Below are 576,716 nucleotides of genomic sequence, written 5' to 3' on the forward strand. Positions count from 1 at the left end.
CATAATAAATATGATATGACAACCTAATAAGAACTTATAGCTTTAAAGAACGTTATCTAATATTTATTTTAAGTTTACATTTTTACAATTAGGCCAATTATTTATTAGCATCATTTTAATATTTTAATCATTTTGAATGGTCATATTTGAATTATTTTGAAAAGTGCGCTGAGAGTTGTTTGGTGGACAACATTAACTGACATAAATGTATTAGAGTACAACGGGGCTAAAGGCACCCCTTAAGGAAATGTAGCTTTTTTTTATAGTCACAAAATTTATCAAGGTAAAACAATTAAAAAATAAATATATATAAATATATTATTATTATATTATTATTATTATTGAATATTAGAGCGACATACTTTGTGTGAAAAGAAATAATAACGTTTCGATTCAAATTCAGTTATTAAAAAAAGGTGGTGAGGGAGCCTTTTTACCCCAGGTGTGGGGTAAAAAGGCTCCCTCACTTGGGATAAAAGTATAGATTGTGTGGATACCGGGGCAATAGTTAGAGGGCACAATTTGTCAACTAATGCAGAAAATTTTGAGATGGCAAGATGCTTTTTTGAGTAACAAATTAAGATGATGCTTAATCAAAATAACTACTTCAGAAAAAGTCAACCATTTCTTTTAATTTCAATCACATCGATACACATCTCAAGTATTCTGTAAACTAATCTTTATTGTGTTTGGATGAGTCAATGTGAGCCCACTTTGAACATTCTTCATTACAAATCTGTTCCCCCCACTTAATAAAACAATGTGCTTTTATAGGGGCCTTTTTTATGTACCCCAAATACTATCCTTACACTTGATTTAGTTACCTTAAACAAAACTGAAAATGATTTATTTCAGAGATTTTAATAACCTACATAAATTCACAACATTTTAAATATATTAAATCAACATCAATATTAATTAGACATCACACGCAATGATCTCATGGAACAGGAATATTTTGCAGTGCATAGTGACAAACAGGTGTTTAGGAAAGCGCTGTTGTAGATTTGTTAGTGTTTTGGGAGAAAATCAAATCAATGGAGCCTTTTACCCCGTTGTACTCTAGAGTATTTTTTGGAATGTAACTGTTAAAACCAGGATTAAGTGTAGTTTGAAAAGCATAATTCTACAGGGAAATGGATGTCCAGCTCCTTGTTACAAAAATGTAATCTTCAACAAACCAAGACAATGAAAATTAAAGTTGAGGTGCATTGCAAACTTTGAAAAACAAAGCCACATCCATCCATCCATCCATCGTCAACCGCTTATCCTGTGTACAGGGTCGCGGGGAAACAAAGCCACATGTGTTGGATAAAAACAAATATTCAATCAACTGATAAGACTTCAACAAATTTGTTTAAAAGCGCAGAAGCTCAATATTAAAGCTGATGTATGTTATTTTTGCGACACTACTGCCAACAAATGTGATTGTGGAATAATGTTTTCAAACAGCTTTCTGAGTACTCTCTTCATCTGTTGTTGGTCGAACTAACAATGGTAAATAATCAGATTGTCCTACCTACTGATCTATATATATATATATATATATATATATATATATATATATATATATATATATATATATATATATATATATATAATGATATATAGATGTAGATCAGTGGTCCTACCCCCAAATCATGTGCAAAATAGTGCACAATAAATTCTAGAGACTTTAGTGCATGAAAATTCAAGGAGATCAGCAGTTACAGAAATACTCAAACCAGCCCGTCTGGCACAAACAATCATGCCACTGTCCAAACCACTGAGATCACATTTTTCCCCATTCTGATGGTTGACGTGAACATTAACTGAAGTTCCTGACCCATATCTGCATGATCTTATGCACTGCCCTGCTGCCACATGATTGGCTGATTAGATTGTTGGTGACAGATGGGCTGGTTTGAGTATTTCTGTAACTGCTGATCTCCTGAGATTTGCATGTACAACAGTCTCTAGAATTTACTAATGGTGCCAAAAACAAAAAACATCCAGTGAGCGGCAGTTCTGCAGATGGAAACGCCTTGAGAGGACAACAGAGAATGTCCAGACTGGTTTGAACTGACAAAGTGTACAGTTACTCAGATAACCGCTCTGTACAATTGTGATAAGAAGAATAGCATCTCAGAATGCTGTTATGAGATGTGGGTTAGTGTTGTTTTGGTGGCACGAGGGGGACATACACAATATTAGGCAGGTGGTTTTAATGCTGTGGCTGATCGGTGTATATATATATATATACACAGGGTTGGGAGGGTTACTTTAGAAATGTATTGCACTACAGATTACAGAATACATGCTGTAAAATGTAATTTGTAATGTATTCTGTTAGATTGCTAAAGGTCAGTAATGTAATTCTCTGTCTGTTGGTATGAATGTAACACATCATAAGAAAGTGTTTCACCGCTGTTCAAATGCACTTTGATCACATTTTTTATATGTATAAATGTTTTCCATCTGAAAGGACTAAATATTAAATAAACAAATGACAATAAAATGCAAAGTAATCTCTTCAGTAATCAAAATACTTTTTAAATTATACCAATTTTGCAACAGTAGTAGAATACAGTTACTTATATTTTGTATTTTAAATACGTAATCCCATTACATGTATTTAGATACAACCCAACCTTGTATATATATATATATATATATATATATATATATATATATATATATATATATATATATATATATATATATATATATATATATAGAGTGTATATCAAATATAGGGTATATCAAATTAAATCATATTTAAAGGGGTATATTCTTTTAAGGAAGAAGATCTGCGCACATCTACGGAAACGCGTCAGCTGATGTGTCACATGATCGATCGCGGTCATGTGATTGGCATACAGGCGAATAAGAACGACATGTCTTGTTCTGATGATTAACTGTAATCATCAGTGAGAGAGAAAACTCAGGACATCTGGACTGTCCGATGCCCGCGATCACTCAGTCTCACACTCACCATGGCTTGGACAAAATATCAGCTTTTTCTCGCTGGTCTGATGCTCACCACAGGCTCGCTTAACACATTATCAGCGAAGTAAGTACAAGACTCGGTGATTGTTTACATTTGCGTTCTGCTTTGTTTGTCTGTTTTGTTGACCCAAACTTTGCCGCTATAGCCTACACATGGCAGACAAATGTATTTCAATCTGTTATCATCTCGTCCTTTAGACAATTCTACACTGTTGCATTATTTTGCTAAGACGGACCTGATATCTTTGCCTAAATCTGAATGGGTCAGTTCGAGCGAGAGCGAGAGAGAGAGAGAGAGAGAGAGAGAGAGAGAGAGAGATACACTAATTATATACTAATAATTATATTATATACTGTCCAAGTTATTGGACCAAATGTATTTTGCTTTTATTCTATATGATGCTTTGGCAACATTGTTTTTTGAAACTTTCGTGCCAATAAAGCCCATTGAAAGAGAGAGAGAGAGAGAGAGAGAGAGATCAAAGAAATTAGATCACAAGGTTTTGTTTCTTTCAGTAATTTGGATGCATTTCATCAACACTGATTAAGTTACGAGGTGTAAAGAAATCACACATTTTGGGACAAGATAAGATGACTCACGTGCAGCTGTGATCACCCGACGTGTCGTGACATGCTGATCGTGCACTATCAGCAATTCTGCCACCCAAACTCTTGTGATCATTAGTCAGTCCCTTTACTATCGCATCATACGTTTTTTTCATTAAATTGGGTATTCGTACGTGTTGGGTTATCCCTATGTCCATTGAGTCAAGAATACTACTGCTACAAATACGATGTAATTTAATGTCTAACTTAATTCTCTTCATGTCTAAAAGCGAAGCTTTATGTTTCATTGAAGCAGATATTGGATACTTCACGCTCTATCTGCTTAAACATCTGACACTGATGCATCCGCGTTGTTACACTTTTTGATTCTTTTTGTGCTCATATAACACAATTACATTAACCCTTTTGCATCAATAAAAAAGTTACTTAGTGGTACTTGGAGGTCAAAAATGTCCACGTCAAAAAACTGCCATAAAAATATTATATATATTAAGATTATTTTTTCACTTTCAATTAGCTTATTTTTTTTTAACCAACATCAGTCCTCATCATAACTACCAAAGATTCATTAATTTCCCAGATTTTAACCCTTTAAATGCCAGTTTGTTTACATACTGTCTCTGTTGTTTTTCACACACACACACACATTTCTCAATATGCGCATACAAAACACATTCTGATATCCATACCAACACACCCACACAATTGTAGCTGCATCATTTATTTAACTGGCCTGCAGGGCTCTATAATATAACAAACAGAAAATATGAAAAGAGCATGTATTTGCTCCATAGGATTAACATGATAAAAAATGATGCCATCTGGTGGAAAATATAAAACATTTACATTTTGAAGCCAGTGCTGCGGAATGAAAGCATAATACCTTAGAATTCATGATTTTATGCTTTAATGGCACTGAGATCAAATATTGAAAATATTTCAATGGGGACATTTTGTCCTGATGGTCCTGAGTGTAACTATTTTGTGTACACAGTACTTTAAAGACGTATTATAGGAACTGAGGATGAAAAATAAAAATTCCCCCCAAAAATACACACCTTTGGCAAAATTTATGCCATTGGTATTAACCCAGCCAAAATTATCAAAAGGCAAAAAGTTCAGAAGGACGCACAAGTGTTAAATTGATAATAATCCTTAAATGGGATAATCCTAAAACTCCAGAGGGGAATGTCAAAGTCTTTTTGGCATCATGCATTATGTCAGTCATAACTTTTTACATTACATGGTTGTAAACATTTAATTATTATGTATAGTTACTTATTAAACTTGGTGTGATTACCAGCTGGAAAAGATACTCAATACAGTATAGTTATTTAGTGTGTACACCGTTTTTACAGACTGTGATGTCTCATTTGCACCTTTAACATCGTCCAGCAAAAAAACATTTTATATGCAAATTTTTATTATTTTGAATAAATGACGTACTACTTTGCATTGTATTACCCTGGAATAATTTTGAAAAACGAGTTACCACAGATGCAGTGTGGTTTCTAAAACAGCTGCTGAGTGAGTGACCGTAAATTTGCTGTCTTATCTCATCTGATGGTTGTAATCCACCACTCTTTTTTTTCTTTCTTTTTTTTTCTTCATTTGGAAAGTTGTGGAAATGTAATAGTAGTGTTTTTTTTTATGTTGGAGCAAAAGAGTAAGCAAAAATTATATTTGCCATGGTCTCCCATTCACCGCTATCAAAGTTTTCCCTGCAATCCTTTACTTCATCTTCCAAAATCCAGAACTGTAAAAAGGGGCCATTGCAAATTAATGACCGTTTGCTAAAAGGTTTTCCAAAAACACTCTCGTCCCCATTGTTTCGATCCAAACTCACACAATTGGTCGCTCCAATGTTGCTGTGGCGGCTTGTCGGGATGCTCAAACAAACAAATCAGTGTTTTGATAGCACCGTAGTGTTTTGACTTATCTCTGCTAAATGATCTATGTGTATTAATCTGGGAAAGGAGAAAGTAGTTTAAAATAAAAAGCATCACATCACCTAATGACAGTTATCTGAATCTCTTCACCTTCTAGATGGGCTGATTTGTTCTCTGCACCCGGATGTCATGGCACCCCAAAGCACAACTTCTCCCACCCCTTTGTACAGGTAACTATCTTCATATGTTCTTACCAAGACAACAATACACCATTCAAACTTCCTTCTCAGCATATTTTTGTCAGCCGTTCTAAGAAACAGAGAACTGAGAGTATGTCGATTTCTATGTTTTAGCAAAGTGAGAACTGGTTTTGACTTACCCTAGTTCACTTTTTCCCCTTTGTTACTTTTTTTTTTTTTTTTTTTTTACATTCGCTTACATATCATCTTTGTTTACTGTCCTTCACTGTTTTTTTTTTTTCGTGCTCTCTTTTTCACTACCCCTCTCTCCCATCCAGGCAGTGGGAATGTTTTTGGGTGAGCTGTCCTGCCTGGTGGTGTTCTACATCCTCCTTTGTCATGATCGACGCAAACCTGAGCCCACCATGGATCCAGGCCAGAGTTTCAGCCCCTTTCTTTTCCTCCCCCCTGCGCTTTGTGACATGATCGGAACATCCATCATGTATGTTGGTAAGTAAGTGCCCCCTTCACAGAGTAAGGTCATATTTACATATTATATTTTCTTGATAGTCTTTAGTTCCTTAACCTCTTTGCTTAAAATGGCCATTGTAGTGTTACATTTATCTAACCTTATCATAGAAAATGTATAAAAAAAAAAAAAGTAGTCTTAAAATAACTAAAAACATAAAGTCTTCTTATTGATAGATTGACTTTTATAGAAGTAGAACAGCTTTTAGTAATGTCCTTCCTCTTCATGTCTCCTAGCTCTGAACATGACCAGCGCCTCCAGTTTCCAGATGCTGCGAGGAGCTGTAATCATCTTCACCGGACTGCTGTCTGTAGCTTTCTTAGGACGACGACTGAAGCCCAGCCAGTGGGTTGGGATCCTAGTCACTATCCTTGGGCTGGTAGTAGTTGGCCTGGCTGATCTTCTGAGCCGCCGTGGAGATGATGCTCATAAACTCAGTGAGGTTATCACAGGTAATGTTCTACAGAATTATATTTAATCATCAAGAGTGACTGATTGTTCCAAGGTAGGCTTTGGGGAGATAACTGAGATAAGACAGACATGATATTTGTGATATACAAATCAGAAAATCCCATCATCGCAGATGTGAACTGTTTATCAGGTTATTGTTTATCCTTTTTTCTTGATTGTTTGTAACCGCATTATCTCAAAAGACTGTTGTTTTGATTTGTTTTTGATCTTTCTCTCATAGGAGACCTTTTGATCATCATGGCACAGATTATTGTTGCAGTCCAGATGGTCCTGGAGGAGAAGTTTGTTTACAAACACAATGTGCATCCTCTAAAAGCTGTTGGGACTGAGGGTAAATGTTTTTGACCATGTTTGAACTAAGTATATTGATGTTACATAACAATATTGTCATATTGTTTACAGACTTTGTGTATTGTTTTTCAGTCTCAGTGCCTGCTTTTGCATGCACAAGCTTACACCGATTTTGCTTAATAACCTGAGAATGTGTGAGATCATGCAAATAACGGCTGAAGAAGCCAAGTGCAAACTACACAACTTCCTGTTGGCACACTGTGCACAAAATTACTTGCAGTCTTTTGTTTTCAGTTGTGTTGTTGCATTACTTATCCACTGTGCGCATTTCTGTTTATGTTTTGATGTCAAAACCAGAGAATAACCTAATGGTTATTTATTTTTTAAGGAATAAGCAGATTTCTGATAGTTATGAACTCATTAAAAGTGCATCAAGAGAAAAGTAAACAAGGCAACATAAGATTATGAAAAAATTAGGTGAAAATGCTGTTAAATTAATGAAATCTGTTACAAGATCAAATTATCTGCCGATAATTGGCCATTTTGGCCGATAACTATGCCTGATTGACCAATTAACAGTTGTCATTTTGCAGTGTTGGTTCCAAAATATACTGCGCCCCTAAGAGGACAGAGTTTGCATTCCCTCGGAATAAGATTTGCATGTCCCCGCAATAGTTTTGCATTCCCTATTTTTGCTACAGTAACCATGTTTTACAATTTATATTTTCTAAGCTTAGTAAAACATATTTCATGAAACCTTAGAAATATTTCAGGAAAACAAAAACTATGGTAATACAATTAATAATTTTGTGGTAATGGTTTTACTATAAAAATAACATGGTTTAACTATTGTCACTGTAGTAAAACCAAGGCTTTACTATAGTAGATATTATGACAGTTCCATGTTTTTGGCAGAAACCATGGTTTTAGTACAGTTTAATGGATACATATAGTAACCATGGTTTTAGTACAGTTTAATGGATACATATAGTAACCATGGTTTTAGTACAGTTTAATGGATACATATAGTAACCATGGTTTTACTATAGACTAACCATGGCTAATCTTGTGGTTACTTTGATTTTACTACAAATACAGGGGTGTAACTAGAGGGGAGGGGAGAGGCGAGGGGGGGGGTATGGTGGGCAGCCACTCTAGGGCCCGGGGAAAGAGGGTCCCACAATAGTTGACCAAAAGAAACCATAATAATTACTGCGGGCCAGAGGGGTGATGAAAAACGGCCAAGGCCACCCAAAGAGGGGCCCCAACAGTTTCTTTGCACTAGGGCCTGCAAGATCTGAGTTATGCCACTATACAAATACGATGGTTAAACTAGGTTTTTTTTAGTAAATCCATAATAGATTTTTATTATCATATTTTTAGATTTTAGCATTGTCCATTAAAAAATCCATACTAGTCAAACACTAGTACTTTGAGTCTGTTTCCAGCAGCTTAGTTGTCTTTTCTCTCTCTTAGGTCTTTTTGGATTTGTCATCCTATCAATCCTCCTTATCCCGATGTTCTACATCAATGTGGGCAGTTTTGCAGATAACCCACGACATGTCCTTGAGGACGCACTGGATGCCTTCTGTCAAATCGGCCACAAGCCTCTCATCTTCCTGGCACTGCTGGGCAACACGGTTAGCATCGCCTTCTTTAACTTTGCGGGCATCAGCGTCACCAAGGAGATAAGTGCCACCACTCGCATGGTGCTTGACAGTCTGCGGACACTAGTCATCTGGGTTGTGAGTTTGGCACTGGGTTGGGAGGTATTCCATGGCCTACAGATCCTGGGCTTCATAATCCTACTCATGGGAACAGCGCTGTACAATGGACTCCACAAGCCTTTGATAGCCAAACTGCCCTGCTTTTCTGGAGATCAGACAGCAGAAGAGGGAGATGTTCCCGAAAGAGAGAGACTGCTTGGCGAGGGAAAAGCAGCACAGGAGAGCTAAATTTAGACTTTGAACAAAATGTTGCAAGCGATGCCGTGCTCTGGTGTGTGTGGAGTGTTCAGGCATTTGCTTTGTTTTAACAGTTATTTCCATTTTATGCACATAACTGAAATGAATGAATAGATGAGTACTTGTATGAAAATAAGGATTGATTTGTATTCGTAATCTCCGTCAAAATCAGATAAGAGATGGAGATTACGGCAAGGGAGAATCACATTTTAGTTTTGTTTTAAGAGTTTGAAACAACACTGTCCTGGGAGCCACACCCCTCACCTCATCACTAATTTGTTTTATGTTTTTGTTTTTTTTGCAAACCATTTTTTTCTCTCACAACTGTAAATAGTACCGTAATGCTTGGATTTTAAAATGGTTTTTATATACAAAGCATTACTTTTATGAAGGGATGGAAAGATTTTGTTCAATAATTGTAATGTATTGAAACTCAATTTTAACATTTGTTTTTTAATGCTGTGTTTTATAGGTTTCGGATTCAAAGCAATTAGCTTTTTGCCAATGTAATGTCCTGTTGGAGCACAAGTCCTCTTATTTTACCAATCATTTTAATTGAGAAATATTTTTAATCATATGTGAATTGGGTGTTATGCAGTGATAAGTTCTGTTAAATTTGGGAAAGCTGTAAATGTACATTTTTAGCTTTTGAGAATGTGAAAGTTATCATTTTGTGTCAAATATATTTTCTTTGCTACAAAGAATCTTAATCACAAAAAACAGCATAAGATTTGAATATGTTTTGGCCATTGATGTCCTCTGAATTTCAATTGAGGAATAATTTGTCAAATCTTTCCCTCTTTATAAGTGCATACCACATTCTCTTTAGAAACAGTTGTACATGTGGATAATGGATGTTAAATGTAATTGAATCGATTTCACTGAGTGTTGATATTAAGACTTGTTATTGATGTTAGTGATTTGTGGGGATTAATTACATGTAATGCCTGTGTCACACATCTTATACATGTGTAAGAAACACTTTGCTGGGTCTGGCTATATACTTTAAAAAATTACATTTTTTCCCCCCTCTCTTTAACTCTGAATTATTGACCTGTGTAATGCTACAACGAAGATGTGTGATAAATATTGATACTGTTGTTTTTTTTTTAAAATACTTTTAGCTTGGCTTTACATTTACATGTATTTACAGTTCAGCACTACAGAACAATACATGTAAAACACCAAAGATATGAATTTACACTCTGTATAGGCAGAACATCCCAATGCAAAGTCTGAAACAGAATCCGCAGCAATACGACTAATTAAAAAATATTTTGAGCATTTTTTTATTTTTTTACTTTTGTATTTTTTATTACATTTTATTATTATAGATGTTGTTGTTAAAATCGATGTTTGGAATCAAAACCATTCGGGCGCTTGTGACGTCACAGATCGGGATGCTCGCTCAGTCGCCGCCGCTATTACTGTTGAGAGAAAAGTGAGACAGGGTGTACTTTAGTCACTATTTTGTGTCTTAAACGGTATGGGATTATTATGTCCATCGTTTTGTATCAGCATGGCCTGCAGAACTGAAAATGATGTTTTAAAATCTTTGAAAACTGAACGGACTCCCTATGCAGAGAGAGGTAATGTCCACCGGTCACCTGAATCGAGCTAGTCCGCAGTATGAACGGGATTACAGCTGTAAAAACACTGCGTTACCACTGTTTAATAGTTACCTGGCGACCGTATGTTTCAGAAAATGTCTGCTGCGGCGCTGATATGCAGATTGGCTAATTAGCTGACGCGTAATCGTTGTTTTGTTGAGTAATCCGGTCTGTCTGATGCTTTAGCTTAAGCTAGTTTGTGTCCTATGTTTCCCTCTGTATATCGCGATGCGGGAAGGACAGAAACCCACAATCAAGATGTACAAGACAGTTGTGGATTGCAACATAGTTTGTGGATGTTAGCGTAAGCTAATATGAACATCAGTAATATAGGCAGTTAATAAAGTCATACGATAGGCCAGCTGCTGCCATCTCCATTTAAACATGAACAGTGTTGCATGAAGCTGTTCTGGTAATTGGTTTTAGACAAACATGCACTTTATGATCAGTTCTGCCAGCCAGACCGGTGGAAAAACCCGATAATAGTATTATTTTAGTACAGATTTTAGGATTAGAGCAGTAGATGATAGCCTTTTAAATTAATTGAATCTGTGCAGCATTATTACTGAGCCAAAGACGAATTATAAATGATTAATTTAGTTATTTTTTAAACTCTATAATAAAAAAAAAAAGTATTTAGCATTTCTATGCGTTCCTAAACATTTTTTAGGAGTGTGTCAAAAATGTCAGCAATTGCAATCATTCACTTTTGACAATTTCCATATTTTTGCATTTGCGCTGCAGTGTTTTTCAGTGCAATTGCTCATTATGGCCTAAATTATTTTATATGTTCCTCGAGCAGAGGTTTTCTAACATACAATTAAACATACATATCAAATGATCTCAGTCTAGGATTAGTTTTGTGTGTGTGTTGTAGATTTAGATATTATATTGAAGTCACTGTCTTGGAGATATGGTGAATTTGTTCTTTTTCAGGCATACAGTAAGTCAGTTCCTCAAGGATTTGACTGTATTTAGCTCCATCAGTTTTGCTGTGCACCGTAGACGTGACAGTCAAAAAGAACCAGGACAGGCTTTTTTACAGATCTTGTTTATTCTGTTCAGAGGGCATCCTCAGTACAGGTCAGATTCATGTAGTTTTGGCTGCCTTTACAGATGAGCCACTTCCATTTATGGATGCAGCCAGTACATTGTACTTGTCATTAAAGCATAAAAGCATGATCAGTAAGTTCTGCTTGCAGCCATTATTGGTGAGGCAATCTCCCTGATATCTACAAACCTATCTAGAATCTCTCATGTCTGTTTTAACCAAATGCTCAGTTTTTTAAACAGATCTGTTTTGCTGATCTTATTCTGATTTTCAGTGAGGGACCAAGCAAACTGATGTGAGGTGTAGAGCATCTTTGAGTGTGCTCAGTCCACTCTTGAGCATCAGGATGAGTGGAACAGGGGAGCAGTCCGATATCCTAGCCGTCGGGAGCATGGTCCGGGAGCGATGGAGAGTGGTGAGCTCCTTATGTTTAAGAATCCTTTCCAATTAAGCTACCTGAGAAGATGCACTCTTAGGATTGAAAGATCAGGACGTGGATGACACTGTATTAAAATAATCATGGTTAGATTCATGGAAATGTACTGATGGTTGTTAGCCTAATTTATGTAAATGTTCACTTAGACAAGGAGATTTGTTTTTAGCTCAAATTATATACTTTTAACTGATACACTGCAGATGTGTCAAGTAATGCTGACACCATCAAGAAAAAGTATACAGCATGCTGACATATAGTCACAAAGTAGTACACAGCAATTGCATAAATTATGTTGTGATATTAATGATTTAAATCTAAATGTATGAATAAAAAAATATGAAGATTTACTTAATTATGAAATGTAAAGATGCCTTAGAAGAACAAAGTAATTTAAAGTTTTCTTTGCTGTGCAGTTGAAAAAGATTGGTGGTGGTGGTTTTGGTGAGATCTATGAAGTCCTGGACCAGGTCAACCAGATGAATGTGGCTCTCAAAGTAGAGTCTGCCCAACAACCCAAACAGGTCCTGAAGATGGAGGTAGCGGTTCTGAAAAGGCTTCAGGGTAAGGATGAACAAACCATTAAGATACAGATCTTAAAGGGATAGTTCACCCAAAAATGAAAATTCGCTCATCATTTACTCACCCTCATGATATCTCAGGTGTGTATGACTTTCTTTCTTCTGCTGAACGCATTTGAAGAAAATTAGAAAAATATAATAGCTCAGTAGGTCCTTAAAATGCAAGTCAATGGTGATCCGATTTTTGAAGCTCCAAAAATCACAGACAGTCAGCATAAACGTCATCCATACGACTCCAGCTGTTAAATTGATGTCTTCTAAAGTGGCATGATCACTTTTGGTGTGTACTTTTTTAAACTCTAAATCATGCTTCTATTCTGCAGCGAAACACGTTAGAACTGCATAGGGGGCCTGGGTAGCTCAGTGGTTAAGATGCTGGCTACCAACCCTGGAGTTCGTTGGTTCAAATCCAGGGCATACTGATTGACTCCAGCCGGGTCTTCTAAGTAACCAAATTGGCCCGGTTGCTAGGGAGGGTAGAGTCACACGGGGTAACCTCCTCTTGATCGCTATAATGTGATTCGCTCTCAGCATGGATGCCGCGGTGGATGGCATGAAGCCTCCACATGCACGAGGTCTCCGCGGTAATGCACTCAACAAGCCACGTAATAAGATGCACGGGTTGACGGTCTCAGACGCAGAGGCAGCTGAGATTCGTCCTCCACCACCCGGATTGAGTTGTCACTATGCCACCACGAGGACTTAGAGCTCATTGGGAATTGGTCATTCCAAATTGGGAGAAAAAGGGGAATAAAATATACAAGAAAAAAAAATGCACAATACTTATTAGATATTTCTAACGATTCTATATTATTCATAATCTTACCAGCAGCATTTTGTACAATGCACTACTCTAGTAAGGATATTATTGGAAAGATTTTATTAGATTTGTGTGAAGGGATTAATGGAAAGGAGGCGAGAACCGGCTTGAGAATATAAATGGTATTTTAATACGAAACTTAAACAAAAAGACAAACACACACAGGTGTCGGACAGCTGTCTGTAAATCTCTCTCTCTTTCCCTCTGCAGTCTCCAGTCGGTCTTTATTCCTCTCTGAGGCTTGATTGGCCTGATTAGGGGCCGGGTGTGTGGAATCACGACCCGGACCGCCCTCCGACCTGCCACAATTTGTTTACCATTTACCAATTTCTGTTGTGGATGTTGACTCATTTTGTAGGTAAAGACCATGTTTGTCGCTTTGTTGGCTGTGGACGCAATGACCGCTTCAACTATGTGGTCATGGAGCTTCAGGTGAGTCATTCAATTCTTTATTTTATATTCTGAATTTATGGAGAATGACCACTCACAAGTCATAAAAACACAACAACCCTGACCTCAGTCACCTGATGTTATTTGTTCTATGACACTGAATTGCAGGGAAGAAACTTGGCAGACCTTCGGCGCACCATGGCCCACGGCACATTCAGCTTCTCCACCACACTCAGGCTGGGCCGACAAATCTTAGAAGCCATCGAGAGCATCCACTCAGTGGGCTTCTTGCATAGAGACATCAAACCAGTAAGAGTGCTTTGTTGATGAGAGACAGAATTCTACTCTTGAACAAATAGCTCCTGGCCTAAAAGCACTTTTAACATGGGCTGTTATTCATTTGTTAACAGAGCATCTATTAGATTATAGATTATCTTAGTAAAGGATAACCTTTAAATCAAACTACAGCTGTCAAAACATTTTAAATTAAGTTACATTTTCTTAATCGCGATTAATGCATTTATTGATTCCGACATCTCCGTGTGAGTTCTGAATACTGGTTGGAATAGGGCAGAACCTTTGCGGTGTGTCCGGATTCAATTTAATTGACGTACACACCAAAATAATTTAAAAATAATACACGCAACATTGATTTCTGTGTGATTCATGTGCATTCCGTTCCAAGTGGATAGACACAGCTGCTGGTAGATTAATATTGTAGAGGATGGGTTTTTAAATGGATAGTTCACCCCAAAATTAAAATACTCTTATCATTTCCTCACCCTCATGACATCCACTTGCATAGTTTGGATTTGCAGAGATGAAATATTCTTCTAAAAGTCTTTTGTGATCTTCTGAAGAAAGAAAGTCATACACCTCTGGGATGGCGTGAGGGTGAGGAAATGATGCGAGAATTTTCATTTTTGGTTGAAATATACCGTTAAGAGATTTAATACGCATTGCATTTACAAAAATGCAACCTATGGAGACTAGTTCTTTCAATTAGTCAATCTCTAAATCGACTTTTAGTGCATTTCTGTTTTTATACTGTGAACACTATTGTTACATTTTGTTTTGTAAAATCAAATTTGAGCACTTTCACATTCTTTGATTAATTGCAATTTACTTTGAAAATCACATGTTAATCGCGATTAGATATTTTAATTGACTGACAGCACTAAATCAAACCTTTTCTATTTCAAACAGTCCAACTTTGCAATGGGCCGTCTAGCAAGTACATGCCGAACCTGTTATATGCTTGATTTTGGTTTGGCACGCCAGTTTACAAACTCATGTCAAGAAGTCCGTCCAGTGAGTAATCCGATATATTTTATTTCTATGTTTATGAAATATCACTTTAGCTCTTTAAGTGTGCAGTCATCATATAATAGTGTTGCTTAATCTGTTTCTTTCTATGTACTTATCTCTGCCTGTTCTCTTTACTGTCCAAAGCCACGTCCAGTGGCGGGATTCAGAGGAACCGTCCGTTATGCTTCTATTAATGCCCATAAGAATAAGGTACCTTGTAATCTTTCTTTTCACACACTCAATTCTCAAACCAATTAAGCATGTTGGTCAGGTGTCTGTATCACACTTGATCAGAGTCATTCATATTCCACTAAAATGCACATCTTCTCCATTTCATTCCCTCTTCTATAAAGGAAATCAGTCGACATGATGACCTTTGGTCTTTATTTTATATGCTTGTGGAGTTCATGGTGGGTCAGCTACCCTGGAGAAAGGTCAAGGACAAAGTAAGCACTGCTCCTGCTGTAACCTGCCTTGGACAAAAGGTTTGCTGAAGGTAGTGTGTCTGTTTAATGAACTAACCTTTTAGTGGTCATTGCTCTTAATACAGGAACAGGTAGGAAATATGAAGGAGACGTACGACCATCACCTCATGCTCAAGCACCTCCCGGCTGAGTTTAGCATTTTTCTGGACCATATCTCCAATCTGGATTACTACACTAAACCAGATTATCAGGTAATGAACACTGAGACTTGACAGTGATTTTTAGTGTAGACACCATCTCTTCATTGGCTTGCTCACTTTTCATTTCAGCTTCTGATGTCAGTCTTTGACAACAGTATGAAGAGCTATAATGTGGTGGAAAATGACCCTTATGACTGGGAGAGGACTGATTCAGAGGACACACTTAATGTTGGAACCCTGGCAACCACAGCTCAGCAGCTGACCCGTCTCACACCCGCATACCTGGGGTAGGTGTTCAACGTCTATGAAGCAACAAGCATTAATCAACTTTGAATATATGATACATTGATTCTCTGAAGAAACTGTTTGTTTGAGGTCTTAATTAATTGAGAGACGTTTGATTCCACCCAGCATGGCCAATGCCTCTGTGATCCCAGGCGATCTGCAACGTGAAAACACAGAGGATGTTCTTCAGGGTGAGCGCCTCAGTGAGGCTGATAATTGCGCCCACATCCCAACCCAGCCTGTACAGGGAGCAGATGTGTGGGAAGATATGGAGCACAGCCGTGACCGAAACCTCAATCACATCCAGCCACTAATCAGAAAGGTGCAGAGAATGAGTGCAAAAAAAAAAAATATACATTTTACTGCTAATATATTTTTTTTATGTTTCAGGTCACACACACTCTCAAAATTTCAAAAATAAGTTACGACCAAAATCATGTCTCCTTGTGACATGGGTTTGGCTCAACTATGCTCAGATTTAGTGAAAAAGTGTTAAAGTCGCAGTAACAAAAAAGTCCACATTAAAACAAAAAGAATAATGGGGCATGTTTTGCTACTGTGTATGTAGTATGTAATGTCAGTTGTATTTAGCTGTTCTTTGTCATGAGCTTTTATGTGTTTCTTTATTTAGGTGGCTAGTGAGGAGGAGCAAAGCAAAGAGGGCAACCAGAGCCCCAACAGTGGCTCTATCCAAGGATCTCCCAGGCGTGTGCGCTCAGAGACCCTGCTCATTGACCGTGTGGCTCCTCTACTGAGAAGGATGCGCCACAGCCAGAGCATGGGTCTGGACAAGAGACTGACCCCTGAGCCTAAACCCACCATTGAACGCTTTCTGGAGGCCTAGTCAGTATTAAACAATCTTAATCATTCTTGCTAATAATGAATGCTTTCTGGAGGGCTAGTCAATATTAAGCAATCTTAATCATTCTTGCTAATAATGAATGCTTTCTGGAGGGCTAGTCAATATTAAGCAATCTTAATCATTCCTGCTAATAATGAATGCTTTCTGGAGGGCTAGTCAATATTAAACAATCTTAATCATTCTTGCTATTAAATGTTCAGTTATCTTCCCACGGTCATGGAAAACCTGGGAATGAATATTAGAATAGTAGTTTCCAGGCCTGGAATTTAGGACAATTTAAAAGTGTCTTTTAAAATATGTAGCGAATACATTTGTTTTTTTTCCAGTTCTTTCAATGGGTAAATATTGCTCTTTGCGAGTACTTGTGTAGAGCAAATTTTGCCATTTAGCCATAGTGATTATATCGTTTGGTCACTTGAGGGCCTGATTGGAGACATTTTTACACTCACAAGAATACTCGTTTAAATCTATTAATTTCAACGATTGGTACCTGACATATAAATTTAATTAACCCTTATCAATAATCATGAAAGAATGAAAAGGTCATACAGCAGTCTTAGAAATTCAATGGTCAAAATAGATATGAATCCTGGAAAAAGTGCCATAGTTTGTGTTGATGCATTAGTGACATTATAATAATTTCTTCTGCTTTTTAGTTTAGGGAAGCAGCGGCCATGCCTGCCCCAGGACAGGTCTGTCTGCCGGGTTGAGCAGGGCTCCTTGGAGGATGAGGAGGGTGCAGCCAGCAGTGGTTACGTTGCAGTCAACCTCAGCCCAGTCCCCCAAGAGGGTGACTCACAGGAGTGGGTCCTAGTGGAGCTTGAGGGAGGGAGCGGATCAGCCGGCTGTAAACCTGATGAGGAGGAACGCTCAGGGATCTCACCACGCTCCTCCAGCCCCCTCGCCCTCCCTCGCACCTGGTCTGACCCCCTCCCTCAGCGCACTAGCAGCCTGAGTGGCTTAGGAGAATTCCAAGCAAGCGTCTACCACACTGGACCTCCTTTTACCCGCTTGCCGGGTTTGTCTGGCGTAACAGGCTTGTCTGGGCTATCTGGACTGAGGAGACTGCCCACAATCCAGCCTGCAACAATGGTCCATCTCAGCAGGAACCATCTTGAGCAGGTGGGTGTCTCATGCAACCTTCTAAAGTACATTTTGCAATACCACAAGTATGTCTGCTAAGGAATATACATTTAATTATTTTAAATATAAGTGCAACACTGTGTCTTAACCAGACAAGATGTAATCTGTCTGTCCACACTAAAAGCAAAAATGCTGAACGACTCTGCACAGAAAGAGCAGATCAGAACTTATTTGATGAATAATATAAACTGTAGTTTGACTGAGTTGGATTTGGGCCAATGAGATATCAGATTTTACTATCATTGATGCTACCCACGCTGCAAAAACAGAAATCGAGCGATAAACAACATGTCATGGCTGGTTAGGACACAGTGTAAATGTGGTACCCTACAAGTTTGAGTCTGTCGTGTCTCCAAATGTAGCAATAAGCAACTATTTTAAATGGGTGCATTGCAGTGGTTTTACTGCTGTAGCACTATGTTGTAGATTTTGGCCAGCGACTAAAATTGTCCCATTAATCCATAACAAAGACAGCACTGCATTTTAAGGTGTTTGATAGAACACAGAGTGAAACGGAATAGAGTAAATTTCACCAGAGCCCATATTTTTGCCAGACAGAGGATGGTGCACTATGAAAAACAGATTGGCCAAAGCAACAGTTTATTCCTGCAGAGGTCCATCAATAATGTCCTGTCTTCTTGTCACTATTCCCTTCTTAGTCATCCAATGCTGTGCAGCAGTGTTTCCAGCTGCAGCATAAGACTGGAGATGATTCTAAGAATGACAATCCATCAGGCGCTGCAGGGCACAATCATGTGCCAAATTATTCACCCCCTAAAAGCCCCAATAAGTGCTCTTTTCCTGTAGATGGAAACATTATCTCTGTCAAAGCCTCTGAAAAAGATGTTGAGAGTGACTCTGGCTGTCCTGATGGTGGACCTTGTATAACACCCAACCAGGGTGTTGATAGAGTTCCGGCATCACCTCGTGAGCTCTCCCCCAGAGCCAGTCGCATCCCTGTCCGTGACCCGGACTCTCCAACCTGCAGGGGTTTTCCAGCCCCGCTGTCTCCATCTCTTTCGATATCCTGTGAGCACTTCCCCTCTGCACAGCTCCGTGACAAGTTCACCTTCCCTACTGGCTCTCGAGGGTCTGACTGGCAGGGAGAGGAGCCTCTCTCTCTGTCCTCCTCCTCAGGCCCTCTCTCAATAAAGAGTAAAATACCGAGACCCATAAGCCCCACTCTAGTGCCGGATCAACTGTCTGCTCAGACGCCAATGCTTATTCCTCGGCCGCCACCAGGCAAACCACCCCTTCGTACAGGCGGCGACAACAGGTTAGAGAAGAAAATAAATTTTTGTTGTCTTTGTTTGTTAGTTGATTGATGTGTTTTTATTATTATGTGTTAGCATAAATTGAAAAAACTAACATAGCCTTAACTCTAGGTTTGGGAATCAAGAACCAATTGTTATTCATAACTGGTTCAGTATTGTAAAATACCAGGACTAATTCATTTTAATGGTTCATTAATGTCTGCATTCCAATGCCGATGCATATGGAACATTGAACTAAAATACTCTGACTTATGAATGAATGACTCATGAGCCAGTTCTTGTCAATGAATCAGTCAAAATAACTCGCAAACGCTTAATTGCTCACTAAATCAGTCAGAGCAGTTACAAGACTATCAAAATGATTTTTTAACAAATCAGTATCCAGAAACACAAATGCCTATAAAGGTCATGGAAAAGATTTTCATTGGTCAAAAGGGTATGAAGTATAGTATTTTTATTTTTTTTGGTTTAGAATATATATTTACAAAATATAGTAAATGTTATAATATAATTAGGATCAGTTATTTGGTGCCTCCTCAAAAGCACAAAGAGTCATTAATGTAATTGTTAAGCAACCAAATCCTTAGGGAGAATCAGCAATTCCCATCCCTATTAACCTCTGGCTTTTACAGTGCACGAGTGAATAATTGATGTGATGTTGGATATTATTCTCTATACCAGACGCAGACGCTATGGCATTCGTGCTAGCAGCACTGGTGACACAGATCTCCTGGACAACCTTACTCAGATCATGCAGGAGCGAGGCGGCCTGGCTGTCAGCTCCTCCTCCTGTTACCAACGCACCTCCACCTCTTCCCTGCAGCGCTCGCTAAGCTCCTCCCCTTCCCGATTTGAGGGTGCTTACAGCCAGCCACCAATTGGCTGTTCTGCCTCCCCGCCTCCTCGAATCAGTGACTTGCGGGTGAATCATGGCTCAGGCCTCTGCAGCAGAGTCAGAGCAGGAAGTCTTGAGAGCAAACCACAACCAAAATGAGCAAATAAAGAGAAAAACATGCATATATGTTACTGATGGTGTGAGTTGTCAGTAATTTGACAGCTGGTTTAAAATATTATAAGTAGCTTTTAACCCGGTATCAAGTTTGAAGCCTGATGAACTGTAGCCTTTATACAAGTGGTATTTTGATAAATAAGTAGCGGGATAAAAGCTGAAACCAGAATTATTGGTTGTGATTACTTGAAAGCATCATGTCTTTTTTAAAACATTAAATATGATTTATGGGGTCATATCAAACGTTTTCAAAACAGTATAACCAACCAACCTAAACACCCATTTGTGTTTGCGCCTTGAGTAACACCCCCTACACATGAAATGAGCAACAGCGCAGCGTTCCAGTCCTTATACACCTGATGTGGGTTTGCTGTCGTGTTCAGTAAAGTTTTTATCTCCCAAATTTTCAGCCACTCTTTTCTAACATTGGGATCCTTCAAATGGAAATGTAGAGGAGCATGTGCTTAACACAGCCAGAAAGAACAGCAGAGCTAGTTGTTTTTTGTCATAGGGTCGAGGTTTGGCTGTTAGATTCAGCTCTCTTGTTATAAAGTGTTATAAATCACTGATTTATGAATATTTACTGATTGGCATAAAAATATGTTTTCAGAACTGATTGCCCTTGAACCACTGATGGCAGCATGCTGTTGAGAATGGGAATGCTCTAAGTACTGTATATTAGACCTCCTTGTTTTTATCTGCTTCAATAAGTTCCAAAAAATGCTCTTTTTGGACTGGGGAGGAAGTTTGAGTTCTGAAAGATAGTATGTTTTCATATACAGTGCTGTGCAAAGGTTTTAGACATTTGTGAAAAATGTTGCATAATGCGGATGTCTTCAAAAATAATTAAATAAATAGTTTTCATTTATCATTTAACATCATACAAAGTCCAGTAAACTTAAAAAAGCTAAATCAATATTCAGTGTGACCACCTTTGCACCAATTCTCCTAGGTACACCTGGACAGTTTTTCTTGGATGTTGGCAGATAGGATGTTTCAAGCTTCTTGGAGAATTTGCCACAGTTCTTCTATCTGTTTAGGCTGTCTCAATTGCTTCTGTCTCTTCTTGTAATCCCAGACTGACACGATCTTCAGTGGGGGACTTTGTGGGGGCAGTGGCGGAGCTAATGGGTGGCCATGGCCACCATGGACCAAAGCCTGGCCACCCCACTCACAATTGCTGTTTAGTCATTTTCTTTGGTAATTTTTTGGCACAATTTAGTTGTTTAGAGGTCAAATTATCTCTGTACAAATGTACAAACTTAACATGTGCACACACCCAAGGTCACCGCACCTCTCCGTCCTGGGTGTCATTGTATCCACTCAACCCCTCCCCCCACACACCGACGATATAAAAATGCTGCCCGAACATTTCTGTGCCACCACAGACTGATCGCTTGCCCCTGCCTGGCCACCCCTTTGAAAAACTCCTGGTTACGCCCCTGTGTGGGGGCCATGACATCTGTTGCAGGGCTCCCTGTTCTTCTATTCTAATCTTACTATTTGCGAAAGTAATATTTGGGAGTCTAACATTTATATTTCCTATTGTCACACTAAAGCTGATGATATTAATGACCATCTTAAGTGATACTTTTGCACAGTACTGTACATCAAGCTCTTATCTCAAAATGTCAAGGAACATTGGATTTCTCATGATATGACCCCTTTAACATGCTGAACAGTTTATTTTCTCTTGAAAAATGGTCATTGGGATAATTTGTATTTATTTATTTTGAAGACCTCATATAGTTTGTGCCAAATATTCATTTTTATTTTTTATATTTCTTTTTTAATTTTTGTGTTTAATTTATCGGTTTTTGTCTCCTTGTCTATTTTTCAGTTTCTGGTTTACGCATAGGTCTCTAATAGTGAGAATGTTTGAAATGTGAAATTAATGTGGCTGGACTTAGTAACTCATTGTATTCTGTCCAACAGATGCATGTTTCGAGTTTTGTGAAAGCAGATAGAAGACTTACATTTTTAAATTTTATTATGTTATTATTTTATTTACGATTCATGTGTCCGAGAATTTAAGCTATTCTTAAGCACTAATTTCAATCGGAGGGTATCTATACAGTGTAATATCATTTATGTATTGATACCTATGGTCCAAGCATGCATGTGTATATATGTATTTCAGGGAATGTACTGTATGTACTGTAAACTGTATCATCTATAGAATGTATTTATTGGATGTGGTAACCATACCTGACAATGTAGCTTTATTACTTGTGACTGAGTGGAATTGCCATCACATTAAGGGTCAGCAACCTTGCAATTGCCAAGTGTAACCTCTTGCATGCCTGCAATGTAATACTAACACAGTCCTTGTAAATAGTCATAACTTACTGATATACTGCAGTGGAACACTATGGACCCTTAAACTGAATTATACAAGGTACTCTTGATTCAAAACACAGAACGCTACAGCCCCAATTCTACATTACTTAAATAGATCAGCGTGAAGTCTGTTTGACAAATGGACTATGCCAAGGCAGTTTTGGGGATTGAACCTTCCATTGTGACATTGAAAATTGGCTGAAGCATACAAGACCCATGCAGATGTACAGGAAAGCAATTACTGCACCACTAGTACAATATTTCACAATATACTGAGCCATTCGCACTACTATGACTTCATTGTGTGCTGTGCATATAGAATAGTTGTTTTGTTCTGGACTGTCCATTTTGTCCTCTGGAAGTACATTGACTTTAAATGCATCAGTAGACCCACCACTGTAATATGACTGATGGTTTCACTCTATTAAGAATTGTACATAATCTAAACTGTATATAGATATAAATATATTAAAAAGAAAACACCACATTATGCTTCTTGTACTGTATTTTGCTAACATGTTTCAATCATGCAAAAAAAATGTCACCATTTTGGAATGTTTATGTATTCATATTAATGGAATAAATAAGTACTCTTAAGTACCTGATGCCTTTGTATGATGTTGTGACAAAATTGTAGTTTTTTTCATTTAGTATGGTTTCAGATTAATATATACACTCGCCTAAAGGATTATTAGGAACACCTGTTCAATTTCTCATTAATGCAATTATCTAATCAACCAATCACATGGCAGTTGCTTCAATGCATTTAGGGGTGTGGTCCTGGTCAAGACAATCTCCTGAACTCCAAACTGAATGTCAGAATGGGAAAGAAAGGTGATTTAAGCAATTTTGAGCGTGGCATGGTTGTTGGTGCCAGACGGGCCGGTCTGAGTATTTCACAATCTGCTCAGTTACTGGGATTTTCACGCACAACCATTTCTAGGGTTTACAAAGAATGGTGTGAAAAGGGAAAAACATCCAGTATGCAGCAGTCCTGTGGGCTGAAAATGCCTTGTTGATGCTAGAGGTCAGAGGAGAATGGGCCGACTGATTCAAGCTGATAGAAGAGCAACTTTGCCTGAAATAACCACTCGTTACAACCGAGGTATGCAGCAAAGCATTTGTGAAGCCACAACACGCACAACCTTGAGGCGGATGGGCTACAACAGCAGAAGACCCCACCGGGTACCACTCATCTCCACTACAAATAGGAAAAAGAGGCTACAATTTGCAAGAGCTCACCAAAATTGGACAGTTGAAGACTGGAAAAATGTTGCCTGGTCTGATGAGTCTCGATTTCTGTTGAGACATTCAGATGGTAGAGTCAGAATTTGGCGTAAACAGAATGAGAACATGGATCCATCATGCCTTGTTACCACTGTGCAGGCTGGTGGTGGTGGTGTAATGGTGTGGGGGATGTTTTCTTGGCACACTTTAGGCCCCTTAGTGCCAATTGGGCATCGTTTAAATGCCACGGCCTACCTGAGCATTGTTTCTGACCATGTCCATCCCTTTATGGCCACCATGTACCTATCCTGTGATGGCTACTTCCAGCAGGATAATGCACCATGTCACAAAGCGCGAATCATTTCAAATTGGTTTCTTGAACATGACAATGAGTTCACTGTACTAAAATGGGCCCCACAGTCACCAGATCTCAACCCAATAGAGCATCTTTGGGATGTGGTGGAACGGGAGCTTCGTGCCCTGGATGTGCATCCCACAAATCTCCATCAACTGCAAGATGCTATCCTATCAATATGGGCCAACATTTCTAAAGAATGCTTTCAGCACCTTGTTGAATCAATGCCACGTAGAATTAAGGCAGTTCTGAAGGCGAAAGGGGGTCAAACACAGTATTAGTATGGTGTTCCTAATAATCCTTTAGGTGAGTGTATATATATATATATACATACATACACACACACAATGGAGCATTGTTTTCTAGTTTATTTAGACAAAGCATACCAAAAAACAAACAAATCTTGGGTGTACCATCTTTGCGGGTATTCCATCTGCCTAATTTAAATGTGTTCTTTATACTTTTTTTGAAGTGAAAGCCAGTATAAGCCTACCTGTGTTACAAACTGCTAATCTATTCAAACCAATTTTGGTAGAACGTTTCCACCAACCAAGATTAAAACATCAAAGGATGATCAAGGGGTCTTGACAACCTTGAGGAGCACTTGTTCATATTATGACTCATGTATCTTTATGAGTCAGAGCAGTACGGTGTAAAAGAAACTGTTAAAAATGGTAGAAACAAAGAACACAATGGATCCTGCGATATATTCACCTAGAGTATATGTATGCCGTTCTCCAGTGCTAACCTATGCAAAACTCTGCATGCGTCATGGCTCCCTCAAAACATTCATAACCATGCTAAGAGAATGTCCCATCTCTGGCTCAGTGTAAATACTCTAGAAGAGAGGTGCTGTTTGCCTGGGATCATCTGGCAAAACACTGATGGAATCCTCTGCCTTTCCACACAACATACACAACATTGTGTATTCCTGAAAAATCAAAACAAAATTAAATGTGACTGTTAAGTCAAAACATATTCATTTAACTCACCCTTTAGTTTTTATTTTCTATAACAATATTCCCCCCCTAAGGCCCTATTTTCTATCCTTATTTTCCATTCATCGGTTTCCATTAAAGGTGCACTCAGTAACGTTTTGCTTATGTCATCTTGGACTTACAGTGACACCTAGTGGTGTGAATGCAGCATCATTCAAAATCAGAAGTTTTCAGTTATAGATGCTATTGTAGAAATTCACTTTTCACAATCAGCCATGATTCGTTTAATCCAAGAGTGGAAGTGTCCCATAACAAGATGGTTACTGAGATTAAGCGAGTTGTATTCAGCTGGTCATGAGATTCAAAAATGGCAGCCCCCATGAGGGCACCCCTGCCCCATGTCATATAGCTTTTTAAGGTTACTGATATGATTAGAGTCCTCATCTCATGTGAGTGGTCATGATCTTATATATATATATATATATATATTTATTTTATTTTTTTTCAAAATTACAATTCATTTCTTTAGGAGTTAATATTTTTTAATAGGGAAAAATGAGTGCACCTTCAAGTAAAACTTTTTATTTGATAGATTTGATCTACTTTATGAATTCTATTCACCACAGCTACACTCTCCACCACCTACATAATAACATACCCTACTTGTGTAATGTAAATGGCATAATTGTATTGTACTGTAAGTTGTGTATATTTTTTTTGTATGAGTGTTTTTAGGGCAATTTTATGTTCCAGTGTTTGATTTTTATTAAAACAAACAGATTTTAGCTTTTCTTTTTGTTAAATAATGTTTACATTAAAACTGACATAGAAACTCTTTGTCAAGCCTTAAACATTTATTTTTTGTCATTTTCAAAAGCCTTTTGTGTATTGATTTTATTGTTTAAGCCTTGTCCCAATACCAGGCTTTCAATATTAAACAATGAAAATCCATTATAAAAAATACAAATGCTAAAAAAAAACATGACAATCTAAATAATGAGAGAAATAAATATAATGCATTCAAAGATTTATTGTGCGAAAATGGCTACATTGAAATGTTTTTATTTTATTTTTTATTACGACTGAGTTGTGGCTTCATTTCCTCCACACAATTTAGTCTCTAATGAGGTTTTTCTAAAGTTAGTGTACTTCACAACAAAAGTGTCAGTTAAGAGCAAGCTTGAGATTAAATATGAGACAAGTGATGTTTAAAGAAAACAAAGAAATTTCAAGGTAAATATAAATTGTGAGCAGAACTTGTTTTGGCTGTAATTTTGCCAAATTATGCAAAACAATTAAAATAGTATCTGTGTGTATTTAGTAGGATATACAAATATAAAACTATGAAAATAGCCTTCGTAAGACAAAGGCATTGGCCATTTTACTTCAAAAACTTTAAGAATGCCATTTCCATCATGTCATTTAGACTACTGATTTCAATTAAACAGAATACCGAATTTGAGATTTAGTGGAAATGACACTGGTAGGAATTTTCCTGAAATAAATGCATTTCATCTCATGTGGTGCCTGTACATACACTGTTGGATATTGTTAGTTGACAAAAAACAAAAACAACAGTGAGTGTGATTTAATAATGAGCACTTGATATGGCATGTTTACTGTGCCCTTAGAGCAACCATCAAGTCAAATTCCTACATGCAACTTACTTTTCCAATAAAAGGAAATTCTGATTCTGCATTGTAGAATAAAGGACGATGCTCACCTGATAGTCATCCACCACAGTGAATGTGTACTCATGTCTGGCTATAACATGATCACAGTTCTTGCACATATCTAGGGAAAAAATAAAGGTTACTCATGAAGTTGCTTAGAGATGTTTGGCATTCATTGAACATTCTATGTGCAGCAGATGTGACTCACGAAGGTAAGTGACAATCTCCTCCTCATCCTCATTCACCAGAGTCCTGTCACTGATCAGTACAAAGTCCCGCTGGTGACAGTTGGCACAGCCAAGAAAATTAATCAGATAAGAACCATTCTCAAGACAGGTATTACCCTATGCACACAGCAAATTAAATGTACTTTTAATATAGATTTACAGGCAAAAATATGATTAAACATGTTCATTTACATAATTTATTTTCACCAAGGGTGAAATATTCTTAGTAGCATTTACAGGAAAAATGTGTACCAAGCATTAGCAACCCAACAAAGCTCAACCTAAAGAAGCTGTGTGGCTGGTAAATGAGGACATTTAACACGACGAGGCTGGGGGAATAGATCGAAATGCAGTAGTGTGAAATGTGCTATCAAATGCTGTCTCACTCTCAACAAGCATAAATGTGAGTAGGTAAATGCCTATTGAGATAAGCTTAAAAAAAAAAAAAAACAGCCTTGAACAAGGAGCCAATTGAAATATAGCCTTGAAGGATTTGTTAAAGGGATAGCTCACACAAAAATGATTGATGATCTCTCATCATTTACTCACCTTCGTGCCATCCCAAATGTGAATGACTTTCTCTCTTCTGCAGAACACAACTGAAGATTTTTTAGAAAGAATATTTCAGCCCTGAAGGTCCATACAATACAAGTGAATGTTGACCAAAACTTTGATGCTCCAAAAGCACATAGGCAGCAAAAAAATAACCCATATGACTTCAGTGGCTTAATCCATATCTTCATAATTGATATTGTAGGGGTGTGTGTGTGAGAAACAGATCACTATTTCATAATTTCTTATTGTACATCTCCACTTTCACTTCCACATTATTCTTCTTTTGTTTTTGGGTGATCCGTATTCTTCATTCATATCACCACCTATTGGTCAGGCCGGTCAAAGGTGGAGATTTACAGTAAAAAGGACTCAAATTATGGGTTTGTTCCAAGACTTAGTGAGCTGCATCACTGTCTCATGCCTACAAAAGACAGCTCTCTAATATTGCAGTATCCTAACTGAAATGATGCCTCATAAGAGACCGATTTGGATTGGAAGGCTATACATAGGTGGCAGCTCTGCACATCATTCAAGTAGTGCTCCGCACTCACAGCGCACAGGACAGGAGACTTGACTTGCAACTGATTTCAATACAGGTGATACCAGCGGAAAAGAATTGAGCATAAATATGCATAGCTCACACACATTTTGGGTAAAATAGTCCAGAATTTTTTACAATACCTTTCAGTATGAATGGTATGTTTATAATCTAAATGTATCTCACCTCATCCACCATCTTGGATTTATTTTGCTGCTGAGCTCATCACTGTGCATTCTGGGATCGCATACCCATACATACCTTAGAATTGGGACAAAACGAGGTATTTTAGAAGGCAGCATAATTAAGATACCTACTTTTTAGAATAGCCTTTTCGTCTGGAGCTTGCCTATGTTGTCTCAAAATGCTGCCTCTCTGGAGGATGTCACTATATTTGAGAACAGACCCATTGATCTGTTTCTCACCCACACCTATCACATCGCTTCTGAGGACATGGATTTAACCATTGGAGTTGTATGGATTACTTTTATGCTGCCTTTAGGAGCTTCAAAGTTCTGGCCACCATTCACTTGTCATTGTATGGACCTACAGAGCTGAGATATTCTTCTAAAAATCGTAATTCTTGCTCTGCAAAAGAAGGAAAGCCATAAACATCTGGGATGACATGAGAGAATATGATATTATAACTATAACTGTTAGACTAGTTATGCAGTTCCAAAGCTGACAAGAGACTAAACTGTCAACAACCAAGTGTGGCGATCAAAAATTATAATGAACTCACCCTGTCAGGATATTCTTTCTGCACACAACCAGTGCACATTTTTGGTCAAACATAAATAAAACACACAGCACAGATGAGCACTGAAGTGTGGGATACTTCCGTTTTCGTCTTACTCTCTGAAATATGTTTACACAATCGGTCAGTGGTGGCGCCCCCAATCGGTAAAATATATTACAATCTAATCTAACGAGGGTGGCAATTTCTGTTGATGCAATTTCTCGAAATAGCGTATGTCTCGATGTTGCGAGACTTTTTCTTTTTCAATCCAAAATATGTGGAACGAAAAAAGTAAATAATCATCCTCGTGAGACGTCAGTTACGTCAAAGCATTTGTTGACGTCAGAGAAGGCCGCGCCAATGGCGTTAGAGCATTGTCATTTCCGCTGCAGTCAGCGACTTATTATTTAGCCAACACGCGGAGAGCGATCTTATGACTGTCCGAAAACTCCCGAATCATGTTGCTATGGAAAGGTTGTGTTTGTCGCCAACATTTCTGAAGATCAAAATGCGATGGGGTTAATACTCTCTCACACGATATGATTCTTTCAGCTTGAGCAATTCGTCGGAAAGTCCGCACAATTAAAAAAGATACCTAAGCTCTGTTTCATAAAATTGCCTTATAATATTTGTACATATATTGAGTGTTTGTGGACGAGAAGTTGCACTGCTGTGGTTTGCGCTTTGTTTTTATTTGATCAAGAACAGTCATGAAAAACAAAAAGAAGACGACGGACGTTTATAAGAAGACATGTTTTCTCTGCTGTCAAGAATACGGACAACAGGTTGGGCTGTTTAGTTGAACAATTCTTCAATTCTGTTTAACAAAATACTGTTTTCATGCTAGAGTGACAGGACAGTACTACCTTCCCTTTAAGAATCGACAGTATAATGGTTCCAGGTTGAGAAATAACGTTATATTTCAGGGGCATTAAAGGTAAACAAAGACATGAAAACGACGTTGTTTTCTGATGTGATGTAGATTTGTGCTGTGTATTTTGTTATGCATTACTTTGATTTGTTCTTTTTTTTCAGTTGTACTCTTTAAGAGAGAGTTCACCAAAAAAATTAAATTCTCTCATTTACTCATCCTCATGTCATCACAGATGTGTATGGCTTTCTTTAGCAGAACACAAATTAAGATTTTTAGAAGAATATCTCAGCTCTGTTGGTCCTTACAATGCAAGTGAATGGTGACCATAACTTTGGTGCTCCAAAAGCAAAGTCAGGCACAATAAAAGTAATCCATAAGACTTCTGTGGTTAAATTAATGTCTTCAGAAGTGATATAATAGATGTGGGTGAGAAACAGACCTTTACTGTTATTACACACTTTCATATTCAGCCAACAATGTAACAGAATGAAGAGCAAACTACAGATTAGGCATGTAACTGTGCACTATTTACCTTTTTTGTCATTTATTAGGTGATGCCACATAAAATCGTGGGAAATGTCATTTTTTTATTGCTCACATCATTGTCTCTTAAACCAGCTAAATTAGTAACATTTTTGTCAAGGTTTATTGCTATTCTTTTTTAACAGTGGAAAAATTGTACAAAAGTTTAGTTTGTACAGACTAAACTGTACAAAATCATATTTCACAAATAAAACTGAACTATTACCAATATACATTTTTTCCCACCATGTTCCTTTAATCCACAACAGTATGTTGTTCAAAACTGAACCTTTTGTGTTGCATGGAAGTAAAGTCATACGGGTCTGGCACGAAATGTGGGGAATTAAATCATTGCAAAATTTCTGTAGTCGGGTTGGGTGCACTATTTCTTTAAAATGTCAATGTTTTTATGTGTATGGCTATGTTGTAGACCTTTTCCTTTTTTAATTTATTTTCCACAGGATGTTGACGAACATATGCATAGTTATGCTCACCATCTGGCAATTGAGGAACTCAAGGGCAGGTATGGTACTATAAAGCATTGATTATAACATCAATTTTGGTATAAAAAGTAAATAATGTAACTCTTTCTTTCTGACAGTGAACAAGTGCATAAGTGTTGGGCCTGTGATATATCCATGATGGGACTAGAGCAGTACAATAAGCATATTGCCACTAATGAGCACAAAAGCAATCTGCTTAAATTCCCACAGAAAAGATGTACACAAAGTCTTCTAGTGAATTACATTGTTGAACTTAATGATGATGAGCGTAAAGCCCTTTATGCCAAAAGAGAGCTACACAGGTAAGCACAATGTCATCTCACACATTCTAGACATCTGTCTACATGATTAAACATTTTTTTTTAATGTACAATGTTTGAGTGGATAAATTACTTTTCTTTTTATATTTTTTATAATGATTTTGATCAACTAAGATCAAAATAGGCAAGTTTTCATTATATACAGTTGAAGTCAGAAGTTTACATACACCAGTTGAAGTCATTAAAACTAATTTTTTAACCACTCCACAGATTTCATATGGGCAAACTATTGTTTTGGCAAGTCATTTAGGACATCTACTTTGTGCATGACATGAGTATATTTTCCAACATTTGTTTACAGACAGATTGTTTTACTTTTAAAGATCTTGTTTGGAGAAATGTCCTCTTGTCTGATGAATCAAAATTTATCTGTTTGGCCATAATGACCATCGTTATGTTTGGAGGAAAATGGTGAGGCTTGCAAGCCGAAGAACACCATCCCAACCATGAAGCATGGGTGTTGCAGCATCATGTTGTGGGGGTGCTTTGCTGCAGGAGGGATTGGTGCACTTCACAAAATAGATGGCATCATGAGGAAGGAAAATTATGTGGATATATTGAAACAACATCTCAAGACATCAGCCAGGAAGTTAAAGCTTTTTCGCAAATGGGTCTTCCAAATGGACAATGTCCGCAAGCATACCTCCAAAGTTGTGGCAAAATGGGTTAAGGACAACAAAGTCAAGGTATTGGAGTGTTCATCACAAATAGATTGTGGGCAGAACTGAAAAAGCGTGTGTGAAGGCAAGGAGGCCTTCAAACCTGACTCAGTTACACCAGTTCTGTCTGGAGAGAATCATGTGGAAGGCTACCCAAAACGTTTTACCCAAGTTCAACCAATGCAACCAAATACTAACAAAGTGTATGTAAACTTCTGACCCACTGAGAATGTGATGAAAGAAATAAAAGCTGAAATAAATAATTCTCTCTACTATTATTATGACATTTCACATTCTTAAAATAAAGTAGTGATCCTAACTGACCTAAGACAGGGAATGTCTTCTACGATTAAATGTATGGAGTTTAAATGTATATGTAAACTTCTGTCTTCAACTATATATCCTTTTAGGGACAAACAAAAAGGTCTGAAGAGGTGTTTTGTCTGCCGTGATTGTTTTCCTGAACAGGTTAGTAATTTGGTAAAACGTTGGTTTTTAAATGCTAAAGTGCTAAAGAAACAGGAGAGTAAATCTTATGCATAGTGTAATATAATACACTTTCAGTAAATTCAAGCACCCAAACAATAAGAAATACACATTTATGATGTGATTACAGGGCTGCAGGTTTCATCTAATCATTCACTACATACATTTTTTTGCATTCCCAAATTGAACATATTATGGAACACTGAGGCTGAGCGCATGGCTATGGACTGGCCCAATATCTGTTCTTTCAAATGTACCTTCCTCTTTCACAGGAAATGGACACCCATATGCACAATATGATGCACCATCAGGCAATTGAGCAACTCATGGGCAGGTATAGAAAAAAATACAAATTGATTGTCATGTCCTGTATTAAAAGGAAATTGTGTAAAATGAACACTTTTCTTCTTAGTGAACAAGTACATAAGTGTTGGGCCTGTGATGTATCTATGACTGGACTATGGCTGTACAAGAAGCATATTGTGACTTGTGACCACAAACAAATGCTTTTAAATCTTCAAAAGAGAAGAAATGATGGACAAAATGAAGTGGACTACAGTGTTGAAATTGATGATGAGCTTAAAGCCCTCTGCAACAAAAGAGACAAAAAAAAGTAAGCTTGTCCGCTCATACTCAAGACATGTTGTTTTATGTTTTACTGCAAGTGTTTTGTGTGAATGATGGTTGATTGACTAAACTGGGTTGATCATGATTGAATGGGCTTTTTAAATGCATTTGTCAAAAATGTTATGAATGGCAATAGATGGTTGTTGTAAGACAGAAGACTTGTTTTCTTTCTTGTAAGAAATTTGAAAATGCAAGCCAAATTTCTCAAGTGGATGGATGCAAGGGCAAAATTTAAGAATGCCAAGATTAAAACAAGTGTGGAGTTCACAAGTAACAATGTGCCATCATCTTCCAATCTCAACTCCTCTTGGGGAAAGTTAGAACCGAACGTTGCAGCCTCCATGCAGCTGATCCACAAAATTCCAAAAAGGAGAATAGAGGGCACACCTGATATGGATAGTTTAAGTGGTACCCTTGTGAAAAGACCTTGTCTTGAGGTTCCATCAGAGAATTTATCACAAGAAATGTCTACTTGTGGCACATGTCCCAGCCCTGATGGAAAAGTGTCCAATGTGTGTACAACTGAAAATGAACTTGGTGTCTCTGCTGAGCCTATGTGTGCCCCTGAAATGGTCAGAGGAGATGAGTGTCATATTTCTACAATGCTTGGGACTATTCCTAAATCATTGGACAATCAGGGTCATAAAGACAAGCATGTCAAGAAAAAAGGAAGGCCTGTCAAAGGATGGATATCCAAACAATCTATTAACCACCTTGACCGTGAGAAGAATATAGAGGAGTCCTGTTCAAGTGATGTGATCTCCGCATTGAGAAGCCATAAACAAGGAGAGATTAAGTCAAATTCATTGTTACAAGCTGTGGATATAAGCACATTAGCAGAGAATAGAAATGAGATGGTTCCTTCTGAAAATAAACAAGCTGCTGCGCTGAGCTGCTCCTCAAGCCAGACGGAGCTCAACAAGCCCAGCTGGCGAGCAGCCGGAGGGGTTTCTTCACTACTGAGGGGCAAGTGTCTTCAAACATCCAAGAGCAAACTGCAACAGGAACTGGACAATTCAAGGTGAATAAATAATTACTTTCTGACACCTTATGCATCCTGACCTGTTCCACATAAGCTGATTTGAGTGCTATATGCTTAGGAGGTTTGAATTTGGTCCCTCATGAAAATTCTTTATCTGATACTAATTTTTTATAGTCTGTTGCGTTTTAACATAAAACTTAAAGGAAAGAGATCAAGAGCTTGTTATTATCTGACACCAAAAGGTTAGTCATTGAAGTAGAAGAAGAATTGGCCTTAGATGAAGGCCAGCTCCTTAATATCTCTTTCATAAATTCCCTTTAGAGAAAGCCTTCATGGACAAAAGCCATACGTTTTCCCTGTTTCATCTGAAACTTCACTGGCAAAGAGGTTTGAGAGTCCGACTTCAGGAACCTACAATACAGATGATTGCCAAATAAAAGAGAACTGTGAAGAAGTTCAGCCTCATTATACAGTGTGTGTTAAAGGCACAGAACTGAAGGATCTCAACTGCTTTGAAACTGCCTCTTGGCAAACCAAGAGGAAAAAAACGGTACTGTATGAGAGCTTTAGATAAAAGTTGTAAAATGTAACTCATTTACAAATTTATTGAAGATTTATTTGTTAATTTTTGTTACAGAATATTTCAAATACTATTCAACTGAATCCTAAAACAAACACATCATCTAAAAAAAGTGAGTGTACACTTACAGCTTTAGTTCATGTTTTTAATCAAAGTGTAATTATCTCCTCTAGTAATGGAAGGAAATGAAAACATAAATACAAGGTGAATGGGTACATTGTAAAATGTTGGCCATTACACACAACTTTATAGTAATGATTAATTTGCTTGATTTTAAAATTATTGAGTGCTTATTTGATCTTTCAAGTCTCAAGATATTGATCATTGTGTGTATATGATTTTTAGAGCATCTGAATGAATTAATGACACAGTCTTTGAGAGAAGAGGAGCTGAATAGCTCTTTGGAGAATGTAGGTGACCAGCTGCTCAAAGCATATTCCACCCTGCAGTACGCTTACACAGAAGTTCAGCATCTTCTAGCAGTTAAACAACAGGTGTATATGCTGCATTAATCATTGGAAGCCCATTTTATCTTAAAACGTTTTATAACCTGTAGTTTAAAAAAAAATATATATATATAGTGGTTCTGACTAGCTTTGCTAAATCTCTTTTCCCCAACATCTTTTTCTAAGCTGCAATCTGTTTTTGGTTTCCCCCACAATGTTTTGTTTAGCCATCGAGTATAAACAAATTAACCTAACAATAGTAATTCTCTGGTTGTCAGGTGTCCTCAGAAATGGGATTTCTCAGGACAAAGCGCATAAAGATCCTGAAGGACCTGAAGAGTAAGAACCCTTTTAGTATATTGACTACATTTTGTTTAGTTATGAGCTCATGAAGTGGGCACAACAGTATTCCCATTGAAGCAATTCAGTTCTTTGCTGTTTAAGATACCAGATTATCATCACATGATATTTATAATTCTGCTTATTTATTATTTTGAATCTTTGCTGACGCTTCAATCAGATACCAGCGATTCCGACACTTCAGTTGGAGAGTGTTCCACATACTCAGACCAGCAGGAGACCCTAAACGCCTCCTAACAACTTGGTGAACATCAGAAGAAAGATTTCTCTTACACACCTAGTGAGCCTTGCTGAGCAGCTGTGCCACAGGGCCCAATTCCAGCAATTACCAGTATCTTGACTGTGCCCGTCTTTAAATTGCAGCACAAAATTGACCTCTCCAAGCATGCATCTCATCTGAGAGCACTGGCTACATTGTAAAGACAATGATAAACCAAGATTAGTGCAGTGATCTACCTTAGAAGAGTAAGCAACCCATGCCAAGAAATATACAAACGCTTTTCATAAAAAGTGTCAGTTGTTATGTATTACCTTTTGATGTTGTGCACCTATTGAGGAAATAATTTTAAACAACTTGATCAAATTCTGAAAAAGTATTATTCAATTCACTTTGTGCTATACTTCTGCCAATAGTCTTGTGTGTAAAAAAATGCAGACTTTAACCAAAATGTTCAATAAAATTGTGCAAATTAAGTTCTTCATTTGTTGGATATCTTCCATACCTAAATTGTATTTTATTAAAATGTATTTGATGCATCACATCTTATTTTGATTTTCGACATTGCTATTCAGCAGTTTGATACAAGTAGGAGGCCTATAGCTAAGGGTGAATCTCACAAAGCCTGTCAATGACATGCTGAGGGAAAAAATACTCATTTTGAAACCGGAACATGTAGCTTCACATCTCATCACATACCAATTTGATCATTTATTGTACTATTTTGTGCTGTTTGTTAATGCTCAGAATATTATGGATATGTTAAGCAGTGGAATGGAAAAATAGGCCTATTGTGTATGAGGTCAAAGAAATCAATCAATAATCAGACCCTTTTACAAAAAAAATAACTCATGTGTCACTTACAACTGTCTTTTGAAAGGTGGAAATGGGAAACAAACACTGAATGCTATGTAGAGTGTGGCTGGAACAGCAAGTGGCCATTCTCTGGACTTTCCAAATTAGCTCATTTTGCCCATAAAAGCTGTGGGTAATCTATTTATGTATGTGTGTATATATATATATATATATATATATATATATATATATATATATATATATATATATATAAATTGACAATAGTTTTACTAAGAGTAAGATCATTGACATTCTCTAAAAAAATATTAATTTTCTCAGATTTATATAGATTTGTAATAAGTCTTTCACGTGAACATTAAAGGTTCACTAAGTACCTTTTTCCTCATTAAAAACTACTGAAGACGGAAATTGTAATTTTGCAATATATGTAGGAAATCATGTGCACTCACATTAAATTGAAGACTCCAGTCATATCAGTAACCTTATAAAAGCTGTTTTTTTCTACATGTAGAGGGTCTGGACACTTTCACTCACTGATTAAAATAATCATGGCTGACTGAATAATAACACAATTATGGCATCTGACACTGAAAACTATTAATGTTTAATGATGCTGCATCCAAGCCTCTAATTGTCAGTGTAAGTCCAAGAAGACACACAGCCAAAAAGCACTGAGTGCACCTTTAAACAATGTAACACCAATGACATTAAATGACAAAAAACACAGTTAAAATGTAAATTAATAAATTTCAACACGGTGGGAAAATCACTGAGATGAAATAAAGGGACATTTGTTAGGCTACACTAAGGCTTGACCTGAGAACGCAAAATGAGTAAAAAATAAACATATATAACTGTGTCAAAGAAGCGAGATTAATTTCTTTCTTCGGGCAGTGTACATTCAAATATATAAAAAAAATAAAATAAAAAAAATCATATTATTTAATAATATGATTAATTATTATTTATTTTTTTATTTTTTTACCATTTAAAATAATTTTCATGCCTCAAGAGTCAAGGGACATGTTTGTCACCATATTTTGAAAATGACCCAGGTCGTGTTGAGAGGGGAGGCCAAGCAAGCACTATTACTCGAACATTCATTACACCACTGATTGATCACAACCATTTAAGGTCTTTCAGAGAGTCGCGGTATTGTTGGGATGTCAGAGGCATCAAAGATTACCATTCAGTTTTTAACGGTCTGATTAAACTCTTCGAAAAAATTATGTTTTTGGAAAGTCTATCTGTAGATCAAGATACAATAGTGACATAATCTCTGTGTTTGGGATCACACTGCCATGCACGACACAATTTTAATCTTTCAGCTGGAGTAATTGCTCAGAATATTTAGCGGGTGATTGATATATCTCAAAGTATTTGCAAATATTATACCGGTAGAGAGTGTGGAAGAGGAGTATTTTTATGCGTGTTTCTTGGCTCTACGTTTTGTTATAGGCCTACGAAAGAAGCCATGAACTTCAGAAGACAAAAAGGAGCTAGAAACCTCAATGGCACCAAACACAAACTGTTGAACACGTGCTTAATCTGCGGTCAATGCGAAGGACAGGTTAGCCATTTTTGATCAAACATTTTTCAAGGTAACCTTTTTCAGAAATACAATCTTGAAAGACTGCTGTATGGTAATTGTACTTCGATGTAAGTTGTGATTTTGTATTTATTTTTTATTGATAGTCTTTGCACACCTTTACATTTTATGGTCATCTAGATGTTTTTGGCAGGTTATGAATCTTTGTTCTCATAGAATTTGGACAAACATGTGCATTCCTATGGCCACCATAAGGCAATTGAGCAACTGGGGCAGGTATGGAAATAAAAAGCATTTCATTGTCATGCCTGCTCAAGTTACGTGTTTAATTTTTTTTCCATTTTCCTCCCTACAGTGGAAAAGTGCATAAGTGTTGGGCTTGTGATCTTTTTGTGATGGAACTAGAGCTATATAAGAACCACAGTGCCACCCGTGAGCACAAAAGCAATCTGCAGAGACTCCAGGAGAGAAGACGTAAAGGAGAAAGTCAAGTGGATTACTTTGTTGAACTTAATGATGATCAATGTAATGTCCTTATCCAAAGAGTCAAACAAAAGTAAGATTTTCAGCTCATAGTTCTACATCTTAGACTAGATCATTCAGCTGTGGTATTTGAATCACAATTGTTTGGCCCTTTTCCAAATGAGTTTTGCATTGTTAGGTTCAAAATAATCTTTAGTTTGTCTTCTGGATCCAATGAACCAAGTTCTTTTCATATCACTTTAGGCAAAAACAGAAAGGAATTGAGAGATGTTTTGTCTGCTGTCATGATTTCCATGTACAGGTAAGCGATTATTGAAACATTGTTTTTTAAATGCATGTAAAAAGTGACGGGAGAGCACTTCCATCCCTTTGAGAGTTACAATCTCATGGCTTGGGCCTAAAAACGAACAACTTTTTCATTTGCCAGTGGGTTAAAAGCCCAGAAATAAAAAGAAGTATGGCTGCGCAAAGCAAAGATTAATGGTCAACACTGAGGTACAACTTTGTGACCACCCTAGGTTGGGTTTGAACACACAACCTTTGTGGTACAAGGCCAGAGCAGTATCCACTGCACCTTGTCACAGCACGTGCAGCTATAACTGTTGGCAATACAGTATATATCAACTTCAGAGACAGACAGAAAAGCATTGCTGAGAAAATATTTCAGCTGCTACACGGTTACATGCACATGGTCTTAAAAATTTTGGAGTAGCAAGAAAATGGTTCTTAATAACACAATGCAAGTGAATGTTTATCAGACATTTGAAGCTCTAAAAATCACATAAAGGTAACATAGAGGTAATCCATAAGACTCCAGTGTTTAAATCCATATTTTCAAAAGCAATATAATAGGTGTAGGTGAGAAACAGAACAATATTTAAATCCTTTTTTACTCTAAATCTCTACTTTATCTTTCACTTTCAGATGTCGAAGTAAAACAAGCTGCACATGTGACTTTCAGATGTGAAAGTGGAGATTTAGAGTAAAAAAGGATTTAAATATTGATCTGTTTCTCACCTGCACCTTTTATATCACTTCTGACATGGTTTTAAACACTGGAGTCTTATGGATTAACTCCGTTCCTTTGTGTGATTTTTGGAGCTCCAAAATAGTTCCAAATGGTTCACTTGCGTTGTATGGACCTACAGAGCTGAGATATTCTTCTAAAAATCTTAATTTGTGTTCTGCTGAAGAAAGTCATACACATCTCGGATGGCATGAGGATGAGTAAATTATGAGAGAATTAAAAAAAATTTTAAAGAACACAAATGTGTACTTTAATGATTTTTGACCAATAGGTGGCACTGTCTCTAAACGTAAAGGAATGTTCTGGATTCAATACAAGTATAGCTCAATCAACAGCATTATTGGCATAATGTTGATTTCCACAAAAATGTATTTCGACTTGTCCCTCCTTTAAAAAAAAATAAAGCAAAAATTGAGGTTTCAGTGAGGCACTTGGAATGGAAGTGAATGTGCCCAATTACTGGCATATTTCTATGAAATGGGACGCAGTACGCTTGGAAAATGTGGTCCTCGTAAAGATTTTACACTTTATTAAATTAGAGAATGTAAGTATTATTTATTATTTTCATATTCTGACACACAAATCATGGCTAATAGTGATTGTATCAGAAGGCACTTCACCTTTACTGGTCGATTTTGAAAATAAAATTTTTTTGAAGCACTAACAAATTAAACCAAAAATAGTTCTAAATTCTAATTACTCTTATATATACAAATAAATATAATCAAAATAACAAATTGGCCAAAACAATTATACCAAATGTAAACATTTTACGCTTTCAAACTTCTTCCACTGGCTTCTTTTGCAGTGATTTAAAAAAGGTTTAAAAAAAAAAAAAAAAGTACAAATCAGATCATAAATACAAAATAATTAAACAAAAATAATTGAAAGTAACCCATAAACTACAGATAGTTTAACTCAAATCTCATAAGATTGTTTCATAAATCTGTGATTTATGTTACACTAAATTTTCAGAGTTTGGACATTAACTTAATTACCACCTGCTGGTGGAATCTCCAAACTGCAAATGTAAGAACTGAATTCAGACTTGGCTATGAAAACAGACGTGTTCTGAAACGTTTTGGTGCAATTACATATTTACTCAAGAAAATGCAAATTGCACTGCACCACTTCATTAACATACAGTACACCCACAGTTTGCGTGCATTCACTCACAGATAGCGCAAACACTCCCACCCACTTCCACACTTGCATGGGCATGAAAATTGGATAAGATGTAGCACTGGACAACAATTTGCATTTTTAAAAAATATTCAGCCTTATCTTCAAGCATGATCAGCCAATCTCTGATTACAGGATAAGAACAATTTCGGCCATGATTGGTGGATTGATTATTGATCGATAAGTGCATTCCAACTGTTAAAACAGCGGTTTTCAATGGAATTCAAAATGTCAGCCACAAACAAGTAATATGGCATATCCAAAAAAAAAAAAACATAAATGGCAAAACTAAAAATATCCGTAGTTTTTATTTTTTTTTTATTTTTTTATTCGTAATTAATTTACAACATATATGTGGTGCTGTCCCTAAATTGATCAGGATCCCAGGTGCAATGGCACCATTGACACTTACCAGGTGTTGTTACATTACACCAAAGTATAGGTAAAGCAGTTTACTGGAAATAGTGGACAAACAACTTGTCCAAAATTGCAAAATTTTGGGATTGGTGTTGTTGAATTGAGATAGTTGGACTCCAGGGGTATATATATAAGGATATACATGCGGCGTGCACACAAACAGTGCATCGAAAGTGTATATGTATTTCCCATGCACGCATCAGGATTTTTTTATATATATATATATATATATATATATATAACTAACTGTTAGGAATATATCTTAGATCTAGTCACGATCTCCAATTCCCTGGTCCCGTCTGTCTATGTTCGTGCCCAGTGAGGTGCAGTCGGTGAGTCTGAGTCTCTGAAGACTCATGAAGGAAGCAGAAGGAACGACAACACAGTGTCTGTATTCAGTCTACTCAACGTATATTACAGCAAGCATGTTATTTATATTCTTCATGAGACAAAGAACTGTCAATAATAAAGTGACGACAAGGCTCTTATGACAGAGTTGGTGAAACTGGGTACACCGGAGTGATAGAGGAACATGACCATATACAGATGTCCCAGATGGTTTACAACTTATAGAGCTGACCCATTCAACTCACGAAAATAAGCATGCTCCTCTAAATGAGGAACATCAAAAAGAGGAATTAAGAGAAGGGGAACAGACCTCAATAATTAATGGCCATGCACACCCTGAGACATGTGGCAAGCCTCTGGGGTCAACTGCACACACATGCATATAGAGCAAAAACACAAAGCGGAACATCATGTATAATTTCATATTTTCTCATATATATTTTATAAATGTTTTCATCTTTGTTTTCATAGAAATTGGACAGACATGTTCATACTTTCGGCCACCAACTGGCAATTGAGAAACTAAAGGGCAGGTACAGAATGGAACTAAAAAGATAATTATCATGGCTTGCTCATGTATAAGAAGTACAAATTGGACACATTTCTTCTTACAGTGAACAAGTGCATAAATGTTGGGCTTGTGATATATCTGTGATGGGACTAGAGCTGTACAAGAAGCATATTGCTACTTATGAGCACAAAATCAATCTGCTTGAACTCCAGAAGAGACGATGTGAAGGAACAAATACAATGAACTACAAAGTGCCAAAAGACCTTAAAGCCCTTTGTGCCCAAAGAGACAAGCAAAGGTAAGCTTATCTCACATACAAGACAAGCCATTATATGCTTTTAATAAATGGTGGTTGAGTCATTAAAATACCTCGATCATATTTTATTGTCCTCTTAATCCATTCCTTTTATTAATTTTCACTACCAGTCAAAAGTTTGGACACACGACTTATATTGTTTCTAGTGAATATTTTGATCTAATAGCTTAAGTCCTTGAAATTACTTTATATTTTATATATATATATATATATATATATATATATATATATGGGCTGTCGATCGATTCAAATTTTTAATCGAATTAATTACATGGTGTCCCAATTAATTAATCACGATTAATCGCATATACAAATATTTGCTGAGAAAGTCCCTTATATAACAATAACTCAATATATATAGATTATACATATTTATATCAATATATAATTAAACATAGTTATCTTTAAATATATAAAAAAAAATTATATATATAAATATTTAGATAATTAAAATGCAATACATTCTTGTAGCAGAAGAGTTCATCATTGATAAGGCCATAGAAAAAGTGGTTTTAGAATACAATGTGTTGTTTACTACCATATTATTGAACATAAGTCAATCATTGGCACACAGTTCACAGCAATCCATTTCACAAGTGAATTTGTCAGTAAGTTGGAGATTTATTATGAGGGCTTGTTTAAGGACCCGTCAATGAACAGCTGCATCAGACATGCTTGTGTAGCGTCTCGGGTGCGTTGCATCATTAACATAAAATGTTTAGTTCACTGTTTCAAGTTAAATATAGTTTAATACTCAATCTTTAAACACATCTTGAGATGTTTGTGTTGCGAGTTGTTTTCTTCACTGTATAAACTGTGTGTTGCTCATACAGCTGAAATTTCACTTACTGCCCTCTGGAGTAAACGGGTGGTATTACAACTTGCATTTCTCAGGAATGTGCCTTATTATGGTGCGATTAATTGCGTTTAAGTCTTTTTTTGCGTTTAACTTAAATTTTTAACTCTTTATTTTTTTGTCAAATTAATCGCACTGAATTAACGTGTTAAATCGACAGCCCTAAAAAAAAATACAAAATGTGTGTGTGTGTGTGTGTATATATATATATGTATATATATATATATGTATATATATATATATATATATATATATATATATATATATATATATATATATATATATATATATACACTCACCTAAAGGATTATTAGGAACACCATACTAATACTGTGTTTGACCCCTTTCGCCTTCAGAACTGCCTTAATTCTACGTGGCATTGATTCAACAAGGTGCTGAAAGCATTCTTTAGAAATGTTGGCCCATATTGATAAGATAGCATCTTGCAGTTGATGGAGATTTGTGGGATGCACATCCAGGGCACGAAGCTCCCGTTCCACCACATCCCAAAGATGCTCTATTGGGTTGAGATCTGGTGACTGTGGGGGCCCTTTTAGTACAGTGAACTCATTGTCATGTTCAAGAAACCAATTTGAAATGATTCGAGCTTTGTGACATGGTGCATTATCCTGCTGGAAGTAGCCATCAGAGGATGGGTACATGGTGGCCATAAAGGGATGGACATGGTCAGAAACAATGCTCAGGTAGGCTGTGGCATTTAAACGATGCCCAATTGGCACTAAGGGGCCTAAAGTGTGCCAAGAAAACATCCCCCACACCATTACACCACCACCACCAGCCTGCTCAGTGGTAACAAGGCATGATGGATCCATGTTCTCATTCTGTTTACGCCAAATTCTGACTCTACCATCTGAATGTCTCAACAGAAATCGAGACACATCAGACCAGGCAACATTTTTCCAGTCTTCCGCTGTCCAATTTTGGTGAGCTTTTGCAAATTGTAGCCTCTTTTTCCTATTTGTAGTGGAGATGAGTGGTACCCGGTGGTTGTTGTAGCCCATCCGCCTCAAGGTGGTGCGTGTTGTGGCTTCACAAATGCTTTGCTGCATACCTCGGTTGTAACGAGTGGTTATTCAGCTTGAATCAGTCGGCCCATTCTCCCCTGACCTCTAGCATCAACAAGGCATTTTCGCCCACAGGACTGCCGCATACTGGATGTTTTTCCCTTTTCACACCATTCTTTGTAAACCCTAGAAATGGTTGTGCGTGAAAATCCCAGTAACTGAGCAGATTGTGAAATACACAGACCGGCCCGTCTGGCACCAGCAACCATGCCACGCTCAAAATTGCTTAAATCACCTTTCTTTCCCATTCTGACATTCAGTTTGGAGTTCAGGAGATTGTCTTGACCAGGACCACACCCCTAAATGCATTGAAGCAACTGCCATGTGATTGGTTGATTAGATAATTGCATTAATGAGAAATTGAACAGGTGTTCCTAATAATCCTTTAGGTGAGTGTGTGTGTGTGTGTGTGTATATATATATATATATATATATATATTAATTAGTGCTTTAGTATGAACATTATTATGAAAAGTGACATTTTTAAATGAACAAGTGAAATAGAGCAGCCAAGCCTACAAGTGGTAAATACCTTATGAAGTTTATTTAAAATAATTTAAATCTTGTGCTGAGCTGTAATCTGAGCAAAAGGTGGCTACTTTTAATTATCTAAAATAGAAGATCGTTTTGATTTTAGCATTTATAAAAAAATAATATTGCAGATAATTTTATTTTCTTACAATTATTAATGTTAATTAATTAACTTTTGACCGGTAGTGTGAATATTTATTTGGAAGGATTTCTGTAACTTAGTGCTACTTGTCTATTCTACAGAAATGTGAAAAGACCGAAAGCAAAAGGAAGAAGAAAGCAAAAAAAGAGATCGTAATTCAGAATTGCCAGATGGAGAACAAGAATCGGAGTAATTTTACAATACCTGTCACATTGCATAAGGCATTCACAAGTCAGCAGTTGCCACCAACATGCAATCTCTTCTTCACTTTGGAAAAGTTACAACAGAGCCATTCAGCATCCAGACAGCTTAACCAGAAACTGCCTAAAAGGAGAAATGAAGTAATATTTGATAGGGACGTTTCAAACTTCCCCCTTGTGAAAAGGCTTTGTCTTGATATTACATCAGAGAATCCAACTCGAATGCCTACTTGTGCCAGATGTCTCACCCCTGATGGAAAAGGTGCAGAAGTGGCAAGACAGGGCATTCCTGGGTGAGTAAAGCAATGCGCTGTGGTTTGCAGTCATTATGTTTATATGCACAGTTCTAATCGAGCTACGGTGGGTTTTTGCATAGGTTAGCTACAATCTTAGTATGTCTGACCAAGTATACATGACAGGTTAATACATGTTGCTTGTCATCTCTATCTTTCACCTCTGCCTGCCCTCTTCTTCATCTGTGTTGTTTTCATAAGCTTTTTCCCATTAATTCTTTTCCATAGGGATTTCATTAAATCTTTAATAAAAGTAGTTTTAAGTCATGAACTGACCACTTTATTAGGTACACCTACTTATTCATGTGATTATCTAATCAGCCAATCGTGTGGCAGCAGTGCATAAAATAATGCAGATTATCAGGAGATTCAGTTAATGTTCACATCAACCATCAGAATGCGTAAAAATGTGTTCTCAGTGATTTGGACAGTGGCATGATTGTTTGTGCCAGACGGGCTGGTATTGTTTCTGTAACTGCTGATCTCATGGGATTTTCATGCACAACAGTCTCTAGAGTTTACTCCGAATGGTGGCTAAAGCCAAAAATATCCAGTAAGCGACAAATCTGCGGACAGAAATTGATTGGCTGATAAGATGATTGCATAAGTAGGTTTATAGGTGTACTTGATAAACTTGGTCGGAGAGGGTTTGATACTGTTGAATTAAAGATGTTACTTATAAGTATAATAACAATATTTTAGATTTTATTGAAAAATATTCTGATTTTATTCAGTATTTTGAGAGTGAAGGGTGTAAGGAAAAAAAATACACAAAGGACAGAATGGACATCTTGGTCTTTGGTTGAAGATGCTAAAGTCTTTATTGCACTGTAGCAGTGACAAAGTGCACAAAGCACTTTGGATTCAGCGGAGTCAGACTGAAGTATGAACATTGTACACTCAAACCTTTATGTAGTGTGAAAAAACAGTTTGTTGCGAATAATGTAAATGAGTATATGCTCCTAATGTAAATTAGATTTGGCTAAATTTGTGGTGCCCGGTCATCTGGGATGGTTCTCGATGGCCCATAGCCATTCCCATGCAGTAATTGTTTGATGTCTCTGAGAAAGTGAAGACCCATGTGTTGTGACAAAGGTGTGGATGATGTTGGCTTGTCTCTATGATAATTAAGCCATCTGGGTTGAAGCTGTGTATGCACAAATTGGGTTGAGTGAAATTCACATAGAGGTAGACTGTGATTTCTTACAAGAGAGTCTGACTCATTTGCCTCAGAGTGCATCATTGGAGGAGTGGGTGGTCGCTGCATAGCTGTTTTTGTTTGCTTTGCTGTAATTCTGTGTTTGGTTGACCGTTTACCTTAGAGATAATGGTTAGGGTATACTTCCAGAAATTCAGCTAATAAACAAATGTAAAATAAAATATGAAGATGTAATAACAAGGACTAATGACTTAAACGCATACTATCGATTAACAACCATGAATCTCACAGTTGGTCTGTCTTCATATGTTTGAAAGTTGGCATTAATAATCAATTCCCCAATGGAAAACATTAATGTGATTTTTACTTCCGGAACCACACTTTAGTGCTGTATTGTCCGATTAACGTACAAACCTGTATACATGCTGGCCGAAGCCAAGTGACAATCGAATTATCTTGGTATTTTAGGTCAAATTCACAAAAATCGGACTGTCAGGAAAATGTGGAAAATTTGTCAGACTGAAGCGTTTACATGATATTTTAAGGCAAATTGTTTGTTTTTTTATATAGTTTATAAATATAGTTTTAATGAACAAAAATGAAATGGTTAACAATAAAAAAAAATAAAAAAATGATTTGATTAAAAGCCATAGACTATTGGATCTAAAATTGTCTCCATCAATAAATACTTTACCTGATTTAAAGTTATGAAAAAACATGGTGAGTTTGTTAACGTGTCACCAAAATAAGCTAAGCCAAGAAAAGAAAATGTATGTTAGATGAAGTTCTTTTGTATGACATTTAGACCACCTTAACATCTTTCACAATTTTCCTCTAGAGAAAGCATTAATGCACAAGATCCAAGAGCCTCTTTTCCATCTGTAACTTCAATGGTTAAGGTGTTTGAGAGCGGGACTTCAGGAACCTACAATACAAACGATTGTCAAAGTTTAGAGATCTGTAAAGAAGCTCAGTCTCATTGTACTGTATGGGTTAAGAAAGATAAATCAAATGAGCATGACACACCGGAGGATCACAACAGCTTTGAAACATTCTCCAAGAGGAAAAAAACGGTATGAGAATTTTAGAGAGAAGTTGTAACAAGTAACTGAAATCCAATGTATAAAATGTTTTGCTCATAAATTTCCAGGATATTTTAAATACGACTCATCTGAATCCAGAGACTCATGACACAACATCTAAAACACGTAAGTGTGCACTTTTCTTTTAGCTCTTATTAGCTTTTTTTTTAAATTGTGTTGTAAATGTATCTGTGTATTAAAGGGAGGAAGTGCAAACTTAATTACATGGTAGATGGATTTGCTGTCATTGTCCTCATTATCACACAAAACTTAATATGTTAACAAAGTTATGTGCCAATTGATCTTCAGTCAACTTTTATTGATAATTCAACAAACTGACAGCTATTCCCATAAAACAAATTGACCAGTACTACCTTAAAACATGATTAAGTCCATATGATTGAAGTCTTTCAGAGGACTAACTATCATTTGTTTATGTTTTTTGGAGCACGTGAATGAATTAATGACACTGTCTTTGAGAGAAGATGAGCTCAATAGCTCTTTGGAGAATGTAGGTGACCAGCTGCTTAAAGCATATTCCACCCTGCAGAACGTAAACGCAGAAGTTCAGCAGCATCTAGCAGTTAAACAACAGGTATACAGTAACATGTATAGCTGCTCCAGTAATCATCATCACAAGCAGAGGCGTCATGCCCATTCTAACTGAGGGGGAAAATTCAAGTATAGCTATGATCAAGTTGTGTTCACTAGGTGCCGTCTGGGTCATTCAAGACTCATGCTCTGGTTTTTGCTGATGGGTGAAAATCCTTAATTATGCCTTTCCTGTTAAAGCTTTGACTATCAAACACATCCTACTGAACTGTAATGCCTTGGATTCTAAATATGAATCGTTGTCTGATAGTAAGGTATCACCTGAACTTATTTAAAAATTTGTATCATGTTTTAATCTCATTTAGCTTGTAAATTGTATATATTGTTTACCCTGTGCTTGCCATGTGAATAGCCTTGTTGCTGGCATGGCATTAAAAGTTAATAAACAAACCAGCAAAATAAACTGAGGGGGCACATGGCCCCTTAGATTTTTGAACCTAGAGAATTTTAAATGGGTTATTGAAACTTTCAAAAAATTATTTGTACCTTCAATAATTCAATTAAATTATTATTGCATGTGAAAAAGAATGTCTGTGGCAGGAATCTCAGTCCAAATTCAATTGAGTCACACGTGTTCTGCTATACGTGATGTCCAGTGGCTTCTTCGGAGAATGCGCTTACGGGTAGGTTGAGCACCAACCTGTGTGGTGTTATGGTAATAAAAGCAAGTATTAATAATCAACTTAATATTATTTTTCATATATTTATTTTTTACATATAATCAACTTCAGCGCCATTAACATTTTCCAACTATGTCTGAGCACTGTGGAACAGTCAATCAGTGTTTTATATAATGCGTATCTGCTGCTGCGTGTCATTGACCATCTCAAAGAAATAACTTTATTCTGCTGGCATTTAGCTTTTATTAATTCAGTTCAGTTCACCCAAAAATTACAATTCTCATGATTTACTCAACCTCATGCCATCCCAGACGTGTAGGACTTTCTTCAGCTGAACAAAGATTTTTAGAAGAATATCTCTGCTCTGTTAGTCCATACAAAGCAAGCAAGTGAATGGTGATCAGACCTTTGTAGCTACACAAATCACATAACTATCTTTCAGATATAAAAGTGAAATTAAACCGGCACCACATATGACTTTCAGATGTGAAAGTGGAGATTTAGAGTAAAAAAAAACAACTTAAATATTGATCTGTTTCTCACCCACACCTGTTGTATTAGTTCTGAACAAGGTTATAATTGATTAATTAATTAATGATTAATTTCTATTTTGTTTTACATTTTTTGCTTCAGTTTTTGTTTTGTTTGTTAGTTCTTTTTAGTTTAAAATATATAATATAAAAAAACTAAAGCTAGTTTTTCATTACTTTTTAGTTTTATATCAAGTGATACATATAGAATATTAATTCACCAAAGTGGCATTCATTTTAACACAAAGTATAGTCAGGACATTTCTGATGTACAAAACAGCACATCACTATTTGGGAAAAAGTCATTTTTGATCAAATCTAGACAGGCCCCATTACCTTATCCTTGAGTAATCATGATAAATTGGTACTAGAAAATCACTTGCCATTATATCAAACACTGCAGAAAGCTATTTGGTTCGTTAAATGAAGCTTAACACTGTCTTTGTTTTTGAGTTGCCACAGTATGCAATAAACGGGCATGTCTTAAAGTCAATATTAGGTTAAAAATGGCAAAATAGAAACAGATTTATCTAGAAGTTAGTCAGTCAATCGTTGTCAGTTATTGTTTTAAGATTTCATAGAAATGTGTACACTACAGTCTTCAAAGACGAAGGACAACTGGCTTTAACAAGGACAGAAAGAGATGTTGGAGGCCAGATGTACAACTAAACAAGAGGATAAGTACTTCAGAGTCTCTAGTTTGAGAAATAGACGCTTCACATGTCCTCAGCTGACAGCTTCATTGAATTCTACCCGCTCAACACCAGTTTCATGTACAACAGTAAAGAGAAGACTCAGGGGTGCAGGCCTTATGGGAAGAATTGCAAAGAAAAAGCCATTTTTGAAACAGAAAAACAAAAAGAAAAGGTTAGAGTGGGCAAAGAAACATAGATTTGAGTATATCTGTAACTGTTGATCTCCTGGGATTTTCACAAACAACAGTCTCTAGAATTTACTCCGAATGGTCCCTAAAACAAAAAACATCCAGTGAGCAGCAGTTCTGTGGACAAAAACACCTTGTTAATGAGAGAGGTCAACAGAATGGCCAGACTGGTTCGAACTGACAAAGTCTACAGTAACTTGCGCTGTAAAATTGTGGTGAGAACCTGTGCTGAGATGCAGGTTGGCGCTGTTTTGGCGGCACGAGGGGGACCTACACAATATTAGGCAGGTGGTTTTAATGTTGCGGCTGATCTGTGTACGTATATGTTTATAAACTCAGCAAAAAAAGAAACGTCCCTTTTTCAGGACACTATTTTAAAGAGAATTTTGTAAAAATCCAAATAACTTTACAGATCTTTATTGTAAAGGGTGTAAACTATGTTTTCCATGCTTGTTCAATGAACCATAAACAATTAATGAACATGCACCTGTGGAACGGTCGTCAAGACACTAACAGCTTACAGACAGTAGGCAATTATAAAAACTTAGGAAACTAAAGAGACCTTTCTACTGACTCCAAAAGAAAGATACCCAGGGTCCCTGCTCTTCTGCGTGAACTTGCTTTAGGCATGCTGTATGGAGGGATGAGGACTGCAGATGTAGCCAGGGCAATAAATTGCAATGTCCGTTCTGTGAGACGGCTAAGACACCGGTCTGGGCCGGTGTGTCATAGCATCATCGGACTGAGCTTGTTGTCATTGCTGGCAATATCCTCCCTCATGTGGTACCCTTCCTGCAGGCTCATCCTGACCTGACCCTCCAGCGTGACAATGCCACCAGCCATACTGCTCGTTCTTTGCGTGATTTCCTGCAAGACAAGAATGTCAGTGTTCTGCCATGGCCAGCGATGAGCCCGGATCTCAATCCCATCAAGCACGTCTGGGACCTGTTGGATCGGAGGGTGAGGGCTAGGGCCATTCCCCCAGAAATGTCTGGGAATGTGCAAGTGCCTTGGTAGAAGAGTGGGGGTAACATTTCACAGCAAGAACTGACAAATCTGGTGCAGTATATGAGATGCACTGCAGTACTTAATGCAGCTGGTGGCCACACCAGATACTGACTGTTACTTTTGATAAAATTTCGATACCAATATCTTGACTTCGATACCGGTTCCTAAACAGTAATATTTTTCGATACCAATTTTATGAAATCCATTTTAACAAGATTACAAACATTACCTCCTAAAAACTTTTGGTTTTATTTTTTCAGTTTGTGTAGTTTTTTCCCCAAACTCAATGACTCCTCTCCTTCTGGTCTCCTCATGCCAGGGTTAGCAGGGGCAGAGGCTATAAAATTTATGTGAAGAGGAAAAAAAACCCCAAGAAAGCTAAACTGTTAATTCAGCCAACCCTAAGTATAAGTACGGTTTATCAAGATAACTAGTTTAATGTGAGTTAAACTTGATCGGTTACTGTCAACATTAAAGCATTTTTAGCATCGATTTAGCTTGCTATCTATAACCATACATCCAAACAATATCTAACGTTGCATAGGTCCTAGTTTATAGGACTTTCACCGCGCACAGAAAGGTTAATTTAACAAGTACACAAGCATGTACCACTACAAGTTAGCCAATTTTGTTTGTTGGTTTGTTTGCTAAACATTAACTTTACCTGTCAGTCCCAGTCATAGTGCCGCTGCATTCATTTACATTTACATTTATGCATTTGGCCGATGCTTTTATCCAAAGCGACTTACAGTGCACTTATTACAGGGACAATCCCCACGGAGCAACCTGGAGTTAAGTGCCTTGCTCAAGGACACAATGGTGGTGGCTGTGGGGATCAAACCTGCGACCTCCTGATTAACAGTCATGTGCTTTAGCCCACTATGCCATCACTACTTTGGAGGACCAGGACTTTGAGAGGATGACCACACTGGCTTGGTCTTCTTGCAGTCGAAGATGGAGCAACTTTATGCTCTTATGTTTATTCTGTGCACTATCAAGTGCTTCATCAGATTTGTCATGTTGCCGGTCTTTGCAGCAATTATCTTGTCGCAAATATTACATTGTGCACTGTTGGTGAAATGTAGCCACACTTTTGATCTTTTCCACATCTTTTACATCTATAGGGGTTGGGACGCCTACACACTACAGCCTCACGAGTGAGCTGCGTAACTGGCGTAAACTAGTGTTTTTCCTTGATGCCTAAACGCAGCCAATCACCGGCACTTTTAGATTTGGGCACATCTAGCATGCTACATGCTTATCACTGACGTTGACAAGATTAACCCCTTAGGCATCGAAATTTGGTACCGAACGACAAGACATTTTTTGATACTCGATTGTTTAGAGGCAATTCAGTCGGTGCCTAAAATGTATTGAACTCGATACCCAACCCTATCAGGGACACATTATTCCATTTCTGTTAGTCACATATTTGTGAAACTTGTTCAGTGTGTCTTAACGCGGGTGCACACTGTACAATTTTGGCCACGATTCTGCCGTCTGAGACAAATTTCGGGAATCCTAAAGGATTTCTCTCATCACAGGGCAAAATAGGCAATCTCACAACGTTCAGTGTGACATGTTCACAGACGGGCGATTAACAGCCTTTGCGATGATCTTCGGCCTCAAGTTCTGGCAGTGTCAGAAATGTAGAATCGTAGCCGTATATTGTGACTGCTATTATGACGGGATAAGGTATTCCGCTCCTCTCTCGCACCCCAATTCACTTGGAAAGAAACCTTCTTCATGTTTGCCCCATCATAATAAAATCAGTTGACAAAATCCATCTTTCTTGTAAATGTTAGCCTATGGTCGTTGTGTGGTATTGGAGCAATGGAAATGTTGATGTCCAGACTTTCAGAGCGAGAGAAAAAAATATGCTCCTCCATGGTGGGCAAATTTCTCCGTTTCGCTTCTATTCCGCAACACTACCGTAACATGATTTTCGTTCATGATCGGGACGATTGGGACCACAGTCGGCTACGATGTATATCGTGCAGTATAACAATGTTGCACAGTGTACCATGGCGATATCAATGCATTCAGATTGTTCAGTCTAACAAGAAACAATCGTAAAGTCCTATTATAAATCGTACAGTGTGCACCCGGCTTTAGTTGTTGAATCTTTTTAGGTTCATACAAATATTTACACGTTAAGTTTGCTGAAAATAAAAGCAGTTGAAAGTGAGAGGATGTTTCTTTTTGCTGAGATAAATATATATATATATATAATATATATTTATTTATTTATATATTTGAAATATATATATATATATTTATTTATTTGAAATTCATTCACAGCCACATACAGAAGAAATGCCAGCAACAACAGGAATTTTGAGCAAGTCTTCATCCCTCATATAGTTACAAGCTTCTATTTCAATAAATAAAATGTCAATAACTTTCCTAAATGTTTCACTAAGATTTCACACCAGTATATTGTATTGTTAATGCTGTGAAATAAAATGTCCTACAAATTTCAGAAGTGGATCCAAGGGCTTTACAAGAAACATATTTTGGCAGCATATCAATTTTAAATCCTGTGGGAAAATACATGACTTAAAGACAGATATTAAGATAGGCTGTGTACTCAGAATAACTGGAAGCCAAAGCAATAACATCATACAGAACTGGTATGTTAAAAAATTTTTATTTCTCCCTGTTTTATCCTAACTGTAATACACACAACAGCAAGGCTTAAAGCCTCTGACACCTTGTCATTTTGCACTCTTTTATCTAATGTACCTGTAGATGGTGTTTCAGGTTGTGGCACTAGACCTGCTGGTGTTGTGCTGAAGGTCTGAAATAAAAAATTGTAATGTCAAAATTAAAAAAAAAGTAAAGGGCATAGCATTAATGTAGATCCCCTAATATGATAATGTTTTAAACACTGCCATATTTTATTAAAAAGATATTAACCTATTCATAGAATGCACAATTTATTGGCAGCTGCCCCAAACCGAGGCAGGTCAGTGGCTGGCAGTCATCACAATAAGGCTCAAACCATGGGCAGAATATTAACTGATGTCCAGAAGCAAAAGTACAGCAGGCCAAGCTTTTATGGCTGTACATTTGTACTTTTTGTTTGACTTTTTCCCCAAGAAAATGTGAGTATCAGAGATACTTCCTGCATTCTGGTGAATTTTGAATGCATTTGAATCATAATGTAACCTATGAACAGCCAATCAAATTCTAGGACAAATATTCTTGGGAAAAAAAGTAGCTCTCCTCGAATTGGTTGTGGTAATGAAAATGTTTGTAATTTTTTTATACCTGCATGTAGGAACCTCATCCTGTAAATAATAGCAATAAAAACTTCTTATAAAATAATATTAAGTATGTCAATAGAAAAAGGCCTTTTTAATATGATCATATTGAATTATAGGTATAGTACAATCAAAATACTACTGTTAGGCCTAGTATTATCATCATAATTGCTTGATAGTCCATTACAGTTCTTAAAATTAATGTATCACATATTCGGCCCCAAAGTACGTCGGCCAGCCACTGGATCACGAGTCCAGCCCTGACTGATGTTATTCTCTCATCACTGGGAATACTCTGTATTCATATACAGTGGCATATGCAGTGTAAATTCAGTGACATAATTATTAATTAGCAGCAGATGCCTCGTAAATTCACTGGCATCATCCATATACAGAGGCATCTTCCATTTTAAATTCAGTGGCACCAGCCACAAACAGCGACACATGCTGTAAAGTCAGCGGCATCTGAGCATGACACCAGAAGTGCCGCTGCTAGATGCCGCTGCTGCGATTTGAGCATGCTGTCTCTCTTGTGAGGACCAACAGAGCAGAGATATTTTTCTAAAAATCTTCGTTTGTGTTCTGCTGAAGAAAGGAAGTCATACACATCTGGGATGGCATGAAGGTGAGTAAATCATTAGAGAATTTTCACTTTTGGGTGAACTATACTTTTAAGAACAGGCTGATCTAATCGATTGCTCCCTATGTCCTAAAATAGTGCATTGTGTGGCAATCATTGTAGTGTGTAGAGAATAGTGAACGAGTGAGAAATTTCACATTTAGTTCTATTAGTGGTTAAATTGTCTTATAGAGAAATGACCCACTCTTGGAGAAATGCGCTTGTTGCTTTGCTGTTTATGGAATATGCCGGCACAAATGAGGTGGCACTCCACCACATAAAATGTAACCAAATACAACCGTTACTGATACTCTTTTATTGACAAACAGTTGTACATTTAATTGTTGACAATGTATGTGACAATATGTCCTGGGATTTATACAGGGTGTTGCAGTGGCTGACCTTTGAACCACCTCAAAAAACAAAATGGGTGCATGATCCCCTGATCACAAGCCATTTTCATCATTAAATGTGTAAGAAGCCTGGAAGTTTTCCATGGCCCACACAACATGCTTTTCCTAAATTAATATATATTTTTTTCTAAATTCCTCATTTGTTCTGATTGACTAGCAGTTTTGTTCACAGTAAGTCAAAAAACATAAACGCATGTTTTCCCCCTCAATATGTTTTTATGTATAGCCGCAGTCCGTTTTCTGACAATGTTTTGTGTAGCCATCAAGTGTAAGAAAATTATATTAAAACAAGGATCTATAATGTATTAAAATATGAATTTTTCTGTTGTCAGGTGTCCTCAGAGATGGCCTCTCTTAGAGCAAAGCGCATAAAGATCCTGCAGGACATGAAGAGTAAGAACTCTTTTAGAATCTTAATGGTTTTTGAAGTTTTTAAGCTCATGGACTGAAAAGTATTTCCACTTTAGAAATGCAGTTCCTCTCTTGTTTCAGATATCTGATTAATGTCACATGATATTTATAATTATGCTTATTCATAATTGTGCATAATTTTGGCTTATGCTTGAATAGTTTGTCAGATTCTGACACATTCATTGTAGTGTTCCACTCTCTCAGGGGTGCGTTTAACATACAACGGCTTAGCTCACTGCTTCATCATCATAGATCGATCGTTGGAGAAATTAACTAGCCAGTTTCCCAAAACCATAGTAATTATGTTGCAAATCAGCACATCTGTCCTTCAAACCATGTTTGTTCAACATTGTTTTTAATGATGTTGCAATGATCTAATGCAGTGTCTTGACTATAATGGAATGAAAGATGCAGAATATGCTGTATTGGAAGGTACAATGGGGCTAAAGGCGCCAATTAAGGAAAAGGTGCCCTTTTCTGGTCCCAAAATCTGGAACGATTGAATTATTTTTTACAAATAATTTAAATACAAAGGCTATGAGGATGATTTAATTTGATGTACTTGTTTGTTTGTTTTTCTTAAGTGCATCATCTAGTTAAGTTTATCTGTCATATAAGTCGTGACTAAAAATGAAGCCGGAAACCACAATTTTAAGACAACTTTAATTGCTGATGGAGGAGGAAGAAAATTATAAGCAACAGCTATTCTCAAAATTTTTACAAATGCTGACAAGAAAAGCTCTGGGCAGATATCACTCCAAAAACACCAACACCTGAAAACTAACAAGAAACTATGCTTTTAACCTCAGGTGGAGAGCTGTTTGCACAATGTCCTTAAAGTCCTTGACTATAACTTTTAGAAATGTTAGTACTGGAATACCTGGAAAATGGGCTTGTTTTGTTGAAAAGTGCTTGAAATTAAAACAAACCATTTCTAAGCAGTTAGCATTTCTGAGAAACAAGTGTGAATTTTTCACACATCTTCGATATTCGCAATATCCCATGCTCCCAGTGCATGGACGCTGACAACCACAACTCATTTTGTTGTTTAGTTGATCTGAAAGTAAAAAGAAACATTAATTCTAATCAGACATAGCATGGAGGCAGTAAAGAATCTGTGCGGAGACTGTCCCTTTTATGTGCACCAGAGACAGTTTAGCATGGGCAGAACACTGCTATTAAAATGAATGGGAGAAATTGGAACAAATGTAGAAAAGGAAGTCCCGCCTTTCAAGTAAAAGAGCCAATCACCTTTTTGATACACTAAACTCGTAATACAAGTTAAAAACTCTGAATTATTTGCTTAGTGATTTCTCACTTTTATGAAGTCTTTGTGAAAAATTGTCCAAATGAAAAATTGGTGCTGAAATAAGTACTCGAAAGTCCAGTATTTTCCTTCAGTAATGTCTCTATAAACCCTTCCAAATCATTGAACTATGTTGGTAATGATGGAACTTGCAGCCATATTTGGCTATCAATATATTTTTGGAAACACCCCATATAAGCAGGTGGCACTTAATGCCTCATAACAACTTTGTGAATCTCCAGTGTTTAATTCCTTTTAGACAGTGAATCTCACGGAGCAGCTGCACCACATGACCTATCCCAGTTGAACCCAACATCTTCACAGTGAGCCAAACAGAGCAGCTGCACCACAAGACCCATCTTAGCTGTAACCAACATCTTCACTGGGCCTCTCAATACACAAAATGTACCTCTGTGAGCATGCTTCTCATGCTTCTGCAAAAACCGTAATACATCTCAGCTCAGTGCTCCACCCTAGAAAAAAAGACTTATAAGGACTTCTTTTTTTTTATCTGTAATTTTGCTACAAATATACTATTTTAAAGGCTTAATATGTCTAATTTTTCATAAGGACACAACTACCTCTTCTGTCACATGCAACACAAATCATCCTTTGGATACCCTTCCCTTGCTCCATGCATTAATTTTATTGCAGATAGAATCTGAAGAAAATTTATTATTTGGTTATTTTTTATTTAATTTTGCCTATGTTGAAATGGGATGTTTTGCCCTAAGAACTTTTTTTTTTTTTTTTTTTAATGAAGCTTTATTAGTGATTGCCTGTGTTACTGTACAAGAGCATGTGAGGAGATGCCATAGACTAAAGCAGAGGTTCTGTCCATCTAATGGATCAGGTCTATTAAAATATTTGCATAATACCAAAAGACACTTTTGTGTCTTCAATGTTCAATAGTTTAGATTATCTGTTAAGAGAGTAAGATGTTCATATGTAACTGTAAAAGGAAATGTTTAATTAGTTAAATCTCTCTCTATAGAAAAATGTAATTGATAGCATTTTTTTTTTTTTTTATTGAACTTTATCATTTCAATTCCATGTGCCACATCACAACATATTTAGATGTATGGCATTGCAAAACACAATTTCTGTTTGTTACAAGTAGTATAAATATACCATATGTATCTGAAAAGTGTGTGTGTACCAGAGTATCAGGTGTAACTGTGTTCTTGTTACTCTGAAAAATATATGTAAAAATAATTTTGAAAGGCTTTGTATTAACTCAAGGTTATTCAATTACACATTGTTTATTGACTGCTTGTAGTCATAAATACAATAAACTTTTGTTCTGTTTTGTGCTGTTTATGTTCTGTATATATTGGTTATGGAATAGAAAAGTTTTAGTTGATTTTAGTAGCACACATTTGACAACGGATGGCCTCAGTCACCATTAACATACATTGTATGAGAAAATCTTTATCTATCTTTGAGGCTATCTTTTTGCCAAACATCTTGTGTTCGATGGAAGAGAAGTTAATAAAGGTTTGGAAAAACATGAGGGTGAGTAGATGATAAAAGAAAATTGTGTGAGATATCCTGGTAATACACTTAATAAAACCATATTGTGTTGAATGACAAAATATCACATTGAAATGATAGCCAAAATCAATGTTTCACTTGATCAAAACACAAAGATGGGACACAGAGCGGCATGGAAAAGGCAACAAAATCTCATGAGAATTCATCAATAGAATGAGGTGGCAAATTCATACAAAATCGTACAAGTTATAGAGCTACCAATGAGAAACGCTTTCCTCATGTCATTGTAGTTCTCAATTTGGCGATTGTTCCATGTAAATCCAAAACCCATCTCTGAACCTAACCATTGAGTGTAATACCTTACCCTACCCAGAGCGAAAACATAAGCATATAAATTATGTTAAAAGCCCCGATGTATAATATAGAAGAATGCACTTCAAAGTTCCAAAGCGCGTGTTTGTGAAGTGTATGAGATTGGTTTATGTGTAAGTTGCACAAATTGTATTGTGAGGCTAAAAATGTCAGGGAAAGGTTTGTTGAGTCAGACCAAAAAGTTTAATGGGCTGATGGTCCATCCTATTGCTCCTCATCAACCCAGATTCCTCTGAAGATTTCCCAGACCATAATCCTCTGAAGATTTGGAACTTTTCATTGCACTATAAAGTGTGCATTCTCTGACAGGAAGGCCACAGCGGTGAGCTGTAATTGATTAAAATCTTCTTTTTCTTTCTGTAATGCTCCATGTAATGGAGACTGAAAATTGGAAAGGTCCACTGATTTTCCTTAGGCATACATGGTCAGTTGAAGCCACTGTGCAAATAATATAGAAAACAGGAGCTTGTAAGAGAGATCAATAGCCTGCAGTGATAAGAACACATATGATCTTTATTTAAATGCATGCAGTTTACCTCAGAAACATTCAGCTTGATAAGGCCATCTCCATCCTTGTCAAAAGCCCTAAATGCCCCTGCAAGAGATTCCCCTTTACTACAAGTATCTTACAGCTGTTGAAATGGAAAGTCTGCCCATTCTCAGCATCTCAAAATATTGGTCATATTGCAACTTCAAGATACATTACAAAACAAATGTCACTTCAAACACAAATGTACACTTACTGAACATTCCCTCGAGTCGCACTAAGCAGCTAATGTAGCTGTCGAAATCCAGCTCCAGGTGTTCATTGGCATATCGCATGGCAATGATGTCATAGAGCTGATTGTTGAGTTGAAAACCTGAGGGACAGAAACCTACTCAGGTTTCTGGGTACTAAAATTCAGGTTCCCAGAGCACATAGAACCACACAATATCAAACTGTATAGCAGCAAATGACAAGTAACTACGAGGTGTGTGGCTGCTTCACCTGCTTCAGTTAGAGCGTTCCTCATCTCAAAACTGCTGATTGTACTGGATTTGTCTGTGTCGTAACGTGTGAACACCAACTACAAGTAGTGGTCAGAGAAACATTATATGGTATTTACATATGCACAGTGTAATACAACAAGAACATGCAATCTTTGTTAAAGTTCCTCTTTCACATGCTTTAGAATGTGAGAATATTGGCATACCTTCCATATTTTAATCTTGTTCCATAAGTGATTAAACTCTTGAAGATTTAGATGGCCTGTTCCATCAGTCTAAGGTTTAATGGTTAAGATAAATATGTCAATAAAAAATATGTCCAGTACTGTATATTTACATATCAGTGTTTGTTATGTCATCCAGGGCACCAGGGGGCGCCATCCACTCAAGAAAGCAATTGTTGGACATAATTGTGGTGATAGGGGTGTGGTCGTGTGTCTGTCTGCAGGAGAGAGGGAGTGGTGTGACTCGCACATTTGAATTAAATATTTGATAAACAGATGAGGCTGTTTATATTTTAAATGTTAAGAAAATAAATGCCTTCAAAGAGGACAACATTTTCCCTGAAATCCAAGGGGCAAATTGTTTGTCCCTTAACATAAAAGTTAATTTCTAACATTGTTCTGAAGTATTACACACCATATGTATATTATTTACCCGTAATACACAGCACATCTAGCAAAGGATACATCCATGAGTGCAATCATACTTCTGCAGCTTTCCAGACTGAACCCCTCTGTTTTTAGCTCTTTATCTGAGGAGATAAAGAGCAGTAATTTTGAAAAACAATATATAGATAGATATATACAGTATCATTTAAAGCAGTAGCACAACAGGAGATTCCACTAACGTTTGGCAACCACCCTGTTAAGGACAGTCCTGAGTTCATTGGCATTGATATGCATGTCCTACAAAGAGCAACAGAGTCAAAGTAATGGTGTCAACATTGGAGTGTTGTTTAGAAAGGATGTTATGAAGTTCATAGATGAAGTTTGATCCTTGCACTCACATCTCCAGCAATCTGCTGAAATATAGCCCTGAATTGTTTTTCCTCTTCAGTCTCCTCCTCAAGAGTTTTGAATGGCTAAAAATGAGAAATAAGTAGAGTTATGTTATTTTTTTTTAACAATGTATTAAACATATTGAATGTTCAGTCATGATATCGATTTTAAGGCCAAAACGAAAAGCTGATTCACCATTCAGTTCCCCAAGGAGTTACTTTTTTTATTCCCTTTTCTCCCCAATTTGGAATGCCCAATTCCCACTACTTAGTAGGTCCTCATGGTGGCGCGGTTACTCACCTCAATCTGGGTGGCGGAGGACAAGTCTCAGTTGCCTCCACTTCTGAGACCGTCAATCTGTGCATCTTATCACGTGACTCGCTGTGCATGACACCACGGAGACTCACAGCATGTGGAGGCTCATGCTATTCTCTGCGATCCACACACAACTTACCACGCGCTCCATTGAGAGTGAGAACCACTAATCGCAACCACAAGGAGGTTACCCCACGTAATTTGTTCCTAAGAGGCAGTTTTGCAATTTTCATTTCGAATTTTTGTATGCCTCACGATTCTAAGAGTCATTATGAATTACATTCATAATGTAATTCATAATGACTTACATTATGTGACATTGTGAGTTTATGCACATGCTAATTTACTTTACTGAAGCAGTATTAACATTTCCAGAAAAAAATAAAAATTTAAACAGCTGTACAGACAATTTGTAGAGCATCATGAGATTAATAGAGCATCCTGCTGGAGAAAAATTTTCTTCCTTGTTCTTTTATGATCTACATTAAAAGGAAGGATCCACTTATTTTCATCTTATTTCAATTTTTTTACTTTACCTTGATTTTCTTCTTGAGAGTATCCGTCTGCTGGTCCAAGAGAGTGAAACATGTTATGACATTTTTTTTAAAAACCTTTTATTTTCTTTGGTGAGATCAGAAAAACATAGGACATGCTGTTAAAATACCAAGCTTCAGTCCAGTTAGAATTTGATCTAAATATTTAGGCATTTGTTCCAAAAATACTGTAAATATGGGTAATCAGGCTCTTATACTGGCTGCAGCGTATTACAAAATTCTTATGGTCACAAAATAGAGTGCGTGACATATTGTGGACTGCCACAGAAGCAGGCAAACAGATAGATAGACAGACACAGGTGTTGACTCACCACAGGCTCCGTCTCAATCTCTGCATCTATAACCCTGGGAGAAAACATGCAGCTGTCAGCTAAATGCACAGGAGCACATACAGATCAAGAGGTCATTTAAAAACATGCCTGACTGAAACATTTGAAACAAGAGCTTGCATGGAAAACTATAATAACTTTTAGTAAAAAGTCATTAACACATAAGTACTTTGGCTTTTAAGCCATACTTAAAAATGCATGAATGTCTTTTCATTATGTGACAAAATAACAAACGGCATTTATTTGAAAGAAAGACTTGTGCCATTTGCACAAAATTCAATCAAACCATTTCACAAAGAAAATTGGTTTGTTTGATTTAATAAAACATTTGTTTTAACTTAAGACATTTAGACACTTTCTGTTTGCCAGACTTTAGTGACGCATGACCATTGTTAATGTATTGAACTTCACCAGCGGTTACTCTGCTTGGACACCTGTGTGAACTTGAGAGGATCTAAATGTACACAGCCACTAAAAAATCACCATGACACTAGCAGGTAAATGTAATTGCTAAGATGTCTAAGAAAGGTGAAGTTAGTTGTCTAGCATCATTTGTTTACAGCTGGTTTGAATAAAATAGTTTGATATTTTGTTTAAAATGCAATGACATTCAGATATTTTAAGATATTTTAAGTGTGACTTATGTGTCCAAAAGTGCCCAAGTACTTTTTTGGGCCACTGTACATTTAAATATGAGCATGTGTAAAAACAAACAAACATCTGAATTCAAGAAGTGTCATGACGTATACATCTATTTGAATGCACATGAACTAAAGATTTATTAAGCAATATATATTATGATAGTTCATGATTTTAATGTTGAAATCACAAAATGCTAAGCTTACAATCATATAGAATTAAAGGGTTAACACTCACTCTGATGTGCTCCTGTTCTCAGAGAAGACTCTGAGAAGAAACTCGCTCTCCTTGTGAGGATCGAAGGTGGACGGGACGATGACATACTCACCAGGGGTCAGGCAGAAACGCTCCGACACCTCACGCATGTTGACGTAAGACTTGCTGCGAGCCTTGGAGGCATTGTAAAGGAAGAAATCTTTTGGTAGCTGTTGCTGGTTGCCCTTCATCTAAGATGTGGATTGTAGAAAGAGAAAATTTTAAGGACAAGGGAAATATGTAATGTACCACATTTATTAAATTGTGCAGGACATGCTACTGTATATGTGTAGTGAATTAATAGGGTGAAGTCTGTTGAAGTAATTTTTCAAAAATAAAATCAAATACAAATACGAATTGAAGTATAGATAGTTCATTTAATTAAACTTGGCAGATGCTAATTATTAAAATGTTTATGAATGAAGGGCTTAAAGTGAACAAAGTGTTGGCAAACATTAATCAAATAAAATAAAATAAAAAAATGTATATGCAAGCAAACAGATATTTCGTGGCATCTGCTTGGTCTCTTCATGCCATGGTGTATTTATACCTCCTTTGGAACCTGGGGAAGACAGTGGATTATTGAAATGTCTCAGTGACAATGGTTATTCATTCAAAAACATATCATGTATCATCTATATAAACATCACAGTTAGCCTTAAAATGTATACTGAGAAAAAAAAAAATGTTAACCCAACAAATGCGGTTTGAGTTGTAACATAACTTACTGGTAATATACAAGTCAGAAATATTATTTAACATCACTGAATCAACCTTAATACATAGGTTACACCAACAAAACTCATTTTAATGGTTAGATCAGGTGGAAATTGCTCCTTGGCATAATAATTGGTGAAACATATATATATGATTTCAGATTAAGTTGGCTTAATTAAAGGGGTCATGACATGAGGAATCAAATTTTCCTTGATCCTTTGACATATAAAAGGTCATTGTACTATAAAAACATATTGTTCAGAACTGAAAACTCCCCTCTTAATAGTATAGGAGTTTTGTAGTCAAATAGTATATCAAAGAATATGTCATGACCCCTTTACAGTAAGTTGAAGTATTGCACGGTAAAAAGGTTTCTTTTTTGCAGGTAACCAAAAAATGTGCTGCATGTAGTAAAATCTAACTTAACTGGTTTTATTAAAGTTTACAATGTCTAAGATGTGTTTGCTTCAGCCAACCTCATAGATGGCGAACCCAATGTTGTTTAGGGTGCCACCTGAGCAGCGGTCGTTTCGCCTGCCCTTCTGCATTAGTGCTACCACCACTGTGCAGGTCTTCTCTTTATTGTCCACCTCCAAAAGAGACAGACGGTACTGAGGGTTTGTCCAATATGTTTCTGTGACAAAATGGATAGAAAGCAGTTTGAATATTGATGTGGAATTGTGATTTTGGATTCAAAGATTCTTTGAAGTTAATCTCTGATAAACTTTTGATTATAGTCTCTAGGAGTCTGTCTGTCTGTCTGTCTATCTATCTATCTATCTGTCTGTCTATCTATCTATCTGTCTGTCTGTCTGTCTGTCTGTCTATCTGTCTGTCTGTCTGTCTGTCTGTCTATCTATCTATCTATCTGTCTGTCTGTCTGTCTGTCTGTCTATCTATCTGTCTGTCTGTCTGTCTGTCTATCTGTCTGTCTGTCTGTCTGTCTGTCTGTCTGTCTGTCTATCTATCTGTCTATCTATCTATCTATCTATCTTTGCCTATTTATTGCGTTTCATTAACAGGGACATTGGAGAGATGACAGGATATGATGGGGTGAAGAGGAGGAAGGAAACAGGACCAGTAAATGTCACAAGCTGTATTCAAACTCACACTGACACATCAGAGGCCAAACGCTAGGCCAGGTTTCCATCAACAACATCTAAATGAGGGCAAATGAGTCTATCACCAATGTTCCAATGTTCACAACATTATACCGGATACCTGGAAAGTTTCTGCAGCCACCAGCGGAGCAGCCTTTCACCCATCGGCCCTCGTGCACTGACACATTCCACTTGAGCATCTGGTCATCCTGCAGAGTATCTGGGGTCAGATTACAGATCTCCAGTTTGGTGAAGTTCTTCTGAAATACCTCAAAGCACATCCTTGAGTGAAGAGGAAGATGAATGGGGTATCATTGGGTATCATTTATGACTATCAATTGCATTAATATTTCCAATATCATTTCACAGGTCAAATGAGAAGCAATATTTCAAACAGAGAGAGGAAATCACAGTGTGTCAATTGATTACCAAACTGTTTGAAACTATAATTTTGCCCTAGTACTGTAAGAGAATTTACCAGAACTCTCCTTGCTCTGTAGGCTGGAGCCTCTCCTTGTCTTGCTGAGTGGTGGCTAGTGCAGCCCAGTCATTAGATTTACAGGTGGGAGGGGGGGCAACTCCCCATGGGTCCCGCACACGAACCAGACGGATCAATAGGTCCTTACTGTCCTTCCGTTTACCCTGAGGTTTTTGGTATTACATTGAAAAATGGTTAGATTAAAATCTTCGGAATGCGTATATATTTAAAATTCCAGACTATCTAAATTGTGACATATTCACAAGTAACAGCCCCACCTGCTCAACTCCAGTGACTGAGTATGCATGGCCTCTCACAAGTCCAGATACAGTTTTAGTCATTTGAGCAGTTGGAACCAAAGTCTGTGGGGATGGAATGTCAAAATAAAGGAAAACATGTCATCCTTTTTAAATTCATGTCCAAGTAATGTTGTTTCTGTTATTGCTGTAATTGTTTATTTAGGCACTTTTATTTGCTGTGTTTCATACCCCCTAATACATTAATTATTAGTTGTAATTAACAAGATGTAATTAATAATGTAAGTCTTTATAAATAAGATGATGCTATGTGCCTCTGTCAGATGAAAAAAAAATGAAGTTTGGAAAAAATTTAATATTTGCATTGTAAAATCTGAACATGTGCAGTTGTTATTTCATCTCTACCTTAATAGACCCTTAAAAATTACTTTTATTGGTGTACCCAATGTAGTTGCGTTTATTTAGTAAAACAAATAGTGATCATTTATTATAAAATAACAATAATTTTTTTTATTTAAAAAATCAGTTCATTTAGTTACCTCATGAGGTGCATTTAGGTGAACTGACAAAACAGCAAAATATCAAACATATTTATTTGCAAGTTTATAACACTAAACAGCATTCAATATATTAAAAGAGAAGGGATACCTACATCTATGGAGCAACCCATGAGGGAGCCTCTCTTCAAAGCCTTCCTCATGATGTTGTACAACTCCTTCGGAGCCTCTGTAATCTCATAGAACTCTGTTACTCCTCCAGTAAAGTCCTCCATGGCCTCCAGTGTGTTTCCTCCCTTCAAAGCCTCATAAGAGCTATGTAACCTGGGTCAGACAAATACAACAAATCGTGGATTGATTTTTGGTGCTAACAAAGGATCTTTACAATAACACCAATGCTTTCATAAAATATTATTTGATAAAGACATAAACAATGAAGCTGTTAAACTTACTTTGCATATGCTTTCTCCAGAAGAGCACTCCAAAATTCATTCTTCTGTCCAGACCTGGTGAACACCAGCTTGTTTTTGTATGTGGGAAGTCGATCGTCCACAACCACATCCACCCACTCACCATAGCGCCAGAACTACAAGAATAAAGAAAAGTAGGTTCATCTTGATCTGAAGCAAAATGTGGGTACACAGTTAGAAAATAATTAACAGTGAGTTTGTGCATCATTTATTTCTTTTTTCTCTTTTTTTTTTGTTTTATATTAAGTTTTGTTTTAAATAAAGGTAGGTCCAGTTTTGCTGTCCATACCTGGAAATGAAAAATGCCAGCATAGTTTTCAGTGAAGCTCTGGTCATGGGGAACCACCCTTTGCAGGAGAATATCATTCAGGGTCAGGCAAGTAATGGCAGCCAGCAGCCAGCAGTCCCCTACAAGGGTTAATGGACAACAAATATTTTTATTTGACAACATATGACGTACCAGTTAAAAATAATCTGTTTTATTCTGATGCTTTAATATTCGTAAAATGTAAATACCATGCATAACATGTCTTTTTATGTTTGCATCTATTTCATTTGCTATGAAATTACAAAGGCCTCTCATATGTAGTACTTGTTTGCATTTGCGCAAAGCATGCATTATAGACATTTAACAAAATTGAGTTCTGGCAAAGTCCCTTTAAAGTCAGTCCACTAGACGGCCATCTTGGAAACACTCCCATGCAGCTTTTTTCTATGGATACAAGCAGCATGCAAGTACAACCCCTATCTACTTGAATGAGGAAATATCTCAATCTCCAATATAGTACGTTGTTTTTACAATCAATGAACATATTTCAAATCAGAAGTAAAATTAGACATCAATGGTATTGTGATGGATTTTTTTGGGATGAAAAGCATGAGAGTCTGAGTAACGATCATGAGAGAGAGTCATGAGACAGTAAAGAAATGTTTTTAGAGATGCCTGTGGGAGAAAGGATGTCTGGAACATTATGTTTTTCTGGGAATATAAAAACAAAACAAAAAACAGGAACTGTCTACTTACTCGTCTGTGTTAAACATGCACACATATTATTTTACCCTTGAAATGGGTTTTTAACCAATCAGTATGAAGTAAACAAGTATTATAGGAGTTACATATGCAATAATGTGTAAAAGTTTCTGAATTATTTTGTTCCAGAGAGTCTCTACCGAAAAGAGATGTCTCCGGCCGTATACTAATAAGCAAGACAAAAAGAAACTGGAGTCCTGCTGAGTTATTATCCTTCAGCATGAGTCTAGATATGAGATAAATTATGGTAAAATTTCTAGCATTGAATAGCAGGATACAAGATACTCTGGAGTGACAACTGCCGGGCAGGACTCTGCCAACTTTTCAGTGGACTCCGAGTCATAACAGCTGGGCAACTGTGAAACCAGAGTTAATTTAGGGAATTAAACTCTACTTGGGTCTGTATTTTGGATTTTCATCCAGTATCATAAATTGTTGTTCTTTAGTTCAGATCAAGAAAAAAAAAAAACAAGTTGGGCTGGCCCAGCTAATGCACATGCACAATTGTTCTCGAGTTCACTGAATTATTGATCAAATATTCACTTAGTTATCCAATCTCTAACAATGTCTAACCCATTAACCAGTTTAAAATATGCCTGTCTTCATTTGATCAGCAGCTGACCCCAAATAAATCTGTCATGAGTGTCTTGAGTTTGGTCTGAGCAGTGGTGGACGGAATAAGTGTAAATAGCCTGTGCCAACAAGACAGGCTACTTGCGGGGCCTGGGTAGCTATGCAAGTAAAGACACTGACTTCCACACCTGGAGTCGCAAGTTCGAATCCAGGGCGTGCTGAGTGACTCCATTCAGGCTTCCTAAGCAACCAATTGGCCCGGTTGCTAGGGAGGGTAGAGTCAAGTTGGGGTAACCTCCGCATGGTCGCTATAATGTGGTTCTCGCTCTAGGTGGGGTGCGTGGTGAGTTGTGCACGGAAGCCGTGGAGAACAGCATGAGACTTCACATGCACGAGGTCTCCGCGGTAATGCGCTCAACAAGCCATGTGATAAGATGCACGGATTGATGTCTCAGATGCGGAGGCAACTGAGATTTGTCCTCCGCCACCCGGATTGAGGCGAGTCACTACGCCTTTTTTCACATGGCATTTGAATTTAAACAAGAAGACTCTAAATTTCAGGGTGCACAAAACTGTCCATGTGCAGACATGGCTGAGGCCTTGGCCTTTACTCCACCTCATGCATTCATTGGATGCCTCTGTTGTATATCCCACCAAACCAAATATACTACAGCAAACACTATATTAATTTCTACAAACCCTTGGTGTCACGCAACCAATCTATTTTTTCAACATGGGTGTTTCGATATGGTGAGAGGAAAGGAAATGGATGGGCTCCCTGTATGCAGGTCACAAGCACAGGCTATCTTTGGTGAAACTGGCATGCTTTGAACAGGAAACATTTAACTTAATGTCTTATGTGGATTAGGATCCAAATACCCCACTCAGCACCACCACTTCAGCTGTGCACATCCTTCAACTTGTCTCACTCTCAATCAGAAGTGGACAATGTACAAGACTCCATTACTTTAGTGAAAGTACAAATACTTCTAGTAATTTTTAATTAAGTAAAAGAACAGAAGTTCTTTGTTTTAAAAGTACTTAAGTATCAAATGTAAATTTTCTTTTTTATGTCAACGCATTGTTTTATTATTGTTGCATTGTGTTTGTAATACTTACAATATCTTATGCCTCTGAAGCAACCTAATGACTACATTGACTAGCTTGTATTATTTGTGGATTAAAGAGCTTTTAAAGGCTCTAGTGGAAGAGCGGGTTGTCCACCAAATGCAAGGTTGGTGGTTTGATTCCCAGCCCACATGACTCCACATGCCGAAGTGTTCTTGGGCAAGACACTGAACCCCAAGTTGCTCCCATTGGTAGGTTAGCGCCTTGCATGGCAGCTCTGCCATCATTGGTGTGTTAATGGGTGTATGAGATGCAGTGTAAAGCGCTTTGAATACGGCTAAGGTTAAAAAGGCTCTATATAAGTGCAGACCATTTCAGCTTCTTTTTTTATATAACACTCCTACCCACCCCCACAAAAGCAGCATGGTAGTCTTCTCACACAGCTCTGGCAGTGTGCACACATCTAGGTGTAAACATTCATCCACATTTGAATCATGCAGACAGTGAAATTGCTGTAAATACAGACATGACCACGCACTTTGGCTGTAAGTCCAGGACTAGAAAAGACTGTTTATGAAGCTGTTTCATATCTATATATGATAACTGCTCTCTCTGGCCCAGCGGCAGCACTAACTCAGATTTGAATGTTTCGGTATGATTTTTGTCGAAGGTTTAATAGGCAAATCATTATCATTTAGGAAAGAGATTGTGTGGCTGTTTGAATCGAGATTGTGATCTTTTTATGATTGAATCGTGCAACTCTATACATAACTAAAGTAATTATGCAAGGTAACAGCAACAAAAAAAGATATTAACTTATTTTACTCTTAAGCTCATTTACATTTAAATTCATGCTTTTGCATGCTAACTAACATCATTGTCGAACCTTACCTATGCGTTAGCGGTGTCTCCACAAGGCTATATCAACTTGGGCAAATCCATAAAAAACTATTTGACCAACCATACTTCATACTGAAACATTAGCTCTAAAGCACAGATCATTTCAAACTTTCACAAGAAATTTAAATGTTAAATACCTCAGCTTCCGGAGGTTGGACGGCAGATATGGTTTGTTTTAAGCAAACAAAGCAAACATTTAAAACTAAACTAATCTTTAACATTTTCAGAAAACTGGAACATATTTTCTAAATATGGCCATGGGTGCGCAACACTGCACCGAGCAACTAACGTCTTCCACTTTGGCAACTGATCAGTGTTCAAAAAATGCTGGAAAATCATTAAACTTCACGACACATGAGCCTACAAGAGTGATTATTGATAGGCTGTCTGTCACCTGCAAAAAAACAATCAAGTTTTAGAGAAGGAAAAATCATCCACTGATTTTCAAAGCTGCTACATCGTAACGACATTCTACTCGAGGACCTTTATAGAAATGTAGTGGAGTGAAAAGTACAATATTTGTTTTTCAAATGTAGTGAAGTTAAAGTCACAAGTTTCCAGAAAAAATAATACTCAAGTAAGTACAGATACTCAACAAGTGTACTATAGTACAGTACTCAAGTAAATGTATTTCGTTACTGTCCTCCTCTGCTCTCAATACATGTAGCATGGTTGTTCTGTGTATCTCAGGAGGTGATTAAGTACACTTCAAACCCAGTGACTCTTGACCATAATTGCCAGGTCAAGAGAACAGCTTGAGGTAAAACACAAATAAGCACAGATCATTTATTTTGCCGTATTAAGAATAGCATAAATTTGCACTTTATTACCCAGGTCTCCTTGGCAGATGTCTGTCCTGTTGGCTCCTCCAACAATGAACTGTGGATTGCTGCAAATATCCTGTATAGGAAAAGGAGACACATTTACAGTTAATAACATTATTATTGTTACACTGATACAAATCGTAACCAAAAATGTGCATCATGTGGTAACATCAAATTAACTGTTTTTATTCATGTCATAGAAACACTAAATCAACCTGAACACATTTTAAGGATTACCTTTTAAGAGTAAGAAAGCTCTTTATGGTAACATTGCAAGTTAACAGTTTAGAAAATTAATTTTGCATATGGTTGTATTGTTACTTCTGCTTGTCTCACAAAAATAATTTGCATATATATGTGAGGACCTCACCAAGACCACAACGATTCAACAGCTGTCCTGGGTCATAAAATTCAGCTGCACTCTGAAATGGATGTCAAGGCAACATAATGTACACTATGCATCTCCACTGAGACCATCCTCCCTCTGATTATTTTTAAAGTGTCAGTAATCACATTACACGTGAAATTGCTTGACTATTTATTTGAAGCTAAGAGAGAACCAATTTGCAGCCATATGATAAATCTTGTCATAAATAGTTAGTTCCAAAGGGTGAGAAGGAAATACAGTCACATTTCAACCCAAGTTCATAATCAGGGTTTTGATACAGAAGAACTTTGCCCTGTCCAGCATTGACACACAGCATGAACTCAATTGATAAGTCAGCAGCCTAAGACTTTAGAATGTGCTAAATTGCGGCCATACCCTCAACACACACATTGAAGGATCACTTATAGCATGCCTGTAAGAAATATCTGAACTGATGCTGCAGCATTGCTGCTTACTCAGATAGAAAGTGAAAACATAACCTCCTTTATTGAACAAAAACATATTCAGGACACTTTATCTCACTTAATTTACTGATTTAATATCAAAGATGGCCTTTATCATCACGTTCTACTGTAAAACAAAGTGATAAAGAAATACTGCAATTAATAGTAAATAAATAGTCAAAGCTGTAGTGTGTAACATTGGTGTTGAAATGCTGTCTGCGGTCCCAACTTGGAATAACCAAAAACATAAATTCTCTAATCATTTGCTCACACTCATGGCACCCCAGATCTGTATGACTTTCTTTCTTCTGCTAAACACAAACAAAGAGTTTTAGAAGAACATCTCAGCTCTGTAGGTCCATACAATGCAATTCAACAGGGTCCAAAACTTTAAAGCTACAAAAAGCACATAAAGGACGCATAAAAGTAATCCATACAACTCCAGTGGTTAAATCCATGATTTGATAGGTGTGGTGTGGGTGAGAAACAGACCAATATTTAATTCCTTTTTTTACTATAAATTCTCCTCCCAGCCCAGTAGGTGGCGATATGCAAAAAGAATGTGAATCACCAAAAACAAAAGAAGAAGAACTCTGAGGAGAGAAGAGCACTTAAAAGGACTGTTTAAAATTGGAGATTTTTTGAAGAAAAAAAAAAAAAAAAACTTAACTGTTTCTCACCCACACTTATCATATCACTTCTGAAGACATGAATTCAACTATTAAAGTTGTATGGATTACTTTTATGCTGCCTTTTTGTTTGTTTTTTGAGCTTCAAAATTTTGGACCCTCTTGACTTGCATTTTATGGACCTACAGAGCTGAAATATTCTTCTAAAAATTGTTGTGTTCAGCAGATGATAGAATTTCATACACATCTTGGATGGCATGGGGGTGAGTAAATCATGAGATCATTTTCATTTTTGAATGAACTATCCCTGTAACTATAAGAAAGTCATTCATAATTTAATTTCCTCAAAAACTGTTAACACCGTGTCTCTCTGGTGTTATAAAAAATCCTTTTGAGTGGCCTGTCCAGCCGCACTAGTGGCACACAAATGACACTTTTAAGCTTTTAAGCAGCTGTGAATATATTATTATAATTATGTATTATGTATATGTAATTATGTATATAATTAAGTATTTTGGGCACACAAAAAAATCATGTTAAGAAATCATGGGAAACTGAGGTTTTCTAAATAATTTATGCACAATAAAAAACACCAAGTTTCTCACCACCTAAGGTATGTCACTCACCGATGGGCGCTTCCATTCTAACTTTAGAGGGAACTTTTCATTTTCAAAAAGAGAGGAGTCTTGAGCAGGAAAGAGGGGGTCTTCAAACAGAACCTTCTTGCGCACATATTTGTCTCTGAGCTCCTGAAAGTCCTTGAGCCGTCGAGCATCTTTTACAGCCTCATTACGGCTTAAAATTGCTGAATAGATGTTACTAGGGGCAGCAAAGCTTGCTACATTGCTGCCCAAGGTCTGTGGAGCAGCTTCAGTTGTTTGGACAGATGTTTCTGACAACTTCTCTTCTATTCCCATATTGCTCTTTATGGTTGATGGTGCTAGATGACAGTTGACTGAATTTGAAGCTCAGAATCAGTCCAAAAAGGCTTAGGTAGATCAATTTTCTTTGCTGATCAGCTCGCTCCTTCGTCCAATCCACAGTTCCTTTATATTCTGGTGGAGGCACACCCCTAGCTAGCCATGTGCACAAATAAACTTTCTAATGCTTAAGACCAGTTCACACGTGCACACATATGCTTGCATACACTTACAGTGCACCCAGCCCAACTTTTACCCTTTCATCTTAGACACAAACTCTATTTATGTACCTCCTAAAGGGTCGTGAGGGTTTCTCTCTTTCTGCCTGTCAAATGGGGGGCATGCTTTCCACTGTGGGTGATGGGAATAACTGAGGTCCAATTTAAGATTTGAAATACACAGATAGCCCATACACAATTGAAAAACCTGTCTACTTCAGTTTTTAACAAATTCTTCTTGACTCGTTATTTGATCAGACTGACAAAGTGTAAGAAATTGTTACACAAAAAATTACTATATTTATTTCCAAAATGATACCGACCACTCACTGACATAAATATTCAATGTAATGAGGTCATTATTATTTAAAGAATTTATATTTGCATACTCTTTCAAGTACTATTATTTTTCACATGCCATATACGCACGTTATTGTGGGGATTCAAAAATGTTATGCAATGAATTGTTTGGATGTGTTCTTATTTGGTTGAAAATGAATAAATTATGTGTTTATTCTCTATTTTCACTTGTCTCCCTTTCATAAGTTTTTGCTCATGTCGTTTTGAACTTACACTGACACTTTGGGGCCTGAATGCTTCATCATTCAAACCCAATAGTATTTAGTTAAAGATGCCATAGACCTTTTCACAGACTGTGATGGTGCATTTACGCCTTATTTATCAACGTAAATCTCACATTTTTTTAATATTATAATTTATTTTAAACATTGAGTGTAAATATATAACATTATGCTTTGAAATGGTGGTGCTGTAGTGGGCTAAAGCACTAAACTGTTAAGCAGAAGGTTGTCTGTTTGATCCCCACAGCCACCACCATTGTGTCCTTGAGCAAGTTAATTAACTCCAGGTTGCTCTGGGGGGATTGTTCCTGTAATAAGGGCTCTGTAAGTCACTTTGGATAAAAGTGTCTGCCAAATGCATAAATGTAATGCTTTGTGTTATATTACCCTGGAATTACTTTAAAATAAATGAATAACCACAGCTGCAAGGTTTTTTTTTTATTTTATTACAGCTGCTGAGAGAGTGACAGTAAATCTGGCATCTTCAACCATCTAACTGTCTTAATCCACCACTCTCTATTTTACTCCTCTTCTGGAAAGTCATTCAATTGTAAGAGTGGATTTTTTTCAAGTCAAGTCAAGTGGCTTTTATTGTCATTTCAATAATATACAGCTAGTACAGTACACAGTGAAATGAAACAACGTTCCTCCAGGACCATGGTGCTACATAAAAACAACATGAAAACATAAAACAAACACATAACAACATGAGACTACACAGAACTAAAAGACCTACACATTTCTAAATAAAGTGCATGTACAAACAGTACAAGATGGTACAATAATTGCTGAAACATTTTTCTTATGGTCTTGGAGCAAATGGGTAAGTGTAAATAATATTTGCTGTGATCTCCCATTTACTCTCATTCACCACTGTCAAAGTTTACCCTGCAAACATCTATTGTAGAAAATCACTATCCAAATTTAATCCATGAGGGAAAAGTATCCATTGACAGGGTAGTTACTGAAATTAAGAGAGACTATTTGGCTGGTCATGTGATCCTAAAAATGGCAGCCCCCATGATGGGACACTCTCCACGTAGATTAAAACAGCTTTTATAAGGTTACCAATATGAACAGAGTCTTCATCTCATGCGAGTCATCATGATATACATATGTTTCACAATTGCAGTTAATTTCTTTAGCCTGCCAGGAACAACGCTTGTCACCTTTCCCCTATCACGAAAGCGCCTTTAAATCGTGGCAGAATAATTTAATCCAGTAGGGGGCGCTGTGTACACTTGCGCTGATCTTCACTCGCTAGACACAAGGGATTCATACAGGACACAGCATTCAGAGTTGTCGCAGTTTATATGTATCCAGCCATGTCGATGTATAATTAATTTATTGCCACTTCGAACCTGTTCGCATTTGTATATTTAAGTCTCCTGAACGGATACAAATTACTTCAGGACTTGTGAAGAAAGCGAATATCTGGGAGTGTAGCATCTGCCGCTTTCCGACAAACCGCCTCAAATCTGTCAGCCTGTCTTTATTGTACTCCTGTTTTAGGCCATTTTCCGGCACAACGTGGCCGTAGAGCTTTGTTTGTTTTATTGATTTCTTTAACATTAACCGTATCATCCAAAGAAAGCTGTTTTTCTCGTATATTTTCGCGAAGGCTCTCGAGGCCGCGGAGCTACACTGTTAGCCTCTCGCCCGCAAGTCGGCTAAAGGAAAACTGAACGGTTATTTTCATATCTTGGGAATTTTGTGGACTTCTAACTCAACCCCCGAGAGCTGGACTCCTAAACCGACCCACATCGCTTGAGGATTATCGTGTTCCTCTGAGGATTCTCCATCTCTGTATTGATATATCGAGGAAGCGACGGTTAGCTGCTTCCGGCGAGCTGGCGAACACCGCTCATTTCAGGATAAACTAATGTAAGATTATAAACATTAAACGTTTATTTGGTGGGTCACCGTATGGCTTATTTTTTCTGGGGGTTTATCTTGTCAATCAGGTTGGATATTCGCCGGATAGTTTGTTTTTCATGCTTGAATATTCTCTGTGGCTTGAGTTGAATTGAGGTCATGACTCTGAGAAACCCCGCAGCGAAAGATAATGTAAACATCACTACACCACATATGTGATTGTGCTCCAGCTGATCTAGTTTAAGTAAATCTGATCTGATCAAGTAAAAGAAGGTTAGTGTTAATCAGATTGCAACTGATCCTGACACAGTGGCACCCAGTTTACACTTCAAAGCTTTTCACTTTATTTCCTGCTTCTGTTCAGATTGATCCTTCATTTGGTAAAGTTTAAGAGCGTGAGTGTCTTTTACTGCTTCCTTTATCATTGAAGCATATTCAAATATCATGATTATTTTCAAACGTTCTTGATAAGTTAATCGTGCATTTTTACTTAACAGTTTGTTTTTTGCAATTACAGTGCACATTTTTACTACAACAATTAATTGGAACAGTGTAAAATTATGTGTTATTTTTGAATTTCAAAAATCAACATCAATATATTTATTATGTTGTCTTGACAGAGATTTTCCTCCTAGAGCTCTAAAGCCAAATCCACCAATCTTGGCATAGCTTTCAGACTTTTCTGACATGGTGTGCTATGTCTTTTCTTACTGATCAGACTTGCTGTTTTTCCACATCAGGCAATCAAAAAAAAATCCAATAGATTTACAGTAGCTGGGTTTCTATCCACGTAATTTTATGCACATTTTGGCGTATTGCATAGAAACTGCTGGATGGAAACTCCAAGATGCGAATAAAATCTCCAAATTGCACATGATAAACTTAATTCAATTAAATGTTTGTGAATTCAAGATTTTTTTTATTAGATAAGATATTTGCATAAACTATGATGGAAATAGAATTACAGAATAAACTTGTATTGAATTTGTTAGGAATACAAGATGGCTAACCATCTAATGAGCTTGTGTAGCAAGCTGCTTCTGGGTTCTTGTACTTGCATAGAGTATGTTTGGCCTTTAAGCTCTGTATATCTATCTATCTATCTGAAAGTCTGTCTGACCATGTGTCTATCTAGCTAGCTGGTTGTTTTACTGCAATGTCTGTAAAACCATTAAACTTCAAACCTTTAAATTTAGCTTAAACTTTCGGACAAGGCTTTGTCAAGCCAACATCAAAGTTTGTCTTGACAAACTTAACTTATCAAATTGTTTTTAGTAGGCTAATTATTAAAAGATACACGAAAAGGAAGAAAAAGTTATTTCTAAGTTAAACAATTGCATATTGAAACTTATGAAAGATCCTATGGATATTTAAGATGACATTTATACTGTTGTGCTCCTGATTGTTTGCAGCTCTCTGCCTCCTGCCCTCGAGGTGTGAGTAAGCCAGACTTCTTGTTTTGTGGTAGTTCAGGACAGGGCTGTCAGTTATCAGTCAGCGATGTCGGAAGAAGTAAAACAGACTGCCACACCCACCCCTGCATCCACAATGGATGCAAAGTCTGAGTCTGCAGCCTCACCACCTACCGGCCAGGGGGTCTCCTCAGTGTCTCCCCCAGTTTCCACTGTAACACAGCCTGCTCCATCGGCAACTGAGGATGAGGAGGAGGAAAGTGAAGATGAATCTGAGATTCTGGAGGAAAGCCCCTGTGGACGCTGGCAGAAAAGGAGAGAAGAGGTACCACATTTTTTTTTTTATTTTCTTGGTCAGTGGTTGTTCCACTAACTATTTAGCCCTTTTTAGTGAATCACACCTGCAAAATGCTACAACTTTGTTTCAGGTTTAATTTACATTTTGAATAGATTTTGGAACCCTACGATGTGGGTATATGTTTTTTCTTATGTAATTTTGAGTGTGACCATAGTTTAAGGGGGGTGTACCTGTATGCTGGTTTGGAAATATCAAGCATCCTGTGGTGGTGTTGTTCTGAAAGTAAAAGAAACAAATGAAACCCTGAATGTATGCCGTCATCCGCACAGCCCGACCACAGCAAAGCAGCCGTGTTTACCCACGCAATTAACTGAAAGTTAAGCGCTGTCGGCTCTTGATGCTCAAATAGCTGGCACGCGTTGAACGAGTCTGTTGGGTATACTGCAGTCTCGTCACATTTGTAACTTTTTGTTTAGGCTCCCATTCAGCTCATGAAAACATGCTGCGTTATCATGAGGAAGGATCACATCAATATGTAGATTAGAATGTAGGTGATTTATTTAAATAAAGTAGCCTACTTCTCTCACCATTGCTGGCGTGCCAGTGATTATCCTTCCATGTACTGATGCTGGCAAGCATGCCATAGGTTGCAACCCTTGTTCTATTAGATGGATTGTGCTTTTTAAATTACATAATAAACTTTTTGCTAATTTTGTAAGGAGTAACAAGCTCTTTTCTCACCACAGGTTAACCAGCGCAATGTACCAGGTATCGACAATGCTTACCTCGCCATGGACACAGAGGAGGGTGTGGAGGTTGTGTGGAATGAGGTCATGTTTTCTGAGCGGAAGAACTTCAAACTACAGGAGGTAGAGCTACTAACGCTGTGCTTGCTTTGTTGTTTTTATGAGAAAGATTTGTACTGCCAGTTGGTGGTAGAGTCTACAGATTGATATCTGGAATAGTTATTGTTTCTCCACTCAATTAAATTACCTATAACATAAACCTTGCAAGTTTAATGTTTGTTGTGATCAGTTTTGCCACATGAAGGCATTCAAACACAAGTTGCCCAGGGGTTCACCAGCATGCCAGTTATTAACACCAATGCAGATATGATTTTTGTTCCACACTTTTCTTCCTAGTTTTTGCCTGTATTACTGAATTGGTGGTAAGCTGTTAGTTTAAACAAAACATACAGTATGAATGAATTACATGTATTCCACATGAATTCCAATAAAAGTCCAGCTGAACTTTTGCAAACACCGTATGTAAGGCCAAAGCAGGATATGTGAGAACACCCATCATGAAAGTTCACCTTTGATAGTTATCTCCATACTTGGCTGAAGTTACTACCGTATTGCTTCATGTATTCTTGATTTCTAATAAGAAAAGATATGAATTCCTATTAACAATTATTATTTTACTATTATGTTTCTTAGGACAGCTTGATTGCCTCAAAGTATAAGTGTGCTTGCTTGCTGTATTTGGGTGTAAGCTCCTTACAAAGTGGTCTGATCTGTTATCTGCCAAGCCTTTATGGAAATCACATTCTTACTCTGAGCCTTCAGCTACTACTGAAGAGAATTGTGATAAAACTATTCTCTGTGGTTATGGAACTATCTCTTGTGTTGGAAGTGTTTTCTTTCTTTCTTCACACTGTCATTGCCTATAAGCACCTTTGATCAAACTCTATTCTTTAATGTCTGGCATAAATGTGTGGACCACCATCTGCTCGGCAAGTCCACATTAGGGCTGGGTGATATATACAAAATATTTGAGCAATAATTTGTTTAAAAAAATATTGCGATGGCTGATTACATCGTCAATTTTGTTTTAAAAAAAATTATGTAATTAATGCAAAGGTAAAGTAAATAAGCCTTATCTTGTTCTTATAATAATGGTGCATAATGTGTGTTCTCATAGAATTTGTGTTTGTATTGCATTTTGTTAGTACAGTTAATGCTGCCAAAAGAAAAGACAAAACTCAATTTTAGGTTCAAGGTGAACATAACTCAATTTTAGGTTCAAGGTGAACATATCTTGTTTTACTTTATGATTTAATCACTCTCATTTTTGTTTATTTAATAGAAAGATATTTATATTACTGAACCTGGAGTTGCGTTTACAATGCATGCCAACCGTGTGGAAATAAAGTGAACTAAACTCACAGCACGAGTTGATCGGAGATAATCTGTAGCGTTCTCACAGATGAGACTGTTCTTGCAAACAGTTTTCAGTTTAATGAAATTAGTGAACTCCTTTACATGCTCTTGTTCCATGAGACCTGTTCCAGCTCATTAGTACATTAGACAAGGGCAGTGAGTAGTCATTAAAATTGATTTTCTCCCAAACCTTTTTTAGCAAGTTGATATTATTGTATATTAAAATAGTATGGGGTTTAGCGTTTTATTTTAATAACCTGTTCCTTTAAAAATCAAGACATCGAGCATTACATAGCCTACCTATGTGTCTAATAGTTCCCTTAAAGGGATAGTTCGCCCAAAAACGAAAATTCTCTCACCCTCATACCACCCCAGATGTGTATAACTTTTTCTTCTGCAGAAGACAAATTATGATTTTTAGAAGAATATTTCAGCTCTGTAGGTCCGTACAATGCAAGTGAATGGGTGCCAAAAAGTTTATGCCCCAAAATGCATATAAAGGCAGCATAAAAATAATGTTTTAATCCATATGTTCAAATGTGATATGAATGGTGTGGTTGAGAAACTGATCACTAAGTAATTTTTTGCTAGAAATTCTTCTCCCTGCTCAGTAGGGGGTGATATGAAAAATGTAATTACCAAAAACACAAGTAGAAGAATGTGAAAGTGATCTGTTTCTCACCCACACATATCATATCATGTCCGAACACATGGATTTAACCACTTGAGTATTACGGATTACTTTAATGCTAATTTATGTAATTTTTGGTGCTTAAAAATTTGGCACCCATTTTCTTGCATTGTATGGACCCACAGAGCTGAGATATTCTTCTAAAAATCTTAATTTGTGTGAAAAGAAGTGATACACATCTGGGATAGCATGAGGGTAAGTAAACTATGAGAGAATTAGCATTTTTGGCTGAACTATTACTTTAAAGTTTTCCATTAAAATTGTTTACACTACTTTTTTGCTTTCCAGGAAAAAGTTAAAGCAGTGTTTGATAACCTAATCCAGCTGGAGCATGTGAATATAGTGAAGTTTCACAAGTATTGGGCAGATGTGAAGGAGAACCGAGCCAGGGTAAGAAATGCATCAAAGCCTCCATTAATATAATGCTAGTATTCAGAATCATGCAGAAGCATTATTTATAAATGTGCCATTTTGATTTTATGTTGAAATGAGACTTTTATTTTTTGTCACCCCCTTCAGGTTATTTTCATCACAGAGTACATGTCTTCTGGGAGCCTAAAGCAGTTTCTAAAAAAGACAAAGAAAAATCACAAGACTATGAATGAAAAGGTATGAATGTGGTTTTGAAACATTGCACTGCAGACTAAAATACTTCTTGTGCTTTAATTGAATTGCTTCAAAATTTGTCATTGTTGACTGTGCTTTAACGGTATTCACCAGCCCAAAGTTTGAGTTCCGATCAGAATTGTTTATAAAATCTGAACGATGTAAGCAAGAATGCACCAATACTTTATTTTCGGGTTTATCAAATTATTTGCTAAAAGCTTCTGTTACATCACGTGTTTGTGTATCTGTTTCCAATTTCGGTGCATTCCTAGGTCTTTTTTTTTAATTTTGTATTTTTTTTCACTCGGTAGTTTTTTTTTTGTTTTTTTTTTTAACTGTACTAATATAATATCAGACACATACTTGTGTGCTCAGATGTCATTGTTAACTCTTTGTTGTTCTTTTCTAGGCATGGAAACGATGGTGTACTCAGATATTATCTGCCTTAAGGTGAGTTAGTGAAATAAATAGTAGTACATTCTTCTGACAGACTTAATTTGATGAATTTTCTTTGAATCATGAAAGTTGATGTTTTCCCATAGCTCACTATAGAGCCAATCTTAGGAATGGGTTACAAAATCTCCTATGATCAGAACTGTTGTCTGTAAATCTCATTGCTGTTTATTTCTTCATGTTTTGAAGTTCCACTTTAAGTTGCTTTCTGTCCACGTTCTCCTCAGCTATCTGCATTCATGTGAACCTCCCATCATCCATGGAAACCTGACCTGTGACACGATCTTTATACAGCACAATGGGCTCATCAAAATTGGCTCAGGTGGGCTAAAACCCTCTTGAGGATGGATAAATATTATAGGTTTTTATATTGTTGCTGAGGTTTTTCTGTGTCTTTGTAGTGGCCCCAGACACCATTAATAACCACGTCAAAACATGTCGGGAGGAACAAAAGAGTTTGCACTTCTTTGCTCCAGAGTATGGAGGTAAAAATGTGTGCTTTACTAAAAATAATTGTGAGATAGCAGTTAATGTTAGAAACTACAGACTTCTGTCAGTACTCTTGTTGTGTGAAGGTGACGTAATACAAATTGTCCTCTTCCCTCATAAAGCTGTTGCCAGTGTCACTACAGCCGTGGACATTTATTCTTTTGGAATGTGCGCCTTAGAGGTGAGTGCTCTTTTGTTGTAAACTGCACATCTTAATCAGAGCATCAGGCTGATCAGGCCAGTGATTTGGGTTTTTCTCCTTGGGTTTGTAGATGGCTGTTCTGGAAATTCAAAGTAATGGAGAGTCATCATATGTGTCACAAGAAGCCATTAACAGTGCCATCCAGTCTCTGGAGGACCCACTTCAGAGAGTGAGTATAGGAGTCAAGCAACATTTTAACACAGTAGTAATAATAATACAATCTTTGAATGTATATAGTTTTCAGTATGATGTTTGTTTCTGTGTTAGTTACAATGTTTTGTGTATGTTTTAGGAGTTCATTCAGAAGTGTCTGGAGGTCGACCCCAGTAAAAGGCCCACTGCCAGAGAGCTGCTTTTCCACCAAGCTCTGTTTGAAGTGCCTCTTTTGAAACTCCTGGCTGCACACTGTATCGTCAGTCACCAGCGTGAGTCACCGAGCTAATCTAATCATTCAGCCATTTAATTTTATGTAACCTTCATGTATGGGATTCAGTGATGGTTAACCGATTAAAATACATTTCCCTTTGGTTCTGGGTTCTAGACATGATTCCTGAAAATGCATTAGAGGAAATGACGAAGAACATGGACCCTAACCAGGTGATCGTGGAAAGGAAAGAGGTCCAGCTAAGGTGAGTATCCTCCTGTGATGCATTTGCGTAGTTATTTGTGATGAGGATAAACATAAGTATCAAAAAAGCGAAGCGTGAAAGGAATAGTTCACCCAAAAATGAAAATTCTGTATTTTGTTTCAAACCCATGTGACTGTCTACTTTGGAACACAATGAGAGATGTTCCATCTCCATTCTCTTTCATTGTAAGGGAAAAAGTATCCACTGAATGTGAACTGTGACTGACGCTGTCAGTCCCTAACATTTGGGTTCAATGTATGATATGAGCTTCACTATTCTATATAATCTTGATTTGATATAAAAACACTTATATTACAGAATTTTATATTTTCTGAAAAACATGTTTGAGCAAAATACACATGATAATTCTCATCAAAATAAAGTTATTTAATACACAATATAAATGCTCAAATTGTAAGAGTTGCTCGTATAACTTTCCCTATAAGAAAATATCACAATATTGATATTATATATTGTTCTTATTATTTATAGCACTATAATCATTAATACCATCTCTATTATTACCACTATGATCGTTAAAATTATTTAATTACCATCAATATTATTATAACTATAGTCTGCATTATCAGTGTCATTGTATAAAGGTATTTCCATAATTGTGTCAATAATTTTGTTGATTTAATACACATTTTTTAATTGCCATGACTGTATTATCATATCATAATTGTATATAACCTATTAATATATAACAATAATGTTTATTACTATTACAAACACATATCTATAAAACTACAGACTTGCACCCCCCCTTTTTTTAATTATTATTTATATTTATTTATTGATATATTTTTAAATAAACCTTTTTCTTTTCATCAGTACATACTGAATAGAGATGTACCCACAACACAACCTCACACCTACACTTCACATAATATCATGCAATATCTGTTTTGTTTGTTTTTGATTTATTGGTTTGTTTATCTCGTATTTATGTTGATGTATTTCCATATTTTGCTCTAATAAAGGGACAAGGAAAAATAAAATATCACAAACCAATTAAGCTTTCAAAAATAGTGGGGTACATTCAGGCTGATCAGGTGCAGAACAAGTGATAGAACCTGAAAAAAGTATGTGAATAGTTTATAATAATAATAACAAATAAATTATACAAATTTATCAAATTTTTAACTTTGTAAAATTTAAATAATTTTACATTCTATTAATTATCACTATTATATCGTGTGTGTGTGTGTAGATAGCTTTCAATGTTTGAAATAATGTGTACACTTTACAAGTAAAAACATTTGAGTTTGCATTGATGTGTATAAGAAACGCTAAAAAGGTTACGGTCACTTTAAGAGTTTCAACATGCATTTCACAAGTGTTCTAGTTCAGCGAACATCAACAAGTTTTTTTTAGCCCATCCATGCTGCGTGAGATTTAAAATTAATATTTCTTTTTACTTTTGTATCTTGACTGTAAAGAACAGAAAGGATGTAAAGACACATTATTCAATGAAAGTAAAGTCGCTTTATCTTCAGTGGACACACATTACATTGAGGAAACGATCCGTTTTATTCTCAAGCACTTTTTATCAAAACTGATTTTCGAGGTGTAAAAGCTAAATTTAAGCATGTCAAGGACCTTGTGTGAACTCTGTAAACAGTGTAGAAAAAAAGCAATGTGGTGGTAAAATCAAGTGATATGATGTTTGCTGAGTTATTTAACTTGTGATCACACGAACCGAACAAATCTAGTTATGCCAAGATGTTGTTTTTTTTTTTTTTTTTTTATTTATCCAAATTCAATATCGTCGCATCCCTACCTAACATTCTAACGATCAACTTTGTGTTCCACAGAAGAAAGTCATACAGGTTTGGAACAAAATGATGTGTAAATGACAATTTTGAGTCAATTATCCCTTTACTGTCAGAGTAATGTACAAATGCATCATGCAACGTAAATGGCTGTTATAAACCTGTCTTTGTACCCACCAGACTTTCACAGTTTCCTGCCTTGGAGCTTGACAAGTTCCTTGAAGATGTGAGGTGAGCAAATTGAAAAGTTTAACATCTCATTTACCAGATCCAAACACAACAAGCACTACTGAGTAAAGGTGCTTGAATTAACCAGCTTTCATTCTTCTTAAACTAAAGTTCTGTTCTTGCCACCCTGACTGACTTCAAGAAAGCGGTCACAAATTTTGTAATTAAGACGTGTGCTTTTGTTTCTTGTGATGTAGGAATGGAATCTATCCGCTGACAGCCTTTGGCATGCCCTGCCCACAGCAGCCACAGCAAGAAGCTGTAAAGTCCCCCATTGTGCCACCCTCTGTCAAGACGCCCACGCCTGAGCCTGCAGAACTGGAGACCAGGAAGGTGAGAAATTAATTAAAGAGATGGTAAATGGGGAGGGGTTTTAGCGTTTAAGAATAAATTACAGTTTTCTCACCTCCCAGCGCTGTCAGTCAGACTCCATGTGTGGGATTGTATATAGTGATCAAGTTCCCTTTCTGCCAAATTTAAATAGATGGTTACAGTCATTTAAATGGATAACCTGTCATTTAGTATTGAATGTTGGTGTTAAAGATTGTTTGTCTCTCTCTCTCTCTCTCTCTCTCTCTCTCTCTCTCTCTCTCCTTCCATTTAAGGTTGTACAAATGCAGTGCAATATCGAGCCTGTCGAAGAAGGAGCAAAGCATCATGTAAGGCTTACTTAAGGTGTTCATTGATGTTGATGTAAGCTTGACGTGTTACTCTGCATTCATTTCTCTTCACTGCTCTTTTTATAGCTGACCTTATTGCTAAAACTGGAAGATAAGCTGAACCGACACTTGAGTTGTGATTTGGCACCAAGTAAGTATTTTATCAGTCTAAGGCCTGAAACAACATAATCTCCACAAGCACGTGAACACACATGCATCTATCTGCATCTGTGCTGTTGCATTCCGAAATGTGCCAGAATAAATTTCTTAACGTAGTGCAAGTATGCATTCTCAACATTGCCACATGGGAGGTCATCTTTGACTTTAATGGCACAGACATTTCAAGGTAATGCTGTCGCCCCCCCGGGTACTGTGTGCTACCAGCACAGTAATACAAGAACAAGTAATGTACAGAACAGAATGTAAAGGCCGTGCTATTGCAATGCGTTGGCCAAGTATACGCGTTTGCATCACTGCATAGAGGATGCTTATGGCGTGATGCTATTTCGTTTTTTTTTTCTCATGGACCTTCATTTTCCCTCTTTACACACGCTCATTTGTGCATTATGAAATTATAAATATAAACATTGTGTTCAGCTATGCTGAAATATATTAAAACAATGAACTGCATCCTAAGGAGTGATCAGAAGTGCAACTTTAGAAAAGGGAACATTATTAACATACAACACTTTTCACTGCAAGCATTTCACTTGTTACTGCAGCACAGTGTTGGAGAAATTAAGAACTGTGCCCTCTTTCTTTAGATGAGAATGTACAGGAGTTGGCTGTGGAACTGGTCCAGCTTGGCTTCATTAGTGAGGTAAGATATTTTAGGTTTAACTTTATATACAGTATAGTGTACTTTGTTAATATTTGTGATGAAGGATTCATCTGTATTTCATTTAGATTAAGTCCTTTTCTTGTGTTGATATTGTTTAGGCAACATGTTATCGGTGTAATTTTATATACTGAGGTATAATCTGTATTTCTTTGCCATATAAGATGACTTTGTACTTTGTCAGCATTTTGAATTTTAAAACAAATAGCTCAAACGTCAGTGATGTTACATGGTGCATCTGGTGCTTTAAAAGTTGTCACCAGGTAAAAATTTACTGAGCTGACTTTTCAAAACATTAGTGCCAACATTTTCAAAAGTGTTTGCAGCAATGAATCAATTTGCTTGAGGATATTTTTGGAGCAAGCAGTGGCTGATTTCTAGAAGAGTGAGAAAGCAATGGGGCAAAGACACAAACACTTTGAGCTAATAAGAACTGCAAAAAAACAAACACAAAGGATGAACTGTCCCATACTTTCTCGCCTCTCTTAATGCACGGGCCAGATCTCTCACAGAGAATGCTACAACAGGGTTTGGCATTGCAGCACTAGTTCAAATTAGCATTCATGAGCTTTACCGTGTGCACCACATGGCTTTATTTTAGAATGACTTTCGAAAGAGTAGTACCCTCAACTATCTGCTCTTCTTTGTCAGTTTTCTTTGTGTCATGAAATGCTCTGAACAATGGTTTTCACTCTAATGGTTTGTTCCTCTGTGGTACTAATAAGCAGACACTTGTTCTTTCTTGAGGATAAGGATGGAGCAATCTCAGTTAATTGCTTCAGCATTGTCATCTGTCAGACTTGGCTCTTTTGTGAGGGATGAGGCAGTACCATCTGTGTTACTCTGACTCCAACGTTTCTTTCTCTTATATCCCTCACTGCACAGTAGCTTCTCTTGTAATAAACATTTCTGAGTTTACCTTTTTTATACTAGGGATGTGCAAATCTTTTACATGCACACCAATGTGCTGGAAAAATCAGCTTGTTCAAAAATCTGATGAATGAATGAAAAAGAAAATGCGCTTGCATAAGATTTGAAATAATCAGCTTATTCTGTGCTATTGACATTGAAACAGGCATGCACTCTACACTTTTGCACATTAGATACGCCGGTGAGATCATTGGTCAAGGTTTCAGATGTACAACTATTCGAGGATAAGTACATCAGAGTCTCTAGTTTGAGAAATAGATGCCGCACATGACCTCAACTGACCGCTTCATTGAATTCTACCTGCTCAACACCAGTTTCATGTGCAACAGTAAAGAAGACCCACAGGGCACAGGCCTTCTGGGAAGAATTGCAAAGAAAAAGCCTTTTTTTTTAACTGAAAAACAAAAAGAAAAGGTTAAAGTGGGCAAAGAAACACAGACATTGGACAGCAGATAATTGGAAAAGAGTGTTCTGGATCTTAAACCCATTGAGCTTATGAGGGATCAGCTAGACTGTAACGTGCATGAGAAGTGCCCGACAAGACAGCCACATCTATGGCAAACGCTACAGGAAGTGTGGGGTGAAATGTCACATGAGTATCTGGACAAACTGACAGCTAGAATGCCAAAGATCTGCAAATCTGTCATTGCTGCACGTTGAGGATTTTTTGATGAGGACCCTTTCATATTTGATACCCACGTGTTCCTTTTGTTTACATTTAGTTTATCTTTGGGATTATCTTGTATACCTTTTCCATGTTGCTTTTCTGTACCATTTATCACATTTGTACATGGTTATCTTGCTAATTATTTCTCTTTTTCCTGTCTCTACTCTTTCAAACTTGTTCTTTCTGTCTGGCTTAAGGGGGATCAACCACGTCTTACGACTGTGCTGGAGGAGGCCTTCTCAAAATTCTACAGTCGTAATGGCACTCTGAATCCAGTCACCGTTTCTTCGTAGCAAAGGGTGGAATCTGCCTGCTCCTCTCCACCGTCTTTTATCTTCATGCATGGGACAGGACTCTAGTGCAAGCTTGGTGGGGAGGGATCAAAAGGCCTTGAACTGAGCCTCAAGAATACGACCCCCTGCACTCTGTTCTTGACGCCACTTTAGGTGGTGGAAAGTGTTTGCTCATGGTTCCCATGTACATTTATTCTGTCAGTGTAGCAGTCTGCTTCTCTGTTTTAAAAGAAGAAAAAAAAAAATGACTCTTATTATTTAAGTCAGTATTACAAGCTGTATTTTTGAAAATGTTTGCTTTCTGCATGTGTGGGATCGGTTACTTGTGGTTTGCACTTCAGCAAATCCTTTTGTTGTCTCTCGACGCATCAAGTGCATTTGGCATATATCTGTTTTCATTTGGTTTCTGATTGTCCCTTAACCATTCTTTCTTGTCAGAGGAATGATTTATAATTTGAAAGGGTTATTTTGAAATTACCAAATAGCATAGGCTTTACTGTTCATTTGTGGTTAACTTTAATCTACGATACAAAATCCACGAAGACTGTGAAAAGAAAGGGGTTCTTAGAACACTGAAAAAGCAAGCAGATTATTTATCTATGTGTATGGTCCCTTTAAGCCTTTTTCACTTTCCACTCTGGTGGCTTTTTTTTTTTTCTTCCTGTGAATGTATGCTGTAATTTTTCATTTGAATGGTTTCTAAGACAAGAGCACTTGATTTGTCTTTTTCCCTGTATGTGACACAATCATGAGTTTCAGTATAAAGATATTATAGATCTACAATGCACCAAACGTGTTAGTATGTGCCTTCAACAAAGACGCAATCTATGTTCAAAGGACCCATAGACATTATTTTTTTTTTAATCCAGCTCTCAACTGGTCTGCATGCTAGTATACTAAAATAATTGTATGGCACGTTTGCAGTTTCTGGTGGTGTTTTTTGGATTGCATAATTTAAACATATTGGCAAGCGATTTCTATTTGCACTGGGTTAGATTAGACAGCTTGGCTGTGTGTTTGTTACCTCATTTTATGTTGGTGGCAATACATTTTATATTCGCCTCAATGGTACATCAACATCTGTTACAAACAGCAAATTTGAAAGTGATGCAAGCAATGTAGCCTTGTTATTATCTATAAGAACAGAAAAAGTGTAGTTTTCCTTGTTACAGTAAATTGTGAAGTTATTCCTTTTCAATTGTTCTGTCCAAGATGCTGATTTTAACTTGAAAACATTGGACAGTGGAACCGAAATGATTTTAATACACAATCACACCACATCAAGTTTTTTTGTTTTTTTTGACTGGCGTAGACAAATTATAACGATGAGTTTAAAATGGACTAGTGTGACTCATTTTGTGTAAAAAAAAAAAAAAGTTTGAGAAACTCAAGTTTGAGTGTCTAGTTTGTCTCCTGCAGAACATTGAAGAATTCATAACTGCTTTTACAAATGTTTTTCCAAATTGCACCATTTCTAAGATGATATATGTAGTCCTTCCATTCTGTGTCATATTTCATGTCATCCGAAAATTATGGGATTTTATTTTAGCTCCTATCCTGAGTACAAAATTAAAGGGATAGTTTACTTGACCTTAAATTTCTGTCATTTACTCACTCTCATGCTGTTCCAATACAGGTTTACAATAGTTAGACTCCTGTCATAAAATCATTGTGAAAAAGAATAGAGGGTTATCTTTGAAAATGACTTTAATACAGCTCCAAAAATCATTGGAAGAAAACAGCCCTTGCACAAATGCACAATTAGACATCAAAACCTTTTTTTTTTTTTTCCTCTTTCAAAACAATAATTTTACATAAATTGGCATGCAGACCAACACCTCTTTTATAGTAGAGTTATAAAAGTAAACCATTATTTCATTTTGGTTTAGAGAAAAAAAAATGTAGTCAAGCCAGAAAAATAAATTTCTTATAAAAAAAAACATCCCATTGATACATAAAAAGGCAACAATTTCAGAAACATGAAAACCTACAAACGTTTTAGGCGTTGGTCACTTCCTTTATAACGTGTGTAATGTAAAAAGAATGCAAAACAGTACAAAGCACTTAAATATTCACATATTCACTTACATTGATATTGGCTTGTTATATAAATTGAATTCACGTTAATAAAGAGGCGCAGAATGACTGAGCATAGGCTTGTCGTCACGGCCTCTTCATTTTACACTCATAACAAAATATCTTGTCATTATGAACTGTGGTCCTCAAGGTTTATTACTTGTTTCACATAAAATGACCATCAAGTTCACACTTCTTCAAAGTGATAGCTTGCTGTTTACGTAGCTTATGGCATTGTGCTCGGTATTTGATGGTCATCCGCTGGGCAACTACGTGCATTGACAGTCAGCTTTGATTTTCATCTTGAACCATTGGCTCAAAGCAAGGTCGCCTAGGACCGTCCTCAGTGTCTCTGCTGACATCAGGAACACGGCCATAGACTCACCAGGGGCTGTTGACATTGTCAGAATGCAGTTTTTAGGCAAACCTTGTAGCAATTAAGTTGCCCCATGATTGGAATGTCGAAGAGGAGTAAAAAACAATCCTTCAAAAGCCATCCGATTTGTCCTTGCCAGTTCTATTTCTTAAGACACTGGTACATGAGTGCTCTGGGATTCAGCATGTAGCGCTCGGAGTTGAAGAACTTGAGGTACTGAGGCATAGATGACCTTGGGGCCATGTATGACATGCCTGGAGCAACAGCTATCACTTCAGCCAGTTTCTGTTTCATATCTTTTACCTCCAGGTCCTGTTTCACAATTTTAACTGTAAAGAAAGAAGTTTTATATTAGCAGTGTTGTGTATAGAACCTTCAAATACACACGTTCATGCAATGTTCAAAAAATACTGAAATCTGTTTCTGTGCAACATTCTCTATAAGCTGAAACCATTTGATTTAAAATATTTACTTTATTTAATTCCACTAAGATTTCATGTAATACTATATAGCCTTTTCAAAAATAGAATACATTTCTCAATTTTTTTGCAAATCTTTGTCATTTTTCTTATAACAACATCTATAAAAAAAAAAAAACAAATACAGTAAATTTTATGTTAAAACAAATATAACAATTTAATGAACTTCTTTTATGTGTATTCATTTAAAATGATTTTATTTAAAACATTTTTTTATATATTTATTTTTCTTTATTTAACAATGTAAAAATGTACATTTCATTTAACACTGGCATTTCTATCACTATTTAACAACCAACCCGTCCTTCCCTCACACTTCTGCAGGGCTATTCAAATCTGGTCCTGGGGGGCCACAATCCTGCAGATTTGAGTTTTTTCAAATCCAATTAAACACACCGTAATCAGCTAATCAAGGTCTTCAGGATTACTTTATCCTAATGTTGTGTCCTGGTCATTTTTACCAGTTGGAATAAAATTCCTTGACTTTGTTCACATTTGGTTTCAGAAATCATACAAAAACATTGGACCATATTCTTTATATATTATTGGTTTTATTTCACTTTGTTACACTTGTATTCCCAGTAAAAAATGACCAGCCATTGGAAATTAATGAATGGATTAGACCACAAAATACAAAAAATACAGGAGCATCCCTTCCTTTAGATGAGCACACATGAGGACATGTGCACACACGCACACAAATACATACACATCGTGTGTTGAGTGCATTCTTGTGCATCGTCTTTCCATGTACACTCTGAGGAATATTTTAAGATCTGCTTATATTATGTTGTGCTTGGGCTCATTTGAATCAGGATAGTCTGCTGTAAGTTGCGATACGTCATGTTATATGTACAGTATGTTTCAGGAAGTAATAAGGAAAAACGTGACAAAAAGACACTCCTGTTTATTATATTTATGTGTCTGTGGGAATTCCAAACACTAAAGTACAGTTTGGCCTCCTGAGTGGCTTTTTACCAACATTTACCAACTGAATATAATTGTTGTGATAATTATTATTTTTTTGCATATGATGAGAACGAAACTCTTATTTGTCAGCAAAATAAAAAGCATTATTTAAGAATTGGTAGGATCATCTATATGCATTATAAATCCAGATTCTAAGCTTTAAAAAAATCTCTATTTTGTTCAGATCATGCAAGTGATCATTCATTTATTACATTATTATTATTATTATTCTTTGTTTTCTGCAGGGCGGGCTTAATAAATATATTAATAAAATATATATGTTCACAAAGGAGTACAAAACAGGTCATAATTACTAAAAAAGGAAGTTGATAAAAAGATCTGATGCAATATCTTATGATAATATACGCAGTATGAGAGATTTATAAACAATCTTAGAGGGCCGGTCATTTTTGACCGAGGACACAAAATGAACAAAACACAAGGGTTAAAAGTTACAGGCAGGTGTGTCAGAGCGGGGTTGGAACTAAACTCTGCAGGATGGTAATTAGTAGATAAGTAGTTCAGTAAAACAACTTTCAAGTTGATATGAATACGACTGCAGAGTAAATCATTTTTAATGAGAGGAAGAACCTTGAGCTATCTCCAGCTGCCTGCGTGCATCACCGAGTGCAGAGAAGAGGTCCAGTTTGAGGCGGGTTTCTGCACTCAGGTTGTACTCTAGATGTTGTGCCTTGTCCTGCAAGGAGGAGAGAGCTGAGAGCAAGGCGTCTGCTTCCTGCTCTGTGCATCTGTTCCTCTGGAGGGTCTAAGGAGGACAGGAGAATATTGCAGATATTAGACGGGAACACAACAGAACAGAAAAACATAGAAGAGTACAAAACAATTGGCATATAAAGATTTTGTATTGAATGATTTTGGGAGCACACTGGCATCTTATTTGTCTACTTGAAGTTCCTGTCTGTAGATCATATATTTTAAATGGCCAGCCATCCAAATACAGGAATTCTAGTAATTCTACTAACAAAAGTCTTCTAATACTACATTTAAAACTACAAATAACAAATACAGTGTGTCCTAAAGCAATTATAACTGCCTTATATGTAACGTTAATTTAGTGTGATCTTGATAAATATCAGTTCAAGTGTTTAATTCTCTTTAGAGGTCAGATTTGGTCATTTCCTCAAGAGTATGGAAATGCTTTACAATGACACCAACAGCTGACTTATGTTAAATTCATCATAACACAGCTTCTCAGGTTTCACAGTTGTTTCTGAAAGACCTGCAGTCTTGAACAGTGTTGGGAAAGTTACTCAAAAAGTAATCAAATACAAATAAATATTACTTACGACTAAAAACAAAACAAAAACTAGTTACATTAAATGAACTGAAAAATTTCACAGAAGTTTTTTTGCTAAATGAATTCAAAATAATGTCTATATTTCTGTATTGTACATTGTCACACACAAGTCATACTAATAGCACCACACGTTTCTCTCTTACAATGGCTCAGCTTTTACAGAAACACAAATTAAAATAATTCATATTTTACACGTATTCAGTTACTTCAGAAAAGTGTAACCCAAGTAATGTACTTAGAAGTTATTCAATTGAAAATCAGTAACTGTAATCTGATTACAAGAATTTAAAATGTAATTTGTTACACTAGCACTTGTAGTACTAAAAAGTAATTAGATTATACCCAACACCGGTCTTGGCATGCTTGGCACCAGAAGCACTGACAACTTAAACATGACAAAGAACAAAAAATAATGACAACAAGAAAATACAAAAGAAAAACAAATACAAAGCATGAGCATTCTGCACTGAAACTTTCATCCACACAAACAGGTGTAACATGACACCAAACACAGCAAGCTAATCCGGTCTACAAAAGTTATAACATGAACAACACGACAATGTAAGCCACAAACAGAACATCACAACCATCCAACACAGTATGTAAACCTTTACCTCCACTTCATTCTCTAGAGCTACCATTCGATTTTCTTTCTCCTGATATTCCAGCTGTAGTTGTTTGTACTCTGAGTCTAGATCTTTAGCTTTTTTCCTCAACATTTGAGTTTCACTGTGTTCTTGCCTAAAATGGATGGAAAAAATTCATAGCCTGGTTTATTCAGCATTGATTTAATATTTCCATTGCCAGTTAATTACCCAGCCCCCCCTCTCCTTTTTAAACTTAAACAAACTTTAAAACAAATATCACTAGTTTAAAAGCAATATGTGATCAATAAAATAGTGTCCTTCTGGACACTTAAGTCACACTTAAAAAATTTATTTTTTATGAAAATTAAATGTTTTGCTTAAAAAAAATGCTTGTGCTATTTTTCAAATAAATGCCACTTGGTTCAATATTTTTTACTGTATCTAATAAAACACATTGATACTTTTTTCTTTGTGACTTAATTGTCCAAATACGTTTTGGGACTGCTGTATTTGTACAGTATATGAATGCCACCATTGCTTTAATATTAAAATTACCTGTGTGATGCACTCCGATGTAAAAGAATTGCTTCATCAAATTTTTGGGCTCTGACTTCTGCAAGTTGTTTTTCTACAGCAACCCGAGCCTCTGTTTCCATCCTGATTTTCTTCTCGAGCACAGAACTGTTTTGTTTGTCTTTCTGTCGGGATTTTGTTAGACACTGAATCCTGCACAGCAGCACACCAGAGAGTTTAGGAACAGTATTAGCTTTTATCATCAAGGTAAACTTTTCCAATAAGAACAAAATTCACATATGTTCCCGGAGCACCTCATTCATATGAAATTAGAAAGTTATGTTCCATTTTTCCCATTCAAATCATAAAAAGATAGATCAGTTTGTGAAGTGTGTTGTATATGGTTAAAGGAATAGTTCACCCAGAAATGAAAATTCTCTCATCCCAGATGTGTATGACTTTATTTCATCTGCTGGACACAAACTACAATTTTTAGATAAAACATCTTAGCTTTGTTGGTCCATAAAAAGGAAGTCAACAGGGTACAAAACTTTGAAGCTCAAAAAACATATAAAGCAGCATAGAAGTAATCCAAAAAATTATTTGATAGGTGTGTGTGAGAAACAGATCAATATTCAAGGCATTTTTTATGTTCATGTTTTTGGCAATTCACATTCTTTGTGCATATCGCCACCTACTGGGCAGGGATAATAATTTTTAGTAAAAAGGGACTTAAATATTTATCAATTTCTTACTTACACCTATTATATCGCTTAAGAAAACATGGATATAACAACTGGAGTCCGATATGCACGAAGTATGTGAATCGCCAAAAAATAAAAATATCCATTATATGCATAAAACATAAAAAATACCTTAAATATTTATCTGTTTCTCACACACACCTATCACATAGCTACCTGGGTAACTTTTATGCTGCCTTTATGAGCTTTTTGAGCTTCAGAGTTTTTTACCCAGTTGACTTGCATTGTGAGAACATACAGAGCTGAGATTTTTTTTTTTTAAATCTTAATTTGTGTCCAGCAGAAGAAAGAAAGTCATACACATCTGGGATGGCATTTTCACTTTTGGGTGAACTATTCCTTTAATATACAAATACAAACAGCAGTCAAACTTTAAGCAGCATGACCGAACATAAACCCAGTGTACTAATGCCAAGAGCAACAGAAAGGCAACAGAAAGAGATCAGAGAACTCACTTGTTCTGCAGAAGTTCATTTGCATGCCTGAGCAAAGAGACTTCAGGGCGCAGACTGTGTTCACTGTTAGTAACATTACAAATGTGACTGCGCAGTTCTTGCTCACACTGTCTGCTCGCTTGCAGCTCTCCCTTTAGTTTCCTCATTTCTAGTTCCAGCCTGGAGAACAGAAGGAGATCACTGTGTAAATGTGCTAACAGTTAATTAAATGTAGTTACAAAAATTTTACATTGTTAATTGTACCTGTGCAAACACTATATGTATTTTATGAGTAGGTGACACATACAATTTTTTGGGGGTAAATATCAATATTTTCTAGTTAAAATGCATCTTAATGTATAAAATAAAAAGTGTATATTTTAGGTGCAGTAACGAGTCATGATTTATTATTAAAAAAATATTGCATTCACTGGTTCATTTTAAATGGTCACTCTATATGACAAATTAAAAGTACATATATTTTATGTAGTGACTCAAATAAAGAAATACTTCACCAATTAATAGAACATTTCTCTCATCATTTAGTCACCCTCATGCCATCTCAGATATGTATGTCTTTCTTCTGCTGAATACAAAGTTTTTTAGAAGAATATCTCAGCTCTGAAGGTCCATAAAATGCAAGTGAATGGTGACTAGAACTCAGAAGGTCTGAAAAGTACATAAAGGCAGCATAAAATAATCCATAAGACTCCAGTGTTTAAATCCATGTCTTCAGAAGTGATATGATAGGTGTGGGTGAGAAAAAGAAAATATTTAAGTCCATTTTTTCTTCTATAAATCTCCACTTTCACATTCTTCTTAATGTGTTTTTGGCATTTTGCAATCTTCATGCATATCGCCACCTACTGGGCAGGGAGGGTAATGTTTTGTAAAAAGGACTTATATAAAGATCTGTTTCTCATCCACAGTTATCATATTGCTTCTGAATACATGGATTTAACAACTGGAGTTGTATTGATTACATTTATGCTGCCTTTATATAATTTTTGGAGTTTAAAGATTTTGCTGCCCACATTTACTTGCATTGAGAGGGCCTACAGAGATGAGATATTCTTCTAAAAAATCTTTGTTTGTGTTCAGCAAGAACAAAGAAAGTTCTACACATCTTGAATGGCATGAGGGTGAGTATGTGATGAGAGAATTTTCATTTTGGGGTGAACTATTCCTTTTATATCAGGTTGTTTAAAAGCAGTTTAAAACAGTTTTAAGAGTAAAGCGAGTCAAACAGGATATGCATATTAAAACACAGACTGTATAGTAATAGGAAAATAAACATACTTTAATATCTTGTCAGCATGTGGGTTTGGAGGAGTTGAGATGTTTGGTGAGCACCTTTCGGAAGATTCCCCTGTAGAGTTGATGGCTTTGGGGGCTTTCTGCCTCTTCTCCCCTTTGCTGTTAGGGGTATTAACTGAACCTCTTTGCACTTTGGGCAGGGAGCTCTTGGAAGGTCTTTGAGCTTTGCTGCTCTGATCCTCCTGAGGTAGGCTTTCAGTAATTTCTAGCATGGATGTAGAGTCCAAAGGAAGTTCCCCTCCACGAGGCTTGAGCCCTGGAGTTTGTAGGTGTATATCTCTTTCAGGTCTCCCAGGAAGTCTGTGGATTTGAAGGCAGTCTTCCATGCTTTGTTTGTCCTCTGATATGACGGCATCATTTGGACACTGGTATTGTGTTGGCCTAGATTTGGCCATCTTCCATTTGGGATCTGAACACACAAGGTGCAGGTTACAGTATATGTGCATTTGTCAGAATGTACAAGTGTATTATGTACTTCAATTACTTGACTGAAATGCATTATATAATCTCACATCATATAAATGTGTATGCATTTATGGAGCAATACTAAACTGAACATTTTAGAAAGACTTTCCAAACATGCAATTATTACATAAAGAAAGAATCAATTGCTATTGAAAAAGCTTCATGTACACTACCAGTCAAAAGCATGAGTAGTAGGTATGTCCAAAATGTTATTTAGTGTTCTGGTAGTGTATAAGGCATAGTGAAATAAATTATCTGTACCTTCCATCCACAATTTTGGGTACAGGTGCATGTAAGGAGGTAGGGATTGTTGCAAGAAATCCATGTGGAGTTCATTTTCACTCTGAACAGTCTTCTGAGTGCGCAGCTTAAAAATACTCGAGAAGTAGCAGGTTGCATCAAATCCCATATACACCAGTGGATAACCAATGCTGGGAGAAATAATGCATTTCATTGAGTTATCATTGCATGTCTTTGAATTCAGTATAAAACACAATTGTTCAAATGTAGTGCACATGCATTGCACAGTCCCAACCGATATACAGCTCTAAAATAATTTGACAGTCTTAACCTACCAGTGTGCAGCAAATAGATGGGACAGGTTTGCATGAGGGCTTTTCAGGTCCCTCAGCTGTAGAGAGCCCTCCATATACACTAAGAGTATCCATAATGTCACAGTTGACATACAAATTCCCTTTTCTGCAAAAAATGTAGCCAATCCATAATACATTCAGCATACATATACTCTACTGTATTTGTTAATGAAATGGTAACTTAATTTGAAGACTTACCTGTATGCCACATATAATTGAGTAAGACATATGTACTGGCTGCAAAAAACAGCCAGTGTAGAGGTACAAAAACTAAACAGAATATGTCCAGGGTAAATGCTGCACACACAAAAACCACACAGATGGCCTGTAAAAGAAAAGGAGTGGTCAGATTCTTAAATCTCTATTAAGTACAAAATATATTCTATATGTATATAACAATCTGGTCTTCTAAATTACACCTAAATGCAGCAAAACAGCATAAAATGAGAATATAATCTGCATGGGATATTAAAAGAACAGAGAAGCATGAAAAATAAATGTTATCAGTTATTAGCCTAGTAGTAAATTAGAAAAAGATATTGTATAGGCCATAGCAGAAACCTGCCTACCAGCCCATGACAGTGGAATGTGGTGTAGACGGTCCCTAGAAAGAGCCAACAAGGCCACAGGTATTCCAGTCTGAACTCCAGAATGAAGTCAGCTAATAGCACCAGCATCCAGACAATCATGAACTTTAGAACGGAGTAAGCACTGAAAATTAGAAATTGAAAGTGACTTAAATGGAATCTTATAAACAATCTTTTCAATTCATCATCAGCTTTGATTATGTGAATATGAAGTTTTATGTCTCATGTGAAGGGTGTTACTTGTGGGTTGTTATATAATAGAGAACATATTTTAAATGCATTGCTTTATTAAATAATTTATATCTTACATGTCATAAATAACATACTACACATTTTACTTTATTTCTGATTTCTTTCATATGTCATAAACCACTACTGGCTCATATTTTTTTCTTATATTTTTCTAAGAAACTGTAAATAATTTCGATTTCGAACATGAATTCTCCATATTATCTATACATTTATTGATTTACACAGATTACTACGAAATTATAATGTGTAGTTATCTGTGTTCAGGCTTTTTGAACTCATTGTTTACTATGAGACAAGAAAGAACTGTTCAGTATTTCAAAGGACAAATTATCCACAATATATGTGAAATATATGGGCACAGAAAGTGTCAGATTTTTTAAAGATGTTACAGTTAATTTGTTGGTCACACAATCTATTGTGCTCCATTCCTTTGTTCGGGCTTTCTACTCTCCACATCCCTTTGTGTTTGGTAACCATGGCAACATTTCATCTTCTGTATCAGCACCAAAACGACGAATCTACAGTGTTGCCATGGCTATTTAAAGAACAAGAACTCGTTTGGGAGAAATCTGTGCAGAATAATATCAGTGAGAAGGTTTCTTTGAAACGGGGTAACCCAAAACTAGACCGTTAACGTGCCTAGGAACAATAGCCTGGAGTCGGACAATAAAATAATAATAATAATAATACAAATACACCCAACAAATTAAGAACACTGCTCTGAATGCAGAACAGTATGATTGCTTTGAATAAAATTAGATACAACTCATAAAACAAAAGTAGTCATAATCCCTGAGAGAAATTCGCGAAGTATCCTATTGCATAAATTCCTTTGCGCCTTCTTCTTGTATTGCCTCGTCGGAGGCCGTTAGCGGTTTGTCTGTGTTTTCAGACAGCCTGATTTTCAGACATCGTAATGTCATCGAGATAATAAGACTACATGTTAGAAGACACCGCAGCAAACAACACCATAAATAGCCATTTATAAGTATACCATCAACCATATAAAATATGCAATGGTGATAAGTTTACAGGGACGATAAAAATATGTTGTTCAAATAGGCTATTCAGTGTTGTTAATAACGTGGCCCGCTCGTGTTTATCTGCAGTATTTTTTAGACAACATGTTATCGACTTGGCCTTTTGTACAGTCACTATTACATCGCAATTAAAATCCGTTTTCCTGTTTATTGTGTGCATCAATCCATTTCAGGTTTATAACGGATAACAGCAAAAACAAAACAACAAAGCGGTGTCGTGTCATACCTTTCGGAAATCTTCTCTGTGAGTTTGATCTTTTTCATTTTCCGTAGCCTGCCTATGTCCATGTAGCGTTTCCTCATATTATGGCTTCTGGAGCTCCTGGCAATTTAGTCCATTAAATGGGTAATATAAGTAAGACTGGAGGTGTCATTTACAGTAAACCTGAGCAGAAGCGCTTTGTGCGTTAGTGGATGTGCGCACGCTCGACGAGAACTTTACAGACAATCAAACGCCCCGACGAGTACATCTGCGCTGTCGGGAGAAGAACAGGCTCTACAAAATGCGGTGCAAATTCAAGATTATTATTATTATTTTTTTTTTTTACATTTTATTATTATTTAAGAATAAACTGCTAAGCCACGTGGCTTGAAAATAAACTGACGTACAAATGTTCAAAGTAAAGCATTACAAAAAACTAACTGTCTATCTATGTCTGTACATCTATCTATCTGGCTTAATACATATCTCTATATGTATATTTATCTGTATATCTGTCTATCAATCATCTGTCTGTATATATATATATATATATATCTCTGTGTACAGTGCATCCGGAATGTATTCACAGCACATTTTGTTATGTTACAGCCTTATTCCAACATGGATTAAATCCATTATTTCCCTCAAAATTCTAAAAAATTAAATACCCCATAACAATGTGAAAGAAGTTTGTTTGAAATCTTTGCAAAATGTATTAAAAATAAAAAACAGGAAAAAAAAAAAGAATCACATGTACATAAGTATTCACAGCCTTTGCCCCGACACTCAAAATTGAGCTCAGGTGCATCCTGTTTCCACTGATCATCCTTGAGATGTTTCTACAACTTGATTGGAGTTGATGTGGTAAATTCAGTTGATTGGACATGATTTGGAAAGGCACACACTGTCTATATAAGGTCCCACAGTTAACAGTGCATGTCTGAGCACAAACCAAGCCATGAAGTCCAAGGAATTGTCTGTAGACCTCAGAGACAGGATTGTATCGAGGCACAGATACGTTTCTGCAGCATTGAAGGTCCCAGTGAGCACAGTGGCCTCCATCATCCGTAAATGGAAGAAGTTTGGAATCACCAAGACTCTAGCTGGCCGCCCAGCCAAACTGAGCAATCGGGAGAGAAGGGCCATAGTCAGGGATGTGTGAACAAGAACCCAATGGTCACTCTGACGGAGCTCCATTTCTCTGTGGAGAGAGGAGAACCTTCCATAAGAATAACCATAACTGCAGCACTCCACCAATCAGGCCTGTATGGTAGAGTGGCCAGATGGAAGCCACTCCTCAGTAAAAGGCACATGACAGCCGTCTGGAGTTTGCCAACAGGCACCTGAAGGACTCTCAGACCATGAGAAACAAAATTCTCTGGTCTGATGAAACAAAGATTGATCTCTTTGGCCTGAATGGCAAGTGTCATGTCTGGAGGAAACCAGGCACTGTTCATCACCTGTCCAATACCATCCCTACAGTGAAGCATGGTGGTGGCAGCATCATGCTGTGGGGATGTTTTTCAGTGGCAGGAACTGGGAGACTAGTCAGGATCGAGGGAAAGATGAATTCAGCAATGTACAGAGACATCCTTGATGAAAACCTGCTCCAGAGCGCTCTGGACCTCTGACTGGGGCAAAGGTTCATCTTCCAACAGGACAACAACCCTAAGAACACAGCCAAGAAAACAAAGGAGTGGCTACGGGACAACTCTGTGAATGTCCTTGAGTGAACCAGCCAGAGCCCACACTTGAACATCTCTGGAGAGATCTGAAAATGGCTGTGCACTGATGTTCCCCATCCAACTTGATAGGGCTTGAGAGGTCCTGCAATGAAGAATGGGAAAAACTGCCCAAAAATGGGTGTGCCAAGCTTGTAGCATCACACAATCCTGTCTCTGAGGTCTACAGACAATTCCTTGGACTTCATGGCTTGGTTTGTGCTCTGACATGCATTGTTAACCGTGGGAGATTATATAGACAGGTGTGTGCCTTTCCAAATCATGTCCAATAAACTGAATTTACCACATCAACTCCAATCAAGTTGTAGAAACAGGATGCACCTTAGCTCAATTTTGTGTGTCATGGCAAAGGCTGTGAATACTTATGTACATGTGATTTTTTTAATTTTTATAAATTTGCAAAGATTTCAAACTAACTTCTTTCACGTTGTCATTATGGGGTATTGTTTGTAGCATTTTGAGGAAAATAATGAATTGAATCCATTTTGGGAAATGTGGAAAAAGTGAAGCGCTGTGAATACTTTCCGGATGCACTGCATTTATATCTGTCTGTATATCTATAAATCTGTATGTTTATCTGACTGTCTGTCCATCCATCGATAGACAGAAATACTGACAGATATATATAGGATACAATTGTTAGGCTATATGTTATGTTCAGCAATGAATTTATAGTGCAATACATTACAAGAGTGTAATGACTCAGTTGTGTACACATTTACATGAAATGCATCTGGGTGCATTTAACAAGAAAGAAAAAAATCTACATGTGCAACAGCAGTCAGTTTTGTTGTACTTTCACTTGACCCTAAAAAGGGCAAGCATATAAACTTACCTATAAAAAATCATTCCTATTTTCCAACACATTAGGACACAAAATACATCTCCATGCTTTTTTTCTCAGTCTAAAATAATGCTCATGAAAATAACATTGATAAGATTGGAATTTTTGCCCTGAGGTCATCTGACTTTATAATTTTAGATAAAGATTGTGAGTTGACACCAGACTTTATATTAAGTTGCATGTCCTCGGTATATGCATTGACCCCCTTTTTTATATTTTTCACAAGCAATTTGGCAGACTCACTCATTGATCCTCTCCCCAACCTCTTAAATGTTTATATCCCCCAAGGTACAAAAAACCGTTTTAGGGTTAATAAAATCAGCTGGGCTTAAGGGTTCTCTGATATGCAACAAATTCATGATGCAGCCTTTTCTCCCCATGCCACAAGTCTTTCACCAGCTTTTTGTTTACACTTCAAGTTCTCCACTGTCAGAACAGCCTTTAGTCAGTTTTCTGCAGGTTGCTTAAGACTGTGTGTCACTAAACATCCATAGGGTAAAGGAAAAGTATGTCCCAGCGTTAATTTACACCTGAAACCTGCTGAGAAGTTAGCTTGCCACTTTGCAAATCAATCCAAGAAACCTATCAAGACATTGAGAACATTTGTATACATATATATATTTATTTATTTGACTAACAAAACCTGCATCCCTTTCATTTGTACATTATCCAAATATATTATGGATATACATGATAAATTATTTTTTATTTTGCAATGTTGAAAAACTAAACGTAATTAGTATTTTTAGTGAATGCCACTTCCCTCGCAAAACACAGTTTTAACCATACATTTCTAAAAGTATCAGAACATAGAAATGAAACTCTTTGAAACATTCTTAATCTTAAAGAATTTACAAAACTTCAAATTTGGATGCCACAGCCATCTAAACCATTAGTAGGCAACATCTTGGTAGACTATCATATATATCTTGCAGGTGCATCTTTGTTGATGCGTTGTTGTGGAATTGGCTCAAATAATCTCTACTTTCACCTGCTACCACAGACCGTAGGAAGGTACAAATTTATTTCTGAGTGACGGGGAATGAATTCTGATCCATTAGTTCTCCAACTCGCTCCTGGAGGATCTGCACAACTTCAGCCAGGATGAAAACGTGTGTGTCGTCCAAATCTTGGATTATAAACTTTTTCCCCAGTGCTGACGTCTCGTCCAGATACAGAAGAAATTGCTTCATAGCTGGATCGCTGTTGAGTATGAAAAAAAGGGAATCATAACTGAAGGTGCACTATAGCATAGCATTTTTGAGAAGTTATGCTATAGGTAAATCATACCATTCAACGAGAACTCCTTTCAAAACATTAACCATTTTGGACTGGATGAGTTAACACTGTTCGTCCTTCAGTTAAAACCTCTGTATCTATTTAAGGAAGAAGGCATAAAAAAAAAACATTTTCCAGTCCAACATCAATGTTTGTACACTTATTCAGACCCTTTCACATGCTACACCAGTACCTCCGTACGCCACGTATTCAATTTCTAATAATTTATAGACCAACATTTTTAAATCACAGGAAAATTACACTTACATTATTATTATTATTTAGTGTTTCAAACGCCACCTCGACTAGTATCAACGCTAGTAACAATAATCTCGCTCTACTACTTTTATTCGATAAGATGAAGGCAGCTCTACTGCCACCTGCTGCACTGGAGCCCATGACGTTTTGACCGGCACTTGTGTTTTATACGTGTTTAAAGGGACAGTACACCCAAAAATGAGAATTCTCGCATCATTTACTTACCCTCATACAATCCCAGATGTGTATTACTTTCTTTCTTCTGCTGAACACAAACGAAGATTTTTAGAAGAATATCTCAGCCCGTAGGTCCTCACAATGCAAGTGAATGGTGACCAGAACTCAGAAGATCCAAACAGCACATAAAGGCAGCATAAAAGTAATCCATAACACTCCAGTGGTTAAATCCATATCTTCTGAAGTGATATGATAGGTGTGGTTGAGAAACAGATTAATATTTAAGTATTTTTCTTTTACTCTAATTTTAAACTTTCACTTCCACTTCCATATTGTGATGTGGAAGTGGCCTAAATATTGATCTTTTTCTCACCTACATCTATCATAGTGCTTCAGGAGATATGGATTTAACCACTGGAGTCATACAGATTATGCTGCCTTTATGTGCGGTTTGAACCTTCTGAGTTCTGGTCACAATTCACTTGCATTGAATAGATCTACAGAGCTGAGATATTCTTCTAAAAAGAATGTCATACACATCTGGGATGGCATGAGGGTGACTAATTGATGAGAGAATTTTCATTTTTGGGTGAACTAACCCTTTTTTAACAATAACACTGAGAAAATTGGCCATAAAGATTTATATAATCCATTTACACCATAGTTATGATAAAATGATGATATGATTATGTGGAATGTGAAGTTAGGATGCACAGCTTTATTTAATGTACTGACAATTTGGCAATATTTCTGTCTTGCAAACACTCAACACCAGAATCAATGGCAAAGAAGTATGGTTCAACGCAAGTACAACAGTTAATACATTAGTACAAAAATATCCACAAATTACAGCCAACAACAGTACCAAATTTTGCATTTGAGGTAAGGATCCAAAGAAGGCTGGCGAGTTAAGAAAACAAGGCAATGTTATAACAATGTTGTTCTAAGAAAAATAAATAATATAAACAAATTGACTCTTGAACTGTGCCTTGAGTTAACATAATAAACTTCTTACGAATTTATTTTTGTGTTACAGCATGTATAGTCCAGTTAAAATGAAATGACAAAAAGTGCTGACATAGAATGACTGAAATACTGCATACAGTACATTATCTTACTTTAGATTCCACATTAATATATTAAAAGTTAATCCAAGGGATTCAAACAAAGCACCTTCTTTATGGCAAGAATTAAAAAACAAATGTATTTTTTTAAATAAAAGTGAGAATACAGGGGAGTTTCCATTTTACAGATCTATGAGTCTTAGATTTTACAAAACTAGTACAAATAAAACATTTACTCCTTTTCCAGTTATGCAGTTTTGAAAATTCCTTTTGGTCATAGGTAACACTATCTTATAAAATGTAAGTGGTAAAATTCTTCAGAGGTTAAGAATAATTATCGCAATCGATCACTTTAAGATTGTAAATCATTGACTTAAAAGTTCACTGAATTCTTGGCCCCCCAAGAGCATCCTGAATAAATTGGAAACTACGTTTATAAAGAAAGGAGTCCTTTTTTTCTGGTTTGCAGATGTTGAGGTGATCTACATTCACCTGGATGAGGTCCCCAACTCCCAGCTCTGAAGGGGAAAAAGGAGAATGAAACTTTAATAATAAGTTGGAGCATTTACTTTCTGAATAAATTTTAAACCTGAATACATAGGCCTAGTTTAGAATCAGAATCAGAATGAGCTTTATTGCCAAGTATGCACACACATACAAGAATTTGTCTTGGTGACACAAGTGCACAAACAATACTGTTAAAAAATTGAAAAAATATATATTGTGTGTGTATATATATATATATATATATATATATATATATATATATATATATATATATATATAAAAATGTACAGATTTTGCTCTTCTGGATTGAAATTGGTACTTCTATTCACCAAAGTGGCATTCAACTGATCACAATGTATACTATTACAATTGTTTTTTTTTTTCAGAACTTCTTAAACTACTTCAAAGTGTTCTCATCAAAAAATCCTCAATGTGCAGCAATGACAGATTTGCAAATCTTTGGCATTCTAGCTGTCAGTTTGTCCAGATACTCAGGTGACATTTAATTTCACCCCACACTTCCTGTTGCACTTGCCATAGATGTGTCTGTCTTGTCGGGCACTTCTCACACACATTACAGTCTAGTTGATCCCACAATAGCGCAATGGGGTTAAGATCCATAACACTCTTTTCCAATTATCTGTTGTCCAATGTCTGTGTTTCTTTGCCCACTCTATCCTTTTCTTTTTCTGTTTCAAAAGTGTCTTTTTCATTGCAATTCTTCCCATAAGGCCTGCCCCACTGAGTCTGTTGTACATGAAACTGGTGTTGAGCAGGTAGAATTCAATGAAGCTGTCAGCTGAGGACATGAGAGGCGTATATTTCTCAAACTAGAGACTCTGATGTACACATATCCTCTTGTTTAGTTGTACATCTCGGCCTTCCACATCTCTTTCTATCCTTGTTAGAGCCAGTTGTCCTTCATCTTTGAAGACTTTAATGTACATCTTTGTATGAAATCTTTAAAAAAAAATGGACAACACGGAGTTCTTTTTTGACATTTTGACCTAATATTGACCGTAAGACATGCCAGTCTATTGCATACTGTGGCAACTCAAAAACAAACACAAAGATAATGTTACGCTTCATTTAACGAAACAAACGGCTTTCAACTGTGTTTGATATAATGGCAAGTGATTTTCTTGTACCAAATTAGCAATTTAGCATGCTTACTCAAGGATAAGGTGTTGGAGTGATGGCTGCTGGAAATGGGGCTTGTCTAGATTGGATCAAAAATAACCTTCTCAAACAGTGATGGTGCTGGGTTATTTTACATCAGTAATGTCCTGATTAATGTACTGAATGCCACTTTGGTGAATTAAAGTACCAATTTCCTTCTGAAACAGCAAAAAAATGTACATTATTCCAAACTTTTGGCCACCAGTGTGTATACACACTAAACACTTGACTGAAATGTTTCTCATGATCGTAAAAATCTTTTGATCTGAAGGCGTGTGCTTAAATGTTTGAAATTTGTTTTGTAGACAAAAATGTAATTGTGTCAACATATTAATTTCATTATAAAATTTAAATGTAATAATACATTTTTTTTTTTTTTAAATTGATGACTTGGACCAAATAATAAAGAAAAGCAGCCAATATGTGCCCAACATAGATGGGAACTCCTTCAATAGTGTTTAAAAAGCATCCCAGGGTGATACCTCAAGAAGTTGTTTGAGAAAATGTCAAGAGTACATGTCTCAAAATCAAGGCAAAGTGTGGCCACTTTTAAGATGCTAAAATATAACAGTTTTTATTTATTTTGGATTTGGTTTCATCACAACATAATTCCCATAGTTCCATGTTTGTTATTCCATAATTTTGATGACTTTACTATTATTCTAAAATGTGAAGAAAAAATTATAATAAAGAATGAGTGTTTCAAAACTTTTGACCGGTAGTGTATGTACAGTATGTACAAATATAAATCTGTTATATACAGATGCAAGGGAATGTAATGGCAGAAGAGGTAGGGTATGTTGGATAAATATAAATAGACTAAGCTGTGTATTGCACATAATTACTGATCACTGGGGCAGTTTTAACTGTTAATTTTGTTTTATGAATGTTTCAGACTACCAAAACATTAACATAAAATTCAACATTGTTATAATATATATAAAACAAATAACGAATTATATAACGATGGCTTAATGTAGATCTTAATTTGTTTGACCTACCAGCCGATTCAGATGGAACAACCAATATATTAAGCATTGCACCAATGGAAGTAGGCAGTGTTTCTGCAAAGCTAAGGACTTTGAACTCTCGTTCTTTTGCAATGTTGAGAAAATTTTCATGTAAGTCTCGCAACGCTGGTGAGTCTGTGCAGAAATAAGCCAACAGAAAAATGATGTGTATAAATGAGATTTGGGACATGAAGAATTAATATTCAGAGTAAAAATAATATATACCTCTACATAGTTCCCTCACTTCTATGGAAGGAAACAGAAGGTATCGGACATTTACAGAATACTCTGCCATGAATGTGCCATGATGGGGAACACTGTAGAACAGAATTCCCTTTGTGTTCTTAATCAGTGCACTGAGGTCAGGATCTTTTGAGGCATCTAAAAGCATCTTTTTAACAAGTAAACCTACAGCACAAGAAATAATAAGAGTTACTGTAATAGTCTCCATAATAGTAACAACTTTTATAACTTTTTCTAAAAGTTAAGCTAAAGTCAGACTGTACCAGCTGCTATTCTGCTGTATTCTATTCACGGTTTCTACACATTTTGAACAATTAATTACAATTACTTTTCCATGACTTCTCCAGTAGATTTTAAGGATTTTAAATCTGAATATTTTTATTTTTTATTTTATTTTTTCAGATTGCACTCATGAAGTTCAATTTCTAGCCAATTAAATATTTCAGAGCAAAGCATTAATAGAAATCATTATATTTACTATGGAATTTTCCATGACTTAAGGTTTTATTAAAAGGTGCACTCAGTAATTGTTTACCCCCATCAAAAAGTTTTACTCAAATAAATTAATTGTAATTTTGAAACATATGCATAAAATCATGGCCACTAATGTGAGAGGAGGACTCCAGTCATAACAAAAAAAATTATAAAAGCGGTTTTATCCTACATGCGGCAGGGGTGCCCTCATGGGGGCTGCCATTCTTTAATCACATGACCAGCTGAATACAACTCGCTTAATCTCAGTAATCATTTTGTTATTGGACACATTTATTCATGTATTAAATGAATCATGGCTGATTGTGAATGTTATCTGTAACTGAAAACTGTTGATTTTTAATTGATGCTGCTTCCACACCACCAGGTGTCACTGTAAGTCCAAGATGACTAACAGAAAGTTACTGAATGCACCTTTAATTTCCATTACTTTTCCAGACCTGAAAAATCACAATTGCAGAAACAAATTCCCTGATATTTACAGGTGTTTCATGATCCTGCAAACCATGTCTATTCCAAAAACCTTTACAGACAGAAGCATTGACCATAAAGATGGCATCAGAACAGATAGATTATGGTGGTTTCACTGATAGTTGGGTGCTGGTTATTCTAAGACCCACCATAGACTAACCTCCCATACTATGGGCTACCCAGACCACAGGCCTGTCACCTACACCCGCATCCTTCAATTTCCTCAGCAGTTCTTGACTCCTGTATGCTAATACAGCAACTCACATCCTCTGTGTGTGGCAGTGGAGGAGGAGGGAGAAAGAAGCGCAGGTCCACATTAGGGATGCGGGCGAGACCCACAGATGTGCGCTGATCTACCACCTGTGCTGCTGTCTGGTACTGATAATCTGTGACAGACAGGCCAAAACACCAATAAGTGCCCATAGTGTCTTAAAGATATACACAAATTTACATTTACATTTATGCATTTAGCAGACGCTTTTATCCAAAGCGACTTACAGTGCACTTATTACAGGGACAATCCCCACGGAGAAACCTGGAGTTAAGTGTCTTACTCAAGGACACAATGGTGGTGACTGTGGGGATCGAACCAGCAACCTTCTGATTACCAGTTATGTGCTTTAGCCCACTACGCCACCACCACTCAAATGGAACAGGTGTTCTAATACAGTTATTAGTGTAAGCATTTATTCAACTTCAGTTCTCTAATGTTCCTTTATAAAACCCATGAAATGAATATTTCATGAGTTTTGTGCCTTTTAGTCAATGTCTATTAGCTTTGAAGCCACCTGTGTGCTAGTGTACTCCTAAACTATGACAAAACTTAGCAGATTAACATATATAAAGAAACTAAATTAAACTGTAATTTAATAAACTGTAATATCTATAAAGTTTAGAGTCATCATTGAGGATTTTGATTAAATATGATTGTAAATAGTGTATAAAAATATGTAAATAATAATTGTATTTATAACCCCAGTGAGCAAGCAAGGCGACTGTGGCAAGGAACACAAAACTCAATAATTTTTTGGTTAATGGAGAATAACCTTGGGCGAAACCAGGCTCACAGTGGGGTTCAGTTCCCCTCTGCCTAAACAGCATGAATATAATGCCAATATTAGTTATTACAATTATTAGTTATATAATATATATGCTACTGGCTTTGTGAAAAAAGGGACAAGCCCTTCGATATGTCACACGTAAACTTCCTGATGTATCCTTCAATAGGAAACAATTCAACACAGGAAAGAAAACTGCATTCAAGTGATTTGGGGTCAAAGATGGGGTCTTTAAATTAATCAAGTCTAACCAGTGAAACATCTAATTAATATCAGTGAATCTTATTTGTAAATTTGACAAGTGTGCTGCGGTTTCTCACCCTGCCAGTGGTGATTCTGGGCCAGGTCCTGCACCGCCTGCTGTCTCACGAACTGGTCGGCAGAAAAGGTTTTCTTCAACAGGACCCATAGTGCACATTCATGAGAATCTGCGTCCAGATGACTGAGATGCTCTGATAGAGATAGTGAGAACACAAAAACACACATTAGTACATGATCAAACTGCAAACACTCCCTTGCCTAAAAGTAAATGTGATAAACATGGAAAAACTTCAATAAAGCACAAGAGTAAAATATTTAGCAAATATATACCACGAAAAGATGCCTTTGGCATGTCAGTTAACAATGGGTAGTACAACAATCTACAGTCTATTAGCCTACTGCTACAGCTCACTCTTGTTTTGAACTGCTTTTCAGCCTCAAACCTGATGCCTTCAAGTGTGCTGCGATAAAAAAGACAAATTCAAGGCAGATTTTGCAGAAGGGGTTCATCTCAATTCAGGATAAAAACATGAGAAAGATTGCCCCATTTACAACAGAACAACATTCCATACCAGTTCCAAAACTGTCAACTTTATCATTCAACAAAACGCTTGCTGCAGATGTTTCCTGATGTTGCCCTAAAAACCCTGAAATTAGCAGACTGTCCACATTCTAAGCATGTCCTTTGATATGCTTGTGGGTCCCTGGATAACACTAACTTTCAGTATGGTAACATTAAAGGGATAGTTCACCAAAAAATTTAAATTCTCTCATCATTTTCTCACCCTCATGCCATCCCAGATGTACAGTGCATCTGGAAAGTATTCACAGCGCTTCACTTTCTCCACATTTTCTTATGTTACAGCCTTATTCCAAAATTGATTAAATTCATTATTTTCCTCAAAAATTCTACAAACAATACCCCATATTGACAACGTGAAAGAAGTTTGTTTGAAATCTTTGCACATTTATAAAAATAAAAAAAATCACATGTACATAAGAATTCACAGCCTTTGCCATGACACACAAAAATTTGTGTTCAGAGCGCTCTGGACCTCTGACTGGGGTGAAGGTTCATCTTCCAACAGGACAACGTCCCTAAGAACACAGCCAAGAAAACAAAGGAGTGGCTACGGGACGACTCTGTGAATGTCCTTGAGTGGCCCAGCCAGAGCCCAGACTTGAACATCTCTGGAGAGATCTAAAAATGGCTGTGCACCGACGCTCCCCATCCAACCTGATGGAGCTTGAGAGGTCCTGCAAAGAAGAATGGGAGAAACTGCCCAAAAATAGGTGTGCCAAGCTTGTAGCATCATACACAAAAAGTTCTGAGGCTGTAATTGGTGCCAAAGGTGCTTCAACAAAGTATTGAGCAAAGGCTGTGAATACTTATGTACATGTGATTTATTTCGTTTTTTATTTTTAATAAATTTGCAAAGATTTCAAACAAACTTCTTTCACGTTGTCATTATGGGGTATTGTTTGAGCAAAATAATGAATTTAATCAATTTTGGAATAAGGCTGTAACATAACAAAATGTGGAAAGTTGAAGCACTGTAAATACATCTGGATGCACTGTATATTACTTTCTTTGTTCTGCTGAACACAAACAAAGATTTTTACAAGAACATTTCAGCTCTGTAGGTCCATACAATGCAAGTGAATGGTGATAGCACAAATGTAATCCATATGACTCCAGTGTTTAAATTAATGTCTTCAGAAGACATATGATTGGTGTGGGTGAGAAACAGATCAATATTTAAGTCCTTTTTACAATAAATCTTGTTTTTGGCGATTCATGTTCTTTATGCGAATCACCACCTACTGGATAGGGAGAAACATTTATACTAAAAAAGGACTTAAATAGTAATGTGTTTCTCACCCACACCTATCAAATCACTTCAGAAGATATGGATTTAACAACTGGAGTTGTATGGATTACTTTTATGGTGCGTTTGTGTACTTTTTTGGACCTTCAAAGTTCTGACCACCATACACTTGCATCGAATGGACCCACAGAGCTGAAATATTCATCTAAAAATCTGCATTTATGTTCTACAGAAGAGTCATACACATGACCTTGGATGGCAAGAGGGTGAGTAAATGATTACAGAACTTAAATTTTTGTGTGAACTGTTTCTTTAACAAAAAAAATTTCAACATTGAAAAACCACTAACAGGTATCATGACTGTAACAGCAAATACAGAGGAACCACTCACCGTCCAGTGGGCGAAGCAGAACCCTTGAGGTAATTGCAAGAAACTTTCTAGCTGCTTTATGAAGCTCCTTCCTGGTTTAGGTTGTGAGGCCTGGAAAAGGTATAAGGTCTGTTAAGAGTAATTAATACATTTCTCAATCAGTTGTAACAACTAAATGATGAAAACAACTATAATATTAAGCAATAACCTATAATTTAACTAAAATGTAATTATGATATCCCTGCAAGCATTTATTGACAATGTATGCACTGTTTTAGCTTGTTCTTTTCTCTAACAAATCTTAGATTGTTGCTTTTAAACAAATAAACTCAGTGTTACTCATGTTCAAAACAAGCAATTTATCAGTAAATGGTTTAATGTCTGTTGTAAAAACTGACAGAATGTACCAGAAGCAAGACTCTCTTGTTCTCTATCAGTGGCATGAGTCAGGTAGATGTAAGACTTGTGTTTCTCTTTTAGAATGGCACTGGTGTCGATAGTGATGACCTGGTTCAGAGTAACCACTTCATACTTGATGAAAACACAGCCTCTGTGATACCAAACTTGATGTCAGAATGTATGTTGGGGATTCAGGAAAGGTGAATAAACCTGGCTGAACTAAAATAGTTTTCACTACTCAGAAGATCCACTTAAAGGGATACTTCACAAAAAACTGAAAATCCTCTCATCATTTAATCACACTCCAAGATGTGAAAGACTTTCTTCTGTTGAACACAAACAACGATTTGTAGATGAATATTTCAGCTCTGTAGGTCCTTTTAATACAAGTGAATGGTTCCAAAACTTTGAAGCTCAAAAAGCACAATGCATGTATAGGCAGCATAAAAGTAATCCATACGACTCCAGTGGTTAAATCCATATTTTCAGAACAATATGACAAGTGTGGGTGAGAAAAAGATCAATATTTCAGCCCTTTAATTAATATACAGTAAAGCTTCACTATCAAATAGCCCTCCTAGGCCCTCCAATAATTCTTCTACTTCGGTTTTTGGCAATTCACATTCTTAGTGCATATCGCCACCTACTGGGAAAAGAGGAGATTTTATAGTAAAAAAAGAGACTTAAATTGTTCTGTTTCTCACCCACACCTATCATATCACTTCTGAAGACAAAGATGTAAATCATAAGGATTACTTTTTTTATGCATTTATGTGCTTTTTGGAGCTTCAAGGATCTGGTCACCATTCACCTACATCAGGCGTTCTCAACAGGGGGGTTCAAAGGATGCCAGGGGATTCTGAGAGCAAATTAGTTGAGAGGGGTGTGTAAGGTTACAAATGGGGGCCATTTATCGGTCATAATAATCAAATCTATCATCAAGTTCCTCTTTGCAATAAAACATTTATCTAGACTTGGACTATATTAGTTGGTTCTCAATTATATGGGTTGGGTCATCTTATTTTGAAGTCTAGCGACGCATTTGAAGTATCTGGTTTAGCAGCGTCAAATACAAAGTAGGGGGGCGTTCATCAAAAAAAGGTTGAGAACCACTGACCTACATAATATGAACCTACAGAGCTGAAATGTTCCTCTAAAAATTATTGTTTGTGTTCAGCAGAATTAAGTCATACACATCTGGGATGGCAAGTGGGTGAGTAAAGCATGAGAGAATTTTCATTTTGGGGTGAAAAAAATAGGATTAGTATAGGATAATAGGATTAGGCATAAATTACTTTTAACTTGCTTTCTCCGACTTTCTCTGTCACAGTATAACATATTATTTTAAAGCTTTGCAAATATCTGCGAATACATACAATAATAATAATAATAATAATAATAATAATAATAATAATAAAACAAAAACACCCTGCAAACTTACCCCAATACTATTGCTCCTGTTACTTTTGCTATTTTCCCTAAAGACAAGAAAGAGACCAACTATAAGGACTTTCAGGAATGTAGCAGGACAATATGATGGGATGGGACTAAATTAACAAAGTGTCGCTTCTAATCTGGGCATATATGCACCACAGATGTCCAAAAATGCGGTCTAGGCAGGCAGTTCACTAGGTTTGGTGTCTTACTGAGGTCTTTCCATGGCAATGCTCTCTTCACAGCAGGTCCAGAGGTGCTCAGCCTCCGGCAGCGGATCATTCGCAGGGCAGACAAAGACATTTGCGGCTTCACTCGCAGATATCCAGGCCAAAAGGCCGGTGAGACATATATTAAAGCTGTTTATGATTACTTGCTAACTGAAGTGACCTTCTCACGTCGATCGATCACACCCTATATACAGGAGGTGGAGGACTCATGACATGCCAGCAGAGAGGTCACTGTCAGCTGATCTCTACTCGAACGAAGTGAACAATGTTTGGGATTTAGAGAAGATGTGATTCTCATTAAAGGCTAAATGTTCCTAGACGTCTTATTACTACTTCGATGGTAATTCGTCATTTGATAAGCTGTCGGCTTGTACATACAATGTCGAGGTAGTTAGCTGGATAGCACTCTGGTGAAATTCTGAGATTGAGAGTTAAATAACACGTACGTTAAATGTGCAGAAGTTCCCTTAAAATATACGCGGTTTGAGCGAAATTAGTTTTGACAGAATATATAAACTTGAAATGTACTTTTTGTGTGAACGAACCTCAACGTGAAGCGACATTATTACCGTAACGGAAAAGTCAAACATCGAAAGGTGCCTACCGTAATAATCTACATTGTGCGCATAAAAATTGTTCAGCATAAGCAGGCCTACATAGTTTTCCAGGAAATTAAGTTTACAACTGAAGTATGCCATATATATATATATATATATATATATATATATATATATATATATATATATATATATATATATACTGTTAAAATACTTTCTCCTTTATCAACTTAATATACATAAACTACTCTTATCTTGATTTCCCTGAAAACTGTAAACTAATGCAACAAAATGCACACTTCCGGACTAGAGTTGCCACCCGTCTCCTTGAGGGATAGTCGAGACGAGATTTGTCCTGTATTTGAGCTGGTTAGATGGCATTTCGCCAATTTAACACTGTTATATGTTGGAAAATTTGCCTAGGTGGGTAAGGGACCGTCTAAAAAGGTCCATACAGTGCGCTAAAACGTGCTAATATTGTGGAGGGTGTGGTAAGGGACTGCCTGAAAAGACGTTTACCACAAATGGTGGTAAAACTGTGGAGTTTTTTCTATATACATTTTCAATAGGGTTAGAATGCAATCATAAAGACAAGTACAGGTGAAGGAAAAAATAAACAAATACAAATTATAAAAACAATAGATAAGATAAAGAAGACAAATTTAAAATTAAAATATATATTTTTTAAATATATTTTTAACATATAAATTATGTCTTTTTTTATAAGTCATGGGCCAGGAAATTCTCATTTTAGCACATACGAAAGGATAAGTAATTTTTATTTTAGGATGTGGTTAGGGGCCGTGATTCCACCATTTAAGTATCCCTTATTTTAAAACTTCAAAAGTGGCAATCCTATTTCTGACTCTGTGACTCTATCAGAACATTGATCTATCTGTCTGTCTGTCATCTGTCTTTTTGTCCCATCTACCCACCTATACAGTATGTATATCCATCCATCCACAGGTGACGTGTCTGTCTTTTGCAGCTGGCACAGCAATGTCTAAGTGTTGATTTCTTAGCATACATTTTATCATGGTGAGAGAATTCCTTCCTCTTGTAAAGGGAAATCCACTCATGGGTGTAATGGATGCCAGGTCACTTCCAGGATATGTATGCTATTAAACCTCTTTAAAACACCTCAGACACATCATGCTTTTGTCCTTGGTTTGTTCATTCCTTTGTAACAGTTGTCATGGATGAAACATAGGCACATTTTAAGTCTCTAAAATGACAAATTAATGGTGTGTATAATGCTGATTTTCTATGAAGATGAAGACATACCACAAGATCAGCAGATCATAAAAGAGGATGTCAGTTTATTCCTATGAGTATAATTGTGCTGAGAAATGCAACAATGATTCCAAAAGACTAGAGTTCCATAAACACAAACCAATAAATACAGAATCTAATGAGTTTGGTGTACAATTATTTTAAATTAGTGTTTGCAATACCGTACATTTAAGAATTTGTATGAACAGACATTTTGTGCTCTAATATCCATATAATGGTCTCAATGTTTGTGCTATCACCCTGACCTTCAAAGTCTCTTTCTTACTTTCTCCCTCTCTTTCTCTCAAACACTCTGAAATATGCATTCCAGATAAAGCTTGCACACTTATGCACAAACAGAAATATGCACACATATGTGCGCGCATGCACACACACACACAAACTTGTTTTTTGCATCTTTACATTTTCAAAAAAAAAACATAATTTAGGATGTTTAAGAAGCCATTTCCCTTGTGGGGACCGCTGGCTGGGTCCCACAAGATAGGTGATCTAAGGTTTTACTATCCTTGTGAGGACATTTGGTCCCAATAATGTAGTATAAACATGTACACACACACAACAAATATAAGATAAAAGGCTTTTGAGAACTGGCCATGTCTGATTAGAGTTTAAGACATCCATATCTCAACTGAGAACATTTTAGTTGTCCAATTTTGTAGTCTAAGTTTGTACGTGTATATTTCATTTTTCCCAATGCTTTAGTGTTCATGTGGTTGTCTCCTGATAGGCTCGGATGATGCTCCCATAGGCAGGTGGTGGGGTCTGGCCAGCATGGAAGCCTTTTAGATTGCTGTTGCCCCAGAATGAATCCGGTCTTGTTCTGGCCCTGGGTGGAGTAACCATGGAACTGACTGTGCTGTTGGAACCAGCTGCCCCAGGGCTTGTAGTGAGAGTGGGGGTTCGTGGCAGGCTACCCTGGGCACCCTCCTCTGCCTCACGAGCAATCTGGCTACACTGGAGAAGAGGATGAAAGGTAGAGGCCCGGAAGCTAGATTTGCGGCCCATTGAGTCACCATAGTCTGTTGGTGAGGAAGAGGTTTGCCGATGGAAGGAGAAGGCAGCGCTAGCCAGACTGTTGTTGCTGCGGCGGTCATAGCCACTGCTATGTCGACTGAATCCAGGCCGAGAGCGAGGTGAGGATGAGCGGGTAGAGGAACGGGACTGGTGGACAGGCAGCCGGGTGATAGTGGCTGAAGCTCGACGATGGGACATCCAGGTCAAGGTCACGTAGACCAGAGCACCCAACAGCAGACCAACAACCATAGAAAGACAGAAGGCTAGGATCACATCCCCTACAGGTAGAAGAGGAGAGGGAAAAAATGTCAGTAGTTTAAACAGAAAAGTACTGCAAAAATGCTACAGTAAAAAACTGTTAATTGGTTGACCTTACCAGGTACAGTGAAGAATTATATTTTATTAAACACTCTAATTAGACATGCAAAGACATCCCTGTATGATCCATCACAATAAATAATACTTTATTAAAATATTTACTGTATGTACCCTCTACATACAGTTTGCATACATCTTTAATGGAAATCTGATCAAATGTCTAGTTGCCTATCATTCCTGACCAAAACTTTTCTTATTCTTTTCAGATAGTTAAATTACTTGTTTACTGCAAGTAAACATGACATGAATACTTAGTGCTTTAGGATCATTAAGGAGAAAATGTAGGAAATGGTTGAAGGCCAGTTAGGAACACCTGTCCAGAGCTTCAAAATTACATACAGCGGGCAGGGTCAAATTCTACAATAGAAACCACACCCAGTGTTTTCTTATCCTTAATTTAATTCATTTTAGGAAGTTTCCTGTCATGGGATAACATTGTCTGGAGCAATACCAATCATATTTCTACACAGGCTTTTGATATGGTGTAGCTCATTAAAGGATCTTCAAAGTCTCAGTGATTCCCCAAAAACATTTATCTTGAAATTTCAATTCTTAAAGGGATAGTTCTCCCAAAAATGAAAATTCTGACATCATTTACTCACTCTCACGTGAGGAGAAATCTTGAAAAATGTTGACATTGCTCTTTCCCATAAAATGCAAGTGAATGGTGACTGAGGTTGTAAAAATAATGTACAAAAATAAAATAATTGTAATCATAATTACTACTACTACTACTACTAATAATAATAGCAATAGAAAACAAAATAAATATAACAAATAATTTTATAATGATACTAACTTTAATGATAATAGTCATTTTAATATAATTTAGAGATCTGTGCAGAAGTATGCTCTTTCAGTACCTTTGAGTAATTCTTTGTACTTTAAACTGACACAAACAGTTATATTAGATTGAATCAGACCAATTGTAGCCATTTTAACTACATTACATAACTGTTCAACATATTATAAAAGGAATATGACAACTAAAACTTATACAGACTTGTATGTCAATATTGATATGCAGTTTTCTCCCTGGGTGAATGGAATCACAGTCCAGAGTGAATGATCATCTGGAAATGACATTTGGAAAGCTCACAGTGGTTGTGTTGTTTTTACAGGCAACTCTTGCCAATATCTTGTGTTGCTGCTGACTGCATTTCTGTTGATAAATTAGTTATCTTAAAAGTTCTCAACATAGCAATTTTTTCAACTCTTGAGCTTTCCACCGAAGTTCAGAGTGGACAATGTAACATTGTAAGTAAACTTGTCTGTATGTGTATGTGTGTGAGAGAGAATGCTTTATAAAGGAGTAAAAAGATGGTAAATTATCTTACTCAATCCAAAGGACTCCAGTATCTCCAAAATAGGATGAGTGCTGTTTTCTGCCATAGCTCCCTCCAGAGATACAGGGGAGAACAGACGACACAGTCTCTCTCTCCCCTCCAACTTTTTCGTCCACTCACACTTCCTTTTAATTTTTCCTTTTCTCTGTGTCTACATCTGTGCCTATGCAACTTCTCAATTAAAGGGACCCTCCTCTTTCACTCTATGTGTCTGTCTGTCTGTCTGTCTCTCTATTTTGTCCCAGACTACTCTGGTCTGTGGCACAGAGGATACTCTCCAAGGCCGGGCTTGCTACTCTGTTGTTTGTGAAGTCTTCGCTTCACATTTCCTGCCTTTACTGCATAAAATTAGCAGCAGGCTGTACTTATCTGCACAGAGCAGGGTTCCTGTGGGATGGAGGGGAAAGGGAGGAGGGTACAGAGAGGGGGAGAGTCAAGGTGTTTGTGAAATAATTTGCTTTCCCTGGCCAATATTCATCATATTTGACTTTTCCCTCTTTCTCTTCCAGACACTTGGCATGAGCAATGTAGGCTGTTCCACTCTGTCACCACAAATGGCATTATGCCAGTCTGTAGTTTAGATGACAGCGATACACTTCATTTTATACTCTGCAATTTATATGACAATTAAAGTAGGCGTATATTTCATATAGGGTGATTAAAGTGGGACGACTGGTGAAGTAAGACACAAAGGGATAGTTCACCCAAAAATAAAAATTCTCTCATGATTTACTCACCCTCATGCCATCCCAGATGTGTATGACTTTCTTTCTTCTGCTGAAAACAAACAAAAATTTTTAGAAGAATATTTCAGATCTGACCTTGGTGTTTCTCAGTCCGGTCCTGGAGGCCCCCAGGGCCCCAACACTACACATTTTGAATGTCTCCTTAATCAAACACACATGATTCAACTCATCAGCTCGTTAGTGGAGACTCCAAGACTTAAATTGGGTGTATCAAAAAAGAATGACATGTTGGGGGGCCTACAGGACCGGATTGAGAACCACTCCAAACAGTACAAGTGAATGGTGACCAGAACATTGAAGGTCCAATAAAGACATAAAGACTCCAGTGGTTAAATTCATGTCTTCTGAAATTATATGATAGGTGTGGGTGAGCAACAGATCAATATTTTAGTCCATTTTACTGTAAATCTTCCCTTTCAATTTCAGATTCAGACCTATTGGTTGCGGCTGGTCAAAGGTGGAGATTTATAGTAATAAAAAAAAGGCTTACATTTTGATCTGTTTCTCACCCACACCTACCATATCACTTCTGAAGACATGGATTTAAACACTGGAGTTATATGATTACTTTTATGCTGCCTTTATGTTCTTTTTGGACCTTCAAAGTTTTGGAACCATACACTTGTATTAAAAGGACCTACAGAGCTGAAATATTCTTCTAAAAATCGTTGTTTGTGTTCAACAGAAGAAAGTCTTTCACATCTTGGAGTGTGATTAAATGATGAGAGAATTTTCATTTTTTTGTGAAGTATCCCTTTAAGTGGATCTTCTGAGTAGTGAAAACTATTTTAGTTCAGCCAGGTTTATTCACCTTTCCTGAATCCCCAACAAACATTCTGACATCAAGTTTGGTATCACAGAGGCTGTGTTTTCATCACGTATGAAGTGGTTACTCTGAACCAGGTCATCACTATCGACACCAGTGCCATTCTAAAAGAGAAACACAAGTCTTACATCTACCTGACTCATGCCACTGATAGAGAACAAGAGAGTCTTGCTTCTGGTACATTCTGTCAGTTTTTACAACAGACATTAAACCATTTACTGATAAATTGCTTGTATTGAACATGAGTAACACTGAGTTTATTTGTTTAAAAGCAACAATCTAAGATTTTGAGAGAGAAAAAAACAAGCCAGAACATTGCATAAGTTGTCAACCAGTGCTTGCCACAAAATTTAAATTATGTTACTATTTACTCGAATCCATGAGTATGACTTTCTTTCTTCCCTGGAACACAAAAGGATTTGTTAGACAGAATGACAGCCTCAATGACCATTCACTTTCATTGTACAGAAAATAAGGACAAATGAAAGTGAATGGTGACTGAGGCTTTCAGTTCCTAATATTCTGCCTAGTGCCTAACATCTTTTGTGTTCCACAGAAGACAAAGTTGTTTGGAACAACATGAAGGTGAGTAAATGATAATAGACTTTTCATTTTTTGGGGGTGAATTAAGTTTTTATAGTTCTTCCTTTTCCCTCTGTATTGCATAGTGGTGATTTTATAAGCAGTAATCCCATTAGCATAATTTTAAAACAATGGCAATTGCAAATGATCAGAAAGTGTCTTACTTCACCTGTATTCCCCCTGCTATTCATATTATAGGCTATAAAGATGATAATATAACCATTTAATTTAAATAACATCTTTAATATAATATAGTAAAACATTTTACAATATAAAAAAAATAACCTGAAAAAATAATATAAGCCATAATATTGCAGTTTTAAATATAAAATATAAGAATATGGATATGGATTTACAATCTATTTTTCAACAAATAAGCTGACAACATCACATAAAAAGCATACAGAATGCTCTAATGATTCCAGCACAGGATAAACCCAAGACCAAATGAATAAAATCAATTGAATTTAATACAAGATTTCATAACACAATTTCCAAGATTTCTGAACTTTTTCATAATATCCACTTTCTTGCAGGTCAACACAACACTAGATTTTCCATGTTGAGTGCCAGCTCTATCTTGGCTAGGCCGGTTTTGCTCAGAGAGCGATCCAGCACAAACAATGTCCTGATAAGTTCCTGAAGAAAAAGCAGGGGTTTGTCCCAAACAAGAAAGCAGGGGTTTGTCCCAAACAAGACCATTCTCACCTCAGTCTGACGTATGCACTTTCCCTGCAGTGTGTTTTTAAAGGGTTAGTGATTAAGAACAGTAGAGAGCATAGCAAATGTTTTCTAGACAAAACTGTTCTGACTGGGAGAGGGGGGACAGGCCCTGCACTAACATTTCCTCTCATTGTTGCTTTGCGCTGTGAAGAAGAATCAGCCGTTGCTTTACAGTTTGGAAGTAGACCCATACATGGCATTTTACTTTCAGCCACTCGCTTGTGCTATTGCTTAAAAAAAAAAAAAAAAAAAAACATTTGAATGTTTGTTGCCCCTTGGTCAGTCATTTCTGAGATTTGATAGTTTCTGAGTTTGGCAGTTTTGGCTTTATATAATTGGATTTGATTAAAAACAATGACAATATAACCAAAAGTTTCCTTTAAATAATTCTCTCCTCTGATACAGTATTGATTACACGAGACTACTTTATACTAAATTAAGTGAATTAAGCATGTAACAAAATAAATAATTAGTGAAGAGCAACCACAGAGCTGATGTTATCCCATGAGTGCTGGCTACAGCACCAGGGACGGATTACTGACAGGGCCAATGGGGCCATTGCCCAGGGGCCCTTGACAACCTAGGGGCCCTTGACTGCCAGGGGGCCCTTGACTGACCAGGGGTGCCCTGGGATTTAAGGCTGCGTGATCTGTAATATGAGTCCTGTAATACAAGAGCATACTTCTGTCTGGACCTCCGCTGTATCTGCAGTAAGTGCATCTCAGTACAACAAACTCTTCAGTTTCTAGGTTTCTGTAATTTTTAATGCTGCGTTACAACATAACATCGATTATTTACGCTTAACCGGAAGTTCTGCCCACATCACCTCTAAAGCATCATGGGAATATTGCGGATAGAGTGCAACAGTCTGATTCTGGAAGTAAAAATTCCATTCATTTATCCCAGACGCATTGATTTTAAACTATAACTTATAAACCTTTAAAGACAGACATACCTTGAGCTACGAGGTTGTTCATTGATGGTATATGCTTCCGTTGAAGCCATCCGTCTACGTTATTTCAACTTAATTGTTTAAAAATCGTTTTTTAATATAGGAATTGTAAACAACTACATTACCCATGGTACAGCAGAGAAAGATCCACCAATCAGAGAACTGACTCGGAGCGACTGCGCGTCCCATGACGCCCTGTGAATGACGTATGTCGCCCTTCATCCATATATATATTTGTACATATCAGGAAAATAATTTAGCAATAAACGTAAAATATATTGTTTCTATGCTTATTATCAACAAATAAAAATCAATAGTTTTATATATTTCCATTCTTTTTATTTAATGACATCATTCGCAATGCTTCATGGGACTGTAGTTCGTGCCTTCATGAACGTCTGTAAGTACACAACGTTATACTTTTGTCTTTATATCAGATTTTCAAGTACCTTTTGCCTCAAAACAAAGTTGTTGATGTTTAGATTAATCTAGGAGCTGGTTGGTTTGGTTCATGGCTCATAAATACTTTATGAAGGATTTTATTAAACGTCTATGGAAGAAATTCATGGGGAAAACGCTTCCGGAACCCAGACGGCTGAAAAAATGGGCGGCCACTGTTGCGCACTATTGTTTTCATAGAGTCACGTGATCGTTGACAAACGAAGCCTCACTTTCTGTCCAATCACGTGCGCGCTTCGAACACAGACCTTGCTTTATGAGTGGCTCAGTCTGGTATAAGTTGGATAAGTAATACGTTACATTTTAATTATCACTAATGTCGTTTTTATTTATTTGTTTGTATTTTGTTTTTTGTTTGTTTTGGTGGATTTTTGCACTTTTGGTTTGGTAATTTGGTGTTGGTGTTTTGATGAGGGAGTGATCACTTTCACAATAGCTTAACATTCACTATTTACTTATATAACAATTGCATCACAAAAGAAAAAAAGACAACTTCCAACAAATGCATGGTATGTATGTATGTTCATGGGTAAAATAGTTTTAGATATCACAATTTTTGCCACGTTTTATGCTATTACACATACTAATTCGTTTTATTAATATATTTAATATCTTAATTTCATAAAACTTTATGTAAGTTGATATGCTTGTTGTGTGACAAGGAGCATGTGTATGGAAATAACACATCATCCATGCTAAGACATTTCAGAGCTCTTTTATGAGAAAGCGCAGCCCGAGAGGAATCCTGAATGGCAAGGTAGTAGGATTTTTTCTTCCTTACTGAGTTTGTTGATAATTTGGGGTGTATTATCATAATTTCAGTGAATATATGTTATTAAAATATACAGACATTGTTTTTCCCTATAGCTTCTCACAAGCAGAGGGTTGATGATGCATCGGTCAATATGGTTATCAAAGACATTTACAATGGTTGAGGATGAAGGTTTCAGGGGGATCATCCATGCTCTGGACCTGGTTGGACTAGTGTTGCCACCTGTCCCGTTTTTACCGGGATTGTCCTTCTTTTTAATAACCAGTCCCGGGAAATTTATCCACTCTCCCGGGACACTAAATGTCCCGGTTTTCGAAAGGCTACGTGAATATGTATATTCAACTATCTATTTTCTCTCCACTTGAAATAGCCTATGCGTTGTGCACAGAGTGGTCCGTGTCTCTTGTGTGTAGAATCCGCTATCATTGGCTCTGGGACGTGTGACGTGACGTGACGTAGGCTACGTCATCTAGCGCGTCTGTCTTCTTGGCAGCTATCCAGTTACTACAGGCGGCAATTTGAGAAGCAGTGTGAAGAAGATTGTACGTCAACGTCGTTCGTTAGCGTTAACATGGGTGGCGAGACGGAAGACGAAGATGACAGTGTGTTCACAAAGACGGACAGGCCAGTAAAAAGAAAATGAAACGTTCGACATATTTTAATAATGACTGGTTGAAAAATTACAATTACTCCACGTGGCTAAAGCCAACACCAGGCGACCCACTTTATGCTACCTGCTCCGTATGCTCAGTTAAAATTCTGGTTAAACATGAAGGCAAAACTGCTTTGGATGACCATGCTAAAACAAATAATTTTTTTAGCAAGGCAACTGAATCCACTGAGCTGTTGAAAGTAGTTGCTTTTGTTTTTCCATACCAGTCAGTAATGCCTATGCAGAGTGTTCAGTCATATGGAGGATGTTTGGTCCGATAAAAGAAACAGACTGTTAGTTGCAATGGTGAAGTCTGAGCTTCAGGTCAGATTGAATTTCAAATTGTCATGCACTGAATTCAAGACATTCATTGAAGAACAGAAACCACTGATAGCTGCAGGAAAGGGAAACGCCAAGTATAGATGGAAGACTAGGTAAGCTAAGGCCCATTTATGTATGATTTTGTTATTCCAATGTCTGATTGAGACATACTAAATAAAAGTGGCTATAGATGTGGCTAAGGTATGGTAAATGCAAATCTAATGTCATCCCTCTACTTATTTCTTTAGCAAAGCAAAAGCAAGCACAAGCACCAGTATCTAAGCAACCAGGTAAGCTATAAGTTAAGATAAGTGAGAATACTTGAGATGTTTAAAATATTCACGACTATGCACAATCTTACTGCACAACGACCAATTGTGTCTTCTGAGTCTAATGTCTAATGGACATTTTCACTTGTGAGCAAAGCGGTGGCCGGGTCATTGATTTGTCCAGGTTTTTTATCAGACATAGGTGGCAACCCTAGGTTTGACCATTCTGCCAACCAGGCAGGTGAGAAAGAATACAGCAGAGGCCAGTTTAGATTTTGAGGTATACCCTTTATTTTACCATTAATTTATTGTTGTGTTCTTTAGGCTTTTAAAAAAAAGGTGGCTTCAAATTATGAGGAATCAAAGAGAAAGACCAAGGCTCATTTCGAAAATGTTAATGCTGTATCTCTCACATCAGATATGACTCAGATATCAATCAACATGGATGCATACCTAGACATAACCTGTCATTATACTGATGACAGTGAAAAGCTGACCACTGTTAGATACACAGCTGAAAATATGGCCATGGTGAAAAATAATGTGATGGAGGTGTGAGCGATCAAGGACAAAGTGAAGTGCCTTGTCACAGATGCTGCAGCAAACATGATTGCTTGTGCAAGAATTCTGCAAGTGAGACACTCAATCTGCATTGCACATGCCCTTAACACAATGGTTAAACAATCTTTTGATCAGGTTCCTGTGACATACAGAAGAATGTGAAGAAAGTATTCACCTATTTTAGAAGCAGCACCACTGTCAGAGAAATGTTGACACAGATGCAGCAGAAGATGCACAGACTAGTTCTTAAACTGGTCAATGAGGTGGAAACTTGTTGGAACAGCACTTTTCACAAGCTCCAACGCCTGCATGATAAAAGACGGACTGTAGGGGCATCCCTTGCCTCGCTTGAAACTGACATCACTCCGCTTCATTCGCAGGTGTATAAAGCCATAGAGCAAATTGCGTTAGTGTGTTCTCTCCCCATTCCAAAAGGCCACTGTAGAGCTGTCTGAGGAAAAAGGAGTGTCTGGCTCCAAAGTCATTCCATTACTGAAAATGATTCACCATTCTTTACAGGGGGAACAAATCAGGTATATATTTGTATTTATTTAGCATATTCATTAACAATAGTAATCAATGTTCTGGGACTGACTTAGACTGTTGTTTTATATTAGACTGTTATATATAAATTATATTATATTGTATTATTATTATTATATTATATTGTTTATATATATTGTGTGTTTTTATTGCAGCTTTGTGTAACCCATTTTTTTATTTCATAAGTTAATCATGGACATCTCAAAAGAATTAACTGAAAACCCCATCAGGTGTCTGAGTCACTGAGCATAATGACCATGGCAACTTTGGGTTTCCTCATTCAGAATAAAATGATCAAGGCTGTCAAACGGCTAAAAGCAGAATTTGCTAATATCATCAGGACTGAAGACAAAAGACCATCGACAAGCACTCTGTCAACTGAACCACCATCCTCAACTCAACAGCCTACAACAAGCTGAAGTATTTATTTATTAATGTCTTTAAAAAAAAAACTTTGTTGTTGACTGTTGGTGTATGATGTATTCAGTCAATGTCCACTGAATTTCTGTTCTTTGTACAACGGCCTCCTCCGTACCCCATGTTCTCTAAGGCACAGATTCTCAGCTGTTGTTTTTCAATAAAAATAATTACAATTTCTCCATTCCCCTTCTGCTATTCCAACAGTTACACAAGCACTATAACTTCCAAGTCTCATAGGCACATTTAATAACCAGATGATCCAATCACATAATATGTTCTTAGTCCTGCCCTTAAAATGAATGGATCATTTTGTCCATTTCAAACTTATTTGACTTTCATTTAAAATTATTCAATTACATTATTAAATACTCTGTCATACAAGCAGTAGGCTATAGAGAATACCATAATAACAGCCGAAATACCTGCCATAAGCAACTCTGTAATTCATATTTATGTACATTATTCTATTTCATCATGTTGAATTATGTTTGTTAAAATTGGCATTTATTGTCACACATTAATGGGTAAATGATTTTATCAGAGGCAGAAAATCAACACACATACGTGTTTAGGCTTTTATTTGTGCACGTGTGTGTAGTTGGTGCTTCATCTGACGGAGCTTCAACCTCAGGTTGTTTTGCTGGTTTGGTTTGTACTAACCACCAGATGACACTGTTTTGACACTATTGAAGCTTTGAATCTTTTCCCAGAGCCTCACGCCCGTTTATTATTTGACACACAAGTCACAATTATTGAACACATATTAAGGAAAATATGAGCTCTGAATTATCACAAAATGACAACTAACTGCAAGTTACAACAAATACAATAACCGCAGTACGTAGTCATTTGCATAATTTATTCATACTGCATGGACCTGAAGTGCGGCTTGCTGAATAATGTTCATGTCTTATAAAAATGCAGAAAAGAAGTTATGGAAAATATTACTTTGTGGCTATTTAAGTCTTTTGAGGCTTACTTTGTTTAAATGATAGCAGAAACAGTGCTTGTCAAAGCATTGGGCTTTTCACATTTCCTCAAGAATAATCTGGGGAAGGAATTAAATCACTGCGGATATAAAGATGCTCATATAGAGTGAAAATAAGAGCAGTTAATCTGCAAAATATCTGCAAAGATCTACACTTTAGTAATTCATTTTTTTTTATTAACTCTTACAATAATATAGAAAAGAAAAAACATATATGTATATACAATCAACATTTAAAAATGATTTAAATGATCCACCTGATCTGGTTTGATCTCCTTGGTCCTCCCTCCTTCCAGTCCCGCTTCAGTCTCAAGCCTCCTGGTCTTTGCTGTGTTCCTCTGGTCTCTGTGCCCCCTTGAACTGCCTGTTTGCCCCTTGTGCCCCCCTGAACCACCTGTTTTCCCCTACACCCCATGGACAATTTGCCTTTTTTTGTGGAATGTCTGGAATCCGCTTCTTAAAGGGGGGGCTCTGTTATATTCCCTGTTGTTTTTGGTCTTGTCTTTTATGTTGTTATTCTTGTTTAGTTCCTGTTTCCTTGGAACTAAACATTCCTTGCCTTGGTTCCCCTGGTTAGTTTGTTAGTCTTTGCATGTATTGTTTGATGCTCTGTGCCTGGTTCCCTGTGTTTTTGTTTCTAATATATTCTGAGTTAGTTAAAAGCTGCATTGAGATCCTCATTCCTTGCCTGCCTTGTCACAGAAAGACTGACCCAAGATGGATCTAGCGGCTGTCAGAATTCTCCTCCTTAATCAAGGGGACCGTCCAGTTGAGGATCACGTCCGTGAGTTTTTAGAGCTGGCGAATTTAGTGCACTATTCAGACAGCCTTTTGGTGGTTTTCTTCAGGTCGGGTCTCAGTAGTGCACTAAAGGAACTAATACACCCAGCGGATCCTCACTGGACCCTCCTCGAGTTCGTGGGTGTGGAGGAAGAGGGCTTTAAAACTCCTCCCACAGTGGTTGCCTCCCAGCCTTCCACGGCTCGTCCCTCTAAGCCTCCCATGGCCAATGAGCCAACGCCCACGCCTGCCACGGCCAACGAGCCAACGTCCACACCTATTACAGCCAACGAGCCAATGGCCAACGAGCTGGAAGCCTTGTCCATCCCAGAGCCAGCGTTGCCAGCCTCGTCCATCCCAGAGCCAGCATTTCCAACTTTGGACATCCAGAGGAGGAGGAATAGAAGAAAGGCTTCTGTTCCCCAGATTGTACCTGTACTCTCTTCCTCGGCTCCGCCTTCCACGGCTCCGCCCACAGTGTCTTCCACAGCTCTGCCCACAGAGTCTTTCACTGCTCCGCACCCCCTGGATCTTCCATGACTCCGCCTTCCATGGCTCCGCCCACAGGATCTTCCTCGGCTCCACCCCCAGAGTCTTCCACGGCTCCACTTCCCCAGAGACAATTCCTCCAAACTGTTGGACCCCGTTCCCTTCCTAGAGCTGCCTCCCAGGCCTCCTGACTCAGTTCCTGCTCTGTCGCCGCCTCCTGATCCTGTCCCTGCTCTTTGGCTGCCTCCCAGGCCTCCTGTCCCTGCTCTATGGCCACCTCTCAGGCCTCCTGACACTGTCCCTACTCTGTGGCCGCCTCCCAGGGCTCCTGACATTGTCCATGCTCTGTGGCAACCTTCCAGGCCTTCTGACCCTGTCTCTGCTCTTTGGCCACCTCCCAGGCCTCCTGACCCTGCTCTGTGGCCGCCTCCCAGGCCTTCTGACTCTGTCCCTGCTCTGTGGCCGTCTCCCAAGCCTCCTGACCCTGTCTCGGCCCTGCGGCCACCTCCCAGGCCTCCTGACCCTGTCTCGGCATTGCGGCCACCTCCCAGGCCTCCAGTCCCTGCTCTTTGGCCACCTCCCAGGCCTCCCGACCCTGTCCCTGCTCTGTGGCCGCCTCCCAGGCCTTCTGACCCTGTCCCTGCTCTGTGGCTGACTCCCAGCCCTCATGACCCTGTCTCGGCCCTGCAGCCTCCTCCCAGACCTCCTGACCTGGTCCCCTCATTGAGGTCATCCCCTTGGTCTCCTGGCCGCCTGCCTGATCTACTTTGGTTTCCTTGGTCTCCTGGCTGTTCGCCTGATCTGCTCTGGTCTCCTTGGTCTACTGGCCATCCCCCGGATCTGCTCTGGTCCCCCTGGTCTTTTGGCCATCCGCCTGATCTTTTCTGGTCCCCATGGTCTCCCGGCTGTCTGCCGGATCTGCTCTGGGGTCCTAGTCCTCTGCCTGATCTGCTCTGATCCTTTTGGTCTCCTGGCTGTCCCCCGGATTTGCTCTGCTCTCCTTGCTCTTCTGGCCATCCACCAGATCTGCTCTTGTCCCCTTGGTCTCTCAGCCATCCGACAGATCTGCCCTGGTCCCTCTGGTCTCCTGGCCCTAGACCTGATCTGGTCTGATCTCCTTGGTCCTCACTCCCTCCAGCCCTGCTTCGGTCTCAAACCTCCTGGTCTTCGCTGTGTTCCTCTGCTCTCTGTGCCCCCTTGAACTGCCTGTTTGCCCCTTGTGCCCCCCTGAACCACCTGTTTTCCCCTAAACCCCATGGACAATTTGCCCTGTAGATTCATTTTATGATTGGTTTTCCCTTGGTTGTTTTCCCAGGTGTTTCTCATTCCCTGATTGTTTCCCCAGGTGTTTCTTGTTTTCCCTTGTGTATTTCAGCCCTTGTTTCCCCTGGTTAGTTTGTCAGTCTTTGCATGTATTGTTGGATGCTCTGTGCCTGGTTCCCTGTGTTTTTGTTTCCATTATATTCTGAGTTAGTTTGTTTATTCTTTGTTAATAAAAGTTGCATTTAGTTCCTCATTCCTTGCCTGCCTCGTCACACCGGCACAGTTCAGGTCTTTATCCGATGATCTCAGAAATTTGACCAGAATTGATAAGGGCCTGTTTCCCTCAGCTGATCTCCGAGCAGGGACTCTGTGAGCTTGCTCGATTTCCAGCTTATGGCCTGTTATGTCAAGCAGACTTGAGAAGTGCTCGTCTAGGAATTTAACCATATCTCGGCCTTCCTCATGCTCAGGAATTCTATCAATTTGGATGTTGTTTCATTGATTTCGATTCTCCAAATCCTCCCGTTTTGCCAAACACGTTGCAAATCCACTTTGGTTGCTAGCGGATTAGCAGCTAATTCCCTCTTCAGATAATTGATCCATTTCTCAATGTCCCCCATTCTTGTAACCAACTCCATGTCCATAATCAATTGACATATTACAGCAAAATCTTCCGATTCTGCTACAACCTACGTCAGCATCACCGACATGCAGGATCTGTGTGACACCAACGTCTGTATGTTAGGAAAATTTTTTTCGTACATGTTATTTGTCTGAGCTATGAAGTGCTTATTTTAGTGCTTTCACAAAAAAATCCACTCATCACATTTACAGTGGTTTTATGTGTTTCAAAGTTATGATCATTTTTGCACTGTGGGGCCCATTGTCATGACTACATGCTTTTTTTTTTTTTCAAACACAAAAATTTGAAATTGAGCCGGAAAATGAAATCAATAAGTAGGTGTATTGCAGGCCGGGTTTGGTGGGCCACTCTCCAGAAAGTCCAGGGCCTCTTTTTAGTCCTAGACTGCCCCTGGTTTAATGCATGTTTACTGGCATGAAAGATGTTCACAATGTGCTTTTGTTTACATATATGTATATTGATGTAATGACTGTGTTTATGTGAATGTGCTTTAATGTTTTAATGTATATTTAGAGAGTTAGCATTACACTGTTAATGGTTAAGACCAATTTGTATGGCAGGAAGATTATCTTCAAATTGGGTACTGTAACAAGCTTTTACGAGTTTGGGTCTGAGTTTGAGATCGTTGAATCCAAAAGAACAACCGAGGGGTGAGAGAAACACCAAGGCCATTGTCTAGTGTAAGGTTTTTGCTGCTTCTAGCATTTTATTTAGGTATTGCTTCTCTAAGCAATATTTACCTGTGTCTGTCGAGACAAAGTAAAGGTGCTGCATAGTATTGTCATTTATTTATTTTGCTTTTTACTTTGAATGTGTATATAGCACTTCCATCTGTCACGGATTGTAAATAAAGATAATTTTTCTACCAAAAATCCATCATGTCATACCGGTTGACCTTCTCACTAACCTCTCAAGGTCCCTACGTGACATAAATAAACAATGGAATTTTAAGAATGCTGAAATGAGTAAAAACATCTAATAAATAAGAAAAATCAAGTGTTCTCCTCATGACCAGCAGACAGCTCTGTTACTTTGTTCAGAGAACATGCTGCTAGCTGCAGCTAGTCATTTTGTCATGATAAAACTAATGTCTATCTCATTGCATCGATACCATATTATTACCTGGACATTCATATTTTTGATCTTGTTAATGTATTTGCTTGGTTGTTTATTTTGTCATTGTGAAACACTCCATTTGTTCTATGCTGATATGTGGTGGTTCGTCACAGAAAGTGATCTTTAGAATCACTGATTGAGGATAAAGATATCATGGTGTGAAGAAGGTGAATGTCAGACTAACTTTTGCCTCTCTCTCACTCTCTCTTGCTCTCTTTCTTTCTCTCTCTCTCTCTCTCTCTCTCTCTCTCTCTCTCTCTCTCTCTCTCGCTCTCTCTCTCTCTCTCTCTCTCTCTCTCTCCATCTATCTGCAGTGACCTGGTAAAGGGCATTGCTGCTTGAAAACTGGCATACTCTGCAGAATGGTCTCTGAATCATGAACTTACAGCTCCAGTCAGGTTTTTCTCACTTTGCTTTTTTATCCTATAATATGTATCTATACGCATCCTCTCAAATTTCTCTAAATGGTGTCCCATACTTGAGCTATTCCATATTTCAGCATTTTTTCCATTTTGCATGGGAGGTAAAGGAGGTTTAGACATGTAAAAAACATAGCACAACATAACACAGTGTAATCAAATCACTCAGTATAATGTTGTGTGGCATTATTACCAAAGTAACACACACACACACTCACACACACACAAACTACATTAGCGAGGACCTCTTATAGATGGAATGGAACTGTTTTCATACTAAGACTATGATGTTTACTGTACCCTAAACGTAACCATGGTTTTAATAGGAAATAAGTTATTAAGACATTATTTATTATGTTTATTCCCCCCAATGTAGGTGATATCAGGTTTTAATAAAAGCCTGACCCAAGCACGCAACCATAGCTGTGACAGACATGATCCAGGCCTCACTATTGGTCAAGAGGGTAAATCAAGATCTGCACTCTGATTGGACACCAGGTGGCAGTGAAAAATAATGCTGATGCCCACTGAATGGCAGAGGCAGAGAGAGAGAGAGAGAGAGAGAGAGAGAGAGAGAGAGAGAGAGAGGAGTGAGTGTGAGAGGATGAGGCTGCTTCCTGCAGAAGGCACAGAACTTCAAGGGGAGGAAAGAAACACATATTTAAATGGCATGCAATGATTTAAAGCTTTCACCCTACATTATGTAGACATCAGCTGATCCCAGATCATCTGAGGTGGAGCTGAATCCACTGACCAGCATCAGCAACAACTGACTTGAAATCAGTGAAATGGCATCTGCTCGGCACTATGGCCGTTCAGACAGGGAGATTGCCAATGAGATGCAGAGGCTGCAGGGTAGGTGCTTACGCATGCTTTCTCTTAAAGGTGACCTCGCAGCTGTGTAGGATGACACAGCATATACGTACTGAAGATGTCACAAGTTATTTTAAGGCTGAAATTATTTATGTCAATGGGTTAAATGGGTTCTAGCTTGAAAGATATTGGATTGTGCTGAGGTTTGTTTGAAGACTGCACCTATGAATCAATAGTCCCTGCTGCTGATATTTAGCTGCACAATTTGATTGCATCTCTCTGCAGTTGATCAGAATGTTGTGAGATGTGTTATGACTCATGCAAATTGAGTGTCACATCTGCAGGCATGAAAAGTTTAAGGTTTGCTTGCAGTTGATGCTTGGCCATTCTTATGACGTCTGCTGCTGCAAAATTGTCGTTGAGGAGTCTTTCTTTCCTGGCAGTTTAGGAGTGTTTATATATGACACACACACACACACACACACACACACACACACACACACACACGTTTGTTTCACTATATAAGTGGGGACATCGTATAGACTTCCATTGACTTCATAGCAGGCTAATGATATTTTCTATCCCCTAACCATAAACATGTGCACATCAGTACATTTACAGCTAAACATGATTTTTCCAATTTATGGGACTTTTTTATTTTTTTACTAGTGAGGACCATCTAAAATGTCCTCACTAGTAGGTTTTCAACAAGTTTCTCTATATTAGTAAAGATGTTTTCAAAATTTGGCACTCACATATATAGTGAAACCTGTACACACACTCCTTTCAGTTTTTCATCACAACAGCAGTGTTAGGAATTCCTTGTCTTGTTTCACTGTTGCCCTCTGTCTGCCATTTTTGTCACCTTTGCATTCCATAGTTTTCACTTTTGTCCCTTGTTTAGCTCCACTGTCTCACTTGTCATTGTTTAGAACTACACTTCCCAGAATCCACCTGCCATCTTCACTGCCATTTTGTTCATTGTTTTCACCTGTATCTCATTCAGTCATCACTCACTGTGTATTTAAGCCCTGCTTTTTGTTCACTCGTTGTCGTTCGTTGAATGTTGTTAGCCTGGTGTGTGTGTTCCCTGCCCGTGTTTTCTATGTAATGTTTATTTCCCCATTGAGGGTTTTCCTTTGTGTTTTGCCTGTTTGTTTATGTAATAAAGTTGAACTGCAACTGGATCTGCATCTCCTCGTCTGCCTTCGCTGCTCGTTCATAACAGAACAAACGACCACACTATGGATCCAGCGGTTCAACGAGCAAACTTCCACCTGCTCTGCTTGAAGCAAGAGGACCGCCCTATAGAGGACCACATCCGCGACTTCCTTAAGCTGGCGGGTATCTTGGATTTCCCGGACTCCTCTCTGGTGGTCTTCTTCAAGCGCAATCTGCACCCCGCACTTAAGGAGCGGTTGCCACAGGCAACGCGCGGCTGGACGTTCCACGCATTCGTGGAGGAGACTCTGCTGGCCTGCGGTTCGCCGTTAACTGTGGGCGCCATCGAGGAGAACTCTGCCACTCCTCCCACAGTAATAACCCTACACTCGCCCGTGGTTCGTACCTTCACGCCTGCCTTGGTCAGTGAGCCTGCACGGTCCACTTTTTCTGCCCGGCGGAGGAGGAGAAGAGGAAAGGCTTCTGCTCCCCAGTCTCCGCCTGCCACGGCCAGCGAGCCAGAGCCCACGCCTGCCACGGCCAGCGAGCCAGAGCCCACGCCTACCACGGCCAGCGAGCCAGAGCCCTCGCTTGCCCCGGTCAGCGAGCCAGAGCCCTCGCTTGCCCCGGTCAGCGAGCCAGAGCCCTCGCTTGCCCCGGTCTGTGAGCCAGAGCCCTCGCTTGCCCCGGTCAGCGAACCCAAGCCAGCGCATACCACAGTCAGTGAGCCAGCGCCTGTCGCCTCAGAGGTCAGTGAGCCAGCGCCTGTAGCCTCGACCGTCCCTGAGCCAGCGCCTGTAGCCTCGACCGTCCCTGAGCCAGCGCCTGTAGCCTCGACCGTTCCCGGGCCAACGCCAATAGCCAGGACTGACCAAAAGCCAGCACCAATGGTCATGCCCGTCCTAGAGCCTGCGCCCCTCGAGCCTCCCGAGCTTCCCAGAGCTCCGCCTCCCGAGCTTCCCAGAGCTCCGCCTCCCGAGCTTCCCAGAGCTCAGCCTCCCGAGCTTCCTGAGCTTTCCAGAGCTCCGCCTCCCGAGCTTTCCAGAGCTCCGCCTCCCGAGCTTTCCAGAGCTCCGCCTCCCGAGCTTCATGAGCTTTCCAGAGCTCTGCCTCCCGAGCTTTCCAGAGCTCCGCCTCCCGAGCTTTCCAGAGCTCCGCCTCCCGAGCTTTCCAGAGCTCCGCCTCCCGAGCTTTCCAGAGCTCCGCCTCCCGAGCTTTCCAGAGCTCCGCCTCCCGAGCTTTCCAGAGCTCCGCCTCGAGCTTCAGAGCTTTCCAGAGCTCCGCCTCCCGAGCTTTCCAGAGCTCCGCCTCCCGAGCTTCCTAGAGCTCCGCCTTCCGAGCCTCCCGAGCTTTCCAGAGCTCCGCCTTCCGAGCCTCCCGAGCTTTCCAGGGCTCCGCCTCCCGAGCTTTCCAGGGCTCCGCCTCCCGAGCTTTCCAGGGCTCCGCCTCCCGAGCTTTCCAGGGCTCCGCCTCTCGAGCCTCCCAGGGCTCCGCCTCTCGAGCCTCCCAGGGCTCCGCCTCTCGAGCCTCTCGAGCCTCCCAGGGCTCCGCCTCTCGAGCCTCCCAGGGCTCCGCCTCTCGAGCCTCCCAGGGCGCCGCCTCTCAAGTCTCCCGAGCCTCCCAGGGCTCCACCCCCTCAAGTCTCTCGAGCCTCCCAGGGCTCCACCCCTCAAGTCTCTCGAGCCTCCCAGGGCTCCGCCTCTCGAGCCTTCCAGGGCTCCGCCTCTCAAGTCTCCTGAGCCACCCAGGGCTCCTCCTCCCGAGATTCCCAGGGCTCCGCCTCTCGAGCCTCCCTCTGCTCTGCCCCTGAGCCTCCCATGGCTCCGCCCCCTGAGCCCCCCTGAGCCCTCTGAGCTTTCCATGGTTCCTCCTCCCTCGGCTCTGCCTCCTGAGCCTCCCACGGCTCCGCCCCTGAGGCCTCTGAGCCTCCAGAGCCTCCCTCAGCTCTGCCTCCAGAGCCTCCCTCAGCTGAGCCTCCCGAGCCTCCTATGGTTCCGCCTCCCGAGCCTCCCGAGCCTCCTGCGGCTCCGCACCCTGAGCTTCCCGAGCTTTCCATGGTTCCTCCTCCCTCGGCTCTGCCTCCTGAGCCCCCCACGGCTCCGCCCCCTGAGGCCTCTGAGCCTCCAGAGCCTCCCTCAGCTCCGCCTCCCTCAGCTGAGCCTCCCTCGGCTCCGCCTCCTGAGCCTCCCACAGCTCCGCCTCCAGAGCCTCCTACAGCTCCGCCCTCAAAGCCTCCCGAGCCTCCTGCGGCTCCGCCTCCCGAGCCTCCTGCGGCTCCGCCTCCAGAGCGTCCTATGGCTCCGCCGCCAGAGCCTTCCAGGTCACCGCCTTTAGGGCCTCCTCCCAGGGGTCCTGACCCAGTCCCTGACCTGTGGCCTCCTCCCAGACCTTCTGACCCTGTTCCCATCCTGTGGCCTCCTCCCAGGCCTCCTGACCCACTCCCTGTCCTGTGGCCTCCTCCCAGGCCTCCTGACCCGGTCCCTGTCCTGTGGCCTCCTCCCAGGTCTCCTGACCCAGTCCCTGTCCTGTGGCCTCTTCCCAGGCCTCCTGACCCAGTCCCTGTCCTGTGGCCTCCTCCCAGGCCTCCTGACCCAGTCCCTGTCCTGTGGCCTCCTCCCAGGCCTCCTGACCCAGTCCCTGTCCTGTGGCCTCCTCCCAGGCCTCCTGACCCAGTCCCTGTCCTGTGGCCTCCTCCCAGGCCTCCTGACCCAGTCCCTGTCCTGTGGCCTCCTCCCAGGCCTCCTGACCCAGTCCCTGTCCTGTGGCCTCTTCCCAGGCCTCTTGACCCAGTCCCTGTCCTGTGGCCTCCTCCCAGGCCTCCTGACCCTGTTCCCGTCCTGTGGCCTCCCCCCAGGCCTCCTGACCCGGTCCTTGCCCGGTGGCCAGCTCCCAGACCACCTGAACCTGTCCTTGCCATCTGTGCCCCCTTGAACTTCCTGCCTGCCATCTGTGCCCCCTTGGACTTCCTGCCTGCCATCTGTGCCCCCTTGGACTTCCTGCCTGCCCTTTGTGCCCCCTTGGACTTCCTGCCTGCCCTTTGTGCCCCCTTGGACTTCCTGCCTGCCTTCTGTGCCCCCTTGGACTTCCTGCCTGCGCTTCGGTGCCCCCTTGGACTTCCTGTCTACCCTTCGTTGCCCCCCTTGGTCTGTCTGCCCACCACAAGCTCCCCCCCAGTCAATGGACATTTTTTTGTTTTGTTTTATGTTGATCGTCTGGAATCCGATCCTTGAGGGGGGGGGGCTATGTTAGGAATTCCTTGTCTTGTTTCACTGTTGCCCTCTGTCTGCCATTTTTGTCACCTTTGCATTCCATAGTTTTCACTTTTGTCCCTTGTTTAGCTCCACTGTCTCACTTGTCATTGTTTAGAACTACACTTCCCAGAATCCACCTGCCATCTTCACTGCCATTTTGTTCATTGTTTTCACCTGTATCTCATTCAGTCATCACTCACTGTGTATTTAAGCCCTGCTTTTTGTTCACTCCTTGTCGTTCGTTGAATGTTGTTAGCCTGGTGTGTGTTCCCTGCCCGTGTTTTCTATGTAATGTTTATTTCCCCATTGAGGGTTTTCCTTTGTGTTTTGCCTGTTTGTTTATGTAATAAAGTTGAACTGCAACTGGATCTGCATCTCCTCGTCTGCCTTCGCTGCTCGTTCATAACAAGCAGGGTTTAAAGTTAAAGATAGGTTTAAAAGTGAAGATGTTGTTCACAAACATCGAAAATGTGTATCGGAGCATCTTTGGCCAGTGGGCCAGTTGACACATTATTGTGCTTGTGTGCCCTTTGTGTGGACCATGGTTAAGATTGAATCAAGAGGCAGAGGACAGAGAGTGAATGAATGTAGAAATGAAATTATGAAGGATTGCTTGGTGACAGACATTAGGAACGATGAAAAGAGAGGGCTAACAGAAGAAGAGCTGACTGGAGATGTGCATTTCCTTCTGCAATAAACAGAATTAAAGAGTGGCACCTCTAAATCACAGTAATATGGATACTATCTCCTCAAAACACTAATATTAACTTGTTTTTGCTTGGTACAGTTGAAGTGAGAAGTTTACATATACCTTAGCCAAATACATTTCAACTCAGTTTTTCACAAGTCCTGGAATTTAATCATAGAAAACATTACCTGTCTTAGGTCAATTAGGATCACTACTTTATTTTATGAATGTGAAATGTCAGAATAATAGTAGAGATAATTATTTCTTTCTTTCATCACATTCCCAGTGGATCAGAAGTTTATATACACTTTGTTAGTATTTGGTAGCATTGACTTTAAATGGTTGAACTTGTGTCAAACGTTTTGGGTAGCCTTCCACAAGCTTCTCACAATAAGTTGCTAGAATTTTGGCCCATTCCTCCAGACAGAACTGGTGAAATCGAGTCAGGTTGTAGGCCTCCTTGCTCGAACATGCTTTTTCAGTTCTGCCCACAAATTTTATTTCAAACTGAGGTCAGGGCTTTGTGATGGCCACTCTAATACCTTGACTTTGTTGTCCATTTTGTCACAACTTTGGAGTTATGCTTGAGGTCATTGTCAAATTTGAAATACCCATTTGCAATCAAGCTTAAACTTCCTGGATGATGTCTTGAGATGTTGTTTCAATATATCCACATAATTTTCTTTCTTCATGGTGCCATCTATTTTGTGAAGTGCACCAGTCACTCTTGCAGCAAAGCGCCCCCACAACATGCTGCCACCTCCATGCTTCACAGTCAGGATGGTGTTCTTCGGCTTGTAAGCCTCACCCTTCTTTCTCCAAACATATCAATGGTTCGATTTTTGTTCAATGTTTGTTTCATCAGACCAAAGGAAATTTCTCTAAAAAGTAAGATCTTTGTCCTCATGTGCACTTGCAAACTGTAGTCTGGCTTTTTTATGTCTGTTTCTTCCTAGCTGAGCAGCCTTTCAGGTTATGTTGATATAAGATACATTTTACTGTGGATATAGATACTTGTCTACATGTTTCCTCCAGCATCTTCGCAAGGTCCTTTGCTGTTGTTCTGGGATTGATTTGCACTTTTTGCACCAAATTATGTTCATCTCTAGGAGACAGAATATGTCTCCTTCCTGAGCGATATGATGGCTTCGTGGTCCCATGGTGTTTATAATTGCATACTATTGTTTGTACAGATGAACGTGGTACCTTAAGGCATTTTTTGAAATTGCTCCCAAGGATGAACCAGACATGTGGAGGTCCACAATGAGTTTTTCTGAGGTCTTGGCTGATTTCTTTTTATTTTCCCATGATGTCAAGCAAAGAGGCACTGAGTTTGAAGGTAGGCCTTAAAATACACCCACAGGTACACCTCCAATTGACTCCAATTAGCTAATTAGCCTATCAGAATCTAATTGGCTAATTACCTAAAGGCTTGACATAATTTTCTATAATTTTCCAAGCTGCTTAAAGGCTTAACTTAGTATATGTAAACTTCTTTCTGATCCACTGGAATTGTGATATAGTCAATTAATAATGAAACAATCTGTCTGTAAACAATTGCTGTAAAAATTACCCTTGTCATGCACAAAGTAGACGACTTGCCAAAACAATAGTTCACTAATATGAAATCTGTGGAGTGGTTAAAAAAATTTGTTTTAATGACTTCAACCTAAGTGTATGAAAACTTGTGACTTAAACTGTATCTAGACATCCTAAAAAGATATATTGAAATATATTAAAATATGAAATAATATTAAAATATTATCTTTTCTTTTAGCTATAAATACTAACAATGTTATTATACTAAGTATTTTAGTCAGCATGGTATTGCTCTCATATGCCTCATTGGTTGCAAAATTAAGGCAGAGCAGGAATGATACTACTGGGGCGGCTGTGGCTCAGGTGGTAGAGCGGGTTGTCCTCTAATCGCAGGGTTGGTGGTTCGATTCCCATCCACATAACTCCACATGCCGAAGTGTCCTTGGGCAAGACACTGAACCCCAAGTTGCTCCCAATGGCAGGTTAGCAACTTGCATGGCTGCTCTGCTGTCATTGGTGTGTGAATGGGTGAATGAGAGGCAGTGTAAAGTGCTTTGAATACTGCTACAGTTAAAAAGGCGCTATGTAAGTGCAGACCATTTTCCATTTTACTTATAACAAGAAACATGTTAAAGAAAAATAAATCTATCAACTCTCTAAAGTATCCAAAGCAATGCTTAAGGTCAGAACAAAAAAGGATACTATCAAACATATACACTTCATGTATTGTTAAGAAATAGTTTACCCAAAACTGTCATTATTTATTTACAGTATGTCCAAACCCATATGATGGTTTTTTTTCTTCTAGGGCTGCACGATGAATCAAAATAAAACCGAAATTGCTAAATAACTCACTGCTATTATCAAACCTTGAGGGCTGTGATATTAATGTGTTAATTAAATATATAGTCTGCTGTGCTGCCTGCTGTTTTATCTGGATGAAATGCTTTCTTAAATACATATAAATGGGGTCAGTGTATTACAAGTATCTTTTCAGTAGTTTTAAAGCGGTTCTGTGCTTGATACACACACATTCCATCTATCTGGTGCCTGAGTGACAGATGTGCTCTGAGTTCAGTTCAATGTGTTAACGTGTGCTGAATTATATTTAAAGTGCCCCAGAATTACTTTAATTGTACATTTACATAATTTCACAAACCTCTATGTTTAGCTGCTACAATTTACTATACAAATCTAAAATATTTAGTATATAATATAAAACTTAAAATCTGGCTTGACAGCCTTGATCGTCATGCACTTTCGTTTTATGGAAAAGAGCGGATTGGATATTCTGTTATAAATAACTTCTTTGGTGTTCTGCTTAAGAGAGAAAGTCATAAGTAGGGCTCTCATGATTATGAAATTCGGCTGACGATTAATTGTCAAAAAAACTGTTGCGATTATGATGAATGATTGTCTAACTTACAAATAATGACACTTCTTAAGGTGTTTGTGTGCTTTATACACCATGAGAAATAATGTATTCATATTTAACAAGGAATCATATAGTAAAATACATTTTCATCCTTGAAATTAAATCTAAGGCATACTGTACTTTTCCTGCCCCATATCTACAGTATGTCATATGTGTGTACATCAATGTAACATTCAACACAAATTAGAATATATTCTACTCCATGTTCCTTCTCCATTGAGCTGAATTCCAATTTGATTCCCTGCTTTGATCAGATTAGATTACCATTTCTGTGTGTGCAAGTGTGACACTGAGAGCTTCCCTTCCTGCCCTAAACAAAGTACTCATCAGCGGCAATATTCATTGCAATCAAAACATTTTAGCCATCATTTAAATTGCATGTTTTATTGCGAAAACAGAGAGGAAGTCTTTCTAATGAGCATCTGTCTCTTCTGTTTTTGTAATGGGAGAGCCGACAGACACTGAATGCAGGCTGCACACACACACACACACACACACACACACACACACACACACACACACACACACACACACACACACACACACACACACACACACACAGATATTCTTCTTCAGCTCTCTAACAGATCCTGTTAAGTCCTGTTAATTTTTATTCATTCTTATCAATAAACTATGGCATCCAGGGCATTTAGTTAAATCAGGATGTATTTCCAATGCAGCAGATAATAAAACTGACAAACCGATTCTGTTAATTTATATTTAAATGTATGGGTATACCTTACAGTAAAGGTTGTGTAACATTGGTATAGAAAATAATTGACATGAACTTACAATGAACAGTAGGTTTTAAGCATTTATTCATCTTGATTTTTGTTAATTTCTACGTGTGCTTATCCATTTTAATATTAGAAGTCGTATACAGTACATTAACATTAGTTCATATGTTCATAATTATATATTAACATTAACCAAGGTTAAATTCTATAAAAAAAGATTATTCATTGTTATTTTATGATACCTATTGCATTAACTTAATGTTAAAATATAGAACCATATTATAAAGTCTTGTCAAATGAAAATGTATTTATGTTACATGTATCATAAAGCATTAGACATTTGCATCTGTTTAAATTCAAATATCCTCATATGTAATAGTTGGTGGGTTTCCATCCAACTATTTTTATGCACATTTTGAAATTGTGCATAGCCTAGTTAATCCTCAATGGAAACGCTTGATATATACGAATAAACTTTCTAAATTCGCTTAAAATGTAATGCGCTAGGAAGATGTGGAGTTTTTAGAGTTTTGAATGTTAAAATGCGCGTATAATACTGCGCATACTGAAGGTGATAATAAACGTATTTTTCGCAAAATGATGATGTGTTTTGACCATTCGTGCATGTGTTATGAGTGTGCGATAGCTTGATGTGACTAGCCCACCGTTAGGTCCGACTGTTATGCTTGTAGGTGGAGGCAGACACAGGGTGAGGATCTAGTCGCAGCGGAGGTTTATTTAGACAATAGGGGTAATACAAAACATGAATAAAAGAAAACAACCACGATGGGAAAACGGTAAACAAAACACGAAAGGCAAACAAAGGGTTATCATAACACAGGAGGCATACACGGGGATAACTACGGTGAAACAATGACGGAAGCAAGGGAAACAGGCATCTACTTACAACAAAGACCAACAGGGGAAAGGAGAAACAAACAGGGTTAAATACACAAACACAATGAAGACTAAACGAGACACAGGTGAGAACAATGAAGAGTGCAGGCAGTGAGAGAGGCCAGGAATTGTGGGAATTGTAGTTTAACACACGGACAGTGAGACTCAGGGCGGACAACAGGGAAAACGTGACATGGAGCAGGATAGTGAAACAGAGAACAGAGGGCAGACAACACAGGAACGTAACATAACCCCCCCTAAAAGGACCGGATTCCAGACGGTCCTAAAGCAAAAAGAAAACCCACACAGAAGAACAAAAACAAAAGATCTAAGGAGTGAGGGGGTAGACCCGGGGGGACACAGACAGAGAAAAGGGAGCACAAGGGGCACAGAGACAGACCAAGAAGGCACAAGGGACACGGAGACAGACCAAGTGGGCACCAGGGACATGGAGACAGACCACGGGGGCACAAGGGGCAATTAGGCAGTCCACGGGGGCACAAAGGGAAATGAGACAGTCCACGGGGGCACAAGGGGCTATTAGGCAGTCTACGGGGGCACAAGGGGCTATTAGGCAGTCCACGGGGGCACAAAGGGACAGGTTTAGGAGGCCAGGGAGGCATCGACTGGGCAGGGTCAGGTCCAGATGGCCCGGGGGCTGGCCGTAAGGCAAGGGCCGGTTCAGGGGGCCTGGGAGGAGGCCACAGGACTGAGGCCGGTTTAGCCGCGTGAGGCAGAGCCAAGGAGGACCTCTGAGACGGAGCCGAGGGAGGCTCGGGAGGCGAAGCCGAGGGAGGTCTGGGAGGCGGAGCCGAGGATGGCCCGGGAGGCGGAGTCGAGGGAGGTTCAGGAGGTGGAGCCGAGGGAGGCTCGGGAGACGAAGCCGAGGGGGGCCCCGGAGACCGGGCCGAGGCAGGCACTGGAGGCGGAGCCGAGGAAGGTTCAGGAGGTGGAGCCGAGGAAGGCTCAGGAGGCAGCGCTGAGGGAGGCTCTGGAAGCTCAGGAGGCGGAGCTGAGGGAGGCTCATGAGATGGAGCTGAGGGCGGTTGCGCCGTAGGCAGCTCTAGAGGTGGAGGCCTGGAAGGCTCTGGAGGTGGAGCCAAGGGAGGCTCAGGAGACGGAGCCGTAGGAGGCTCAGGGGTCGGAGCCGTAGGAGGCGGAGCCGTAGGAGGCTCGAGAGGCAGAGCTCTAGAAGGCTCTGGAGTCTCTGGGAGCAGAGCCGTAGGAGGCTCTGGGGGCGGAGCCGTAGGAGGCTCAGGAGTCTCTGGGAGAGGAGCCGTAGGAGGCTTGAGAGGTGGAGCCGTAGGATGCTCGAGAGGTGGAGCCCTGGGAGGCTCGAGAGGCGGAGCCCTGGGAGGCTCGAGAGGCTTGAGAGCCGTAGGAGGCTCTGGGGGCGGAGCCGTAGGAGGCTCTGGGGCGGAGCCGTAGGAGGCTCAGGAGTCTCTGGGAGAGGAGCCGTAGGAGGCTCGAGAGGTGGAGCCGTAGGATGCTCGAGAGGTGGAGCCCTGGGAGGCTCGAGAGGCTTGAGAGGCGGAGCCCTGGGAGGCTCGAGAAGCTTGAGGGGCGGAGCCCTAGAAGACTCGAGTGACTTGAGAGGTGGAGCCCTGGAAGACTCGAGAGACTTGGGAGGCGGAGCCCTGGGAGGCTCGAGAGACTTGAGGGGCGGAGCCCTTGAAGACTCGAGTGACTTGAGAGGTGGAGCCCTGGGAGGCTCGGGAGGAGGAGCCCTGGAAGACTCGAGAGACTTGGGAGGCGGAGCCCTGGGAGGCTCGAGAGACTTGGGAGGCGGAGCCCTGGGAGGCTCGGGACGAGGAGCCCTGGAAGACTCAAGAGACTTGGGAGGCACAGCCCTAGAAGGCTCGAGGGGCGCTGGCTCTTGGCCGGTCCTGGCTACTGGCGCTGGCCCTTGGATGGTCATGGCTACTGGCATTGGCCCTGGGACGGTCATGGCTACTGGCGCTGGCTCAGGGACGGTCATGGCTGCTGGCGCTTGCTCAGGGACGGTCGAGGCTACAGGCGCTGGCTCAGGGATGGTCGAGGCTACAGGCGCTGGCTCAGGGACGGTCGAGGCTACAGGCGCTGGCTCAGGGATGGTCGAGGCTACAGGCAACGCTGGCTTGCTGACCGTGGCAGGCGTGGGCGCTGGTTCGCTGACCGTGGCAGGCGTGGGCTCAGGATCGTTGACCGTGGGAGGCGTAGGCGCTGGCTCGCTGACCGTGGCAGACGTGGGCTCAGGATCGCTGACCGTGGCAGACGTGAGCTGGAGAGCAGAGGCTTTCCTTCTCCTCCTCCTCCGGGCGGAAGAGGTTGGCAGTGCTGGCTCATCGATCCGGGTAGGCAGGGGCTCAGGCTCGACAGCCGGAATCACGAGGGGTGGTTCCTCGGGCGCGAAATTCCTCAGAACGAGGCTCACGTACTCCCTCCACGGGAGCTCTCTGGGTATCGGCGCCACTCTCCATCGGGATGACGGTAACCCAACCCAGTAGATGGACTTCAGGGCGTCGTCGTTGAGCCCGGTGTGGATGGCGACCGTGGAGAAGAGTCGTGAGTACTCACGGACGGGAAGATTTGCCTGGGCCAGTTCAAGAAAAAACGCTGCTAGATCCATTTGGTTGGGTTGGTCTTTCTGTTATGCTTGTAGGTGGAGGCAGACACAGGGTGAGGATCTAGTCGCAGCGGAGGTTTATTTAGACAATAGGGGTAATACAAAACATGAATAAAAGAAAACAACCACGATGGGAAAACGGTAAACAAAACACGAAAGGCAAACAAAGGGTTAACATAACACGGGAGGCATACACGGGGATAACTACGGTGAAACAATGACAGAAGCAAGGGAAACAGGCATCTACTTACAACAAAGACCAACAGGGGAAAGGAGAAACAAACAGGGTTAAATACACAAACACAATGAAGACTAAACGAGACACAGGTGAGAACAATGAAGAGTGCAGGCAGTGAGAGAGGCCAGGAATTGTGGGAATTGTAGTTTAACACACGGACAGTGAGACTCAGGGCAGACAACAGGGAAAACGTGACATGGAGCAGGATAGGTGATGGGTGAAATGGAAAACACAAAGCGGATAACAAGGAAACGTGAAATCAACGTGATAGTGAAACAGAGAACAGAGGGCCGACAACACAGGAACGTAACACCGACCTTGGCACACAATTATTTGAACATGGCGCGTGTCATTCTGAAGTGTTTAACCCACGGCTGGTCGATAAAGTGAATCCTCACAATCCGGCAGAACAGTTTAGAGTGATCACTCCCAGGTATAAGGAGACTGGCGGTGTGTGGGCATCACAGCTATTTTAGCCCACATTATATCAGATATTACACTTATTCTGCGGTGTCTCGTGGATGCCCCAAAGCATGATAGAGGTCATTCAGCTGCTCCATCATGACGAGGCGGCTCTCTCATGATAATGCACATTATATAGTGGATGGAAACACGCAACAATTTGTATTTTCGAATTTTTTTAAATGCTCTTTAAAAATGCAAAACATTTTGGATGGAAACCAGCAACAAACAGGCATGAATAATCTCTATGCCCTGGTTTCTCCTTTGTCCTCATTTTGGGTACCTCACATCCAAACAGTGGCAGGTTGTTAAAAAAAACTGCAATTAGTGGCACCATATGGCTGAAAACAGCAAGTCTGGTTTGAAGACCTCCCAGGCTAAAAATCTTTCCATATGTTTAGAAATGCTATTTATTATCTCTCATTATCTAGACAGAATTGCCTCTTCTCTGCATACTTTCTACATTTCAGTTTTTTTCAGTGGTCATTTGTGGAGGCGGTCATGAGACCACTTCTCCACCTACAGTCTGGTGGGCTGGGAAATTTCCACACAAATGAGCCACACGAACACCTCTCTCTCACTCCTCGCTACAGTCTGTAATTTGAATGGTAAAAGACTGTAAAAATGCTACAGAAAAAACATTTTATATTTATTAAAATATTTTTATATATTTTAAAAGACAATACAATAGTTTTTACCAAAAACATTTGTAAAAGTGAAATATTTTAGATGTAAAAAGTATGATTTTCCTATATAATTAATGGTATAAATGTACATTATGTTTAACAAGAGAGTACGTGTACTTTTTACTGTGAATTATTGTTACAATTACAGTAAAAAACAATTATCATCCATTCCCACAATTTCCTGCGTGACCCATCATATTTCCTTATATTTTATGGGAATAGTTATGTTTCTTCTTATTGTTAATACCAGTTACATACATTGGGGTGTTCTGTTTTATATTTAATGTAGTTTAGTTAATGTTTACTGCATTATGTAAATTTCACATGTGCTACCCTGATGGTGTTTAGTGTTTGTGTGAGTGACTCTGAGCACTTTCTATACATGATTATTGGTCATTGGTCCTGGAAGAGCCACTTATGGTGAACTTCATGCCATCATGTGCTCTTCTGTAATTTGTACAGCAATTAACATATAGATTATAAAGTAAAAAGCAGATTTTTACAGTTTCAAAAGGTTAATATCAAGTTTATGACGATTCTTATTACTGTAAATTTAAAAAAAAAAAATAATTTTTTCAAGTGCCAGTGGTCATTTAAATTTGTTCTGTAAAGTTGTTTATATTTTTACTGTATTTTTTACATAATTATTCTGGCAAATACAGCTGCCAGTTTTTTTTTTTTAAACAACAAGTTTTATTTTTTTACAGTGTGGATTTAAATATCAGCATATACAATTTTAATAAGCCAAGCAAAATTATAACTGGCCTTGGCTGATCATCATGCACTTTTGTTGTTTTCAAAAGCACAGGACATTTAGCATATTACCTTTTTTGTTCCACAGAAAACAAAAATCCATGTTAGTGACATGTTAAAGACACCTAATATAAAGTGGGACTGGTTTAGATTTGCCAGGTGTGCATTTTATTTGACAGATTATACTTGTGCATTCACAACATACACATAGAAACATACTGTAGAAAGAAACAGAGGCACATAGAGGTCATTCCTTGTGCTCAAGCTCTCTCTCATTAAGACCACTTACACCAAAACTGGCACAATGTCACGGAGATGACGAGAGTGGGGGAGAGAGAGAGAAATGGGTCAGTTCTGGCACTCTGCCATAATGGCTGTGTAATGATGTGCCAGATATGGCAGAGACTGGCCCATTCTCTGCTGACCAGCTTGAGCACAGACGGTCACCTTGAACGCTATGGAGTTGTGAGCTCCCATGAATGCGGTCCTCCTTCATCAGTGTGGCGTCTCAGATATTTTACAATGGCTTCCTCATTTCTCTCTATTCCACCACACAGACTCAGTTTCAGCTGTGAGCTGCACAAAGATGTAATACGATGCACACACAAAACAAGGTGATGCAGGTCAGCAAAGATGAAAATGGTTGCAGTGTGTTATAAGATAATGTGTGATTTATTTACTGTTATACAATAGTTTCAGTCGTCTAATCTGATTGGACATGTAGTGTTTCAAGGGTACTGATATTTAGTGTAACATCACTTGGATGCAAAATATTTTTTACACATACACAATATTACAGTTACCATACATATATAACATTACAAGCAATGATGAGAATATTAGGATTTTACGTCACATACAAAAAAATAACTGGCCATATTGTGTCTAAAATGTTATAGAAAAGTAATATCACATAATCAAGGGGTCCTTTGCACTGAATATCAGCAAGGCTGGTTACGTGTACTAATATTGTACTGTTTTTGATTAAAGAAACATGGACTAACATTTCAAGTATTATATTAAATGCTACAAAAGTGTGGCCTTTTTATCCTGGCTTCACAGAATCACATTACTATACCTACAGGATGCAATTTTAAAATAAAAATGTTTTTACATGGCTTATTGTGCACTTCGCAGCAGTTTCTTAGTTAATACTAGAGGAGCTACAACAACAATGACTTTTACACAAATCACAAGTGAAAGAGGCAGTTCTGTGGACAGAAATGCCTTGTTGATGAGAGAGGTTAACGGAGAATGGCCAGACTGCTTTGAGCTCACAGAAAGGCTACAGTAACTTGGATAACCACTCTGTACAATTGTAGAGAGCAGAATAGCATGTCAGGATGCACAACTTGTCGAACCTTGAGGCGGATTGGTGACAACAGCTGAAGACCACGTTGGGTTCTACTTCTGTCAGCCAACAACAGAAAGCCTAGGCTGCTGTGGGCCCATCATCTGTGTGCCTCAGCAGAAATCAAGATTCATCAGACTAGGCTATGTTTTCCAATTCTTTAACTGTTCTGTTTTGGTGAGCCTGTGCCAACTGCAGCCGCTGCTTTCTATTCTTGGCTGACAGAAGTGGAACCCGACGTGGTCTTCTGCTGTTGTAGCCCATTCGCCTCAAGAATTGAAGTGTTGTGCATTCTGAGATGCTATTCTGCTCACTAGTGATGTGACGTTCTACACCGCAGCTTCAAAGCTTGTCAAAAAAACTATGCATTCCATATTGAAGCACTGTATCGGAGCTTGATTAGTTTTTGCCAAAACCACGTGACTGCTTCGGTATCTGGTTCAAAAGAAGCACAAATTCCAATACAAGTTTGAACCTAATACAGTTGCATAAGCACACTTCCCTGTTAAATTTGTTTACTGCCCAGCCCACATTCATATTTTACCCACAGTTATTTATTTTCATTCATGTATTAATTATTAATTTAATCTCATCTGCTGTATTTTTACATTTTAAAGTCCCTCTCCAGTCACTGGTTTAACCCCTAAAAACTCATCTTTGTTAATCAAAATGACATATTTAAAAGTTTTTCTTTCCCATGAAAATAATCCCTTCATGCTTTAAAATGGGTTAGATATAACTCTATACCTTTACCTCATTTGGTATGTGCGGATATATGAATATGCAAATTAGTCCCCGCCTCCATCTCTACTCACCCCTGTACCGCTCCTTTGTCCTCTGGATAAATTGATGGAACCGCGTTGGGCTTCAATATAAGTTTAGTGGCAAAACCAATCTGTTTTTGGGTAATATTTCAAAACAGTTCTTTGGAAAATGACCCGAGTTTTCTCTGGAAGTTTTGCTGGGACTCTCCAATTTTTCCAATTTTTCCCATTCATCTCAGATTTTCAGATCCTTTGGTACTACATGAAGGCTCACCATTTATCCTTTCGCATCTTTGCATCCAAAAACAGAACATGTCTTGCAAAATACCGGTACTTACAGTAGCTACACCTGGCTTCTCCTGATACCCCTTGCTTCGCTGTAGCATATGCTATTGATATGGAAAGCCCCACCCCGCATGTTGATGGGATTGGTTCTTTAGGTTTGTGATGTATGAAACCCTGACTGTCTGAATCCTTTTTTTTTTAGACTGTCTTTGGTACACTGCAGTTCCAATGCAAAAATGCTTATCCATGGCGTTGCCTTCTGATTTCACTCATGGTATGTCTTCTAGCATATAAAAAAACACCATATGGACATGTCAAACTTGATTTTCACTGGAGAGGGTTTTTATAATAAACTTAAACCAAAAAAACATAATAAGCCACAGAGGTACTAGATGCGCTTAATTTTTTGACCACCAGAAAGCAGTTTATTGAATCGTGTTAAGAAGCTTCGAGTAATGAACCCATTTTCAATTAATTTGTATTTAAAGCCCCATTGCTTCATGAAGCTTCATGTACATAGTGGTTATCTGAATTACCGTAGCTTTTCTGTCAGCTCGAACCTGTCACGCTGGTGGATGAAGGCAGACACAGGACGAGGACAACAAGGAAAACGTGACATGGAATATGACGTGCTGAGTGAAACAGAAAACACGGACCGGACCACAAGGAACGTGACATGGAATGTGAGAAGTGGCGTGTGAAACAGACAACACGGGAACGTGACATAGCCCCCCCTCAAAAGGACCAGATTCCAGACGGTCCTAAGAAAAGGAATAGAAAAAATAAACAAAGGTTCAAGGAGAAGGGGCCTGGACAAGGGGGAAAACAGACAGACCAAAGGGGCCACAAGGGACACAAAGACAGACTAAGGAGGCACAAGGGACACAGAGACAGTGACTTGAGGGGCGGAGCCCTGGAAGACTCGAGTGACTTGAGGGGCGGAGCCCTGGGAGGCTCGAGAGGAGCCCTGGAAGGCTCAAGAGGCTTGAGAGGCGGAGCCCTGGGAGACTCGAGTGACTTGAGAGGCGGAGCCCTAGGAGGCTCGGGAGAAGGAGCCCTGGAAGACTTGAGAGACTTGAGATGTGGAGCCCTAGGAGGCTCGGGAGGAGAAGCCCTGGAAGGCTCGAGAGACTTGGGAGGCGGAGCCCTGGGAGGCTCGGGAGAAGGAGCCCTGGAAGGCTCGAGACTTGGGAGGCGGAGCCCTAGGAGGCTCGATAGGTGCTGGCTCTTGGACGGTCCTGGCTACTGGTGCTGGCCCTTGGATGGTCATGGCTACTGGCGTTGGCCCTGGGACGGTCGAGGCCACGGGCGCTGGCTCAGGGACGGTCGAGGCCACGGGCGCTGGCTCAGGGATGGTCGAGGCCACGGGCGCTGGCTCAGAGACGGTCGAGGCCACGGGCGCTGGCTCAGGGACGGTCGAGGCCACGGGCGCTGGCTCACGGATGGCCGAGGCGACAGGCACTGGCTCACTGACCTCTGGGGCGACAGGCACTGGCTGGTTGACCGTGGCTGACGAGGGCTCAGGCTCATTGACCGTGGCTGACTAAGGCTCTGGCCCGCTAACCGGGGCAGGCCTTGGCGCTGGCTCGCGGACCGGGGCAGGCGTTGGCGCTGGCTCGCTGACCGTGGCAGGCGTTGCGCTGGCTCGCTGACCGTGGCAGGCGTGGACTGGAGCGGAGTTTTTCCTTCTCCTCCTCCTCCGGGCGGAAGGAGTTGGCAGCGCCGGCTCATCGATCCTGGTAGGCAAGGGCTCAGGCTCGACAGCCAGAATCAAGAGGGGTGGTTCCTCGGGCGCGAGTTTCCTCAGAACGAGGCTCACGTACTCCCTCCACGGGAGCTCTCCGGGTACCGGCGCCTCTCTCCACCGGGATGACGGTAACCCGAAACAGTAGATGGACTTCAGGGCATCGTCGTCGAGCCCGGTGTGGATGGCGACCGTGGAGAAGAGTCGTGAGTACTCGCGGACGGGGAGATTTGCCCGGGCCAGTTCGAGGAAAACCGCTGCTAGATCCATTTGGCGGTCCGGCTTTCTGTCACGCTGGTGGATGAAGGCAGACACAGCACGAGGATCTATCTGCAGCAAGGTTTATTGAAAATAAAAGGCAACACAAAAGAACACGAACAAAGGAAACATCCACAATGGGAAAAGGTAAACAAAACACTAAAGGCAAACAAAGGGTTAACATAACACGGAAGGCATACACGGGGATAACTGCGGTGAAAACAATGACGGAAACATAGGAAACAGGCATCTACATACAACATCTAAAGACCGACAGAGGAATGGAGAAATAAACAGGGTTATATACACAAACACAATGAAGACTAAACAAGACACAGGTGAGAACAATGAAGAGTGCAGGAAGTGAGAGAGGCCAGGAATTGTGGGAATTGTAGTTTATACACAGACACACGGGGCGGACAACAAGGAAAACGTGACATGGAATGTGACGTGCTGAGTGAAACAGAAAACACGGGAACGTGACAGAACCAGTCTGGCCATTCTCCGTTGTGCTCACATCAACAAGGCATTTCCTTCCAGACCCGGATTGGCATGATTTTATGCATTGCACTGCTGCCACATGATTGGCTGATTAGATAATTGATTCGATGATTAGATTTGGATTAATAAGTAGGTGTACAGATGTACCTTATAAAGTGGTCACTGAGTGTAAAGGTTTTCATGCTTTTGGTCTAACACAGGTCTCCCTCAGGAAGCTGTTGTTACCAATGAGATTCTAATCTTGTCTCAGCTGCCAGTCAGAGTAATGTATCAGGATCACTCATGAGTCAGTCACACAATACTGGTGCTTTAGACATGAGCCCATGGTGATACTCACTGCTAAATTAAAGAAACATCCTTACTGGGCCCTTTTTTAACCTCAAGTGTGAATTAACATCTGTAGGAGAACTGGCTAAAGTGATTCGCAGATTGTCTTATTTTGATGTATTGTGCTGCCAGTGAGATGACCTGATGAAGTAATTTCTCTTCAGCTTTTATGCCGTATAAGGAGAAAAAGGGAAATCAGGGTGTGTTTATACAGGAAATGTTTCTTTAGGAGGACAAACAAAATATTTTTCCTAAAAGCTTTATTAAAATGTTTATTTTCCTTTTTAAGACAGAGACGATTCTTTGGAGTAATGTGGTAAAAAGAGCAATCAGCAGTATCTTTTTTTATAATGAAAATCCTATCCATAACACCAAGCCAGTTAGGGGTGTTTGAAAAGACCTATTGCATTGTATTGCATTGTCAGTCACACACACACACACACACACACACACACACACACACACACACACACACAAACTGATCAAATAGATAGCTGGATTGTATTTAAGTTCTCTTTTAGTCACTAGAAACACCCATGACACTTACAATGCCCTTCAGATAGAGTAAGACTCCTCATTATACGTTCTGTCTTATCTTTCAGAAGCAGGTTGACCTTTTTTTACACAATGAACTGGTCAATCAAACAATCAAACTGGTCAGTAAAAGCCAATATGACACCTTGCCTCTAACAACCTTTGTAAATACTGAAGGTCGGTGGGGCACCTTTTCACCTTATAAAGTAGATATAATCAGCGTTGTTGCCTGATTTGTGGTTGAGCCAGAAAGTGATTCCACCTTTGATTGCTTCATCAAGACAGAATGTGGGGTCTTGTCATAACATGAGTATGCAAATCCAGTGCCAATAAATGCTTAATAAATGGTCTGTGTGTCCAGGGGCGTAGCACCAAATTTTGGGCCCTGGGTACAAACCATCTTGCTGGGCCCCCGTACCAAATATGTATGTATAGAAAACTGACTCCTAAGGGGCCCCCCCTGCCTCGGGCCCTGGGTACTCGGTACCCTTTACCCCCCCAGTCCGACGCCCCTGTGTGTGTCTAATAGGAGTGGTGGTGGCGTAATGGGCTAAAGTACATAATGGGTAATCAGAAGGTTGCTGGTTCGATCCGCACAGCCAGCACCATTGTGTCCTTGAGCAAGGCATTTAACTCCAGGTTGCTCCGGGGTGATTGTACCTGTAATAAGAGCACTGTAAGTCACTTTGGATAAAAGCGTCTGCCAAATGCGTAAATGTAAATGTAATTTCTTAGCATTACTTTATGTTGTCATTGTACAATGAGAGATTTTACTGTTTTGTGTCTGAGTGATTCTTCCACATGATGAAGGCCACTTCTCCACTTGTTTTGCTTCGGGACCCAAATTTTACATTGGACATCAAGTGGCGACCCACCATAGAAAAAACCTCTTTAAGTAGCCTGGGTTGGGTTTTCTTTTGTCTCGCATAGTTCTCTTACGAGAGGTTCTCTCGTATTGCGTAAGCTAGCGGCCGCACTGCTGCCACCTCGGAGAGCGAGGCGGAGGACAAAGGCTGTTGTTCCATCATGGCTTCGGACAGCGAGGAGTGGTCACAAGCCTCCTCAACGGCCCAGGAATCCAGCAGGACCCGCGCCGGAGTCGAAGGGGAACTGATACGCCTCCTCACACAGGCCGTCGACCGCCTCGGGCTCGAGTGGTCACCGCCCCCTGAGCAGGCTCCCAACAGACTCGACGGCTGTTTTCTTCAAAGCCGTCACCGCACGGCGCCCGCGGCCCGGGCTGCTCCCTTCCTGCCGGAACTCCACGCCGAGCTCTCTAAATCGTGGAACGCGCAAGGTGCTTGCAAAAAGACCGTTCAAAATGCTTACAATCAGGAAACTCCTCGCACATGTGCACCAGGGGGACTGGTTTATTTCTCTCGATCTGAAAGATGCATACTTTCAGATTCAGATAAATCCCCGTCACAGGCCATTCTTGAGATTCGCCTTCGATGGCCAGGTTTATCAATACACCGTCCTTCCGTTCGGCCTGTCCTTAGCACCCCGTACTTTCACGAAGTGCATGGATGCGGCGCTCGCACCCCTGCGGAGTCAGGGTTTGCGAATTCTGAACTATTTGGACAACTGGCTGATTATGGCTCAGTCACATATGGAGCTTCTGTCTCACAGAGCAGTTCTCCTCAGCCATCTGAACAGTTTGGGTTTTGCAGTCAATTGGACCAAGAGCTCACTACAGCCCAGTCAGACAATTTCCTTCCTTGGGATAGAACTAGACTCCGTGGCAATGACGGCTCGCTTATCTACACAGCGCGCGCCGTGTTCAGCGACTAGCCGCATCTTTTCAGATGAACAGCCTCATGCCTCTGAAGAAATTCCAGAGAGTGCTAGGTTACATGGCCTCAGCCGCAGCAGTACTTCAGCTGGGTTTACTGCACATGCGCCCGCTTCAGCATTGGCTAAGCACCTTGGGCCACAGGCCGCCAGCCCATCAAGGTGACTCAGACCTGTATTTCAGCTCTGCAGCCTTGGACAGTGGCCGAGTGGTATCAGCGAGGAGTGACAATGGGAGCTGTATCTCGCCGAAAAGTCATCTCGACAGACGCGTCCAACACGGGTTGGGGCGCGGTCTGCGAGGGCTCTCCGGTTTTCGGCCTATGGTCAGTTCAGGAAAAGCTCCTTCACATAAATTGTCTGAAAATGATAGCGGTCGAGTACGCGCTCGTGCGCTTTCTCCCGGTCATTCAGGGTCACCACGTCCTGGTCCGTTCGGACAACAGATCTGTGGTTTCCTACCTAAACCGTCAGGGCGGTGTCAGATCCAGGAACCTTTTCCATCTGACGGAACGCATACTGAGTTGGTCCCAGTGCCACCTGCGCTCGCTGAGAATATTGTCCAGAGACAATATTCCCCCAGGGGAATGGTCCCTGCACGCTCAAACAGTCCAGACGTTATGGCACCTATTCGGCAGAGCAGAGATAGACCTCTTTGCGTCAGAAGAGAACTCTCACTGCCCGATATTTTTCTCGAAAAGCGAGGATGCGCTGGCCCAGGACTGGCCCAGGCGCCCGCTTTACGCCTTCCCCCCCGTCTCGCTATTGCCACAGGTAATGCAGAGGATCAGGGAAACGCGTCACTCGGTGCTCCTCATAGCCCCGCATTGGGAGAATCAGACATGGTTCCCGGAGCTTACGCAGCTGTCACTGACAGCGGCGTGGCCCATCCCAGTGAGAGCAGATCTCCTCTCTCAAGCTCGCGGCACAATCTGGCATCCCCACCCAGAGCGCTGGGCGCTGCATGCGTGGGTGATCAACGACTACCCGTCGCTCTGCCAGAAGGAGTAATAAATACCATTATACACGCTAGAGCCCCTTCCACAAGAAGACTCTATGCGTCAAAATGGTCTGTGTTCTCAAAATGGTGCACCGACAGAGACCTGGACCCGCGGACATGTGGGGTGTCGTCGCTGCTCGTATTTCTACAAGAGCTGCTGGATAAGGGCAGATCCCCATCCACGCTCAAAGTGTATGTGGCAGCCGTTGCGGCGTTCGCTGAACCCCTGCACGGCCAGTCATGGGGAAAAAACGAGCTGGTCATCCGCTTCCTTAGGGGAGCTAGAAGGATGAACCCCCCGCGCCCCCCATCGGTTCCTATCTGGGATCTTTCTATAGTTCTCGAAACTATGAAAGCCCCCCCTTTCGAACCACTTCAATCCGTGGATTTGAAATACCTTTCACTCAAAACCGTTTTTCTGACTGCCCTGTCATCAGTCAAACGTGTGGGAGACCTTCAAGTGCTGTCTGTCAGCGCTGCGTGTCTTGAGTTTGGACCAAGTGACTCCAAAGTCATTTTAAAACCTAGACACGGCTATGTTCCCAAGGTGATCGGTACTCCTTTCAGAGCACAGGTCATTTCCCTATCGGCGCTACCAGCATCTGATAGCGAACGCGATGCCAATCTCCTTTGCCCAGTCAGAGCACTGAGATTGTATACCGCGCGCTCCGCCGCTTTCAGACGCTCTGAGCAGCTTTTCGTTTCGTTCGGAGGGCGCACCAAAGGTCTCGCCGCCTCGAAACAGACACTATCTAGATGGATAGTGGAAGCTATTGCTGCTGCATACGCGTCAAAAGACGTGCCATGTCCGTTGGGCATTAGGGCTCACTCCACTAGAGGCATGGCATCCTCGTGGGCATGGTCCAGCGGGATTCCCATTCACGACATATGTGTGGCAGCGGGATGGACTTCCCCCTCCACATTTGTCAGATTTTACAATATGGAAGTGCCCGCTCTGCAGGCAAAACTACTAGCGGTTTAATACGCTACAGCTCCCCTGGTGAGCTGCACTGATGGGACACATTCCACACAGACCGGCACAGCCGCTCTGTCGTTCCCTTCCCACTATGTGCTTATATATTACACAAACACTGACCCGCATTCTTGCCGGCCAAATCTTATTTCCCCACTCATAAGGGCTCCCCCGGGTTCCCCCTTAATTCCCTGGGGCTCATACAGTGGATGCTTGGCGCGCACGGCGTTGACAATGGGTTCCCGTAGCGTAAGCTAGCTTACGCAATACGAGAGAACCTCTCGTAAGAGAACGTATCGGTTACCTAACGTAACCTCGGTTCTCTCTAGATGAGGGAACGAGTATTGCGTAGCCGGCCGTGCTAGCGCCACGAGCGACTTTTCGCTTCAGTCAATGAAAACCAGGGTTCCAGCCTACGAACTACGCTTATATGCACTCTAGTCACGCCCTTTTGGCGGGCTTTGATGCAGTGAGCGCGCGGACGCCTCTCATTGGATGCGAGTTCGCCCAAGCTCGTCTATAGGCTGCAGCAGTTGCCACAGAGCAACCAATGAGCTCGCTAGCTAGCCCGCTCAAGGTCTGCAGCTGCCGCACTGCGTTGACAATGGATACAAAATTAAGGATAATTTTTTGGCTTCAATATCTCAGAAAAGATGAATCTTTCCCGTAGCGTAAGCTAGCTTACGCAATACTCGTTCCCTCATCTAGAGAGAACCGAGGTTACGTTAGGTAACCGATACGTTTTGCTCATGGTTTTCATGTATAAGGGCATGTATCAAGTGTCATTATTTGTGTTGTACCAGAAGTTTCTCTCCCCCCTTTTAAAAGTTGATGAGCCCATAATATTTATTTTTCAGTTTATTTTCAAATGTAAAAAATCTTTCAAACAGAACATATATTACACAAGAGGAAAACTTTGTTCATAATTTGCCTATAAGTCTTGACTTTAAGGTCCAGACTTTAAAGCCCTTTATGTACTTGCCTTTATGTTTAAAGTGCAATGACATGTAAGCACAGGTAAGACCATGGCTCCCCATTATCATGGTTAGGTCAATGTAGCTACACTTTTAAATAATAATGATAATAATAATAACAATAAATCACATTTAGAATCTTTAAATACAACTGCCACTGTTGTAATACAAATATAATAGACACAAAAGGTATAACATATTCTACCTAACAGATTATTTAATATGAAACTATAACATTTTTGTCAAAACATCACAGTTATTGTTACTACTGTAATATCGTGAAACAGTTTTGTAAGAGTGTTGCTCTGTTCCACCTCACTGCTGTTTATAATGTCGGGGCTGTCTACTGTTTGTGAGGTTTCACTTACTCCATTACAATTTAAACCTGAAAATCAAAATTTTTAATATAAAGCCTTTAATATCGAGAAAATCCCAGCTGATGTGTACATGCCAGAGATTTCGATTAGACATGCAAAGAGGCAGACGCAGAGAACATTATTGGCGCGAACGGAGTGGTTCCTTCTGTGACACTCACGCGAAAACCAAGCTTCATCGCACAGCAAAAATATTGCTTTGCAGATGAGAAGCCTTTAGCGCATATAAAGCACTGAAAGAGAGATGGGAGATAATCATTAAATTTGCAAAAAAAAAAATTCAATGGGAGAACAATGGCATGTTCTTTTCCTGCTATCCGCGACCCATTCCGAATAGACCTGCGACCCACCAGTTGAGAAACACTGATGTAGGCAGTATTTGTGGGCATGGTTCAGAAATTCTCAAAGTGGATGAAAAGCTTAGATTGTGTGACCTACTTCTGCCCTGACACTGACCACATCATTTCATTACTCAAACCAATGGGGGGTCTTTTAATACTCTTCAGATGCCATGATATCCATCTGTTGTGAGCTAGTTGTCACAAAACCGCTATATCACAGCCTGCTTATTTCTTTCTGTCTGTCTGTCTGTCTGTCTATCTGTCTGTCTGTCTGTCCTTCAAGTTGCTCTGCCAAATAAATATTAAATAGAGAACATTAATAAAAAAAAAATTCTATATATAAATAAATGAAAAATCAAACAAATAAATAAATCCAAATAAACTAAGCTAGCTAAGAAGTAATTAAACTTGACTGCCCAGCTCAGTTAGATTTTCATAAATCTTTCATTCTCTCTTCCTTTTAATATTTCCCATTTATTTGGTAAAATATGTCTAGACAACCTCGACAATTTGAGATGTATTGTGAGAGTATTTGTCCCGATAAGTGTTCCAATCATCAAAAACCATGGGAGGAAGTTCTTATTGTAGTAATCATCTTGAGTTATTCATAAAATGATTTGTGTCTTTGGACTATAATTAGGAATGCTAATTTAGCAGAATCAGGGATTGTGCCGGTGCTGAATTATTTGCATTTGAAAGGTTCACACTGGGGTGCCATCACGTGCCACAAATTAGGATTGGCAAATTTGTACATTTTTATTTTTTTGCAAGCAACATAAAATCAATTTTTTTTGTTGAGGGGATCATAAAAGTGAATTTATTTTCACTGTCTGCTGCGTTTTGTTTTAAGGTTTAATGATTCTAATCTTCACTTAACTTACTTGTTTTGGACATTACTTCATCTAACTTACTAAACAATTTCAAACCTGTTCAAAATCTCACTGCTGGATGATGAGGTACCAGCTGTCTCCTTTTGCTGCACCTATCTGTTTACAAAAACACCACTAACTCATTTGGACCAGACATGTTACTGCACTCATTAAGTTTGATGTTTGTAACAGTCACATTTAGGGGTGGGCGATATAAGCAAATATTGTATTGTGAAATTCGTAACACTTTTGGTTAACCATATATCGCGATATACACAATTTCCTTTTTGATCTATAACAATGTCCAGAGTAATGGTAGAAGTTCCATATCCACTATATCCAATGAAAGGACCTAAATAAATATAATTTTTAACTTTGTTTCAATATTAATTTTTTTTGTTAAATATTGCTGAATAAAATACTATCAATGTCTTTTTTTTTTTTTTATTTAGTCAGTTTTCATTTTAAGCATCTTAAGATGTCTTCACGCTCTGTATGTCGAGAAAAGTGCACATTTAAATGAAAAATTACACACAACCAACTAACTATGGCTACAAATGCACATTCCTTACCAAACGGCGGCATTTGCATGATAGCAAGGATACACAAAGATTTCTTGTGGTTGACACATTTCTGTCTGGATATCGATCGGTATATCGCCCACCTCAAGTCACTTAAAATTGTTTCTTGACATTATCTTTTAGCCTCCCACATCCTCTGACAAATCTTTTGATGAATTAAGCTATGCTCTTTTGAGCTTCATGTGTGCACATCATGGTAGCTTTGGAAATGGCTCACAAAAACCTTGCTAGCTAGCATTATCCACTCGTGCAAAGAGAAAAGCTCAAAAGTTAATCAACAGCCAACATTTGCCAACCTAGCAAGCAAATTTACTACAAGCAATTTACATAATGCTAAAATGACAATCCACATTTTGTTTTATTACTCCTGACACATTTTCACTAGATATCTATTTAAATGTGAGTATGTTGGCTACTACACGTACGGTTAAATGTTAGTCTTTTAGAATAATACAATGTTATAAATTAGTTGGTAAAAGTCTAAATCTATAAAACGCTATAAACAAATAATCAATATTCATTACATTATCGTCTCACATTCCTTGCTCATGCTTCTCATCTTCTCATCTTCTCTGGGTGGGAAATACGGCCTCTCTGAAGCAGCACATTCAGTTAAGCAGCAGGGCAGCCAATTGATTTTGACCAATCACAACTATTCCAATTACAACACAAAAGGTAAATCAGGACTAGATCACATATGTGGATTCTATTTGAACTACCAGAGCTAAAAATGCAGGTTAATGAAGCTCTAATAACGGAGTATTGCCAGGAAATGCTTAAACTACAAGTAGAAATGCAATGGCAATGCTGGCAATACTGGGTTCAAATGTTTGAGCAGAAAGTATGGGGCGGGAGACACTCTCAAGCTCAATAAGACTTCTGTTATCTGCAAGAGTGAAGTTTTAATAGCCGGACTTATAAACAATGCCCTTATGTGTAGAAAGAGTTGTTGCTATAGTGATGGACAAAATTGAGCAATGAGTGTGTTTGTGGGCATGTTTGGGTGGTTTACGAGGAAATTTGTTTAGGTTATATACTGGTAATTATAAGGGTATTGTGCTATAAATGTGGTTTATGAGGAAATTTTTTGTGTCTCCATACAAACATACAAATTTTTATTTTTATTTTTTTTGACAATGTAAAAGGGGTTAGGGAAGGGTTAGGTTTAGGGGTTGTGTTAGGGAATAGAATCTATAGTTTGTACAGTATAAAAATCATTATGTATGTGGAGAGGCCTCATAAGGATAGCCGCGACAACATATTCTCAGCTTGGGGCACTTGTTTTTGGTTGTGATTGTTGGATCATCAAATAAAAAGTATTCCCATGGGAAATCACCAGGACTGGATCACACACCTCCATTATTATCTGTCTTTATATCTAATGGTATTGCAGATTTATGTTTCAGCTTAATGGCTTTTCTAGTCAATTGAGTTCCTGAGCATACCACTAGGAGATGCACTGCACTTTGAGGTGAAATTGTCTTTCTTTCTTTCTTTCTTTCTTTCTTTCTTTCTTTCTTTCTTTCTTTCTTTCTTTCTTTCTTTCTTTCTTTCTTTCTTTATAGACCTTTTGTAACTGGTGAACACTGGCTTTAAAAGAGCATTACAAAAGGGTAGCCCATGGGGTTAGATGGATAACCTCAGGTATCAGGCACAGTAACCCTGCATCTGTTTATATACCTAGTCTAAAATAGCCCTCAGCCTATACGCTAGGTTCTTCTTTTAGTAACACAAAATCCCCTGTTGAATGAAATTAGAATTTAGGCTTTTCAGAATGATGACCACAATTCAGGACCATGGACAGAGACTAGACACTTTCATACCAAAACATTGATGGCTGACCACTACTGCTGTCACTTATCTGTCAGTAGAAAACATTAGCCACCATAAATATAATTGTTTGCTGTCTTTGCATAGCTGTTCAAGCCATCATTGTACATCACAGTTTTCTGCCACATTCACACAAAGACGAATACTCAGAAACTCTCTCCATCTCTTCCTCTTACAAGCACACGTGCATACATACAGACAATACATACATACGTGCATGCACACACCTGTCAAAGAGAGATTTTCATTAAAGCTTTAGCAGAAGACATTCGAGGCTTGAGAAGGGAATTGAAGATAATAGGAATCTGATAGCATATGACAGGAGCCATTTGCTATTAATGAATGTCATTAAAACCCTTTTGGGAGGAGCCGAATAAAGGAGAAAATTATACCCATGATTAATGAAATTATCATTATTTTAGAGATAATCATTCTCCCCAGGCTTTTAATTTTCTCATATCTTCATTTTCAAAATCTGTAAAAATAGTGTGTGGTTAAATTCCTCTTTCCATCTTCAGTGGAGAATATTTATGTAAAGTGTAAACTGTATTTTTATATATAGTAAACCAGTGTTACAGCCTGTTTGTTTATAGCTCTGGGACAAAAAACCCACATTGCATTTCACACATCTAGTTGTAAAGGGCTGTTTGTTTTGTTAGACTGTTGAAGGAGGTTTATAAACCCTTTGGGAGCTGTAAAGTAGATCAAGCAATGTTTTCGGGCAAAGTTAAGCAGCTCAGCCCAGTGGCTTTCCCTAAAACCCCTGAATCCAGTATATTTTGTGGGAGGGTTAAGAGGTGGAGAATTCATCTGATCTTTGGGAATTTCAGTGCAGAACACATCGTGCCTGGTTTGGTCTTTGAAGAGTGCGTGCTGGCTATGTGACTTGGAACACATACACATTAACATGCATGCACACACCACTCCCCCTCCCATTTATATGCTCAGCTCTGTGATGACATCACACATTCCCACACAAACCGATTGGCTCTTGGCACAAGGGGACTGGATTGTTCCTGGAGTTGTACTGCATGAGAGAGAGAGATGCTGAGACCAGCGTTACACACATGCAGACATTCCCACAAGCCCTCTCCATTAGAGCAGGCAGTATAGGAAGAATATGGGCAACTGAACTCAAAATCTCCACTGTTGTTACTTATTTTGAATGGCTATAGGGAAAATAGGGAACCCCAAAAAGAAGATAACTGAAGGTCTTCTGTAGCAACAAGCAACAAATCAGTCCTGGGAGGACTCCTTACCTTTAGAGAGATCAAAGTGGAGAAAGAGAGAACAAGAAATCACCACAAGAGGAGAGGGCAAGGGTAGTTTACCCTGAGCAAGACGTCTTACCATCATAGGTGGATGTCCTCTTCATGGACTTTATTGGAATGGAAGTCAAGGGCAAGGTGGGAAGACGGTGGGAGGATGTAGCTGCCAAGAAGAAGACTGGTACAACCCTCAACTTAGTGCCTGATGTTTCTCGGCACCTGCGCGGTAAGAAAGAAATTGGCATAATCGATTATGAAAATATATCCTTAGTTATGCCCTGAAATGAAGTAGATTTCACATGAGGAAATCTCTGTGGCAGATCTGCATCTTTGGCACTTTTAGTATCTGTACTTATTTAACTTTACATGTGTGGGTTATCTTTCTTTTGTGTGCTTACCGACATTTTAACCACTGCTCCCATTGGCCAAAACTGGAAGTGTTTGTGAATGTATGAGCTCCAGTTTCTGGGTGAAATATCCACAGATAGGTGCCAAAAGCAAATTGTTTTTAATTGTAAATTATGTTGTAAAGGTAAGCATATTTTATTAAGCGTACGCCCTAACCCAAACACCAAACCTAAACTTGCATCAGTGGAGTAAAGAATTTAATCTTAGAAGGAAAATGCAACCTCTGAATATGTGAATGTGATTATTTCTTGGTTTCCATCGGACCAGAATACAGGTAGACTGATATATTGGTTTTACAGATTAATTGCCGCCAGTAGTTACTTTTTGGAACTATTGGATATCAGCAAAAATCTATACCGATAGTTGGCAATATTTGTATTTTATTATTATTTTTTTATTTCTCCATGTTCCCTTTGTGTGCAGAGCTGAGACTTGGTTTTACAGTATAACAGCAGCCTTTAGAGTTCAAATAAAATAAAAACAGTCACATGGGGACATCTTTGACAATATTCATTTATGAATTGCTCTAGCAGTACATACTGTACATTGTGTCTCCAACTTCATCTTGTTAATAATAATAAACCTTATTCCTCATTAAACCTCATCTGATGAAATATATACTCAAAAACTTTCTTCTGGTGAAAATATAGGCTTTAAAAAGTTTAAATTGGTAAATACTTAAAGGGTTAGTTCACCCAAAAATGAAAATTTGTTCATTATTTACTAATACCATCTAAGACGTGTATGACTTTCTTTCTTCTGCAGAACAAAGATTTTTAGAAGAATATCTCTGCTCTGTAGGTCCATAAAATGCAAGTGAATGGTGGCCAGACTGAAGCTCCAAAAAGCAGATAAAATCAGTATTAAAATAATCCTTAAGACTCCAATGGTTTAATTAGTGTCTTCTGAAGTGATCCAATAAGTTTTGGGGGAGAGCATACCAAAATGTAACTCCTTTTTCACTGTACATCTTGACAGCAGTCTGCTTGGCGGTTGTGTTTTCAAGCTCGGTTACACTTTCTAAATCGCCATCTAGCGCTCTACTAATGCAGCAAGAAATTATGATCATGCCTAGAGACTGGAATGGCATTATGTTCAGTGAAAATGGAGTTATATTTTGGTCTGTTCTCACCCAAAACCGACTATATAACTTCAGAAGACTTGGAATAAACTACTGGAGTCGAATGGATTCGTTTAATGTTGGCTTCATCTGATTATTGGAGCTTCAAAAGTCCAACATTCACGTTCATTAAAATGAAATACAGAGCTGAAATATTCTTCTAAAAATCTTTGTTTGTGTTCTAAAGAGGAAAGAAAGTCATACACATCTGGGATGGCATGAGGGTGAGTAAATGATGAGAGAATTCTCATTTTTGGGTGAAATATCTCTTTAAATATAAAGCATTGTAATGAAGCCAAAACTCTGTAATTTCAAAATAAGAGTCCCTTGTGTGTGTTTTGGGGTTGTTAACAGTTAAAAGTCACACATTATACATCAAATTTTAACTTTTTCTGGGAGTTTGGTTGAACAATAAACTGCATCAGGGATTTTATTTATATTGCTCTCTTGTAGTCTCTATTTATTTGCCCATCATAGAAAGGAAAAGCAAATAAATGTTTTAACATTCCATAAATCAAAACTAACAGCAAATATTTTTTCCACCACCTTAGTTTTCACTATCAACAAAATCCACTATCTGTCGACCTCTAGACCAAAGCCCCCGATCTCAGTCCGGAAACTTATTTAAATTGATGCAGATATTGCGGTTGCTAGTAACTCAGCAAAATAGGTTAAATGTCTGAGTACCGGAACATTCGGTACCGACATATTGAGTTCCTGTATGATCAATGTTGTTTTGGGAATAACTTGGTCATCTGAAGGGCATCTTGCACATACATGTTCAAAATGTTGAAAAAAGCATAGTAGATTCTTGGATGGACTACAGTAAGTAATCACTGGTGGTGTGTGAGTGTGACTGTGTGCAACTGAGAGAGAGACAGACAATGAAGTGTTAATTAAACATGGTGGATATTTTAGAAGGGATTTCATTAGGAATTAGAAAAAAGGGGGCACAGACTCCATGGATATAACAATGTAGGTGCAATTGGGACATTTTGTAAGTATATGACTGTATAGGTGCATTCTGTGTGGGGACATTTATTATGTTTATTATGTGAGCTTACATCTGTGTTTCTTGCTCAAAGTCACCCTGTCCTCATGATGCTGGGCACACACATGCACACACAGTCTGAATCTCTAATACACCAATGTAACAACAATAACTTTCTGTTACAATCTATCACAATCCTCTTTTCATCAATATTTGTTGACCTAAACTCTGATTCAGGATTAATCAAACTATGAATTCACAAAATCCTGAATTTTTAGCACATGGGATATAGGCACATATCATCATAATATATGAGCCAGTTCCTCCTAACACACACATGCACACAGACGGTGTGTGACACAGTGACCGACTTCAGTGTAATCCATCAGACAGTGGTTTCATTAAAGATGCTGAGTCTGCCTCAGTTGTCATCTCTTGCTGATATAACAGCTAGGAAAAAGGAAATTACTGTCTCCCTGCAGTCCACAATCAGGGCTCTAATAAGACCTTTTGTTTGGAGAAAAACTAATTTATCCCACTTTAAATTGCTTGAGAAATATCAAAATGTTTACTGTAAATAATGAGCACAATTTTTGTTCAGAGACCCTGTTAATTAGGAATGTGTTTTGTGTTTCTTTCCTTCAGATGAGCAGGAAGCTGTGCAGAAAAGAACTTTTACAAAATGGATAAACTCTCATCTGGCTAAGGTGAGCTGAGTCATGTATGTGATTTGATACTGAACAAACATACGTCCATGCAAGTGTACAAGTAGATATACAAAGTACCTGAAGGTTGGTTTCCAATTCTCTCCACATTGCAGAATTAATCAGTCACAAGACCTGTGGCAGTCCAGGTCCAGCATAAACATGCACTCTAATCTCCTCTATAGATTACTGTGCCTCCTTTTGCAGGGTACAGTCAACCTGCTGACAGGAATTACCTATAGACAGCTATGTAACAAGCCAACATTTCGTAAAATAAATCTTTGTGAGCTAAAATGGCTCTGTGGCACTATCAAACCAATGGTGTGCATTTGGGGTGGGACTATGAGATTGACCAACTAATGAAAGACAAGGGGTGTGTTTTGGAAACCTATTTGAAAACAGCCTTTATTGTTGCAATTCCGCTTAGTAGCTCTAGAATCACAGAATATACACACTTTACCTTTAAATAACATAGTTAAAAAAAATACAAATAAAAATTCAATTCACCTACTAGAAAGAGATAGATTACCGCTGATAGCTTTAGATTAAAGAATTGAAATACGAGGCATCTTTAAATAAGTAAAAATTCCATAATCACATTAAGGATGCTATTAAAAGCTTGCCTAATAAAAGGTGCTTAGAAAAATTAACCAGCAAAAATGGACACAAGGGCATTTGGGCTCATCATATGGTTGTAATAATAGTATTACTGTATGTTGCTTTGTGTGTAAAGAGTGATAGGTCAAGCCGCTTGTAATTACCCTGCCACCATAAATATTTCCAGTTTCGATCTCCAAGACCTGACTTGAATCATCCTATGTGACGAGAAGCAGCAAATGCATTTGAAATATCAATCTGTGAGGAAATACATATTGTCATTTCATATTAGGTTTCACACCAGCGACTTTCCAGCATAAATTTTCAAGGCACAGAAGATTTGAATGTGTTAATGGCTATTAACATTTTAAGTAAACTCTCTAGCTGTTATTTATTTCTGTGTTTGTTTGCTCATTACCATCTGTCAAGAACATATTGGAGATTCATAGTGTCAGTTTGCATCAAGACGACTTTGAATTGAATTTTTATATGCACTGATTATTTCTTTGAATCCTCTGATGATTAGAGTTTCCACACTTATTTAAAAGGTTATTGCATGACTAGATGTTTTCTGAAGCATGAAACGCTGGTCTATTGAAAGCATATTGTCCATAGAGAATATAAGGTTTTGGCTTTTGAATGAAGCTGTCATGTTTTTGTATTGCAAATTCTCATTATGATCTCATGATGATAACATTTTATGTGATCATGCTTTCAACTTCCTTTAGTGCTCTCAGATCCGTTTTACACGTGTTATTTAAATCCTTTCCACAGAATTCAACAGATTTTCTCCAAAAGTCAGGGCAAAAAAATTCAAAATGACTAACTTTAGATGTGTGTAGTTTCTGTTTAAATTTTTTAGGCCCCCTGTCTGCTTTTACTATTCAAAAAAACCTACAGATCTAGAAAAAATCTGAATTCTTTCTTCTGTGTCATGAGTGAGAGTTGAATAAAGGGATACAGATAGAGCTCAGATCAGTCTTAGAAAGTAAGTCTTCAGTATTTCATTCACTGGACTATATTTTGAATATATTATCTTGTACTCGCAATTCTATTGTGTGACAGATACTGCATGATCTGATTGCTTAAATAGACACAAGACATGACACTTCATTTATGAAATGTGTGTGCGGGAAGGACAGAAATGAAAATTGTCTAATTAAAATTCAAATTGAGAAATATTTTAACTAACTCTACAAGCGTCAGAATCAGTTAACTTCACTATATCTTATAAATCCAAATAATTTGTTCAGTAGCTAAAAACCAACATGCCGTCCCAGACACCTGCTGTTCCCAATTCTTTACTGGTGTCCTTTAAACTCATCCCACCACTGAATGATGTTGCCGTGGTGATAGCACTCTCAAGTATTTGCAGGAGAACTATGAAAATGCATGTGGCAAATAGCATGAAATGTGACTATTCTGATTGTTCACAGAACACTTTTATACATCTGTTTCTGAAGATATTCCTACTGCTGATAAAGCTGTTTAGTTGTTTATTTGGAGTGAAACTGTTTACTTCCATGTTATAAACCCGGAAATGTGAAAAAGGTCTATTATACAGAAAATAGAAATGGAGTGTGTACATATAAGCAGTTTTTAAATCAAGGCTTAGTTTAATTGTCTGTGCACATCCTTGGCACAAAAGACAAACAAACTAATCAGTATCAGAGAACGATCTCGGTTCAACCCAGTAATCGATTGCCACAGAATTGATCAGTATTGCATTAAGAGATTTAACACAAACTCCAAACCATTCATTAAATGATACAATCACTGGACTCACAGTGCCTCAGGCCTCTTTACTCATGCATGTGCTTGCAAATTTGAAGGACATCAGAGAGGCAGGACTGAGCACTAATCTGCCTAAGAGCCTCAGCTTGATTAGCCACAAGAGAGAGAGAGAGAGAGAGAGAGAGAGAGAGAGAGGAAAAGAGAGGGAGATGAGGAGTGCGTTCGAACGAAAGAGAGGCCACCCTCCATTTCAATTTTGACAAATCCTCTCAGACAGGGTTAGGGCTTAATTATGGCATGCCCAATATTGAGGATGAGCTCATTTCTCTTGAGTTTGACAGATAGCATGGGTGAGCAGCACACAGCAGCCACCTGCTTTGTCACTTGACATATCAACAGCCCATCAGATTTCTTTGCATTGTGAGACTGATTGCAGAATGAATGTCAACATCGAAGGGAAGACTAGAGGCTAAAACAATTCATATGGAGCTCCCCTAGGGCCACTAAGGAGAAGTTATTGTAATACCAATAATTTTTTCAATTGTACTGTCAGTTTATACACAATATTCAAGGATTTGTACACTGTTCTCTCATTTTAACAGTTAGTGCTTACCGCTTTGTAAAACTGCACCCTAAATTCAGCAATAAGAAGGCCTACTCATGGATTTGAAAATCATTCCCTCAATTTTGCAATTTGTGTTCCCACATTTTTTGTACATTGTAACCTTAATTTTGCAATTAGCAAACATGGATTTCTAAGTTGCACCCTCAATTTTGCAACTTGTACCCAAAGATTCATAAACTGTGCTCATGGTAAAACACAACCTCAATTTTGCAATTTGGGCCCACAGATTCATAAACTGTATCCTCAATTCAGCGATAAGTAGGCCTGCTCACGTGCTGCGTCTGAGTGTCCATACTTCCCCACTATATAGTATGCCAAAAAACAGTATGCCAATGAAATAGTATGCCAATGAAATAGTTTTAAATCCTCAATATTCATAAAATGGTACTCGAGAAATACCCGGATTACCTACTATTTCCGGCGAGATTCTGATGTGCAGATTGTCTGAACACTTTACGCTCCCACAATGAGGTGAAGTCACGTTCAAAACACTGGATATAAAAAAACTGATGTGAACCGTGAGATGAATGGCTTTTTTCTACTGTAAGTGATATGACCTAATAAGTATATATATATATATACATATATGTATACCAAGTTGTTCTTACATCAAATACATCATATATTCAGGTCACAGGTCAATACCCACATACCCGGATAAAATGTGTAAAAAAGCTATTCATACTACTGGCATGCATACTTAATAGAACATACTGTTTTACTGGCTGAGAAGTGTTTCCTTCATCAAATACTGTACATACTGTGACAGTACGTAATTTTAGACGCAGACATTGATTTGTAACCTACACCCTCAATTTGACAATTTGTGAACAGAGATTTGCCACTAGGCAGCCTACTGTATGTACCATTATAAATAAAGCCAATTTTTTTATTTTATGACCACATGTGCTAAACTATAGTAATAATATGGTACAGAATTAAAGGAATAGAGTGGTGATTCCCTTTGAAACATCAAACTCATTGAATGTTGTGATATTTATTTAGTTCAGTCACATCGAAAATAGATGTGGGTGATAAATGTAATGCAGGACGTAGTGATCTGTTAGGATGTTGTGAATCTATAATGAATAAACTGTATATGTTTTGAAATATTGAAATAAATAGTGTTTGTTTGTTTGTTTTGGTGCACAAACTGCAGCTGCTCTTTGTAAGAATATTCATTATTTTGCCATGCCCTTCTCTCGACCTTAACTGCACTCATCCCTGCCCCCTAACAGTTTCTCTCTCATCTCTGACAGATATTGAAAACAGTTAGAGAGGTCCTCAGGCATTTCTGTGTTCACATGAACTTTGATTGGGTTACCCAAATAACACCAGCTACCACTGATAAATGCTGTCAGTCAGTTGAATACATCACCAGCGCCTGCCGTGACAATCTATTACCATCAGTAATAAACAGACACAGATAATTAGTATGTTAAGCCCTGCTGCTTGTGGTATTGTGATTTTTCCTCTTATTTTTCATTAGTCACATACAGTAATTACTCAAAGTGCCTCTTTTTAATGTAATATCCCATGAAGTGATTTCATCCAATTATCTTTTGAATTATTTAGAGCTAATTGGAATATCTTAGCAATTCCTCCCCCTACTCTCTGAAAATGGTTTAAGTATAAATCTTTAAAAAAAACACGTCTCACTACCTTGTCTTTGTGACTCTAATTAAGGTCATCCCCACTTTTGTTTCCTCTTGACGTTGCTCATTTTCACTTTTTAGCTTTTTTTTTCCATCTCTCTCTCTCTCTCTCTCTCTCTCTCTCTCTCTCTCTCTCTCTCTCTCTCTCTCTCTCTCTCACACACACACACACACACACACACACACTTTCACTGTTTCATATTAATCTCCTTATGAATGACTTTGCCATCTGGCTGCTTTCTACTCCAAATCCCAGTCATGTGATGCTTTCTTAAGAGAAATCCTGGATGTCTCATCCGGGTAAAGATGGGCTGTTTGGAAGGATTAGTGGAGGGGCTTCGTCAGGTCAAACCGTCTGTGTCGTCTCCAGAATCAGCACTTTTTACTCTGGCTTTTTTAATGCTTTTTAAACTTAGGACTGTCACAGTGCTACTTGCCCAAATCTTGACTGTAGGTTTGACTTCAAACCTGCTTTTGCTTCAAGTCTTCTTATCTGTCAAATCTTTGATCAATCATATTCAACAAAGTCACAACAGTTGACATACACAGTCTGCTTAAACAAATAACACAACATGATTCAATACTGAACATACAGTGTAAACATTCACAGTGCTTGGTTAAAAAAAAGTGCAGAATGGCTTCTACAGAGGAAAATATGCCATTCTTAACCTGAACTGTTGTGCAGGTCTGATCCGCAACTACAGGAAACTTTTAATGAAATTTGTTCTGCCACGAGGATCCACCAGTAATTAAATCCAAGGGTTCACATTTTTCCACCCAGCATGGTGTGTTCAAATAAAGACATGCCTGTAACATTATATGGTTGTTTGTGTGTTATTTAAGCAGACAGACTGTGTTTGTCTATTGTCTTAGATAATGTATATCCTGCAGTTGTAAATGCATAATAATAAGTAATATGTAAAATAATTTGTTTTTCCCTCCCCAGCGTAATCCTCCCTTGGTGGTCTCAGATCTCTTTGAAGACATTAAAGATGGGGTGACGTTGTTAGCTCTTCTTGAAGTCCTGTCTGGACACAAACTGGTAAGCTCCATGTAGTTTTTGCAATTAGTCCCTCTGTACATTCATTTTTATTTATTTAGCTATTTGGTATTGTAAAGATACTTTAAAGCTGTACAAATGACTATTTTACAGTAGCACAAAGCAATGTTATCCCAGGTAGAATATGTTGGTAGCTGCAGTCAAAGTTGTTTTACATGATAGAAAACATTTAATAATTCAATTCATATTGTAAAAGAACCTGTTATTTGTAAAGTTTATTCATCACACATTATTTGCTCTTGAATACCCATACTTAGCAAGAATATTCCCATAAGGCAAGTGATGCCTTAGGTCTTTACAGTGCTGTAAAAATCAATATCCTGAGTGACACATGGTGCTTGGATAAGTGTATTTGTTTTTGTCTTTACATTTCTCTTTATTCCCATCTTTTTGATGTGTCATCATGTATTTTTATATATATTGCTCTTGCTTTTCTCTCCATACTACATATAACCATCATTCTCACATGTTTTCTTGTTGTCTCTTTCTCTTTTTCGGTTCGTTTTCATCCCTGCTCCCTTTCCTTGCCGGCTATTTACATTTTCCTCTGACTATCATCACCCTTTTCATTTTGTCTGCTGTAATATCCTCTCCAATCTGACAGCCGTGCGAGCAGGGCCGCAAGCTGAGGAGGATCCACTGGGTTGCTAACGTGGGAAGAGCGCTCAAGTTTCTGGAGGGCAGGAGGGTAAGGTAGCCCATTCCCAGAGTGCTTTGCTCAGGTGTACAGCTCCAGGTCTTAAACATTCAGTCTGACCTATATGACCTCTTTCCTGCTGTATCCCCAAGTCTCTGTCTGATATTGCTCCCTCGCTGTACACCGATCAGCCACAACATTAAAACCACCTGCCTAAAATTGTGAAGGCCCCCCTCGTGCTGCCAAAACTGCGCCAACGCAGCATCTCAGAATAGCATTCTGAGATACTATTCTTCTCACTACAATTGTACAGAGCAGTTATCTGAGTTATCATAGACTTTGTCAGTTCAAACCAGTCTGTCCATTCTCTGTTGACCTGTCTCATCAACAAGGTGTTTCCGTCCACAGAACTGCAGTTTTTTGTTTTTGGCACCATTCTGCATCTGGCACCAACAATCAACCCACGGTCGAATTCACTGAGATAAATGTTTTCCCCATTCTGATGGTTGATGTGAACATTAACTGAAGCTCCTGACCCATATCTGCAAAAGTCTATGGTAATTCAGATAACCGCACTGTACAATTGTGGTGAGAAGAACAGCATTTCAGAATGCTATTATGAGATGCAGGTTGGGGATGTTTTGGCGGCACAAGGGGGACCTGCACAATATTGGGCAGGTGGTTTTAATGTTATGGCTGATCGGTGTATAACGATGTCTCATGAGAGTTGAGAGAAAAAAAGCAGGAAAACCAAGTTATATTTACTAAATTCTGCTTCACAGTGCTTAATTTGAAACTACAATAAACAATAGGAGGAATTCAGTCAAAATTAATTGCTCCCACTTGTAATGCCTTTTATTTGCATGTGCTGTCTGTGTTGTTTTAGCACCCTATTCACTAAGGAAATTATGCAAATCAGGTAACACTGAAAAATATATTGAGTGCTAGGTTGTGTATGTACAATGTACAATCTATATCAGGCATAATTTACATAGAAAGGTGGATCGTTTGCCTTGAAAAGAATTACATTAATTTAATTTAAATATGCCACATTACTATTTCAGTGCATTTAGTGGCTGGTTACACTGGAATATGGGTGGATAGTGAATAAGATGCTGGTTTTTGCACTGAAATACCACACACAAAAGTGCAACTGTTTACTGAATTTGCCCCAGAGTGTTTCAGTCATATCAGCAAAAAAATTAAGGATTAATGGATTAATTATAACATACTAGATAGTTTATTACAGGCTCTAGAGCTTATACATATAAATCAGTGTAGGTTTATAAGGTGATATTGACACCAATGAAATCATTCTCATTATTAACGTTCAATCCTGAGTCACCATGTTATAAATATTTCTCTGGCACCATACATATGATGATGAGCTTTCCTCATAGAGTCTTTCTCCTTCTATCTGTGGTTGCCAAGTCCATTTTTATGTAGCGCAATACATTTTTGTTTAAAAGTAGATTAAAGGAAGAAATGTTTATTGTCTTTCTGGGTCTATCGTTACTTAAAACACAATTGAAATTTGAAATGTGCCTATTTTTTCACTGTATAAATAGGATATTTGTCATATCATCTCTCTGGAGAGAAGGACATAGATATTTCATTTAGACATGCAGTCTAGTTGAGCCACAGACTGTAATTATTATATGCCCTGTCAATGAATGAAGCTGCCTTCCACTCTTGAGGTGGTCTGTCTGGTATATCTGATCTATCAAGGAGCTCTCTTGGTCTTTCACCATCTTATCTCTCTCTGTCATCCCTGTCTCATGTTGCTTCTCTGCCTGTGGAGCACAGTGGAAAAAAACCAGAGTAGAGAACATTTTTTAATGATGTATTTGTATTGAACTGTGCTTTTTCATCCACGGTGTGTGACTGCTCACACTGTTTTAAGTACTGTGGGATGTTTTGTTTGTGAATGTTTTATTGTGCATGAGAAAGAATAAGGTGTGTATAAGGTTAAATACAGATAAGGATAAGGTTAAATACTTGACCATTCATTTATGGATCCCCCAGTGTGTTGTTAATTAAAACACTTAATGATTAATCTTACAGTTCATACACAATTCTTTAGTTTTAAACATTTCCCAATGCCCACCAACATTTGCTCAGTGTACTTATAAAAAAACAAGACTTGTACTACACATAAATAACTAATATTGTCTTATAGTCATGTTATTTTGCCAGAAAGCACCTGGCTCCCTCAATGAAAATTATCATACCATTTACTCGCCCTCATGCCATCACAGATGTGTATGACTTTTTATTCTGAAGAACACAAATTAAGATTTTTAGAAGAATATTTTAGCTCTGTAGGTCCTCACAATGCAAGTGAATGGTAGCCAGAAATATGAAGGCCAAATTTCACGTAAAGGCATCATAAAAGTATTCCATAAGACTCCAGTGGTTTTAATCAACGTCTTATGAAGCGATCCACATTTTAGGGAGAGAACAAACCAAAATATAACTCCTTTTTCACTGTACATCTTGCCATTGCAGTCTCTAGGCACGTTCATGATTTTAAGCATGATTACACTTCACGATCGCCAAGGAGAGTGCTGTCAAGAATTATGGTGCAAGAGGAGTTACATTTCGGTATGTTCTCACCCAAAACTGATTGGATCAATTCAGAAGACATTGATTAAACCACTGCAGTCATATGGATTACTTTTATTTTGCCTTTATTTGATATTTTGACCTTCAGAGTTCTGGCCACCATTTACTTGCTTTATGTGGACCTACAGAGCTGAGATATTCTTTTAAAAATCTTTGTTTGTGTTCAGCAGAAGAAAGAAAGTAAATGATGAGAGATTTTTCTTTTTTGGTTAAACTGAACCTTTAAGTAAAAGACTTTTGAGAGATTTTTGTTGTTACTGGATATATTAATCTATAAGTGAATACAAAATAGCTTAACATTTAATGACAGTTAGATGCAGTCAGAGCAGAATTTTATCAGGTGCAAAAACAATGAGAATCTCGATAATGGTAAAAATTTTTGAACAATTCAATTTACACTATACAACACTAGAATTTAGTGATGAATATCAGCATATTATTAAACATTATATTATTTTGTACAATTATTGTTATAAATCTAATAATTTAAGATTGTGATTTGTTTTTGAACCTGTTCATTTAAATAAATATAAATCATGAGAATGCGTTGAATAATTGCTTCTGTTCATCCAGCTTCAAAGCTGCTAGTGCAATACAAATATGTCAGAAGGGTACACTGCTACTGAAGTTCAGAGGCGTACCTACGGGATAGGCAAGGCAGGCAATTGCCTGCGGCCCCAAGCTGGCAGGGGGCCCCCGTAGGCTGCAATTACATTAGTTCATGGCAACGACACTTGAAACCAATGATGTGCAATGCTTAGTAAACTAAAATGACATTTTTGAAACCCCCCTGGCGGCCCCATCCCTTTAGCAACAATCAAATTAATGTAAGAGTGGAATGCAGGCTTTATAAAGATGTCCTATGTACCAATCTGGGAGTCGGTAGAGGAAAAAGAAAGAGGAGGAGGAGAAGAAGCATGCTGTAACATTTACTGAATTATCCCCTCTCTCGAAAAGATCGCAACGGCTGTGTGATCGTCATTCACATTCTCTGCACTTATTCTCCATACAGTTGTTATTTAATCTTGAGAAACTATACATTAGAAAGGTGTAATATCCAGCTTTAAAATTTCACCACTGTTTTGTGATAGAAATTCTACATTGAGTGTAATTCCTTAATTTATATCAGGAATACACATCTGACATGTAAAATCAAGACGAGAGTTAGAGACATAAACATGTAATAAAGTCAACAATGCCCTCGCTCTCATCTTTTTGTCAGTGCGAGGCTTCAGTAAACAACGTCCATTAGAAGTTATAGTCCAAAAACGGTATGTGTGCAATTAGAGACAGTTTTATGGATTCTCATATGTTTAATTCACATTTCTTTAGAAAGGATTTTCCTCCAGTTTTCCTCTATCCGATCTGAATCATAAGAGCGCTATTAAACTCTAATATGGGGTGTCACATATGTACAGAAATAGAGAAGGGCACACATTGAAGAGCGTTATTTCATTATAGCTAGTTAATTTTTTCTGTCGAGTTTACCTAAGCAACTTCTACTGTGGATCAGCTCATTTATTTTTCATGAAAAGAGTGGTTGTGAGATGGCATTGCCAGCTTGTAAACTTATGTTACAACAAAATTATATTTAAAACATAATAATATGTGTGACTGGTTCTTATTTCATGTTCCTTGGTGTGTGTGTGTGTGTGTGTGTGTGTGTATGTGTGTGTGTGTGCTATGTACACCTTGTCTGTCACTGAAGTGTTTTGTGTTATCTCAAAATATGAAGGTCTTTATCACCTGTCCTTTAGTTGGTGGGACACACACTTGTTTTAGTCATAGCCTGTTTTTGTCAACAGCACGTAATCATGTCTATTCTTCTCCTTTCTTTCTCTGTCTTTTTTGTTTTGTCACAATTTCAGTCAGCATACAGAGGATCTCCGGTGAGTTTTACTTTTTCAGTGACTGTTTAGTTTGTCTTTGATTGACACTATCACTGTTTGAATGAGGATCACTCGAAATGTAGCTGTGAATTATGAATAGATTCGATCAAATGAAAATAATACAGTGTTAGCAGTATCAGTGTTCTTAAAGTTATATGCACTGATTTGTTGCAGATCAAACTAGTTAACATCAACACAACAGATGTGGTAGATGGCAGACCCTCGATTGTGCTGGGGTTGATATGGACTATCATCTTATATTTCCAGGTATATTTCCATACTGAATGTAGCCATTCTTCCAAAACTAATGTCCTAAGGTTTTTGTAATTTAAAAAAGAGTATAGGTACTAAAATTTTCAAATGTCGTGATCAGATAGAGGAGTTGACTAGTCATCTACCAGCACTGCAGCCTCAGTCTAGCAGCAACTCTTCAGTGGACAGCTCCAATAGCACCAAAACCAGCAGCCCAACTGTCAAACGCAAGCCTCGCCTTTCTTTTCAGGGTGGGGCCAAGAGAGCTCTGCTCAAGTGGGTCCAGACAACAGCAACAAAGTAAGAATTGTAATGTGAATGCATATTCATGCATGACCATGAATGAATATACGTATTGTTCATTGTTCTTGTAATCCTGTTTCCCTAAGGGTATAACTGCATTCTTCTAGGGTTTTTTACATTGTGTACACATTTGCGTGTGTATTAACAGGAGATTGGGTCTGGATGTGAAGGACTTTGGCCCAAGTTGGCGCACAGGGGTGGCTTTTCATGCTGTCATCTTTGCTTTGCGACCCCACCTGGTTAATATGGATTGTGTTTGGAGGAGACCCAACAGGGATAACCTAGAGGAGGCCTTCTCTTTGGCAGAGAGAGAACTGGGTATTCCACGGCTACTTGACCCTGAAGGTGATACCAATCATAAAGAAAACATTTTAACTAAGAGAGTATGTACTGTATGTAGTACTACATTTTGGTCACTTGACAATTATTCAGTCCAGTTCATGGAGGTTCTTTTTTTGTTAACAGAGGCTCCCTTTTATACCTGACATTTACTTGTTTCATATCCGGATAGTATCTGAATATTCTTAACCTGAATTGTATTTACACCTTGCATTTCAACACCTCTCCAGTGTGATTGGATAGAGGTAAAAATCAGATAGAGAGTAAATAGTTTAAAGCTCCCTTGACTGGGAGAGATATGAGTTAGGATTTGTGTAGAGAGAGACGAGAGAATCCAAGTGCAGTCCAGTAGAATCATTTATGGAATATTTTTCATTAAATTGGGTGACAAGATCGCAGGTCCACAGTCTGTTAATAGAAAATAATAAATAGAAAAAGCCAAGAACCTGCTTTAACAGCGGATGACTATAGCACAACCTTATTGCATAATTAATTACTTGTATAGTTATATCCCGATAATGAAAATGCATTTACATTTACACTTTCTTTGAATGTGGTTAGAATCCATCCCTGACCGCCTCCGAATGTGGTTTCAGATATCCAATCACAATTCAATTCATTTACACCTGGCATTTATTGGGGTTAAGTGGTATTCAATTGCGATCCTGTTATCAAAAAATGCATGTTAATTCCAGGATTAAAGAGGGTCAGAGTATTTTAACAATTATATGAATGTATAAGGTAAAGTGTATATTTTAGGTGCTGTAACACAACATCACTTTTAATTACTCTTCATTACTTGCTTATTTTAAATGGCATGGCTGAGTCTGGGGGAGGGGGTGGCATTGCCCCCCTAGATATACCGCAAGCCCCCCAGAAACCAGATGCCCCCATCCTGACTGACAGAGAAACAACCGGACTGATGGCGAAAAAATCATTGCAGCTACTCATTTATTGTATACTGTATTGTAACAGCAAAGTGTTTTTTTTAAACAAACTTTCAGGAAGATTATTGTTTCTTTGACTGTGTACATTCTGACCATGCTGTTGTGTTTTATGAGGCTCTAAGCACTAAATGTTTACATTTTAATTAGCAGCATGCCACTCACAGAAGGTGTGATTGATGAATGTTTAATTGAGGAGTTAAGTCTTAGACCTCCTTAACACCATCTGAGCTTCCTCATGCTTTCAACCAGGGGCTGGCAAATTAAGTTTGACATTTAAACAATTAGTGGGTCATTAGCCACGGTAAAGCTGACTGAACAAAAAGTGCTCAAACAGTAAGTCTTGGTACATCTTTTGTGCAGGGTAGGCTACCATCAGTGGAGCCTACGTTACACTCTAAGGGACATTAAGGTTGATTATATGACATTGTATAAGAGCATTCAAAGCGTAAACATGTATATGATTACTGCTTAGCTATTAAGGTATTGGTTGTTACTCCATTTATAAAAGACAGTGTACTAGCATTATCTAAAGTTGCAATTACTGGCAGGGAACATTTCTAAAATATTACACAAAACATTGTGCATATTGTAATTTTCATGGTGTGTTAAAGCGAAATTATAATGCATAGATACACAGAAACCAGAAGACTGGAGGTGCAGCTTTGGCATGGGGGGCGTGGTCATGTGTTGGCCTGCGATAAGAGAGCGGTTAGGCTCATCACCTGGGTTGTAATTATCTCTAACACCTGTCTCTCATTATAGTGATGGTGGAGTTGAGACCTGAAAAGGCACGCCAGAGCGTCAGTGTGGGAGAGAGTGTGTGGCTCAGAGCAGTAGTGTCTGAAGGACCAGCAGCAAGACAGAGACTGTTTATATTGAGCTCCCTATTTGAGTTGGCCACCAATAGTGTTGCGGAGACACTCTTCAGAATTATCTCCTGAGTGGGGATTCCAAAGGAAATCCTCACTGATCAAGGCACAATATTTATGTCATGTACACTTTTTGAACTATATGAATTATTAGGCAATTAATCGTTTCGCACCAGCGTTTATTACACGCAAACTGACTTGTTGGTCGAACGATTTAATAAGACCTTAAAAAACATGAGTCGTAAGTTGGTACACGAAGACGTTAAGAATTGGGATAAGTGGCTCGAACCCCTGCTGTTTGCAAGCCTCCACAGGGTTTTCCTAATTTGAGCAACTGTATGGGCGCTGGCCACGTGGCGTGCTTGACGTCATATGGGAAGCTTGGGAGGAAGGACATTCGAATATTAAAAAACAAATTCAAGATGTTCTTCACCTTAGAGCAAAACTCCACACTTTGGGGCAGGTAACACAGGAGAATTTCCTCCAAGTGCAAGAATGTCAATGCCGACTGTATGTCAGGGGCACTCGACTTCGGGAATTCGCACAGGTAGATAAAGTGCTTGTATTGCTGACCATCTCAAGCTCTAAATTACTCGCAAAGTGGCAAGAACCCTTTGAGGTCACACGACAAGTCAGAGATCTCTATTATGAGGTTAGGCGAACAGATAGGAGAGGGGCATGTCAAATCTACAACCTCAACCTCCTCAAACCATGGAGGAAGGCAGTGCCTGTAGCCTTGGTGATGGTAGATCCGGGGAGGCCGGAGCATGGGCCAGATGATTCTCCCAAATCAAGTTTATTCACCCCAGTCTCTTGTGGAGACTACCTCTTTCTGTCTAAGCTTACAGATATTGCCGGGTTGTAAGCGTAATTCGCGGACTTGTTTTCACCCCTACCCAGTAGCATGAACCTCACAAAGCACCATATTGAAACCACCCTGGGGGTGGTCATTCGTAGCCGCCCTATTGTCTTCCTGAACACAAGAAATAGGTTGTTCAGGAAGATTTAGATGCAATGCTTGAAATGGGCCTAATACAGGAGTCACACAGCAATTGGGCCAGCCCGATAGTTCTGGTACTGAAAAGCAATGGCATAGTCCGGTTCTGTGTTGACTACAGGAAAGTGAACGTGGTGTCCAAATTTGATGCTCATCCAATGGCGCAAATTGTCAAGTAACTTGATCGGTTGGGCGCGGCTCAATTTTACTCGACACTGGACTTAACAAAGGGTCCAATATTCTGAGAAAATATCTCTTTCCACACCGTTCTGATTACACCAATTTGTGATGCACCCATTTGGTTTGTTTGGGGCCCCGGACACATTTAAGCGCCTTATGGACAAGATCCTCAGACTGCACACGGCATATGCCGCCACAAATCTGGACGATATTATCATTTATACTAATGACTGCCGGTGGCATATGCAACATCTGAGGGCTGTCCTGAGAGCGCTGAGACAGGCGGGACTCACGGCCAACCCAAAGTAGTGTGCTATTGGGTGGGTGGAAGTTAGGTATCTGGGGTTCCACATGGGTCACGGGCAGGTGCATCCACAGGTTAACAAAAATGCAGCGATCGCAGCCTGCCCGGCGCCCAAGACCAAAAAGGAGGTAAGGCAGTTTTTGGGGCTGGCTGGCTACTATTGAAGGTTTGTGCCTAGCTACTCTGATGTCACCAGCCCGCTGACTGACCTTACTAAAAAGGGGGCTCCCGATGCTGTCCAGTGGACAGAGTCCTGCCAACAGGCTTTCCTTAAGGTAAAGTCTGCACTGTGTGGAGGTGGGAGGGGTGGAACGGCCAGTGCTATTTATTAGTTGCTAGCTCTCCTTCAGGGAGACAAAATACAGCACCATCGAGAAGGAGTGTCTTGCGATTAATTGGGCTGTACTTGCCCTCCGCTACTACCTGCTGAGGCGGGCCTTCACCCTCTGTTCTGATCATGCTCCTTTGCTGTAGCCAGGGGCGTAGCACCAAATTTTGGGCCCTGGGTACAAACCATCTTGCTGGGCCCCCGTACCAAATATGTATGTATAGAAAACTGACTTCTAAGGGGCCCCCCCTGCCTCGGGCCCTGGGTACTCGGTACCCTTTACCCCCCCAGTCCGACGCCCCTGGCTGTAGCTCCACCGCATGAAGGATACTAACGTGCGGATCACCCGCTAGTATCTTGCTCTTCAGCCCTTTAATTTCGAGGTGATCCACAGACCGGGGGTGCAGATGGTTGCGGCTGACTTTCTCTCCAGATATGGAGGGGGGAGTAGGCAGGCCGGATGTTGCCCTGGCTTGAGTCAGCGGTGTGAGTATGTGGCATGGGGGCGTGGTCATGTGTAGGTCTGCGGGAGAAGGAGAGCGGTGAGGCTTGTCACCTGGGTCGTAATTATCTCTAACACCTGTCTCTCATTATAGTGATGGTGGAGGGAGACCTGAAAAGGCACGCCAGTGCGTCAGTGTGGGAGAGAGTGTGTGGCTCAGAGCAGTAGTGTCTGAAGGACCAGCAGCAAGACAGAGACTGTTTATATTGAGGTCCTTATTTGAGTTGGCCACCAAGAGCCATTTCTTTGTTTTATTTTCTGTGAAGCTAAAGTGTGTGGATAAAATACTCAACTGTTCGCTGTCTCCTGACCCCTCCATTGACCACGAACTTGGATTGTTTTACAGCAGCAAAAAGGAAATGACAGATGCTGACCAAATATTATTTTTAGGGCAGAATGAAGCTTTTCAATATTAAACATAAGTCCCAGCCTGGATTAGCTGTAGACCTCATATGAAACACATGGTTGAAGAAGAGAACCAACTTCTTTCTTTTCTCCAGCACCATATAAGCCAGGAACAGGAAGAAAAAAGATTACAAAATAAATAAAACAATTTTTTTTTTCTGTTTTGTTGCAAATAACAAATGTACTATAAATTTTCATTGTTGATATGATTTAGATGTGGATGTGGATAAGCCAGATGAGAAGTCCATCATGACGTATGTTGCACAGTTCCTGAAACATCAACCAGACTCCCATGTGACAGAAACTGGACGACATCAAGAGGAGGTAGATCTCTCTCATCCTATAATCAAACTTTCACAAGCCCTTCATTCATTATACTGTATGTCTCATGGTCTGCTGGCTAGACTCTTGACTCTTTGTTGTTTTTTAAATGATCACTTTTTTGTTTGTGGAGTGCAATCATCATCATTTTCTTGCAACTCTTTCTTTATTATCCTTATTTTCTTGTATCCACTAATGTCTTGTTGTTTACATGCATCCCTTTTTCCTATTATGCCTGCCTTTGTCTCAAGTTTTATCTTGCTCCTCGAGCCATTGAAGAAATGTTAGAGGTATGTTGGCTTGCATAAAACATATTATGCCTGCTTTGACTGCTCCATCAGCTGTGCTACTTCACTGTGTATTTTGAAACCCTTTCAATAGTATTTTCCCTTCAGATGCTAATATAAGAGACAATAATTTCCTTTTCATCATGAGCAGAGCAGATACTATGTGGATTAGGTTTAATATTCCAGAATATTTTATGCCTTTGATATGTTCCGTATTATTTTGCTCCCTTTACTATTGTATTTGCATTAGAACTGGGGTTTTGGGTGACATTTACATGACAATAATGCCCTTTGGCTTTTTCCTGCTTTGCAGTAATAGCCTGGTGATTAGCATTGGTCATCAGAGAATATTAAAGGTTCCAAAACAAGTTGTGGTGAATTGATCCTGACACAACCTGGTGCTTTTGTAGAAACTATTATTTCTGTCTTGAGACAATTTGTCTGTTTTTCATAGCAAATGTTTTCGCCTCTTTGTTATATATATATAAAGGGATAGTTCACCCATAAATGAAAATTGTGTCATCATTTGCTCACCCTCATGATGTTCTAAACCCGTATGACTTTCACTAAAGTGGATATTAGGCAGAATGTTAGTTTCATTCACTATTCACTTTCATTAAATTAGTTTTTCTTCATACAAGTGAATGGTGAATAAGGCTTTCAGTCTCTAACATTACGCCTCTGGAAGAAAGAACGTCATAATGGTTTGCAACATCATTAAGGTGCGATAATTACAATTTCAATTTTTGGGTCAACTATTCATTTGTAACTAGTTAGGTTGTAATATTCCAGTGCATTGTATGCCTGTGACAGTATTTGTTACTGGGAGGTACGGCGGATTACATGCAGTAGATGTTGGCAAGTTCATGATATCATCATGTTGATGACCCAAAGGCATTGCTTTATTGAGGATGGCAAATGAAAGATGAATTCTGGAAGAATAGGACTAATTTTGTTAGAATTAGCTGAGCACTGCTCTCACTTTCTCGCCCTTGTTCCTGACCTGATTCATAGGGAGGGTAAAAGTGTGTAATATGATTAGTATCTTCCCCGCAGAGCTGATTTCTGGCTCCCCTACAGAGAGGTTTGGGGCAGCTCTACACAATGAAAAAGAGGAACTCTGCAAACAGCAGGGGAATCTAGTCTGTGTTGGCTTTATAAATGTGGCATTAGTGATGCATGTTTGAACTGCGAAATTGTATAAAGTCACATATGTACAGTATATATGTATGTAGAAATGTATAAAGTGCATTAAATTACTTTAAAGTGAGGAAATGATGAGTTTCATCTGCCCAAGGGCTTTAAATCTGCACAAATGTTTACATTTTTCTTATTTATTTTCATTTTCTCTTAGCGAGAGCAGCGTAAAACACTGAGGGACCTGAAAGCGTGGGCTGATCAGTTGGAGAGAGACTGTGCTCAAGCGCAGAGTGATGGGGGAAGTCTTGTTGTGCAATATCAGGTGAGCTCATGATGCCTACATTAAAACACATTAATTCCAATCACAAACTACAATCTTATGTTGACATGAGATATTGACATCAATTGAACTCTGTAAATTTAAAAACAAAAGTACAATTCCAGGAATCTTAATTAGTGGTCAATCAATATCTGTTTTTAAATGGCCAATGCCAATATTGATATTTAAGAGGGCAGGGTGGCTGATGATTGAAATAAAACCAATATACAGTGGCCTTCAAATCCACATAAAAAATCTGGGATTAAAGATCCAATTATTTTTCTTTTTTTATTCTCTCCTTTTCTCCCCAATTTGGAATGCCCAAGTGGCTTGTTGAGTGTGTTACCGCAGAGACATAGCACATGTGGAGGCCCACACTATTCTCCAAGGCATCCACAATCAGACAAAGCAAGATCTGCGCATACATGACAATTTAAATAATCGTGTTATTCTCCACTTTTGTCATCAAACCATGAAGAGGCTTGCGTTCAACACTTGCGCACATTGGATAAGCCAGTAAGAATGCCTCATGTACCCATGCCAATCGATTTATTTTTATGCCATTTATGACCTTACACTGATAAAGAAACGCAGTTTAATGTGATTACATGACCACAAATGTTGTCGGCTTAGTTAGCATAATCGGTATAAGAACGTGTATGTAAACATGCTAAATGACCATGTTATGTCCTCTGTACAAATTGTCCGATTTTCTTGCTTCCATTGAAGCACAATAGAAGCTCATTGAAACGTTGAGCCTTTTTACATGCACACCAATTCACTGATTTCTCACATTACATGACATTTGAAATAATCTCTGTTAATTCTCTACTTTTTGTGTCAAACCATGCAGAGGCATGTGCACATAGAATAAGCCGGTAAGAACGGCAATGCCATATCGGGGTAATGGGCAAAAATTTCGATAAACCGTTTCGATCAGTTTATTCTTAAGATGTTTATTCTATAAGCTGTCTAAGAACACTGTTTATTGCATTTACATGACCACATACGTTGTCAGCTTATTAAGCATAGTCAGTGTATGAAGGTGCATGTAATCACACTCATTGTCAAATCATTCTGGGATTACATGAATCTTTAAGTTTTGCACAAACTTGCAGAACTCATGCCAGCTTGAGTGCGTGCTTTCAACAAACAATAGAACAATATAATTCAAATTGGAAACATTTTCACTAGTGTTCTCAGAATTTTGGACCCCATTGTATACTGAAACATTTTTATTTTTAAATAAGCCAAGCAGTTCAATGGCCAATTATGGGCCAATGTATTGACCTGAACTGTGTATCTGTTTATCACCAACACTAATGCATAATAATCTATGCAAACTAAATAAAAAAACAGAGAAAATGTGGTAGATGCCAGACAAAGCATTTACTACAAAAACTTTGCAACACACATCCGCATATTGTTTGCATGAATATAACAGATACACATTATAGTTTAAAGCTCACATTGCTCTCATAATCATTGGCGCTGCACACGAGTTAACTGATGTCTGTTGCTGTCTGTAGTGCCCACGGATATGTTACATATTCACAAGAATCATAGCTCAAGCAGGGACCGCATGGGTAGAGAGAAAGTAGGAAATTGGAGTCCATTATTGCATGAATATATGAATGTGTGATTTGACTGTGTATAGTATTTATTTATTTCTATCTTTTGCTTTTGGCATTTCTCTCTTTTTCATTTCTCTCTGTCTCTTGCTTTGTCATTCTTTGGACAGGCAGTGTTCTCTTGCTGTTACTCTCTTGTTAACATTACACTGGGCATTATTTGTATATTCAGAACACATATTAAACATGTTGTTCTCTCTTTTAATTTTCTGTATTTCTCCCTTTTTTCACTCACTGTGTCTCTCTGTTGTTCTCAGATTTTCAAGCGTTACCGGGTACAGTGTGAGGTGCAGAAAAGACAAGTAGAGACATGCGTTCAGTCCACTCAGAAGGATGGCAAGCTGACTGCAGATCAGGCTCTGGTCAAACAGGCCTGGGAGAGACTGTTTGCAAGGGTAAGATACACCCACATGCTTACCTAAAGGGACTTTTTCTTACTCAAACTTTTCTTACTTAGAATGTTATTGCTGCAGCTTTTAGATTGGCATCTACATCTGGATAGTGGGTTGCCAGATCCTCTTGGTAAGGTTGGTGAGTGGCTACATCAGGCAGAGAAGCTTTTACAAGAGGAGCTGGTCCCTCAGCAAGCCCACGATGAGACCGCCAAAGCCATTCACAAAAAACGTCTACACGACCAGGTAGAACTGGATGAGTGTGTGTGTGTTTGTCTGTATGAATGTGTGTTGGAATTAGAGAATGGATGAATGAGTCTTAAAAAGACTAACAAAACTTTACATTTCTCCCATTAAAACAAATCTTGGATCTTACAATTTTTGCTTTTGGTTGTGTAGGAGATCTTAAGACTCCTTGAAGGACATAAGCAGACTGTGCAGTTAATACACAGAGACAGATGTGTCAATAATGTCCCCATTCCCATTGAACAACTACAAGATATGTCTGAGAGGTAAACATCATAACAGATAATCTCAGCAATGAATAAAGCGATTACATTTAAAATATCCCTTAGAAGCAGTACAAATAAAACTTGTAAAACTACTAGGTATTGAGTATTGACTCTTTTTTTTTTTATTTAACTGCTCACAGACTGAACTACATATCTACCTCCTCACAAGTCCACTTAAGCAAACTGGGATTCTGGGAGACGAAATATTGTATGCTGGCATTTCTGACACTAGCTGAGTCCAAGCTCAAATCCTGGATCATTAAATATGGCCAACAGGAGTCAATGGAGCTTCTACTGCAAAGCTATGGTGTAAGTTTACAAACTAAGAGCACTGAGTGAATATGGTAGTAATTTTTATCCTTCCCTCAACTCTTCCATCATCGTTCTTGAGCCAATTCCATAAAATTCTGTATAGCCTAACCTCTGTTATAAATAAATAACATGAAACTTATTATTTTGATGCTTGATATTTGGATTGCATAATTAAATGTGCTCATTTGTCATTTGTGCCTTTGTTCACTTTCTGCTTCTCAAGTCATTTGTGGAGGGACAGCAGTTCTTTGAGAAGTATGAATCCAGCCAACAAGCTCTGATACAAGCTGCTGATCTTTACATTAAAGTAGATAGTTCAGGTATGCTACATATATTCAATAATTATGTGTTTTATATGTACATATTTTGCCTATGGGACTGCTAAATGTAGTTTGTTAATAGCTCAGCAACTTTTTAGACAAGTGATTTTGGGGTTTCATTTTTTTCTTCGTGACTGCATAAAGGTCCCTGTTGAAAGGTCCAGCTTTGTTGTGCACCAGCATACAATATATTGTGTTTTGAATGCAGGTATACTGGTGTCCCTACCAGGCTTCTTTACTTGCTTAACAAGCAAAATTCTGGTGAACAATATGGCTATGCTGGTTCACTAGCTAGACCAGCACAAAACTAGCAACAACAAGCATAAACAACTTTGGACCAGCGTGGAAATTATTTCTGGTCTAAGGTAGACATGGGGTATCTCAGTGTGCAGTTATTTCTTTTTCTGATCACTTTGACATGAGAATCATAAATAGAGTAAAGGCTATGCGGCTATGCACTTTAAAAATCTGAGATATATTTATGGTGCAGAAATGATATCATAGCAGGACAGATAATAGCATGACTTTTATCTTGAGCAAATCCTTCACATTTCACTATCTCAGCATCCAGAGGGCAGTTTGATACAGAAGTCTCTGTCTCACCTCTTTTCACCCTCTGTGAGTTTAATCCATCTGGCCTCAGTAGTCTTTCAGCCTGTGCCTGTAGCATTTGCCTGCTGTCTACGTTTCTCTCTTGCTTTGTCGGTGTGGCTCTTTTCCTTCTGCTTTTTTTGCTCTCCCTCTACGCTCATCCCTCTCTCCCCAGGCTACTGGTAAATGAGGTTTTCCCAGGCACAGAATTCAAAAGGGAATTCCAGTCTTTTAGTGGAGAGACTGTATTCTGATTGGGTGTATCTGGGCAATAGACTGCCAACATGTTGCTTTCTACATGCCCAAGGCAACCTCAGCACATATATGTGCTTTGTGTTATATCTCAAATGCTATTGGAAGATCTCAAAGTATATCTCCAACAAACCAATTACATCTTATCATGGCAGTTTAATGCATTGTTTTTCAACTGGTAGGTTGGACATCTGTTCTGATTTTGAACAGTAGGAAAAAAACACTTCTAAATACAAATAAATACAGATAACCTTAAAACATATATCTGGTTAGTATAGCAAAATAAATAGGTTTATCGATTTTAAAAAGGACGAGAAAATTCTTCCAATATCTTTAGTTGTTTATGTTAAATGCTGTGCGTTCTATCAAACTGTACAGTGTTTTGCAACACTATTGTCTCACTTGGTTAAAGCCAGCAGAATTAGGTGGATTTCAACATGGAGAGCTTGCATTACATGCCCTTATCCTCAAAACCCATAAAGAAAACTATGCAGAGTTAAAGGAATACAGCCCAGGCTACAATACAGGTAATGTCTGGTATTATGATGGGTCGCCACTTGATGTCTAATGAAATATCTGGCCCCTGAATCAAAACCAGTTGACAAACACTGGTGTAAGTTCTGAGCATTATGTGATTAAAAATTATTATTTTAATTAAGTGCACACACACACGTATTTAGTAGAACATTCATGGGAATTCTCTTCCCTGCCTTTGTGTGTGTAATTTGCCTTTGTAGTAGAGGAAGGCATAAAGCTCTTCCTGCGAGAGGTGTCTGATCAGTGGAAGAGTCTGTCAGTGGAGGTGCGGAGCGTAAGGTCCATGCTGGAGGAAGTGCAGTGTAACTGGCTTAGATATAACAGCAATGTGGCCTCATTGCAGGCCTGGCTGGAGGATGCCCAGGGAGCTCTCAGACAACCTGAGAACACTAAACGGGTGAGAGATCCAGATAGATGTAACTCTAAAGTGTAACTCTCATAACTGGAGCAGAGTTAAATTTAAACTAACAGGTATTCTGGTTTACTCTCTTTGTTTTACCCCTATCAATATTTTTCCAGGAGTTTTTTCGAAATCTTCAACACTGGATAGACCAGCATGCTTCTATGAACAATGCGGGAAACTTTCTTATTGAGACCTGTGATGAAACAGTGACACGAGATGTAAAGCATCAGCTTTTGCTTCTCAATGGACGATGGAGGGAACTCTTTCTAAACGTCAAACAGGTAAACAAAAGCAAATTACTGATGGATCTGTACTGACCCACATTAAAAGTCAAGTATTATGCTAAATTGTTACATATGGCGAATTATTTTAAAGCATGACTTAAACCATTGAGCATGGCTGCATAGTTTCCATGTGAATCCTCAACTGGCACTGTTGACCAATGACACTGTCTGCTTTGATTGGCTGATATATATATTGTAGTACAGTTTGTTAAAGGAGACAGATTTCTTTTTATTTAAATTAGGACCTTACATTTATTTAAATTTCCTATGATATTAATTACATGTTATGCCGATTAATTAATAGAATTCATTGGCAAATCAATATTTACTATCAAAAAATAAAAAAATGTATTGAATAGAAATAAATATATACATAATAATTAAATAATTACAAATAGTTATATTTAAAAAAAATCAAGACTTAATATATATTAAATCAAATAATACAGAGAAATAAAATACATTATATTATTGTGGCAGATGAGTAAAGCATTGATTAAGCAATACAAATAGGCTTTACCATACAATGTATTGTTTATTTCCTTACCATTAGCCTACTGTCCACAGCAATCCATTTTAAAGTTAAATTTGTCAATCTCTCCAAGGTAGAGTTATTATAAGGGCTTCTCTTAAGACATGTCTATGGACACATTAGTCAGACAGATGCTGTTGTAGTGTCTCACTTTGGTTGTGTCATGTCATAAACAGCGTTTTAGACTGTATCATGGTAAACGTAGAGTGAAATATAGAAAAAAACTTCTCGAGAACCCTTCATTCGGAATTGCCCTATGCTCAGCTTTGTCTGAAAAAAGAATGTGTCCTTATCTTGTGCTGTATGCTGTGGTTTGTTGTGGATTGTTGCCTGTACAGCTGGAGTTGCACTTACTGCCCCCTGCTGACTGAGACTTTTAAAAATATGAAGGTGGCTTCAAGCATGAAATGTAATAAGTAAATTCCTTATTACGGTCCGGGTCATTATTAATCGTGTAATTTTTACATGAATGTGTTATTTTTTATATAATTAATCACACTGCATTTATGCATTAAATCACTCTAGTTAAAATTTACTTACTGTACTCCTACAGTGCCTACACTGTACACTGTCTCGTCTCTCTTCACAGTATGCCCATCTTCCTGATACTCATAATGTGAGGGAACATCAGGACGTCAGCTTAGCCTTACAAGAGTTTCTGGACACCTCTTTTAGCAAACTTACCTCACCACTGCAAGTGTCATTGCTGGATGTCAAAGCCTTTATGGATGATGTTGAGGTAAAGAGGTCATCACATTCAATGGATTTAAAATGTGTACTTAATCTTTTGGGGGAGGTAATGCTGGCCACTCAGTATTATAAATGATAATAAAGACTTATTTATAATTAAAGACTTTTTGTTCCAGTTCCCCTGATTTGAGTTACATATAAGCCTTTTTTTTTGTTTGTTATATAATTTCACACATACCCTAGGATATCAAGCACAGGCTGCCTTCTATGGAAGCACAATATAAGGCTCACTCTGTCCATCTTCTGGCCAAAGACTGTGTTTATGGTGGTGGAACTAAAGCAATCTCTACTATTAGGACAATCGAAACACAGCTCCATCAGGTTTGGGCCATGTTTGCTAAATTATTGAATATGCTATTGCTTTCTGAAAAACTTAAATAGTCTGATCATCTCAACTTGAACATGTTGGGTAAAAAATGTAGTGACATGCAGTGGTGTCTAAAAGTCTGAGACCATATTGAAAATCTGGGATTCAAAATTTTATTTAAATAATAAAAAAATCTAAAAACATTTGTAGGATTTTGAAAGTCTTAAGACAAAGTAATAAGAAGCTCTTCGGAGCATTCTCAAATTGTGTTGGAATAACAGGGATCATCAGGTTTTGCACAAACTTGGAGTCCATGCCATTTCGAGTGAATGCTCTCAATAAAGCAACAAAGCTACATTCAAAATAGTAAGAAACCCTGAAATTCCCTGTAGCCTCCCATTCATCAGGAAAGGAGGAAGCAGGAACCAGATTAACAATCAAAAAGACTTTAATTCAACATAAAACACTAAATTGAAACATAACAAAAGTGCATACACAAAGCACTGCTATTGTGTGTCTCTCTCTCTCTTTCTCTCTCTCTGGCATCCCTTTTATCTCTCTCCCACTGAATGGGCAACTCAGCCGCGGGTGGGAATCCGCTCGGCCCGGTCTCTCCCCCCTCCTTGTCACATACCCCCACCGCCCGATTCAGGCCAGGATAACCTCCCTTCCTGGAGGGGAGGAGTTGCCCCTTCAGCCATTCCATCACCGGCTGGTCTTGCCCACCTCCTGGGTACCTGGGTGGGACGAGGGGATGGGAAGGGAGAGAGAAAGATAGCGGGAGAGACAGAGAGCTAGAGAGGGAGAAAAAAGAAAAGAAAAAAAACTCTAGTTCCCGACCATTTAGTCCTCAGTCTGCTGTCCAGCGATCCTCCGTGACGCCGGATGATGGCACTGGGTTCTGACTCCTGGCAGCCGGCAGCTGCTCCTGCGTCACCAGGCGGATGGCAGCGGTTCCTCCACCGCCCAGCAGACAGCAATAGCTGTCCAGTGATCCTCCAGGATGCCGGACAATGGCACTGGATTCCGACTCCTGGCGGACGGCAACAGCTCCTCTGCTTCCTGGCAGATGGCAGCGTTTCCTCCACCTCCCTGCGGATGGCAGTGACTCCTCTGTCCCCTGGTGGACAGTAATGGCTCCTCTGCTTCTTATCAGTCAGCAGCGGCTCCTCCGTCTCCTAGCACCACTCTTTACCTCGTCGTCGCGATCCTCCTTCAGCGCGTCTTCCTCCTGTCCTGGGTTTTGGCACCAGGGTGTCAGACAAGCCTCTCGTTCATCGGGAAAGGAGGAAGCAGGAACCGGATTAACAATCAAAATGACTTTAATTCAATATAAATCACTGAACTGAAACATAACAAAACACACACACAAAACACTGCTGTGTGCGAATCTCTCTCTCTCTCTCTGGCATTCCTGGCTCCACCTTTTATCTCTCTCCTGCTGATTGGGCAACTCAACACTAGGCGTGAATCCTCTCGGCCCTCATGAAACTTTCCATTTCATGACTCCTTTAATTATGTGGTCTCCAACTTTTGGATCCCATTGTATGGACCCTTTCTTTAACCAAAGTCTTGGAAGAAATTATGTGAGTGTTTTTATGTGTTTTTGTTTGTATCTTCACAGCTGAAAGAGAAGTGTCCTTTAATCCTGAGGGAGTGCCAGGCTCTGTTTCCTCTGTTAGAAGAGCTAGAAAAGCAAATCTCAGCTTTCTATCAGACAGCAGAGCACGCTGGACACATCATCACCCAGCAACACAACCACAAAATGTGCCAGGTCAGACAGACAATTTGGAGGAAAAGAGTAATAGACCATGAAGAACTCAGTGGGGTGAAACACTAATAACATGTCTGTCTTTTGTAATCACACATGGATTCAATAAGGAAAAGATACCTTTCTGTATCTATTTGAACTAGTGTTTTTATTTTTCTTATCACTGTGTAAATCTGTGTTTTTATTAATTTATGGCAGGAGCTACAGACCCAGCAGCAGAACTGTAAATATTGTGTGTGCGCTTTGGAGCGTAGTTACCTGTCCCTGCAGAGGGCGCTGTGCTGTTCGAAATCACTACACAATTTCGACGTATCTCTTCTGCAGAACAGAATAACAGAGATTCAGACCACTTCACAGGTCAGACTGTACTACGATTCCTAGAGAAATACCGAGGATTTTTTACATTATTATCACTTTTACATTTTCTTTTTTTTACATTTTAACACATTTTAAAAAATGTTGTGCAGTTTTTGTAAAGCAGGGATTAGTCTTAACTTCAGAAATGAGAGCAAATGATCTCATCAGTGTTTCTCAATGTTTTCTTAAAAGGGTTATATCATACATTTTTATAAAACAATTTCCTTTTTTATAATTATAAATAATTTATAATATTAGTCAAATGGTTTATAAAGCAGTCATATTTCAGTTTTGTATTAACTTTTTTCCAAATTGTTTAAGTGAGCCAATTATCCGATCAGCTAAAATGTAAATGAGGACAGTGCTGAAGCACTTGTCTGTGATGTCGCAAATTTGTGGAAATACACAACAAGTTGTTTTTGCTGCCTTGTTTCAATAATGCTCTTTTTGAACTCAGAAAGGATGTTTTGACTTCTGAAAGTTACAGTATGTTAGCACATCAAGCACTTTTATCTCAAAAGTTCATGGAAATTGTATTCCTTCTGATATAATGCCTTTAAGATCTAGTTTGGATTTGTCTCTTGCCAAAACAGTTGAAAGACTAACAGTGCTCTCAATGCAGGCTCTGATGCAGGAGGCTTTAGAATGGATGCAGGTGTCAGAGACTAATGGCAACCTCATGCGGCGGTTCGAGGAGTCTCGCACTGATTTGGAGAAGGCACTGCGGGTAGGCCGGGCCTGTCTAAAGGAAAGGGGAGACCCAGATGAGCTGTTCCGCAAACATAATGTACGTCAATAATATTTTAATCAGTCATTCAACTTTAAACATAATAAACTTGTCTGTTTCTTATAATTGAGTGAATAAATATTTGCTCAGGAGTTTTTTGGGCAACTGGACCAGCACATTTTGAGTGCTTATTTAAAGGCATGTGATGATCTCACTGACATCATCTCTGAGGAAGACCAGCAGGGTCTGCAAGAGACAATCAGAACACTGCACAAACAATGGAAGGTCGGTTGAATTTTCTCTGCAGACAAATGCACCAAAATGTCTACTAAATATAGTCACTGGCCCTACAGAACAACATTGCCTTAACCGATAATGTGAGTTTGGGAAAGAACTGTTTGTCTAATCAATGGCTGATCAATGTGATAGGAAGTGTTTGGGAAATCTATTTGAAAACAGTCAAAATTTTTGCACTTTTGTTATGCATAAATAACACACATCATCTAAGAATTCAATGTTAACATGTATTTTTTTCCTTACCAAGGACATCCAAGCTGAGGCCCCCTCCCACCTGCTCAGACTCCGGGTGGAATCAGAGAGGCGTTCAGTGATGACTATATTACAGGACTGCAGGGTAGAGCTGAAAAGAGAGGACAAGGCCCTGCTCAAGGCCGGCAGTGAAAATGTGATCAAAGAACACAGGGTGAGACAGAAAGACGAGAAATAGATAAATAAAAGAAGAGATAAATAAAAGAAAGAAAAGTTCATACAGGGTCACATGTTATAACATTGCAGTATACGGAGTGCTTTTGAAATGTGACAAATATCTGTCATTTATTTCTATGTTTATATAGGTGTATTTCAGAGAGAGACACCCACTGTCAGCATGTGAGAAGAGACTAAAGACAATGATGCTGCTCTGTCAAGATCTACCAGAAAATGACCCATGCCATCAAACTCTAATTGAGACCAGAGAACATCTTTCAGAGGTCAGGAGTTTAGTGGAGAGAACACATGTGAGACTACAACAGCACCCTGACAAATGGAAAGAGTGGCATGATAGGTGAGATAGAAACATTAAAGACATATTACATGACCATTTCTGTCCATGCTGATATACCTGCTATAAATCAGGTACAAATAATTATTACAGTTTGTGTAATAATTTAGGTCTTACATTTTATTTTTGCTGGACTAAAGATTCAGTGAGCTGTCTGGATGGCTGCTCTCCCAGCAGACATCGCAGAGCGGTGCTGAAATCTCCACTGTCCAGGTTAGCCGACTCCAAATTGTATGATATATGCTACAATACACTTTTATAAATAATATCTACTATACAAGTAGGCAGAAGACTTACTCCACTCTCCTTTAGCTGCTCGCTTTCCCTCTCTCTGCAGATGCAGCATCGGGCTGTAAATGCTCAGGGCCCAACTCTGGGTTGGCTCAGAGCACGTCTCGCTGTGCTGGAGGAGATATGTCTTGATAGTGAAGTTCACACACAGAGAGCGTCTCTTGATAAACTCTCACAACAGTTTTCTGAACTGCTGCTTTCCCTGTCTGAGGTAAAGTGTGCTCTTTATGCCATCTGCTCATCCTTGTTTTTAATGTGGGGTTGCGTTCTTTAACAGTGTGTTTTTATATATGTTTGGATCCCCTTTCTTCTACACTACCAAGAAGAAGAATTTCTGAATAGTACTTTCTGTGTTATGTTCTTGCGGTCTCTTGTAGGCTTTGTCGGAGTGCTTATAGGTGAAGTATGTAAGTTCTGCTCCACTAGTGAAAACATATACTGTTCCAAACAAGTGTCCCAAATAGTCCTGGCAGCCAATGGCTGGCCAAACAGGTAGTCCCATCCCAAAATAATGCTTATGTTGCTGTGTTGGGCCACTCAAATCAAGAAGAACAATAATGGCTAGAGAGTGCTATTATGGCACTTCGATTCATCTCAAAGGTAGATTCTCGGCTGGTGCATGACCCACTTGAAGGACGCAATTTTAATTTTTGTTAATGGCCACTCAATTCCAGACATAAATGATATGTGTGATATTTATCTTATATACAAAAAATATACATTTCTTCAGAATATATGGAATTACAGAAAATGTGATATATTTCTTTAGTATTCTTGTCCAGGAGTTTTCAAAGAGGGGTCTATGACATTTGGTCTAACGATATTGTAAAGTTGAAGTTTGCTCTTGTACTGTATTCACAGGAGGGCCCTGTTGCAGAGAACCTTGAGAGGAGTAGAGAGGAGGTGCAAGAGGAGGCTCATGAGGAGGAGGAGGTGATCCATGCACAGGAGCACAGAAGAATACTGAGCTCAGAGAATGTAACAGAGGCCAAACAGCTGCTCGATATTCACCAGGTTGAGAGTGTGAAATTCATTTTGTTGACACATTTAATGCAATAAAAGTGAAGAATCTCTGTATTCATCACGTTTGCTTGCTAATCTGATTTCTATGATTAAGGGATTCTTTATCAAATGATTTTCCATAAAGAAGTGAATCTTGAGATCATTTATTTTGTCTTTTCTCTTCCCTTCAATGTCTCCTTTCTTTCTCTCTCTTTCATTGTCTTCATCATTCACTCATGATGTGTTCTCACTGCTCACGGAAAAATTAAAGACCAAATGGGCAAAAGAGGCTGTAATATCTGAGAGGCTTTTCAGTAAAGAAGATTGGACCGATCAAGAGAAACACCTGCAGGTGACCTTTAAACATAATAATTATACTTACACATATGGCATATTGTATTAAGGTTTATTTTCCCCATAAGATATGTACAGACAAAAATTTCCGAACATAAATGACACAACCCAAGTATTAATTCCATTTTCAAGCTTGTTTTTTCCAGCTGTCAAACACAATGCACACTTAAGCTGTGTGCATAATGTTTGACACTATAATACAACATGATACACAGTATTGCATAAACATGATATATTACTGAAATTAATTTACCATAATTACAGTATACTTGCAGTTAAAGCTTTGGTCTTTTTACAATTAGTAGTCAAGTGGGATTGTACAAATGAATGCATTTAGTATTTTATTGTATATAGTTTTTTCCTCATTGCTCATTAGGTCACTGTGAGTGGATGGCAGGAGTTTGAAGAGGATGGACAGGCCATCTGGCAGTTTGTGTGTCATGTAAATTCTGTCCTGCAGAGGGCATTCATCTTTAACAGCCTGGAGAGCCTAACTGCAGAACTGAAGAATATTAAAGTGAGAGCACAGTCAAAAATGCATTAGGTATATGTAGGATGAACTTTGGACTGTGTATAATATTCATATTTGTGTGTGTGTGTGTGTGTGTGTGTGTGTGTGTGTGTGTGTGTGTGTGTGTGTGTGTGTGTTTTTAGGGTATTTATGAGCAAAGTAATGCATTTGCTGTACGGACTGAGTCCCTGGTAAAGAAGGCAGCGGACATCAAGCTTTGCCCTGAAAATCAGTCCTTACTGCAGGATCAGGCCCAGTCCACAAAAGAGAAAGTACAGGAGATACAGGCCAGCCTTGTGAAAATGTAAGTCATGTTTAAAGGTGAAATTTGTTGCACCAAACGGAATTGCAAAAATAATAACTGTTTTCAATCCGGTTTCCCGAACACACACCACAGTCGGCAAACAGATAATCCTGCCCTTAACTCATGCAATTGTTTAAACCAATTTTGCTATATCAGGCTGGTCTAGATACTCAAACCAATATTGTTTTATTTTGTTTAAATTAACATTGTTAACTGGTACTTTTTGGGAGAAGAAACCTACTTATGTCTTACTTAAGAGGAATTGTTTAAACAGAAAAAAACGTACACTTCACGATCAGTATGCTTGCATCTACTACAAATATACTGTACTATTTACATAACCCAAATTCTGTTTCTTGTTCTACTATATTTTCAGATATGGAGATAGATCCAGACAATTCAAAATAATTTTCAATTACATTTTAGTTGATTTGTATTTTAATACCTTAAAGGAATATTCCAGGTTCAATTCAAAATAAGATCAATCAACAGAATTTATGGCAAAATGTTACCGCAAAAAATTATTTAAACTCATCCCTCCTTTTCTTTACAAAAAAATCAAGGATTAACAATAAAAGTGAATGAGTCAAATTTTTGAAGGGTTGAAAAACAGATATGTGAATCTTATAATTTTATAAATACACATTCATTCTTCTGCTTAAACTTGTGAATTATTTAAGCTGTAAAGTTTTTTAAATTGCAATTTTTTCCACTTGTTTTAAAGTTTTATGGCTAACAGCATTGTCGTATGGCAATGAAGATGTAAAATTGGATATAACTTTACACAGAAAAGATATGGTTGATCTATTTTATACAAAAATATGCTAACATGCATATTGTTTACATCTATATAAACGTATATGGCTATACTTATGAAACCTTGAGTATTTTCACATTTATTGGCCCATTCACTTCCATTATAAGTTACTCACACAAACCCATATTTTTCTTTTTAAATGAAAAGGAGGGACGAGTTGGATTAATGTTTTTGATTATCAAAACAAATGCTGTTAATTGAGTTTAACTTGTAATCTCTGAATATTTCTTTAAAGTAGATTGACTGTTTTGTAAGAGGTTTGTAAGAGCCATTACTCTGTATTTTCTGTCTCTCTCTTATAGCGTGTCAGATCTGGAGAGGGTGCACATATGGTGGCAAAGTTTCAGCCGTGAGTCTGTGGCTTTTGTCTCCTGGGTCTGTGAAAGTAGGCAGGAGCTTGAAGCGGTCAGAAGAACCTCTGCCAACTTGGATGAGCAGATCCACACCATTGAGGTGAGCAGAGATAATGACCTGGATCAGAAGACTTTAACTTAATAAACATTATCAAAATAGCCAGACAACAAATTGTTGTGTTTTTACTCTCTCTTAGAAGTTGAAGGAGGTCTTAGTGGAGAAAATGGAGGTCTTGAGGCGATTGGAGACAGAATTTCAGATTTTAATCCGTTTTATCACGCCAAATGAGGCAGGGCGAATTAAAGCTCGTCTGATGCAGCTTTTGAGGTACCGGGACGAGTTTAAGAACAGTGTGGAGCAACGTGAGGCGGAGCTTCACTCTAGTTTGGGAAATACAAAACAATTTACCCAAGATCTCAAGAAGGTAACAATACATATGTGGCCCTGTAACTCCTCAGTACTGCTGTACTGTCCTTAGAGCCTTTTTAAAAATTAAAATATTATTTAAATAATTACATTTGAGCAGGTTTTTAATGTTTTCATGCATGTAAGGCGGTAGGTTTGCTGAAAGAACTACAGGAAAAACTGAACATGCCAATAACTTCCTGCTCATCAGCATCAAGCACATATAAAAGTCTACATGAACATATGGTCAGTATTACATGTGTATGGGAATGACAAACTTTTATAAATCCTAAATATCTAATATACAGCACATATACAATATCTAGACCATATACTAGACTTAAATATTAATTGAATTCTTTTTTAGTATCTGAAGGTCTTTGATACCATTAGAGAACTGTTATCTATGACACTATCTATGTTTCCACCATTCTCAGGATGTACTGCAGCGTCTACAGCAACTGGGGCCAAAACTAATGTCTTTGAGTCTGGGCTTAAGGAGACTATCTGATGGAGGCCAGCTGGAGAAAGATGTAGATGAGCTTCAGCAAGCTCACACATTACATTCCCAGCAAGCCTCTGAAAAACAATCAAAACTGGAAAACCTCTTGATTCTGTGGCAGAGGCATGTTTATCCATGTTCCATTTGTCATTTAGTGAATGTTGTCTCTCTTACCTAAACTTAAAAAATGGAATCACAAAAACAAAAACTATAATGTTTTTGCTCTTTGATGTTTAGATATGAGAGAGATCTCTCACTTCTGCAGTCCTGGTTGAACAGGTGTGAATCTCTATGCTGTTCCGATTCTCCTTATCTGACCACAGACATAGCAAAGCTACACAGCCAGCTGCAGACACTGCAGGTGTGAAGTCAAAATTGTGAAACGCAAAGGGGATATACAATCCTGTATATTGTATGGCAATTAAATCAATACCTTCCTTGTGGTTTGCCAGGAAATACAGTCAGAGTTTCCCTCTCAGGAGTCTTTGTTGGGTAGTATGGAGACCAGGGCAGAGTCTCTGTACTCTTCATCTTCAGAGGAAAGAGCTTCAGAGCTTAAAGATCTTCACTGCAACCTGGAGGAGAGGTGGTGTTCTCTCAGTACCAATATACCACACAGGTGAACACTACTTTCATGTCAGCCATCTCATGAACAGTTAAAACTGCCCCATTGAGCAATAATTATGTGCAATACACAGCTTATACATTCATCCAACATATCTGTAACAAGGTAAAAGGGAAAGGAGGAGGCGAGAACCGGCTTGATAATATAAATTATAGTTTAATAAAGAACTTAACCAAAAAGACAAGCACACACACACACACACACACACACACACAGGTGTCAGACAGCTGTCCGTAACTCTCTCTCTGTCGCACTGCCGTCTCTAGTCAGCCCTTATCCCTCTTGAAGCCCAATGAGGGGCCGCCCTCCGCCCTGCCACATTCCTCGCCCATTCTCTCAGGTCGAGGAACCCCCGGCATGACGTACACCCCCTTGCGCCCTGTCTGCCACCATGTCATCCCTGTCTACCTGGATCAAGGGAGGGGACAAGGGGAGGGAAACAAAAAAAACCATTGGCACCTACACGCCGTAACGGCAACAGTGCCAAATTAACATAATATTTAAACAGAGAGGGAAAGGCCAACGTGTATATATATATATATATATATATATATATATATATATATATATATATATATATAGAGTCTTATTGTGTATTGTATATGTTTACTTATATTTTCTATTCACTTTTAATTTTTATTCAATTATTTTATTATTATCTCTGTGTTGTCGTTTATGTGTATGTGTAAGCATACTTGGCAATAAAGCTCATCCTGATTGTGATTCGGATTCTGATGTCACGCATTTTTAAGAATATGAAAACACCAAAAGTTGGCACATTGTTGCTCGTAATTGAATTTGAGCTACATGCTCTTAGAAAATCTCTTGGTGAGCATATTAAATTGATTTGGGATGTGCCGACATTGGTGTGTTTTCATAAATATATTTTCTAGTCCTGCACATGCATCAAAACTTTTAATAGAGGTGTATGTTTTCCATGTTTTTTTATATAGGTGTTAAAGACCCCATAAAATCAAACTAGGAGTTTTGTGGCTATGTCTATTATATTTGAACAGTACTGCATGCTAGTGTCCTTCTAAAAGTATTTTCCCTCTGGCAAAATGATCCAAAAATATTGATGACTCATCTTGCACAGCTTTGATATAAACTAAAGGCTATTGGCTATGTACAAAAAGTAACCTTTGTCATGACTCACCCCATCTTCGTTTATAGGAAATACAGTATGTTAAAACAGGAAATGAAAACATTCTTGATATTTTATCCAGGTGTAGTTGAGTTTATGCCTGTTCCTTGATATGTGCATTGTGAATATTCCTTTCCTGTGAATTTTCTAGGTTGAGAGTTGACTTTCAATTTTTTTCAGGATTCAAGAACTTCAGTCTCATCTTGCTCAGTTAGAGCAGTTCAGTCAGGCCTCACTTGCTCTGACTCAGTGGAGTGAAAACTTCCTCAGGCACATTCAAAACACCTGCAAAGTCAGCATCACTGATCTAAAGTCTTCTGATGCTAAAATCAAGGTACATTATGTCTTAACTATTTATCATCCAATCATCATCCTTTCATTAATGTAAATATAAATTATTATATGTTTTCTCTTATCGCCTAAAGGAGGACATGGCCTCCCTCCAGACCCAGGGAAGATTAGTGGAGGCCTTACAGCCACATATAGAAGCCCTCAGCCAATCTTTAGCTCCAAAAGACTTACAGCATCTCCAGACCAGGAAGGAGGACTGTCTTCAATTGTTCACTGAAGCTCAGAATTTAGTAGAGCATCGAGATGAAGCCCTACTCAAACTCAAAGCCTTCAATGAGGCCTATAACAATGCCAAAACCACTTTACAGACATTCCAGGAAGTGGCTGAAGGAAAAGGGAGCTGGGATCACTCTAAAGTCATGGACATAGATCAGGAACTTGTAGACCTAGCCAAGGAGGTAGCATCTCTGGAGGTGCAGGCCATTAGTTTGGACATTATCCTCAACAAGGCACACTTTCACCTAAAGGGGGCGGATGGGGAAAGAGCATCATGCAGAGGACTGGTGGATGATATTGCATTGAGCGTGCAGGCGCTACAGAGGAGCATTGGGACAAAGCAGAGTGAGGCAGAGGCACTAGCGACCATGTGGAGTTCCTTTGGGGGACGGAAGGAGCTGCTGCTTAGGAGTCTGGCAGAGCTGGAGGACAGAGCCAGATTACCATGGCCTACAGAGGCCAGCACACAGGCTTTTCAGCAGAGGTACATTGGTTCTGTACATTTTTTGTACTTTAGCAGTCTTTACGGCCTACAAAAATATTTTGTCTGTACATTTGCCTTAAAACAATATACATTTATCTGAGAAGCAAATTTCTGTTAGACATTATGATGTGTTTTCATGAGATTATACCTTGATTTAGATTATTGCCAATGGGGTGGCAAGAAAAATGTACTCCAAAATATATCTTAAAGGGATAATTCACCAAAACATTTTATTTTCTCATCCTTTACCAGGGGCATAGCAGTAATTTATAAGTGAGGGGACACAGCGGTCAGCAGGTGGCTCGCACAGACCCAACACTTACAGTGCAGTATTAATATATTACAGCAAGAGTCTTCAACAGGGGGTCCGCGACCCCCATGGGGTCTGTGGTTGTACCACAGGGGGTCTGCAAATTATTGTTTGATCCACCATTGGTGGCATTTGTAATAATCACTTACGCGTACGTGAGCAATCGACAGCGAGAGACAGGAGAATGAATTATCGACAAGTCCTTTGCTGCTGCATGCCAAATCTTAAAGTGTGACTAAACAGTGCTAGTCAGCAGACGCGTACAGTCCAGACAAATCCTTCCCACAGCCACTGCTTATCACGAGCCGCTCAAAGCATGACACACATCAGGTTCAGCAGCTCTGTGGTGGAGGGTCGCGTGAGTAAACACGTCTGCTTTGCGTTGGTCATGCTGTGTGGTTGAGCAGATGACAGCCTGCTTACTTGCCTGGTGTAAATAAATAGTTACCGCTGAGATTATAAAGCTGGCATACATGGTCCTTGACGTTCCACACACACAAGATGGTGACTCTCAAATCAACATAATTAAAGGTGCATTCAGTCATTGTTTTCCTCATTACATATTTTTACTCAATTATATCAACAGTAATTTTACAAATTATGTATAAATGTTATCACTCTCATGAGATGAAGACTCATGTCTTCAGATGTTTTATTCTCCATGGACATGGTCTGTCTGTCTTTTTCTTTCTTTTTGGAGGTTTGGCACAGGGATTTACAGATGAATTAAAAAATGTCACTTCATGTCAAACATGTTGCAGAACCCTGCTGTACAGCCTTGCTGAAAAGACCAGCTAAAACCAGCTTAAGATGGTTAGCTGGTTTTAGCTGGTTTCCCAGCCTAGCCAGGCTGGTCAGTTAGCTGGTTTTCAGAGGGGGTTTGAACTCTTTTTAGCTGGTCAGGCTGAGAGAATAGCTAAGTCCAGCCTGACCAACTAAGACCACCCTGACCAGCCTGACTAGCTAAGATCAGCTTGACCAATCTGACCTGCTAAGACCACCCTGACCAGCCTGACTAGCTAAGTTAAGCATGACCAGCTAAGACCAGCCTGACCAGCTAAAAAAAAGCGTTCAAAACCCCTTTAAAACCAGCCTGACCAGCTATGACCAGTCTGGGCGACCAGCTAAAACCAGCCAACAAGCTTATGATGGTTTTAGCCGGTCTTTTCAGCAGGGCAGCATTTAATGATTATGTCAATGGCTTTGCAACATCATGAAGTACACATACAATAATTTGGTAGCCTACCATCCTCATTTTTATTGGCATAAAATACAACACTCAATTTTATACAATATGTAACGGGGGTCCCGGCTCCATCTCTCTACCCACCAAGGGGTCCTTGGCCTGAAAATGGTTGAAGACCCCTGTATTACGGTATATATTAATTTATAAGTATGATATAAATATTATATTAAGATATATGTATTATTTACTTTTAATATCTGTAGTATTTTAAAGATTCAAGTATTGCTAAATAATTGTGAAATGTAGAAAAATAAGCTGCAAAAATGAAGGGTATCTTGTGGAGGACTTGCTTCTGTTTCACACATGACAATAAAAGACTGAGCACAACCTGGTCCTGAATAAATTATTTAATCAAGTACAGTAATGTTAATCGTGCATGTGCACAATTAAATGCTTTACTCTGTGCTTGTGCATTGTGGATTTAAATGTGTCCAAGTGGCTCAAATATTTTGAATACGTTCACCAAATTTTTTCAGATCCATTTAATTATTAAATTACCATTTCTGGTGATGCCAGAAGGTGGTGACAAATGAGTGTCTTGTGTGAAATGAGTTAGTCACTAAATCAACAATAAAAAGAAAAATGTAATCCTTTAAAAGTTGTGTCTACAGACCTACAAAGAGAGTTTAGTTAAGGTTTTAAGCATTAGAAGAACAAAACAAATCTTTAATTTTCCTACAGTTTGTGAGCTATGAGCATGACTTATCAAAAGACAACAACAATAGTCTTAAAATAATTATAACGAGTTTGAATAACGTCTGTATGTTTTATGTATAAAACAGCATGTCTACATATCTATTCACTTCAGTAAAATGCATACGTTTTCTAAGAACACAGCAGATCTATCTTTTTTCCTACAGTTTGTTGACTGCACACCAACATAGAGTTAAAAAAAAACAGGAGCTGATATTAAAAATAGCATTACAACACAGATCTAGTAATCTGCTTAAATTGGCAAAAAGAACCGATCAAACTATTACCTCACAAACATAATGTAAAAACATAACTTAATGAAGACTCGTGTGCTGATATAAACTCCACTTACAATGTGTGCTTAAAAGGATTCTTCTTTGTTTTGTTTCTGCAGTGCATTTCACGTAATGCTGCCAGTCAAGAACGATATGCTGATAAATAACTCTCATTTGTTTGTTCCTCATCTCTAGATTATTCATTTAGATCAACATCAATGGCAATAAAATAAAATCATAAATGAGCATTGCTGAAAGCAACTTTGTAGAAATTAATGGTGGAATGTACCCACACTGGTGGAATGACCTTCCCAACACCATTCGTTATGCAGACACATCTTTTCCAAGAGCACTTAACTAGTCACTAAATGTAATACAATTTGCACTTGTATATGTTTTGAAAACTATTCTGATGCTAGTGGAAGTTTGTAATATGGCACTTTTGTACCACTATCTCCTTAAGAAGATTCGCTTGTGTTTTTCTCTTTTGTAAGTCGCTTTGGATAAAAGCGTCTACAAATGAATAAATGGAAATGGAAATGGAAACAGAGCCGCATTGATTATACTGTCTGACTGACGTAAGGGTTGTTTCGGCTCATGAAACTCACCTGTGATTGACTGGATGGTCGCTCAATCATCCAAAAGTAACAAAATGCAAAGAATACTGTATACAAATCCACCATTTGGACTCTGTATGGGTTGAGCTTGAAAAAGTGTCGGGGACAAAAAAAAGTGCGGTGGACACGGGGGACTTTTGCTGCCTTGTCATTTACTCACTCTCATGCCATCCCAGATGTGTATGACTTTCTTTCATCTACTGAACTCAAATGAAATATTTTTAGAAGAATTTCTCAGCTCTTTTGGACCTTACATACAAGTGAATGGGTGCCAAAATTTTTAAGCTAAAAAAAAATCACATAAATCAGCATAAAACTAATCCATTAGACTCAAGTGGTTAAATCAATGTCTTAAAAAGTGATATGATAGGTGTGAGTGAGAACAGATGAATATTTAAGTACTTTTTTCCTATAAATTCGCCTTCCTGCTCAGCCAATCTCCACTTTAACTTTCATATTCTTCCTCTTGTGTTTTTGGTTATTCACATTCTTCATGCATATCACACCCTACTGGGTAGGCAGAAGAATTTCTAGTAAAAACTTAAATATCTATCTGTTTCTCACCCACACCAGTCATCTCACTTCTGAAGATATGGATTAAAATACTGTAGTCGTACGGATTACTTTTATGCTGCCTTGTATTACTTGCTTGATTACTTGCATTCTATTCTATTCTGGTTTAAAGGATGTTTAGATAATTTTTCTGGAAAACAAATAAAAATACTGATAAAGGGCATGATTTGTTGCAGTGTATTTCAAGTGTACACCAAGTCTGATGTAGCTACACATGAAAGTTGAAAATATTCCAAATATTTCTTTGAAAAATCTTGAAAAGAATATCAGAAAGTGTTTGGATTCCTGTGTAAATTATTAAACTTATAATACACTTTGATAAAAAGAAAAAAAAGAAAAAACAAAAACAAAAAGTTGTGTAATGCCTGTAGTGGCAGACAGGCTGCACTGACTGCAGCCAGTCAGATTTAGATTTAAATAAGAAAAAAAAGAAAATAATTATATCCAATATTTATATGCAATATAAACTTAAAAAGATATCTGAAAACTTAACTTGTTTAAAGGATGTTTAGATAATTTTACTGAAAACAAACAATGCAAAAGTGGTGACTAAGGAAATGTTTTTTGCAGTGTATTCCAAGTGTACAGCAAGTATGATATGGCTGAACATGAAAGTTGAAAGTATTAACCTTTTATTTTTGATTCTCTGAAATAAATTTATAGTTTGGAATTATGGATAGTTTAAACATTTGGATACGTGTTTCTGCTTCCAAACAATTACAAACCTGCGAATGGGATGCACTGAATTTGAGTTGAAAAGGTGGCATACTTCAAGCCTGAGCATCTAAGATATTCTTTTATTAAATTTAAATACAGATCAGGAGGCATTCATTTAAATTCATAAATGTTTTTTTTATGAATTTTTAAAAATAATTATTCACCAACATGTTAAGTTGACAGCTCTAGTAAAAATGAAGGATTTTTGTAATATTGCTACTTTAATGATGTCATACCTACTGTATGTTGTGCCACACTGCTCCAATAGTACTCTATGTGATTGTCAGGTTATGGATGCTCAAGCAGCTGGAGGAAGAGCTACAGGCCCTGCAGCACAGTCAGCTATGGTTGGGAGAAAGAGGAGAACAACTGGCCCACAGAGACTCCGAGCTGGGTGGGGTTGCCCAACGGGACATAGCCTTGATCCAATCAACCTGGGAGAGGATTAGAGGGATTATTGTGGAGGAGTGAGTATATTAGGATCCAGGTCTTAATGCACCAAGTTCTCATTGAAACTCTCTGCATTTGGATAGATGAATGGCTTATAAAATTGAACTTGATATGGTTGACTAATGGGAGGGGGAGGCAGGATTGGGCCAGTGGCTTGATGGATGGATTTTTTGACAGGCTACGGCTGTTGCCATGTTTAAATGTGGATTATTGTGTGTGCATTGTTTGATGGATATGTGGGCGAGTCTCTAAATAGATTATGCATTGGGTTAAAGAAACTGAAGAAATAGGAGAGTGTTTTGAAATATTGCCAACACTGCAGTGTGTTTGCCCAGTTCTATTGATGCTGAAGTTTTCTTTACTTCATGTAGTGTATTTCAAAGCATTAATTTTAATTGTATTGTTGGATTGTTTTCAATCTAATATAAACCTGTCTATGTTTGTTCCCAGCCATGACCTGTGTGGGATACTGCTGGAGCTCTGTAGGGACTACCAGACCATAAGAACCAAAATCAGTTCTGTCATAGAGAGAGCTCATACCATTTCCATGGCCCAGTCTGACCCACACAACCCAGAGGACATCCGTAGAGCTCTGTCACGGGTTAGCGTCTTTTTGGATCTCAATGGTGCCGTATAATGGCTATTAAACAACAGATTGAGATTATGATTATAAATGCACTGGTCATAACGATAACTCTGTTTGCTCAGCTGGAGGTGGTTAGACCAGAGTTGGCATCCACACAGGAGGACCTGAATAAGCTCATTGGTACAGGCAAACACCTCACTACTGTGTTGAGGAAGCTGCCAGAGGAAAGCTCTCAGTGTGGCAATGTCACAACTGAAATGGATGCCATTGTTGATCAGTGGCTGGATGTGAGTACATATACTGTATTTGATTTATGAAACACACAAACCAGTAGAATGTATACCTTGAAAGCACTGTCAGTCCAAATGTATAAATGTAAATGAGATGTCATAGTGAAATGATTCAGTCTACAATATACTGTCTGCATTAAGATGTTGAACAGGGTTCTTAAAATTATCTCAACAGATGTTAAACCACAATATGTACAGTGGGGCCTAAAAGTCAACATTGAAAATCTGGCATTCAAAGTCTATTTTAAACCTTGAAATAAACAGAACGTTTAAGTTTTTTGAAAATGCCCCATGACCTTTGGTAAACAAAGAAAATGTCTCCAAAATCATGTTTGGAAAACATGGATCATTGGGTTTTGCACAAACTAATTGAGTCCATGCCAGCTTGAGAACATGTTGTATTGAAGCAAAAGAGAGACATTCCAAATTCTAACAAATTGTCGAATTGATGTTAATTTTTCAGTTCAACATTTCACTCAAATTTTATTGCTGATCATGAATAATTAATAATAATAAGAAAAAGAGAAAACTTTTCACTCCCTGCTACAAAGACCAGCTTAACCAGCATGCAGTACCCATGCTGGTTAATGCTGGTTAGAGCTGGTTTGCTATCTGGTGGATGCTTTTCACCAGCAAAACCTAGCTAGTGAAGCTGGTTGACCAGTATGGTCTTTTTTATGAAGATGGTGAAGCTAGTTTAAAAACCTGGTAGGTTCACCAGCACACCAGCATCCCTTGCTGGGGGACCAGCACCTAAAACACAAAATTAGCATAAGCTTGTGACCAACAATGCAGTTTTTTTCAGCAGAGCTAATGTTCTCAGACTTTTAGACCCCAATTTATATGATGAAAAATTATATGACCAATGTTTGTCATTGTCCAGATCTCTGAAAGGATGGATGCAGACATCAGTTTATTGACATGTTCACTTGAGCTGTGGAATGAGATTAATAAAATAGCTAATGACATAGAGTGTTGGAGTGCCATCTCTGTCAGTGAGCTCAGTGAGGGTACTGCCAGTCTCCTGTCCACTCATAACATGGAGGAGCGCCTCACTGAGTTTAAGGTGAGATGATTTATCCAACCAAAAGTGTGCATTGTTTGGTAAACTTAAATTTCGCAAAGGAAAGATGACACTTAAATTTTAAGAAAAGACCACCATAATTTCTGTCTGTGTACAGCTGGAGTTGGACAGTAAGAATGAGGAACTGAAGATTGTACAGGAGAAGATGACTGAGCTACAGGAACTGATTAAAACCCAGCACACATGCAATGAATTGCAGGTAATATTCTTACAATGACAGTGTAAAGGCTTAATATCTTCCACACAGTATGGAGGTTATAGTTAAACCCAATGTTTGCCTTGAATGTGTTCTTGCTGCTTTGAGATGATGGCAGCAGATCTGAGGAAGCAGCTTTCCCATGCCACAGAGGTGTATGAACAGGTCAGAGCCATGTATAAAGACTTTAACTCCCAGAGGCAGCAGCTCCAAGACCTAATTTCCCAGATTTCAGAGCAGCTGAAGACCTCAGAGGACTCGCTGTCAGAGTTTTCAACATCCTCTGACCCAAAGAATTTCTTTAAGATTAAGGTTAGTGAATTGACAGATTATCATTTACATATTTATGCTGGATTCTGCTTTCACCTCCAATTCTCAGCATCAGTTAATAATAACCAGTACTAGCTGTCCGTCTCATTCCCCAGTAGGCTAAGCAAGTTTAAATGTAGTCTTATTGTGTGCATTCCGGAACAGCTAGGTGTAATTATGAAATTCCCTTATCCAAGTTATCCAACCCATTCAAATCAGTTAATTTAAGCAGGGGCGTTGATTACCATTTAACATTCTATTGAAAAGAGCATGTATACTGTATACTTCTCCCTGCTCTTTTAGGAGATTGAGAGGTCGCAGAAGAAGTTGGAGGTGAGTCTGGATGTTGCAGGTGAGTCTCTCAGGGCTCTGTGTAGAACATACCCATCTCAGCAGCTGACCCTGTTGGGTGATGCCATCTCTTACCTGGTCAAGAGGAATGAGGACGTGACTCAACACCGCATCCAGATACTGGTGTCACTTCAGGACATTCTACTGCAGCACTTTAATGGTGAGTGACATTTAGTCATACAGTATATGGGCGTTTCTTTAACTGTTGGCACTTTTGGCCCTTCACACTTTTAGAAAAAACGTCTTTAAAGCATACTCTTCACACTGTCACTGCTTTTTGAATTTGTCTAATTAACAACATCCACCAGTGTGTATACATGATTCACAGGACAATTATGACTTTGTTTTTTTTTTCAGAAATGTTCCAACATTGTGTCATTTCCACCATATGTCAAATCTATGTTTGAATTTTGTTTGATGACATTCTGTGGGGGAAATTGCTGTTACGTTTATATATATATATATATATCAAATGGCAGACACCTTTTTTAATGTTGTCTTCACACATCACATAAAGCATGCTCTTTACAAAGAATTGTTGGTTATGGTGGAAATAATGCAACAACTGAGGGACAGTTGTAATTTGTTTTGAAATTTACATAAATCGATACAAATAAACAAAATTATATAAATAATTATATTTTATGATATATTGTCATGTTTTAAGATTGATAGTCTGTGTCTGGGACAAAGGTAAAACAATAAAATCTTTACATAACAGGTTTTTGAAAAGTATAAACTATGAAAAATAAACTATGAAGACCTTGTACAAATATTTCCAAGACCATTTTAATGTCATCGTCTTATAACAAAATGAAATAAAGCTGAAACCGGTTAAAAGTTGGAATCTATAAAAAAACAATCTGTTGGAAAAACCCAACAGTAAGTGACAAAGACCCATATATAAAAACAAAATCTATAATAAGCTACTAATAAAAAGCATGATGTACTGTAAGTGCCAGTTGTGAGTAAACCAGAAAACCATAATTTTTTTAAAGGAATATTTTAGGTTCAATAAGTTAAAGGAAACTTTCACCCAAAAATTAAAATTCTCTCATCATTTTCTCACCCTCATGCCATTCCAGATGTGTATGAATTTTTCTGTTGAACACAAACAAAGATTTTTAAAAGATTATTTTTGCTCTGGCAGTTTTCACAATGCAGGTGAATACAAAACTTTTAAGCTTCAAAAGCAGATAAAGGCAGCATAAATTGACCCAAAATACTCACCCAGTGGTTGAATATATTATATATCTTCAGAGGCTATGATAATATTAAAATGATCAGTATTTAAGTCCTTTTGTACTTTAAATTATCCTCCCTATATTCACTAAGAATGTGAATCACCGAAAACAAAATAAAAAAGTGAAAGTGGAGATTGATAGAAAAAGGACTTATATATTGATCTGTTTCTCACGTACACTTATTGCTTCTGAAGATATACTGTATATTTAAGCACTGTCTTATGGATTATTTTATGCTGCCTTTATGCAATTTTGGAGCTTCAAAATTTGATACCCCTTTACTTGCATTGTGAGGACCTACACAGCTGAAATATTCTTCTAAAATCTTCGTTTTTGTTCAGCAGAAGTAAGTCAGATTTTCATTTTTGGATGAACTATGCCTTAAAGCTCAATCGATAGTGAATGCATAATGTTGATTATCACAATTCTGGGTTACAGTGAGGCACTTACAATGGAAATGAATGGAGCCAATCCATAATTGTTCAAATAAGATGTAAACAATATGCATATTAACATGATTTAAGTGTGAGGATATTGATTACTAACCTTTTGTGTAAAATTATATTACATTTTGCAACTTCGTTGCCATCACACGGATACGCTGTAAAACCTAAAACCCTATAACGACTGTAAAAATAACTATTTAAACAATTTTACAGCCCAAACAATACACAAAATTTAACAGAAGAATCAATATGTGTTTAATTAAAATTATAAGCTTCACAATTCTCCCTTCAAACCCTCCAAAAATTGACCCCATTCTCTTTCATTGTAAGTTTTTTTTAAGAAAAGGAGGGACAAGACAATATATATATTTTTTTGGTGGTAATCAACAATATACCACAAATGCTGTCAATAAAGCTCATCTTGTATTAAACCCAGAATATTCCTTTAAAGTCACTTACCATTAAAGTGGCTCATGAATAGTTGATAATAGATTTTTTATTATTTATCATTTTTTAAATGTTTCCGCACGAGATTCCCTAAAAGCATGACTGCCACACACCTGTGCCTCAGATGCTACTTCTCCCACTGACATTATCACAGCTCCCAATGGAATTAGATTAGGCTGGTTACTAGGACAACAGAGAGCCGTTCCATCCATACACACCTACATGCTCCATCTGGCAATATACAGTACAGCAACACTCACATATTGTATGTCCTCTTACGTACTGTCATTCTCCCTCTGTTTTTCCTTTTACTTCTGCAGAGAAAGCACATGATTTCCACTGTTGGCTCTCTGAGCTGAGGGCAGGAATTGAGGACTGCTTTGAGCAAACAGGAGATGCTCTTGCCATTTTTTCCAAGCAACAGAAGCTTAAGGTAGCGTCAAATTAAAACATGACTGTGTAATTTATTAAATAAAATAATTAAAGCCATTTATTCATACCTAAGCATAGCAATAAGGCAACTGGTTGAAAGCAGATGTCTACAGGCAAATTTCACCCCAATATGAAAATTCTGTAATCATATACTCACCCTTAAGTCTTTCAAACCTGTATGTCTTTATTTCCTCCTTGGAAAATAAAGCCTTGTGTGACCCTGTGCCCTCTTGCATGGACTGTGTGATTTGTCTTTGTTATATGCTATACATTTAATTTATACTGACTGATCTCAGTTCAAGACACTCTGGGCTGTCAGTAAAGGGTTCAGTTTTGATGCACCGAGTCACGTGACAAAGCAACATGGCACCGATTTCAGTGCAGTTTTTCTTTGGGAGAAACACCAACACAACTACATCTGGGAAGAAACTTCATTAAGTTTTTACTTTAAAACCTGTTTAAGTCAAAAGACTACAGTCTTTAGTTTCATCCGTTTTGCCATTGTTAACATTTCAGCAATTAACCGCAAAACAGCAGGCTGTGAAACAAATGACCACTGATGTGGACTGTAGGACTATTTTGGGAAAGTAAGGGAAATTGAAAATGCACACAGCACTCATGCTCTGGTCTCAGGAGGTAAGAGGAACATGTCCAAGATTCTCTTTTCCATACAGTAAAAGTGAGTGGTGACCACAGCTGTCAAGCAAGATTTTCTGTGAATAACAACTCCATTTTCAGTCTGTTCCTCACACATAGCTATCATGTGGCTTAAGAAACACAAAGTGCATTAGTTAAATGAACTATTTGCATGACCTTTTTGGAGTTCTCTTCCATATCCATTGTGTGGATAATTGTATGAACAATGAACAATTTTCAAAACTTCTTTTGTGAAAAAAATAAAGACATACAGGCTTAGAAAGACTAAACCTGTAATGATGACAGAATTGTTATTTTTAAGTGAATTAACACTTTAATGTAACCTAAATGAACCTTTAAAATAATAAACAACTTTGTTAGATCAATATACAACTTCCATTCAATGGGGTTTTACTCTGGATATGAAATTAGTGATTCAGAGCCCTTTAACACTATTAATAACAATTGTTCATCATATCCCACATGAAACGTGATTGCTTTATCCCTTCTTTCTTTAGACTGTACTAGAGGAAGTGGTGGAGGTTGAGGAGCAGTTCGCGAGGTTGTGTGAGGATGGCGAGAGACTCTTGTTGCATTTGAATAAAGGTAGCACTAGAGGCGTACAGGAGCGAATGGACTCCTGTCAACATGCCTTGGATATGTTTGTTGCGGAATGTAGACAGCGACATCTGTCCCTGGAAGAATGTTCCAACCTATTAAACAGGTAAGAAACCGCTGGTAGGAAAAAGGAGTGTTAACTATGCGCTTGCTGAACATTTAATCTCAAAACTATAGGCAAGCTTGAGTTGAGCCTTTGCTGACAGTTTGACTATAGAAATGTTGTAGCATTGAGATTTGTCTTCACTGGAATTAAACAGTCTAGACAAACCTGCCAGGTGTCCTGGTATCCATATACTTTTACCATGTTGTGCATTTGAAATATTAAGAAAATAAAAAAAATAATACATTTAATTTAAATTAGATGCGTTCCCTCTCTGTTCTTGAGGTATGAAACACGTGTAGTGGAGCTGAGAGACTGGCTGCAGCAGCTGGAGGCGAGACTGAAGACAGATGCTCCTCTGTGGGGTGAGAGTAAACCAGAAGCCCCTGACTGTTCTGAAGAGCTGAAAAGAGTAGAGGAAGTCCACAGAGAGCTGCTGATGAGGAGGTACATACGGACAATCTGCCTCCATGTTCGTGTGTAAACATGTGTAACAGTATGTGAGAATGTTCAGGATATATGGTGATAATGAGTTGGCACATGTACATAGTTGTCTGCATGTTTTTGTATATCTGATTGTCAAATACATGAAGCATTTTACATCTAACAACCACCAGACTTTATGACTACATGCCGGCTGGTTGTATCTTCTCCTTCAAAGGGCATCTCTTGAACATCTGTGTCAGTCCTCTCTCACCCTGAAAAAGGGAGGATCTGGATCGGATCAGAACAGCGTGTCATCAGAGTTACTCTTAAACTATGAGGCTGTGCTCCAGAGGGCCAGAGGTCAACTCCGTAGCCTGCAGGAGTGCCAGGTGTTCGAAGAGGCGCTAAAGGTAGTGAAAGCCTGGCTAGAGGATGTTGAAGGGAAGTTGGAGAAACTGGAGAACACAGAAGGGAATAAAAAGGAGGTGGAAGAGAAACTGGAGCAAGCACAGGTACATGCAGGAAGGTCTTAGGAAACCTCTGGGAAAATCTGAAATATTGGTGGAATCTTGTGTTTTGGTATCATTATGGTGATCTAGAGAAAGATATTATATACAAATATTACTTTTATAGTATTTTAGAATTGATACTCTATAGTAAAATGATATAAAGTATATACAGTGATCCCAAAACATATTTTTTCCCTGAGGCATGTACTAAGTGAATATAAATGTTTTAATTTTTTTATACACAACTGAATATTAACTCTGCTTTTTAACAAATTAATTATTAATATTATAAATGCATGTAAATAATAGATAATATTAAAAAACAATTAAATTAACTTTGAACAATTTTTTGCAGTAGTACAGTTTATTAGCTTAAAGGGATAGTTGATCTAATAATGAAAATTCTCTCAAAATGTACTCACCCTCATGCCATCCCAGATGAGTATGACTTTCTTTCTTCTGCTGAACACAATCAAATATTTTTGTATCAAATATTTTTTGTAAGTATTTCTCAGCTCTTTAGGTCGATACAGTGAAAGATAATGGGTGCTTTGTTGCTCAGTGAACGTTTTTAAGCTCCAAAATCCACATAAGGGCATAATAAAAGTACTCCAGACGACGCTGGTGGTCAAATCCATATATTCTGAAGTGATTTGATACAGATCAACTTTTAAGTTATTTTTCAATCTTCGTCTTCTGTTTTTGGTGATTCACTTCCTTCTTTTTAAAGAATTTATGACAAACAGATGACTTAAATATCAATCTGTTTCTCACCCACACCCATCGTATCCTGTCTGAACACATGGGCCCGGTTTTTCAAAAGGTTTAATCCGGATAAAATTGATCCGGATTTAGTAATCCTTTTTTTTGCGATCCGTGATCACGTAATCCATCTTACTTTTGAGCCAGTTTTTCAAAGCAACATCGGATTGGATCAATCTGATCCGGATAGGAACTTTTCAGGATCACCAAATCTGGATAACCAGTGCTCAAACAGGATAGGAAATCACAATGTAGAACTATAGATATGTAAAGAGCAACAAGCAGAATAGCCAGTGTGGGGTCAATATAAGTTTATTTTTATTTGAAATGAAAACACACACATTAAAAAAAAACTAAAAACAAGAAAAACCCCACCCCATCCTCTTCCAGCAGTCCGCTCATCTGAGACCTACAACACAAACACTGTACATTGAGGATATTTATAACAAGTTTCAAATATAGATGTATTGAATTAAAAAAAAAGACAATGTCAGATACTCCACAATAATTTCAGACTTCCTCATCTGATGTGGAGAGACCAGCTTGTCTGAGCGTAGCCTTTAGGAGGCGGATCTCAAGTCTGGCCTTGGTTTGCTGCAGTTTGGTCAGAGTCAGTTGTTCCTCTGCCAGACGAAGCTGTGCTTCTGCCCTTTCAGTCTCTTTTTGCAGAAGTGCCTTGTAATCATCATCTTTGTTTGATGAAGGGTGCTTCAAGCCTTTCCTCTGAGATCCTGTGGCAACTACCACTGGCTCAACCAATGAGGATCCAGCTTCTTCCACAGGAACAGAGCTGAGATTCAATATAAATACACTCTCTGGATCAGCCTCAGGAGGAACTGGCAGATTCTCCTCCTCCTCCTCAATCCAAGGCTCGCCATCCCCTACAACACCTTGAATACCATGGAGAGCTTGCGACTTCTCACCTCCAATGATGTCGAGGACCACATCTGTGTAATCTCCCCTCTTAAATGGCTTGTTGCCTGTTTGTGGGTTTTTGGCTTCAGCATGGTCCTTTGTTGCCCTGGCCTTAAGATTCTTCCACCACAATTTGATTTGGTCTGTGGTCCTCCTCTGGCCAGACCCTATGGCATTAACATTTTCTGTGATTAAAATCCAAACATCATTTTTCTTTTTGTTGGTATCCTTAGCAGAATTAAAACTTCCCACTATTGTTCCATAATGGCACCGAACACCATCTAGTAGTGCATTGGTTTCAGCAGCAGTGAAGTTACAGCTTCTTGAGTCCATGGTTCCGTTGCTTTACTATAGTGAACATTGTTCATCAATTATAGGCCTTGGGTCCAATTGCCTCAATTGAACACAAGCCAAAACTGATCAGTTGTAATAGGTGTGTTTGAAAAGACCAACTACACAGCCATATAAATCAGCCTTTCTCAGAGGATTCACAGAGAGACAGTGAAATGGCAGGTGTTGTCCACCGCCACCACCACTTTGCCAGGAGAGGGTACCGTCAAAGGGTGTATGTTGAACGTACCAAGCCACTGGAGCAATACACCACTGAGGAGCAGTATGTCCGGTTTCGCTTTGGGAAGGCTGATATAGAGTACCTTGTGAACCTTCTCAGGCCAAAACTTCAACACAGAACCCAAAGGAGTCACGGTCTGTCTGTGGAAGACCAGATCCTCATTGCTCTCCGATTTTATGCATATGGGACTTTCTATCAAGTTGTTGGTGACTATATGGGAGTGGTGAAATCAGCTGTGTGTGATGTGGTGAGAGATGTGTCAATCGCACTTGCCAGCCTGGTCAATGAATTTGTTTCTTTTCCAAAGGACAACCAGATTGCCCAGGCCAAGCGCAGCTTTTTTCTTTTGGGGAATATGCCCAATACTATTGGAGCAATCGACTGCACACATGTGCATATACAAGCACCTCGTGAGAATGAATGGGAGTTTATAAACAGAAAGGGAGGCACAGCATCAATGTCCAACTTGTGTGTGATGCTGACCTCATCATCACCAACTGCGTTGTCAAGTGGCCTGGGTCTGTCCATGATGCACGCATCCTGAGGGAGAGCTCTATATAGAGACCTCCAAACCAACCGACCGGATGGCATAATATTAGGAGACAGTGCCTACCCACTCCTACCATGGCTGATGACTCCTTTTCTAACAGCAAATACACCGGCGCAGGCACGCTTCAACACTGCTCATTGCAGAGCAAGATGTGCAATTGAGCGTTTAAATGGAGTTCTTAAGAGGCGCTTTGCATGCCTTAACTACCTGAGAGCGGAACCACAGAAAGCATGCAACATAACCCTTGCCTGTATTGTCCTGCACAACATCGCTACTAAGCGCAATGTCCCTCTCTGTGCTGACAATGATGCACCTGAGCCCCTTGGAGACCCTAACCAACCTCCTGCATTCTGCCAGAACGAGCAAACAGGACGTGCAACAAGGGACGCAATAGTTAGACACTATTTCTGATTTGGATTTGTTTTGGATTTCAAAAATCAGTGATTGCCATTCTTTGCATTTTTTTGGTTATTCTGTAATCATTGCATGCATCACTAATAAATATTCTAAAAACAAAAATATTTTCGATTGTGATGAATATATATATCAATTAGTGACAGAATAAAATGTATTGTTTTTGGTCAATTTTGACAGCTGTTTGGGGGATTATTTTATGAGGCCAAACTCTTTCTATTTTGCTGTAGGCCTATACTGAAAGGCTGAATACGTTAAAGCCTACCTAATCACTGTAGCCTGACGGATGAACAAATAAAATTAAAACCTTATGAATAAATAGGATATCTTGTAAGATACTGCATGATCCAAATATAGTATTATTTGATACATTTTTAAAGTTTTCATTACATTTTGGGCATGAAATCCACGCTGAATCCACCCTTCTGATGGGATCAGTTTAATCCAGATTTTTTGGATCAAAGTGATCCAAATCCTACAAAAAAGTTCTGAAAAACCCAAACTAAAGGTTTGATCCGGATCAAAACCAAGATTGGATTACGTGATCTAATCCGATTATGTAATCCGTTTTTTCTTTTGAAAAACCCATTTTCAAGATTTGATCCAATCCGTTCTCCAAAATCCTAGTGGATTACTTTTGAAAAACCGGGCCCTGGATTTAACCACTGGTGTCATATGGATTACTTTTATACTCTCTTTATGTGGATTTTGGAGTTTCAAAATTTTGGCACTCAATCATTTGCATTTTGAGGACCTACAGAGCTGCAATATTCTTCTAAATATCTTTATTCTGTAGAAGAAAGAAAGTCATACATATCTGGGATGGCATGAGGGTGAGTAAATCATAAAATAATTTTAATTGTTGGGTGAACTATCCCTTTAACTTTAGACTGTTTATGACTGTCAAGCAATGTAACAACTTTGCACATTAATATAGAGCTTGTGGTCTTTATTAGCATTTTATAGTGGCTTCAAATACGGCTTAACCAATCAGAATATAGTTTTGGAATAGTTTTGGACATCCTTCTACAACTCAGCCCAGGAATGGAGTTAAGATGTAACATTCAACTGACATTTCCCCAGTACTGTTTGAGGGGGAAGTCATATTTTTAGAATGGTTAGTGAGTATTTATGCAGTAGCTGTCACTTTTCTTTGTTTCCTCTTGTCCAGGATATCCTGCTTATGAAGGGAGAGGGCGAGGTGAAGCTCAACATGGCCGCTGGGAAGGCAGAACTGGTCATCAAGAGCAATGTAGAGATGGATCGTGGAGTGATCTGCTCTAAGCTTCAAGAAGCTGAAGATGCATGGGCGGCACTGCTTTTAAGAGCCATGAGCTGCCACAGGTGATGTGACTGTGTGACCTATTGACCTCAATGAACTCTGATTATAAGAACTTAGCTTAATAAATGACCATCATTGCAGAAGTTAAGGTTAATGTTTTGTTGAAAGTAAATGGAAATAAACATGTCCATGTGAAGCATCAAAATTAATTTAATTACCAGGGTTATTTAGATATATTTTTTAAATTGGCAAGTGTACTTGACTGCAGGTGCCTACCTGGGCTTTTATTCAATTAAACCCATAATCACTATGGTAACCACATTATTATCTGGCTCTATCAGATTCAGTTAATACCAAGGGTGTAATCATGGAGCTGTTTTTTTCTAATTACCTGCTGAATAATATGGTCATAGTTTGATGATGAGTTTCATATTGCACAATGGTCTTTGACTTTTGACCACACAGTGTATTCATAAATTGTATAATATATATAAAGCATATGTAGTATTCTATATATATGATGCTATAAACACATATATACACATTTAAATTGTCTCTGTATCTGTCTTTCCTGTATTTAGTCGATTGGAATGGACCGTTAATCAGTGGGATTTGTTTGTGGAGTCTCGAGCACAGCTGCAGAGATGGCTGGAGGCAGTCGGGCTGGAGGTTAAAGGTCCTCTTGAGCCCCAACTAGGACTAAGGGAGAAACGAAAGCAACTGGAGAGATTTCGCTTGCTGTCATCAGATGTGGAGGACCACCAAGGAGCGCTGTGCTATCTGGAGGAGAGTGCAGCTGAACTGTACAAACGCACTGGAGACCCCGTCTTCAAGCAGGAAGAAATGGTTCTCCTTAGGGCGCAATTTGAGGATGTCAAAGCTGCAGCAGAGGTGCATTGTAAATGCCTATTAGATGGTTGAAGTGTAAAAGTCAATGAGTCAATAGTTGGTTGAATTAAAATTGTAATGATTTAATTCATGTTTTGTCCTATTTAGGAGAGAGTCAGACTCTCAGATGATGTTGTCCTTGAGCATAAGAAGTATATGGAAACAATCAGGGAGCTCACTGATTGGCTCATGGTGGTGGGGGAGGAGCTTCAGCAATGCTCTGACCCATCTGGTGACTCTCCCACCTTAAGTCGGAAGTTGACTGAAATCCGGGTAAGAACATTTTATTATTGACTTGTTTTTTTTAAAGAAAATCAACTGGTAATGTTTTTATGGTAATTATTAAATATATTTTGGGGCGGCTCAGTGGTTAGCACTGTCGCCTCACAGCAAGAATGTTCCCGGTTTGAGTCGCAGCTCAATTGAGCCTTTCTGTTTGGAGTTTGCATGTTCTCCCTGTGTTCACATGGGTTTCCCCCACAAGTCCAAAAACATGCAGTTTGGTAAATTGGATACTCTAAAATTGCCCCCTAGGATGGTCCGCTGTAGCAACCCCTAATGGGAGCAGCCGAAAGAAGAATAAATGTATTTTAAATTTACATTGTGATGTAATGAAGTTTGTATCTGCCAAAAAATAATCCTCCAATTTTTTTTAAACCCTTAAAAAATAAGGGCTGCCATATTTAATAAAATTTCATAACTGGCACACATAAAGCTATCACACAATAATTAAATGTGAGATACCTTTTCCTGTGAAAAAGCTTCTCTTCTCTCAAATGGTTTCTTGACAACCTATGTGGAAATCCCCCCCCCCCCCCCATTCATAAACAACATTTTAAAATGTTTCATTATGAATGGTGTGAAATGAATAAGAACAAAATCCATTCTTATACCAGAAGACATGGTGTGAGATTGCATGTGAAATTATGTGTATCATAATTGCATTTCATCTGCACATACAGTATGAGTATATGTGTGTGTGGGTGTTTAAATAAATAAATTGAGAGAGATATGTACTTTTATTAAGCCCATGAGGGAAATTGCTCTGCAAAAGCAGCCAGTTAAGACAGCACTGTTCAGCATACAAAAAAAATTCACACAAAGAGACTCAAAAAATTACAAAACATAATTCAATGAATATACAAACAATATATTTAATGTTGTTAAGAAATTTTAATCCATTTGTTCAAAAAAATTGCTTTTGTGTGTGTGTTTGTGTTCAGATGTATGTTAACTGTATGTATGTATGTGGGAACAATTTTGTGGTTGGGGAAGTGAACCCTGTACATTTAATTCCAAGGCCAGACTTTTTGCATTGTATGCTCTCACAGGACTTAATTAATGGATGGAAGCAGGTTCTTAGATTTTACTTATACCACATGGCTGTTGAATGCTTGATTCTGATTGGTTCACAGATGTTCTAAGGTGTGCAATTATTTTTCAAGGAAACGCACTGCTATAAAGTAGTTCCAGGTCTTCATAGAATAATGGTTTCATATCACTTCACCAAATTATTTCAGTTCTTTCAAAGAGCCCTACAGGCTACCACAACAAAATAACGAAATAAAACATAAGTCATTGGTTAAAGAAAATCAGTTAAGAACATCTCAAAACAATGTCTAAAATATTCTACATTTATTTCAATTTCAGTTAAAAAAAGCCCTCGTGCTCCCTCGTCTCCCCACACACACACACACACACACACACACACACACACACACACACACACACACAAACATACATACATACATACATACACACACACACACACACATTGGTGCGGCTATCCTTATGAGGACTCTCTATAGACATAATGATTTTTATACTGTGTGAACTATACATTATATCCCCTAAACCTAACCCTCACAAAAACTTTCTGCATTTTTACATTTTCAAAAAAACATAGTTTCGTATGTTTTTAGACAATTTGAATTATGGGGACACTAGACACTGTCATCATAAACAGTGCATAATACCCTTGTAATTACCAGTTTGTAACCTAAAATAATGTCCTCGTAAACCACCCAAACCTGCCCACACACACATGCACACACCCAAACTTGCGCACACACAAACACACACACACACACACACACACACACACACACAGGCACAAATGAACTTTGAAAAAGAAGTCCTCCAGTAAAGCAGCTCAAGCCTTGTTATCCTGTTTCTATGTCTGAAGTGATGTTTTCAAATTAGCAATGAAGGCTTGGACTGTATTAAAGCAAGATGCCGAATCTGTGCTGATAGAAATTAGTTCCACTCACAAGAGAGTTTTAGGGCCAAAAAGCAGAACCTTTCTTGAGATAAAACCCTGAACGATGTCTTAAGGTGTGGTTACCGTGATATAAGCAAAATAATTGACTCCGGCCTGTTAAATTGTTTAAAAATAATGCACACCCGAGGTGCAATGGTCACAACGTGCAGGTCAGGATGTGCATTATTTTTAAACAATTCAATGGTCCCTCGTCAATTATACCTTACTTGTTTTATAAAAGTGCAATTATGCTGATTGGTTTGTTACACCTTCTGCTTACCCACATAACACTTTGAGCATGGGGTGTGTGTTCCATGAATACGAAAATGAGAGTGAGAAAGAAGGACCAGAGGCACTGAGAGAGCAATAAGAGGCGTTAAGAAAGGCGTTAATAAAGAACTTTTAAATTGAAAATTGAAATTGAAAGGGGAAGACTTGGTGTGAAGTGTCTATGCTTTTTGCACCTTTCTCCCAGGATAATTAGTGGTAAACAGGAGTGTAAATGAAAGCATGTATGCTTCTATCTTTTTTCAATTTTTCAATCAGCTTAAAACATTTAGACTGTAAATGTAAATGCAATTTATTTCAATTTTTCAATCAGCTTAAAACATTTAGACTGTAAATGTAAATGCAATTTATATCAGGTAGCCTATAATTGTTTTCCAAAGTCCTGAAATAATTATGCACAGTAGTTATTTTTCTTCAATAATAAACAGATGGCATGTATGTTTATTACTGAAGAAAAAGAGCTAGGCCTAGCACATCTTAATATTTCAGGACTTTGGATAACTATTATGTATAGAGCCTATTATTTACTTTGACTGTTCAATCATATTTTTGGATTATTGATGACCAATTTGTATAATTATTAAAATAAAAAATAACCTATTACTATTATTATTTTTAATGAATAAATAATACATTATATATATTGGGATGTGAGGAAATTACACTGAAGCGAAGAAAGTCAACAAGTAGAGAGAGTCATATATTAATATAAGGTTAGGATGTATTTAGAAGAGCGAGGAGACAGGTACAGGGTCGATGTGTGGAGGCACAGAGTTTTTGCCGCGCTGAATAGACCGTCATCCATGCAGCAGTTGGATAACACTCAGCCACTGGTGCCGCAGTTTCCGTAGCAACTTTACCCCCCCTCACTCACGTGCTCCCTCCCTTCAGGACCTATTGGAGCGCGGCGCGTGCGAGGGGCGCGAGCGGCTGCGGCGCGTGCGGCTGAGCGCTGAGAGAGCAGGAAGGCACACGGCAGCGGCGGGCTGCGAGCTGATGGATGGAGAGGTGGCGGCATTGGCTCGAGCCCTGCACAAGTGGGAGGGAGCATCGCTGCGAGCTCGCGACGCCCTGGAGACGGCTGTGGCCACGGCGACAGGGGCCGAGCGGGAGCAGACGCGGCTGACAGCGCAATTGGAGGGAGAAATGGAGAAGCTGGAGGGACAACTGAAGGAGTGGAGCGAAGGACTGAGCAGCGCGGAACGGAGGAATAGCGGAGCGGCGGCGGTTGAGGGATGGAAGGTGGCCAAGGTAATTGAGCACGAGAGCGAGGGAGGGAGTTTGTATAAGGTAAAATATATTTCATTAGAGTATAGATGACGAATTATGTCTAAGCTCTAAGACAGACACATACTGTTTACAGCACAAACATTTACCAAGTCTCACACAGTTCTCTATGTTTATAATTCCTAACGAAACGTATACTCATTTACAAGGTTATATTAAAGGACACAGAATGGCCTCTGTGTGCAATGTAGAAAGGACAGTTGCTTATACAGTTCTCTGTATAGCCAATCTTTTTCCCTCTCTCTCTTTTCCTTGTTTTCTTTTTCTGGCTCACTCACTTTCTTATAAAGTCGAGAGATGTATGTTTCCCTGCTGCTGAGATTGTTTTTACTCTTCATCTTGCTGCTCACATAATTGAAAAAAGAGTACAGATTTTCCCCCCATTTTTTATTTTTAATGGTGGTCTTTCTCAAGCCCTGCACTGTTCCCTCTATTTTACTTTCTCTCATCCCTTGTTTCCGGTGTCTGGACTTGTTTGTGTTACACGCTCGTTTGCACGGCTCAGGCTCCTCAACATCTGACAGCTGACTCCCACCGGGATTGGGAGAGAGAGAGAGAGAGAGAGAGAGATAGCGAGGAGGAGGAGGAGAATGTGAGAGGAGGAGGGAAGGAGATAGAGAATCAGACCACAAGTGAGAGAACATGTCAAAGGTGGGAGGAGTGAACGAGAGCCACCGAAGAGTGTGAAAGAGAGGGTGAACTGCAGCTTGTGAAGTGGAAGACAGGGAGGAGAGAGAGAAGGAAGAGGAGGAGAGAGATTGGAGGAGGAAGTGTTCTATAGGGAGAAGTCAGGGAAGCATTTCCCTCTGTTTTTTAAAGAGAGGATCAGAGGGAATGTGGAAGTAAAGAGAGAGAGAGACACTACTTTGGCTCTTTATAATCTCAGGCATGTTTGAAAAAGTGGGAAGGCTTCCTGGACACACTGAAGAACAGAAATGCTTTTGTAAGAGGCCTTGTCTCTGTCTTTGAGTTGAATGAAGCTATGTGTTATTGCTTAAGTGTGTGTGTGTGTGTGTGTGTGTGTGTGTGCGTGTGTGTGTGTGCGTGTGTGCAACTGTGAAAGAAGGAGCATCAAGCCTGTAAATGAGATTTCGGGCATCAAGCGTGGCCTCTGCATTGACACTCAACCCAGCTGTGTGTGTGTGTGTGTGTGTGTGTGTGTGTGTCTGTCAGGGTGTTCTGGAGGGGCTTCAGGCAGCTGAAGTTATGGAGGAGAAGCTGAAGGCGCAGCTCAATGAGCTTTATGGGTTTTCCAGTGATCTGGGTTCTCAGTCGGACAGAGTCAGCGCTCTTATCAAGCTACACAACAGGTGAGTGCTGCAGTCATGCACACACAAGGTTAAATGTTTTCAAGTCAAATGGTCACAATCTGTTTTCATTTAATATTTGTTTATAATTTACAGACAAGTAAAACATGCCAGTGTCTTACAGAGCTTCTTAGATCATGTCTCCACTGCTTACTGTCTGTTTAATTTTTTTTTTTTACATTCAATAATTATTTTAGAAATATTAAATGTTGTTCAACACTTTTATTGGCAGTAAAGACCATTGACATCAGATGATAGCACAGGTTTCTGGAGCAACATACTTGTTGGTCCTGAAATAACATGTCTAACAACCAATCAGATGTAAGGGTTAGATTTAGGGTTAGTGGCTTGTTCTTATCAAGGTCTTATCAATTTTTAAAGTTTAGGTGTAGGGATAGGGTTAAGACTGTTTGTGTGTGTGTGTGTGTGTGGGCATGTTTATGTAGTTTATGAGGAAAATGTTTTTAGGTTACAATCTGGTAATTACAAGGATATTCTGCTATAAATGTGGTTTATGAGGACATTTCTAATGTCCCCATAATTTAAATAGCTTAAAAAACATATTAAACAATGTTTTATTGAAAATGTAAAAATGCTGAAAGTTTTCTGTGAGGGTTAGGTTTAGGGGGATATAATCTATAGTTTGTACAGTATAAAAATCATGTCTATGGAAAGTCCTCATAATGATAGGTGGACCAACATGTGTGTGTGTGTGTGACAGAAATGTTGTTTGAGGACCAACAAAAGATGTTGATCCAGGAACACATCCTAGTTGGCAAAATCACATTGAGCTTTGCAATGCAATTAAAAAGTGTTACAAAATAGTAGTCAAATAATTTTTTGACTAACATTACAAAAATTATAAATATTACAATAAGTAAAAATAAACAAATAAGTAACATTGGTTCCCCTTCTGTTGCTCTCTCCACGTTGTGTCAGAGAAGCGACACTAGGGGTCTCTCTTGAGCGCCGATATTCACCTCTGAACTATGAAAAAAGGCCAATGAGAGTTGGCACCCAGTATTTGCATGTCCCGCCCCCGGACATACGGGTATTTAAGCGGCGCAATTACGGGAGAACATTCAGAAAATTTCTTCGGAGCCAATGGTCGTGCATGCAGTCTGCTGCGAGTTACACACCAAGGTCCTGTTTAATCCTCTGACGCTCTGCATGCTGTTGGATCTGACGGCGCATAACAGCGGCTTTCTCATTCGTGCACGGCTGTGCATTCTTGTCCCTGGCGCTCGACAGCGCAGACAACTTCGAAAGAGTTATTCTAAAAGAGTGAATTTCGCTCTAAAAGAGCAAAACACAGCGGCGTTGAATGTCCTTCTCAGGACGCGTCTTTTTAAAGACGATGTTCCGCTCTGTGTAGTTTCTGGATGCGTTGATTCTCCCCACCTCTGACGGCCATAAAAACTGCCTTGCATTCCTGGGTTGCAATCATACGCAGGCAGCGTTTTTATGAATGGTCTATGTTTTCAGTACGAGAACATAGCCATGACAGCATTGCGGTCGTAGGCTTTTTCTTGTAGTGAGAAAAAGCCGCTTCAGCCGCCCCCCCGCGCCTCACATCCTTCCTACAGGATTGAGGCAGGTGCCGCTGGCGATGAAAACGATCTGGGGACAGTGACGGGCTCCGTTTCGCCGGGTGAACCCCCACGAAACCCCCGCCTCCCGGCACGCTTGCTTGTTTCCGTCCGAGCTCGGGATGAGCATTCTCTCCAATGGGTTATGTTTTCAGTGTGAGAACATAACCGCGGCAGCGCTGCGATCTCTGCTTTCTCTTGTAGTGAGAGAGCCATTTCAGCCACCCCGCGCCGCCTCCTTCCTACGGGATTGAGGCAGGCACCGCTGGCGATGGAGAACGATCTGGGGAGAATAACAGGACGCTTCGCCGGGTAAATCCCTCGAAAACCTCCCGCCTCCCCGGCACACTTGCCTGCTTCCCCCGAGCTCGGGATTAGTGCGGTCCGCTTAACAGCCTACCGTCCGGTCCCTCGAGCTCCCCGGCATTGGATGATGACATCACCGCTGCATCGGAGAGCGTAACAGCGGCGTCGGATGCGGATAACTCGCCTGGGCCGCCACCATCGGGTCTCCGCCCAGTCTGAGCCTGACGCAAGAAGGTCCGCTATGCTTCCCCGGGCTTAATTGGTTCCGCGGTTATGTGCGCCGCTCACAGCCGCGCCCCCCGCCAGCCGTGCCCAGCTTCCTCGCTCCTCCGCTCTCGCTACCCTCGGTGGTAGAGCGGTCCCAGACCGCTCCCCTGCCATGGCCCCCTCCTCTAAGTCCACCGGGCCAGGGCACTTCAAAATCTGCACTTGGGTGGTCCTGTTCTTGACGTGCTGCAGGAACTGCACTTAAACGGGCGATGGCCACTCCGTGGTCCAGAAACGCAACGATGGACAGGCAGTAAGGGAGGCAGACAAAGCATGCTTTCTCAAACGCCCCCGTCTCCCAGCTCCGTCTATTCGGCGACACCACTTGACGACTTCGCCCAGCAGTCCTCAGTGGTGAAGAAACAGACGAAGGCTATTTTCAAGCAAAAAAAAGCATCCTGCCCTGCCGCAAACCTGCCGCCAGGGGCCATGCCCGTCTGCTCGCCGAGGGCGTCCTCCTGCGGCTTTCAAGATAGAAAGAAAGCGGTGCTCCACCTCAACTAACAAGTGAGTGGGCCCAGCTCTCAGCCCCAGCGTTGAGCTCCCCGCAGAAGTTGGACGCCCATCGTCTCACGGACCCCCTTGAGGACCCAGAAGGCTCCCAGGCGCTCCTGAGATGACAGACCCAGAGACCAAGACGTTAGCTCCGGAGCTGGTAAGACCACTCCGTTCCCCGGTGGAGGGCCGGGAGGAGAATTTTTTGTTAAATTCTTTACACTCTATAGAGCTATTTCCTTGTTGTCTCTGGGGTCACCTGGCCCGCAAATGCCATTCTCATGGCACTCTGCTTTCAGGCCTCAACAGTCCCGGCTCCATGGACGCGGTGTCCCCGCCTTCAGCCTCACGACTGTTCCCCGGCCAGCCGGTTCAGACGAGTCCAGAGGACGCCAGCATCAGACCTCCTCCTCAGTCAGCCCCCTGCCGGATGCGTGGAGCAAGGTAAGTGCTTTGAGTTTATTCTCAGCACCAGAGCCTCGGGACACCACGTTGCCTCCCGACGCCGCGTTACCTGTTCCGCACCGCTGCAAAGCCCTGCCGGGTACGTCCAAAAAACTCGTCCCCTTGGTGCCCCTAGCACGGAGTTTAGAGGCGTGGCTTTCACTGCCAAACCCGTCACGCTGGCTGCACCGGACCATTCGACTCGGTTATGCAATTCAGTTTGCCAGGTCTCCGCCCCCTTCGTGGGCGTACATTTTTCCGCAGTACACGGCCAACATGCCCATTCCCTGCGCGAAGAAATCGCCTCCCTTCTATTAAAGTACGCGATAGAGCCTGTCCCTCCAACCGAAACGAAGAAGGGTTTCTACTGCCCTTACTTTGTTGTACCCAAGAAAGGCGGCGGCTTACGACCGATCTTGGACCTGCAAGTTTTCAATCGGACCTTGTCCAAACTCCCGTTCAAAATGCTCACCCAGAAACAAATTCTATCTGGCGTCCGGCATCTAGATTGGTTCGCAGCGGTAGACCTGAAGGACGCGTACTTCCACGTCTCAATTCGCCCTCGACATCGACCCTTCCTACGGTTCACATTCGACGGCCAGGCGTATCAGTACAAAGTCCTCCTCTTCGGGCCTGTCTCTGTCCCCTCACATCTTCACGAAAGTCGCAGAGGCAGCTCTTGCCCCGCTCCGAGAAGCCGGCATACGCATACTCAATTACCTCGACGACTGGCTCATACTGGCCCACTCCCGAGAGTTACTATGCGCACACAGAGACCAGGTGCTCAGCCACCTCAGCCGTTTGGGGCTTCAGGTCAACTTGGAAAAGAGCAAGCTCTCCCCGGTCCAGAGCATCTCTTTTCTCGGTCTGGAGTTAGACTAAGTCTCAATGACAGCACGTCTCTCCAATGAGCGTGCTCAGTCAGTGCTGAAATGCCTCGCTTCCTTCAAGCCAGGCGCCGTGGTCCCGCTAAAACATTTCCAACAGCTCCTGGGGCATATGACATCCTCCGCGGCAGCTGCGCTGCCGGGGTTGATGCATATGAGACCACTTCAGCGCTGGCTCCGGACTCGAGTCCCGAGACGAGCATGGCAGATCTAGCTGGCCTACCATCGACCGTCATAGATAAAATCAATCAAGCCAGAGCCCCCCCTACCAGGCATCTTTACGCTCTAAAGTGGCGCCTGTTCGTGGACTGGTGTTCTTCCCGAGCTGAAGACCCGCAGAAGTGTGCAGTTAGGTCAATGCTCGTGTTTCTTCAGGAGAGGCTGGAGAGGTGGCTGTCCCCCTCCATCCTCAAGGTGTATGTCGCCGCTATCGCGGCCCACCACGACACGGTAGACGGCAAGTCTCTTGGTAAGCACGACTTAATCGTCATTTTCCTAAAAGGTTCCCGGAGGATAACTCCCTCCCGGCCTAACCTGTTCCCCTCCTGGGATCCCTCGGTCCGGCACACACTTTCGTGATCCTAAGACCGCGACCGGGCTACATGCCCAAGTTTCCTACCACACCCTTCAGGGATCAGGTGGTGAACCTGCAAGCGGTGCCCCGGAAGGAGGCAGACCCAGCCCTTTCACTGCTGTGTCCAGTACGCGCTTTGCATATTTATCTGGACCACACACAGAGCACCAGACGCTCTGAGCAGCTCTTCGTCTGCTTTGGGGGACAGCAGAAAGGGAACGCTGTCTCCTAGCAGAGACTCGCCCACTGGGTTGTCGACGCCATTTCCCTGGCTTATCACACCCAGGCCGTGCCCCCCCTTGCGGGTCCGAGCTCACTCCACCAGGAGTGTTGCATCCTCATGGGCACTGGCTAGGGGCACTGACCTAGCAGACATTTGTAGAGCAGCGGGCTGGGCAATACCTAACACTTTTGCGTGATTCTACAATCTCCGAGTTGAGTCGATATCGTCCTGTGTCTTCTCAGGTACCGAGCCCGTAGAACTTGGTGGCACGCTGATGATCTGACCGGGTGAACCGCTTGCACCTAGCGCCCTTCCCCCTAACCAGGGGAAACAGTGCGCCTTCATTCCCAGGAGATCCCAGGTTTGGGACACTGGTTGATTCCTCCCTAGCCCTCGTGGGTCGCAGTTCAGCGGAGGAACTCGCTGACCCAAGCCACTGCGCGTACCGCAAGCTACCCTGTACTGGTATAGGTGCTCCACAGGTAAGGCCTCCTTCGGACTCCCCCTGTGTGTAACACCACGGTTCTGTCCCCTCTGGCGAGCGGACTCCCGTGTTTCCCTTAGGCAGTCACGGCTGCCTCGGTTGCCGTGCTGTATTTTCCCCCCTCTATAGGCTGGATCCACCACCGCACCAACTTTTCCACATAGGCCCTAAGTCAGGCCTCTGATGGTTTTACCACTTAAACTTGCCTCCCCTCTCGGGTAGGCGTGGCCTCCGCAGGGTCTTCTCCGTCCTGAATAAGGGCTAAGACCCCCTTCCCTCAATGCGTGTAAGGGCCCCGGCATTAGTTGCTCTATGCAAGACACATAGAGAGAAAAGAGGCCCGGCCAGGCTTGGCCCGTTCCCAGGTTGGCGGCCAGCACCTTGTTCCCCCCTCCAGGGTAACGATAAGGAATCCTGATGGCTTAAATGGGGCATTGGGGAAGGGTACGTGCAGCCTGATACAGTTGGTCGTCCTGCACGTAAGAATGCCTGCTCGCTCCTGTATCAGCAGTTCACGTACATGGCTCAGCGCATGGCACTTTTTTTTTTTAAGTGGACCCCTAGTGTCGCTTCTCTGACACAAAGTGGAGAGAGTGACAGAAGGGGAACGTCTAGGTTACGTATGTAACCTCCGTTCCCCGATGGAGGGAACGAGACGTTGTGTCTCCCCTGCCACGTCGCTGAGCCACTGTTGTGGCCGGACCATTTCCGGCTCCTCAGAAAAATCCTGAATGAACTCCCGTATTTGCGCCGTTTAAATACCTGTATGTCCGGGGGCGGGACATGCAAATACTGGGTGCCAACTCTCATTGGCCTTTTTTCATAGTTCAGAGGTGAATATCGGCGCTCAAGAGAGACCCCTAGTGTCCCTTCTCTGACACAACGTCTCATTCCCTCCATCGGGGAACAGAGGTTACATACGTAACCTAGACGTTCCCTTTTAATTCTGTCAAAAACTGTAGAATAATTCAATGCATTATATAATACAGAAATCAAATAGTTTATACAATAATTCCTAAGAAATCAACAATAATACAAAATTCAAGAATAAATACAAATAAATAAACAAGTTTTACAATTACAATTATGAGCATTGAGGTGAATGAAGGGCTTTGATACATTGCATCTCGAAGCACTGCATCTCAAGTGAGCATTTCAGCTGAGTGCCCTTGTCATGACAGCAGCTTTTGCCTCATTAGCATTCTTTTCAAGTATTGCAGCACAAAACAAGAAAAAAAAAACTTGCCTATCTTGCCTCCACTGTCCACTTCAGCCTCATCCGTATTTGTTATGCTGGAGTATTCTTGTATGGACTGGTTCTGCTGCGCTTTCACTTTTGATACACAAACTCTTCCTCTGAGAGAGCCTGTCATTGAAACAGATGTCTGCACACCATGCGCTATCAACCCCCCTGCATACACATTTGAACCCCATCCCCCAATTTCTCCCAATTCTCTCTAGTTTGAGCCTGCGTGCCTCCCGGGAGTGTCAGAATAAGGAGAAACTGCTGGAACAGCGCTTCCGTTCTTCTCTACATGACTTCCGTCAGTGGATGGTCAATGCCAACATTTCCACCGCCAAATGCTTTGACTCTCCTCACAGCATCCAGGATGCCTCCGCCGTTATACAGAGGATCCAGGTGAGCAGAATGGACAGTTCCATGCCCGGGAGTGCTCCTCCTGGCTGGGCGAGATTCAGGATTCTTGGATTATTGCCAGTTTGGCCGGCAGGTTGTTGCTTTGCTTGTCATGTAAGGCTGGCCAAAATTTGACAAAGTGACAGTTCATTCTCAGGTCCCATGAGCCAGTTTATGAGGCTACCATTGAGCCAAGGATGTGACAGACTGGGCTATTTATGAGTTCAATTAGCACAGCAGAAAACCTGTGAGGGTACAGGGAAATGCACAGTAATGATTTATAGCTTTGATGAAAGAGACATAACTACTGTTGGTCTGGATGCAATCTGAGGCCACAGAAATCTGCACAGATTTTTGCAGAATTTGAACAACCATCATTCTTAAAATTCTACAAATATTCCTCCCTTTGATGTTGGTTTATTAAATATTTTGGCTAATAAGATAATGCTTTCAGCTACTAAGGCCGAGCATACACGGTGTGAGTTCTGACACTCGGGAGGTTGTGAGCCCCTGCACATGTTACGAGTCAGTCAGTCTGAAAATCGTACAGGTGCAATCATACACGACACGACATTACGACCTGGTGAATTCCAGTGTAATCGCATTAATGTAAATTAATTTTGCACTATTTATCATTAAAAAATATAAGCCAAATGAGGACATTGCTTTAAATCCTTGTAGTTTGCGTTTAAGAAATAAAAAAGAAGACTGGAATGGCCAGGGGATGCATTAGCTGAAAACTCATCCGCTGATAAAAAACAAATAAAAAAAAAAATATATATATATATATATATATATATATATATTAGGGCTGTCGATTTACGCTTTTAATGTTATAAAAAATAACGCGTTAAAAAATGTACGCAATTAATCGCAATAAGGAAGATTTCTGAGAAATGCAAGCTTGTAGTACCACCTGTTTACTCCAGAGGGCAGTAAGTGAAACTTCAGCTGTATGAGCAATGTGCAGTTTATACAGTGAAGAAAACACTTCAGTAGGCAGAACAACACAAATACGCGTTACGTTCTTGCGTTCAAAACACTTGATGGAGCGAAAATACAAACTAAGGGATCTCAAGATGTGTTCTAAGTATTAAACTATATTAAACTTGACACAGTGACCTAAACATTTTATGTTTATGAAGCAACGCACCCGAGACGCTACACAAGCATGTCTGACGCAGCTGTTCATTGACGGATCCTTAAACAAACCCTCATAATAAATCTCCAACTGATTGACAAATTCACTTGTGAAATGGATTGCTGTGAACTGTGTGCCAATGATTGACTTATGTTCAATAATATGGTAGTAAACAACACATTGTATTATAAAGCTGCTTTTTGCATTGTCTTATCAATGATGAACACTTCTGCCACAAGAATGTAATGCATTTTAATTATCTGAATATTTGTTATTTTATATATATAATTATTTCATCATTATATATTTAATTATTGTTATATGAGGAGCTTTCTCAGTAAATTTTTGTATATGCGAATAAATACGATTAATTAATCGGGACACCATGTAATTAATTCGATAAAATTTTTTAATCGATTTACAGCCCAAATATATATATATACATATATATGGATAATTATTACAAATGCTGTTCAGCATTTGATAGATTCAGATTTCGAAGGGAGGCTGTGTAATTTCACGACTGCATACTCTACATCAATAATATCGTCAGTGTGTTTCTGCCAGTTACTGCATGATAATAAAGTGCACAAAATTTACAAGATTAAAAAGAAAATTTCCATTTCTGTCAGTTAGACTTAAATTTAATTTAAGCGCAAACATGGCGTTTAGTGCAGTAATTTTAGTGGAGTAGGCTACCTGTATTATTCTGCTTTATATGTAGGCTACATCCTTCTCATCTGTGTCACACTGTCACTGCTTGCATGTTGATAGCAGACATTCTGAAGAAGATCCGTGAGGTCTTGTCCATTTGAATGCACTTTAAAGCATGTAGCAAAGCTTAAAAAGATTGTTTTAGCGCAGCAGGTGATTGACAGGTAGAACTCTAAACCTAGGAGTCCTTGGTTTTCTAGTGCAACCCATATGGCAAATTATTTATTTGAAGAGAAGAGAACAGCATGGCATTTCTGTAGAATCCTTCCCAGTGATTTTGAATAAAATAGGAAAACATTTTAACATGACCACTTTCTCCAAATGTGTAAAAGCTTCATGAATACTCAGTTTTCATTGACCATGTGAGTTGTAACACCTTCTCCTGATTGGTCAACTTCAGGTAGATCACCAAATCTAACCGTTCAACCACACACACCTCACGAATTGAAGCCGACAGCGCCCACATTTTTTTAAACATTATTAGGAGGTTGTGAGCTGCTCGTAAGCCTCTTGGCTCCGCTCGTAATTTATCTTACAAGATGCAAGCCGCGACCACACGAGCACCAAATTTTCCACGCGATCTCTCCCTTTACTGGAAAAAAACGGTCGGGAGCTTGCACGACAGTCGGAAATAGCACCGTGTATGCCCGCCTTAATAAGTGTGTAGTAGTACTTTCTGCTCTGTTAAACATATTTTACCATATTTAAATTAATTCCATAGAGTTCTGCAGATTTTCCCTCATTTGGTAGAGAAATGTAACTGATCAGCACAAATTCTGTGGGCCTAGACATGGCATAGGTACTATGGATGAACAGGAGTACTTGAAAATTCATTTTTTTAAATGAATTTATTAAAATTAAGGGCCACATGTACACAACGTGCCAAAATGCAGTACTTTGCATTCCTACAGACAGCAATTTGCATCAACACTGTTCACGGTTATTTTCAATTTGGGGCAGCAACAGTGCTCAAAACTCGGGGGAGATTAGATGGTGTTCACATAGCACACGTTCTCCCTTTGAAACAGCTAGATGGAGTGCAACTAAATGGAACAGAATGCTGATATCTTGATACATGTTTATAAAAGTTAAACTATGTTTAATTTGACATGCTGTCTTAAACATGCAAAGAAAAACAAAAACAGTGAGCTGTGTACCTGACAGTGATGATTGTTTTAAGACTAGATGGCAATCTCGGCTTTCCTTAAAATTTTATCAGAAATGTGGCAATGACAAGTTAAATATGTACAAATAAGCTGTATAAATACATTAAATTCAGTTGAAGTGAGAAGTTTACATACAGCTTAGCCAAGTACATTTAAACTCAGTTTTTCACAATTCCTGACATTTAATCGTAGAAAACATTTCCTGTCTTAGGTCAGTTAGGATCACTACTTTATTTTAAGAATGTGAAATGTCAGCATAATGGTAGAGATAATGATTATTTCAGCTTTTATTTCTTTCATCACATTCCCAGTGGGTCAGAAGTTTATATACACTTTGTTAGTATTTGGTAGCATTGCCTTTAAATGGTTGAACTTGGGTCAGACGTTTTGGGTAGCCTTCCACATGCTTCTCACAATAAGTTGCTGGAATTTTGGCCCATTCCTCCAGACAGAACTGGTGTAACTGAGTCAGGTTTGTAGGCCTCCTTGCTCGCACACACTTTTTCAGTTCTGCCCACAAATGTTCTATCGGATTGAGGTCAGGCCTTTGTGATGGTAACTCCAATACCTTGACTTTGTTGTCCTTAAGCCATTTTGAACAACTTTGGAGGTAGGCTTGGGGTCATTGTCCATTTGGAAAACCCATTTGCGAACCAAGTTTTAACTTCATGTCTGATGTCTTGAGATGTTGCTTCAAAATATCCACCTAAATTTCCTTCCTCATGATGCCATCTATTTTGTGAATTGCACCAGTCCCTCTAGCAGCAAAGCACCCCCACAACATAATGCTGCCACCCCCATGCTTCACTGTTGGGATGGTGTTCGTCAGGTTGCAAGCCTCACCCTTTTTCCTCCAAACATAACGATGGTCATTATTGCCAAGCAGTTAAATTTTAGCTTCATTATACCAGATGACTTGATGGTTTCACTGTCCTTTTCTGCATATCTCAGTGCCGCTTTGTAGTCTGTTCAGCATAACGCGGCGGCTCATTTTAACATATCACGGCTGACCCGCTCGGTTCTGCCAATGGCCAGTCCGCCCCTGATCATCCCCAAAGTGCATCTGCCCACTGGGAAAATGCCTGGTATGCTAGTTTACCAGTCCAGCCCTGTCCATTGGTACACCTCCAATTCAGTACATCTCCTATCAGAAGCTAACTGTCTAAAGGCTTGACATCATTTTCTGGAATTTTCCAAGCTGCTTAAAGGCACAATAACTTAGTGAATGACTAACTTCTGGCCCACTGGAATTGTGCTTTAGTCAATTAAAAGTGAAACGATTATTTGTTGGAAAAATTACATGTGTCATGCACAAAGTAGATGTCCTAAACGACTTGTCAAAACTATAGTTTGCTAATATTAAATCTGTGGAGTAGTTAAAAAGATTTGTATTAATGACTTCAAACTAAGTGTATGTAAACTTCTGACTTCAACTGTACAAATCACTCTTGGTGCAGTTAGCTCATTTATTTGTAAAGTACTTTAAAACTACATTGTAGACCAAAGTACTGAACATTAAACATTAGCAAGAGAAAACAGAAAACAACCATATAATCACATTACACAACATCAAAGTGTAAAAGCCAAAGAAAACATATGCCTTTAAATAAGCTTTAAAATAAAAGTATAAAATATCACATATCACTATTATGCTGTTCCTTCAAGTGGTATAATCTGTTTTTTCTTTAATAATATGCCAATAGAAGTCTGTGCTTCAATGAGTGCCAATGGCAGATACCATTCATTTTAATGGAGCAAAAGATTGATGTTATTTGGACCAGAGGCTCTAAACAATTAATATGATTTTATGATTGGTGGTGCTTTCAAATTGGCAGAACTATGGAATATACAGGCAATAATTGAATGTGATGAAGATAGCTGACAGTGTTTGAAATGTAAATACATGCTGTTGAATGGAGAGTGTTCAGCTGCTTGGAGATATGGGCACAGTTATTTGTGATCTGACGTAACACATTTATTTTAGCATTCAGAATGCTACATTTTGCCTATTGTTTTTTTTTTGGTTGTTGTTTTTTTTTCAGAAACAATTCTGAACTTAATTTTCTTAAGGAAATTTCACTGTTTGTGTATTAGTTAAAGCAGTTTTTGGGAGCAACTTTGCAAACACCCAAAAATTTAAATAGTCTGTGCTTCCCCACACTTGAAAAGCACCAGCGGCCACTGGTACTCGTGTATTCTGAAGAGTTATCTGTCAAGTTCTTGAGTAGACAAATTTATCAAAATGCCCATTTTTAATAGGCACATACAATAAGAGGGGATATATATATATATAAAAAGGACTAACAGTGTTACTGAGAATAGAAAAATCACAAAAGCAGGAAATAAGATGGGTGGAAGAGAAATGCTGGCTGCTCATTTTTTATTTACCATTGCAGACATCTCAAATGTGGAACAATATTTCTGCATGGCTTACTGTCCTGAACCAGCAATATGGCAGCAGACATGCTTTGGGTCATACAATATTGCATCTGTACCGTTTGAGTGGAGAAAGAGAAAAAGAAGGGAATGTGTCCGCTTCACAGATGGTTGGAGATCCCTGCTGGGTGACTGTCAATGTCTGGATGTGACTCATCGCACTTGCTGCCCTATGATCTGTGATAGTCTACTTATGTCTGTGTGGGTGACGTCTTTCTCATTCTGCTCCACAGGAGTTCATGAGTGACAAGGAGCAGGGCCAGGCTAGATTAAACACCATCCTATCATATGGAGAGCAGCTCAGTAGTGTCGTGGCTGCCGACAGGGTGGAGGCAATCAGCGCCAAATCGAACACAGCCAAAGATGACTGGAGAAGCCTGATGGACAACTTACAGAGAAGAGAGATGGCCTTACAGGTAGAGTTGTGCTATGTATTTTTAAATGTGTGTTGGTAAACTTGTTTTTTTGTTCTAAGAATTCTCTCTTATTTAATTGTTTATGTTTATTACACGTACTCACCAGTGCCGGAATGAGTTTTGAAGTGGGGGGTGTAAGCAAACGGATGTCATTACAACAACATTCCTAAGCCAATATAGCCAATGTATATATATATATATATATATATATATATATATATATATATATATATATATATATATATATATATATATATATATATTTATACAAAATAATAATATGGCCAATTTATACCAGACCAGCTTCCAACATTGTCAAATCACTGTGACTAACTAGTTATTTATCAACTTACGCAGTTCGAGTTCGAGTCGAATTGCTGACGGAATTTAACTACAGATATTCAAATCTGTTTCCGCGCCACCGGCACAGAGAGAGACTGTCATTGCACAGTTTATGCATACCTTAGATAAGGCAGCTGTCTTTATTTTCGGATACTTCTGGAACATTGTATTGGTTAAACTGATTGTTCTTATGTATGGGTCCCTCTTGTTTATGTGTCTATTAAATCATTTGACTGTCATTTTATTGTTTGTTTCTTCATCCAAAAATGTTACACAAGCACAAAATGCCCTGTGTTTTATAGGCTACCTTTTTAAAATGGCATATTGCATACAACATTGTGTGAGTTAAGGGTTAAAATTATTACCTCATCCCCAATAATAGGATACAAAGCAATATTGTTCATTATCCTACTTTTTCTAATTCTGCTGACTTTAAGACTTATCTTCAATATCAATCTTGTATTACTGTGACTTAAGTCAAATTTCCCTCTTGAAAGAAGAATAACACAAAACCTATATAGGATTTAAAACCCGTTATTTTACTTGATTATCTTGATAGCATAGTGCAAACAGCATATGGTCATTCTACGAATATCATATAAGTAATATAATGCAAGTTCCCTGTCTGTCACTCACTTCGACGTTGTGTCGAAGAAGCGACAGTAGGGGTCTCTCTTGAGCACCGAATATGCCTCTGATCTATGAAAAAAGGCCAATGGAATTTAGGCAGACAGTATTTGTATACCCCACCCTCGGACATACAGGTATAAAAGCGGGCAAATATGTCGAGTTCATTCAGAAATTTTCTTCGGAGACGATGGTCATGTTGCAGTCAGCTGTGAGTCACACACCTGTTCCTGTTTCCTCTGACACTTTGCCTGCTGTTGGATTCTACGGCATATTACAGCGGCTTTCTCCATTCTCTGCACGGCAGTGCAGTTTGACCCTGGGCGCTTCGACAGCGCAAAGAAATTTAAAAGAGTTCAGACTCGAGTCCCGAGACGAGCATGGCGCCACGGCACGCACCGGGTAACAATCCCCCCCGCCTGCCACCAAATGTTCAAACCCTGGACAGACCTCTACTTTTTAGCAGGTGTCCCGACGCGTCCTGGTCACGACCAACGCCTCCAGATAGGGTTGGGGCGTCGTGTGCAATGGGCACGCAGCCGCGGGCTGTTGGAAAAGGTCCCAGCTGCGCTAGCACATCAACTGCCTAGAGTTGCTGACTGTATTCTTTGCCCTGCGGAAGTTTCTCCCATTAGTTTGAGAAAAAAATATGTCCTAGTCAGGTCAGACAGCACCACAGCGGTAGCGTACATAAATCGCCAAGGCGGCGTACTCTCCCGCCACATGACGTGACTCGCCGTCGTCTCCTCCTTTGGAGCCAGCCGCGACTCAAGTCACTGCACGCCACTTACATCTCCGGCAAACTCAATGCGATGGTGGACGGGCTATCACGACAACATTGGCCTGGTGGAGAGTGGAGGCTTCATCCCCAGTCGGTTCAGCTGATTTGGGAACGATTTGGTAAGGCCCAGGTAGACCTGTTTGCCTCCAGAGACCTCCCACTGCCTGCTCTGGTATGCCCGAACAGAGGCTCCCCTCGCGGCAGAAGCGCTGGCACACAGCTGGCCCTCGGGGATGCGCAAGTACGCATTTCCCCCAGTGAGCCTTCTTGCACAGGTGCTGTGCAAGGTCAGGGAGGACGAGGAACAAGTCACCCCAGTGGCTCCTTACTGGCCCACCCAGGCCTGGTTCTCAGACCTCTTACTCCTCATGACAGCCCCTCCCTGGCAAATTCCCCTGAGGAAGGACCTTCTTTCGCTCTGGCATCTGCACCCAGACCTCTGGAACCTCCACGTCTGGCCCCTGGATGGGACACAGAAGATCTAGCTGGTCTACCACCTGCCGTCGTAGACACGATCAGCCAAGCCAGAGCCCCCTCTACCAGGCAACGTTACGCCCTGAAGTGGCATTGTTCGCGTATTGGTGTTCTTCCAGGGCTGAAGACCAACAGAGGTGCGCAGCTAGGTCAGTGCTCCTATTCCTGCAGGAGAGGTTGGAGGGGAGGCTGTTTCCATCCACCTTGAAGGTGTATGTTGATGCTATCGCGGCCCACCACGACGCAGTAGATGGCAAGTCTTTGGGTAAGCAGGACTTAATCATCAGTTTCCTAAAAGGCGCCCGAAGGTTAAATCCTTCCCGGCCAAGCCTGTTCCCCTTCTGGGATCTCTCAGTGGTCCTCACAGGCCTTCAGAGACCCCACTTCGAGCAGCGGGTTGGGCAACACCTAATACCTTTGCAAGATTTTACAATCTCAGGGTTGAGTCAGTATTGTCCCGTGTCTTCTCAGGTCCGAGCCGGTAGAACTCGGTAAAACGCTAATGAACTGACCGGGTTGCTCCCTTGCACCTAGCGCCCTTTCCCTCAGTTAAGGTAAAACTGTGCGCTTTCTCTCCCAGGAGATTCCATATATTCGGATCCCTGGACGACTCCTCCCTAGCCCTATGGGTCCGCAATTCTGCGGAGGAATTCGCTGACCCAATCCACTATGGGTACTCAAATCTACCTGTACTGGAATAGGTGCTGCACAGGTCGGGCCTCCTGTGTGGACTCCTCCTGTGTGTATTTTCTGCGGTACGGTCCCCTTGCGAGTGGACCCGCGTCTCCCTTAGGCAGTTCCAGCTGCCCTCTGGTTGCCATGCTGTAGCAACTCCCCCATCCTTGAGGCTGGATCTACCAATGCGCCATTTTTTTCACATGTGACCTGAGTGGCCCATGTGATGTATTTCGCCACTTACCTCCCCGTTCCTGGGCAGGTGTGGTCTCTGCAGGGTCTTTTTCCAACTGGGTAAGACCCCCTTCCCACGATGCATGTAAGGGCCCCAGCCGTTGGCTCTATGCGGGAAACATGAAAAAAACGAGAAAAGAGGCCCGGCTAGGCTCGGCCCGTTCCCAGGTTGGCAAGCATCACCTTGTTCCCCTTCTTAGGGTAACCAAAAGGATTCCGACGACTTATTATGGGGAATTGGGGAAGGGTACGTGCAGTCTGACACAACCAGTTGCCTTTGCATGTAAGAAACCTGCCCGCTCTTGTGTCAGCAGTACACGTACACGGCTCAGCGCATGGCGTGATTTGAATTGGACCCCTAGTGTTGCTTCTTCGACACAACGTCGAAGTGAGCGACAGACGGGGAACGTCTAGGTTGCGGATGTAACCTCCATTCCCTGATGGAGGGAACGAGACGTTGTGTCCTCCCGGCCATGTCGCTGAGCCGAGCCACTGTAGTGGCCGGACCATTTCCTGCTCCTCAGAATATTCCTGAATGAACTCGACTTATTTGCTCGCTTTTACACCCGTATGTCCAGGGACGGGGTATGTAAATACTGTCTGCCTAATTCCCATTGGCCTTTTTTCATAGATCAGAGGCATATTCGGCGCTCTAGAGAGACCCCTAGTGTCGCTTCTTCGACACAACGTCTCGTTCCCTCCATCAGGGAACGGAGGTTACATCCGTAACCTAGACGTTATAACTACTTACTTAAATATCTGGAATTTTGTTTACCGGAACTTCTCCTTATAGTTCAATATGCATCTACAAACAACATGGAATGGCAGTGACAACTAGCCAGCACGCCCTCATCCACTTTCATTCATTTCTACGTGTTTTTGTAGATCAGTGGTTAGATGGATTGATCAAACGTCTGCATTTTTCCACTTTTCTTGGTGCAAAGGGCAAAATGGCACATTTACCTATTTAAATGAATATCAGATGCTAAACCTACATCGAATTATAGTCCTTACCTGGAATATAATTTAACATCTGTTGTAGTTAATACTTGAGGACTTGCTACTGGCTGACATTTAAAAGTTAATGGCAGTTAAATTTATGTTAAAATTTCTGTTTAATGGCAATTGTTTCATTTTATGTTAAGATGTTTTTTTTTTTTAGTTACTCTGGGTGAGATTAGTGTTACTTTTAGGGCTGCCCCCAAACAAAGATTTTTCTAGTCGACTAATAGTTATTAGTTTAAGCCATTAGTCGACTAGTCGCATGTTTATGATATTAATTTAATTACTTAAATACGTTTTTGGGGGGCATCAGAAAATTTTTTGAGTTCCAGGGCTGAGAAAGAATGTTATAAGTAACATTGCTAACACTGTTCTACGTTACAGAGAAATACTAAACCATAATAATGAGCCTTTAAAATATACATTTCCCACACGCACGCATGAAGTGAGCCACAGTGACACTGGCAAAAGCTGTTATATGTCAGAAAAACCAGCAAAGGAGACTGTCTGAACATTTTGTGTTCATATTAAATTCGAGTTAAGGTTTTCGTACAGTATATCAGCTGTTTTACAACAGTTTCGAAAAAGGTTAATTCAATCAGATTTTAGATCTGGAACTATACACTTTATAACCAGTGTCTTGTCATCTAGAAGCCATCGAAATTAGGAATGCACGGATACCATTTTTTCTCTTCTGATCCGATTCGGATACCGATCCCGATCCAAAACCTGTGTTGGTTTTTTTTCATAATCAGTATAGAATATCTATGCTGCTCTGTGTGATACTGTGGTACTCTTTTATATGTACTTTAAAGAAACACACTCTAACTACGCATTATTTCAATACACTGTAAATGTATAGCCTATTAAGAAAAACTTTATTGTTAACTAGTCTACTGGATGATGCAGCAGCAAAATTAATAGTACTTCTAGTGAAAGTCTTTTGTAGAAAAGGCAGTTCACAATTTTTTCAACTTGTATCTGGTATATGGACTTTAAAGTGTTCAGATCTATTTTTTTGTTCACTTAAGTTGCAGCTATCAGTCCACGTTTCATTCAGTTATTTTTTGGAACCCAGTCAACTTAAATATTGTTGTAATTTGTAAACAAATGATTATGATAATAATAATATATTATTATTATTATTGACTTTTAGAATTTCTTAATAAAAGTAATATATTTTAGGCATGCACCTTTAACTTTGAAACCTTGGGCTTTTATTTTGACAGTCAGAACACTTTAGAATTTCGGTAATTGTCTTTGTTTTGGGGGTCCTCTGTTTTGTATCGGAGCCAATACCGATCCAGGTATCGGATCGGTGCATCCCTAATCGGATTACATAATCACATTTTTTTAAACAAGTAAGAAAAATAATGTATGAATTTAGGTACATGTGTAACATGAATATCTGTGCTCAGGTCTTGCAGTGCCAGATGCAGGACTTTGAGATGAGTGTGGAACCCCTGCAAGACTGGCTGAACAGAACTGAGATCAGTGTACAGGAGAGCAGTGCTCGCCTACATGATCTGTCTGCCAAGAGACTAGAGCTCTCCAAACTTCAGGTACTCTGATATAGTCTTATTGACTAAACCATACTGAAAGAGTTTTCTTTCAAACATTCTTTTGGTATCTTACTATAGAAAACCTTGTGTGTGAAATCATAGAAGCAATTTATATCGGAGGATAATCACTGGACTATGGTCACTGCAAAACCAAGAGGAGCAAAATGGAAGGAACCTTCTGGCATGTGTGGAATGTAGAATCGCTTGCCTGGGGGTAAATTTTGCGCACGCAGCCTTGGCTGACCCTGAGTGCTGTCCGCACTGCACTAAGTTCCCGTTTAGTGTTCATAAAAGGCGAGTCTCGGCTTTGATAACAGGAGACCCATATCTTTCCCTGCTACTGGTAGAGAACGAATTCTCAAAACCTGATTTTAATACTTGTGGGGACATTATGGTGGAGGCCTTGCTGAACATCTCTCCTCTTTTTTATGTCTCAATTGAGGAGAGACAAGAAGAAGACGAGTAGGATGACATTACGAGTGATTTCCTTCTCGAGGATGCGATCCTTTCACCTCAACCATCCAAGGCCGCAGAGCGGGCAGAGTGGGGGCTCCCTTTTCCTGACACATGTGGATCTTGATCTGATCGTAGATCGCAGGCTGCCGTAGATCTCTTTGCATTGCACGAAAACACTCATTGCCCTCTGTTCTACTTTCTGGGGAGTAAAGATGCACCTATTGGTGTGGACGTGCTGGCACACCCATGGTTTACTGTTGGATGCGTTCCCCCCTTTAGGCCTGACCGGCCCAACTCTAAAAAGAGTAAGGGAGCATGGTCACTCAGTAATACTGATTGCCCCGTACTGGCCAGGGAAACTTTGGTTGGTGGAGATAATTCAGCTCCATTATGACCAGCCTTGTCCTCTTCCGATGCACAGGGATCTCCTATTTTGACCACACAGAGATATTTTTCACCCTCATCCAGGCCGAGTAGCTCTTTGTGCATGGCTCATGAGAAGATGAATTTAAATGCCACTGGATTGCCTTCAAGGGTGATTGAAACAATTCAGAGCATGAGAGTGGCCTCAAAGCGATCGCTATATGATTTAAAATGGGGTGTGTTTGAATAGTGGTGCAGAGATATGAATCCTTTTTATGTTCTGTAGCGGACATGCTGACTTTTCTGCAAGACTTTTTGGATAAAGGTAGAGTATTCTCTACGGTATATCTTGCAGCAATATCAGCATGCCATGTTGGTTTTGACTGTGGAACAATGGGTCAACACACACTGGTGTGTAAGTTCATGAAGGGAGCACAAAGGTCGCATCCTCTCACAAAACCACTGATCCACCATGGGATCTGTCCATGCTTCTGAACACACTCTCTCAGTCCCAATTTGAACCAATAGAGAGTATTACTATAAAGCATCTTTCACTAAAGACAGCTGTATTGTTAGCACTTGAGAGTGATCCTCAAGAGAAACCCAGCATTTGTGCCAAAGGTGAGCGATTCACCTTTTTAATGGTCAATATGTAGACTTGTTGAATTTTCACCCGCTGTCATTTTCCTCTTCCGAGGAAGAAAGGCTTCATTGTTTGTGCCCAGTTTGTGCCCTTCACTTGTAGAAAGGACCTATAAATTGCTTCCATGATTTCATGCACAAGGCGTAGTGAGAGACCTCACTCCTGTTATCAGAGAACCGGGGTTACATACGTAACTTTACGTTTTGATCTCACTGAATGAAATCAATCACTGCATTTGTATTTCTGTCATCTCTGACCTTACTTAGAAAATAAGTTTCAATTAATTAATTTATAGGAGAACAGCAAACATTTGATTTATTACTTATCACTGTATTATCTATTATTTATTACTATATTATCCTTTAAACGTCTGAAGACTACAGTATTAATGAATTGATATTAACAGCATTTAGTCTTCATTGTCTTGTTTTACAGTACCATGTCTTTTTTGCATAATCCATAAAGAGGGCTACTCCATCTGTAGCCAACATTTAATTAAATGATCAGATGAAATCAACTAAGTGTGGCAGTGATTTTGCTGTACTAAAGCTCTATTAAATAAGTTAGTATCAGCTAGAGATAATGAAATAAACCCTGTCAGTCATGGCTGATTTTGCTGAGTCTAGCTATTTGCCACTATAAAGGATCAAGCTTAGTAATTAGTTATTTCCAGAGCAGTGTAGCTCTCCAACTGCATGTAAAGAACACTAAAAACCCCAATTTACAAGCTCACAATAATATGAAAGTTAAAGATAAATATTTATATTTTTGCTATATTAATTTCATCTCTATTTTTGTATTGTTTTGTCACCTGCTGGCCCTTTTGTCTGCTCTGTTGGCAATGACATTTCCAACAATTTATCTTTACAGTGTACAGAGGTCCTCTAAGTGATTATCCATTCCCGCTCCTCTCCCCTTTTCCTGCTTTTACCCACTTCGCCTCCTAATCCCTTTATCCCCTGAGTGCACCCAACATGATAGACTCTATTATCATGAAATGTGTCTGCCTAACTGACAATTTCACAGTGTGCTCTTTTTTTTCATCTAAAGAAAAGTAGCAAGAAATTTGTATTGAAGGGATTTTTCCCCAAAAAATTTAAACTGTCATCATTTACTCACCCTAATGTTGTTCCAAACATGTATGACTTACCTTCTTTTCAGTGGAACACAAAAGGAGATATTTGGCATAAAGGCAGCCTCAGTCACCATTCACTTCATTATATGGAATAAGATGCAATGAAAATTAATACTGACCTAGCCATCTCAGTGTATCTGTGGCATGAACCCTTTCTTTCTTCTCCTGTGATCCCTGCTTGTCGTGTGACCCTTGACTGCACATGTTCAGACGTTGCTGCAGGAGATATGCTCCAGAGAGTCTGAACTGGCAGGGCTGAGAGGAAGAGCACATGGGCTCTGGGATGATCAGGGTGCTGGAAAGAGCTTTGTGCATCGGGTCTGTCAGCTGGCTGCATGCTACTTGGCCCTGAGCAACCTGATTAAGGTAACCTCCTCTACCTGTCTGAATACTTCATCAGTCCTGTGCTTGCTTTGTCCATTACTACCACTGATTGTGATGGTAGATATAATGATTGCCTGTTTGGTGATATACTATACATTTAAAATTTGCAATTGTTTTAATAAGTTAATTTTTTTATCTGGATGGTCTGGGGGATTTTGATTTTCCACTTTTGACTGTCCACTTTCTCTTAAACAGAATAAATGTTAACAACTCTGCTATGTATTTATATATGAAATGTAAATGTGCTTTGAATATTGGAGAAGGAATCATTTCTTGCATGTGAGAATTGAATTATCTGTTCTTAATCGTTTTAATTCAGTTTAATTCAATTCAGATTTATTCAGTGTTGTTTGATTGCCTACTCCATAAAAGAGCAAGTTAAATACTAGTTTAAATATCACATGTGTATTTTAGTATTTGTAATTAGGGCTGTGCCAATGCCATCAAATATCGTTATATTGCAATAATTTTCTTCAAAATATTGTATTGATACTTAAGATTCTGTATCCTATATTTTTATTAAATTATTTCTGTATTCACGTCATGTCCAACAGTTCAATAAAGACGAAGCAGGTCGTCAAAATAAGTGCAAACTCAGAGCGACGTTCCCCAGTTCAGTCAGAGATGCTTCTATTAGGTGCATGAGAGACTGAAACTATGCCTGTTCCTCTTACGGACACGCTGGTCCTCACTCAAGCGTTTAACACTAGGGCCGTGCAAAAATATTTATTTTCCGACTAACCGTGATATTCATTTGATTATATCGATATTGATTCTTAAAATCCCAATAGCAATCTTTTACTCTGTGTGCAGCACTTTACAACAAGAATATATCACTCACATACAAGACTTAAAATGTCTGTAATGGTAATATTTCAGATTTCACTCACGAGTTCAGCATACTTTCACTGCATGTTGAGAGTAAAAGTTTGGTTTGCCTTATAATTTGTGTCCAAAGATGAGATCCACCTAATCCATTTGTCATTGATAATGTCTCTTATAATTCCCTCTTTGGTCTGTAGAGTTAGAAGTTGATAAAAAAAAAAAAAAATCCAAAGGAAATATTTAACTCTAATTGGACATTCAATTCTTTCCTTAAAGAGATAGTACCGTGTTTTAACACGTGTTCTACATATTGGTGTAAATACGACAAATTAGGCACCTAAACAATGAACAGCAACACACAAACACACACACACAATATATATATGCATATATACTGGCTGCCAAAAGTTTGGACTAATGTACAGATTTTGCTCTTATGAAAATAAATTGGTACTTTTATTCACCAAAGTGGCATTCAACTGATCACACTGTATAGTCACGATATTAATAATGTGAAAAAGTACTATTTCAGAACTACTTCAAAGTGTTCTAAAAAAAAAAATCCTCCATGTGCAACAATGACAGCAGTGCAGATCCTTGGCATTCCAGCTGTCAGTTTGTCCAGATACTCATGACATTTCACCCCACACTTCCTGTAGCTCTTCCCATAGATGTGGCTGTCTTGTCGGGCACTTCTCACGTACCTTACAGTCTAGCTGATCCCAAAAAGTGGGGTTAAGATCCATAACACTCTTTTCCAATTATCTGTTGTCTAATGTCTGTATTTCTTTGCCCACTCAAACTTTTTCTTTTTCTTTTTTCTGTTTAAAAGGTGTCTTTTTCTTTGCAATTTTTCCCATAAGGCCTGCACCCCTGAGTCTTCACTTTACTGTTGTACATGAAACTGGTGTTGAGCAGGTGTAATTTAATGAAGCTGTCAGCTGAGGACATGTGAGTCTGTTTCTCAAACTAGAGACTCTGAAGTACTTATCCTCTTGTTTAGTTGCACATCTCGGCCTTCCACATCTCCTTCTGTCCTTGTTAGAGCCAGTTGTCCTTTGTCTTTGAAGACTGTAGTGTACACCTTTGAATGAAATCTTTTCAAGCATTGGAAATATTTCAAGCATTGTTTAGCCTTCATTACTCAAAACAATGATTGACTGATGAGTTTCTAGAGAAAGCTGTTTCTTTTTTGCCATTTTTGACCTAATATTGATGTTAAGACATGCCAGTCTATTGCATAATGTGGCAACTCTAAAACAAACACAAAGACAATGTTAAGCTTCATTTAACGAACCAAATAGCTTTCAACCGTTTGATATAATAGCAAGTGATTTTCTAGTGACCATATTAGCAATTTAGCATGATTACTAATGGATTACTCAAGGAGTGATAGCTGCTGGAAATGGGGCCTGTCTAGATTTGATCAAAAAAATTTTTTTTTCAAATAGTGATGGTGCTTTTTTTTACATCAGTAATGTCCTGACTATACTTTGTGATCAGTTGAAAGCCAATTTCCTTCCGAAACAGCAAAATTTGTACATTATTCAAAATTTTTGAACATCAGTGTATATATACTACCGTTCAAAAGTTTAGGGTCACTTACTCATTTTTAATTTTTTTCACATTTTAGAATAGTAAAGTCATCACAACTATAGAATAATATAAATGAAAATATGGGAATTAAGTTGTGACTAAAAAAATCAAAAATAAATCAAAACTATGCTATATTTTAGCATCTTAAAAGTGGCCACACTTTGCCTAGATTTTGCAGACATGTACTCTTGGCATTTTCTCAACCAACTTCTTGAGGAATCACTCTGGGATACTTTTTAAACAGTATTGAAGGAGTTCCCATCTATGTTTGGCATTTAGTGGCTGCTTTCCTTAATTATTCACCAATCAATACACCTTCAGATCAAAAGTTTTTTAAGATCATGACAAACATTTAAGGCAAGTGACCCCAAACTTTTGAATGGTAGTGTATATACAGTATATATATATATATATATATATATATATATATATATACATATTTAAACATTTTTTACATCATATTCATTGATTGAATACATGACAAATGTGACCAAAGTGAAGAAAAGCTGCTGATAAAAAACATTAATTGAGAGAGAATTTCTTTCATTTCTAAGCAAAATGGACATAACTGAAATATACCAATATTTATTGGAATTAAATTGAGAGCATATGAATCAAGGAAATTGAACCATAATATTGTGATGTATCACAATATATCGTATCGTGACATATGTATCGTGATGCGTATCATATCATGAGGTGGCTGGCGATACCCAGCACTATTTATGGGCCATATTTATGGATAATGTTGTTTAGTATAGACAGCTGTTGGAATAATGCTTTGCATTTGTTTTTAGTATTTTGTTTACAGTACATTAAGTAGTGAACCTTATTTTTCCAGTCTTCTGCTCTAGTCTTAACTTCTTTTTGCTGACTCCTGCAGGAGAAGGTGTCCAGGGTAGAACGATTGGTGGGGGAGCATCAGCTTTTCTCGCATGGCTTGCAGGAACTTCAGAACTGGGTTTCAGAGTCCCAACAGATACTCAAGACCTGCAGATCCCCAACATCTGACAAGAGTTTGCTTATCACTAGAATGGGCCAGCTCGAGGTACATTGTCATTTGTTTTACACATTGTACGACACAGTTTTACAGATCTTTCTAACTACTATGGCCAACATTAACCACAGCAGTTATACATATAATTATTAGTTATAAACATATAACATTTTTGATATTGATGTTTTTTGCTCTCATAATTGCAGTAAACTACCAGACCTATTAACAGTGTATTTTTATTGTCATTGGTTTTTATATTAGTATATTTCATATATTTGTAGCTGTTCAAGGTGCAACATGATTTTTTTATTTATTCCAGGCTCTTCTGACAGCTTGTCAGGGCAGAGAAATCCAGCTGAAAATGCTCCTTACCAGAGGGGAGTCTGTCCAGAGGAACACTTCAGCTGAAGGTGTACCAGTGGTACGCAAGCAGATCCAAGACCTCAAAGACTCCTGGGATTCACTGTTGTCAGCATCCATACAGTGCAAAGGGTCAGAGAGCTTTCTGTCAAACAGTCTGTTTATTTAGCTGTTCTTATATCTGAATTAGATAATTGTGTTTGTTCAAGCATTTCCTGAAACATAGATTCTGTTTGGTAATCATGCCATAGGATGTCTTGTTTACATGTTGCATTTACAGCCAGCTTGAGGGTGCCCTGTCACACTGGACCAGTTACCAGGAGGATGTCAGTCAGTTTGAGTGCTGGATGGAGCGAGTGGATGAGAGTCTTGGAAACTCAGACAAACACTATGCTGAAATGAGGGACAAGACAGCCAACCTGGGCCGTGCCAAGGCAACTGATAATTTTCATAGGTTTTAGAACATAGAAACTATAGAAGAGAAACATAGAAAAAGAGAAACATAAAATCATAGAAACATAGAATCTCCTCTACTTGTAGGGCATCTATAGGAGATATTACCTGATTTTGTTTTGTAAAGCATGATTCATCACAACTGATATGGGTCAGGTCAGTTTTAGCTTGCTATGTTTTGGGTGTATGTAAGTGCAAGTCTCTGAGATTCTTGAGTATTGAGTTACATTTCAGAGTTTTATCGAAGGCCAACTGAAAGAATTTATTGCTTTTTTTGATGTGTTTCTCTGAACAGCTCCTCTATGAGGAAGTTCTTAGCCACTCCAGCCCCTTAGAGACCATTGCTACCAAGGGTTCGAACATTGTTGAACACACAGCCACCCAACAGGAGATCCAGAAACTCAATGAGAGATATTCAGCCATCAAAGATAAAGCAAAGGTATGCATATCAAACCTCTGTTGCTGTAGGCCGTTGCTTGATCTAAATTTGTCATGAGGATACAGTATATTTAACAAGTAATATGAAGCAGTCAACTAAATGTCCCACAATGATCTGTAGAAGAAGTCCTTGAGATTGCAGGAAGTAAGATATGCTACTGGTGTTCCAGGCTGCTGTCAGTAAAGCAGAAGAATTGGTTTTGCTTCACCAAGAGTACCAGCGAGGACTGCACATGTTTGAAGACTGGCTGGAGCAAGAACAGAGCAGTTTGGCCCTCCTCTCACCCCTGGATGAAGATATAAATGCTTTGGAGAACACTTTAAAAGAATTGCAGGTTAATATCACCTAAATATTTTTTATCCTTAATATATTAAAGGTCTAATATTTACCAAGCTGAGGAGAAATGGGACATGAACAACTTTTCAAACATCCTGTGTCTGTAATCTGATTATTTTTACAGACCTTTCACTCTTTCTCTCTGTTTAATAACATCTCCAGATGCTCCAGTCTCATTGCCCAAAGGGACATAACTTGCTCTGTTCAGTTCTTGCCTGTCGAGACAGAGTCATTTCATGGGGTGCCCCTCAAATTGAGGATCGGGCCTTGGAAACTGCAAAGACAGAATGGCAGGGGTACCAAGACCGGCTTGGGGAGACCAAAGTCCAGTTAGAGCAGGCCCTCTCAAGGGTGCAGCAGCTGGAGGGTCTATTCCAAAGCTTGAACCAGTGGCTGGTAGACATGGAGTTTAAAGTTAGGGTGAGAAGTCATCGGCGCTCTGATGTTACTGCAAAGGAGGCCCAACTACAGCACCTGAAGGTAATCTATGTTAAAATGATGCTTTTTGACAGTGTTATACTAATAGTGACATAAATACCAGAACATTCTACATATGGATTATTTTTATTAGCACTGGTATCAGAAATATTGATGACATTTTAATGCCATTCCCAATTTGCAGTGGTGGCAAATGGAGGCTGCTCAGCGTCTGGGTGATCTGGAAGGACTCAGTGCTCTTGCTCAGCAGGTTGTAGAGGATATTCATGTTAGTGGTCGTGTCAGTGCAAGGGTTACCCAGCACACTGCCCGCTACCATGCCTTGCTTTTTCGGATACAGGTTAGACAGCCTTTTACAAGCTTTCAATTTCATGGAATTATGTAGCATCATTCAATAAGCTTTAAGTGTGTTTTTACTACTGTTTCTCTGTTAGAGATGTGCAAAACTACATATTTTCAAAATTGACTAGTCAGTAGGTAGTCTAAATAACTAGTTGACTAACTGGTCTTAAGCATGCCCTGTGTAATTAGCCTTGCAAGCTCACTGAGCAACTGAGTTCACTGAGCAGCGGAGCGAAGGGAAAAGATCCCTCCTGTCCGTGTGCTTTTGGATCTATTATCCCTCCCAAGGATTCCCATCCTCTGTGCATTGCCTGTCTGGGGGTCAGACATGCATAGACTGCTCTCCTGAGTGTTGCCCACACTGTTCCCGGTTCGTACGGCATGTGTTGGAAAGGAGGGTGTGGGTCATGGTGTCAAATAGATAAGATGTTAGATGTTTTTCTTCATCACCAGAGGATAAAGACCCCCAGCTACAGGAACAGAGCGGAAACTCAACAAACACCTCAGAAGTTACAAGTTTAAAATGCTCACACTCAAAAATATTTCAAAATTTTTTCTTCCCAAAGACTGATTTACGTCAGTTAATCTGAAAGACACATTTTCATGTAGGGATTTATAGATCACACAGACAAATCTTAAGGTTTTCCTATCTTGGTGTAGCCTACACATTTTTGAAGGTGCCTTTCGGACTTTAATTGGCACTGATAGTCTTCAGCTGTTGAAGCAGCACTAAAGCCACTGAGATTAACAGGTTTCAGAGTGTTGGCTTATCTGGACGACAAATTCCTTTGTGCTCCATCTCGGCAGCCAGCTAGATAGATATGAGAGCACTGGTATCTCATTTGGAGAGCTTAGGCTTCAAAATAAATGAGACAAAGTGCTGTCTGATGCCCTCACGAGAAATAATATATCTAGATCTCAAATTGAATTATGATCTGTATCGAGCGTTTCTTTCAGAGGAGCACAACATATCAATTTGCTGTTGTCCGTTTTTCAGAAAGGGAACTGTAACAAGGTAAAAGGGAAAGGAGGAGGCGAGAACCGGCTTGACAATATAAATAATAGTTTAATAATAAACTTAAACAAAAAGACACAAACACAAACAGGGCAGCTGCCCGTAACACTCTGTCTCGAACTGCTGCCTCAGGTCGCCTTTATCCCTCTTGAGGTCTTGATTAGCCTGATTAGCCCTCCTCCCTGCCAGAGGAACAAAGTATCATTCATGCTTTATCTACGCCTATTGGGTCTGATGGCCTCAACGGTGTCAGTCATTCCATTGAGACTACTGCAAATGAGAGAGTTTCAGCACTGGATAGCAGCGCTTGTGTCCTCAACATCATCTCAACTGCAGAGTGAGAGTGATGTCAGAGGGGATGCAAACTCTCTGTCATTGGAGAGTCCCCTCTTCCCATCTCGAGGAAACCCCTTTAGGGGCAGTCTCACTGAGGAAAGTGGTTATGACAGACACATCACTCACAAGTTATGCCGCAGTGATTTTATTGTAATCATTCCAAATCTAAGAAGAGTAAGAGAATACTCAGTCATACATATTGTCCCAAGCTGGCCAGGGAAACTGTTGCCGACATAGATAATACAACTCTGGTTTGGCTAGCCTGGCCCCTCCCACTACCGAGAGACTTGCTGTCACAAGCACAGGGGGGAATATTTTACCCCGACCAGGAATGAGTAGCTCTTTGGGCCTGTCCCATGATAGGCTAAATTTAAGTGTTTACCCCTGAGGTGGACTGACATGATTCAGATCACGAGGGCTGCCTCAACGCGCTCCACGTGCAATCCTAAATTCTTTAAGCAATGGTGTGCACACATTATTCCATTTATATGTTTGGTGGCAGATGTTTTGTGTTTTCTTCATGAACTTTTGGAAAAAGGCAGAGCCTTTTCTACCATTAAGGTTTATCTCACTGCATATCGGCTTGTCATGTGGGAATTTACTCTAAAGCAATAGGTCAACACCCGCTTGTTTTAAGGTTTATGAGGGGCGTTCTGCATTAGAACAGAGTGTCAAAACCGGTAGTTCTGATATGGAATCTGTCCATGGTCCTGAAAGTGCTTTCTCAGCTCACTTTGAACCAGTAAAAAGTATAGAATTATAGCTCCTTTTGCAAAAGGGTGCTTTGTTATTGGCGATGATGAGCGATGATGAGCAACTCTGTGCTTAGCTGTAAGCTGGTGGACTTGCTGACTTTTTACCCACTGCTTTTTTCCTTGTCGAAGGACGAGCTGCTTTACTGTTTGTGTCCAGTTAGTAATGGAACAAAGAACAAAGGCATTAAGGAGGAGTAATCTGCTTTTTGCTTTGTGGGCTGATTCTCATAAAGGCAGACCCATATCACGTCTTTCTCATTAGGTAGTGGAGGCTATTATATTAACTTATAATAGTCTGGGGTTGCGACCACCAGAGTGCTTGAGAGCTCATTCAGCCAGAGGAATGGATACCTTGTGGGCGCTGTTTAGTGGGGTTTTAGTCCAGGACATTTGTGCGGCTGCGAGTTGGGCTTCACTTCACACTTTTGTCAGATTTTATAGACTGGATGTTACAGAGTCATCGTGGATTTATTCAGTCCTTTGTGTGTGGGTAGTCAATCTGCCGATGATTAAAAACAATAACACGGTGAAAGCACAAGTGTGTTATTTGATCCCTCCTATCCATTCTTTGGGAATTTGATTGGGTTCTTGCACATGTTGGTTGACTGTCTGAAATACAGCTATATCTCATATTGAGAGACCAAACTAATGTTAGAAAGAGAACTTTAGGTTACTCGTGTAACCCCGGTTCTCTGATAACAGTGTCTCACCACACTTCCATAATTGCAGTTGCATGGAAAAGAGATATGTGGAGAATGAAGAAGGGACATTAGGCAGTGTCTTAAATGAGGGAAGTGGGGCTCCCTTACAACTGTGGGATTGGTCTGTCAACTGACAGACGTGGTGTAATTGGTGCTTCCAGGATGTGACACACCTGAGGCGAGTCCCCTTATATCCCATAGTGAGATGCCTCACTTCTGTTATCCTGAGAACCGGAATCATATGAGTAACCTAAAGTTCATTAAAAGAGAAGAATGTAAAAAAACTTCTCAGAGAGGATTTTACCATGCAAACCATCTACCAACTAACTGTCCTTAAAAATATCATTATAACTAAAGACAAATGTTGGATTAAATAGTTAACCTCACACATTGACTAGTCAGTTATTGGACAAATGATCGACCATTGTGACCTATCCCTTTTCACTATATTTCGGTTATTTTTCATTTCTAATTAAATTTAATTAAACATTTTAATTTCTAATTAAAAATGTAATTTCTAGCTAACACTGCAAAACCAGGTTAAATTAGATTTAGTCATTCTGTATGTATTCGTCTGTCTCCATAATCATATTTCTGTTAGTAGAACCTGATGTCATTGACTTATCTCTGACTTTGCTGCCAAAACACACTGATAAGTCTAATTTCTCAGTTGTATAAACTTTGGAGCTATCCAGCCTGGTAAACCAGCTTCTTTTTATTCCCTCTCCCTCTGGAAGGACAGAAAGAAAAATTACATGTTGAAAAATCAGTGTCTTTCTCACACTGAGACCTAAGCTTGTAATTAAACAATATAGGAGCCAATCTTGCCCATCAGTCGCTGTTTCTGCTTCCTTGGCAACAGCTTAATGGTTTTTAACACTTGCTGTAACACGTCTTCTTCTTGCCCACTTCTCACAAACATGCAAACACCCTGGCTGTGTCATAAAAGAAAGTGATTGATTATTCTGTTAGAAACAACAGGCCGTCACATGCGCTGTAGTCAAGAGCAATTACGTCTCTGCAGATACTGAAGGTGTGCGCTCAGCACAGCACAAAGTGTTAATTAATGCCATGTGCATGAGTGATCAGCATGTCAATGTGCATGTCATGTGGCAAAATAGCTTAGCCTCAAGCAAACTGGCATAAGATTTTAAGTCTTATTTTGAGAGAAATCTAATTAAATTAAGTGAACTTTATACTTAAAACAAGAAAAAAATCTGCCAATGGGGTAAGCAAAATACACTTGTTTTCCCTTTGAATTAAGTGTATTTTGCTTACCCCATTGGCAGATTTATTTTCTTGTTGTAAGTATAAAGTTCACTTAATTTAATTAGATTTCTCTCAAAATAAGACTTAAAATCTTATGTCAGTTTGCTTGGCAAGTAAATAAATCAGATTTTAAGAATGTTTAGATATTTTTACTGGAAAACAAGACAAAAATTCTTGTCTTGAAAATGTTTTTTTGCAGTGTGTTTGCAAGTATGCAGCATTGACTCAATCAAACACTACATGAGGATGTGGGGAACAAAATTAGGAAGATATGCACAAAGACAAATGAGTGTTCTTGAGAGCGTGCCTATTGAATTATCCCTCTGTCATTCAGGAGACCCTCAAACAGCTCCAGGAGGAGTTGCAGAGCATCACAGAGGCTGACAATACTCTCAGGACCTTCTCTGATTGGCTGAGTGCAGCGAGGAAGAGTTTCAAAATTGCTATTGAAAGAACGGAGGCCCTTGACCACATTACCATGGAAAAGAAGATGAAGAGGCTGGAGGTATGGCACAGTGAAAACACTTACATTACAAACAACATGAGAACATCCTTCTGTATGTAACTTGCATAGGAGCTTAATACTTTGGAATGAAGACCCTACAATCTCCATCAGAATTTAACCCTATTTTTGATGTATGTTTTTTCACTTGTAAGCATATGATGCAAATATGATGGCAATAAAATGGTGCAGGGATGACTTGACTTTGAATAAACCAATACAAAGTTTTTTGTTTGTCACACTACATCCTGGCATTCATTAAATCTTTGATCAGATCTTCTTCTGGCATGATTCTCTGTGTGGAGGACACACATTTTTGATTGATGTGAACTATTATTCAGATATCAGTAAATGTAATTTTCAAACAGTTGCACTGATACAAATTATTCAGTATGTTAATAAGTATTTGCTTAAATGTCTTTGTTGCCAAGAAATAAGCAACAGTGGAATGGATATACTGTAAATGCGGTGGATATGGATGCAATGAATGTAAAGTATCAGAGAATAATGCAGCGCAATAGAGGGTTATTACATTTTACATAAAGATACTCTTCTTTTGTTAACTACAACAAAATACATGAAATATATATTTCATTGAAACATTTGATCATAAAATACATTAATCCTAAACAAATGTATCTAAGCATATATTTTAAATCTGCAAACAAAAATTAACACTTGTGCAAAGATGTTTTTTCTTTTTACTCAATGAAAGCAAGAGATAAACAGATGAAACTTTCACCCCTTTTTATCCTGTGGTTCAAGAGCTATTGATTTGGCCTGATAAAATGACACACATTACAGACTATAACTCTCACTGGGCCTGGCACAGTTTTGCGTCCATATTTGAGATTGTAAGAGCCTGTGTGTGTGTGTGTGTGTGTGTGTGTGTGTGTGTGTGCACACACGTGTCTCTTTATGTTGTAGACATATTGATCATATTTTTAAGAAGACAAAGCAACAAAAGCTTTAGTACAGTTGCACCCTATCCACACACACACACACACACACACACACAAACATCCACTTCGCTCTTTCCCCTACTGTGAAAGCTGAGATGGAGTGGTCTGTCTGTGGAACCTGCTGGCACATACTGTGTAATTAATGCAATGCCCTTGCAGCTTCAGCATCATATGCCCACTCTGCTCTTTCACAGTTGTATGCATACACACAAATACATGCATACATATTCACATATACTGTTTGGCTTTGGCTTATCATTTAATCAGTGTTGTTGGATCAGTAGAGCTGCACAAATGCAGCAGACCAAAGTGACATGGTGATGGTCCAAACACACACACTCACACAAACACGTTTAATGTTCTATCATTGTCCAGACTTTCCATTGATTTCTATTTTTTAGTTTTTATTCTGAGCTAATGATATTTTACATCCCCTAAACCTAACCCTTACTACACAAGCCTTTCTGCATTTTTACATTTTCATTCAAACATTGTATAGTCTCTTAAACTCTCTACCTTGTGAGTACAGTTGGCTACTGTAGAACATTTGGTCCCCACAATGTAGGCACACACACACAAAGATATGCACACATGGAGAATATGTACATAAATGTAATATGTAATGATTTTTGTGATTGAATAAGCATGCAATTAGTTGTGAAATTTGATGCCAGCCCAATTCAAATTAATCCATCATATTTCTCAGCCCAATCATCCCTGTTCCTACATCTTTCTGCATCAGTAATTTTCCTTCTCATTTGGGTGTAGTGTTGATCATTAAAACACTGGATCTCATTTCCCTGGCAGTACCCCAGCAGTAGCTCCACATCCAGCTGTACAGCCAGGGGCCTCTCGTGTACTGCTCTTTGTTGAGATGACAGGCTGAAATCTTATAGAGAAGCTTCATGCTTAAAGGTAAAAGAAGAGAATCAGTGAGGCTGAGTATGCTTTTTGCTGGGTAAACCCCACTGTGGCAGCACTATTTAAGGCTTGGGTAATTGGGTCTTCCTCTCATATCTCTGACCGGGGCCTTGCTGGGTCTCCACACTCAGATGTCAGGAGTCTGGCAGGCTTCAAAGTGCCCACCAGAAAAGTTCACTTCAGAGGAGCACTCTCACAACCTGAAGCCTCAAATGAAAAAAGGGACCAGAAACTGTCAGGAACAGGAAATACACGTCTTGGTTGTACACTGGGAAAGGCATAAATATGTCACCTTTGGCTCATTAATTTATTGATTTATTTTTGTTTGTCATTGTTGCTCTTTTTGTACCCTTCTATGTTGTTTTGTTTTAAAAGTAGCACTATAGAGTATTGCTCCCAATACTGTATGTGTACCCTATGGGGCAGGGCCATGGCTACTAAGAGGAAAGCTGGGTAAACAATTTTAGGGCCCCAAAGGTGCTGGAAGCCTACAACAATTCCAGTAGTATTGATGGATGGTGCCCTGAATTCCTGGCTAGGGCCCTGCCATGGGAGACTTTCCAGTTCCAGGGGGTACTTGGTTAGTTTACCTTGTATAAAACAGAAATTGTAAGTGAAAAATATTGGGCTGCCAACTTAATCATGATTAAAATCGTTATTTTATTTCAACAGTATTTCTATCAATTCCAGTTTCTCTTTAAAGCAAGAAAACAAAACAAATAATATGTGTAAACTGCTTCAATTTGTGTGGATGACACAAGTGAGGAATATATGTGCATCTTGACTTTATAAAAACACTGAACAGGTGTAGATTTCTGTAAACTCTTAATACACGACTATTCATAATACTAAATAATGTTTAGTACAATATGAGTTCAAATCAAGCCATTTCTGGCATGATAGGTTGGGAAACACTGCTAAACTGAATATAATATTCTCTCACTCTGCAGTCTATTCAGGGGGAATTGGATCATGGTCACAGCCTACTCAAAACACTTAGAGAGCAAGCAGAGCAAGCCGTTTCTTTCCTGGATGACCCTGGAGCATCCAGGCTAGAGAAGGAAGTTCAAACAGGGCGATCACAACTTGAAGAGCTTATACTCGGGCTACGGGAAGAGCATGCTACCCTGGAAAGGAGCATTGTGCTCTATAAAGATATCCAAGAACGATACAAGGTCCAAATGCATTGGCTTTGGGAGACTCGATCCCTGCTTAGCTCTACTGTAGAACCCAAAGCTGAACTCTACCAGAGAAAAGCCCAGCTGGCCAAGTATAAGGTAGGAGATTTTTTTTGGCTGCCTTCATCCTATATTAAAGCTATAATTATACAAGTACATATAATTGTATTTAGGTTGATTAAATTGGCCTGTACATGGATAGATAGATACATTAGACAGATAGAGTCGCAGTACTAATGTAATATGATCATCTTCAATTTTGTGAAGAACTCATCTAGAAGCTTGAGTGCTGGTTGTTTTTGTTGTGTCCAGGCTGTGGAGCAGACACTGTTGTCCCGTGATTCTGCTGTGAACTTCGTGCTAGAGAAAGGAAAAACTCTGATGACACTCATCCACTCCCCTTCCATCACAGACAACATGACCAGACTACAGGCAGACTACCAGGAGCTGTGTGGCTCAGCAAGGGTGAGCTCTCACATTCACTACAAGGCTACTTTACATAAACCCAAAACTCTTTTTTCTTGCTTTTTTGAAAGAAAATAGTTTGATTCACTTTGTAGACAAACATGGCAAAGTTAACATGGCAAAGCTCCCTTCCAAATCCACTCAGAACTTTTATATGAAATACTGTAAGCTGCACAAATGGGTCATTTAGCATAGATGCCCTTCTACAGAGCTTGGAAATATCTTAATCAATCCTATTTTCTTAGACCCATGTTCTAAGATTGGAGGGTCAGGTGAAGAAACAGGAAGCTTACCACAAAGATCTTCAGGAAGTAGAGCGTTGGCTACTGCAGATGTCCAGCAGGATGGTGACTCCTGACCCATCATCAAGTGGTGGACTTGAAGCTGCCACTCAGCAGCTAGCGAGACATAAGGTGACAAATCATAAGGCTTTGCAGAAGAACAGTACACCTCAAATAACCATGATAACCAAATGATAAATGGACGCTTTGTTTACCTAAATATGAAAATGAGATGTACTGTCATGTTCAATGTGTGCTTGTTAGAATGTTATACAAAATAATATGAAGAGTTCTTGTTAATATCAGAATTGTCAGGAATATTATATGCTATTTCTAAGAAATCTAAATCTTCTGGAGTAGACTTCTGTAGACTCTGTTTTCAAACCTCTTTCTGACTCAACTTGAATGTGTGTTTGGAAATATCACTGCATCATCTCAGGCCATTATGGAGGAGATAGCAGGCTTTGAGGAGCGTCTGGCTATTCTGAAGGAGAAGGGAGAGGATCTGTTGTCTGGCTGCAGTGTGCGCCTCCAGGCTCGCCTTTGCCAGCAAATTCAGAACCACCAGCAGGGTGCAAGAGACAGCTACTCTGCCATCTGCAGCACTGCCCAGCGTGTGAGTGTACTTGCCAACAAACACACACACTAGACTAGCATTGTGCCCATGCATACTTTGCTGAGACAGTTTCTGTAGACAGGAGTGTGATTTTATGGATTTTCTAATGCATAAATAGTTAGGGTGATACCCTGATCACTCTGTCAGGAATTTACAAACATAGAAAGCCTTTTAAATTGACACTATTAAAGAGTATAACTTGATGGTAACACTATGATTCTTTATATTAACGTTGTGTATTAGCCTTTGTGAATGTCATGAACTTGCAATGAACAATAATTGTGTACAGCATTTGTTAATGTTAATTTATAAATATGCTAGAGCTTAGAAATGTAATGCGTTAATTTCTGCGATTAATATTTTTTTGCTTTTTATATACACTGTAGAAAAGAAATCCTGTAAAAAAAACAGTAAACTACTGGCAGCTGTGGTTGCCAGCATTATACTGTAAAAATACGTTTCGTTACCGTTCTTGAAATTAACAGCAAGTTTTTGCCAACCACAATATACAACTGCAATTTAGCTGCATATTGCTGTTAAATTACTTACTGTCTACTGTTGTTGAAATTAACAGCTATGTTCCCATTATGCACTGCGGCATGAAGAATTTACTTAGATTTTTTACTATTTGCTGGTTTATTTTGATGTTGTTTTTGTTGCAGTCTAAGATACTTGTATTTTGATGTTCAGCTTTTACTTTTTTATGTAAAAGTATGTTTGTTAATTGTCACCATTGTTGCGTTTAGTATGCCGAGAATTGATATCAGTGTGTGTCTTGTTAACAAATTCTGTTATTCTGTAAATTCATCAAAAACATAAAACACTCAGATTGCTGATATAATTTCCTTTATTATTTTTGTGTTTATATTTTTATTTGTAATGCATAACTAGACACTTTAGTGCTGGTTACGAGGTAGGATCAGACATTCAGTCTGACCTTATGCTTTGTCTTCCAACTAGCACAGTGCATCTTCTCGTGTTTAACTTAAACTCAAATTGACTGGTTGGAAGAACATAATTTAATAAGAAAGAAGGTCCAAGGTGCCAGCTCAAGAGAACACTAATCACCATAATGGTGACTTAAAAAAAAAAAAACACAACTATTGATAACAAAACAACAACACTAATTAAACTTAAGACTTCTATTAAGTCTGAATAAAAACTTTTGTACATGTTTTTTTTGTTTGTTTTTAATTTTTGTAGCCCCAATGCATTTCCAAAGCATGCATACTTATTCAAGCTCAAAGGCTTATGGGTATGTCACCATTATAACCCACAATGCAGTGCTATGCTGTTATTTTACTGTGTGCAGGTTGTTGTTGTTGTTTTTTTGTTTATATCATAAAAAATACACTTTTCAATCTTGGCAAAACTGTACATTTAATATGTACATTGCTTCAAAGGTTTATTTGACTTCTCATTAGACAGACAAGTAAAGGCTGATGTGAGATGATAAAGAATAGAGGAGTTGGTCAGAAGCATCATGATATATATATACAGGGTATGTCACTATAGCTTGAGATGATATCACAATTTGAAATGTTCATTTCCCCTAATGCCTTGCATAGAACAGCTATTTACTGTAAAACTAGTCACTTCAGTGAGTCTGCTCTTGATCTCCCAGAATGCAACATTTTTAACAGCAAAGTACTGTATTTAAGAATCACAGTAGATTGCTGTAGGAATTTGGCTGTACATTTACAGTACTTTTTTAGAGTGTAAATTAACGCATTTAATGCAGTATCCGTTTTTTTTTTTACTTCCTGAAACTTCATGTGATGGGAAAAAGGTGTCCTGAGTTGTTCCTGTCGGAGGCTACTTAGCCTTACATGCTCCAATTAGGGTGGAGGGTGGGGTTAGGGCATCTTCTGCCTGCCATTAATAAAACCAGGCACCTTTGTACAATGGCCGAAACATGACTAATGTTTTTCCCTCACAGATTTTTAAACTACAGCTAATTAAACTTCAGATTTCAGTATGTTTTATATCTATATTGATAGCATCTAATAATGCATTGGCAATGTACACTTACGTTTCTCTTGTCAATAAAGTTTGAGATGAATTGAATCTGCCCATTTGATCCTATTATTAAAAAAAGTCCACTGGAAAACACCAGAAGATTTTGCCCAAATTGTAATTACAACATGTCCACTGATTTTATGGCATGTATGCATATACCTGTATCAAAGATTAATACCTGTAATAAATTGTCTAATTAACTCTACCCACAAATTAAAAAACAATAATAATAATATTATAAACATGTACATATTTAAATAATTGAAATAAATGATGACTAACCAATATCTTGTTTCATTGAGACAAAGCAAGTTCATTGAGACAAAGTATAAAGTACATATATTTATGATGATTTTAATGTTTGTTATAGTGCATCATGTACCATAATTTAATTTCAATCACAGAAAACTGTGTGATTCATTAGTTTAATGTTTTTAATCGATTCACAACCCTAAAATATACTATTGTTCATTATTTGTTCATGTTAGTTCATAATGCATTTGCTAATGTTAGCATATACAACTTGTAATGTTAAAAAAGGTATATGTAGAAATTAGCATTTTCAAGATTAGTAAATGCTGTAAATGTATTGTTCATTATTAGTTCATGATATATATTGTGTTAACTAATGTTGTAATACACAACCTTTTTGTAATGTGTCACCAGAATGGTTTATTTTTGCCTAAACCACTGAATGAATTGTAGTGAATGTAAAACCTGAGGAATTTAATGAGGTGCTTATTATCTGTATGGTTTCTAGTCATTGTGTCAATGTCACTATTGAGACTTTTCCACTGCACGGTATGGCTCAACTCGACTCTACTCTGCTCTGCTCACTTTTTGGGGGTTTTCCACTGTGGATAGTACCTGGTACTTTTTTAGTACCACCTCGGCCGAGGTTCCAAGTGAGCCGAGCCAATACTAAATGTGATGTCAAAACCCTGCAGATCACTGATTGGTCAGAGAGAATCTATAAGCTGGATGACAGGTTAGCTTACCCTCGTGCATCGTCGATCTAACACAATGTGATGTCCTCGTCTGCGCTTTGGTATGATTTCTCAAACTCTCCTGTTTTTTTATGCGGGAATTTATCTCGCTTCTGTCAGCCTCTTTTGAAACAAAGTTTGTCGTTATGCCACATGCCGAGAATCAAGAACACCATTCCTTCGATATCCTTCATTGCTCCTTTGTTGTGTGTTTGTGTCACGTTTAAGATGATGTCACAGCAGCAGAGGCGGCGCAACTATGACGATCATCCTATTGTTAGGAATGAGGCAGCGAGGAGAGAGGATCTAAATGCAGGCTTCTTTATTATTAACAAAATACAAAACAAACACAAAGGAAAAACCCTCGATGGGGAAACAAACATAAACTAAGAACTCAGGCAGGGAAACACAGATCAGGCTTGACAACATTCAACGAACGACAAGGAGTGAACAAAAAGCAGGGCTTAAATAACCAGGGAGTGATGACTGAATTAGACACAGGTGAGAACAATGAACAAAATGGCAGTGGTGATGGCAGGTGGATTCTGGGAAGTGTAGTACATTTAACAATGACAAGTGAAACCCAGGGCAGAAAACAAGGGAATCGTGACATAGCCCCCCCCTCAAAGGAGCGGCTTCCAGACGCTCCTCAGAGAAAAAAAATAAATGAAAAAAAAATCGTCCAAGGGAGGGGGGGGGGGAGCAAACAGACAGACCAAGGGAGTACAAGGGGAAAACAGGCAGTCCAAGGGGCACAAAGGGCAGACAGGCAGTCCAAGGAGGCACAGGGAGCAGACAGGCAGTCCAAGGAGGCACAGGGGGCAGACAGGAAGTCCAAGGGGGCACAAAGGTTAAGGACAGGTTCAGGTGGTCTGGGAGCTGGCCACCGGGCAAGGATAGGTTCAGGAGGCCTGGGAGCTGGCCACAGGGCAAGGACAGGTTTGGGGAACCTGGGAGGAGGCCACAGGACGGGAACAGGGTCAGGTGGTCTGGGAGCTGGCCACCAGGCAAGAACAGGGTCAGGAGGCCTGGGAGCTGGCCACAGGGCAAGGACAGGTTCAGGAGGCCTGGAAGGCGGCCACAGGGCAAGGACAGGTTCAGGAGGCCGAACCGTGGGAGGTGGAGCCATTGCAGGCGGAGGCGTGGAATTAAGCGCCATAGGAGGCTCGAGAGGTGGAGCCCTGGAAGGCTCGAGAGGCTTGAGAGGCGGAGCCCTGGAAGGCTCGAGAGGCTTGAGAGACGGAGCCCTGGGAGGCTCGAGAGGCGGAGCCAAGGGAGGCTTAGGGGGAGGAGCCGAAGGAGGCTTGAGAGGCGGAGCCGCAGGAGGGTCAGGAGTCTCTGGGAGAGGAGCCGTAGAAAGCTCGGGAGGCGAAGCTCTGGAAAGCTCGGGAGGCTCGGGAGGCGGAGCTCTGGAAAGCTCGGGAGGCGGAGCTCTGGAAAGCTCGGGAGGCTTGGGAGGCGGAGCTCTGGAAAGCTCGGGAGGCGGAGCTCTGGAAAGCTCGAGAGGCGGAGCTCTGGAAAGCTCGGGAAACTCGGTAGGCGGAGCTCTGGAAAGCTCGGAAGGCGGAGCTCTGGAAAGCTCGGAAGGCGGAGCTCTGGAAAGCTCGGGGGGTACTGGCTCTTGGACGGTCAAGGCTACAGGCGCTGGCTCAGGGACGGTCGAGGCTACAGGCGCTGGCTCAGGGACGGTCGAGGCTACAGGCGCTGGCTCAGGGACGGTCGAGGCTACAGGCGCTGGCTCAGGGACGGTCGAGGCTACAGGCGCTGGCTCACTGACATCGGAGGCTACAGGCGCTGGCTCACTGACATCGGAGGCTACAGGCGCTGGCTCACTGACATTGGGGGCTACAGGCACTGGTTCACTGACCTTCGGGGCTGCAGGCATTGGCTGGTTGGCCGTGGTTAGTGGAGGCTGGAGAGCAGAGGCCTTTCTTCTCCTCCTCCTCCGGGCGGATGAAGTTAGCAGCGCTGGTTCGTTGACCACGGCAGGCGTGGGGGTTGGCTCACTCACCGTGGCTGGAGAGGAAAGCCCAGAGGATCTGGAGAGGTGGTTCCCCGGCAGCGAACTCCTCCAAGATGAGTCCCACGTACTCCCGCCAGGTGCAGTCTCCGGGAGTTCCCACCACCGGTGTTTGGGAACACCGAACCGGTATGCCACCTTCAGAGTGTGGTCATCCCAGCCCGTGCAACTGGCCACGTTGGTGAAAAAGTAGGAGAACTCCGGACAGTCAAGTCCGCCTGTGTCAGCTCCATGAGGAACCCTGCTAGATCCATAGTTGGTCGTTCATTCTGTTAGGAATGAGGCAGCGAGGAGAGAGGATCTAAATGCAGGCTTCTTTATTATTAACAAAATACAAAACAAACACAAAGGAAAAACCCTCGATGGGGAAACAAACATAAACTAAGAACTCAGGCAGGGAAACACAGATCAGGCTTGACAACATTCAACGAACGACAAGGAGTGAACAAAAAGCAGGGCTTAAATAACCAGGGAGTGATGACTGAATTAGACACAGGTGAGAACAATGAATAAAATGGCGGTGGTGATGGCAGGTGGATTCTGGGACGTGTAGTACATTTAACAATGACAAGTGAAACCCATGGCAGACAACAAGGGAATCGTGACACCTATAATCCCACCCATGATGAGGCTGCACTAAACTGTAGTGGAAAAGCAAGCTTAGAAAAGTAAAGCGAGCAAAGTCGAGTCGAACCTTAATGTGCAGTGGAAAAGTGCCATATGTATTGCGATCCTGCTCACCTCATAGGTTATTCTAGCCAGCTCAAATGAGCTCAAACGTATTGCCAGTCTGCCAGATCTCCTTAATAATTTAAACTACCCTTCTTGGCTTCCTAGATGCCCTAAAGTGTTAACAAAATACTTCTCTCAATTTATTAGTCTTTTAAATCAGATTAAATCAACCTTTACCATGCAATCAATTATCCTGGTAGTCTGGCGATGTGGCAATGAAATCTGCTTGATATTTTGGTTTATGCATGCCAGTGTCATTACAAGAAGACCCATCAGGAGGCACTAAGAAGTAATTTCTCCATGAAAGCATATCATTAAAGCCCATGGCATTGAAAGTGAGTGCACACACCCCTTTAGCAAATCACCATTCCCCCCCTACTCTAGCTCTTGCAGCGTCCCACTAAAAGCTGCCACCCGCTTTCCTCTAAGAACTGTAATCACATGCACCTCAAATGTGGCAACTGCAAACTACTCTCTGCCATATGACACATGTTTGCTCTGCCACTCTCTAAGCAAACCACCTAGTTTATTAATACCTCACCCCTTTCCCCATGCCAGTTTTATTTTGCCCATCAAGACCAAATCAGTTAACACAACCCCAGACATTGCTAAAACCCCTCCCTCTCTGTTTGCTAGTTTATACCCCCTTCCAAACATTTTGTGCCAACCTTGCTAGAACAATGCCACATGGTAAATCCAGCCACCTGGCAATCTGGTCAATGAATTCCTTAGTCTGCACGTGCTCTGCCAACTCTTGTCGTCTGCCAAAGCAAGCCTGTCATCGCCTGCCCCCTGCGAGGGTTTTTGTATTAAGAATGTCAATCAGCATCAGCTTTTCTGCTCATGGGATTAGGGATGCCAGAGCATTCAACACTTGTCAAATGGACTTGGCTTTATTTTTGGGAGGGAATAACCATTCAATTTTCTCATGGTTTGGTTTAAATTTTTCAAAGAGCCACTTTCTCCCACATTCATTGCAATAAAGAAAACAGATATGATCAGTTCTGTTGTCACTGTCAAAGACACTGTCAATTTATTACTCCATGAGTGTTCAACATCACACTCACCTGAGATACTACGTTCCAGAACAAGAGATATATCCACTATTAATTCCAAAACTACTTCAGTGAGAAGTCATAAAGATTTATTCACCCTCTTTAGTGTTTTACAGTACAGTGAAGTAACACAGCTCACTATTTAGCATATGCATGAAGGCATCTCAATGCCATTACTGCAGGATAAACTATAATGTTTTCCTGTTATGATTGTTTTCATGACAAGCAAATATCTGTGTTAAGCTATTCAAATGAGTTTGACAGATTTGCACTGATAAGTGACTCTCAGGTGAGATAGAGAGCGTGCATTCTTGACTGACAGACCGCGCGTGTGCGCACATAGTGTTTCTATGTATGCCCCTGCTGACGGACCGCCGCTCTCATTATTCATCAACTGTGCTCAGATATTCTTTGTAGTTTATTTCATTCGTAACATCCTTTTGCGGTATTTGTCCCTCTTTAACTGTGCTTTGCTTCAGCCATTCATAGAGCTACTGTAAACCCACTGATAAAGAATCACCTTAGTTGAGTTCATGCACATTTGACAGGCTATTGATTAATATATTTTTTATGATGAAATCATAACGCGGACCACAAAAGTTGGCTCAAGGGCCACAAGCGGCTGCAAGTGAATGCAACTCTATGTAAAGAGACCTTGTCCAAAAAGAATGATTCACAGCATTTATGGATTATTTTGATTGGACAGCTACTAATTAACATCAGAGAAATGCAGCCTCTGACTTACGGTCGTTTACGCAAACCTGGAGATATTAACACGATTCAACAATAGTGGTCACTGTTGCCCCAAACATTGCAAACGTACAGTTCTATCCTTCTAATTGGCCATTTGTACTCATGACAGAAAAAATCTCGCAACCTAGTAGACAATGATCCGCGACCCACTTTCTATAATACATTATATTCAGTGTGTCATTCAGTGTGGCTATTTTAAATTTTATAACAAACTCATCTCTGTCTTTGTGCAGGTGTATCAGAGTCTGGATCGGGAATTGCAGAAGCATGTAAGTGTGCTGGATACATTGCAACAGTGTCAGACATGGCTTGGAAATGTACAAATGGAGATACAGCTTCCTGTGCAGGCAACACACTGCTTACAGGAGGCACTAACACAGGTATATATAAATTTTTTGTTACTTATATATGTACAGTGACATTTTGGCACATTGAGAGAATTGGTAAGAGAAGGTCAGGCATCTTTATGCATTATAAACTATATATGATTTCGTTTCTGGGGGTGTCTTTAATTTCCTATCAGATAAAGCAGGATCGAACTCTACAGGAGCAGGCTAGCACCTTTTTGCAGCTGGTGTGCTCTACCTGTGATCTGTCTGATGAGAATGTGCGAGAAAAGGCTGCTGAGATACAGCAGGTCAAACTTCAGGTCAGTGACTCATTGCTGTTCCACTGTCTTCTATAGCCTTTTAGAAATGTATTAAAATGTTATAACTTAAATGTGTTAAGTAAACTTTATATAAACTTATTTTTCAACTTATTTCAAATGGTTGGAGATGTAAATTAATCTTATTGGGTAAATGAACTAGTATGAATTTTGTGTTAATTAGTCTAATAATAAACTGATCGATTTTTCACAACCTCTCATGCCAAATACAAATCTTGGTCAGAAAATATACAGAGACTTCTGCCCTGAATACAGATCGAGGAGAGGATGTTGGAATCTCAGGATCTAGCGGACAACTGGAGAGAGATCAAGGACTTGCGATCTAACCTTGAGTGTCGTCTCCTTGAGGCTGAACAACTCCTCCAGAGCATGTTGAGGAGGCCAGCTGAACTCGAGCCAAAGGTTGCTCAGAACCAGCTGGACCAGGCTCAAGTAAGCAACAGCTTTGTGACCAAATGACAGCCATTTGAAGTCAGCTAAAAGATTAGCCATGTTTATGAAACATGAGTTACAGTATATGAGATTGTGCAGAAACACTACAGCAAATGTTATATTGCATTAAGACGATTTTCATAGATGGGCGGTTTCTGTATATCGGTCTATTGCAGACCGATATACAGAAGATGCGGTCTATTCTGTGTTTGCTGAAAGCGCTTGTGATCTTTGCCCTCTGTTACATTTCCTGGCAGGAAGAATTAATTAATAAATATTTCTTCCCAGATTACTCGTCTGAGTGTAATTATGGATGTGAGAATTGATTTGTTAGTGCATGTAATAACAGCGTCTAGGCAGACCCCTTCATTGTGTGTGAAAAATAACAGATATTACCACCTTGGGATGTGTTGGAAAATTATCAACAATAGAATGAATGAAAGCCCCAATTACCTCAATGCTCACTCGCTGCCAGTAACAGAGGGTGACATACAGAGCTGTCCATTTGAGAGGATATCAAATAAAGGCTGCATTTATTAATAACCGTATATTTTATGCTACGAAGGACTTTATCCAGGAGATACGAGCCAGGCAGGTTGATCTGACCCAGTTAAGAGAAAGCATTAATAGGTTAGCGGCTGGTCAGGAGTCCCCCGAGCTTATGGAAGTTGGGCGTCTGCGCTGTGCCTGGCTGGATCTGGGCAGACAGGCTGCACAGCTGCTAGAACAGAAAGAGGAGGATCTACAGAGGAGTGGGGACTATCATGACTGCATTTGTATGGTGGAGGAGTTGTTTGACCAGCTGTCTAAAAAATGGGATCAACTGGCCAGGCATGCAAAATTTCCATTTTCAAATTTTATACAGCATATTCATGTTTGATAGTTGCCATATGTTGTTCTTCAGATATTTTTGTCAGTCGTTATTCTCTTTGGTCGTAAAGTAACAAGTAGATTTTATTCCAGGGGAGACATTGAGAGCACAGCTGAGTGCCTTGATGCCTTGAAGAAGTTATCCACAGACCTTATGGACCAGAGATGTGTGCTGGATGACCTGAGAAATAATAGGCATGGGATCCTGCCTCGTCTGAGCTTGGAGGACAGGGACCTTGTTAAAGAGCAGGTGGGTTATCTGGAGCAACGTTGGACTCAGGTGGAATCACTTGTCCAACAGAAAATCCAATATTCATCCAAAACACTGGAAGAATTAAATCAGCTCGAGGACCATTTGCGAGAGGCACAAGAGTGGGCAGAGCTGCAGCAGCCATCCCTCTCTGAGGTGCTTAAGACCAGTCCCCCAGCAGATTTGGCCCAAAGCTTTCTGTTTGATCACTTGAGCTTTTGTGCAGAACTGGAGGCCAAGCAGAAGCTTCTGGTGGAGGCTATGACAGATGCCAGCAGCCTTTCCTCTCATCTAGGTCTTAATGAGAGGAGGAAACTCCAGACTTTGGTCCAAGAAGCACAAGCAGAGATAGAAGCACTTGGAGCTAAGGCAGCCCAGTATCGTAAAAGCCTAAGTAAAGTATTTACAGAACGAACACAGTTCCTCCAAGCCCTGGACAGGGCAGTTGAATGGATTAAAAAGCAAGAGCAGAGGGCTCTTGCAGATGATCATGTTGCACTCTTACCAAACATACTGCACCAACAGGTGACCTCTTGTAAGAATTTTACCAGCAGCCTGAGAGTATATCAGGTGGAGCTGACATCACTTTGGACACAGGGACGAGAATTAGTGAAGGATTCAACAGAGGAGAAGGAGGAAACCCTTCAGAAGCTGGAGGAGTTACAAGCAACCTTTGAGGCCTCCTTGCAGAACAGCACAGAGCATCTGCAGCATTTAGAGAAGGCACTAGTCATTCGAAAGTACTTCATAGTGGACCTGGACAAAATCTGTGATTGGCTGAAACAGGCAGAGGTGGCTACATTTCCAATTATTAACCTAAGTGTCAATGATGAGGGCCTTCAGCAACAGTTGACCAAGTTCCAGCAGCTTCTGGATCAAGCTTTAGAGTATGAGAATCTTTTGCTTATTGTCCAAAGAGCAGGACAGGAGATTCTTCCCACCTTAAATGAGGTGGACCACTGTTACCTAGATGAGAAACTCAATGGCCTGCCACAACAGTACAATGACATGCTGTTCTTAATCAGAGAGAAATGTGATGGGATTCAACAAGTGTTTTTGGAACGCAGGGAATTTGAGTCACTCATTGATGTTACACGGAAAGCTTTGGAGGAACTGCAGGAGAAGTGTGATGCTTTGGAGAATCAGGCAGCCCACCAAAGCCTTGAGGAGGGAGAAAGATTGCATAGCAATTACGAAGATCTACTTAAGTGTCTTGCAAATCTCTTTCAGGGAATGAAAGAGCTTAGGGGTAAAACTCAGCATTTCTTAAGCATGGGCCAGCCATATGCACCTGAAGTCATTGACCAGCTAGTTGATCTCCATTGCAGGCTCAACCACCAGATAGAGGATAAGATGAAAGAACTACGTAAACCGCTGAAAATATTAGATGAGCACAGAGTAATTACTGAAAAAATTGATTATAGAATAACTTCATTCAATGAGCAGCTTGACAAACTTGACTCAGAAGGGGCGTCAGATGCCATGGAGAGATTATATACAATATATGAGCTGTTAAAAGATCTTGAAGAAGTTAGTTCCTATCCTGAGGATCTCATAGCAAAAACTGAGGACCTCAACCAGCACTTTGACTCAGAGAACCTCAAGACTCAGGTTGTCTTGAGGGTGGAACAAGTTCTTACCTTAAAGCAAAGGGTAAATGCACGCATAGAAGAGTGTGAGAGAGGTTGTGTGGGAAATAAGGATTTTCAAATGGATATCAAAGCATTAGTAGAGTGGATCAAAAATCTTAGGGATCAATTAAGATGTCCATTAATGTTTGAAGAGACAAACATTGAAATTGTGCAGGAGGAGGTCAGGACACTGTTGGCACTTCAAGAAGAAATAAAATCTAGGCTTAGGGTATTAGATGCTATAGCTTATGAAGAGAAACAGAAGTACATGAAAGACCAACAGCCGTTACCCAAGCACTTTGAAACCACTTTAATGGATATTCCAAAGCTGAAGACTGATGTTCAACAAGCTTTCAACACCAAACAGGTACGTTTCTGTTTTAATTCTAGACAGTTTTACTTTTCAATATTGGCTGAGTTAGTAATGAAATATTGAAAACTAACCCTATGTTTCTTTAAACTGCTATCTGTATCCTAAGGTGGCCTTGCAGTCAGTTCTTTCTTTGCTTCAGAGATACCATCATTCCTTACAGTCTATCCAGCAGTGGTTTGAGGATGCTGGTGCTCTTCTTGAGCCAGCCCCCCATGAGTTAGACCTAGAGAAATTTTCTGATTATCTTGAAGACTTCGAAAACGTGATAGCCCGGGAACAAACCTTTAAGAATATCATGCAGGAGATGCAGGCTCTGATCCCTCAAATGGATGACATTTTGAGCCCCACTGCTGTGAAGCAAATCAAGCAACATTATGTGGAATGTTATCGCAAGGGCACAGAGGTTCTTGAGCAGCTAAAACATCATCAGGACAGCTTGAAACGGTAATACTAATGAGGTTTTGGCGTAACACTTTTAAATGAATGAATGAGGCAAGCAAGGCCCATAACTGCCTTTTTCATATTAACATTATATATGCTGTTCTCTCCAATAGTGATTTACAGACGCTGATGTGTTATACTCTGTATGCAACTGTATTTTAAGTCACATGCTTACTTTTGTTAGATGCCTATCTCAGTGGAAATCCTTCCAAGATGAGATAGATGAAGTTATCAGGCAGATGAGTGAAGTTGAGAAAAAGATGACAGAGTTCACATCTGCCAATGCAAACTCTGTGCAAGAGGCTGAAGAGAAGCTTGGTTTATACCAGGTCTATTGTCTATTTCTTTCCTTACTTTGGAAAATATTGCACTGTTGAAGGTTCACCCAAGAATAAGAATTCTGTCATCATTTACTTACCCTCATTCTGCTCCAACCCCACTTGACTTTCTTTCTTCCATGGCACACAAACGTATGTTTATAATGTTATAAACATTATAATGTTAGCCGTATAATGTTAGCCTTCATATTAAAATGTATGGTGACTGAGACTAATATTCTGCCTAACCTTTTTTGTGATCTATGAAAGAAAGACATACAGGTTTGGAAAGGCATGAGGGTGAGTAAATGATGACAGAATTCGGGTTAACTATTCCTTCAGGGCATTTAATTCAGTGAAATTGAAATGGATATGGGAATTTTTCTAAATATCTATTATCTAAATGTCTTTTTTTCTTTTTCATTTTCTACAGAGAATTGTGTCACAGGTTCACGGTTTTGAAGACACACTGAGTGGACTGAAAAAACAATCTGCACAGTTTGATCAGCTTGTCTTAAATTACACTATTACTCAGTCAGTCCATTCTCTGGGCCATCGGAGGACTCGGCTGCACAAAGTTACTAGCGCTCAAGTGAAAGCCCTCAAGGATTCTGCACATAACTGGAGATGCACCAGGGAGAAGGTACTGGGCTTTCATGAGTTGATACTCTTTGATGACTCCAATTCAGAAAATGTAATCAATCAAATGCTATTTGGCAAATCAGATACAAGGTCTGTTTTGTAATAGCAGAAAAATGAAACTAAAATGATTGTTAAATGCCCAAATAATTATAAAATTGCATATTTTTAATGTAATTCAAAAACTGACGTTTATTCCTATGAAACAAATTTTCAGATTAATTTAATTTGTCTATTAACTCAATTAAATGCTCCTATTACTCAATGTTATTTTGTAAGAAGTGTGATCCCAGTAGTACACCAAAATATTTTCAGAATAAATCTGGTTCTGGAAAAAAAAAACCTTATTTGAGTTATCCGGGTTTTGAGATCAGATGGGCATTTGCAGGCAGTGAGCTAAGAATGATGTAATTTTTGGCAATCACAGCCTAAAAATGTTACATCATGGAAGGTGCCAACTCACCACTTCTACCATAAATCTCTGCTGCGATCACAGTAAATGACATCATAAGAGGAAGCTTGTCAGTGAAGTGTATACTATACAGTGTAACAGAGACACAACTTAAACAGTACTTTTTATATACAGTATGAAAATACTCAGCACTAAGATACTGTAAACAAAAAAGTTATTAGAGAGACATTGATATTTATGCACCCATATCAGTATTAATAATGTGAATATTACAAGGTCACTCCAGCAAGTAGTGCTCCAAAATTTATGTAATCTGAAATGTTAACAGTAACTTTATAAGTTAATTGGTTTATTTTTGCACATTACTGCCTTTGTGTTGTTTCATTGTTTAACTGAGATTGGGAGAACAGCACAACCACAAAGAGTTTTTCCATCCATTCATTATTAAGAGCACTTTATGTCTTTGATATCCTGCAGTACACAGTGCTTTATTGTGACCTCAGTTTCTGACAGTTTATCCCTTTATTTCTTATTTAATATTAAGTATAAATTGGGTTTCACACTGCATTAATTCTTAATGACACTATGGCTGATTCAGTTGGATGAAGCTGTAATTAAATATTTGTTTGCATTATAGCTTTCACAAATCTACATTATACAATCAACAAAGCCCAAAACTCTATTTCCTATATAGGCAACTGCACCTTTAAACTATATTAAAATGTGTTTCTATTTTTCTATTTTAATTTTTGAATAATAAAAATGTTTGCGATAAAATAAACAATATTTTATATTAGTAGATAGTAAAAGAAATAAAAACTGCTTCCCTGTTGGAGTAAGTAACCCATCCCACATGTGATTAGCTGGAGAAAATGCAAACTGTGTGTGAGGACCTGCACTGCCGTGGTCCTGACAGCATGGTGGAAAAAGCCTCCAGCATGGCAGCCCTACACAGTCTGCTGGAGTACTATGACTCCTTCAGTCGAGAGGTAGAGAGAGAGATCAACGCCTTGACCCTCCTCAGACACCATGTGCGCAACCTGTTCCTCCATCACACTGCAACACCCTGCAAGGACAATCAAGAGACCCCCTGTCTGCTGGAGATTCAAAGCATTCAGGAGAAATATGACAAGTAAGTGTATGTGCATCTCTATCCATCTGTCTGTCTGTCTATCTAGATGTTTGTACCTGCATTGGCCATAAAAACCTGTATCGGTTGCCCACTACTCAAAATATATAGTTTATAGAATTTTCTGGTTTTGTCATTTGCTTTGCATTTCAATAATTTGCATAACATGTATTTTCCACTGCCTTTCTCTCCTTAGTCTATTGCAACAGGTGTGTGCCAGCAGAAAGCATGTGCAGGTAGAGCTGTTAGAGAGGGAGGAAGTGGTCAGGGAGTTGGACCTTCTGAAAGGCTGGATCCAGGATACTCAGGGACTGCTGCGGAGCCCCACACTAGACTTGGACACCCTGCTTACTGACTTGGAGGTACTGTAGGGAATCTTACTGTGGAGATAAACAGAGAATACTCACATTCTAACTACAATAGTCGACCAAACGTTAGTCGATGAGAAGATTTTTGGTCGACCAAGTTTTGAATTGTCGATTGGTCGCTGAAAAAAAAAACTCCACAGGAAACCGACGAACTCTGGTTGGGGTTAAGCCTAAACAATAAAGCAAGACACCCTGATTTGAACTTAATTTTTTAATTATTTTAAATAAAATTCAAATGAAACAGGAAAGAAATGTGCAATTAAAGTGTGTGTTGTTCGACTTTATGAAAGATGGATTTACAGTTGTGAAGGGCAACATCTCTCTGGCAAAGAATCTACTTCATCTGTGCTTTCTCTACTGGTCGGGTATTTCGTTGTCTGGGAAAATACATCTAAAATACATATATATATATATATATATATATATATATATATATATATATATATATATATATATATATATATATATATATATATAGTATTTGATTTAAGTTTTCATTTCTTAAATTAATGTAACTTTAATTTTATATATATATATAAAATTAAAGTTACATTAATTTAAGAAATGAAAAACTTAAATCAAATACATTTCTAAATTCAAATTGCACTCCAAATGAAACGAAAAAGCAATTAAAATAATGAAGTGATAAAAAAAATTATATACTCATAAACGATACTGTTCTTGCAAAAAAGAACAAATTCTGAAAATAGAAAGAGTGACAGAAACAAAGAAAGTGTGAGATCCGCATTCTTTGAAGCGCGTTCCACGAGACTGCTCACCTACATACAAACAGCGTGTCAGACATGCGCATAGATGGCTTTTCTGTCATCTGATCTTAATAATATAATAAAGTGTTTCTTCAAGCGTGTGTCTGTGTGTCTACGAGCAAATTATTTGTAATATTAATTTGATAATAATAATAGTCTAATAATAATTTTATTTTCCCCATTTATGGGAAAACTATCCAAATATCGTCTTGACATTGTCAAAGGCATCAGCTATTGGCGATTACTCTGACCATCGTAGATTCCCGAGATCATCGTCTGTCGGCACAACCCTAATGTGCATTTCTCTCTATAAATTAACAAAATGTTCAGACAGTCTCCTTGTTGGTTTGTCCGACACATGATTTTTTCTCGTGCGTGCGCTTGTTAAATTTATATTTTAAAGGCTCATTATTACGGTTTAGTATTTCTCTGTAATGTAGAACAGTGTTAACAATGTTACTTATAACATTCTTTCTCAGCTGTGGAACTCAAACCATTTTCTGATGCCCCCCAAAAATATATTTAAGTAATTAAATTAATATCATGGCTTAAACTAACAAATACTAGTCGACTAGGAAAATCTTTGGTTGGGCGCAGCCCTAGAAATCAGTGTGGTCTGAGAGCTTGTTTTTGTGGTCTCTGCTAGACGGCTCATGAAGGCACACAGTCTCATCGGCAGACCCTTAAGCAGATTGCAGACCGTCAACAGATGAAATACCAGGACCTCCACACTACACTTCCTTCTGAGATCATCACCCAGCTGGCAGAGGTCACACTGGCACTGGGTTCAGCAGAAGATCAGGTTTCCTTCATTCATACATCTACATTTTCCATCATATATTTTTCTCTATTTTTCTTTCTTTTCATCTCTTTATCACATACTTTTTGATTTCTCCTGTGAATAGGTGCAAGCAAGAGCAAAAGAGGTCCAACACAGCAGAGATATTAAAGAAGACTTTAACACCAGACTTCAGGATATCTCCAAGAAAGTCAAACTCATCTCTTTGAAGCTCAAGCAGAAGGCTGTTGATGTTGAGGAGGCTAAAGAGGAGACAGAGGTATGAATACTTTTCTGCACAGTCTGACAGCTGTGGTGGAAACTTTTTCCTTATAACTGAAGTGCACAGTTCCATCATTGCTTGTTTACATGTTTGGCCAGTGCTATTTCTCTACCATTTTTTCACATGTTCTCTCTTCTCTGTTAATTCAGACTCTGTTTGAGGAGCTGGAGGAGTGTGGTCATGCTCTGTCTGAGCTAGATGTGGCAGTGCAGGAGTTTGGTGAGCAGAACCCTCTCCTGGCAAAGCAACTGGGCTTCAGTCTCAGCAAACTGACCGAGCTTCATGCCCAGACAAGTAGGCTGGCAGAGGGAAGAACCACATGTCTTCAGAAGGTCAGAGCTTAATCAAGTGTACTGTGCCTCCTAGGTGTTCTTATATGTATTTGTATGTTATGATGTGTCTTTTTGTTCCTCAACATATGACCTTTTTCTACATTCTAGGCAGAGAAGAACTTTGAAGAATTTAATGAAATGCTGACATTAACTCTCAACTGGACAGAAAAAGCAGAGACTGTGGTCTCAGACAACATCATCTGGAGTCCAGCCTCTCAGATGCAGGATCAAATCAGAACCCATCAGGTGGGTACAAAAGGGTGACAAACCGCCTCCCCCCTACACACAGGCACACACCCTCCCGCTGACCAGCCTGACCAGACCACAATCGCTTGTTATTGTCTATAGCAGTCAGAAATGTAATATAGGTGTATCTTGTGATATCTCAACCAGGCCTTACTGCAAGAATGGCAGGACCTCCAGGGAGAATTTGAGGGTCTGGTGGAGAGGGTGGGACTTCTGGGGGAGGTAGTCCAGACAGATGCTCTGCACCAGCAGGTGGCAGAACTGAGCAGACATGCTGAAGAGCTACAGCAGAGAGCCAAAACAAGACTACTGAGTCTACAGGACGCAGCCAAGGTAATGCATCATAGAACACCCAACTTCATCAAATTAATATAATGATAGCAGTGAGTTTATTGCAGGTGGACTATACCTGTGCCCATGGTCCTTTTTTAATCTATTCTTCAGTTCTTCAATCATACTAAATAGGGTTATGTTAAATGCTCAGTTTCTGCATTTTTAATACAATTCTCAACTTTTTATAATAATTTCTGAAATGAAAGTCAGGTCTGGTCCAAGAACTCTTTCTTCATATGCCCATTGTATATTTTAATTGTATATTTACTGCATGCATGTATGCAAGATATAAAATAATATATTGCATAAATAAAATCAGTTGTCTTTTATGATTCTAAGATAATTTAGCAAATTAAAAAATCCATTACAATTATCACTGCTCTATGAGCATCAAATCTGCTGAAAATTTAAGCAAGACATTGCCATCTAGTGCCCCATTGGAGAGCAATGTAATTATTTTCCATTCTGTATCTCAACATAATCGCTGACTCATTAAATTGGTGTATGCACTGCACACTACACTGCTTTAACTTTATTTTACATTCAATTATACTAAAATGTTAAATCTATAATGTTCAGACAATTTATTGTGGAATTAGTAGAATATATTTTGAAATGCATTAACAAATGTCTCTGTGGTGCCCATTAATTTGTCATCAAAATTATCCATGACTTAATGCATACCATAATTATTTCATTGGCACTTTGCCATGTAGGAACACACTTTTTAGATTTTTTTAAGACCTGATTTGTAACTCATTATTTCAGAAAGATTGGCTAGCTGATTTTTAGGAAGGTCTCTACAAGTTTTTAAATGAGTAATAATAAGTAATGAGTAATATGCCTGTCTTTAGTTTTTTGTTAATAAAATATTTTTGCAAAATATAAAGTTGCAAATTTTATTTATGCGAAAAACCATAATATCACAAAAACAGTGTCCTAATAAACCTGCGTTTCCATCACATGTTTCAAAAGAACAAAATCGGCACTTACGGAGAAACTGTAGCCACTCTTTTATTAATAAAATACTCACGGTTTAGAGCACATGGACATAACACCATAAAGAACTTTATTTCTGGGAGCAACAGCGTGTCACAAAGTTCTAGGACCAATATGCTGCCCTGCAAAAGCAAAAGACCTTAACTCACTAGAGTGTGAAACTGAGAAAAATGACTTTAAAGTTTCTGTTTTGTCCAGACAAAAGTATTATAGGTAGGACTCCCAAAATTTCACAACTAGTTGCTATACTGAAGAAATGTTTGTATGCAAAAAATCTTGAGCTCAAAATTGACCTTTGAACCTTGTTTGTCAGTTACTGTACTCTGCCTTTGTATCATGTGCCAAAAATCAGGAGTCATGCAAAGGCAAAAGGTCAGTAACTGACATATAATCAATATTTACTTGCTGTTCACCATACTTACATCCATTATAAGAACACCTAACCAAGGTCTAGTCATCATGGTATTTGTTTTAAATTATATAGAAGACCTTTGGTTGTTCCTATTTAGTGCTATAATGATCAGGATAGTGCGGCAACACTAACACAGTTAAACAGTATAACAGATAAGTTACTTTGCAGTACAGTATGTACAGTATGAATAAATACAATACATATTTTCACAATAAAGATAATTTAATTATAATTGAATACAAAGGTATATGTATTTAAATGCAAGATATAGAGTAATAATTAATTAAACATTGGACCAATTCATTAGAGATTAGAGACTGCTCATTCCAAGTTTTTTACTGCTCCAAATAAAATCTTACTGAAAGCTAATTTTTTGAGATATCAACCTAAAATTTGGAACACAACTTGTCCATAGGTATATATGACAAAGCATTCTTGAAATACAACCATTTAAGTTTGGATAGTGATTTTCATGTCTATGCGAAAAAAGGGGGAGGGGTGACATTTAAAGGGTTAAGGGTTAAGTGACACCAAACTGCTCAAGATGCTCAGTCAGCGAACTCGACTTGGATTACTACTTTTTAATTCTGAGATAATATAGACAGAGTATACCGAAAAAAAGTTGGAATTACTTTTACTATTTAGGTTAACTTACTTTGTACGGACGTTAGCGATAACCAGCTGTAAAATCTGACGTGAACACCTGCAAGAAGGAAATATGGCTCAAACACGTATGGATTGTTGTGGATACAGCAGATGACGTGCATTGCTATGGATTATATCTTCTATGGATTATATCGGATTGCATGGAAAGGTAGGATGCCTCTGTATTTAATATTTGGTTTTCAGCATCTGATGTGAGGCGAGTGTCAGCGTCAACGTTAGCGCTAATTTACGTGACACAGATTAAATTTAGCAAGCTCCGGGCTGTCACTGACATTGACAGATCTGAACCATCGCCCTATCACATCGCTATCACAGAGTAATAATACAAACAAGCAGTCGGCAGTCTACACTTTATTTCAAAGATGTGTCGTGTGTATGTTACGCGGTTTGGTGACAATAAAAGAGCGGTAATCTTTGACAGTATGACAAAGCCAGAGTACAGTAACATCACAGCGGCACTGTAACATCTCTCTTGATGCCAGGCGAAACAAAGTCAGAACACCTTAACTCAACTTAAGCGTGCCGGAACAAAGGCTAAGAGCCGTAACAACTGTTACGGCGTTCTGCTGTGGTTTCTCGTATGGTTTTGGATGTTACGGTTGTCATAGCCCTTTAATTTCTCGTTAAAACAATCAAATTGACTCACGATATTTATTCACATGATAAAGGAGGTCTTGAATACCCCAAAAATGACATTAACTCATTTTTGACCAAACATGATGTTACGGCGTTTTGCCTTTGTAGGGCAGTATGTGCGTATACTCCTCCTTCCTTATGTCTTTGCTGTGCAGATCTATAATAATTTGGGGGGGGGGGGTTTTAAGGACACCGTTTACTGTGTTTACACCTGTCTCTCAGACATTGCCGTCTGCTGCCTGCCCTGATCTTCTGCCTGTCTGACCACGAATATTGTTCACCTCTGATATCCCTGTTTGCTTGTCCTTCGATCCAAGCCTGTGTTTACCTGAGTCTGTTTGCTAATAAAACTGCATATGGATCCCAACCAATCTGAGTCTGCGTTACAGAAGACTTCGCCACTTACCGATCCAGTGGTCATCTCGCGGGAAGAATTCTCCTCCCAAGCAAATCTGCTGGCATCGCATCAACATCAGCTTGGCCGACTCACCTCACTGATGGAGGAAGTAATGAGATCGGTACAAGGTCTTCACCAGCCTGCACCTGAACCCGTGCCTGCAGCGCCTCAAGCCAGCCAAATGGCCACCGCTCTGTCTCACCACAGTGCAGTCACCAGCTCTCGTCTAGCCCTTCCCGAGAAGTTTGACAGAACGCCCTCCAAATGTAAGGTGTTTTTGATGCAGTGCTCAATATTCCTGACCCAACAACTGGCGTACTACCCTTCTGACGAGAGTAAAATCTTTTTTGTGTGCCCGCTACTCACGGGAAGAGCACTTGAATGGGCAACCACTGTCTGGACTAATCAGGGTTTAAGCCGAACCACATTCGACGCCTTCATTCGACGTCTGTCTGAGGTGTTTGACCATTCTGAAAGTGGAAGGAGCGCCGGGGAACAATTGCTCACACGCCGTCAGGGAAACCGGACAGGATCGCCGCATCTCCATCCACCTCTGCCTGTACTGCGATCAAGCGGGAGACCTGAGAGCCAACTGCCCAACACGACCCTCTCAATCACACCGGCATGGGGTGAGTCTGCTAATTTCCTCCGCATAAACCACTACCTGTCTCGAAGTGCCCATAAGGCTCACGTGCCTGTCTGATTATATTAACACCAGAGCTCTGTTGGATTCGGGGGCGGCGGGTAACTTTATTGATGAAGCTTTAGCCTGACAACATAAAATTCCCCTGATACCCTGTAATCCTCCTTTGACAGTGGCAGCTAGATGGGAACCGGCCAAGTGCGTTACACTACCACCGACATCACCTTACAAGTTGGGGCTTTGCACTCTGAGAGCACTCGTTTTTTTATCATTCACTCTTCCCACAACCCGGTCATTCTCGGTCTACCCTGGTTACAAGATCACAACCCACAAATTTCCTGGCGGGACAATCAGATCACGCAATGGGGCTCAGACTGCACAACTAGATGTTTAAAACCCGTCATCCCTACTACCGTAGGAGTTACCAAGGTCTTGAAGGAGTCTGGTGACTCCCCATTGATACCCTCGGAATACGCTGATTTAAGTGAAGCTTTCACTTAGATAGTCTACATCGACGATATTCTAATCTACTCTAATTCTCTGGAGGAACACATCACACAGGTCAGGGCAGTCTTGAAACGACTTGCAGAACCCCAGCTGTATGCCAAGGCGGAGAAATGAGAGTTTCACCTAACGTCAGTCGCCTTCCTCGGGTACATCATCAGTCCAGAAGGGGTGGCTATGGATGAGAGCAAACTGCACGCCCTCCTAAACTGGCCTCAGCCTACCACTGTGAAGGAACTTCAACGCTTCCTAGGATTCTCCAACTTCTATCGAAGATTTATTAGGAACTTCAGCACCATCGCCGCACCACTCACCGCCATGGTAAAGGGGGGACACACCAAGCTTCACTGGTCCACCGACGCACTTCGTGCTTTCGACCAGTTAAAGGATCGCTTCACCTCGGCCCCAATCCTGCATCATCCAGACCCCAACACTCCATTCGTGGTGGAGGTCGACGCGTCTAACACCGGCATTGTTGCCATCCTCTCTCAATGCCAAGGTAGTCCTCCCAAACTGTTCCCATGTGCTTACTATTCTCGAAAACTCTCGCCGCCGGACAGAATTACGACGTGGGCAACCGTGAATTACTGGCCATGAAAGCAGCTTTTGAGGAGTGGCGACACTGGCTGGAGGGGGCCAGACACCCATTCCTAGTTCTCACGGACCACCGCAACCTGGAATATTTATGCTCAGCCAAAAGACTCAACCCCAGACAGGCCAGATGGGCATTGTTCTTCACCCGGTTTAACTTCACCATTTTGTACCTCCCTGGATCAAAAAATGTCAAGGCCGACTCGCTCTCCCGTCAGCACGACTCCACTGAATTCTGTCTCCGAACCCATCTTGAATGTCTCAAACAGATTAAATATAAATTAGGAAGAGTCATTATAGTTTTAGCTGAAATTCAGGGACAAAGTTTTATTTTGGCGAATATTTTTTGCACCTAACTTTGATGATCAAGGCTTTTTTATAGATCGTGAAGGGATGTTACAAGGAACTACCGTGGCCAACGACACAGAGGCCGCCTCTTCCCTCCACAATTTCAGGAGGTTGAGGTGATATATTTGACATGCGCCCCCTCTATCGGTACGTTTAACCTCATAATCGAGATCCCCCTACTCGTTGTGTGACCTCAAAGGGTCCTTGCCACTTGGCAGAGAAATTTAGAGCTCAATGTTGGGAGTAATACGAGCACCTTGTCTCCCGGTGCAAATTCCCGTAGCTGAGCACCCCTGTCATACAGCCGGCATTGGCATTCTTGAGCCTGGAGCAAATTCTCCTGTGTTAATTGCCCCAGTGTGTGGAGTTTTGCTCTTAAGATCGAGAACGTACTGAATTTAATTTTTGCTATTAGAAGGTCCCTCCTCCCAAGCTTCGCGGATGACGTCGAAGACCCCGCGTGGGCGTCGCCCGTACAGCAGCTCAAATGGGGAGAACCCTGTGGAGGTTTGCGGGACCTCTCATACTACAAACAACAGGGGGTCCTGCCACTTATCCCAATTCCTAGCGTCATCGTGTACAAATTTACGAATCATGTTCTTGAGCGTTTTATTATATCGTTCCACTAGGCCATCGGTCTGGGGATGTAAACGCTAGTGTGAATCAACTTAATGCCCAAGAGCTCGTAAAGTTCGCGGAGTGTTCGTGACATAAAAGTCGTGCCTTGAACGGTGAGGATTTCTTACGGAATCCCCCCTTGGAGATTATTTTGAAGAGTGCCCCTGCAACACTACGTGCGGAGATGTTGCTCAGGGGCACTGCTTCCGGATATCGCGTCGCATAATCCACTAGGACTAACACAAAGCGATGTCCGCATGTTGATCATTCTAATGGCCCGACGAGGTCCATCCCAATTCTTTCGAAGGGGACCTCGATCAATGGTAGAGGGCGCAATGTCGCTTTTGGGGTGGCTGGTGGGTTTACCAGCTGACATTCACGGCACGCCGCACACCACCTGCGGACGTCACCGCCAATGCCCGGCCAATAGAAATGGGCTATTAGACGGAGAAGTGTTTTTCGTTCCCCTAGGTGACCGGCCATAGGATTATAGTGAGCCTCCTGGAAAACCATTTCCCGGCAGCTCCGTGGAATCAACAATTGGGTCACTTCCTCCTTTGTTTGAGCGTCCTGCGTCACTCTATATAGCTGATCTTTAATCATGGCAAAATATGGGTATGAAATGGCGATGCCTGGCCGGAGCTGTTGACCATCAATTACTCTCACTTGGTCAAGAGCATGTTTAAGGGTTTCGTACCGCGACTGCTCTAGGGGGAAGTCCCCCTCAGGGAATTCCCTGAGAGGAGGGGTGGTCACCTCACCCCTTCCCTCGTCATTCAGAGCACCCGAGGACGGCCTCGGCTCCGCCTCCCCTCCCAAAGCATCACACACCGCACACCTCTTTATGCAGGACCCATCCGCGCAAATACCCTCTAACATATCTCTAAAACTCAGCCAATCAGTACCCAAGATTAGCGGATGAGTGAGGCGGGAACTAACCGCTGCCTCCACACTATGGTTTCTTCCCCTGAATTTAATCGCCAGAGTCACCATGGGATACTTGTGAATATCCCCGTGCACACACCTCACCCTCACCAATTTAGCTAAACCCAAAGATCCGGGTTGAACCAAGCATTGGTGGATGGTGGTCTGATTGCAGCCGGTATCCAGCAAAGCTTGGTAAATACCCCCCGATCCTTACCGGAATCCGGTATGCTCCAGCCTGATCGGGGGCAGCCTGCGGGACGTCGGAGACCTGCACCACCATCCCCACCTCCATCAGCGGACACTGATCCCGGAAGTGGTCCAGATCTCCGCACTTCCAACAGGCCGGCCCAGGCGTTACGCCCGCACTTGTGCTGGTGGGCGCCCCCACCTGAGGAGGAGAGCGGCTGAAGGACGGGGAAGGAACATTCTCCCAAGGCCGGGAAGCTGGTCGGACATATACTCCACACCTGCGCAGGGCAGGAACGGGCCCTGGGGAGAGAACAGAGCGAGCGGACACAGGGGAGGGGGAGGAGGCGGGGGCAGACACAGGGGAAGGGGAGAGAGAGAGAATCAGGTCTGTATAGGCCAGAAGGTTCGTCACCGGCAGTTGTTGTGCCGCAAGTTGTGCTTCCCCGGACAGGAGAGGAATTAGGCGGGCTGCCCACTGTTCGAGCGGCAAGTCCCAGATTTCTGCCGTGCGCTCGAATAAATCGAGGAAGGCCTCAGGATCATCTGCTGCCCCCATCTTCTGTAACATGGGCGGGGGTAGCGTAGCGCGGGTGTCCGGGGTCGTGGTTGTGGCCGACGCGGTCTCCTGGCTGAGGAGGCTCCGGATGGCGTGCCAGTCCTCTGCCTGAGCCCGCATGATTTCGAAAAACCGCCGAACTTGGTCCTGCCAGAGCTCAAGCAGGGATTGCTGGTGGCTTTGATGTAACGTCGTGAGGGACTGGAGGACCTCCGCCAGCTGGGAGGACTCTATGGAGCGAACTTTCTCCATGCTTGGAATTTGTCCCGGGTTTCGGCACCAGTTTAAAGACCCTCACGGGAAGGAGGACACAGGAAACGAGGATATGAAACAAAGGTAAGGCTTTAATTGCCATTTCTCTTCGACAGTTTACCAACATTAACCACACAGTACACAAGCGCATTGGGTTGGCTTGTTGCGTTCTCTCTCTCCCGACTGGAGGCTCTGTGTCTGCTTTTATGCCGCTCTCCTCGTGCTCACTGGAATTAGATACAGGTGTTAGGCATAATTTAGCTCAGGTGTAAGCGCCCTTACCGCTTTCCTCTCCCGGACGGGCGCTTGACCACACCCCCGCTGCCACAGGGGGTTAAAAGTTGATTGGGTGTATACATGTTTGCTTTTATGTTTCATGTGTCTGAATATATAAAAGTAGTAAAAACAAAAACAATCATAAAACTATTTCTGAAACATCAGCAGAGCAGAAAATTAATTTACTAACACTTTGTAGACTTACATTTAGATTTAAGCATTTGGCAGAGGCTTTATTCCAAAGCAATTTACAGTGCACTTATTACAGATTGCTCCCCTGGAGCAACCTGGAGTTAAGAGCCTTGCTCAAGGACACAATGGTGGTGGCTGTGGGGATTGAACCGGCAACCTTCTGCTTGCCAGTTCTGTGCTTTAGTCCTCTATGCCACAACCACTTAAAGTTAATTATAAAATAAATAGTGCTTTTTACTTTATAACAGAGCAAGCAAAACTAAAAACTAGACCCACTAGTATTGCACAGACTGGAACTTTGCCGGATACTGTCTGGACCATCTATTTAAATTATTATTAATTAATTCTGTATTCTCCATAGAGCTATTGTAATTTGGCAATTTCTGACCTTCTAAGCCTGAAGCTTAAAAGCTTCTTTTTACTTAGTTTTTAAGCCAACTTGAGCTGATATCTTGTCATTTTTAGCAGATATTCTCAGGTCAATTTACTGTGTACTGACTGCAGTAGCATTTACTCTGGAGCAACCCTAAGGTTTAGTGTCTTGCTCAATGGCACAATGGTGTACTGTATATACTCAGTTCCTGGGTCATTACTTTGTTATTTAGCCCACAGTCTTATTAGTCAATTTAGTGATCTACCAATATGGTGTTTTCTGGAGCCTATGTATGCCAGTAGAGGGAAATGGGGCCAATAGCTGATTTATTGCTCAAGTATTTTATTACACAACTGACACAAGGGGGAGTTAACATCTCTGGTAACAGACCAAGATGTGTCAGTTACCAATACATATAATTTCAAAATGCCAAATACCGGCCAATTAATCAGCCATGAAGATTCATATTGATTGACCTTTCTAGTTAGCATAGCACCCCTCTAACAAATCTCATTTACCATTATTGATCATCACCTTATCCTGTTTATTTAAAGCAGCTTCTTCTGCATATTAAAACATGCCTTAATTCTTATAACATACTTAATGGAATATTGAAAATGTATAAAATATTTGTCACTGTAGCCAAAGTAACATTCACTTTCAATACTTTTAGTTCATAATTTTTCAAATTTTACCTTATAGAAATTGACATTGTTGTGGACATAACAGTACTACTGTCTGTCTCTCTGTGTAGGATCTGGGGAGACTGGAGAGTGATGTAAAGTGCCTCCATCAGTCTATAGAGAGAGTGCAGGAGACTCTGGCCTCTCCTGATCTGGCTCGCCTCAGCCTCAGAGAACAGCTGGCTCAGAGACAGGTACACTGACCCATCACATTTCCTCACTTTTCAGACTCATCTTAATCATTTACTTTCCAATACATTGGTTTTATTACATTTCCCAATGTTTTAGTGTTTGCAAGTTTATATATATTATTTTTTTATTTATTTTCATTATCTCGTTTTATTCTTCTCTACAAATTAATTCTACCCAAAATGCTTAATGTAGAGACTCTGTTTAAACTTTGTTTGTTGATAATTATACTTTGCCTTTAATCTGCTGTTATCTTTGCATATTATGCTGGGACATCAGAAACGTTTTCAACATTCAAACTGTAAGCAAGGATAATGACATAATTGTAAAATTTCCATACGGGGAGATGTGTTGTGAGGAGGTTTCTACATCTGTTTATTCTCACTGACTGGCTTTACACAGACTATTTACTGTTCTGATAAAGAGACACACAACTATGATTGGTATTTCTCTCTGTTACAGTATCTGTTACTATATTTTGCTGCCTTCACATTCCAAATGATGTCCTGTTATGTGCTGATTCTCATACACAGTCAACAGAAAATATGACTGAGCGTGCTGAGTGTTATGACATGCCAAAGCGGTTCTGATACAGCATTGCATTTATGTAGGGCCAAAGCCTAAAACCTTACTTAAAACTTAATTTGTTTTGCACTATTCGATTGCTGCCTTCCAAGCAATGGCATTTTCTTCAGGAAATGCAAATTCTTTATGAATGCAATCATAATATTCTGTGCTCCACATCATGTTGTCACATTATACTGACACTTTGCATGTGCTGATTTTGTTACTGATAACTTGCCAAAGCTGAAAATACTCAACCCGATGCTGAATAATAATTGTTTCTTTAGCTCCTGTTGTCAGAGATGGAGGGTCTCAAGCAGCTGGTGCAAGCGATGCAGATGTGTCAGAGTGCCCTCCGGCTGCCAGAGGAGGTAATGGCAACGTTGCCACTCTGTGTTACTGCGCAGAGTCTGCAGCAAGAAAGCAGCCATCTCCAACATAACACCATTCAGCAGTGCAATATACTACAGGTATCTACACACAGACAGCAGGTTGCAGCTTATTCTACCATGCTAATGAACTTCACATATATTGTGAAAGAGTACATGTAAAGCAAATCTTGTCCTTTTTCATGGAAACAAATGCTGTCTTTCAGCAGTGTACAATATGATTGCTTTAATATACATTATATGCTACAAATGGCACACAGGATCATGCTCATAGGATTCATTTGAGCTGTGCACTTATTTTGCATCTATTTTCACATTCTCCCAGGAGGCCTTGGTGCAGTATGAGCAATATGAACAGGAAGTGAAGAACCTACAGAGACTTATTGAAGAGGCACACCGTGTCATTCACGACCGCCCTGTTGCCACAGGAAACATACAGGAGCTTCAGACACAGATTCAACATCATGAGGTAAAGAAATCACACTAACACTCTCACATTTATGGATATAAACACAAAAATGCTTAGATCATCACTGTTCATTTGTTTAAATCTTTCTCATTTTGTGCATCAGTTAGTCATTCATACGATTCACTGCAGGAATACTGTGGAGAACATGCTGATTCTCAGCTGTTGAGGTTGTGGTGCAGAAATGGGTCACAGGTCTGTTCTGAAAGGGTTGCGGACAGCAGGGAAAATGAAGCAAAATACAAGTAATAAAACTGAACAAATAATATAATTGTGCATAGTTAGAATAATATTATATGGGCAAAATAAATGGGCTTGTCAACTTTAAAAGGGAGGAGAAAACACTTCCCATATCTTCTGTTGTTGATATCAAAGACTGTGTTCAGTTAAACCAGGGGTGACCAAATTTTTTCGGTCAGGGGCCAAATGCAGAAAAAAAGGTGCACCGCGCAGCATCACTGTAATAATAAAATAATGGCAAGAAGCTACTAGTTTGCCACTATGCATAATCTTTACACACTTAATATTATACAAGTTTTAATCATAATTTGTGCTCTATGGTATGCTTGTGTAGGCCCTACATGTTAATAAATGATAGGGTATTTCACTCACAAAGAACTCTTATAATGGAACAGTGATGCGTATTATACAAAATATTATACACATTTGTATCTTTTTGACAAAATATTGATTTTCTTCTTAATGATTTTGATTCTTAAATCCCAAGGTTGCACTCTTATTCTATGGGAAACCCTCTACAATGCACGGAAATCCCTCACATATGCAACTAAAATGTCTGTGATTAGCCACTGGCTGGTAATCTTTCAGACTTCACTCACCAGTGATTAAGTAGTGTAGTGGTGAAGAAATACAACAACAGTGATCATTCAGTGCGTGCTGAGAGTAAAAGACTCACTCTTTCCATGTAACGTAAGTCCAAAGATGAGATCCAAACAATCCATTTGCCATTGAATAATACCCGTTTTAATATTTACCCTTTCTCTACTTAGCAGTCAGTTAAAAACAACGAAGTAAACTTTACATTTGTAATCACACATTGCAAGGATGTCCACACGACAATGGGGTCTTAAGATGATTATTTAGTGTGGGGCACAAACAATCACTTAACAATCAATTATTTGACCGATCTTTGAAACATTGACGAATAATTCCAAAGTCTGTCATTTTGACAGATAAAAAGAAACAAGAAAAACATTTTAACCTAGTGCATTAGTTTTGACTAGGGATGCATTAATGCAATACCTGGATAGGTATCAGCTCTGATACTGAAGCATTTAGACGGATCGGGTCTCGGTCCAACGAGCCCGATCCAAATCCAACGAGCCCGAACCAGCATCCTTCTGATTACCAGATTACCAGTTATGTGCTTAGACCACTACACCACCACTCCAGACAAGGGATTGGAGTTACCATCACAAAGCCTTGACCTCAATTCGATAGTAAAATTGTGGGCAGAACTGAAAAACAGGGTTCCCACATGTCCTGAAAAACCTGGAATTTTGCAATGCAGTTTTCCAGTCATGGAAATGTCTTGGAAAAATAATGATTTGTCCTGGAAAATATTAATATAACCATTTGACTGTGTTGCTAGCTAGGTTTCCGTTAAAGCATACTGAATGAGAGGGGCATGTTGTTTGTTTACTTTAGCATCGGCATGTGAGTCTACCTTATTCATCATGGAGAGAAATGGGTGGAAGAGCTATTAATGTGTAAAAGTGACGGATGTTTCTGCACGTTGAGGGGATTTCACATGACTTGTGTCAGTGCTGCCGAATACATTGAAGTCTATGAAGTGATGCGTCAACACAACATCGGTTCCAACTTCACACAAAGTGTTTTTCACACACGTTTTGCCTCACAAATTATGTCTTTGAGTGAACTAAGCAACAAGAAATATTTAAAAACTGTCCAAATGTGTCAAGAGACATCGAATGTCTCATAATTAATTTTAATGAAATATTACCTTGTCGTTTACGAATATCAGAGACCCCAGTTATTGAACTAATTTCAATTCACCAAGAAAATGCTTAGACATAAACATGAACGAGTCCTTGTCTTCAATGTTTATTGTGCACACCTCCCGCTTTTTTACGTGGAAAACTCGTACAATTGCCCCTCTGTGATGCTCTCTGTAACTCTTGTGATGTGGAGGGTAATGCGGCACTTTACGCTGGCGTTGAACGGAGCGTTGACGCCTTGACTAAACTCATGTGATATGCACTTTACCATGACGAAAGAACATTATTGAAACTCAAAATTATTATTTTTTGTCTATTATTGTGGTCTTTTCTGATAAAAGCCATGCTCAGCAGTTTAAATAGGCTACTGTAGGAAAATTAATTCTTCTACTGAAGTCAGTAGATTTGTAGCCATGCAAGTTTTAATAAAGGAGAAGGTAAGGGTGTTAATGAAACACTATTATTAGACTATTATTGTCATTTTGGATGAAAAATAATGCTCAGGCTGAAGGAAGAATATAGTTCTGCTTTGTTCTTTTAATGCTTAAACACTATAAAGTCTCTTGGTAGATTTTGGTCATGAACGACTAAAAATACTGACTCACTCGTAGCACATAAGACGCTCATTTGTAGCCACCTAGTGAAATTTCCATAAGGGGTCACTGAACTAATCAATTAATAAAATTGAACAAATTTGTGAAACAGAAGCAAGCCTCACCAAAATACTCTTTATTTTGCAACTAATTCTGCACAATTGTAAACTTGAATCAACTTGAATCACTAAAATAGCTGGAATTGATGCTTTTAGCTTATTCTTTAAAAAAATAATATCCCCAGAAAAAGTGTTCATGGCCCAATGATTGTCTTACCTTTTTTGCCCCTCATGAGATTGCATCCCTGTAATTTGTTGTGGCATTGCAAGAACAAATCTACAAATTAAAAAAAGAAGAAAATGTGTTGTTTTTTCATTACCCACCTGTGTCCTCACACAGTGAGCCTACCTATGTGATATTTTTTTGTTTGCATAGCCGAATTTCAAACGTTACAATTGAACACACTACTAAGACGGACAGAAAACATGGACAAGTTCTTGAAATATAAAAATATTGACGATGATTAGCCTATGTGGGATATTGTTGTGCAATAGAATTTATTTAGTCGTAAAAAGTGTTGGGAAGCACTGCCCTACAGTATAAAATGACTTGGATATGCTACAGTGCTCTATAGTTGGCTATTTACCAAATTAGGCTTTTTATAGCCTGTATTTTCACCAGATGAAGGGCTTTGTATAAAGATATTATACCAGATGAGGTTTAATGAGGAATCATTTTTATTATTATTTAGAAGATATGAAGTTGGAGACACAATGTATGTGCTGACAGGGCATGGTTCTTTATAGTTCCATTTAGAACACTTGATTATCTAATGAAAATAACAAAATATGCATTGAAGTATGCAAAAATATGGATCCAAATTATTAATGATGACAGATTTAGATATATTTATTATATTTAGATTAGGACTGTCGAGTTAATATGTTATTTCAGTGTGATTAATTTTATTAAAAAGAATGTGTTAAAAAAATTAACGTAATTAATTGCAATGTCCACGGACCATAATAAGGAAGTTCCTGTGAAATGCAAGCTTGTAGTACCACTTTTGGCAGGGCGGAGGGCGGGGCCGTGTCGTGATTCTACACACCTGGTCCCTTATCAGGCTAATCAAGCCTCCGAGAGGGATAAAGGCTGACTGCGGAGGATTGTGCGGTAGAGAGACATAGTTTACGGATATGTCCGTCATGTGTGTGTTTGTGTCGTTTGTTTAAGTTTATTATTAAAATATTATTTATCCTCCTTTCCATTAACTGCTTTACACACCTGTTTACAGCTAATAAGCGAAACTTCAGCTGTGTGGGCAATACACATTTTATACAGGGAACAAAACAACCCTTCAGCAGACAGCACAACATGAACATTCGTTGTGTTCTTGCATTCAAAACACTTGATGGAGCACAAATTAGAACTAAGGTATCTCAAGATGTGTTCTTCTAAGTATTAAACTATATTTAACTTGACACAGCTATCTAAAAATGTTATGTTTATGATGCAACGCACCCGAGACGCTACAAAAGCATCTGTCTGACGCAGATGTACATTGCCGGGTCCTTAAACAAGCTCTCATAATAAATCTCGAACTGAACACAACCGCTTGGCTCCAAAGAAAAAACTGAATGAGTGGTTGCGATCCAGCTCCTTTTATACCTGTATGTCCAGGGGATTGGCATGCAAATTCCACTCACCAATTCCCCTTGGCCTTTTCTCAAAGTTCAGCGCTGTTTGGGGCTCCCAAGGGTGACCCCTAGTGTCACTACATTGACTCAACTTTGAGTGAGTGACTGATAGGGAAACCTAGTTTGTGAAGCAAAGTCAGCTGAGAACCACTGATGCAAATAATATCTCTCACCCCATAGTTTTACTAGTCAGCCTGCATTGGGTTGGAATGACTCATGACCTATAAATTCCTAACATGTTCTCAGTGGGTGTAAAGGTAGTTCTCAGACCTTTGACCCCTGTCTGTTGTCCTGAGTGACACAAATTCCTTTCTTTTCTCTCTTGAAGAGGCTTGTTTATTTACATTTACACACAAACATTCACACACAGAAATGCAAAGGATAGTTTAATTAAACCAAGTAAAAACAAATCTTAAAATTGTTCAGAATCTGTCCCCATGTTTTTATTAGCAGAGTTAGGTACAGTTGGAGCAACAGCTATGGCTTTATTACCCTGAGTTATATTCCTCTGCATTCAGCTTGAATGCTGCAGCTGGAGTCCTCTCCCACATGACCTCATTATCATAGACTGGCCTGTCTGTGTATGTTTGTGAGAATGTGCGACATTTAGAGAGAGACAGAGAGGAGGGGGTAGAGGGGCTATTCCACAGGCCATACAAAATCTGAAATGTGAACCCTCTTCCTCCCCTCCCTCTAGTCTTCTCATTTTATTGCTTGCGCCCTGTTTTTTCTTTTCAGCAAAACAGCTTGGGGATTGGTGTAAAGGGAGGAAGTGAGGGGAAGGAAGGAAAATAACTGAGCCCCTCTAAATGAGCTCATTTCCTCTTCCTGGGTTATTTGTGTATGAGTGTGAGTTGGCTGGTTGGGAGGGAGTGATTTTGTTCCACTTTGTCTTTCTTCCTCTCTCTATGCTCCTCCCACTCATTCATGTTGGCCTTCCTCTCTGCCAATCAAGTTGGCTGTTGCCTGAAGGCTTGGCTTTTCAGCCATCACCCAGTGTGTTCTGATTGGCTGAGCAAACCAAATGCCTCTTACCGAGCGTTTGCTTGCCTGTGCCTTTTTTTTATACTGCAAACAGACTGAGTGAGAGCGAAAAATTCTCAGCTCAGCTTGCCGATGCCGGTCTCTGCATTAACCCTTGATGCATTAACCCCCTTTTCCACTTCATCTATGGGACTTAATCCAGGATGCATATGTTTGTTTGCTTCATGGACTTAAATCAGCAGCGTGGAGCCTCAGTGGAATAATAATGTAATGTGTCATTGTGACAGGAACTGGCCCTGAAGATAAAAGGCTACCAGGAGCAGATCTCGGCCCTGAACTCTAAGTGCAAGATGTTGACTGTGAAGGCAAAGCATGCTACAATGCTGCTGACGGTCAGCGAGGTTGACGGCCTCTCTGACGGGCTGGAGGATCTGGAAGATGAAGAGGAGGAGATGCCCAAACACCCACCAACACACCCCTCTGTTGTCATGGTGAGTGATTATGCACATACACCTGCCTGGACAGTGGCATGTGTAGGGGTGAGGGGTTATTTGTGTGTACACGTGCTTGTTCTTTTTTGTCTTATTGCCATCATTTCTCTCTCTCTCTATCTCTCTCTCTCTCTCTCTCTTCTTAGGAAACAGGATGTTAGTTGGCCTTGACTTTGTCAGCATTGTTGTTTAGTTGTCTTCACTGTGTCAGCTGCATTTTTAGGTCTTATTCAGTGGGCCAGATTGCCCTGTGTTGCATCAGTAAGGACTGGGAGACATGACCAGGGCTTGATTCCACATTAATTGCCAAAAAGGAGCTGAACACATTTCGGCTTGTGCTCCAGCTGTTTGGAATTCATGCGTTCTGTCTTATAGACTTACAGAGGGGAGGTGGGGTTTCTTTGCTGTAGTTCAACAGTCACTGTTGCTAGATCTAAATTTAGCCTAATGCTTGCAAGCTTTAATGGTTCAGATTACTTCAGTTTATGCTGGCAAGCACAACTCATTGTCATTGCACATATTGTGTCAGTTTTTGTTGGTATTCATGCATGTATTTTTACATTGATTTCATAAAGAGGGAGGTTGTGCCTCATCATATGTGTGTGTGTGTGTGTGTGTGTGTGTGTGTGTGTGTGTGAATGTGTATCCTCTGCCCCATTCCTTTTTCATGACATGAATTCTGTAAAAGGCTTAGTCATGGCAGCTCTAGACAAATGTGGTCTGTCTGTAATTTAGTGGTGTTGCAGTGCAGTCTTCTAAGCAGGCTTTATGGGGTCTTATTCAGCATTTCTGACCCTCTAAATGTGACATATATATATCCCATCAAAGGTGCATTACATAGATTTTTTTAAATTCCACACAGAGGCAACGTGAATGCATTTTCAATTGCAGAAATAATGTGAAACAAAAATTGCAAATATAAAAACAAACATTTGTATCAGAGATAGCATTTTTCATGGCTGGCTATGATGATGCATTGCATTTTTACACAGAATTTGGAGCCAGCACGGAGCCTGCTCAGTGCAGCCTTATAGTGGCTTTCTAAAGATGCCTTAAAGGAATAGTTCACCCAAAATGAAAATTCTGTCATCAAGTACACACCCTAATTTTGTTAAAATCCTGTAAGACTTTCTTCCGTGGAACTAAGATGTTGGGAAGAATGTAAAACTCACTTTTTTTTACTTTTCACAATCTTTTTAATGAAAGTGAATAGGGACTGAGACTGACAGTTTGTAATAACATCTCTTTTTGTATTCCACGGAAGAAAGAAAGATGGGTTTGGAACAACATGAGTGTGATTAAATTACAAGAGAAATTGTAATTTTGGGGTGAACTGTTCCCTAAATATTCTTCCAGCCTGTCCTCTGATTTTGTTCACCCTCTTCAGTCTGCTGTGTCTTTTCTTACATCTTATCTTGGTGCTGGACTCTCTGCCCTGTCTGATTGTACATGTCTCTCTTTCTCCCTCTGCCTCTTTGACTGTGTTAAATGGCCAGATGACAGCAGGCCGTTGTCATACTCTCCTCTCCCCAGTCACAGAGGAGTCTGGTGAGGAGGGCACCAACAGTGAGGTCTCCTCTCCCCCCGCCTGCAGATCCCCCTCACCTGGGATTAATGCTGACACCTATCAGGTACCCGCAACTCTAACCCACACACTGCATTTACTCACCTAGACCAGGCATTGCCCACCTTATCACATTTAATCAACTTAACCCTGATCAGCCACTAACCCACTTTAACTTGAAACTTAACCAATCTAATTCTTGCAGGAGCCACTGCTCTGTTCTTGGTATAGATAAGAATGTAAGTCTTAGGGTTCCCACTGTCAAGAGACAACAAAAAATATGAGGGAATTTAAATTTTGTGATTTCCAGGCTTGGAAAAGTCACGGGCATTACTATAATGAATATAAATATTTGTAGTTATGCTTTGCATAGGGGCTCAGAAACCCAATTGTGTCATTTTGGGAACATACACTAATAATATGTTAACATACAGTATATTATTGATATAAATTAATATAATGATATAATAAATAAATATTTTTTTATAGTATAAATATAAATATATAATATAATATAATGTTAGTGTTACTACTGCCAACAACACAAATAAATGGCTTAGAAATCGTTCTTGTCAATTTGTCCACTGTAGACAGCCTCAAGCCATTGTGTTGGGTTGCATCAATGGACGCTTGCGGAGTAGATAGGGTGTCAGTTCATGTGTGAATTTGCCATCGCACTTTCGTCATGCGAGAGGCAGCGTGCACTATACCCTCTCGCGAACATGCATACCACTGCTGGCCAAAAGCGAAGATTTATAGATACATTTTTAGATTTTTAGATTTTTCTTACACCTAGTGTTTCACTTCAGAAGACATTAAACAATTGGAGTCGAATGGATTACTTTAATTATGGCTTAATTTGCTCTTTGGAGCTTAAAAAAATTGGTACCCACTCACTTGCATTGTATGGCCCTACACCTGAGATATTCTTCAAAAATCAGCAGAAGAAAGTCATGCACTGTCAGGACAGTGAGAGCAAGACAAAGAGACCCAAGAGCAGAGGTACAATAAATATTCTCTTTAACTGTGCTGGTGAAGACTAATGATCCCGGCTGCAATAGTGGGAAGAAGTTCAATTATTATAAAAATCACCTGTTGTATCTCAGCTTGTAGAAAATGGCTCTAGCTACTAGCAACGGCAAAATCAGAGGTTCAATTCCCAGGGAGCACACAAACTGGAAAAAAAATATATATATATACCTTAAATGCGTTGCAGATCGCTTTGGATAAATACGTCTGCCAAATGCGTAAATGTATAAATACTTCCCAGTAAATCCATTAATCATGAAGGACTGGAGAAGTAATGGAAATACATTGGTCAAAGTGTGTGGGAACCCTGTAGTCTTCTGTTGATTTTACACATTGGGAGAGAGAATAAGAGAGAAAGAGCAGAAATCTCTTTTTAGTTCAGGTATTTGGACTGGACTGGTTGTGGCATAGTGGGCTAAAGCACATAACTGTTAATCAGAAGGTCGCTGGTTCGATCTCCACAGACAACAACTTTGTGTCCTTGAGCAAGGCACTTAACTCCAGGTTGCTCCAGGGGGATTGTCCCAGTAATAAGTGCGCTGAAAGTCGCTTTGGATAAAAGCATCTGCCAAATGCATAAATGTAAATGTACATTTTGTAAGAGGGATTTTGCCCAGCATTGCAATACATTAATGATCAATACAGGGCAAACAGTTATTTTTCTCTTGTTTTATTCTTATTTGATATTTCATTCTGACTTGAAGGCTGTCCTTGTTTCATAAAGTTTGTAAGTGTAAAGTGTATAAACATACATCAGCCATCTATTGAATTATCAGAATCAGAATGAGCTTTATTGCCAAGTATGCTTACACATACAAGGAATTTTCCATGGTTACAGAAGCTTCCAGTGCAAAGAGAATATAGCCATATATACATACATACAAACATATACATTTAAACATATGTAAATACACATAGTGACAAAAAGGATACAAATGAAAAGAGAAATATATAATAGAGCAATAATGTTTGAATATTTTACATACAGATATTCAGTTATATGCAGGTGATGTAATGTATTGAAGAATAGTTAGGATATGTTAATAAATATAAATGAAATATAGATATAAGTAGGAATGGATGGATTGAATATTGCACATGGTTGTATTGACAAAAAAGAAAGTATTTGGGGGCAGTTTTACTGTTCGTGAGGTGGATGGCCTGAGGGGAAAAACTGCTCAAAGTGTGAGCACAAACATGTTTAGGGTAGGCTGCACAGATCTTTAATGTATTTTAGTGTCTGGCAAACACATGGTTAATCACATCAGAATTGTTTAGTGTGGCACAACATTTGGTTTAAAAAACATACTGGGCACAAGCACACACTGATTTCAGCCAACAATTTGAGAAATGGAAACAGACACAAATGTTAGTTACACATGTAACTCTGGTTCTGTGAATTCTGGATGACTGCCAGAGGCAGTGTAAACACTTGGTCAGTAGGAATGAAACAGAACTCACATTAGTATTACTATTGCTTTGTTGTATTTTCAAAGGATTAGCAGGGTTTGGTTTATTATTTATGCGTGCATGCACACACTCATTGATATGAGTTGATGTCTCTCGTAGGGTTCAGGACGAACTCCCCTGAGCAGAGCTCCACTACAAGAGCTATTTGACCCATCCATGGAGTCAGCTGCCTCATCAAACCTGGATGACCTACAGCGCTCTTGGGAAACTTTGAAGAATGTGGTAAATAATATATACAGGCTAATCAAAGCTACATCTACATCTACAAAATTCCAAATCACTTCCTAACATAACTTAGGTTGAATCTAAATTCTGTGCCACTAGAGTCCTCATATGCAACTGCAAATTTGGTTGAACCAGTACTGATGTGTTGGCTGGTTTGGACGTTCAAACTAATAGAGCAATGTTTTGATAGTGCCATAGAGCTACAGTGTCTTTCTGGAAAATTAATCTTCAAACGGCATAATTATAATTGTCTTTGCATATTATGCTCTGGAGTAGGAAAAAGCGTTTAAACAATTGCACTCTTTACTTTTAAAACATGCTGTACTGTACATTTCTATGCAGATCAATGAGAAGCAGAAGTGTCTATATGAAGCTTTGGAGAGACAGCAGCACTATCAGGAGACCCTGCAGTCTGTCTCCACAAAGATGGAGTCAGTTGAAACGGCACTAAACGAGGGCTTAGACGCAGGCAAGAGCCCTGAGAGCCAGATGGCGGCCCACCAAGTAAGAACGACAGTGGATCAGATTATGCAAGATGACCGCACTTAATCTAGGTTACATTAAAAATCAAGCCTACTACTAGACTACCGATATCAGCGAGAGGACAAGATTACACTTTAGATTACCAGCTTCTCTTATTTCTACAACTCTCTTACCAAGCAGTGTTTCCCTGTTCAAAGTGCTCAACCAAATCCACTATATGTTTCATGTCTGGCCAATTGTGTCTCAATGGTTGCAAATTCCCTCAACCATATTCCAGCATCTAGTGGAAAGCATCCAAGAAAAGTGGAAGCTATTATTGCAGCAGATTGAGTACCAACTATTATTTATAAATGCACATTATTTTTAAATTAAATATTCAACAATCACATATGGGTGTGGTGTTAAAGTCTCCACATAGTCTTGGCCATGTACTGTAACTTTACTGCAGCTTGAGCATTTCAACAATTTAAAGAAACCAGAGTTTAATTTTAAATAAATGCATGAGTTGATTTGCTCATTGCTGGTGTCTATACAGGCTCTAATGGATGAGATCCTAATGCTCCAGGATGAGATCAGTGCACTACAGGCCTGCTTCTCTCAGGAGCTGCAGTTGGATGAGGACAGTTTGGAGGCTGATGCTGGTGACCAGCTGGCCCTGCAGTCAACCCTCACTGTACTGGGAGAGCGCATGGCCACCATCCACATGAAGGCCTCTGGCAAACGCCAACTTCTGGAGGTGAGAATCATTACATGCAGATACATTTTAAACCTTTGCTTATTTGAGGCTGGTTTCTAGTTGATAATTGTAGATTTGTAAATAAGTTATAATCCAGGATATATTCCATTATATCTCATAATATATTTTTGTACATATTTTGTATTTACTGGCAGGCAGCATCTTTTTAGTGGTTGAAAATGGTAATGGATCTGTGTTTTCCGGTGGTGGAATGCTGATGCTGATATTTAGAGAGCAGGGTGGCCAAAGACCATTGAGATTTACCATTGACAAGGATTTTGAAATGGATACCATTAATCAGCCAAGCAAGATTGGCCAAATATCGGCTGATTAATTGGCCTAGCTGATGGCAAGCTGGGGTTATTTAGTGCCAGTCTAATTAACATACAAATATATGAAATTGACTTGTATTTCTAAGAGACAGTGCCTTTTTTTATTCTTCCTACATCGTAGTAGTCTTTTGATTTACCTCTATGTCTCTCTACTTCACTGTTGGAAGCATAATTAAAGATCAGTACAGAACATACTGGCAGTATGCATGTTTTCACACATAGTTTTCAGCAGTATCGGTACAGTGTCGGTACTTTTTAAAACATTTGTAAAAAAAAAAAAAGAAATGTCCCTCCAGAGCCTCACCTACTATACATTGAATTATTGAACTTAATTGCAGACACACATTACTAAATACCTTTATAACATACTTATCTGTTGTCAGAAGTAAAACGTAAGTAAAAGTATGTTAAAGAAGAAAAGGTTTGACAGAAATGCAGTTCTAATTTTGCAATCTCTGTCCCATAGGAGCGATTGAGCGAGCAGTTGGAGGAACAGAGGCAGGAACAAGCGCTACAGCGTTACCATAGTGAAGCAGAAGAGCTTGACAACTGGCTGCTGAGCACACGTGCAACACTGAGCTCCACTCTACAGCCACACCCACAGGACATGGACATGGAGGAACAGCTTATTGACTGCCAGGTAAGAGCTGATGCTTTCACATCAAAGGCTTTGTCTAAACAAACAAACCTGATTTCAACACTTGCAAAATTACAGCGTGAAAAGTCTATCCTAAATATAGGATTTGAAAATAAGTCTTTTTATATTTAAAGTATAAATTACCTAAAATTCTGTTTTTTGGGGGTTTTAGCCATAATTCAAGCAAATTAAATTAAACATTTCCACTGATAAATATTCAGCAATCTGTTGTGATTCAGAGGTGTGAAAGCCATGAATAATTTTCGAGGACATTCATAAACATTCTTATGTCAGTCGATCATCCTGGTAGATCAATATGTCTGGAGTCACTAGAGTGAGCCACAGTAAATCTGATTAGCTGTCTTGTTTTGTGCAATTGGAGTTGTCTTCTTTCCCTGCCGCCATGGGACATACCACAGTGCATGCCTGCATTCCTTCGAAAGATACACACACATACAAACGTGTGTGTCTTTTGTGTTTTGATTAGAGGGCTATAAGGATCAGGTTAACCTTTAACCTGAGAGTTAGACTCTTTGTGAGAAACCAGGGTGGCCCTGACCCACAGTGGACTGCTGTTAATATTTTCCCATTCCTCATTCATGAATACTGCAGGCTTTCTTCACTGATTACCTGTAGTCAGTCCTGATCAGCCCTGATCTATTCAAAGTTAAGAATTTTTCACATTACCTACACTGGACTAGTGTACTGATTGCCTTCTGTAGTATGGTAAAGCTCTCAAGTAAATGTCCCAAGTCTTGTATAAGCAGCTTAAGAAGATTATCACTCACTGCACTCACAGACTTCTCCTGTCTACCTCTTTTCTCACACACCTTCTGTTGTGGTTTAACATGAAGGATGCTGACAGTACATTTTTGACAGCATAAATCAATAAATCTTATCCTTGATCTACCACAACTTTAACTAAATGTTAAACTCATACAAAAATAAACTATGTTTTGTTGTTGTAGAGTTTGTTTATATATAAGATTGTATTGTTTTTGCACAAAAACATGATTTTTGAGAAGAAAGAGAGGTTTGACTAAAAGCACATAATCCTTAATGAAACATGTTAAACCAGATTTTAATTTAATGTTATTAATGTTTAATAAACTGTTAATTAAGAATGTTGTTTATCTCTATTCTTAGCTGAAATGCATCTGACCACCATTCAACCTGAGAGAGCACTGATAAAAAAATATATATATATATATTTAGCAAAATCATATCTAAACAAAAGGTTTCACATTTAACAGAAGCTGTTTTATGGTGTTGGAATCTCTTTTCCTGGTAGAACATGTTACTGGAGATCGAGCAGAAGGTGCTGTGTCTGTCTGAGCTGTCAGTACACAGTGAGAGTTTACTGATGGAGGGGAAGGCAGGTACACGGGGGGATGCTGAGCAGCTTTCCCTCAAACTACACAGCCTCAAATCCAGCCTGCTGGAGTTACAGCGCATCCTCCATGACAAACAGACCCACATCCAGGTGAGAGACTTTAAAACAACATAAAAAAAACATTCAAAGAGAGAAGGGTCACACAAGACCTGTAGATCTGCAATTGGGTAAAATGACTATTCATTAAGGGTCTAAATACCTTTACAAGGCCCAGTACAAGAACAACTGGTATTAGTAAGTACTCTACATGTACACACACAAATGCAAACACTAAAATACCCATGCGTCAATGGCTGCTTTGTGAACAGCAGTACAATAGAATGCCAAGCACTGTTTATTGTTTTGAATGATGTTGCATGTCATTCCAGCAACATCCATCTGAAACAAAGACCTTTTGCAAATGTGTGAGGAAGGTCTGGAATTTTCAATTTGCTCTTTTTTAGTGTAACTGTCTTTGACATTTAAAAGCTGACAAGCTTATTTCTGATTGCTTTTGTCAGTCATGCTTGAACTACATGTTTAGGGTTTTTTGTCAGTAGTGGCTTCTAGATAGGTTAATAGTTTTGGCACCCTCTGTAAAATAATATTACCAAACTTAAATGTATACCTTCACCAGAAAGACCATGCTAGTTGGTCAGCATTTTTTGCTGGTGAACAGCATAGATTTGCTAGTCTAGCATAAGCTAAATAAGCATCAAACCAATCCTACAGAATTCAGCAAATATCTGCTGACTCACATTTGAATGGATTTGTTTTTAGAACAAGGAAAATGAGTATCCAAAATCAAAATAATTACCATAGAATCAATGCAGTAATTTAAATATAAATAAAATACTATACTATACTTTATACTATACGTCTTAAACAGACTTCTGTCTTTTGTTTTAAGGGGTCACTTCAGGAACAGGAAGACACTGAATCAGACTTGTCTCTGTCTCAGAGCCCCAATATGATTGATTGGCTGAGTCAGGCGAGATCCACACGTAACCAGCAGCATCAAGATACAGTGCAAAGACAGAGGGTATGAATCAAACAACTGCTATGAATTAATAACATATAAAAACATGATATCTATATACTGTTGAAACATAGTCTTTAGGTAAAAATCCTAACACTGTGTCCTAACTAGGTGCAATGCAATATGTTTACAGAGATAATCAAATTTGTCTGTCTGTGAACATTAAACTGATGTGCTTTTTTACGACACAATCAAAGCCAATCAGGAGATATTTATTGTTTAACAGACAGCTATGTGCAGTAGGAATTTGGACCAATTAAATTTTACTGTGGACAGGGTGTAGCAGAATTAGAATGGATAATTTAGGTATTTTATCGCTTGACGCGTTGTCGTGCCTTGTTAACACACGGTGTAAGACTGGGGATACTTGCATTTCAATGCATCTTTGTGTTTGGTCTGGTAGTTTTTGTATTTTTTCTTAAATGTGATGTAGGAATTAGAGGAGCAGCTTGGCGAACAGAAGAAGTTACTGCAGACTGTGGCAAGTAGAGGAGAGGAGATTCTCTCACAGAGAACCTCACCTAATGAAGAGAGGTTTGTCCTGCCCACTCGTCCATTATCTCTCTGTCAACATGTGCACATCTTTCTCTTGCACAATAGAGCTGCTCTTCCACAATAGTTTATGAATGACAAAGTGTATATTGTACAGACTCCACAAACATAATGAGCTTCTTTCTACGCTTTGTAGTTCTCCTGCAGAACAGGATGATAGTCATTGGCCTGAAAGCGTGAGTGCAAAGGATCAGATGCCAGTCAAATGGGAAAATCTGAGCAAAGACCTTAACAACAAACTGCAGCTGTCACTAAACACGATGGAGCAGACACCATGTAACACGGTGCATAATCACCCTCAGCACTACACTTCAGCTTGGCCTGTGACATGTTAGAATCACAGAGCTTGCACAAGTGACTCTCACTCCCTCATAATTTATTTCCCCCTCTTCATTATCCATTAAAAAGGCCAAGTCCAAGAACATAAAATGTATCCCTGTGCTCTAAATAAATAATGGCCATCTACTCTTATAGATGTACCAGCCGGTGTCCAGCCCATGTGGAATTTTCAGAGGGGAGCAACTGACTCAGGAAATCCTGTCACCCAGAAGTCTGTTTGAAAGCTTCAGCAAAGACTTTCAGGACTTGCCTCAGGTACCGCCACTGAACATTTTACTCTGGTCTTTCACAGGTCACACTGACATCGTAAATGGTACAGATGAAAATTGTGTTGTCACATATAACTATTGTTCCCTTTGATGTATGTCCTCCTTACAGACAGGGGGTGCTGACAGTAAGCGTGCTCATGCTCTGGAGAGGACTCTCTATGAGGCTGTGTCTTCAGCTTCTTCTTGGCTCGACAATGCTGAGAATGAGCTTGTATCTGGCCCAATGCTGCTATCGGATGACTCAGAAACTCACTTGGGCCACCTAGAGGTGAGACGTCTCTTAACATCATTTTACATTAGTGTCTTACATCGAGTTAACAGATGCAATGTGATAAGATTCCAATTGTCTGTCCACAATGAATACGAAAGTACTGCGTTACAGTTACAGCAAATCAGAAGATATTTAATGTCTAATGTACAGTTATATGGAGCTGGATGTGGAATGGTGGAATTTTGGACCAATGAGATTTCACTGTGGCAGGACCAAAGCTTTGAGTCACACGGAAGAAACCGCTTTTATTGCTTGACTCTTTATCATGTGACACATAGTTAGGACACAATGTTTAACTATTCTTATTATAGAAACACTGAATTATTTTCTCGTTTCTTTTCTTTAGTCTTTGAGTAAGGAGGTAAAAAATGTTAGTGAGGAGGTATGCAGGTGTCGGGAGGTGTTTGGAGGAACACAGCAGCTATGTGATGAAGATGGAGGGAATGTTTTGGTTGAGGAGGTGTTAGATGGTTTAGAGGGGAGACTGAAGCTGCTGGACTCAGTGCTGGAGCAGCGATGTGGTACCATGAAAGACAAGCTGCAGGAACTGTCTGTTTTCCAGGTATGTGTGCTGGGATATGTACACTTAGAGATGGAACATGGTTATTTGTAGTCAGCATATTGTAAAAAATAAGTTACGTGCTCTTTCTCTCGCACACATTTTCACCAGTTTTCTTCTCATTCTTGCGTTTTCCTCAGACTGAGTTAAGGCTGTTGCTTACTGCTCTCAGTGACTCAAAGTACCAGCTGTTGCAGAAAATGAATGCCGCTTTGGATCGCCCCGCCTCTAAACAGATAGAGGTCAGACAGCACAAATTATCATATTGCTACTTTTTTTTTAAATATATTTAATTCCATATTTTGTCATATAAACCCCCTATCATAACAATTAGAAAATTAACTCTTTAGTATTGATTGTGTGACATAGGATAAGATCAATCAAATCTCTGTTGTTGTTTGATATAAACAGATTCTAGCAGAAGCGGAGGACAGTCTGAGGGAATTTGAAAAGAAAGTTTCTGAGATGAGGAGTGGAGGAGAGTCACTACAGCCCAACCAGCTGTGCACTCAAGAGCTGCTGAAACTACAGGTACAGTATCTGTCTCTCCCCTAAAGTTTGCTTTAGAGCAGAAACAATATTTACTTCCATTTTTACTTGAACTTACAACTACTCTTGGGTTCTGAAACAAAAACAAAATGTACCAAGGCACTTACAAAAGTTAAAAAGCCTTTATTAAATCATGGCTTTTATCAGTAAAATTGGTGACAGATACTCTTGGGTTCTGCTCTGAATTGTTCTGTTCTGTCATTTAGGATGCTTATGAAAAGCTGGTGGAGATTGTGGGCTCAAAACGGAGTGGGCTAAACCAGACTTTGGTTGTGAAGGCTCAATATGAGAGAGCTCTGCAGGACTTGATAGATCTGGTAGACACAGCCCAGGACAAAATGGCTGCTGATCAGAAGATGAAAGTGGGCTCAGTGATTGAGGTTCAAATCCTCCTAGACAAACACAAGGTGAAACAGGATTGTTTTGTTTCGTTAGATAAAATTAGATAAAATAACTAAATTAGATTTCTTAGCGCAAACCTCACAACATTTCAGGGAAATCTTTTAGAATTTTGCCTCTCAAGAAAATGTGTTGTATTTTAAGGTTTGTTCTAATCTTTAGACATTTTTATTTTTTAACGTTTGTTTTAATAAATTGATATTTTAATTGAAAAAAAAATTAGACAAAAATACTGATAAAAATAAATTGAGTAAAAATTCAGTAAATCGGATTTAGCTGTCAGATAGCTGTGTTGTTTTGTGCAATTGCTCATTAGGATAAGGAGTTGTCTTCTTTCCCTGCCGCCATGGGACAGTGCATGCCTGCATTCCTTCGAAAGATACACACACATACAAACGTGTGTGTCTTTTGTGTTTTGATTAGAGGGCTATAAGGATCAGGTTAACCTTTAACCTGAGAGTTAGACTCTTTGTGAGAAGCCAGGGTGGCCCTGACCCTCAGTGGACTGCTGTTAATATTTTCCCATTCCTCATTCATGAATACTGCAGGCTTTCTTCACTGATTACCTGTAGTCAGTCCTGATCAGGCCTGATCTATTCAAAATTCACATTACCTACACTGGACTAGTGTACTGATTGCCTTCTGTAGTATGGTAAAGCTCTCAAGTAAATGTCCCAAGTCTTGTATAAGCAGCTTAAGAAGATTATCACTCACTGCACTCACAGACTTCTCCTGTCTACCTCTTTTCTCACACACCTTCTGTTGTGGTTTCACATGAAAGATGCTGACATTACATTTTTGACAGCATAAATCAATAAATCTAAACAGAACTACCACAACTTTAACTAAATGTTAAACTCATACAAAAATAAACAATGTTTTGTTGTTATAGAGGTACTAACACTGTGTTCTAACCAGGTGCAATGCAATATGTTTATAGAGATAATCAAATTTGTCTGTCTGTGAACATTAAACTGATGTGCTTTTCTATGACACAATCAAAGCCAATCAGGAGATATTTAATGTTTAACAGACAGCTATGTGGAGCAGGATTTTGGACCAATTTTTGTTTTAACATTTTTGTTTTAAGAATGTTTTCATATTTCTTCTGTAAAACGGGAAATATATTTGTATTTTTTATGTACTCATGTTGTCTGTCCATCTTCTCCTGCAGGAGTTTTTCCAGGGTCTGGAAACGCATGTCATGATGACACAGGCCTTCTTCAGACAAGTCAGTGGGTTAGTGGTGCAGAGGGAGCTCCAGAACCTGGAGGAAACTGTTACCCAGGCCCAGGCTATACTTAAACAGGCCCACAAACGAGAAGTGGAGCTTGGGGGCATCCTGGAGGTGTGTGCTTCTATTTTATTAATTATGCAAGGGAAAAAATTGCTTTTAAGTGACTTTTCTGACTATATATAGAAGATATTGAATGGTTATAATCACAGAGAGCAGTGTTGAATGACTGTTATTTGTTAATGGGCACCAGTGGTGGAGCAGGTTGGTTGGTGATTATCAAGCCCTGCACAGGCAGCTAGAGGCAGTGGAAAGCAGCATCCCAAGTGTGGGCCTGGTAGAGGAGACAGAAGACAGATTGAGTGAGAGAATCACTCTATACCAGGTATAATATCTTACTATACACTACAAGCTCCTTCACAAATGTTCACATTAAGAGTGGTAAAAGAGTAAAAAGTGTTGAAAATTTAGCAATTTTTTAAAAACTTTCCTATCAAGGAAGAGGATTAATTCTCTTTTTAATTCATAACCAGTTTGGTTTGGTTTGAATTGGTACTTCTTTACTACGAATAAATTATGTTCAATGAGGCAGACAGGGTCATGAGCAAGCTGGCTAATTGCAAAAAGCAATCGCTCTTTGTGTTGTGCCAATATGCAACATATCACTTATTGATGACTGGATTCCTCTCTCTCTGTATCTATCTGTAGCATCTGAAGATTAGTCTCTCTGAGCGGCAGCAGCAGTTGTATAAGCTGTTGGAGGATGGGAAGAGACTGCTTTTACATGTGTCCTGCTCAGAGCTGGAGACTCAGCTCACACAGCTTGGAGACCATTGGCTCAGCACCACCACCAAGATAAATAAAGAGCTACATCGTCTGGACTCCACTCTCAAACACTTGATCAGGTCAAATATCTGACTACTTTCTTCTTGTGATCTTGACTACCCTCACAAAGAAATTTTTTTTACTAGTTCAGTGTTTTTAAAAGAAAGGAAAGCACTTTTCTCTAGAGGTTCACCAACGGTGGATTTTCATGATACAGATAACTATGTGGGTGGAAAATTCTGATAACATATTAATCGGTTGATTCAAATTGATTTATTTAATGTTAAGCTGCTGCTTTCTTAATCTTTCCTTATGGTGACGGGCACAGACATAGAAGCTACAAGAGTCCAAAATGAATAAAAACCCAGATGCATTTTATTGTGTTACCAAAGTGAAGGTTTGGTTTCAAAATGCAGGACTTTTAACTATAAACAAGCCCTAAATGGACCGGGGACACTTATTTAGAAATATCTGTGGAACTATCGGTATTGATTTTTGCAGATAACCAATAGTTCCAAAAAGCAACTATCCGCATATATTAAACGGTAAAACAGATGTATCGGTTGACCTCTACTTTTCACACTTTTCATTGTTTATTTTTTCTGTGTTTTCATATGTTTACTGACATCACATTGTGCCTTCATATTTTATTGTAGGTATCAGAGCGAGTCAGCAGAGCTTAGCCAATGGCTAAATTCGGCATTTGACCGCCTGGAGTTCTGGAGCACTCAGTCTGTTACTGTCCCTCAAGAGCTAGAGACCGTCAGAGACCATCTTCATGCCTTCCTGGTGAGAACCTCCATTAAATATCCTGCTAAAAGGGCCTCAGTGTCAAGCATTTACAATAATCTGGACTGTATAGTACTATCTGGACTAACATTGACTTTCCCAGGGCTTTTAGACATAATCTACTTGGCCTCATATTTGTATATGCAGGAGTTCTCTAAAAAGGTGGATGCCAAGTCGTCTTTGCGCTCCTCAGTTCAGAGCCAAGGAAACCAGCTACTTCGTTTGAAGAAAGTGGACACAGCAGCACTCAGGGCAAACTTGTCCCAGCTGGAAACACAATGGGCTGATCTTCTATCACGTATCCCTGTGGTCCAGGAGAAACTCCATCAGGTGTGGTGACTGGACTGTCTGCGCTGTTCCGTTTGAGTTAGAGAAAGGGTGTTAAGATAATTAATTGGCTGTAAATAGTTGTCGGTTTAAAGACTACACATTGATGGTGCTGGCTTTAGATACTATGCTTTCAGGTTAGCACTTTGTGGTTACCATAACTGGAAAAGCCAATGCTTGCATTCATGTTATAATTTACAGCTGCAGATGGAGAAACTGCCATCCCGTCATGCAATAACTGAGCTAATGAGCTGGATATCCCTCATGGAGAATGTCATCCAGGAAGACCAGCAAAAGATCATGGGGGCAGTTGGATCAGAGGTTGTGCAAACATACCTTCAGAAATACAAGGTAAGAGAAAGTTAGGAATAAGAAAAGCTGCAAGAACATTTTCAAAAGAATAAGACAGAGGATTAGTCATTTTGGACAGGACTATATCCACAGTAGCCATTGAGGGGGACACATCCCCGCAAATTTTCAGATTAGTACATCATTAAAAAGAAGGTAACACTTCACAATAAGGTTAAGTTAACATTAGTTAAACGTTAACATCTGTTAAGGCAGTTGTTAATATTAACTAAGGGTGAAAAATGCTTTTTAATCATTAGATCATTTTGTTCAGGGCTAATTTCTACATATACAAATGCAGTTCATGTAAACATTAAACACTATATGTTAATGCTCACATTTATGCATTATAACCTAACAATAACAAACAATGAACAGTATATTTATGAATAAACATAAATATTTTAAAATAAAGATTATTCATTGTTTGGTTACTTAATAAATTACTATGGAAATGTATAGAACCTTGTGAATTGTTATCAAATTTGTAAAATATATATGAATGATTACATTACTACATTACTTACATGCTTATGTGTATGATCTTGAATATTTTGTTTCATCCCTAATTTTGAACTTTTATTGTTTTCCACAAATTAAGAATTTGCTAGTTAATTATGTTGTTTCCTTTATTTCATCAAGCCCTCTCTTATTTTCCTCTGAACAGGGTTTTCGTATTGACCTGTCATGTAAGCAGCTGACAGTGGACTTTGTGAATCAGTCGGTTCTGCAGATTAGCAGTCAGGATGTGGAGGGGAAACGCAGTGACAAAACAGACTTTGCTGAACGTCTTGGGGCCATGAACCGACGCTGGCAGATATTGCAGGGTCTAATAACAGAGAAGGTCGGCCAGAGTGTGGAAAGACAATGCTTATTGTTACCATCAATGTAATCTACCTTTCATTTGCATCATCCACTAAACTGGTTTTCTCTGTTTTACAGATTCAGGATTTAGAGAGTCTGCTTGAAAGCTGGTTGGAGTATGAAAGCGTTGCCCAGACTTTGAAGACCTGGTTCAGTGTACAGGAAGAGAAACTGAAAAAGAAACACAGGATTGAGGATGTTTCCTCAGCCCAGAATGCACTTAAAGATTGTCAGGTAAATAATACATTCAAAAGAGCATGAAGAAACCTGAAAGCTGTTAGGCTGTACATAATATGTAGTACACTCTATGGATTTATGAGTAAAGCAGATAATATATCCCCTTTGTTTTGTTGTTTAAAAGATTTAACTGACTTGAGTGTCTGTGTATACTAGGAAATGGAAGTGTTGGTAAAGGAGAAAGAAAAGGATCTCGAGAAAGCTGAGGAGAAAGGATGCTTACTTATCCAGGACAGGAAAGGGGATACTGTCATTACGGAGACTCTTAAAGGCCTCAAACACTCTTGGGCTAATCTGAATCATATGGTAATTTCCAAGTAGTGAATTTCAGTAAAGCTTTTAGATACAAAAAGAACAAACATTGCTTGTACTCGAAGTGTCAGAATAATGTTTGGGCTCACATAGACAGAGACACATAGTTTGAACATGTACCATATTAGCTATTTCTCAACATTCATAACCAGATTTTCACTAAAACATGCAAAAGCCTGTGCAATCGTAATCAAGGATATACAGCATGACATTTTGTGACATTGCAGATCGGGCAGCAGACTGTCAGTCTTCTGGCAGTACTGGAGCAGTGGAGTCTGTATAAACAAGCGTATGAGGAGATTCAGGGCTACCTGATGGAGGGACGTTACACCATGTCTCGTTTGTGCCTCCTCACCGGCTCCCCAGAGGCTGTCCAGGTTCAAGTGGAGAATCTTGAGGTGCTAATTCTTTTCACTCTTTTGGCTTTTAATAGATCACAGTAGCCATGGTGGCAGTTCCTTTGGTAAAGAATTGTGTTTAAATGCCGATGTGTTTCTTCAGCATTATATGGTACAAGTAACCAATATAACCATGGGTTATAAACCAGACTTTGTTTATGTGTGTCTCAGAGTTTACAAGATGAGCTAGAGAAACAGGAGAGTAGTTTACGGAAATTTAGCTCAATAACTCAACAGCTGCTGAAAGACTGCCATCCCTCAGTGAACGATTCACTCAATGCAGCACATGCCGACATTAATCTCAGGTGAGCTTCAAACAACTCTGTAACTGTTGATACTTTTTAACTACTTATAACTAGCATTTTCTTATATTTGCTAGTACTGTACATATAACAGACATTTAGAATTCAAGATTATCAGAAATCATTGATAATGTACCTGTCTACTGTCAGGTGGAATACACTGTTGGAACAGATCTCAGATCAGATGAGGAGCAGTAAATGCCTGCTGCAGCTGTGGCAGCATTATAAAGCACTTAATTCTCAGAGCAACACTGACATCCAGAAACTAGAGGAACGAGTGGAACATCTGCTCAAGAGCGCCACCCACAGGGACATCACAGAACAGGAGGTGAAGGTCTGGATTCAGGAATGCATGGTAGGTTCGGCAAGCCTCATGAACACACAAACTTGTGACACCTTAATGAATTGTGCTTTATATTCTATAGCTTGTATTCTTGGAACCTGTTTAAACACAAACATTCTAGTTAAATCTTTGTCAATGGTGCCACTATGTGAAAGTGTACTATTGTCTCACTGGCATTATTGTAGGACATTATGAAGCCTGAGGGATCTGTAAAGTCTGTCCTGCAGCAGCTGTATGAGTTTGCAGAGCAGCTGAGGCACCAAGTGGACCCCTCTGCCATGATAACTTTTCATACAGATCACCTGTCACTCACTCAGCGCTTAGCAACAGTTGCACATGCCCTTCAAAGACAGCAGTCTCTGCTCGAGGTGAGAGAGAAGAGTAAATATTGAAAAGGACAGTTTACCTATTGATTAATATTTAGCATATTATGTTCCTTCTTTTTTACTTGTCTGTGCATGTGTGAATTACAAGCTCTTTCAAACTCAAAAATGACTGTCTACAAAGCCTGTGCCAAGTGTAAATGTGTTTCTCTCTCTCTCACTTCCCTTTTTCAAGGTGGGTTTGAGGGACTATAAGAGGTTTAATAAGGAGCTATGTTCTCTGAGCCACTGGTCAGAAGAAGCTGAGAAGGTTCTGAAGGAACCAGACCCAGTCGGATCCTCAGATATTTCATCTGTGCTGGAACACATGGAAAAACTTAAGGTGAAAATTGTTTGCCATTTTCCTGTAAAAGTTTGTAGTATAAGTATTGTGATCATTGTCATATGTATGTGTGTCTATAGACCCAAATGTTGAAGCTGAGCAGTTTTTCTCCTGATCTGGAACGTTTGAACGAGTTGGGTTATCAGCTTCCCCTCAATGAATATGAAATCAAGCATCTGCAGAACCTAAACAGGAGTTGGTCTTTTAACTCTGCTTGCTCACTAGAGAGATTCAGGTATATGTGATTACAGTTGACCTACAGTAGATGTAAAATGTAATCTACTGTCAGCTACTCCATGGATGTTCACAATATTCAGCTGTGTGTGCCTGTCTGTATGTGCAGTAAACTGCAAGCCCTGGTACTACAAAGACAGACCTTCTTGGAGAAGTGTGATGCTTGGTTGACTTTCCTTAACCAAACAGAGGAAAAGCTGGCTGCTGAAATCTCTGGGAACTACCAGAACCTGTTAGACCAGCAGAGAGAACACGAGGTAAGGATAACAAGATGATGATTTAGGGGCAAATGTTTGAAAAAGTCTTTGTTGACTTGATTACCAAAATATACTGTACTGTATTAGATACACTAGGTCCAAGTTTAAGATTTGTGCTCTTCTAAACTTTTATTTTGTGGATAGTTGTTTCAGGCAGAGATGTTTAGTCGACAGCAGATTCTGTACTCAATCGTCAGTGATGGACATCAGCTACTAAACCAGGGACAAGTAGATGACAGGTAATGCACCAGCACCTACAGTGATTTATTTGGTGATTGTTTTTGTTTCATTACATAGTAGTGGTTGTGACTGCTTCAGTTTTGTCACTTCTTCTCACCCAAAAGTGATGACTTTGGCCTGAAACTGGCACTGCTTAGTAACCAGTGGCAAGGTGTGGTGATGCGGGCCCAACAGAGACGGGGAATTATTGACAGTCTTGTTCGTCAATGGCAGCACTACACAGAGCTGATAGAGAAGTTGCACCATTGGCTGCAAGAGATTTCGCTAGGACCAGAGGACCAACAACAGGGGACAGTATCACTACAGCAGATCCGTGGAATGTTAGACCACATACAGGTAAAGAAATAGCCTTGTTAGTAGTCAGTAAGAGTATTCTACTTGAAGGCTGTTATCTGTTTTAATTGAACCTGTAGGTGTCACAGTGGTGTAGCTTAGGGGTTAAAGATTCAGGCTGGTTACTGAAAGATGTGGTTTGTAGTTTCAACTTAGTTTTAGTGTTTATGTTGCAAATGAGGAGGTTGTAAACTAGCAATAAATAATGCATGAATACTCACTGGTTATATTGGGTACGCTTGTGTCCACCCAGCTGAAGGAGCATGTGCTTCAGAGGCAACAGGGCAGCTACATCCTCACAGTTGAGGCCGGGAGGCAGCTGCTCCTTTGGGCAGATTCTAGGGCAGAGGTCTCGCTTCACACTGCGCTCACTGATGTGCAGGAACGCTGGAGGACTGCTATCATCCATCTCGACGAGAGGAAGAAAGAACTGCTGTCTTTGTTGAGGGTGAGTTGAGAAGGTTGTTATTACATATTTATAAACTGACTGTTTGTGTATATATATATATATATTTATATATATATATATATATATATATATTATTACAGTTTGTCTCATAAGTTATTTGGTTGCAGACTTTCCTTAAAGGTTTAACATTTTTGGTTGCACTTCTTATTCATCTTGTTGACTCAAAAGCTTAAAATTGCTTAATTGAGTAGTTCAGATCATTGAAAAATTCTTTAAATGTTCAAATCATTTCCAAATGGTAGTACAGCTCAACTTATGCTGTTTGGTTGGTAGTTCTTGCAGTTCTTTAGAAGTGTTTTACTGTTTAAGTTGATATTACCACTATGTGTGACTATGTATAAGTAGGCATTTATGTTGAATTACATACATGTTGAACTACAGACTGTTTTGGTGGTCTTTGTGTTCTGTGAAAAAAAAATTTTAAGCACTATTTCTAAAATGGGAACAGTCTGAGTTTGCCCAGCTGTGTGCCACAATTTTCTTTCTTAAATAAATAAAATATTTGTGGAAGAGAGTGGACTAGAGGAAGAGGCAGCGAGGGAGGCAAGGCGAGAGAGATATCTTCAGTACTGTGGGAGAGAGGACGGAGGGGGACTCGAGAAATGCTGTACTGCCAACACAGGGCAGCAGCAAGTCAATTGCTCCATTTTGACGTAGCACACTTGGGCACAGCAGCAACAGAACAACAATTTTGGATTTTTTTTAAAAAATGTCTCCCCCTTTCCTTCGTCCTCTATATTTCTCTTTTTCTCTCCTCCACCTCCCTCTGTTCTCATGGATGACATGATAGAAGATACTAAACTGCGTTATCTCTGCATGATAATGTCTCTCTGTGGTGTCTCGGGACATTGAACCTTTGGTCTGACCATGTTTTAATTATGACTTGGCTGGATTGTTTTATAATCAGATATTAGTTTTAAATTTTATTACAGACATGCTTTCACAGATGAATATCTGAATATTACTGCCCAACTTTTCCTCAAGTGTTGTAAATAATGATGTTGCGTTAAGAGCGTAATGATTTCTAAGCTTAGTGTTACTAAGATACAGTAAGATCGGTGTTTGTGTGTGTGATGTGTGTTTGTAATGACTACTTGCTACTGCAACTACAGAAGTGCACAGATGGATGTGCTCTCTTATGATGTCACAATTTTCTTTCTCTCTGCCTGGTGTGTGTGTGTGTGTAGGTCTGGGACCAGTGTGAGAAAGGAATTGCTGCATCACATGAGAAGCTGAAGGACTTTAAGCAAAAGCTTGCTGTGCCTTTACCCGACCACCATGAGGAGCTGCATACAGAACAGATCCGATGCAAGGTAAACACAAACACAGAAAATTTTACTCACCTTGTTGCTCCAGCAAAATCAATGTATCTTTCCGTCTCATTTTGGATTCTTTCCCTTTGCAGCCAGTTATGTTGCATTTTTATTACAACTATGTGCTGGTGTCAACCACTGTATTAGTAATACTATGGCTTGCTTCATATAGTATATAGATTATCTGTATTTGTGTGATGCCCCTGCATTTTGATAAATGTTTCATCTGCACAGCAGAGTATATTTTTCATGTATGATGTGAAGTAGAAGGTGGGTAAATCTACAGAATGTATATGCTAGATTTTCAGTGGAGCTTCTGTGACTTCGCCTGAGGGAACAATGTTGAGGTGCAGCTTTTTCCATCGTAATGATTCATCGATAAAGTGATAATTTTTTTTTTATTTGTTTGAGGTCTTGTTGACACTTCTGTTATCTGTGAATCACACACCATCACTATATTAGTTGGTGAATGCTTGCAGAGATATCAGTAACAACTATCAAATGCAATCAAGATCCCTCAGTTTGTGTTTGTGTGTGTGTGTGTGTGTGTGTGTGTGTGTGTGTGTGTGTGTGTGTGTGTGTGTGTGTGTGTGTGTGTGTGTGTGTGTGTGTGTGTGTGTAAGAGGGAAGGATATATGCAGACAACATACTAGCCCACTAGCATATGAAAATATTCTCAGCAGGGTTGGCCAAACTTTAGAATTTAAGAATTGGCTCTGTTTCAAAAAATGTGTTTGATTTTGAATCAAATAGGCCGTGCTCCACAGGATGTTGAATTGGGATGGCAGGAAGATTAATTTACTTTATTGCAACTCCAACAGGATAAAACTTAATACATAATTAATTTTGTTGAATATTTCAAATGTGTTTATGAATTTTGTGTGTGTGTGTGTATATGTGACAGGAATTAGAGGGCAGTATCGAAGGCTGGGCTGATAATGTAGCTGGGCTGTGTATACAGAGAGATTCTCTCTCCAATGGCCTCACTGCTGATGACCTCACAGTCCTACAGGAGAGAATTACATTACTGCAGAGACAGTGGGAGGAGACATGTCATCAGGTAAACACACACTCCTCAGTCAAGCTGTTAACACACAGTCTGTGTTCAAGCTTGGACTGTTTTGGTAACCTCACACAATTAAGATTTCATGCCATGGCCTCAACTTTATAGCAACTTAGTGAGTTTCCTACCTAAATTACGTATGTCCTATTTTACCTACTGTATGGCGCTGTAGGTGAATTCATTAAATTAGCTCAAAATATTTCACAAAAGATAAATTCATTTCAGATGGATATTTTCAATCTAAAAACATGTTGTTTTTTCATGAGATATTGAATGAATTCTGGTGTGGTTCTAATAATAGGAATATTTCAATAATGGTAATGAATTCCTTAGATTTGTAAGGGCTGTTCCTGAAAGATCTTTATATGACATGGTGGTCCAGGTCTTTGTGTTAGGAGGAGGCTTGCTTGCTGTCAGTCAGTTAATGAAGTTCTAGATGTGTCCTTGTTTACCTAGTCTGAGAAGTCTAGTGTAAAGGATTCTAGAAATGTTATTGTGCCCTGGAACTTGATGTGTCTTACTATGGAAGAGGCATGGGAAGGAAGGAAGAGGGCTAACACTTTAGAGATAATACCAGTCCAACTGTCACATTTATTCTTTTTATCATTCTGATCACCAACCTTTTTGTGTTGTCTGATAGCACACCATGTCCTTCATTAAATCTTACTCTTGGTGAGTACTCTCTGATCAAATGGTGTTAATTGATAATTTTGTGTCATCTCTGCAGCTGTCCCTGCGCAGACAGCAGGTGAGTGAGAGGCTGAACGAGTGGGCTGTGTTTAATGAGAAGAACAAAGAGCTGTGTGAGTGGCTCACCCACATGGAGAGCAAGGTCTCGCAGAATGGAGACATCAGCATTGAGGAGATGATTGAGAAACTCAGGAAGGTGATGCAATAGATGCAATGTCACATGAGTAATTATTAGCTTAAAACCTGCACATTTAAAATAAAAACACCTTTCAATTTAAGTAAATACTATTTACTTAAGCTCAAGGTTGCTAAATATGCAAGATATTTCAAACAATATGGGAAAAATCTAACCTGAAAGTCAAAAATGTAACTAAGATTAGAATGTTCAAATGAACAAACTTGCAATCTTTTTCCACCAGGACTATCAGGAAGAGATCTCTGGGGCTAAGGAGAACAAATATCAGCTGGAACAGATGGGGGAGAGACTGGCTCAGGCCAGCCATGAAAGCAAGGCTTCAGAAATCCAATACAAACTCAGCAAAGTCAATGAGCGCTGGCAGCATCTGCTCGACCTTATAGCAGCTAGGTAAGTCTCTTACCTACATTATATATCATGAAAATGAGCCAATTGTGCTTTACCATTGGATGTCCCATTGTACTTACTGCATTGTGCTGTAGGCGCTTTCAAATGTTAATTTTTAACATTTCAAATGTTAATTTACTTTACCTTTTATGAGTCTTTTATAGTTAGACAAAATGTGATAATTGAAATTCTACCAGAACAAAAACCCAAATAAAGTGTTTCAGAGAGGAATAAAGAGCATCTGTTAGTTGTATAGCAAATTAAAAAGGTATAAAAGGTATAATTCACACATTAGATGAACACAAAGTTAAAATGGGCAATTCCTTATTTTGCAGAGTAGCTTCTACATAAATAGAGACCTGTACACATAAAGTAACATTGCTAATGGACCGTGGGTGGACGGAAAATATTTTGAACCAGGATCATAAACATGACACCATAGTGCGTCTGGATATGACTGGTACAGACGAGTTGACTGCAGATAGGGCTAAAAGCCTCTCACATGTGTGGTGTTAATATCACTGTGTGAGAGGGCATTCTCCTCTATAATGTGCATGAGCTTACTGAGACAGCTGCAGTCCTGTATGTGATCATCCAGACCTCATTTTTCTCCTAGAGAATATTAGAATGCTGGTAGATTGACAGGTTTTTATTCAGATTTAATTAAAGTTACAAGAGCAGTAGGAGTTTTACCAGAACCAATCATATTTTATGTAATAAAACACACTCGCTCTCTCTCACTCCCTCTCTCTCTCTCTCTCTCTCTCTCTAACACACACATACAGGCCAGGTGTACTTATTTATCTGTTTTAATATTACCCGTACATCCAATGTTGCTCTTGTACAGAGGAAATTCGATGGTGATATTTTGCAATTAATTGGTTTGAAATTAATAAAATGAATGCTGAATGCTCCTTTGGAATTGGTCAGTGGTTTTCAACAAAGATTTCAACAATACTTTAACGCTGTCTATACTGTAAATAACAGGACAGTGGAATATGAACTTTGATTTAATAATTTCTTCATAACAATTATGGACTACTAAAAAAAATGTTTATGTTAGTTTTAAACCTTAAGATTCCAGTTATTATTGTTTTATACCTAAATTTCCCCTTAATGTTTTTATTTTATTGTAATAATGCTTTTAATTTTTTTTATTATTATTGACACACAGATATTCCAGTCCTCTGATCAGCACATGCTAATGACTGTCATCTTATTTTAGCCACAGCAGAATTTGTCACTCCCAGCTGCTCATGCCTGCACTTGAGAGCAGTATACACACACACACACACACACACACACACACCAAGCAGGGGGTTAGCTTGGACACTTTGTTGTTCAGAAGAAAGAGAAGGGGAATTTGGACAGGGTGGAAGTTTTTCTTTCTTTTGGGACACTTGATCGGTAAGATTCAGCCCAATGGTGCTGGAAATGGGCACTGATAACATGGCAGGATGCCAAGGACAGGACTCAGATCTGCCAGAATGTGACTGCGATATTAACAGGCAGGAAAATATTTATCCACTTATTCATATTTGCATGCATATTTGCATCGGAATGCAGTGCTGGAAGTTATTCTGTATTATTTGATCCTTTGCATGTCTTATGGCCAAATGTCTGAAATGTAGTTTATTAGTTTTCTTGGGTGATATATGTAGTACCTTTAAATGAATCTACCTTGTATTTACTTGCCCCATAATGTCTAAATGTACATTTTAGAGCCAGACAGCTTCTCTGAACACCACAGTTTGCCATACATTTTACAGATAAATGAATAAAAAGCCATTACATGCTGAAATTAATGACCTTTCTCTGTTGTTGCTATGGGCTTAAAGGTTTAATTTTGTCTGTGGGCAGTGCTTTAGGAATGTTGCTTGAAGCCTGCAGCCATTGTGAAACATCCACATTACCAAGGTTACATAGGGGCTTTATCTCACCAGGGCAAAATCCTATCTTTGTTTTTGTTAAATGTCTACAGCATACAACAGAGTTTCATTCCAAGTTTGATAAAGTTGAAACATGAGCACTCTGCATCAGCGATCGTTTGTTTAAATCTAATCTGAGATAAGAAACTACTTTAAGATATAGATATGCAATGGTGGCACCTTTGAAACATGCTATGCTGGTATGCGTGAGTGTCTGTGCCACTGCATTAAGCATGTGATTCAATATTTTTAGGCTCATTCAGAGATTTTTTGGGAAGCATTGATGCCATTGGATTGCATTCTGTGTCTGCTCATGTTGACATATTTGCTATACACATTCTACATGATATTGCATTTGATATAATGTATCAGTTAACTATTTAAAGAACAAGGGACAAAATAGAAGTAATATTGTAATTGTACATTGTATATGCTGTACTTAAGAGTATATAAAATATGTTTACATTTAACATTTAATCAATATAGTATTTTAACAAAGATTAAAGATTGGCTGTATACCCAATATGCATTTTGACACTTAAATGTTTCTTGGCTGTCTTTTGACCAAACCTCATTCATGTCAATGGTGTACCTCACATAAAGATACTGTATGCCATCATGATGAAGTAAATGATAACTGACTTTTCATTTCTTTGGGAGAACTATTCATTAAATACAGTCTCTTCTCTTGGCCTCTCTCTGCCTCTCTGTTTCTGGGATCTTTAGGGTAAAGAAGCTACGGGAGACACTAGTAGCTGTGCAGCAGCTGGATAAGAACATGAGCAGTCTGCGCTCCTGGCTGGCTCAAATTGAGACTGAACTCTCAAGACCCATTGTCTATGAGACCTGTGACTCCCATGAGATCCAAAGAAAACTCAACCAGCAGCAGGTAACACACATACAGAAATAATACAAACATTCTCATTTGATCACATAATGGTATGTAAACATACAATAGTATTTCTAAGGAAAGGCCAATACCTATTTGTGGTCATTTTCCTGAGATGTAAAAGACACACACTGGTTAAATCTCTCAAAGTAAAGTGAGAGTTGAGTCTCTGAAGTCTCTTCAGACAAAATTAGATCTGGACTTTACCTGGCTCACTCCCAGACCCACTGACCCACTTACTGTTTCATCACGAGCACTTATCCTCACTTTACCCCAGGGACTAAAAACGATTCAAGGAACGAAAAAAAATGAAATTTCTTGCAGAACGTAACCAAAAACCAGAACAAAATGATTGTCAATTGTTTCGGAGTGAAAACATTATTTTAAAATGCTCATAATCAGTTATAACCGGTTAATTTAGTTCCAATATTTTTTTTCATGAAACCAAAGGCCAAAGGCTTTATCTCAGAAAATATTTGGAACTTCACCACTTCAAGTTGCCTGAAAAAATTAAACGTGCTTTGATCCTGAAGGAAACTGCTGCATCATACATTTCTTAGCCTAATTGCCTGTTGTGGATGTTGCATTCTCTGAATGAAGACCTTTTTAACAACAATGTATAATAACTATATACATGCACGGCTATATATGATGCATAATACAAATTTGTTGCTGCCGGGTTTTGACTCTGAAGCAGATCTATAAATAAAATTATACTGTAAATAACTGTGTTACGAAGACAGACGAGGAGTGGGTAGCTAAATGCGGTTTTATTGTAAATAACTAGACAAACACAACTGGAACAAACAAAACATCCACGATGGGAAACAAAAGATATAAACAGGGGAAAACATCCACGACGGGCTCAGGCAGGAACACAGACCAGAATATACAAGGCATAAACATTCACTTACAACAATCACATCCAAACATCTACATTCAACGATCGACAATGACTGGGGAACAAACAGGGTTTAAATACACAGACATGATAACGACAAAATGACATGCTGGTGAGAACAATAACAAAGTGATGAGGGCCGGAAATCATGGGAATTGTAGTCTATGACGGTGACACAAGAAACACGGGGCAGACAACCAGGGATCGTAACAAACTGTCAATTAACTGTTTATGATTTCTGTTCTGATAAATTAATCACACAGGAATTTTTGTTTTGTTTATTTTAGCATATTTTGGTGAGGCAAATGGCAAATTTTAGGCTTGTTTTTCCAGACCGTGTAACTTGTTTCACTTGCAAAATCTGGCAACACTGCAATTGGTATTTCCCCCACCCATTATAGTGCAGAGTACAGTCATTTTAAAAAGAATGTTATTAACTGTTCTTTAATTGTGCTCTAATGGTAACCATTTGGAAAGGAGGCTGCAGAACTTCTGAAACAGAATGAAAGCATACACTTTTTGCTCAGAATGTACTGAAATGAAAACATTTAGTTTTTAGTTCCTGCTTTACTCAGCATCTACCAGCACACTTCATCTTCTCTTTGCATCAGAGACCAGTTATCGTTACACTCATATGATCGTAAAGAGGCAATATCATTCTTTATCATTTGGACCTGATGATGCCACATAAATTATTGTGGTGGGTATTAGGGCTGGGTATTGATACAGATTTCCAGATTCAATTTGATTCCAATTCACTAGCTCTCGATTCAATTTCGATTTGATTCAATATCAATTCATATGGGATAATTTATTTCCTTTTGCTTACATATAAAATAAATAATCTCCCAGCTAATGCTGTTAATTATACAGGAGACCTTTAAACTAGGTTCATTAGGAAAGTATACATTTTACTAATTCGTGCTGAGTGACACCAGTGAGGCTTCCTAAGCAACCAATTGGCCCGGTTGCTTGGGAGGGTAGAGTCACGTTGGGTTAACCTCCTCGTGGTCGCTATAATGTGGTTCTCGCTCCCAGCGGGGCATGTGGTGTGTTGTGCGTGGATGCCGTGGAGAATAGCGTGAAGCCTCCACATGCTCAAGGTCTCTACTGTAATGCGTTCAACAAGCCACGTGATAAGATGCACAGATTGACGATCCGCAACTGAGATTCATCCTTGTTGTCACTGTTGAATAGTGGAAGAGAAGAAATTACTGAGGCAAGGCTCTTGGGATCACGCATAAACTTCACATCCTTTGGAATTTCCCAGTAAAAGCGACCCACTCCCATCATATGAAAATCAGACTATAACATTTACATTTATGCATTTGGCAGATGCTTTTATCCAAAGCGGCTTACAGTGCACTTATTATGGGGACAATCCCCCCGGAGCAACCTGGAGTTAAGTGCCTTACTCAAGAACACAATGATGGTGTCTGTGGGGATCAAACCAGCGACCTTCTGATTCACAGTCATGTGCTTTAGGCCACCACCACACCACTCCACTCCTCTATAAGCTTTAATAGGCAACCTAGGAAGTCCAGAAAGGGCAAATTTTTTAAGTTGAGTTACAAGCCATTCACACATTGGCAAAAAAAAGGAAATATTACATATTGCACCTTTAAATGTTCGCATGTTAACTAGAGGACTCGAATGGCTTTACCTCGTCTGTGTGATGCATGATTAGAATTAAATGTTTTTTGTAGTTGTTTTTGATCAAGAACTGACTGTAAAGAACAGAAAGGTTATTAAGAGACAGTATTCAATGACAATTGCGTTGCGTGGTTCTCGTTCTTGGACACGCATTACGCCGATCAACTTTTATTCTCAGCACGGCGTGAAGGGGTCTCGCTGCTGAACACTCATTTCTAAACTACACAATTACTGTTGAGTGAAATGTCAACATTTTCCAGCCAGTTGCCAAATATATTCATTTTTATCGCATAGCACAAAATTTGGTTGCAAATACGAGTGATTTCCTCTCATTGTAGTGGGTTGCACATTGAGTGATATATCGATCTTGGGATTTAAGAATCAATATCCTTCAAATGAATATCACGATGCATCGGCAAAACTATATTTTACCCAGCCCTAGTGGTTAAAAGTATCAAAATGGCAAGCGCGTTACCATGAAATGTATCAGTCTATAATTTTCAGAATGTCAGATGCCCTGTAGTTTCCGAAATCTGAGAACAGGTGTTTTGGTAACACAGTGTCCATCCAGCATTGTAAAGGGTATCCCTGCCTACTGTAAAAATCTCATTGGTTCAAAATCTCACTCCTCTCAACTGTACATTAAACATCAATGTCTTCTGATTGGCTGTGGTTTTGTGGCATTGCGCTGCAGCTTCACATTCAGTGTACACATACAAATTACTTGTTGCTGGAAGCTTGTCACATCATGCCTTGTTAGGACACGCTGAGGCAGATTTTTAAAGCGAAGTAATATTTATTGTGCAGGATTTGCAGAGGGACATCGAGAAGCACAGCACAGGTGTGGCGTCAGTGCTGAACCTCTGTGAGGTGTTGCTACATGACTGTGACGCCTGTGCCACTGAGGCCGAATGTGAATCCATCCAACAGTCCACACGCAGCCTGGACCGCCGCTGGAGAAACATCTGCGCTATCGCCATGGAGAGGAGGCTCAAGTGAGTTTGTGTTTTTGTTTCCATAGGTAAACTCAGCATGGTATTTAAAGGAGAATGTACACTTTTGTTTCTGTGTATAAATATGAACTTATAAAGACTGCAGATGTAAATGTAAGAACATTCATGGGCTGGAGGTTGTTAGTGTATTAGTATTGTTGATGTTGAGTGGGGCCACCAGTCAAACAGTTGTTGGAGCATGCGTCGTGCCTATTGTCTTATCATCGTGGATGTTGAGTTTAGTACATGATGAATTATTGAACAGCTGTCATTTCGAAGTATTTCTTGGTAAACCTCTTGGTAAAATTGTGTGTTTGCAGAATTGAGGAGACATGGAGACTGTGGCAGAAGTTTCTGGATGATTACTCTCGTTTTGAGGAGTGGCTCAAAGTCTCAGAGAGGACAGCAGCTCTGCCCAACTCCTCTGGAGTGCTTTACACCGTAGCTAAAGAGGAGCTTAAGAAGTTTGAGGTAATCCGAGATCCACAGAGAAAGTCAGTAGGGTTGAGAAGAGATCAAGTTTCTGTCACTAGCCAGCACCAGCCTGTCCCATGAGTCAGATATTTGCACATTCACATTCCAGAGACTGGGTCAATGGGGTCATTTTTACACTGGTCTCACTGCTGTAATTAAAAAAAGACAGTTCAGGAAACAAAAAAGCACACTTCAACCTAACTCTCAAAGAGTACTAGGTTTTTATGGTATACAGAACTATCATTCATGATTGAAACCAATGCTAAAAGTGCTAAATTAGATAACAAGGATTTCTTAGAAAGCATTTTGCAAAGTGTAGCAAGCCAGTCCAGTTTTAAAAAATATTTTTGGGGGTAAATCTTTAACTTGGTTAACATAGTATTATCCCCTGTGAACATATCATGTAATGGATAGTCGCTACAGGATCCACCACAAAAACAAACAAACATATGTACAGATTGTATGTAAATAATGCATATATTACTGTATTGCAGGCATTTCAGAGACAGGTGCAGGAGTGTCTGACCCAGCTGGAGCTGATCAATAAGCAGTATCGGCGGCTGGCCCGTGAGAACCGCACAGACTCATCCTGCCGACTACGCCAAATGGTGCATGATGGGAACCAACGGTGGGACATCCTACAGAGGAGAGTTGCTGCCATCTTGCGCAGGCTTAAGGTAATGTTTGGACAGTTTCATGTTATACTTTGTAAACACTATTTTATTCAATAGCTCTTTAACAGTCACTATTGACATTGAACCATTGCCTCAAAGAAGGGCAGTGTGATAAATTAGTCTCTCTTTGGTCCTGCAGCATTTCATTGGTCAGCGAGAAGAGTTTGAGACAGCCAGAGATGGTATTCTGGTGTGGCTGACTGAGATGGACCTGCAGCTCACTAACATTGAGCACTTCTCAGAGTGTGATGTGCAGGCTAAGATCAAACAACTAAAGGTAAGCACCGTTTTTGCTTGTGTTTGTCTGTTTGTTTGGAATTGTTACAGCAAGGGTTATTCATGCGACCACTTAGGGGGTTCTCAGAGGTTCTGCATGGAGCCTGCCAAATATTGTTTGATCTAAAACTTTAGGTTACTAATATAACACTGGTTCTCTGATAACAGGAATGAGATGTCTCATTAATAAAGTAGTCCGGGGCCTGGCTAGTATTGAGTATTGACGCTGTCCACCACCCCTGGAGTCACAAGTTTGAATCCAGTGCATGCTGAGTGACTCCAGCCAGGTCTCCTAAGCAACCAAATTAGTCCAGGTGCTAGAGAGGGTCACATGAGGTAACCTCCTCGTGGTCGTGATTAGGTGTTCTCGCTCTCAATGGGGAGCGTGGTAAGTTGTCCGTGGATCGCGGAGAGTAGCATGAGCCTCCACATGCTGTGAGACTCTGCAGTGTTATGCACAGCGAGCCACTTGATAAGATGTGCTGATTGACTGTTTTAGAATATATTATGTACAGTATGTATGATGCATTTATGGTGTGTGTTACAGGCGTTTCAGCAGGAGATCTGTCTGAACATGGGAAAGATGGAAAGTGTGTTTGGGCAGGGGGAAGTGCTGATGGAGAAGAGTGAGCCTCTGGATGCTGCTGTCATAGAGGAGGAGCTGGATGAGCTGCAGAGATACTGTAGAGAGGTGTTTGGTCGGGTGGAGCGCTATTACAGCAAACTCACTCGTTTGCAGGTGAGATACACATAATACAACTAATTCATTAAATCATACATTTACTCCTTACAGTTTAATTTAAGTTTTAATGTAGACACAATTAGTCATGCCATGCTTTTAAATCCATTAATGAGAATTATATATATATATATATATATATATATATATATATATATATATATATATATATATATACATTTAGTAATTTGTTTATTAAGTTTTACTAAACTTTTATTGAAAACAACCAATGAAATCTGTTTCACTGTAAATTGTAATTGCTCAAAAATATGGTCATTCATCCTTGTGAAGAGATGTCTCAGTCAGCACAGCATTGCATTACACCTAAAACTAATGCTTACTATTAATTGATGCTCTTTAAATAAAACAAGCAGTGATGATGGGTGAACTTGATTTGAGTCAGTGATCAATCTAAAAACAGCTGCTGAATTAAAATTAAAATTTAACTAATTCAGGTAGCAGGTTTAAGGAGATGTATGGCAGAACGTTCAGTCTCAGTCACCATTCACTTTCATTGAAAAAAGACACAATGAAAATGAATGTGGTCTGAGGTGATCAGTCTCTAGCAATCTTCTTAACATTTCATTTTGTATTCCAGCTAGCCGATGATGAGTGTGAAGGCTCAGATCGTGAATTTGAGTCTGGTGACTTCTCAGATCTTCAGTGGGGTGAGGATGGTTCTTTGTCCCAGTCATCGAGCAGACCACCCTCAGCTACCACAGCTCCTGCTCGTACAAATGGCTCTGGCCGTGACACCCCTGCCAGCGTCGATTCCATCCCTCTGGAATGGGACCATGACTATGACCTGGACCCCATGGGCCATACCATGTCTGCCGAGCGGGGGGGACAAAACAAAGATGACAATGAAGAGTTACTGTGTATCGCCACTGCAGCACTTACTGGTGGGTGTGCTTGTCTTGAAGGATGCAAATTTAAGTGCAATAAATAATGTCCCAGCTGAGTGTCCACCACTTTTAGCAGGCTTCTCTATAAACTGTTGGTATACTGTATCTATGTTGTATTTCTTTTTTTCACAGACGTTGTGATTCCCGAGAGCCCTGAGGCTTATATAAAACTAACAGAAAAAACTTTGAGGTCCTCCTCTGGTAGGCAATAAGCTGTGGCATGCTAAATTTATGCTAATTCACACTGCATGCTGAAGTGCCCTTTTCAAATAACATTCCATCATTTCTAAACAAAGGCATGTCAGTATCCCAAGCTTGCCACAATTGCCAAACTAAACAATTTCATCCATCTTTTTGCACTTTGTTTGCCAACGATATGCCAGGTTCCTTTCATTGCAACAATAGTCTGATGTCACTGCTGAAAAAACAACTCTTAGGTTATGGCATTATGAAGTTGGAACCACATGCATGCCATACGTTTAGCTCTGTGGATAGGATCATTGCATGGAACAGTTTTACATTCACACAATCAATCCAGCATGTAACAGTCAACACCATCTTCCATTATTCACATACATTTTGATGTTTTATTTGAAATTTGCAATTTGTTGTAACTGAAGATACACAACCAGTCAAAATAAATTGATCTCTGGATTTGAAGCAAGGCAAATGGTAGCTGCTTTAAAGAAGCTAAAATATAAGATAGTTGTGCTAAAATTCCGAACTTTAATTTCTCATTCTAAATGTTGAAAGTTTTAATAAAGATTGAGTAGGCCTATGTGTTTCTAAACTTTTGACTGGTAGTTAGGTTCTGTGTATAAAATTCATGTTCCATATTCAGCAAAAAAACATTAATAAAACATCTTATTAAAACTTGTGCCTTACTGTGTGAGCATTTTATTAACGTTATTTCATAATGATCCTTAGCACACTAACTTTGAAGGTGATCCTTTGACACCCCACTTTAATCAATGCATAATTTCCCACAGGTGAAGCAGTTCGGTTATTAGATAATATGCTGGATACTGGCCGCTACAATCTACAACAAACAGATGGTGCAATGGGTGGCCATGATACCTCTTACATGGGCTATGTAAGTACAAATTTGATATTGCACTCAGGACCCATTTAGTCTGTATTGGTAGTATGTAGCCATGGAATGAGAAGTTGATGGACATTTGATTTACTAGTGGATTTTATGTGTTTGTGTGCTCTGCACAGATGCGGTTAATGGATGACTGTCATGGCAGTCTGAAAGCAGTGAAGAGGGCTGAGGGAGAGCTGGTGGAAGAAGAGGATAACCTGTCAGGACTCAGCAACCCTGACAACACAGAGACACAGATCACAGGTTAGACACAAAGACACACAGGACGTAGAGCATAGGGTCAGGCCTATTCAACTGCTGGCCCACAGGCCTAATCCAGCACGTTAGTCACAAATATATCAGAAACATATTAGATCAAATGTGGGCAGTAGCCAACACTGTTAATTACTGTTAGATAATACTCACAGATTACTTCCTTGTATTGTTTTTTGTTGTTGTTGTTTTTTTTTAGGACAGTTCAATTCTCACAAAATCAGAAATCTTTGACAGTTTTTGTGAGAATTACCCAGTATCCTTTACAAAATATTATAGTATTCTAGCCCAGCATGTCCGAAATAATTGTTCTATTTGGCCTACTTTTTTGTGAAGTTGATTATCTCTGGTATATTTCTGAATTATTTTTTTCCAAATTAATTATAATATTGTGCATTACATTGTTTCTTTCAGGTGTGATTGAGCGCTGGGAGCTGATTCAGGCCCAGTCTGCTGATGTACATCATAGACAGAGAGAAGACCTGGTGCTGTGGCAACAGCTGACCTCTGAACTGGATGCCATGGAGGTGTGGCTCAGCCAGGCTGAGGCAGAGTTAGCAGAACTGAGGAGGAGAGATCTCAGTACAGATATACACACTATTGAGCAGAAGATCAGAAAACTGAAGGTTTGTGTTTCCCAATGGTTTACAATCAACTATTTGTTCATATGGATATGTTTGTGTGCTTCTGCATGTAATACAGTATTACTGTAAATATTGTAGTTAACTAACCCTTAGCTGTCTACAGCATTAAAATAATTGTGCACTCACATATACACCCATACTGAGAGTTTATATCAGGCAGGATGTCAGTATAACAGAAATAAACCTGAGGAAACCCACAGCATCCCACTGCCCCACATACACTGCTAGGTCAGCTCTTAGAACATCTGATATCAACAGTTATTTTTACTCTCACTTACATTAGTGTAGTCCAAAGGCTGAAAATGGAACCTGTCCTTCAAGGCAATTTAACAACAAAAACAAACAAATAAAGGCCTAATAACGCAAAACCTGGATACTCTCATATTTACACTTAAATAGAAATAAAGGTGACACTTTACAATAAGGTTCTGTACATTAAATTTTTTTAATGCATTAGGAATCATAAATTAAAAATGAACAATATTTTTAAAGCATATTTATCCATTAGTATATGTAGAATGTAACATTGACCAAGATAACATCAATGCTGTTAATTATTGTTAACTTATGTTTCTCAACTGGTGGGTAGCATCTTAAAAATGTCTCACAGGTCTGTTTAGCAGTGAAAGAACAATGGCAGAGTTCTTTGTGATATTTCGGGCAACAGAGGAACATTTTATGACATTCATCTCGCTTTCAGTGCTTTAAGCGCTTAACATGCACGAAATATTATTATTATTATAACCTTTATTTTAACAGGTTAATTCCTTGAGTTTAAAATCTCTTTTCCAAGAGAGAAATATGCTTCTCATCTGAAAAACGTGATGCTATTGAAGCCTGGTCTTCCAATGATCTGCTCTGATCACTTTATCTCAAGTTATCTCAACTTTTTACACAAACAGGAGCTACAGAAAGCCATGGATTCCCTTAAATCCAAAGTACTGTCCCTGAACTTAAGTAGCGTTGCACTCCTCCAATCAGAATCAGAGAAGAGCAAGGAGCTGAAAGCTAGACTCAAAGACATGAACACATGCTGGGATCGACTGGGAAAGTCTCTTAAGGAGTGGAGAACAGCTCTTCAGGATGCTCTTATGCAGTGCCAGGTACATACACTGACAACACATAGCTAGCCTTATATATAAAGACAAATACACATAGGTAGACACGGGACTGCACTCACACTGTGTGCTTTTCTTCAGGAGTTCCATGAGCTGAGTCATGGTCTTCTGCTCTGGCTGGAGAACATTGACCGCAGGAGGAATGAGATTGTCCCCATCTCATCAGGGCTAGATCGACATACACTACGAGCTCATTACAGAGCACTGAAGGTACCTCTTTTATTATTCTGTGGGTGGGTGGGTTAGAGTGGGTTCTCAGTATGGGTGATTGCTTTCTGGATTGGATGAACAAAGGCCGAAGCCATATATGCAATACTATCTGCCCTATATAGTATGCTCAGTTAGGAATAGTGCATCACAAATCAAAGTACATAACATAAGCGTATGTCAAAGGTGCATTAATTCTGTTGGATTTTCAAAATATTCATCCTTGCTTAATTTTTTATGATTCTTTGGAAGAGGATTGGTTTGAATCAGTTCTCTGATTTGGTAATAAGGTGATATTTTTTTGTGTTGTACTGGCTCAGTTCATACCTGAAAGTGCATCCTTAGACATTGGTAGGTAGTGCTGTAGGTTCTTTTCACCCTTAGCAGTAGGATGCAAATTGAAATTCAGCCATGGTCGCAAAGTTCTTAAAATTCTCAAACGTTGAAAAACAATGTATTAGAACACAAATGTTAATCTTTTACTAACCTAAAATACATTCCCAAATGCTTCTTCACAGCAAATTCATCGGGAGCTAACAGAGACTGAGCAGAGAGTGAATGGTTTGCAGGAGCTCTCAGTGCAGCTGCTGGTGCAGGCACATGGGAGCGAGTGTCTGGAGGCCCAAGAGAGGGTGCATGTCATTGGGAACCGCCTATGTCTACTCCTGAAGGCTGTTAGCGAGGATCTGGAACGGCTAGAAAAAGAGCTTCAGGATTCTGGGGACAAACAGGTTAGTCTAAAAGCGCATCGTTAATATTTCAGCTCTTTCTAGTCTTCTTCCAACTATTAATCTGTTTTAGAGGCACAAAGGTGTTGATAATAAGGGAACACCTTATTACTCACAACAGAGTATGTGACTGGTGTAGAGCAACAGAAATCCTGCTCCTTGTGATGAAGAAGTATAAGAGCAATATCAGAGAGTAAATGCCAACACTCTGACTTTGAAAAAAAATCTCCTCTCTCCAGGAATAATCATGTTATTCCTCATTGTTTTATGTTCTCACTTGACTTTTCACCACACTCACAGGATGCATCCCTCTGGTCTGTTATAAACGAGGCAGATTCTTCTGGATTGGTCAATCCTGTTTCAGAGATCAGCATTTCCACTAAACGACAATCGGTAACCCAACACTTCTCCCTTTTTTAAAATATAATTTTTGGCATGCAACGAAGGTCACACTCCTGCTACATTAAGGAAGCTTTTATCAAGGGAACTGCAAAAGATTTTCAAAAAAATGTTTCCATTATAATCCCTCTGGTATTATTTCACTACCTCAGCCCCCTGTAAATATGTTGGCTTGATCACAGAAGTAATTTCTTTTTAAAATGATACAAGAAATACTGGTTTTACCTTTCAGACATGTTTTAAATCAATTCAAACAACTGTTATCACCAGTCAAATGGATTTGTTTTACAGGCACACTCTGTAATTATTTCCTTGTTAAAAAAAGGTGCACTCCTAAATAAATTAATTGCAATTTTGTAATATATGTATACAATCACAGCCATTCACATGAGATGAGGACTCTAGTCATATCATTAACCTTATAAAAGCTGTTTTAGTCTACATGGAGAGGGTCCCCTCACGGGGGCTGCCATATTAGAATCACATGATCATCTGAATACTACTCGCTAAATCTCAGTAACCTAAAATTTCACTCATGGATTAAAGTAATCATGGTTGACTATGAATCAGTTCTACAATATTATCTGAAACTGAAAACTATAGATTTGTAATGATGTTACATTCACACTACTAGGTGTTGGTGTAAGTCCTAAATTCTGCAAACACAGAAGTTACTGAGTGCACCTTTTAAGGTGTCTGTTCTGAAAAGCCCAATTTCTTGCACCTTGCAAGTTTTTATTTTTATTTTTGTCATTGCCACTGAATTCATTTGCTGCTGCATTTTGTTTTGTTGTTACTGATTTGTTTTTATATTGTTGGCCTGGCTATAAATCTCTGCTTGTCACCACAAGTTTTGTCCTTATTTGCTGGGACTGAAACATTTTCTTTCTTTCTTTTACCCCTCCCTCCCTATTGCTCATTGCACAACAGCTACGAGGCAAATGTAGTGTGTCAGAACCAGGATCCTCAGCCAGACTTCCACGCCGCAGGTACCTGTCTATTGGACTTTAGAATGCAGGGGGGATGATGGAGCCAGATCCAGATCCATTACATTAGAACCATTCAAATCAGAGGAGAGATCCCTTGGTGGTGTTGTGAAGGGTTGACTTCTAAGAAATAATTTTTTTTGGAACCTATTCAAGGATTCTTTCTTAGTAATCTTTCTTCCACACACTGTTATTTGTTCTTTTTCCCCAAAACATAATATTGAGTCTGACATTTAAACAGATGCTTGCTGGATGTCCTTTGAACATAATAGTTTTAAAGAAAATTGTTCAAAGTCCTTTTAGATCCATCACCTTTCACAATTCTTAATACCATGTGAAAATATTGACATTTATCAGTCATTTTCTAGACCATGTGATTTTTGTTGCTTTCATCTTCTTTTCGCAATTTTATTTTTTGTGCAAACAATGCCCTCACTTCCATCTCTGCCTTATATCAGAGACAAATTCAAATCAGTCATAAAAATGCATAATACTTCATAAAAACTTTCACTAATAGCAAACAAGCATGATGTTATGTAATGCTTAACATAGTGTTTACATTCAAATAGTTCATATTTCTAAATTTTATTTGACAATATTCATATTTGAATGTGTTACTGATTTGTTAAGCATTAAATAATGTTTGTTTTGACTTAATGAAAAATAATAATGAAGTATTACTGAATATGGAAATAATGTTTTTGATGGTATGTAACCAAGAACAAAATATGTATGGAAATTCAAAAATGCCTATAATACATCCATAAAATATGACTGCAAATGAATACACATCTATCAGTAAGAAATCATTTATGAATATATGCAAATATCAAAACAGTGACAGAAGCTAGTTTATTTATATAGTTGACTATTACAAACTATGAACCCTTTCACATTTTCATAAAAAAACTAAATATAAGTAATTTCTCTGTATTGTGTATTTGCCCAAAAACGTTTGTGTGTGTATTTTTATATATATATATATTTCAGAATGACTGATAAATAACCTATTGGCACAATCTGTCCTAGGTTGCCCAGCGTTTCTGGCTGCGCTTTGTCTCAGTCTGGTTCCTCCGGGTCACAAGGTGGCGTTGCTGTGGCTCGCTGCCAGCCCTTTCTGCTGCGAGTGATCCGGGCAGCTCTGCCTCTACAGCTCCTACTGCTGCTCATAGTGGGCCTAACCTGTCTGGTGCCCATGACTGAAGAAGATTACAGTTGTGCCCATGCCAACAATTTTGCCCGATCCTTCCATCCCATGCTGCGCTACACCAATGGCCCACCACCTGTATGAGCTGGATGAGACTTTACCAATGCCTTTTTATTTTTTATATTATATTTAAAATAACTGCAGGGCTTAGCAGGACACAGAATGGACTTGTGTGACAGCCAAAGTTGATTGTTCCTGTTCCTGTAAAGTTCAAGTCAGCTGCTAGTTTCATTTTTCACTCAACCGTGTACCACTATTGAAATTATTGGAATGTAGAATAGTGTTGGACTTCTGTACTAAGGGACAAATTCGAAAGTACAGTAAAATTGGTGAACCTTTACTGTCCCAATGAAACAGAAGAAAAACTAAAGCTTGTATTATGTACTTAATAGCACTGACATAATAATAAGGTACTGCAACTATACCGTCCAAGAAAATGGCCAAAATTATTTGCTTAAGCAAGAAAAGTATTTTATTTAAATGTAATTTTTTTTATTATTATTTAAGATTTAAACTGTAGATAAAAGTTATTTTCAGTATTATTTAAATAAGATTTTGCATGGCAATTAAAATTGTATTTGTATTTTTTTGGCATGGAGTTCACAAATGCAAAACAATCATTGATAGTTGTAGCTCTATGAGAGATGTGTGCTTTTTACTGATTATCTACTTATTATCTTAATTTGAGTGCTATGACAAAAACATTCTTTATGATTTTAATGTCTATGACTATTTATGTATGTACAGTTTGCTAATGCTGACAATAAAATATACATCTTTTTGTGTGTGTATGTGTAAACATTTCTGCTCTTTACATTTGGTTGAAAATATAATAATATTAAAAGCATTTTTATTTCTCATCTTTATCATTTAAGCCCTTTTAATTAATTGTGCCAAATTAACATTTCCGCATTTAGGGCTTTCAAAATTTTTAAGTATCAAATGTAGGTAAAATGTAGTAGCTGATAAAAGCAATGTACAAGTTACTGTCTACTTGACTGTGACCAAACAAATTCACATACTAAGGAAAAATCTGACAGACACCACACATTCATAAATGCAATAGAAGCGTCCATTGTAGTATAAAGCAGTCAATATCAGTTACAGCAAGGCTTTCTGTTTGCACTATATGCATACTAGTGAACGTGCCACAAAAGACCAACACTGATTTCAAGCAATAAAGATATTGAAATGATGGTCTCTTGGTTTTTAAGTCTTTAAACATGGCCATAAAACTAATGACTGAACAGCAAAAAATAGCATTTGTACATATTGTTTTCACATATTAACCATCCGATAAGTAAACATATTTTCACAAACGAGATGCAACTAATATCACCACTATGCCATTTTACCAGTTGAATTTTCAAAATAAAAAATAAAGCAATAATTTGTATCTATAAATATATCTCTTATTATGAAATTAATCAAACTTAATATATATAATATATAATTAGTGCTATAAATGGGCAGCAACATTGTTTTTACCATAGTCCTTTTTACTCAGTTCATTCTTATACTGTTTAATTGTACATTCTACCAGACATGCATTGGATGTTATAAGTCTTTCAGGGGTCAGGTCTGAGACAGGTTGGGTTGGACTGCATGATTCCAAGGTCTCTGGAGGGACTGCTGCTGCTGGCTGTAAGTGTAGAAGGTGAATCTTTCTCACTTGGTGCCCAGGGTCGCTGCACCTTGCCTGGAGACTGGAATCGTTGTGCATCCAGCATCTCCAGCAAAAGATCGTACAGTGGTACTCGATTCTTGCATTTCATTCTGTACAAGTGCTCCATTCCTTTGTTGCTTTCCAATGGAATGAACACAAATATAACATGTGCATGACTGTAATGTTTAATTTTAAGTTTAGTTTTGTACAGAAACTAATCTGAAAACTAATAAAGAATGAAAACAAAACTACTTTAAAGACTTTAAAGATCACAAGAAAATGTATCCAAACTTATAACTGCTAGTAGAACTCCCCTGCCCAATATCTCAACTAAGAAACTATTTACAGATAAACTTGCTAGATTTACTGGTTACTGTATTCTGGTGGATTATGGGAACGCTGCTCTTATGCCTATCATTTATTTTTGTTCTCTTTCTGATCCCCATCTGTGTTTACCTCATGAGTCTGATGTGGGACAGCAGCAGCAGAAGTTGCGCCTGGCGACGGGACTGCATTTGCAGTGTGGCACCTGATTTACTGATGCAGTAAATGAGGGCATCAGTGATGTTGTCCAGCATGCACTGCACCATGAAGCTGTCCGACTGGGGCTCCACAGAGCTGGAGCAGAATGAAAATGCACCTGACCAGATACACAAATGAAGCAATCACCATTTGAGAAGTTGATGAACATGACAGAGGAGCTGCTGATCTTGGACCCAACAATAACTATGGACAAGTTTAGGGCTGTGATATAAAGTACTGCACATTCATTTTATTTGTTATTTACATAAAGACATGATTAATTTTATGAAAAGATGATGCAGATTATATATGGGTAAATGTATAATTATATTTTTAAAATTGTAATCAGATTACTGAATTTAAAGCAAAATAAAAGTAATAACGTTACTAATTCTAAGTTACTTTCTAAATTGTTCTTTTTTTTAAAGAAAAGCTTGTTTTTACACACAATTAAAAAAATTTAAATAATATCTATATTTCTTCCTTGTTTATTGTCTTGTTAGGACATATTATTGTAAATCATGTTTTAAATATATTCTACAATATTATATTATTTTAGAAAGATTTGTTACGCATGTACTTAAAAGTAACTTAATTGAAAGTCAGTAAATCTAAACTAATACAAGAATTTGAAATGTAATGTGCTATACTTCTTTTTGTACTAAAAAGTTATTAGATTACAGTAATGAGTTACTTTGTAATTAGATTACACCCAACACAGATGATATAACATATATATTAGTGTTCAAACATCTGAGTCCACTAGTGAAAATGCTTCTAATTAGCATCCTTATTGCCTGTACAAAATATACAATTATTACAAATGATAATTTTAATAACATGTGCAAAACTGAATTGACAAGAAAAAAAAATTGAATTTCAAAGTATTTGGTATGTCCCTCTTTTGCTTTTTTGACAGCATACACTCAAGCTGGCATGGAATCTACAGGTTTGTGCAAAACCTGGTGATCCATGTTATCCCATCATGATTTGAGAAGAACATCTGTGTTTCAAGGGAAGCCAAAAAAATATGACCTTTAGTACAGAGTTACTAAGGTCAATCTCACAAATGTGCTTATATCAGCTAATATGATTAATGACCTAAAAATAGAATCTTCCTACTATAATTATATTTCTTATATATATTGGGCAATATAATTTTTTTATTTTAAATTATTTCCAGGTACAAATTAGATTTTGAATCCCAGATTTTGGGACCTATTGTATCTCTGGAACCTCCAAAGTCTGTCATTGTTCTAAACAAGTGGTTTAGCAAGTACACAAATCAAAAATGTGTAATCTAAAGAGGCGACAGAAGTTTATGTTTAACTCTGTTTTACTCACCAGAATTGAGAAGTATGATGGCTTTGAGACACACAAATTCCTCTGACTTGAGTTTGAGACTGCGGAATCGAGCCACAGTTGCCAAGAGCATGTCGAAGATCTCAGCCATCCCTTCAACACATTCTCCTTCACTCCTTTAAAGAGAGAGAGAGAGAGCGAGAGAGAAAATAAAACATTTTATTCATGCTAGGATATGGCTTTTATACATGCCCTAAAAAAACCTCTCACTTTTCCCATTCATCTGTACTTGGAAAGATAATTGTATTTCATAATAGTATGATATACTGAGTGTTGTTTACTTAAAGTAGAGCACTGACTGGAGCATTAGTCCTAAAGGGATAGTTCACCCAAAAATGGACATTCTGTCATAATTTACTCACCCTTATGTTGTTTCAAACCTGTCTGACTTATTGCTTTTGTGGAACCCAAATGAAGATATTTGGCAGAATGTCACTTCAGTCACTCTATTTGTAAAAAAAAATCATAAAAAATATATAATTGCAGTGAAAGTGCACGGTGACTGAGGCTAACATTCTGCCTAATATTTGTGTTCCATGGAAGCTAAAAAAGTCATTCGGGTTGGAAAACACAGAATAACAGAATTTTCATTCAACACTTTCATCTCAAGTTTAATTTTCCACCTTGACACTTCCCTCCCAGTGTTGCTCATTCTTTCCCCCGGATGTTTCATTTAACCTCCAAGCAGTACAACAACTCATAAACCACTGCATCGCTTTTACGGATGCTGGTTTTTGATTAGATTCGTCTTCCCTTAGTCAGTGATGACGCTGTTCTTCAGCAGCCCTTAAAAGATACTGTACCCTATCAGGCCCTCTTTAATTACATGCTACTTGTGACATGGCCTTCTGAAAAGGAGCAATGGGCTCTCCGGTAAATAGTTCACATCCTCTAGTTTTCAGTTCACAATCATTCAATCTTCCGCTGGGCCAATCCCCTCTGCGTGGGGACAAAACCTCATGCAACTCAATGTTCTTTGACAAAATGAGGCAAAAAATAAGCAGCACATAGGCATCAGGTCGATGTGACATCGCAGAAAGTATACAATCACACACACAAGCATGCAGCATCAATACTGTGTAAAATGATCTAAATGTTGCATTAAGAGTTGGGATAAAATATGTAAAGCAGATCTGTTGGTGTGAAGCTTTATTAGCGCATACTAACACAGCATGTTGCCACTTTTCCATTATCTTTAATTGAGGCAAAATTAAAGAAAAAACAATTGAATACATGTTCCAGGTTTATCAAAGCGTAGCGGCACACTTTTCCATCCATGCATTATGAATAAAACTCTGAGTGAGAAAGTCAGAGCAATAGATTAGAGCTGAATTCAGGGTTAACCTTTCAGTCATTATACCATCAAGAAATGAATTCAGAATATTTTTGCAAAACACACAATTGGAATGATCTATTCTATAATGAGTCTCCTTTGAGAATGGCCTTCAAAGGAGGTACAGAACATGCAGTACCTATCAATAATGAGATCCTGAGCAAAGATGAGTTTTCCTGGAGAATGAATGGACCTCCATATCAGCCCGATCATTAGCACCTCCAGCCAGCAGCTCTCCAGCAGCTGAACCTGGTCGTGCAGGGAGAGGTCCTGGAACCCTGGAGAGAACAGTGAAGCATTGTAAAGCATTTAGACATCATGTACTCGCTTGGACTGTTTTCATTTTTGATTATTTTAATCAAAACAATCATCGTACGACAACATTTTTACCTTAATACAGTAGCGAGAATCACCACAGAAAAGAATTGGAATTAGTCAAAGTAAAAAGATGCGTTACGGAAATAAGAATTATGTGGTAAAATGTGCTTAGGTCCGCTAAAATTAGTGTCACACTATGCAAAAAACGAAACAAAAACAACATCATGTTAGTTACTGTAGGCTTGATTTTCTTTACACAAAATATAACTACATAATTATACTGTGTATTAGTATATAGAAAATGTATAATTATTTTGTATTTATTTAAATAAAAATTATAATATTTAATTATAATATAATTACATTTGCATATTTGTATATATACTCATGTATATAAATACACATGGTAAATGTTCATATCTCTATCTATCTATCTATATATATATATATATATATATATATATATATATATATATATATATCTATATATCTATATATATATATATATATATATATATATATATATATACATACATATATAATTGTATTATTATTATTTTATTTGGGGGTTAAATATGACCAGGTCATTTTCTTTACTGGTTTAATGAGAACTACTCAGCTTATATTTGAAATGTTTTATGCTATCTTAGTATTAGCGATACTTGCCCTTTCAATATTTTTCTTTTCAAATATTGTCTTTGAGCATATTTCAAAATGTCATTAGTAAGATTTACATTATCTTCCTTGCTGTTGTATAAGAGGGTAATAAGAGTTTTGATAAATGTAAATACATTTAAAAAAATTCTCACCTACATATAATTACATAGAAATCGTGCCTGCTGTCTCTCTCAAAGATAAATTGTTTACTTCACTGAGGAGGATTAATTAAGACCTCTGAACAGAACAGCACATGTAATGGCTCACTATAATTCCCAGCAGGTCTTTTCTGTGTGTACTAAGCTCAGTTGGAGACCAAATCAAACAGCTGCAGCATAGATAACTGTAATCACCCCCAGGTTCTTTAGCTTTGCGCCTGTGACCTTGTCACTTGAATCTCTGCCACCTGTGCTGTCCAAACCTGCTTACACAGTCACAAAAACTGGCAATGCTGTCACTGGGGATTCTTTTCCAAGAAATGTCTCTTTCAAATTTTAAAACCCTTCCCTTGATGTTACACGCAGAGTTAAAGCAATTTAACTTTATATTTTACGTATATACTGTAAGTAACAGTTTGTTCTGGTCCTCAAATGAGATTTTCCAAGTGGTGTTCCAAGAGGGCTGTTATTTAGTATAACAGCACTGGGATATGTCACTGTTTGTTTCTGTAAGAGTGGTGCAGAGCAGAGCATGGAGCGGTGTTGTGTGATTTTGCCTGGATTGAGGAGTGTGTTTTTTTTAAAGACTGAGCATCAGTGATTTCTCTCATTCGAAGATATTTCTGAGCAAGAATTTGCACAAAAGTGAGCGGCAAGTGCAAGATAGAAAACCTGGAGTGGAGCTGCAACTGAACTATTTTCATTAGCAAAGAAAAAGAATAAAACAGGGTAAAATGTTGTATGAAATGTAAGTTACTCAATATCAATTTTGTTTACAGAACAATCACTCTTGCAGTCGTGTTGTTGTGCTGAATTTTGGCATGTAAACAGCACACTAGCTCCTGAGATGTTGCTTAACTGATCTTTGAATAAACAGAGTGAGAACGGAGTAGAAGAATAGGAAATAAATTACTATATTTCTCTCTTATTTTTTTACCTGGTACTTTCTTTGCCCAGGCAATCATGTGGACAAGTTCTTTGTCTGCCAAATTTGTGAGCAGGGACATCATGGTGATCTCGGTGTATGGGCGGTTTTGTTTCTGTCGCGAGCAGAGAGCTGGTGGCTCAGCACCTAAAAGTAACACCAGCACCTGCTCTGAAGGCATGCATAAATCGCTGACCACACCACCACTGCTCTTCTTCCTCTTGTCCTGTGGGGGCGCTGTCTTCACACCAGCATGACTCGGCTGCTCACTGCAGATCTTGTCACGCTCCTCATTACTATTCCTCCTCCTCTCACGCCTGATGATACTGCCACCGCGGTCCTTACGATAACCTGCAATGGACAACATGTAATCCAATTTTTGCTGTTCTTAGCTGGTTTAAGCTATTCTAGCTCGTCTCACTTGCCAACAACCTCCCCTCTGGAATCATCGAAAAAAGAGCAGTTTAACCAGTGTGGCCAGCTAACTGGTTTCTTTTTTTTATTATTTATATGTAAATGGTCAAAAGGGCCCTAAAGGCGGTCGCACACCGGGCGAAGCGCCGCGTCGTGTCTTGGCTAGAACCCTGCACAGATATTAAACGCAGAGCACATCAATGTGGTTCAGGTGGCAGACAGTACACACTAAAGTTACCAAGTTCTTTCCCTTCTTCAAGAATGAAAAACGCTAAATAAATAATATGTACTTAATAAATAATATATGTCCTGTGATAATGATTTGGGTCGAAATTAATGGAAAATACGCGAGTTGCGCTCCGTGGCGCAGCAGAAATTTGAACGGCCTCCGGAGTCGTAGCTGGGCGCCACCGACAGACGCTGAGTGGCGGCGGCAGTGTGCATACCTTCATTGAAAACAGTTGTTTAATATTTTAGAATGCGGCACGTGTGCGACCCCCTTAATTCATATAATTGTTCCCTCTTTTCAAACTGTATAAAAGACGAAGAAGAAAATGGGATCAGCAAAATATTCTATTTATGAATTGTTATACATTTTGCGTTAACATGTAGGCCTATGCTCACATGCTTGGGGAACAGACACTAAACACTTTGTCTTTAATTAACCCTGACAGCATGTATATGTGAATAAGCATGTTATGGACTGATTAGATGAGATAAGATTGCTAATGAGAGACAGTACATTTACATTTATGCATTTGGCAGACGCTTTTATCCAAAGCGTACCCCGGAGCAACCTAGAGTTAAGTGACTTGCTCAAGGACACAATGGTGGTGGCCGTGGGGCTTGAACCAGTGACCTTCTGATTAACAGATATGTGCTTTAGCCCACTACACCACCACTCCATTAGTAGGGGACAGTAGTAGGGGAAATTCTCCTCTAGGGGCTGCTTTAGTAACAGGTCCTACAACCATTATAAATCATATGCACATTTTCAGCAAAACAAAAGAAATCATAAAAAATAAAGGAAGGGAGATAAAAAGAAAGAATAGCTTTTATGTGCTAACCTCCTTTCATCATGCCTACTTCATAGCACTTGCGCAGTCTGCATGCTTGGCAGCTCTTCCTGCGGTTTCTGTCAATAGTGCACTGGTTGGTCGCTGGACAAACATAGTCAGTGTGACCTAGAGGCAAAAACGAAATGAAGTAGGATTTGTTTTAATGATCATTCTTTGGTTACACTTTATTTTACATTGTTTATGTCATCAAATGTTTACATCAGGCGCATTAATTGTTGAGTAATATTAATCAGTCTAACCAGGTATTCAGCAAATAATATATATTATATATAAATATTCATAAAATTTCAGCAAATTTCTTTAGGTCAAATTTCTGAATCTTAAAATAATCTGATTTCTTTTCTCCATATTGACAACAGCAAAACAAGTGCTAGAAAAGCTTGAAGCAGTTGAAACAAATCCAACTGCTCAGCTATTATCATCTCCATAGTAACAGAGTAAGCATCTCATCCTCTGTATCACTTTCATTAATTCTGTGTATAAACCCGCAATTACAAGTAACATTGGCCATTACACAAATGAAGTGAAAACGGAACGTTTTGCAGACACTGACGAAAGGCTTGTCTAAACTTCTAAACAGCGAGTGCAAATCACAGCTAGCGTTTAATCTTCACGTGCTCTTCAGTAGCTGCTCTAAATGATCCAAGGAGATGGCTGTTGACAGCCTCAGTTCATTTGGAGTGCTCACGTGATGCACTGCTGCACTGGAAAATGAGACTCAACATTCATTAAACGTGTTCATGATTGGCATTTCTATTTGCTTAAAAATCTCTCAATTGGATAGTACAATGTGATAAGAATTTCAAGTGCTCAATGAATCACAGTTCTTTCAAATAATCACGGTTAAAGGAATATTCTGGGTTCAATACAAATTAAGCTCAATTCACAGCATTTGTGGCATAATATTGATTAGAGACCAAAAATAGTAATATACAAATAATTAAGGGTCTTCTATTGAACTCATATAAGCCATAGCTCATGTTTCACATCTTCTTTTTATTTCTTTTTATTTGTTTATTGTGGAATTTCAAACATATTATGCAATCATTTCAGGTTGTATTCAGTTATCACAATACAATCACATCTTTTTTAAACATATAATCAAAAATAATCATCAGATGTGCTTAGTATATCAAATGTAGCCTACCCCAAATTTGTTAAATTTTATTGGATGACACTTTTTCCAGAAAGCTATATACATCCAGGGATGTAACACGTAACCTTTTATGAAATCCATACAAAATAGATTAATTAACTAACTTAAATGATAGTGATAGCTTGCTCATGGAAAAATATACAGTATATCGTAACACTAAATTATACTATATACCCCAAATACTATTTACTATTTACTTCCTGACATGGAAGACTCGACTGGGCTGCTGACACCCAGATGGCCGACATTCTTGCCCAACATTCTTGCCCTGACTTCAGCGTGGGGTTGGACTGGAAACCTCCGTCCTCCCCACAGCCTTCGTGATTGGTTCACAGCCACGCCACGCCACGCCCCCCCCCGGTTCCTTTCTTGCAACGTCGAAGTGAGTGACAGACGGGGAACGACTAGGTGACGTTGTGTCCTCCTGGCCACGTCGCTAAACCGAGCCACTGTTACGGCCGAACCTCATTGTCTGCTCCTCAGGCAAAATCCTGAATGAACAGAAGCATTTCCCTCCCTTTATACCGTATGTCCGAGGGCGGGACATGCAAATTCTGTCTGCCAATTTCTCATTGGCCTTTTCTCAAGTTCAGAGATGCGCAAGGCTCTCAAGAGAGACCCCTAGTGTCGCTTCTTCGACACAACATCTCGTTCCCTCCGTCAGGGAACAGAGGTTACAACAGTAACCTAGACGCCCTGCCCTTCTCTCTCTTTCTGTCCTCTTGGTCTGTCTTTTTCTTTTTTAAACATCTTGGTTTTCTATCATTCTGCACTCCCTTATTCTCACTGTAATTCTCCTCCCTGAAACCCATTTGGCAAGCACACACTTACAGTCATTTTCCCCACAATCCTGCTCTCCTCACTAGAATAGCAGTTAAAGTCAGCAGCAGTTACCTGCTGAGGAAAGAGCTCATCTCATCAGGAACCTCTGTGTCAGGGTCGGGCTCAAAACATCAAGCCAGTCTGTCATCTGACCAAATCCAAAAAGCTCTGCACCCCCTTCCAATGTAATACAGAACTGCAAATGAGGTGCGGCCAGAGAAATCTGTATGGTGCCATTGTGACTGTCAGGCAGATTTTAGTCCAACCTACTATGTGTGAGACTTTGTTTCCCACCTTTTCTATCAGCTTTAGAAGGGAGAACAGTACAGAACATGCTAGAATGATTACATACTCTGCACACATTCACATATTCGTGCAATTCAAGTTTGTATCTGAGACTTAAAAAGCCCAATGGCTTGGCTAGAAAATTATTGTCATAATTGTTATTTAATAAAGAACAGAGAAAATGTAATAACCTTTAGATTTTTCCCTCAATACAGTTTCATGTCAACCAGCACCCAACATTTTTTTGGACAACTCACTAAGTGTGACGGACAGCAATACATTTGTATGCACCAAATGATCATTCTCTTTCCAAGGATGAATTTGTTTGGAGTATTATAGACATGCTCTGAGGAATATCTATTGAAGGCTGTTGTTTTGTGCTTATATCCGCCAAATAATGCGATGCAATCAAGTAAGTATGTACTGTAAGTATGAATGCATACTTACAGTTACCAAAGAAATACAAAACACACAAAAAAATTAGCTCTAAATGAGGGCAAGATAAAAGGCTGGTAGTTTGAAGGCTGCCACATAAGAAAGCTCATTATTCTCTATTGTGTTCCTCAAAGAGACTGGTTACCTTGAATGCTCCTCTTGAAGAAAGCTTTGCAGCCCTCACAGGACCAGACTCCATAATGGTAGCCAGAGGCATAGTCACTGCACACCGCACAGAAGCGAGTCTCCTTTGCTAGATCAAACCCTCCTGTGGCTCTTGATCTGGTGTACGGCTCCTGCCTGTCTGTACCACTGCACAGCTCCTCACACAAGCCAACACCTACCTGCTGAGAAGATACCACACTGGACCTGTAAAGACAAGGTTACAGGTTCTAATGAGTTATCACAGTGAAATCTTTCTGTTAACATGCAGGGGATGATACAATATCATAAGTATAATATCAGGGTGATCCATTAATTTAAGGGTACTTTTGACTGGTTGACATCTTCTTGAGAAATAAAACTTCTTCAAACTATGGTTTATATCTGTTCAAACATTTATCACATGTCCTGGAATAAAAACCTGAGCTTGGCCTTAATCAACCATCAAGTGAATTTTGGTATAATGTATGATCCAAATTTTTTTTATGGAGAAAGTTTGATTTGATAAAAAATAAAAATACATTTACTCATCAGGTGTCCTATTATCTGGACACCTCTTCTAGCACAGTCTACAGGTCAGTTGAGCTTAGACATGTTTCATTATGAGCTCTTGTTGTGTTAAAGGGACAGTTCACCCAGTAAAGTTACTACCTTACTCTCAGATCTTGATGTCAAAATATTAACACTAATAACAAATCCAACTGTCAGTTTCATGTTTTAGCAGATATGTTCTTCACTTTCACTTCTTATTTACACGGTAAACAATTTACTTCCATGTTTATTTAATTATTTTTGATGCTCGGTGTGAAGGTAATTACAGCACCATTGGAGACAATTATTTGCACATAGAAATATCTAAAACAAAATTGAGAATACAATTTATTTAAGTTTTTTGGTTAAAGGAAAGAAAAGAATTCGAGATTTTAACACTTATACACAGGGTTGAGAGGGTTATAAAATGTATTCCACTACAGATTACAGAATACATGCTGTAAAATGTAATTTGTTATGTATTCCATTAGATTACTCAAGGTCAGTAACGTACTCTAAATACTTTGGATTACTTCTTCAGCACTGATAGACACACGTACATATATATATATATATATATATATATATATATATATATATATATATATATATATATATTATAGAGGGTAAATTAAAGTTATAGTTTACAATAAAAGTAATCAGACTCCAGTGTTTATATCTGTGTGTTCAGGCAGGATATGATTGGTGTGGGTGAGAAAGAGATCAATATTTAAGTAATTGTTTTGTCATAACTTTTCCTCACTGCCTGTTATATACAAGAAGGATGTGCATCACCAAAGAGTAAAGTGGAAATTGACTGAGCAGGGAATATAATTTATAGTGAAAAAAGGACATAAATATTGATGTGTTTCACACCCATGCCTATCAAATCACTTCAGAATATCTGGATTTGACCACCAGAGTCGTCTGGAGTACTTTTATTTTGCCCTTATGTGGATTTTGGAGCTTCACAATTTTGGCACCCATTATCTTTCACTGTATGGACCTAAAGAGCTGAGAAATACTTATTAAAGACACCCAAAAATATTTGATTGTGTTCAGCAGAAGACAGAAAGTCAAACACATCTGGGATGAGGGTGAGTAAATCATTAGAGAATTTTCATTTTTGGTGAACTATCCTTTTAAAAAGTCTGAGTATAAGACCTAAAATATTTATTTATTTAATTATTTATTTTGTTTTACAAATTTTAAACTTTCAACACTTATAAATTCATAAAAAGTAATTAAAGAGGACCAATAAAACATTTTAAAGCTATTAAAAATGCTATTAAAAACTACAAATAGCCCTATAGGGACAGAAAAGTCCCCCTACTTGAAAAATTCCCAATTGTACAGCCAATGCAGATCTGAGCAGATGCGCTCCTGTTCGCTGTAATGCCTCCTCGACAAGCACTGTTACTTTGCACTTCCAGCCCTTGCAAACTGAATGAGAGTATGTACGTGACTGCAAAAAGGGGACAAGTGACCAGCTCCAATTCTTTCTGACCTCTTGTTCCAGTGCTTGTAAATATTTATTTTATCCTAAATTCTAATGTCCAGAAGATTTATTACATAACCTCAGAAATGAACTGCAGTGCTTCCAGTCTCACTAAATGTCAAATGTGATCAAGCAGTTAAAGTACAGGATGCACTAAAACATTAGAGTTAAAATATCTGTTTTTACAACCCATGATATTCTACTCTAAGGCCACAGTAATGACATTGAATGGTCAATAAACTGAATTTACCAGCATGCTTTTTTACTATTAAGAGCCCCTAAATCTCTACTCACTCTTTCTGAAAGAGTATATATATATATATTTTAGACAGGATGTGATGATTCCAATACCACTGTTGTTTTCCCTAATTATTCTTTTCTCAAGGTCCAGAACTTGATGAGAGGCTTAATAAATCTGCACTTGCACTGTGAAGGGTGAACTTCAGCAGTTCCCAATGCCGTATTATGATGTTTACAATCCCAAGGATCTTCTTTCCAAGAATTTAAGAATGATGGCAGAACGTGCTGTTACTTGACAAAACAAAAAAAAAGACATCAAAATGGAAGTTGAAGAAAAAAAAAGGAGCATCACATAAATCAAAGCTTTTTTTGAGAGTGCAGCACTCCACATGACATTGTCATGGTCAAACATGGTTTTTATGTATTTTTTATGTATTGAGACCTTTAAATACACCTTTCCAAATTTCACACACACACACACACACACACACACACACACACACACACACACACACACACACACACACACACACACACATGTTGTGTTTCCATGTTTTATGGGGACTTTCCATAGACATAATGGTTTTTATACTGTACAAACTTTATATTCTATCCCCTAAACCTAACCCTACCCCTAAACCTAACCCTCACAGAAAACTTTCTGCATTTTGACATTTTCAAAAAACATAATTTAATATGATTTATAAGCTGTTTTCCTCATGGGGACCGACAAAATGTCCCCACAAGGTCAAAAATTTCGGGTTTTACTATCCTTATGGGGACATTTGGTCCCCACAAAGTGATAAATACACGCTCACACATACACACACACACACACACACACACACACACACACACACTAGCAGAATATTGTCTATTAAGATTAACACAGAATGAGTGTCTTGTTCTAACCACGACGAGGTCAGCATGTACTTTCCAACCAACAATGTCACATGAACATTTAGACTGAAAATGTACACCAAACCTGCAGGGATGAATTCATTGTAAAACAGAAATAAAAAGACATACATATTCGAACATAATTCTAAACAGATACAGATGTCAAAGACCATCTATGAATAACTGACGTCCATTCCCAACCCACAAACCTACAACAGGGATTTAAAGAAGACATGTTAAGTTAATACAGTTCTACAACTTGTGTGAAATGTATGCATCAATGAATTGTGTCAATAAAAAGGGAACTGTTTCAACCATACATTTTACTTTTGAAATACCATAAAACTGCAATGACCAAAAACTGAATTACATAGGCTTATTAGTACTTTAAATAATCTCTAATGGCTAATAATGGTACTTACTATCATTTAAAAAGTTATGGCTTGCAAAGCACATTAAACACATGAACAAAATTAATAAGAGTACTAAGTGCCAGCATGGAAGAGTTTCCATCATCAGGCTTAGTTTAAGATGTTGTTTGTAAAAATTAACCTTTGGAGCAGGTTCCCGAGCAGAATTGTGAAAGAGACCTAAACAAACATTATGCCTCAATGAATCCTAAATCAGGTGTGAATGACCTCCTACCCTGATCCACCTCATCTTATGAACTGGGCACCTATTTTCATATTTTTTTATTTTCTTTTTGTTGGCTCTAACTACAATCTCAACCACCACATTAAAGGCATTTCAACCCCCCCCCCCCCAAAACAATCTGTCATCTTTCATTCACCCTCATGTTGTTCCAAACATGTAGGACTTTTTTCTTATGTGGAACAAAAAAGGAGATGTAAGGCAGAAAATATACCTAATTCACTTTCATTTAATCTTTTTTTTCTCCATACCATACAATGAATGTGAATGGTGACTGAGGCTAACATTCTGTCCAACATCTCCTTTACTGCTTCAGAGGAAAAAATGAAAGTCACGTGGGTTTGGACCAACACAAGGATGAGTAAATGATGTCAGAATTGTAATTTTTTGGGGGGTGAACTGTCCATTTAACACAACAAGAGCTCATAATTAAACATGTCTAAGCTCAACTGACCTGTAGACTGTGCTAGAAGAGGTGTCCAGATAATAGGACACCTGATGAGCAGAGTGGTGGCCTCCATGATGGCTGAGGTATGGGGACAGCTGAGGGCTGGAGGGCGCAAACATGAGTGGACTGCTGGATTCAGCTGCGGGTGCATGAGGTTCTGGGGCCGCTGGATATTGTCCAGTAGAGGAAGGCTCAGCAGGTGATGAGTTACTGTAGCTCTGAGAAGGGATTGGGTACTCATAAGCTCCATCCAGGTAGTTGAAAGATGAAGTGATGCCCCCTGAGTTATGCTCCTCCTTGGGGTACATGGGTGAGAGTTTGTGTAGAGCAGGTGGTGAGGAAAGTTCCTCTAGCTCTTCTCTCTCCAGGCTAGGGCTGGTCCTTTGTCGCTGCCTGGCACCAGCAGCCTCTCCACCAGTCTGCCCTCCAGACATCACCATGGAAAAACACGTACTGCCAGCATGAATTGGTTACTTTCTGTTCATAAGCAACAGCCGAAAGTCTTCTGTATCTGTGTTTTTCAAGCTCTTTTTCCCCCTCCCACTGTCTTTCTCTAACTCCCTCACCCTTGCTCTGCTTTGCCCTGCCTCCTCCTATTTTTTTATTTTAGTTACTATTTTTAATACCTTCTCTCCTCCGATCCTCTTTGGGCAGAAAGAACAAAGTGTGTTGAATACTTTTCTTAGATACATGAAAGAAAGCTTTCTTGCAATCTCAAACCACTATTTCAACATCAATGCCTTTTACTAGCCTTAAATATGAATTGGAAGTTAAACACAAGGAACAACATTGCAAGTGACAGACTGTAGTCAGTCCTCACCCCTTCATTTTGCAACAGCTCCATTCAAATGCTTTTCAATTAAACAGTGACAGTACACTGACACTATTACTAATATAAATAATAATTTACTTATAACTGACAGACGCTTCTTTCAAACTGACTAACAGTGTATTAAAGCTAAACATTTATGCCAGAATGTGTCATGTTCCACCAGTTAAACAGGATAACATATCATAGATTCAATATATAGTATATTGAAAATCAATGCATTTCTTGTGAAAACAACAACAAATCTGTTGACTGTTTTACACTGTCCTCCCTAAAATTCAAATATCTTGTTTAGAAGTTTAGTCTTGCTGCATGTTCACAAGCAGCTGATGTATTTCTGTCTTCCTGTGTCTTTCTTACCGTCACTGTCTGATGCTCTGGCTAAAAAAAAGAGGAAACCAAATTAAAGACAGCCAGGTCAATATCGACAGTCACTCTTCAAAGCAGGTCATGGTAACCAGGTAAACAAGAGACAGGAGGTCACTGCCTGAGTCCCTTTGGATTATACAGGTGATGTGTTTAAAATCACTTGCTACACACTGCCACACAGGGTTATTATATTTCAGAAGATTACAAGATGCTAATAGAAGGCGGAAAAAACAATGCAATGTTCAGCTCACAAGGGATGTGGTCAAAGGTGTGAAGAAATAAAACAAATCGGTTTGATCATTCTTAATTTCTCTGTACTGACAGCTATATTAAGCTGAAATGGAAAGTGTGTAGGTGTCATAAGAGCGGAAATCTTTAGTTTGAACTCTTCTTTAAACTAAAATAATTATAATAATAAACAAATAAATAACTACAATGCTCTCTGCAACCCGTGCATTAAAATATACAACAAAGAGTTTCTGATAAGCAGTGGGTATCTTTTATTACTTATTCCCTTTTAGAAGAATATTTTTTGTAGTAATTAATGATGCACCTCTGTCCTCAAACATACTAAATTTACTAAAATTAAACATCAAATTACTTTTGTATCATGCCTATTTAGAATGTCTCACAGCTTTGCAAATTAAAATGGCCATTAAAAAAAAAAAAACATTAAACGCATATTATTTATCTTTTACATGTGTTATGCATGCAGAGGCTTGCACAAAGTGACGGATGACAAAGTGTGGCTCGAGAAAGTCTATCTCCTACCATCATGTTCCTAGTAAAAACATACTAGGTAAACAAAAAACAATTAATTTTTAATCACTGATTTGAAACAATCGGAATCTTTAAGTCTACAGTTCAGCGTAGCGCTCGCCATTCAACAAGCACAGTCCAGGGACCTAAACTGTGCCCTTGATTTTAAGATAAAAAAAACACCATGTACACAGACCCTGCTGACCCCGAAACACAAAAAGATTGTTTATTATGTAACAGCAATGCTTTGGGGGTTCTGGGCCCTTTTCTCTGCATCACAGAACAGAGGCAAGGCACTTTAGAATACCCAGGAAGAAGGCACACCAAAAAAAAAAAAAACTTTCTGTGAAAGTAAAAAAAGTTGCGCTCACAGAAGATGGGTCAATAAGCAGCAAGTGTCTGTAGCGGGAACACTTCTGCCAGCATAATTTGATCACTCATGGAGAAAAAGAACATGAGAAAATACATGAGGTGTATAAAGTAATAAAACACATCTCTGGAACTCACCAAAATCCATTGTTAAATATGATTACATTTATAAAATATATAAATGTAATCATTTCTTTTATTGTGGTTAATAAAATTAATTCTAACTAAAATTAATTCAATTACATTCACCTTTCAAAACAAAGAATTGGCAAATTTAAAGAGTACAGTATCAGAACCAATGCAGCCCTAGTGACTGAAATCCTGTTTACAGCAAGCTCATAAATAAGCTAAAATAGAACATTAACACAATAATTTCAATTTCCAACACAATAGATAGACTATGGTGCATCTGGTAAACTTGTTTTGTAACAGTGCTATTCAATCCAGTGTAAACAAGTAAACTCTTTAACATTAAAGATGTGCACCGCTAATGTTTTGTACCAGACAAAAAGTAAAATTCTCACACCAGATATTTAAGTTAGGAAATCATTACGATTTAGTCCTTGGCTTGGAAAGGTGCAAGCATTTTATCAACTTCAGTTTTGTTGATGCCTCACTAGCTGTATGTGGTCTTTATCATATTTTTCAATTATGTACTCAATGCAAATCTTATAAACTGTTTCACTAGCAAAAAAATAAACAAAAACAAATGCAAACGCTATAGAACATATGTTGCACAAATTGCATATTCTTTCTCATGAACTCACGGACTTTGGGACAAATGCATTTAGAAGTTAAAATTCAATTTCAATAACTTTTTGTATTTAATGTGTAACATACCCAAACAACACCTCTATGGAAACTCATAGATGGTTGCACCATATGTTGGTGCAACATACGGAATGTTTACATCTGAACTTTTCTGTAGTAACCGCACTTGTACACAATAGAAATTAGCAGTGCCAACAGACAAGTCTTGTAATGAGCTATGAAAGAGAGGAAAAAACTAATTTATCATTCTAACAAGAACATCTGTATAACAAGAAGCTTTGCATGGTTTGCTTCCTACCAAAACAATTGTTGAGAACAAATTCAAGCCAAAATAAGACAGGAAAACAGAACTTTGTTTGGCATGTGGTAACTGAAGCAGGAAAAAGCTGTTTAAAGGCGGAAAAAGTGCCTTTTATTATTTCATCTTTGCTTGGCTGTTCTTCTGTCTGTGTCTCTGTATGACTGCAGGGAAAGCTTTTCTTTGAAAAATGACACTACTGTTCTCTGTGTGGACTGGAAAACTGAACCACAGCATATTTGCCATTGGTCATCCAGTCTGGATCCTGAGAGGTGAGCTTCTCAGCCTGGCCCGGCTGTAAGCCTACTTGAACATTAGCCTTCAATGTTCTGAGACTACAGAATGGGGCAGGCTGGAACCCTCTCAATGCTCTATCAAACAGAACCATGTGCTCCCACCCTCTGTCACCAGTCAGCTTGCGGTAGTTCAGGTCTCCTTTGAACAGAATGAGGTCAGAGCCCTGTAGCATAGTATAAAGATCCGCCGCATCGGTTGCCATATCGCAGAACTCATGTGGCAAGGTCCAAAAAGGGTGGTCATGGTAGGACCAGGTGCCCTCCTTCACGAAATGCTTCCATTGGACACCACTGGCTGACATCCACTTATGATTGGCTGCCATAGTCTGCATGATGGTCCACTCAAAGTCCTGTTTGGTGACGTCTGAGACAAACCATGGGAAGGACTTACCATGAAACCGGATTTGCTTGGCTAATCCGGCAGAAACAAGGAAATCGGCAAGGACCAGATCGGTAACAACCTCAAAACCAGCATTGTCTAAAACAATGTCAACTCTTGCATGTTTCTTCCTTGAGTCTCTAGAACCTTGAGCAGCAACCAGTGTTGACCAAATCTTGTTGGAGTCATCTACTAGTATGAAGCGCTGGAGATCAGGGAGAGAATCAATGGGACTAGATCTTTGAGAGTTGTCCTGCCCAGCAGAGATGGACAGATCACACTTGTTTCCCCACAAGGAGACCTACAAAACCCCCACAAATAAACCAAATTACTTAAAGGTCAAGAGCGTAATGACAGATACACAAAGTTCCTTCCATTTCTTTATATAAAATCATAAAGCAGAGGATAAAAGCCACCCCTAGGCATTTCAAACTGGATATAATTTGGAGTAATAAGATTATCTGTTCTAAATTCAAGATGTGACTCATTAGTCACATGGTTAACAACTTAATAGTCTGCCTTTCCTGGTGTTCCCCCATGGTAATCGCTCAATAGTACACATTGAACTCAATTACAGTCTTGTAACTTTGCACAAAACAAGCACAAATGTTTAAACTTCGTGTTGCTTCGGTTTTGTTCTAATGTCAAAGTAAGTCTATAGAAAGCATATTTCGAGAGTAGGGGTGTAACAATATACCTTATCAAGATACACAAATGTGACAAGTAGCAATGATTTGCAACGTGACTTAAAAGCTTTATAAAATTTCGACCATAAATTATTGACAAAAAGTTTGAACAACAGGACATAGTCAGTGTAGGCACGTGTTCGCATTATACATGATGCATAATTTCTTTAAATATATGTGGCAGGGCGGAGGGTGGATAGTGATCCTACACACCCGGTCCCGTATTAGGCTAATCAAGCCTTCGAGAGGTATAAAGGTCGACTGCAGAGGATCGTGCGGGAGAGAGAGAGATCGTTTACGGACATATCCGTCATGTGTGTGTTTGTTTAAGTTTTATATTAATAATATTATTTATATTATCAAGCTGGTTCTCGCCTCCTCCTTTCCATTGATCCCTTTACAATATAATATAAACATAATAAATGTTTTACGGATGTTACATATTAAATTATACAGATGTTAATTGAAACACAAAGGGGACAGAGATAAACCAGGATACAGGCAAATCACTCTTGATTTGCTCTGTAACGTAGTTCAAGTTTCCTGCATTTATGTTAACAACATATCGTGAGAGAATAGTGAATTCAGTATCAAGAACCAAACTGTGAGATGAGTGAATTGTTACACCCCAATTTGAGAGTATACCCTTAGCAGTAGGAGTGACCTTGGACTTTCTAAAACATTTAAAAGCAGGTTCAATCCCATATCAAGAAATCATACAAACCCATAAAGGGATAGTTCACCCAAAAGTGAAACTTCTCTTATCATTTACTCACCCAGCAGTGGTTAAATCCATATCTTCTGAAGCAATATGACAGTTTTGGGTGAGAACCAAATCAATATAAAATAACTTTTTTTTTACTATAAATCTCCACCTTTGACCTGCCCCAACTAGTAAGTGAAAGTCACTACCACACCAGACTATGGAGGTGAAAATTTTTATTTATAGTAAAAAAGGACTTAAATATTGATCTGTTTCTCATCCACACCTATCACATTGCATCAGAAGATGTGGATTTAACCACTGGAGTCATATGGATTTAATACTGTCTATGTCTTTTTTGGACCTACAAAGTTCTGCTCACCATTCATTTGTATTGTCTGGACTAACAAAGCGGAGATATTTTTTTGAAATCCTTGTTTGTGTTTTGCAGAAAAAAGTCTGGGATGGAATGAGGGTGAATAATGATGAGAGAATTTTTTTACTCTTAAGGAAATATATCCCCCATTTACGCCTGGTTTTAAGACGCGTCTCGATCACATTCTTGTGTTTGTGTACGTATCTGCCTTTTTTATATTCCGATCAGACGTTTATTTCATTTTAAAGCTGCTCGTAACCGGCAAAGTTTACACTGTTTTAGCGCAAAGGTTGATTGACAGGTGGTGCTTCACTGTTGTCTGGGGTGCATTCAAGAAGGATTCTCAATTACACCACAAATGCAATGTGGTCACATGTGTTTTTGACCACATTCGCATGTGGTTTTCTATGATCCGATCACAAAATGATTTGGACCCCATTTAGACCTGTATTTAGCGCAGACGACATGTGATCGGATCACCCAAAACGCATCTTAATACCAGGCGTAAAGGGTCAAAATGTTATTAAAGAAATATCTGTTTTACAGTTCTACCCATGTTTTGAAGAACAAAATGGAATATGCAGAAAATAAGCAAGACTTCGGTCCAAATATAAATGATCTGAGGCATTATCCACTCACTACCTGACTCTCCATTAACTGGATGTCCCATAAAAGTTCAAATGAAAGTACTCATTCAGTATACACTGCAGCTGGACATACCAACCTGTAACAACTTGAGAAAGTGCTCCCGCAGCTGCATCTCAGTCATGTTCTCAATGTTGGTAATGAGTTTTTGAAGGTATGTGCAGAGGGATATAATTGCTTGTTGAGATTCAAAGAAGCTTTGCGTTTTTCCCTCCTTAAACACATCAAATTTATTCATCGGTGGACTTGGGTAAAAAAAGAAAGAAAAAGAAATTAGACCAAATTAGACTTAAAATATAGAACTACAACAAGCAGAGTACAATTCACAAAGAAACACATTTTCCTTGGTTTAAAGGCCCCATTAAATCAAAATTTGAGTTTTTTGGAATTTATTTAATGTACTCCTTTAAAAGGTGCACTCAATCATTTTGTTTCCTTCAAAAACAAGTTTCACTTTTAAGGAAATTCATATTATTTTTGAAACATTTATATAAAACCATGACCACTCACATGAGATGACCATCATATGCCATGGCTGCCATGTTGAGATCACATGACCAGCTGAATACTACTCACTTAATCTCAGTAACAGACCTGTTGTTGGACACTTTCTCTTATGGAATAATCACAGCAGACTATGAATAGTAATTTGATTACAATGACATTGGTAACTGAAAACTATTGTGTTTAAATTATACTTTATCCACACCCCTATGTGTCAGTGACAGACCAGATGACAAAAGAAATGAAGGAGCGCACCTTTAAAAGAAAGTTGCCAAAATTCAACTTTTGGAAATGTATACACTTTAAAATGTACAATCTTTCTCTTTTGAGGAAATTTCCTTCTGACTAATCTTGCATTTAAGGCTGCATACCAATTTCAGTCCAATTAAATGCATTCTAGAATGACAATGCTCGCTCCCTCCCTCTAGGGATGTTAACTAAAGACTATCTTTTGTATTTTATCAAAAAAGGAACAAGCCGTTTGATATGTCCCATCCCCAATTTCCCATTTCAACAGGAAATACATCAACACAGGAATGAAACCATGAGGTCTTGAAATACATTTCCGGTTGCACTTTTGAAATAACTGATCAGTTTTGCATCTGATCTAAATTGGACCTTAAAATGGTGGTGAGGATTTTTGATTGCTCGTCATAACATTTGAAGCTTGTCTTACTTCAGATACAGAGCCTCCTGGATCCTCCGGTACATATAGCATTCCACATAGAGCCATGGAGACTTGAACCAGCTGACAGGTTGCTTGTCCTCCATTAGGTCCTGCTGTCTTTGCATATACTGGTTCCAGGCTTCCGTGTCCTCTGCATTATCAGCCAAAGACAGCACAGGCTTGTCTGTCTGCAGTTCATTCCTCATCTTGGACAGTAAAGAAATGGTGCTCTTCTCTGCCTCGACCCCTGTCTGAGGAAAGAGTTTACCTACAAGTTAAACCTGGGAAAACTGTCAGTTCCAAAAAATCTCTGACCCCAAATTATATTATATTATATATTATATATAGTAATTAAAAATTTAAAGACTGGAGATCAAACCAATTCATCGATGGTGAATGATCCTTTATACCTCTCCATAATCTTTCAAGAAATTCTCCTTATTGCGATGTAATGTGTCTATCACTTTTGTCAGTATGGTTGGTAGTCGGTCTCTCACAGTCAGATAGGCAAAAGACCTAGAACATAAGTAAATAATTGAACAAGTGCAAATATTATTTAGATATTTAGTTATTCTCTGAGAAATTTGCAAAATTAGTTCTGGAAAAGCCTGCTACATGGGGAGACATAACTCAAGGTTTAGCAATAGTAATTTGAATAATGAGGAAGAAATGCATATATTTATTTTTGAATAATTAATGTCCCCATTCCATTCTTCTTCTTTTGGCTGCTACCATTAGGAGTTGCCACCGCGGACCAGCCGTGATCCGCATATTTCACTTGGCACAGGTTTTATTCCAGATGCCCTTCCTGACCCAACTCTCACTCACAGATATGGGCACTTTTTATTGTCTCCAATTCACTTAACCTGCATGTTTTTGGACTTGTGGAGGAAACCGGAGCACCCAGAGGAAACCCACACAAACACAGAGAGAACATGCAAACTCCATACAGAAATGCCCAGTTGAGCCAGGACTCAAACATGGGACCTTTTTTTCTTATTAAGTCTTCTCACTGCCCAAGTGAAAGTGGAGATTTAAAGTAAAAAAGGACTTACATTTTGATCTGTGTCTCACCCACACCTATTATAACACTTCAGAATATATAGATTTAACTAGTTGTGTGGATTACTTTTATGGTGCATTTATGTGATTTTTGGAGGATCAACAGAGCTGAAATATTATTTTAAAAATATTTATGTTGAGCAGAAGAAATAAAGTCATACACATCTGGGATGGCATGAGGGTGAGTAAATGAGGATGAGAGAAATTTCATTTTTGGGTGAACAACCCCTTTAACGCTGATCAGAGCATGTACAGATGCATTTACATAGCAATGGCAATTGCCTTTATACAAAATGTTGAGCAGGCACCAGAACAGCCTTAACTCGGCGGGGAGGACAGTCCTTTACAGGTTGCACCTGCCTACTGGTCAGTAAATGCAGCATACATTCATTGTTATTCAACAACACACACGACGAATTCCTTAATGTATCCAATGTACAGATGGCGTAAACAGTGAACATGAAAGCAGTTGTAAGACTATAAACACATACCCCTCAAACTTAGCAGACAGCGACTGCGGAGGAAACATTCCCACTACATCCATCTTTGCAAACAGGAAGTACTAGTGAAGATTTTCAACAGAAACTTTATTTAAGCGTGTGCGGTGACCAATAGCTTCATCGGGGCAGTGGCAGTGCTAAATAAAAACAAAACGCAATTTTGTGTCACTGTCTCTCTCTCGCTCGCTCTCTCTCTCTCTCTCTCTCTCTCTCTCTCTCAATTCAATTCAATGGGGCTTTATTGGCATGAATGTAAACAATACAATATTGCCAAAGCAGAGGTTGCGTAAAAAAAGCAGAACTACATCTTAATCTATAATTACATTTAGTTTAACAAATATAAAAAATAAATACAAAACAGGTTCAGAACTGCTGAAGACCAAAGATAAAAACAAAATACAATTTTGTGTCTCTCGCCCTCTCTCTCTCTCGTGTGTGTAAAAGAGTTTGTATGAGTTCCTGTGTGTGTGTGTGTGTGTGTGTGTGTATGCGTGCGTGCGTGTGTCTAAATGGGCGCATCACTGTTTGGTCGACTCTTCCCTCTTTTTGTGGCAGGAATTGATGTAATTTGCTGCTGGTGAAATGCAGTCTCTTTGTTCACCAAGTAAATATTGTGCTTGTGCATCATTCTTCAACTTTTTGAAGTTGGGACAGATAATTTCAAATTTGGGAAATAAGTGTTTTCGAATTTCATTTTAATGAATGTTTTTTAATTTAAAAATTTAAATTAGATCCGGAAGTAAAAATCCCATTCATTTATCCCATAGACGAATTGATTTTTAACGATAATTATAAACCTTTAAAATCATACCATGGTTGTTCGTCGATTTTATATGCTTACTTTGAAGCCATCCATCTGCGTTATTTCAACTTCATTGTTTTAAAATCGTGTTTGATAAAATAATTAATTGTAAATAACTACATTAGCCAAGGTACAGCGGAGAGAGATCCACCAATCAGAGAACTGCGTCCAACGAAACCCGCGAAACGTGACTCGGAGCGACAGCGCGCTCCCATGACGCACTGCGAATGACGTAACCGAGTAGGTTCCCTTCACTCTTAAAGTACTTAAATAGATTTATTAGGAATTAAATGTATAATGAATGTATGTTGTATTGGAAGGATGTGGTACAAGGCTTTGTTGATTATGATCAATCTAAAAATTGTCAATTTTATGTAATGAACCTGATCTTGATACTTGCCAAGTTCCACATTCATAATTCTTAACTTGAAAAATACCTAATTTGAATTCAATTGTTTGAGAACAAAAAAGCCTTAAAAACATTATCTGTTTGCAATTCCTTTCCTTTTTTCAGTGTCAGGTAATTCTCATAATTTGTCAATATTTTCAATTTATATTATGTGCACCCCCAGCTTTTAGTTTGGATTTTTCTCTCTTTTTTTGTATGTATATTGTTGTTGGCTGTTATTTCTTATGTGCTGTTTTGAGCATCAATAAAATCAATTAAAAAAGAAGAAAAAAGTAAGTACACAGCCTTGTCCTATTTTCAAATACATTGCTGCCTCAAAACAAAGATAGTGATGTTGTGATTCTCCTTGGTGCAGGTTGGTTTGGTTCAGGGCTTACAACTCCTTTATGAAGGATTTTATAAAAAAAAAAGTCTATGGAAGAAATAAATGGGAGAAATACTTCCGAAAACCAGATGTTTTTTTTTTTATTATTCATGCCAAACGTCTCACATGAAATTGTGTCAAAAATTACACAACAAGAACAGTAAAAAAATAAAACAAATACAACAATTATCAAATAAAAAACCAAAAGCCAGAGGGAGAAAATAAAAAAAATCTATATAAGGTTAAACAATGAAAGCATTTTTTGACTTTTCAATGATTTTTAGTTTTTATGCCCATCAAAGACATAATATAGAAGTTATAGTCAACCATAAAAAGTGACAGCAGATTCTTGGTACATAAAAAATTTACCAAGTATAATAAAGAGATTAACAATGTACTGGATACGAGAATTTGCATTGTTATTAAGAAAAATAATATTATAAGTGTTTATACATATTTTGACATTTGTTTTTTCTGAGAGATAGGTACATAGCTCATTCCAAAATGATTTAACACAAAGACATTCACTAAAAAGATGAACAATCATCTCTTCTATGTCTCAGAAAGTACAATTCTTCTCAATATTTTGAATATAATTATGGAGTCTGCTATTACAAGGGTAGCATCTATGTAATATTTTAAACGTGACTTCTTTTATCTTATTTCTTAATAGATATTTATGAGAAAGAGACCAGACCAAATTCCAATCAACACTGTATAGCGTCGTCCATTGAAAGGAAGATGCTGTAATAGATTTTCTGCTGATATGATTGCGAACAAAGTGGATATTGAATTTGTCATCAGTAATAAGAATTCCTTCTATTGAAATAGAGGTGTTATTCAGAGAAATAGGATTACAGGTTCGCTCTCCTTTCAGAAGAATTTTTATACCACTAGGAATAGCATTGAATAACAATATTATACTCTTTTAATGACACCCCAAAATCTAATTTACTGGAGAATTCTGAAAAAAAAATAAAACTGACCATTGTCATCTATAAACTGATTAACAATATAGATATTATTTAAATACCATCCCTCAAAAAATAATGATTTATTTCTGAAAGTAATATTTTGATTATTCCAAATAAAACAACAGTGAGGTGAAAAATTATGGTTGTAAACCAATAACCATTTCAACAATAAGGCCTGTTGGTGAAATCTTGCTAATTAATGGGTAGTTTACCAATTGAGAAGGGGCACTGTAACAAAAATTTAATTCCTCCAATTTTATTAAAAACTAAATTAGGAAATATGTTCCATATAGAGTCTGTATTTTTGATGAATCTTTTTATATTAAAACATGGTTGAATAGGGTAAAGTCAACAACTCCAAGACCTCCATTATTAACATTATTTTTTAGAACTTCTTTTTTGATTTTGTGTGGTTTATTTTTCCATATGAAATTATATAACAAATTATCTAATAAGGAACATGATGACTTAGGACAATCTATTACAGAAAAGACATAAGAAACTCTTGCTAGACCCTCTGCCTTTGATAATAAAACTCAACCAGCGAGAGACAAGTCACAATTTCCTTGTTGTCTGCCCCGTGTTTTCCATGTCACTGTCACGATCGTTCCCGGTCCTTCACACTCTGTCACGATTCCTTGGTTGTCTGTCCAGTGTTTTCCATGTCACCGTCACGATTGTTTCCGGTCCTCTACACTCTGTCATTGTTCGCACCTGAATGTCGTTTGTTATCTTCCTGTGTCGTTGTATATAACCCTGTTTGTTTGGTCTATGATGTATGTGGATGCCTGTTTTCCGTGTTTTCCATCGTTGTTTTCCCCGACTATTAACTCTTTGTATGCCTTCCGTGTTTTTGTTTTACTTTTTCCCATTGTGGATGTTTCCTTTGTACGTGTTTTATCGTGTTGCCCTTTTATTTCAATAAAGTCCCGCTGCACTTAGATCCTCGCTCCTCGTCTGCCTTCCTGCTCACCCACACTCATAACAGAAAGACCACCCGAAAAATGGATCTAGCAGCGGTTTTTACCGAACTAGCCCAGGCAGATTTGACCGTTCGCGAGTACTCACATCTCTTCTCCACTGTCGCCATCTACACCGGGTTCGACGACGCTTCCCTGAAAACCATCTACCGGGTAGGGTTACCATCATGCCGGTGGAGGGAAGCACCGGAACCCGGAGAGCACACGTGGAGGGAGTCTCGTTGTGAAGAAACTCGCTGCCGAGGAACCACCCCTCTTGATTCCGGCTTTCGAGCCAGAGCCCATGCTACCCTGATTGACGAGCCAGCGCTGCCAACTTCGTCCACCCGGAGGAGGAGGAGAAGAAAAGCTTCTGCTCTCCAGCCCACGCCTGCCACGGTCAGCGAGCCAGCGCCCACGCCTGCCACGGTCAGCGAGCCAGAGCCCTCGCCTGCCACGGTCAGCGAGCCAGAGCCCACGCCTGCCACGGTCAGCGAGCCAGAGCCAACACCAGCCACGGTCTGCGAGCCAGAGCCCACGCCAGCCACGGTCTGCGAGCCAGAGTCCACGCCATCCACAGTCTGCGAGCCAGAGCCCACGCCGGCCACGGTCTGTGAGCCTGAGCCCACGCCAGCCATGGTCAGCGATCCAGCGTTGCCAGCCTCGTCCGCCTGGAGGAGGAGAAAAGGAAAGGCCTCTGCCCTCCAGCCTCTGCCTACCTCTGCCAAGCAGCCAGCGCCTGTAGCCTCGACCATCCCAGAGCCAGCGCCTGTAGCCTCGACCGTCCCAGAGCCAGCGCCAGTGGCCTCGACCGTCCCAGAGCCAGCGCCAGTGGCCTTGACCATCCCAGAGCCAGCGCCAGTAGCCATGACCGTCCAAGAGCCAGCGCCAGTAGCCATGACTGTCCAAGAGCCAGCGCCCCTCGAGCCTTCCAAGGCTCCGCCTCTCGAGCCTCCCAGGGCTCCGCCTCTCAAGTCTCTCGAGTCTTCCAGGGCTCCTCCTCCTGAGCCTCCCAGGGCTCTGCCTCTCAAGCCTCCCAGGGCTCCTCCTCCTGAGCCTCCCAGGGCTCCGCCTCTCAAGTCTCTCGAGCCTCCCAGGGCTCCGCCTCTCAAGTCTCTCGAGTCTTCCAGGGTTCCTCCTCCCGAGCCTCCCAGGGCTCTGCCTCTCAAGTCTCTCGAGCCTCCCAGGGCTCCTCTCGGGCCTCCCAGGGCTCCGCCTCTCAAGTCTCTCGAGCCTCCCAGGGCTCCTCCTCTCGAGCCTTCTAGGGCTCAGCCTCCCGAGCCTCCCAGGGCTCTGCCTCCCAGGGCTCCGCCTCTCGAGCCTCCCAGGGCTCCGCCCCTCGAGCCTTCCACGGCTCCCCCTCCTGAGCCTTCCACGGCTCTGCCTTCCATGGCTACGCCTTCTGAGCTTTCCACTGCACCACCTCCAGAGCCTCCCAGGGCTCCACCTCCTGAGCCTCCTACGGCTCCGCCTCCCGAGCCTCCTACGGCTTCAATTCCTGAGCCTTCCACGGCTCTGCCTTCAGAACCTCCAGAGCCTTCTAGGGCTCCGCCTCTAGAGCCTCCTGCGGCACCACCTCCCACAGCTCCACTGTTAAGTGAAAGGCCAGAAATCTGAGAAAACTCTTTAATAATGTCCAATGTTTTAGGAACTTCTGAATTGTGGTGTCATCTGCAAATTGCGAAATTTTAATTTCTTTATCCTGAATTCTATTTCCGTTTATCACATTATTCTAATTGATCATTCAATTTAAAATCTGAGTAGCCAGCAGGAAAAGAAAGGGGGAAATGGGGCAGCCCTGTCTTATACCTCTGTGAATAAGAAATGTTGGTGTTGTTCCAGATACAAGTTTAACACAACACAAGGTTTTCACTGCATTGATAAAATAATTATTAAAATCAAAGAAGCGTAATACACTAAAGATGAAATTGTGACTAACACTATCGAAGGCTTTTTGGAAGTCTATGAACATAATAAGAGCAGGATCCAAAACCAAATCACGATAATCAATTAAATCAAGAACTAATCTTACATTGTTGGATATGTGACAACCCTTCATAAACCCTGATTGGCACTCATCAATCAAATCATCAAGGCCATATTTAAGTCGTTTTGCCAAGACAGATGCCAAAATGTTATAGTCCGTTATTTAATAATGTGATTGGGCGCCAGTTGTCAATCAAAAGATTATCTTTTTGAGATTTTTGTACTAGAGTAATAACACCCTCTTTCATTGATGGTGAAAGGCATCCATTGTCAAATGATTAAAAAAAATCTGCTATATGAGATGAGATAAGATTTGTATCTTCACATACAACACCATAAATTTTCATTTTCTTAATCACATTTAACTCCCCCCTTCTTTTTTCGAGACTAAAGAAATATTTACTGTTTTTTCTCTAACCACTGTTTTCTTGACCCAATAAAGGACCCCTTGGCTTTTTCTTCATATATTACATTAAGTTTATTTTGTAGTTTAATCAGAGAGGTCTGATCCTCAATAGTGTAATTTCCTCTCTCTATTAAATGATTAATTTCCCCTGAAATTTCAATTAAGTCTGCCTTTATAATAGCTAATTGTTTTACGCAGCAGGCAATATATCTAAAATATAAGCTTGAAGAAATCAACCAAAGGTCAATACGTGACTGCAATGAGAAATTTTTGTTGCTCTAAGTAAACTGCTTAGTTAAGGGGTTTTTTACTCTCCAAATATCAATTAAGTCAAGACTGTAACGTAAACGTAAAATATCACTTTTACATCTACATCGCTTCCGATTTCACTGTTTGCTCTAGGAGGGCATCTGTCCATGGAACCATTTATGACCATATTAAAATCACCACCAATGACTAACTTAACATTCTTATTATTTCTCATAGTAGAGTTTACACAATTTTCAATTTCACCTAATAACAAAGCGATTGCATGGAACCCAGACGGTTGAAAAAGAGGGAGGTCACTGTTGCTCTCTATACATAATGCCAAGTCCCATAGACATTCTACGGGCATTTCACTGGCAAGACTAGTTGAGATGTTTCAATGTGCTGCATTAATATGCTTAACACTAAAACACTTTTGGAATAAACAATGTATGTATGTATGTAACAATGTTAAAATAAAATTACTATTTTATATGAGAAAACACAAACAATTTTGCTACAGATAGGTGTCAGTTTACGGATCTCACCATTAATTTGCATGGTATCCACAAATAGTGGCTTACTGTCGTAACACGCTAGTTTACGTTACGCTCTCTCCTATGGTTAAACGATGAGTTTTGATAATAGCATAAAATATATCTTGTATTTTCAGCCAACTTCAAACCAAACCATCAACATCTCTTGACCGACCGTTGACACTACTGTTCCCTTGTGGCCGTGAAAAGAAATGCTGGTGGAAAAGTGGCTACACAAACATGTCATTACATGATTGGAATAGTGTTTAAATTAGCATAGCTGGTAATCTGGCATACCGGACATTTTCCCGGTGGGCCAACACACTTTGGGGCCGATCGGGGCGGACTGTCCATAGGGAGAACCGAGCGGGCCGGTGGGTCACATTAAGCTTAAATGAGACACTGTGTTATGCAGAACGGACCACAAAACAGAGCAGCTATTTAGACCGATTTATCTTCCCAGTCCAGCCCTGGTTGTTACTAATTTACGGTCAATGATCTACATCAGACATAATGAACAAGGTCTGTTTTATATCTATGTGTAATTTCTAGTAACAGAATGTGTAACCAATTGATTACTAATGCTGCTTGGTTGGTATTGTTCCTAAATACTAACTTCAAGACGTCTCCTACATTTTTGCATTCTTTCTACTCACTACATCAGCCATTTCTCTTCCACTAAAACTTAATTAAGTATGCTAATGTGATTTTCAGAAACTAGTAGGCTAACCATGGTCCCAAATGCCTTTGTCACCACACCACATGCTTTTTCTCAGTATGGAGACACCAACACCCCAACTTCCCTTTCATTGTTCTTTTTTGCAAAACCCACAACTTTATTTGAACCAGGCATCCTCATTTTACACCCTAAAATGTCCTAGCTTTTGTAGACGACACTTTTATATCTACTAACATATCCATGCTGATCTTGTGAATAATATTCACAATTTTGTGTTTGTACATGCTACTCCCCCACACTTCCTGACATTTCTGGCAGACCTGGTCAAGCCAGTTCACATCCTGTTCCTCTGAGTATAACTCAAGCTCAGTATCTCTGGACACAAGTTCAGTATGAATCTGTCCCCTTGCACTGTTTAGAATAAAATGGACTCATTGATTTACTCAAGTTCACAAAAAGTATCTCTTGTATAGGAAAATAATATAAGGCTTGTAAGGTTATAAGGCTAGACATTATTACTAAGACAATATTATGAATAAAATAAACATTTGCTGGAGATATTGTGAAAACTACCCTCTCAAAACTAGAGGTAAGACTTACATTGATTTGTTAAAATGAGATTGCTTTATTAATAAGAACATAATTACTATAACAATACACAGGATAAGATCTGAGTCTTTTATAATGAAATAAAGTCTATGTTCAATTTATTCAGCACCCTTATAGTAACCATGCATCACATTTTATTTCTTTGATTCTGATAAACGCCAAGGCAGATCCTCTAAATGCCACCTTTGAAAATAAAAATGGTTTTCAAACTAATGCTTTTGGGGAAACAATGTTGATCGACATTGATCCTAAAATTGTAATTGTCATAAATAACTACAATGAATAAAACAACCCGAGCAATATAATAATATTCTGTTGCAAATACATAAATACACACACACAAAAAAGTCCAGTTTAAAAAGCTGTTTGTCTTCAAATTGCAAAAGCTCTCCAATATAATTTATATTAATCAATAAACGTCAATTTGAACCCTAGTGCGTCAATAAAAGGTCCTTAGATGACAAAAATGTCAGTATCAAAAAACTGTTTATTTTTTTAACCAACATCAGTCCTGATCATAACTACAAAATATTCATTCATTTTCAGGATTTTAACCCTTTAAATGCCAGTTTGTTTACATAATGTCACTGTTGTGTGACACACACACATTTCTCAATACACACATAAAAAACACACTCTGATATCCATAACAACACACCACACAATTTTTGCTGCATCATTTATTTAATTGGCCTGCAGAACTCTGTAATATAACAAACAGAAAATATGAAAAGAGCATGTATTTGCTCCATAGGATTAACATGAGAGAAATGGCGTCATCTGGTGGAACATTTTTACAAATTAACATTTTGAAGCCAGTGCTCCGGAATGAAAGCATAATACCTTATAATTCATGATTTTATGCTTTAATGGCACTGAGATCACATATTGCAGTTTTAATGGGTTTCAATGTGGACATTAATGTCCCTTTTGTAACATTTATGTAACTATTTTGTGTACACAGTGTATTTATAAGAACCGAGGTTGAAATATCAAAATACCACCTCAGAACACACACCTTTGGAAAAATGTATGCCATTGGCATTTACACAGCCAAAATGATCGAAAAACAAAAATGAAAAAGACAAAAATGTCCCGATGTTCGCACAATGGTTAAAACATGGAATGTATTTATTTAATATTTGTATTAAATTAATTTAACAAAATATTTATAATAAAACGTTTAGTCAAAGCAGTCAGCTAGTTTTAAATACAAATACTGTTGAAAAATAATAAGCTTAATAGCTTAAGCTTGCCTTTAGGCCTTCACATCATGAGCTTATTAAACGTTTGCTCATTTCTCTGGTGTAAAAGTGCAAGGTCTGTCAACTGAAATGCAAATATGCATCTGTCTCGACACGTTATCTTCATGTGGGGGCGGGTAGGGTGACCTACGGGTATCCAACTCCACCAAAATCCGTTTACGTGTAACGTTCAGCAACGAGACCCTGTATGAAAGATTGCCCAACATTCATCTCCGCCGCACCGTATACACGACAGGGGAATGACACCGTAACGTTCAGCTCTTCTCTCATTTGTCAGCTTTTACCGCCAAAGACCGTTTGTTTTGTCATCCCTGGGAAGCGAGTTTTACAACCGCGGTTTTAAGCCCTTTTAGACAGTCATGTGATTGTAACGTAACCCGACCGGAAAACACCGACGACGACGACAAACCATCGCCGCCAATGCTGGGTTTGAGAGGAACAGAGCAGCTGCGAGCCCAACGGATAAGTCCTCCCCCCCACCCGGTAACAGACAACAACTCACCAAACTCCACGCGCGCTCGAGCGGAGGAAAGGTACGTGTGTACTTACACATATCCGTGTTTATCGTATACTGATTGTGGGTTTTCTTAGTTAAGGAGATATTCGTTGACCACCCCTTCCCCCCGTGCGCCTGAGTGTGTGTCAGTTTCACGAAGCACCGTTTATTTTCGCTTCTCGTATAGCAGATGCTCACTAACCTCCGTTCTCTCTATGTATAGCTGTTATTGTCAATTATTCAGCTATACTCAAAATACGGCCGTTGGATCATGTGCTGGGTGAGCATTGGACGTCTACGCGTCGTCACGTTTCAGTTTTTGACGATTTATTTTCTATTTGCATAGAAAAACAGATTGCGGAAGTGGTCGGTCTCTGTGGGAGATCTGTCCCTTCCACGTGTCTCCGAAGTGGGCGGAGACAGTTTACGCCACAATGTGAATAAGTTAAACTGTAGGTATTGGGTTGGATTGTAAAAATGCATACGTTTTAATCTCTTAATATATTTGTTAAACTGTTTATAAATCTATTTGGAAAAATGTTAATGCCCTATATTTTATGACAATTTAAGTTGATTACTAAACTGGTTGGGTATGGAGTGGAAAGCTATAATCAAGTGACTGTTTGGATTGTTCAAGCACAGCAATGCAGCATGACAGCCTGTGCTGTCAAAGGCCATTGGAATTGTGTCTGTAGGCCAGGGGTGCTCACAATTGTATGGTTTAAGATCTACTTTTTCATGATGTAATTTTAGTAAGATCTAGCATGCATTGTAGGTAGTGTTGTCAGGATACCAACATTTCATAGTCGTACCAATACCAGTGAAATTTGATGATTTCACATCTAATACTAACTCATTTGTAAATTAGGTAAACATTGATTCAAGTTCTCATGTACATTTCCAAAACATGTGATGATTTGGTAATTCATATTCATTAGGAAAGCGATAACTGATTGGTCAGTGAAACTATAGCCCAACACTTCTCCTTAACCTTATGCTAACTAATCACCTAGGGCTTTCCTCATAAATATGAACAAGTCTTCCAATGCTATCCTACATTTTGGAAATTTGTGAGGAAATAAAAAATTTGATCTTTAAAGGATTAATTCACCCAAAAATCTCTCATCGTTTGCTTACCCTCATGCCATCCCAGGTATGCATGATGTTCTTTTTGCAGCAGAAAACATTTAAAGGAAAATAGGAAAATATCTCAGCTCAGTAGGTCAGGTAGATGGCTATCAGACATTTGATGCAACAAAAAAAAACAGAACACATTTAAAGATAAAAAGACAGTAATCGTATATGTCATCCATATGACTCCAGCGGTTAAATTAATGTCTTCTAAAGCGATACAATCACTTGTGGTGCAAAAAATATCAATATTTAAGTACCTTTTAACTATAAACCATCGCTTCCGGTCAGCAGCCGGAACCGCTGGAGTCATATGGATGACATATACGATTACTGTCTTTTTATCTTTAAATGTGTTCTGCTACATAAAGAAAGTCATGCACACCTGGGATTCCATGAGGGCACATCCACTCCAGAGAGGTTGAGTGTGGAATTAGCCACAGGAATGCTGTCTGAAGATCCGATAATGTGACACATAAACCCTGTGGTTGACCTTTAGGGTAATGGACATAACAGAGTGGTCTTCTAAGGCACAGAGGTTGCTGAGCTGGTCGAGGTAGATGAGGGTTAATAATAACCTCACGAGTCAAGCTTTAAGATCAGGGTTCAGTGTTCAGAGGTTTGGCCCTTGGTATATGAGTGTTGTCAGGATAACAACATAAAGCGATCACATGATGGTAGTAGTCAGTGTCGTGACAACCAGTTAGTTCCACTTAAAGTTAGCAGCAGGCTCTTAAAACTCAGGTCTCATTATTTGATCATCTGATTGTATGCTTTGTCATATTGATTTTTCCTGAGTATAAAAAAACTTTCCCATAATTGTGGTATGTTGTTTATTTAAATCCGTAACTAATAAGCAGAGGTAATCGTGATACTTGCCTTAACAAATATTTGAGGAATAGCAATACAGTTTTTTGTTGATTATTGTGTTAAAGGGGTCATGACATGAGGAATACAATTTTCCTTGATCTTTATTCATATGAGGTCATTGTACTTTAAAAACAAACTGCAAGTTTCAAAACTCAAAACTTCATTCTAACTGGAAAAAGAGCATTTGTTGTAACCAATCTGCCAAAATCACTCGTTCTCTTTTTTTCTCCACATCATGATGTCACACTGTAGTAGACATTTGCATCTGACTGCCTCCACAACAACACATCAATGCCTACTTTCTTATCACATCCATAGCCCCGCCCAGTATGCTGTTGAGCATGCCAAGATGCCAAGAACAGGGTTCCCACAGGTCTTAAAAAGTCGCCCTTCTGCAAAATAAGGCCTTAAAAATGTCTTTAAATGTTGTAGGAGGGATTGTTTTCTCATTGCGTTTAAGTAGGTTGACCAGAAGTCCTGTTTTGAAGAGGCGTGTCTCAACAATTCTCTAAACATTGTAATTATGTCCTGATTTCAGCTGGTAGGCTCACAGATTTTTTTTCTATTACTTAATTCTACTTACATTTGATATACTCATTTCCTTCTCGCTATTGTCTTTGGTATCGTTTGCAGAGAAGAGAAGCAATTTCGAAGCGTTTGACGATACTTTCATTCTAGTCTTTCTGCAAATCTGCAGATACCATGGCAATGACGTCACCTGCTTGCCGCGCACTCTTTGTCAGCCTGTATCGGCACACCAATAAAAAATTTGTTTTCTGCAATGAGCTGAAAGAAGCCGATCTATTTCTTCGTGCAGCACGTGAATATGTAAGCGAGTATTTTTCTGTAATGTTCATTTCCCCATGAGCTCGGAGGTAAATCAGACAATGTCACATTTAGGCAGCTACTCTGCACTTTTTACGTAGTACAAGCACTGTGGGGGTTGTATTTAGAATTTTTTCTTACTATGTTGTGAATTTTTGTGAAGAAATTTCATAATTACACATGCAATATGACATCATATGGATAGAATAGGCTACATATTTGTATATTAAAAAAAAAAGCTCAAATGTGGTTAAATCGTGAAAAAAAACTAAATCCACACACACCCTACATTTTCTTAAATCTTTCTTAAATGTAGCTTCATGAAACCCTGCAAGAAGAGAGCTGTCAGTCAAGAGCAGAGAGCCAATCATTACACTTGGTGTTTACTGTCAAGTCTTAAAGGAGAACAGCACCAAAACCTAGCATTTCTGACAGGGGATCAGAATGAGGGTGGGAAATAATAATAATAATAAATAAATAAATGACTGTTTTGTGTGAAAAAAAACTTTACTGATATTAAAAGTGACACTCAATGGATATACTAAAATAAAGCTTGTCATGACTCTTTTAATGGATTTAGTGTTTATTGTTAATAAGAGATTTGCACAGTTGGATTTATAATATTTATGACTGCTCACTGCTGATGAAGTCCATGCCATAAGACTTACAAACCTAAAGGTCTTCTTTCACCTAGTCTTTTTATTTTCTTGTGGTGCATTGTGGTCTGTAGTAGACAGGAAGTTGACTGTCATCTCTGACCCTTTTTGTGTAGGTGGAAGAATGGAGCTGGCCAATCATGGTCTTATCCTTCTGCAGCAGCTCAATGCACAGAGGGAGTTTGGCTTCCTGTGTGACTGCACAGTCGCCATCGGTGACGTCTTTTTTAAAGCACACAAGGCCGTATTGGCTGCATTCTCAAACTACTTCAGAATGCTATTTATACACCAGGACAGGTAACATGGTTCACACCTAGTTCATACATGCCAAAAAAATGTTTTGTTTATTGGTTTTTAAACATCCATTTTGTGTGTGAACTTTTTTTAAAGGTGCACTCAGTCATTTTTTCCCCATTAAAAAAGTTTTACTCCTTAAGAAATTAATTGTAATTTTGAAACAAATGTATAAAATCTTGACCACTCACATGAGATAAAGATCTAGCCATATCAGTAACCTTATAAAAGCTGTTTTATTGTACATGGGGGCAGGGGCGCCCTCATGGGGGCAGGGGCGCCCTCATGGGGGCTGCCATTTTAGAATCACATGACCAGCTGAATAACATGACTTTAATGGGTGCTGCATTTACACCACTAGGTGTCACTGTATGTCCAAGATGACATGAGCAAAACGTTTAATATTAACTTTAAGGTGCATTTAGTAATATTTTTGTTCATATTGTGCTGACATCAAGCACATCATGACACAAAAAACAGAAGTACTCAGTTACAGACGTAACAATGTGCCATTCACACTCAGCCGTGATTGATTTATTATTGAGATAGAGCAAGTTATATTTGGCTGGTCATATAATCTCAACAAGTCGGCGCTCATGAATGTGCAACAATCACCATGTATAGAATAAAGCAGCTTTTTCACACAAGTCTTCATCTAATGTGTGTGTTTTATAATTTTAAACATTTAAAAAAAAAAAATTGTGCTATTACTATTGCTTTCTATTTAAAGTGCAATTAAATGTTGTAGTTATGGGTTAAGCACAACACCTCACTCAGGTCTAGAATACAGTTTGTATTTAAAGAAATAGTTCACCCAAAAATTATAATTCTTTCATCATTTACTCACCCTTTTACCATCTCAAACTGACTTTTTCTACAGAACACAAAGATTTTTTTGAAGGAGATACAGTATATGCCTGTATTTCCATATAATGCAAGTCAATGGGGTCCAAAACTCTCAAGTTTCAAAAAGAATATAAAGATATTCCATACGACTGGTTTAATGGTTTAATCCATATCTTCTGAAGTGATACGATCTGTTGTGAGTGACAAAACATACCAAAATTGATCTGTTCCATATAGATCTTGACATCTGCAGTCTCCTTGGCATAATCATGATTTGAAGCTCGATTACACTTGACACATGCACATGATTTATAGTGAAAAATTTGTTAGATTTTAGTGTGACAAATTAGAGCTGATCGTTTACTGATCGTTTTGCTTCAGAAAATATTGATTTACCGACTCGAGTCATGTGGATAACATTTATGCTGCCTTAATTTACTTTTTGGAGCTTGACATTTTTGGACCCCATTGAATTGCATTAAATGGACAAACACACATATTATTTCTTTCAATAATCTTAATTTATGTTCAGAAGAAAGTCATATGAGTTTGAGATGGCTACTGTAAGGGGGAATAAATTATGATAAATAATTTTTATTTTTGGGTGTACTATCCCTTTAATTGATGCTTACACAATCATTAAAGCACAAAGCTTTGTTTAAAAATGTATTTCTCCAATGTTTGAATATTTGTTTCTTTGTCCTTCACCAGTGACTGTGTTCGCTTAAAGCCTGCAGACATTCAGCCCGACATCTTCAGCTACCTCCTCAATCTGATGTATACTGGCAAACTGGCAACACAGCTGATAGACCCGGCTCGTCTGGAGCAGGGCGTTAAGTTTCTCCATGCCTACCCTCTCATTCAGGAGGCCAGTCTTGCTAGCCATTCAGCATTCTCTCACCCTGAGGTCAGCCTTCCTCTCTCCTCCTCTCTTTATGGCATTCAAATATCAGACCAACAGGCCTCGAGCACAAAATGTCTCCCAGCGAGAACGCAATTGTCTTCACCATTTGATTTGGAAGGCAGTGGTTTGCTCGATGGGAAGTTTGTGACCACAAATAAAGCTGCTACCTCACTGACACGGTCTGGATCCAAACACAGGCATGCTCTGTCAGAAATGGAGGTAGAGGCATCTGCAAGCACCAATCAGTTTCTGAGGGAAAGCGCTGAGATGGAAACATCTGCAGGGGAGACCCCATCTTGCTCCATGAGTACCAACACAATTCTACATGTGAAGCCCAGCATTATGAAACGAAGTTCATCTATGAGAAAGCATTACACGTGCCATGTTTGCGGTGGCCGCTTCACCCAGCGAGGAGCCTTACGAGAGCACCTGCTCTTACACACTCAGGCAATGCTCCCTCTGGTGTTAGAGCCAGGCAGTGCAGCTTCCCCCATGGCGAATGGAGATGCTGCCACGCCAGATGTGGAGGAAGTTTTTAGAGGCAGGGAAGCTGCTGCAGCCACCCCTGTCATCGTGGACATTGCAAGCGATAGTGAGCAGCTTCTGTACTCTAAAGACTCTCTATATGCAGAAACTGCAATGCCAGTCCCTACAACAACAGCAGTCAGCCTGTGTACAGCGCAGCCCCAGGCGGACACACCTCCTCCATCCGATATTGCTGACATCGACAACTTGGAGGGTGCGGCAGACATGGAGCGGGAAGTGAAGCGAAGGAAATATGAGTGCTCCACTTGTGGCCGCAAGTTCATACAGAAGAGCCACTGGAGAGAGCACATGTATATCCACACAGGCAAGCCCTACCGCTGCAGCGCCTGCGGCAAAAGCTTCTGCCGGGCCAACCAGGCGGCGCGACACGTTTGCATGAATCAGGGCTCTGAGCCAGCGTACACCATGGTGGATCGACAGAGCATGGAGCTTTGTGCAGCTGATGACTCCAGCCAAATGGAGGCTCTGTTTCTTGGCTCTTCAGGGAGACCTTACAAATGCAATGTATGTGAAATGACATTCTCCAGTCCCAATGAGGTAATCAAACACCTGTGCTTTAACCAGGTGACTCTCTCTGGTGGGGCAGCTCTAGGAATGGGAATTAGTGGGCTAAACAGTGACAACCTGGCCAAAGATGAAGGTTCAGATTCATCCAGTGGTGGGCCATTAATAACACCCATCAAAACTGAGGCATGCTTTGTGGAATAGTTCCACATGCATTCACTTCAAAATATATATATATATATATTTTTTTAATGTATTGCATTTGATTTGTTTGGGGATAAATTATAATCAGAAGTTAAGCTAACAGTACAGATGAGAATTCTACTTCTACTGAAAAGAACTTCTACTTTCTGTGTTGTGCATTTTAAATGCAGAACCAACTCTCATGAATTTGGTTACTATATTTATAACAGATTTACTATATGATTATTCCACCGAGATGCCCAGAAGACCAACTTTCCTGGTTTACTCAGGTCATTTGCACAGTTTGTGTTGTGTTTAAAGTTCTTCCTGTGACTATATGTCTACAGGAAAAGGATGTAGTGAACTTTTGTAATCCTACACGTTCATCACAATGTGCGGATCAGATGTAGACTGGAAGTTTGGTAATTCAAGTAAATATATAAAAATTAAAAAAAGTAAATCCTTAGTTTGTGGGTGTCATGGTGGAATCTCCAGTAATGTATTTTGTATGGTGTCTCCATACAAAGCAAAATCTCAACATCTCAGTATGTCAGCTTTTCTGAGCAGCTAAGTTTGCGGCTTGATTTATGGAACAAGTGTCCTTCTCTACCCCAACTGTTACACCTGTTTCAGACATGCAGTATCAGACTAATCTGAAATTTGCATCAAAGAGTAATTCTAGGGTAGAGGATCAAAGCCAATTTTAGCTGCTAGTGCCTCCAAGGAGTTACATTGATCTGACAGAATTTTTAGATTTTTTTTCTGACACTGTTTCTAATTTCTCTTTAAGTGCTTTGGGTTAGCAAGAGCAAGGTGTAAGTGTATATAACCTTAATTTCTGCAGTGCCAGAGCACATGTCATACATACTTTTTATTATTTTATATTTTAGTTAATGTGACCCACAATATATTTGCCTATAATTGTCATTTTGTGTAATTTGTCAATTTGTTACAGTGTTGTTTTTTGTGCCAATACCACATAGATGATAAACATCCATGCCATAAAATCATCTTTCTTTTGATTGGATGCATCAGGCTCTTCACATGTTCTGTTGCTTTCATTGTGGGTAAACGTGTTAACAGTTGGACTATGCTTAATCCACAAACTTTTACTGTGTGTGAATTTAGAAAACACTGTGGACAATCTTAAATGTGTACATAACATTCCTTAAAGGGAGATATTTCTGTCGTTCCCCATCAAATGATTTACGTGAATATGCTCTTAAATTCCTTATTTTTGAGTTTTATATAACTTTTCAAATTTTATATACAGTGCTGTATTTACAAAGAATTTTATAATCTCAAAAGTTGTATATTGATAATTACATTTATTGTAGATGATTATCCATTTTAGTGCAGCACAACTTTGTGTACTTGTAGTTTATATGTACTGGCTGTCTTGGTATTGAAGACATTAGTTCATTTTAATGCAACTGACAGTGAGGTCATGCTGTTAAAGCACTGATATTTACTAAAGAACCCTGACTACTCTGATTAATATAATTGTTCTACATCAGGAAACGTCTATCATTTAAAACCAGAGCAATTTACATTCAGTGCAAAATATTTTCTAATTTTTATTTGTAGAGATCTTGTAGGAATATACTTAACAGGGCACTGTGAGTTAAATTACTACTGAATAATGAATTCAAGTCGGGGTATAATAATGTTTTGTTATAACCAGGGTTTTTTTTTTTTGGTGTTGTGACTAAAGAGAATTTGTCCAAGGCCTCCTGTTCCTTGCATGTTTAATCATATGTGTAATGTCATGCCTTTTTCATTTATATTGTTACAGTTCTTTAATGTTTGTGCACATGCAAGTTGTAATTCTTTGAGGGAGTTATAGGGAGGGGAGAGGGCAAAGGCAGCCCCTCAAATGCACAAACCCCAAAAGCCAAGACAAACATACTGTGATCTCTCACTCCTCAGGAACATGAACAGTTGTCTCTGGAAAAAAATGCTTTCTTTGCATTTTCATTGTGAATAATGGATAATAAATCCTTATGTTTTTTGAAGAGTGCAGTAGGCTATGTTTTAATAACAGTATGAAGTATTTCATTATTTTCTGCTATTGACAAATTTGTACAGTCATAGGGTGTGTGTGTGTATATGTATATATATATATATATGTGTGTGTATATACATACACACACAACCTATGTATTGTACCTAAACTTGAGGTTAAATATTTTGCCTTTGAAGCCACATTCCATATTAAGAGGCAGGGAAATAAACACTATTAATATGATATAAAATATGCTTTAACTGCTACTTTTACATTTTAAATTATTAGTACGTTTTCATGTAAACGCAATAAACGGGTTTCCTTTATCGTAAGGTTGTATACGGTTTAAGCAAAAACCGAGCGATACGGGAGACTTGTGCTACATGATCTACATCTTTATGTTTGAAAGCAAACATTGTAAACGTTCAAATATAATACTGACGGTAAATGGTCTGCACTTATATGGCGCTTTTTTTTAACCTTGGAGGTTACCAAAGCGCTTTACACTGTGTCCCAACCACACACACATTCATACTCTCCATCATACACCAATGACGGCAGAGCTGCCATGCAAGGCGCTAACCTGCCATTGGGAGCAACTTGGGGTTCAGTGTCTTGCCCAAGAACACTTCGGCATGTGGAGTCATGTGAGCCCTGCGATTGGCACCCGACCCGCTCTACCACCTGAGCCACACCCGCCCCTAACCATAGCTAAAATATAGCCGGTACAAAAAAACAAAAGAAATAAAAAGGGTTTTAAAAGAAAAAAGTAATTCAGGCTATCGGTTAAGTTAAATAAATAGTAAATGTTAACAAACCTTTGTGCTTTCCTATTTTTACATATCTCTATTATCTTATAAAAACACTGCAAATCTGATTTATTTTCCGACCGTTTCATGTAGCCTATAAAGTAGCCTATCTTCTATAAATGATTAAAAAAATTGTTAGGCTATAAAAGAAACTTTGACATCTTTGTTATGGTGATGAAAATGAAGAAACAAAATATTTTCTTCAAGGGAGATTACATCATTTGTTTTTCTACACACAAATTGAGAGACATCATTCCAAAAACTTTAAACAAAGTGGCAGTTCCAAAACGGATGGGATAATGTTTCTGTTTCATCTTTACAGAATGCATTTGATCTACATGTTAACACTATACCGGCCTATCCAATGGACGTGTGTTGTACACGTGTGTAGAGCATATTCGACAAAAATTCAGTTATTTCTAATATCACGTTTTCTTGCTTTTTCGGATGGTTTTTAATAAGTTGAATTGGTACTAATCAGATTATTGGTGTGCATGCAACGTGTAAACAGAGCAAAGATTCATTTGTATGGAAATGTGGTTTTATGTTCCACAAGATGGCACCATTGTGTTATTTGATGTAATGCCACTACACCAAAACTGCCAACAAGGAAAGGGATAGAAGACTATATTTTTGCCATGCTTAAAAATGGCCCGTATTTGGCTTATGCCAATACATTTATGATATTTGTATTTTCTGTGTTCCCCCACCTAACCAGACACATTCACAAGCTAACCATAAATAGAAAGGGAAGAGCAATAGAAAACTAGACACACTGCTTTACGCTAGCTTTATTTGAATGAAGCATAGACATGATTTTGTATCCATACTATTAACAGCTTGAAGAATACAAAAGAGAAGGTGAGGCTCATGCTACTGGTAACATTCCTTAATGTTTTCATTGGTTATTTGTTAATATTACTTGAGGTACATGGGTATACAATTTGTACAAATGTTAAAGAGATTCACAGTAAACTGTACTATAAAAAGCTAAGAAATAGATGTGAGTTGGCTGTTCATTCAAGGCGTGATGATAGTAGCAGGTCTGTTTTTCTATTGAAAATAACATTCTATTGAGAATACCATGCATCCACTCCACAGTCTCTATAATTAGCAGACATTCTTGAATGTTGACCTGTGTTCATTTTGAGTGATCAAAAGCAAATAACCTATGGAATTTAACTGTGCTTAACTCTCCTTTAACATTTGCCACCCATATTCTCTTTGTGATATGCCAAGAGAATCAACTTTGTGATCCTGCCCACATATTATATGGCTATGATATTACTCATTTAAAAGAGACTGACCATAAGGCATCTACTATGTATTTCAAAGGAACAACATACCTTGATATAGAGATTAGGAATTAAAAAAATATTCTACACTACATTACTGAATACCCACTTATCTGTGAATTCAAACCATGTGTAACTTGAGAGTTTACCAACAATAGATGATGCAAACACAATTCCCCCAGTCCCACTTTCTAACGTTATGCACAGTTATCTCACTATTTTCTTTTAACCTCATGATGCATCTTAGGTGCTAAGGCCATCAAACAGTGGCATGAAGTGCAGATGTATGTTGTGAACAATAAAATGTCCTTTCTGACATTCATGCAGGTGTTTATCATCATCATCAAATTCATCTATTTCACAGTTACCAGGTTCACAAGTGTCACAAGTGATAGCAAAATCAAACGTTTTTTTTTTTTTTTTTTTATCTCAGTTGTCACGCATCAAATGTGAGATTGTTCATTGTGAATGTACATGATAAACAGACAACTTTTCACAGTAAGGGACTAAGAAGTGTTATATCTACAGTCAGAATGAAAATGGGATTTGGCTGGATATTGAGTTTCAGTGTTCACAAGTAAATTGCATTTTACCTCCATTTTCATATTACAGCCACAGTATACAATGCGTTTTGTTATTTGCTATAGTTGTAGAATGCATATCTGTACCATGTGGGATAAAGTTACATGTCTAAATAATATTTGAGTTTAACACCAGCATGACATCATGATTTCAATGGGTTTTTAAAAGGTTAAAATGTATTCAGGAGGGTTCAAAGAATATTTTAGATATAAATACAATATACAAAATAACAATCCTCCAACTCCGACACCACAGACATACATACCCTCATACAACAACCGCAGAAACATATTCTCTCCATTCAACAGCAGCAAGACTGCTGCACAACTAATAAAACTGCAAATATTCATTGCAAATGTTATAAGTGGGAAAATGGTATCTTAAGCAATTTGGCAAAATAAAGGAGAGTGGGAGTAGGGGACATCCTTTGATGAGTCCAAAGAGGCTGGAGACCTCAGTGGCAGCTGTTGTAGAGTGATAGGAAATTTGGAAAGAGGAATAGAAGCATGAATGGATGGGTTAAAGGAGAGAGAGAAGAGGGATTGGCCTTTAGTCTCTTGCTCTGGGAGTTGGGATAGAGCACTGTCTCTTAGTATCCTCCATGGTAACCTCTCACTTCCTGCTTTCCGGAAAGCTCTGTGTCCCAGTCATGTGACTGCTTCTTGAATGCAGACTGAAAGACATGTAGAAATTAAAGAGAGTGGTGAGGAAACAGTGAATCAGAATAGCAATCTAATACGTTAAATATGTTAATATCTAAACATATTTAACATAGATATTCGTACATTATAATTTTGTTTCTAAAGCATCATGCAGAGATTTTTGAACCAAGAGGACTTTGAATACAACTTCCAAATCTTTGATAATTAAGTTGAATGATTGTAGGTATAAATCAGGTTAGCCAGGACTGCCACAGGTGAAAAAAGGTGCATCATGCTCCTGTTTAGTTGCCAAGACATTTAAAGGGATGGTTCATGAAAATTGTATCATCATTTAATCACCCTCATGCCATTCCAGATGTGTGACTTTCTCTCTTCAATAGGAACACAAACTAAGATTTTTAGAAGAATGTCTCTGCTCTGTAGGTCCATACAGTGAAAGTGAATAGTGTCCAGACCTTTGTAGTTCCAAAAATCACATAAAGGAAACATAAAAGTAATCCACATGACTCCAGAGGTTAAACCCAGAGATTCAGAAGCAATATAATAGGTGTGGGCAAGAATCAGTTCAAAATGTAAATATTTTTTACTCTAAATCTCCACTTTCACTTTTACATCTGAAAGTTACGTGGTACCTGTTTAGTTTCACATCTGAAAGTAAACGTTAAAGTGGAGATTTAGAGTAAAAATGTACTTAAATATTGTTATTTTTCTCACCCACACCTATCATGTTGCTTCTGAAGATATTGATTTAAACACTGTTTAGTCATATGGATTACATATGGATTACATGTCATATGGATTACTTTTATGTTTCCTTTATGTGATTTTTGGAGCTACAAAGGTCTGATCACCAGTCACTTGCATTGTAAAGATCAACAGAGCTGAGATATTATTCTAAAAATCTTAGTTTGTGTTCAGCAGAAGAATGAAAGTCATACACATCTGGGATGGCATGAGGGTGAGTAAATTATGAGAGTGTGATGAGGAGGAGGGTGTGGGCAGGCCATGATGGAGCACACCCGGCGCTGAATCAGCTAATCAATGGGAGAGCAAGATAATGGGCAGACGGTTCATGAGAGAGAGAGATGCACGCAGGTGCATGTGTGTCTGCGTCCTTATATTTTATGTTGTTTTAAGTTCATATATATCATTAAAGTTTATGTTGACTGTTCAGCCAGTTCATGCCTCCTCCTTGCCCGACCTTTATCTGTTACAGTGATGCCGAAACCTGTGAGGGAGGAGGGATACGCTGTCGCGGAGTCCTTGCCACTGCCAGGGGCCGGAGGACAAGCTGGCGTCCACCAGAGGGCGGAGGAGCGGTTGAGGACCGGGCAATAGTGTGTCCGGGAGGCGGCGAGCAAGTTCTTCTCTCTCTCTCTATGTGTCTCCGCTCATCCTTTCCCTCTCCCCACACCTCCCCTCGTCTCTCCCCCAGGTTCACAGGAGGCAGGGTGGACCACTGGCTGATAGAATGGCCGGAAGGGCAGCGTCTCCCCCAGAGATGGAGCTAGTCAGACCGGTGGTGCCCTGGCCTGAATCAGGCAGGACAGGAGTGTGACGAGGAGGAGGGCATGGCAGTGCCGGCCGTGCTCCATCACACCACGGCCACGCCCTCCTCCTCGTCATAGAGATAATTTTTCTTTTTGGGTGAATTATCCCTTCAAGCATATTTTTTATGCACATGTGCAAGTAAATGACAAGCTTCTGTAATGCTATTTGAAACGGCCTCAAGTGGAATGTGGAAGAGATGCTTGCTTCCCTCATTCTTTTTAGCAATTAGACATCCTACAATGTTCCACTTTCACCCATTTTTTCCCACATACTGCAGTACACAGTACACATTGCTCTTTCCAGCTCTACAACATCTTGATCTTCACCAACCTCAGTCTCACTCTGTTTTTATGACTCAGCACCAGTCATCAAGGCACAGGGGAAAGCGAGAGAGAGAGAGAGAGAGAGAGAGAGAGAGAGAGAGAGTCCTGCACCAAACCTCATGCAGTGCTGCTATATTTCACCTGCCACTGCTCTGCTGCAATGCTGCATTAGCGACATCAAAAATTTATCAGACACTCCCAGTTCTCTCATCCCCTTCCTTGCTCATTTTACAGAGTAATTACATTATTAAATGCTAAGGAACATTAATGACTAATTAGAACAACAAAGTAACATTAAGGAACAATTCTTGATATGTATTTATTTTGTGGAGCTGTTACTAATTATCTATGTTTTTTTATTTTTTATTTTATTGCTTTTGCTTTTTTATTGTAGTTAATTATATTAACATATGTAACATGGACACTGTAATATAGTGTTACCCTTTTGTGCTCCTCCTTTATTATTACCCAACAATCCTAAAAGGGATTCTTCACCCAAAACTGTTACATTATTCCCCCCAATTGAGTTACTCAACTGAATCAGTAAACCTTAACAACTGTTTAATATTGCTTGCTTTGCTAAGACACACACAACTAAGGATTAAAATTGATTATACAATGTATTTTATCAAATCAAATCTGTACAGGTTCTAAACTACATATTAAAGGCTTTGATGAGTGGAAGAGAATAAGAGGTTGTGCATTAGGGAATTATACTCAGCCGTTCAGCATAAAATCATCTCTCTTCTCACTGCTTCCCTATAAAACCCAGCATACAATGTAAAGGGTCAGGCGGCTCAATTCTTGCTTTGATATCAAAGGTCCCTTGGTTACTGGTACATGGAACTCATCTCACCAAATGCAAATCCAGCCCCAATAATACTAAGATCCATTGATGTTTTTAAAAAAGACACGATTCAAGAACTGTGAGACAAGTAAAATAAAAGATTGAGGAGGAATTTTTATTTTTTTTTACCAATATTTTTTATTTTTTTTGCCTTTGCCAAAGACTACCATTGAAAAATTATACTTCATGTATTTTACATCATTATGTTTGTTTCAGTTTACTTTAAAGTGCATATATATTACTAGGAACTAGAAAACATTGTGGCATCGTGATAAATACCACAAAAACTATTTCTTTCTAATCCATAAACATTAAAATACAGTGTTTCAAAAGTTTAGCCACAAGACGTAAACATCTTACATGTAAACATGATTTAAATTTGATATAATTAATGATTAACAGTGTTGCGCATTTACCAGTTTACAGGGTTAACCGGTGTTGTGTTGTCATATCAATTAAATTATAATATTATATATAATTTTTCATAGTTGCTGTTTTAAAAAACTTAACAAGGTAATCAGCATTATTAATTGAGGTAATCAACATTATGCTGTCAATTGAACTTAACTTATAATGAACCTGAAACTTTCCTTTAAAGATTCATGATTAATTACATTTTATAAGATTACATTTATAAACACTAACCTGCTCATGACACTGTGAGAACCTCTGTTGAGACCGCCTCGATCTCAATTCCGACATCCTCCACTACCTCCTCCACTGCAATGGTGCTTGCTGTCTTCTCAGTAGCAATCTTCAGTTTGGCAGCTATGTTTTTTGCATCTGTCTTTTGACAATCTGCATCTCCGGACTCTCCATGGTTTTTCGTGTCCTGTGTTGAAACTTTCGATTGAGGTTCCTCCATGTCTATTTGAGGCCTGTCTTCTACTGATTCCTGAGCCTCTGAATTGTCATTTTTCATGTTTGTCCCAGGTACATCATCTGCATTTATTACATTTATGACACCAATATTAAATTCCTGTGCGGTCTCAATCTGTACCTCTTGCACTAGCTGACACTTTTCAGCCACAACCTGGTCTTGATATGCTTCCATCGAAGGGTGATTTTCCTCTTGTGTGGCTAAAGTCTCTGTGGTATCTTTTTCAATTTTTGTTTTCACTTTCTTGGGATCTGTTTCAACTTTACTTTTTTCATCTTCACTTTCTGTGCTCTCACTAGACCTTTCTTTGTCTGCTACTGTTTTCTCTTCTGCTTGCTTTAGTTCGACTTCACTTTTTGTTACGTCTGTTTCTTGCTGCAAAACTGTCACAGAGACTTTAGCAACCTCCTCACTTTGAGCTGGGATTGTACCTGTGATGGAAACTTTGAATGTTTCTGCTATCAAGATGGCTTCATTAACTGTGGGTCTCTCTGTGAAAATGCAAGTGTGTTCATCACCATCTACGCAGACAGTCTCAAATGTATTTGGCTTCTCAGGGATTGTGTCTGATGGAGGTTTTTCATCAGAAAAAACTTCTGTTGAAGGTTCATCAGTCATTTCAGAAGCTGCTGGGACCTCTTCAAGCTTGAAGCTTACCTCCTCAATAGCATTCTCCGATATTTTTTGTTCCTCATGTACCTCAGCAAGGTTCTCTACAACATGTCGAATGACCTCTTGCACAATAACACTACTCTGCTTCTGAATGATTTCTGCCTCTCTCACTTGGTCTGCCTTTATCAGTTCGGCTTTTTCTTTCACATTCTTACAAACTTCCTCAACTACTACACTAACATTTGTTGAGTCCACTTCAAAGTTTTCCTCAATGGGTCTTTGAGCAGAGACAACCTTTACATCATTCACTATAACCTGGATTTTGTGGTCACCAGTGGGAAGAACAAGAGGGACATTTTCCATAACAGCTTCAAGTGCCAGCTCTGCTGTCTGGGAATGTGTAGACTCTAATGCTGAGCTTTTAACACAGACAGTCTCTTTTATGACAACAAATTCCTCAGTGGGCTCTACTGCATGAATGGGATCTTCCTTGGACTCTGCCGTTTCAGCAGCAGGCACTTCTGGAATGGTTGCCATGACCTCCTCAATAGCATTGTCCGATATTTTTTGTTCCTCATGTACCTCAGCACGGTTCTCTACAACATGTTGAATGACCTCTTGCACAATAACACTACTCTGCTTCTGAATGATTTCTGCCTCTCTCACTTGGTCTGCCTTTATCAGTTTGGCTTCTTTTTTCACATTCTTACAAACTTCCTCAACTACTACACTACCATTTGTTGAGTCCACTTCAAAGTTTTCCTCAATGGGTCTTTGAGCAGAGACAACCTTTACATCATTCACTATAACCTGGATTTTGTGGTCACCAGTGGGAAGAACAAGGGGGACATTTTCCATAACAGCTTCATGTGCCAGCTCTGCTGTCTGGGAATCTGTAGACTCTAATGTTGAGCTTATAACACAGACAGACTCTTTTATGACAACAAATGTCTCAGTGGGTTCTACAACAGGAATGGGATCTTCCTTAGACTCTGCAGTTTCAGCAGCAGGCACTTCTGGAATGGTTGCCATGACTTCCTCTGTTACAGCCATGGCTACTGCCTCCACAGATGCTACCTCAACACTAGCAGCTGCCACTTTAACATCCTCCAGCTCTTGCACCGTCTCACCTTTAGCAATAGCAATGTCAGTGACCTCTACAGTTTGGGCACAGATCGACTCTTCAACAGTTGGTTCCGCAGGACCTTCAGCCTCAACATTTGGGGATTTTTCTGCCACCACTGGCTCTTCAAGAACCTCTGGATCCTGTTGGATAGCATTAATGACCGCTACTTTGACTGCTTCTACTTCTTGGAGCTCAACCACAGTCTCTGCTTCAGGTGTCTCTTTCACCTCTTCAACCTGTGCTTTTTCCACAACAGCATTTTCTAAGGGCGATTGACGCTCTTCTATGAGCTCTGTCTGAACTTCTCTCACCTGAGCTTCATGAAATTCATCCTCAGTCACACTGGCCATTTCAGGCTTCTCTGTTTTGTTTTCAACAGCCAACTCTGTGATTAGTGCCTGGCTAACAGCAATGACAGACTCTTCTGAAGGTTTCAAAAGGCTTTCCCCTTCCACCGTGTGTATTTCACGAGTGTCAAGACCAGTGCAAATGGCTGTTGCCTCTGTTTTCTCATGTGCAACCAGGACTGTTTTCTCTTCCTTGATGGCTGAGTCAACCTGAAGAACATTGATAGTGACAGCATCGTTTTTTCCCTCTTCCTCAGTCATGGCGTTAGTTATGGCACTTGTGGTAACAATAATAGTTTCTGCAGCTTCCAGCAGTACTGCATCAGTCTTCTCCAGATTATCACCTGGGACAGGAGTAGTCTCACCTGATGTAACTGGTGATGCTGTAACATGTGAAAAGGCAGAAACCATTTCTGTCTCTGCCTGTTCAAGGGCAGTAACAGCCTCTGATGTAAGCTCGACAATGTCCTCTGCAATGGTGTTATCGGTTGATTTAGGTGTGGCAGGTGTGTCTCCTTCTTCGGCTATGTCACTCAGTTGCTTTCCCTCTGTCTCATCAACAATATTTTCCACAGTGGTTGAGATCCAAGATGGTGATCTATCTTCAGCCAAGGCCTTTGCCTGAGTGACTGATGCAGCTTCCTGCTTTACCCCCTCTGCCTTGACTACAACTTCTGCAGATGGTTCATTGTCATATTCTGATAGAGGCACCACAGCTGGAGTGTCAGAGTCATCCTCTGCAGAGCCAACATCAGAAGAGACTTGTTTACCATCCGACTTCTTCTTCCTGCGTGGAATTAATTTTCTCAAAGAGAATGAGGATTCTTCTTTGGGGATCTCACTGTCAGAGGTTGTCTGCTCTGGACCTGAGGCTTCATCTGACTTGTCTTCTGCTTTAGGTTTCTTTTTCTGTGTTACCAGCCTTTTAAAGGACTCCCAAGTTGAAACAAGCTCTTCCTCTGGTTCGGGTGAGGATGACAAATTCTCATGGTCAGCTTCACAAGAGCTTACAAGAGGGGACTCGGCAGTCTTTGCCTGCTCTTCTCCAGACGACTGCACTTCTTCCTCAATCTTAGGTTCTTCATCATCAGAATCAGAAGTCTTCCTGGCCCTTTTTTTAGCTGACCCCACACAAATCAGAGCTTCCCATGACACAGATGTATCCATTTTTCTTTTAGGCTCTTCTGCAACTGGTTCAGCTTTTGGCTCAACCTTAGATTCTGTCTGTGGTTCTTCTTTAGAGTCAGATGCTACCTCTTCAGGTGGTTTAGGCTCATCTGTTTTCTCATCAAAGACTTCACTCTCTGTTGAAGAGAGAATAGAAGATTTGGGTTTATCTCCAGGTGCCTCATCTTCGCTCTCAGAGGGCCTTTTGACATGTTTTTTCGGAGTGACTAGTTTTTTGAAAGAGGACCAAGGCAAAATTCCATCCTTCTTCTTTTCATTGTCAGAAGTGGCTGTCTCGCCCTCAGACTCGACAGCTTGAGCCACCTGAGCTTGAGTTACCTCCTCTACAACATGGTCAGCAGATTCATCTGGAGAAGATATTGCACTGTCAGGTTTCTGAGGCTCAGTTGACTCAGTAGATGACTGGATCTGTTCAGCAGCTTGCTCACCTGATTCTGTTTGCTTTGACTCAGCTTCTTTCTTGCTCTTCTGTTTTTTGGATGACAGCTTTTTTAGACCTGCTCCTGTAAACAACTTCTTAAGTGGGCTTCCTTGAGCCTTGACTTTCTCCTGAGATAACAGGATTTCTGCTTCAGTGGTCACCTCTTCAGAAACATCTGGCTTGTCATTTGCTGGTTTCACATCATCACTGGTTTGGGCATCATCAGGAGTTTCAGCAGCAGGAGCTTCAACATTTTCAGTTTGAGCCACAATTGCAGCCTCCCTTGTAGCCTCTACTTTAAGATCTTTTTGCTCCTCTGTGTCAGTGGAATTAATTTCAGCTGTGTCTGCTTCAGTTTCAGCTGTTTCAGTTGGCTTCTTTAACTGCTCTGCCTCAGCTGGCCCTATCTCTGCATCCACTTTAGCTTCTTCTGTATTCTCAACAGCATCTTCTGCAGTCTCCTCAGCTTTCTTAATGTCCTCTTCTGTAGACTTTTCTGACTTCTTGAAGCTTGCCTTCTTCCGCAGGTTGGAAAAGATTCCCTGAGTAAAAAATCTTTTAAAGGGACTCTGTGTCTCTTGAGAGGGTGGACTGTTGGATGATTCAATTGGCACTTCTGTCTCTGGTTCTTGCTCTTTCTCTGATGTTGTCCCTGTTTCCTCAGCAGATTTCTCTTGCACTTCATCACTGCCTTTTTCATTCACTGCTGGTGCATTAACCACAGGTTGGTCAGTTGGTTCTTCTGCCTTATCAGTTGCATCTTCAGACGTGATCTCTTTCTCTTTCTCTGTAGTTTCTGCTGATATCTCTACCTCAGATACGACTTCTTCTGTTGCAGGTTCCACTTTGTTTTCTTCAGCGGCTGCATCTGAAGTACCACTCTCTGTTTCCTTCACTGTCAGCAGTTGCACAGGCTCTGCCTTCTCATTCTTATCCTTCTTCAGTGTGAATTTAAATCCAACAAAACGGAAGATCTTCTTGAAGCCAACCTCATTGGCCTCCTCTTGTTTTTCCTCTACTACCTTCTCTTCTGTGGTTGTAATTTCATCTGCATTTGCAGAGTCATCTCCTTTCTCTCCATTAACGTGAGGGGCAACTTCTTCCTGATGCATCTCAATTGTTTCAGCATTGTCTTCTTTCTGGGAGATAGTGTCTGTCTGGCCAACTGCAATGAAAAAACACAAAATTTGAGATACATTTCTATTAGAATGATCTAAATTACAGTAGCTAGTGTTTTATTTAAATTATTTAGTTAGATAATCATAAAACCTATCTACATCAATTTAATAACACTTAAGAAATTGGATACAACAAGCATCAGCATTAATGAGTTAACAGCTTTTAATAAAATATCAAAACTGTCATAAAGTCTTATAACAGCTCATTTGTGTCGTATGGACTGACAACAGCCAATTCTCAAATGTGCACAAAAAAAAAAAAAACACCAAAAGCAAACAAACAAGAAACAAGTTAGAGCAGGATCTAGTAATCATATTAATTAAAAATGGAGGGCTGAGGCTTTTAAAGGGAAATAAGAGCCTCTTTTGCTAAATAACTTGCAAAAACCTTTTCACCCCTTGTACAGATTTAATTAGGCATTATGAAGGATATTTGATATATGTTTACATTTGCTGGTCTTTTTCCTGCGTGCACCAACCAAAAATATAAGCAGGAGAATGATGACAACATTCAACATCAAGGCTACAAGGGGAAATTTCCATGTTGTAAGCTCAGTTATGCAGGCTACGTTGCCAATTGTCTGGACAAACACATTGACCTAATTTAATTTAAAACAGCAAATACATAAGCGAGTGGGTGGTTTGCCTTATGCCTTTATAAATCTTTTTTAAGCTTGTATCATTTGTACACAAGTCTTGAGCATCCGAGACAAAATGTAACAACTAGGGTGGTGACAGGTGGAATAAACAAGAACAAACACACACAAACCCATAATGCCTTAAATTACTTCCTTGTCTATCTGTGTTTTGACAGGAGTTGGTTGGACATGAGGGTGTGGGGCTGGGAAGTGGGTGTTGAGTTCACAAGTAGTGTGGGCCTCCTGGAGGCCCAGTTTCCCTTTGACATCCAACCAAGCAAGGGACCATTCACATCTGGCTCTGCTTGCTCTGGCTCTAGGGTCGGCAACCCACCCAGTGACTTTAAAAACAAATTCCAAGCATTTTTTATGCATGCATATCATGTTACTTGGCTTCCTACACACTTGTATGACACAGGGTGAGATAAATGTGCACCAAACCCATTCATATAACAAAACAACTTTTCAAAACATTTTGTACTAGAGTGTCTTTGTAAATCATTATTCTTATGTGTCTGCTAAAATCTAGGGGCATTTTCACATCTGGCTCATTTGGACCATTTATTTCAGAACCTGGCTTTCTCCCTTAGTTTAGTTCATTTAGGCATATATGAACACAGCATATAAACCAATAAAAACCATCGGTCCAAGACAACCTGTAAATGTTTACATGATAACTTTCAGCAAGACTAGATAATTGTTTATTTCTATAATATTTACAGTATGTTATGTGATGTTTATTTACATTTATTATGTGATACAATAGAGATACTTCAGTTATTCAGTTGCTGGTTATTTTAATTCTGACCTGTAAAGTATATGTCCACTACTTGATGTGCAATCATTAAAACCCTCAATAGCTGTCAGTGTTTAACTTATCCGCGACCGTGGCAAGGTAAAAAAACTCTGTAAGATGTAGTTAAAGAAGAGAAAAAAACAGACTCAGCTGGGGGTATCTATTATGCTCTGGCATTAAAATAATGTACATATGCCAAAATAATTGAGCTATATAAAATAATGTGTATATAATTATTAGTAATCGACTGATATGGTTTTTTTTTATGGCCAATGCCGATATCCAGAGTGCAGGTTGGCTGATACAATTTAATATAGCAAAAAACATAAACATAACATTTTAATATTTTAAACGGTAGATAGCAGTTTTTTCTGATTTCTGTTTAGTCATCAAATTGTATTAATTTATTTTCACATGAAGAAATTGTTAATATATCAGGAAGAAGGATATACAGTACACACAGAAGTCCAGCAAACATGGATGGAATGTCTACGTTAGCAAAAAAAAAAAAATACAGAATCAAACCAACTGTAGATACAGTGCATAGTGAATAAGTCATTTACACAGCACACATGAAGCACTTTTACTTTGAAGCTGCACTGACATGCTTGTGCGGATCCAGTGCGTGAATCCAGGCAGGCATTTCAGATCAGTAAGAATTTACATTTTCTGATAGGAAAGAATATTTGATATGATACACTAGACAGACAGACAGATCAAGCTATCGATATATAAATAGAGAAATTAAGCAATGACACTGCAGATATTACTTTATTTAAAAAAAGCCTTTGTAATAATCAATGTAAATTTTGTGACACACCAAACTGAACCAACAATTGTATGTTGGATGCAATGGTATCCCCTTTCCCCCATAATACAACACTCCATCCCCCCTACAGACCAAACAAAATTCTAAACTCTAGCATAGGAAGACTGTATTGTGTTGTTCTCTTTGTCTCACAAAGGGCCCCTGCTTTTTCCTGCTTTGGCTAAAATGGGGGAGAGTGAGAGTTGGGTAAGAGGAAAATGTTGTCAAAGCAGTTGTTGTATTTTAATGCTTTATCATATTTAGGCAAGCATTTATGATGGGTCTGCAAATATCATAAAACTAGAAAACCATCCTAAATAATGCAGCCATGCAGTCATGTTTGAAGAACTGCACTTAGGAGAATCAGATGTACGCATACAGTTATGAAACAGCAGATTATATGCTCTTAATTCATTTTTACTACCTTTTACAAACATCTTCATCTGGATGTACTCCCAGAGGTTTCTGCTTTCACTGTTGTAATGCCTAACTATGAGGGAACCACATTTGCAAGCAACAAGGCATGTTGCAGTTGCCTTACACAGCTTGAGACAAGGAGACTCTGTGTATGGGTGTGAATTTGTACATGAGAGACAAAATGGGTCAAAGGCTTGATGAAGCCACTAGTCGGCCTACATTTGCCTTTGTCACATTGTTGGCTCAGACTGGGGCGTGTCTGTCGTAGCTGCTAAAGTGTGGAATTGTGGATGAGCATTTTGGAAAGTGTGGGGGTAGATGCCATCTGAATTCACAGTAGTATGATTATAGGGTTCTAAAGATGGGTGAGGGGTGAATGTTTGTTAGGATGAGGGGGTCTGAGGTAATGGTCAACAACCCCCTACCCCTTGTTGTTACATGCAAATATGTAGACTGTTCATTAGTGGAGTCTGTGAGTTTAGGGAAGTTGCAAGAACACTCAGCAGTAGACAGACTGCCCACTACCAAGACAACTGCCCCACCTCCCACACTAAATTACTACACTTAGTCCACCAAGATCAAGATTCCATAACTGATACTGTCAATATCCAAACCCCTGGAAATGGGAAGTGGCAAATTAATAAGAATATTAGGAAGATAAAAAGGTTATAAATGGGCATTGTTCCACTGGTATCAACTAGTGAAAAGTTAAAAGTGAAAACTTAAGACCCACATGAAATTCTGAACATATAAGAAAAAAGCTGGGCATAAGTCAGTTTAATTACTGTAATACAATATTACATTGAGACATAAACACAAAGCTAAAACATCCAAACATTCCCAGTTTATCAAAACACTCTGAAGTCAAGTGTGGCAGTAATCAATTCCATACACCCACACCACCTATTGCGACTCTAGAGAACCCTGACAAAGATCTGAGGGGCTTGAAAAACTAATTAAAATTCCTTATAAAAAGGACATCTGAGACCTCTGAAGCACACAAGCTTAGAACATTTCCAAGAATTCTATATAGTACAGGAATAGACCCACCAAGCAGCAGTTGATGATTTAAACTTGTATCACACATAAGCTGCAGAATAGAGAAAGCATTCTAAGGCCCAAGATGGTCTTTCATACTTGATGGGGTTGATGCTTTCATTAACTGGAGATGTGACTACTAACCTGCAGGAAACCCTACAGTATAGCTTCAAAGAAAATCTTCAATTTCAGAAACGTATTTCAATGAATCATAGAAACCTTCAAAGATTCCCTTATGTCTCTTATTTTCTGAATTTCTAAGAAAGACCAAGAGTCAATTAAATGCAGATTTTTTTAACAAAAATATGCAGGAACCCACACCCACAAGATAACTTGTACAAATAAATTTGAGATATACAGGTGCAAGCTATAAACTTTTCAATTGGAAAGAAAAATCAATTCATTACATCCTGAAAAGACACATGCATCCCTCTACACAACATTGCCGCAGGCTTGCATATCATATATATCAGAATATGTCCAAAAATTATAACAAAATACTCAATCCTATATCCTATTCACCCATAAGGTAAACATCTTAATTATCATTGTCCCAACTGTCCCCAAATACCAACAATGAAACAACAAGTGTAGAAAGTTATAGATGCATCTTACCTGTTAGAGTTATTGTCCCAAGCATTTCAAAAACTTTTTGCAATTACTTTCAGAAAAAAGAAAAATAATTGTTCAATAAAGCTGTTTAACTCTCTGACAGTGATGCTCTTTGAATTGCCCACTTGTAAATCTCCCCTCTCGCTCTCTCTCTCCTGTGAGCTTGTGTTGAGAGCAGACTCTCCTCCTCTGAGTTTCTGGGTGAGAATGAGAAGAGCTGGAGGGTGACACACATTTCAACAGACACTGACACATGTCCTATGTGGTACCACCCCGCCCTTCAACCCCCACACCCCCTCTACTCCTACTCCTCCTCCTCAGCTTTTTTCAGCTGTTCACAGACCCATTCTACTGAATGAATTTCCCTCTTCCTTCCCCTCCACTCCTTCCACCAAATCACAAACTTCCATCTTTTTTTGTCCTAACTTTTTCTTTTCTGGTTCAAACTGACAGAAATTTTCAAGGCATACTTAAAATGTCTGTGTAAGTGAAGGGAGGAAGAATTACTGTCATCAAAATAATTTCTGTACATCCATCTCCTGTAGTATTCTCTTGTCCTTAGACAGCAGTTTCCATATGACATATAAATGGGCATGGGGGTAAATGAGGACATCCACATTATGTTCTCTTTTTTCTTTCTGCTTTCTGTCACATTTCCAAGCTGACTCTTTATCTCTCCTCCACATCACTCAATCCTCAATCCCTGAAAATGAGCCTGAAAAGAAAACATCTATCCCCTGATTCTCCTATATCAATGAATGCTAACACTACTGGTCTTTCCTTCAGTAACAGATCTCAGCTGCTCAGTACATTTTAAATATTACAAGAATAATACATTAAATTAAATATAATTTTATTTAGGGCTGAACGATAATTGAATATTTAAGATACAACAGGGCTAAAGGCACCCCTTAAGGAAATTTATCTTTTTCTGGTCACAAATGTTATATAAATGGAGCAACATATTTTGTGTGAGAAGAAATAAAATGGAAGCAAAAAACAAAAAAAGAAAGTGGTGAGGGAGCCTTTTACCACACACCTAGGGTAAAAGGCCCCAAAGTGATATTGTGTAGATACATGAGCAATAGTTTTAGGCCAAAATTTGTCAACTAATGCAGAGAATTTTGAGACCGCAAGATGCTTTTTTGAGTAACAAAATTATGCTTAATCAAAATAACTATGTGGCAGCGGGGGTGTGGTCAAGCGCCCATCCGGGGAGAGAAAGCGGTAAGGGTGCTTGCACCTGAGCTAAATTATGTCTAACACCAGTCTCTAATTTCAGCGAGCATGGGGAGAGCGGCATAAAAACGACCACAAAACCTTCAGACAGGGAGAGAGTCAGAAACTGGGAGAGCCCTGATGTTGTGAAGCCGAGTATAATTGTGAAGCCGAGTATAATTGTGAAGCCGTAAAGTGCCGAGTTGACGAATTAAAGAGTGTTACCTTTGTTTGGAGCAACCTGCCTCCCGTGTCCTCACTACGTAATTCTCAACAAACTACTTCAGAAAAAGTCAACCATTTCGTTTTAATTTCAATCACATCGATACACATCTCAAGTATTCTGTAAACTAATCTTTATTGTGTTTGGATGAGTCAATGTGAGCCCACTTTGAACATTCTTCATTACAAATCTGTTCCCCCCACTTAATAAAACAATGTGCTTTTATAGGGGCCTTTTTTATGTACCCCAAATACTATCCTTACACTTGATTTAGTTACCTTAAACAAAACTGAAAATGATTTATTTCAGAGATTTTAATAACCTACATAAGTTCACAACATTTTAAATATATTAAATCAACATCAATATTAATTAGACATCACACGCAATGATCTCATGGAACAGGAATAGTTTGCAGTGCATAGTGACAAACAGGTGTTTAGGAAAGCGCTGTTGTAGTTTTGTTTGCTATTTAGTGTTTTGGGAGAAAATCAAATCAATGGAGTCTTTTACCCCGTGGAGCCTTTAGCCCCGTTGTACCCTATATTCAAAATGATTTTTCTGGTGACATAAAATTAGGAAATAATGTGAATTTTGCCATAATTTTTTATTAACATTTTATTTGGCCATTAAGTTTACTTAACACTGTGTCATTATATTTTGGAAGAGTTAAAACAGAGATGTGTATATACAGTAGTGTCTCTGATTTCAACTTCAATAATAAAGCTGCATTAGAGTTGGTAGTTTTATTTCATTTTCATGAACCAGTTTAATTGAATTGTCTCAAAACTAAATTTTTCGATTAATTCGCCTAATCACTAAAAAAAAGTCCCAGTGTGACATTTTTTGTATAATAAATAAATATATTGTAGTTAGTAAAAACACAATTTTTCAGATTACAAATACATTAATATTGAGATGTTTCAGTATTTCAATATCAATAACAAAAAATATAAATATAAAAAATATATTATTAATTGCATTCTCCAAGTCGATTGTTCTTAAATGAAAAATGACCAGGCCAAAAAAAGTAGTAACTTTCAATCTCAAATTTACTTCCTAGTCTAGCTAGTGGAGTACTGCAGCAATGAGGCTGCCACCCCAAAGTGTGCTAATGGCTCATTCTAAGTGTAAACTGAATCAGTTTAGTTCATCAGACTTTTGTTGAAGGAGGATGGTTGAAGAAATGCAGTAAGATTCCTCAGCATACAGGGGTCTAATCAAAGATCTCTCACCTTGCCATTGTTCTGATGGAATGTGTGAAATCCAGGTGAAATCTTCTTCTAAATGGGTTATAACAACTCTAATCCAGTTTGGTCTGGAACAGATTAAGCAGGAACTCATTTGGTTAAGACTTTGATTTTATCTCTGCTAAATAAACCAATGGCTTTTGTTGTGTTATTCACTTTCCTAAATACAAACAATATTCAAAGGACTTGATATGATATTGTGATATGTACATATTGTCTACGATATGGTGAACTGATTTGGAATGTGGTGCAAGACATAAACTCAATATGAAATGTTTGGTTGAAAATTAAGTGGGAACAAGTAGTGTCAAGTTCCTCTTGAATAGCGGATGAATGGGCATTCTCAGACTTTATTGTGATCTATAGCAGTGAAAAGCAGACAGTAGTTCCATGGGCCTCAGATCACAGGGATTTAACAAATAGGAAAGGCTTTTTGGTCCCCAGTGACTCCATAGGAGTGGAATTCAATAAGCACAGACTCACTCACAGTAAAGAAAGTTTTACATTATGAGTCACTCCTACTCTACTATAATGAACATTCTTCAAAAGAGGAAGCTTGTTCTCAACATCTTCCTGTATGTATCAGTCACAGCTGAGTCATATAAGACTTCCATGAAGACAACCTGACCTATTCTACCCTGATCTATATTATGTGATAAAATGAGACAAAAATGTATTTTTTTTCTTTCCATTTTCTGAAGAACGAGTGAAAAAACTTGCCACCACAGTGACTACATTTACCTGCACACCAGAAAGCATGTTATTGTAAGAAGACAGCATATTGCAAGAAAGAAGTGTTCTTGTTTACATGCACTGTATATGCAGCGTTCACTTTACTCCTGTATACATGTGGCTCAGTCAGTAAGTACTTTTCTCCACAGAAACATAAATTCCCCACAACGCTTGTGTAAATAAAAAATATGGTATTCAAGAAAGACTTCAGTATTTTATTCTCTGTTGCTTCGCTTTATTTCCAGATGTCCCAGAATTGTTGCTGTTTCTTTCCTTACCTTTATATAGCGACCTGCAGTGGAATTGTGCTATAGTGGGGTTTCCCTTAAAACTCCTGGATTCCCTCTATGTACAGCATAAGTGCATACACGTGAACTTGAGGGACCGTCAATATTTTACAGTTGTGTTTATAAATGGGTATAGTTAATTGTGTATGTGCTTTTCCCACTGTAGTCCCAGAAATGTTTTATTGACTTGTTGTTGGACTCTATCCGATGACGTTAGTGAATTCGGTCTGTTCCACGCATATGCACACTCTTCAAAAACCTGTTAGAACTCAGCGTATGTGTTTACATGCCCACTTAAGCAGCTTTCTCCAGGAGAAACCTAGGGATGTTAAACCGCTTTCTCTTAATCTCTTAAAAAGCATAAGGAATTCTGCGTTCTCGTTTACACAAGGTTTCAGAACTTTGCTTTCTGCAAAAATCCTGGAATAACCTGCTTTCTTAAGTGCAATTTTAGGGTTTTGTGGTTGGTTGCCAGAGTGTTGCTATGTGGTTGCTAAGGTGTTCTGGGTGTTTTTTTGTGTATTGCGCTGTGGTTGTTAGGGTGTTTTTGGTTGTTGCTAGGTGGGCCAAGTCAAAAGAACTCTCAAGTCTCAATGATATTCTCATCCCTAGATATGACAAGGACCCATCCCCCAATGCAAGTCAATGGGATTTTTTCGCCTGTCTCATCATTCACCATGTTAAAATTGTGATTCCAATTTTTAAGAAACGCTATTCAGCATCTTTCCTCAAAGCATGCTATTGAAGTTCACTACTTAAGAGGGTCACACAGGGACAGGAAGTGCCATGCAGCATCTATCTAAAAACTTGAGCGCCGTCAATGGACAACAAACAGCATTGGAGCTGTGCTTACATTGATCAAAAACAATAGTTTCTAATTTTAAGATTCAGTATGTTGTCCACCTATTGCGTCCGCTGTCCGACCTCAATCCGGGTTAGGTGTTTGGTCAATGTATGCGTAAAAGTAATAGTGATGCTTGCTTGAACTTCCTTGCTGGCATGGAACAGCCAACAACAGTCATGCTTTAGCACGATGAAGCTGATACACAAAATAACACCCATGTTATCTGTAGCATCAGTAAAATGTGAGCAAACACAGAAGTGTGAACCGAGGTCTGTTGTGGATAGGAACAGGGGGAGGTGGGCTTCCCGTTGACCTGGAGGCTTGCAGGGGATGCTGTGATGTCATTACATACATCAACTCACACGTACACACATACTTCCACATACAGACGCCCTCGTCTATGTACCCATTCCTCGAGCCAGGAAGATGATGTCGAAATAATGGGAGGAAGAGGAAATGAGAGCTGTGAGCAGATCTGCCCAGGATAAAAAAACTGTCTCTACAGCATTCTTTCACCTCTAACAGTGCTGATACACATCCACCAGATTTCACTGACCACTTTTAAAATTCAACCAGCTGCTTTATATTTTGCTCCTCCATCCATTTCTCTGTCTCTGTGTCAAGCTCTCCTTATTTTGTCTTTTTTTTCTTCTTCACTTTCCATGAACAAAAGGAAGCCGAGGAATGCCGCACAGGAAGAAGACTCATTCTTTTGCGTCATGGCTTCCACTTCCCTGACCAGTTTCCTTCACCGTTAGATCATTTTCTTTTCCTGGGCCAATTTATCACTTTTCATAAAGGACAATCTGACAGTGACTCAGATTACTGATAGTACGTAACATCTCGATGAGCAATTACAATTAGGTGTGACTTGTAATAGTTACATTGGTATGGTACTTATGTTGATGATAGTGCACTCTATTCATACTCACAGTATGCATACGATTGTAAAGTATACAAATATTTAAAATGGTTTATACTGGCATTATGTATTCAAATGGCAGACCTAAGTAATGCAACACAATTTACTTCAAAGACACAGGTCTGAGAATGATAGAAAACTCTGAGGTATACTTTATAGTATGAAAATGATTTTTAGTAATTATATAATACAAAAACAGATACTGATGGTATCTAATAGGTCTGTGAACCACTCAATTAAGTTTAGTAACATAGGTTAGTGACAATCTAATTTCTTATCAATGAGACAAAGATAATAATTAATGTTTATAAAGTCAAGGAGATTCTGTCAACATGTAGTAATGTGACTGAATGTAAATGTCAAGCCAAAATTTGACTGTCTGAAGTGAACTGTGTATTCCCTGTCTACCCAGACCCAAATCCCACTTGCAATATCCTTATGTCAATATCATCAGTCAGGATGAATGTTTAACAGGAAAGCAGTAAATAAAACTAGACTCTATGTCTGTTTTTATAAGGAAAAACTATTTATTTATTTTCATTATCAATCTCTTCACATCTCTCACATAAATTAAACTTGATCAAACATACTGTACATTCACACTTTCTTTGTGGCTTTCTCTTTCTGCCAATCCCTCCCTCTCCATCTCTCTAAACTTTTTCTTCAAATTCTGCCCTAATTTCTCTGTGTGTCAGTCTATAAAACAGTGTGAATATTACTGAAACATACTCTTAGTATCAAATGTTTAAATACTAAGTAGTTGTTCAAGATATGAGTTACAAACAGATTTCCATGAAGTATGGAACTGTGGTACTAAAACAAGTACAATGTTTGAAAGACTCTGACCTGAATAGTTTTATTTTGAACTTCCAGACAATTTGTTCACTTTTAACAATGAAAACAAGTTCATAATTTACAAGGAATCTAACCTTAAATCACATTATAGCAATGTTTAGAAAAGTTCTGAAAAGTATCAAGTTTAGAACACACATGTTGTTAAAATCAAATTATTAAGTTTTGGATTCAGATTCTAAACATCAATGGAAAGTTGTGGCAGTTATCAGCAATCTTGGAGGTAGAGCTCTCTGTGGACCCAACTCCACAGTAATAGGTCAAAGACTCTGTGACAATGCGGAGGGCGGGTCCGGGTCGTGATGCTACAAACCCGGCCCCTAATCAGGCTAATCAAGCCTCAGAGAGGGGTAATGGCCGACTGGTGACTGCAGTGGGAAAGAGAGAGAGATTTACGGGCAGCTGTCCAACACCATAGTGTGTTTCTCTTTTTGTTTAATTTCTTCATTAAAACTATTATTTATATCGTCAAGCCGGTTCTTGTCTCCTCCTTTCCATTAATCCCTTTACAGACTTGCATACACAGACACAAAAAACAAAATATACAGTAATGGGGCACATTTTTCGCCAGGGAGACTGAATTCCTTAGATAAACAAATAATCACATGAAACCTGTTATAACATGTTTAATATGAACACAGACTCATATGCTATCAGAGTAAAAACACTCTGATACACACACACATACACGGCTCGGTGGGGCAGGACTGTGTATGAGATAATGCTCAACCTCTGGACTCACTCATGTTTCCCCCTCCTAAATGCCTGGCAGCCAGCTTTTGTGCATGGGTGGGTGGGGGAGCTTAATTCTTTTGCAGACTTTTGTTTACATGCATCTTAAACATGGAGGTGATGCAAGTACATATGTAATTTTCTTCTGATGCACGTGACTGTACAGACTGTACTGACTGTATTCCAGTTCAATCAGGTGTGTGTGAGTGTGTGTTTTCTAATAAGTCTAATGTATGGGTGTATTCATGTCCATTTGAAAAGTCTGAGGTAGACAAAAAAAATTATTAAAAGGAAATGTTCCCAAAAATGACTAAATATTGAGAGGACTGCTTTCTCCATTGTTGATTTTGGCAAAGGAGGCATTGCACAATACTGGAGATATTTTTGGCAGAGTGGACATGAAATAATGTTTGTAATCAAACTTTCCACTCACGTGTCTCTGTGTGTGCATGGTTTCTATTGTAATGTTGTACTACAAATCTGCAATACCATATTTAGGGGAGATTGCTTAACAGTGAAGGAAAGACAGATATATCAACACTCAATTTATTCGCAATATTCTCCCAAAACACTACATGTTCCAGGGGTTTTCTGGTTCTCAGGGGATGTTGAAGAAAATAAACAGCTGCACTGAGAATGCAAGAAAATTATGGCTACAATCTCTTGGCTGGCATCATAGCATTAATCATGCAGATGAAATAAAGCAAGTTAAGATTAGGCCATAAACATTTCAAGGACATGTTGTCATGACTGATACTTTTTACACATAATGTGTATTTGTATCTCCAGTTGCTAAAGTCAGGAGTAGGTTTCATTTGTATCTACTCTGTAAGGTTTGGCCCTGATGTGGCACAGAAGGGAGACTATTTGACTACATGGCCTTATTATTGCTTCCTACCCTTTCCTTCTTTCTAGTAAGATCTTTTTTCCAGTCAACTTTGTGCTTTGAAATACTTTTTATTGGCTTTTGCCTTTAAATGACAGGACAGTGGAGGGTGAGAGATGGAAATGGATTCAACCCTTAGTCCCAATGAGCACACATCTCGTTTCTATGTGTCATACCCACTGATCCAGAGCTCTGATTTTGAAATACATACTCCATGTACACAAAAAATTCAACTTAAAAAAATCTGTTTACCTTATAATGCCTGATATATGAAATAATAGTCAGAAATTGAATCTATCTATCTATCTATCTATCTATCTATCTATCTATCTATCTATCTATCTATCTATCTATCTATCTATCTATCTATCTATCTATCTATCTATCTATCTATCTATCTATCTATCTATCTATCTATCTATCTATCTATCTATCTATATATATTATATTTTTTATATTAAGTTTTTGAAAATGTGACAAATCAATTTTGATACATCAGGCTGTCAGTATATCAGATACTGTGATGACCTATAGAGCTTAAATATTATTCTAAAAATCTCTGTTTATGTTCAGCAGAAGAAAGAAACACATCTGGGATGGCATGAGGGTGTGTACATTTTCCTTTAAATAAGAAAAGTCCTTTACAAAATTAATTGCTGGATCTCAGGAGGATAATGAACTTTAAATGCCACAGTGGTAAATATTGGGTTATCTTTTTCAAAAACACAAATTTTTAATCTAGAATATTGTATACAACAGTATACAAAGTATAGCAATATAATATAGCAAATATAGCAAAGTATTCATTATGTTGATGATGAAGAGGCTTTAGATACAAACAGCTTTATAAGGTTAATTCTACCAGTGCTAGTACTACCAAGATACAACAAGGAAAGACTCTCAATATTTTAGCTATCTGTTCAAATTCTGACTCTCTGCCACCTTATCAGTAGCATTCCTGCCATTCTTTCTTCATAGATTCCAAATTAATTTATCTAGTCTCTTCCTTAACCCTGTTTATATATCTTTCCTCAAATAACCCCCACCACTGGTCTTCACCATTTAATAATCATCTTATTTAATAATGTGGGCAAGTGGATGACATATAGTATCGACACACAGCCATCAGTAAAATATATATATATATTTTTTTAATGGTTCTAATGTATGGATGCAGTTGCAGTATATATGGGTGTAACTTTGTGTTTGTGTTGAATTTCTTACTTGAATTGATTAGCATACTATCCTGTTAAAGCTATATAAAGTACTACCTAGCCCATGTTTCAGCTGTATCGCATTCACGATTCATTGTTTCTACACATCAAAGATGTGTAAACAATTCCAATTTTCATTGCTATGCTTTGTTGTTTTTTTCTATTTAACTCATGATAAAATTACTCTATATGAGCATAACAATGGGAGTTATTAAAACTGTATGGTTCCTCTGATGTCACAGGGCATATCTCCATATTTAAAATAATCTTACATTTCTACACAAGCAATAAGGTAAGCTTATTAGAAACATGCACAGGACTCTTTACGGAGCAAAGTAGGTCATGGCTTGCTAAATATTATTGGGGGGGAAACACCTCGGTGGTCTCTCTGAGTTGAAACACAGGAAAGAATGCAAAAAACAAATATAAATAAATATGGTATGCATTATTGCTTTAGGGTTTTCTTACAGATGGTATTTAAGAGAAATGGCCAGGGGAGTAAGGGGCTATTCACACAGGACACATTTTTGCACTTAAAAAAAAGAAAAGAAAAATCCCAGCTGGGCAGGGCTCTCAAGAAACGCTTTAAAATTGGAACTTCTTTCAACTTTACATGATGTTTAAAAAATGAGGTGCTCATAGTCTTAAAAAAAACAGTGAGACATTTTGCAACGGTCAAGAATACCATTCTAGCGCATGTTTACATAGAAAAACGATGGATGCCCTGTGCCATGTGTAAACAATCCCAAAGGAGGTCTATGTGGTGTCCAGTCACCATAGCCTCTATGTAGGTGTTCTGCTCTCTCGGTTAGCTGGGGATCATGTGAAGGATTAGTTGGGTTATGAGGGCACACAATATAAAGAGATAACGATCACATCTTAAGCCTCACACACACACACACACACACATACACACAGTCTCCAAACAGTGGGTGGTGGCTCACAATTAGTGTCAGTCATTGTCATATAACACACATAGAAATGGTAGTAAATATATTGAGGCCAGTGACATGACATACATGCACATATTGATATGAGCACATAGAGGACAATACACATACCCTCGGCCGGTGGGTTCTCCTCCGTGTGACCATTAAATTCCGTCTGATCATCTGTCTGCCCATTAAGACTGGAGATGGAGATCTGTCCATTCTTCTGAAGAGGCTAAAAGGAAAGAATGAGAGACAGGGGGAGAAAAGAGGGAGGGGGAGTGTAAGAATTATAAAATGTTCTTTGCTGCAGCAGCTGACCTCTGCAATATGCTAAATTTGATTGTTTTATACTGTGGCAAACAACATGGTACAAGATGCAACACATATCTGCAACACTCTACAGCAAGAAACATACTTTACTCAAGTATGCAAATGCAGACGTGAATAATTGGCCAACACCTTGTAAGCTAGAGGTCCCAAAATGCGCTCTTGAGTTGCTGTGACACAGAGATACATTCAAATGTCTGTGCCATTAGATCATATTGTTGATTTAAGAAATAAGTTACAAGAGGTTCTGCTACATTTTGAATGTAACTGAGTTGAGTATACTAAGGGAAATTTTATTTTGACTACATACACCATAGCCAAAACACACACATTAACCAACATCTTACGGGGTTTTGTGTTCCTTGCCACAGTTGCCTTCAGCTTGCTCACAGGGGTTCTAAATATCAAAGGCGTAGAATTTAGTAGGGACACTAGGGACATGTCGCTACCAATATCCAGCAACTGATCAAACAATTAAAATATATAACCACTGTTGTCGTTGGTGTCTTGTGGTTATTATTTATTTTATTTAAACAGGAAAAGTCTCATTGAGATTAAGAATCTCTTTTACAAGAACGTCCTGCAGACAGGCAGCATCAGAATTTGTGGTACACAAACGGTTAACAGATCTTGGTCTCTACTACGAGTCCCACCTCCCAACGTCGATAATAGGATTGGCTTTGCCATTTCTGCCATTTATGAGAGGCTGTAGCTACATCCGGTTGTACCAAGCGCCAAAGCTCCAGGTGGGGCTCTGTGGACTGCTTTTGCATCCCCACCAATGTCAAAATCAAACCTACGCCCTTGCTAAACACAATTACAATTACATTTTTATACACAATTCACAGTCAAACAACACAATTATCACTCTAAGAATTTTTACATAGATAGGGTAAAAAAAATGTTCTATTAATGTATGATTTCCTGTAAAGTGTGGTCAGGTGAGACAAATCGCTGTTTACACCTGGTCATTTAAATGCATCTTCTGTGACTTCTTGTGATTGGATTTGGAGGGGAGGGACTCTGTTTGATGACATCAATCATTATATCAGTGTGTTCCTGCATGATAATAAACCACATCAAAGTCAGAAAAAACAAAGAAATTGTGAAAAGAAATGGTGCGCTCTTTCTCCCTGATGCAGCTAAAATTTAATCTAAGCACAAAAACAACATTTCGATTAAAAAAAAAAGAGTTCAGCGGCTGCAGGGCTCTGACAACAGTCTGGCTGAAAAGAGCTCAATGTGTACGCACACACACACACACCTACATACACACTGAGTCTCCCTAAGTATGATTTAATCAAACTAATGGACCAGGCTGGTTTCCAAAAGGGAGGCACCTTGAGTGCACCATCCAAGAACATCCACTAAGTTCTTCACCTGCACCTATTTTAACACTTAACTTTAGGTCACAAGAGAAGTGCCAAACCAGGTGCAGGAGAAGAACTTAGTGAAGAACCAAGATTTGGGAGCCGATTTGAGAGGCGATAGTTCATAGTTTTAATTTTAGCGTCAGATCCCATGTTAACTACTTAATGTGTTAAAACAGAGAGACAGAGTACATAAAAAATAAAAATGAGGAGGCCCAACTGAGTGGCTAAGGAATTTGTGTGGATTTGGACAGTCGATCCAAAGAACTATGCATTTCACAATTCCCTTGGGTACATTCAATATTTCAGTGATGGTATAATGTCTTGATTCTCAACTGTGGACTCTCTATCACATTATGGAGCCAGGGAGCATTATTTGACAGGACTGTAATCTAAAAAGCACTCTTTAGGACAGTACCATCTCCGAAAATGGGTTCCTTAAAAGTAATCTTGATAAAAAAAAAAAAAAAAAAAAGATAATTTAACTTAAAACTGGTTTCATAAAACAACATAAAATATATCATTTTCTCATCATTAACAGCATATTTTAATGTATTTTTTTGTTTATTTTTGTTTAGTAATATGAATCACAAATAACTCTCTTGTGGGACTGTAGGAAAGTATGTGAGCAATGCAATTGCATTAAGAAAGTTGCTTTATTTTTAGTGGCAGAAATAAACATGACAGAGAAGCCCTGAGCCTTGTCCAGCTTTGACAATGTTCCAGCAGGTGTCCTTTTAACCCTTCATAGCCCCTGACCCCCATGCCTATCTCATGACTGTCATTCCCGACATTCCAAGGCCCCTTTACAGAATTCCATCCTGGTGGGGGCAACCCCACCCAAATTCCCAAACCAAAACCTCTGCTTCGTCTCTGTCTTCATTTGACCTTACGTCACAGGCCATTTTCAGAACTGTGACTTCTGAGTTTTTAGTGCAAAATACATGCCTACAGAGATTTATCAACTAAAGAATAATTTATAAAGGAACAAACATAACTGCTTTAAACACTTTACCTTCCCCTTTCCCAGTTTTACTTATTTAATTTCACAAAAAACTGTTAGGCCCAAGGACATTTTCTAGCAAGAAATAAAAAATCTGATTCAAGATCAGCATACCAAACCAATTGTTTTGATGATAAGCAAGGTTTTATTATTCTATACTGTGACAGAGAGAGAGAGAACAAGGAAAATGTACATGACATTGACTATGGATAATTTAGGCAAAGTCTGGCTATTTATTAATTTTCAATGGTCGATTCTGACACATCTGACACAATTGATCCTTTCTATGATCCTAACTCTAGACTGATCTCACAATGAATTCAGAAACAGTAGGTTGAGCTACACTCATCTTATGCTTACCAAAATTCGAAGCGCTGCCTCCAGTGGCCGAAGCGGGAAGTGTTTTTGAAAGTAATCATGTGAGCTCCAGTTACCTGATGAAATGTCCACAGAGAGATGCTGTGCAAGTTGTAAAGGGAGTTGTTATAAATTATTTTATACTGTGAAGAGGAATGCATATTTTATTAACTCTACATAAACCCTCAGTATGTAAGATTCAGAAACCCTTGTTCTTAATGACACCTGTGGCCGTTAATTGATCTGCAGCCAGCTGTTCATGCTCACACTCACACTCCATAGGGATGCGAGCGAGCATCGAACAAAACAATGACGTAACGTACAAAGAGGCTGAATGTGATTCACCGACATCATGCAGACAGATGAGGTAGCATAATTCAAATTACCGGTACACAGTTAACTTTGAGAATGCATATTATATTTTACTCTCCAGTGCTGGAACAGGGCTGAAACAAAGTGTGGATATAGGTCTGACTATGCGAGACTGTAGTTTGAAGTTATCACTTTCTTTACATGATACATTGACTGCATTTATACGATAGCCTATGTCTGCGTTAGCTAGCTAGCCAGCTTTATCAACAGCTGTTAGCTAAATTTGGTGGATGATGAGAGTAGCTGTATATAAAACGTTTGGTTACGTATGTAACCTCCGTTCCCCGAGGGAGGGAACAACACGTTGTGTCGGAGAAGCGACACTAGGGGTCTCTCTTGAGCGCCGATATCCACCTCTGATCTATGAAAAAAGGCCAATGAGAGTTGGCAGCCAGTATTTGCATGTCCCGCCCCCGGACATACGGGTATTTAAGCGGCGCAAATACGGGAGTTCATTCAGGATTTTTCTGAGGAGCCGGAAATGGTCCGGCCACAACAGTGGCTCGGTTCAGTGACATGGCGGAGGAAAGACACAACGTGTCGTTCCCTCCCTCGGGGAACGGAGGTTACATACGTAACCAAACGTTTTATATCTCCACGTTGTGTCGGAGAAACGACACTAGGGGACCCATTCCAATCTTGCCATGTGCTGAACCGTGTACGTGAACTGCCGATACAGAGGCGGGCAGGGATTCATCCAGTGCCACGCGTCGTCTGTACCCGGCTGCACGTACCCTTCCCCAATGCCACATACGAACATCGGGATCCTTCTAGTTACCCTGGGAGGGGAACAAGGCGATGTTTGCCAACATGGGAACGGGCCAGCCTGGCTGGGCCTCTTTTCTCTCTATGTTTCTCGCATAGAGCAATCACGGCCGGGGCCCTTACACGCATATAGGGAAGGGGGTCTTACCAGACCCTGCGGAGACCACACCTGCCCTTTTTCTTGGGGAGGAAAAGTGGTAGACACGTCACACGGCCGTCTTAGGGCTCATGTGGAAAGTATGGTGCGGTGGTAGATCCCAGCCTTGAAGGGGGGAGTTGCTACAGCACGGCAACCGGGGCAGCTGTAACTGCCTAAGGGAGACACGGGGGTCTGCTCGTAAGGGGACAGAACCGTGGAAATACGCACAGGGGGCGTCCGCGCAGGAGGCCTTCTATTTTACCTGTGGAGCACCTATACCAGTACAGGGTAGCCATCAGGATACCCGCAGTGGCTTGGGTCGGCGAGTTCCTCCGCTGAACCGCGGACCCAGAGGGCTGGGGAGGAATCGACCAGGGTCCCGACTCGGAGTGGGGCGCCCTGGGAAGAAGGCGCACTACTTTACCTTGACGTCAGGAAAAGGGCGCTGGGCGCAAGCGATCCACCCGGCCGGTCGGTCTACGTGTTACCGAGTTCTACGGGCTCGGACCTGAGAAAACACGAGACACAACCGACTCAACGCGGAGGTTGTAAAACCTCGCGAAGGTGTTGGGTGTTGCCCAACCCGCGGCTCTACAGATGTCTGCTAGGGAGGTGCCCTTGGCCAGTGCCCACGAGGATGCAACACCCCTTGTTGAGTGAGCTCGGACCCGTAAGGGTAGGGGCACGGCCTGGGTGTGATAAGCCAGTGTGATGGCGTCAACAACCCAGTGGGCGAGCCTCTGTTTGGAGATGGCATTCCCTTTCTGCCGTCCCCCAAAGCAGACAAAGAGCTGCTCAGAGCGTCTGGTGCTCTGTGTGCGGTCCAGGTAAATGCGCAGGGCGCGCACTGGACACAGCAACGAAAGGGCTGGGTCTGCCTCCTCCCGGGGCAGCGCTTGCAGGTTCACTACCTGATCTCGGAATGGTGTGGTAGGAACCTTGGGCACATAGCCCGGTCGCAGTCTTAGGATCACAGACGTATCTGCCGGACCGAACTCCAGGCAAGTGTCGCTGACAGAGAACGCTTGCAGGTCCCCGACCCTCTTAATGGAGGCGAGCGCGATCAGCAGGGCCGTCTTAAGAGAGAGGGCCCTGAGTCCAACTGATTCGAGCGGCTCGAAGGGAGGTCTCTGGAGTCCTGCCAAGACTACCGAGAGATCCCAGGAGGGAACTAGGCCTGGCCGGGAGGGATTCAACCTCCGGGCGCCTCTCAGGAACCTGAGGATCAGGTCGTGCTTACCCAAAGACTTGCCGTCTACAGGATCGTGGTGGGCGGCGATAGCGGCAACATACACCTTGAGGGTAGACAGGGACAGCCTCCTGTCCAGCCTCTCCTGTAGGAACAGAAGCACTGACCTAATCACGCATCTCTGCGGGTCTTCGGCTCGGGAAGAACACCAATCTGCGAACAAGCGCCACTTTAGGGCGTAAAGATGCCTGGTAGAGGGGGCTCTGGCTTGGTTGATGGTATTCACAACGGTCACCGGTAAGCCGGCTATCTCTTCCGCGTCCCGTCCAGGGACCAGACATGGAGGTTCCAGAGGTCTGGGCGCGGGTGCCAGAGCGTGCCCCATCCCTGAGAGAGGAGGTCCTTTCTCAGGGGAATTCGCCAGGGAGGAGCTGTCGCGAGGAGCCTGAGTTCCGAGAACCAAGTCCGAGTGGGCCAGTAGGGGGCCACCAACATGACTTGCTCCTCGTCCTCCCTGACCTTGCACAGCACCGGTGCAAGAAGGCTCACTGGGGGAAATGCGTACTTGCGCAGCCCCGAGGGCCAGGGTCTGTCCCGAGGGGAGCCTCTGTTAGGGCGTACCAGAGCGGGCAGTGGGAGGTTTCCTGGGCGGCGAACAGGTCTACCTGGGCCTTGCCAAACCGTTCCCAAATCAGCTGGACCGACTGGGGGTGAAGCCTCCACTCCCCGCCGGGCAGGCGTTGTCGTGATAGCGCGTCCGCTACGATGTTGAGCTTGCCGGGGATGTGAGTGGCACGCAGCGACTTGAGTCGCTGCTGGCTCCATAGGAGGAGACGGCGGGCGAGTTGTGACGTGTGGCGGGAGCGTACGCCACCTTGGCGATTTATGTACGCCACCACCGTGGTGCTGTCCGATCTCACGAGGACATGTTTGTCCCGAACTAACGGGAGGAACTTCCTGAGAGCAAGAAGGATGGTCAGCAACTCCAGGCAATTGATGTGCCAACGCAGCGGGGCCCCTTTCCAATGGCCCGCTGCTGCGTGCCCGCTGTACATGGCACCCCACCCGGACCGGGAGGCGTCGGTTGTGACCAGAGCGCGTCGGGACACCTGCTGCAGGGGCACTCCTGCCCGTAAAAAGCAGAGGTCTGTCCAGGGTCGGAGTGTTTTGAGGCAGGCGGGGGTGGTCCTTACCCGATGCGTGCCGTGGTGCCATGCTTGTCTCGGGACTCGAGTCTGGAGCCAGTGCTGGAGTGGTCTCATATGCATCAACCCCAGCGGCGCGACCGCCGCAGAGGATGCCGTATGCCCCAGGAGCCTCTGAAAACGTTTTAGAGGGACCACTGTGCCTGGCTTGAGGGAAGCGAGGCAGTCCAGCACCGACTGAGCACGCTCGCTCATGAGACGTGCTGTCATTGAGACTGAGTCTAACTCCAACCCGAGAAAAGAGATGCTCTGAACTGGAGTGAGCTTGCTCTTTTCCCAGTTGACCTGAAGCCCCAAACGGCTGAGGTGCCGGAGCACCTGGTCTCTGCGGATGCCGGCTACTTGTAGCGGGGCAAGGGCCGCCTCTGCGAGCTTCGTGAAGACGCGAGGGGACAGAGACAGGCCGAAGGGGAGGACTTTGTACTGAAACGCCTGGCCGTCGAACGCGAACCGTAAGAAGAGTCGGTGTCGTGGCAGAATTGAGACGTGGAAGTACGCGTCCTTCAGGTCTACCGCTGCGAACCAATCTAGATGCTGAACGCCAGCCAGAATATTTCTCTGCGTGAGCATTTTGAACGGGAGTTTTAACAAGGCCCGATTGAAAACTCGCCGGTCCAGGATTGGTCGTAAGCCGCCGCCTTTCTTGGGTACAATGAAGTAAGGGCTGTAGAAACCCTTCCTAATTTCGGTTGGAGGGACGGGCTCTACCGTGCCCTTGGCTAAGAGGGGTGGGAGCCGGGCAAACTGAATTGCGTAACCGAGTCGAATGGTCCGGTGCAGCCAGCGTGATGCATTGGGGAGCGAAAGCCAAGCTTCCCAGCTCTGCGCTAGGGGCACCAAAGGGACGAGTATTTTGGACGTACCCGGCGGGGCCTCGCAGCAGGGTGGAACAGGTAATGCAGCGTCGGGCGGCTTCGTTGCGGCCCGAGGCTGAGGTGCTGAGAATAGACTCAAAGCACTTACCTTGCTCCGCGCACCCGGCAGGGGGCGGGTTCGTGACTGAGGAGGAGGTCTGATGCTGGCGTCCTCTGGACTCGTCTGAACCGGCCGGCCTGTGGACAGTCGTGGGCAGGCGGAAGGCGGGATCGCCGCGTCCGGTGTACCGGGACTGTCGTAATCTGAAAGCAGATTGCCGTGAGAACGGCATTTGTGGGCCAGGTGACCCAGAGGCAAAGGAAATAGCTCTGTTAATGAGAATGTGGGTACCACAGCCCCCGTCAGGGGTGTGAAAAAACAAAGGATTCTCTTCCCGGCGTCCGGAGCTAACATCTTCGGCTCTGGGTCGGCTGTCTCAGGAACGCTTGGGAGCCTTCCGGGTCCTGGAGGGGTTCGTGAGACAGGGGGCGTGCGCCGCCTGCGGGGTGCTCGACGCTGGGGCTGAGAGCTGGGCCCGGGTTGAGGCGGAGCAGGAGCTGGTTTCTTCGCAGGGGGACGCCCTCGGCGGGCAGACGGGGCAGGGCCCGTAGCGGCAGGTCTGCGGCGGGGCATCATGTGAGAGATGGCCTCCGTCTGCTTCTCCACCACGGAGAACTGTTGGGCGAAGTCCTTGACGGTGTCACCGAAAAGGCCAATCTGGGAGGCAGGTGCGTCCAGGAAGCGGTTCTTATCAGCCTCACGCATCTCGACCAGATTGAGCCAAAGATGGCGTTCCTGGACCACTAGGGTGGCCATCGCCTGTCCGAGTGCCTGCGCTGTGGCCTTCATCGCTCTCAAGGCGAGGTCGGTCGCTGAGCGCAGTTCCTGCAGCACATCAGGATCAGGTCCACCCCCGTGCATGTTGAGTGCTTTGGCCTGGTGGACTTGCAGGAGGGCCATCGTATGCAGGGCGGAGGCAGCGCGTCCAGCCGCACTGTAGGCCTTCGCATTGAGCGAGGATGTTGTCCTACAGGGCTTGGATGGGAGTACGGGGCGGCCCCGCCAGGCGGTAGGGCTACCGGGGCATAGATGGTACGCAATTGCCCTATCGACCTGGAAAATCGCCCCGTATCCGTGGCGCTCTCTGCCGTCGAGGGTGGTGAGAGTAGAGCGGGTGGCACCTAGACGAGCGGAGAGCGGGGCTCTCCACGTAGACGTCAGCTCATCATGCACCTCCGGGAAGAAAGGAACCGGGGGGATGCGAGGCCGCGAACGATGCGCAGCCCCCAGGAACCAATCATCCAACCGTGAAGGCTGTGGGGAGGATGGCGGCCCGGGCCACGCTCATGGCGGCCCGGGCAAGCATGTCGGACATCTGAGCATCGGCCTCAGCCTGGGCCTGCTGGCCCGAAGGCGGCAGTCCAGGGGAGTCCTCGGCATCAGACGCCGCACTCTCCGATGCAGCGGCGAGCTCATCTGCTTCGGACTCGGGAGGATAGACAGCCAGGCCGTGAGGCGAGCTGCTATCGCCGAGAGCGTAGACGGAAACCATCGAGCGTGTCGGGGAACGGGAGGTTCGCGGGGGGTTACCCGGCGAAACTGCACCCGCTGCCACCCCCAAATCGCCCCCAGCGCCAACCGCACCATCCTCAATCCCGTGGGAAGAAGGAGCAATGCGGGGTGCAGCTGGGGTGGCTTGCTTTCTGTTGAAAGCAAGCCGCGATCGCTAACGTGGTCATGGTCATGTTCTCGCAGTGAGAACATGAACCATCCACAAACGCCGCCTCGGTGTGATCGCGGCCCAAACACATGAGACAGCGCCTGTGGCCGTCTGAAGCGGAAAGCACTCTACCGCATCCAGGAACGACACAGGGGCGGAAAGGCATCTTGAAAAAGACACGTCCTTAAAAGGACGTTCAACGCCGCTGTGTTTGCTCTTTTAGAGAAATTACTCTTTTAATAGAAATTTACTCTTTTAATACACAGTGTGTGTGTGTGTGTCTGCGCCGTCGAAGTGCTCAGGGGCAACAATGCACGCCGTGCAATGTGAAGGAGAAAGCCGCTGTTGTGCGCCGTCAAGATCCAACAGCATGCAGATCGTCAGAGGAAACAGGAACGCTTATAGTGGTGTGTAACTCGCAGCAAACTGCAGACAGACCATCGGCTCGAAGAAATTTTCTGAATGAACTCCCGTGATTTGCGCCGCTTAAATACCCGTATGTCCGGGGGCCGGACATGCAAATACTGGCTGCCAACTCTCATTGGCCTTTTTTCATAGATCAGAGGTGGATATTGGCGCTCTAGAGAGACCCCTAGTGTCGCTTCTCCGACACAACGTGGAGAGAGCGACAGAAGGGGAATAGATTGTACATAATAAATATGTTGACACAATTCAGTATTGATGGTCTTTTTGCATTATCTTGAACACTGTCTAGCATTCATTTAATGTATTATTGTAGTCTACCTGACTTTTAGTATAAAGAGAAGATCGTTGAAATTATTTGAAGTTACGAAGCAAGGTAGCTTGCAATTCGTCCACATTAGCAGACAAGAGCAAGTAAACTAAAATTATACAGATCAATCCTTAGGGCACTATATTTCACATGCTTTGTATTTATGTAAGCTTGCCTATCCAATAAGAAGAATGCCAATTCAGGGTCGGTTTTGACCCCCAAAACCGAACGTAGGTCCCTCCAGGAATCAAATGCCCTGCCAATGTTCACTCTAGTTTTCACTCAAGCTTTTTTTTGGCTTTCTCTGAGTTTGTGTAGTAGTCAGTGTTGTGCTGTGAGCCGGACGTTTGCTGGATTCCATCTTTATGATAACTATGGTGCCTAGTGTTGCAGACTGTCTGTTGACGCTGTTGAATATCAGAAGAGAAGCACTGTCTGAGGCTAGGCTCACACGATCGTGCATAAACGTCACATCCTTTGGATTTTCCCAGCAAAAGCAACCCGCTCCCTTTGCATGAAAATCAGTCTGCAGGCTTTAATAGGCAACCTAGAAAGTCCGGGAAGGGCAAATTTTTTAAGTTGTGTTACAAGCTGTTCACACGTTGGAAATTTTTTGTTTTTTTTAATATTGCACCTTTAAATGGTAATTTAAAGACTATTACAACCTAAGATAAAATGCAGTGTGAGAAGATGGGTGTAAACTACAGACATAACCATATGTCAAATCCTCATATGGCTATCTTATAAACTAAAAGCCCAGGCTAGCGTATCAATGCCAGCAACACGTATTTATACCACTGTTTTAACCATATTATACAAACCACATTATTCTTTATCATAAATACATAATGACATCATAAGACACACATTTTTATAAACATATGCAATTGTCTGAAGACCAAATGTAAATCATAAGCGATGATCATTTGGTGCACTCTTTGTGATTAAAGTTGTTTAATCACACATTCTCTCAACATGTATGCATTCAAATTGTTTCACAGATACCCATGCTACGCCTGACATCGGGTAGTAAAAATCTCCTTGCGGGTCATGGTTTATCCATGCCTGTTAACGTCTGACCTCTGGCTGATGAGGACTGAATTGCAGATTATTCAGGAGAGTACAGATACCACTTTATCACCTTGTTTACAGCAAGAACCTGTAAACTTCACTGTGCGCACAACTAAATGTTGACTAGCATCCCCACAATACACCCCTAATAACAATAATATCCAACATGGTCAAACCACAGATCTGAGAACCACTATGCATGCTTGATGCATAGTTCAATTGTGTATGTAACAGGAGGCCAACCCTTTGGCTACATTGTAGAATTATAAAAGGGGGTTTAATCTGATTCTGGCAACTCTGAGGATGGAGAGAGGTGAGCAGCAGATGAGGTAATTATGAAATGCCTTCCAAGTTGATAAGTCATAGAGGCAGGCTTACATGCAAGGGGAATATTAGCTGTAAAGCTGTGTTTCATCAGAACTTAAAAGAGAAACCATGTGATCTGTTTATTAAGCTAAATGAGCTGTAGACAGACAATAATCGAGGACAGAACCCTGTGGGACTCCAGTGTTGAGTGCGCAGATGTAATTATAAAATACGATTTTAGATACAAAGTCAGCAGTTGATATATTTAACCATGTTACATGAAGGGGACAGGTCCAGGTGAATTTGAATTGAAGAACTGACTGCTTTAAAGACCTAATGAAATCAATACTGAAGTTTTGTGTTTTTTAGTCCATTAGTAAGTTTGCTTTGAGTTAATCTAGGCCTATATGCACGTGTGATCCAAAACATTGACAAAATTAACTTTTAGCAAATATACACAAAATATAGACATTTAAAATGAAAGTCTTTCTCTTTTAGGAAAACAGACAAAAATTATTGATGACTTATTTTGCTCTACACAGATTTTTGTCCAATCAAACGCACTCTAGAATGAGAATGCCCTTTCACCCAAAAACTTACCAGCAAGTAGAATGGCTGTGAAAGATTACTGGCTATTTTTGAACTGTAATGAGTCGAAATACTCTGCCAAACTTTCTGTTTCAATATAAAATATGTCAACACATGAGAGAAAACTATGTTAGTGATTGCATAGGGTCTTTAGGCAATTTTATCATTGTAAGAATAGCCATTTAGTTGACTTAACAGTTTTGAAGCCTGATAAATTATGGGGAATAGATGTTTTGGGGGGGGCAGCAAGGTTTGACATTTGGCTGAAGATTTTTCAAACACTCTTAACATGTAAGAGAGAAAAGTGAAAGGCCTAAAATTCATGATGTCAGAAGATATTAAATTAAGTTTAAAATACTTTTTAAAATACAGATTAACAGCACATTATGAGCATAGGGGAAACATAACAGACCACAGTGAACAATTTAAATCTACTCTGTTGCTCTACATTGTCCCAATTATGGGATATGAATTCCACTAGGGTCTGGAGCTCTATATGTGGCTACGACTTTTAATACCATATTTGTTTGCTTTGGTTATAATGTAATCAACTTTCAGATATTGAACATCTTTTCAAATGTTGTTTGAGTTTAGTTTTTGAGATCTCATGATAGACGCAGTATTTTTCATTGTTTATGTTCCAAACACAAACAATTTTCTTTTTAGAAGAAATCGCTTCTGAAGACATGGATTTAACCACAGTAGTATGGATTACTTTTATGCTGCCTTTATGTGCTTTTGGAGCTTCACATTTTTGGTATCCATTCACTTGCATTGTGAGGACCAACAGAGCTGAAATATTCCTCTAAAAATCTGTTTGTGTTTAGCATATGAAAGAAAGTCACACACATCTGGAATGGCATGAGGGTGAGTAAATTATGAGAATATTCATTTTTGGGGGAATTATCCTTTAAAGTCCTCAGTAGCAAGCCAAAGTTAAATGTGCTACTCAGAAATTCCCCCTCTGGGATGGCATACACTCCAATAAAGACCTTTAATTAATATTTGTAATTTGTTTTATATTATGTAAGACACACACAAGTAAAATATAACTAATATGGACATTTAAGAGAAAATTTAATAATAAGCATTAAATGAGTCCAAACTGACTGTTAAAGTTAATGCTTTCATTATAGATAAGGTCAGTTTGTCTGAATGTCTCCCAAACTCCATTTGGACAGCTACATTTAATTGCTATCAATGATTGTCAGCAGCATCCTGAAGGGCATTTACTTTGAGAGACTAATTTCAAATGACTTAATCTGCTCAAAATTCCAGATAAATTTTGATAGGGTACACTACTCATCCAGCAATGAGAGAAAAGAAAATGTGCTTTGTTTAGGGGGTTAAGCACACAGACACACATTGTAACACAAAGTTGGTAATGGAGCCTCCGAGACCACAAACTGCATCATCTCCCTCTACACAAACACAGATGTGAAATGATCAGCCTCTGGCAAAACACAGCAAACCTCAATCTCTCTCATTTAGGTCAGGACACACACCCATCCACATACCAGTCACTTATTTCACAGACAATTTACACCACTGTAGTATTACTGTAGTAAACTGCTTCAGTGTTTTAATAGGCTTTAATTGACTCAGTAACACTGCTCCACATCAGAACAGTCTTTGAGGTCCACAAATCATCAGCCCATTCAAACTCTGAATCAGAAACAGAACTGCTCAATCCAAATCACCCGTTTATCACTCATTGAAGGGGAAAATCTGTGACTTCAAAAGCAGACAAACACATCATCTTAGTGCCTAAACTTATTATGCTGTGGCAAATGTATGGTATTTGCAGTTAGAATGTACAAATAACATAATGACTGCTTTGCATTTCTTCACTTTGACATGATAAATCACATCTCTCCAAGGATGCTGGGGATTAAGTGCTCACCATGCTAAAACTTTCATAATGTTGGCTTCTGATTTGTTTGTTACATAGAAACATATGCAGTGAATTCTTTAACTCTTTGGCACTGAACCTGATCTATATGCGTATCACACTGGTTGTGCTATTTTACTGAATATTAACATGGCTGTGATTCGGCCATAAGCACAGGGCTGTCCAATCTGATCTCATGAAAAGTCGTACAGCATTTACGAGTTGGCTTTTTCGTATGGTGTCGCACAATGTTATTCGCAATGTTAATGTAAGTCATGCGACTTCATCACGTGCAAATTCCCGAATGTCTAATGCGGAAGTGCGAGATCCGCACATGAGTCGTTAAGGACATAATTATTAATATTATGCTCTAACCCAAACCCCTTATCATAAACTTAACCAATCAGCAGAGTGTGTAAATATGATAGGAAGCTGTTGTGTGTGATAGAAGCAAGTAGTTGTCGCATATTGATGGAAACAATGTCCAGTGATGTCATTGGCTGTAGTGAAAGTCGTAGGAATTCAAACGAGTGCAGTCGCACGATATCATACAAACTTTGAAAAGCCGTACAAATCCTGATGACTTCACCATGAGAGTGTGTTGGGGCAGTCACTTTAGTACGACAGCATGATGGCAAATGTGATATTGCTTTTATTCAACAGTTAAAGTTCTAAGTAGTTAGTATCAAGTAACTTACCATTAAGTTTTAAGATTAAAGACATTTTGCCTTTTTTGCTATTGAGAAAAGCCAAACAACCCTTCTTTGAGACTGCGCACAGACTGGTAGCCTGTCTTGAACACTGCAAACACACACATGCAAAGTAATACAAACAGTGAAGCAACCCAGCACTGTTACACTACATATCAGCATGCTTGGAATGTGGAATGCTGCTTATCCAATCAGAGATGAGAGTTGTTAAAAATGTTTTAAATTTTTGTAACTAATTCCAGGAACTTGTATATATGCCATTCAATTAGATGTCTGTATATATAAGTCTTCCAGCTGTATCCCTGATTTTCATGGCCCCCTTATTTGTCCCCTATCAATACTATGAGTCCTTCATTCCTCCCACTCCCCAAACAGCTGTCACCAAGGCCACCCTCATGAGCAAACATCAATGTGATAGGACAGGACCTCCCTGTGTCTCTGGCAGATCAGCCAGAGTGTCCCAGATTCAGCCCCCCACTGTCTGTCTGAAACAATAAACCTCCTCTCCTTCCTTTCATCCCAAGGGTCCTCCTGTATCTGTAGTTCAGACCATAAGAAGAAAGGAAACGTTCGGATGTGACACTACTCTTACTGAGATGAAACAACAATCTGGAGTTTAAAGTGAGGCTCTAAATGAGATCAGTTCAATGGCTACAGAATTAAAGGGTAAGGGGATTCAATAAATGAAAAAACACACTGACCAACAACTTTCAGACAAAAAGGTCTATAGTACTGAATTGTATGTTAACTGTAATTTCTTAGAGCTGTGTTTAATTTATGTGCCAAAAGCAGCATCAAAAGCAATTGCAAAAATAATTACTGTTTTCAAGCAGGTTTCCTGAACACACTCCAGTCTTCCATTGGTCAATCAAACCCCCTGTGGCACAATCAAAACATTTCTCTGTTTGTTTGAGTATCCCAACCCTAAACTTACAGCATTGGTGGAGCCAATGTTGTTGAATCTGGATTGTTGGGATACTCAAACAAACATAGAAATGTTTTGATTGTGCCACAGTGTCACAGTGGTTACACTTTCGCTGAAAATCAATCTAAGAATGACTTGCTAATAGTTGTCTCTGCACATTATGCATTGATAATGTAGTATACATTTTTTTTTACACTTAAACTTTTACATTTGAATACAGACAATTCTTGTCTGTCACTGAGGAGACACAAAGTGCTTTTTTTTATTTTTGTAGATCCAAAAATATTAGATGCAACCACAGGAACATTAGCTCATATACGTATTGCCGCCAACAGCCTCATGATCTTATTATACAAGCAAAGAAGATACAGAATGGTTTCAGGCAAAGGTACTGCCCAAGCTCATAGAGATTCTCACATGCTGCATGATTTAATTTTATGCCCTAACAATGTTACTTGCATAGAGGCATGTGACCAACTTTGGAGGAGACATGTACATTCACAAATTGTTTCAGATAATCTTAAAAGTGACTGACACAGTTTAAGTGGCACTATGACAAGTTTAGGACAGTCATGCATCCTGTATATTTAATAAACATATACTTTGACCTATACGCATCCTCAAAGTTATCAATAAACTGTCTTATGCATGAATCCCATTTTTGTATTTTCTTATATCTTAATATCTTGTATTTTTTACCATAACAAAAAAAAAAAAAACTGTGTTTCATCTTTAGAACAAAATTAAAAAAATATATAATATGTCACTTATCAAGCTCTCTTAATGAAATAGTTCACCCAAAATGAAAAGTGCTGTCAAATGTCTTTATGATGCTTGTTATTGTTCTTTATTACCATTTTGGACATTGCTGTAGTGAATCAAATCAAGACATTCAGTCTTGTATTTTTTTTGTATTTCATAAAGTAAATTATTTTAATCACCAGAAAAAATATATAGAGCCAAATTGGAAATATGTGGGTGTATTTTGTGTTATAGTGTAACCAAGTGTGATCAACACTTTTAAAAGCCATGCTGGTGATATTTACAGGAACATCCTATGGCATACTCCATTACCATCAGGTGACAAACAAGTCTTAACAGCGGAAACCATCTTTAACTTCTCTAATTAGCCCAGAATACACAATCAGTGTTTACTATTGTGTATTCTAGGACTCTCATACTGCTTCACATAAAGAAACACATTTGCACCTGAACACCAGAAAAAGAGGACCACAGCAGTTTGTCTCGAAGCGTTAGTCATGATTTGGCTTCCAAGGTTGAAGAAGGGTTATTCTGTCCTCAGGGAGAGAGGGAGAGGGAGAGAGAGAGGGAGAGAGGAAGAGAGAGGGAGGGAGAGAGAGAGAGAGAGAGAGAGAGAGAAAGAGAAAGGGAGAGAGGCAGAGAGGAGACAGGACAGTAGCTGGTTATTTTTGGTACAGCAGAGATCTGATGAGAGTCTGCACTGCAGTGAAGGGGAAAACAGCGCATGTGCCTGATACAGGAAATCCTCCTCCCCCTGATCCCTTCTTTGTTTAAATGTCCACCAAAGTCCAAAAACACTGACAAAATCAAACTGGGGCAATGGGAACTGTACCATGATTATAATACTTCCTCAAAGTATAGCAAAGCTGAAAGCATCTTTTCATGTAAATAAATAGGATACCATCTAAACAAACCATTGTGTACTAAAAGATTTACATACAAACTTTCAGTTTGTTTTCATGCACTTTAAAGTTACATTTCAGTCAGACTAAAACATTTTTTAAATAAGTTATTTTCTGCAGTACAGGCTGTGATATGGTGAAGAGGGATGCATATTTTATAAACTGAACCCCCCAACTCCTAAACCCAAACCTAACCATCAGTAGAGTAAAAATGTAATGTTAGTGGGTTAATAGCAACCTCAGAATTTTGGAGGATGGGTACTTATGAGTGCCAATTTCACATGTAATGTCAACAGAGGGGTGCCAAAAGTGAGTTTTTTCTGCAGTACAGGCTGCGATACAGTGAAGAGGGATGCACGTTTTATAAACAGGGTTGGGAGGGTTACTTTAGAAATGTATTCCACTACAGATTACAGAATACATGCTGTAAAATGAACTTTGTAATGTATTCTGTTAGATTACTCAAGGTCAGTAACATATTATAAATACTTTGGATTACTTCTTCAGCACTGGTAGATTTTTTCACTTGTTTTGACTACAAAAACTCTTCCAGTACAGTAAGACAAAATACACATTAAAAATACATTCTCTGAAAAACATAAATATCTTATGCAGTGTTGTTTCTAAAAGAAATAAAGATTAGTCAAATTGATCTTGTTTTAAGGATTTTTTGATATTTGCACAGAAAAAAAATAAAAACATTATTATCAAGAATACGATTTTTGTCCAAATATCAAAGATCTTACAAGAAAAAAGAAATTATGATCTAACGTAAATTTTCTTGATAGAAAAATATGATTGTGTCTGGTAACATGTGCATGTAAAATGGCTAGAAATAGCATTTTTGCTGACAATTTACACAATGTTTATTTCAATTTTTTCTGCTCCAAACTTACTTCAAACTTACTTCTCTGTCTGTTTGTATGAATGTAACACATCATAAGTGTTTCACCGCTGTTCAAATGCACTTTGGATCACATCTTTTATATGTATAAATATTTTCCATCTGAAAGGACTAAATATTAAATGAAACAAAGTAATCTATTCAGTAATCAAAATACTTTGAATGTAACTGTATTCTAATTACCAATGATTTAAATTGTAACTGTAGTGGAATACAGTTACTAATATTTAGTATTTTAAATACGTAATCCCATTACATGTATTCTGTTACCCCCTAACCCATTTTATGAACTGTACCCCCAACACCCAAACCTAAACATCAGTGGAATAAATATATAATGTTAGAGGGTTAAAATCAACCTCAGAATCGTGTTCGTCACTGATTGAACAAACACCTTTATTTCCTGTTTTCGTGACCATGCTGGAAAGAAAGAGCTGACTCTGAATGTGTTTTTAACCGGGCATATTTGTCATCCTTCCTCCAAATATTAGATTATGTATTATGTCAAGTATATTTGGACAGACAGATGGTAGCTTGATTATGCAAAAATCTCTGTATCTCCATTTCAACTGTGCACGTAAACATACTGACTCATTACTTATAGTTACTATTCATTAGTAACTAGGTGTAGCACCTACGAGGTGATTAGTTCTACATCTATAAAATGCATTGGGTCTCACTGTCTAGTCGTAGACCACATAACTTAAGTTGTGCTTGTTCTATATGGTGACAGCAGAAGAGAAAATCCTCTGTCCACAAACTGTGTGGCAGAGTATTTGCATGCAAATCAGTTTTTATTATGCAAAAGTGAAAATAAAGCTAAACTAGTGCATTTTTGATTTGGAGTGTTCACATGATACAAGCCAAAAGACATTCTCTCCAATCACACACTCTCCATCAACGCAGTGCTGGACTTGTCAGAAAAAGCATAGACCACAGTTGCTGTAGGATGTCTTGTAATTTACATTAGGTACATTTTTTACATCTAATCATTTACATTTACACATTGACGTCTGACTAGTCCACTACTTTTTGGATGAATCATCAACTAGTACAAATTAGCAGCTGTGAACGCCCTAGTAATGCTACCTTGTGACTTAAATTAGATGTTAGAACTTTTCCAATTGATTTTACTCAGTCACAGCCAGCACAATCTTTTATTACACATTCAGTTTCTGTATTGCCTGCACTATCAATAATTAGAAACCAGATGTTAAGGCATCATTTTGGAAGCTCCAACTGCTTGTAAAATCGTTTTCCTCTTCCTTGACAAATATGAAAGATAAAAAAAGATTGTACTGTAAAGTGTGAATGAAAAGGTGCAATAAGCATGATAGGAAGCTATGAATTTAATAAAATTAATTTTTGACAGACTGAAGGCCTCTTAGGACAGAAGGAGAATAAATCTCTCAAAGACTTCTGACTCTATGGAATCTATATTTTAATTTATACATCCCATTGTTCTAACTGAACTACTTTTCCCTAAGGGATACAGCAAGAAGGTTTCTTAAGGAAAATGTTAGATATACATTTAATCATTAATCAGACATATCTAACCAACAATAGTACATTTAGTGTCTATGGAAGAGCTGTTCAAAAAGTCAAAATCAACTGGACATTGGATAATTTTCTGAAATAAAAGAGAGGTTAACACACCTGTATTTGTATTGCCATGAGTTTTGCTTAAAACTCAGTAGTCAACTCAACAAACAAATAACAGATTTTTCTATTCTTTTAATTTCAATGGGAGTGGTTCCTGTCTGTAATGACATCACATCTTGTACCATTATCCACTGATTGTGGGTTTTGTCCAGTTTGTTGACATCATCATTATTGCTCTGTGTGTTTGTATTTGCATAAACTCTATGATCTTAACATTGGATTCTAAGGCTCATTGATACATGCATGGCACAACACAGCACAAGCAAACATTTACAAGAACAAGGAGAACAGGGGTACGTTCACCCATCTGCAGAGAAACATCAATCATGAAATCAGCTAAAACCAAGATGTATATAAAACTGGATCGCTGACATAACTGCAAACTACTAGTAGGAGGTGAAGCCAACGGAAGTGTTCGAGCAGCCATCTTGGTATGCCCTAGAGCCCGAAGCCATTTGTTTTGACAATAATGGCTGGCTGATGAAGTTATTGGCTGGCTAGCCGGCTCAGCCAAAACCTAAATGGCTGCTGCAGCCGCCAAACTTTTCATAGCTGCAAATGGCTGAAGCTGCCACTTCATGTCTACAGATGTCTATGTTCAGTGGTGGACAGTAACGAAGTAAATGTAATTCGTTACTGTACTTAAGTAGCTTTTTTGTGTATCTGTACTTTGCTGAAGTATTTAAATTTGGGGAGACTTTTACTTTAACTCCACTACATTTCAAAGTCAAATATCTTTTTACTCTACTACATTTTCAAAATCAGTCGTTCCTTTTTATTTATGAGTGGATAAAAATGTAACTGGTCAAACGAGCCACCAATCACAGTACAGCGACGCTTTGTTTTGAACTTGCCTTGGCGGCATCTGCTAAGCGCTGAACCAGGGGTGCGTTTCCCAAAAGCATCGTTAGTCAACTATGGTAGCAAGTTCCGTCGTTATCATCATAGTTCAACGAGTCGGTGTTTCCCGAAACCATCGTTCCAACGAACATTCGCAAACAGCATCGCAGAGTTGTGTGGTTGGAACGACAGCTCTCGACCTGTGGTTAGAAGCAGAGTTTCTTGTTATTATAACATGTGGGCTTAATAAATTATTATCTTGAGCCAAATAAGCAAGATGACATTCAGTACAATCAGTATCTTTTATTTAGAAGACATACAAATGTCCTTTATGTCTTTTAGTTTGTCAATAGATTTAAAGCACCGTTTTTGAAGAGTGCGCATGTGTGAACGTGCTCTAGTGCATAAGAACGAGCCTATGATTGAATCTGGAAATAAAGCAAATAACTGAGAAAAATATGAGAGAGTCCTCAGATGACATGTCCGTAATTTATAGCAAAACATCTAGCATTAATTCGATCATTAATTCGAACAGATTCATTAAAAGTAGTTTTTAATCCACCACATGTGTGACATCATTAACCAACGTGGTTGAACAACCAATTTGTGACAATACGGTTTTGGGAAACAGTCGTGACTAGCAAGTTGATTTCTTCAACAGTGCATCGTACTACGGTAGTGGAGCAGCAAGTTACGTTGTTGTACGAGAAACGCACCCCAGAGCCATTAAATATGAGAGTTGCTAACATAGACGGTTGCGACAGTGATCTCGCCGCCGCGTGGTCACGTGATTCGTGTAGCTCTCAATAGTTCCAAACAAATTGCGTTGCCAATGATTTTAAGCGGGGCAGAGAGCAGCAGCTATTATTGCAGCAATTATCGGTAAATATTGACACATAATGTACATTGCTTATTATGTTGACACTAAAATGACTTGCATATAATAGCATTGTTTTTCTGGAGAGTAGCAGAAACACTGCATTAATACGTTTTTGTGTTTAATTTTGGAGGGAAATTGGCTGCTCCCATAACATAGAATACATATATATATATATATATATATATATATATATATATATATATATATATATATATATATATTCTATGTATATGTGTGTGTGTGTGTGTGTGTGTGTGTATAAATATATATATATATATATATATATATATATATATATATATATATTCTATGTTATGGGAGCAGCCAATTTCCCTCCAGTATATATATATTTATATTTAATGGCATTGTGCAGGTTTATGTGAATGTATCATAACATTAGGATGTTAATAATTATGACCATAGACGCTCGAGAAAAATATATACAGTAAATACTGTAAATGTATTATACCTTATGGGAACAGTCCCCTTCCCTCCAAAATTAAACACACAAAAAATGTATTCAATTCAAATCATCATAGTACTTGGATACTTAAGTACATTTGAAGGCAAATACTTTTGTACTTTTACTCAAGTGAATTTTTAAAGGCAGCACTTCTACTTTTACTTAAGTAATATTTTACCTTGAGTATCTTTACTTTAACTCAAGTACATGGTATGTGTACTTCGTCCACCACTGTCTATGTTATACTGATTTACTAGATCTCAATATTTCCAAGCAATGCATGGCTTACACTATATTTCTACAAAATGCAATACAATGTAATAAAGAAAACACCAGATTTTACTTTCACAACGTATGTACATATTTATTTTGTAGTCTGTATGCTACTAAACATTTTCACATAGCCTACAATGTGTTGTGTTTAGGCTAAATGCATGTAGGCTAAGTTGTATACAATAACTTGGCATTATCATGGATGAAGCTTATCATATTACACCTTGATTAAGAATGCAAACTTTTGTTGAATTTTATGAGAAATCTACAGACGCAAACAGACGAAGTGTAGTAAAATAAAGACCTAAATGTGTATTTCGGACTTTTTTCACCACAAGTCTGAAAGAAGACATGTTATTGAAGACAAATATCCAAAAATCTCAAAATTGACCAGTAAAAAAAAACTATGTTTTTGCCTAACGTGTCTCGCCTTAATAAACACACACTGTTATCAGTAGCCTATTATTTTGGACAAAGTTTTGCACATTTCACTTCAATGTACACTGAAGCATGCGTCGTGAATTAGCAATGTGGAAACGGTGGTTTGTTACTGCAGTAATATCACGTTCAGTGCTATAAATCTCTCCGTTCCAGAATATTTGGTTCATAACATCAATCTTTGATTCAGGTGTTTGTGCAACCGTGCCCTGAATATTTAACAAAAGTCTGGGTAGGCCTAAGTTAAGAAAAAAGTAAGTAGGAATTAGGAAAGTATGTGAGAAGTGAGATCAAAATTACCTTGCTTCTTTCCGCCATTTCACCTCAGTGCGAGAAAAACATGCATCGCTTCTTCTGTACGGAAAACGAGCAATTTTAATTGGTCGTCAATTCACTGTGAGTCTGTGTATCGTAGCAACGGGCACAAGACTGCGCTGTTATGAATCCAGTGGGAAAATAGATATCGTGTATTGTTTATATATTTCGTGTGTGTATGTCTCTATGTGATAGAATTATTATTTGATGCAAATAATTCTAGCCGGCTCAGCCAAACTTTATCAGATGGCGGCTCAATTTGGCTTACGAAATTATTGGCTGGCGGCGGCTGAAATTCTAAATGGCGCAAATGGCGGCGCCTGGCGGCGGCTTCGGGGTCTAGTATGCCCAAACTGTCATAGAGTAGCAATGACTGACAGACAAAAAAGCCCTAATTTCACCATCTCTGATCTCCAGATAAACAGTTGCATTTCACTCCCTCTAGTGACGGTCATGTTTAATGTTTAATTTGCTCTTATTCAAGAGACAGCGAGAAAAGGCACTTTTTGATTAAAACATAAAACAAATAACTCTTAACAAACACTTCGATACTCACAATAAATAAGTCTGAAAATGTCTGTTTGTGTCTTCCCTCAGTTTCAGTGAACTTGTTTACATTCAGTTGATCTGTTTGCCACTGAAATTAGTTAGAAGTAGACTGTTTGATATAGATACACATAACTCGCTCTGGCTTTCAAGAAACAGGAAAAGTTCCCTACTTTAAATAAATAAATAATCACATGTGTACTGTAGGACGTTTGCGTTGTAGGGATGTACATGCAGATTTCAGGTATAAAATCGGTGATTGAATGACTAATGTTTACTCGCTGAAACAAGATGATTTCCTATTAAGTCAATAAGGACATTGGAATGTTTGGGCATAGCAATATGTTGGCTCAGTGGCTTCACTTTTTTTACATAAAGAGCAATCCAATTTTATATTATATATCAGTGGCTAAAACCAATCAGCTAATTAACAATACTAGCATGCAATGATGTGGGACCAGCTGGATGGTGCAATCTACGAGACCATTCCATTTTTTATGGAAAAGAGCATCATTACACTACACCAGACACAATCTGCATTAGAATGCAATTAATCTCACCAATGATCGTTAGTCATTTATAACAAGCCACAATATATTCAAAAGCACTGAAAAACCTGTAGTTGAGAATTCACTGTCAAGTCCAAAAAAATTCCAGAATCCATTCTTCTGAGTTTCGGCTGATATTTTTCTTCAAATTAGCTACATATGGGTTGATAGTCTCCACCACCTTTGTAATAAACTGTGAAACCATCACATCCAGGACTCTTTAGTTGCTGTTCACCAGTACAATAGGTTTCCCGAGCTGTGAGGACATAAGCAAATGGTTGAGAGGGATTGTCTTTTACTGGCAGGTCAATAATGAAATGCTATTGATGCTGGACCCTGATGAAAGCACTTAGTCTGGGCTCTACACAAGGAGAGAGCTTCTAGCTTTTATCAGCAGTCCAACTGTAATGAGGAATAATTCAGCAAATAAGATGGGATCGCTTATTTATCTGAGAAAAAAGTAAAACAGCCCAGTTTTTTTGCTCCTTATTATTAATTAAAGAGAATATGTTAGTGAATGCCTTGTGTGTTATATACATTTTGTTCTACCTTTGCCCTTATTGGCCTCTATTTTTTCTATTTTGGAAGACTGTGTTTTTATGTAACTCTGGCACTTAACATTTTATGAGGCCAAATTTACTTCTAAATAGGGAGAGAGGGAGTAGGGTAATGAAAAGCAAAAAAAGAGAGTGAGTGTGGCGGAGGAGAACAGTGAGAGTTGGCAGGCGAAAGTAAAACCCTTCTATTTTGACACCATATAAACAGGTCCATTCCAGCAAGAGAGAGAGAAAGAGAGAGAGAGAGAGAGAGAGAGAGAGAGAGAGAGAGAGAGAGAGAGAGAGAGAGAGAGAGAGAGAGAGAGAGAGAGAGAGAGAGAGAGAGATGCTCTGGCAGGGTCAGAATCAGTGTGAAGAGTGTCTACAAATTAAATTTAAAAGCTCCACCAAAAGAAAAAAGAAATCAATATATCATGTAATCTGCACATAACTAGCACTCCTCCAATTTTTTTAAGGACAAGTGGCATTCCAAGAGTGCTGATTTTCATATTAATCAAATCCAAAATGAATCAAAATAACTAATAATCAAATTGTATCTTAAATGTAAGTTAAGCAATATAAGCTACTTCTTTATAAAACTGTTAAAGCAATATCACACAAGCAAGAGTGATGTTGTACTAAATATCAGCATGGCTGTGATTCCCTTTTGCTGAATCATATCTGTGCATACTATCAGTACAACAGTGATATTGGTTAAAAGTCTTTGCTGGGTAACAGATAAATTCTGATTTTGCTGTCTCTGCCCTTCTACCGCCTGCTGCCATACAACCTTAAGATCAATTAATGCAGAAAGCTATATCCCTTTCATGCCATACACAAAATCCACACATTTTGAATCAGTTAAAATGCATTACATTTGAAAAATAGCAAAAAAGCTCCCCTGCTAAAGTCTCCTCTCCAAATGACACATTATCTGTACAATGACTCTTTGAATGAACAGGAAGTTCATGAGCATCGTACCCCACCCTTTAATATAGTTTTCCAGGCAGGAAGCCCTTCTCTGAAACAGGATGGTCCCTGAAATTACTAATGCACAATTTCTTAACAACTACTTACTTAATAAATGACTTAATAAAAACATTTGTAATACTAATAAAACAAAGCAGCAGGGAGACAAACGTTCTTATAAACCTGACTTCATAACTGAATAGATTTTCTGTCTGCCGCCCTTCACCATCTATCTTTCCCTCTCTTCCACACCCTCCCTCTGGCTGATGATAGCCCACTCTCCATCTGTATCCATCATCTAAGTGAATTACTTTAAGTGCCTCCCTCTGTCCTCACATAAATGACTAATGTGTTTTATATATACCCACATTCTTCCTCACAGCATTTATATGAAAAAATATATTTACTTAACTGTTTGAACAATGTATTGTAGAAATGTGTATATCAATGAGGTCATCAGGTCCTAGCCCTATATATTTATTTACAACAGAAACTTCAGGTCCTTAAGTATGATTGGACAAGCAGTGTTCCACAAGTCCTGATATTTAGTACTTTGGATCTGGGATGTTTAACAAATTTTGCCATTTCAAAAATTATTCCCTTAAGTCAAAATTCAGAAAGTCTGTACACCCACTCTGGTGCATTTGCATGAATGGAACAGTGGATCAAACGACCTGACAGTCTGCCCATGCCAAACCCCTCATTAAAGCACCGATTCCCTGTTGTCTGCTGCACTTCCACCACATCCTACTACTATATAATATCTGAATCCAGTTTCTATTTACACTCATGTGCTGATCCTGGATCAGTTATTCTAAGCACAATCTTCATCGAGTGTGGTTTACTTCTGAATAAAATCGCTGATCTCAAACCAGTGTGATCATTTAAGGTGCTTGTTATTAATGAACACTGTGAATGTAGATGTCAAACACACTGCTGATGACAAAAGTTTTCCCGATATGCTGTGTAGAATTATTTAAGGAACAAAGTAACAGCCCATGAATCAATACAGCATTCACAGAAATTGTGAGGACTAAGTATCTTTATATATTGTCACATCTTACCCATACCAAAATAAGTTTATATTTAACAATATATACATACATACCTGTATATGCAGTATATACATTGGAAGAATTGGAAAATTCACAAAATTATGAACTGCAAAATTTGCAAAGCTCTATACATACACCCTTCACATGTTTTATTAACTATTTTGGCTAATTTAATGATGATTTCTGCTATACATAAGACGACTGCTGTACTCTTAGCCCCATTGAACACATTTCCCAATGTTTAAATCCAGAGGCGATATTAGGATTTCTATCTTTGGGAGGATCAGCCCCCAAAGACACTATTAGATGTGCACATTTTATGTATTTCACTCTTTCACATAGATAGTGCTTTTTTTTATTTCTTTTTTTACTGTGTTTACATCATTCAAGATGGCCTGCTAAAGTACTGTACATTCAGAATATTGAAAGTTTATATTAACTTAAAGTTATAAAAAACTGATACTGTACAAAGAACCATTAAAAAAAAAATGTTCTATTTACTAACAAATTAAAAGAAATTTGTGTTTATTATAGAAAATCAGTAATTTCGCAATTTCTAACAAACACAATTTTTCAACATTTAGATTTCAATAGAACAGATTTTCACTTATTTGTTTAGTAACCATTTTTGTAAATCTCCAAATCTATTGATAAAGCAAAGAAACTTTCACGACCGAAAAAAGTGTAATTATACTTTATTAAAATCAGTGTCTACAAAGAGACTTTATTTTTCGACTTTATTGTGTTTAAATATCACAAGCATTTTCCCTGCAAATTATAACTAAGCATATCGTTTTGTGTCATGCTGTGCATGGCCATCAAGGTATACAAAAAGATGACAGCCTAAAAATAATTACAGGTTTTACTTACATCCTGATGTCATTGCAATGTCAATAATCACATTTACTTTTATGAATCCAGACCCTTTCTCACCTTTTTAAACAAGAATATTGAACTAAACGAGCAATATGCCTCCTCTCCTTCAATCGGTCATAATAAGATGCTGATCCTCACTAGTTCCTGAATCAAATGAGGAAATGGGGCATTTTCATTCAACTGGTCAAACCAATGATATGCTCCTTCACAGCCCACACTCCAAAGCTATTGGTCAGTCAGTCTTTACAGGCAAGAAAAGCCTCCAAATGTCCTCGCGCTTCAAAGAAGCGCAGCATTGCGGCTGCAGCTGTTTAAAACTCTTATGTACTGATTGCAAAGTCACAGATTTTTAGTCGGGATGAACTTTAGGGGTTGAAAAGTTATAGTAAATATATAGAATATAGTTATAGAAAAGTAAATAGACCCCATCCATTCAATCCATTCCATAGAATTCAACAGATTTTCCCCAAAGATCAGCGCATTGTCTGGGCTGGTTATGATCAAGGGTTTGATTATTAAATATTTTGTGGGATGTACTGTCTATTACTAAAATTAAAGCTATTTCTGTTCCTTCCACACACCTTCACGCTACCTTACAGTAAGTTTTTCTTAATTTCAGTCCTCAGTGCTATGTGGCTGCAAGAAAGTCAGCATGGCATCTCACATCTGTCCATTATCTTTCAAAAGAAAATCATATCAATTGTCTTCATATACAAAAACTCCATTCCCTTAAAGAAAAATATAGAAAAAAAATCGCTCTACATTCCCCATCTTAGTGATTCATTGCATTTACTCATGCTTCTCTTCTCTCAGAGCTACAAAGCAGATGCTAATTGACTATCTATTTGTTTTCCCTCACTTTCACGCTTTCTACCTGATGTGTCCATGCCCCCTCCCTCCTTTACCCTCTTTCTCTCTCTCTCTCTCTCACTCTTTCTTTAGGCCAATACACACACAGCACCCCTCTGCCCTGGGACCTGTACTCCAGCCCATCCTAAATGGGCCCTCTGTTCTAGCCTTCTCCACTCCTCCCTCCTCTTCTTGAGTCCCATCCCTTATGAGGCTCTTATCTGACTGCAAACACTCCTACACCAGCCCTCTCTCATTACTGCTCTGACATATAAAGGTTTTTATGCAATCCTTCATAATGCTAAATAAGCTTAAATAGGGTAAACACTGGCGTGTGTTTTTGAGGTTGTGTGGCCAGACTCTTGAATAGTGTGAATACACTAGCATATCACAGGATAAATGGTGTTTATAATCTTGTCAATCAGTGCAATGTTGGTTTGAAAAGTGGCCTGAGTGTGTCTTGTGGCAGTTTGTTGTACTGGCAAACACAAGACTTATTGTGAGTTTACATTTGCGACTGTGGCTTAAATGAATAGGGACCTTAGCAATTGAATCTACACAAAAAAATAGACAGCCAAGCAAACCACAAATGCATTTTAACAGAGTACCCTGTTGGTTTTCCAAAAAAGTTAATGTTTAGTGGGTGGATATATTGAAATGTTAGGGAATGTCTGATTAGGTGCTCAACCCCATCCTTATTTTGACCCATTTTCAGAAAGAGAGGGAGAGAGAGAGAGGGAGAGGAATGACTAAAATGCCTATGCATGCCAGAGAGGATGTTTATCAACCATATCTCCAGTATGGCGCCTCACACAAATGCTGTATACACAGCATACACTCATATTGCTGCTAAAGTGCACGCACACATACATTGTTGACAGGGCAGCGTTTCATGTTTCTTGTCAGATCACACCACTTCAAGTGCAGCTGGAAGGAATCAACCCTTATCTTATTGACAACAAACACACAAACAGTTGGCAGCAGGGGTTTTGTATATTCCATACCTCAGACAGGTATTGACGTGTTTCAGTCAGGATTCAGACTTACCCAGAATTCAGATTTGCTCAGAAATCTCATAAAACTAAGCAGGTTTAACAGGTCTTTCTGGTATTTTAAGAACAAAATGGTTATTCATTTATTTTTGCCTGTTTACACAGATACAGTAAATACTGTATACCAGCTCAGTAGATGGGACAATTAGCACACAGTGCACAAAACATGATCACACAGGAAGTTGGCATGTTGTTTCCTATGGCGACTCACTGACAAGCGCCATCTCCCATCAGACATTTTTGCATCAAACATGTTTACCTTCACTTGTGGCGTGACCGGAAGCACATTGCCTCAGTAGCGTAGGAGACCAGAGTTCGGATCCCGTGTTGAAACCAGAAAGTACTTGTGTTTGCATAATCAGTGACAAGCATGATTCAGAAGTTGCATTTTCCCTTCTAACTTAATTTTTTTACTCCACTGATAGTTAGGTTTAGGTTTGGTGTTTGGGAGGTTTAGTTTATAAAATATGCACTCCTCTTCACTGTATTACATCTTGTACACCTGAAAACTCCCCTTGGACATTTCACCCAAGAAAATGGAGCTCACACGTGCTGCTCCAAAATGAGAAGCAGCAGGGCAGGGAAAATCATGTCTGATCACTCGCACCCATGGACACTTTTATAAACAGAGACACTTCTGTCATCTCTCTATCTGAAATTTCATCTCATTCACATGCTCCTGGCATCATCATAGAACTGAGTTTGGCAAAGTTAATGTTTGAAATTCGGGATAAAATTAATTAAACTCTTGGCTCATGTGTATTTCACACCGTGTATTTTTTATGATCCCTGTAAATAAATGATTGGAACCATGGCTGTGAAATGTTTAGAAAAATATTAATTTTGTGAGACAAGGCTGTTTTTTCGTGAGACTGTTTTTAATCATTTTTTGAGAAATGTTAGTAGCTAATGTTCTGTCTATGTAAATCTGCGCTGTAATATCCAATGTAGTGCTTACTCCACTTTGCACACATTAATATTGTTGTAATCAGTATAAAATGCATTGTTTATAGCACAGTTTCTTATTGCTCTCTGCTGCTCTGTTACTGGGATGCTAATCTACTGTTTCTGATTTCAATGTTAGACCAGTCTGGAAAAAGAATGAAGACTAGGAGAAAACAACATGCAAGTCACTGTATTTTTGGCTTTTGTCTCTCAAGCAAGCAGCAAAATAACTTATATTGGTTCTCTGGAACAAACAGTCTCTGAACATATTAAATTACAATCTTACAAAATCATAACTTGACAAACAACATACACTAATCATCAACAACATTAAAACCACTGACAGGTGAAGTGAATAACATTTATTATCTCATTACTATGGCATCTGTCAAGGGGTGGGATATATCAGGCAGCAGGTGAACAGTCAGTTATTGAATTTCATGTGTTGGAAGCAGGAAAAATGGGCAAGCATAAGGATCTGAGTGACTTTGGCAAGGGCCAAACTGTGATGACTAGACAACTGGGTCAGAGCATCTCCAAAAAGATAGGTCTTGTAGGGTGTTCCCGGTATGTGGTTAGTACCTACCAAAAGTGGTCCAAGGAAAGACAACTGGTAAATAGGCGACAGGTGAGGAGTGAAGTCTAGTCTGGCTGATCCCACAGAAGCACAAATTGCAGAAAATCGTAATGCTGGTCGTGATAGAAACATTTCAGAACACACTAGTGCATCTAGCTTGCTGCATATGGGGCTGCATAGCCGCAGACCGGTCAGAGAGCTCATGCTGACCCCTGTCCACCACCAAAAGTGCCTCAATGGGCACGTGACCATGGAGCGATGGAAGAAGGTGGCCTAGTCTGATGAATCATATTCTCTTTTAGATAATGTGGATGGCCGGCTGTGCTGTTTACCTGGGAAGAGATGGCTGAAGGATGCACTACAGGAAGATGGCAGGCCAGCGGAAGCAGTGTGATGCTCTGGGCAATGTTCTGCTGGGAAACCTTGGGTCCTGGTATTCATGTGGATGTTAATTTGACACCGTACCAACTACCTAAAGATTGTTGCAGACCACGTACACCCCTTCATGGGAAAGGTATTCTCTGATAGCAGCTGCCTCTTTCAGCAGGATAATGCACCCTGCCACACTGCAAAAATTGTCCAGGAATGGTTTGAGGAACATGATAAAGAGTTCAAGGTGTTGACTTGGCCTCCAAATTCCCCAGATCTCAATCCGATTAAGCATCTATGGGATGTGCTGGACCAACAAGTCTGATCCATGGAGGCCCCACCTTGCAACTTACAGGACTTAAAGGATCTGCTGCTAACATCTTAGTGCCAGATACCACAGGAAACCTTCAGAGGTCTTGTGGAGTCCATGCCTCGGCAGGTCAGAGCTGTTTTGGTGGCACAAGGGGGACCGCAATGATATTAGGCAGGTGGTTTTAATGTTGTGGCTTATCGGTGCATTATAAAGCACAAGTTAAATGCATTTTGAGCAATGTACTACTAAAGCAAGCTGTGGTCTGTATTTTCATATTAGAAATTTCATCAACAAAAAAATGGAAACAGTGTTACCCATTAATGCTTCTGTGGTAATACATCTCCTTGACAAGAAAAAGATGTAAAACAACCATCACAACACAACCACAAATTTGCCAATTAGTCTCACTGTGGCATCTGTCAACGCTAGCACTTTTTAGTAAATGCTGTCAATATGGGTTTTCATTGTGTTAACATCAGATTAAATAATAATTTGGTCTTATTACAAACTAATCGATTGTAAGATAGCTGATGTAGCTGAGGTTTCTTGTGTCTTAAAAGTGTTTTGTTCTATCTGTCACCCAAGCAATGCCACTATAATAAATGTCTCTCAGTTTCATATTTATTCCTCCAAAATTATGCTCTGAATCTTAGTAAACCCCCATGTTTTCTGTTGTGCTACATGACCTGATTCCCACTCCCCTGTCATTTTGATTTATAGCTCTTCAAATGTGGCATAACACCAAGGTGTAAATTATGCATCCCATGATCTGACACATGACAAGAAATAACAGCACAGTGCAAATTTGTTTTATCTAAATTAAGTAATGTGAGTGCAAACATCATGCACGAGTGAAAATCCAACAAAAATAACAAAAGTACATTAGATACAATGAAAGTGAAAGCTCATCTGATTCTAATATGATGGCTAGATCAGTAGCACTGTTCCTGCCCTGTTCCTCTCAATGTGTCATAAAATAAATTGTACCTTCATCACAGAAAGTTAGGAATGGGATATAGTAATCAGAAACATGCTATATATTTTTGCCTAATGACATCTGGTATTGTTTTGTAATTACAAAACAAAAATCTGTCGGATTTCGTAGAAGTGGTCGGTGGCTTCTGTGCATCATTAGTCAATAGCACTGGTCAGCCTGCCTCATACTGCAGAACAGCCAACAACAGCAGCTTTTCAGGCTGGAAAATGCACAAGATAATATGCATAAGCAAACGTGTTTCCTACATTTTCTCGAATGCCTACTTAACAGAATCATGAACACGCAGACCGCAGTCACAGCTGTTATGAGGTATCAGGTGTTATACATAGCTCGAAAACTAGCTGCGCCACAGGCTCATGGGGTCCCGAACCGGAATACAGAGGCGAGAATGTTAAGCGTTTCATCTCTTGGTGGACACAAGTTAAAAACGTCACAGTCATTTTTACAGGCGTAATGTTACCTTGCCATCAACGTTTTCTCCATCCGGAGTCTCGTTCACCTCTGCGCTGATGTCCTCGGCTGGCGCATCTTCAGGGCTCTTGGCGTCCCGTTGCACGGATGGTGTCGCTCCCATGATGAAAAACCACGCAGTTTCTCCACTACTTCTCAGTCAAACAGAACCGAGCGTTCAAAGGAAACTATCGGTTTCGAATTTGTATCCAACAGCTCGAGTATGCGCCCTGCACTCCGTCCCGAGGGTAGTCTGGTTTGGAAAGTGTTGAAATGGGTCTGTATGTTCACTTAGGAGTCCTCCTCCCATCAGTATCACACGGATAACAGCCAGACACGCCTTACAGCATCAAAACAGAACTCTCCAAATAGAATATATTTCTTGTCATGTGTCAGATCATGAGATGCATAATTTACACCTTGGTGGTTTGCCACTTTTGATGAGCTAGCTCAAAATGACAGGGGAGATTGGGAACCAGTCATGTAACAGACAGAAATGAGGTTGTACTAAGATTCAGAGCATCATTTTGAAGGTGAAAAAAGTGAAACAGAGACATTTATTATACAAAAGTTCAAGGGGAGCCCTGTCATAAACGAAGGACTGATTGTCGTTTATATTATTGTGCAACATTTCTCAGAATATTATCGACAAAGCACCTGCACGCCTTAGTAAAATTCAAACCAATCAAGTTTTTACGTTCGTCTGCACTATTTTTCAAAGTAAACGTGCTGCATGAATGTCGTTCATGTTTTTCGCGCACAGCAGCGCCATCTTTGATTTTAAACAGGAATGAAAACGAGTCTGAGGAATAGATTGGAAATCTCTTCAATGGAATAAAGCTGTCTAAGGATCTAGATCCCATCTGATTTTACACAACTGTTGTCTGGAGTTTTTTTGTTCAATTGAATATTCTTTGAAATATTTGTTTCAATGTTTTGTCTGAGGAATGATCCAAAAACATTTTAAACTACAGCCCACTGGAGAGATTGCATGTCTATTCCTCTCAGCCTCATTGTCAGGACCATCAAAAGATGGTGCTGATTTGCATAAGATCTTCAGCTGTCAAAAACGCATCTCAAGACACCTGCGTTCTGTTCTAGTCGTTGAGCTGCATCTTGCTTTTTTTGTGCAAAAACTTGTTTGGTATAAACAGCATTTACAGAAATGCACAAACATAAAAAAACATTCCTGGAGAAGTAATGCTTGCTTATAAACTACAGACTGAATTTATAGAGCTTAAGAGATGTTCAGGTTGTAGTCCAAAAATATATAAGAGTTTTAGCATTTTTGAGCCCTCAAAATGAGTTTTATAATGCCAGTTTTGGATTTATTAGTAAAATAAGGTCTATGGTAAATTACTTGAAGATACTTGGGCGTTTTGTTCTATAACATAAATTATACACAGTCAAATCCCAAACATAAATTTTGAGGCAGTGTTTTTTTTTTTTTTACAAACAAAAATTATTTTGCTAACAATTTGCTTGATAAGGACTACAACAGTTTTCTGTATCTTCTGTTTCATCACACTCACATGGACTGTGTAAGAAAAAACATCGAAGTATCATCAAGTACGCCTATGGTTTACCACTGACCTTATATTACTCGTAAAAATAAATAACTAAATTATTATCAAAACACAAAGAAAATTCCAGAGGGAACTCATGGCCAAATGGCCTTCAGGGTTTGCCAACAAATTGATGTCATGGCTAAACAGCTTTAGTGTCACTTTAATTGGATATCTTGCAGGACTTGGCTCTGTAAATTATTTTCTTTTTTTAGATAAGTAAGGTTTGTATTAGCCTACTAAAGCACCTGTTTGCCTCAGCAACATTAAAAGTATGCAGAACTATTATAAGCTTCAGCACTGGTTTCATTTACGTATAGTGAAAATGTCAGCATCGTGGAATCAGTAGACTTGTGTTAGTAAAGTGAGCAGGATGGGCCTCCACTGAAACACGGCCCTATGGAATGTGTCCCGCAGGAAATCTCAAATTAAGAGGACACTGTATAGTTTGTGCCCAGAAGCAAGACAAGTTTGACGTACATGTATCTAAACAACCATGCAGTGAGAGCTCTGCTCTCTCTCTGTGTTAATTGAGTGTTTGGCTGTACTCCAAGACACTTTGTTTAGAATCTATAAATGCGTAAATTACAGACCGTCTGTGAATCACAACCCAAGTTTGCAAAAGCTGTCTTTTTGTGGCAGGGTTTCAGTGGCTCTGTGAGAAGTAAATAACAGTACTGTACAGTGCAGGGTTCAGATTAAAATTGCTAGACTTAGTTTTTTTAATTAATCAGTTTATGAGTGATAAGTTTGGGTAACTTGGTTACATATTTCTGTTGTGCAAAGTTCATTCATTGGATACCAAAAACAGTAAGCCATACTGGGCAAATTTGAGGACATTGTTATATCTGTTGACACCTGTTAATGGGCTATTTAAATCTGTATTGTAAATCAGAGAGACTGGCTTCATAACCATATTTAACCTTAAAGAAAATGTCCGCTATTGTTTAGATTGTTGGTCTTCCTGTGGATTCATCTCATTTGATAATCCGATTACATTATGGAACAAATTATGAGTTCATCTTCAAGCGCCGAAGAGCTCCATGGTCAAGGTGTGATGGTGAACATTTAAGGTCTAAAGAGGAAGCTTCTGACCTACCTTTATTCCCGTTTGTTGGACTCTGCGTCCTGCAGTATTGCCCACAGTCATCGTTCAGGTACATTGCGAACTCTCCGTGAACCAGCGTGCACAATTCACAAACACTCCTACTGCCTTAACTCTCTGTCCTACACACACACCTGACGAATTATTGTTCGATTATATTTGTATTGTTATACGTGTTCTGTTGGGTTTTATGTATTTGACTATTGCTGGTATTTTGTTTGTGAGTCTTTGACTCCTTGCATTTTGTAACGCACACAAGTTGAGACAGTCACAATGTAAGTCAAAAACTGCGTTTATTTGCAGGCAGGCAAAAGTACATACAAGGGGCAAATCCAATGAAGAGTAGTCGTGGGAAGCGTAGGGTCAAGAGCCGGGGAATCAAAGAGATGAACAAGGGGGCAGATCTAGTGAGGGAGGTGAACGATAGCGGGGGTCGAAGTGGGGAAAACAGTTAACAACTATGGACAAGACAAGACGGGATAAGCGGGAGCGAAAGACAGGGAAACGAGAGGAATAGGGAGTTGGCAAGCTACGAGGGTAATCAAGAGTGGGGAAGTCAAAACTAGACGCGACTAGCGAGGGTCAAAACACGGGAATCTAAATACAATAACCAACGGGATTCAAACGGAGGGATAGTGTATTTATAGGGGCGAGTGCAGGTGTAGACAATGACAGGTGACGAGACGAGTGCAGGTGTACCTAATGTGTGGGGACAAGAAGCGCGTGAGTGCAGGTGTAAACAATGTGTGAAGATAGGAAGCGCGTGAGTGCAAGTGGTCATAATGTTCAGGCTGAAGAGCCGAGTGCACCAGAGGGGGGAGATCGTTTACGAGCGAGAGCTCGTAAAAGCAAAACCGGGCGTGGAAGCCCGATGGAGGAAAAAGAGTGTTCGCGCTCAGGGGGGCGGAGCGAGGGAGCAGGAAGCGAGCACGCTCGCGGAGTGCCTGTGTGCGAGACGGGAGATAGTGTGCGTGTGTGAGGAAGCTGAGATGGGGCAGAGGAAAGGGGTTCGTGACAGTACTCCCCCCTCTGAAAAGGACGGCTCCTGACGGCCACGCTGGGTTGCGTGGAGCGCGATAGAACAGAACGAGCGTGTGAGCTCGGGGGAACAGAACGAGCGTGTGAGCTCGCGGGGAACAGAACGAGCGTGTGAGCTCGCGGGGAACAGAAACACACAAAACACACAAACCATATGGGGACAGAAGGCATAAAGGAAAAATGAAACAGTCCATGAGGGTCAAATGGGCAGTTCAATGCAAGGTCAAGGGGAACATAGTGGACAGGCGGGTGGTCGGGAGATCTGGGGGGCAGCCTTAGGGCAGAGACTGGGTCAGGAGGTCTGGAAGGAGACTGGAGGACAGGGACTGGGTCCGGGGGTCTGGAAGGTGACCACCGGACAGGAATAGGGTCCGGAGGCCAGGGAAGAGGCCACAGGACAGGTAGAGGAACGGTAACAAGGGGAGCAGGCAAGACCCAGTGAGGAAAGGTTTCAGGGGGCGGAGCCGTGAAAGGCGGAGTCGTGGAGGACTTTGGAGACTGAGCCTTGGAAGGCGGAGCCGTGAGAGACTCGGCAGGCGGGGGAATTGAGAGACCGAAGAGGCGGCGCGCCGAGGGAGGCTCAGGAGACGGGGCCGAGGAAGGCTCAGGAGACGGAGCCGAGGGAGGTGGAGTCGCAGGAGGCCCCAGGGGCGAGGCCCTGGTGGGCTCTGGAGGTGGAGCCGAAGGAGGCTTTAGGGGCGAGGGCCTGGAAGGCTCTGGAGGTGGAGCCAAGGGGGGCTTTAGGGGCGAAGGCCTGGAAGGCTCTGGAAGTGGAGCCCATGGAGGTGGCGCCGTAGGAGGCTCCAGAGGTGAAGCCCTGGAAGGCTCTGGAGGCAGAGCCGAGGGAGGTGACGCCGTGGGTGGTGGCGCCGTAGAAGGCTCCAGGAGTGAAGCCCTGGTAGGCTCTGGAGGTGGAGCCAAGGGAGGCTTTAGAGGCGGAGCCGCAGGAGGCTCCAGAGGCGAATCTCTAGAAGGCTCTGGAGTCTTAGGGAGCAGAGCTGTAGGAGGCTTGGGTGGTGGAGCCGTGGAAGGCTCAAGAGGCGGAGCCTTAGGAAGCTCTGGAGTCTTTGGGAGCAGAGCCATGAGAGGCTCGGGAGGTGGAGCCGTAGGAGGCTCGAGAGGCAGAGCCAGTAGGAGGCTCGAGAGGCTGAATCTCTAGAAGGCTCTGGAGTCTTAGGGAGCAGAGCTGTAGGAGGCTCGGGTGGTGGAGCCGTGGAAGGCTCAAGAGGCGGAGCCTTAGGAAGCTCTGGAGTCTTTGGGAGCAGAGCCATGAGAGGCTCGGGAGGTGGAGCCGTAGGAGGCTCTGGAGGGGAGCCGTAGGAGGCTCGGGAGGCAGAGCCATAGGAGCCTCTAGTGGCCGAGCCCTGGGAGGCTCGGGAGGTGGAGCCGTAGGAGGCTCTGGAGGGGAGCCGTAGGAGGCTCGGGAGGCAGAGCCATAGGAGCCTCTAGTGGCCGAGCCCTGGGAGGCTCGGGAGGTGGAGCCGTAGGAGGCTCTGGAGGGGAGCCCTGGGAGGCTCGAGAGGCTTGAGGGGGAGCCTTGAAAGACTCGAGAGACGAAGCCCTGAGAGGCTTGAGAGGAGGAGGAGCCCTGAAAGACTCGAGAGGGGAGCCCTGAGAGGCTTGAGAGGGGAGGAGCCCTGAGAGACTCGAGGGGCGGAGCCCTGAGAGGCGGAGGAGCCCTGAGAGACTCGAGAGGGGACGCCCTGAGAGGCGGAGGAGCCCTGAGAGACTTGAGAGGCAGAGCCGTGAGAGGCTTGAGGGGTGGAGCCATGAAAGACTCTAGGGATGGAGCCCTGAAAGACTCGAGAGGCGAAGCCGTGAGAGGCTTGAGGGGTGGAGCCATGAAAGACTCGAGAGATGGAGCCCTGAAAGACTCGAGAGGCGAAGCCGTGAGAGGCTTGAGGGGTGGAGCCATGAAAGACTCGAGAGATGGAGCCCGGAGAGACTCGAGAGGCGAAGCCGTGAGAGGCTTGAGGGGTGGAGCCATGAAAGACTCGAGAGGCGAAGCCGTGAGAGGCTTGAGGGGTGGAGCCATGAAAGACTCGAGGGATGGAGCCTTGAGAGACTCGAGAGGCGAGCCGTGAGAGGCTTGAGGGGTGGAGCCATGAAAGACTCGAGGGATGGAGCCTTGAGAGACTCGAGAGGCGAAGCCGTGAGAGGCTTGAGGGGTGGAGCCATGAAAGACTCGAGGGATGGAGCCTTGAGAGACTCGAGAGGCGAAGCCATGAGAGGCTTGAGGGGTGGAGCCATGAAAGACTCGAGGGATGGAGCCTTGAGAGACTCGAGAGGCGAAGCCGTGAGAGGCTTGAAGGGTGGAGCCCTGAGGGACTTGAGGGGTAGAGCTCTGGGAGGCTCGTGAGGAGGAGCCCTAGGAGGCTCGTGAGGGGCCCTTGGAGACTCGTGAGGCAGAGCCCGGGAGGGCTCAGAGGGGCAAGCAGAACCCGGCAGAGCCGTGGGAGACTCTGAGGGCGGAGCAGAACCCGGCAGAGCCGTGGGAGACTCTGAGGGCAGAGCAGAACCCGGCAGAGCCGTGGGAGACTCTGAGGGCGGAGCAGAGGTCTGCAGAGCCGTGGGAGACTCTGAGGGCGGAGCAGAGGTCTGCAGAGCCGTGGGAGACTCTGAGGGTGGAGCAGAGGTCTGCAGAGCCGTGGGAGACTCTGAGGGCGGAGCAGAGGTCTGCAGAGCCGTGGGAGACTCTGAGGGTGGAGCAGAGGTCTGCAGAGCCGTGGAAGACTCTGAGGGTGGAGCAGAGGTCTGCAGAGCCGTGGAAGACTCTGAGGGCAGAGCAGAGGTCTTGAGCACCAGACGAGACTGGGGAGAAGGGGCCCTCTTCCTTCTCTTACGTCTTCGGCCAACAGGGGACGTGGCCATGAGGGCGGTCGAGGCTACAGGCCCTGGCTCGCTGACCGTGGCAGACATGGGCGCTGGCTCGTTGGCCGTGGCGGGCATGGGCGCTGGCTCGTTGGCCGTGGCGGGCATGGGCGCTGGCTCGTTGGCCGTGGCGGGCATGGGCGCTGGCTCGTTGGCCGTGGCGGGCATGGGCGTTGGCTCGCTGGCCGTGCCAGGCTCGAGGCTGGGGCGTGACAGGCCTCGTGACTGGGGCCATGTCAGGCTTAGGGACTGGGGCCGTGTCAGGCTTAGGGACTGGGGCCGTGTCAGGCTTCGAGACGGGGGCGTGTCAGGCTTCGAGGCGGGGGCCGTGTCAGGCTTCGAGACGGGGGTCTTGGTGTGGAGCGCTGGTTCAGTGTCTGCCTCCCCACAGTGAACGAGGAACCAGAGTACAGTAGGGCGAGGTCAATAAACTGAGCCAGGTTAAGGGGACAGCGACCACCAGGCATTAATGATGAGGTTGGCTCATTCAGACCACATTGAAAAATGGTCTTCAGAGCCACCTCATTAAATTTCACCTGGTGCGCCAGGACACAAAAATCCATAATATAAGCCTCCACGGTTTGGCTCCCTGACGCAAACCCACGAGTTGGGCCGCTGGGTCCATAATGTCGCTGCCTTGCATAGAAACCCCTTGGTCTGCGTCGGAAGAGCCATAAAACCTCTCCGGGGTGGAGAGTTCACGGCTCAGACATGCATAAACGGGCTCAGGGGCAGACACAGGTGAAACCGGGTAAAAAAATCAGAAATAGCGCATACCTGCTGCCCCTGGGCCGTGAGCGCGTGGTCATCTCTCCACACTGTAGCTCCGCGCCCGAATGTGACGTGCACTTCCGCTCTAGTGAGCTGCGCGACTCCTTAGCTGGGGCATTGTGACTGTCAACGGTGAGGTTGGTTATTTTGTAACGCACACAAGTTGAGACAGTCACAATGTAAGTCAAAAACTGCGTTTATTTGCAGGCAGGCAAAAGTACATACAAGGGGCAAATCCAATGAAGAGTAGTCGTGGGAAGCGTAGGGTCAAGAGCCGGGGAATCAAAGAGATGAACAAGGGGGCAGATCTAGTGAGGGAGGTGAACGATAGCGGGGGTCGAAGTGGGGAAAACAGTTAACAACTATGGACAAGACAAGACGGGATAAGCGGGAGCGAAAGACAGGGAAACGAGAGGAATAGGGAGTTGGCAAGCTACGAGGGTAATCAAGAGTGGGGAAGTCAAAACTAGACGCGACTAGCGAGGGTCAAAACACGGGAATCTAAATACAATAACCAACGGGATTCAAACGGAGGGATAGTGTATTTATAGGGGCGAGTGCAGGTGTAGACAATGACAGGTGACGAGACGAGTGCAGGTGTACCTAATGTGTGGGGGCAAGAAGCGCGTGAGTGCAGGTGTAAACAATGTGTGAAGATAGGAAGCGCGTGAGTGCAAGTGGTCATAATGTTCAGGCTGAAGAGCCGAGTGCGCCAGAGGGGGGAGATCGTTTACGAGCGAGAGCTCGTAAAAGCAAAACCGGGCGTGGAAGCCCGATGGAGGAAAAAGAGCGTTCAGCTCAGGAGGCGGAGCGAGGGAGCAGGAAGCGAGCACGCTCGCGGAGTGCCTGTGTGCGAGACGGGAGATAGTGTGCGTGTGTGAGGAAGCTGAGATGGGGCAGAGGAAAGGGGTTCGTGACACCTTTGTTTACTGTTTTCTTTGTTATTTAAATATACTTGTGCTTTGATACACTATTTTGTTTTTGTTTTATTGTGTGTAATTGGTGGCTTTTAGAGCTTATCTGTGGCAACATTTTGTATTTTGACAGGCTTACTCTGTCTGGCACCCGGAAAACTTTATTTAGATCAAATTATTTAATTATTGATTTATTTAATTATTGGTTTCCTGGGAGCTGCCAATGTTACAGAGTGGCACCCGAACAGGGACATGAACATTTGTGATTGTTTTTTATTTAAAGTGAACAGGGACATAAACTTGATAATTTGAAATCACAAACCTGTTTAAACTTTTGATTGTTGACACCTGAAAACTGTGTGAACTGTTGTGTTATGGATTTTAACCAGTGGGTTGATGGACTGAAATTGAAAAAAAAATACCATCATTTGCTCTGTGAAAAAAAAAAAAAAACTTGTAAGACTATTGTAAATGTGGTGTTTGAAGTGTGTTGCAAGGATAATCACTTCAATTTGTATTGACGTAGTCCATTAACATTTTTACACACTATATCCACGAACACAAACCCAAAATTGAACATGGCCATTCCCCACCCTACATCCATTGATGATGATCGAAGCCCCTGAATATGCAACATCAGTCAGGCCATCAGCGGTCTTCAAAACTATGCATACCTACCTATCTCCATACTCCTACCCAGTCTGTGGCCAAGGTTTCATCTGCCATCTTACAGGAAGACCTAAGTGGAACACTTCCAATCATGAAACCAGAAATGGACAAACTCATGGCCGAGGTAAAATTAATAATTTCAAAGGAAATGGAAAAAGTTAAGGCTACCTTGCTGTCTGAGGTGGACATGATACTAAAGCAGTTCCAGCTGGAGTTTCATCTGGACATCACATCTTTCCTGGCAAACTCCCAAAAGAACCTATAACCACACTCACCAGGGAATTGCCCGCACGGTTGGACTCTCCAGGAATTCGTGGAGGAGACCTTGCTGGTCTGCGGCTCGCCATTCACTGTGGGTGTGACTGAGGAGGACCCAACCTCTCCTCCCACTGTGGTGACTCCCCAGTCGTCCGTGGCACCTCCTGTCATGCCTGCCCCACCTGCCAGCGAGCCAACCCCCATGCCTGTCGTTCCCCATGAGCCTGCACGGTACACTTCGTCTGCCCGGAGGAGGAAGAGAAGACGGGCTTCTGCCTCCCGGCCCACGCCTGCCCCGGTCAGCGAGCCAGAGCCCTCGTCAGCCACGGTCAGCGAGCCTGAGCCCTCGTCAGCCACGGTCAACCAGCCAGAGCCATTAGCCCCCGATGTCAGTGAGCCAGCGCCTGTAGCCTCGACCGTCCCTGAACCAGCGCCTGTAGCCTCGACCGTCCCTGAGCCAGCGCCTGTAGCCTCAACCATCCCTGAGCCAGTGCCTGTAGCCTCGACCGTCCTTGAGCCTGCGCCAGTAGCCATGACCGTCCAAGAGCCAGCGCCAGTAGCCTTGACCGTCCAAAAGTCAGCGCCAGTGGTCACGCCCGTCCAAGAGTCCGCGCCTCTCGAGCCTCCCAAGGCTCCTCCTCCCGAGCCTCCCAGGGCTCCGCCTCTCAAGTCTCTCGAGTTTTCCAGGGCTCCTTCTCCCGAGCCTCCTAGGGCTCCGCCTCTCCAGTCTCTCGAGTCTTCCAGGGCTCCTCCTCCCGAGCCTCCCAGGGCTCCGCCCCTCAAGTCTCTCGAGTCTTCCAGGGCCCCGCCTCTCGAGCCTCCCGAGCCTTCCAGGGCCCTGCCTCTCAAGCCACCCAGGGCTCCGCCACTCAAGTCTCTCGAGCCACCCAGGGCTCCACCCCCCGAGCCTCCTACGGCTCTGCCCCCAGAGCCTTCTACGGCTCCGTCTGCTGAGCCTCCTACGGCTCTGCTCCCAGAGACTCCAGAGCCTTCTAGGGCTCCGCCTCTAGAGCATCCTACGGCTCTTCTCCCAGAGACTCCCGAGCCTCCTACGGCTCCGCCTCCGTAGTCTCCCGAGCCTCTCCCGGCTCTGGCTCCGCCTCCATTGGCTCCGTCTTCAGAGCCTCCTTCGCCCTCGCCACCTTCGGCTCCGCCTCCGGAGCCTCCTTCAGCTCCACCTCCTGAGCCTCCCTCGGTTCCGCCTCCGGAGCCTCCCTCAGCCCCGCCTCAGAAGCCTCCCTCAGCCTCGCCTCTGACGCCTCCAAGGTCCTTTCGGCTCTGCCTCTCCCGGCTCCGCCTCCGAAGTCTCGCTTGGCTCCGGCGCCTTCCCCAGCGCCGCCTCCTGAGCCACCCTCGGCGTCGCCACCTGATCAACCCTTGGCCACCGGACCCGGTCCCCTTCGCACACCCCCATAGACTGCTTGCCTGCCCTCTCGGCCTCCCTGGTCTTCCTGTTTCCCCTTTCGGCCTCCCTGGTCTGCCTGCCTCCCGTGGACTGCCTAATTGCCCCCTTGACCTGTCTCAGCACCCCTTGCACCCCCGTGAACTGTCTTTGTGCCCCTTGTTCTCCCCCTGGTCTGTCTGTTTTCCCCCCAGTCTACCCCCTCTCTCCTGGGTTCTTCATTCCTTTTTATTGTTTCTTTTTTTTCTCTTAAGTCCGTCTGGAATCCGGTCCTTTTGAGGGGGGATTATGTTACATTCTTGTGTTGTCTGCCCTGTTTTCTCTGTTTCACTAATCACGATTATGTCATGGTCTCGTGTCGTCCGCACTGTTTCGTGTCGTCCGCACCGTGTTTTCTGTTTCACCCAGCACTGATCCCGTTCCATGTCACGTTTTTCCTGTTGTCCGCCCTGAGTCTCACTGTCCTTGTGTAAACTTCACTTCCCGTCTTTCCCGGCGCTGTCACAACTTTATTGTCCGCACCTGTTCCTCATTTTGTTATCACCGTGTCTGTCCATTTAAACCCCGCTGTTTTCTCCTTCCCCTGTCGATCGTTGATGTTTCTTGTCCGTCTTTACGTTTCACGTTTGCTCCTGTGACTTCTTGCTGTTCTCTCTGTTCCCCTAGTTCGTTCAAGGATTCCCCAGCCCTTCGTTGATGTTCGCTGTTCGCTGTTTGTCCCACCTACTGTGTGTTATTTTGTGTTTGAGTTTATTCCCATCGTGGACTTTTCATTTGTTCCTGCGTTTTGTTTATTTGTTGATGTTTTTTCTACGTTTGGATCCGCATCACCCGTCTGCCTTCTCCTGACTTCACACAAATCATTACAGTTATGTTTGTATTGTTATATTTGTTCTGTTGGGATTTATGTATTTAATTATTTCTGGTAATTTGTTTGAGTCTTTGACTCCTTGCCTTTGTTTACTGTTTTCTTTATTATTTAAATACACATATGCTTTGATACACTATTTTGTTATTGTTTTATTGCATGTAATTGGTGGCTTTTAGAGCTATCTGGGGCAATTTATTCATTTTGACAGGCCTAAACCTATCTGGCACCCGAATTTTGCCATTTAAAATTAATTTAAATTTAGTACAGGGGCCTCCACCGTTACAACCATCTCAGTATGACTTCATAGCTACGTTTATAAAATTAAACTGACTTGCCCAACGTGACCTCTTGCAGATGTACCCGTGTCCAAGTGATTCATAATTTTGATGTTCACTTAGTGTAGATCAGCCCAATGAGAAGCTGAAGATACTAAATAATTACTATTTTGCTGACTCTTTTATACAAAGATACTTATAGTACAGTTAGTCAAATGTCAGTTACACTAGAACTGAGAAGTGCCTGGAGTTAAATGATTTACATAATCTGAGGGGAAAAAATAACAGTAACTATATGTGAAAACCACACTCAGAAATGCAGCTGCAAAGGTGAGTTCCATCACTTTTATCTATCAGCCTTAAAAGTATTATCCATACAGTACATGAATTAGCTTTAGTTGTAATATGAGGCAAAAAAAAAGGGTGTGACAAAGATCAATACCGTTAAAAAATTGCCTAAAAATATAATTGAATAAGCACCTCTGTGACCCAGTCTCACCAAATATTGTGTCTGAAACGGATGACTCTATAGTGCCTACATAAACAGCTGTCAAACAACATCCTAACCATGGCTAGTGCTAAGGGGAATGCTGGAGATGCAAACAGAAACTTTATTTACATAACCAACCTGAAAGACTGAGTAAAGCTTATTAAGATGATAGCATATAGCTAGCTAAGCTAATGAGTTTATGCAGTAAAATAAATAACCACAACAATACTGTTGTCACGAACACGGGTGAAGGCGCCTCCTCCTCGAGCCTCCATTCACCCGAGTACTGATTACTCGCCCAGCTGTTGCTTATTACCCCACTCTATTTAACCACGTCTGTTTGTTCCCTCTTTGCGAAGTCTTGTTTAGCCCCGGCGACATTTCCAAGCAACTTAGATACCTCTCTAGTTTCCCTGTGTACCGACCTAGCTGTTCCCTGTTCCAGTTTGTTTGCTCCCTGCCCAGTTACTCTAGCCTGTTTACCTACCACGACTGATATCCGCCTGCCCCGATCTCTAGCCTGTTCTTGTTTACGCCTCAGCCTCTCTGCCTCACTCTGTTTGCCTGTCCTAGACCATTGCCTGTACGACCTGAGTTTACTGCCTAAATAAAACCGCATATGGATCCAAACCAACCTGAGTCTTCATTACAGAAGACTTCGCCGCCCATCGATCCAGCGGTGATCACACGCCTGTCGGAGGAACTCTCGGCGCAGGCTAACCAGCTCTCCGCGCAACAGCACCAGCTCGGGCGCCTCGCTTCAGCCATCGAGGAGATAATGCGCACCGTCCAGGCAGCACTCCAACCAGCGCTAGCACCGGCTTCCGCGTCCGCACCCGCGGCTCCTCAAGCTAGCCAAGCGTCAGCCGCTGACCCACTTCCCCAAGCCGCTGCCAGTCCGCGACTCGCCTTACCGGAAAAATTCGACGGCACGCCCTCGAAGTGCAGAGGCTTCGTCATGCAGTGCGCTATTTTCCTCGCGCAGCAACCGACGATATACCCGACTGATCAGAGCAAGATTCTCTTCATCAGCTCCGTGCTGATGGGCCGCGCTCTCGACTGGGCGACCGCGGTTTGGCACAACCAAGGCTTCACTCACTTTACCTTTGACTCTTTCATGCAGAGCCTGATCGACGTATTCGATCACCCCGAATGCGGCAAGAGCGCTGGTGAGCAACTCCTGGCACTCCGCCAGGGAAATCGCACAGCAGCAGATTACACTCTCACCTTCCGCACCCTTGCAACGCAAACCGGCTGGCTTGAATGCACCCTCAAACTCCTCTTCCATCAGGGGCTGAGTGCGGATCTGCAGTCTGAGCTGGCATGTCGTGATGAGGGGACCTCTTTGGAACAATTCATCTCGCTGGCTATCCGAGTCGACAACCTTATCCGTTCCCGATGACCAGCGAGGTGGCTCCCGCAGCCCGCTCCGGCACCTCAGCGCCAAGCGGCCCCAGAACCCATGCAGGTAGACCGTGCCCATCTCACTCCGGAGGAGAGAGAACGCCGCCTCTCCAACCGCCTCTGCCTCTACTGTGGCCAGGCCGGGCACATCCGCTCCAACTGCCCGACGCGTCCGCCTGAGCGACAACAACCTGGGGTGAGTTTGCTCCTCTCTTCCATCCTAACCAGTTCCAGCCTGAAGGTGCCCGTTTCACTCTGTTACCGATCATCTAGCTTAAAGGCCCACGCCATGATTGATTCTGGTGCTGCTGGTAACTTCATTGATGAGAACTTTTGTAAGCAACATGGTATTCCCCTGACTGTATGTGAACCTCCCTTGGCAGCGGCGGCCCTAGACGGACGTCCCCTGGGTACCGGTCGAGTGTGCAACACCACTACCGACATCCACCTGCAGGTGGGTGTGCTGCACACCGAGACCATCCGTCTGCACCTCGTCACCTCCCCTCACCACCCGGTAATCCTCGGCCTCCCCTGGCTCCGTCTTCATGACCCACGGATCTCCTGGCGGCACAGTCAAATCACACAGTGGGGCACTGACTGCTCGGCGAGGTGTCTGAAAACAGTCCTCCCCGTGACCGTGGGAACCACCAACGTCCTGAAGGTGTCGGACATCTCCGCTCAGATACCCCCCGTGTACGCTGACCTAAGCGAGGCCTTCAGCAAGGCCAAGGCCTCCTTACTTCCGCCTCACCGACCTAGCGACTGTGCCATTGAACTCAAGCTGGGAGCTATACCACTCCTAGGCCGAGTCTTCCCCCTGTCTGAACCCGAGTCCTTAGCCATGAGGTCCTACATCGAGGAGGAGCTGGCCAAGGGGTTCATCCGGCCCTCCACGTCCCCAGCAGCTGCTGGATTCTTCTTCGTGGGCAAGAAGGAGGGCTCCCTTCGCCCGTGCATCGACTACCGCGGCCTCAATGACGTCACCATAAAATTCAGATACCCCCTGCCACTCGTGCCCGCTGCTCTGGAGCAACTAAGGAGCGCAGTTATACTCCAAGCTGGATCTGCGCTCCGCCTACAACCTGGTGCGTATTTGGGAGGGAGACGAGTGGAAGACCGCCTTTTCCACCACCTGCGGCCATTACGAATATCTGGTGATGCCGTTCGGCTTATCCAACAGTCCCTCAGTGTTCCAGTCCTTCGTCAATGATGTGTTCAGAGACCTGCTCAACCGTTGTCTGATTGTTTACATCGACGACATTCTGATCTACTCTTACTCTCTTGAGGAACACATCACTCACGTCCGTACCGTCCTCAAGTGCTTGATACAGCACCAGTTTTACGCTAAGGCCGAGAAGTGTGAGTTCCACCAGAAGTCGGTAGCCTTCCTGGGGTACGTCATCAGCCCAGACGGAGTGGCCATGGACGACCGCAAGGTGCGAGCCATCCTGGAATTGCCTCAACCGGCCACGGTGAAGGAGCTCCAACACTTCCTAGGGTTCGCGAATTTCTACCGCCGGTTCATCCGCAACTTCAGCACAGTTGCCTCCCCTCTCACCGCCATGCTGAAGAAAGGTAGAACCAAACTCCACTGGCCGGCTGAAGCCCTCCAGGCCTTTGCCCAACTCAAGGAATGCTTCACCTCTGCGCCCAACCCCAATCCTGACCTCCCCTTCTTGGTAGAGGTGGACGCCTCGAACACTGGAATTGGAGCCATCCTCTCCCAGCGCCAAGGTAACCCACCCAAGCTGTTTCCCTGTGCCTACTACTCCCGCAAACTCTCCCCCGCTGAGCAAAACTATGATGTTGGCAACCGGGAGCTCCTGGCCATGAAAGCAGCCCTGGAGGAATGGCGTCACTGGCTGGAGGGGGCCAGGCAACCATTCCAGGTCTTGACGGACCACCACAATCTTGAGTACCTCCGCTCCGCCAAGAGGTTCAACCCCAGACAGGCCCGATGGGCCCTGTTCTTCACCCGCTTCGACTTCAACATCTCCTACCTGCCGGGCTCCAAGAACACCAAGGCCGACTCCCTCTCACGTCAACACAAGGCCACAGTGCAAAACACCACTGCCGAACCCATTATCTTGCCCGTGCTCTTCCTAGCCCCCGTCCAGTGGGACCTCATGTCAGACATCTCCCAGGCTCAGGTCTCAGTCCCACCTCCTCCTGAGTGCCCTACCGATCGGACCTTTGTACCCCCCCCAGCCTCCGGGAGAGGGTACTCCACTGGGTGCACGACTCCTCAAGCTCCGGTCACCCCGGAATCTCAGCTACCACCCGTCTCCTGAGTAACCGCTTCTGGTGGGGGACCCTACCCAAGGACACTGCTGACTTCGTCAAAAGCTGCCCAGCCTGCAACCTAGCAAAGTCCCCAAAACAACCACCGGCCGGACTGCTCCAACCTCTCCCCATTCCACATCGTCCCTGGTCACATATCGCTGTGGACTTCGTAACCGACCTACCCAACTCCCAGGGACACACCACCATCCTCACGGTCGTAGACCGGTTCTCCAAGGCTTGCCGCCTGATACCCCTGCCCAAGCTACCCACCGCCCTCGAAACCGCCGAACACTTGTTTCAGTGCGTGTTCCGATTCTACGGTCTGCCTGAAGAAATAGTCTCGGACCGGGGGACCCAGTTCACTTCCAGGGTCTGGAAGACCTTCTGCCGTCTCCTGGACATCAACCTCTGCCTCACCTCCGCCTACCACCCCCAGTCCAATGGGCAGACGGAGAGACTGAACCAAGAGATCGTCAGGTTCTTACACACGTACTGTCACCACAATCAGTCAGACTGGAGTAGATTCCTTCCATGGGCCGAGTACTCCCAGAACTCCTTACTCAAACCATCCACCAAACTGACCCCCTTCCAATGCATCCTGGGGTACCAGCCCCCTCTCTTCCCTTGGTCCAGAGAACCCTCGGAAGTCCCCGCCATTAACGACTGGCTGCAGCGCAGCGAGGCAGTATGGGACCAGGCCCACATCCACCTACAGCGGGCCGTGGACCGTACTAAGTCGCAAGCGGACAGTCGCCGCCGTCCCGGGCCCGACTACGCCCCGGGCCAGTGGGTTTGGCTCTCCACCCGAGACCTCCGGCTCTGCCAGCCTTGCCGAAAGCTCAGTCCTAGGTATGTGGGCCCCTTTAGAATTCTTAGGAAGATTAACCCTGTTACGTTCCGTCTTGAGCTCCCCACTAATTACCGAATCTCTCCATCTTTTCATGTCTCCCTGCTGAAACCGGCCGATGACCCGGGGGCCGAAGAGGAGGCCACTCTCAGACCCCCTCCCCTGATCGTGGGCGGCGAGGCAGCCTTCCTGGTGCGAAGGCTGCTCGACTCCAGGCGCCACCGAGGTCAGTTGCAGTACCTGGTTGACTGGGAGGGGTACGGCCCGGAAGAAAGGTCCTGGGTCAGCACCAACGATATCCTAGACCCAAATATCATCACAGAGTTCCACCGGACCAACCCGGAGAGACCGGCCCCTCGACCTCGGGGAAGACCTCGGCGCGGGTCGCATCTTTGCGTCAGGAGCCGCTCACAGGAGGGGGGCTCTGTCACGAACACGGGTGAAGGCGCCTCCTCCTCGAGCCTCCGGAGATCGCATTCACCCGAGTACTGATTACTTGCCCAGCTGTTGCTTATTACCCCACTCTATTTAACCACGTCTGTTTGTTCCCTCTTTGCGAAGTCTTGTTTAGCCCCGGCGACATTTCCAAGCAACTTAGATACCTCTCTAGTTTCCCTGTGTACCGACCTAGCTGTTCCCCGTTCCAGTTTGTTTGCTCCCTGCCCAGTTACTCTAGCCTGTTTACCTACCACGATTGATATCCGCCTGCCCCGATCTCTAGCCTGTTCTTGTTTATGCCTCAGCCTCTCTGCCTCACTCTGTTTGCCTGTCCTAGACCATTGCCTGTACGACCTGAGTTTACTGCCTAAATAAAACCGCATATGGATCCAAACCAACCTGAGTCTTCATTACAACTGTACATGTGAAGAGCCATTGAAATGATTTCAATAAGTCAAAGCTATTTCCAATAGAATTTTTCGGCACTGAATTAAACATTATGTAAATTACAAAATCTTTTCCTTCATTATGTATGAAAATATCTCACTCAGTTCATTGTGAGATTCTCATTCAGTAATTATATATGGGATGCTGAATTATATTTTGGCCAAAATGAAGGTTATTAGGAGCATAAACTTTGAGACAGTATTGGAGCCAAACTTATCCTTTATAAAAACTGTAGAAGCAAGATCATTCGTTTTCTTGAGACTTTTCATCTTGATTGGCACAAAGAATTTATGTGGCAAAGGGATCTGCTTAAAAGCCAGCTAGCAATCCCATTATTAAATTCCACTCAATGATAAACCTTTGGAATGAAATTGAAATGGGCAATTTCAACATTGCTCATGGGCTTGACCAGATACGTATCCAAAAGTCCCATGAAACACAAAAATTCTTATCACATATTTATCCAGAGATTACTACACCTGGCAACAGCAAAGTAAAACATTCTGATGGAATGAATTATGTAATCATTGCTCATTTTTGTTGCATGTTAATAAATAAAATTTAGATAATATTGTAGTATTTAAATGTAGGTTTTCACCATTACCCCATTTTTAAAGTCCATATCAGTAATACCCAAAAACGCAATCTGTCAATTTACTCAAACTCATGTTATTCTTTTCAAAATTGTATGCCTTAATGCGAAAAAAAAAGAAAAATGTAATGATTATGCCCATCCATCTTTTCAATCCAATGGCAGTTGATTGTGTCTCACTTTAAAGCTTAATAAATTAGCACCTTAAAGTATCATAAAATTAGTGAATGCAGTTTGTGCATCATATCCGAAGTTTTTTTTTTTTAATTAAGTCATTTTCACATGAGAACTTGATTGTAGCTTGAAACACCTCAGCTTTAATACTAAAATGTAAGTTAATACGTTGCTAAATCAATTAATATATGATGTTCCTTTCATTTGGTCTAAGTCCTGTAGTCAATGCATCATTAGAGATCTATTTGAAGTCCCACCAATCTAAAATAAATTCCATTTACCTGTTTCTGCCACACACAGTCTATTCCTTTTTACTATCTTAAACAGTAAGAAATACAATTTCTTAAAAGAACAATAACAACCTCTAGATTACTGCCCATTCATTGTGGGTAACCAAAAACACTCCATGGGTGTACTCCATGGGGCAACATCGAAACAGAAAGAAAGATTACAAGGTTTTGTGTGTAGAGATGGCAAGCTGAGTTGGTCAACTAATTATGGGTGTCTTCAATGACGCGAGCAACAAGCCTTTCATTGAAAGGGGTATGAATGTGCACAACTATCTTGATGGGGTGTCACTGATTAGACTGCGTCCTGTAGAGGTTTAAGAATGGAAAGACTCCGTAGGGGCCTGTCATTTGCTACTGTTCCGGACATCACCACTCTTTCTAAATAAAAGACAGAAAAATCTAGTCAAGTGGAATTTTGTCTTTGTGGACTAACAGTCTGACTCCACAATATGGATTAGTAATTCATTAACTCACTCATACATGTGCATACATCCCTAATGCATTCACACACACACACACACACACACACACACACACACACACACACACACACACACACACACACACACACACAATGAAAGTGTCAAACAGTAATTCATTGCAAGAGTTTTGAAAGAGTGGTTATTTCAATGAGTGAACCTCAAGTTTATCAAATTCAACACAAAGCACATGCACATTAATAAACTTGGAAAATCAAAGCAATTTAAATGTTTTACATATAATGACCCATCTTCAGTAGAAAACGTTTGAATCCTAAGTTGGGTTTAATACTGCTTTATTGTTGTGACATCACCCTGTGCTTTGATCTTACTTGTACCCTTTTTACAGAAGAATTTTTAACTCAACACTGGAAAAATACAGGTTTCAAGCCTTCACACACTATTGCAACACAGTGAATGGAATTCCTCTTTTTACTCACGTTGCACACTGTAGTTTAAAACTCATAATAACAGATAACAGCGGAATGACTAAAACAAGATTTTCTGGCATGTACATACATGCAAGTTCAAAAGGTGCATACTGTACATAGGTAGTGAGAAGTATGTTTCACCTACACAAGATTCTCAAGAGGTCAGACCATCTTTAATAGACAGAGATAGAACAGGTGTCAAACAAAGCACTCTCAACAACTGGAATTTTGTTTTGTTTTTAGCTATATTGAATGAGTTACAAGCATTTGTGCATCAATAAATTGTACACTAAACACAAAGTATGTTAAAAACCTTTAGTCTCAAAACCAAACCAAATCAACAACTGAAAATGTTATTGTCATGAAATCAAAGGTTACTGCTAAAAAAAAAAGTTGATAAAAGAACCTTACTTTGGGAGCAAAGTTTTGGTCTGAAAAGTAACTGTGCAAAAAAATTACAACAAAAAATGTAAAGATCTGACACTTTCAGTGGTTATGTGACCAGAATGCACTGGATGAGCAGTGTTCATCTGTATATGAATGGAGTCCTTCAAGAGCCCTGTGGAACACTTGAGATTGGAGGAAAGCAAGAGATGAGAAATAGAAATGAAGAAGAGGAGATAGTTTTGGGTACATTAAATAAAAAATAATCCAGAAAAGGTGTGAAACTTTATGTTCAAAAAGTAAATCCAAAAATCTCTTAATAAAGACTGCATTTGAACAGGTTTCAATACAAATCAATGTTAGCTGAATCCCCACAAATTAGATTAATTGCTGAGCAACTTCCCATTTTCAGTGAAAACAATGTTTGTTTTTGTTCTGATCTTTTTGCTGTGTGTCATGAACTAAGCACAAAGACAAAACAATGTCATGATGTTCAGACATGTTATCTTCTTACCGGTCAAGGGCTTGTATGGCGCTAAACAAGCACCCTCAGAAGAGTCCTTTTATCTCCTCTGTATCAGGGTCAAGGTCAGTATCATAACAACTGGGTCGTGTAGCCAAGCCTGGCATGGTGCTCATCTGTAAGGCAAATTAAATTTAATGATCAAGCAAAAATCGTACATGTAAACATTTCAGTTTTATTTGAAAGTGGTATGGCTACAGCAGTTACAGAAATACTCAAACCAGCCCATCTGGCACCAACAATCATGCCACTGTCCAAATCATTGAGATAAAAATGTTCCCCATTCTGATGGTTGATGTGAACATTTAACTGAAGCTCCTGACACATATCTGCATAATTTTATGCACTGCACTGCTGCCACACGATTGGCTGATTACATAATCGCATGGATGATTGTTTGTGCCAGACGGGCTGGTTTGAGTATTTCTGTAACTGCTGATCTCCTGGGATTTTCACACACAACAGTCTCTAGAATTTACTCAGAATGGTGCCAAAAACAAAAAAACTCCAGTGAGCAGCAGTTCTGTGGACGGAAACGCCTTGTTGATGAGAGAGGTCAACAGAAAATGGCCAGACTGGTTGGAACTGACCGTCTACAGTAACTCAGATAACTACTCTGTACAATTTTGGTGAGAAGAATAGTATCTCCGAATGCTATTCTGTGATGCTGGTTGATGCTGTTTTGGCGGCACAAGGGGGACCTACACAAGATTAGGCAGGTGGTTTTAATATTGTGGCTGATCGGTGTATATTGACTCATTTTCTCTGAGCTCCAGAAATAACAGTTTACTATGGTGGCAACAAGTCCTTTTAGACCTTTTTTTGTGATCTCAAATTATACTCTAAAATGTTTCTAATAATTTATAAAACAGGTCATCAAGTTTGAGGTGAGTAAAAGACAGGGTAAAAAAACAGTTGCAGATGTGCTTGCAAAAAAAAACTTTGTAAAGTTTGATATGCCCCTTCCAAAATGCTTGCATTTCTGTTGTCCTCCCAGGGTTATGTTCTTTGTCAATGGGCACTGAAGGCTCCAATCACCACACCATGGTTTTGACCAGAAGGAAAACACTGACAATATGTCAGAAGCTTTTCATGAGCCGATCTGAGAAATCTCAACTACAAGTGACTATCGCTCAGTGGACACTTTCTTAGATAAAAAATACACCTGCTTGTTAATGCAAATATCTAACAACATTAATCTATGAATATAATAAATACTGTCCCTAAACAACTGGCCGCAAAGTGAATAACTTCATTCAGGACCTCATGAACATCATAAAATGATTTGAGCTAATTACTAACATACTCCTGTATTTATAATCTTTAATGTACTGCACGTTACACAGTAGTACCTACAACAATTTCCAACAGGCCTGGTCATGTGGCAATAAAGACTCTATTCCATTCTATTTGGTTCTATTTAATTATTTTAACTAAAGTAAAAGTGTATTGTTGATCTGATCAGGCTCACAACGAGCAACTTAATGTTTTAGAATAAGAATGGATCTTAAATGTTGACAGGTTAGTACATAAAAGCAATACATTTTATATAACAAAACACAACATTTTAGTTTTTCATCACTTCTGGAAGTATGCCAACTTGGGATGCCTTTATAATAATGTCACTCGTGGTCTTAATTTTGATTCTCAAACAACTAAATTTGAGACCAATGGTCAACCTGAGTGGCCAATTGATTACATAAAAGAAAAATGAAAAGCAAATCTTAAAATACCCCAAATTAAAATCAAGTGACTCGCACACATGTGAGAAACAATCAAAAGAAGGGAATTATCTTAATTCAATTTCATCATTAAAAAGAAGGAAGAAAGAGCAAACAGAGCAAACTTACATTGAAACTAAAAAGTTCATCATTTATCCAATACACCTTGTCGAGTGAATGTTAACTGTCATTTCACAGAGGTTTCAGTTCCACTGCATTAAATATATTTAAATATATTGCTCTAAGCAGTTTGATTTGGGACATTTGGCTCAAGTGGCCAATGTTTTCCTTACCACAGAATCTGTTAATACTTCCTATGAGCATGTTTGTGCACAAAATAGCCTGCTATTGACATGTGTTCATTTCAGTGTGTTGGTCAGGTTGCCAGAACAGCTTAAGCCTTCCAAACAGTATCATCGGGAATCCTTTGTGCAGCTAACAGCACACACAGATTTGGACAATACATTTCATGAGTGGAGGCTAAGAGTTGCTGAGTCCCATTGTTCTCTGGCCGACCCCTTCCTCACATATCTGGTGTATGACATCAGTTACTTTCTCCTAATCCTCCCATGCCTGTTTTGTCCCTCAGGGGCTATTGAAAGTAACAGGCAGACAAACACACACCTGTCTTGTAGCCTGAGTTTAACCTGCATAGTTATGTACAGATTATGATTGAAAAAGATTACTTTCCTGAATAAAGATAAGACACCAGTGAATTGTTAGCTGTACTAGAACTTTGGCAAGAAAGAAAATATGGTGTTCACGAAATATGTTAAGACCATAAAAGAGAGACAGAGAATAAACACAGATTTTGTTTGGTTTGATATTGACCTTAAATTGACAACTAAATCACTCACAGTATCACTGTAAACAAATAATATTATGTGGCAGAGGGGACGTGGTCAAGCGCCCGTCCGGAGAGAGACGAGAATAGGGCTCTTCTGCCCTTGTGTGCGCCATCATATGGTCCTTCGCAAGCTGCAGGGCCCCCTCCAGCGACGCTGGGCGGTGGCACTAGACCCACTCCGTGGTACCCTAGGTTAGACGATGGATCAGCTGCTCCAGCACCACCTGATCTAACACTCCCCCGATGTCGTGAGCCCCCGCCAGCAGCCATTTTCTGCACACGTCCCGGAGCCGTTGAGTGAATGCAAAAGGCCGGTCGGTTTTTCCCATCTTCACTCCACCACTCCAAATCTAAAATGTCAATAAAATAATTGTATCCAATGGCTGAGAAGAACGCAGCGAGAGAGAGAGAGAGAGAGAGAGTGTGTGTGTGTGTGTGTGTGTGTGTGTGTATGTGTGAGCGTGTATTTATCACTTTGTGGGGACCAAATGTCCCCATAAGGATAGTAAAACCCAAAATTTTTGACCTTGTGGGGACATTTTGTCGGTCCCCATGAGGAAAACAGCTTATAAATCACACTAAATTATGTTTTTTGAAAATGTAAAAATGCAGAAAGTTTTCTGTGAGGGTTAGGTTTAGGGGTAGGGTTAGGTTTAGGGGATAGAATATAAAGTTTGTACAGTATAAAAACCATTATGTCTATGGAAAGTCCCCATAAAACATGGAAACACAACATGTGTGTGTGTGTGTGTGTGTGTGTGTGTGTGTGTGTGTGTGTGTGTGAGTGTGTATTTATCACTTTGTGGGGACCAAATGTCCCCATAAGGATAGTAAAACCCGAAATTTTTGACCTTGTGGGGACATTTTGTCGGTCCCCATGAGGAAAACAGCTTATAAATCATACTAAATTATGTTTTTTGAAAATGTAAAAATGCAGAAAGTTTTCTGTGAGGGTTAGGTTTAGGGGTAGGGTTAGGTTTAGGGGATAGAATATAAAGTTTGTACAGTATAAAAACCATTATGTCTATGGAAAGTCCCCATAAAACATGGAAACACAACATGTGTGTGTGTGTGTGTGTGTGTGTGTGTGTGTGTGTGTGTGTGTGAGAGAGAGAGAGAGTGTGTGTCACAAATCTTTATAAATAGTTTCTTCAACATATTAAAATATCTTACTTTACTGCAACTATCTGTTTCTGATTCTTTATCATATTTATAGTGTGTGATTTATAAAATACCTTATATCCTACATCACATATTTTGATTTTGGACGTCTGGTCACTTTATATCTTATATCAGAATATTATATTACTGTTAAGCCTACTATGAATATTAAAATACGCCGAACCATGTGTCCTGTATCATAGCTACATGAATGACCTTTGCAGCAAAAAAACTCAGCGTGAAAATCAGTTAGGTATTCAGTGAGGTTTGATTAATTAAATGCGCTGACAGTTCATTCATTGCACCTGCCATGAGATATATCCAGCTGCAGACCCGCAGCACCACCAGTTTCAGAACCCCAGAACCTGAAGTGAGGGGCGGAGTTACTGACAATGAGACAAGCATGGCGGAGAGCATGGTGAGTTGTGTAACGTTGTCTAACGTTTTTGACATCATGTGGTGAAAAATGATCGCATATATTAAGTTCAGCGTTTATCTGCTAAATATTTAATTTGTGCATAACTTTATCATCATATTGAAGCTTGAATATGTTGTCATACTTTATTGTATTAAAAAAAAAAATTCTACGGATGGTTCGATACATTTTTGCTTGTTGTAAATGGTCCTTGCGGTGATAAAGAAGTCTGCTAAAGTTGGGACTGCTGAAGTGTCAAACCCTTAATAAACTCATGCTTTTTTTTTTTTTTAGGATATCCCCCAACAGATTGGTGGTGTAGACTGTGGAGTCTTCATGTTGATGGTGAGACATTGTTTTGATATAATTAAACCAATGATTGGTGTGGTGGTGTTTTTATTGTAATTTTTTTAAGTTGTTAAATACGGAACAAGGAAGAATTTTTTTAATTTGACGTTTACAGAGATAATGTTCCTTAATTTTTGCTGTTTTCCAGTATGCTCTACATCTTGTCTTGGGAGCACCCTTTGATTTTACATCTGTAAGTAATTACCAGTTCAAGTAATTGACCTTTATGATGTTGTAGCAGTTGAAATATCAAGATTTCTCTATTTTTGTCTTCCAGTGCGACTTTCCAAACATATGGAGATGGTGGGCTCTTATTCTTCTGGAGAACTTTGGGGTTTTCTCTGAAAGGTAGATACTGGACATTTACTCCAGCCCACCTTTACATTTGCACCCTCTTCTGATCAATTTTAAATTAACCAAGATATATATATTCCAGTGCAGAAACCGTACAAGAGTCCCTTCCATGTGAAGAACAAGCTACGCTTAGCAGCAGTGAGGCGGTGTGTATATATATATGTATATATAATCTCTTAACATATAATACATTTATATGTCACATTTATAAAGTCACATTTTCCTTTAATATTCTGTAATGAAGGAGCTCCCAATAATCCGGCACATGAAAGAAGCTGTGAAATGGCTCCATTCCAACAGCCATCTGCTCAGGGGTCCAGTGGATGAGCCTCTTTTCATTCCAATGAATGAAGACGACAAGGAAAAGGCCCGCAACAATCTCCTGGAACAGTCAGAAGCTTCCAGAGAGCCCTTTCTATTTCATTTTGTGTTCAGGGATGACATGGAGTTATTTTTGCAAGAATGTAAGGACAAAATGGGCCTGAGAGTGAATTCCTCATTTGATAAATTTTAAGTTTATTTTGGATTGTCATGATAAAATGGGCCTAGGGGTGAATTGGTCATTTGTTGTATATATTTTTGAATTTTCTCTCTTTTTTAGTTTTTTGACATGTTTTATTTTACATAAAGAAAAATGCATGCTGCACATGTTCTTGTGAAATAAATTATATTTTATATAAAATGCCCATAAGTTTCAAGCATTATTTTTCACCATCATGATCAGGAAGTAACTCTCATAATACAATGAAACGGATAACTATATACAATTATATTACACAAGATCAATGTTTTAATATGCTTATTGTGTAATATAATTGTATATATATTACACAAGATCAATGTTTTAAAATGCTTATTGTACTGTACCTTAATGTATCATTATAACATACGTATAAAATATGTAAGGAATAATTGACTCCGGGCCGTTGAATTATGTAAGGAATAATTGACTCCGGGCCGTTGAATTATTAGAAAAATAATGCACACCCGGGGTGGTAATGCGGTCACGACGCGAAGCGGAGTCAATTATTCCGCTTATACTACAGTTACCACACCTCGAAACATTGTTCAGATGATGTGATTCTAGACGTTTGTCAAGTTTTTGTCATTAAAACGCTCTTGTATGTAGGACTAATTTCTTACGCATCTAATCCCATGCCTCCGTTGCTAATTCCAAAACGTCATTTTAGAGTTAGTAACGGAGGTTTGAGCCACTGACAGCAGACTAATGCAGTTATTAGTGTAGTTATTAGAGAGACAGAGGTTGCAATAATGAGAGAGAAAATCATGTGCGTCATATTATTTAATTTATTTATTAATTCATACGTTATAATTCATTCGTTAATTCGAACGAATTTATTTATTAAAATTAAACTGCACGTTTCCATTGATGGTGAAGTCAGACATCGAAAATGGCAGATCAAGCGCATTGGGCTGACAGAATTCAAATCATCCAACCACGTATTGGGCTGCTGTGTCTGGTGACAAATACTCTTGAAGTTGAAGTGGATTTGTCGCTGCCACTTCTTGTTATGAATTATATCCTATTTTCCGTTATTACAGTTGACTACGCGAAGTGATATGGAACTGTAATGCGGTCAAGACCTGCCTGGAACTACTTTAGCCGTGCGTTTCCCTGAAAATAATTGCACACCTTAGAACGTTCTCAACCAATCAGAATCAAGCATTCAACAGCCCTGTAGTATAAGATGTTTCGTTTGTAATAAAAGCAAACTATGCTCCAAAACGTTAGGTGGCGCTACTCGGTTTAGAACGTAAGCTCCGCCCCTCACTTCAGGTTCTGGCGCTGGGGTTCTGTAACTGGGGTTCTGAAACTGGTGGTGCTGCGGGTCTGCAGCTGGATACTATTGCCTGCCATACAGATTACACTGAGTGGAGCGGGTGACTGGTCTAAGATGGCGGCGCCGCGGCTCGTCCGCGCCAGTAGGCAGAAGCGGCCGATAGGTCGTCTATCTATATGATGTCTATGCTCTAGTCAGTCCCCATCGTGTGTTCTGCACATCTGATTGGCCAGGTGTTTCGACCGAACCATTTTCACAATAACAGCGGGGGATGGAGTATCAGAATCAGATGACAAGTTTAAAAGTGTTTTAATTATATAAATGTATGTATTTATCATGTACATACATATGCATTCTATTTTCGGGGATATAAGTCAGTAAGTAAATTGTTGTACTTGATCCCATTAAGGGTCAGCTATAGACCTTTGCATGGACCCGGGGTCTATGATTTACTATCTATGATCTGTACCAATTGAGCCCCCCTGATGGCAGCCCTGACACTCAGGGAGATATACAAAGTGATAAACATTCACTTTATTACGTAATATCGATAAATGAGTTTGTTTCCACATTACATGATACTAAAGCTTGTAACAAACGCCTGCAGAAACAGTTGTATAAAACGTTACAATCTCTTTTGATAAACGTACACCTGAAGCACAAATGCTAGCACTGCAGCATTGTTTATCTGTTGGGTTGCTAGGAGACATCTCCTATGAGAGTCAAACCCCTGCTAAGCTAACGGGAGCGTTGCAGTTCCCCTTCTGTCGCTGTCTCCACGTTGTGTCAGAGAAGCGACACTAGGGGTCTCTCTTGAGCGCCGATATTCACCTCTGGACTATGAAAAAAGGCCAATGAGAGTTGGCAACCAGTATTTGCATGTCCCACCCCCGGACATACGGGTATTTAAGCGGCGCAAATACGGGAGTTCATTCAGAAAATTTCTTCGGAGCCGATGGTCGTGTCTGCAACTGCTGCGTGTACACACCGAGTTCCTGTTATCCCTCTGCTGCATGCTGTTGGATTCTACGGCGCACAACAGCGGCTTTCTCCTGTTTGCACGGCTGTGCATTCCTGCCCCTGGGCGCATCGACAGTGCAGATTTAAAAACTCTCACAAGTTTTTTCCCTAAAAGAGTGATTTTATTTAAAAGAGTAATTTCCTCTAAAAGAGCAAAACACAGCGGCGTTGAACGTCCTTTTAAGGACGCGTCTTTATAAAGATGCCCTTCCGCCCCTGTGTTGTTTTTGGATGCGGTAGAGTACTCTCCGCTTCCGACGGCCACAGGCGCGGTCTCGTGTGTCTGGGTAGCGATCACACCGAGGCTGCGTTTGTGGATGGTTCATGTTCTCACTGCGAGAACATGACCATGACAACATTGCGGTCGCGGCTTGCTTACAACCGTGAGCAAGCCACTCCAGCCGCCCCCCCGTGTCGCTCCTTCTTCCCACGGGATTGAGGACGATGCGGCTGGCGATGGAGGCGATTTGGGGATGGCAGCGGGTGCAGCTCCGCCGGGTACGCCCCCTCGGACCACCCGCGCCCCGACACGCTCGTTGATTCCCGTCCGTGCTCGAGGTAGCGGTGACTCGCCTCACAGCCAGTCGGCCGACCCTCTTGCGATGGAAGCCGATGAGCTCGCCGCGGCATCGGAGGGCGGGTTATCTGATGCTGAGGACTCCCCTGGGCTGCCGCTTTCGGGCCTGCACGCCCAGGCTGAGGCCGACGCACAGATGACGAGCATGCTTTCCCGGGCAGCCGACAGCGTGGGTTTGGACTGGAACCCTCCATCCTCCCCACAACCATCACGGCTCGACGACTGGTTCCTGGGGTCTGGGCGCCGCTCGCAGCCTCGCCCCCCCCGGTCCCGTTTTTCCCGGAAGTGCATGACGAGCTGACGTCTTCGTGGAGAGCACCCCTCTCCACTCGTCACATCGCCACAGGCTCGTCCGCCCTCGCCACCCTCGATGGCGGAGCGCGCCATGGGTATGAGGCGATTCCCCAGGTGGATAGGGCGGTTGCGATCCATCTATGCCCCGGTACCCCTACCACCTGGCGAGGTCGCCCCGTACTCCCTTCCCGGACCTGTAGAGCAACCTCCTCGCTGACAGCGAAGGCCTACAGCGCCACCAGACGCGCCGCTTCCGCCCTGCATGCCATGGCTCTCCTGCAGGTCCACCAAGCCAAGGCACTACGCGACATGCACGGGGGTGGCCCTGATCCCGACACGCTGCAGGAACTGCGCTCAGCGACCGACCTCGCCCTGAGAGCGACGAAGGTCACAGCGCAAGCACTCGGGCAGGCGATGGCCACGCTAGTGGTCCAGGAACGTCAACTGTGGCTGAACATGGTCGAGATGCGTGAAGCTGACAAGACTCGCTTCCTCAACGCCGTTAATTTCAACGAGAACAAATCAAGGAAATTATTTGCTAGCAAAATAAAACTTCAGATGATGCCGGAAAACATGCCAGTGAAAATGTTAACATTTTCTCTATTGAAACAATATATGAGGATAATTTACAACAACAATTAAATCAAATTTTAGATAAAAACAACTGTATTGTATGTAAATAACAGTTTACTGTATAAGACCACCTACTTGTGAAAAAAAAAAGATAAACACATTCTCAGAGTAGAATCACTGTGTTTGTATATGCCAATTCCATCTCTGTAAATAAAACCACATATGCATATGTAATGTTCATTATGGCCCTTTGTTACCTGTTGATTGTAGTAGTCTATTTTAGCTTGAGCCTCAGGTGAACGATGGATGTCATCAGCGCCATAAACCATCTGTGCAATTGTCTGAAATTTCTATACAAAAGGATCCTATAAAGAACAGGATGCAAAAAAGAGGTAAATTATAAAATATTTTACAAATTATTTCATTTCAGAGTCAAACTAACAAGACAACTCAAATAATTAAACTTTTTATTCATTTAAAATGAATTTGAGGTCACTTTTTGGAGGTCATAAAATCCTCCCAGCCAGTATTCTGAGTAGAAGCTTGGGACTTCAAGTGTCCAGACCTCTAAAATGACAATAGAGGCCAGTCAGAGACAAGAGCAAAAATTATCAAGAAACCGTGCCTTTTCATAGCATCACATAATCAAAGTCACAACTTCCAAAACTCACTATGGTTAGCTCAAACCAGCTGACGGATGTACAATTCTCCCTTCCACTTGACATTATTAGCACAGCAATAAACCCTTTTTGTGTGCACAAGACACTACTGTACGTAGATATGATCATGTTACTATCATTTTGCACCAAAACATCTTTTAATTCAGGTTTGTTTGTTGTTTATTAACTTTTAACTCCATGTCAGCAACAAGAACATGGCATGCACAGTGTAAACAACAAATATATACAATTTACAAAGCTATAAAAGACATTTGTGATTAATACAAGATAACATTTCTAAAATACATTCAGGTCATACCTTTCTAAATATGTCCATTAAGTATGTCTCTGAATAAAATAGTTGTCTGATAGTATCAAAGGCATTACAGTAGGATGTGTTTGATAGTCAAAGATGTTTGACAGTGAAGGCATAATTGAGGCTTATCACCAATCAGCAGAAACCCGTGCATGAGTCTTGAATGACCCAGACGGCACCTAGTAAACATGACTTGATCATGCCTAGGCTTGAAGTTTGAAGAGAATCTTCTTCTTATAATGGGGTTTATTTCAATGGGGTTTATGCTTATTGTTGCATTCATCCCATTCGGTCTGCCACTTGTTAGAGATATATGTGCTAATTGATCTAAGGTCGGAGTGTGGCATTTGACATTCAGAGATTTCCAGGTTGAGGGCCTTCTTAGCGGCCGTGTCTGCTCTCTTGTTGCCAGCAAGACCAATATGTCCCAGGACCCAGCAGAACAGGATATTGAATTTTATCTTCTGCAATAGAATTACTTTGGTTAAAATGTTTTACATTTATGGGTGATAAGTCTTTACGGATTTGAGCACTTGGAGGAAAGAATTGTAGTCTGTGGCTATTAAGAAATTCTGTTCTTGACCCTTCTCTATAATTTCCAGGACTAGGAGCAGCGCTTAAGCCTCAGCTGCAAAGATGGATCTTTGACCCAGGAGACGAATGCCGTAGTGCCGATATGCTGTTATCTGTTTTTGATCTATCCGTGAATATGGTTCCATGAAGTGGGAGTCTACACCTTAACTCTAATAATTGCTGCTGATATTCATTTAGATGTGTTTCTGTCTTTTTATGTTGAGTCAAAGTCAAGATAATGGTTGGTTTTTCAGGGCCCAGGGAGGAAGGTCTTAAGTTGTCTAGATTCGTTTTTTGAGTCTCTGAATATTGTTTAATTCATGTACCAAAAGATCTGATATACTTAGGTATTGCTTCATATAAATAAAGATGTTCTGGTTGGAATACTGGTAAGTAGGCTGAGATATTTTTGTTTGCCTTGAGTTTAACCGCATACTGTAGGGCCAGTTTCGGATGCCTGTTCTGGAGAGAGGGTTCCCAGGCTTCTGTATAGATACTTTGAACAGCGGTGGTCTTCAAAGCTCCTAATGCCAGACATATTCCCTGATGATGTATCATATCTAGTATCCATGTATGAGATTTCCTTGCCAGGCCAGGTTTATTGTCACACACAAGACCTAGGAATTTAAGTTCTTTAACTACCTTGATGGATTCTCCCTCCATATGCAGCTCTGGTTCAAGAAGTGCATACACACAGTCTTTGTTTGGAAAACCTGAATCTGTTTTTAATTGACAGTTATCTTGTTTGTGCATAGCTGTAACTGTCGCTCAATTACATTCACATTTTCCCCTCTGTAGCCAATGCATCTTTTAGTTCAGGTAAAACCCAATCCCAGAAACAATGTGTTTGCTGCCCCCAGCAACCAATGTCCTATGGTACATGGAGCTATTTTCTGGTCCATTTGTGTATTTATTTGGCAAGTAGCTGTGTATAAAGCAGGATAGTACATGTGACACTAGCCACATTATGTTGGAGTGATGATTACACTGTTGAGGTTTATTTAGTAATAACAAATGGGTGACTGTACCTCATCTTTTAGGTAATGAACTGTGAACAATATTTTTGAGACAAATTGGTAAAGATTACAACCAAATTTGCTATAGGACAGTAATAAGAGATTACATGTAATATCACCAACTTTAAAATGGCATTATATTTAATCAGCTTCAAATACAAATGCATACATTTAAATACAAGGAGCCAATTAGCCACCATCCTATCTCAGACAGAGACAAGACATTATCCTCCATGGGGCTGCCATTTTTTCACAGCTTTATAGCTTGAGAATTTTTCCACACATAAGTCAGTCTGACCTCACCTGCAGGCTATACAGGAATCGGAAATGGCTCTTCTGAGACACAACTTCATTTACAGCATGTGTGACATGGTACCGATGATGGCATGGCAACTGAGGCCCCAGGAGCCTCTGTGATGCGACACCGCAGGTCTATCTCTGCTTGAGTGTCAGTCCTTCACAGGAAGAGAAAATATAACTGGTTCTGACATGGCAAATCAAGATCACAAGCCACAGACAATACCACTGGCTAAATTTGGTCCTTAATCAAAAAGCGAAAACCAAAATATCCAGACATACTGGAAGTCACACTTGGGTACAATTAATGTAGGTGCCAATTAGAAAACCAGCTGTGGCTGTTTTTGGTCATTGTACACTTGTACTCTGCTTTAATATATTAAAGAGGTGCACGCCTGACTCAACTGCATATCCTAGCACAGAAACTGATTGTGCGGAGCAGTGCACACTCATTCATTATGTGCGATGCATGCCAGCTACCTGATTGGCCCTTGCCCCTAAAGCCTACACCTAACCCCAACCTTATTGGTCTCTACCCCTAAATATAAAGGAAACTAGAGATTCAAAATTCAGTACCACTCCTGCTATCCAGAAAGCTGCAGCATCCTTGCAGAGACTGTACAGTAGCCAGAGAAAATTATACATTTGAGATTTTAAACTTTCAAGTTTTCAGTATGTTTTATATCTATATGTATAATATTTTATAATACATTGGCAATGTACACTTGCGTTTCTCTTGCCAATAAAGCTTAATATAAATAGAATCTGGACCTTTTTTTTTATTAATAGGATAAAATGGCCACTGTAAAACAGCAGATGATTTTACCCAACTCTATCTGTAAAAAATAAATAAATAAATAAATAAATAAATAAATAAATGTACCAAATTCTTTCCATAAGAGCAAAATCTGTACATTATTCCAAACTTTTGACCGTGTGTGTGTGCCATATCATTTGAATTTTTCTTTGAGATTATAGATTTGAGAATTTGAGAACTGGTCTGAATTTATATAAATAAAACCCCATCTATTAAGCTATGTGCTGATAATGGGATGGATTAATGGAACAATATAATATGCACCATTAATATTGTTCTTGTAAAGTGTATTGAGTCTAGACATGTTGGCATGATGTGGATTGTAAGAATGCAGGAGTCATAACATAGCAGCTCAATTAAAGCTGAAGTATGCAATTGCTGTACCACTAGTGTCGAATGGAACTGCAAAAATAATGAGCTCAATAATGATATCAAACAGGATTCTTAAACACTCTCTCCATCTTACATTAATCACACAAATTGACAGTGCAGTCCCTAACTAACCCTAACAAAATGGTTTCAACAGCCATTGGTTGAGACTATTTTGCCATGTCTGGCTGGTCAGTATGCTCTAACAATCAGATGAAAGTTTTAATAGTTCCTTTGAGTTACAATACAAATGGCTTACTTATAGTTGTTTCTGCATATTATAGGATAGGACAATTTTAACATTGAAAAAATAACACTTTGGTTTCAAGTATACTAACATGTACAATTCAAAGTCTACTTTCTGAATAAGGACATTTTAGTGAAAAGAATTACACAAAAAGTGAAAACTAATAAATTCTAAGTTGTATTCTTATATGTGAACTGATCTGTTTGTTAGTATCTTCATCAAAGGATGGAGTCAGGTTGTCTCTGAGAAAATCATCCCACATAAGGAGGATCCCAGAAGAAACTTCCTGTTCTGTTTTACAACAAATTGTTGCTTGTGGAGCAGAACCAGTCTTGGAGAATAGAGATCCAAAGCTCAGGAGACACGCTTTGGTTCCTTCTGCTTCCCATTACAAAACCACACAATTAGCTTAAGCACTTGAGTTATTTTCTCAGCTGGGGTTGCTTTAGAGAGTCTAATAAGAAGCAGGTACAACACTTCTTAAACTACAACTCCCATTACACCTCTGTGTCTCTACCTTAAACAATACGGATTGGACCCTGTTAATTGAATAACAGAAACCACATTAAGGAGGAAGAGAGGAGCTGAGTAAGGATGGGTAGAGATGTGCTTTGGGCCTTTGTCAAATGGGGTGGGTCAGATACTCCTTCATTTACCCCTCTCCCCTATCTCCTTCCCAACCATCTTCATTTTTTAATCACGATATTGGGGAGCAACATCGCCACTTATTGATGGAGAAGGATAGTACATACAAGTTGAAAATAACATTTGTAATTATTCTAAAACTCTTGCTCTAACTGAACTCAAATTAAATCACTTTAGCTCCACAAATACATTCATTTTAATTAAGATTGGGAAACAAAGTTTACAAATAAATTACCTCTTCAATATATTCTTTAGGCAATGGTACACCCGCTGTAACCTGTAAAAACAACATCTTCTGTTTTTATTGTAAATATATACAGTTTATATTTAAATAAATGGATCAAGCAAAAATGAAAATGATCATCATTTATTCAACCTTGTGTTTTTTAAAAAAAAATCCCATTTGCGATTAAAACAAAATAATCTTTACATAGGTTTTTGCAATACAAGGAAAGTTCACACTTGACTACAGCAGTCAAGCTCTGAAAAGGACAAAAACAAAAAGCAAATGATAAAAAAACTCACTATAATACGCATCTTAAAAGTAGTCTATACGTCTATATGTCAATGCTCATTCAGTCTTATACCTAAATTAAACTAGATTATTTAATCATACAACAGCTACAACATGGCTTTAGAAGACTTAGAATACATCACAAGTCATATATCCAAGTCATTGAGACTACTTTATTGGTCCTTTTAGGAGCTTGATATCACCTGGTCACTATGAACTGCTGCTAAATGGCAAAAGCTTCATAACGATTCTTGAAAAATGTTGTTGTATTCCACATTTTTGGCTGAATTATTCCTTTAATGCAGCCTTGTAAGTAGAGGCACATGCACTATATGTAAATGCACGCATGCACACACACACACACACACACACACACACACACACACACACACACACACACACACACACACACACACACATACTTACATTTATTCCCCCTCCATGCATCTTCAGAGACCGGACAGTGGCTACAAGCACCACAACCAGGGTTGGGAGGGTTAATTTAGAAATGTATTCCACTACAGATTACAGAATACATGCTGTAAAATGAACTTTGTAATGTAGTCTGTTAGATTACTCAAGGTCAGTAACGTATTCTAAATAATTTGGATTACTTCTACAGCACTGGTAGATTTTTTCACTTGTTTTGACTATAAAAACTCTTCCAGTACAGTAAGACACACATGTTAAAAACACATTCTCTGAAAAACCTGAATATCTAGTGCAGTGTTGTTTCTAAAACAAGATGAATCAAACTGATCCTGTTTTAAGGATTTTTAGATATTTTTACAGGAAAATAGTGCAAAAATCATTATCAAGAACATGATTTTTGGCCTAATATTAAAGGTCTTACAAGAAAAAAAGAAATTATGATCCACCATGAATTTTCTTAAAAAATAAATGTGATCGTGCCTGGTAACGTGCATGTAAAATGGCTAGAAATAGCATTTTAGCTTAGCGTAAAGCTGACAATTTACCAGGGATGGAAAGAGTACTGAAAAATAATACTCAAGTAAAAGTACTGTTACTTCTTAAAACATTTAGTTTGAGTAGAGTAAAAGTCCCTGTCCTAAAAACAGCTCATTTAAAAGTACTCATGAGTAGTGTGTATTGAGTACTGAGTTGCGAAACTATGCCCCTTTATAACAAAAACTCTATGCTGCAATTTAAAAAAGTAGCACACATAACATAATTTACATACCCTTTTATGGCTGTTTACCAGAAAGAATAAAAAATATAAGTATTTTATAGGTGTTTTTAAAATACATCACTTATCTATTAATACAACTTTTAAAATACATCACTTATCTATTATAATGTAAACACTACATAAATCTGATTTAAAAAATAAAAGGGCAACATGATAACAGAAATGAAAAGATGAAAAAGATATTTTCAATACAATGATCCCCATTTTATATCATAATGTATGAAACAATTACATTAATCAGTTTATTTGTAATATCCCTTAATGCTGACTTGTTTTTTTTTTTTTTTTAAACACACACTAAAAAGCAGGGTCACTTGGTGCGTCATGTCCCACACAATAGAAGTAGTACAGGAGTTGTTTGTTAAAGGGGCCACATCGGGTTTCAAAGGAATTATTTACACAACATTTTTTATTATCTCATCAGTTTACTCACCCTCATGCCATCCTTGATGTGTAAGACTTTCTTTCTTCAGCAGAACACAAATTAAGATATTTAGAAGAATATTTCAGCTCTGTCGGTCCATAGAATGCAAGTGAATGGATGCCAAAATTTTGAAGCTCCAAAAATCACATTAGTCAGGATAAAAGTAGTCTAATCCATGTGACTCCAGTGGTTAAATCCTTGTCTTCAGAAGAGACTTGATAGGTTGGGTGAGAAACAGACCAATATTTAAGTACATTTTTACTATAAAATCTCCACTTCTATCATTCACTTTCTTCTTCTTTTGTTTTTGGTGATTCACATTCTTCAAGCATATCGCCACCTACTGGGCAGGGAGAAGAAATATTGATCTTATTCTCACCCACACCTATCCTATCACTTCTGAAGACAAGGATTTAACCACTGGAGTCATATGGATTACTTTTGTGCTGCCTTTATGTGCTTTTTGGAGCATAAACATTTTGGCTTCCACTTGTACTGTATGGACCTAAAGAGCGGAAAGTTTCCTCTAAAAATCTCAATTTGTGTTCTGCTGAAGAAGGAAAGTCATAGACAGATGGCAAGAGGGTAAATAAATTATAAGAGAATTATTTCTTTAAGTAGCACATGAGGGGCCACATTGTCCTCCTTTTGAGATTCTACATTGATTTATTTCTTGTAACTTTTAAGTAACTTTTTTTGTATTTTTTTAGACAAACATCAAGATTGTTTTATTGCCCAGCCCTATTGATAACATTGTCTTAATCTCTCACATCAACCCAATAATCTCAATGATAGATAGCTAATTTACAGGCTATGTTATAGACAGTAAGCAGAAATATGAAATTTACCTCGATATGTTTCTTAAAATTAGAGGCAGGATTAATGCTGATATTTGGCTTGAGCAAGTTAAACTCTCATGACACAATCATGAAATTGTTTTTTTTTTATTGCGAAAAGTCCTTTATAGTGTGTCTGTTATGTTCAGGTGTTGAAAATGTGTTTGAGGCATCCTCCACATCCATAAGAGTTGGCGCCAGATCTGCAGCTGCCGTTCAAGTTTTTACATGTGATTTGATTTGATGGGAATCACAAGACTCTCCCTAGCCAATCAGCTGATATATATAAATGTAATCTGGACATTGAATAGTGAACATAGACAGAGGCAAAATAGCTCATTAAAAATTCAGTTACAGCACTTAAAATGTACTCAAGTAAAAGTATAACATTTTTCCATTTTCCTTCCTGTCTTCCTTGAAGGATTAATAGCGATTCATATTAATATTAATGAAGGAAAAACTACTTAATTACAGTAACGCGAGTATTTGTAATTCATTACTTTACACGCAATTTACACAAGTTTTATTTATATTTCTTCTGCTCTAAACTCACTTCAGACTTAATTCTCTGTCTGCTGGTATGAATGTAACACATCATAAGAAAGTGTTTCACCCCTGTTCAAATGCACTTTGATCACATCTTTTATATGTATAAATATTTTCCATCTGAAAGGACTAAATATTAAATAAACAAATGACAATAAAATGCAAAGTAATCTCTTCAGTAATCAAAATACTTTTTGAATGTAACTGTATTCTAAATACCAATTATTTAAATTGTAACTGTAATGGAATACAGTTACTAATATTTAGTATTTTAAATACTTAATTCTGTTACATGTAGTACGTTACTCCCCAACCTTGACCATAACATTAGGCCTCAGCCCAGATGTCTGACACTTAATATTGAAGAACTTCTCCATGCCAATATCAGCACCAAAGCCAGCCTCAGTCACTGAGCAGGGAAGGAAATTAAAAGAAAAAACAAAGAATGAAAAAAGGATAATTTATTTTCTTTAAAAAAAAATTGAGTGACATTTTTTTAAAATGAGGTCCTAAAACCTACTGCTCTATTGTGCTAAAAATGGATGTGCACATAAACATTATGCATCAGTTCCGTATCATTATTGCATAGACAATGATATTATCACATCATGGCTAAAATCATTCTTATGTTGTTCCAAACCCAAGTTACCTTTTTATTTCTTTAGTGGAACACAAAAAGAGATATTAGGCAAATGATAGCAACAGTCACTTTCATTGTATGGAATTAAATTAAGTGAATTATGACTGAGGCTGTCGGTACCTAATGTTCTGCCTTACATGTCCATTTGTGTTCCAAAGAATAGTCATACAGGTTTGGAACCACATAAGGGTGAGTAAATGACAAATGTTTCATTTTTGGGTGAAATTTATCTTTTAAGAATGATCCTTTTTAATAGTTCAAAAGTGTCAATCATATTTACTGTGAATGTTCACACACACATGCTCTCACACACTTACACATAAAAGCTGCCTCTACAATGCAACTGTAATTTAATTGTCCCACATTCCATAGAGAGTAATTGCCAATCATTCACAATAAGGATATAATTACAACCTTTTCAGAGTGAGCATGCAAGCATTCCACATATGTGCAAACTTAACTCCAGCATTACTGCTCTCAAGAGTGTGTGTTCATTGGAACATTTCAGTGGAATGCTGACAACAGAGTTCAAAACATGAGCGCTACAAATAATTCTTTAAAGATGTTTTCAGCTCCACTGTATTTACATATTTTCTAGCACCTGCAAGCCAATTTGTTTTTGTTTTGCTTGCTAGAGACATTTACTGTTTGTGTTTTTATGTGCCATTGGACAGCATGTGTGGAGTATTTCCACATATCCATTATTCCTAGAACCCAACAAGTTTCCTGTGCTACTTCCCAGGCTTTTGGAGCAGGAGGAAATGGGAAGGGTAATAGCACATTTTTCATGTGTGTGTGTGCTGGTCTGGCAATCTGAACGGAGGTAACCTCCAAGCATGCATCTTTGTTCTGCCCCAGATGTATAAGGTCTCAGCCACTTACAGTTACCTTTTGTCGCTTTCATTGCTTAAGAGGGGAAAACACAGACATGTCCATAACATAAATTATGAGGGGCAATAGGGCAGGAAATAAAAAAAAAGAGAAAGGGGAACGGAACGAAGGATAGAAAAGAAAACTACAAAGGAAAAAGGAAGGAATGAAGGAAAACAAATAAAGGAAGGAAAAGATAAAGGAAAACAAATGAAGGAAGGAATAAAAGAAAAACAAAAAATAATGAAGGAAAGAAAAGAGAAAGGGAAACAACTGAAGCAAAACAAAATAACGAAGGAAGGAAGGAAGGAAAGGAAAACAAGTCAAGCAAAACAAGTGAAGGAAGGCAGGAAAGAAGGCAGGCAGGAAAGAAGGAAGGAAGGAAGGAAGGAAGGAAGGAAGGAAGAGAGGAAAAAGAAGGAACGAAGAAAGTAATAGAGAATGGAAAACAAATGTAGGAAGGATATAAATGAAAAACAACAAGGAATGAAGCAATGAAAGAGAAAGAAAAGAAGTGAAGGAAGGAATGAATGAAGGAAAGAAAAGAGAAAGGAAAACAATTGAAGCAAAACAAGTGAATGAAGGAAGGAAAGAAGAAAGGATGTAAAAAACAAAAAAGAAGGGAAAAAAGGAAGGAAGGAAAGAAAGAAAAAGCAAAGGAAAAAGGTGAAGGAAGGAAGGAAGGAGGGGAGGAAAGAATGTAAAGAGAAAGAAAAAGAGAAATGAAGGAAAGAGGGAAGGAAGGAAAAAGAAATACAGAAAGTGTTACATAATTAATACAATTGAAATTTAGGAAAAAACTATTAATTCCACAAAACTATAAATCACTGAATCAGAGTGTTATCTTGAAGGCAGTGCTCATGGCCTTGGGACGAACAAAGTAAACCACCCCCTGCTGAGTTTTAAAAAACTGACTGGGAACTCCATCTAAATGAGTCTACATCACCAGGCCTCAAGTCATCCACACAATAGCTAAAGATGTATTGCTGTGCTGATGGAAATGTGAGGCGGGGAGTTTGTTATTGGCTTTCAAGAATTCAGATTTCAGAGAATCTGGGATTATCAGACCATCTATCAGTCTGAGGCTTGATAGCAATCCGTTTCTTTTGGATAGACCAAAAGTTACTATCATGCCATTCTGGTATTCCTGAGCACTGCTGTGGTTTTCCTGTGAAGTGGATCTGTTGTGTATAATCAGCTGATGCAATGTCTTCCCTCTCATCCACAGCAAAAAACACTACATACCATACATACCTTGGCAGTACTATCATGCCATTCTGGTATTCCTGAGCACTGCTGTGGTTTTCCTGTGAAGTGGATCTGTTGTGTATAATCAGCTGATGCAATGTCTTCCCTCTCATCCACAGCAAAAAACATACCATACATACCTTGGCATTAGGTAATGCCCCCCGCATTGCTTTTCACAATACAACAGATCAAACATTTCCTTTTTGACTGTCCTTTGCAGGGGGTTCAAAGCAATGTTTCATTTCAGAAGAAGAATTTACTATTTACATGCTGGCAGAAGACATGAAACAAAAGCATGTCAATGTTTCGAAGCTGTAACTCAACACAGTTCTTGGCCCTGTTTTCACTGGGCTTGTCCTTAAATGAAGGGTGAGCAAACTTACTCTGCTGTTAGTATGAACCACAGGGCTTCACCATTACCAGCATTCTAGTGCCTAGGGCATGTTGTTGAGGAAGGGATAGTGTACAAAGGATAAAGAGGAAGGAATGAGAGATAGAAATGCAGAGATTGTGAGTGTTTATGCATATACATAGCTAAAGTTTGGGGACAAAAAGTGAACTTAACAAAATCATACCTTGAGGGACATTCAGGGATGTCCTCAATTGGAAAATCAATTAACGAATACAGCAAATACAATTTGTCATTCTAAAAAGCAGAAAGCTTTAAAAGGGGTTTGATTAGCCTATTGAAATGTGTTGTTTTTATATAAAGCGAATTACTTAACAATACAAAGTCTGTGTTATGTCCCCATTAGATACATTGTGTCTATGAGAAATTCTCACTAATATAGCTTCAAAGGTCTTTGTGTGTGTGCATGTTTGGCATGAATGTATGCTCAGGTGTGCTGTCAATGAGGATTAGTTGGATTGAGCTTTACAAAACATTCCTCTGGGTTTTAAGATGAAGGATCCGGTTCTTTGCATGGCTTTAAACAAGCTGTAGAGGTTTCCTAGGGCTCTCATCCAGTGGCTGAGCATGTGCAACCATTCTGACACATGAGCAGGAGTGGAGTTTCAAACAGAAAACAAGAGCTACTGTTGTTGGTCTAACTTACCCCCACGTAGCCTTTGTCTCTGATTTCTGAATGTGTCAATATAAAAAGCAGATTCTGTGGTGTGCAAGTGAATGTGTTTGTTTTTGTGTACGCATGCTCACCATCGTAGCCCTCTTCGCCAGCCAGTTTAAGAGCCAGCAATGGACATTTCTCAGTGATTTCGACAATGGCAAGATTGTTGGTGACAGATGGGCTGGTTTGAGTATTTCTGTAACTGCTGATCTCCTGGGAATTTCACACACAATATAAATAATAGTTTAATGAAAAACTTAAACCAAAAGACACAAACACATATGACAGACAGCTGCCCGTAAACGCACTCTCTCTGTCGCACCACAATCCGCAGTCAGCCTTTATCCCTCTCGGAGGCTTGATTAGTCTGATAAGTGACAATATAAATAATAGTTTAATAATAAACTGAACCAAAAACATACAAACATAAACAAACAGAGCAGCTGCCTGTAATTCTCTCTCTCTCTTGAACTGTCGTCACCGGCCACTTTTATCCATTGCGCGCCCCCATCAGGCTGATTGGGGACCGGGCGTGTGTTGTTCCAGCCCAGCCCTCATTTTTTTTTAAATGAGAAAGTCTACAGTAACTCAGATAACTGCTCTGTACAATTGTGGTGAGAAGAATATCATCACAGAATGCTATTCTGAGATGCAGGTTGGTGTTGTTTTGGTGGCACGTGGGGGACCTACACAATATTAGGCAGGTGTAATTTTGTGGCTGATCGGTATGTATATATATATATATATATATATATATATATAAATATATATATATATATATATATATAAAAACATACATACTGTATATTTATTTATTTATTTAAACAAATCCCATGTTTCTAATGCCAACTGGGATTTTGTGTACTTATTGATTTAGTTAATTTGGTTCAGTTAAAATGTTTTGCAAAGAGTACTAACTTATTGATGAATCATGATTTCTATGTGAAAACATTCACACACAAATACATGTGTCCACATGGTTAGGGAATGAGACAGATTGTTGCTCAAAATTACATGAAAATTACTATATAAATTGTCTATCAAGATCTGAGATTGACAACCTTCACATATGTAAATGTTTTTGCATAACATAAATGTGGTTGAGCTTGCATCTGTTCCTTCCGTTTTGCAGTCTTCATCAACTACAGTAACATTTGGAAAATGCGTTTCATCATCAAAAGCCAGAAGGCATCTAAATCTCAGTGAAAATGTGGGGTTTGAACCACTGAACCCTGTCATTCTCTGTAAACTTCCCAAACATTGAAAGGCAACACCACATTCACTGACAGCATAAGGGACAGGAAGGAAAGAGTGCAGGAAGATGGAAAAGGGAGGACTCACAAAACAAAGAATGAAGTGATGGTGAAGTCACTTGTATTTAGGAAAAGGAAACAAACTCTGTTGTGCTCTCCATCAATAGAAAAAGAGACAACCTTCCTTTAATTACTCAAACATTTATCACTGTATCCTAGCATCCTCCTTTCATTGCCTCTGCATGCCCTGATATATTATAAACATTATGAAGTAATTTACATTACTTTTGAGACTCAAATAGGCAATAACATTTTAGGTGAGTCAAGTGAGGTAAGTCAAGTTCATTTTTAGGCAAATCTACAATTAATCTAAATTATTCTAACTGTTTAGTTCAATAAACTGGTTCAAAAATAATATTGATTTGATTTATTTAAAAAGGCATTCCATGAACTTAACATGACAATACATGTTGTTTTATTGATACATAGTTAAAAAGTCAATGATGTTTTAATTTATGGATTCGTCATAAGTTTTGTGAAATATTGTTGCTAATATTTCTTGTGTTCCGTTTGTTGCGTGCACCTTAATTGGTTTTGTGTTTGTGGCTTCTAGGCCACAAACAATATTTTACTTTGTTGGCCGACACCATTGATGAGTAATATGCGATTTGTATGTTAAATACAATGTTTAGATTTGGAGACACATTTCAGTCTTGCACCTACAGTAATATCACACAGAAAGGACTAAAATTTGCCTTGCAACTTAAGATACATAAATTTGTGAAGCGATATTTGATGATGTGCGGTGTTGCTGTGTCCGAATCACTCTCTTATAAGGCTTCATTTCAAGTTAGGATGCTGCCTATGTAGGCAGGAGACAGAGAGGCAGTTAACTAGCTTTTAGAACAGACCCATTATCACAGTTTACATATCAAAGACAATTCTGACAATCAACTGATTCTGATACAATCCAACCAGTAATTCAATAAGTTTGATCTTCAATTAATTTACTGAAAAGGATTTGATCATAAAATATACACCACTGATGGCCTTTGTGTGTGCGAGAGACACATGGAAAGAGTCTGCATGATTTTCCAGAGAACTGTCTTTTGGAAAAGTTCCCTTTACAAAAAGCTTCACTTTGATGCTGCGCTTTTGCTGAGCGCTACGGGGAACAACTTTAGCTGTGAACTGAGATGAATAATGTGTGAAACACGTCAGTGAACATTGACCGGAATTTATAGCCTCGGCTGATGTAATCATTAGATGCACCTGCGGCCAGGCTATAAATGGATACTTCACCAGGTGTCGTCAGAAACTCTTTTTTCAGAGCGATTCTGTTTCTGTGTGTTTCACAAACCCTGTCAAAACTTTCTTTCCTCTGTTAGAAGTTAGAATCAGTTAGGCAGTGTGCAGTGAACGTTGTTCTCTTCTGTTTAGAAAAAGAGAGAATGACTGAAAGCCGCAAACGGTGCGTGTTCCCCTCTTCTCGCTCTATAGCTGAAGAGGACACACATCAGTTTTTGCTCTGTTTGTTTGGGGGTAAGAGTACGCTGCTCTCGCGTTGCAGCAGGGCGGGTGCGAGCACTGCGATTTGCTTTAACAGGCAGAGTGCGTCGTGCTCGCCTCGCTTGCTTCCGGGAGTCAGCACTCACGAAAAGAAAAAAAAAAGAAATCGTTCGTGGGGCTCTTGCATGGATTTGGCTGAGGAGCAAGAGACGGGTTGATCCCTTTCTCTCACTCTCTCCCCAAACCCAGCTGGTCCTTCACACATGATCTCGACGCTTCTTCGGATCATGAGGTGGATCGCGATTCTCTTCCCGCCTCCGAGCTTTCCATCCGCGATAGAAAATCTACGGAGGAATTGCTCGATGTTGTTACTCGTGCGGTTGACAGATTGGACTGGCCACGTGAAAAAGAGACCCCCAAACGCTCCAAATTAGGGGATATATTTTATCTTCCAGTCTAAGAAAGGGAACGCCTCATGGGTCCCTTCCCTTCTTTGACAACCTCCATGAAGAGCTTTTTCGCTCATGGAGAACCCCTAAAAAAATTACAAAAATACAAAAATAAAAAATATTATATATATATATATATATTTTCTTCCCGTGTTCGCATACCCTCGACGTCATTATATTCGACTATAGTGGGTGTTGAGGCATGGCGGTATTCAGTGATGCCGCCGGTCGAAGAGGCGCTTGCGGGCTATCTCTCGCCAGGCTCGGCATCGTCACTTAAGAAGCCCTCTCTCCCCTCAAAGCCTTGTAGGACAACCTCCACTTTAGTGGGAAGGGCTTATCAAGCAGCAGGTCAGGCTGGTGCTGCTCTGCACACTATGCTGTTTTACAGGCGTACCAGGCTGACCCCCTGGACGACCTGAGTGTGGGTTCTGCACTTGACGACCAAGCCGCAGACCCGCCTCGGTCCTGACTGAAGGGAGGCTCAAAAGCAAAGCGTGGCGAGTCGTGCTCCTCCCAGGGATTGGGGACAGTCTCGCCGTCCTCGCCAGCCCCCGAAGCAAGACCCAAGAGAAAATCCTGATGGTCTTGCACCTAGATTAGGGGGTAGCTCCCCTCGGGACGGGGCGTGTGCTTCACTTCACCCCTCCCGGTACCCCCTCGAAGCCCCTCCATTCCCGCCACCTCTTGGTGTTTCGGGTTGCAGAGGCTTCAGTCAAAATTGGGTGTTTTCGCTGTTCCTGCATTTTATTCAGGATGCGAAACACCCAACAACCCCTCAACAGGAAGTGTTAAAATATAATACCCATCTCAGAGATCCTGGAAGCGTGGAAACTCCTGCCGGATATATTCATTTCTGTGTAGCGGCCTTAAGTGGTCGTCCAGCTTAAGGGGATAGGAGGGTCATCAGCTCGGTTGTCACAGTCACTGTCTCGGGTTGATGGCTGTATTTCTGGCCCTGAAATACCTCCTCCTGAGGCTGCCATGTCTTGGTGCAGGTGGACAATACAGCGGTAGCCTCTTACATAAATCATCAAGGAGACCCACGTTCTTGTCAGCTGTATTTCTGACACGTCGGATTCTCCTTAGGGCCCAGGGTAAGCTCCTGTCACTCAGGTCAGTTATATCCCTGGATGCCCGTATACGGGAGCAGATTTACGGTCCAGACAGAAAATACCAATGGGGGAGTTAAGAACTCCACCCTAAGGTAGTAGTTGCCCAGAGTTCGCCAGCAAGGGTTTTTGCCTCTTACTGATAGCACTGCGCTGGCCAAACAGGGCTTGGTTCTCGGAGCTAAACTCTTCCCTCGACGGCTTGCCTTGGGTGATTCCGAACAGGAAGGATCTTCTATCTCAGGCACAGGGTAATATTTCATCCCTGCCCCGACTTGTGGAATCTTTCATGTTTGGCCCCTAAGGGTACCAACTGAGGGACACAGGGCTTTCTCCTGAGGTTATCGAGACCTTTTTTAAATGCCAGGCTTTTTCCACTTGGAACAAGTTTGGGTGAGATCTTAGGGCAGAAGAGGACCTCTTCGCCTCTATGGATAGTACAATGTCTCCTCTACTTCTCCCTGAAATCACCCAGCCCCCTTGGGTCTGGACATTAAGACACATACATGACCCAGAGTGCGTCTGTATGCATTCCTTTCCCCGGTTTCTCTGCTCCCAGGAGTCTTGGCCAATGTTCACCAGCAAGGGTCTTTCCTCCTACTTATGGCGCTGCGCTGGCCGAACAGGATATGGTTCTCTGAGTTATTATCTCTCCTCTACGGTTCGCCTTGGTCGATTCCGAACAGGGAGGACCTTCTTTCTCAGGCTCAGGGGACATATTCATCCCCGGCCCGAATTGTGAAACCTTTCATGCTTGGCCCCTGTAGGGTACCAACTGAGGTTCGCAGGGCTTTCTCCTGAGGTTATCGAGACCATTTCAAGTGCTAGGGCTCCCTCCACTTGGAACTGATCTGGGTAGATTTTACAGGGCAGAAGAGGACCTCTTCGCCTATGTTGATAGCGCAATGTCTCCTCTACTTCTCCCTGAGTCAATAACTCCCGGGGGGCTGATCGTGGTGGCGCATACATGGCACTAATGTGCCTGCATGCGTTTCCTTCTAATAAGTTCATATTACAGAACCAGCTAACTGCCAGTTTGCTTCAGTTTTGGAGTCTCTGTAGAAAGAACTGTCAGCGGGCACTTGCCTCACCACTGCCAGGTTCTATGTGGCCTCCACTTCGGTTTGCCATGCCTCGGTGGGCGGGTGGGCATCCTTGCTAGGACCTCTTCATAGGGTAAGACCCCCCTTTTTTAAAAACCTCTAGAGTTAGCGTTTGGTAGACTTCTGACTCTCAAGATGGTTTTTCATATGGCAATTACGTCTCTAAGGAGAATTGGGTACCTACAGGCTCTGTCTCTTTTGCCGGCCTGTTTTGAGTTGCCCCAGGTATTACCAAAAGCATTCTTTGCACCCTCACCCTGACTACCTGCCCAAGGTGCCTTTCTCGACCCTTGGCCAGTCATTCTCTAAGCCTTCTGCTCCCTGCCATTTGTAATGCCGGAGCAGCTAAAGACTACTCAGACTTTGTCCAGTCTGTGCCCTTCAGAATTATGTCCACCGCATTTGCTAGTGGCGTAAAGTCAGGGCAGCAGTTCTTCACTTTGAAGCCGTGACCGGGTTGTCACTTTGGGTGAGGGACCTTACTGCCCGGGCCTACGAGGCACGTGGTCAAGCTTCGCCAGTAGGTTTTAGGGCACACTCTACCAGAGGGCTCTCCTCCTCTAAAGCCTTGGCTAGAGGTCTCCCTCTGCAGCAAGTTTGTGGTGCGGCAGGTTGGTCCTCTCCGCGCACATTCATTAAACTTTTATAGTTTGGATGTTCTTGCCACTCTGGGCTCTTACGCCCTTGAGTTGACACCGCACAAGTTTGTGGTGCGGCAGGTTGGTACTCTCCGCACAATTAATCAAATTTTATGGTTTAGATGCTTTGCTACTCCGGACTCTTATGTCCTTGAGTCAACATCTCAGCCCATGCCTAAACAAGTTTGTGATGCGGCAGGCTGGTCCTCTCCGCTCACATTCATCAGTTTTTATGACAAGTTTGTGTTGCGATAGGGTTCTCTTTGCACACATTCATCGAACTTTATGGGTTAGATGCTTTGCTACTCTGGGCTCTTATGCCCTTGAGTCGACATCTCAGCTCATGCCTGAACAAGTTTGTGATGCGGCAGGCTGGTCCTCTCCGCTCACATTCATCAGTTTTTATGACAAGTTTGTGTTGCGATAGGGTTCTCTTCGCACACATTCATCGAACTTTATGGGTTAGATGCTTTGCTACTCCGGGCTCTTATGCCCTTGAGTCGACATCTCAGCTCATGCCTGAACAAGTTTGTGATGTGGCAGGCTGGTCCTCTCCGCACACATTCATCAAATTGAATGGTTTAGATGTTTATGCTACTCCGGGCTCTTATGCCCTTGAGTCGACATCTCAAGCTCATGTCTGAGACCTCTCGTGTTTTTGTGAGTACACTGCACAACCGTAGGGGTCCAGACAGCCCCAAGTGCGGCGGCGTGGGTATTGCGTTCCCCGTAGCGCTTAGCAAAAGCGCAGCATCAAAGTGAAGCTTTTTGTAAAGGGAACGTCTCGGGTTACATGTGTAACACTTGTTCCCTGAAAAAAGCGGAACGAGATGCTGCACTTCTTTGCCGCACTGGGACGTCCCAGGACTGCTCTTCAAAAAGAAGTATCTGACGACACCTGGTGACGTATCCATTTATAGCCTGGCCGCAGGTGCATCTAATGATTACATCAGCCGAGGCTATAAATTCCGGTCAATGTTCATTGACGTGTTTCACACATTATTCAGCTCAGTTCACAGCTAAAGTTGTTCCCCGTAGCGCTTAGCAAAAGCGCAGCATCTCGTTCCGCTTTTTTCAGGGAACAAGGGTTACACATGTAACCCGAGACGTTTTACAGAAAAGAAAAACTATTGTTTCAAAAAATGGAAACGATTAGACACCTTTGCCCTTTGAGTTCGGAAAAGAGGAGAAATATGGCATGACAAAGCCAGGAAAGACAAGAGGTGAGAACAGAGGTGGGAATACTCACAATACTGCAACCGGCCATATTGTTTTTTTTATATATTTTTTTTTATCACAGTGACCTGTCCGTTGCCTTACTTACCAGCTAGCATAGCAGCTGGCCTGTCTTGGATTGGCCTTTGACATGTTGTAGTTTAGTAACAATGATGCACTCTAGTTCAAGCAACATACTTGTTTATTGAAGTACAGATGAAAGAAAAGCTAGCTGTGTCTGATTTGTTGATATCAGGACATCAATATCAACAAAACCCAGAAACATATATAATATTTTATCATCATGTCCCTGCTGATTCCAACTTTTAATCATGTCATGGGTATTTACAGTAAATTGCCCCTTATATCAGCAACATATGCACACACAAAAAATCAGCTAACCCTCTCACTCTTACTCTGACACACAACACTTATCTATTGTCCAGCCATCAGGGTTAGGCCCATCTGTGAATACATACAGATCCTCTCATTCAGTTGTTCTCACACACACACTTGCATACATCCCAATCCCAGCAGGGATTTTATATCCCCGTGCAAAAGCATATTCCCACAACCCTTTGCTGCCTGTTCCATCCTGATACGATTCCTCCACACAAAAGAAACAGGAAACCAGGCAGGAAAGGTTTCACAAAACAACTCTGTGCCCCTCTCTCAAAACATGCAACTCCTATGCATCTCTCACACACACACACACACACACACACACACACACATATGCCTGTACACACCAAAAATCAATCACAAGTCATTAGCCTGTTTAAAAGGCAAAAAGATGAAAGGCATTGCAACAACCAGCCTTTTCACCACTGTCTATTTCTCATTCTCAGTTTTTCTCATGGTGCTCTGGGTGTGATAGTCGGAGATTGAGAGACACACTCCCGCTGAGATAAAACCAAAACCAGACGTACGTCTGTCAGAGTGTGCTTTCTGTGTTTCATACTTCTCTAATATCCTATCACTTCACTAACACTCAGAGTATCAAGTTTGGGAGTTTCAATCAAGATAGGAAAGTTATGATATAAGAAAAATAGCACATGAATGGGTTCCTGAGGTACAGGAACAGGGAAGAGGGCTCACCTCCAGTGTCTGCATCAGTGCAGGTTTGATAGCATCTTTCATGAGGACTGCCAAAGCCCCAGTTACACCCTGAGAGAAGGAAACAGCAAAGAAATGTCAAAATATGTTGGTTAGAGCAGGCGTCGAATGTCTTCATGGTAATTAACCAATAGATGACATTCTGCTGACATCTTTTCTCAAATAGTCACACACACACACACACACACACTGCTCCGATGCTGCACAGTGTGTAACTTCTGCACTACTTGTGTAACCAAATGGAATAGCAAAAATATTGATGGTTTCAAAGAGGTTTCCCCAAACACTGCCCATGACTTCCATTGGTTGCGAAACAGATAGTCTTGTCCCAAGCTTAAATAAACAGTGCAACGTTTACATCATGCCACAGACCCACATTAAGCATGAATTATGCCCGGTAAAAGTGCTGTCTGCTCTGGTTTCATGCAAATGCACTGCAAATATAATATGCAGATTAGTCAACGGCGCAAACACACCCACAAAATTTGTGTACTTTGTGCACAGCGATTTCAATCTTGAGGCCCAATTCCAGTGTTTTAGTACTGAAGATCAGACTCAGTCTCAGACTTGGGACCATATTTTTATGGTCTTTGTCTTTTCATGGACTTGGACTCGAAAAAATGTGGAATAGGACTTTTTGGGCCGTTCACACCGAACACATTTAAGCATCTGTCCATGCGGTTTTCCAGTGGTATTCCTACTGTATGTAAACATGTGCTAGACTGACATCTTTAACCATTGAACTGCATATCACTGTGCTTTCAGCATCACCAACTTAAAAATAAATTCAACTGTTAAAATGTGTCTCAAACACCAGTGTTCTATTATATTATTTGCGCTGCATCTTGGTTTTTTTTAACTCAAGTTTGTGTCTGGTCTGAATGGCCTCCAAGTCTTCTAGAAATGCTTTACCAATAGTTGCATGAATGCTACAAGCACTGGAGAAAACATAAAAATACTTCTCTCAATGTCATCAGAATTGAACAGTTTGATGTTGTTTTTGCCTTGAGGTTTTTGTGCATAACCCGAGACGAAAACTTGCAGGCAAAAGCAAGCAGAAATGCTTACTTGACCTACAATGAATGGAACATAGTAGTGCAATTGAGACTGGGCTGCCGCTTTCTGGCCTGCACGCCCAGGCTGAGGCCGACGCGCAGATGACCGACATGCTTTCCCGGACCGCCGCTAGCTTGGGCTTGTATTGGAACCCTCCATCCTCCCCACAGCCATCACGGCTCGACGACTGGTTCCCGGGGTCATGCTCGTGGTCCAGGAACGTGAACTGTGGCTGAACTTGGTCGAGATGCGTGAAGCCGACAAGTCTCGCTTCCTCAACGCCCCTGTCTCCCAGTTCGGCCTCTCCGGCGACACCATCGAGAACTTTGAACAGTTCTCCGCGGTGAAGAAGCAGACGGAGGCCATCTCTCACATCATGCCCCGCCGCAAACCTCCCGCCCTGATCCATGCCCCGTCTGCTCGCCGAGGACGTCCCCCTGCGGCTAAGAAACACTCTGCTCCGCCTCAACCCGAGCCCAGCTCTCAGCCCCAGCGTCGAGCACTCCGCGGGAAGCGCAAACCCCCGTCTCACGGACCCCCCTCGAGGACACGAAAGGCTCCCAGGCTCTGGAAACTGCCGACCCAGAGTCCAAGACGTTAGCTCCAGGTGGTAAGACCGCTCCATCTCCCGGTGGACCCCCTAACAAGGGCTGCGGTACCCAAAATCTCAATAACAGAGCTATTTCCTTTGTCTCTGGGTCACCTGGCCCGCAAATGCCGTTCTCACGGCACTTTGCTTCCAGATCTCAACAGTCCCGGCTTCCTGAACGCGGTACACCTGCCCTCAGCCCCACGACTGTTCCCCAGCCGGCCGGTTCAGATGAGTCCAGAGGATGCCAACATCAGACCTCCTCCTCAGTGACGTACCCGCCCCCTGCCGGGTGCGTGGAGCAAAGTAAGTGCTTCGAGTTTGTTCTCAGCACCAAAGCCTCGGGACGCACCACTGCCCCCCAACGCCATATTACCTGTTCCGCCCCGCTGCAAAGCCCCGCCGGGTACGTCCAAAATACTCATCCCCTTGGTGCCCCTAGCACGGAGTTTAGAGGCATGGCTTTCACTGCCCAACCCGTCACACTGGCTGCACCGGACCATTCGACTCGGTTATGCAATTCAGTTTGCCAGGCCTCCGCCCCCCTTCGCGGGCGTCCGTTTTTCCGCAGTATACGGCGAACATGCCAAATCCCTGCGCAAGGAAATCGCCTCTCTTTTACTCAAAAGGGGAAAAGCGGTGGCTTACGACCGATCTTGGACCTGCGAGTTTTCAACTGGGCTCTGTCCAAACTCCCGTTCAAAATGCTCACCCAGAAACAGATTCTGTCTGGCATCCTGCATACGGTTTCTATGGTTCGCGTTCGTTGGCCAGGCGTATCAGTACAAAGTCCTCCCCTTCGGCCTGTCTTTGTCCCCTCGCGTCTTCACGAAAGTCACAGAGGCAGCCCTTGCCCCGCTCCGAGAAGCCAGCATACGCATACTCAATTACCTCGATGACTGGCTCATCCTGGCCCCCTCACGAGAGTTACTATGCACGCACAGAGACCAGGTGCTCAGGCACCTCAGCTGTTTGGGACTTCAGGTCAACTGGGAAAAGAGCAGGCTCGCCCTGGTTCAGAGCATCTCTTTTCTCGGCATGGAGTTAGACTCAGTCTCAATGTCAGCACGTCTCTCCAACGAGCGTGCACAGTTGGTGCTGAAATGCCTCGCTTCCTTCAAGCCAGGCACTATGGTCCCTTTAAAACGTTTCCAAAGGCTCCTGGGGCATATGGCATCCTCCACGGCGGCCGCGCCACTGGGGTTGATGCATATGAGACCACTTCAACACTGGCTTCAGACTCGAGTCCCGAGACAAACATGGCGTCGCGGCACGCACTGTGTGAGAATCACCACCGCCTGCCGCCAAACCTTCAAACCCTGTACAGACCTCTGCCTTCTACGGGCAGGAGTACCCTTGCAGCAGGTGTCCCAACGTGTCCTGGTCACGACCAACGCCTCCAAATCAGGTTGGTGGCCATTGGAATGGGGCCCTGATGCGCTGGCACATCAACTGCCTAGAGTTGTTGGCTGTTCTCTTTGCCCTGAGGAAGTTTTTCCCGTTAAATCAAGACAAAGATGTCCTAGTCAGGTCAGACAGCACCACAGTGGCGGCCTACATAAATCGCCAAGGCGGAGTACGCTCCCACCACATGTCACAACTCGCCCGTCGTCTCCTCCTTTGGACTCAAGTCACTGCGTGCCACTCACATCCCATGTGATAGCGGACATGCTGTCACAACAATGCTTGCCCAGTGGGGAGTAGAGGCTCCACCCCCAGTCGGTCCAGCTAATCTGAGAGCGGTTCGGCAAGGCCCAGGTAGACCTGTTTGCCTCCCAAGAAAACTCCCACTGCCCGCTCTGGTATGCCTGGACAGAGGCTCCCCTCGGGGCAGACGCATTGGCACTCAGCTGGCCCACGGGGCTGCACAAGTGCGCATCTAGATCTAGCCGGTCTACCATCGACCATCGTAGATACAATCAACCAAGCCAGAGCCCCTTCTACCAGGCATCTTTACGCCCTAAAGTGGCGCCTGTTCGCAAATTGGTGTTCTTCCCGGGCTGAAGACCCACAGAGGTGCGCAGTTAGGTCAGTGCTCGTGTTCCTACAGGAGAGGCTGGAGGGGAGGCTGTCCCCCTCCACCCTCAAGGTGTATGTCGCCGCCATCGCGGCTCACCACGACACGATAGACGTCTCGTTCCCTCCATCGGGAAACAGAGGTTACATACGTAACTTAGACATTGTTTACACTGGACATTTAACACATTCTCTTCTAGTCTTGACTCGGAATCTGATGAGCTGGTCTCGACTGTACAGCATCACTCCACTACTGGTATGCAGACACATGAATCATATTTAACATGTTGAAAGTGTGCTTAACTACACCACAGGTCTGGATATATGCCATGTTATAATGCTCTTCTCCATCATTTGATGAATTACTTCAGTCATGTTCGATTGACAATGTACACAATCATCTCTTTTAAATAAAATTCAGTTTGCCACTTGCTGTCCTTGGCTGTAATAGGAAAAGGTTTACAGAGCTGGGCAATTTCTTTGAATGAAGTAAAATCTATAATGAGCCTTACACAGAAAGAAAGCATGTTTGCACAGAAAGAAACGAAAATTATGTAACTGAAATAGTCAAGACGTGGCGTATTTCAGTGCTGACTGAGCCAGCTTAAACTAGATTGCGGGTGGTTAGTGAATATGATGCAGTTTTTTGCACTAAAATACCACGAACAAAAGTGCTGCAAGTTTTTTGTGAATTCGCCCCACAGTTTGTACTTTCAGGAAAATCAACCAACAAATGACTTATATTTTTCTCTGCAAATTAAGCTGGGATTAGAAAGCAGTAAAAGATTATATATATATATATATATTTTAAACTGCTTTAAAAAGCATTTACTTTTGAATTGTTTTTCCAACTGACAGCATCTCTGAATGTTCACAAAAGAAGGTTTTGGCAGATTTAGCTAGCTTTTTAGGACAACTTGTCCCCTAAATGTAGCAAAGTACACACACAATCACACCCACCAAGTCATCTGCAATGACTGGCTGTCCATTTCTTCTGCTGCCCATGAGCATACGCCCCTGTCTGGCCCTCAATGTCAGCCAGTCTGTCTGTGAGTGCGAGGATGGCCATGATCTCACTGGCCACCGCTATATCAAACTGTGTCTGTAAGAACGATAGAGGAGAGATTACATCCTGACTAGCACATGAACACGACAGTCAAGAATTAGGTGATTTCCATCAAAATGAGTTGTCAGGACAGTGGAGAGATTTGTTAAGACACAAACATCCACACCTCCCTATTATCCCACAAATACGCACACATCTGCCAACTCTGGTTCTTCATCATAAACAGTAAACGGTTCCCACATGTGCCCATGACAACCCCAGCTGGAGCAAAACCAATCTGTCCTGGTTTAACTCTAAGCTAATAAATACTCCTCTAATAAAACAGCTGGGAGCAGAGGAGTGGTTGCCAGATGCCCTATCAGGAGAGACGGGCCGGTTAACACACATCATTGGTATCATCATTACTTGGCATTTTGCTACATTTACAGCATCCTAATCGCTGAGATAATCTATCTTAAGTGATTGTTCGCAAGCTTTTTTGCCAAGTTTGAGAGATTTTAGGAATTTTATTCTCTTTAAATTTAGTTTTAATATACACATCCGCCTAGATTGCTGCATTTACTTAAAATTAAAGGTGAAGTGTGTAATTTCTGTGATACTAGTGAAACTGAACAAAACTACAAAATTATGATTTCAAACAGCAAAACTGTCTATCATTGGTCACACAACCAGACAAGCCTTTCCCAATTTATAGCATTGGATGAGCCTTTGATACCATTTACATGCACTTAAGAAAATAGTTTATTCCAGGGCTTTCACAGAAAGCGGCATTCTGAAACATCATGTGAAGGAGAACACTATTTTTCTTACGCCACAAAAGGGATTGAGAAAAAGTGGTTTAAAGCTCCTGGGTTCCCTGTCTGTCACTCATTTACATTTATGCATTTGGCAGACACTTTTATCCAAAGCAACTTACAGTCCACTTATTACAGGGATAATCCCCCCAGAGCAACCTGGAGTTAAGTGCCTTGCTCAAGGGCCCAACAGTGGCATCTTGGTGGTGCTGGGACTTGAACCCCCAACCTTCTGGTCAGTAACCCTGAGCCTCAACCACTGAGCCACCACTGCCCACTCGCTTGAAGTTATGACAATGTATTGACACTAGGGTTTCACTCTTGAGAGCCCCAATCACCTTTGCTTTATTCAGAAAAGGCCAATGAAAATTGGCGAGTGGAATTTGCATGTCGCTCTCCACCCGGACATACGGGTATAAAAGGAGATGTCGTGCACCACTCATTCAGATTTGTTCTTCGGAGCCGAGCGCATGTGTTCATCCCGTCACCTTGCTGTCTGCTGAAATTACAGTGCATATCAGCAGCTACCTTCGCACGGTTGAATGTTGTGCTACCCCAGTTGTGAGTCCACTCGTGTAAAAGAGTATATTCTAAAATAGTATATTTCCTCTAAAAGAGCTCGCAGAAATGCATGGCGTCTTTTTAAAGATGATCTTTCGCATTTGTGTTACTGGGTGTGGCCGTTATCTCTCCCCACCGGATGGCCTCGAGTGCTTGGGTTGCCAGCATGCCAAGGCAACTTTTGTGGAGGGGTCATGTTCTCACTGCGAGAACATGCCCATGAGAACTTTGTGGTTGCGGCTCTCTGCCTCAGGGCAGATTTAATATCTTGTTCCTCGCAACGAGGATGAGTTATCAGGCGCAGCATCGGAGGGTGGGCTTCTGCGTTCGGAAGTGGGCGAATCTTCTGAGCTCCCGCTCTCAGGAGCTTCCCAGGTAGAATGCGCTGTGGCTGTGCATCAATGCCCGCAGGGCACATCCACCTGGAGGAAACGACTAAGGCTCACTTCCAAGGCATATAAGTTTTCTTTGTCATTAGTGGCGAAGGTTTTCAATGCCGCGGGCCAGGCCGCCTCCACCCTGCATTCCATGGCTATCCTGCAGGTCCACCAGGCCAAGGCGTTTAAAGATCTGCACGAGGGTAGGACCAACTCAGGGCTTACGCAGGAACTGTGCAACGCGACCAAACTCGCTCTACGGGCAACGAAAGTCAAGGCGTGCGTCCTGGGCCAGACAATATCCACCTTGGTGGTCCAAGACTGGCAGCTGTCTCTTTGTGGAGAAGGTTCGCTTTCTCGATGCACCCATCTCCCAAAGGGGGCTCACTGTCGAGGATGAAGAAGCAGACGGAGGCCATCAAACACATTCTGCTGCGGCCTGACTCGGCCGCCTACTGGCCTTTGAAGTCCCTCGCCCTGTCTGCCTCTCACCAGGGCAGTCCTATTGCAGTGTCGGCCCCGGCTCCCCCACCACAGGAGCCTGAATACCGGTCTCTGAGAAGTTCTGTGTAGATGAAATGCAGCATCGGAGCAGCCTTAAAATCGGTTGTTCTCATGATAGAGCATACAGTATATTTCTGTGGCATGGGGTGCATGGTCATGTGTCTGTCTGTTGGAGAGGGAAAGCGGTAAGGCTCATCACCTGGGCTGTAATTACTCTAACACCTGTCTCTCATTGTAGTGATGGGCGGAGGGAGACCTGATAAGCTGGGTTTCCATCCACATATTTTAAGCACATTTTGGGATGTTGCACAAAAACTGCTTGATGGAAACACCAAGATGCAAATAAAATCACCAAAAAGTACATAAAATAAATATACAGATAATAAGAAATTCAATAAAAATAACACATTTTACCGATTAAACTCCTGTTGAATTTATTAGAATTCAAGATGCACATCAAAAAAGTCATGTGACTGATTAATTCATTTATAACTGGACTAACCGGCAGACCAATCATCACATCTGAAATGTGGCCCTGGTCATCCTGAAATAACAGTGTCCTTAAAATCCAAAGCCTGTTTATAGATTGTAAAGCCAATAGGTCAAATACAAGCTTGAACTGTGCCAAAGAGCAGGTTTATTGCCATTTTTGAAAACTGTCTTATAGATCTACATGGTTAAGTCATAAGGATGGAGGAACACACCCACATAGTGCTCCCAGATCTTTACAGTGTTTTGTCTGTGTGCTCAAAACTGTGAGTATTAATTATAAAAAAAGAGTCAGAGTGGCTACAGTTTCTCCACATGTGACAATTTTATTCTTTTGAACACAAGGGATTGAAACACAAATTTATTCGCACATCACTTGTGTGATATTATGGTTTTCACACAAATTAAATTGGCAACTTGGATGAAAAATAGCTATTGTCAACATTAATCTCATTAAATTATTAATGCAAGGTAATTGCTGTTTAAAAATGTATTTATGCTAACTCTGAGCAGCATTAAAGAGTCTGTGTAAATAAACCTAAATGCCACTTCAAATGCAGGTCTGTGCCACACTTGCAGTGTAAAGATGGCTAATTCCTTTCAACTAGAAGTATAAAGCACATATCTGGTGAGTGTGGCCTTTTTCTGTGTTGGCCTGGCCAATGGTTACATTTTGCAGAAATCTGTCAATGGTATCAACAACTGTTCAGAAAAACAGGAAAACACAAGTATCAAAGAAATAGTTTTGCAACGCTTGCCTGAGGAGAACACTTTGTTATACATTAACCTGACCACTTATGATAACTTAAACATTTCAGTTATGGCTCCTTTAGGAGTTCTTGATTAATTCAACATTATCACCAGGTTGCAATAACATCACATTGGTTGGCTTGCACTGTCTGCTCAAACATAGCAGCAATGCACACAGGCATTTAAAGACTGTGTTTAAAGACTAGTGCTGGTGGGAATCATGTCATGAGGGAGCTCAGCAGGACGTTAAGTGCAGAAAGCTGGATAGATTCTGCAGATCTTGCTGTCATAGCTAAAGAGATGAATGAGGCAATCTAATGAATCTCACAAAACGAATTACCTAAAGAGACCCACAGTGCTGTACGCCAAGGGAAACCATAAATTTGCAATAAGCATGCATTCCTCAAAGACTTGTTGCATTTCTTTTTTTTTTTGCAGCCAAGTTGAATGTCAGAGGGGGCAGTATGAGACATAAACACACAACTCCCAAAAGGCTAGGAAGTTGGAGGAAGAATTTGAACCCTCCTGGCATTTTCTCATACATACACAGAACAATTTTAAGCCTAATTTTAAACATGTCAAAATTATTACAGTGGTTTAGTCTGCTTTCTGTCTGTCTCCCAGTTCCCTCTTGTGTATTTGTTTCAATTAATCTGTCCGTGAGCAATCAGTGTACTTGAGCTACAATGTAATGTACACCCAAAATGTTTAATCTGAGAAGTGATTCATAAATAAGTGAGGATCATGATGGCGTGGTGTGAGGATCATTATTCACAGTGATATGTTCCCATAATTGACAATGGGAAGTCCTAATTGTTTAAACATTAGATTTACAAATGTCACATAGTTGTGAGTCAGATATTTCTTCAGACAGATACACACTCCCTCACAGCAGGAGAGATGTAAAGCTGTTCTTAATATTCCAGGGTCCTCATCTTAATGTGCACTTTTAAACCGACAGAGTAAATATTCCATAAGTCATTGTAGAGCTATTTCCCTAATGTTCAGCATTGGACTGAAAAACAATTGCTCTCTGAAGGAATATATTGTAAAAATGAAGAACACATGGCATACACATGACTTAAAACTTGAAACTACTTTATTTTGGTTGTACACGTTAATCCTTGCATATGTTTTACCTTTTTTTTCCTCTTTTTTTTTTTTTGCAGTTTCTTTGCCTTATTTGAATTTTTTGCACTTTATCATCATGCAGTAACCCACTGACATAGTGTGTGATGTAAAACTCTGAAATCCAAGATGCATTGTGATCGCATAACCCAATACGGATCTTAAACCCAGCACTGCATCCGAACATGCATACTTCCCTACTACATAGTGTGCCAAAAACAGGTTGCCACTGGAGAAGGATGTCTGAATCCTCAGTATTCACAAAAGAGTAAGCTATGAATACCCAGATGACCTACTACATCTGCCAAGATTCTGAATCGGCATCCACTAGACACTCTACTTTCCCATAATGCCTCAGGAGCTGAGATGTCATATTCAAAATGCTGGATATAAATATATACGTTGGAGAACCGTGAGTCGGTTTGCTCTTTCAAACTGTATGTACTACATATGAAGAAAGTTGTTCCTTGTGTTTAAATTGCAGCTTAATTAACAATGCCAGAGTAGATTATTTTCGTGGTTGTTAATGCTGTCATTTATTTGGTCATTCCTGGATGAACTTTAGTTTAGTTCATACTTTATTATCCCCTTAGGGACATTTTTCTTTGACTCTGCTGCAGTATGTATAACATACACAACATCAACATTCATATAAAATATACAATAACAATAAAACAGAGACCTAACAATTTCACATACTCAAAAACATTTTACGTATACTGTATAAAGTGTATAAAAACCTAGCCTTCACTTGTATTCCTTGTAATGATCTGTGCTCTACCATTTAAGATACTGGTATTTTTTTTTTTAGTGATTGTTTTACACATAGGAACCCTATAATGTCACCCTTATGGAAAGGCCTGATACTTATAATAGAGAACGTGATTTGGGTTAGCCACTATTTTCTGTACAGATTGAAGGAATGTATGATATTTAACTTGCAAGGTGGAGTATTTAAAAGTTCAGAGCCTGCAATTTTAAAAACAATTCCAAAATGGCCATCTTCCTGTTGTCAGAGCTAATGACTGTATTCATGAAAGTTGTCCAGCTTGATGAAAATATATGTACCAAGTTTGGTGACTGTAGCTGAAAAAGGGGCTGCTATAGAGGCCGTTTTAAACACCCATATTAAAGGGGGAAATAAAGACACACACACATGCCCAAGCATGAACTTTTGCCCAGAACTAATGGCCAACGACTCTGATGTGTGAGCAAAATATCATTTTAAGCATGCCAAGTGCCTGAAAAACTGTAATAAAGAAGAAAGTAATAATAACAATGAAGGTGTTGCCATGGAAACAATATTTAAGATGTCAAATATCCTATTAAAAATTTTAATCAGGAGTGTCTTGACATTATTCTAAAGAATTTTGAAGCAATTCATGTAAATATTAGAGGGCTATTTCAAAGTCTGTTAAAAGTGTCATACTTCCTACTGTCAGTTGGTGGTGCCATCTATGACATTGACCCATAATAGCCACATCAATTTGATCCTCCTTCATTATCAAACATACAGATGAATTTTCATCAAAATCACACAATGCACACAGAAGATATAAGGCACTTCCTGTTTTCCATTTTTTGCCATTACTTTAGTGCTTTGCCATGGCGACACTGTTCAAAATATAAAAAATCTTTTCCCAATTTAGCATCTACAATGTCTTGGCATGATGTTGCACAAATTTGGTGTCAGTCACATGAAGGCCTGCAACTAATGATTATTAGAAAGATTATTCGACAATTCTGCGATTTTTGCATCGATTAATCATTAGCTCTTAATCGATTATTCAGCTTGTGCCTTGATTTAAAATGCTATATTAAACAAGCTTACTAACAATAAAGAGGACAAATAATCTTTATAAAATACCTTTAAATTACATTCACTGAATTAAAGGGGGGAAAAAACTTAAGTTTAACTCAGTAAAGAAAATCACTGCAAAAATACTATTGTTATCAAATGTTTTTGTTTTTTCCATTTAAAATAGTCTAAAAATCCTTAAAACAAGATACATTTACTTGAAAATCAGCATAGAAGATATTTAGACTTGCTTTAAGTGGAGGTATCTTAAATATAAGTGTATTTTGTATACAAGTGTATTTTTTCAATTGGCTATATTTCTGCGAGTGCAGTAACGACAAAATATACTTATATTCAAGACCTATTCTCTAAAAACAAGTCTAAATATTGTAAATACTGCTTCTAAGGTGAATGCATCTTTTTCTAAAAGATTTTTAGATATTTTCAAATATTTGTATTTTTAATATTATATTCAACATTCTCAGATAACAATTTTTTCTTCTGCAGTATAGTTCCTAAAGAAAATGTTCATTGTTTTAAAGGAGTTTTAGATATTTATGTTGGACAACAAGCCAAAAAATTTTGTTGCAGTGTAGAATTGGGTGAAGACTACGCTCTCTCACCTGTCTGTTCACTTCAATCCATCTTTAACTCACAAAAAAACAAACTCTATCTTATTAGTAAAGCTACGTATTGACAATTTTCTTAATTTTAAGAAATGCATAGTGACATATACACTGGCGGACGAAAGTTTGGAATAAAGTACAGATTTTGCTCTTATGGAAAGAAATTGTTACTTTTATTCACCAAAGTGGCATTCAACTGATCACAATGTATAGTCAGGACATTAATAAAGTGAAAAATTAAACTTACACTACTTACTAAAATTCTCCACGTGCAGCAATGACAGCTTTGCAGATCCTTGGCATTCTAGCTGTCAGTTTGTCTAGATTTTCAGGTGACATTTCACATTACGCTTCCGGTAGCACTTGCCATAGATGTGTCTTGTCGGGCACTTCTCACGCACCTTATAGTCTAGCTGATCCCACAAAATCTCAATGGGGTTAAGATCCATAACACTCTTTTCCAATTATCTGTTGTCCAATGTCTGTGTTTCTTTGCACACTCTAAGCTTTTCTTTTTGATTTCCGGGTTTCAAAAGTGTCTTTTTCTTTGCAATTCTTCCCATAAGGCTTGCACCCCTGAGACTGTTGTACATGAAACTGGCGTTGAGCGGGTAGAATTCAATGAAGCTGTCAGCTGAGGACATGTGAGGTGTCTATTTCTCAAACTAGAGACTCTGATGTACTTATCCTCTGGTTTAGTTGTACATCTGGAGTTCCACATCTCTTTCTGTCCTTGTTAGAGCCAGTTGATTTTGGTCTTTGAAGACTGAAGTGTACATCTTTGAATTAAATAATCAATTTCAAGCATTGTATAGCCTTCATTCCTCAAAACAATTATTGACTGACAAGTTTCTAGAGAAAGCTTTTTCTTTTTTTTTTTTTGCCATTTTTGACCTAATAATGACCTTAAGACATGCCAGTCTATTGCATACTGTGGCAACTCAAAAACAAACACAAATATACAAATGATATAATGGTAAGTGATTTTCTTGCACCAAATTAGCAATTTAGCATGATTACTCAAGGGTAAGGTGTTGGAGTAATGGCTGCTGGAAATGGAGTCTAGATTGGATAAAAATTATATTTTTACAAATAAAAAGTGGCAGCTCCAGCTCCACTTATTCCACAACGAGAGAGCTTTTGTATTTACTTATTTTGTATTTTGTATTTATTTTTATTTTTTTGCATTGAGTCCGTCATACTTTGCGATCTACATCACCTGAGTGTATCTGCACTGTGAGCTGTGTAATTCTTCCTCTCCTCGGTCAGGCATGAACTACAGTGCTGCTCTCGCGCGTCATCATTAGAGTTTAATGTGATCTCATGTTAAGTTAAACGTTAATTTAGTCGACAATTTTTTATTGTTGATGTTGTTGATAACGTCGACTAATCGTTTCAGCCCTAGTCCCATGAATCCCCTAGGAGGAGGATTTTAAAGCTCAGAGCCTGCGATTTCAGAAAATCCAAAATGGCCGATTTCCTGTTGGGCGGAGCTAATGACTGTGAATAAGAAAATTGTTTGGCTTTATTAGAACTATATATGTACTGAGAACTATATAAGTACCAGTTTTGGTGACTGTAGGTGAAAATTGGGGTGCTACAGAGCCAAGAAGAATAGGGCCTCACACTTTCAGTGCTTGTGCCCAAATAATAATAAAAATAATAATAATAATAATCCTTAGAAGAACAATAGTGCCTCTGCACTTTCAGTGCTTGGACCTTAAAATAAGGGTTGACACTCATATTTTTTTACATTTCCCAAGCAGTAAGTGTGGCTGAAGGTAGTTAAAAGCAGAGCTAAAATCTTCAAAGAGCAGATGTGCGTAAGCTTTATAGTTTTCCAAATGTTTAAGTGTCAGGTGAGTGACAGTATTGATAGTATTATCAGTACCACAGTGTTCTTTATATGCAAACTGAAATTAATCTAACATTGAATGTACAGTAGACCTCAGCTTGGACACAATACATTTCTCCAAGCATTTCATAAAAACAGAGGTTTAAGCCACTGGTCTGTACAGTAGTCATTGTTGACAGAAGGGCAGTGGGGTTTTTTCGGGACAGGTGTGATAACAGACTTTTTCCACAGTGAAAGAACTGTATGAGAGTTTAGTAACAGTTGGAAAGTGTATCTGGGATAGGGAAGCACCGATACTGATCCGATACCAGTGTTTTTTTTTTTTTTTTTTGCATATTCAGTTTAGAATACCTTTACATTATTGTGTGGAACTAATAGGGCGTGCTCTTTAATATGTTAAGAAACAAACACCTTTAACTACACATAATTTCAATAGAAAGGTATAGCTTAATAAGAGAAACTTACTGTAATTGTTAACTAGTATATTGGATAATGAAGCAGCTAAATTAACAGAAATTCCAGTATATGTCATCAGTAGAAAATAATTTTTTCAACTTGTATCTGGACTCTTTTTTGTTCAATTTAGTTCTTAGATATCTTCTCACTTTTCATTCACAGAATTATTTTTGGAACCCATTCAACTTAAATACTGTTGTGATTTGTAAACAAATAATAATCTTAATTATAATAATAAAAATAAATTATTATTACTATTGACTTTTAGAATTTTAAATACAACAGTAACATATTTCTATTGTGCACCTTTAACTTTAAAACCCGCAGGCTTTATTTTGACATTCTGAACTCTCCAGGTCCAAGTGCTGTAGGCTATGTATCGGTTTGTAGAAAAGTTTACAGTAGTAAACTTTTCACTTCTTATTATAATTCTGGTAAACTGCTCCTCCGGTGCCATTCTAAATGCATATTAAGTGAACCAAACTAATGAGCATCAACATCTGAGATATCAGTGAGTAGCGCTCAAATATTGCACACTGCGAAGTTTCTAGCGGCTTACACGCCCAGCGCATGTATTTATTAAACACAACATTTTGCGATTCACAGAGCTATTGTCCATCTTCAAGTAGCGTTGATAAAATGCACGAGTCACATTAACTACTTTAATAGTGTTTTTATTGTTATTTTATCTTGTTTTTGGAGCTTGACAGTAACGAACATGACTAACACTTAAAACTCTGATTAACGTCCCTCTTAAAACATCAGTGTCAGAGCCAATACCTATCGGATCGGTGCATTCCTAGTCTGATATGCATTAATAACTCACCTGCAGTGTATACCTGAAGAATATACATTTTTTTACTGGCTGAGAAGAATGTTCTTTACCAAATGCAGAAATTGTCTGAGAGTACGTAATTTTGGACATAAAGCAGGTGTTAACAGGGCTGTTGAGATATTTAGTATGCTTCATTTCAATATGCCCAAGTAGTATCTTATGCATTGTATTCAACCTGAACCACAATCTCTCAACACTATGTGCAATCTAAAGCCACCTGTGACCAACCAGGTATAAAGGGATGCAGAAGCAAACCAGTTCTCATCCGAACAACGGTACAGCAATTAATAATGCACAACCTACCTTTGCAGGGTCAAGGTCAAGACGGACAAATGAGCTGACCTCATGTGGTTTGAGGTCACTGGGGTCAGATTTGTTTGTTTTACTTAAAAGAAAAACATTGTAACTTATGGACATCTGAGACTTGCTGTGAATTATTCCTCATAATAAAGAATCTGGTTTTACAATAGCTTCATGGGGACGCCTGTTGGTTAGCTGATGTATTGCGCCCTTATTTCATAGACTACAACTCCAGAGGCACTCAGAACTTAAGACAGGGCTAAATTCATAGACTACAACTCCAGAGGCACTCAGAACTTAAGACAGGGCTAAATTCATAGACTCACTTGTAGGCGAGACAGCTGTATAGGAGAGAAGCGTCTCACACCATTGACAGACGGCACTAACCTGTTGTACAGAAGGTACAAGGTACAGAAAAAGGCAACAAGTCAAATAAGAAAGTGACAAATGTGTGAATATGTGCAGTGACTATGAGGACTAAACAACTACAAATAAAATTCTCTTTCACTATCATTTGCATGCCAGTGATTTCCCTGCTGGGGTTGACTTCACAAAATATTCTTAAGAATAAAATTCTTAACCACAAGTGCTGCATGGAAAAAAGTTACGATTTGCACTTTTTAAGAATATTTGTATATTTATACATATCATATTGCACTTAGGAACATTCTTAGAAACTTCTTGTCTATCCTAAAATGTCATTAAGTTTTTTCTTAAGACATTCATGAATCCAGCCCCTGGTCTATGACAAAAGACAGATGTTGTTTTGTCCTGTTGCAGTGTGTGAGCTAGGCAGCAGATGAAAATAACACCATAATGAGCAATTACTTTGCAAGCATTTGAGGAATGTTCATGGGTTAAATACAACTTATAGGTGCTCTCATTTATTTTTTTCCTCATTTAGAGAGTTTGACATAAAGGAATGAATGGTCAAGTCAAGTGAAGTCATTTTTATTTGTACAGTGCTTTTCACAACACACATCATTTCATAGAAGCTTTAAAGGAAATCATGCATTAACAAAAAAAAAAACAAAAAAACAATGAAACTGTAATATCTTTAATATCTTACATTGATCATTGTGTATTTTGATTAAATATTATTTTTAAATTATTAAATAATAATTTTATTTAGTACCAACATAATTCTCCAGCCTATTCAAGAGAATGTTGTGATCTATCATGTATATCTATATATAGTCTTCTTGTGTATTCTACATATACTTTATCTTATATAAATTTTTTATTTTTAAAACATTTTCATTTATTTATTTTCTCTCTGTTATTATATGCTGTTTTTGTATTGTTGTGCACTGGAAGCTCCTGTCACCAAGACAAATTCCTTGTATGTGTAAGCATGCTTGGCAATAAAGCTGATTCTTATGATTAAGCTGATTATGTTCCTGTGTCCTTTTAACACTTTTGAAGGCCTGCATGCCGAAACAAAGGATTTAAATTGTAAATTCTCCAGTCAACAAATGTTAATGTTTATACTTCTCTACACTTATTTGCTACTGTAATTACATGTGCATTTTTTGAGAGTGCAGTTTCTCAAGAATAACAACCTTGAAAAGTGAAAGGCTACCCTCACACCAGCTGAAGTTGCCCTAATCACATTTTTTTCACACACAAATATTTTAGGTAAATCATCTGAACAGCCACATTTGAATCTGACATTTTTAAATCCGTAATTTGTGTGATGGTGGAGCCTATGGAGCAGTCTCCCATCACCGAATTATACAGTGAAAGGACTTATTTATTGTTTTAACTCATCATTTTGAATTATTTATTGGGGTTTTGTTAATTTTAGTTATTTAATGTGTTTTAATGTGCAAATATTGATCCCGTGTATACGATTTTATTCACTTTTTAACTCTTATTTTAAATCGCATTCTTTGTTTGAGTGATGATTTGTGTTTGAAAATGGGGAGGTGAGTGTTAATTGTATGTAAAAGTAATGATACACTCCAATTTGCAGCAGCAGTAAAATTATATATACATATACATATATATATATATATATATGTATATGTATATATATATAATATTATGCCATTTTATCTGCTGTCTTTTCATTTTTTGGTGTCATATTACACTCTTGAGCTTATCTGATCTCGATAATCAAATTCCAAAATAAAGGCAAATTACTTAATTTAAAAAACTTTATCCATCAAGACTTTATCACTTGCTGACAAAATATTAGATATATAGCCATTAAGTGTTTCATCAACAAAACAAAAAAAAAAAAAAATGACTAATTAAAATATTAATTGTAAATTAAATCTTTATTCATTTTTAAATGATGAACTTGCCTGGGTTTGTTATACACATGCTTGTCAGTTCAGAAATGTCGGCTGTTCAGACCAGTATCTGATAAGGGCTACATTTAAAATATCATGTGAACAACCTTACTTAAAGAAAAAAATGAAAAGGAGATTTGAGCAGAAAATCCGATTTGGGCCACTTTCAACTGTGGTGTGAACGTAGCCAAAGTGGCCTGAACTTCTGTGTTCCACAGCAACATAAGGGTGTAAATCACAGAATAAAATTTTTTGGGGTGAACTATCCATTTTATAAATGTTTCATATAAGCAGACGTTGTTATCCATGTAGTACAGTATCAAGCAAATGCACACAGAAACACATCTTTGACTCCAAATGTTGGGTCCTGGGACGGCTGTCATATAGGCAGACAAAAGAGTTGAGCTTGAGATGAGAAGAGAGAGCCTGGACCTACTGTCACTGTACTCTTCCCCTCTCTCAGAAGAGTGGGAGTTATACTGAAAAACACAGACCCGAATGTAAATTTATTTACATCTTCAGGATTGTGTCGGTACTTCAGGTCCTTAAATATTTATTTGTTTATTCATAACATTTCCAATAGTTATTTTAATGATTTTAATGCATTGTTTGGCCATTTTCATAGCAAAATCCAGGTTAAAATATAAAAAAAAGGAAAAACAACTATATACTGTATATAACATATATATAAGACTGTAAAGATCCATTTTTAATAAAATCTAATGAAAAGTAATGAACAGTAAAGGGGTGAATATTTGTATAGTTGTGTAATTATAAAAAAAATCAAAATAGAAATGTGTTAAAATGTGATAGTTAAAATAGACTTGAATGTCTAACTGATATGAAAGGGATTTTGTTGTGAAATCCCAGTTTTAGTTTTCTCTCTTTTTGGAAACAATAAAACAGTTTAAATACAAAATTGAAGTGCATTGGCTAGAGAGACTGAAAAAGCCTCTGGGTTTACACTCTCTCTCTCTCTCTCTCGCTCTCTCTGACACAATGGGTCTCTAATGAATTTGGCACAATTAAATAAAAATCCAATTACGATCACATTATGCATCGCAAAATGTATTGTATCATGATGTAGTTGCCAACAACCAGTCCTAGTACACAGTCTTTCCCACATCCAACAGGACACAATGGTAGAGCTTTGTGACTCAACATCTATTCACCATTCTCCCTTTCTCTCTTTTATTTTTCCCTCTGATCTCACTATTTTAGTCTCCTGACAACCCCATCAGCATCCTCCCTCTTTCCCCTCTCTCTCTGCACCTTTGTGCGGATCAGCTCTTTGGCAGCGCAGTAAAGGCATGCCAGTGGCTGACAGTAATTGAGTGGTCTGCGTGGGGAGGGTAGTGCTGCTTCACAGCTTCTGTAGGCAGAACAAAGAGCTGGACTTAAGGAACGAGAGTTAGGGGAGAGAGGAAGGGGCCGCTGATAAAGCCTGGGGTCTGTGCATTCCCCACACACTTGAAAGAGCCCCTGGGCCCCCGATTGGAGCAGACCAAGCCAAGCTTCACATACATGGATGAAAGAGAGGCTCCTGGTGGGATCGAGAGCCAATGGCAGATAAAATCCCTGGGCCCAGCAATCATTCTCTCTAAGAATTTAGAGTAAAAACACACTCACAAAAACATTCACATTACCTGCACATGCGTTTAACATTAACTCCCAAATGTTTCACTATATATCTCACTGAATATTCCAAAACACAATAATGATGGTCGCCAATCCATCGCTGTCATTAACGCAAAAAGCTTCCAATTATTCATACTCCATCTATCCCAGTTGTGCAGAGACAACTATAAGTAAACCATTCACATGTTGATTTTCCTGAAGAGTGTAAAATCTGTGGCACAACCAAAATGTTGCTCTGTTTGTTTAAGCCACTAGCCCAACACGGCAACATTGGCCCAATGTTCTGTTTCTCCAAGCAATGACAATGTTTGGAGGGTTGAAATCAGTCATTATTTTTGTGGTGCAGAAATTAAAAACTTTGCCTTAAAACTAATAATATACATTAATTAAACTGCAAACTGTGTCAGTAGTAAAGACGGATGGCGCATCATGGCACTAGGATGTATTTGCCATCAGGCTGATGCTGGAGGCAGTTGAGGAGAGACAGATGGACCTTAGCTATGGTGCTGCCGTAGGCCTGAAAACAGCCCAATCTCCTGAGCTAGCTGGGAAATGGGCTTTGGAGAATATGCTCTGGAGATTTCAATATCACTGAGAATACAAGAAACATCAAAAAAGCAAGAGAGAGAGAGACTGATTATTTACAGATAATTTATTTTACACAATGGAAATGTTATGGACTATTTTCGGTTTCCTAAAATTATTTGTTTAAAGGAATATTCTGGGTTCAGTACAAGTTAAGCTAAGCAAATTCACTTTTCATTGCATCTTTGCACTGGACTAACCATAATTTGGGAAGGCTAGCATTTATATAACTTAGAAATTCCTTTTAAAAGTTCAATCGTTCTTGTTATAGCAACTGTGGAATGAAGTTTTAAACGTTATGGCAAATCCGTCAGTTGAAGAATAGGCTAAAACATTAAGGAATAGTTCACATAAAAATGAAGATGCTGTCATCATTTACTCAACCTCGTGTCCTTCCAAATCCACATGGCACAGACAGTTTGTGGTCGCTCTTTTCCCTGAAATTACAATTAATGGGGACTGATACTTTCAAATGTCAAAAATGACGCACCATCGAAGTATCATAAAAGCAGTCCGTACATATGAATATTTTCAGACCTGTTTTGCAAAACTGATCAACCGATTCAGCGAAAAGATCAGACTCAAAAGATTGATTTATTCATGAATCAGACATTGATACTTCTCTCATTAACTCTTCCTTGATGTGCCAAGGAGAGCATGGCCTAAAGTCAAGTTTATCAGAGTATAAATAAAAGAAAAAAAAAGAAAGCTACTATCTGGCTTTAGATGTTGTTTGGAATACTTTATGACAGTTTTATAGTCATTTTTTTCCAGTTCCCTTTCACTTTCCTAATATGGAAAAGAATGGCCAGGATCTTTTTCAAAAATGTAGCTTTCATGTTGCCCCAAATAAAGCAAGTCAATTTCACTATTCCTTTACCCCACTATTAAAAATTCTCAAGTTCCAATGCTACTGGAATGCCTGTGTGTTATGGAGGAAATTGAGTGGGCCTCTATATCCATTACAGTCTCTTGGTGATGGCACGTAAGTGAAAGGTAAAGACAGCCTCATGCCTGACTTAATCTGTTTCAGAGAAATCACATGCTTATCTAAGGAAGTTGTAAGAAATTGACAGAATAGCAACTCCCAATTAATGAGATTCAGCAATGTATAATCAGTTGTTTCTGGTGTTTGCCAAGCATAATAGCCTTACTGAAGACAAATATCTCTCATTAGGGCCAAGTCTAGGTTGATCACAGCTATCCCTGGTCTTAAATAGGTGGGAGGGAGACCCTTGTGCCTCTCTTAACAATAACACCACATCTGAATTCACGACCTACAGAATGAGAGAGAGAGCATCACATTTAATTAGCCCCCTAATGCAACAAATCCAATCAGCTTCAATAATCTGAGTGTGAATTTAATGACTATGCAACAATACATTCATCTCACATAATTCACCCAGATCTCATTACAGAAATGAAGCAGCACTGCCCTCTGCTGGTAAAACAAACTATTTCTAAAACTTACATCGAAAGATCCCTCTTCCACCTGTCTTTAAATGCACTGTGTTGCTAATTTGCTGATTTTCCTGTTTATGCAGGTTAAATTCTTAAATTGATTTTTGAAGGATTTCTTGGGATAAAATGGGTAATTTAAAATATAATTTTTAGTCATAATTCAAGTCAATATTATTTTGCACATTTGTGAGCCTAAACTGACAATTATTAGACTTCTGTTTTGTTTACCCTTACAAAAATGAACCATGGTTTCACTACAGTAATTATAGTTTAACCATGGGATTTAGTTAAATTATAGTTACCACACAATTAGCCATGGTTACTACAACAATATTACTGTAGTAAAACCATAGTTAACAACAATTTTTTTGTCTTAACAACAATTACACACAATTATAAGAAATGTCACCTTTAGATATGGTGTTATTTTAGAGTGAATTTACTCCAGAAGCAGTGGTGTAGAAAAAGTGAGCATAGAGAGAGAGAGAGAGAGAGAGAGAGAGAGAGAGAGAGAGAGAGAGAGAGAGAGAGAGAGAGAGAGAGAAATGCTTATGCATAAGATGCTGGAAATGTCCTGCTCCTTAGTGAAACGGAAAATATTATTGGTTAGCAAATATTCTATCACTTCTGAAATTAACAATCTAATTGGTGAGTCAGCTTGACTGTCTGTTTTGCCAGTGCCATCAGTTGTGCTCTTGCAGCTTCATGCGGGTTTAGAGAGAATCTCTGTGCACTTAAGATTACATTACACAACACTACTGTCCAGTAGCTATTTCTCTGATTTTCTATCATTACCTCAACAAGGCACTAATCCCTCTTGATTGAACGAACCTTGTGACAGCACAAGTGCTTGTCTGCTTGTGTTTTTCAGCATGCATGTTAAAATGACCAGATGAAGAAATAGTGGAGTGGTGGTGGCGTAGTGGGCTAAAGCACATAACTGTTAAACAGAAGGTCGCTGGTTTGATCCCCAAGGCCACCACCATTGTGTCCTTGAGCAAGGCACTTAACTCCAGGTTTCTCCAGGGGGATTGCCCCTGTAATAAGTGCACTTTAAGTCACTTTGGGTAAAAGTGTCTGCCAAATGCATAAATGTAAATAGTTCCCACCCTGCACAAGTATTTGTTAATATTGCTTAATCCTTTTTATTTCACTTTGAGGCTTATTATTATTGTTGTTCATGTTCATGGTAACCAAATAATAATATCCCTAGTTAAAAAAAAATTTTTAGAAGCAAATTTTTGTGTGAGGATTGACCTTTTTCACACAACATGCAGTATCGGAAGTGTCATTCCTATATGATCGATCCGCTTATCCCTACACCAGGCTTCCAAAACTTCTCACAATGAGTTGCTGGAATTTTGGCCCATTCCAACAGACAGAATTGGTGTAACAGAGTCAGGTTTGTAGGCCTCCTTGCTTGCACACGCTTTTTCAGTTCTGCCCACATATTTTCCATCGGACTGAGGTCAGGGCTTTGTGTTGGCCACTCCAATACCTTGACTTTGTTGCCCTTAAGCCATTTTGCAACAACTTTGGGGGTACACTTGGGGACATTGTCCATTTGGAAGACCCATTTGCGACCAAGATTTAACTTCATGGCTGATGTCTTGAGATGTTGCTTTAATATATATACACATAATATTCCTTCCTCATGATGCCATCTATTTTGTGAAGTACACAAGTCCCTCCTGCAGCAAAGCACCCCCACAACATGATGCTGCCACCCCCATGCTTCACGGTTGGGAGAGTGTTCTTCGGCTTGCAAGCCTCACCATTTTCCTCCAAACAATACGATGGTCATTTTGGACAGAAAGTTAAATTTTTGTTTCATCAGACCAGAGGAAATTTCTCCAAAAAAGTAAGATCTTTGTCCTCATGTGCACTTGCAAACTGTAGTCTGGCTTTTTTTATGGCAGTTTTGGAGCAGTGGCTTCTTCCTTGCTGAACAGCCTTTCAGGTTATGTCGATATAGGACTTTTTATTGTGGATATAGATACTTGTCTACCTGTTTCCTCCAGCATCTCCACAAAGTCCTTTGCTGTTGTTCTGGGATTGATTTGCACTTTTTGACCAAAGTACATTATTCTCTTGGAGACAGAATGCATGTCCTTCCTGAGCAGTATGATGTCTGCGTGTTCCCATGGTGTTTATACTTGCATACTATTGTCTGTACAGAAGAACGTGGTACCTTCAGGAATTTGGATATTTGCTCCCAAGGATGAACCAGACTGAGGTCTTGGCTGATTTCTTATGATCTCCCCATGTCAACCAAAGAGGCACTGAGTTTGAAGCTAGGCCTTAAAATACATCCACAGGTACACCTCCAATTCAGTACACCTCCTATCAGAAGCTAATTGACTAATTGTCTAAAGGCTTGACATAATTTTCTGGAATTTTCCAAAAGTTTAACAAAAGTTGGTTAAAGGCACAGTTTATGTAAACCTCTGACCCACTGGAATTGTGATATAGTCAATTAAAAGTGAAACATTCTGTCTGTAAACATTTGTTGGTAAATTACTCATGTCGTGCACAAAGAAGATGTCCTTAATGACTTGCCAAAACTATAGTTTGCTAATATGAAATCTGTTGAGTGGTTAAAAAATGTGGAATGGCTTCGTTCCTATATGAATGGCTTCAACCTAAGTGTATGTAAACTTCTGAGTTCAGCTGTAGCTATTGTTGATCAGCACAAAACCTCTCTGAAGTTATAAATCTATAGCAAACATTTGGGAGGGGATCATTTTGACAAGCTTCATGATTTGAAATGTAATATGATAATCACTGATCATCTAATGTAGACCTTATTCACGCAAGCGCCATCTTAGATTTGTAATAGGAATGACAACAAGGCTGTGTGGGATAGACTTACCATGGCTGAGTTCAGAACTGCATACTACTCATACTATTTCTGCTATAGACACATATGGCAGATGTAGTAAGTAGTATGGGTAGTATGCCTTTCTAAACTCAGCCCATCACTTCAATGGCATGAATGGCATAAAGCTCCTAGACTAGGACTGCAACAGTACACAAAATTCACGGTTCGGTACGTACCTCGGTTTTGAGGTCACAGTTCAGTACAGCAGCAAAAATAAATGATCTTTCTTTAAATTATTTATTTTGAAAACAAAGTGACTGATGGGTAACAATTCTTATTGTGAAGGCTCATTTATACATGACTGCACTATTTCTTCAATTAAATTACAATATAGAGCCTCTTATATGCACATTGTATTCTGTACAAACATAAATAATAAATGGAAAAAAAAGTGCTATTATAATATTTGTAAAAACAAATTAAGACATAAGCACTGCAGATTTCGGTGTCATTTGCCTTTCAGCTTACCACTTGTACTTATCACTCAGTTTTAAAAAAATTTTGTTGGAAAAATCTGAATATCCACATTATCAGAGGAGAGGGCGGATCTGTTTCCTTTGAACAGGAAAAATGTCAGGGATAGAGTGAAGAGACACCGCTCACTCTCCCTGTAAGAACCTATCTCATTCCCGCAGATCGGTTCTTTCTTTAGTAGGTACGGCTGATTCAAAAGAACTGACACTATAGAACAATTAGTTCATTAATTCAAATCTTCGCTTCACCAGGATGGCATCATCTAAACACAATTTATCATAATGTTTGGATTTAAAAACCTTCAATATAATAGCAATAAATGGAATGCTGTATGTAAAACATGTGGGATGAACATCATGAGGCATTTGAAAACTCATCCACAAAAGGTTAGTCAGTCTTTCATGCTGTGAATTCTTTTTTTTGGTCAATGTGATCATTAACACAATGACTCATCAAACATCATAATCGCTGGATTTGACCCATTCTGCGTTTTGTCTACACTTTTTACAAGGTTTGCACAAGGACACTGTAGAGCTTAAAGTGCTTGAATTTATCTTTTTGAAATTTAAGGAGTGGAATATCTGGAAAATCGCCTTGATTTGTGAAAAGTGCTTGAAATTGAAACTGACCATTTCTTCCATGTAATGTGTGTCCATCAAAGATGAAATCCACACACTCCACTTTCATTGAACAATATGTATTTTAATATATTTTCTGTTCTTTACAGTCAAATAAAAAGTAAAAATAAATATAAATTTTTTATCACAAGTAGCATGGATGTGCTAAAAAACTTCTCTCTAGTTAATGAATGAACCACAACAGCTGTGTGAGTCTGTGAGATTCAGGTTAAAATCTTAAAGTGACAGTACCATTTTTGTGCTTGTTACGCAAATGAATGTAAACTCAAAGTTATTACTTGTAAATTGTATACATTATTTGAAATAGTGACACCTCACAATCCATCCATCCATCCATCCATCGTCAACCGCTTATCCTGTGTACAGGGTCGCGGGGGGCTGGAGCCTATCCCAGCTAACATTGGGCGAAAGGCGGGGGACACCCTGGACAGGTCGCCAGTCCATCGCAGACACCTCACAATCAGCTAATATATTTATATTAAAAAAGTTGATTATAATAATTATGACAAATATTATTAAAAAATGTATGTGGAGCAGAGGGAGGCGGGGCCGATCGGAATATCGCGCGCCCGGTCCCCAATCGGCCCGATGAGGCGCGCGAGGGATAAAGGCGGCCGGTGACGATGGTTTGAGAGAGAGAGAATTACGGGCATGTCCGTCATGTGTGTTTATGTTTGTGCTTTTGGTTTGAGGTTTCATTAAATATTATTTATGTTGACAAGCCGGTTCTCGCCTCCTCCTTGCCATCCTTTAACTGTTTTACATTGGTGCCGAAACCCGGGAAGGAGGAGGGATGCCCGTCGCAGAGTCCTCGACACTGCCATCCACCCTGGGGAGCGCCGCTGCCATCTTCCGGATGACGGAGTAGCCCGACCGCCCGGAAGTGGGGAACGGCCGTCGTCCGCAGGGCAAGTGGGGACTGGATAACCTGACTGCCTGGAGCGAGGGAGCCGCTGCCGGGGGCGGAGGAGTGCCCTGCCGTCCCCAGAGACGCGGAGGGGTCGAGGGAGACCGCCGTCCGCGAGGGGAGGAGGGAAGAAACTCTCCGACCGCCCGGAGCGGTAGAGCCGCTGCCAGGGGCGGAAGAGTGTCCCCATTTGCTGCCAGAAAAGCGGAGGCACGTTCTGCCCGCTGGGGATCGAAGGTTTCACTCCGGTTCGCCCGGGGTTGGAGTGGCTGTCGTCTGCCTGAGTGTGGAGGACTGTTCGAGGACCACGCGACGGTACATCAGAGAACCGGTGAGTGAGCTTTTTCTCTCTCTCCTCTCTCTCTCTGTCGCACCGTGTTGGCCTTTTCCCTCGCCTATTTTGTTTTTGTTTTAGTTGTCTTCTCCACCCAGGGCGAGGAAGGCGGGGATGACCACGCGGGATGCAAGATGCACCCCGCCCCAGGGATAGGGGGGAGTGTACGTCATGCCGGTGGCACCCCGGCCTGAGATAACGCCGGGAGGAGTGTGGAGCGGAGGGGTGCGGGGCCGATCGGAATATCGCACACCCGGCCCTCAATCGGCCTGATGAGGCGTGCGAGGGATAAAGGCGGCCGGTGACGATGGTTCGAGAGAGAGAATTACGGGCATGTCCGTCATGTGTGTTTATGTTTGTGCTTTTGGTTTGAGGTTTCATTAAATATTATTTATGTTGACAAGACGGTTCTCGCCTCCTCCTTGCCCATCCTTTAACTGTTTTACAATGTATTATACACCTTCACATGTTCTGTTCTTCTATATTGCTTGTTCTGCACCTGATCTGCTTTAATGTAGCCCACTATTTTTAAGGCAAATTGTTAGTGATCTTTTAATATATTAAAAGGTAACTGAAAAACTCATATTATATAAACGTTGAGCATTTATATTGTATATTTAAAAACTTTATTTTGAGGAGAAATTATAATGTGCATTTTGCAGAATCATATCGAATCGTGAACCTCATATTATATATGAGGTTATAAGATCAGCAGTTACAGAAATACTCAAACCAGCCCATCTGGCACCAACAATCATCCATACGATTATCTAATCAGCAAATTGTGTATTAGCAGTGTAATGCATAAAATCATGCAGATACGGGTCAGGAGCTTGAGTTAATGTTCACATCAATCATCAGAATGGGTAACATTTTTAATCTCAGTGATTTGGACCGTGGTTTGATTGTTGGTGACAGATGGGCTGGTTTGAGTATTTCTGTAACTGCTGATCTCCTGTGATTTTCATGCACAACAGTCTCTAGAATTTACTCTGAAATGCCTTGTTGATGAGAGAGTTCAACAGAGAATGGCCAGACTGGTTTGAACTGACAAAGTCTACAGTAATAAGATAACCGCTCTGTACAATTGTGATAAGAAGAATATCATCTCTGAATGCTATTCTGAGATGTGGGTTGATGCTGTTTTGGCAGCACGAGGGGGACCTACACAAGATTAGGAAGGTGGTTTTAATGTTGTGGCTAATTGGTGTATGCTTCTGTGTAAAATTAGCAGTAAATATTTAATCGTCAGCAAACTATTATTGACATTGGACGCTGCTAAAATCCTTTGACTTGGTCCTTGTATACTATTTTAACTAATTAAAATATTTAATCAGTTCTAAGACAAGCAGATTAAATATTGCAATAATATATTATTTGTGAAATACACTGCCTCAGCAGTCTATTTAATACAAACACATCAAAATCAAACATCAAATCACTTTATTGTCACTCAACCATATACACAAGTGCAACAGTGGGTGAAAGTCTTGGGTGCAGTTCCAAGAAACATAGTAGTCATGACAGTGATGAGACATATACCAATTTACAATAAACAACAGATTTACACAACACAATAATCTAATTTACACATAATTACACACAACACAATATACAAATAATAATATACAATGTACAGTATACAATTCATACAATATAGAATACAAAGTATACAATAAAAATGGTATATATAAAATACATATAAATACTGACATGCAAACAGATACACGCCATGCTTTGCGAGTTGGTCCAGTACACCTCAGGCTACAGGTGAAGCAAAGCCTTCTCTCTGATCCCCCAAAACCAGACGGACAGTATTAAGATCAGAAACCCTGCAAACACAGAAAGGACAACTGTCTTTTAGTGGAAAACATACAGTGTCCACCCAGCTATAAGAATTCATGGTACAATTAAATTCAAAATAAATAATAAAAAATATATACCATTCAGTGATGTTAACAGCAACGTGAGTATCAACCACTATTTATATTAAAGAGAGCAGCAAGCCTACCCATCTACATCTTTCTATGGTTTGATTGCATTACAGATGCTTCTGGAGAGGAAGGAATGAGGAAGATGCAAAAAAAACACCATGGATGCGAGAATCCTCATTTAACCTCAAGATCTCTTGTATCACCTGTAGAGCAACTCCTCAGGTGTCAGAACTGCACAATGTTAACCCTAAAGTTGCATTACTGGAAATATTAAGTTACCTTAAGTATAACTTGAAATGCCAAGTTTTGGACTTAAATATCTAAATTAAAAGATTTAAAGTGTTAATAACTCAAACTATTAAGTACAAAATTAAGGCTATGGGAAATACCCTAAATCCCTTGATGCTTGAATTCTTTCATTATGTTTCCAGGGTCAGAGGGAACATATGGGGTATTTAAATAGTTGCTCTTTTGTTGTATTATGTTATGTAAAAGTTGTTTCGTGCAATTTATGTGGCTGGGGTTATAGGCTTATTTCTTGCCATTTGCTGACTTTATTTATGCATTTTTTTGTTTGTTTTTTGCCACTGTTAGTAGTTGTGTGGTGATGTTAGGAGCTCATCTTTTAACTTAATGAGCAGTGTTGGGTAAGTTACTCTAAAAATGTTATTAATTACTAACTAATAATTACATCTTCTACATTGTAATTAGATTGCTGTACTAATTACTCTGTCTGAAAAATAATTGCATTACTTATTACTAATTACTTTCTAAAACCCTCATCAACCTCGACCAGATGAAAAATTTAAGGATAGACATGAAACTGTTCTTTTAATTCTTTCAAATATATCATATAAAATCAAATAGATTATTCATGAACTGGCCAAAGAATTTAAGGGGTTTTAAAGATTTTATATTCAATATTGTTTTATATGGATTTTTTCTATAGTCTATACAGTATTTAACGCAATTACATCAGAACTGTAATAAAATTACAGAAAAATTAAGATTAATCCCTTAATTTACTTTTTCAATTAAAAAGTAATTGAATTACAGTAATTAATTACTTAGTAATGCATTACACCCAACACTGTTAATGAGGTTTGTTGATTGTCACCGTTATTGAGGTTTGTGTGTCCAGGGATGAGTTCTATTGTGTGTCTATTTCAAACAATTGTATATAATGCATTGCCTATTAAGACATACTTCTCTCTTCAGAGGCAAAGATTGCAGGTAACTTCATATAAAAGTAATTTAAATGGTGACACTCTCATATTGCCACAGACATAAAGGCTTTTGTACTATGGGATGTATTGGTTTGATAGATTTATTCAGGGGACATCACATTCACACGAGGTGGATACATGTGATCTAATTAGGCTAACAAAGTTACTCTTTAACAACTGGCATCTGCCGAGAAACTTTGCACACACAGAATCAGAGATACAGCTAATAAAAGACAGTATCCCAGAATTCTAATACCTGTGGAATTCGATTATCAAAAAACTAATTACATAATTACGTTAACTCAAACTATATGATAATTAATCAATTAAAGGGGCTCCAAGCTTAGTACATGGCAACTTAATATGAAAAATTATTTTTGAATCTTTTACCCAGGCAACAGATATGAGTGCCTTTAAAGAAATAGTTCACCCCATACTGAAAATTCTCTCATCATTTAATCACCCTCATAGTGTCAAACTAGTATGACACACTGTCTTCTGTGGAACTTGAAAGGAAACATTTTATTGAATCTATTAGGTGTTTTTGTCCATACAATTTAAGTCAATGGGATAAAACATTTTGAGTTTCAAAAAGGCCATAAAAGCAGCATAGAAGTAATCCATACAACTCTAGTGGTTCAATCCACGTTTTCTGAAGCAATACGATTGTGTTGGGTGAGATACAGACCAAAATGTAAGTCGCTATTGTGCATGCACCAGGGTTTCTGTTAGATGGTAAATACAGGCTTTTGACCGTTAAAACCTTTAGCTTTTTGCATTGCCCTCTGTTTTTGTTTAAAAAACATTTTTTTATTATTATTATATGCTATTTCAATGACAACCGTTTTTGAATGAATGTTTATTGTTCATTACTTTATTTGAGTTGATTGTGTCATTATTATATTGCATATTATACATGTTCCATCACGTTTAAGTGCAAAATAAACACTGAAATGTGATGACCTGATTTTATCCAATTTGTAAGGAAAACTTTATACATTTCCAGACATGTTGGCCATCAACAAAATTTCTTAGCGGAAACAATAGAATGCACAGAGCGCTATACACAAACCAGACACAGTGTTGCCAGGTTAGTTTTCATGGCCACTTGAGCTATTCTGAAAATGTAAACGTGTTACAATGATTGAGTTATACCGCAGTCGCCAAATCTTATAGATGTATAATGATACCTGGATCGAGGACCTGGCAACCGCGTGCAGCATCAAAGAATCACCATCTTTGAAGCCTCCACTTCCCATAGTCAATATTTATAGTGAATAAGGACTTATATTTTGGTCTGTTTCTCACTCAAAGAAATTGTATCACTTCAGAAGATGTGAAATATACCACTCGAAATGGATAGACCTTATGGCCTTATGTCTTTTTTAGAATTTGAACGTTTTAGACCCCATTGACTTATATTGTATGGTAAAAAATAACATCAAAATATTTTCACTTGTGTTCCACAGAAGAGAGAAAGTCATACGGGTTGGAACTGCATGAGGGTGAGTAAATGATAAGGGAATTATAATTTTTTGGGGTGAAATGTCTCTTTAAGAGTACACACAAGTTTTTAAATATGATAAGATAATGTACAGTGTATGATAAAGGCAGCATTACGTCTTTGTACAAAGTTAGGACAATATGTTTTTCAGAAGATGAATAGTAAGAAATCTCTTTCAGTATAAACACAGAAATACAAACAAAAGAGTAGAAATGAAAAATCACAGATAAGCTCACATAATTGATACATTTGTGTCCACGTCATTTTCTCCAGAAGAACAATTTCTTTAAAGGATTTTTTCTATCATGCCTCTTGGCTCTCTCAAGCTTCACAAGGACCTCCCTGACCTCCACCTGCGTTGATTGAACACTGGTTTGAATGCAGTCTGTCGTTGAGCTCTGCTCTTCTACAAGCATGGCCACATCTAGAAAAACTTCATGAAGGCTCCGTATGCGTCTCTCCAACTCTAGAAGTTCCGTATGTCGGCTCTCAATCTGGATGAGTGCAGACCGTATCGTTTTACCTTCTGAAACCATGTTCTCACTGAAGACGTTCCACTGACCGCTCTCCAGCATCTCCTCGATCTGTTCACCTGTGACCTCTCGCCCCACAATCTCCATCTGCCGCTGAATGTACGCCTTGCAAGACTCCCTGTGGCTCATCTCAGCATCATTGTACTCCACCATGGCATCACGGAAACTGTTGCTTATGCTTGAAAACTGCGTTCGGGCGATTCTTGCCAGAAGTGAATTAACCCCGTGCTTCTCCTCTAACTCTTTGGCATGGGAATCCATCTTGCGAAGGTGTGCAACCATTTCCTGTCCGCGAGTCTTGATGTCAGCAGCAATTGCATTAGAGTCACTTGAATTTGAGGTATTAGAGCACATTACCTCTCTAACAATATGGGAGTTTTGCTCCCTAAGACGCTTCACTTCCAGACGGATGAGCTGAATCTCACGTCGAGCCTCCTGTGCCTCATCAAAGATAGCCTCCATATCAGGGCTGGTGCTGCTTGAGTCCTGAGAAGTGTCATCATGGTCTGTGTTTTCTGAAGAAGGAAGAGCTTGGGTGTTTTCATGCGCCTCTAAAGTCCCATTGGAAACTGATACTGCCAGGAGTTGATCGAGTCTGTCTCTCATGATGACTGCTGTATTAAACTGAAAAGTACTAAAATACTAAAATATTCAGTCTACACAGACCGTAATTAGCCACGAGGCTTAACACACGTGAACATACAGTAACTAGCATCTACTAACATATAACAACAAGCAACTCTTGAAAACTGTTTATTCGTTGACTTAATGCAAACAGTCACAACGTCTGACGTGCAGAAAGTAAGTACTATATCAGCCTGTTCGACAAGATAAACTTGTTTGCAGGTCCACGTTTAAAAAAATAGTCTTTGTTTGACTTTTTTTTAGGTTTTCGATTAGGTTTTTGCTGTAGAATATTTTTTTAAATAATTAAAGTGAAGGAAATTTTATTTTATTTAGTTATTTTAAAACCATATTAATTTTATAAACCTTCACAGAATGCTTTGATATGCAGAAGTAGATATTTCACATACATTTACAACCAGACGTGCTGTAGGCCTGTTTGCAGTGAAGAAAATCTTTATTTAAAGTCTTTATAGCACTAAAACTTTTAATGATTACTAGCCTAGGTTTAATTTGTGAAACACACTCCACTTCGAGCATGGATATCAGTGTGACCTACCTCAAGTGATGTCCTTCCGTGGCGTCTGCAACCCTTTCTTATTATTAAAATAAATAAATAAACGGTAAGGAATAAGATATTTATTCTGTTGACTGTAAAAAAAAAAAATAATCAATTTTTCCAACTTCGCAGGGTTTTTTTATTTATTTTGCAATATAAAAATAACAAATACAAAAAAAGAACAATGAGGGTTACATTACATTATGACAAAGCTTGTTATACTAGCTTATATGCATTACACTATAAAAGAGTCTTACATGCAACAGTTAGAATTGTTAGAATTCCTTAAAGAATTTAAATATATATCAATATCTTTCTTGAAAATAACAAAGGAAGGAGTTTTCTTTGAAAATGTACACTTATGAAGGTAATATTTGGCAAGAAAACGTAATAAATAAAAAAAAAACAATTTCTTTTGGCTTATACAAAAGTTTGAAGATAAATACTTTTTAAAAAAATTTGAGAAGTCTACCGAAAATAATATGTACACTCCCAAAACAAATGAATAATTGTTTCTTCAAACAATGAAGAAACTTCGCAGTTTACTGATGACGCACCAGACACAAACCCCGCCCTGAGCCAAGTAAATTGATTAATATGTCCATCAGAGGGCAGCAGAGACTTATTTGGAAGGCCTATGCCGAACAGCTAATTTGTATGTTTCTTGGCACTAATGGACCCAATGTCCACCTATATGACTTTTCAATATACAGTTAATAACTGTAGAAAGAATATACTATATGCCTATGTTTCCATTTAGCTTTCCCTCAGATAGACAAATATGGATTTTCCATTTATTTTGCCTATTTATTTATTCGTTAGTTAGTTTGTGGCACCGATCAAGTGTCATTTCATAACGCATGACGAATATTTTAATTTAATTTGCTAAACCAACCACATCATCGCATAGGCCAGGAGTTTATCAAACTGGTGTGCTATAGGGTGGTCTGTGAAGAAAAAAAAGTGTTTAAAAAAACAAAAAAACATTTGGCATTATTGCCATCTCATTCAATAAAAAAGTTTATCGTCTGGTTTGTACATTTTACATTATGGGGAGATAACGTACAATCAACCTATAGGACATATACTACAAAGTAGGCGAAATATCTTCCAGATAGGGATGCACCGAAATGAAAATGTTTGGACGATATTGATTTTAACATATTTTACCACTTAACTTATTTTGTCATTAGATTTTAAGAGAGACACAATGAAAGATAAATACAAGATATATAGTCTATAGATTATAATAGTCTAAAAAGGCTGTAAATCAAAAATAGCCATAGATAGCAATGTGTTACGTAATGATATACACATATGGAATCAACAACATTGCATGTCAAAGTTGCATAGACCCAGATCATCACAAACAGAAACATCTTTATTAAATGCATTTGATGGCATGGATGGAAGACAAAAATAGCCATTTCCATATGGCATAAAATATCGAACTCAGCCCCCCTTTGACAAAACAGAGATTATTTCACGGGTCAACGTAACGCGGGTTAATGAGACAGACGCATGGCGTTCTATTAAGGGAACAGGTTTGGGGTCAAAGTTACGCTCAGAACGCGCGTTCCTTCCGCACACTCATTCAAATGACTGCTGCTCCAGTGCAGAGAGGATGGAACCGTAGCCTATCTTTATGATGACAGATCGTCAAGGTTAAACTTGTGATTTTTTGCATTAACGAAAAAGGTAATGTGTTTTTATAGTATATGGCATGTGGTTTCTTTCTTTCTTTTCTATTCAACCTAGACTTGATGGTTTAGGGATAATCACTGGCAAAACAAATAAATAAAAAATGAGCTGTAGCCTATTTGTTATAAAGTAGGCGGTGGAAAAAATTAAATTCTTGAAAATGTAGTATAAAATTACAGTGAATAAAATATTAATGCAAGAATCAAAATGCTGCTTTGAGAAATAATAATAAAAAAACAAATCCTAACCGTCTCTTGTTTTTCCAACAAAAGATTTTTACTATCTGTTCAATCTATACAAACTAGTTTGGTGAGTGACGCCACTCAGAAATATTTTCACAGGTGAACTTGTGACTTTTTCCAGTGTTGATAAGGAAGTATTATTTCCACTCATTTTCAAGTATTTCCAAAAAGTATCCACAAAGAGTTTCATTGTTTCTTATTATATAAATATAAATGTTATTGTGTTTGCTAAATTGTTTTAGAATGTGTTTCTCATTTGTCTATTGGCCTACATCAAATGGCATATTTCCTCATTTCTGTAAAGCTGCTTTGAAAAACCATGTGCATTGTGAAAAGTGTTATGCAAATAAAAATGACTTGACTTGGATTCCTGCTATCACATCTTGTGGGTCTAAGTCTTCTGTTGTCCTTTTCTGTCAGTTTTCCACTGCAGCAGCAATTATGAGGGACAGACTAGATCATCTGCAGACCATCTGTGAGTCTAAAAGCCAGCCGGTGGAGATGGAGTCAGACTCTTTCAGCAATGTGGACCTGGAGGATTTCAACCAGCAGGCTGTCATTTATGACAGCAGTGACCAGATGGAGTCTGTGCTTGATGAGGCTCAGGAAACTAGGTGTGAGATTCAGCTCATCCGCCTTGAAGTAAAGCGTCTCAAGGAGCAAAACACACGTTTACTTAGTGTACCAACTCGTACAACTCATATAAAACGCAACGCTAATGTCATCGTCAGTGACATCAAGCACAGAGGAGAAGATGTTCTGGCACGCCTTCATAAAATGGATACCCACGCCAAAGAGCTTGAAGAAGAGCACCACGTGAACTCCGCTGTAGCGAGAATTGCCCGAACACAGTATGCCACCCTGAGCAACAACTTCCGGGATGCAATGACTGAGTACAATGATGCAGAGATGAGCCACAAGGAAAGTTGCAAGCTTCACATCCAACGGCAAATGGAGATAGTGGGCAGAGAGGTTTCAAGTGAGCAGATTGAGGAGATGCTGGAAAATGGCCAGTGGAACATCTTCAGTGACAACATTATCTCAGAAGGTAAAACGGCTCGATCCGCACTCAACCAGATTGAGAGCAGACATCGGGACCTGCTGGAGTTAGAAAGTCGACTCAAGAGCCTTCATGAAGTGTTTCTGGATGTAGCTATGCTTGTTGAGGAACAAGGACCCATGACAGACTACATCTTAAACAATGTTCAGAAAACCGATGCTTTGCTTTGTGAAGTCCTTGTCAAATTGAAAAGGGCCAAGAGGTATAAAAATAACAACCCATTCAAGAAAATATTCTGTGGATGCTTTCCGTGCGCAAAGATTTGAGGCCGTTGATCAGAGCGACTGTGAACAGTGTGGAATTGCCCATTGAAAGGGCTGCAGTATCTGCTGGGACAATAGTTCTCCAAGACAAAAGCTTTCTTTTATTAGTACCCATCCAAATCAAAGAGATCACAAAACCTGATTGCTTGACACTGCTAAAATGAACAGGAAAACAGCTGAGAGGAAATTAAGCGAAACAAACAAACAAACTGTAAACATTCCCTGCTTTACAACATAGGCTCACATTTGCCTTAACCAGTAAGTATTTTCATTTACATATTAATAACAGCAATTTAATAGCTATATTTATATAGCTATAAATCTAAATATAATATTCATACCCAGTGAAGTCAATTCACATCATAAAGGTAAAGGATCATTAAATGGAACTTTAAATGGAATTATTGGATACACATTCCATATGCATTGCTATGTTTTTTTTACCATCTATCATGCAATGATGATATTCTTACATTGTAGTTACCCCAGTAACAATAAGATTTATTCAGAAGCATAAAACACACCATTTAGTCATACCTTTTTCATTCTTATTATGTCATTTCTAACCTGGCTGAACTGAACACACACTTTCGTGTCTCCTTTAATTGGAATATGAAGCATTTTCCTTGTTTCATTGCAGTTTTTGATTCTCTTATTGTTTTTCACATTATAATTAGTTTCTCTTGAACATTACACATATTGCATAAAGTCTTTGTTAGTCAGGTAGAAGATAAAGTATATGTTTTATAATTTTGTGTTTTTCTCTGTTATTATCTTATTATATGTGACAACATTTTCTCTTTTTTACCTAGTGTCTCTGTTTACAGTATAAAGTATCTGAGCCCTATTATTATTAATATGAATAATGTTTATCGCTCATATGCATGTCTGAAAGTGTTTTAGGCCTATGTTAACTGTAGCCTAAATCTACTCTGAAATGTACCTTCAGTGCTATTAAAATGTTATCTCATGAACACCTCAGCATGAAAATATGTTTAGCCTTCATTATGTAACATGGATACTGACAACATTTTTCATCACTTCAAACACTGGGATTTCTATGGAAACATGTTTTCAAATCCTATTTGACCCCCAATGAATGAAAAAAATCTAGATTGTTCATTATCTGTATGTGCAGTTTCCAAAACAAGTATTAATTTTATCTGTTCATGCTTCTTTGTGCAAAAAAGGAAAACCAAAATCATAAGTCAAAATTAGATCAAACATTTGTGGTGAAGTGTCAACAATATACATTCATAACCAATTTTAAATATCCCCTGTTCATTTCCTATTTTATGCTGTAATGTAATTACAAAGTTTTATGCTGAGTTAAAAAACGACTATCAACACGTTTTTCGATCAATAGATTGGGCCAAATTCAATCTTGCTTACCATCAAACTCTGCCTTTGAATGAATTGCCATCATATTTTTAACTAAACAATGATTTCTTAGTTATTTAGGCTATTCTTTTGTCTTGTCAACTGTACACACAGTAGAACAATATCTGTGTATGGTGAAGACTATGATGAAAACTTGCTTAGAATGTTCTCTCTTCAGCCTATCAGAATGAGGAAACAGATTTTGGAGACAACAACTTTCCTACTTGCCTATATGGATTTTTAAATGTTACAAGCCAAATGCTCTCTAACAGCTATAATTGCTGTGTGGTAGTCATTAAAAATTCTGAACATTTAGCAACTTGTTCAGTTTTCACATACACATATTTTGTAACTATTTAGGTTTCTCACATGAGAGTTGTTTCCTTGTTTACATTTACATTTACATTTATTCATTTGGCAGACGCTTTTATCCAAAGCGACTTACAAAAGAGGAAGAACATCAGCGAATCATCTTAGGGAGACAGTGGTACAAAAAGTGCCATATTACAAAGTTTCACTATCATCATAATATTTACAAAACAGATTTAAGTGCAACAAGAAATGTATATATATATAGACAAACACAATGTGATTAAACTAACAACACAAACAATTATAAATGTCTTTATTGAACACATCCCATTAAACATTCATAGTGCTGTTGAAAATTGTAATTAATCTTTGGATTTAATAACTTGTTGATCATCCTTTGACAACATTATCTTCAGCCAAGCATTTTCAGTAGCTGTGGATCAGACCTGCACAACTTTCTAAAGAAATTTTGGACCATTCTTACATACAGAGCTAATTCAGCTTTGCTTTTGGAAAAGATGTGTTTTTAGCCGTTTTTTGAAGATAGAGAGTGAGTTAGCTTCCCGGATTGAGTTGGGAAGGTCATTCCACCACCGTGGTATGATGAAACTGAAAGTCCGGGAAAGTGTTTTGGTGCCTCTTTGTTTTGGTACGACAAGGCGACGTTCCTTAGCCAACCGCAGGCTTCTGGTGGGAACGTAGCTCTGCATAAATGTTTTTAGGTATGCTGGAGCAGACCCAGTGACTGTTTTATATGCCAGCATCAGGGCCTTGAATTTAAAACGGGCATGAACCGGCAGCCAGTGGAGAGAGACAAAGAGTGGTGTAACATGTGCTCTCTTAGGTTCATCAAGACCAGCGTGCTGCTGCATTCTGGATCATTTGGAGAGGTCTAATAGCTCATGCAGGAAGGCCTGCAATGAGAGCGTTACAGTAGTCCAGTCTAGTTATGACAAGGGACTGAACGAGCAGTTGTGTGGCATGTACAGAGAGGAAGGGTCTTATCTTCCTGATATTGTAGAGTGTAAATCTACAAGATCTTGCAGTTTTTGAAATGTGGTCTGTGAAATTTAGCTCATCATCAATGGTTACCCCTAGATTTCTGACCGTTTTGGAAGGCGAAACTGTAGTTGGACCCAGCTGCACGGTGATGTTGTGTTCAACAGCCGGGTTGGCTGGAAAGACAAGGAGTTCGGTCTTGGCAGGGTTGAGTTGAAGGTGGTGTTCCTTCATCCAGGCCGAGATGTCTGCCAGACAGGCAGCGATTCGAACGGTCACTGTGGTGTCGTTGGGCTGGAAAGACAAGTAGAGTTGCGTGTCATCAGCGTAGCAGTGGTAAGAGAAACCATGTGACTGGATGATGGGTCCCAGTGATGTTGTGTATATGGAGAAGAGAAGTGGCCCAAGCACTGATCCCTGAGGTACCCCAGTATTTTGTTCCTTCAAAATACTATACATGCCACTAACGTGATCTAAATAGGATGTTTACATGAAGTCATCTTTTTTGCAATAGCTAAAAACAGCAGGCAGTAGCCCATGTTAATGCACTGCCATGTTACAACAGGTGCATTATAGGCCTTCTCACTGATTTCACAATAGCTTCTTTCTTTTTTTGTCATGTTCACCTGGACCCTGAACTATGAATGTCCAATCTTGTATTAGGTCACTTCAAAGAGAATACCTTGAGCTCACTTAGCGTAGGGATTGTGGAGATTTGCAGTGTTAATGTTGATGATTTAAGCTCACAGAGAAATGTATTAGAATGTCAGTTTTTTGTTTGTTTGTTTAAGCACAGGAATGTGATTAAGTGAAGAAATGCAATTAATCCTCTGTCAACCAAATATTAAATATTTTTGAATAACTTAAGGAACTGCATGCTTTTGTCATATGGAAAAGAGCAGCATCTCCTTTTGTGAACCATTTTGTGACATGAGGGTGATGAAAGGATGAAATAATTTTCAGCTGTGTTAAAATGAAGCACTGTTTTCTCAGCTAAGAAGAACAGATTCAATGGATAAAAGCATAAGCAAGGAGGTGGGTTTTGCCTTCTAACTTTAATATAAATTTGCACATTTAATGTAACTGTTCAGACAAAAATGCATTTTTTGCACAAATCAAAAGTAGGCCTTTTGTTAGCATCATGGGGATGTTAGCTGATTTTAATCAGATCATTCAAACATAAACATACATTGGTTTGACAACAACTGCACATACTGTAAATCAACATTTCCACCTGTTTAAATTAGTATTAGTACTAATATATTAATATAAAGTTATAAATCAGTTATAAATAGAAATTGTCAGTTGTAAGACAACCATCTTCAATCTTTTCCTGTTCATCCAATTTTTTCAGGAACTTTTCCACCTATAAGAAAACACACACACACACACACACACACACACACACACACACACACACACACACACACACACACACACACACACACACACACACACACACACACACACACACACACACAATTAATAACAGGATGAGGGTGTGAATGTATAAGAGGTGTAATTAGTTTACTCACAGTGAGGTACCAGTAGTCTGTATACTTGAACCTTGTCTCTATATGCAGTTGACTGAAAGGTGCAAGAACATGCAGGTGCAGGTGAGGGACGGTGATATATGGTGGCACATGGAACCCTAGGCTGACACAGTCATATCCTCAATTAACAAGTGCTTCATCCAAATAAACACTTTATAAATGTGAAATTAGTGATGTAGAATATATACCTGATGTCTTCAAAATCTGTGACATTCTTGGCTTTCAATGCAGCTTTTCCTATCTCTGCCATCCTTCTCACTGCTCAGGAGAAACACATTTTTAGATTATTAAAAAAAGAAAAATCCTACTTAACTAAAAGGCCCTTTATTATCTTGTTTACATATATGTGTAGTACATAATTAATCAATACACCCAATATATCATGCCTATTGTATTGTCTATTAATATCATGATGACAGATTACACAGTCAGTCTAATGAAAGCATAGTAAGCCAGGGCTGGATTTTTCATGTTGTTGCCTTGATTTCAGAACAAGCACAGAACCAATAGATTTTGACCACCATTCAGTTTTCTGTCTCTGTGACTCTGGCATCTTGGTATAGGTCCCACCTTCAGCCTTAGACTTTACTGGAAAATGGCCACTATTATTATTCCCATTTTTATTGTAGTCTTATGAAAAAGGTGGAGCCTGTCCTCAAAATGTATTCTTCGAAAGCTTATTCTCTTACTGCTCTCTGCTGGCTACAAATACACACACATCTGTCTTGCAAAACTCTGGCAAAATAAGAATTATTTGCAAATGCAACCCCATGAAGACATCACCTTACCAAGACTGATATCATCCACTTTGATTGATAAACAACTATGGATATGTTCCCTGGGTACAACCAAGTAGTGATGAGGTGCACCTGGATTTATGTCCTGGAAACAAACAATGTCCTTATCCTGTCAAACAATCACAGAAATGTTTTATTTACATTTATATTCTAAATATGTAATTATACTTCCATCTTCGGGGTTCTGAAAGACGATTACCATTGTTTATGTTGGTGGGTTAATGTTAATGTAATCATCTTTGTATAGCTTAAATAGGTTCATGTACAGTAGTATCTAGTATATATATATATATATATATATATATATATATATATATATATATATACAGTATATGGCTGAACACAGCTATGGGGAATGTCAACCATCACACCTTGCTACTGATTCACATGCGCAACGATGCCCACAAGCCAAAGGGGTTGTTAAAAACACTGAATGAGGCTCCTACCGTACTACAATACGGAGGAGCAAAACGATGAAGAATAGATATATATTGTGATGACACTAACCGGATAGGGTAGCACAACATTGAAGAATGCTTTAATTCATGAATGTGTGTGAATATGGAGATAAGGCACTAGCCAAATGGATAGTGAAAATGTATATAAAGTGACTGCTGACTGTGGTTTATGGGAAGACCATGTATAAATAAGCAGGTAGTAAGCAACGGAATACATAGATTAAGTAATTGTCCAAGAGCTCTATTACCTCTGAAAACCATAGGTGGTTGGGTCATTCTGGCGCAACTAGCTGTACTATTTCCCTGTCCTCCCAAATTTTGCACAATACTTGGTGAAGTGGACAGGAAGGAATGCATTCTTGCATCACGCAGGCCATTTGTGGACTAGAGCATCCAGGCCCATCAGAGCATGAGTCAGGAAGTACTACAGGTGCCAATGCGTTGTCTGCGGGGGTGCAATGATCCCATATTATCAGAACTGTCTATGGGTCTTCACTCTCCTTGTATAACATTCTGTTGCAAGAGCAAATCTGTGCCGCAGTTCAGGTGACCCGGAACGTGTGTCGCACATATCGATAGGAGATGTTTCTCGTACCAGAGGAGAAGCTGATGCACCAAGTTCATCATTAAGTGCAATCAAAATCACCCGTGGCGATTTAAGTATGCCACAACTGCCGTTGTCGTTTCAGATCAGGACATGGAAGCCCTGGATGGCTGGCTGGAAAGCCATCAATGCTTGAAATACAGCAAGTAGTTCCTGACAATTTATGTGCCATCTCATTTGTGCATCTATCCAGGCCAAACATCTGTTACACAGGGCTCCCCACCCTGTATTTGAAGTGTCTGTCGTGACCACTTTGCATCTGGTTACTAGACCGAGTGCCACGCCCGTCTGGTAGAACATGGGCATTTTCTAAATGGTCAACTCGGCTAGACAGCGGCATGAAATGACAAGTCGTCAGCAGTCGTGTCACCATTAATGATGAGGCACCTTCAATCTGAGCCAGCACTGAAGGGGTTTCAACCCCAGTAGTTCCAGTGGAGTGACCGCTGCTGGGGAGACCATGAGACACAGGGACCATTGAAAAAACTACAGCAGAAACGTTTTTCCTAGCTTGAATAGTTTCAAACACCGGAGAATGGTATAAATGTGTTCTTCTGTCAGGTGCACATGCAAAGAGACAAGACTCACTCCCAGGAATGAAATCTGGCAACTGGCCGTCAGCATGCTCTTTAACCAGTGGAGTCCCAAACACTCCAAATGTGAAACCAGCAGTTCTCTGTGTTTACAAGCTTGTTCCTCTGACTTTGCTAAAAGCAAACAGTCAGAGGCAATTCATAACCTGGACATAACCCACATCGACACATTTTATGAAATGTGTGAAGAGAAAGGGATAAGCCAAAGGGAAGGACTTTGAACTGGTAAGCAGTCCCCTCAAGGACGAATCTAAAGAATGGCCTCTGACATCTCTGAACGGTGAACTGGCACATTCTGCACTGTTACGGTGGAGGAAACAATGTTGTCCCACACCTATCATTTAATTTCTAAAGATATGGATTTAACCACTGGAGTCTTATGGATCACTTTTATTCTGCCTTTATGTGATTTCTGGAGCTTCAAAGTTCTTGCCACCATTCACTTGCATTGAATGGACCTACAAAGCTGAGATATTCTTCTAAAAATGTTCGCTTGTGTTCAGCAGAAAGAAGAAGTTCATACACATCTGGGATGGGATGGGTAAGTAAATGATTAGGATCTCGCCTATTGCACCAAGTAAGCCAGTTTTGCCACAAAGCATGATTTCTTAAGGTGACCAGATTTCTGAAATGAAAAACAGGGACATTTCAAGTTCAGTGTTCAATAGGTCTTTGAAATTTCATGTTACTTGTTAAAATGGGGACAAATCGGATAATGTGCTGAACTATGCACTGTAAGAAATTATTTTGGTTAAACTTAAAAAAGTAACCTGGTTGCTGTAAAATTTGACATTGTGGCATAAAAGTGAACTAAACAAACATGTATAAACAATGAGGAAATATTTCCGAACCTGTTATAAAATAAATAACAACATATCTTGATAACATAAATAGCTAGTATGTGCCTTACTTTGAAGCTTATTAATTAAATAACAATGATGACAATTCTCTTCAGTTGCCTGGTCCAGTTACTCCAGACCAAGTGACAAGTAAAGAAATATGAATACATTTAAGCTGCTATAGCCCCCTCTGTTGGTCAAAATAAAAAGCACACTGTAGGCTTTGCTGCTCGGGCTTTATTAGTGGTGCTTGCAAAGCATCACTATTGTAATCTCACATACTTATTAGTGGTGCTTGCAAAGCATCACTATTGTAATCTCACATACTTATTATTAGTGGTGCTTGCAAAGCATCACTATTGTAATCTCACATACTTATTTTTATTTTTATACTTTTTATTATTCTATCTCCGTACAAAACTTGGCACCTAACTCGTCCCGCACCGTTTGGCGTAGACCCACGAATGAGGTGTCAAATCGAACGGCCTATTGAGGACACGTGTGCTATGACTTTTATAAGCGATCGGGGTACAGTAATTGCCCCAGGGGCAAAAAAGCGGCGAAAAATCCCATAGACTTAACATTGCGACAAACTTTGACGCGTCACAGCTCCGAGCGAGGATTTCGCAGAAACGTGTGATTTGCCATATTTGAAGAGGCTGGCAGGCTCTGTAAGAGCATACCTCAAAATGGGGTAAAAGTTGCACCCCTGGGGGCAGGAGCTGCCCAAAAATGCCCCAATTGACTTACAATGGTGTAGGACGGCCCATGAAATGAAATGGCATTGGGATTTGTATTCAACATAGCTCTGGATCACAGTGTCATAGAGACAATGGGGCGGGCTCATTTTACTCAGACGACCAATCAGTATCTCAGGATCATTTTGAATCTATCAAGCCACGCCCTAGCAACAATTTAGAGCACCTTAGCAACAAGTCCCATAGACTTCTAATGAAAGACATCAAAGGGATATCTCCGGATAGAAGTGTCATAGAAACACAAGGGTGGTCTCGTTTCACTCGGGGCAGCAAACAGCCAATCATGAATCACCTCAACACTTCCTAGCCCCTCCCTAGCAACCATTGTCGAGCACCTTAGCAACCAAAATCCATAGAGGACATCTTCCATTCTGAATGTCACACAGGCATGGGAGTTGGTTTATATCATTCATACTGACAAGCAGCCTTTGGAGTTTCATGATTGGCAGCTGCCAAGCCACTCCTAGCAACTAAACAGAGTACCCTAGCAACCCTTTAGCAGTAACTATATCTCTGCACCAGAAAATCAGACAAACTTCTGGGTTGATTTATTTCAATCAGGATGGCAAGGAGACTTCATTAGTATCACTAAGGTAACTGCCTAGCAACCAGATGGGGTTACCCTAGCAACCGAGTAACAAATCACATATCTCTGCATCAGAAAAGCGTAGAGACTTCTGGGTTGACTTATTTCAATCAGGATGGCAAGGACACTTGATTACTATCACTATGATTACTGCCTAGCAACCAGATGGGGTTACCCTAGCAACCGAGTAACAAATCACATATCTCTGCACCAGAAAATAGTACTGACTTCGGGTTGACTTATTTCACTCAGGATGGCAAGGACACTTGATTACTATCACTATGGTAACTGCCTAGCAACCAGATGGGGTTACCCTAGCAACCGAGAAACAAATCACATATCTCGGCACCAGAAAAGAGTACAGACTTCCAGGTTGATTTATTTCAACCAGGATGGCAAGGACACTTCATTAGTATCAATATGGTAACTGCCTAGCAACCACATGGGGTTACCCTAGCAACCGAGTAACAAATCACATATCTCTGCATCAGAAAAACGTAGATACTTCTGGGTTGACTTATTTCAATCAGGATGGCAAGGACACTTGATTAGTATCACTATGGTAACTGCCTAGCAACCAGATGGGCTTACCCTAGCAACCGAGTAACAAATCACATATCTCTGCATCACAAAAACATAGAGACTTCCGGGTTGACTTATTTCAATCAGGATGGCAAGGACACTTCATTAGTATCACTATGGTAACTGCCTAGCAACCAGATGGGGTTACCCTAGCAACCGAGTAACAAATCACATATCTCTGCATCACAAAAACATAGACACTTCGGGTTGACTTATTTCAATCAGGATGGCAAGGACACTTGATTAGTATCACTATGGTAACTGCCTAGCAACCAGATGGGGTTACCCTAGCAACCGAGTAACAAATCACATATCTCTGCATCAGAAAAACGTAGATACTTCTGGGTTGACTTATTTCAATCAGGATGGCAAGGACACTTGATTACTATCACTATGGTAACTGCCTAGCAACCAGATGGGGTTACCCTAGCAACCGAGTAACAAATCACATATCTCTGCACCAGAAAATAGTACTGACTTCGGGTTGACTTATTTCAATCAGGATGGCAAGGACACTTGATTACTATCACTATGGTAACTGCCTAGCAACCAGATGGGGTTACCCTAGCAACCGAGAAACAAATCACATATCTCGGCACCAGAAAAGAGTACAGACTTCCAGGTTGATTTATTTCAACCAGGATGGCAAGGACACTTCATTAGTATCAATATGGTAACTGCCTAGCAACCAGATGGGGTTACCCTAGCAACCGAGTAACAAATCACATATCTCTGCATCAGAAAAACGTAGATACTTCTGGGTTGACTTATTTCAATCAGGATGGCAAGGACACTTCATTACTATCACTATGGTAACTGCCTAGCAACCAGATGGGGTTACCCTAGCAACCGAGTAACAAATCACATATCTCGGCACCAGAAAATGATACAGACTTCTGGGTTGATTTATTTATGACCACAATTTCTGTTCTTTTCAAGCAGGCTATTTGACCGAGTTTTGCCACGGCAAGCACCACTCACATTTTCTTCAGGAAATGTACCTATCTAGTTTTTATTTTTATTTTTATTTTATTTTTATATCTCTTAACAAAACTTCGACACCTAACTCGTCCCGCACCGTTTGGCGTAGACCCACGAATGAGGTGTCAAATCGAGCGACCTATTGAGGACACGTGTGCTATGACTTTTATAAGCGATCGAGTGCGGTATTTGCCCCAGGGGCAAAAAGCGGCGAAAAATCCCATAGACTTAACATTGAGACAAACTTTGGCGTCCACAGCTCCAAGCAAAGATTTAGTAGAAGCGTGTGATTTGCCACATTTGAAGAGTCTGGCAGGCTCTGTAAGAGCATACCTCAATATGGGGTAAAAGTTGCACCCCTGGGGGCAGGAGCTGCCCAAAAATGCCCCAATTGACTTATAATGGTGTAGGACGGCCCCTGAAATGAAAAGGCATAGGGATTTGTATTGAACATAGCTCTGGATCACAGTGTCATAGAGACGAGGGGTGGGCTCATTTTACTCAGACGACCAATCAGTCTCTCAGGATCATTGTGAAGCTATCAAGCCACGCCCTAGCAACCATTAAGAGCACCTTAGCAACAAGTCCCATAGACTTCTATTGAAACAGATCAAAGGGATATCTCCGGATAGAAGTGTCATAGAAACACAAGGGTGGTCTCGTTTCACTCGGGACAGCAAACAGCCAATCATGCATCAAATCAACACTTCCTAGCCCCTCCCTAGCAACCATTGTCGAGCACCTTAACAACCAAAATCCATAGAGGGATATCTTCCATTCTGAATGTCACAGAGGCATGGGAGTTGGTTTATATCATTCATACTGACAAGCAGCCTTTGGAGATTCATGATTGGCAGCTGCCAAGCCACTCCTAGCAACTAAACAGAGTACCCTAGCAACCGTATAGCAGTAACTATATCTCTGCACCAGAAAATCAGAGAGACTTCTGGGTTGATTTATTTCAATCAGGATGGCAAGGACACTTGATTAGTATCACTATGGTAACTGCCTAGCAACCAGATGGGGTTACCCTAGCAACCGAGTAACAAATCACATATCTCTGCACCAGAAAACACTACAGACTTCGGGTTGACTTATTTCACTCAGGATGGAAAGCAGCCATGTGTTGTATTACCTTGGTAACTGCATAGCAACCACTTGGGCTTACCCTAGCAACCGAGTAACAAATCACATATTTCTGCACCAGAAAATCGTACAGACTTCTGGTTTGATTTATTTATGACCATAATTTTTGTTCTTTTCAAGTTATAGCATGCTGTTTGACGAGTTTTGCCACGACAAGCACCACTCACATTTTCTTCAGGAAATGTACCTATCTAGTTTTTATTAGTGGTGCTTGCAAAGCATCACTATTGTAATCTCACATACTTATTATTAGTGGTGCTTGCAAAGCACCACTATTGTAATCTCACATACTTATTTTTAGTGGTGCTTGCAAAGCATCACTATTGTAATCTCACATACTTATTTTTATTTTTATTTTTCTTCTTTTTATTATTATTCTATCTCCGTAACAAAACTTGGCACCTAACTCGTCCCGCACCGTTTGACGTAGACCCACAAATGAGGTGTCAAATCGAGCGACCTATTGAGGACACGTGTGCTATGACTTTTATAAGCGTCGAGTGCGGTATTTGCCCCAGGGGCAAAAAGCGGCGAAAAATCCCATAGACTTAACATTGAGACAAACTTTGGCCGTCACAGCTCCAAGCGAGGATTCCGTAGAAAGCGTGTGATTTGCCACATTTGAAGAGGCTGGCAGGCTCTGTAGAGCATACCTCAATATGGGGTAAAAGTTGCACCCCTGGGGGCAGGAGCTGCCTAAAAATGCCCCAATTGACTTATAATGGTGTAGGGCGGCCCATGAAATGAAAAGGCATAGGGATTTGTATTGAACATAGCTCTGGATCACAGTGTCATAGAGGCGAGGGGTGGGCTCATTTTACTCAGACGACCAATCAGTCTCTCAGGATCATTGTGAAGCTATCAAGCCACGCCCTAGCAACCATTAAGAGCACCTTAGCAACAAGTCCCATAGACTTCTATTGAAACATATCAAAGGGATATCTCCGGATAGAAGTGTCATAGAAACACAAGGGTGGTCTCGTTTGACTCGGGACAGCAAACAGCCAATCATGCATCAAATCAACACTTCCTAGCCCCTCCTAGCAACCATTGTCGAGCACCTTAACAACCAAAATCCATAGAGGGATATCTTCCATTCTGAATGTCACAGAGGCATGGGAGTTGGTTTATATCATTCATACTGACAAGCAGCCTTTGGAGATTCATGATTGGCAGCTGCCAAGCCACTCCTAGCAACTAAACAGAGTACCCTAGCAACCGTTTAGCAGTAACTATATCTCTGCACCAGAAAATCAGAGAGACTTCTGGGTTGATTTATTTCAATCAGGATGGCAAGGAGACTTGATTAGTATCACTATGGTAACTGCCTAGCAACCAGATGGGGTTACCCTAGCAACCGAGTAACAAATCACATATCTCTGCATCAGAAAAGCGTAGAGACTTCGGGTTGACTTATTTCAATCAGGATGGAAAGGACACTTCATTAGTATCACTATGGTAACTGCCTAGCAACCAGATGGGCTTACCCTAGCAACCGAGTAACAAATCACATATCTCTGCATCACAAAAACATAGAGACTTCGGGTTGACTTATTTCAATCAGGCTGGCAAGGACACTTGATTAGTATCACTATGGTAACTGCCTAGCAACCAGATGGGGTTACCCTAGCAACCGAGTAACAAATCACATATCTCTGCACCACAAAATAGTACAGACCTCTGGGTTGATTTATTTCATTCAGGATGGCAAGGACACTTTATTACTATCACTATGGTAACTGCCTAGCAACCAGATGGGGTTACCCTAGCAACCAAGTAACAAATCACATATCTCTGCACCAGAAAATATCACAGACCTCTGGGTTGATTTATTTCACTCAGGATGGCAAGGACACTTGATTACTATCACTATGGTAACTGCCTAGCAACCAGATGGGGTTACCCTAGCAACCAGTAACAAATCACATATCTCTGCACTAGAAAACAGTAGAGACTTCGGGTTGACTTATTTTACTCAGGATGGCAAGGAGACTTCATTAGTATCACTATGGTAACTGCCTAGCAACCATATGGGGTTACCCTAGCAACCAAGTAACAAATCACATATCTCTGCATCAGAAAAGCGTAGATACTTCTGGGTTGGTTTATTTCAATCAGGATGGCAAAGACACTTGATTATGATCACTATGGTAACTGCCTAGCAACAAGGAGGGGTTACCCTAGCAGCCGAGTAACAAATCACATATCTCTGCACCAGAAAATTGAAGAGAATTCTGGGTTGATTTATTTTAATCAGGATGGCCAGGAGACTTGATTAGTATCACTATGGTAACTGCCTAGAAACCAGATGGGGTTAACCTAGCAACCGAGTAACAAATCACATATCTTTCCACCAGAAATTTGTAGAGATTTCGGGTTGACTTATTTCACTCAGGATGGCAAGGAGACTTCATTACTATCACTATGGTAACTGCCTAGCAACCATATGGGGTTACCCTAGCAACCAAGTAACAAATCACATATCTCTGCATCAGAAAAGCGTACAGACTTCTGGGTTGGTTTATTTCACTCAGGATGGCAAGGAGACCTGATTACTATCACTATGGTAACTGCCTAGCAACCAGATGGGGTTACCCTAGCAACCGAGTAACAAATCACATATCTCTGCACTACAAAACAGTAGAGACTTCGGGTTGACTTATTTTACTCAGGATGGCAAGGACACTTCATTAGTATCACTATGGTAACTGCCTAGCAACCATATGGGGTTACCCTAGCAACCAAGTAACAAATCACATATCTCTGCATCAGAAAAGCGTAGATACTTCTGGGTTGGTTTATTTCAATCAGGATGGCAAAGACACTTGATTATGATCACTATGGTAACTGCCTAGCAACAAGGAGGGGTTACCCTAGCAACCGAGTAACAAATCACATATCTCTGCACCAGAAAATTGAAGAGAATTCTGGGTTGATTTATTTTAATCAGGATGGCCAGGAGACTTGATTAGTATCACTATGGTAACTGCCTAGCAACCAGATGGGCTTACCCTAGCAACAGAGTAACAAATCACATATCTCTGCATCACAAAAACATACAGACTTCCGGTTTGACTTATTTCAATCAGGATGGCAAGGACACTTGATTAGTATCACTATGGTAACTGCCTAGCAACCACATGGGGTTACCCTAGCAACCGAGTAACAAATCACATATCTCTGCACCACAAAATAGTACAGACCTCTGGGTTGATTTATTTCATTCAGGATGGCAAGGACACTTTATTACTATCACTATGGTAACTGCCTAGCAACCAGATGGGGTTACCCTAGCAACCAAGTAACAAATCACATATCTCTGCACCAGAAAATATCACAGACCTCTGGGTTGATTTATTTCACTCAGGATGGCAAGGACACTTGATTACTATCACTATGGTAACTGCCTAGCAACCAGATGGGGTTACCCTAGCAACCGAGTAACAAATCACATATCTCTGCACTAGAAAACAGTAGAGACTTCGGGTTGACTTATTTTACTCAGGATGGCAAGGACACTTCATTAGTATCACTATGGTAACTGCCTAGCAACCATATGGGGTTACCCTAGCAACCAAGTAACAAATCACATATCTCTGCATCAGAAAAGCGTAGATACTTCTGGGTTGGTTTATTTCAATCAGGATGGCAAAGACACTTGATTATGATCACTATGGTAACTGCCTAGCAACAAGGAGGGGTTACCCTAGCAACCGAGTAACAAATCACATATCTCTGCACCAGAAAATTGAAGAGAATTCTGGGTTGATTTATTTTAATCAGGATGGCCAGGAGACTTGATTAGTATCACTATGGTAACTGCCTAGAAACCAGATGGGGTTAACCTAGCAACCGAGTAACAAATCACATATCTTTCCACCAGAAATTTGTAGAGATTTCGGGTTGACTTATTTCACTCAGGATGGCAAGGAGACTTCATTACTATCACTATGGTAACTGCCTAGCAACCATATGGGGTTACCCTAGCAACCAAATAACAAATCACATATCTCTGCATCAGAAAAGCGTACAGACTTCTGGGTTGGTTTATTTCACTCAGGATGGCAAGGAGACCTGATTACTATCACTATGGTAACTGCCTAGCAACCAGATGGGGTTACCCTAGCAACCGAGTAACAAATCACATATCTCTGCACTACAAAACAGTAGAGACTTCGGGTTGACTTATTTTACTCAGGATGGCAAGGACACTTCATTAGTATCACTATGGTAACTGCCTAGCAACCATATGGGGTTACCCTAGCAACCAAGTAACAAATCACATATCTCTGCATCAGAAAAGCGTAGATACTTCTGGGTTGGTTTATTTCAATCAGGATGGCAAAGACACTTCATTATGTATCACTATGGTAACTGCCTAGCAACCAGATGGGGTTACCCTAGCAACCGAGTAACAAATCACATATCTCTGCACCAGAAAATCAGAGAGACTTCTGGGTTGATTTATTTCAATCAGGATGGCAAGGACACTTGATTAGTATCACTATGGTAACTGCCTAGCAACCACATGGGGTTACCCTAGCAACCTACTAACAAATCACATATTTCTGCACCAGAACATTATACAGACTTCTGGGTTGATTTATTTATGACCACAATTTCTGTTCTTTTCAAGCAGGCTATTTGGCGAGTTTTGCCACGGCAAGCACCACTCACATTTTCTTCAGGAAATGTACCTATCTAGTTTTATTTTATTTTTCTTCTTTATTAGTGGTGCTTGCAAAGCATCACTATTGTAATCTCACATACTTATTATACTTTTTATTTTTATTTTTATTTTATATCTCTTAACAAAACTTGGCACCTAACTCGTCCCGCACCGTTTGGCGTAGACCCACGAATGAGGTGTCAAATCGAGCGACCTATTGAGGACACGTGTGCTATGACTTTTATAAGCGATCGAGTGCGGTATTTGCCCCAGGGGCAAAAAAGCGGCCGAAAAATCCCATAGACTTAACATTGAGACAAACTTTGGCGTCCACAGCTCCAAGCGAGGATTTAGTGAAGCGTGTGATTTGCCACATTTGAAGAGGCTGGCAGGCTCTGTAAGAGCATACCTCAATATGGGGTAAAAGTTGCACCCCTGGGGGCAGGAGCTGCCTAAAAATGCCCCAATTGACTTATAATGGTGTAGGGCGGCCCATGAAATGAAAAGGCATAGGGATTTGTATTGAACATAGCTCTGGATCACAGTGTCATAGAGACGAGGGGTGGGCTCATTTTACTCAGACGACCAATCAGTCTCTCAGGATCATTGTGAAGCTATCAAGCCACGCCCTAGCAACCATTAAGAGCACCTTAGCAACAAGTCCCATAGACTTCTATTGAAACAGATCAAAGGGATATCTCCGGATAGAAGTGTCATAGAAACACAAGGGTGGTCTCGTTTGACTCGGGACAGCAAACAGCCAATCATGCATCAAATCAACACTTCCTAGCCCCTCCCTAGCAACCATTGTCGAGCACCTTAACAACCAAAATCCATAGAGGGATATCTTCCATTCTGAATGTCACAGAGGCATGGGAGTTGGTTTATATCATTCATACTGACAAGCAGCCTTTGGAGATTCATGATTGGCAGCTGCCAAGCCACTCCTAGCAACTAAACAGAGTACCCTAGCAACCGTTTAGCAGTAACTATATCTCTGCACCAGAAAATCAGAGAGACTTCTGGGTTGATTTATTTCAATCAGGATGGCAAGGAGACTTGATTAGTATCACTATGGTAACTGCCTAGCAACCAGATGGGGTTACCCTAGCAACCGAGTAACAAATCACATATCTCTGCACCAGAAAAGAGTACAGACTTCGGGTTGACTTATTTCAATCAGGATGGCAAGGAGACTTGATTAGTATCACTATGGTAACTGCCTAGCAACCAGATGGGGTTACCCTAGCAACCGAGTAACAAATCACATATCTCTGCATCAGAAAAACGTAGAGACTTCGGGTTGACTTATTTCAATCAGGATGGCAAGGAGACTTGATTAGTATCACTATGGTAACTGCCTAGCAACCAGATGGGGTTACCCTAGCAACCGAGTAACAAATCACATATCTCTGCATCAGAAAAACATAGAGACTTCCGGGTTGACTTATTTCAATCAGGATGGCAAGGAGACTTGATTAGTATCACTATGGTAACTGCCTAGCAACCAGATGGGGTTACCCTAGCAACCGAGTAACAAATCACATATCTCTGCATCAGAAAAGCGTAGAGACTTCGGGTTGACTTATTTCAATCAGGATGGCAAGGAGACTTGATTAGTATCACTATGATAACTGCCTAGCAACCAGATGGGGTTACCCTAGCAACCGAGTAACAAATCACATATCTCTGCATCAGAAAAACATAGAGACTTCGGGTTGACTTATTTCAATCAGGATGGCAAGGAGACTTGATTAGTATCACTATGGTAACTGCCTAGCAACCAGATGGGGTTACCCTAGCAACCGAGTAACAAATCACATATCTCTGCATCAGAAAAACATAGAGACTTCGGGTTGACTTATTTCAATCAGGATGGCAAGGACACTTGATTAGTATCACTATGGTAACTGCCTAGCAACCAGATGGGGTTACCCTAGCAACCGAGTAACAAATCACATATCTCTGCACCAGAAAACACTACAGACTTCGGGTTGACTTATTTCACTCAGGATGGAAAGGAGCCATGTATTGTATTACCTTGGTAACTGCATAGCAACCACATGGGCTTACCCTAGCAACCGAGTAACAAATCACATATTTCTGCACCAGAAAATCGTACAGACTTCTGGGTTGATTTATTTATGACCATAATTTTTGTTCTTTTCAAGTTACAACATGCTGTTTGGCGAGTTTTGCCACGGCAAGCACCACTCACATTTTCTTCAGGAAATGTACCTATCTAGTCTCAAACTTATTTTAGTGGTGCTTGCAAAGCATCACTATTGTAATCTCACATACTTATTTTATTTTTATTTTTCTTTTTTTTATTATTATTCTATCTCATACAAAACTTCGACACCTAACTCGTCCGCTACCGTTTGGCGTAGACCCACAAATGAGGTGTCAAATCGAGCGACCTATTGAGGACACGTGTGCTATGACTTTTATAAGCGATCGGAGTGCGGTATTTGCCCCAGGGGCAAAAAAGCGGCGAAAAATCCCATAGACTTAACATTGAGACAAACTTTGTGGCGTCACAGCTCCAGCGAGGATTCACGTAGAAGCGTGTGATTTGCCACATTTGAAGAGGCTGGCAGGCTCTGTAAGAGCATACCTCAATATGGGGTAAAAGTTGCACCCCTGGGGGCAGGAGCTGCCCAAAAATGCCCCAATTGACTTATAATGGTGTAGGGCGGCCCATGAAATGAAAAGGCATAGGGATTTGTATTGAACATAGCTCTGGATCACAGTGTCATAGAGACGAGGGGGTGGGCTCATTTTACTCAGACGACCAATCAGTCTCTCAGGATCATTGTGAAGCTATCAAGCCACGCCCTAGCAACCATTAAGAGCACCTTAGCAACAAGTCCCATAGACTTCTATTGAAACAGATCAAAGGGATATCTCCGGATAGAAGTGTCATAGAAACACAAGGGTGGTCTCGTTTGACTCGGGACAGCAAACAGCCAATCATGCATCAAATCAACACTTCCTAGCCCCTCCCTAGCAACCATTGTCGAGCACCTTAACAACCAAAATCCATAGAGGGATATCTTCCATTCTGAATGTCACAGAGGCATGGGAGTTGGTTTATATCATTCATACTGACAAGCAGCCTTTGGAGATTCATGATTGGCAGCTGCCAAGCCACTCCTAGCAACTAAACAGAGTACCCTAGCAACCGTTTAGCAGTAACTATATCTCTGCACCAGAAAATCAGAGAGACTTCTGGGTTGATTTATTTCAATCAGGATGGCAAGGAGACTTGATAAGTATCACTATGTTAACTGCCTAGCAACCAGATGGGGTTACCCTAGCAGCCGAGTAACAAATCACATATCTCTGCATCAGAAAAGCGTAGAGACTTCGGGTTGACTTATTTCAATCAGGATGGCAAGGACACTTCATTAGTATCACTATGGTAACTGCCTAGCAACCAGATGGGCTTACCCTAGCAACCGAGTAACAAATCACATATCTCTGCATCACAAAAACATAGAGACTTCGGGTTGACTTATTTCAATCAGGATGGCAAGGACACTTGATTAGTATCACTATGGTAACTGCCTAGCAACCAGATGGGCTTACCCTAGCAACCGAGTAACAAATCACATATCTCTGCATCAGAAAAGCGTAGAGACTTCGGGTTGACTTATTTCAATCAGGATGGCAAGGACACTTCATTAGTATCACTATGGTAACTGCCTAGCAACCACATGAGCTTACCCTAGCAACCGAGTAACAAATCACATATCTCTGCATCAGAAAAGCGTAGAGACTTCGGGTTGACTTATTTCAATCAGGATGGCAAGGACACTTGATTAGTATCACTATGATTACTGCCTAGCAACCAGATGGGGTTACCCTAGCAACCGAGTAACAAATCACATATCTCTGCACCAGAAAATAGTACTGACTTCGGGTTGATTTATTTCACTCAGGATGGCAAGGACACTTCATTACTATCACTATGGTAACTGCCTAGCAACCAGATGGGGTTACCCTAGCAACCGAGAAACAAATCACATATCTCGGCACCAGAAAGAGTACAGACTTCCAGGTTGATTTATTTCAACCAGGATGGCAAGGACACTTCATTAGTATCAATATGGTAACTGCCTAGCAACCACATGGGGTTACCCTAGCAACCGAGTAACAAATCACATATCTCTGCATCAGAAAAGCGTAGATACTTCTGGGTTGACTTATTTCAATCAGGATGGCAAGGACACTTGATTACTATCACTATGGTAACTGCCTAGCAACCAGATGGGGTTACCCTAGCAACCGAGTAACAAATCACATATCTCTGCACCAGAAAATAGTACTGACTTCGGGTTGATTTATTTCACTCAGGATCGCAAGGACACTTGATTACTATCACTATGGTAACTGCCTAGCAACCAGATGGGGTTACCCTAGCAACCGAGAAACAAATCACATATCTCGGCACCAGAAAAGAGTACAGACTTCCGGGTTGATTTATTTCACTCAGGATCGCAAGGACACTTGATTACTATCACTATGGTAACTGCCTAGCAACCAGATGGGGTTACCCTAGCAACCGAGAAACAAATCACATATCTCGGCACCAGAAAAGAGTACAGACTTCGGGTTGATTTATTTCAACCAGGATGGCAAGGACACTTCATTAGTATCAATATGGTAACTGCCTAGCAACCAGATGGGGTTACCCTAGCAACCGAGTAACAAATCACATATCTCTGCACCAGAAAACACTACAGACTTCGGGTTGACTTATTTCACTCAGGATGGAAAGGAGCCATGTATTGTATTACCTTGGTAACTGCATAGCAACCACATGGGCTTACCCTAGCAACCGAGTAAAAAATCACATATTTCTGCACCAGAAAATCGTACAGACTTCTGGGCTGATTTATTTATGACCATAATTTTTTTCTTTTCAAGTTACAACATGCTGTTTGGCGAGTTTTGCCACGGCAAGCACCACTCACATTTTCTTCAGGAAATGTACCTATCTAGTTATTTTTATACTTTATTATTATTCTATCTCCTTAACAAAACTTCGGCACCTAACTTCGTCCGCACCGTTTGGCGTAGACCCACGAATGAGGTGTCAAATCGAGCGACCTATTGAGGACACGTGTGCTATGACTTTTATAAGCGTCGAGGTACGGTATTTGCCCCAGGGGCAAAAAAGCGACGAAAAATCCCATAGACTTAACATTGAGACAAACTTTGGCGCGTCACAGCTCCAGCGAGGATTTAGTAGAAGCGTGTGATTTGCCACATTTGAAGAGGCTGGCAGGCTCTGTAGAGCATACCTCAATATGGGGTAAAAGTTGCACCCCTGGGGGCAGGAGCTGCCCAAAAATGCCCCAATTGACTTATAATGGTGTAGGGCGGCCCATGAAATGAAAAGGCATAGGGATTTGTATTGAACATAGCTCTGGATCACAGTGTCATAGAGACAAGGGGTGGGCTCATTTTACTCAGACGACCAATCAGTCTCTCAGGATCATTGTGAAGCTATCAAGCCACGCCCTAGCAACCATTAAGAGCACCTTAGCAACAAGTCCCATAGACTTCTATTGAAAGAGATCAAAGGGATATCTCCGGATAGAAGTGTCATAGAAACACAAGGGTGGTCTCGTTTGACTCGGGACAGCAAACAGCCAATCATGCATCACCTCAACACTTCCTAGCCCCTCCTAGCAACCATTGTCGAGCACCTTAGCAACCAAAATCCATAGAGGATATCTTCCATTCTGAATGTCACAGAGGCATGGGAGTTGGTTTATATCATTCATACTGACAAGCAGCCTTTGGAGATTCATGATTGGCAGCTGCCAAGCCACTCCTAGCAACTAAACAGAGTACCCTAGCAACCGTTTAGCAGTAACTATATCTCTGCACCAGAAAATCAGAGAGACTTCTGGGTTGATTTATTTCAATCAGGATGGCAAGGAGACTTGATTAGTATCACTATGGTAACTGCCTAGCAACCAGATGGGGTTACCCTAGCAACCGAGTAACAAATCACATATCTCTGCATCAGAAAAGCGTAGAGACTTCTGGGTTGACTTATTTCAATCAGGATGGCAAGGACACTTGATTACTATCACTATGATAACTGCCTAGCAACCAGATGGGGTTACCCTAGCAACCGAGTAACAAATCACATATCTCTGCACCAGAAAATAGTACTGACTTCGGGTTGACTTATTTCAATCAGGATGGCAAGGACACTTGATTACTATCACTATGGTAACTGCCTAGCAACCAGATGGGGTTACCCTAGCAACCGAGAAACAAATCACATATCTCGGCACCAGAAAAGAGTACAGACTTCCAGGTTGATTTATTTCAATCAGGATGGCAAGGACACTTCATTAGTATCAATATGGTAACTGCCTAGCAACCACATGGGGTTACCCTAGCAACCGAGTAACAAATCACATATCTCTGCATCAGAAAAGCGTAGATACTTCTGGGTTGACTTATTTCAATCAGGATGGCAAGGACACTTGATTAGTATCACTATGGTAACTGCCTAGCAACCAGATGGGGTTACCCTAGCAACCGAGTAACAAATCACATATCTCTGCATCACAAAAACATAGAGACTTCGGGTTGACTTATTTCAATCAGGATGGCAAGGACACTTCATTAGTATCACTATGGTAACTGCCTAGCAACCAGATGGGCTTACCCTAGCAACCGAGTAACAAATCACATATCTCTGCATCACAAAAACATAGAGACTTCCGGGTTGACTTATTTCAATCAGGATGGCAAGGACACTTGATTAGTATCACTATGGTAACTGCCTAGCAACCAGATGGGGTTACCCTAGCAACCGAGTAACAAATCACATATCTCTGCATCAGAAAAACGTAGATACTTCTGGGTTGACTTATTTCAATCAGGATGGCAAGGACACTTGATTACTATCACTATGGTAACTGCCTAGCAACCAGATGGGGTTACCCTAGCAACCGAGTAACAAATCACATATCTCTGCACCAGAAAATAGTACTGACTTCCGGGTTGACTTATTTCAATCAGGATGGCAAGGACACTTGATTACTATCACTATGGTAACTGCCTAGCAACCAGATGGGGTTACCCTAGCAACCGAGAAACAAATCACATATCTCGGCACCAGAAAAGAGTACAGACTTCCAGGTTGATTTATTTCAACCAGGATGGCAAGGACACTTCATTAGTATCAATATGGTAACTGCCTAGCAACCACATGGGGTTACCCTAGCAACCGAGTAACAAATCACATATCTCTGCATCAGAAAAACGTAGAGACTTCTGGGTTGACTTATTTCAATCAGGATGGCAAGGACACTTCATTACTATCACTATGGTAACTGCCTAGCAACCAGATGGGGTTACCCTAGCAACCGAGTAACAAATCACATATCTCTGCACCAGAAAATGATACAGACTTCTGGGTTGATTTATTTATGACCACAATTTCTGTTCTTTTCAAGTTACAGCATGCTATTTGACGAGTTTTGCCACGGCAAGCACCACTCACATTTTCTTCAGGAAATGTACCTATCTAGTTTTTATTTTTATTTTTATTTTTATTTTTATATCTCTTAACAAAACTTGACACCTAACTTCGTCCCGCACCGTTTGGCGTAGACCCACGAATGAGGTGTCAAATCGAGCGACCTATTGAGGACACGTGTGCTATGACTTTTATAAGCGATCGGAGTGCGGTATTTGCCCCAGGGGCAAAAAAGCGGCCGAAAAATCCCATAGACTTAACATTGAGACAAACTTTGGCGCGTCACAGCTCCAAGCGAAGATTTAGTAGAAGCGTGTGATTTGCCACATTTGAAGAGGCTGGCAGGCTCTGTAAGAGCATACCTCAATATGGGGTAAAAGTTGCACCCCTGGGGGCAGGAGCTGCCGAAAAATGCCCCAATTGACTTATAATGGTGTAGGACGGCCCCTGAAATGAAAAGGCATAGGGATTTGTATTGAACATAGCTCTGGATCACAGTGTCATAGAGGCGAGGGGTGGGCTCATTTTACTCAGACGACCAATCAGTCTCTCAGGATCATTGTGAAGCTATCAAGCCACGCCCTAGCAACCATTAAGAGCACCTTAGCAACAAGTCCCATAGACTTCTATTGAAACAGATCAAAGGGATATCTCCGGATAGAAGTGTCATAGAAACACAAGGGTGGTCTCGTTTCACTCGGGACAGCAAACAGCCAATCATGCATCAAATCAACACTTCCTAGCCCCTCCCTAGCAACCATTGTCGAGCACCTTAACAACCAAAATCCATAGAGGGATATCTTCCATTCTGAATGTCACAGAGGCATGGGAGTTGGTTTATATCATTCATACTGACAAGCAGCCTTTGGAGATTCATGATTGGCAGCTGCCAAGCCACTCCTAGCAACTAAACAGAGTACCCTAGCAACCGTATAGCAGTAACTATATCTCTGCACCAGAAAATCAGAGAGACTTCTGGGTTGATTTATTTCAATCAGGATGGCAAGGACACTTGATTAGTATCACTATGGTAACTGCCTAGCAACCAGATGGGGTTACCCTAGCAACCGAGTAACAAATCACATATCTCTGCACCAGAAAACACTACAGACTTCGGGTTGACTTATTTCACTCAGGATGGAAAGCAGCCATGTGTTGTATTACCTTGGTAACTGCATAGCAACCACTTGGGCTTACCCTAGCAACCGAGTAACAAATCACATATTTCTGCACCAGAAAATCGTACAGACTTCTGGTTTGATTTATTTATGACCATAATTTTTGTTCTTTTCAAGTTATAGCATGCTGTTTGACGAGTTTTGCCACGACAAGCACCACTCACATTTTCTTCAGGAAATGTACCTATCTAGTTATTATTCTATCTCCGTACAAAACTTCGGCACCTAACTCGTCCCGCACCGTTTGGCGTAGACCCACGAATGAGGTATCAAATCGAACGGCCTATTGAGGACACGTGTGCTATGACTTTTATAAGCGATCGGGGGTACGGTATTTGCCCCAGGGGCAAAAAAGCAGCCGAAAAATCCCATAGACTTAACATTGAGACAAACTTTGACACGTCACAGCTCCAAGCGAGGATTTCAGTAGAAACGTGTGATTTGCCACATTTGAAGAGGCTGGCAGGCTCTGTAAGAGCATACCTCAATATGGGGTAAAAGTTGCACCCCTGGGGGCAGGAGCTGCCCAAAAATGCCCCAATTGACTTATAATGGTGTAGGACAGCCCATGAAATACGGATATTTCATTAAACATAGCTCTGGATCACAGTGTCATAGAGACAAGGGGCCTGCCTCATTTTACTCAGATGACCAATCAGTCTCTCAGGATCATTGCAAAGCTATCAAGACACGCCTTGGCAACCATTTACAGCACCTTAGCAACAAGTCCCATAGACTTCTAATGAAAGAGATCACATGGATATCTCCGGATAGAAGTGTCATAGAAACACAAGGGTGGTCTCGTTTGACTTGGGGCAGCAAACAGCCAAACATGAATCACCTCAACACTTCCTAGCCCCTCCCTAGCAACCATTGTCGAGCACCTTAGCAACCAAAATCCATAGAGGGATATCTTCCATTCTGAATGTCACAGAGGCATGGGAGTTGCTTTATATCATTCATACTGACAAGCAGCCTTTGGAATTTCATGATTGGCAGCTGCCAAGCCACTCCCTAGCAACTACACATAGTACCCTAGCAACCGAGTAACAAATCACATATTTCTGCACCACAAAATCGTACAGACTTCTGGGTTGATTTATTTCAACCAGGATGACAAGGAGACTTCATTAGTATCACTATGGAAACTTCCTAGCAACCACATGGGGTTACCCTAGCAACCGAGTAACAAATCACATATCTCTGCACCACAAAACACTACAGACTTCCGGGTTGACTTATTTCACTCAGGATGGAAAGAAGCCATGTATTGTATTACCTTGGTAACTGCATAGCAACCACACGGGCTTACCCTAGCAACCGAGTAACAAATCACATATTTCTGCACCAGAAAATCGTACAGACTTCTGGGTTGATTTATTTATGACCGTAATTTTTGTTATTTTCAAGTTACAACATGCTGTTTGACGAGTTTCGCCACGGCAAGCACCACTCACATTTTCTTCAGGAAATGTCCCCATCTAGTTGCATAGTGCTATTTCACTATGAACGCTGTCTTGAACACTCTGGAACACACGGGGACATTTCCGGGGACAGGCCACCAAAAACGGGGACTTCTGGTCACCCTAGAAGTACCCTCTGAGGGCATCATTTAGGCCGTTTTGAACGTAAATATGTGAAAGTTTAAGTAAAACTTAAGTTGCCGCTGCGCTACTAATAGCCTACTACCACTAAGATTCTAAAAGAATGTCTTTGTTAATGCTTCGAACAGTTTGTGTTCGATGCGGTACATACCGCCGTATAACAGAGCAAACACTGTTCTCGAAGCATTTATCCAGTGGACTGCGTTTTAGAAACAAGTCTTTTTTTTTTTTACATTTCCTTCCTAGTTCGTCAAAATGTCTTCCTTGTGGACGGAAGACGACTACAATTACAATTTGGGATCTACTGTGCTGTTTGAAGGTCACTGTCAAAACGAGTCTTAGAATTTTTTCTTTTAGAAAGAGGAAACAATTCGTTTAAACCTCCCGGATAACAATAAAGTAGTAGGCTACGTCAACTTACATCAACCAATATGTGAGTGCATGGATGTTCGCCTCGTGCGATCAAGCAAAATATACAAGTTGAATCCGAGCTGTCAGAGGAATATCTCTTATTTTCGTCGGAATACAATTCTTCAGTCATTCTGGCAGCGCAGTCTCAATGGCACTAACTCAGTCACTCTCAACTTGTTTGATCAGAAACCACGACCAGGTTTTTCCGGGTTGACGTGTTTGATTTTACGGGAATCGGTTTACTCATTCTGTTTACGTAAAGCTGTCGTAATAAACCTCCTTAAGTAGCCAGTGATGGTATTAAAAGGGTCTTGAATACCTGTTGTTGGTAATTGTCTTTCAGAGTTTTGCTCTGAGATCTTTCTGTGGATAGAGCTCTGATTGAACTTAATGATCATTCCACAATCATCATCATCACTAAGATCTGCATTTATTCACAATGTTTTTGGGATCATTTGACACATATGTCAAGTCTAAGTCACTAGACCCACCACACCGTCATAATCATATATGTAACTGTGATATTGATGTTGATAATATAGCTATTGTACTGATGATATCTCTCGGATCAATATCTAGTTATGCTTATACCAAATGTTATTAAATCCACATCTCAATTAGTCCAAACACAAAAGACAGTTTCTCTATATAATTATGTTTTTTCCCTTCCTGTCTTCGGAAAGGCTTCTAGGACATGGGGAGAGCTGAGTTGGTTTGTATTCATTTGTTCTCGCTTCAACAGGTGTGATTTTTTAAATGTGATAGAATCAATGATTATCGGTCAAGAGGAAAACATTCAGATATTAGTCGCAATTTTTGTGTTACATCATCCAAATATGAACCACAAATGAACCAGCCAACCCTGATCTCCCCTAACACTGAAGGAAAATTACTTAGGATACATAATATATAAAGATGTAAGTTCTTTAGAGCAGACGACATGAAGCATGAACAGGATAATTATGGAATTATAGAAACATGTGCTAATTTAGTTGTCATAGCACAAAATAAAAATTATGAAAAGGGGCCACATAATGGGGTAAGATGAGCCAAATGGTAAGCCTGACCCAGCTGTCATGTTTTTTTTCCCCACCCAAAACATGTACATCTGATTTCATTCTTAATAATGCATTATTGTAATTTAAAGGAATATTCAGAATTCAGTAGGCTACAAGTTAAGCTTAATCGGCAGCATTTGTGGCATTTTGTGATCACCACAAAAAATAATTTAGACTCATCAATTAAATAAAAATCTGGGTTACAGTGATGCACATACAATGGAAGTGAATGGGGCCAATTTTTGGAGGGCTGAAAGGCTGAAATGTGAATCTTATAATTATAAAAAAGCCCTATGTATTCTTCTGTATTATTTGAGCAGTAACGTTGTTTAAATTGTCATTTTTACAGTCATTTTAGGGTTCACAGCATTATAGTCATGGCAGCCAAGTTGTAAAATTGGATAACATTTTACACAGAAAAGGTTAGTAAGTGATTTTATCACACTAAAATTCTTCGTCTTGTGGATATTAAAATAGTGATGTGACGTTTATGCATTTTCCCCATTCACATCCATTGTAAATGCATCACTGTAACCCAGATTTGAAAAAAAAAAAATGTTTTAATAAAATGTTTGTGGTAATTAACATTATGCCACAAATGCTGTCAATTAAGCTTCAGTTGTAGTGAACCTAGAATATTCCTTAAATGTAAAATACTAACTGAAATACTATTATTTATTTTCACAATTTAGTCAAATAATTGACTTACTGAATAATGGCAAATTAACATAATCAAAGAGATTAATCTGAAATGTAATCTATCGTACAGATGTCTATATTTTTAATTGAAGGGATGTGATAATTAATTCATGATTCTCTGAATTCAGATTGAATTCTACATTATAAGCCTATAGGTTACATTATAAATAGTGAAGATGTTTACGTGCCCCACATCTAACACATGGAATAATTAAAAATACTAATGATCAACATTATTTAACATAAATAATAACACCAACAACAACATGCCACTAGGGGGACGTCTTAGCCCAAGCCCAATCAATCTTTTTTATTCCTCAAATGTCAATATATTATTGTGTCCACAAATTTCCCATTAACAAATAGACATAAAACACTTTTCATATCCAAGATAACAGAATTTGAGATCTATTAAGAAATTAGATACATTAAGCTTAAAACTTTTCTGCTGGATTACATTTTACAAATGTTTATGTTCAGATGAACTGTCAAGATTAAGAGGAGCACAGCCAATCAAAAAGAGATTAGATTTAGTGCCATCAGTCAATATGAAGAGTTCAATGGGAGGGCAGGCTAAAATGCACACAGATTCTTTCTGAGTTCGCAATGACATACCTTCTGCCATTTCTATATGGTAGAAATAATATGGTAGTATGCCATTTTTCTCGCACACTATAAATCTAAGGTTGCAGATCTGATTGTCTCCAGACCTCTGAATTCCCAAATTCAAAATTTGGGATGTATGTAGCTTTACAATCCTTCATTTAGGCTCAATTTGTTTTCTGTTTACCCAAACATTGTTTACTATTGTACCCACTCATAGCTTAATGTAAAATATTTTAGTATGAAAAAACCATGGTGAGAAACAGTGCTTTTGTGTAAAAAATAATAAAAAAAAAAATTAGGGACAGCACTGAGCAGTGCATTTTCGCATGTGCCACCTCCTACACTGGCATCAAAGCAGTTCTGCCCTCTCTCAGTACTATAGAAAAGCTCCCCACTGCCCCTGGACTGCCCTGACTGAAAAGATCTGAGTGAACATTTTGCAAACATATGTTAAATGCGAAATCATATTAGGCTAAAGGTTTGTAATTTAGAAATCTGCATAAATAGAATACAATTTCAGTCTCCATTCCTGGATGATGTGCAAAGCTGATTCATTATCTGGTTGTGTCGAAACTGGGATCTATTAATTAGCCAAAACGTTTGGACACCCAAATTAATTTATATGAGATGCAAGTTTAAAAAAAGATATATTTATATTTGTTAAGTGCTTAATGAAAGAGCAAGATACGTAGGCCTATCATCTGATACATATAAACAAACAGCTGTTATTTAAACGCCATCGAATTCAAAGAAATTAAATGTCTTTTTTTAAATGCCAAAAGTCCCGCTTAACAGTGTGTGGGTTTAATATGAAGCCCCCGCGTGTTTACGGGACGTCCGTCAGATGATCGCTCGTGCTCGTGGCAGGTGCGTGGAATCTTGTGTTTGTCTGGTGAACGCTCCGCCCCTGTCAATGCAAACGATTTAAGAAAAGTCGCGGTCGAAAGCTGAACTACGTTACTGACAAATTCCAAAACTCGAAAGAACTGAAAGAGGGCAGAACGCGCTTCATTACTTTCTGCAGTAAGCATGTCTTTTTTTTCTTTCTTTTTTACCTCATGCGTCCCTGAATTGTTATTTAGTTAATGTATCTGCTTGTTTTAAACTTTTTATTTATGTATTTATTTTATGAGAAATAAACTGAATTATATATATTTTTTATTTATTTATTATTATTTTTTAGATGTGTTCAGATGAAGAGCGCACGATGACGGGGGGCTCCGGTAACGGAAAGTTGCGTCAGTGGCTGATCGAGCAGGTGGACACTGGAAAATACCCTGGACTGGTGTGGGAGAACGAGGAGAAAAGTATCTTTAGGATTCCGTGGAAGCACGCGGGCAAGCAGGACTACAACAGGGATGAGGATGCTGCGCTCTTCAAGGTACAGTCTGGATGGACGAGGAAGGGATGCGCGCGCCATTAATAAAGCGAAAGAACTGCACGCGCAGATTAATAGTAGCTTTGATCCACAATAAAACGTCCGTGGGATCTTAGAAAGGTGTTATATGTTGGCCTCTTGGTCTTAATTTGCTTTCCTGCAGGGTTGGGCGCTGTTCAAAGGCAAGCATCGGGAGGGCATCGACAAACCTGACCCGCCAACGTGGAAAACGCGACTTCGGTGCGCTCTCAACAAAAGCAATGACTTCGAAGAGCTCGTGGAGCGCAGTCAGCTAGATATATCGGATCCTTACAAAGTGTATAGGATCGTTCCGGAGGGATCCAAAAAAGGCAAGGGAAAACTGCACTCCACATGAGCGCACGTGGCAGCATGTGCACGGTGCACACTGAATTCACACGTCCAAATTCAACCTCCTCATATTTCTTCATTACATACATTAATGACATCAAAGAGAGCATAGCAGCTGTTTATCTTAACAACAGTTACTGTCATTTTACCATTTTAGGACCCAAATCTCAAGAAGATTCACAGTCCAATTCAAGTTCGCCCAACTATCCGATACATCCACCTTATGCACCAGCACCTTCTCAGGTTAGAATGGGATAATTTTAGCTGTGCTTCTGTCTGTTTCTTTGCATGCATTATGAATGACTATGCATTTGTTATTGCAGGTGTGCAACTACATTTCTCCAGCAGAGAGAGGATGGAGGGATTACCCCTCTCTGTCTGAGATCCCTTACAGCCAGAGCCCCTACACTTCACGCTGGGACCCTGGTAATGTGTGTCTGTGTACTTAACAGTCGGATAGGTTATTTCATGGAGCATGCAAATGCATTGACGTGGTTCTGTGTGTGCAGGGTACCAATTCAGTGGCTCCTTTTACAGTTGTACAGCATCAGATCCACAGCCCTCTCCCTTCTCCCTGGACTCCAGCATGAGATCTGCTGAGGCTGTGGCCCTTTCAGGTACACACTTGCATGTTCATTTATCAATTTCTGTGAAGGCATTAATAACTCCAGTTATGATGTTATTTTTGTATTTTCTTTTTAATTAGATAATTCTCATTGGAATGGAAATATTTTATTTTTATTTTATAATCCCTTTTCTCCCAATTTGGAATCCCCAATACCCAACCCGTCCTCGTGGTGGCGCTGTTACTCACCTCAATCCGTGTGGCAGAGGACAAGTCTCAGATGCCTCCGCTTCTGAGACCATCAATCCGCACATATTATCACGTGGATCGTTGTGCATGACACCGCGAAGACTCGCAGCATGTGGAGGCTCATGCTACTCTCCACGATCCACGCACAACTTACCACGTGCCCCATTGAGAGCGAGAACTGCTAATTGCGACCATGAGGCGGTTACCCCATATGACTCTACCCTCCCTAGCAACCGGGCCAATTTTTTTGTTGGTTTGCTTAGGAGAACTGGCAGGAGTCACTCAGCACACCCTGGATTCAAACTCGCAACTCCAGGGGTGGTAGTCAGCGTCAATACTCACTGAGCTACCCAGGCCCCTCCAATGAGCATTATTTAAAAAAGCAATAGCTTTTTATATAAGAATAGCATTATAAACATAGCTTTAAATAGGACAATAAAATTATCCTTTTTTTTTTTCTTCTTGTTTAGATTACCGCTTACATGTGGTGGTGTTTTACCGGGATGCTCTGGTTCGAGAGGTAACAGTGAGTAGCCCAGAGGGTTGTCAGCTGGGCCCTACCAGAGAGGGACAGGCCTACGCTTCGCCTGGGGCCCCAGAACTGGTTGAACTCCCTCAGGCTGAAGGGGCATCTCTGGAGCGTGGCGTTATGCTTTGGATGGCCCCGGACGGGTTGTATGCCCGCCGTCGCTGCCCCTGCAGGGTGTACTGGGAGGGAGCTCATGCACCACCAACAGACAAACCCAACAAACTGGAGAGAGAGCAGACTTGCAAACTGCTGGACACTCAGCGTTTCATAACAGGTTAGAGCAAGTTTTTTTACATGTAAAAATTACACATAAAACAAATAAATAAATAGGTAACTTCACCCCACAACGGTTTCTGTAAGTGTTGATAGCCATTTATCACAAAAGTTTATTCCTCTGTCCATTACTTCACCATTTAATGTGTACATCATCATGTCTGCGCCTCATAAAAGTCCATCTCCAAAAATACATACATATTACAGTAAACAAACAGGTCAAAAGCGTTTACAGTAAATAGTGTCACACTATCTGTGGGTTGAGATTTTGTGGTATTCATAGCATCAGTCATCAATGGTTTAAAACTCACGCCCACCTTCTGCATGCCATAGATTCACTGATTGTTGTTATTCTCACAAGACTTTCCAGCATATGATGAATTCAACAAGATACCTCAGAAATTACAAGTGGCTAGATTTAATGCTCACAGCATGGGAAGAAATTTGGGAAAAAAAGAAAGCAAATTTGCAAAACACAAAGATAGATAAGCGTTAATTGAGAGAAAGTGAAAAAAACAGACAATGCGATACTCCTATTGCAAGGACATCCAATGATTTGAGAAACGTAGCTTGAGAATTACTTGCCAAATTACTTGAATACATTTTAAGAACCAAGATGTAACCAGATATTCAAGATATTGGGTAAAAGTTCAAGAATTGGTCATTGAAAGAATCAAGCGTTTAAGGAATATTCAGAGTTCAAAACAAGCTCAATCGACAGTAGATTAGCACAAAAATAAATGTTGAATTGTTCCTCCTTTTCTTTAAGAAAAAAAAAAAGCAAAAATCTGGCAGTGATTTTTTTTATTCAATTTTTATTCAATTTTACAACTCTGTTGCCATGACAACATAATCCTAAAATAACATTTAACAGAATTAATGTAAGTGCTTTTATACAATTACAAGCTTCACATTTCTGCTTTTCATAAGCTTTTAAATTCTTCAAAACAATTGGCCCTATTGACTTTCATTGTAAGTGTCTTACTGTGACCTTGACTGTTGCTTTTTGTTTTAAAGACAAATTTTTGTGGTAATCAACATTATGCCACAAATGCTGTTGCTTGTATTGCACCTAAAATGTTTCTTTCATCTTAATATTAGGATGGACATGCCCCCCACACTGTCTATGGTGGTTGCGCCTCTGCATAGTAATGAGACATTTAAAATAACAACAGATGACTGTTTTACAAATAACATTGTTTACCAGTATTTATTATAATTCATCATCAAAGAACTCCACATCAGCAATGTTTTCTTTCTCCCTCTTTTCCAACTCGTTTGCTCATGTACTGTATTTACTGATCTCTCTCCTTCTTAATGTTTCCCTTAGAGTTGCAGAGTTACACCCTACATGGTCGCCCTGCCCCGTGTTCCCAAGTGCTGCTGTTCTTTGAGGAGGAGAGCACTGATGGAAGACCAAGAAGGACCTTCACAGTGCAGGTGCATATTTTAACCTACAGTCCCAATTCAAGTATTTCTCTAGTGCTTTTTAATACTGATGAATAGGATAGCATAATGGAATTCTTGCATGCTATACTCTATGATTAATCTTACTTTCCTCTGGTCATTGTGTCACAGGTTGAACCACTCTTTGCTCACCAGCTTCTTTTCCTCACTCACCCGGGCAGCATGAACTACATACGCACTCATGACCTTTCACACCTGCCGCCTGAACATGCTCTCACCCCAAGCCAAGATTTCCACAGAGTCCTTACGCACCACCGTAACAGCGGCCCTCAAAATTTACCCTAAATGGCATTTCACACTACACTGAACCATGCATCAAGCCTTTTTTTAACCCTGGGTTAAGGTCAGTTTTAACCCTGGGTTAGCACAGCTTTACAGGAGTGATGAAGATCTGAAATTGAAAGATTCCCCAGGATTGTAAACACAGTGCTAAAAAATGACCCAGGGTTAGCAGTTTCAAGTGTGCAAGGCCCCTCATTTTAAGCTATAGCTTCACAAGGAAATGGTGGAATTCTGCACTGTACCTTGGGCTTCCCTGTAATGGAGCAGAACCACACCAGAATAATCTACAGTTCTAACAGACAGCATCAGACTGCAGGATTGTTGTCAAATATCATGTAAAACTGAGAAAGACTCCAAGCATATGGCTGTGTACAACTCACTAGAATAAATGATTGTATTATGCCAGCATACCCTAAAATGTGTGGCTGTTTGCTGACAAGACAGGAAAGAATGTAAATTGTGCATATTAGCTGTGCATGATTATGCTAAATAAAGTGTTACATTTAATTGAGCTGCAATGTAACTGCATTCAGAATGTAGAAACCAAATAATTACATGTATATAGGCTATACATATATTTGATAAAAATGTAAAAAAAAAAAAAAAAAACATTAATAAACATTCGCTTGTACGATTCTGACAAAATGCTGTACTTTTATTCCACCACTTTAGCTTTTTCATGTTGCTGGAATGCCCAGAGTGCCTCAATGTCATATTTGAGTCAAACTTCCTCTGTTTAATGATTTATTGCCTTTTAATAAAAAAGTAACATTGATTGTGTGTATTAATTCCTCCAAAAAAGTGATCAAGTCTCAAAATTGTTTTACACTTGTTCCATTGTTGTTGGTTTGAGGTAAACTTTACTGTAGCTTCTACTGCAATGGATTCTCACACAAGTGGACGTCATCAGTCTTGGTCTCTTCACAGCTGGTGGGCTGACTGTGGTTAACTAAACTAAGCCTGAATACAGATTAGCCGGGGGATACTTTCAACCCCCGGTACAAAAACTGGAATCCCCAAGAAAGTGTTCGAAGACCACCATATACGTTTAATGGAAGCATTATGTTATCTGTTGAGTATATAGGCAGGGTGTGTAAGTGTATGACGGCGTGCACACAGGATGGAGTTTGTGGTTTGTAGACAGGATGGTGCTGGCAGATACTCACAACTTGATGTCATCACAGAGGAAGAAGTACTTATTATTCTTCCTTCTCTATGAAGATACTTATTTACTTCACCAGTAGTTAGTTTGCCACATATATAGTTTCTTTGCCCTTAATATGATCATATACGACATCAGTACATGTTTTGTACTATATATATTTCTGGTAAGGAACTATTCAAGTCAAAATCTATTTTATTATGCTACATCATTTAGTGCATTTACATGCACGTTCTTACACGATTATGTCTAATAAGCCCACTTTCCGTTAACAGTGAAAAGTTCGTAAACAGCTTAAGAATAAACCGTTTGATGCAGGTAGATTATTGCCCATTACCCTGATTAGGCATTGCATGTAAACACCTTTACAGACATTCTTACCGGCTTATCCAATGTTCGCAATTGTTGTGCACATGCCTCTTCATGATTTTACATAAAAATAACCAGATTATTTCAAATCTCATGTAAACTGTTTTCCTGCTTTGTTTTGTTAAATAAGTTGACTTTTGGGAGTTATCAGCATATTGGTGTGCATGTAAACAGGCTCACCTATATTAGCTTATGCATGGAATACCCTGAGAAAAGTTGTTATGTTTTACACAATCAATTCTCTTGAGTTTTCCACTGTTTACAGGCTCACAGTTCTACATTATTAAACATGTTTGGATCATTTTCTGCTGCCTACAAATGGAAAGGTACAGTAATTAAAAACTTCCCTTCAAGTCTAACAGCCTGAGATCAATCCACCCACTCTTTTACCTGGTGCCACACATGGCTTTGATGTGATTCTGTCAAACTGCTTCCCTTAAATGAGTGGGTGTTCAGAGCTCTAAATTTAGAAGAGAAAATCAACAAAACAAGACTTCGGGAAAGAGGTATCTTTGCGTCATTTCGCAGCACGTTTTTAGGGTTTCACAAAAAACAGAATGACTAATGATGACACAAGGGTAGAGAGAAATATTTTCATTGTGCATTGTGGAGTTTTTATGATGGCTTGTTAACAGCCTGGAAGAGCTGTTAATTAAGAGAATAGTTTGTTTTCTAGCCAGTTATGCCTTAGCATTTAATTGCGGTTTATTGTAAAGGGAACCTCACAATCCTCAACACTTCCTCACAGGCCAGGTAAAAATATCCCCATACTGCTAAGGCGGGGCAGGGTGTGTCTTTCTGTCTGAAACTAGACAGGGTGTGTGCACACATTAGCGAATGTGTGGTCATGATATACTTCTACAAACAATGTCTCTCTAGATGAAAGACGACAGACAAGAATCATTTCTGAACTCGCCAGCTTCATCATTCCAAGTGCAATCTGCTTGGTCTCGCTATTTCTAACTCTCTCTCACACACAAGCATAAACACAGTCCTTGCAATTACTCTGGTAACTGCTTGCAGAAAATCCCACACTGTGAACGTGCACATAGAGTTATTTGTTATTTAATATGCATTGCAGTCATTAAGGTGGACAAAAAAAGGAAGTAATTTATCAGATTAATTCACAAGCAGCATACTTAAACATTCTTAATCAGGTTGCCACATCCTCCCTCTCTCTACACACACAAAAACAGATGCATAACTTAGCAAGTAGAAAAAGAATGAATGATCACTTAGTGTTACACATTATAGAGGCATTGTGTATTTTTGAATGGGTTTTATGCAGGCTTATCTTTTTACAGGCTGAAAAGAGGTAGGCTTGAAGCAATTCAGTTGTAACTTCATGCTGCTCTTAAATTTATTCAGTAGCTCTTCCAAGAGCCTGAGAAAGAGAGAGACAAAGTGTTGGAGAGCTATTAAACAAGCCATGTTTTTTAGAAATCAGATTTTGATGATGATTCATTGAACAGCATTAGTCTCAGAACTGCTCTTTAGGTTTCCCAAAAATATATTCAAAATGTCTGTTAAGGTTTTCATTCACTGTAGAATCAAATGTTCATTCATCATTATAACAGGACTGTTATTTGAAGATTTCACCACTCACTGGACCAGATTTGTTATCCATTGCATCTGCATCTAAACACCACCCACCTTTTCAATTTTAAAGGATAAATCACTCAAAATGAAAATACTGCCACCATTTACTACCCCTCACATTGTTCCAAACCCATATTACACTCTTTTTTCCATGGAAAAAGAGAAAGTTAGGGACAGACTGGCATCTTTTTTTTCATACAATAAAAGTGAATAGTGGCTCACTCTCCTTTTGTGCTGCACATAAAAAAGAAAGCCATAAAGGTTTGGATAAACATGAGGGTGTGTACATTTTCATTTTTGGGTGAACTAACACTCTAAGTATGTTTCTATGACTGAAATTTCTAATGTAGTGTCTGCTTTGAGTTTTAACTCACTTTTTGTCAGCTCCACTCTGCAGCTGTGGTAGAGATTCAATCGCCTGCTTAAAACTAGTGCTGAGAAACAAAAGAAACAGATATACAGTTGAAGTCAGAAGTTTACATATACTTAGGTTGAAGTCATTAAAACTAATTTTTTAACCACTCAACAGATTTAATATTAGCAAATTATAATTTAGGCAAGTTGTTTAGTACATCTACTTTGTGAACGACATGAGTAATTGTTCCAACAATTGTTTACAGAAAGATAGTTTAACTATTGTTTGACTATATCACAATTCCAGTGGGTCAGAAGTTTACATACACTAAGTTAACTGTGCCTTTAAGCAGCTTGGAAAATTCCAGAAAATTATGTTAAGCCTTTAGACAATTAGCTTCTGATAGGAGGTGTACTGAATTGGAGGTGTACATGTGGATTTTAAGGCCTGCCTTCAAACTCAGAGCCTCTTTGCTTGACATCATGGGAAAATCTAAAGAAATCAGCCAAGACCTCAGAAAAAAAAATTGTGGACCTACACAAGTCTGGTTCATCCTTGGATGTAATTTCCAATTGCCTGTAGGTACCACGTTCATCTGTACAAACAATAGTACACAAGTATAAACACCATGGGACCACACAGACATCATACCGCTCAGGAAAGAGATGCATTCAGTCTCCAAGAGATGGACGTAGTTTGGTGTGAAAAGTGTAAATCAATCCCAGAACAACAGCAAAGAAAAACTTTGTGAAGATGCTGGAGGAAACAGGTAGACAAGTATCTATATCCACAGTAAAACGAGTCATATATCAACATAACCCGAAAGGCTGCTCAGCAAGGAAGTAGCCACTTCTCCAAAACCGCCATTAAAAAAGCCAGACTACAGTTTGAAAGTGCACATGGGGACAAAGATCTTAATTTTTGGAGATATTTCCTCTGGTTTGATGAAACTTTTTGGCCATAATGACCATCGTATTGTTTGGAGGAAAAAGGGTGAGGCTTGCAAGCCGAAGAACACTCTCCCAACCGTGAAGCATGGTCGTGGCAGCATCATGTTGTGGGGGTGCTTTGTTGCAGGAGGGACTGACTGGTGAACTTCACAAAATAGATGGCATCATTAGGAAGGACAATTATGTGTATATATTAAAGCAACATCTCAAGAAATCAGCCATGAAGTTAAAGCTTGCAAATGGGTTTTCCAAATGGAAAATTACCCCAAGCATACCACCAAAGTTGTGGCAAAATGGCTTAAGGACAACAAATTCAAGATATTGGAGTAGCCATCACAAAGCCCTGACCTCAGTCCGTTAGAACATTTGTGGGCAGAACTGAAAATGTGTGTGCAAGTAAGGAGGCCTACAAACCTGACCAAACCAAACCAGATCTTTCTGGAGGAATGGGCCCAAAATTCCAGCAACTTATTGTGAGAAGTTTGTGGAAGGCTACCCAAAACATTTGACTCAAGTTAAACAATTTAAAGGCAATGCTACCAAATACTAACAAAGTGTATATAAACTTCCTACCCACTGGGAATGTGATAAAAGAAATAAAAGCTATTATTCACATTCTTAAAATAAAGTAGTAATCCTAACTGACCTAAAACAGTGAATGTTGTCTACGATTAAATGTCAGGCATTGTGAAAACATTTGTTTAAATATACAGTGCATCCAGAAAGTATTCACAGCGCTTCACTTTTACCACATTTTGTTATGTTACAGCCTTATTCCAAAATTCATTATTTTCCTCAAAATTCTATAAACAATACCCCATAATGACAACATGAAAGAAGTTTGTTTGAAATCTTTGCAAATGTATTAAAAATAAAAAAAATCACATGTATATAAGTATTCACAGCCATTGCTCGAGGCTGTAAAAGGTGCTTCAACAAAGTATTAAGTCTTTTTGTGTATGATGTTACAATCTTGGTACACCTATTTTTGGGCAGTTTCTCCCATTCTTCTTTGCAGGACCTCTCAAGCTCCAACAATTTGGATGGGGACTGTCAGTGCACAACCATTTTCAGATCTCTCCAGAGATGTTCAATCAGGTTCAAGTCTGGGCTCTGGCTGGGCCACTCAAAGACATTCACAGAGTTGTCCAGTAGCCACTCCTTTGTTATCTTGGCTGTGTGCTTAGGGTCATTGTCCTGTTGGTAGATGAACCTTCACCCCAGTCTGAGGTCCAGAGGGCTCTGAAACAGGTTTTCATCAAGGATGTCTCTGTACACTGCGGCATTCATTAATCTTTCCCTTAATCCTGACTAGTCTCCCAGTTCCTGCCGCTGAAAAACATCCCCACATGCTGCCACCACCATGCTTCACTGTAGTGATGGTATTGGTCAGGTGATGAGCAGTGCCATTCAGGCCAAAGAGTTCAATCTTTTGTTTCTCATGATCTGAGAGTCCTTCAGGTGCCTTTTAGCAAACTCCAAGTAGGCTGTCATGTGCCTTTTACTGAGGAGTGGCTTCCGTCTGGACGCTCTACAATAAAGGCCTGATTGGTGGAGTGCTGCAGAGCTGGTTGTTCTTCTGGAAGGTTCTCCTCTCTCCAAAGAGAAACACTGGAGCTCTGTCAGAGTGACCATCGGGTTCTTGGTCAACTCCATGACTAAGGCCCTTCTCCCCCGATCGCTCAGTTTGGCCAGGAGGCCAGCTCTAGGAAGAGTCCCGGTGGTTCCAAACTTCTTCCATTTACGGATGATGGAGGCCACTGTGCTCATTTGGACCTTCAAATGCTGCAGAATTTTTTTCTGTACCCTTCCCCAGATCTGTGCCTCGATACAATCCTGTCTCGGAGGTCTACAGACAATTCCTTGAACTTCATGGCTTGGTTTGTGCTCTGACATGCACTGTTAACTGTGGGACCTTATATAGACAGGTGTGTGCCTTTCCAAATAATGTCCAATCAACTGAATTTACCACAGGTGGACTCCAATCAAGTTGTAGAAACATCAAGGATGATCAGTGGAAACAGGATGCACCTGAGCTCAATTTTGAGTGTCATGGCAAAGGCTGTGAATACTTTTGTACATGTGATTTAGGGAAAATGGCTAATTAGGCCCAATTTGGACATTTTCACTTAGGGGTGGGTATACTCACTTTTGTTGCCAGAGATTTAGACATTAATGGCTGTGTGTTGAGTTATTTTGAGGGGACAGCAAATTTACACTGTTATGCTGATGTACACTCACTACTTTACATTGTAGCAAAGTGTCATTTCTTCAGTGTTGTCACATGAAAAGATATAATCAAATATTTACAAATATGTGAGGGGTGTACTCACTTTTGTGAGATACGGTATAAATATAATAATATTAAATAATAATAGATAAATAAAAAGCATTACATTATTGTGGCAGACAAGTAAAGCATTGATAAAATATAACTGATAATAAAAAGTGGCTTTAGAATCCAATACACAGTATTGTTTATTTCCATATTATTGAACATAAGCCTATCATTGGCCCACGGAAATCAAGCTCCTTTTGAAAGCAAAAATGCATCCTCATCTTGTCAAGCAAGTGGTTTGTTGTCTGTACAGCTGCTTGTTGCCTATACAGCTGGAGATTCGCTTACTGCCCTCTGCTGAAAACAGGTGATATTTCTAGCTTGAATTGCTCCAATGGTAGAAAATTTCCTTATTACAGTCCGAGAAAATTAATTCCATTCCATATTTTTTATTGATTTTATATAATTAATCACACTGAATTAACACACTAAATCAATAGTTCTAATTATGACACGAATGCTGAATGTGTCCATATCTTACCGACTCTCTGATGTTAGGAACGGCTCTATTGCGTCTTGCAATGCACAGATTTCCAGACGTGCCTGTTGAAAGTAATATTCAAGAGAAAAATATAATGGTGTAGATTTCAGTTGCTAAATGTCTATATAAGTCTATGTGTGAGGGGTGTCCTGTACCTGCAGAGCACCATTTTTACTGAACGAGGACACACACTGCATCAGGCGACTCATTTCTTCAGCTACAGCCTCAATGATCTTTGACAAAACACGAGGAACAAGCTCTTTGGACACTGCAAAAACCTGAAAGAGCATCACATAACAAAAAGAAAATCATATCATCAAAAGATAATCATACAGAAGAAAGGGAGAACATACAAGCTCTGTTCTAAACCCTAGTGAATTGCCTTGCTGCCTACATAGGCAGGTTTTGGGACAAAAAAGGAACCTCCAAGATGCAAGTAGTATTTAAGATGTAACAGCATCCTCTCATCAGTGTTTGATTGAGTGATTCTAACTGAAGGTAAGTGCATCTCACCTCAGCGTGCACAGAGATGATGCTGACCAAAGCCTCCTTCAAATAACTCCTCGCACCTGAGCCAGAAAGAGAGAAAGGGCTTAATGTGCTTACTTAAGGATCATTAAAGATGTGCAACAGAGATGCAGTTTTAAACGCCTCCAGTACCACCGCTTAGGGCACCAACTCCATGGGGGGGCACCAGAAACTCCACCAGCTGACCTTCCTTGCACGTTATACGTTATTCAAGGATCCGTTAGCAGTCGCAGAACACAGATGATCACCTCACAGCTCACACCACATCAGATTAAAGCTTAAAAACTTCAGCATTTAAAATAAAAGTTTCATAAATAAGCCTAAAAATTTGTTGCAACACTTTTACACTTTTATTCTCTTTTTTAGTCTATTTTCTGCTTTTTTGTTACATTCACCCTAACTGATTTGCTGAATGGCAGACATTGGTAGAGGAATGCTAGCCATAATGGGATTGCAGTTTACTGCTTGCATGTTTACACACCTTACTGCCAAAGCAACTGCTTGACCTTAAAGTCATGTTTTAATTGAGTTGCTATGCTAAAATATCTTTGAAAATCATCTCCATCAAACCTTATGCTAATTTATTTTTTGCACTGTTATAATAATCACTTCACATTTTTAGTCACTCTAGTGATCAGATAGAATGCACTGCCGAGCTACACAAATTATTAGATAGTAATAAACTGTTAAAATATTTTCATTTTTGTAATAATTATGCCATAGGTGCATAGGTTCATGCACGTATTAAATTCAAGGCCCTGTTGCTGGCATACAAAACAGTCCCTGGGTCTGCTCCAGCATACCTAAAAACATTTATGCAGAGCTACCTGCCCACCAGAAGCCTGCGGTCGGCTAAGGAACGTCGCCTTGTCGTACCAAAACAAAGAGGCACCAAAACACTTTCCCGGACTTTCAGTTTCATCATACCACGGTGGTGGAATGACCTTCCCAACTCAATCCGGGAAGCTAACTCACTCTCTATCTTCAAAAAACGGCTAAAAACACATCTTTTCCAAAAACACTTAACCGGTCACTAAAAAAAAAAAAAATAAAATTACATTTCTTGTTGCACTTAAATCTGTTTTGTATACTATTCTGATGATAGATAAACTTTGTAATATGGCACTTTTTGTACCACTGTCTCCCTAAGATGATTCGCTGATGTGCTTCCTCTTTTGTAAGTTGCTTTGGATAAAAGTGTCTGCCAAATGAATAAATGTAAATGTAAATAGAGTGAAAAGTTAAAGGTATAAATGATATAGCAACAATTCTTTTTTTTTTTTTAACATGTCAATTAATGTCTTATAACATTGGTGTATATATTGGAGCTATTCAAAATGATCATTAAAACTGGTTTATACTGGTTATTCAGATAGGGATCTAAACAGGAGCAGAAGTGAATGCAAGTGAGTCGATTTAAAAAAAAAATAGCAGCAGAATGTCTGATATGCTTGATGTGTTCTAGTAAGTACACAAATGATTCATGTAACTAATAGATCTTAATCAAATATGCACTACACAGGCTCAATCACTCTCTCCCTATATAAACACACACACACACACACACACACACACACACACACACACACACACGACCACACACACGACCACAACCATGACTGAAACTGTGACATGTTACAAAAAGACAATGAGGAGCAAGCAAAAATGGACTTTCTCTATTAGTATGGTCCTTATGGTGATGTTTTTCAACAGAACTCAAGAAGACATCCACATCCAGAAGAGTATTCTTACTATATCTTTCTGCATTTCTCTACATAACATAATTCAGGAATGTAAAACCTGTAGGTGGTTGACAGTCCTTCCAGTCAAAGTAGCCAGCATAGATGCCAGGTTCAAGAGAGCCGACGATAGGATCAGATTTCTTCTCGATGTACGTCTCAAACAGATGTTCGTCCAGCTGTCTTACTGCCTCTATGCTCACCTGAAGAGAAATAACATGTATTCAAATCCCAACTCACTAATGGCATATTTTGACAATTCATACAAGATTCTATTACATGTATATTACACAATCACACACACGTCTTGCAGAATGAGTCAAGTCCAATCATGCATGTCCATCTTTTTGGTAGCATTTAACTTCAGGAAAGTCCTCAAAAAATAGAATGGAAAGCACCATCACAAAAGATGAAAAATCTCCAAGATGGACATCTTGACAAACCTCTCGGAGATGTTTCCTGAACATCGCTGCACACTACAGATCATTTTTAAATAGACTGTTTTTTTATTTAACTAACATGTGCTTTCCCAAAATTTGCAGCCGCAGTGCTAATGTAGTGTTGTAAGTTTTGCTATTCATTTGCTAAAGTGTTCTGAGTGTTTTAAAGAATAATTTACCCAAAAATGAAAATTCTCTCATCATTTACTCACCCTCATGCCATCCCAGGTGTGTATGACTTACTTTCTTCTGGTGAACTATAATGAAGATTTTTAGAAGAATATATCAGCTATTTGGGTCCATACAATGCAAGTGAATGGGTGCCAAACTTTTGAAGCTCACACAAATCGCATAAGTCAGCATAAAAGTAATCATAAGACTCCAGTGATTTAATCTATGTCTTCAGAAGTAATATGATAGGTGTGGATGAGAAACAGATAAACATTTAAGTCCTTTTTTTAACTATATATTCTCCTTCCTGCTCAGTCAATCTCCACTTTAACTTTCATATTCTTCCTCTTGTGTTCTTGGTGACTCACATTCTTCATTCATACCACCCCCTACTGGGCAGGGAGAATAATTTCTAGCAAAATGACTTAAATATTGATCTGTTTCTCACCCACACCTAGTATAGCACTTCTGAAGATATGGATTTAAACACTGGAGTTTAAACACAATCAATTGCATTGTAAGGACCTACAGAATATAAATATTTTTCTAAAAAGCTTAATTTGTGTTTTACAGAAGAAAGAAAGTCATAAACATCTGGGATGGCATGAGAGTGCGTAAATGATGAGAGAATTTTTATTTTTGGGTTAACTATCCCTTTAAGTGTTGCTATACTGTTGCTAGGGTGTTCTTGGTGGTTGTTAGGGTGTAGCATACTGCTGGTCCAAGTCAAATGTGTTCATCCCCAAGTCTCTATGATATTCTCATGCATAGGTAAAGCTCAGATCCCTCCTTCAATGTAAGTCTATGAGATTTTTGCCCATTTTATTGTCTGCCAGGCAAAAAACTAAGGCTCAATTGCTTAGAAAAGTAATAGCACACCTTTGCTCAAAAAGCCCCACAAATTGAGATATAGTTAATGTCTGTGCAAATGGTGTGGGGTGTTACATGGCAAAATGTAATACTAAGGATTAAGGGTTTATTAAAATCCCTTACCCTATGTATGAACAATAATAAAAGCAATGGTTGTGAAATAAGGTATTGCATGTTCTTAAATCAGCCCTAAAACACTTTAGAATATACAAGAATTACTATGATGCATGATCATTACTTGTCATTTCTAGTCTGTCATTTACAAGTGACGTCATTTACATGTCAATGTCACTTTGTGATTATGTAATGTTTCCTGGGAGTAATTAAACTATTATTCAGAGTTAGATCTCTCTGAAAGTTGCTATGGAGATAATTCTCATCTCACAAGATCTACATTGGTGGCATAAAGTCTGGAATAATATACAGATTTTGATGCTTTGAAATTGGTACTTAAATTCACCAAAGTGGCATTCAATTGATCACAAAGTATAGTCAGTAAATAACAGTTGTAAAAAAAAACAGCACCATCACTATTTGAAAAAAGTATTTTTTTTTATCAAATCTAGACAGGCCCCATTTCCAGCAGCCATCACTCCAACACCTTATCCTTGAGTAATCATGCTATATTGCTAATTTGGTCACTAGAAAATCACTTGCCATTATATCAAACACTGTTGAAAGTTATTTGGTTTGTTAAATGAAGCTTAACATTGTCTTTGTGTTTGTTTTTGAGTTGCCACAGTATGCAATAGACTGGCATGTCATGGCAAAAAAGAAACAGTAGGAATAAAGTCTATACAATGCTTGAAATTGGCAAAAAACTGAAGATTTCATACAAATGTGTACACTACAGTCTTCAAATACAAAAGACAACTGGCTCTAACAAGGACAGAAAGAGATGTGGAACTCCAGATGTACAAATAAACTAGAGGATAAGTACATCAGAGTCTCTAGTTTGAGAAACAGACGCCTCACATGTCCTCAGCTGACAGCTTCATTGAATTCTACCTGCTCAACACCAGTTTCATGTACAACAGTTAAGAGAAGACTCAGGGGTGCAGCCTTATGGGAAGAATTGCAATGAAAAAGCCACTTTTGAAACAGAAAAACAAAAAGAAAAGGTTAAAGTGGGCAAAGAAAACACAGATAATGGACAACAGATAATTGGAAAACAGATTTATCGATCTTAACCCCATTGAGCTTTTGTGGGATCAGCTAGACTATAAGATGCATGAGAAGAGCCCGACAAGACACATCTATGGCAAGTGCAACAGGAAGTGTGAGGTGCAATTCCACCTGAGTATCTGGACAAACTAATCCTGCATGTGGAGGATTTTCTGATGAGAAATCTTTGAAGTAGTTTAAGAAGTTCTAAACATTTTCTTTAAAATTACAATAGTAATTTTTCACTTTATTAATGTCCTGACTATACCTTGTGATCAGTTGAATGCGACTTTGGTAAATAAAAGTACCAATTTCTTTACATAAGAGCAAAATCTGTACTTTATTCCAAACTTTTGGCTGCCAGTGTGTGTAATGCTCAAGATGACTAGTAATGTGAATTGAGGTCAAAGTCTGTTAAAGTGTTATGTTATATTTATCTACACATCTAAACTAACCATTCCCCTAAAGCTCAAGATACAGACACACTCATTCACTACTATCTGCACCAAGAACCATTTGCATTTACTGGAAAGGCCAACCATAACCTTTAGTAAGGGCTTTCACCCTCTCCACTGCAGGACACAAAAGCCACCTCGAGTGAGTGTGCTGTACTCCGATCATGAAAAACCAAAGAGCTTCAATTTGTATAAGTCATTCTCACTTCAATAAAAAAATAAAAATAAACATAAAAAAAAAAAACATGACCACACATGGAAACACACCTGCTATCATTTAGAAAAGAGAAAAGACAACTGTGGACTGGAGTAAACGGGAAAAGGGAAGTGTGTGAGTGTTTGTACCCTGATGATCTTCTCTGCAGTAGTAAAGTTGTTCTTCTCCAGGTGTTCAGCCAGGTTTAGGAACGTGTGTCTCTCTAGGTACTGACAGTTACTAAGGATGATGAGAAGATGCTGCTCCTGGATATGTCAAAACACACACACACAAGAATGTGTAGGTACAAAGAACTACAGCTGTCAATCGCTAAACATTTTTTAATCAATTAATGGACCCTTTGATGTAACCGTGTTTGGAATGCGGAAGTAAACGACGATGGGGAAAACTTGTGTGCCGGTGAATTGGAGACCACAGCTAAATTTTTGCTAACCTGTTTGCTTCAACCACACAAAAAAAAATCCACTGTTACGCTTTCACAGTTTTCCAAAAGAACAACAAACAGAGAGCAGTTGATCATAGCATTTAGAAGAGAGAAAGGTGCCAAATGTTCTGTCACTATTCAGCAGCTGTATTAGAAATCACATCGCAGCTGTGGTAACTAATTTTTTAAAACGTATACCAGGGTAATATAATTAAAGTATAAAGTTATACATTTAAATTTCACTTAATCGTTTAAAAATTGCAAATATAAAAAAGCCTGCAAGAATTACGCTTCTAAATGAAGCAGAAAAGCATCATCACAATCTGTTAAAAAGGTTATTACATGATACAGTATGCTGAACAGATTAAATAGACATTTCAAAAAGTGGTTTTATAAGTCAATATACAGTACTGTTTGTTTTATTTCAACATCACTGCAAAATGGATTGATGTGAACTATAGGCCAATTATAGACGATCACGTTTTACAACATGTTAGACTTAGGGGCCGTTCACACAGAGAGTTCCATCCGCACTCTTTTTTTAATTATTATTAGTCTATGTACACACCCAGACGTTTACAATTTTTCAACTTAAAAACATCTCAAGACCTCCTCTGTCTCCTGCACTGACTGCTCCCTGCTACCCCCCTGACTGCAGAGTCGTCTGTACTTGAAGATGGTACTGCAAGCTTACATTGCTCAAATGATAGAAACAAATCCTTATGGAATTTGCATACGGGTCATTGGGCATCAAAATTGCATTCATTTTATAAAGTGTCATATCTTTTTTTATTTGAAATAATCAAACTAAATTAAAACATTCAACTGATAGCTCTACAAAGATGTATATCTATGCTGAAAGGGTGAGATTATGAATGTGATGCAACATTTATAGATATGATCAGGTATGTTTGAACCTTTACTTAAAAAATGGTTAACCATTAACAGGCTTGGAAGGAGAGAGAGTAAAACAGAGACTGTGAGAGAGACAAAGGGGAAACTTGCAGCTCTTCCACTGCAGGCTAGGGGAAACCCCATGTGAGCGCCTGCTGCATTACTCTCTGAAGAGAAAGCCGGCTTTTTTCTTTTCTTTTAACAACACAAGACTCCTGTGTGTGATGCTTGAATGTTTGCTATGTTGCAGATGGAAACTGTGAGAAATGCATCCATAACGGAACACAGAATGTTTTCTTGAGAAAAGAGTTCTTCAGAAATAATAAATACCACAAATAAGCTAAAAGTGTGATTTAACCTTCTCTCTCTCTCTCTCTCTCTCTCTCTCTCAAACACGTGTGTATGCACAAACACAGCAGTAATGAATAAGCAGTGAGTGGGGGATTAAACCAAGGAGGGAGGACTCTTCAGGTTTATTCGAGGTCACCAAATAATTTCAAATCATCAAAGTGCCATTTTGTTTCGATAATTTCCAACACAGAGCCTTATAACCTGGTTTCTCTAACTCTCTTTTTTATCTCTTATGTTTTAGTTTTCAGTAAAACTTTGACACTTTGTGGTTCTGATTCACATTTTTCAGTCAGACACTCTGTGACTAATCATTTAAAATAAGTGAGGTACTGAATATCAGAGCAGTGCGAGTACATCATTTATCTTCACTCACTACTATTCTCTACAGAGACATCCACCTCAGCAGTTTACTGTTCTGTGAAAAATTACCCTGTATTGGGCCTCATACTTTGATAACCAGCCCACACTTACTGTGGTTCATTAATTTTTTTTCTTTTGCAATTTTATTGACAGTGAGAACGGGCAACAACAGCAAGTGATGGCGTGAAGAGGGAAACAGAATTAGTACACAACGCGAGCAGGATTCAAACCCGTGTCTCCAACAGTATGAGAACAACAGCTAAATGTGCCAACTGCCACCTCAGACATTCATTTATTTTATATGAAAAATTTAATTCTGTTTGCAATTTATATATCACTGTCATCGATCAAAGGAATAGTTCACCTAAAGTAAAAGATTCTGTGATAATTTACGTATGACTTTCTTACACAAAAGTAGATGTTTTAATAAAGATCCCCTTCCATCTTTTCAATAAAATGGCAGTGGATAGTGTCTTACTTTAAAGCTTTAAAAAGGACCCAAAAATATCATAAAAGTAGTCCATGTGACTCGATGCATTTTACAAGCCATACATTACACACAATTTTCAGCCCCTTGGGAGTTTATGGGCCCTATATTAAGAGTGCTAAGCACAGCAATATGTATCAGTAGGCATTTTGTGCAAGTTTTGGTATTTTTGTGCAAGCAATTCGTTAAGTCTAGGTGCATGTGGGTTTGACAAAACAGAGTGTGGAAAGCACTAATGTGCAGGATCAAGTGCAATTTAATTGTGAGGTTCTTCTCTGGTAATTGCACCATCAGCGTCCTACTATATTGTTCATTCCCTCAAGCACCAGAAATATAAGCAAAGAGAGCACATTTATAAGAAGTTATTAGTGGAAATGGGCTGTATACAATGAATTAGAAGAGCATAAATATGGACTTACATTCTTTTGAGCATAAACTGCATCCTTGTTGAATATCAGGCATATTTCTATGACACTGAAACACTCCTTTTATACGCATGGAAAATGTGGTTCTCG

At 39.8% G+C, this 576,716-nt stretch overlaps 21 protein-coding genes across 29 annotated transcripts in view; 9 read left to right on the forward strand and 12 right to left on the reverse strand.

Annotated features, from left to right (window-relative positions):
- Positions 1–2,853: 2,853 nt before the first annotated feature.
- LOC127623683 (solute carrier family 35 member F6-like) lies at positions 2,854–10,155 on the forward strand. The gene is made up of 6 exons (XM_052098129.1): positions 2,854–3,052; positions 5,602–5,674; positions 5,962–6,133; positions 6,389–6,604; positions 6,844–6,954; positions 8,391–10,155. The coding sequence occupies exons 1-6, from the start codon at positions 2,976–2,978 to the stop codon at positions 8,867–8,869; spliced, it is 1,128 nt and encodes a 375-aa protein (XP_051954089.1). The 5' UTR covers positions 2,854–2,975; the 3' UTR covers positions 8,870–10,155.
- A 136-nt stretch (positions 10,156–10,291) lies between these two features.
- Positions 10,292–23,201, forward strand: LOC127623681 (tau-tubulin kinase 2-like). The gene is made up of 15 exons (XM_052098123.1): positions 10,292–10,467; positions 11,814–11,954; positions 12,389–12,536; positions 13,732–13,805; positions 13,932–14,072; positions 14,970–15,074; positions 15,216–15,281; positions 15,425–15,517; positions 15,622–15,747; positions 15,826–15,983; positions 16,108–16,303; positions 16,613–16,824; positions 17,500–17,965; positions 18,646–19,262; positions 19,942–23,201. The coding sequence occupies exons 2-15, from the start codon at positions 11,886–11,888 to the stop codon at positions 20,252–20,254; spliced, it is 2,784 nt and encodes a 927-aa protein (XP_051954083.1). The 5' UTR covers positions 10,292–10,467; positions 11,814–11,885; the 3' UTR covers positions 20,255–23,201.
- A 1,343-nt stretch (positions 23,202–24,544) lies between these two features.
- Positions 24,545–29,098, reverse strand: churc1 (churchill domain containing 1). Of its 2 annotated transcripts, none has more exons than XM_052099072.1 (4): positions 28,865–29,098; positions 27,011–27,080; positions 26,853–26,923; positions 24,545–25,122 (listed from the first exon to the last, which is right to left on the reverse strand). In XM_052099072.1, the coding sequence occupies exons 1-4, from the start codon at positions 28,901–28,903 to the stop codon at positions 25,030–25,032; spliced, it is 273 nt and encodes a 90-aa protein (XP_051955032.1). In that variant the 5' UTR covers positions 28,904–29,098; the 3' UTR covers positions 24,545–25,029. The 2 variants fall into 2 exon arrangements, with proteins under 2 accessions (XP_051955032.1, XP_051955031.1); XM_052099071.1 differs by having other exon boundaries at positions 27,011–27,146; positions 28,865–29,077.
- A 184-nt stretch (positions 29,099–29,282) lies between these two features.
- Positions 29,283–35,903, forward strand: LOC127624169 (uncharacterized). The gene is made up of 12 exons (XM_052098868.1): positions 29,283–29,646; positions 30,719–30,780; positions 30,859–31,062; positions 32,150–32,207; positions 32,498–32,559; positions 32,638–32,838; positions 33,031–33,873; positions 34,156–34,384; positions 34,472–34,526; positions 34,760–34,908; positions 35,139–35,199; positions 35,381–35,903. The coding sequence occupies exons 1-12, from the start codon at positions 29,572–29,574 to the stop codon at positions 35,455–35,457; spliced, it is 2,076 nt and encodes a 691-aa protein (XP_051954828.1). The 5' UTR covers positions 29,283–29,571; the 3' UTR covers positions 35,458–35,903.
- A 22,239-nt stretch (positions 35,904–58,142) lies between these two features.
- capn3b (calpain 3b) lies at positions 58,143–73,586 on the reverse strand. 4 transcript variants are annotated; one of them, XM_052098948.1, is made up of 21 exons: positions 73,049–73,586; positions 70,969–71,038; positions 66,857–66,975; positions 66,550–66,683; positions 66,253–66,421; positions 65,622–65,705; positions 65,344–65,507; positions 64,987–65,147; positions 64,242–64,399; positions 63,599–63,610; positions 63,031–63,239; positions 62,137–62,170; positions 61,808–61,834; positions 60,965–61,039; positions 60,806–60,863; positions 60,645–60,709; positions 60,162–60,230; positions 59,957–60,035; positions 59,712–59,828; positions 59,505–59,563; positions 58,143–59,406 (listed from the first exon to the last, which is right to left on the reverse strand). In XM_052098948.1, exons 1-21 carry the CDS (start codon positions 73,337–73,339, stop codon positions 59,380–59,382), a joined length of 2,181 nt encoding a protein of 726 aa, XP_051954908.1. In that variant the 5' UTR covers positions 73,340–73,586; the 3' UTR covers positions 58,143–59,379. The 4 variants fall into 4 exon arrangements, with proteins under 4 accessions (XP_051954908.1, XP_051954907.1, XP_051954909.1 ...); XM_052098947.1 differs by having other exon boundaries at positions 61,808–61,837; XM_052098949.1 differs by lacking the exons at positions 65,622–65,705; positions 66,253–66,421; positions 66,550–66,683; ... (1 more) ...; positions 70,969–71,038; positions 73,049–73,586 and having other exon boundaries at positions 61,808–61,837; positions 64,987–65,085; positions 65,344–65,447.
- A 1,810-nt stretch (positions 73,587–75,396) lies between these two features.
- On the forward strand, positions 75,397–89,813 carry LOC127624074 (nuclear receptor-binding protein-like). 3 transcript variants are annotated; one of them, XM_052098709.1, is made up of 18 exons: positions 75,397–76,025; positions 77,485–77,753; positions 78,473–78,595; positions 80,868–80,969; positions 81,099–81,188; positions 81,595–81,635; positions 81,866–81,960; positions 82,040–82,123; positions 82,250–82,308; positions 82,400–82,498; positions 82,622–82,754; positions 82,871–82,958; positions 84,917–84,967; positions 85,162–85,297; positions 85,570–85,623; positions 85,711–85,774; positions 86,388–86,443; positions 88,256–89,813. In XM_052098709.1, exons 2-18 carry the CDS (start codon positions 77,517–77,519, stop codon positions 88,349–88,351), a joined length of 1,608 nt encoding a protein of 535 aa, XP_051954669.1. In that variant the 5' UTR covers positions 75,397–76,025; positions 77,485–77,516; the 3' UTR covers positions 88,352–89,813. The 3 variants fall into 3 exon arrangements, with proteins under 3 accessions (XP_051954669.1, XP_051954670.1, XP_051954668.1); XM_052098710.1 differs by having other exon boundaries at positions 77,490–77,753; XM_052098708.1 differs by having other exon boundaries at positions 77,429–77,753; positions 88,256–89,809.
- Positions 89,814–90,058: 245 nt separating this feature from the next.
- Positions 90,059–100,544, reverse strand: si:dkey-12h9.6 (macoilin). The gene is made up of 11 exons (XM_052098707.1): positions 100,348–100,544; positions 98,812–98,953; positions 98,441–98,567; positions 98,225–98,348; positions 97,911–98,080; positions 97,167–97,593; positions 95,889–96,047; positions 94,712–94,882; positions 94,184–94,310; positions 92,843–93,017; positions 90,059–91,132 (listed from the first exon to the last, which is right to left on the reverse strand). The coding sequence occupies exons 1-11, from the start codon at positions 100,422–100,424 to the stop codon at positions 90,945–90,947; spliced, it is 1,887 nt and encodes a 628-aa protein (XP_051954667.1). The 5' UTR covers positions 100,425–100,544; the 3' UTR covers positions 90,059–90,944.
- Positions 100,545–103,526: 2,982 nt separating this feature from the next.
- gtf2h5 (general transcription factor IIH, polypeptide 5) lies at positions 103,527–104,557 on the reverse strand. The gene is made up of 3 exons (XM_052099148.1): positions 104,455–104,557; positions 104,200–104,285; positions 103,527–104,112 (listed from the first exon to the last, which is right to left on the reverse strand). Exons 2-3 carry the CDS (start codon positions 104,232–104,234, stop codon positions 103,932–103,934), a joined length of 216 nt encoding a protein of 71 aa, XP_051955108.1. The 5' UTR covers positions 104,235–104,285; positions 104,455–104,557; the 3' UTR covers positions 103,527–103,931.
- Positions 104,558–106,015: 1,458 nt separating this feature from the next.
- Positions 106,016–115,242, reverse strand: serac1 (serine active site containing 1). Its single transcript, XM_052098505.1, is given in 9 exon segments — positions 106,016–106,204; positions 108,374–108,517; positions 108,608–108,827; positions 109,853–109,974; positions 110,967–111,098; positions 113,128–113,217; positions 113,514–113,656; positions 114,947–114,983; positions 115,152–115,242. Coding segments are annotated over 9 exon segments (1,116 nt in total). The 3' UTR covers positions 106,016–106,067.
- Positions 115,243–117,027: 1,785 nt separating this feature from the next.
- myct1a (myc target 1a) lies at positions 117,028–120,081 on the reverse strand. Its single transcript, XM_052099104.1, has 2 exons — positions 119,749–120,081; positions 117,028–118,311 (listed from the first exon to the last, which is right to left on the reverse strand). Exons 1-2 carry the CDS (start codon positions 119,801–119,803, stop codon positions 117,725–117,727), a joined length of 642 nt encoding a protein of 213 aa, XP_051955064.1. The 5' UTR covers positions 119,804–120,081; the 3' UTR covers positions 117,028–117,724.
- A 44,350-nt stretch (positions 120,082–164,431) lies between these two features.
- syne1a (spectrin repeat containing, nuclear envelope 1a) lies at positions 164,432–337,586 on the forward strand. The gene is made up of 146 exons (XM_052098241.1): positions 164,432–164,537; positions 167,476–167,537; positions 173,092–173,187; positions 173,810–173,893; positions 178,336–178,356; positions 178,531–178,623; positions 178,730–178,908; positions 179,060–179,256; positions 183,997–184,106; positions 184,355–184,393; positions 185,745–185,852; positions 187,738–187,875; positions 187,954–188,118; positions 188,272–188,384; positions 188,525–188,693; positions 188,920–189,016; positions 190,597–190,793; positions 190,916–191,080; positions 192,205–192,354; positions 192,549–192,686; positions 194,297–194,446; positions 194,642–194,800; positions 195,423–195,587; positions 195,678–195,812; positions 196,072–196,230; positions 196,382–196,590; positions 196,728–196,800; positions 196,925–197,089; positions 197,740–197,891; positions 198,139–198,232; positions 198,611–198,751; positions 198,889–199,049; positions 200,169–200,319; positions 200,417–200,644; positions 200,773–200,871; positions 201,063–201,250; positions 201,365–201,488; positions 201,580–201,746; positions 203,077–203,230; positions 203,322–203,947; positions 208,666–208,845; positions 209,279–209,429; positions 209,537–209,701; positions 210,588–210,770; positions 210,886–210,987; positions 211,093–211,296; positions 211,597–211,804; positions 214,102–214,214; positions 215,368–215,573; positions 215,856–216,017; positions 216,232–216,508; positions 220,889–221,061; positions 221,581–221,890; positions 221,996–222,160; positions 225,327–225,686; positions 226,896–227,032; positions 233,760–233,937; positions 239,625–239,807; positions 245,361–245,504; positions 248,312–248,467; positions 251,790–251,954; positions 252,223–252,395; positions 252,544–252,697; positions 253,012–253,155; positions 253,325–253,489; positions 253,654–253,971; positions 254,114–254,269; positions 258,682–258,852; positions 261,683–262,009; positions 262,223–262,375; positions 262,621–262,788; positions 263,096–263,272; positions 271,071–271,217; positions 271,361–271,486; positions 271,760–271,936; positions 272,502–272,767; positions 272,900–275,054; positions 275,167–275,504; positions 275,686–275,830; positions 276,252–276,461; positions 277,733–278,001; positions 278,195–278,360; positions 279,780–279,935; positions 280,039–280,191; positions 280,344–280,526; positions 280,635–280,772; positions 280,920–281,105; positions 290,439–290,561; positions 291,408–291,590; positions 291,835–291,978; positions 297,516–297,719; positions 299,216–299,350; positions 301,882–302,004; positions 302,350–302,511; positions 303,026–303,226; positions 304,025–304,198; positions 305,487–305,678; positions 306,478–306,609; positions 307,040–307,140; positions 307,295–307,442; positions 307,633–307,752; positions 307,876–308,034; positions 308,384–308,599; positions 308,737–308,838; positions 309,008–309,127; positions 309,352–309,552; positions 310,719–310,892; positions 311,032–311,163; positions 311,487–311,683; positions 312,260–312,392; positions 312,540–312,722; positions 312,921–313,070; positions 313,735–313,911; positions 314,010–314,165; positions 314,325–314,474; positions 314,708–314,878; positions 315,050–315,183; positions 315,331–315,514; positions 315,709–315,891; positions 316,082–316,228; positions 316,309–316,463; positions 316,572–316,719; positions 316,864–316,958; positions 317,064–317,295; positions 317,546–317,740; positions 318,949–319,074; positions 319,979–320,134; positions 320,865–321,023; positions 321,247–321,413; positions 324,065–324,227; positions 327,589–327,776; positions 328,094–328,244; positions 328,742–328,924; positions 329,061–329,198; positions 329,745–329,936; positions 330,535–330,838; positions 330,974–331,042; positions 331,831–331,934; positions 332,063–332,189; positions 332,613–332,824; positions 333,745–333,945; positions 334,042–334,170; positions 334,686–334,898; positions 335,196–335,288; positions 336,225–336,283; positions 337,310–337,586. Exons 1-146 carry the CDS (start codon positions 164,432–164,434, stop codon positions 337,569–337,571), a joined length of 26,202 nt encoding a protein of 8,733 aa, XP_051954201.1. The 3' UTR covers positions 337,572–337,586.
- A 1,468-nt stretch (positions 337,587–339,054) lies between these two features.
- esr1 (estrogen receptor 1) lies at positions 339,055–353,555 on the reverse strand. The gene is made up of 8 exons (XM_052098242.1): positions 353,056–353,555; positions 348,765–348,988; positions 345,910–346,026; positions 344,441–344,779; positions 342,510–342,648; positions 341,020–341,153; positions 339,610–339,793; positions 339,055–339,290 (listed from the first exon to the last, which is right to left on the reverse strand). The coding sequence occupies exons 1-8, from the start codon at positions 353,487–353,489 to the stop codon at positions 339,056–339,058; spliced, it is 1,806 nt and encodes a 601-aa protein (XP_051954202.1). The 5' UTR covers positions 353,490–353,555; the 3' UTR covers position 339,055.
- A 1,662-nt stretch (positions 353,556–355,217) lies between these two features.
- Positions 355,218–362,399, reverse strand: armt1 (acidic residue methyltransferase 1). The gene is made up of 5 exons (XM_052098980.1): positions 362,254–362,399; positions 361,111–361,216; positions 360,710–360,951; positions 359,609–359,774; positions 355,218–357,420 (listed from the first exon to the last, which is right to left on the reverse strand). The coding sequence occupies exons 1-5, from the start codon at positions 362,304–362,306 to the stop codon at positions 356,641–356,643; spliced, it is 1,347 nt and encodes a 448-aa protein (XP_051954940.1). The 5' UTR covers positions 362,307–362,399; the 3' UTR covers positions 355,218–356,640.
- Positions 362,400–371,499: 9,100 nt separating this feature from the next.
- On the forward strand, positions 371,500–380,817 carry zbtb2b (zinc finger and BTB domain containing 2b). Its single transcript, XM_052098885.1, has 3 exons — positions 371,500–372,030; positions 375,592–375,772; positions 377,327–380,817. The coding sequence occupies exons 2-3, from the start codon at positions 375,600–375,602 to the stop codon at positions 378,771–378,773; spliced, it is 1,620 nt and encodes a 539-aa protein (XP_051954845.1). The 5' UTR covers positions 371,500–372,030; positions 375,592–375,599; the 3' UTR covers positions 378,774–380,817.
- A 1,317-nt stretch (positions 380,818–382,134) lies between these two features.
- akap12b (A kinase (PRKA) anchor protein 12b) lies at positions 382,135–440,298 on the reverse strand. 2 transcript variants are annotated; one of them, XM_052098654.1, is made up of 4 exons: positions 440,037–440,298; positions 407,109–407,211; positions 387,472–392,565; positions 382,135–384,116 (listed from the first exon to the last, which is right to left on the reverse strand). In XM_052098654.1, the coding sequence occupies exons 1-3, from the start codon at positions 440,148–440,150 to the stop codon at positions 387,476–387,478; spliced, it is 5,307 nt and encodes a 1,768-aa protein (XP_051954614.1). In that variant the 5' UTR covers positions 440,151–440,298; the 3' UTR covers positions 382,135–384,116; positions 387,472–387,475. The 2 variants fall into 2 exon arrangements, with proteins under 2 accessions (XP_051954614.1, XP_051954615.1); XM_052098655.1 differs by lacking the exons at positions 407,109–407,211; positions 440,037–440,298 and adding an exon at positions 396,891–397,076.
- Positions 440,299–464,933: 24,635 nt separating this feature from the next.
- LOC127623922 (uncharacterized) lies at positions 464,934–497,380 on the forward strand. Its single transcript, XM_052098506.1, has 7 exons — positions 464,934–465,036; positions 465,188–465,232; positions 465,317–465,387; positions 465,476–465,539; positions 465,638–465,880; positions 496,684–496,805; positions 497,155–497,380. The coding sequence occupies exons 1-7, from the start codon at positions 465,028–465,030 to the stop codon at positions 497,378–497,380; spliced, it is 780 nt and encodes a 259-aa protein (XP_051954466.1). The 5' UTR covers positions 464,934–465,027.
- Positions 497,381–518,249: 20,869 nt separating this feature from the next.
- Positions 518,250–522,755, reverse strand: stx11b.2 (syntaxin 11b, tandem duplicate 2). Its single transcript, XM_052098962.1, has 2 exons — positions 521,664–522,755; positions 518,250–518,595 (listed from the first exon to the last, which is right to left on the reverse strand). The coding sequence occupies exon 1, from the start codon at positions 522,564–522,566 to the stop codon at positions 521,688–521,690; it is 879 nt and encodes a 292-aa protein (XP_051954922.1). The 5' UTR covers positions 522,567–522,755; the 3' UTR covers positions 518,250–518,595; positions 521,664–521,687.
- Positions 522,756–524,735: 1,980 nt separating this feature from the next.
- Positions 524,736–527,385, forward strand: LOC127624351 (syntaxin-11-like). The gene is made up of 2 exons (XM_052099143.1): positions 524,736–524,841; positions 525,507–527,385. Exon 2 carries the CDS (start codon positions 525,528–525,530, stop codon positions 526,410–526,412), a length of 885 nt encoding a protein of 294 aa, XP_051955103.1. The 5' UTR covers positions 524,736–524,841; positions 525,507–525,527; the 3' UTR covers positions 526,413–527,385.
- A 1,020-nt stretch (positions 527,386–528,405) lies between these two features.
- On the reverse strand, positions 528,406–553,598 carry si:dkey-25e12.3 (adenosine 5'-monophosphoramidase HINT3). Of its 2 annotated transcripts, none has more exons than XM_052098115.1 (5): positions 553,383–553,598; positions 531,442–531,559; positions 530,842–530,911; positions 530,636–530,751; positions 528,406–530,466 (listed from the first exon to the last, which is right to left on the reverse strand). In XM_052098115.1, exons 1-5 carry the CDS (start codon positions 553,500–553,502, stop codon positions 530,438–530,440), a joined length of 453 nt encoding a protein of 150 aa, XP_051954075.1. In that variant the 5' UTR covers positions 553,503–553,598; the 3' UTR covers positions 528,406–530,437. The 2 variants fall into 2 exon arrangements, with proteins under 2 accessions (XP_051954075.1, XP_051954073.1); XM_052098113.1 differs by having other exon boundaries at positions 530,636–530,756; positions 553,383–553,591.
- Positions 553,599–556,589: 2,991 nt separating this feature from the next.
- Positions 556,590–560,862, forward strand: irf4b (interferon regulatory factor 4b). Its single transcript, XM_052098700.1, has 9 exons — positions 556,590–556,758; positions 556,919–557,116; positions 557,277–557,463; positions 557,640–557,725; positions 557,806–557,908; positions 557,992–558,099; positions 558,767–559,099; positions 560,429–560,538; positions 560,677–560,862. The coding sequence occupies exons 2-9, from the start codon at positions 556,919–556,921 to the stop codon at positions 560,848–560,850; spliced, it is 1,299 nt and encodes a 432-aa protein (XP_051954660.1). The 5' UTR covers positions 556,590–556,758; the 3' UTR covers positions 560,851–560,862.
- Positions 560,863–560,883: 21 nt separating this feature from the next.
- exoc2 (exocyst complex component 2) overlaps positions 560,884–576,716 on the reverse strand; it is a 42,981-nt gene continuing 27,148 nt past the window's right edge. The window contains exons 22-28 of the mRNA XM_052098699.1: positions 573,814–573,930; positions 570,430–570,571; positions 568,615–568,670; positions 568,257–568,379; positions 568,102–568,163; positions 564,352–564,411; positions 560,884–563,762 (exon numbers count right to left, since the gene is read on the reverse strand). Coding sequence (XP_051954659.1) covers positions 563,669–563,762; positions 564,352–564,411; positions 568,102–568,163; positions 568,257–568,379; positions 568,615–568,670; positions 570,430–570,571; positions 573,814–573,930 — 654 coding nt within the window. The 3' untranslated portion in view covers positions 560,884–563,668. The remainder of the gene's footprint in view (positions 563,763–564,351; positions 564,412–568,101; positions 568,164–568,256; positions 568,380–568,614; positions 568,671–570,429; positions 570,572–573,813; positions 573,931–576,716) is intronic.

Source organism: Xyrauchen texanus, chromosome 30 (assembly GCF_025860055.1).
Source record: "Xyrauchen texanus isolate HMW12.3.18 chromosome 30, RBS_HiC_50CHRs, whole genome shotgun sequence".
Classification (NCBI taxonomy): domain Eukaryota; kingdom Metazoa; phylum Chordata; class Actinopteri; order Cypriniformes; family Catostomidae; genus Xyrauchen; species Xyrauchen texanus.

What these genes read in the sequence shown, in the direction of transcription:
- armt1 (XM_052098980.1), bottom strand. Translation starts at nt 362,306, where the DNA reads ATGGATGTAGTGGGAATGTTTCCTCCGCAGTCGCTGTCTGCTAAGTTT. An exon ending in CTGTCTGCTAAGTTTGAGGG is followed by an intron (nt 361,217 to 362,253) that starts GTATGTGTTTAT and finishes CTTATGTTCTAG; the next exon opens with GTCTTTTGCCTATCTGACTG. An exon ending in CAGGAGGCTCTGTATCTGAA is followed by an intron (nt 359,775 to 360,709) that starts GTAAGACAAGCT and finishes TTTTTACCCAAG; the next exon opens with TCCACCGATGAATAAATTTG.
- si:dkey-12h9.6 (XM_052098707.1), bottom strand. Translation starts at nt 100,424, where the DNA reads ATGAGGAAACGCTACATGGACATAGGCAGGCTACGGAAAATGAAAAAG. An exon ending in CATCTATTTGCTGCACACTG is followed by an intron (nt 98,081 to 98,224) that starts GTAGGTTAAGAC and finishes TATTTCTCCCAG; the next exon opens with CATTGGTTATCCACTGGTGT. An exon ending in AATGAACTTCTGCAGAACAA is followed by an intron (nt 94,883 to 95,888) that starts GTGAGTTCTCTG and finishes GCTGCTGTGCAG; the next exon opens with GATTCAGTGTCTAACAAAAT.
- syne1a (XM_052098241.1), top strand. Translation starts at nt 164,432, where the DNA reads ATGGAAGTCAAGGGCAAGGTGGGAAGACGGTGGGAGGATGTAGCTGCC. An exon ending in TCTACTGCAGCACTTTAATG is followed by an intron (nt 211,805 to 214,101) that starts GTGAGTGACATT and finishes TTACTTCTGCAG; the next exon opens with AGAAAGCACATGATTTCCAC. An exon ending in CCGTTATACAGAGGATCCAG is followed by an intron (nt 233,938 to 239,624) that starts GTGAGCAGAATG and finishes TCTGCTCCACAG; the next exon opens with GAGTTCATGAGTGACAAGGA.
- churc1 (XM_052099071.1), bottom strand. Translation starts at nt 28,903, where the DNA reads ATGTGCACTGGTTGTGTGCAGAAAGAATATCCTGACAGG. An exon ending in AGAAAGAATATCCTGACAGG is followed by an intron (nt 27,147 to 28,864) that starts GTGAGTTCATTA and finishes CTGTGTGCATAG; the next exon opens with GGTAATACCTGTCTTGAGAA. An exon ending in GGAGATTGTCACTTACCTTC is followed by an intron (nt 26,924 to 27,010) that starts GTGAGTCACATC and finishes TTTTTTCCCTAG; the next exon opens with ATATGTGCAAGAACTGTGAT.
- esr1 (XM_052098242.1), bottom strand. Translation starts at nt 353,489, where the DNA reads ATGGTGATGTCTGGAGGGCAGACTGGTGGAGAGGCTGCTGGTGCCAGG. An exon ending in AGTAGGCATGATGAAAGGAG is followed by an intron (nt 344,780 to 345,909) that starts GTTAGCACATAA and finishes TGTCCATTGCAG; the next exon opens with GTTATCGTAAGGACCGCGGT. An exon ending in CAGGATCTCATTATTGATAG is followed by an intron (nt 341,154 to 342,509) that starts GTACTGCATGTT and finishes CTCTCTTTAAAG; the next exon opens with GAGTGAAGGAGAATGTGTTG.
- myct1a (XM_052099104.1), bottom strand. Translation starts at nt 119,803, where the DNA reads ATGGCAGAAAACAGCACTCATCCTATTTTGGAGATACTGGAGTCCTTT. An exon ending in ACTGGAGTCCTTTGGATTGA is followed by an intron (nt 118,312 to 119,748) that starts GTAAGATAATTT and finishes TTCTACCTGTAG; the next exon opens with GGGATGTGATCCTAGCCTTC.
- LOC127623922 (XM_052098506.1), top strand. An exon ending in CACCCTTTGATTTTACATCT is followed by an intron (nt 465,233 to 465,316) that starts GTAAGTAATTAC and finishes TTTGTCTTCCAG; the next exon opens with TGCGACTTTCCAAACATATG. An exon ending in TTTGGGGTTTTCTCTGAAAG is followed by an intron (nt 465,388 to 465,475) that starts GTAGATACTGGA and finishes TATATATTCCAG; the next exon opens with TGCAGAAACCGTACAAGAGT.
- LOC127623683 (XM_052098129.1), top strand. Translation starts at nt 2,976, where the DNA reads ATGGCTTGGACAAAATATCAGCTTTTTCTCGCTGGTCTGATGCTCACC. An exon ending in CTTAACACATTATCAGCGAA is followed by an intron (nt 3,053 to 5,601) that starts GTAAGTACAAGA and finishes TTCACCTTCTAG; the next exon opens with ATGGGCTGATTTGTTCTCTG. An exon ending in AACATCCATCATGTATGTTG is followed by an intron (nt 6,134 to 6,388) that starts GTAAGTAAGTGC and finishes CATGTCTCCTAG; the next exon opens with CTCTGAACATGACCAGCGCC.
- capn3b (XM_052098947.1), bottom strand. Translation starts at nt 73,339, where the DNA reads ATGGGAATAGAAGAGAAGTTGTCAGAAACATCTGTCCAAACAACTGAA. An exon ending in TGGCTGCAGAAACTTTCCAG is followed by an intron (nt 64,400 to 64,986) that starts GTATCCGGTATA and finishes ATTTTGTCACAG; the next exon opens with AAACATATTGGACAAACCCT. An exon ending in ACAAGATTAAAATATGGAAG is followed by an intron (nt 60,036 to 60,161) that starts GTATGCCAATAT and finishes CACTACTTGTAG; the next exon opens with TTGGTGTTCACACGTTACGA.
- LOC127623681 (XM_052098123.1), top strand. Translation starts at nt 11,886, where the DNA reads ATGAGTGGAACAGGGGAGCAGTCCGATATCCTAGCCGTCGGGAGCATG. An exon ending in ACACTAAACCAGATTATCAG is followed by an intron (nt 15,748 to 15,825) that starts GTAATGAACACT and finishes TTTTCATTTCAG; the next exon opens with CTTCTGATGTCAGTCTTTGA. An exon ending in CTCACACCCGCATACCTGGG is followed by an intron (nt 15,984 to 16,107) that starts GTAGGTGTTCAA and finishes GATTCCACCCAG; the next exon opens with CATGGCCAATGCCTCTGTGA.
- gtf2h5 (XM_052099148.1), bottom strand. Translation starts at nt 104,234, where the DNA reads ATGGTTAATGTTTTGAAAGGAGTTCTCGTTGAATG. An exon ending in AAAGGAGTTCTCGTTGAATG is followed by an intron (nt 104,113 to 104,199) that starts GTATGATTTACC and finishes CATACTCAACAG; the next exon opens with CGATCCAGCTATGAAGCAAT.
- LOC127624351 (XM_052099143.1), top strand. Translation starts at nt 525,528, where the DNA reads ATGAGGGACAGACTAGATCATCTGCAGACCATCTGTGAGTCTAAAAGC.
- irf4b (XM_052098700.1), top strand. Translation starts at nt 556,919, where the DNA reads ATGTGTTCAGATGAAGAGCGCACGATGACGGGGGGCTCCGGTAACGGA. An exon ending in ATGCACCAGCACCTTCTCAG is followed by an intron (nt 557,726 to 557,805) that starts GTTAGAATGGGA and finishes TTGTTATTGCAG; the next exon opens with GTGTGCAACTACATTTCTCC. An exon ending in GAAGGACCTTCACAGTGCAG is followed by an intron (nt 560,539 to 560,676) that starts GTGCATATTTTA and finishes ATTGTGTCACAG; the next exon opens with GTTGAACCACTCTTTGCTCA.
- si:dkey-25e12.3 (XM_052098113.1), bottom strand. Translation starts at nt 553,502, where the DNA reads ATGACTGAAGAATTGTATTCCGACGAAAATAAGAGATATTCCTCTGAC. An exon ending in GCACTCACATATTGGTTGAT is followed by an intron (nt 531,560 to 553,382) that starts GTAAGTTGACGT and finishes ATTGTTTGACAG; the next exon opens with GATAAGGACATTGTTTGTTT. An exon ending in ACAGATTTTGAAGACATCAG is followed by an intron (nt 530,757 to 530,841) that starts GTATATATTCTA and finishes TGACTGTGTCAG; the next exon opens with CCTAGGGTTCCATGTGCCAC.
- zbtb2b (XM_052098885.1), top strand. Translation starts at nt 375,600, where the DNA reads ATGGAGCTGGCCAATCATGGTCTTATCCTTCTGCAGCAGCTCAATGCA. An exon ending in CTATTTATACACCAGGACAG is followed by an intron (nt 375,773 to 377,326) that starts GTAACATGGTTC and finishes GTCCTTCACCAG; the next exon opens with TGACTGTGTTCGCTTAAAGC.
- stx11b.2 (XM_052098962.1), bottom strand. Translation starts at nt 522,566, where the DNA reads ATGAGAGACAGACTCGATCAACTCCTGGCAGTATCAGTTTCCAATGGG.
- akap12b (XM_052098654.1), bottom strand. Translation starts at nt 440,150, where the DNA reads ATGGGAGCGACACCATCCGTGCAACGGGACGCCAAGAGCCCTGAAGAT. An exon ending in GAGAAAACGTTGATGGCAAG is followed by an intron (nt 407,212 to 440,036) that starts GTAACATTACGC and finishes CTTTCCTTTTAG; the next exon opens with CCTCTTCAGAAGAATGGACA. An exon ending in GGAGAACCCACCGGCCGAGG is followed by an intron (nt 392,566 to 407,108) that starts GTATGTGTATTG and finishes TTTTCATTGCAG; the next exon opens with TTGGCCAGACAGACACTATC.
- LOC127624169 (XM_052098868.1), top strand. Translation starts at nt 29,572, where the DNA reads ATGAAAAACAAAAAGAAGACGACGGACGTTTATAAGAAGACATGTTTT. An exon ending in ATTGAGGAACTCAAGGGCAG is followed by an intron (nt 30,781 to 30,858) that starts GTATGGTACTAT and finishes TCTTTCTGACAG; the next exon opens with TGAACAAGTGCATAAGTGTT. An exon ending in TTCTAGCAGTTAAACAACAG is followed by an intron (nt 34,909 to 35,138) that starts GTGTATATGCTG and finishes TCTGGTTGTCAG; the next exon opens with GTGTCCTCAGAAATGGGATT.
- LOC127624074 (XM_052098709.1), top strand. Translation starts at nt 77,517, where the DNA reads ATGTCGGAAGAAGTAAAACAGACTGCCACACCCACCCCTGCATCCACA. An exon ending in GGCAGAAAAGGAGAGAAGAG is followed by an intron (nt 77,754 to 78,472) that starts GTACCACATTTT and finishes TTCTCACCACAG; the next exon opens with GTTAACCAGCGCAATGTACC. An exon ending in CAGAACTGGAGACCAGGAAG is followed by an intron (nt 85,298 to 85,569) that starts GTGAGAAATTAA and finishes CTTCCATTTAAG; the next exon opens with GTTGTACAAATGCAGTGCAA.